Source organism: Bufo bufo, chromosome 2 (assembly GCF_905171765.1).
Source record: "Bufo bufo chromosome 2, aBufBuf1.1, whole genome shotgun sequence".
NCBI lineage: Eukaryota > Metazoa > Chordata > Amphibia > Anura > Bufonidae > Bufo > Bufo bufo.
Genome location: NC_053390.1, coordinates 536,342,375 through 536,881,175, shown reverse-complemented (window position 1 = coordinate 536,881,175; position 538,801 = coordinate 536,342,375). Strand labels below are relative to the sequence as shown.

At 44.7% G+C, this 538,801-nt stretch overlaps 7 protein-coding genes across 10 annotated transcripts; 2 read left to right on the top strand and 5 right to left on the bottom strand.

Annotated features, from left to right (window-relative positions):
- Positions 1–11,836: 11,836 nt before the first annotated feature.
- Positions 11,837–27,265, bottom strand: STBD1 (starch binding domain 1). Its single transcript, XM_040418006.1, has 2 exons — positions 25,755–27,265; positions 11,837–13,153 (listed from the first exon to the last, which is right to left on the bottom strand). Exons 1-2 carry the CDS (start codon positions 27,181–27,183, stop codon positions 12,429–12,431), a joined length of 2,154 nt encoding a protein of 717 aa, XP_040273940.1. The 5' UTR covers positions 27,184–27,265; the 3' UTR covers positions 11,837–12,428.
- Positions 27,266–43,252: 15,987 nt separating this feature from the next.
- LOC120991668 (protein FAM47E-like) lies at positions 43,253–82,729 on the bottom strand. The gene is made up of 8 exons (XM_040420467.1): positions 82,557–82,729; positions 54,177–54,531; positions 52,808–52,986; positions 51,695–51,854; positions 49,857–50,057; positions 48,417–48,569; positions 47,345–47,422; positions 43,253–43,452 (listed from the first exon to the last, which is right to left on the bottom strand). Exons 1-8 carry the CDS (start codon positions 82,607–82,609, stop codon positions 43,309–43,311), a joined length of 1,323 nt encoding a protein of 440 aa, XP_040276401.1. The 5' UTR covers positions 82,610–82,729; the 3' UTR covers positions 43,253–43,308.
- A 55,263-nt stretch (positions 82,730–137,992) lies between these two features.
- HPSE (heparanase) lies at positions 137,993–215,022 on the bottom strand. 2 transcript variants are annotated; one of them, XM_040418004.1, is made up of 12 exons: positions 214,542–215,022; positions 209,118–209,263; positions 185,703–185,828; positions 183,115–183,288; positions 174,260–174,431; positions 169,933–169,980; positions 168,250–168,343; positions 149,515–149,621; positions 148,276–148,390; positions 147,234–147,358; positions 143,511–143,654; positions 137,994–138,251 (listed from the first exon to the last, which is right to left on the bottom strand). In XM_040418004.1, the coding sequence occupies exons 1-12, from the start codon at positions 214,733–214,735 to the stop codon at positions 138,092–138,094; spliced, it is 1,605 nt and encodes a 534-aa protein (XP_040273938.1). In that variant the 5' UTR covers positions 214,736–215,022; the 3' UTR covers positions 137,994–138,091. The 2 variants fall into 2 exon arrangements, with proteins under 2 accessions (XP_040273939.1, XP_040273938.1); XM_040418005.1 differs by lacking the exon at positions 169,933–169,980 and having other exon boundaries at positions 137,993–138,251.
- A 9,970-nt stretch (positions 215,023–224,992) lies between these two features.
- HELQ (helicase, POLQ like) lies at positions 224,993–269,156 on the bottom strand. 2 transcript variants are annotated; one of them, XM_040418003.1, is made up of 20 exons: positions 269,053–269,156; positions 267,728–267,886; positions 263,561–264,027; positions 259,578–260,244; positions 256,017–256,195; positions 255,193–255,393; positions 251,552–251,624; positions 248,857–248,954; positions 246,909–247,007; positions 246,103–246,248; positions 245,308–245,547; positions 243,549–243,690; positions 242,948–243,052; positions 241,726–241,939; positions 241,481–241,638; positions 239,662–239,760; positions 229,825–229,998; positions 229,124–229,237; positions 227,727–227,861; positions 224,993–226,033 (listed from the first exon to the last, which is right to left on the bottom strand). In XM_040418003.1, exons 3-20 carry the CDS (start codon positions 263,753–263,755, stop codon positions 225,926–225,928), a joined length of 3,147 nt encoding a protein of 1,048 aa, XP_040273937.1. In that variant the 5' UTR covers positions 263,756–264,027; positions 267,728–267,886; positions 269,053–269,156; the 3' UTR covers positions 224,993–225,925. The 2 variants fall into 2 exon arrangements, with proteins under 2 accessions (XP_040273937.1, XP_040273935.1); XM_040418001.1 differs by having other exon boundaries at positions 225,855–226,033; positions 269,042–269,109.
- A 126-nt stretch (positions 269,157–269,282) lies between these two features.
- MRPS18C (mitochondrial ribosomal protein S18C) lies at positions 269,283–277,889 on the top strand. The gene is made up of 6 exons (XM_040418000.1): positions 269,283–269,515; positions 271,743–271,780; positions 273,288–273,371; positions 276,565–276,622; positions 277,642–277,701; positions 277,778–277,889. Exons 1-6 carry the CDS (start codon positions 269,434–269,436, stop codon positions 277,840–277,842), a joined length of 387 nt encoding a protein of 128 aa, XP_040273934.1. The 5' UTR covers positions 269,283–269,433; the 3' UTR covers positions 277,843–277,889.
- A 249-nt stretch (positions 277,890–278,138) lies between these two features.
- Positions 278,139–422,578, bottom strand: ABRAXAS1 (abraxas 1, BRCA1 A complex subunit). Of its 2 annotated transcripts, none has more exons than XM_040417999.1 (9): positions 422,490–422,578; positions 320,326–320,416; positions 312,258–312,294; positions 309,203–309,269; positions 301,038–301,231; positions 299,318–299,437; positions 288,543–288,627; positions 280,713–280,821; positions 278,139–278,688 (listed from the first exon to the last, which is right to left on the bottom strand). In XM_040417999.1, the coding sequence occupies exons 2-9, from the start codon at positions 320,354–320,356 to the stop codon at positions 278,294–278,296; spliced, it is 1,038 nt and encodes a 345-aa protein (XP_040273933.1). In that variant the 5' UTR covers positions 320,357–320,416; positions 422,490–422,578; the 3' UTR covers positions 278,139–278,293. The 2 variants fall into 2 exon arrangements, with proteins under 2 accessions (XP_040273933.1, XP_040273932.1); XM_040417998.1 differs by lacking the exon at positions 422,490–422,578 and adding an exon at positions 326,272–326,561.
- Positions 422,573–485,117, top strand: GPAT3 (glycerol-3-phosphate acyltransferase 3). Its single transcript, XM_040417997.1, has 12 exons — positions 422,573–422,841; positions 430,573–430,639; positions 456,305–456,599; positions 458,862–458,936; positions 460,018–460,107; positions 462,225–462,318; positions 462,904–463,019; positions 464,683–464,738; positions 467,746–467,831; positions 469,301–469,429; positions 483,662–483,741; positions 484,027–485,117. Exons 1-12 carry the CDS (start codon positions 422,698–422,700, stop codon positions 484,136–484,138), a joined length of 1,344 nt encoding a protein of 447 aa, XP_040273931.1. The 5' UTR covers positions 422,573–422,697; the 3' UTR covers positions 484,139–485,117.
- Positions 485,118–538,801: the final 53,684 nt, after the last annotated feature.

Below are 538,801 nucleotides of genomic sequence, written 5' to 3'. Positions count from 1 at the left end.
CATAGTTTCACTGGAGCTGGAGTGCCGAAGGTTGCTGATTAGAGATGAGCGAATTTCCGCTTATGAAATTCGATCACACTTCGTTTGGTGGTAAAATGTGAATTGCGTTATGGATTCTGTTACCATGGACCATAACGCAATTCTATAACGGAATGCCTTTAGAGGCATTCCGTTATTCATTCCGTCATAATAGTAGTCTATGGGCTGCATAACTGATCCGTCCCTTTTCCATTATGCAGGAGAGGACTCCTACTGTGCCAGGATTCATACCTAAGGTAGATTCCTTTCAGAAATATAACAGGAGTTAATGTTACCAGTTTTTTCCAAAAAATCTCATACTCAAGATTTACTTGAAAGAAAGTTAATTTTCTGAAAAGTTAATGGGGGTCATTTTGATAGCCCTGCACTGCCAGATGATGCACCTGGCAAGGTACATGCCTAGATGGAAAACTATGAGAGTAGCTTTTGATTGTCATTTATGCCTGGAGACAGTTTGTCGCACAGGCGTTTAAAAAGTCACATGTGGACTTGCAACTTTTGTCTGCCAAAAACTGGCATAAGGAGTCTTACTAAGTGACCCCAATATCCTTGTCACAACCCGCACATATTCTGTGTTATAGGATAAACAAGCAAAATGACCCAGGGTATCCCTGGGACGGGTAAGGGGCAGTGCCCACCCAATGCAACCACAGGGGACACACCAAAAGTGTAACTCGGTACAAGATCCCGAGTGAAACAGCAGAAACAAAGGGAAAAAGAGCTCATAGTACCAAAAATATATAAATTTTATTAGAACATGATTAAAAATAACAGAAATAAAGAACGTTAATACATATGATGCCGTTAAGCATGATAATGAGAGCGGAGAACAAGAAAAGAGCGCCACCCCGGGAGGAAAAACACACGGATAGTTGAATGGAATAATAGAATATAGCATGGGAAAAGAAAGTGCTGGGTACAATGCCCAACCCATGTAATGAATAAATGATGGAACTATTAGGTGCCAGGTGAAGCAGGGTCAATACATGCACCCCCAATGGCATAAAAAAATGCCAGCACAAGTAAAAATGGAAGTATGTTGCATAAAAAGACCAAGTGTGGATAAACAACAAGATCATATAGCCAGAGGGGGGCAGCAGGAGACTGAAGCTCACCTGAACAAACCGTGTGCAAAGAGACCCAGGGTGGCGCTACCCCAACGTGCGTTTCGGCGTGCCTTCGTCAGGGGGCACGAACTTCTTCCACAAAATACTGATTGAGCGGTGCTACTGCTATATAACTTTTTCCACCAAATACTGATTGAGGGCTGTGATATACCTTCTTCCACAAATACTGCTTCAGTCGCAGCCAGGGCATGCATTGTGTCGTGTCATTGATCAAGACGTCGAGGAGCAGGATCTGGAAGATGAGGAAGTCGCAATGCTGAATAAATTCCCCAGGGGGGCTACTCCATCTGAGACAAGTCAGCAGGAGTCTGAAGAGGAGTCAGAGGAGGATGGTGGCTGGGGGAAGGAGGAGGAGCAAGAAGAGCAGGCTTTAAACTTTTCGGGGATCACTGGTGTTGTCCGTGGTTGGGTGGATGACACCGAGGACGACATTCTCCTGGGCGATGAGCAGGAACCAGAGCGCTCCAATGCGTCCAATTTAGTGCAAATGGGGGCCTTCATGCTCTAGTGTTTGAAGAGGTCCCCCCATATGAAAAGCATCAAGGTCAAGGACCTCCAGGCCTTGCTGCGAGACATGCTGCATTCTACTGTTGCGGGCACTGGCAGAGGAATTTCCACCCACAGCAAAACAGGTACGGGTACCAATCCTACCGCGCCTGCAAAAAGAGGGTGGTTTGAAGATGTGTTGGTCACTTCGGATATGAGATCATTCTTGCAGCCAACCCATCGACAGCCCCCTCCGTATCCAGCCTCAGGGAACACCTAGACCGACAGGTGTCCGACTACATCGGGGTAACGGCCGATGTGGACGCTCTGAGAAGCAAGGAACCCCTTGACTACTGGGTGAGCAGGCTTGACCTGTGGCCAGAGCTGGCACAATTTGCCATGGAACTCTTGGCTTGCCCCTCGTCGAGTGTCCTGTACGAAAGGACGTTCAGCTCAGCAGGGGGGATCGTGACCGATAAGCGCAATCGCCTAGCTCACGACAGTGTGGACTTCCTCACATTTCAAAAAATTTATAAGACATGGATCTCGGAGGAATTCAACACCTGTGATGACCACTAGTGATGAGCGGCAGGGGCAATATTCGAATTCGCGATATTTCGCGAATATTCGCCATATATTCGAGAATTCGCGAATTCATGATCTCCAGGCACTATTTTCTTGATTGCGAAAATTCGCATACAATTTGCATAAAATATGCGCATAAAAAATTTGCATGAACTGAAAAATCGAATAATCGCAATTACGAATATATTTAGCGATATTCTAAATATTCGCGAATTCTCGAAGTGCCGATATTCGCGATTAAAATTCGCAATTCGAATATTCGTGATCAACACTAATGACCACGTGTAATTGAATTTCACCTATTATCATTTGGAGTTTATTCAAGAGGGGGGGGGGGGGGGTTGTTAGTCATGTTTTTAATCCAATTTTATATTTTTAGTTATTTTAAACATATGTATTTGACATGTATTTGTACTGGCCTACATTATTTTTTTTATCCTGTGATTTTTAGGGCCTGTACTGGCTGACAGTTACATTGTTATCCTGTGACCGCCTAATGTACCTCCAGCCACAGAATCCAAAGTTCTTTGCTGTCAGGTGAATGTCTATTGCCTAATTTTTGGGGCCTGTACTGGCTGATAGTTACATTTTTTATCTCTAGCCACATAATCACACACCTGTCTTACTCCTCTGCCTCTCATTATAGTGGCGTATGAACCGCATTCACTATAAGGACCTTCTAATGTAACAGGGTCATGTGATTGTGCCCCCGTACTGTGCCCTCTTATACCCTGCATTGTGCCCTCTTACCACACCCTGTGCACCCTTAGTCATTCCCTGTACTGTGCCCTCTTATATCCTTTTATCCGGTCACAGTATGGCGGTGTTATACGGTCACTGTACAGAGGTGTTATCCCGTAATGTATGGCGGTGGTATCCAATAACTGGATAGCCATAACTGTACCCCTTTTCCTGCCCACGCCATCCTTTTTTAGACCTGGCATGAGCGGGAAAAATATGCAGAATGCGGTGCTAAGGACTTTTTCGCCACAATCTGTGTCAGGAATAAGCCTAACATAGACGTATTTCTATATAATAAACGACCACCTAATTGTATTATTATTCGGGGGTAGGGCTAATATCTTTATATTATATAGATTCTAGTGTATTATACTGTGCCCTGTATTTCCCAGTAGAAAATGATCCTTGGTAAACACAGTCCTCATCCCTGGCCAGGACCAGGTAGCGCTCTGTCAGTACATGGCGGCCTCCCCTCTCCGCCACGCTGTTCCGCTGTGTACTGGTGCTTATTCTGATACTAGGGCTGGGTTCACATCCTATTTTTGACGTCCATTTAATGCATACCAAAAATGTATGCGTTAACAGATGCCTCAGACTGATGCCGTACAGTGGCGTCCGTTCACCATACAGTTCCATGGTAGAAAAAAAAATTACGTTAACGTATGCATTTTTTAAATGGACTCTGCAGGATACAAAAACGTGGAGTGCTGCACATCTGTATACATCAAACCAATATGAAATAAAACAATTCTAGGCTCCAGCAGGGCACATTTTTGAGAGTTTCCCTTTAAGACGCACAAAAATGGCCCCTGATTAAAATACATATTTTTTGTGGGAATTTTTGCCAATGATCCCCCTCTGGTATATCACTGTCCATGTTGTGGGACTATTTGTGTACTTCTAGTAATTGTTTGCTCAAGGTTTTTCAGGTTCGCCTGCCATTAAAGTGAATGGGGCCCGGCGGGAATGCGCAGTTCGCAAACATTTGATCGTGAACGCGCGTTCGCAAATCGTCCCAGCCGATGTTCGTCCATCACTACCAATTAGTTGGCACAGTGGGTCCACACTTGCTATCAATTGTGTAATTAGAAATGACTGGGCCCTAGAATAAAATTTTGGAAACATGGCCCAATGGACCATGCTAAATCACTGATTTGTGAATACTGTGGGGATTTGCTCTTGTAGACAGGATAGTGAACATACATTTGTGATGGTAACAAGTGATATCCTGCAAAGGGTTAATGTGGTGTTCAAGTGGTTAATTTAAAGGGTGCACCCTTTTTTACATCATGCGATATGGGCTGCCTTGTTTTCACAAACCATATTATTTTATGCCATAACTAAGGATAGCAGGAGACTGTCTGAATTGCATAGGTGTTAAATGTGCCGTTCCATAAACTATACTGGTTTATAATATAACCCAATACAAACGACAGGTTGCTGGTCGATCTTTCCTAGCCAAGCCACATCTGTTCTTGGACAAGTTTATTCCAGAAGCCAGCCTGCTACATTGTTCTTGATCAAGTCCAACTATTCCAGTGTCAATATTCTTTCCAGGGTGTCCTGACCTGGGCAGCAGTCTAGTCAGTATGGCAGTGAGCTGCAGGCGCACTGTTTACCTGTCTGGGGGCTTGGACACTCCACCCACAGTCTTCTTCTCAATGGGTCCCTCCACACAGACTGTGGTCTGCTTGCCAGCAAGGCCCCTCATCCTCTGCCCCATAACATAAGCTCACTCACTCGACCTCTTAAAAGGGCCAATGCGCTCATCCTTATCAGCCAATGGCTGTCAATCTTGGGGTACTAAAGGCACCTTTCCCGATAGTAAGGTGCCTTAGCTTGCTAGTTCATGCAAAGGTGTGCTGTATTTTCCCACATAACGACCTCTGCCTGTTTACTGGATTCTGATCCTGCACTGCCGGCCCTGAGCTCGGACCATTTACCATTAAGCTCATATTTTGCATGCCCTGACTGATTTTGCTGGACCCCTTAGTGCCATGTCCACCACACAGAGACTACTCCAGGAGGCATCAGCCTGGTAGCTCCACTACAGAGAAGTCCAAATCCATGTACAGTGGTTAAAGGGTGAATACCAGGGGACTGCCCAAAGTCAAATCTGTTGGTTAACACAGTGGTCTCACAAATCCCCATTAGGGCTCATGCACACGACCGTATGCCCTCCGAGACATACAGTCAGTGAGAGGGCCATATGTTTCGGAGCAGCATACATCATAGGTTACCATGATGCATGCACATCGGGCCGCCAGCCGGACTATTGTCCCGCTCTCATATTATTATATGAGTGCGGGGCAATAGCCCCACGGGCGGCCCGATGTGCATTCATCATAGTAACCTATGATGCTGTGCGCTCCCGTGTGCATGATGTATGCTGCTCCGAAATTCATCCGTCCTATGCTATTATTGCCAAGTCATCTTTATTACAGACACTGCTCACTTGTGCCTGCATGTTTGCTTCTGGACTCTGCAATGACAAGACAGGACATGGCACAGGGACAAAGTCATGTCAACTGTAAAGAAACCAAGTGAGCCTATTTGAATCCTCTGAACTAGGTGTTAATACCAGCTTGTTCTTCGTTGCATCCACTTAAAGGAAATGTGTCAGTTATTTTTTCTGCAAGATAGTAACACGTCCTTTTCTACCAGGGGCGTTGCTAGGGTCCTAATAGAAGAAACCCCAAGGCACATGCCTACCCCCGGAAAAAAAATTATAATATACTGTGCATATATAAATATATATATAATTCTCCAAAAAGAGGCAGCACTCCAGTATATTGAAGGTGGAAGACCCGCTTTATTGTCCCTCTGCAACGTTTCAACTGCTCATTGCAGTCTTTATCAAGCATACAAAATGGTGCCAAAACATCCACATTTATACCCACAATACCTTGTGAGCCAATTAGTGATAATTATACAATCAAGTAGAAAAACATATAATGAGAATTATAACTACTGATGACTGCTTTGTCCGTGGTCTGAGGAAATTGCACCTGGATTCACAACATAGTGCTGCTGTTTTTCTTTGTTGGAGATAGATAGATAGATATATACATACATATCTATTAATTCAAGCGGCAATACCGCAGCATAGCACATAATACCACCACATGCCACAATGGAGCACAAATTGGATCACAACAGCCACATTACCCCATAAACAGTCTATACACAGCATCTCCTCGGCTCACAGTCTATACACAGCATCTCCTCGGCTCACAGTCTATACACAGCATCTCCTCGGCTCACAGTCTATACACAGCATCTCCTCGGCTCACAGTCTATACACAGCATCTCCTCGGCTCACAGTCTATACACAGCATCTCCTCCGCTCACAGTCTATACACAGCATCTCCTCCGCTCCCAGTCTATACACAGCATCTCCTCCGCACACAGTCTATACACAGCATCTCCTCCGCTCACAGTCTATACACAGCATCTCCTCCGCTCACAGTCTATACACAGCATCTCCTCCGCTCCCAGTCTATACACAGCATCTCCTCCGCTCACAGTCTATACACAGCATCTCCTCCGCTCACAGTCTATACACAGCATCTCCTCCGCTCACAGTCTATACACAGCATCTCCTCCGCTCACAGTCTATACACAGCATCTCCTCCGCTCACAGTCAATACTCCATGCACAGCACCTCCACTCACAGTGTATACCGCATGCACAGCTCCTCTGCTCAAAGTATATACACACACATCTCTTCTGCTCACAGTATATACACAGCCTCCACTAGCAGCATATACACAATTTTTTTTAATTAAATATTTACTATTTAACAAAGAGACAGATCCCATAAGCTTACTGTCCTATACATGGATGGTGGTGAACTCACATGAAGCTGTCCTGCAGTCAGGGTTGCCAGCCCAAATTTTTCTTTTTTCTGGACAACTTATCCCAAAATCACAGACAGACAATATTTTTTACGGACAAATTGGAAAACCATACCGAATGATAAAGATTATAATTAATACAGGTCTCTAGCTCAATATACTGATAGGAACTCATTACCAGCAATTACTGGGAGCGATCTAATGATGATAATTACCACCAAAACAATCTAGTCATGTACCACCAGCTTCAGAAAAATCATGGACACTTCTATATTTTTTTTTTTATTATTATTATTATTTTTACAGACAGGGGAAAAAAAGTTTCTTTTTTTTTTTTTTTTTTTTTAAACAGACAATCCAGAAATTTCAGGACAGTTGGCAACCCTGCCTGCAGTGGTAACACAACTCTCTTCTGTTCCATGGAACCACATTGGTAGCAGCTGCTGCTGGGCTGGCAGAGGCCATTTTCATAAGGCCTTTCACACTGCAGCACTGGTGACCTAGGCAGCTACAACAGGACAGGAAGCAGTGGCTCTGGAATCTGCTTGTCCTGTCTGGGTAAATTCTCCTGCAGGGCTGTGTCTGGTCTTCGTCTGCCAGGCCTGAGTGAGGGGCGGGGCTAAGCACAAGCCCTGCTTCGATACTGAGCCACCAGTGCGGGCTGCTGGCTGGACTCACTGCACTGGTGGCTCAGTATAACCATGAAAAGAAGCTGAAAATGCAGATAAAAAGAAAGCTATCGGCAGAGATTCATGGCAATGTGCTTGTAGTCCAGGGCCCAGGCCCCAAATCTACATGCCTAGCAACGACCCTATTTTCTACAAATCTCTATTTTCCTATTGTAGATTTTTTTTAATTCTATTTCCTGAACATGATTATGGAAGCTGCCATATTGCCTGAGATGTTCTTAACAGCATTTAGAAAGCATTAAGAAAACTGCTTTATGGATGCAGCCAATAGCAGGGCACGATGGGGACATGGATGCCGGGAGTGAGGCAAGTACAACCATTGTGATGGACCCGGTGTATTGGGAGGCATTTTAGGGGTTGGATAACGCCTTTAATAAGGGCCCTGTGCTGGCGGTGGATCTGCCAGGGTTATGAAGAGGCGCAGGCCTCTCCATAACTTTGGCGTATCCAGCGCCAGTTCTAAATTTAAAGGGATTGTCCGGGTTCAGAGCTGAACCCGGACATACCTCCATTTTTCACCCCAGCAGCCCCCCTTACATGAGCATCGGAGCAGTTCATGCTCCGATGCTCTCCTTTGCCCTGCGATAAATCGCGCAGGGCAAAGGCATTTTTTGGAGATCCAGTGACGTACCGCAGCTCTCCATGGGGCTGCCAGGAACCCCGGTGACGTCACCGGCACTGATGGGCAGGATTTAGCGCTGCCCTAGCCAGTAAAACGGCTAGGGCAGCACTAAAGCCCGCCCATCAGAGCCAGTGTCATCACCGAACACACTGCCAGGCGGAAGTTTCCGCCCGGCAGTGTGTTATTGAAAACTAAAGAGCCCTTGCCCTGCGCAATTTAGTGCAGGGCAAGGGAGCGCATCGGAGCCTCAGGGGGGCTGCCTGGGTGAAAATAAGGGTATGTCTGGCTTCAGCTCTGAACCCGGACAACTCCTTTAAGATATATTCCCAGCCGTCTTACATTTAGACCTTTTTGTACACCTAAAACAGGCATAGAAAATGGTGAATGAGACGAGCCTGCCCGCCCCTCCCCATCTTTTTTAGAACTAGTGTGAGGGGGGTAAATGAGTATTTCAGCTTAGTAAATGACCCCTAATGTACTTTAAGGGGACATCGTTGACTTCTATGAATAGATACATCATTGTCTGATCACTGCAGCAAAGTGATCTGCACAGACCAAGAAGTGGTACCCATTATTAGGCTTAGTACAGGAATATATTTTTCATTTAGCAATATGAAATTAAATGTAACATCCCCCAAAATGTTTACAAAAATATTAACTACAAAGCTTCATTTAAACAATAGGTAGTTTTTACATGACACATTCCCTTTAAGGATCCACATTCATATCTTGTGCTATTCTATGCAGATTCTGAACTCTTGCTTATCAGCTGCACCATCAGCTGTCAATAACGTAAAGTCAAACCATAAACCTGTTTATAGTATTCGCTGGAGCAAGCAGAAGTAGGAAGCAGCTCAGACTGATTCATTTTGCAACTCAGAACTTTTTTTTTTTTTTTTAATACCCTAGAGCAGTGTTCCTCAACTCCAGTCCTCAGGGCCCACCTGCCGGTCTTGACAGAATAATTCTCTGTGGCAAGTCTTGATGCATTGACACCAATGATATCACTGCTCAATACTAAGGCTGGGTTCACACGGGCGTTGCAGGAACATGCACGATTTTTCCGCGCGAGTGCAAAACATTGTAATGCGTTTTGCACGCGCGTGAGAAAAAAATCGTCATGTTTGGTACCCAAACCCGAACTTCTTCACAGAAGTTCGGGTTTGGAATCGGGGTTGTGTAGACTGTATTATTTTCCCTTATAACATGGTTATAAGGGAAAATAATAGCATTCTTAAATACAGAATGCATAGTACGATAGCGCTGGAGGGGTTAAATTTTTTTTTTTAATTCACCTTAATCCACTTGCACGCGCAGCCGGCATCTCTTCTGTCTTCTTCTTTGCTGTGTACAGGAAAAGGACCTGTGGTGACGTCACTCCGGTCATCACATGATCCATCACCATGGTAAAAGATCATGTGACGTACCATGTGATGACCAGAGTGACGTCACCACAGGTCCTTTTCCTGTACACAGCAAAGAAGACGACAGAAGAGATGCCGGCTGCGTGAGCAAGTGGATTAAGTTGAGTTAAATTTTTTAACCCCTCCAGCGCTATTGTACTATGCATTCTGTATTAAGAATGCTATTATTTTCCCTTATAACCATGTTATAAGGGAAAATAATAATGATCGGGTCTCCATCCCGATAGTCTCCTAGCAACCGTGCGTGAAAAATCGCACCGCATCCGCACTTGCTTGAGATTTTCACTCAGCCCCATTCACTTCTATGGGGCCTGCGTTGCGTGATAAACGCACAATATAGAGCATGCTGCAATTTTCACGCAACGCAAAAGTGATGCGTGAAAATCACCGCTCATGTGCACAGTCCCATAGAAATGAATGGGTCCGGATTCAGTGCGGGTGCAATGCGTTCACCTCCCGCATTGCACCCACGTGGAAATCTCACCCGTGTGAACTCAGCCTAAGGAAATCCTGAAAACTTAACGGGCAGGTGGGCCCTGAGGACTGGAGTTGAGGAACACTGCTCTAGAGGGCAGATCTCCATCTACTGAGCCAAGAACACATTTGACCTGAGTGGTTTCTACATCTCGGGCTAGTAAAAGACTAGTCCAAACTAGACAAAGAAACTTAAAGAAGCAATGGGAGATCTTGTAGGTAATTACCAGAGTCAAAACCAAACACGAAAAGTGGAGCACAAACAAAATATAAAGTCAAACTTTTTATGATCAGTAAAAGTGGAAAACCAGTAGCAGGATACAAGGAGGGGTGGATTGGCCATTGACCCTAGAGGGAATTTTCCCAGTGAGCCAACACTCAGGTAGCCACCCGATACCTCCTCACTACCGCTGGCCAGGTACATAATGATCTGATGCTCTCAGTGGTAATTAACTGCATCTGTACCTTGCCAGGCCACTATATGGAGGCAGTGTGCTCTCACGCTGTAGGCTGGATGACACCTGTTGGTTGCATCAGAGGCAGCAACTTGGAACAGGACCTAGGTATTTTTTTCTTTTTCTTGACCACTAAGGGAGCATACTACTGGGGGCACTATAGGGGTAATTTTTAGGGAAATCCAGACAGCATGCTGAAGTTAGGTCTGGCTTGGTGCTATGGCCAACATCTCACCTCCTTAAAAGTACAGAACGTGACCGCTAATGATGGCCGCCACAGAGGGAGAGCTTCTGAAAAGGTATTCTGTGTTGCACTATGGTATTGATGACCCCACCTACTTGTGTTGCCCTTCCTTCTGTCAACTTAGATTAACCTAAAACGTGGGGGTATTACATACCATATGCACCTCTAGGGCTATATGTGAGGGACTATCTTCCATGCTGGAGAGGAAGGGTTAACCAGAGCCAACTACAATGCATCCTGAAAGTCCTCCAAATATGTGAATAAAAGAATAACGTTAAATATGTTATTAGCAATATACTGTCCGCATACCACTACCACTGGTTACTAGGGTGACATAGGAAGCCTTAAATATGGCGCGCTCAAGTGTGATTGGGTGGGCGCACTGGACATGCGTCAGTGGGAACAGAGCAGTAATGGCAGCCAGTACTGCAGGTGGTCTCTGGGATCCAATCTGACGAAGTGAAATGTGTTAGGCTACTTTCACACTTGAGGCAGAGTGATCCGGCATCAGTTCCGTCGCCAAAACTGCCTGCCGGCAAAATGCATGCAAACTGATGGCATTTTAAGACTGATCAGGATCCTGATCAGTCTTAAAAATGCATTGCAGGAACGGATCCGTCTGTCATACGGACAAACAGATCGGTTTCAATTTATTTCGCATTTTTACCAGTCTGTGCATGAATGCCAGATCCGGCACCAATACATTCCTATGGAAAAAAAATGCCGGATCCGGCATTCAGGCAAGTCTTCAGTTTTTTTGGCCGGAGATCAAACCGTAGCATGTTGCGGTATTATCTTTTGCCTGATCAGTCAAAAAGACTGAACTGAGGCATCCTGAACGGATTGCTCTCCATTCAGAATGCATGGGGATAAAACTGATCAGTTCTTTTCCAGTATTGAGCCCCTAGGACGGAACTCAGTGCTGGAAAAGGAAAATGCTAGTGTGAAAGTAGCCTTACATGTCAAGTGCTAAATCAAGGACACACCGCTTCTAGGGAAATCACTCAGTCCCACATATAGATGGAGGCATGTTTTTTTGTTTTTACATCCAATCTGAACCATGGGGGAAATAAAAGCACAAATTCTCTCAACTTGCAGTCAAATATGTATTTATATGGGCAAAAGGTGAGCTCAACAAATCATAATGTAGGTGGACTGTCTACTAAGTTCACTATACAATACAATCTCTCTACATATGAAACATAGGGAAAAAAAACATTTCAAATTTTAAACGCAGTACTTTAATTATCTGACACCCAGATTAGTTTGTGTCGTAAATAACTTGTGGTTGAGATACAATACAAAATATCACACGTCTTTGTACGACAAACGGACTGTCAATTAAAAGGTTATGTCCAATTCTGTTGTGAATACTAAATTAATGTTGAAATCTGTTTTACAGGAAGGAAACTGTATTTTACTCAATAATTTAGTCCTCTTTCATGCTGTATTTTCACTCTGGAAACCAAGGCTGACAGCAGGCTAAAATGCAACTTCTAAAAATATAGGCTAAAAGGTTATTTGATATGTCAACAATGTTTCAATAACCAGGCAATGCTAGGTAATCATTAAACTGCAGACATAAGTTAATAGATGAAGTATAAATGCGATTTCATCTTTGTGACTTGAGGGACTAGGCGTATGATCTAAAAGCTATGCCAATAGTGCCTTCTGATGTCCATGTATTATGGGTAGCCCCACCACAGCTGAGCTTCAATGTCTTCATGTGCAGTCTTCAAAAACCTATTGTTACATTCCTCCCAGCGTTTTATCTTGCCATTTTCAACCATTACAAACTTCCAAGCCAAACTGGTATCTGCAGGCAAGGTGATGGTATCTGACCAAAAGCCACCATTTTTAGAGGTCAGAGGGACATAGGACTCCCATTTACCAAGTTTCTCGTGATCACCTGTGACGGCAATAATTTGAGAGTCATTTTGTGTGATATAATGAACTTTGAAGACAAAATTCACATTCTGAGGCATTGGCTGAATAGTAGCAACCTTTCTTGTCTTCTGATGGTCATTTTCATGGATATTTGCATCTGATGGACTACCGAAAGAGGTTTTGTCATCTGTGTTTGAACTACTGAGATCAGCCATTTCTTTTTCCAGGTTGAACCCAAGGTTGCATATGTCCACTGATGAACTGTCAGGATGAGTTTCCAATTTCTGGACTTTTGCTGATCCCTCTTGAGGTGATTCAGTAGAAGGTTTTACAATGTCACTGCAGATTCTCATGTCACATTTCTCCATAGACAGTTTCATAAACTGATCAGCAATATTGGCATTCCCGTCATCGTTTGAGGTATTGCCCATCTCCAGATACAAGTCTTTATTTAATGTCTCTTTGGCCTGACATAGATTCAGGGCACTTTCTTTCACAACAAATGCATTTTCCAATGGACAACCTAGTTGAAAGAACATACGTAAGGATTAAAACAAAGCATACAATTAAAATTGGGATTATTTAATATGGAAACAGACTGTTTAGGAGCCAATTACTACATTCAATTAGATCCCTCCACTGTCCATTAAAGGGGTTATCGCTTAATACTGATGACCTAGCCTCAGGATAAGTCATCGATATCAGATTGGCAGGGGTCCAACAACTGGGAGCCCCGACGATCAGAGGCTGGACTCTGAGGGCCATGTCCTCTTCCTAGGCCATGTGACGTCACCGTACATCAGTCACATGGCCAAGTTGCAGCTCAGCCCCATAGAAGTGAATGAGGCTGAGCTGCAATACCAAGCACAGCTGCTATACAATGTACAGAGCTGCGCTTCGAGAGCAGCTGGGAACCCGCGGGACTCCGCAGAGCTCTGCTAAGTGCTGCAGCAATCTGGAACAGCTGATTGGTGGGGGTGCCGGGACTCAGACCTCCGGTGATCTGATAATGATGACCTATCCTGAGGATAGGTCATCATCTCTCGGATAATTCCTTTAACGTCTAATGGGTTTTGCAATGTGAAGGGGGCATCTACTAGGTATCGATGATAGAAGAGCAGCAACCTTATAGAAAGTCTGCTAAATGATGTTGCTTTGTAGGATTCTTTGAAAGAATTCAAAAAAGGGGCCAATATATCAGGTGAAACAAATATCAATTATAATTACAAATTAATAGACAGGTTCATAATCTAGAAATGTATTCTGCATATTTGGAGTTGGGAAGAATTCTCCAACCCTTAAGCCCCTTTCACACAGGCAAGAATTCCACACGGATGCAATGCGTGAGGTGAACGCATAGCACCCGCACTGAATCCGGACCCATTCACTTCAATGGGGCTGTGCAGATGAGCGGCGATTTTCACGCATCACTTGTGCGTTGCGTGAAAAAAAAAAAATTTAACTCACCTCATCCTCTTGTTCGTGCAGTCGGCATCATCATCTTTCAGGACCTGCAAAAGGACCTTTGACGTAATCACGCTCACCACGTGGTGAAGTCAGCGCAGGTCCTGCTGAATGAAGACAGAAGGATCTTCTATCTTTATTCAGCAGGACCTGCGCTGACGTCACCGCGCTTACCACGTGGGGAGCGTGATTACGTCAAAGGTCCTTTTGAGGTCCTGAAAGAAGAAGAAAGAAGACGATGCCGGCTGCGCGAACAAGAGGAGAGTTCATTTTTTTTTTTTTTTTTTAACCCCTCAAGCCACTTTTTAGCAGGGTGGGGGGAAGAAAAAAAAAAAAAAATCTGAAAATGCACCGTTTTGCACCTGCATCCGTGATCCGCGTTTCCTGGCCGTGAAAAAAATATGACCTGTCCTATTTTTTTCACGGCCAACGGTTTACGGACCCATTCAAGTCAATGGGTCCGTGAAAGAACACGGATGCACACAAGATTGGCATCCGTGTCCGTGATCCGTGGCCGTAGGTTAGTTTTTATACAGAAGGATCCGAAGATCTGTCTGCATAAAAGCTTTTTCAAAGCTGAGTTTTCACTTCGTGAAAACTCAGAACCGACAGTATATTCTAACACAGAGGCGTTCCCATGGTGATGGGGACGCTTCAGGTTAGAATATACTAACAGAACTGTGTACATGACTGCCCCCTGCTGCCTGGAAGGTGCTGCCAGGCAGCAGCCCCCCCCCCTGTAGTTAACACATTGGTGGCCAGTGTGGCCGGCCCCCCCCTCCCTCCCCTGTAGTTAACTCATTGGTGGCCAGTGCGGCCGGCCCCCCCCCTCCCCTGTAGTTAACTCGTTGGTGGCCAGTGGGCCTTCTCCCCTCCTAATTAAAATCTCCCCCCTATCATTGGTGGCAGCGGAGTGTACCGATCGGAGTCCCAGTTTAATCGCTGGGGCTCCGATCGGTAACCATGGCAACCAGGACGCTACTGCAGTCCCGGTTGCCATGGTTACTTAGCAATTATACTTACCTGCGAGCTGCGATGGTCTGCGTCCGGCCAGGAGCTCCTCCTACTGGTAAGTGACAGATCTGTGCGGCGCATTGCTTAATGATCTGTCACTTAGGAGGAGGAGCGCCCGGCCGGTCACAGACAGCGCAGCAGGTAAGTATGATGCTTCTAATATTGCTAAGTAGCCATAGCAACCAGGACTGCAGTAGAGTCCTGGTTGCCATGGTTACCGATCAGAGCCCCAGCGATTAAACTGGGACTCAGATCGGAACTCTCCACTGCCACCAATGATCGGGAGGGGGAGGGGGGGGGGGGGGGGGAGAGGCCGCACACTGGCCACCAATGAGAAATACAATAGAGGGAGGGAGGGGGGGCGGCACTGGCCACCAATGAAATTAAAACTGGGGAGGGAGGGGGGGGTGCCCCCTGCTGCCTGGCAGCCCCTGAGTGGTTAATTGTGCTGATCACTGCCCCCTGTAAGAGATCGGATGCTGCCAGGGGGCAGTCATGTACACAGTTCGTAGTATATTCTAACTTGAAGCATCCCCATCACTATGGGAACGCCTCTGTTAGAATATACTGTCGGATCTGAGTTTTCACGAACTGAAAACTCAGCTCTGAAAAAGCTTTTATGCAGACGGATCTTCGGATCCGTCTGTATGAAAGTAGCCTACGGATCACTGACACGGATGCCAATCTTGTGTTTTTTCACGGACCCATTGACTTGAATGGGTCCGTGAACTGTTGTCCGTCAAAAAAATAGGACAGGTCATATTTTTTTGACGGACAGGATACACGGATTACGGAGGCGGATGACAAACTGTGCATTTTCCGAGTTTAACGGACCCATTGAAAGTCAATGGGTCCGCAGAAAATCACGGAAAACGGAACAACGGCCGCACACAACGGTCGTGTGCATGAGGCCTAACTTTTACAAACCTATGAATACAGAATCACCTAATCAAACTAATATGAAAAGTTGTTATTCTAAAAATCTTCATCATCTACTTGCATATTATAAGTTATACCAGTAAGAATTAGTCTTTATGTAGAAAACTATGATTTAAATCAAGCCTTACTGACTAGTGATTTAAATTGTGATTTAAAATCAGTTTGATTTAAATCAAATCCACCCTGCATTTTAGTAAGCATTCTGTATTAAGAATGCCATTTCCCCTTATAACCATGTTATAAGGGAAAATAATAAAATCTACACAACACCTAACCAAAACCGGAACTTTAGTGAAAAAGTCCTGGTTCAGGTCTGGGTACCACATTCAGTTTCTCACGCGCGTGCAAAACACATTGCACTCGCGTGGAAAAATCGGAACGCAATCAAAACTGACTGCAATTGCGTACCTACGGCGGTTTTCCCACAATGCACACACGACACAGTCGGAGTAAATCCGGGACGCCCGTGTAAAAGAGGCCTTAATTTTAGGCAACTAGAAACTAAATCATAGCAGTTTTGTGCCTACCTGTAGTTGAACACAAAGGCCCAGATTTACTAATCCCAAAAATGGTGTAGGCTTAGACCGGCTGTCTAGACCAGCACCAGATTTATCACAGGGACTCAGGTTGAGTGATAATTCTGGTACAGGGACAGACATGTTTCTCAGACTCTATACCAACTATCGGTAGGCTTAGTCGAGACAGATTTTTCCACCAGAATTGTGGCACAATATTGGCACATCTTAGGCCCGGCGTTCTTTCCCCTGAAACTCCAACCTTCTGCAGTAAGCCCACCACCTTGTTCTGCATGTCAGAAATAAGTGCTGAAACCCTAGATGCGATAAATTCCGCCACTTTTTTTAGACAGATTTTTGGTGCACACATTAATCTAGGCATGCATGATAGCAGGTTGAACTTTCTAAGGCTCTGCTCACATTAGCATTTGAAAATAGATGCAGCCTAGAGATCAGTTATCAACAGGTCCCAAAAATGGATCCTCAAGCCATCAAAAAACAGGAATCCACGATGACAAAAACACAGCAAGTGGCTATTTGTCACACAGATTTGTTGCAGAAAGTTCTGTGACTGAAAAATCTGTATTTTCCAACAGTATTTGTAAGCCAAAACCAGAAGTGGGTCCTACAGAGGGGATATAGAGATTGAGATTATATATTTTTTTTTTTATTAATTAATTATAGTCCTGATCAAAAGTTTAAGACCACTTGAAAAATGGCAAAAAAAACAAACATATTTAGCATGGCTGGATCTTAACAAGGTTCCAAGTAGAGCTTCAACATGCAACAAGAAGAAATGGGAGTGAGACAAAACATTTTTTGAGCATTCAATTTAAATGAAAACCATGAATAAACTGAAAGGCTGTTTTTCAGCTGATCAAAAGTTTAGGGCCACATGCCTTTAAAAGGCCAAATCTGTGCAAAGATGTGGATTCATTGTCATTTCCTGTCAGGTAGTCACACGTTGTGATGGCAAAGGCAAAAAAACTCTCCCTTTTTGAACGTGGTCGGGTTGTTGAACTGCATAAGCAGGGTCTTTCACAGCACGCCATCGGAGGGTTATGGAACAAAAAAGTCAAGTGGAAGACACAAAAAAATTTCATCAGCACTGAGCCTGAGGATACAATTGGCTGTCCGTCAAGACACTGGACGATCCTCGACCCAAATTAAGGCCCTTACTGGTGCTGACTGCCGCCCCATAACCATCAGACGGCATCTGAAACTGAAGGGCTTAAAAAACGTAGTCTTCAAAAGACCTCGTCTCATGGAACGCCACAGAACTGCTCGTTTGAACTTTGCAAGAGAGCACCAAACATGGGACATTCAAAGGTGGAAGAAAGTTTTATTCTCCGATGAGAATTTTTTTTTAACCTTGATGGTCCTGATGGTTTCCAACGTTACTGGCATCACAAGCAGATCCCACCTGTGGAGGGGGCGCCATAATGGTCTGGGGTGCTTTTTCCTTCAGTGGAACAATGGAGCTTCAGGAAGTGCAGGGGCGTCAAACGGCCGCTGGCTATGTCCAGATGTTGCAGAGAGCATTCCTCATGACTGAGGGCCTTCGTCTGTGTGGTAACGACTGGGTTTTTCAACAGGACAACGCTACAGTACACAATGCCCGCAGGACAAGGGACTTCTTCCAGGAGAATAACATCACTCTTTTGGCCCATCCTGCGTGTTCCCCTGATCTAAATCCAATTGAGAACCTTTTCCCCTGATCTAAATCCAATTGAGAACCTTTGAGGAAGTTTACAAAAATGGACAACAGTTCCAGCAGTAGATGGCCTTCGTGCGGCCGTCTTCACCACTTGGAGAAATGTTCCCACTCACCTCATGGAAACGCTTGCATCAAGCATGGCAAAACGAATTTATGAAGTGATGAACAATAACGGCGGAGCTACTCATTACTGAGTTCATGTTTGGAAGTTGGATTTCTGTTTCGGGGGGGGGGGGGTTAGTTTTTTTTTTGGAGGTGTGGTCCTAAACATTTGATCAGCTGAAAAACTGCCTGTTTCAGTTTATTCGTTGTTTTCATTAAATTGAATGCTCAAAAAATGTTTTGTCTCACTCCCATTTCTTCTTGTTGCATGTTGAAGCTCTACTTGGAACCTTGTTAAGATCCAACCATGCTAAATAAGATTTTTTGCCATTTTTCAAGTGGTCTTAAACTTTTGATCAGGACTGTATGAGATAGATATACACTGCTCAAAAAAATAAAGGGAACACTTAAACAACACAATGTAACTCCAAGTCAATCACACTTCTGTGAAATCAAACTGTCCACTTAGGAAGCAACACTGAGTGACAATCAATTTCACATGCTGTTGTGCAAATGGGATAGACAACAGGTGGAAATTATAGGCAATTAGCAAGTCACCCGCAATAAAGGAGTGGTTCTGCAGGTGGTAACCACAGACCACTTGTTAGTTCCTATGCTTCCTGGCTGATGTTTTGGTCACTTTTGAATGCTGGCGGTGCTTTCACTCTAGTGGTAGCATGAGACGGAGTCTACAACCCACACAAGTGGCTCAGGTAGTGCAGCTTATCCAGGATGGCACATCAATGCGAGCTGTGGCAAGAAGGTTTGCTGTGTCTGTCAGCGTAGTGCCCAGAGCATGGAGGCGCTACCAGGAGACAGGCCAGTACATCAGGAGACGTGGAGGAGGCCGTAGGAGGGCAACAAACCAGCAGCAGGACCGCTATCTCCGCCTTTGTGCAAGGAGGAACAGGAGGAGCACTGCCAGAGCCCTGCAAAATGACCTCCAGCAGGCCACAAATGTGCATGTGTCTGCTCAAACGGTCAGAAACAGACTCCATGAGGGTGATATGAGGGCCCGACGTCCACAGGTGGGGGTTGTGCTTACAGCCCAACACCGTGCAGGACGTTTGGCATTTGCCAGAGAACACCAAGATTGGCAAATTCACCACTGGCGCCCTGTGCTCTTCACAGATGAAAGCAGGTTCACACTGAGCACATGTGACAGAGTCTGGAGACGCCGTGGAGAACGTTCTGCTGCCTGCAACATCCTCCAGCATGACCGGTTTGGCATTGGGTCAGTAATTGTGTGGGGTGGCATTTCTTTGGAGGGCCGCACAGCCCTCCATGTGCTCACCAGAGGTAGCCTGACTGCCATTAGGTACCGAGATGAGATCCTCAGACCCCTTGTGAGACCATATGCTGGTGCGGTTGGCCCTGGGTTCCTCCTAATGCAAGACAATGCTAGACCTCATGTGGCTGGAGTGTGTCAGCAGTTCCTGCAAGACGAAGGCATTGATGCTATGGACTGGCCCGCCCGTTCCCCAGACCGGAATCCAATTGAGCACATCTGGGACATCATGTCTCGCTCTATCCACCAACGTCACGTTGCACCACAGACTGTCCAGGAGTTGGCAGATGCTTTAGTCCAGGTCTGGGAGGAGATCCCTCAGGAGACCGTCCCCCACCTCATCAGGAGCATGCACAGGCGTTGTAGGGAGGTCATACAGGCACGTGGAGGCCACACACACTACTGAGCCTCATTTTGACTTGTTTTAAGGACATTACATCAAAGTTGGATCAGCCTGTAGTGTGTTTTTCCACTTTAATTTTGAGTGCGACTCCAAATCCAGACCTCGATGGGTTGAAAAATTTGATTTCCATTTTTTTATTTTTGTGTGATTTTGTTGTCAGCACATTCAACTATGTAAAGAACAAAGTATTTCAGAAGAATATTTAATTAACTCAGATCTAGGATGTGTTATTTTTGTGTTCCCTTTATTTTTTTGAATATATATATATATATATATATATATATATATATATATATATATACATACATATATACACACACACACACATACATACATACGTTCTAGAACTTTGGCTTATAAATACATGTGAAAGAGGTCTTCTACAAGCCCCAGTCAGAGGTCGTTGTCTTATTAATATCTTTAAGCCAAAATGATGGTACATTTACATGTGCCAACTGAGTGGGCAATGATCGGGAAGGAACCATCCCTTCACAATATGTGCCTGCTCGTGAGAGGAGGGGAGTGCTTTATTTACATGCAGAAATCACCTTCCTTGTATGCAGATGAGAGATCACTGCAGTAATCGTCCTCATACAGAGACTTTGGGGATCTGCTTCCCAGAATCATTTTGGTGTCAGCGTAGGTTACTTTCACACTAGCATTTTTCTTTTCCCGCACTGAGTTCTGTCAAAAGGGCTCAATGCCGGAAAAGAACTGATCAGGTATATCCCCATGCATTCTGAATGGAGAGTAATCCGTTCAGGATACATCAGGATGCCTTCAGTTCAGTCATTTTGACTGATCAGGCAAAAGATAAAACCGCAGCACGCTACGGTTTTATCTCCGGCAAAAAAAACTGGACTTGCCCGAATGCCTGAAATGTATTAGTCCATTCAAAATACCGGATCCGTCCTTCCAGTCTGCGCATGCGCAGATCGAAAAAATAGAAAATATAAATTAATGCCGGATCCATTTTGCCGGATGACACCGGAAAGACTGATCCGGCATTTCAATGCATTTTTCTGACTGATCAGGCATTTTTAAGACTGATCAGGATCCTGATCAGTCTTAGGCTAAGTTCACACGTGTGCATTCAGCATCACGGATGTGGACCCATTCACTTCAATGGGTCCGCAAATCCGGAACCGCGGAGCGGCTGCACGGGACGGGACCCCTCGGAAGCACTACGGAGTGCTTCCACGGGGTTACGTCCCGTACTTCCGTTCCGCAAAAAGATAGAACATGTGCTATTTTTTTGCGGAACGGGCGGGTGGCGGACCCATTAAAGTGAATGGGTCCGCGATCCGATGCGGCTGACCTACGGCCAGCGATCGTGCATTGCGGCCCGCAGCACGGGCACGGGTCACACACACACACGTACGTTCGTGTGAACTCAGCCTTACAAATGCCATCAGTTGGCATACGTTTTGCTGGATCCGGCAGGCAGTTCCGGCGACGGAACTGCTTGCCGGATCACTCTACTGAAAGTAGCCTTAAAAGGGACTGATCTCAAACATTAGTGGCATATTGCTAGGATATAGAACACGTGTTGTTCTATTTGTGTTTTCAGCCATAGCGACGTGCACCTACGCATTGGGATGTGCTGACTAACCCACTTTTCCTATATTGCTAGGATATGCCAAAGTCTGATAGCTGACGGTCCCACCACTGAAACCCACAGCCATCTCTAAGGACTCGTTCACACGACCGTGTGAAGCCCGTGCTGTGGACCACAAATTGCGGTCCGCAATGCACGGGCACCTTCTGTGGGGCAGGCGCATGGGGATCGCAGACCCATTCACTTGAATGGGTCCACCATCCCTCCGTTGCGCAAAAAGATAGAGCATGTTCTATCTTTTTCGGTGCGGAGGCACAGAACGGAACACCAGAAATCACTCCGTAGTGTTCTGTTCCGTGCTTCCGGATTTGCGGACCCATTGAAATGAATGAGTCTGCATCTGTGATGCGGAATGACAACGGAACGGTGCATTGCGGATCCACAAATGCGGTCCGCAATATGGGAACGGGACACCAACGGTCGTGTGAACGAGCCCTAAAAGTGAGGCTGCCAAGCGAAGTAGAGCAGATGGCGCATGCGCAGCCACCCTCCATTTCTATTGGAGTTCTGAAAATTGCAGCTGGCTCGGCTATTTCCGTCAGCTCCATAGAAGTGAATGGGGCGGTGGCCATTTTTGCGCAGTACACTTCTTATTCATTTCATAAGGACTTCTAAAAATAGCCAAGCACGCCGCACTCCCATAGAAACGAATGGGAGGACGGCCGCACAAGCGTGGTCCACTCTACTTCACTTTACAGGCTCCGTTTTAGAGATAGCTGCAGGTCCCAGAGGTGGGACCCGCAGCTATCAGACATTGGTTGCATTTCCTAGCGATATGCCAGCAAGGTTTGAAATAACAACTTCTTTAAACAGTTATTTCCCCGGCCCGGCAAAGATATTCATTGCTCTGGTTACCTGGAGGCGGGCGGAGATAAAATAAAAAAGTCAGAGGCGGTCCAGGAGTGGTTGAAGGATGGCGGAGCAGTTGGAGGCGGTCCAGGAGAGGATGGAGGCTGGCGGAGGCGGTCCAGGAGAGGATGGAGGTGCGCAGAGGTAAACGTCACGTCCTGATGTGACGTCATCAGGCTCCGCCTGGAGTTCTGACATGCTGCGGACGGCGCCATTGCGGCTATAGACGCAGGGTTCCAGATTCACAAGGTAAGAAAAGTACCGTATTTTTTCGCCCCATAAGACGCACTTTTCCCCCCCAAAAGTGGGGGGGAAATGCCCCTGCGTCTTATGGGGCGAATGCTTCCATTTTACAGCGCAGTTTGCGACGCTGCAGCATCGCAGACTGCTATGTATGAGCCGGGAGAGAGGAGGGGCTGGAGTCCGTAACTAGGGGCGGGGCCCGGTGCAGTCACTGTACTCTTACACCGGGCCCCGCCGCTCACCAAAGTATTTATAAACGTGAATCTTTATCCTGTTATTAAGTTGAACTAACGCTGCACTCTCCCATGTTCCCCTGTATCCCCTGTATCCCCATAGCACTTACTTAAGCTTCAATAGCAGGCAGAGCGGACGGCAGCAGTAACGTCACTCACTGACGTCGAGCGCCTGCTCCGCCCACTTTATGAATGAAGCAGGCGGAGCAGACACGCGGCGTCAGTGAGTGACGTTACTGGTGCCGTCCGCTCTGCCTGCTATGGAAGCGTGTTCGTAAGTGCTGTGGGGATACAGGGGAACATGGGAGAGGGCAGCGTTAGTTCAACTTAATAACAGGATAAGGATTCACGTTTATAAATACTTCGGTGAGCAGAGGGCCGGTGTATTGGGGGACACTGTAGCAGCGCCATCCACAGATCCCCCCCGTAGCAGCGCCATCCACAGGTCCCCCCCGTAGCAGCGCCATCCACAGGTCCCCCCCGTAGCAGCGCCATCCACAGGTCCCCCCCGTAGCAGCGCCATCCACAGGTCCCCCCCGTAGCAGCGCCATCCACAGGTCCCCCCCGTAGCAGCGCCATCCACAGGTCCCCCCCGTAGCAGCGCCATCCACAGGTCCCCCCCGTAGCAGCGCCATCCACAGGTCCCCCCCGTAGCAGCGCCATCCACAGGTCCCCCCCGTAGCAGCGCCATCCACAGGTCCCCCCCGTAGCAGCGCCATCCACAGGTCCCCCCCGTAGCAGCGCCATCCACAGGTCCCCCCCGTAGCAGCGCCATCCACAGGTCCCCCCCGTAGCAGCGCCATCCACAGGTCCCCCCCGTAGCAGCGCCATCCACAGGTCCCCCCCGTAGCAGCGCCATCCACAGGTCCCCCACAACAGCGCGTCATGCACAGACCACCATTAATTCAAAGTCCACCAAAAGCACAACTTTTGGTTAAAAATATTTTTTTCCTCCTCACAAACCTAGGTGCGTCTTATAGTGAAGTTTAATATATATATATATATATATATATATATATATATATATATATATATATATATATATATATATATATATATATTTTCTCACTCACTTGTGTTATTGGGCAACGGGATGTTGGGGGTCAGCAGTCATGAAACAACAATGTTGTTCTATGAAAATGTACGATTTTTTTTTTTTTTTTGATGCGGCCCACATAAACTTAAATTTTGTTTTTTTGGCCCATGTTAGCCTTTGAGTTTGACATGCTTGCTGTAGATGGTGTAAGACAAGTTGTCTAGAGCTGCACCAGAATTATCACAGGAGATCAGGCATCAGGCTGGATGATGAATCTGGTGCAGGGATAGACACATTTCTCTGACGCTATTCCAACTATTGGTTGGCTGTGACAGAATTGTGGTGAAAAATGGTGTCTTAGCCACACCGCTTTCCAGAGAAGCCTGACCTCACTCTGCTAAAGCTACTTTCACATCCGCGTTTTGACACGGGAGAGGATCTCAAAACCGGGCCAAAACTGTTAGGGCCAATGTATCGTAAATGTGGTATGCTCCGTTCAGGTCACTAAAAACAATGTAAGTCAACGGTGCCGGATAATTTTTTTTCCGGATCGGTCACCTACTGACTTAAATTATTATTTTTTTTTTTTTGTGACAGATACAGTTTGTTCCATTTCTATTCAACATAACTGCCTCCTAACGGAACGGATGCATCCTGATGTATTTAATTAAACGGAACCCTTTTGGAGACAAAACAAAAAACACACACACACATGCAACAAAACCTGTAGAAACCCTATATTCACCAAATTGTGACACTGTAGACAGATTTTTGGTGCAGACATTTTAGTAAATCTGGGCCTTTATGATCATCCACTGAACCCATAAGTAGTGCACCCTCTAGGGCAGAGGTCAGCAACCTTCGCACTCCAGCTGCTGTGAAACTACAACTCCCAGCATGCTCCATTCACTTCTATGGGAGTTCTGTGAACAGCCAAGCAAGATACTGGAGTCCTAATTTCACAACAGCTGGAGTGCCGAAGGTTGCCGTTCCCTGCTCTAGGTGCAGAAGTCCCCCAATGCACATCAATTCAAAATCCAATGTTCGTTAGTTAAAGGAAACCTGTCACCAGGATTCTGTGCATAGAGCTGGGGACATGGGCTGCTAGATGGCCGCTAGCTCATCTGCAATACCCCGTCCCCATAGCCCTCTGCTCTTTTATTGTGTTAAAAAACCTTTTTGATTTGATGAGTCCTGTATCAGGAGATGAGTCTAGCGGAAAAGGAGCCCAGCACCGCCCCGTGTCCTCCGAATCTCCTCCTTGCTGGCGTCAGAGCTGGAGCGCCGAAATCTCGCGATGCGCGAGCTAGCGCATGCGCAGTGTCGGCATCATGTTCATTCCCTGTACTGGCATCAGCACAGGGAACGAACTACGCATGCGCTAGCTCGCGCATCGCGAGGTTTCGGCGCTCCAGCTCTGTGACGTCAGCCAGCAAGGAGGAGATTCGGAGGACGCGGGGCGGTGCTGGGCTCCTTTCCGCTGGACTCATCTCCGGATACAGGACACATATCAGGTCATTTGCATATTGATCAAAACGTTTTTTTAACACAATAAAAGCACACAGAGCTATGGGGACTGGGTATTGCGGATGTGCTAGCGGCCATCTAGCAGCCCATGTCCCCAGCTCTATCCACAAAATCCCGGTGACAGGTTCCCTTTAATTACAACGTATGCAGTTATTTGAAATAAATGTACAACCTACCTGTTGCATCTATGGCTGCTTGGTTTTCTCCATTCAGTTCACTAGTTGCACAGACACCATCCTGACTTTCATTTTCTGGGTGTAAAAATGCTTTACCCTGCAGGGACATACTTTCATGACAGGAGTCAGCTGGTAATATCTGTACTCCAGGCACCTCTGCCATTAGTGTGGGACATATAACTTCTCCAGTAGCCTGTTCCACTTGGTCTAGATTTCCAACACAAAGCTGCATCTCCTTTATCAATGGGTTATATTCCTCCTTACAAATAATGATTTGCCTTGCTTCTGGGATCTCAGAGGGGTGCACTTCCACTTCATAGCTGTGTATCTCATCATTTTTGGAAGAAATCTCTGTGCAACTTTCATCTGCACAGGTCTGCACTAGGTCTTTGACATATTCCTCTAATAAATTGTTCCCCTTCACTGGAAAAACTGTTTGGCGCTCAAGTATAATGGCTAGTTCATCTTTCTTTGGGACATCTGGAGGATGCTGCTGTGTGTCCGCTGGTAGCTCCTCTTTTGCTGGGACATCTGTAGGGTGCTCCTGCATGTCAACTTGTAGCTTCTCTATCCTTAGGGTATCTGTAGGGTGCTCTTGTATGTCAGCTTGTAGCACCTCTTTGATTGGGAGATCTGTGGGGTGCTCCTTTATGTTACCATGTGGCTCTTTCTTTAGGACATCAGTAGTGAGGCCCCCTAGGTCAGCTTGTAGCGCCTCTTCCTTTGGGTGATCTGGAGGGTGCTCCTTTTGCAACTCCTCTTCCTTTGGGACATCTGAAGGGTGCTCCTTTTGCAACTCCTCTTCCTTTGGGACATCTGAAGGGTGCTCCTTTTGCAACTCCTCTTCCTTTGGGACATCTGAAGGGTGCTCCTTTTGCAACTCCTCTTCATTTGGGACATCTGAAGGGTGCTCCTTTTGCAACTCCTCTTCCTTTGGGACATCTGAAGGGTGCTCCTGTATATTACCTGGTAGCTCCGATGCTGGGGCATTGGATTGCTGATCTGTTAAAGTAGGAACATTAGTTGTTTCAGGTCTTTGTACTTGAAGACCACTCTCCAGGTGATCTACAACAGCCAGTCCTTCTTGGTCTTTACCCTGCAGCTCGGACTTCTGCTCATTCTTGGCTTGGCAAGTTTCGGGGTTCACAGCCTTGTTTTTTTGGAATCTGAGGCAAGGAACCTCTTGCCCGGTGGTATTAAGCTCACACCCATCATGGTCACCTGAAGGGAGGCTGCTTTCTCTGGAGGCAAGGTGTGCAGGTAGATGACCCGGCTCGGACCCCACACCCTCCTGATCTGCCTCTGGTGTCACGGCCAGTTCCTCTGGCTTCTGCTCCTGAGTCTCCGGATCCTTTGCCTCTTCACCTCCTCTGTACCAGATCCAGGCGAAAATCGCCGTCAGGATCCCCAGCACCAGAGCTGGCCACATGCTGCTTGCCTGATCTGGAGACCGTGCAACTGCTTCCACCGCAGCAGCAGATCCACCCCGTCCACGCACTCAGTAAAGAAGAGGTCTCCACCCCCTTATCTATTAGAGGATCAGCTGCTGGAGAGAGATCAAACCCCTCCCTGATCCACTCACTTATCGGATCCAGGGACTGCCAGCGCACAGAAACGGATCACAGCAAGTGAATGCTGCTAGGGAAATCCAAGTTATGTAACCAGCTTACAGTAGACAGGGCAGGCCAAGAAGCAGTTCAGGCACCTGCTGCCCATCATTACTGAGATGTATATACCATATATCCTAGGAGATTAGCCTATAGGCTGACCAGATCAAGTCCACCAGAAGAGAGCAACTTTATCATTTGGGAAGCATTAGGCCAAAATAAATTCAGACTTGACAGAAACGACTTTCTAGTCAAGTAAATAGGATTTTTCTAAATCCTTTAATGTGCTGAAGATGAAAATCTGCAAGGATTTGAGCACATGGGGCAGCAATCGAGTCCTGAGCATGTCCTACCTATACCATGAAAGATGCTGCATCCTTGACCTAGCAGCAATGGAGAAAAACAAGAACTGCAAACCGTCATTTGCTTCTGATGTGCAGTTTTTGGAGATGCAAGACCCAAGAGGTTTCCTCCATCAGACCTATGCAAATGTATGCAATCTGCATTTCACTGCCATTAAAAGATATGCATATCATCACTATTATCCAGTTTTACTAGTTTTTCCAGTTGTGTCTGTGTCACCCCCCACCCATCCTGACATGATGTGACATCAAATTACAGTAGGACCAGAGCAATGCACACAATTAGAAGGGTCTAGACATCAGTGGAGGATACTCATTTTTCAAGTAAAGCCTCATTCACACGTCGGTGTTCCACATATGTGCAATGTACGTGTTCTCCACGGACAGCATGCATTTTAACGTATGTATTCACGCATCAGTTTTTCACCACTGTCTGTGGGTCCGTGGTTTTAGCACAGAGGCATGCTCTATTTTGACTGTGTTCACAAATCCATCAAACCCATTATAGTCTATGTGTCTGCAAGAAGGATGCCATCCGTGTTTCACAGATCATTAAGAAGAGATGCTTTGAAAATTATTTTCCAGCTGTGCAGTGTCAGTGAAACACGGATGACACACAGACAGCAAAAAACGGACACACGGACCAAACACGGATCCTTCACGGACATCTTCATGGAGGCATCACTGAGATCACCCCTTCACGGATTTGAGCACGGACACAGACGTGTGAATGAGGCTTAAAGGGGTTGTCTCACTTCAACAAAAAGCATTTATTATGTAGAGGAAGGTAATATAAAGCACTTACTAATGTATTGTGATTGTCCATATTGCTTCCTTTGCTGGCTGGATACATTTTGCCATCACATTATACACGGCTCGTTTCCATGGTCACGACCACCCTGCAATCCACCTGGCAGGTTACGACCACCCTGCTCTGTTCACACAGCAGATTTTGACAAAATGTCAAAAATCTGCATTGTATTCTGCCTTGGTTTTTTATTTCAGTGGAGCGGACCTGATTGCAGTTTAGCCCCATTGAATAGAGCTAAACTGCGAGCAGACTCCTGTCTCGGTTTTCGGTGGTTTCCGCATGGAAACTACTCCAAGAATGGACATGTCCATTCTTGGCACAGTCTGGGAAACCTCAGCGCCGATGCCAGATAGTTTTTGGCATGGAATCCAGGAAGAAAACCATGGCCTTGAGGTGGAATTGGCTCCTTAAATTCCCAGTAAATTTTTTCTAGTGATTTTCAATTTGGAAGTTATAGCGAGGAGGATTAAAACAATAGGGTGATAACGTTTAGGAGATACAGAACGTATATAGGTGTAAATGGATGTTCACCTTAGGCCTCATGCACAAGGCCGTTGTTTTGGTCCGCATCCGAGCCACAGTTTTGGCGGCTTGGGTGCGGACCCATTCACTTCAAAGGGGCCGCAAAAGATTGCTCCGTTCCGTGGTCCGCAACAAAAAATATAACCTGTCCTATTCTTGTCCGCACTTTGCGGACAAGAATAGACAGTTATATTAAAGGCTGTCCGTGCCGTTCCGCAAATTGCGGAACGCACACGGACGCCATACCTTATACTACTGTGAACAAGTCACGGCAGCTTATGGTCACCTTTAGTTGGCCTGTGTCGGCCGCCAATTGCTCTCCCTGTTGCTCAGCTGCCTGTTCCTCGTCTGGAGTTCCACTGTCAAGGTCCAGTGTAATTGATATTGGTAGAAAGGAAGAAGAAGGAGGATTTTATCACAAGACACGGAGGCTTCGTATTGCTTTCAACTTCCTTTACTGTTACCATAGCAGCAAAGAATGAATATGTCAATCAAAAGAAAAACCATAGTAACCAACTCCTCCCCACTATCCCAGCATATAATGACTCCACACTCTGGGATCATCCTCTTTCTTTGCTGCTACCATGGCAGATAAGTACCCTCTATGATAGAGTGTCGTTTTATGCATTTTTATGTATTTCTATATTGCTTTACAAGCCTTCTTTGTTTAGCTTGTTTGCACTGTATCCAGGTTTTCTCTCCCTAGCCTTGCTTGCTGAGGTCCCCCCCCTCCGGTCATTTTTTTGCCACCAGCTTGTGGGATTATTTATATTCCTCCCTTCCCTACCATCCCCATCGGTCAGGCTTTTTGTTGGTTTTCTCGGCGCTTACCGTTTCCCTGGGCTGTTAATTTTTCCCATCACAGTTGTTCGGCCGTAGTCTCGCGACACCTGAGACTTCGGCCGCCATTCATATCCACAGAGCCGTCCACCCTTCCGAAATCTCGCGATACACGAGATTTCAGACGCTTCTTGTGCCGCTTTTCGCGCCACTCGTTCCCCTGACGTCATCTCGCTGAGTTCTCGCGGGATCTCGGCACCTTGCACCGGTACGTGTCGCGCCTTCACCACACTTCTCCTGCCTCCTTCTGTGCCGGTTTTTTGTAGGTAAGTAAACACCCACGGCGCCCATTATCTCTCCTTCTGTCTCAGACCCTCATTATGCTTCTCTTTCCTTTCCAGGTTCTTGCTAGGTCTGGTGGTCTGGGGTGAATTACTCCTGCCATCACTGTTAGCCTCATTGTACCTTTCACCCTCATGTCTCGCCACAGTGCCCCTTCCACCCCTAGACAGGGGGCCCCCATTACCCCCCCTATTCCATCTGCGGTAATCAGCCACAGGGATGAGACCTCACAGGAGGCACAAAACGCTGCACTACAGCAATCTATATCCTGTGCAATCATGGCTGCTATGGGCTCTATGTCCTCAGCACTTTCACAATCTATATCCCAGGCCATATGCGCTCAGTCTTCTGCTGACCTGAACAGGCCATCTGCCTCCAGAACCTCTGTGACCGATGGTAACCCATCACATGACCACGCGGTTGTCCCGCGAAAAAGAGCCTGCACGCGACAGGCAGAAAGATCTCGCGCATGGAAAACGGCCAGGACTCTTCCTGAGCCACTGTCTGATTCAGATAAGGAATCGATTGAGGAGGCATTGATTGAGTCTCACTATGACTCTATAGACGAGCTTGAGGATGTGGCGGTTGATCCTTTAGATTTAATGCCCGATCCCAAGCCATCCACACCCGTGGCTACTAGACAAGAGGGTCAGTCCTCTCTGGATGATATTCTAGTTGATTCCCTGGGCACCCCACTATTCAATCCTGACGAGCTCCATCATCCCCGCTCCGCTGAATGGCTCCCCGCCACTCACGTTGCTCAATATTTGGAAGCAAAAATCCGCAATCCTTTAAGTAAGGAATCACGCAACAAGTTGCGAGCGGAATGCCCTCGCCCCCTTATTCCCAATAAGGTGTGTGAGACTCCTACGGTGGACCCGAAGATGGTCCAATTCCTAACTAAAACAAGATTTAACCCTAAAAAAGGGCTAGATTCGGCCTTGCGGGCCGTACAAGATAAACTCCTGGATATTACGGGACCCCTAGCCAGGATCTTTGACATGGCGGAATCCGCCAAGACAGAAGGCAGATCTGTAGACCCCATTGAATTGGGGGGATGGGTCCAGAGGGCCATATGCATTGCTGGCAATGTAAATACCTCATTAGCCATAGAACGGCGTAAAGCCATTCTGATGAAGGTGGAGCCAAAGCTCTCCAACCTTGCATTATCAGAGGCGGGCAAGAATGCCCAGGGCCTTCTATTTGGAGACTCCTTCATAAAGGAGTTGGGTAGATATGTTGGAGCATTCACGGCCCTAGATAAAGCCCAAACATCCATGAAGAGGGTATTTAACACCCGTTTCTCCAATAGGGCCGGCAGTTCTAGGGGCCGTCTGTCCGGCCGGTCCGACTTTCATTCCCGAGGCACGGGAAGAGGCTCCTTCAACTACAGATCCTCACTCCAGGATCCCAGGCACCAGCCTTCCTTTTTCCCCTCCCGGGGCGCTTCAGGACGTTCCAGAGGTTTCCGTGGAGCTCCCTCCTATCGACGACCAGTTGGTAAGTGCTCCAATTGCTCTAACGATGTGTTTTTCAACAGATTATGTCGGGGGCAGACTCCGTCTCTTTTTCAATGCCTGGTCAGAGATCACCTCAGACCGGTGGGTGCTGGACACCATAAAGGGTTTCACCATAGACTTGGTTGCCTCCCCAAACCTCCTTCCCGCCCCCCACCCCATTCACCTCTCCGAGCCGCTCCGACAGCTCTTACACAGGGAACTAGAGGACTTAGTCCACAAGCAGGCGATAGAACGTACTACCCCTCACACCACAGGCGTGATCAGCAATATGTTTCTGGTACAGAAAAAAGGCGGTCAAATGCGCCCAGTTATCAATTTAAAATCCCTCAACTCACTGGTACAGTATCGCCATTTCAAGATGGAAGGCATCCATCTTTTGAGGGACATGCTCCTTCCAGGCGACTGGATGGTCAAACTCGACCTCAAGGATGCATATCTCACGGTCCCGGTGGCCCCTTCCTCCAGGGATCTTCTTCGCTTCCTCTGGGGAGACCAAATTTGGCGCTTCACCTGCCTACCATTCGGCCTCTCGTCCGCCCCTTGGTGTTTCACCAAGGTGATGAAACCTGTGGTATCTTGGCTCCGCTGCAGAGGGGTACGCATGATAATTTATCTGGACGATATTCTTATCATGGCACAGAATCCGTCCCTTCTCCGCAAACACCTTTCCATGGCCACCAGGCTCCTCTCAGGGCTAGGTTTTATCATAAACCAGGAGAAATCTTGCCTCACACCATCAACGTCAATGGAATTCCTGGGTTTCCGAATAGATTCCGTTTCCATGACCCTTCACCTCCCTCTGTCCAAAGTCCGATCCATTCGCAAAGAGTTGCGACATGCACTACTCCTACCTCAATTGTCACTACGACACCTGGCACGTCTAATAGGACTTCTAGCGGCATCTATCCAGGCCATATTTCCAGCACCCTTACACTACCGAGCCCTTCAGAGGCTCAAGATTGCCCATCTCCGGACTGGGGCCACGTACTCGGACATGATCACTCTGGACTCAGAGACGAGGGACGAACTACAGTGGTGGATCCAGAACCTATCGGTCTGGAATGGCAAGGCCTTATTCGGTCCGGTCCCGGACTTGATCATAGAGTCGGACGCCAGCCTGCGCGGTTGGGGAGCCCACTGCAATGGGATTTCCACCGGAGGCCCCTGGTCCTCCGAGGAATCTCGTCTCCATATCAACGGCCTAGAACTGCTGGCAGGGTCTCTGGCGATTCGCAGTTTCGCCAATGGCACGCTCACTACCTGTATCAGACTGCGGATGGACAACGTGTCCGCGGTCCGATACGTCAACGGGATGGGCGGAACTCGTTCCTCAGTTCTCACCTACCTAGCTCAGGATTTTTGGGAATTCTGCCTCGCCAAGGGCATTGTAGTGATAGCGGAACATCTTCCCGGCCTCCACAATACGTTGGCAGACTGGAATTCGCGTTACTTCACGGATTCCAGCGATTGGAAGTTAGACGAGGAGGTATTCCTAGCTATATCATCTCGCTGGGGTCCTCCTTCGGTGGATTTATTTGCCAATCGTTTGAACGCCCAGATATCCAGGTTCTTCAGCTGGCGGCCGGATCCTCTGGCAGAAGCAGTAGATGCATTCCTACAACAGTGGAGGGGAGCATTGATGTATGCCTTTCCCCCATTTGCCTTGATTCCCCGGGTTCTCCTCCAAGTGCAACACCAAGCTGCGGAGTTGGTCCTAGTTCTACCTCTGTGGCGATCCCAGCCCTGGTTCCCTTTGGTCCTGGACCTGTTGGTGCAACCTCCTCTCCTCCTTCCGAATCTCCCTTTTCTGCTGCGGGACCCGTCGGGGGAGGCCCACCCCCTCATTCAAACAGGTTTACTTCGCCTTCTCGCTTGCAGGATCTCGGGTGTTCCGGCTCGCTGTCTGGAGTTTCGAACACAACTGTTTTCTTATTGGAGAACGCATGGGCTCCCGGTACCAGACGGGCTTATCGAGCCGCCTGGGACGCTTGGGCTCGTTGGTGCGGAGAACGCGATCTGGATCCCCTTCGAGCCCCTGTAGTTTCAGTCTTGTCATTCTTGTCTTCCTTGTATGATTCCGGTAAGGCTTATCGTACGATAAACCTCTACAGGTCGGCGATATCCTCTAGACACGAGGGTTTTGAGGGTTGTCCTGCGGGTCAACATCCTCTAGTGTGTCGTTTGTTGAAAGGCTCTCGTCTGGCTCGACCTCCCAGACCTCGGTTCTCTACAACTTGGGATGTGGGGTTAGTTTTAAATTTTTTATCCTCATGGTCTCCTAATGACCAGTTGTCCCTTCGCCAGCTTTCAGCGAAGTTAGTGACATTGTTATGTCTCATCTCTTGTAAGAGGGTTTCCGATGTCCGGGCCCTGGACTACGATGCGCGGTCTTTTACCCCGGATGGGGTTCTCTTTAACATTTCCAGACGTACCAAGACGGGCATTCGTTCAGTCTCTTATCCTGCTTTCCGGCAGTCCCCGCAACTTTGTCCGGTTGCATGCCTACAGGAGTATGAATTTCGTACTGCTTCTCTACGTACCCCTACTTTTCCTAATCTATTTATCTCTTTTAGGAGACCCTATGCTCCAGTCTCCAGTGTGACCCTGTCGCGCTGGGTTAAAGAAATCATGAGTCAGGCAGGTATTGACACCAATATCTTCACGGCTCATTCTGTCCGCAGTGCCTCTGCAACCTCCATGTCGACCTCAGGGGCCCGTCTGGAGGACGTTATGCGCTTGGCGGACTGGTCTAGGGTTTCCACTTTTCGTGAATTTTATTTTCGTCCCGCTTCACATGCTTTTGATTCTGTCATTTCTCAGCTTTAAACTAGCAATACGAAGCCTCCGTGTCTTGTGATAAAATTTCATGATTTTCCTATTTTATGACGTAAAGTCATGATTTTATTAAAGACACGGAGGCGAGTATTGCCCACCCTTCCCACCCCTTCCTGGATTGTATTGAATGTGGATTTATTTTTTCCATCGCTTGTTCTGACATATTTTCTGTATTATTTATTTATTTCTGATTTGAGATTTAGGTTTGAATTTTCATTCCATTGCCTTGTGAGTCTATCTCGATTTTTTCACCCTACAGGCTGAGACGTCGTTTTCTCTACAGTTCCGGTTCAGAGTACGGGGTTGATTCCGTTACACCGTCGAAGACCGTTGCTCCTTCTGTTGAAGAGTTTGGTTTGAAGGTTCAAGTTGTCGGTTGCAGTCCGGGATGCTTACTTTCCGGAAGAGTTCTGCAGTTGGAATAGCTGCTCAAAGAAAGAGGATGATCCCAGAGTGTGGAGTCATTATATGCTGGGATAGTGGGGAGGAGTTGGTTACTATGGTTTTTCTTTTGATTGACATATTCATTCTTTGCTGCTATGGTAACAGTAAAGGAAGTTGAAAGCAATACTCGCCTCCGTGTCTTTAATAAAATCATGACTTTACGTCATAAAATAGGAAAATCATGAAATTTTCTGATTCGGCGCTGGAGCAATTGCAGCAGACAGTAGATACGTATAAGAAGGTTCCTTTATTTTAGACAACGCATTGTAGAAGCTTTGTGCTTCCTTCATCAGGTCCGGCTATTAACCTGTTGAAGGAAGCTCAAAGCTTCTACAATGCGTTGTCTAAAATAAAGGAACCTTCTTAGGCTACTTTCACACTTGCGGCAGAGTAATCCGGCAAGCAGTTCTGTTGCCGGCAAAACGTATGCCAACTGATGGCATTTGTAAGACTGATCAGGATCCTGATCAGTCTTAAAAATGCCTGATCAGTCAGAAAAATGCATTGAAATGCCAGATCCGTCTTTCCGGTATCATCCGGAAAAATGGATCCGGCATTTATTTTTTTCACCTTTTTTTCCCTCTGCACATGCGAGGACTGGAAGGACGGATCAGGCATAAACTCCAATTTAAATGTGCCTGTTTTCCATCTACAGGCCACATTTAGGTGCACCTGTGAGGCCTGGGACATATCAGCCAGTCTTGAGTGGGACTTGCAGACTCCTCCCTCCTCCCATTGCAAGCATGGTTACATTCTGGAGGTAACTGGTGAGTTGTTTGTGAGTCGGCCTTATGCTCCTGTAATTTGCCCACTGGCTCCTGGTATTGCCCATACGGCTCAGTTAGGAGAGTGTTAGGTCCCGGGCTACTTGAGAAACCTTGGCGTGGTGCCCGGGCTTAGACATGTCCTACACCGTAGGACATGTTGACTAATCCCTCAATTTTAAAATCAGTTTGAGTGTTTAGTAAGGGCTCTTTCACACTTGCGTTATTGTCTTCCGGCATAGAGTTCCGTCGTCGGGGCTCTATGCCGGAAGAATCCTGATCAGGATTATCCTAATGCATTCTGAATGGAGAGAAATCCGTTCAGGATGCATCAGGATGTCTTCAGTTCCGGAACGGAACGTTTGTTGGCCGGAGAAAATACCGCAGCATGCTGCGCTTTTTGCTCCGGCCAAAAATCCGGAACACTTGCCGCAAGGCCGGATCCGGAATTAATGCCCATTGGAAGGCATTGATCCGGATCCGGCCTTAAGCTAAACGTCGTTTCGGCGCATTGCCGGAGCCGACATTTAGCTTTTTCAGAGTGGTTACCATGGCTGCCGGGACGCTAAAGTCCTGGCAGCCATGGTAAAGTGTAGCGGGGAGCGGGGGAGCAGCATACTTACCGTCCGTGCGGCTCCCGGGGCGCTCCAGAGTGACGTCAGGGCGCCCCAAGCGCATGGATCACGTGATCGCATGGATCACGTCATCCATGCGCATGGGGCGCTCTGACGTCATTCTGGAGCGCCCCGGGAGCCGCACGGACTGTAAGTATACCGCTCCCCCGCTCCCCGCTCCTACTATGGCAACCAGGACTTTAATAGCGTCCTGGGTGCCATAGTAACACTGAAAGCATTTGGAAGACGGTTCCGTCTTCAAATGCTTTCAGTACACTTGCGTTTTTCCGGATCCGGCGGGCACCTCCGGCAACGGAAGTGCATGCCGGATCCCAACAACGCAAGTGTGAAAGAGGCCTAAGACTGCAGAGTGCACCTGTCTTTGCTATTATTTTGTCATTCCGGTATTTTGAATGCCGGATCCGGCACTAATACATTCCTATGGAAAAAAATTCAGGCAAGTCTTCAGTTTTTTTGGCCAGAGATAAAACCGTAGCATGCTGCGGTTTTATCTTTTGCCTGATCAGTCAAAATGACTGAACTGAAGACATCCTGATGCATCCTGAACGGATTGCTCTCCATTCAGAATGCATTAGGATAAAACTGATCAGTTCTTTTGCACCATTGAGCCTTTTTGACAGAACTCAGTGCCGGAAAAGAAAACCGCTAGTGTGAAAGTACCCTTATACATATCTACTGTCTCCTGCAATTGCTCCAGCACCGAATCAGAAAATCCTCCTTCTGCTTCCTTTTTACCAATATCAATTTGGAAGTTGACAGACAGGTACTGAAAGACCAGGGAGCCAAGGGGCTGGAATGGAGCAGTAGGGTGCAGGTGAGTATCGATTTCTTTACAGATATTATGCACTGAATAAAAAATTCTTTGCAATGCTTCAGTGTTTCCTGTGAATTTGTTTAGTTCTTTTTTTCTTTTTTCTGTGTGGATGCCATTAGTTTTTGTGTGTTTTTACACAAACACAAAGAAAAATGGTACGTGAACATCAGTGTTTTGACTACAATGGGAGGGTGCGAGAATCCAGCCACTTTTGTGCACAACTTGTCTGGTCAATAGCTGGGATTGTACAGGAAAGTGGTTGGACACCATTGTAGTTAATGGAGGTCCAGCTCTTCATGGCATTAATCGGCTATGCTGGATATGGTGAACTCAGACAGGCTGTTCCTTTGCTAGAACAGCCTGCTGGATTTCAAAATTGTGATGTGAACGTAGGATAACATATAGCATCTCCTAGGTACCATCAGTGGAAAACAGATGGTCCTTTAGTGTGCTTCAGTTTTTTCTCTCTGGCCCATTGACTTGAAAAGGCAAATCCTACATAAAAGGACATGCTGCAATTTGCAGAATTGGCCCATCTCACACTTTGTGGCATATCGCTAGGATATGCCATCAATGTCCTATAGATGCAGGTTCCAGAGGTGGAACCCACATCTATCTCAAGAATAGGGCCCCCAAAGCACAGCATGCTCTCTATTCACTTTTATGGGAGTTCCAAAAAGAGTCAAGCAAGTGCGATCAGCTTTTTCAAGAATTCCCATAGAAGTGAATAGTGAGCCCTTGCACAAGCGCGGACACCTCTTCATTCTCCTTCATTCTGGAAATAGCCAAGCCAGTGCTCGTTTTCTTTTTGGGGAACTCCCATGGAAGTGAATGGAAGGTGGCTGTGCTTGTGCAGTGCACCCTCGTTCACTTTGGAGGCTCCGTTCTAGAGATAGGTGCAGGTCCTAGAGGTGGGACCTACACCTATAGGACATTGGTGGCATATCCTTGAGAGAGATGGGCCAACCCATTTAAAAACTGAGATGTGAAGAAACCCATAAACACTAATGCGTCAGCATTTAATCCAGCTGTTCTCTGTTAGGTCTCCTGTACATGACCATATCTGTTTTGCAGTGCGCAAATTGTGGATCTGCAAAATACGGATGTGGTCTGTGTGCATCCCGCAAGTTTTTCCGGGCCTACTGTAAAAAAGGCTATACTAGGGCAGGTTCTATAATTTGCGGTCTGGCCACACATAGGTGGACAGTACATGGATGACAGCATTATGTCAGTGTCATCTAATACATTCCAGAACTGTAAGGGCTGTTTCACATCAGCGGATGCCGTGCGTGACATCCGCTGCGTGAATGACAGCCAAGACCCGCTGCGGACAGCAGAAGCACGGAGCATTAACATGGTTGATAATGCTCTGTGCCTCTCTGTGATCTCTTTACTACAAAATCACAGTGAGATAAAGTTGTCACCGTGATTTTGTAGTAAAATGATCACAGAGAGGCACGGAGCATTATTAATATTGTTCATGCTCCGTGCTTCTGCTGTCCGCAGCGGGTCTTGGCTGTCATTCACGCAGCGGATGTCACGCACGGCATCCGCTCATGTAAAACAGCCCTAATGGTTACATAGCATCATAAATCAATATAATGCTATGTGACCCCGGCAGTGCTGGCAGATCAGGCAGAAAGATGCGCTACGGACTCGCAGTGTGACCCACGCTCGTCTGCAAGGGGCCTTAAGGTATGACCACATAGTGCAATGCAGCTGCCTTATGGCTCAGTACCACAGGGCCGCACAAGCTGCAGTGGGATCAAGTTAACTGATTAGGACCACATTGTTGATGGTACCCGTGTCCATTCACAACCGAATAAACAATGCAGTTCTAATTGTTACTTTAACCCCTACCCATATAGCCATATGAGGGCGTATTTTTTGCGGGATAAGTTGTATTTTTTAAGGGCACCATTTAATTTACCATATATTTTATTGAAAAAAAAGGGTGGGGGGAAAGGGTGACAAAAAAATGGCAAATTATGTGGTTTTCATTTTTATTCTGTTACGGTGTTCACCGCACAGGAATTATTCTTGTATATTTTAATAGTTCAGACATATTTTGACATAGTGTTACATGATATATATATATTTTTTTATGTTAATACATTTTTATATGTAAAATTGGGAAAGGAGGGTGATTTTTTTTTTTTTACTTTATATTTAATAACTATTAGGGGGCTAGAACCTGGATCTTTTGAGCCTTTGTTCTATTCAACCTAATACAGATCTATTAGGGTGAATAGGATTCTTAGGCCTCTTGTACACGACCGTATGTATTTTGTGGTCTGCAAAAAACGGATCCGCAAAAAATCCGGATGATATCTGTGTGCATTCTGTATTTTGCGGAACGGAACAGCTGGCCCCTAATAGAACAGTACTATCCTTGTCCATAATGCGGACAATAATAGGACATGTTCTACTTTTTTGTGGAACAGAAATACAGAAACGGAATGCACACAAAGTACCTTCCGTTTTTTTTGCGGACCCATTGAAATGAATGGTTCCGTTTACGGTTCGTAAAAAAAAAAACTGAACGGAAACTGAATGAAAGTATGTTCGTGTGCAAGAGGCCTCACACTGTCCCTGGTGAGCTGTGCCTTGTGCACAGTGCAGCATGGAGCTTACCATGGCAGGTCTGGAAGGCTTCAGCAGCTTCCAGGCTGCCATGGTAATCGATCGGAGCCCTGTGATTTCACTGCAGGGGCTCCGACCAGAAGGCAGAGGGAGCCGTATCCCTCTACCTTACCTCACAGGTGCCACGATCGCTGTTGATCTCGGCACCTGAGGGGTTAAATGATGGGGTTTGGCCCATTCCTGGTCATTGCGGCCGGGTGTCGGATGTATGATACAGCCGGCACCCACCGCATATGGAGCAAACTCATTGCAGCAATCTGCTCCATACATTCCCTCAACCACTGTGCCGTACTCGTACTCGGAATCCCCCGAGGAAGCGACTTGCGAAACGTGCGTTGGGGTCTGAGCCATATTGGTCTGTATACATTTCTTTTGATGTATTCACTGATGAACTTTACATGTTATTTATTGCACTATTGCACTTTTGTTCCCCCCCTTCCCCATTATTTATGGTCATATAGATGGGTTTGCACTATGCAGTAACAAATATTATTGTTTTCTATGGGTACTATACTATAATACCAGGTTCATTATTGGCATTTCTTCTTACTGATATGTGGCTCTATTCTTGTATAGGCCGCTGCTGCTGATATTGAAACTGTGCATTATTGTTTGGTAAGAAATGAATAAAGAATAATTGTGCTGTGTACAGTGGGATGCGAAAGTTTGGGCAACCTTGTTAATCGTCATGATTTTCCTGTATAAATCGTTGGTTGTTACGATAAAAAATGTCAGTTAAATATATCATATAGGAGACGCACACAGTGATATTTGAGAAGTGAAATGAAGTTTATTGGATTTACAGAAAGTGTGCTATAATTGCTTAAACAAAATTAGGCAGGTGCATAAATTTGGGCACCACAAAAAAGAAATGAAATCAATATTTAGTAGATCCTCCTTTTGCAGAAATGACAGCCTCTAAACGCTTCCTGTAGGTTCCAATGAGAGTCTGGATTCTGGTTGAAGGTATTTTGGACCATTCCTCTTTACAAAACATCTTTAGTTCATTCAGGTTTGATGGCTTCCAAGCATGGACAGCTCTCTTTAAGTCACACCACAGATTTTCAATTATATTCAGGTCTGGGGACTGAGATGGCCATTCCAGAACGTTGTACTTGTTCCTCTGCATAAATGCCTTAGTGGATTTTGAGCAGTGTTTAGGGTCGTTGTCTTGTTGAAAGATCCAGCCCCGGCGCAGCTTCAGCTTTGTCACTGATTCCTGGACATTGGTCTCCAGAATCTGCTGATACTGAATGGAATCCATGCGTCCCTCAACTTTGACAAGATTCCCAGTCCCTGCACTGGCCACACAGCCCCACATCATGATGGAACCACCACCATATTTTACTGTAGGTAGCAGGTGTTTTTCTTGGGATGTGTTCTTTTTCCTCCATGCATAACACCCCTTGTTATGGCCAAATAACTAAATTTTAGTTTCATCAGTCCACAGCACCTTATTCCAAAATGAAGCTGGCTTGTCCAAATGTGCTTTAGCCCAACTCAAGCGGCACTTTTTGTGCTGTGGGCGGAGAAAAGGCTTCCTCTGCATCACTCTCGCATAGAGCATCTCCTTGTGTAAAGTGCGCCCAATGGTTGAACGATGCACAGTGACTCCATCTGCAGCAAGATGATGTTGTAGGTCTTTGGTGCTGGTCTGTGGGTTGACTCTGACTGTTCTCACCATTCGTCGCTTCTGTCTATCCGAGATTTTTCTTGGTCTGCCACTTCGAGCCTTAACTTGAACTGAGCCTGTGGTCTTCCATTTCCTCAATATGTTCCTAACTGTGGAAACAGACGGCTGAAATCTCTGAGACAGCTTTCTGTATCCTTCCCCTAAACCATGATGGTGAACAATCTTTGTCTTCAGGTCATTTGAGAGTTGTTTTGAGACCCCCATGTTGCTACTCTTCAGAGAAAATTAAAAGAGGAGGGAAACTTACAATTGACCCCCTTAAATACTCTTTCTCCTAATTGGATTCACCTGTGTATGGAGGTCAGGGGTCACTGAGCTTACCAAGCCAATTTGAGTTCCAATAATTAGTTCTAAAGGTTTTGGAATCAATAAAATGACAACAGTGCCCAAATTTATGCACCTGCCTAATTTTGTTTAAACAATTATAGCACACTTTCTGTAAATCCAATAAACTTCATTTCACTTCTCAAATATCACTGTGTGTGTCTCCTATATGATATATTTAACTGACATTTTTTATCGTAACCAACGATTTATACAGGAAAATCATGACGATTAACAAGGTTGCCCAAACTTTCGCATCCCACTGTATATATAATTTTGGTGTGGAGATTCTAGTTGGTTATACACAGTGGTTACCTATTGGAGCCAGTGTAGGTTGGTGTTATGTCTAAGGATATAAGCCAAACCAGTCTTCTTCAAAAGAAAATGACACCTGTCCATAGCTGTTGTGGATGTTAACGGGGTTGTCTGAGTTATGAAAAAAACTATAGCACTGTAAATCTGATGGTCAGCAATATATAACTAAGCGAAGCAAGTTTTAGGTATTATATTTCCTCATTTCCCTAGTTCTCTTCTGGCTGTTTGTTTACATGCAATAACAACAATATCTGAGGTTTTCCCCATGGATATTTGTGCCCCTCCCCTGCTCTGCAAAGGGAGTGGATAACAGTGCTGCCCTGAGTGATGTCTGACTGCTGGGATACTCAGCAGCATGTTGTATGTGCTGTACAATGACATTGCTGATACACACAGAATTTCCCCCCTACCTGTTCTTGTGCAATGCTCTGCAGAACTCCTCCAGTCTGTCAGCTCTATGTCTGCAGGATGACGAGGGAAGATCCTGTGTCTCTTCACTGCCTGCAGCTGCTCAGTAAACCTCCAGCCCTAAGTTTGTGCTGCAGAAGGGGTTCAAGTTTCCTGAAGAATCCAGGGAGAGAGCAGAGGGCAGTGCAGGGGGGCATGGCCAGCACAGTGACATCTGTACAGACACATATCTGCTCTCTCAGGCTTGTGCATGAAACATCATCAGAGCAGGGAGAGAAGCTGACATCACAGGTCATGTGACACACTGTGAAATCTGAGAAAGGAGCAACTGCAGATATAGTAAGTTCATGGTAAAGCACTTACATTTGCCTAGTTAGAAACATACAAAGAACAAAAAAATTACTCTGAAAAGTGACAACCCCTTTAATGACCTTTGTAAGCACAGTGCAGGCCTTAGATATAAGTCTCGGGAGATACTCACTACAATATTATTATTGCTTATTTATTGCTTATTTAAACCCGAATTGGGATTGTATCCAAATTCTTTTTGCTATTCCTCCTATTAAGATTCACCCCTGCTTTTGAATATATAAAAAGAATGTATCAAAAACGATCCTATGTGAACAAGGTCTTACATTACTACTGCTGAGGTTCGCCATGGTACTCTATTCATTTTTATTTTATCATTTCCATACAGCTGAATGCACAAATACAGGATGTTTTCTAGGCAGCCGGTCAGTTTATTATACTATCTTCATGGGTGGAGGCTGAGCTGGAACGGTACCAGGTGTTCCTTGCAGAAGAAGCCGCTCTGGATTCTGTTACAATTACTCTTTCTGAAGTGACGCCATCCTTCTTACAGAACAGTTTGTTAAGAAACTGAAACAGAAATATGTCTGGTTTATTAAATGATGCCTTTTATGAATTGTGACATAGGAATATACTATATAGGTGATTGTATTGTACAGTATATGAAAAATGCAAAAGATCTGCAATAATAAGTGAGACTAAAGGGGTTGTGCCATAAACTACTTTTCACTCCAGAGTGTATTTTCATCAATTACTCTAGCATCCAGTCCTTTGATTATTATCATTTTTATTTTCAGATTTACCTAATTTGCAGTTTTCTCTTATCCCCCATGCTTGAATCCTACTTCCTGATTTGTCATGTGTCTGCTATCCCATTATACCTTTGGGCAGTGAGAGGTCTCCTGACATCAGCAGGACATGTGACACTAACCCCACCCCTTGTTCTTACCAATGACGCTTCCTACATTACAAGGCTCCAATGCAGGACATAACCTACAGCAACTGAATATCAGAACAGATTTGCCCTAGAGTGTAATAGTAGGCTAATAACTTTAGAATGAGGCAGTTTTGATAAATGGTGGTATCTGTGGAAAGGGATATAACAGCAATGTATGTTGGATGGGATACACTTATATTAGTGGCACAACCCCTTTAAAGTTTGCTGCAACTGTGTGCTTAAACCATTAACATGTCAATGAACTTTCAAAAAAAAATTGATATGTCAGTGCATCAGCACTCAGACTCCCACCGATCATTAGAACAAAGAGAGAGAATTGCTTGCATAGCTCACTCTCTGTACTCACTGCAGGTGACAAGCTCAATAGAAAGTCTACAGTCCATCTTGATTCCGTCTCTTGCAGCAAGGATAGAAAGCTAACTATGTGAGTGCTTCTCTCCCCTTGTTCCAATGATCAGCAGGGATCTCAACACTCAGATCCCCACCAATCAAAGCAAATTCTAGTAGAAAGATTGTAGTAGAAACAATCCAATGCAGGGGCTTAAAGGGAACATGTCATCAACTTTATGCTGACCTTACTGAGGGCAGCATAAAATAGTGACAGAAATGCTGCTGTCAGCGGTGTGTCACTCATGAGCTTATAGTAAGTGGTTGCTGAGAACCAGCATCATAATCTTTGCAGCCCAGGCCTAGAAAAGAGTCAAATCTACCTGAGAAGAGTCATGTTATTTATAATCTCCTGCTCTCCCCGCAGGAGATGATTGGCAGTTCTCTCCTAGAGAGAAAGGGAGAAAACTAGGGAGAAGCCTGTCAGTCATCAGCAGGTGGGCAGGAGAGCAGGAATCCATGAATAACCAGGACTCTTCTCAGGTGGCCGGGACTCTTTTCCAGGCCCAGTCTGCAATTATTGTGATGTTTGTTCTCGGTAACCAACATACTTTAAACTTTTAAATGACAGACCACTGAAATCAACTCGCCTGTCTCTACTTTATTCTGCCGTTAGTATGGGCTGCATAACGTTAATGACAGGAGTCTGATGTGGGAGCTATTTTCAATGAGTAGTGGGCAGAAGTTGTGGCATCCACTCCTGATGTCACACCGTAGCTCACAACTGTCCTCAGTAGGGTATATAGCAGGGGCGGGCTGGGACGGGGGGCAGGGAGGCCGTCTTTAACAAATAATTATTATTTATTATTATTTTTAATTCCTCAGGGCCGCACCGCCGATCACCACAGGCGGCGCGGCCCTGGATGTAATTGTGGCGGTGGTGGCAGCGGGCAGTAGTGGAAGCACTCATCTCCATATTCATCTGTATCGCCGTGGATGCTTCTCCCTCCACTGTTCTTCTGATAGGCCGCAGGCACTAATGCCTGCAGCCTATCAGAGGTCGGCTCATTATCATCGCGCCGCCTGAGCCAGGCAGCACACAGTGCGGGACACAGGCCGGAAGAGGCCTGCATCGCATCGCTGCTGATGGAGGTAAGTATTAGTGTTTTTTTATTTATTTTTCTTTGCGGGGGGAGCTGGCACTGTGGGGGGTGGCTGGCACTGTGGGGGATGGCTGGCACTATGGGGGGAGCTGGCACTATGGGGGGAGCTGGCATTTCTTTCAGCCCCATTTTTTTGGGGGTGGCATTCTGGGAGCATTTATTTCTTGTCCATTTTGGGGAGGGCACTATGGGGGAGAGGAGCACTATGGGGCTATCTGGGGGCTCTAAAGGTGCTATTTTTATTATTAGCACATTATGGGGGGCACTATAGGGGAGAGCGGCACTATGGGGCATCTGGTGTCACTATAGGGGCATTATTTGAGGGCACTATGGGGAAGTGGGGGCTCTTAAGGGGCCTTTTTTATTGGCACATTATGGGGGCACTATGGCATCTGGTGGCACAAAGGGGGCATTTTTTACTGGCACATTATGGGAGGCACTATAGGGGAGAGTGGCGCTATGGGGCATTATTTGGGGGCACTATGGGGGAGTGGAGCACTATTGGGGCATATGGTGGCACTAAGAAGGGGCATTTTTTTACTGGCACATTATTGGGGAGAGGAGCATTTTAGGGACATCTGCTGGGGGCACTAAGAAGGGGCATTTTTTTACTGGCAAATTATGGGGGACACTATGGGGAAGGGGGAGAGGAGCACTATGAGGGCATTTACTGGGTCACTAGATAGGGGTAGTTTATACTGGCATACATTATGGAGACATTAGCCCAACTGCGGGCACTAAGCAGGGGTATTTCATGTACTGTCATATTATAGGGAGAATTATTACTACTAGGGGGCATTATGCGGAGCTTTACTACTACTGGGGGGCTATGAGGAACATGATTACTAGTGTGGGCACTATAGGGGCATTATTACTACTAAGTGTGCTCTGGCAGAGAATTATTTCTATTGGTGGGATTTTGGGGAGGACTGTTACTTTGGGGGGCAGCCTGGCACAGTATCAGCTTAGCACAATTATTTTTGGGGGACATTATCTTTATACTATTAGTGTCTGAGCGCAGTTATTTTTTAGAGCACTGTGTGCCAATAATTGTTGAAGGGGGCACTATCTGTGTGGTAGAACTATTTCCAGGGGGACTGTTAGTATTGGGGGTGGCAGGAAAGGGTGTTCAGAAGATGTGAAGATGATGGAAATGTGGGAAACTAATGTCTGTTTGTCAATCTCTGCAGAGACGGGAAAATCATCATGGCGGTCTGGTCTGAATGGAGAAGAAGCGGAAAGAGAACGTCTACAACAAAGGTGACCTCACTGGATGTAAGAGGTATGTGGCACTATGTAGGAGAGGAGATGCTCCGGCTCCTCCCCCTGCCATTTTCAGAAGGAGGATTCAGAGCTGGGTGAGGACGGCCAAATGGGGCAGCAGGCCACGGGCGGGTGGCAGATGGTGGGGGGAACCACAAGCCTTGAGCAGGATCTGGGGAGGGAGGAGAGCGGAGGAGCTTCCTGGCTGTAGCCTGCTGTTTATTGTATAATGTGAAGCAGGCAGTGCAGCCAGGACAGGCCTCCCCTCTCCGTATGATGTGTAGAGACAGGCCTCAATAATAGAATTTCAGCTGTACAGTGTTTGTTGGGAGTGGCCTTTTATATGTAGGAGGGGCTTTTAATAATGGGCGGGGCTAAAAAATGGCCACTTGACTGGATTTGCCCCCCAGGACTAAGGCTGCCGCCTGCCAGCCCTCCCTGGTGTATAGGACACCCCAGTTGTTATTGAAGATGAGTCTCAAAGGGGTTGTGTAGCCAGTACATTATGATGACCTATCCCAGGGATGGCCAACCTGAGGCTCTCCAGCTGTTGCAAAACTATAACTCCCAGCATGCCCAGACAGCCTATAGCTGTCAGCCTACAGCGGAGCATGGTGGGAGTTGTAGTTTTACAACAGCTGGAGAGCCACAGTTTGGCCACCCCTGACCTATCCTCAGGATAGTTTACCCATATCATGTAAACAAATAAATTGGATATTGAATTATTGCAAACAGGACTGCCAGTGCTCACCTCAGGTTTTCTATAGCCTTTCTTGTCAATAAAATCTTTAAAGGCAATAGTTCCATGAAGTTGCAGAAGTTCTTCATCCTGCAATGACAGATATTGTGCTCATGGCATTCTTTTTCCACATTATGAAGAAAACTGTGCTTTTGTATATACAGTATATATACAGACTATTCCAACATAACCATCTCAATCATATAAGATCCGCTGTGTCACTGAATAGATTTGGCTTGGGGCTACTCCTAATAGCATTATCTAATTAGCCCCCTTGGTCTTCATCCTCTAACCCCTGTACAGAAATCTGGACTCCAGTGCAGGGGAACCACCAGGCGGCCACCTCTTGGAGTAGTCTTTGTTCAAGTGACTGCTGACCAATGGGGGTCAAAAGACATCAGAAAAGGCACAGAGGGGTCAGGCAAAACCATAGTACGGAACAGGCCAAGGTCAGGGTGGGCAGCTCAGGGTCAGTACGGAGATCAGGCAGTGCCAGTGTGCCAACCAAAACCATCCAGTCTGCACACTTTAGGGTGGTCTTAATGATGACCATGCTAATCTTTTGCTGGCTTTATTTGTTCCAAATCACCCTTCAAAGACTCCATGTCCTAGAAAAGTCAGCAAGATGCAGAGAGAGGAGTTGCTGGATGTTACTGATGACATATTCTCATCAATATTAGATGATGTGGAAAAGGAGGAAAAGCAGATGTCAGAAGAAGGGCTCCCACCTGTAGGGCAGGAGAGCGCTGGGGTTGGAAAAGTGGGTACAGCCCCTGTTTAAAGGTGTCACGCTTCCATTAACAATGCAGACCGACTATACAGTGCGGTCCTCATTAATAAATGGCTATACCCTGAGGCAGACTGGCCTGGGTATACCTGATTTATAGCATTTTGTGACTAAATAATTTTGAACGAAAAAAAAATTCTTGACAATTTTTTTTAAAAAACTTCGCTCATCTCTACAAATAATCATGGCATGGAGTGTTTACTGCATGTGATGGAGGCATATTGTAAAGTGGAACTTTTAGTCCATAAATGTATTTAAAGAGACAGAAAATTACTTTTTCTTTAAAAAAAAAGATACCTTTTGGCTTATTCTTTCTGTTGAATGTGGACCTTTCTTTTCTGTGGCTGGATCTTTCAATGGCTCATTGAAATTCTGCATTTTCCATGTTTTAGGATCAAGGTACCAAGCTCCATATCTTGTTTTTACCCAACTTGGACAGTATGTGGATTCCTGTAAATGGGAAATGATAACTACCATGCAGTTATATTTCCACTAATATTTATTAGAAATAAGACAAAATAACCAGTTAGTTAGTAAATCTTGAGCTAACCCCCTCAAAGTCACATAGCAATACAAAATTTTGAAGTCATAAAACACTATGTTATCAATTTCATAATAGAAGGCGGTCAAAAATGCTTTCAATCACTGTTGTAAATCTCCAGCGGAAGCAGCATGGAGCAGAGTAAACAGAAGAGGGACAGAGGACATGGAAAACCAATGGATGGAGCAATAAGCACGGTAAACAGGAGAATGAGCGATCGAAGGAAGGAGTAGGAAGAATGTTAAACAAAGGAGGAGGCAGGAGCCATGAAGGACCAAAGGAAGGAGCAGACATTATAGAAAAGACAGAAGCAAGCAGGGAATCGGGGGTGAAGACAAGGAAGAAGCAGAGGGTAAGAAGACACTGAGGAAAGATCATGTGGAAAGGCAAATGGGAAACAAGAAGAGAGTATGGGGGTCCAGAGGAAAGATAAGGGGAAAATGGGGAAAAGGCAAAAGGGTTGGAGGACCAGAGGACAAAGGCAACAGAGGAAGAAGCAAGGGGCATCGAGAATCTAAAGAAGTAACAAAGACCATGGGGAACAGAGAAGGGGTTGTAGAGGACCAAAGGAAGTAGCAAGGAATATAGGAAACAGAAGGAAGGAGAGGGCATGGAGGATCAAGGAATAGGGAAGAAAGCAGATGGCACAAGGGATTGAGGAAGGAAACAGATATAGGTGCAAATGATAGCATGGTGTTCAGGAAAATTTTGTCTAAGCTTTATTTTACTAAAAATAACTTTAAAGGGGTTATACACATGGCAGTATATACATGCAAACATACAGTAACTCTGCAGAATAAATATAAAATGCAAAGACTGTGATGATTCACTGTACAGGACCTCTTTCACTATGGCTTGATTTCACATGGACTGTGCTAAGAATAAAAGGGGTTATCCAATTTCTCAACACCCCCTCCCCTCCCCCCCCCCACACATGTGCCGGGCACCTCACCGGTAATATACTTACCCCGCTCCCCACTCCCAACGCTGCTCTTGGTCCTCGCACCACCGCTGCTGCTTCTCCCTGCACACAAATGAAAACATCCGGTGTCGGGGGGGGGGGAGCAGCCAATGGCAGGCGGGGACAGGACCAGGAGCGTCACCGGCAGTGGGGTAAATATATTACCGGTGAGGGGCCCGGCACATGTGGGAGGGTTTTGAGAAATTGGATAACCCCTTTAAGTCACTAGATTTACCTTAGATTGTTGTGCGTTCCTTGGGTCTGAGGTCTTTGTTGTGCCTTGTTGAAGTGACATTCCTACAGACATTCTCAGCTCTGGTGGCACATTGTTGAGCTCTACTACATGGATTGGGACACTGAGGGCAGGCTTTGTCTCATAACCACTGGCAAATAAACTGAAGATGGTGGACTCATTGACATTGCATGGCTCCCCTCCCTGCAAAGAATGAGACATGCATGGAATAAACTGGCATTTAATGATTAGGCAAATTTTTATAATATGTAACTGATAAGATTTCCAAACTTGCATATACATTTCTCCATGTGCTCACAGCTTTGTCTACATTGTATTGCAAGAGTTGTATGTGTTCTCTTCCATGACACATAGCTACTTGCATAAGGTAAGCATTAACAAAAGCAAAAGTATAAAAAGTAAATGTATAACGAAAAATGAAGACTAACAATCTATATACACCTGTACTGCAAGTTCTTTAGAATCATAAAGTAAATGGTTTAAAGGGTTTGATCCCAACTTCTAAGAGCCATAACTTTTTTTATTTCCATTGACAAAGCCATAGGAGGGCTCGCCTTTTGCACAAGTTCTGTTTTTTAATGGCACGATTTAGTGTACTGTATAATGTACTGATACTTTGTTTGTGGGGTGGAATTGAAAGAAAATCCAGTTTCACCATTTTCATTTTCTTAGATTTTTTTTAACCATTTAGGCGTTCACCATGCCTGATAAATAACGCCATATTTTGAAAGATCAGACATGTATGGACTGAGTAATACCAGTTATGCTTAGTTCTTTATTGTTTACACTTTTACATGATAAATAGGAAACAGGCGGATATGTTGAACTTTTAATATTTTAGTTTCTTCCCACCAGGGGACTTGCACCTATTACATCATCCTATTAAGCCCAACTTTTGGTACAGCTTAATAGCAGTACCAAGATGGTAGGTATTTGGGCTTTCAATATGCTGCCAGCTGCCATGACAGCCGAGTTATCTCTGATCCCGGCTGTTGAAAGTGGGTGTCAGCTATATAAAACAGTGGCCAATTGCCACGTATGGAGAGGTCTCACACTGCATACAATCCTTCCACAGCTGTATTGCCCATGTAAAAGCCTACCACTCAGTTCTGTAGTATTCACTCATTATATGGTACTTGACATCAGTTTCATGCTGCACCAGATTTGGGCCCAGCTCCTTCATTATAGAGAGCTATATTTTATACTGAAATGCCGTTGAGCTGGTCTATCTCCGGAACTCCCATAGAAATGAATGCAGCTGCGTGCGTGCAGGGCCTTGTTCTCATGATCGTGGGGGACCCAACAGTAGGAACCCCACCGATCTAATAGTTATCCTCTGCCCTGTGGAAATAAAAAAAATTATGTGGCCACAGAAAAGTATGTGCCAACACCAGCGGGGGCCCCTCACCACTAATGATCAGCTCACAGTTTCAGAACAGACAAAAAGCCAAACATTTAGTGGTCATTTACTAACAGCACTATGGCAGTTTATGGCGCAAAAAATTTCAAGATCCCCTTTTGAAACCTTTTAACACCCATGTGACGCAATTTTGTCACATGCTGAAGTTTTGTGTCGTCTTCGCCAATTAGGAGTGTGGGGGGGGAGAGAGGGCACACGGACTGCTGGAGGTGCACCTTATTTATGAAGAAGCATGCACCTTGTCATAAATGAGGTGCTTTCTCCAGCAGCGCAGAGTGGAAACAAAGGCCAACAGTTTTAATGTGAATTGAGTTAGTAAAATCCTTTCTTTACATATGTATAGTTTCTTATTGTTTTCACAAGGCTAAAGTTCATTTTATGTTTTTAATCATTAACTTACCAAGGAAGTCACCCAATCACAAAACTCCTTAGTCACTTCCTTGATATTTTCATCTAGTACAGGAGTGAAAGACTGTGTTGTCTTGGACTTTTTTTCTTCAGGAACAGGCTCTTGGTTAGAAAGCCATTTATATGGATTTTTGGGCCTGGATTGCTCACTCCTGCAACAATAAGAGTACAAGGAACATAAAATCAAATGCCCAGAAAAGTTAAAACCACCTGATGCAGAACAGTAATGCCAATGACCTCCATGGTGCTAGGCGGAGATTGCCCATGTGCGTTCAGCAGCACCATATGATCTTACCCTTAGGCCCTTATCAGCCGAGCGAGTTCCAAACTCCAGACTTGCAGTGTGAGTATACAGCAGCTCCCGTCCTGACCTCCCAGCACTGACGGGGTCGCATAGAATTATATTGATTCAATTCAATAACATCAGACCGTGAGCACACGTTGATACACCACAAGCAATAGCTACTGAGTTACAGCATATCTGAAGCTATAAGATACGCAGCAAGCCGAGCAGCGTTTTTTTCACAATCAAACAAATACCTGTCACTACTGAAGACAAGCCGTGCCCTATTAATATTTATTGCATAACTGTGCCATCAAATACATAGACTTGTTGGCGCTACTATATAAATCTACATATGTGGCATTAAAAATAAAAATATGCCTGTGTATGGACATGAATATGGAAAACTATAAAAACTAAGTGGACTACCTTTTTATTTTTCAGCAATTTTTTTTCTATCATTTTTTCCTTTTCTTCTATTTTACCGTGAGGGTCCCGCGATAATTATTGAATTGAGGTATCGAATGTAATAACTATATAATTAATTCCTTTTTCATCTAATCTATGAGTAATTCTGAAGTAATGTTTTAATAAATACAATATTTTGGTATACATGTACCAGCTGTGTGAGAGTGCCAGCTTTATTCTTCATGCACTTGTCTATAGCAATACTTTGCTTTTCCATAAGCTGGCGCACCCACGTTTTCTATTTTTGCAATAACATTGAGCCGCTATCCCATGTTGGTTAAACCTACATTATCTACTGTATGTTGTCTACAATATACATGGCGTTTAGAACTAGGCAGACCTGCGTTCACTTACATTGATGATTGCCTTGTGCTTTCTTCACGTGATTTCACACTTTGTACTTCCTGCTGCTCTGCTGGTGTGAGGCTAGGAACGTTCTCTTCTTCCTGATCCTCTGGTATACCTTCATAGGACCCTGAAGCGCTCCTTAATCTCATCTCAGGGTCCAGGATGCCCACAATTTCTTCAAACAGCTTCACAAATAAAATAACAAGGGTCCAGGTAATTTTACATTACATACTGGTAAATACATGTGTTTTTAAAGGGGTTAATACGAAAAATATATAGCATGTCAGTAGAGAAACATGTAGGAAAATCTCAAGTAACCTGAAAATTATTAGGACATCTATGGGATCTGTTAGGGTATGGCTACACGGCGCGGTCATGTGATGCTCGAGTACCGAAGCAGGCTGTCAATGGCTGCGCTGTAATAAAGGTGCCACACAGCGATTAACCCCCTGAACAGTGTGGCCCTCATTAGTTTAATTAGAGCCGGCTGTGGCCTGTACGGCCACGTTTTAAGTGCCTCATGACCGCGCCGTGTGGTCGGACCCTTATCCAGATTATCCAATAAAGGCTCAAATGTTAGCTTGTGATAATGTAACACACATTCATAATACATACATCATCTTATATAGGACCAAAGCTAAAGAACAGAATAAGGCGGGGGCTGTATATAGTCATACAGAATGAACAGTCATATTACACAACATGATACATCGGAGAGATTTACAAAGCAAAACTTTGGTAAGAAAAAAATGGCATCTCTTCTGTCTGCCAAATGTATTACTTGTTTTTCAGACACTCTTTACAGGATGTGACTCAGAGGAGTCTGGAGGCGTAAGATTTATGGAGTCGACATCTACAGAAAAGTGTGTAATATGTCTAGCAAGATGAACCCACAGAAGCCCTGTCTGCTATGAATGTATCACATAAACTCTAATAGTTTTTCTATATAACTGCAAACACACTCAGTATGGGTCATCAGTATCTGATCATGGGGGGTCCAACTCCCAGTGTCCCCGCTGATCAGCTGTTTGAAGGGACTGCGGCGCTTCGTGAGTGCTGCTGCCTCTTCCTAGGTCAGTGACGTCACCATACATCGATCACATGACCTAGGCGCAGCTCCATCCTATTCAAGTGAAGGGAACTGAGATGCAGGTAGATAACAACTGTTACCTAATGGATGACGCTTTGCTTTTTAAACTGCAACACTCACCGGAGAGTGAACCTCTTCAAACAGCTGATTGACAGAGATGCCAGGTGTTGGACCCCCCGCCAATCAGATATTGGTGACCTATCCGGAGCATAGCTCATCAATATTAAACCCTCAAACAACCCCTTTATTCTTTCAATGAATTGCACTGTAGATGCTAGTTCTTACGTCAGGTGGTACTCCTTCTTCCAGGTGAGGGTAGAGCGCTAGCGGATGTTGCACCAGGCCATATTCTATGCCAGCAATGTATTCTCTGCGTGCCTGCTGCTGTGGGAGAAGTTTGGAGAAGTAAGTCTGCTCCTTGGTAAACCTCTTTTTGTGTTTCTCGGTAGGCTCTGGGTCATCAGTTACATTCTGCAGGAAAACGTCACGCCCTTTGGTGGCAGGAACAGAAGTGGTATCGGTAGCAGAATCAGCTGTTCCTCTTGGTAAGAATTTCCATTGTTGGGAATTGAGGGCACCGGAAAGGTTTAGTTTATGGTTGGACTCTTTGAGGAATTTTTTATGAAGCCTCTCTTTATACCTGCAATAGACAGTACACATATATACATAGGTTCTACAAAAGACGATGCTTATTTGGTACGGAATATCAGGGTAGATTTACCAAAACTGCTGTAAAGTAGAACTGGCTTAGTTGCCCATAGCAACCAATCAGATTTCACCTTTCATTTTTCACAGCACCTTTACACCAGTTTGATAAATCTCCCCCATTATGTGTACACTGAGAGAAGTTGTCAGAAAAGCCTGTCAGACTCTATGGGAAGATCGGCACTTTTACTGCTGTCAAACTGACAGAAACCGTGACTGAACCTAACGGACATTAGTGTAAATGAATGGGGTTTATCAGGCACTGGCAGTATGTGGTGTGCAAACTGGCAGTGTGAAGTAAAAGGCACAACACGCGTGTAAACACAGCCCATGTCTTGTCCTTATCTACTCAGAAACTCACTGAAAAAAGTGGCCTAAACGGGTGAAAATGCTCCAAACCCAGACACTGTGGCGTGTCTATAACCAGGGGAGCAATTCCTCCACATGCGGTCCGCAGACAACGGCAATCCCCAGCAAAAAATGCGTACAATGGAGGATGCCGGCGCGGACCGCATGCACCACAAGAACATCTTACACAAAATGATACATTGTGCAGATGAAAAAATATACATACAAAAGTCACTGCAAAAAATGCACCAAAATGATACGCAACTGACAATACTAGCTAATTCCTCAAGCCGATGTTAAAAGCTGAGAACTTTGCCAATATCTTCCAGTCAGGAACATATCGGAGCCCCTCATGCACCACGTCACGGTGTCTCAGCACGCATGGGGTCCTACCACTAAACTGCCTGTGGTGTGTTAACAGGGTCTGAACAGTGCAATTAACTCACAGCCAGACTCTCACATGCCTCCATAGTGGTATCACAAATGCACTGTGAGGTAAGATAAAGCTGTGAGCCGCACCCACAACAGACCATGTGACACAGAAGCCACACCCACAAGAGATAATGTGACATAGAAGCTACCAGGTGCAAAAGAACGTTACCAACAAAATGAAGTGGCGCATTACATACACATAAAGACAAAAACTCACTGAAAAAAGTGGCCTAAACGGGTGGAAATGCTCCAAACCCAGACACTGTGGCGTGTCTATAACCGGGGGATCAATTCCTCCGCATGCGGTCCGCAGACAACAGCAATCCCCAGCAAAAAATGCATACAATGGAGGATCCCGGGGCGGACCACATGCACCACAAGAACATCTTACACAAAATTATACAATGTGCAGATGAATAAATATTTACATACACATGAGGGGCTCCGATATCTTCCTGACTGTAAGATATTGGTAAGGTTCTCAGCTTTTAGCATCGGCCTAAGGAATTAGCTAGTATTGTCAGTTGTGTATCATTTTGGTGCATTTTTTGCAGTGACTTTTGTATGTATATTTTTTCATCTGCACAATGTATCATTTTGTGTAAGATGTTCTTGTGGTGCATGTGGTCCGCCCCGGCATCCTCCATTGTACGCATTTTTTGCTGGGGATTGCCGTTGTCTGCGGACCGCATGCGGAGGAATTGCTCCCCCGGTTATAGACGCGCCACAGTGTCTGGGTTTGGAGCATTTTCACCCATTTAGGCCACTTTTTTCAGTGAGTTTTTTTCTTTATGTGTATGGAACGTGCCACTTCATTTTGTTGGTAACGTTCTTTTGCACCTGGTAGCTTCTATGTCACATTATCTCTTGTGGGTGCGGCTCACAGCTTTATTCTACCTCACAGTGCATTTGTGATACCACTATGGAGGCATATGAGAGTCTGGCTGTGACTTAGGCTACATGCACACGATCGTATGTGTTTTGCGGTCCGCGATTGGCGGATCCGCAAAAAAAAACGGATGACGTTCTGTATGGCATCCGTTTTTTTTGCGGATCCGTTTTTTTTTGCGGATCCATTGTAATAATGCCTATCCTTGTCCACAAACTAGAAAAAAATAGGACATGCACAATTTTTTTTGTGGAGCAACGGAACGGACATACTGATGCGGACAGCATCCTATCCGCAAAAAAAACGGATCGGACACGGAAGCAAAATACGGTTGTGTGTATGAGGCCTTAATTGCACTGTTCAGACCCTGTTAACACACCACAGGCAGGTTAGTGGTAGGACCCCATGCTTGCTGAGACACCGTGACGTGGTGCATGAGGGGCTCCGATATGTTCCTGACTGGAAGATATTGGCAAAGTTCTCAGCTTTTAACATCGGCCTGAGGAATTGGCTAGTATTGTCAGTTGTGTATCATTTTGCTGCATTTCCTAATCTACTCGGGAAAGCTGGGTGCCAACAAATATGTCGGCCTTTACAGCTCCCAAAATGGCTGCCATCCAGCTTTCCAAAATTTCCACACAGCAAATCTATTTTTACAGCCATACAGGAGTGAATGAGGTAATGGGGGTAGGTGTATCAATACCAGCAAAGAGATGAACACATTTTGGGGGACATTTATCAATAATGGCGTATTTTGCACCAGAAAAATACTTACATCACGAATCAAAAGTGGTGATTTATTTTACCTCATTTATCAAAGGGTGCATGCTATTTTTAAAACGTGTCTCTTCTGTAATTGTAGGCTAAAAATCAATAATTTCATTAACAATGTAACATTTTTTAAGTAGAAGTGTTAAAATGCGACATTTAATTGTATTTGCCACAATGTATCTGTGCTCAACTCATTTTGAACGTGCGACTACTTTAAGGCCGATTTGCTACACTTAATCATTAAAATTGTGAATTTTTGCATAAAAGTTGTATCTATCTGATCTGCCGTGCGCCTTTTTAACGATCTACACTACTACAGAAGCAAGCTTAATCTGCCGGTACATTTTGTGCCTTTTAAGCCAAACATAAGTTGATAAATGAGGTGTAATATACACCAATTTGGTAGCCCCCCCCCCCCCCCACACACACACTTTGACATTCAAAACATGTTTCTGACCTGTTTCTTTCTTATATATGGACTAAGCCCTCACTCTGATATGATAAAATCTGAGACTCTCAGCCAATATATTTTGATCAAAACACATCTGTGCCCACCTACCCGCGCTAAGGTGGTCTTAGGCTCAGGTAGGTCCTACTCTAAGCCTACCTATGCTGTTGGGCATCTACATTCAGGAGAGAAGACCCTGCACATATAGTGTGTTGCTCCTAGTCACCTCTATGTGCATCAAGCAACCAATGAGAGGAGGAGGAGGAGCATGCACAGCTATGTGTACCACCTAATCAAGGTCGCCTGTGGAATAGGTGGGGCAAAAGTGCACAAAAATGCTACTCCCCAGATAATTGGAGCGCATTCACACTTGAAGGTGCCACTCCTTCAAGAACATAAATTAATCAAAATTCACAGAAAAAGATGCAAACCATCCTGCACCATATGATAACTGAATATGCGGATGTATATGGCGACATTTATATAAGAAAAATCATGGAAAATAATGCACTAATACAATAGATGCAAGCATTATATATGGACTAAGCCCTTACTCTGATATGATAAGATCAGAGACTCTCTTTAACAAAACACATCTGTGCCCACCTACCAGCGACAAGGTGGTCTCAGTCAGGCAGGTCCTACTATAAACCTACTCTCTTCTAGTCTGAGCCAAAACAGCACCATGGACTGAATCTCCATTTGTTCTTCTGGTATTAATTTGAATTTTGTACCTGTCATCTGTGGGTGGCATCCAGTCGAGAGCCGTGGCTGCAGCTACCACACCAAGCAAGATCATTGCAGTTGTAACGCCCCAGGCATTACCACTTCTGCACCTAGCTACTATCTCCTATGCTCTAATATAATGTAATTTGTGTATTTACAGTATTTCAGGTCCTGAACACTGTTCATTTCTAAAGTTTGAAACTAATCATGTTATCATGTAATATACCTGGTTGACCAGTAGGTGGCAGCGAATATGGCAGAGCTACATTTACATAGAGTGGAACCTTCTTTTCCATTCTACCCCCCCCCCCCCTGTGGTGTGGTGGGTGTGTCCCAATTGCTGCAGGAAGGGTGGAGTTCTAGTTAGAGTGAGTTCCAGCTTACCCCCTGCTAAGGAAGGTGGTGCAGGAGCACATCCCTGCTGGACGTGCCCTGTCTAAGCCAGCTAGAGCACCTTCAGCTCTGGTGGATATGGAGGCCACAGCCTGAAGCTTCAGAAGCCAGGAAGTAGAGTTCCCTGGTACTACTTAAGAGACAGACTACCGAAAGAAGTTGCAGCATCCAGATGAAGCTAAGTTATACAGCTACCCTGTTAGTACAGCAGAGCCAGAGAGCAACAGATGTAGTAGAGACGAGTTTGCCTCCCAGAGTTTTAATGCTAAAGCCTGCTGGAACCAAGACAAAGTCTGTAACCCGTTTGGAGAAACGCTTATGCCAAGTAAAGCTGTTATTGAACTTCATCACAAGGTCTGGACTCAAGTTATTTCTTTCATCCCCCCAATTCAAATACCCCTTATTTGCTGCTTTGGAAGACAACACCTGGGCTCCAACGTATCCAGGTAGGAGCACCGTGACACATACAAAACAGTAAGGGACACTGTAGGGCACCCTATACCACTCGGCCATTCCTACACCTTGGTACCACCACCAACACCATTTATTAAAGGGACTTTGTCTCGTTGTTGCTTCACTGCAACTGGCGTCTCGAATATTTCTTAAAGGGACCCATTGCTGCTGTCGGACGTTGCACAGTCACACGCTGTTATCATGTATATTACCTTTAGGCCTCATTCACACTTCAGTGTTTGGTCAGTGATTTCCATCAGTGATTTGTGAGCCAAAACCAGAAGTGAATCTTATTCAGACATAAGGTATAAGGGAAAGATCTGCACCGTTTCTGTGTTTTTGACCCACACCTGGTTTTCACTCACAAATCACTGATGGAAATCACTGACTCGACACTGAAGTGTGAACGAAGTCTTATTGGATGATGAATGGGGGCATATAGGGGCACATTTATTAAGACCGGCGTTTTAGACGCTAGTCTTAACAAAGCCTTAAGTTGGTGGAGGAGCTGCCAGAGTTATGAAAAGGAGCAGACCTCTCCGAACTTCAGAGCATCCAGTGCCAGTTCCAAATGTAAGACAGCTTCCTAGCTATCTTACATTTAGACCATTTTCTACACCTAAAACAGGTGTAGAAAATAATCAATGAGACGGGTCTGCCGCCCCCCCCCCCCCCTCCCCACCACGCCCACTTTTTTATACCTGGCGTGAGCAGGGTGAAGTTTCAGATAGCGGCTGTTGCGCCGCCATCTGCGCCTTAAATACATCTAATTTTGCCGTATTTCAGTTTAGTAAATAACCCTCATAGTCACTACAATAAGCAAGGGGCATATATACAGTTCCTGCACAGAGGCTCTCTGCTGGATGGATGGACAGACAGAAACATGATAGATAAGAGATAAATGATTGACAGACAGAATAGATAGATAGATAGATAGATAGATAGATAGATAGATAGATAGATAGATAGATAACTGATATATAGATTGATAGATACATTTGAGATAGATGGATAGATAGATATGAGATAGATAGATAGATAGATAGATAGATAGATAGATAGATAGATAGATAGATAGATAGATAGATAGATAGATAGATACTACAAACTGGCCTCATATCTGAAGAAACTAAGGAACACCAGAGACCGGAAAATGCTGAGCTGCTACAGACTGAGCGCCCACAGCCTGGCCGTGGAATCCGGACAGCATCGACAGAGCTACATGCCTAGAGAAAGCAGACTGTGCCAGCAGTGCCACCTGGAGGTGGTGGAGGATGAGGCCCAATTCCTGATATACTGTCCCAAATACTCAGCACTGAGGGACATCCACTTTAGAAGATTCTCTGTTCTACTCCCAGAATTCAGCTCCATGGAGGAGGAAGAGAAACTGCCCATCCTGCTGCAAGAGGAAGAGAACACTGTGGACATAGCAGCACAATATATCAGTGCCACAAAATTACCGTATGAACTAATAATTGGGAGAGACTACCCCGGTTTCCCGGCACTATGGCCGGACACGAAAGTTACCAATACCCATGAGACAGATGTGACCCTAGCAGAGTGGCCCGGCTCAGGGGGGAGAACAGAACCCTGGGACCCTAAGTCCAAAGGGCCAGCGTTAGGGGTGACCGCCACTTCGGTGGAAGAAGGGGAGACAACCCTGCTAAGTGTGATGGTGGGAGACATGGAGGACTTGCCGCCAGGTCCGGAGCTAGTCGACCTCAATGTCTTCGGAGATAATTTTGGTACTGCACAACATCAGGACCCAACCCTATCCGAGCCTGGGAAAATGTATTAATAATAGATGGGGAACCACAAGAACCGGGGGCAGAGGCAGTGTTTCCCCATTTTGTGGTTCATCAAGAGATGTTGTATCGAGTAAACCAGCTGTGAGGTGAATCCATTGAACAGTTGGTGGTGCCCCAGGCTTATCACAAACTCGTGTTAGAGTTAGCCCACCAGCATGTTCTCAGGGGTCATCTGGAAATGCAAAAAAGGCAGGTTCGGATTCTACAGCGGTTTTACTGGCCCAGTGAGTTCAGAGAGGTAGAAGAATATTGTAAGTCTTGCCCAACCTGCCAGATAACTAGCCCCCAGCCACATTTCCGTAGTCTTGATATAAAAACACAATAAAATTCCAGCACTCACGATTTTGGTAGCTAAAATCTTCGTCTTTTATTCAGGCAGTAGACAATTTAGACAGGACATCCACCCACAAGTGTAGCAACTTTGACGCGTTTCGAACAGTAGTTCTTAGTCGTAACAATGAGCTGTGTTACCTCTGGTGGTTTTATGTTGGTTTGTAGAGTAATTACTCTCTCCCCCCACCTGCAGGGCGGGGGAGCAGAGGAGGCAAAGCACACTTTAACCTCTTATTTTCCAGATGAAGCACTGCTCATGTGTCTTACAATATACATAGATAATTTATGCATCCACATATAGTCATCAGTTTATCAATTAAATCAAACGTGAAATGTAACATAAATCCGGTGTTGATTTTGAAAATTTACAAACAGAAATGCTGCACAATATACACCAAATTGAAGATTTTATCACAGATATTAAACATAAAAAATTTCAAAGAGATCTTTATGATTACAAACAAGACCAAGTCTATGAATGGGGCAGAAGGGAAAATATCTACTCGACCCCTAGATCTATCTTAAAAAATAAAAACAAAAATAAATCAAAGCAAAGCAACCGCAGTTACAAACCAAAGTCTCAGAATAAATCACCTAGGGTGAGCTTCTCTTCTGAATTAGATACCGCTGATACTTCAGATGGCTCACAGGACTCATCACAGAGTGTTCACCATGGTATGGAATATGGAGCAAAGCCTAAAATATCATATTATAAAAAATCCAAAAATATTAACCTGGAGAATAACAAAAAGGAGGATGCCGCAACAATTCCATCTTCAAAAAACGAATGCGTCGGGCGGGACGCAAACATAAAAACGCCCCAAACCAGGTCAACACATCATCAACAAAGATAGCTGACTGTGCACAACTAGATGTTATAAATTTGTCTGCTGTAATCCTCTCTACTGAACAAACTGAAGTTTTGAAACTGGGTTTAAACTTTGTACCTTCTGTCAATTTTGATTTGTTTTCTACTATATTAGATATAAATAAATTTGTAAGACAACTGACAGTCACTAGACACTTTAGTGATATCAATGTGAATGAGCCCCTGCGGAATATCGATCAGACATGTTCTGAAAACAGGATTGAAAATGAATACCTTCATTTGTCTTTCCAAGAACAATTAGCCTTAACATGTCTCACCGACCTCCATGGGGAATCATTCGAATATGACAAACATATTAGTGCCCAAAAATTTAAAACTACCAATCCAGGTTTCTATCCTATTATGTCCAGAACTACAAATATGGACACTTTCCAGGATATTATAGAAAAGGAGTTAAAACAAATGCATAGTCACATCCAGGACGAGGGGGGACATGCCAAACTGTCTATGAAATATAAAAAAGCAATCAAGGAATTATCTGATAACGAACGTATTGTTATAAAAATGGCTGACAAGGGGGGCTCTGTCGTCGTCCTGGATTGTGACATGTACAGTACTGCGAACAAATGAATAAATTACTCTCAGACTCTGCAGTGTATCAAAGGCTGGATACAGACCCCCTGTTCAAATACAGGGTAGAATTTCTTGACATCCTAAGAAGGGGCTTGGAGTGTAATCATATTAGTCAAAAGCAATTTAACTATTTAAATGTAGAATTTACAGTTACGCCCATAATGCATGCCCTTCCGAAAGTCCACAAGGGCCAATTCCCCCCTCCTTTACGTCCCATAGTCAGTGGGATTGGATCCCTAACAGAGAGGTTAGGTGAGTGGCTAGACTGTAGTTTGCAGCCCCTGGTTAAAAGAATTCCAGGGTATGTTAAAGATACTACTTCAATTCTACAATCTTTTTATGATATGACCTGGGACGAAAACTATAGATGGCTGTCTATTGATGTGGTGTCGCTTTACCCATCGATACCACATCATGTGGCAATGCTAGCACTTGAATTTCATCTGCATAAACACAGTAATTTTTTCAGAGGATTTTATAGATTACATCCTATCCGTCACTCAATTCCTGATGTCTCACAATTATTTCTTGTTTAATTCCATATACTATGTACAGATCTCTGGGCGTATCAATGGGTGCGAAGTACCCACCCTCCCTGGCCAATTTGACAATGTCTTATTGGGAAGAAGCATATGTTTATAATGTGAAAAATCCTTTCATGGAACATGTGATGTGGTATGGCAGGTACATCGACGATATGCTCCTCATATGGAGTGGCGATGTGCCTGCCATACAACACTTCATGCAATACCTTGAAAATAATACATATAACTTAAAATTTACACATATGGAGCATCCACAAAGTATCAATTTCCTTGATCTTACACTTTCGGGAAAACCTGGCCAGACTATCCAAACTAAAACCTGTCGCAAGGAAATAACAGGGAATACACTATTACGGGCAAATAGCCACCACCCTACTCACACAATAAAATCAATCCCTGTGGGAGAGTTCACACGTGCCTACAGAAACTGCAGTACCGCAGCGGCTTTTGAAATAGAGGCCCAAATTATTGCAGACAGATTAAAACAGAGAGCATACCCTAAATGGATGATATCCAGAGGTCTAGCTATAACAAAAAGTAAAAATAGGAAAGAATTACTCTTTTCAACCCGTGAGAAAAATATTTTCAAACAGAAATCTGGAATTGTAGGATCGGATAAAAATGACAATGAAAATCTACCTACACTTGTTTTAACATACAGCAAACAATTCGAAAAAATCCAACAAATTATTAAGAGATATTTACCTATCCTCTATGATGACGAAATATTGCACTGTATGTTGAAACAAGGTTGCAGAATTGTGTCAAGACGGCCAAGAAATATAGGAAATGATTTGTCTCCATCTATGTATACACAACGGGTTAAACATAACCGGGATCCATGGCTCATTTATAAAGGTTTCACCAGATGCGGAGGCTTGCGCTGCCGCACCTGCACATATGCAGTGAATACAAAAACCTTCCATGATGCCAATAATTCCCATATCTACCCAATTAAATCATATATTAATTGTAATTCAATAGGGGTGATATACATTATAAAATGTGTAGCCTGTGACATGATGTATGTGGGTTGCACTATCAGAAAGTTCAAAGTTCGAATTTTGGAGCATCTCAACTACATAAAAAATCCGCACAGTGTGAACACATCCAATGCGGCCAAACACTTTATTTGCAAACATGAAAGCCAAGTGCGCAATTTCAAAGCTTTTGCAATAGAACAAGTGAGACTACCTAGTAGAGGAGGAGATTTCAAACGTTTGGTGAGATTAAGAGAAGCCTTCTGGATTTTTAAATTGAACACCAGGCATCCAAATGGCCTGAATATGAAAAAAGAGCTCATTTATTTCTATTGATCAAGGATCTCTTTCCATCATATCTCCTTTTACACTGTAATTAAGAGTACTAGCGGGGGAAAAAGGGCCTATGTCAGACATAGCAGTTTAATACTATCACATATGGATCCATGCAAAAATGCTGTTATATATAACTAATGTGGTGTTCTATTGTTATCATGACAGTTGATATTCTATCATAATTTTAATATGTATACTGTTTTTATTTATGTTACATTTCACGTTTGATTTAATTGATAAACTGATGACTATATGTGGATGCATAAATTATCTATGTATATTGTAAGACACATGAGCAGTGCTTCATCTGGAAAATAAGAGGTTAAAGTGTGCTTTGCCTCCTCTGCTCCCCCGCCCTCCAGGTGGGGGGGAGAGAGTAATTACTCTACAAACCAACATAAAACCACCAGAGGTAACACAGCTCATTGTTACGACTAAGAACTACTGTTCGAAACGCGTCAAAGTTGCTACACTTGTGGGTGGATGTCCTGTCTAAATTGTCTACTGCCTGAATAAAAGACGAAGATTTTAGCTACCAAAATCGTGAGTGCTGGAATTTCATTGTGTTTTCATATCAAGGATATACAGGCTCACCAGCCTTTTCCGTGCATGCAGGTGTTTGGATAATTGGGTTAAGCTGGACTTTTCTTTGTGCACATTTCCGTAGTCCCCTGGTACCACTCCCGATTATCGAGATCCCGTTCAAGCGAATCGCTATGGATATCGTAGGCCCGGTACTGAAGTCTGCTAGAGGACATCGACACATCTTGGTTGTCCTCAACTACGCCACTCGGTACCCGGAGGCGGTGCCACTGTGGCATACATTAGCCAAACTCATAGCTAAGGAGTTAATGGAGATGTTTTCTCGCTTGGGTCTGCCTAAGGAGGTTCTAACTGACCAAGGGACCCCGTTTATGTCCGAGGTCATGAGGGAACTCTGTAATTTGCTCCACATAAAACAGCTACAGACGTCCGTGTATCATCCGCAAACGGATGGCCTGGTAGAGAGGTTTAATCAAACATCAAAAAATATGCTAAAAAGAGTGGTCTCTAAGGATGGGAGGGACTGGGACCTTCTTCTGCCCTATCTCATGTTCGCAGTGCCAGAGGTGCCCCAGGCCTCTACTGAGTTCTCGCCCTTCAAACTGCTATACAGCAAACACCCTCGCGGTCTGTTGAACGTGGCCAAAGAGGCGTGGGAACAACAACCCACTCCACATAAAAGTGTCATTGAATACATTACCCAGATTCAAGGATGGATAGCAACAGTTTTACCTCTGGTTAGGGAGCATATTGAGGCAGCGCAGCGAGCCCAGAGTATGATCTATAGTCGGCAGGCTCGGGTCCGGACCTTTAACCCGGGTGATTGGGTGTTGGTTCTGGTACCAACCGTAGACAGTAAGTTCCTAGCTAGGTGGCAGGGGCCCTACGAGGTGCTTGAAAAAATTGAAGAGGTACTGTAGATTACAAGGTACACCAGCCAGGGAGGCGAAAGCCAGAGCAGGTGTACCATGTGAATCTGCTCAAACCCTGGAAAGTTAGGGAAACCTTTACGGAAGACAGCCTATGACCAGGGTTCCTAGGGAAAGCGGTTTCAGACCCTCTGTCTGAAGCAAGGGAAGCGGCTGCCACTGTGAAAATTTCTGACAGCCTCTCCTCTAAACAGGCTCAGGAAGCCAGGGAGTTCATTAGTCGGAACACAGATGTGTTCTCGGACCTCGCTGGACACACTTCCATAGTCCGACATGACATTATCACTGAGCCTCAGGCAAAAGTCCGGTTAAAACCATACCGGGTACCCGAGGCTCGGCGACAAGCCATCGCGGAGGAAGTGCAGCTAATGCTCCAGCTAGATGTCAAAAAGCAAATGGGCCAGTCCGATAGTCTTAATACTCAAGCCGGACGGGACATTGCGGTTCTGTAACGACTTCCACAAACTGAATGAGGTGTCCAAGTTTGCTGCATATCCCATGCCCCGAGTGGATGAGCTTATTGAGAAGTTGTGCCAAGCCCGGTATTTTTCTGTGTTGGACCTCACCAAAGGGTACTGGCAGGTACCCTTGACGGAGGCTGCCAACGAAAAAACGGCTTTTATCATGCCAGAGGGGCTGTATCAGTACAAGGTATTACCCTTTGGTCTACATGGCGCTCCCACCACGTTTCAAAGGCTAATGGACATTGTACTCCATCCACATCGTCAGTACGCTTCGGCGTACCTGGACGATATCGTTATCCACAGCACCGACTGGGAAAGTCACCTACCTAAAGTACAGGCTGTAGTGGACTCCCTTAGGAAGGCTGGCTTAACCGCTAACACAAAAAATGCACGATAGGGTTAGAAGAGACCAAGTACCTAAAGTATGTAATTGGGCGCGAAATTATTAAACCTCAGGTAGACAAAATTGAGGCAATTATGAATTGGCCCCGACCTGTCACTACTCTGCAAGTAAAGTCGTTCCTGGGTATGGTGGGGTACTATATGAGGTTTATCCCCAATTTTGCAACAGTCGCAAGTCAGTGACGGTTCAGTGGAATGAGCAGGCGGAAAAGGCTTTCTCCGCTTTGAAGTCTGCCCTGTGTGGGTCCCTGGTATTGGTGACGCCTGACTTCAAGAGGGAGTTTATGGTACAGACCGATGCCTCTGAAGTAGGCCTCGGAGCTGTACTCTCCCAGGACATCAATGGGGAGGAACATCCTGTTGTTTTCCTGAGCCGCAAACTTACTCCAGCCGAGACTAGGTACAGTATAGTGGAGAGAGAGTGCCTGGCCATCAAGTGGGCACTCGAGTCTCTCCGCTATTATCTGTTGGGGAGAAAGTTCAGTCTGGGGACCGACCACTCCCCTCTCAAGTGGATAAGCCAAGCCAAAGAGAGGAATGCTTGGGTCACCAGATGGTTCTTATCTTTACAAAACGTCAAGTTTTCTGTGGAACATAGGGCAGGCAGGTTACAGGGAAACGCAGATGCCCTGTCCCGGGTACACTGTCTGGCGGGTGTTCACCCCCTCAGGGTTGAACAAAGGGGGGAGGTATGTAGGAAGGCGCAAGGGGCCGTCATTGATGGAAGGTATGTGTCACCGAGATTCCTGGCCTCGGTGAGGTAAGATTCGATAGTTTTAAGTGTCAGCGGCAGCTAGTGCTTACTGACACTGTTTTGTTGTTAGTATGGCTGTAAAGCCGATTCGGGCCGGCTCTTACTGTGAGTAGCCAAAGTGCTGGGTGGGTGGCTTCTCCCTATGCTCCAGCCCGGGTCTTTTTTGGCCGGCAGTCTCAGCTGGGTGTGGTTTTTCCTCCATCTGACAGAGAAGCTGGGGAGTCTCTGTGTTTTGGTACCTGTGAATTTGTGTTGTGCTAAAGGGCTGAGAGCTGCATGCCGGGAAAAAGGCCCCTAAAGCAGTGGTGTATAGTCGTGGCCAAAAGTTTTGAGAATTACATAAATATTGGAAATTGGAAAAGTTGCTGCTTAAAGGGACTCTGTCACCAGTTTCTTACCCCCCCATTTAAAAATATGGTTATGTTCATGAAGCTCTAGCGATTCCTAATGTGGTCTTATAACCGAAATCCGTAGGCTCATTTTGTCTAAAAAACGTTATAACTAACCTGTCATTCATCTCACAAATGTGCCCAAGGGGATGATCATGTCTTCCAGATGCCGCCCGTACCCGCCGCCGCCGTTTGTGCCCAGCTCCTCCCTTGCTGTCATCAGCGCCGCCTCAGAATCGTGTGACGCCTCCGGCTCCCTCACTCCCCCCTCCTTCTTCTCTAACATCCCGCGCGTGCGCACAGGCCTGTGCCTGATGCGCCCGTGCGGACTTCTCTGTTCGGCTTCATGGAGCGAAGTGCGCATGCGCCGGCAAGTGGTTGAGCGAAGTGCCGGCGCATGCCAACAGTAAAGCATCCTGAGACTATTCATGTGTGGGGTTGCTTCTCATCCAAGGGAGTGGGCTCACTCACAATTTTGCCCAAAAACACAGCCATGAATAAAGAATGGTACCAAAACACCCTCCAACAGCAACTTCTTCCAAAAATCCAACAACAGTTTGGTGAAGAACAATGCATTTTCCAGCACGATGGAGCACCGTGCCATAAGGCAAAAGTGATAACTAAGTGGCTCGGGGACCAAAACGTTGACATTTTGGGTCCATGGCCTGGAAACTCCCCAGATCTTAATCCCATTGAGAACTTGTGGTCAATCCTCAAGAGGCGGGTGGACAAACAAAAACCCACTAATTCTGACAAACTCCAAAAAGTGATTATGAAAGAATGGGTTGCTATCCGTCAGGAATTGGCCCAGAAGTTGATTGAGAGCATGCCCAGTCGAATTGCAGAGGTCCTGAAAAAGAAGGACCAACACTGCAAATACTGACTCTTTGCATAAATGTCATGTAATTGTCGATAAAAGCCTTTGAAACATATGAAGTGCGTGTAATTATATTTCACTACATCACAGAAACAACTGAAACAAAGATCTAAAAGCAGTTTAGCAGCAAACTTTGTGAAAACGAATATTTGTGTCATTCTCAAAACTTTTGGCCACGACTGTACATAGAAATCATGGGGCCCCATAGCAAAACTCAGAATTGCCCCCCCCCCCAATAAAAAGTACAATTATTAAAGCTGATTAGTGAGGGTGCGGGGTACATTAGGGGCAAAATAAAAGGTTAGGCTGTGTTCACATCACGTTTTTGCCATCCGTTTTTACGTATATGTGTGGGGGGAAAAAGGGATAAAAAAGTGCTGTACCCTATGCTTTTCTATCCTGCAGAGTCCAGTCGAAAAACCGTATAGGTTAACATATACATTTTTCTTTCAAACTCTATGATGAAGGATGCCACTGTATGTATACATGAAACGGATGGAAAAAACGGGATATGAACTCGGCCTTACCCTTTAAAGCGAACCTTTCACCTCATTTTCACTTTATAAACTAGCAACAGTACCTTATAGATTATCTTGAGTGTGTTGTTATCCATGTTAGTGCCGCTTTCCTGGGCTCTTTATACTTTAAAAAATCGTCTTATAAACTTCACATTCGGTGCTCCAACAGTCATGCAACCAGTCAAGGGGGTAGCCCTTCCATCTCCTCTGGCCGTACCGCCCCTGCCCTAACCCCTCCTCTATGCTCCGGGACGGCGCTTCCGAAACCTGCGCATGCGCCGTCCTCCTGATTCGCCGCGCGATCCCGTCTTTCTTGTTGACAAAAGCGCGATCATGTAAGAGAATCGCGCATGCGCCTTACGCGATGCCAGCCTGTCTGCTCTCCCTCCCGTGCGCGCGCACGGGAGGGAGAGCAGACAGGCCGGCATCGCGTAAGGCGCATGCGCGATTCTCTTACATGATCGCGCTTTTGTCAGCAAGAAAGACGGGATCGTGCGGCGAATCAGGAGGACGGCGCATGCGCAGGTTTCGGAAGCGCCGTCCCGGAGCATAGAGGAGGGGTTAGGGCAGGGGCGGTACGGCCAGAGGAGATGGAAGGGCTACCCCCTTGACTGGTTGCATGACTGTTGGAGCACCGAATGTGAAGTTTATAAGACGATTTTTTAAAGTATAAAGAGCCCAGGAAAGCGGCACTAACATGGATAACAACACACTCAAGATAATCTATAAGGTACTGTTGCTAGTTTATAAAGTGAAAATGAGGTGAAAGGTTCGCTTTAAGTTTTATTTATTTTATGATAGGTGTAAATCACAGGAGAGCCTGTAGGGTTAATTACTGCAGCAGAACTGTCCACATTGGTCAATGTGACCCCTGGGACTGATCTTCTGCAGGTCCACAGCATTAGATCTCTGTCACACAGCTCAACTTCTCCCTTGGTTATTAACAGGGAGCAGAGCTGAGCAATTTGAGTCATGTCCCATCCTTCACTCAGAGGTAGTCTATCTGGAGCATCCAGCACATGCCACAGGTCCCATATGAAATAATATATATGCACTACAGTGAGCAGAGCTGAGGCTCCTGTCTGACCCTGACAGCTCTAAGTACAGTTACCCTGCTGCAGCAAACAGCCCGTCTTCCTGTCAGCTCCTCTCAGCTCCATCATGCAGAGCGCTTCTGCTTCCTTCTGCCCTCTCACACAGCCTAGGAATAGTGAAGGCAGTGCTGGGGGTTAACAAGCAAAGAGAAGGGCAGGAAGACCCACAGGAGGGTCAGCATGTGGGACATCACTGCTGATAACAGTAAATGCAGGGCTGGTACTTTACCGCGCTGCTAGTTGTGGGAGCAAACTTCCACCAAAGACCTCACAGAGGGGCGGGCTCGCTCTCCCTCCCTCCTTCCAGCCTGCTGTTGTCAGTGCAGCACTAGCACTGCGCATAATGCCAAATGAAAATGTAAATATATAATGGCACTGGGGCCTTTGGGGTGGCAATGGGCCCCTCATTGACACTAGGCCCGGGGCTGCTGTCCCAAATGACCCATTGCCGGTATTTATCTCTACTGTTACTAATGCAGCGTGTATTCAGGTCTGAAAGGGGACGGAGCCATGCAGCCTGGCCGGGCCCCCTAACCTCACGGGCCCCATAGCCAGTGCGTGGTCTGCCTATATTGACAGTACGCCACTGCCCTAAAGCCTGCTGTGGACTGCAGATGGAAAACTGCTAACGAGGTGAAGATTTTGTTCTATGGACATTGCATGGTGTGAACAAACACCAAGACTGTGAACAGTCATTTTGTTTTTCCTAAGGGTACTTTCACACTAGCGTTTTTCTTTTCCGGCACTGAGTTCCGTTACAGGGGCTCAAATCCGGAAAAGAACTGATCAGTTTTATCCCCATGCATTCTGAATGGAGAGCAATCCGTTCAGGATACATCAGGATGTCTTCAGTTCAGTCGTTTTGACTGATCAGGCAAAAGAGAAAATCGCAGCATGCTACGGTTTTATCTCCGGCGAAAAAAACTGAAGACTTGCCTGAATGCCGGATCCGGCATTTTTTCCCATAGGAATGTATTAGTGCCGGATCCGGCATTCAGAATACCGGAATGCCGGTTCCGTCCTTCCGGTCTGCGCATGCGCAGATCGACAAAAAGGTGAGAAAAAAAAATGCTGCATCCGTTTTGCCGGATGACACCGGAAAGACGGATCCGGCATTTCAAAGCATTTTTTCGACTGATCAGGCATTTTTAAGACTGATCAGGATCCTGATCAGTCTTACTAATGCCATCAGTTTGCATACATTTTGCCTGATCCGGTAGGCAGTTCCGGCGACGGAACTGCTTGCCGGATCTCTCTGCCGCAAGTGTGAAAGTAGCCTTATGTGTGAATGAACACCGAACTGTTTAAGTTAAAGACTTTGTGATTGCCTCTATACTGCGTCCGCTAGCCTGTCTACCAGAGCAAAACCCCACAATAGATAGATAGATAGATAGATAGATAGATAGATAGATAGATACATAGATAGATAGATAGATAGATGATAGATAGATACATAGATAATATGATAGATAGATAATATGATAGATAGATAGATACATAGATAGATAGATAGAGATAGATAATATGATAGATAGATAGATAGATAGATAGATAGATAGATAGATAATATGATAGATAGATAGATAGATAGATAGATAGATAGATAGATAGATAGATAGATAGATAGATAGATAGATCCCATAGCTCCAGTGAGGTGGGGCACAGCCAGAAAGGCTGCCAAAGTTAGACACCCCTTTTAAGATGGTCATACACATGTGATAGAAGTCGACCAAACGGGGAGTGGCTTGCCGGCTGAGTAAGATGGCTGCGTGAGGTGAGAGCTCCGGCGTTACTCCAGCTATTTCAGCTATCCCAGCGGCAGCAGTATAACAGACTACACAACAAACTCCAGAACTTCGCAACTTCGCAGCGCTGTAATCCTGCAAATTGAGCCTAGGCTACGGCTGAAAAATTGGCGTGGTGGTGAGAATGACCAGAGGAACGAGGTCTGGGAAGAAACAGGGGAAGTTGGATGCATTCCTGGAAACAGGAACAGGAACCCCCGCTGGAGACATTCCATCGTCTCCGTTACCATCTCCACCGCCACAGCAGCGAAACACGGAAGCTGAAGAGGCTCGGGTTGACTCCCGATGTGGGATGGCGGTAAATCCATCGTCAGATGTACTTCCACCTGCAGCTGCAGGTTTCCAGACCGGGCATCATAGACCGAGAGAACCCCGCGGTCCGCAGACGGAGAGCACTCAGAGGTATGGAGCGGGACAGACGCGACGGAGAATACAACTTGATGGGGAGACTCCGACGACTGAGACGAGGGAGGTGAGCGACCATACAACTTTGACAATTCAGGCGATTCCCACTGATGATCTACCTGCATCAAGTAACTTATTGAAAAATATGCTAGTTCTTTTTAGTGAGTCTCTCCATAAGAATTTAACCTCCCTGGTTCGCCCGCGGTAGAGGTGGGGATTAGGGTGGACTCTATCGAATCTAAGATGGAAGGCTATGCGGTCTCCTATAATCAGCTTAAAGAAGCTCACAATGATCTGATGGGGGAAATAGCTCAGCTTAAAGTAAAGGTAGTTGACTTAGAAGACAGATCACGCCGGAACAATCTTAAATTCCGAGGGGTCCCTGAGGAAATTGCATGAAAAGATCTGACTCTATATTTACAGAACCTAATGAAAGCCCTGATCCCAGAGCTTACCTCATATGATTTAACCCTAGATAGAGCGCATAGAGTGATGAGACCGAGGCATCTCCCTAGCTCACTACCGAGAGATATTCTAGTACGAGTTCATTTTTTTCATATTAAAGAAGCGCTGCTAGGCGCGTCCAGGAAATTAGGTATTTTACCTTCTCCTTACCATCAGATCAAGGTTTTTGCGGACTTGTTTGCTACTACCTTGCAACAGCGCCGCCAGCTCGGTGTGTTTACTGCTGCATTGCGACGGAGTAATATCCCTTATAGATGGGGATTCCCGACTAAAGTCCTTATCCACCACCAGGGAACTCTTCATGTTATAACCTCCTTGAAGTCCGGGAAGCAGTTGTTAGACTCCTGGAATATTAAGATGGAAAGTCCGGACCAGAATTAAAGTCCACTCACTTCCCTGGACTCTGAATGGCACTTAGTGACTCAGGGGAAGAGTCCCCATCGCTGATAAGGGCCACGGGAATCCACTGGGGTAGTGATTGCTGGGGCAGCGCTGAGCAGTCCTTTCCGGCCATGGGCCGAAGTGTATGTCCCTCCAGATTGACGGCATTATATGCCGGTTTATTGTTTGTCCTAAATTAATTATGCTGTATTTCTATGTTTCTTTACGCAGACTTGTTTGTCATTTATGTTTTGTTCCGCAGTGCATGCATAGGATAAATTATCTACAGGCTCTAACATGGGAGAGATTGGATTCGGCAGGGGAGTATCCCCTCCACAGCATGGACCCACGGACCTATGGTTTTTAAAATTGTTGCAATAAATGTGAAGGGCCTAAACAGCCTGTTTAAAAGGTCCATGCTGTGGAGGGAAGCAAAGACTCTGAGACACATTTGCTGAAGGAGGATGCACACAGACTTAAAGATATTCATTTTCCATATATTTTCCATTCTCACTACACGAAAAAGCAGAGAGGAGTGATGGTGGCAATTAGGGATTCGGCAGCGTTTCAGCTATAGTTGACCACAATGGGCGATATATTATTATGGTGGCATCTATAAACAGTGTGATTTACACCATTGTATTTGTATACACTCCGAATAAGCTATTTTAGATCCGGCTATGGACTCGTCATCTGGTGCTGGAGGTTACCCCCGGGGTCTCAACTCCCTCCTACTGAAAGAGGATCTTTATGATGTGTGGAGGTTTCATCATGATGGAGAAAAGGATTATTCCTTTTTTTCAAACGTTCACCAAATGTATTTCAGGATTGATTTTTTTCTGGTAGATCGCCATTTGTTAGCTACAGCAGTATGTTCCACCATAGAAACGATTACATGGTCTGACCATGCGCCCGTTACCTTGACAATTGGTGAGGATCTTAATAGATCCCCTTGCTTTCTATGGCGCAACAATACATATTTATTGGAGCACCCTAAACATAAAATAATACTGCAAGAGGGTTTAAAAGAGTTTTTTCGCATTAATGATGGATCGGTGACTAATCCCTTCTCTCTCTGGAATGCTCACAAGGCTTATATGCGAGGCTTGCTCATCAAAGCTGGAAGTAGGGCAAAGAAGGAAAGAGAGGAGCGGATAACCGTCTTGACCACACAGATAAGGTTCTTAGAATCTAGTAATAAAATGAGCCCCTCAGCTATTATAGGAACTCAGTTGCGGAATCTCCGCCTCCAATTAAAAGAGCATTTACTTTATAGATATGAGAAGGATCTAAAACAGACCCGCGCATTATATTATGCACAGGATAATAAATCAGGGAAATTGTTGGCCCGGAGATTAAAGGCGAGAAATACTAAAAATAAGATCCCCTATATAACGTCAAAACAGACGGATAAAAGGATCATCGATCCACAAGGTATATCAAATTCCTTTCAGGGTTTCTATAAAACTCTGTATAATCTAGAATCGACGTCGGATGTGTCTTCTGCAACATCGACAGCCGTAGATCAGTTTCTAGCTTCTATTCACCTCCCAAAACTTACTGAGGCCCAATTAGGGAAATTAAACTCTCCATTGACAGAGCAAGAAATTCTTGAAGTTATTGTGAAACTACCCAAGAATAAAGCGCCAGGACCAGATGGCTTTTCAAATGTTTATTATAAGATATTCCAAAAAGAACTTTCTCCTTATTTATGTCAAATCTTTTCGGAAATGGTGAATACCAGTTCTCCTCCAAAAGAGATGCTGGAGGCGACGATAGTCACCATTCCGAAAACAGATCCCCCTTCGGATGATGTAAGGAGCTACCGTCCGATTTCGCTGTTAAATACAGACGCAAAAATTTATGCAAAAGTCTTGGCGAATCGGCTGGCCCCTTGCATCACAACTCTTATCCATGTGGACCAGGTGGGATTCGTAAGAGGCAGGCAGCTACAGGACAATACCAGACGGACATTAAACATTCTAGACTATCTCCAGAAATCCAAAATCCCAGCTCTTTTTGTCACCTTAGACGCCGAGAAGGCGTTTGACCGCATTAATTGGCGGTTCCCCTTCTCGGTGTTAGTGAGGATGGGATTTTCGGGAGCAATTCTGGCGGCTATCAGGGCACTTTACACCCAACCAAGTGCTAGAGTGTGGGTCAATGGGGCACTTTCTGACCCCTTCGATATTAGTAATGGTACCCGCCAGGGTTGCCCCCTGTCTCCCTTGATATTTATTTTGACCATTGAGCCTTTGGCTCAAGCCTTACGTCAGTGTTCTGATGTGGAGGGAATTGGTTTAGGGGGCATAGAACATAAAGTCAGCTTATACGCAGATGACATCATCCTGACGTTGTCTAGGCCGCAGACATCTCTTACAGCTGCTATCGATATTATAACCCGATTTGGAGAACTCTCGTTCTATAAACTGAATGCTCTTAAATCCCAGGCTCTTTCAATAAATATCCTTCCAACCCAGATGAAGAAGCTGAGGGATGCTTTCGACTTAGACTGGCAAAATGGCCAGATTGACTATTTGGGGATAAAGCTTACAGCGTCATTTAAGAAGCTATACGCGGTAAATTATGTCCCACTTTTAAGGGTCCTGGAGAAGGACCTTGACAACTTAGCTAGATATGAGGTAGGTCGTATTGCATCCTTTCAGATGTTCACCCTCCCTAAACTCCTATACATATTTAGGACACTACCCATCACTCCCCCGAGCAGTTTTTTTCAGAAGTGCTCCCAATTGATTAATGCATTGATCTGGAAACGGCACAGACCCAGAATAGCAATCACAATAATGCAGAGACTGAAACTTCAGGGTGGCCTGGGCCTCCCGAATATTTCTGAGTATTTTTTGGCCTCGCAGGTATCACAGTTAAGGGAATGGTGGGTGGGCAACTACGCTAAACAGTGGGTACATATAGAGACAATACTATCCCCTGGTAGCAGTTTAAAAACCCTCCTACTGGCAGCCCTCCATCCGACATTTAAGCGACCATCTGTTCCGACATTAGTATCTGTGGCTCTGGAAAACTGGGTCCGATTTCATAAACTATGTACTCGGGAATTTGGATCCTTTCCACCCAACACCCCAGTAACCATATTTAACTTTCTTATTCCGAATATTTCGGTTTCGTCTTGGGAGCTGAGTGGATTGGATCTTCTTTCTAAGTTATTTATTTCGGACACCCTCTGCCCTTTTGAATATCTTCATAGATGATTCCTGATCCCACACACAGATTTTTATAAATACTTGTGTATTAGACATTTCTTAACAGCTAATAGTCCGTTTAACCTGGTGTGCAATCGGGAAGTCTTTAAACTATGGTCACTTGCCCCGCCACAAAGCACTCGACTGCGGCCTCTGTATATGATGATGGGGGATGAAGGATTATTTGTTAAAACGACTCCACTGCTTACCTGGGAAAGGGAATTAGGGCTAACGTTCTCTGAGGAGCAGTGGTTAGCGGTCTTTTCTTTTATATCAAAAAATATTAGGTGTGCCTTACATTATGAGTCCTTGATGAAAACCACATTAATGTGGTATTATACGCCTGATCGCTTGAGCCATATCTTTCCTGATACTTCATATTTATGTTGGCGGGGATGTGGGGGGAGAGGCACACTATATCATATTCTGTGGTCTTGTCTGATGTTGCGAGACATATGGAGAGCTACATTTTCTCTTGCCTCGGATTTGCTGGGTTTCCAGCTCCCGCCATCTCCCTCATTGGCTCTTTTATGGATTGATCTGGTTAGGATACCATGTGAGGGTAGGGTGATATTGGGACACCTCTTTCTTTCAACTAAATTAGCCATAGTAAAAAATTGGAAATCACGGAATGTTCCAAGCCTAACGGAGATTATCCGTGGGCTAAATTCCACTTATATACATGAGCGGGTGCTGGTGGGAACTGGGGACCCAGCCGGGAGGTTTGAGAGGGAATGGGGCGTTTGGAGGGCCTTCCCGCTTGCCTTACCATCCTCCGACTGATATACCCAATATATATTTAACATATAGTTGGATGTCCTGTAGTATAAAATTTGCTGGGTTTTATATATTTCGTACGGATGTATATTTGTATAAAATGTGTATTTGTACGGAATTATATCTGTATAGAAATTATATTTGGGTAAATATTGCCTAACGACTGCACTGTATGTTTTATGTTCTTAGTTTACTCTTTGCTGCGTATTTTATTGATGTATTGATCCCGGCTAGTTGGTGCCGCCAATGTGGCCATGTAAAGCGCTGACTGCGTAGCTGTTTGTTTCTCTCTATGCATAATAATGTATGTCTTTTCTTTTTCTTTCTTTTCTTTAAAAAAAAAACTAATAAAAACTATTGATAAATAAATAAATAGATAGATAGATAGATAATATGATAAATAGATAGATACATAGATAGATAGATAATATGATAGATAGATAGATACATAGATAGATAGATAATATGATAGATAGATAGATAGATAGATAGATAGATAGATAGATAGATAGATAGATAGATAGATAGATAGATAGATAGATAGATAGATAGTATGATTATTAGTGCCGGTTCCGGCATTAAGTGTTCCGGCAAAACGGATCCGGTTTTCCGGTCTGCACATGCGCAGACCTTTAAACATGCAAAAGAAAATAAATACCGGGTCTGTTTTTCCGGATTACAATTTGAGAGATGGATCCGGTATTACAATGCATTTGTTAGATCGGGATCCGTCTGACAAATGCCATCCATTTGCGTTAGGATTGCCGTATCCAGCAGGCAGTTCCGGCGACGGAACTGCCTGCCGGAATCCTCTGCCGCAAGTGTGATAGTACCCTAACACGGACTACAAGCAACAGGGAGCATCAGACAGAGCTGAGCATCTGAAAACATCTAAAGGTAAGAGCACCTGGCTCCATCACCTATCTACCGTATTTTTCGCCCTATAAGACGCGCCGGCCCATAAGACACACCTAGGTTTTTGAGGAGGAAAATAAGAAAACATTTTTTTTTAACCAAAAGGTGTGCTTTTGGTGGGTTTTGAACTAATGGTGGTCTGTGCATGACACTACTATGAGGGATCTGTGGATGGCACTGTTATGGGGGGATCTGTGAGTGGCACTGTTATGGGGGGATCTGTGAGTGGCACTGTTATGGGGGATCTGTGAGTGGCACTGTTATGGGGGGATCTGTGGATGGCACTGTTATGGGGGGGATCTGTGGATGGCACTGTTATGGGGGGATCTGAGGGGGGCACTGTTATGGGGGGGGGGGGGGGTCTGTGGATGGCACTGTTATAGGGGGGGTGATCTGTGGATGGCACTGTTATGGGGGGGAGATCTGTGGATGGCACTGCTATATATGTGTCACCCACAGATCCCCCACCCCATAACAGTGCCATCCACATATCCCCCACCCCATAATAGTGGCATCCACAGATGCCCTAATATACCGGCTAAACCTGTGGGAGGGAGGAGGGGCCGTTGGCATACAAATGCGGCGGGCCGGTGCGGTTACTATACTCCGGCCCCGCCGCTCACTCACTGCTTTATTGCCTAAACCTTTTATAATAATAACTTTAATTGAAATTCCGATCCCCAGCCCCATCTGTACTACTTACTAAATGTCATGTAGCAGGCAGAGCAGGGCGGGCGGGCGGCCGTAACTCACTGACGTCACGTGCCTGCACCTCCTACTTTGTTGAGACATAGTGCTCAACAGAGACCCCCGGCCCAGACCCCACACAAGACAAAAACCTATGGAAAAGTCACCAACAACAAATAGACCTGAAACCTCATACCCTCCTCAACAAACTGGAAATGGTGACCTTTACCCAAAATATGGCCATCAGAGGCACAAACCATGGAGGAATCCACCTGCCTCAAATAGACTAATGCAGAGCAGAGACATTGAGTAGATAAAGACCCTGCTCAGCACTCTGTGCAGAACACTGACTGGACCAAACTGCTACAACATGGCCACCAGTCAAGAATCCAGCTTGTCCTAAACAGGGCATCTCATTACAAGGTATATGGACACAAAATGACATCTCATTGTCAGCAGCTGGAACATTCAGGGCCTGAACGCTTCAGCCTTCGGATGTAAGACGCCTGATCTAGACTTTACCCAAAGACCAAAAAACATTGACATACAGATGCTCCTAGAAACATGGGCTAAGAAAGAGAATAAATCACTGGTGCCTACCGGTTACAGGGAGATCTCTGTCCCTGCCCTGAAAAACAAAAGTGTCAAGCTGGGCTGGAGCTCAGGAGGAATATTAGTCTGGTATAAAGAGGAGCACCATGAGCAGATCAGACCAGTATGAAGACAGCCCGTCTGGCTTAAAATCCTTAATACCATCATCGCCTTAATCCTCCTGTATGGCAGCGAAGTCTGGGGCCCAGACACATACCCAGACTGGGCAAAGTGGGACTCTGGCCCAACAGAAGTTTTCCGCCTAGAATTCTCCAAACACCTTCTCCAGGTCCACAGGAGCACCTCAAAGAGCGCCTGTCGAGCAGAACTGGGCAGATTCCCACTCTACTTTGCTGTCCAGAATAGGGCACTATCATTCACAGACCATCTGCATAGCAGCAGTCCCAGCTCCTACCATCACAAAGCTTTGCTGCACCAAGAAACTTCAGAAAAACAAAGCACCCTCCAACAAGTCACCCAAATGCAGCCTGCCTAAGCCAACAAGCAATACAGACTGGCAAAGGGGAAAATGCAGAGGACGATACACAAGGGCAAAGAGGAGTATATCAGGGTCTGCAGGAACGACATACGAACATCACAGAAGCTGACCGTAGCCTGCAGAGGGAGTACAAACTGGCCCCATATCTGGAGAAACTCTCCAATCCAGGAGACCAACAGATCTTGAGCCAATATAGACTGAGTGCCCACAGCCTGCTCATTGAATCTGGGCGTAACCGACAGAGGTACAAGCCCAGGGAGAGCAGACTTTGCCAGCAGTGCGACCAGGAGGACGTGGAGGATGAGGTTCATTTCCTGCTGCGGTACCCCAAATACTCAGCAGTGAGGGACTCTCACTTCAGGAGACTGTCTGATCTATGCCCAGACTTCACCTCCATGGAGGATGAAGAGAGACTCTCCATACTGCTGGGGAAAGACAAGACACAACTGCCATAGCAGCACAATACATTACTGCCTGCCATAGACTGAGAGGAGCCTGATATACCATGGTCTCCTATATCCCTACCCTGGATGTGTCCCCATCCCCAAACTTACACTATACCCTCTCCCCCCCCCCCCCCCCCCCCACATGTCTCCATCTCCCAACCTTACCCAATTATTTCCCACTTGCTTTGGCAATGTTTGAATGTATTTACGCTCGGTTCACACCTGAGCGTTTTACAGCGCATTCCTACGCGCTGTAAAACGCTCAACAGGCAAGAACCAATGCTTCCCTATGGGCATGGTTCTCACCTGAGCGTTTTACAGCGCGTACGAACGCGCTGTAAAACGGCATACGCCCCAAGAAGTAGAGGAGCTTCTTTGGGGCTTATAGTCGCGCGTTCCCGTACATAGACTTCCGGGAACGCGTGACTATGGGTGTTTCTTGTTGCCGGAGCCGCGTCTGTAAACGCAGGATACAATCGCGCATACAGAGCGCTCAGGTCTGAACCCAGCGTAAGTCCTGCCAATAAAGCTTGTTTGATTTGATAGATATATAGATAGATAGATAGATAGATAGATAATAGATAGATAGATAGATAGATAGATAATAGATAGATAGATAGATAATAAATAGATAGATAGATAATAGATAGATAGATAATAGATAGATAGATAGATAGATAGATAGATAGATAGATAGATAGATAGATATGAGATAGATAGATAGATAGATAGATATGAGATAGATAGATAGATAATATACAGAAGATAGATAGATAGATAATAGATATGAGATAGATAGATAGATAGATAGATAGATAGATAGATAGATAGATAGATAATAGATATGAGATAGATAGATAGATAGATAGATAGATATGAGATAGATAGATAGATAATATACAGAAGATAGATAGATAATAGATATGAGATAGATAGATAGATAATAGATATGAGATAGATAGATAGATAGATAGGAGATAGATAGATAGATAATATACAGAAGATAGATAGATAGATAGATAGATAGATATGAGATAGATAGATAATAGATATGAGATAGATAGATAGATAGATAGATAGATAGATAGATAGATAGATAGATAGATAGATAGATAGATAATATACAGAAGATAGATAGATAATAGATATGAGATAGATAGATAGATAGATAGATATTAGATAGATAGATAGATAGATAGATAGATAGAGATAGATAATATGATAGATAGATAGATAGATAGATAGATATTAGATAGATAGATAGATAGATAGATAGATAGATATTAGATAGATAGATAATAGATACTTGAAAAAATGAGAAGGCAGCACACTGTATGAACAAGGGGTGCACGTCCGGCAGATCTGGACCAGCACCTAGGTCCAATAAGCTAGAAGTAAAAAATAGCCAGCAGCACTCCAGGAAATCAAAGGCAAACGGTGGTTTATTAGACCCAAAGTCAAGCAACGTTTCGACAGCTTGTTGCTGTCTTTGTCAAGCATAAGCTGACAAAGACAGCAACAAGCTGTCGAAACGTTGCTTGACTTTGGGTCTAATAAACCACCGTTTGCCTTTGATTTCCTGGAGTGCTGCTGGCTATTTTTTACTTCTAGATAATAGATAGATAGATAGATAGATAGATAGATAGATAGATAGATACATAGATAATATGATAGATAGATAATATGATAGATAGATAGATAGATAGATAGATAGATAGATAGATAGATAGATAGATAGATAGATAGATAGGAGATAAAATAGATATAAGAATATTCGATTTATTTTGCGATTCACATATTTTAATACTATATGATTATTATCTATATCCATTTATTTTTCAGAATATTAGATAAAGTATAATTGTATATATACTCACCAAGGATAGCGAGGAGGCTGCGAATCACTTCTCAGTTCTGTCAGAGTGGACATGGCTCATAGATTAGTTATAGAGGGAACATATTTCTTTCATTTGTGATACAAGTCTAATAACTGACAGGTCAGAAGAAACTCACATGGAAACACTAACCAGTATGGTTTGTGTTCGTTTCCATGTTGGGTACCATGGCAACTCAGCTCTCCTAGCTACCACTGGCGTGTATTGATGACGTTTCCTGAGGCAGCCGCATGCATTCTGCCTAGGGTTCACAAATATAAGTTCAGTAGCAATATGTTGCCATCTAGTGGTTATAGTGAAAATTACTCTAAGAAACATATTATGTGAAGCGCTATATGCAACCTTTTAAACTGGTGCAGAATTTGTCTCAGGAAACAACCATGCACATTTATAAAATCCCTTATACCGTACATAGAACTGGAGCAAAAAGGTGGAGTTCTTTCACAAAAAACTAGGCCACAAAGGAGGAATTAGTGTGCATTAACCCCTTGCACATTAAGGACCAGGCCGTTTTTTACAAATCTGACATGTGTCACTTTATGTGGTGATAACTTTAAAACGCTTTTACTTATCCAAGCCATTCTGAGATTTTTTTCTCATCACATATTGTACTTCAAGACAGTGGTAAATCTGAGTCAAAACATTTCATTTTTATTTATAAAAAAAAATGCCAAATTTACCAAAAATGTGGAAGAATTCGCAATTTTCTAAATTTCCATTTCTCTGCTTTTAAAACAGATAGTGATGCCTCCTAAAATAGTTATTACTTTACATTTCCCATATGCCTACTTCATGTTTGGATAATTTAGTGAAAGCCATTTTATTTTTTGGGGACGTTAGAAGGCTTTTAAGTTTAGAAGCAAATCTTGAAATTTTATAGAAAATTTCCAAAACCCACTTTTTAAGGACCAGTTCAGGTTTGAAGTCACTTTGTGAGGCTAACATAATAGAAACCACCCATAGATGGCCCCATTTTAGAAACAACACCCTCAAGGTATTCAAAACCGATTTTACAAACTTTCTTAACCCTTTAGGTGTTCCACAAGAATTAAAGGAAAATTTCAGAATTTCACTTTTTGGCAGATTTTCCATTTTAATCAATTTTTTCCAATAAAAGCAAGGGTTAACAGCCAAACAAAACTCAATATTTAAAGAAAAAGACACAAATGCAATAGCACTCTGCAACCAGCATTCTGCCCTGCCTCCATGCTGGATGAGGCATTGGTGTACATTTTGGCCAAAGCGTAATAAGCCACTCATCACGTCAAGGTCGCCTCTATGGAGTGGTCCCTAACACTAGTTCCTACCTGTTTATGGGCCATGACAGCCACACAAAGTCCAGGGAATGCAGGTGCAGCATGCACGCCAAGCACACTCTGCTTTTAACCCCGTCCGGTGCCATTACAGCTTTCATCAGATCCAGGGATGCAAGTACCAACATGCATGCTGAGCCCACTATATACTTCTCCTGGAGCCAAATGGCTACTGGTAGGTGCTATATACAGGGAGTGCAGAATTATTAGGCAAGTTGTATTTTTGAGGATTAATTTTATTATTGAACAACAACCATGTTCTCAATGAACCCAAAAAACTCATTAATATCAAAGCTGAATATTTTTGGAAGTAGTTTTTAGTTTGTTTTTAGTTTTAGCTATTTTAGGGGGATATCTGTGTGTGCAGATGACTATTACTGTGCATAATTATTAGGCAACTTAACAAAAAACAAATATATACCCATTTCAATTATTTATTTTTACCAGTGAAACCAATATAACATGTCAACATTCACAAATATACATTTCTGACATTCAAAAACAAAACAAAAACAAATCAGTGACCAATATAGCCACCTTTCTTTGCAAGGACACTCAAAAGCCTGCCATCCATGGATTCTGTCAGTGTTTTGATCTGTTCACCATCAACATTGCGTGCAGCAGCAACCACAGCCTCCCAGACACTGTTCAGAGAGGTGTACTGTTTTCCCTCCTTGTAAATCTCACATTTGATGATGGACCACAGGTTCTCAATGGGGTTCAGATCAGGTGAACAAGGAGGCCATGTCATTAGATTTTCTTCTTTTATACCCTTTCTTGCCAGCCACGCTGTGGAGTACTTGGACGCGTGTGATGGAGCATTGTCCTGCATGAAAATCATGTTTTTCTTGAAGGATGCAGACTTCTTCCCGTACCACTGCTTGAAGAAGGTGTCTTCCAGAAACTGGCAGTAGGACTGGGAGTTGAGCTTGACTCCATCCTCAAGCCGAAAAGGCCCCACAAGCTCATCTTTGATGATACCAGCCCAAACCAGTACTCCACCTCCACCTTGCTGGAGTCTGAGTCGGACTGGAGCTCTCTGCCCTTTACCAATCCAGCCACGGGCCCATCCATCTGGCCCATCAAGACTCACTCTCATTTCATCAGTCCATAAAACCTTAGAAAAATCAGTCTTGAGATATTTCTTGGCCCAGTCTTGACGTTTCAGCTTGTGTGTCTTGTTCAGTGGTGGTCGTCTTTCAGCCTTTCTTACCTTGGCCATGTCTCTGAGTATTGCACACCTTGTGCTTTTGGGCACTCCAGTGATGTTGCAGCTCTGAAATATGGCCAAACTGGTGGCAAGTGGCATCTTGGCAGCTGCACGCTTGACTTTTCTCAGTTCATGGGCAGTTATTTTGCGCCTTGGTTTTTCCACACGCTTCTTGCGACCCTGTTGACTATTTTGAATGAAACGCTTGATTGTTCGATGATCACGCTTCAGAAGCTTTGCAATTTTAAGAGTGCTGCATCCCTCTGCAAGATATCTCACTATTTTTGACTTTTCTGAGCCTGTCAAGTCCTTCTTTTGACCCATTTTGCCAAAGGAAAGGAAGTTGCCTAATAATTATGCACACCTAATATAGGGTGTTGATGTCATTAGACAACACCCCTTCTCATTACAGAGATGCACATCACCTAATATGCTTAATTGGTAGTAGGCTTTCGAGCCTATACAGCTTGGAGTAAGACAACATGCATAAAGAGGATGATGTGGTCAAAATACTCATTTGCCTAATAATTCTGCACGCAGTGTAGGTGAGTGGCTTATTACGCTTTGGCCAAAATGTACACCAATGCCTCATCCAGCATAGAGGCAGGGCAGAATGCTGGTTGCAGAGTGCTATTGCATTAGTATTTTGCGTTTGTATATGTATTTCGCCATAGCGATGTGCACCTGCATACAGGGTTGTGCTGACTGAACCCCCCACATTTTTTCTTTGTAGTATATATTGGAGGCGTGGCGATCTCCATGCAGTCATGCACACCTGACCAGTCAATCTGTCCTGGAGGCTGGTTTTGAAGTCAGTATAAAACTGAGTCTGCTTATATAGCACCTACCAGTAGCCATTTGGCTCCAGGAGAAGTATATAGTGGGCTCAGCATGCATGTTGGTACTTGCATCCCTAGATCCGATGAAAGCTGTAATGGCACCGGACGGGGTTAAAAGCAGAGTGTGCTTGGCGTGCATGCTGCACCTGCATTCCCTGGACTTTGTGTGGCTGTCATGGCCCATAAACAGGTAGGAACTAGTGTTAGGGACCACTCCATAGAGGCGACCTTGACGTGGTGAGTGGCTTATTACGCTTTGGCCAAAATGTACACCAATGCCTCATCCAGCATAGAGGCAGGGCAGAATGCTGGTTGCAGAGTGCTATTGCATTTGTGTCTTTTTCTTTGTATATGTATTTCGCCCTAGCGATGTGCACCTGCATATAGGGTTGTGCTGATTGAATCCCCCATAAAACTCAATATTTATTGCCCTGATTCTGAAGTTTACAGAAACACCCTCATATATGGTTGTAAACTGCTGTATGGCCACACAGCAGGCCACAGAATGAAAGGAACGCCATATGGTTTTTGGAAGGTGTAAGGAAACCAAGTATATTTAAACCACATTCGGTAGTTTCCTCCCGAACCGCCAGAGCCTAGTGAATATAGCTCTCCGTTCGGTAGTTAAAGTAGACGAATTCCATACGAAATGCCAATAGCTTTATAAGATAATTCCCTTAATAAAGCATACGAATCCCCAAACATCAGCCGAAGTCAAGAAGAAGGGTACAAATAGAACTCACTTTAATTATAACACAAAGGCTTTTATGCAAGTCCCCATGCAAGGGGGCATCCCACAGGAAGGGACACAGTATAGCCAATCAAGTCCAGTAGAAACATAAAACACTCCCAGCACAAACATACAATTCCCTCCCCTAGTCCTGGATATAATCAAGTCTGATAAAGTAATGACTTGATTATCTCCAGGCAGAAAAATCACAGTTTTCCCCAATATCTGGAACACCCCTTTATACATGAGGTATCCCCACAAATAATGCCCCCTGATAGCCCCGATCTGGGTGACCAACATATTCAAATTTCACCCAGATCAGTTCAGGGGTTCTCAAAAAACATGGAAGTCTTCTGTGCCTGGTTCACCCTGGGTGGGCTGCCCAAAATAGTTCCATAAGTTTGGGTGGTTTTGCCGGTCACTTTAGTAAAAGGGAAAAAAAACGAATAAAGTACCGAATAGATTCCCCTGGCTCCTAGCAGCAATTGTTCCCCTCATTCGTATGCACAAAAGTACCAAATAGCGCTCTTCTAGCTATTCGGCAAAACTGAACAGCGGGGGGCACACCAATAATTAAATAGGGGAGTGCAGGCCTGGTATGAAAACAAGCATAAGCTAAACTAAGAAAAGAAATACCAAACTCAGCCGCACCTCCAAAAAATAAATAGTAGTTTATTTAAGATACATGGATTAAAACCATAGAGATATGGAGCAAAACCCCACTGAAGGGGAAAATTGATGTGCACAAAAAGACATCCCAGGTAACCATGAATTGTACAGTGCTAAAACAGGAGAAATCCACAGATCCTGAATGGTATACTTATCAGATAGCACAGTGGTAACACAAGGAAAAAATGAGCAGCCCTTCAGTGAGGCGAGCAGAGAAAATCCTCACGCGTATCGCTAGTAACCGACTAGCTTCATCAGAGGTCCATATGAATCTGAGGTAATGCTTCAAGGTTCTTATATTTACAATAATTAACCTATAAGTAAATGAGGCTATAGTCAAACCTGTTTGGGTAATTGAGAAAGGAAGGCCGGGTGGAAGCATCAAAGGGCGCCACCTGAATGCTCCCCGGTGCATGGTCCAAGCGCTGCGACGGACACCGGTGAAGCCGGCATGATAAAAAAGCAAATGCGCCTGCGCGAAGTGGCGCCCAACCGGAAGTCGACGCCGCGATGCGCTCCATAGACCGGAAGCGCACCCGGCCCCGATGTCACGTCCGGGTGACAGATCGCGCAGCTCCGTCCCGTGGAACGCAGAGAGCGGAGGACCCAGTGGAGCGCAAGTTGAATATAGAGGACAAGTTAAGTGACGGTGCGCACATCCATCACATTTAGGGCTCATTCAGACGGCCGTATGCTGTCCGCAAAAATACTGAATGCTATCCGTTTTTTTGCGGATCCGCAAAAAAAATTAAACATGTCCTATACTTGTCCGTGAAAATCAGGACATGGCCCCATTGAAGTCTATGGGTCCGCAAAAATACTGAATGCTATCCGTTTTTTTGCAGATCCGTTTTTTTGCGGATCCGCAAAAAAACGGATAGCATTCAGTATTTTTGCGGACAGCATACGGCCGTCTGAATGAGCCCTTAATATCTCAACATAGCATGTTCATTGCAGGGCGGTACCTTCATAGTCATGATCTAAAATTATGATAAGTGATAACACAATTGTAGAACAATAAATAATCAATAATTATACAGTGAGCCAGAATGAACCAACATTCAAGATAATAATACATGAAGTACAATATAATTACAAACACTGATTCATAAATATAAATATGCTGAATATAATAAACAAAGCGTGATCAATAGTTACTCCATGATACCAATAATTATAGTGTAAACAACACACCGTGATCCATGATCAACCCATAAGTCAAACCATTAATTTATACATGCCTTAAAAATACATATTTCATACACTGACCATACCCTGCACAACCCGCGTTTGAGTCCCTTGAGTAATAAGGTTATTGTCATGGATTAAAAACAACATTATAAATAATTTCATAAATGGATAGATAAATGTATCAATAACCACATATCCCTAAACTCAACGCCTAAACAGCCCACCGGACGGGGGACCATGCACCAGGGAGCAGAGGACCAAACACGCAAGCGCATGAAGATAGGAAAAGAATAAATGCGCATACGCATGCATGTTATAAAAATATAGATGAATAATAAATAAATAAATAGGGGCAGGGGGACAGAACGCAGCATATTAATTCACTGACAACATAATTTCATGTAGGCAACATTACATACCATATTATAAAGTATCCAAAATACAGAAAATGTATATAAAAGATATATAAAAGCAGTAAACTAAACACGGGGAGAAGATCCCATTAGGGAGAGTGGCTCAGGGACTGTGCAAATAGCAATAGCCAAAGGTGCTTTGAAGTGCCAAGTGTCGATTTGTGTGCCATACTGTATTTCAGCAAAAAGCAAGAAGTATATAATGTAGATAAATGCATAAAGAAGAGGGTGAAATCCATAACGTCAGTGGATCCCATGACCGAGTATCAGCAGGTCTTTTGAAACCTAAAAAGTGAAAAAGTGTGTAGAATTAAGAAAAAAATTTAAAGATATATACAAAGTGCATGATTAATACATAGTCTTGTTCAAACAGGACAAGACCTATGTATAAAAACCAGTAAAAGGTAAGTTCCTCATTTAAGCCCCCTGGGAACTGTGAACCAAGGTTAAAAATCCACCTTGATTCAGAGCAGAGCAACCTCTTAGAGATATGTGCACCCCTAATGTTGCCCCGGACAATGTCCAGTCCTGCCACCCGTAGATCGTCATACCTACCATCATGGCAGTCCAAGAAGTGGGTTGCCACTGATGTTAAGGGTTTCTCCCCCTTGCTTCTGTCCCGTGCTGCCAACCGAATATTCGATGTGTGCTGTTGTATTCTCTTCCTGAGCTCCTGCATGGTCTGGCCCACATAGATCTTGTTGCAGGGGCAAAGCAGAGCGTAGACTACATTCCTGGAACGGCAATTAACATAATGTTTTAAATCAACCGTGCAGTTCTCTCCATAGGAGAGACTATCAGAATTTAACATAAATTGGCAAATATTACAGTCCCCACAGGGATATGTACCCTTCAACACACACCCCCCTGGCCGTGGAGGCCCCAGGGCGTTGGAAGTGGCTACGTACTAAGGTATCCTTAAGGTTTGGTGCCCTCCGTGCCACAATCCTGGGTTTTTCATCCACGTGTGAGGCTAATTTGACATCTGACCGAAGTAAAAACCAATGCGTGTTCAAGATTCTATAAAGGTCAGACCACTGGTTGTTATACCTAGTGATCAATCGTATTTTGTTGTCTCTTGGCTTTACCTTGGGTATAAATAAGTCCTCACGTTTGGTTTCTTTAGCCCTCTGAAATGCCCGGGATATGACCTTTTTAGGGTAACCCCTCTCATTCAATCGTGATGACAGATCTTGTGAGGCCTCCCTAAAGTCATTCAAATCAGAACAATTGCGTCGCAAACGTAAGAACTGACCCCTGGGTATGCCCTTCTTCAAGTGTGTCGGGTGAAAACTTGCAAAATGAAGCAGGTTGTTAGTTGCAGTACTTTTTCGGAACAGGGATGTCACAATTTTGGAGTCCTTCAATCTGATCCGAAGATCCAGGAAGTCAACTTCAAACTCTGAGATTTTGTGTGTTAAAAATATGTTCAACGGGTTCTCGTTAAGATGACCAATGAACTCCTCACATTCCTGTCTTGACCCCTGCCAGAAGAAGACGATATTGTCAATAAACCGGTACCAACCTAACACCTGAATTGATTGGATCAATTCTGAATTGATCCAATGGGTACACACGTGTGGCCTCCCACCAACCTAGAAATAGGTTGGCGTAGGAGGGCGCACACCGTGCACCCATGGCGGTGCCAGAAATTTGCCTATAGAAGGTCCGGTCAAAGACAAAGTAGTTGCGCGTGAGCACAAACTCCAATAGACTCACCAGGAAAGTGTGATGGGCTGGATCGCCAGTGGTGGAGCCAGACAGAAAGAATTTGACAGCGTCTATCCCATCGCTATGGGCAATATTTGAGTACAATGACTCGACATCACATGTAACCAACAGGGTGCCGGGCAGTAAGATGACATCCCCCAGTTCCTGTATTAGGTGCATCGACACTTGGCACTTCAAAGCACCTTTGGCTATTGCTATTTGCACAGTCCCTGAGCCACTCTCCCTAATGGGATCTTCTCCCCGTGTTTAGTTTACTGCTTTTATATATCTTTTATATACATTTTCTGTATTTTGGATACTTTATAATATGGCATGTAATGTTGCCTACATGGAATTATGTTGTCAGTGAATTAATATGCTGCGTTCTGTCCCCCTGCCCCTATTTATTTATTTATTATTCATCTATATTTTTATAACATGCATGCGTATGCGCATTTATTCTTTTCCTATCTTCATGCGCTTGCGTGTTTGGTCCTCTGCTCCCTGGTGCATGGTCCCTCGTCCGGTGGGCTGTTTAGGCGTTGAGTTTAGGGATATGTGGTTATTGATACACTTATCTATCCATTTATGAAATTATTTACAATGTTGTTTTTAATTCATAACAATAACCTTATTAACCTTATTATAGTCCCCATCGACTATAATGGGGCGGGGGCGGAGTTCCGGCGGCAGCACGGCAGCGCACGGCGAGAGGCAGCCAGACTAAAAGTACTGCATGTCATACTTTTAGTCTGGCTGCCTCTCACCGTGCGCTGCCGTGCTGCCGCTGGAACTCCGGCCCCGCCCCAATTATAGTCAATGGGGACGGATCGGCAGGCCGGGGGCACACGTGAACTAGCGGCAGGACGGATCCTGCCGCCAATGTGAAAGTACCCTAGTATTTTTTAAACAAAAAAAAATCATGTTTTAGTGTCTCCATAGTCTGAGAGCCATAGTCTTTTTATTTTTTGGGCGATTGTCTTAGGGGCTCATTTTTTGCGGGATGAGGTGACGGTTAGATTGGTATTATTTTGGGGGGCATACACCTTTTTGATCGCTTGGTGTTGCACTTTTAGTGATGTAAGGTAACAAAAACATTTTTAGCACAGTTTTTATTTTATTTTTTGATGGTGTTCACCTGAGGGGTTAGCTCATGTGATATTTTTGTAGAGCCGGTCGATACGGATGTGGCGATACCTAATATGTCTACTTTTCGTTTTTTACTTTACTTTATTTTGGGAAAAGGACTGTGCTGCTACGCAGTTAAATTTATGTAGTTTATTTTGTTATTATTCTTATATGGGTGTGGCTTACAGTCTTGCTTTGTTCGCATTGCATTAGTTGTCCTGCTATGCGGTTGTGTGGAAGCTTGGCTGTGAGCTGGATTTCATCACCTTCAGACCGTGTTCACACCATGGTTAGCGTAGTGGTAGGACCCTTGCCATGCTGAGAGACCGTGACGTGGTGCATGATGGGCTCCGATGTGTTCCTGACAGGAATATATTGGCAAAAGTCTCAGCTTTTAATATCTGCTTGTATGACAAGCTAGTATAGTCAGTGGCATATCCGTTTGGTGCATTTTTTTCTGTGTTTTTTCTGTAGTTTATTTTGTTGAACTAATCATATATTCATATGTTGTCATATGCTCCCATCTACAGGGAGTGCAGAATTATTAGGCAAGTTGTATTTTTGAGGATTAATTTTATTATTGAACAACAACCATGTTCTCAATGAACCCAAAAAACTCATTAATATCAAAGCTGAATATTTTTGGAAGTAGTTTTTAGTTTGTTTTTAGTTTTAGCTATTTTAGGGGGATATCTGTGTGTGCAGGTGACTATTACTGTGCATAATTATTAGGCAACTTAACAAAAAACAAATATATACCCATTTCAATTATTTATTTTTACCAGTGAAACCAATATAACATCTCAACATTCACAAATATACATTTCTGACATTCAAAAACAAAACAAAAACAAATCAGTGACCAATATAGACACCTTTCTTTGCAAGGACACTCAAAAGCCTGCCATCCATGAATTCTGTGAGTGTTTTGATCTGTTCACCATCAACATTGCGTGCAGCAGCAACCACAGCCTCCCAGACACTGTTCAGAGAGGTGTACTGTTTTCCCTCCTTGTAAATCTCACATTTGATGATGGACCACAGGTTCTCAATGGGGTTCAGATCAGGTGAACAAGGAGGCCATGTCATTAGATTTTCTTCTTTTATACCCTTTCTTGCCAGCCACGCTGTGGAGTACTTGGACGCGTGTGATGGAGCATTGTCCTGCATGAAAATCATGTTTTTCTTGAAGGATGCAGACTTCTTCCTGTACCACTGCTTGAAGAAGGTGTCTTCCAGAAACTGGCAGTAGGACTGGGAGTTGAGCTTGACGCCATCCTCAACCCGAAAAGGCCCCACAAGCTCATCTTTGATGATACCAGCCCAAACCAGTACTCCACCTCCACCTTGCTGGAGTCTGAGTCGGACTGGAGCTCTCTGCCCTTTACCAATCCAGCCACGGGCCCATCCATCTGGCCCATCAAGACTCACTCTCATTTCATCAGTCCATAAAACCTTAGAAAAATCAGTCTTGAGATATTTCTTGGCCCAGTCTTGACGTTTCAGCTTGTGTGTCTTGTTCAGTGGTGGTCGTCTTTCAGCCTTTCTTACCTTGGCCATGTCTCTGAGTATTGCACACCTTGTGCTTTTGGGCACTCCAGTGATGTTGCAGCTCTGAAATATGGCCAAACTGGTGGCAAGTGGCATCTTGGCAGCTGCACGCTTGACTTTTCTCAGTTCATGGGCAGTTATTTTGCGCCTTGGTTTTTCCACACGCTTCTTGCGACCCTGTTGACTATTTTGAATGAAACGCTTGATTGTTCGATGATCACGCTTCAGAGGCTTTGCAATTTTAAGAGTGCTGCATCCCTCTGCAAGATATCTCACTATTTTTGACTTTTCTGAGCCTGTCAAGTCCTTCTTTTGACCCATTTTGCCAAAGGAAAGGAAGTTGCCTAATAATTATGCACACCTAATATAGGGTGTTGATGTCATTAGACCACACCCCTTCTCATTACAGAGATGCACATCACCTAATATGCTTAATTGGTAGTAGGCTTTCGAGCCTATACAGCTTGGAGTAAGACAACATGCATAAAGAGGATGATGTGGTCAAAATACTCATTTGCCTAATAATTCTGCACGCAGTGTAGTGGCCGTTTTTGGTTATGCACTTTGTTCTCTGCTTTATCTGTCATTCATTTCCTTGCTCCACCCTTCTTCTGTGTACCTCACTTCCTGTCTTCTCAGTCTGCTCCTGGGATTCAACAGGTACACTTGTATTTCATGCTAGCTTGTAAAAGCATTATCTTTTGACCACACAACACTGCAGAACTCCACAATTCATCTGTTTCTGCTGTACTCTGTTATCTGACTACAGAATAAAGCAACTTTCTTGGATAAACTTGGTGTTGGTGTGTTCAAGCTATCTGATAAGGATTGTCCGCAGTGATTATCTGCTTATACAGGCCATGCCTAGAGGTCTCACTAGGGATAAGTCGCTATTACAACAATCAGAGTCAGAAAAATCAAAAGATGCATAGAATTCCTACAGCCTGCTGTGTATATGTGTGTGCCTAATCTGCAATCAAGCTCAGTGCCATCCGCCATCTTGTGAAAACACATGGTCGCACAAGCTTACTGCACTTCAAGTGAATGTTCAAAACTGTTTCTCTACATTGCACTGTGTTACCTCACCTGTCTAAGCTGCTGTTCGTCTTCTTAAAGAGACAGTACAATTTTTCGCTGTTTGTCTTCTTAACCCCTTAGGGACTCATGACGTACCGGTACGGCATGGTTCCCGAGTCCTTAAGGACCCATGACGTACCGGTATGTCATGTATAGTTATGATCACCGTCGCCCGGCGGGCAGTTATCGGAACCCGGTGCCTGCTCAAATCATTGAGCAGGCACCTCGGCTAAATGCACGGGGGGGGTGTCCCCCCCCCCCCCCCGCCGTGTCGGCGATCGCCGCAAACCGCAGGTCAATTCAGACCTGCGGTTTGCGGCTTTTACCTGGTGCGGCGGCGGTGATGCCATCGGGTCCCCATGGGGCTGTGGGGGGGACCCGATGGCATGGAAGGCATCGCGCTGCCTTCCGGTGAAGAGCCCTGATACAATTCAGGCTTTGAATACACTCCGAGTTAATGAGCAGGCAATGGGCCCCTATGCAAAGGGAGGGGGGAGTGTACTTATTTAAAATATAGCTTTTAATAAGTTATACGATAAGCAGAGTAAAAAGGACTCACTAAACGAAAAACATACAAACATAGATAGGACCAATTAGTACCAGGCTGGTACAAATGAAAAATTCTGCTCCGTCTGTGAGGACGCGAACAGTCTTACCAGACCCTTTGTAGTAAGTGGGTTCGGTTCCTTGGTAACCGGAGGCAGGAAAACCTGGGAGTATGCCGGGCGGAGGACGGATGCTTCAGCTGTGCAGTCAGGTAGATCAGACAGTGTAGTCAGGTAGATCAGACAATAGGAGGAGTCCTATATATCCCTATCAAGGTGAGAGGGGCTATTATGCTGCTACCTGTCTATACAGAGCACTCGCCTTGAAAAAGGCGACCCCGTCCGGTAGCCTGTCCCTATGGTGGACCTGTACCCTGGAACTACAGAAGGTTTTTCCAGTGATGAATGAATGGTGATACTTCCAGTGGTCACCCGACGTGGCACGTTTCTGTCCGTGACTTCTTCAGGGGGAACGACTGCAGGAGGTAACAGTATAGCCGTAGGTATTCAACCTTAGGCTAGTTTAACACTGAGGAAAAAGGAACAGGCTGTAATGGCCTGTGGACTGCTGAAGCCTGGTTGGGCTGCAGTTGCTGCTTAATCCAGGGTGGAAAGCAGAGTGGCACAGGAGGGGTAGTCTTGTGCAAGACGGTCTGGGGAATCTAATAATCCCTTTCAAACATGTGCAACCCCTATGGTTGGGGGTGACAGTATAGACCAGCCGCGATTGTATGTCTCAGAAGTGAGTTTTAAATATCCGCGCCTCAGTTCCGTCGCCCCGCCCCCCAGTGACGTCATCGACGCAGGACGCCACCCGGGAGCGCCGCCGTACGTCCAGTCACGTGACCCAGGCATCAGGGAAGCCCGAGGAGAGTCACAGTGAACAGGGCAGAGGGGGGACGCAGCCAGTGACGTCACACGCCGGCAACACCACTCAGGTGAGGCGGGATTGCGGCAGGGGGTGGGCGGAGACCAATCGTCACACAGCCAGTATCTAGATGGTCTGGTGACGACGTCCGACGCAAAGTGTATGCGTCACCTAGGTTACCAAGTAAATAGTAGTATAGCCTGGATGCGGCTAGTGGCATTTAGTGCAGGGTGGACGGGCACAGGACGGGACACAGATGATGCTAGAGATATAACTAGCTGGGCCACTTGAAATTGATATGTAGATATGGGCGCACTGTTGTAGTGGACAGGGGTACCATGAGATGATGTATCAGGGATCCCTGTAACAGTACACAATATAGTGCGACCACCGTATTGTGTGGATGACAGTCAAAACGACCACCGTATTGTGTGGATGACAGTCACAATGTAGTGGCTGCATCAATTCAGGAGGGGGATGGGCCATCCGGCGCATATACCCCAAAGGAATTGAGTCAGGGGTAGCACATGCGTGTAGTCGGGCGCAGATCACACACATGTGATGATGCAGAAGAGGCGAGGGGAGGCTCTGCCCTGTATGCCCATGCACCGCAATGCGCGTCAGAGATTGCGCAGCAGTCAGTGCCTGCCCAGGTGCAGCTCACCTCCCCAAAGGGCCATGAGGGAAGAACATGATAGTATTAGTCTTTATAAGCCAGGCTTAATGACAGATATAGAGTGTCATTGTCACATAGTTTAGCCTCTCGTTCATGCCGCTTGGTGCAGCTGTTTTCAAATTGAAAATCCAGCGTGCTTCACGTTGGAGTAGGCTTTTGTCCCAGTCCCCTCCTCTTTGCGGGGGTTTCACAAGGTCTATGCCCATGAACTTCAACCGGGCCTTGCCATTATGATTGGTGTGCACGTGTTTGGACAAAGGGGTGTCCCTCTTGTGTGTGACATCCCCCATGTGCTCACCAATCCGCCTCCGAAATTCCCTAATGGTTTTGCCGACGTATTCCAGACCACACTCACATAAGATGCGATATATCACACCTCTGGATTTGCAGTTGATGAAGTGTGGAATGGAATACGTCTTGCCCGTGACCGAACCTGTGAAGGTTTTGGTGGTCAGGATGTGCTTACAGGCAACGCACCTGCCGCATCTATGACTGCCCACCACGGTGGACCGCAGCCATGTTGATTGCATGATAGGTGAATAGTGGCTGCGGACCAATTTATCACGCAGGTTGGTGCCACGTCTGTATGTAATTTGTGGACTGTCACCTAGTATGTCCTGGAGGTCAGGGTCCATCTTGAGGATCCCCCAGTGGCATTGTAAGATTTTTCTGACCTGGTTTGAACCTCTGTCGAACGTAGTAATTATACGGGACAGTTTAGTGGTAGGAGCATTCGGCTGTTTAGTCATTAGTAGGGTGGGTCTCTGTCGTGTAAGAGCTGCTTTGTAAGCGGATCTTAAGATGTAGTCAGGGTACCCCCTTTGTAAAAATCTTGTCCTGAGGTCAGCCGCCTGGGCCACAAAATCCTTCTTATCTGAGCAGTTTCTGCACAGACGAAGATACTGCCCTTTTGGTATACCCCTCCTGAGTGGGAGAGGGTGACTGCTCTCCCACCTCAGGAGGGAATTAGTCGCATTTGGTTTCCTGTGAATGGAGGTGTCTAGTTCTCCCCTGGCGTTCTTGGTGATTTTGATGTCCAAGAATAGTAGACTAGTTGGATGTGTCTCATGTGTGAATCTCATCCCAATCTCATTTTGATTCAGTCGGGACACAAACGAATCAAACTGAGAGGGGCTACCGTTCCAGGTGATGAAAATATCATCAATATACCGCGCCCACAGTCCAATTCTGGGCAAATCATCCGGATTCCTTTCCCCAAATACCAGGGTCTCCTCCCACCAGCCCAGGAATAAATTTGCATACGACGGGGCACAAGGGCTCCCCATCGCGGTACCCCTGAGCTGGTGGTAGATTTTGTTGTCAAAGGAAAAGAAATTCCTGTTGAGGGTGAATTCCAGGATCCGGATGATGAATTGGCTGTGGGCGCGGTATTGACAACCTCGTGATTTAAGGAAAAACTCAACCGCCGCCAATCCCAACTGGTGTGGTATTGAGGAATATAGCGCCTCTACGTCAATACTGGATAACAAACATTCATTCTCTAGGCATAGACCCTCCAATTGTTTTAGGAGGTCCGTAGTATCCCTGAGATGAGAGGGTAACGTAGTGACAAAAGGTGCTAGGACACGGTCAATATAGATCCCCAGGTTTTGATTCAAGTTGTCAACCCCTGACACTATTGGCCTTCCTCTCAGGGGGGATGTCCCCTTATGGACCTTGGGGAGACAATAGAATGTAGACCTGCGGGGGAATTGAGGTAGTAGAAACGTGTACTCTTCCACCGAGATGATCTTTGAACTTTTAGCATCATCAAGGATGGATTTGAGCTCACGCTTGTACATATCTGTGGGGTCCCTTTCTAAGATCTCATAGGTCTCTGTATCGGATAACAGATTCCTACACATATCCCTATATTGACCAGAGTCCATGACCACGATGTTGCCCCCTTTGTCGGCTGGTTTAATGACGATATGGGGGTCATTGGCGAGGGAGGAGATCGCGGTGGCCGTGGACTCTGTGCAATTGGAGTAGTGTGAGGAAATCTTTAGGTTTTCCAGGTCATTGCTGACCATATTTAGAAAGACGTCTATGCAGGAGACTTCGCTAGAGCTGGGTGGCATCTTGGTACTCTTACATTTAAGATCTGTGAAGGGGCCAAGGCCTGAGACTGAGTTGTCTAACGTTGATAGTGAATTCAGGAGTTGGACGTCTGTTAACATCTCCACCGGAATACCCAGCTCAAGGCATTGTCGTTTGTCAACATATTTGAAATGCTTGTGCCACCTTAACTTCCGAATGAATAGGTTAAGATCTTTAATGGCAGTGAACCTATCAAACCTAGGGGTGGGCATGAAAGAGAGTCCCAGTTCAAGAGCCATAGTCTCGTCTTTAGAAAGGGAGCGTGAGGACAGATTTATGACCTCTGGTCCTGTGATTGATTTGGCGGGAGTGCTGTGCGGCTGCGAAGTGGGTAGTCCAGAGTCTGGTTGGGTTGTCCTAAAAAACGATTTCCTCGTCCTCTATATGAGCCCTTGGGTCGACCTTTTTTGGAGGACCCCTTATTAGGTTGTTTGTTTGTTTTGGGGCCTGTTTCCCTATCTGAGTCGGAGTAATCTGTTTCGGTTGATGACCTTTCTGAGTTACTGGGTCTATTGTCCCTTGTCCCGTTACTCAGGGAGGAATAGATGCGGTTTTCCTTAAAATCAGAAAGGTCACGTATATACTGGCGGTGCTTTCTTTCTTTGAGGTGGTACTGGTACTTCTCAAGGGTCAGTTGTAGTTGTTTTTCCCTATTGGAGAATTCTGTCTCCTGTGAGTCAGGGGTTGCACATGTTTGAAAGGGATTATTAGATTCCCCAGACCGTCTTGCACAAGACTACCCCTCCTGTGCCACTCTGCTTTCCACCCTGGATTAAGCAGCAACTGCAGCCCAACCAGGCTTCAGCAGTCCACAGGCCATTACAGCCTGTTCCTTTTTCCTCAGTGTTAAACTAGCCTAAGGTTAAATACCTACGGCTATACTGTTACCTCCTGCAGTCGTTCTCCCTGAAGAAGTCACGGACAGAAACGTGCCACGTCGGGTGACCACTGGAAGTATCACCATTCATTCATCACTGGAAAAACCTTCTGTAGTTCCAGGGTACAGGTCCACCATAGGGACAGGCTACCGGACGGGGTCGCCTTTTTCAAGGCGAGTGGTCTGTATAGACAGGTAGCAGCATAATAGCCCCTCTCACCTTGATAGGGATATATAGGACTCCTCCTATTGTCTGATCTACCTGACTACACTGTCTGATCTACCTGACTGCACAGCTGAAGCATCCGTCCTCCGCCCGGCATACTCCCAGGTTTTCCTGCCTCCGGTTACCAAGGAACCGAACCCACTTACTACAAAGGGTCTGGTAAGACTGTTCGCGTCCTCACAGACGGAGCAGAATTTTTCATTTGTACCAGCCTGGTACTAATTGGTCCTATCTATGTTTGTATGTTTTTCGTTTAGTGAGTCCTTTTTACTCTGCTTATCGTATAACTTATTAAAAGCTATATTTTAAATAAGTACACTCCCCCCTCCCTTTGCATAGGGGCCCATTGCCTAAAGGATTAGACCCCCAAAAGTTCAAGTCCCAAAGTGGGACAAAAAATAAAGTGAAAAAAAAACTTGAAAAAAATTAAGTCCCCCCCCCCAAAAAAATAAAAGTTTCAAGTAAAAATAAACAAAAACGTCATTTTCCCCAAATAAAGTTAAAAAAAATTGGTAAAAAATAGGGGGGGAAAAAAAAAGTATACATATTAGGTATCGCCATGTCTGTATCGACTGGCTCTATAAACATATCACATGACCTAACCCCTCAGATGAACACCGTAAAAAATAAAAAATAAAAACAGTGCTAAATTTAAAAAAAATTGTCACCTTACATCACAAAAAGTACAAAAGCAAGCGATCAAAAAGGAGTTTCCCCACCAAAATAGTACCAATCTAACCGTCACCTCATCCTGCAAAAAATGAGCCCCTACCTGAGACAATCGCCCAAAAAATAAAAAAACTATGGCTCAGAATATGGAGACACTAAAACATCATTTTTTTGGTTTTAAAAAAGCTGTTATTGTGTAAAACTTACATAAATAAATAAAAAAGTATACATATTTGGCATCTCCGCGTTCGAATAGACTCGCTCTATAAAAATATCACATGACCTAACCCCTCAGATGAACACCGTAAAAAATAGAAAATAAAAACTGTGCTAAATAAACCATTTTTTGTCACCTTACATTACAAAAAGTGTAATAGCAAGCGATCAAAAAGTCATATGTACCCCAAAATAGTGACTATGGAAACACTAAAACATGATTTTTTTTGCTTCAAAAATGAAATCATTGTGTAAAACTTACATAAATAAAATAAAGTATACATATTAGGTATCGCCGCGTCCGTATCGACCGCCTCTATAAAAATATCACATGACCTAACCCCTCAGATGAACACTGTAAAAAAATGTAAATAAAAACTGTGCTAAATAAACCATTTTTTGTCACCTTACATCATAAAAAGTGTAATAGCAAGCGATCAAAAAGTCACACGCACCCCAAAATAGTGCCAATAAAACCGTCATCTCATCCCGCAAAAATCTTACCATACCCAAGGTAATCGCCCAAAAACTAAAAAAATTATGGCTCTCAGACTATGGAAACACTAAAACATGATTTTTTTTTGCTTCAAAAAAGAAATCATTGTGTAAAACTTACATAAATAAATAAAAAGTATACATATTAGGTATCGCCGCATCCGTGACAACCTGGTCTATAAAAATATCACATGATCTAACCTGTCAGATGAATGTTGTAAATAAAAAAAATAAAAACGGTGCCAAAACAGCTATTTCTTGTTATCTTGCCTCACAGAAAGTGTAATATAGAGCAACCAAAAATCATATGTACCCTAAACTAGTACCAACAATACTGCCACCCTATCCCGTAGTTTCTAAAATGGGGCCACTTTTTTGGAGTTTCTACTCTAGGGGTGCATCAGGGGGGCTTCAAATGGGACATGGTGTCAAAAAAAACAGTCCAGCAAAATCTGCCTTCCAAAAACCGTATAGCATTCCTGTCCTTCTGCGCCCTGCCGTGTGCCTGTACAGCAGTTTACGACCACATATGGGGTGTTTCTGTAAACTACAGAATCAGGGCCATTAATATGGAGTTTTGTTTGGCTGTTAACCCTTACTTTGTTACTGGGAAAAATAGATTAACCACCTCAGCCCCCAGTGCTTAAACACCCTGAAAGACCAGGCCACTTTTTACACTTCTGACCTACACTACTTTCACCATTTATTGCTCGGTCATGCAACTTACCACCCAAATGAATTTTACCTCCTTTTCTTCTCACTAATAGAGCTTTCATTTGGTGGTATTTCATTGCTGCTGACATTTTTACTTTTTTTGTTATTAATCGAAATTTAACGATTTTTTTGCAAAAAAATGACATTTTTCACTTTCAGTTGTAAAATTTTGCAAAAAAAAACGACATCCATATATAAATTTTGCTCTAAATTTATTGTTCTACATGTCTTTGATAAAAAAAAAATGTTTGGGTAAAAAAAAAATGGTTTGGGTAAAAGTTATAGCGTTTACAAACTATGGTACAAAAATGTGAATTTCCGCTTTTTGAAGCAGCTCTGACTTTCTGAGCACCTGTCATGTTTCCTGAGGTTCTACAATGGCCAGACAGTACAAACACCCCACAAATGACCCCATTTCGGAAAGTACACACCCTAAGGTATTCGCTGATGGGCATAGTGAGTTCATAGAACTTTTTATTTTTTGTCACAAGTTAGCGGAAAATGATGATTTTTTTTTTTTTTTTTTTTTCTTACAAAGTCTCATATTCCACTAACTTGTGACAAAAAATAAAAACTTCTATGAACTCACTATGCCCATCACGAAATACCTTGGGGTCTCTTCTTTCCAAAATGGGGTCACTTGTGGGGTGGTTATACTGCCCTGGCATTCTAGGGGCCCAAATGTGTGGTAAGGAGTTTGAAATCAAATTCTGTAAAAAATGACCTGTGAAATCCGAAAGGTGCTCTTTGGAATATGGGCCCCTTTGCCCACCTAGGCTGCAAAAAAGTGTCACACATCTGGTATCTCCGTACTCAGAAGAAGGTGGGGTGTCATTTTATATATACCCATGCTGGGTGAGAGAAATATCTTGGTCAAATGCCAACTTTGTATAAAAAAATGGGAAAAGTTGTCTTTTGCCAAGATATTTCTCTCACCCAGCATGGGTATATGTAAAATGACACCCCAAAACACATTCCCCAACTTCTCCTGAGTACGGAGATACCAGATGTGTGACACTTTTTTGCAGCCTAGGTGGGCAAAGGGGCCCATATTCCAAAGAGCACCTTTCGGATTTCACAGGTCATTTTTTACAGAATTTGATTTCAAACTCCTTACCACACATTTGGGCCCCTAGAATGCCAGGGCAGTATAACTACCCCACAAGTGACCCCATTTTGGAAAGAAGACACCCCAAGGTATACCGTGAGGGGCATGGCAAGTTCCTAGAATTTTTTATTTTTTGTCACAAGTTAGTGGAAAATTATGATTTTTTTTTTTTTTTTTTTCATACAAAGTCTCATATTCCACTAACTTGTGACAAAAAATAAAAACTTCCATGAACTCACTATGCCCATCAGCGAATACCTTGGGGTCTCTTCTTTCCAAAATGGGGTCACTTGTGGGGTAGTTATACTGCCCTGGCATTCTAGGGGCCCAAATGTGTGGTAAGGAGTTTGAAATCAAATTTTGTAAAAAATGACCTGTGAAATCCAAAAGGTGCTCTTTGGAATATGGGCCCCTTTGCCCACCTAGGCTGCAAAAAAGTGTCAAACATCTGGTATCTCTGTATTCAGGAGAAGTTGAGGAATGTGTTTTGGGGTGTCTTTTTACATATACCCATGCTAGGTGAGATAAATATCTTGGTCAAATGCCAACTTTGTATAAAAAAATGGGAAAAGTTGTCTTTTGCCAAGATATTTCTCTCACCCAGCATGGGTATATGTAAAATGACACCCCAAAACACATTCCCCAACTTCTCCTGAGTACGGAGATACCAGATGTGTGACACTTTTTTGCAGCCTAGGTGGGCAAAGGGGCCCATATTCCAAAGAGCACCTTTTGGATTTCACAGGTCATTTTTTACAGAATTTGATTTCAAACTCCTTACCACACATTTGGGCCCCTAGAATGCCAGGGCAGTATAACTACCCCACAAGTGACCCCATTTTGGAAAGAAGAGACCCCAAGTTATTCGCTGATGGGCATAGTGAGTTCATGGAAGTTTTTATTTTTTGTCACAAGTTAGTGGAATATGAGACTTTGTATGAAAAAAAAAAAAAAAATCAGCATTTTCCACTAACTTGTGACAAAAAATAAAAAATTCTAGGAACTCGCCATGCCCCTCACGGAATACCTTGGGGTGTCTTCTTTCCAAAATGGGGTCACTTGTGGGGTAGTTATACTGCCCTGGCATTTTCCAGGGGCCCTAATGTGTGGTAAGTAGGTAAATGACCTGTGAAATCCTAAAGGTGCTCTTTGGAATATGGGCCCCTTTGCCCACCTAGGCTGCAAAAAAGTGTCACACATGTGGTATCGCCGTATTCAGGAGAAGTTGGGGAATGTGTTTTGGGGTGTCATTTTACATATACCCTTGCTGGGTGAGAGAAATATCTTGACAAAAGACAACTTTTCCCATTTTTTTATACAAAGTTGGCATTTGACCAAGATATTTCTCTCACCCAGCATGGGTATATGTAAAATGACACCCCAAAACACATTCCCCAACTTCTCCTGAGTACGGCGATACCAGATGTGTGACACTTTTTTGCAGCCTAGATGCGCAAAGGTGCCCAAATTCCTTTTAGGAGGGCATTTTTAGACATTTGGATACCAGACTTCTTCTCACGCTTTGGGGCCCCTAGAATGCCAGGGCAGTATAAATACCCCACATGTGACCCCATTTTGGAAAGAAGACACCCCAAGGTATTCAATGAGGGGCATGGCGAGTTCATAGAAATTTTTTTTTTTTGGCACAAGTTAGCGGAAATTGATATTTTTAATTTTTTTCTCACAAAGTCTCCCGTTCCGCTAACTTGGGACAAAAATTTCAATCTTTCATGGACTCAATATGCCCCTCACGGAATACCTGGGGGTGTCTTCTTTCCGAAATGGGGTCACATGTGGGGTATTTATACTGCCCTGGCATTCTAGGGGCCCTAAAGCGTGAGAAGAAGTCTGGAATATAAATGTCTAAAAAATTTTACGCATTTGGATTCCGTGAGGGGTATGGTGAGTTCATGTGAGATTTTATTTTTTGACACAAGTTAGTGGAATATAAAACTTTGTAAGAAAAAAAATAAAATAATTCCGCTAACTTGGGCCAAAAAAATGTCTGGAGCCTTACAGAGGGGTGATCAATGACAGGGGGGGTGATCAATGACAGGGGGGGTGATCAATGACAGGGGGGTGATCAGAGAGTCTATATGGGGTGATCACCACAGTCATTGATCACGCCCCTGTAAGGCTTCATTCAGACGTCCGGATGCAGTTTGCGGATCCGATCCATCTATCAGTGCATCCGTAAAAATCATGCGGACGTCTGAATGGAGCTTTACAGGGGGGTAATCAATGACAGGGGGGTGATCAGGGAGTCTATATGGGGTGATCACCACAGTCATTGATCACGCCCCTGTAAGGCTTCATTCAGACGTCCGGATGCAGTTTGCGGATCCGATCCATCTATCAGTGGATCCGTAAAAATCATGCGGACGTCTGAATGGAGCTTTACAGGGGGGTAATCAATGACAGGGGGGGTAATCAATGACAGGGGGGTGATCAGGGAGTCTATATGGGGTGATCACCACAGTCATTGATCACGCCCCTGTAAGGCTTCATTCAGACGTCCGGATGCAGTTTGCGGATCCGATCCATCTATCAGTGGATCCGTAAAAATCATGCGGACGTCTGAATGGAGCTTTACAGGGGGGTAATCAATGACAGGGGGGGTAATCAATGACAGGGGGGTGATCAGGGAGTCTATATGGGGTGATCACCACAGTCATTGATCACGCCCCTGTAAGGCTTCATTCAGACGTCCGGATGCGTTTTGCGGATCCGATCCATCTATCAGTGCATCCGTAAAAATCATGCAGACATCTGAATGGAGCTTTACAGGGGGTTGATCAATGACAGGGGTGTAATCAATGACAGGGGGGTGATCAGGGAGTCTATATGGGGTGATAACCACAGTCATTGATCATGCCCCTGTAAGGCTTCATTCAGACGTCCGGATGCGTTTTGCGGATCCGATCCATCTATCAGTGCATCCGTAAAAATCATGCGGACATCTGAATGGAGCTTTACAGGGGGGTGATCAGGGAGTCTATATGGGGTGATCACCACAGTCATTGATCACGCCCCTGTAAGGCTTCATTCAGACGTCCGGATGCGTTTTGCGGATCCGATCCATCTATCAGTGGATCCGTAAAAATCATGCGGACGTCTGAATGGAGCTTTACAGGGGGTTGATCAATGACAGGGGGGTAATCAATGACAGGGGGGTGATCAGGGAGTCTATATGGGGTGATCACCACAGTCATTGATCACGCCCCTGTAAGGCTTCATTCAGACGTCCGGGTGCGTTTTGCGGATCCGATTCATCTATCAGTGGATCCGTAAAAATCATGCGGACATCTGAATGGAGCTTTACAGGGGGGTGATCAATGACAGGGGGGTGATCAATGACAGGGGGGAAATCAATGACAGGGGGGAAATCAATGACAGGGGGGAAATCAATGACAGGGGGGAAATCAATGACAGGGGGGTGATCAGGGAGTCTATATGGGGTGATCAGGGGTGATCAGGGGCTAATAAGGGGTTAATAAGTGACGGGGGGGGGGTGTAGTGTAGTGTAGTGGTGCTTGGTGCTACTTTACTGAGCTACCTGTGTCCTCTGGTGGTCGATCCAAACAAAGGGGACCACCAGAGGACCAGGTAGCAGGTATATTAGACGCTGTTATCAAAACAGCGTCTAATATACCTGTTAGGGGTTAAAAAAACACATCTCCAGCCTGCCAGCGAACGATCGCCGCTGGCAGGCTGGAGATCAACTCTCTTACCTTCCGTTCCTGTGAGCGCGCGCGCCTGTGTGCGCGCGTTCACAGGAAATCTCGCGTCTCGCGAGATGACGCGTATATGCGTCCAGGCGGAATGAATCAACCACCTCCAGGACGCGTCTGTGCGTACAGCGGTCCGGAGGTGGTTAAAATGGAAAATTTGCCCAAAAATTGAAATTCTGAAATTTCATCTCCATTTGCCAATAACTCTTGTGGAACACCTAAAGGGTTAACAACATTTGTAAACTCTGTTTTGAATACTTTGAGGGGTGTAGTTTCTTAGATGGGGATCACTTTTATGGAGTTTCTACTCTAGGGTTGCATCAGGGGGGCTTCAAATGGGATGTGGTGTCCAAAAAAACAGTCCAGCAAAATCTGCCTTCCAAAAACCGTATGGCATTCCTTTCCTTCTGCACCCTGTCGTGTGCCCGTACAGTAGTTTACGACCACATATGGGGTGTTCCTGTAAACTACAGAATCAGGGCCATAAATATTGAGTTTTGTTTGGCTGTTAACCCTTGCTTTGTAAAAGTAAAAAAATATTAAAATGGAAAATCTGCCAAAAAAGTGAAATTTTGAAATTGTATCTCGATTTTCTATTAATTCTTGTGGAACACCTAAAGGGTTAACGACGTTTTTAAAATCAGTTTTGAATACCTTGAGGGGTGTAGTTTATAGAATGGGTTTTTTGGGTGGTTTCTATTATGTAAGCCTTGCAAAGTGACTTCAGACCTGAACTGGTCCCTAAAAATTGGGTTTTTGAAAATTTTTGAAAAATTTCAAGATTTGCTTCTAAACTTCTAAGCCTTGTAACATCCCCAAAAAATAAAATATCATTCCCAAAATGATCCAAACATGAAGTAGACATATGGGGAATGTAAAGTAATAACTATTTTTGGAGGTATTACTATGTATTATAGAAGTAGAGAAATTGAAACTTGGAAATTTGCTATTTTTTACAAATTTTTGGTAAATTTGGTATTTTTTTATAAATAAAAATGATTTTTTTTTACTTCATTTTACCAGTGTCATGAAGTACAATATGTGACGAAAAAACAATCTCAGAATGGCCTGGATAAGTCAAAGCGTTTTAAAGTTATCAGCACTTAAAGTGACACTGGTCAGATTTGCAAAAAATGGCCAAGTCCAAGGGGTTAAAGGGCTTCTGTCACCCCCCTAAAGTCATATTTTTTTTTTGGGCTCCTTAAAATCCTTATGCTGTGATTTATCAATATATAGGGCTCTTACTAATTTTCGTTCAGTAGTTTCTTAAAAAAAATGGACTTTTTATAATATGTAAATTACCTCTCTACCAGCAAGTAGGGCGGCTACTTGCTGGTAGCAGCCGCATCCTCCTTTCATAAAGACGCCCCCTCTTCATGTTGATTGACAGGGCCAGCGAACGCGCTCGTCCTCTAACTGGCCCTGTCTGCGTTCAAAATTTAGCGCCTGCGCCGTACCGGTCTTCAGTCGGCGCAGGCGCACTGAGAGGAGGACGCTCACTCGGCCGCTCCTTCCTCAATGCGCCTGCGCCGATGACGTCACATCTACACACGGCGCAGGCGCACTGAGGAAGGAGCGGCCGAGCGAGCGTCCTCCTATCAGTGCGCCTGCACCGACTGAAGACCGGTACGGCGAAGGCGCGAGATTTAAAACGCAGACAGGGCCCCAGCCAGAGGACGAGCGCGTTTGCTGGCCCTGTCAATCAACATGAGGATGCGGCTGCTACTAGCAAGTAGCCGCCCTACTTGCTGGTAGAGAGGTAATTTACATATTATAAAAAGTCCATTTTTTGAAGAAACTACTGAACGAAAATAAGTAAGAGCCCTATATATTGATAAATCGCAGCATAAGGATTTTAAGGAGCCCAAAAAATATATATGACTTTAGGGGGGTGACAGAAGCCCTTTAATGGCAGGCGAACCTGAAAAACCTTCAGCTCATATTTGCAGCCAAGAAATAATTACTAGAAGTGCACAAATAGTCCCACAACATGGACAGTGACATACCAGATGTATTATTCGAATTTGCGATCTCCATTATTTTTTTTTTCAATGCGAAATATCAGCAATATAATTTTCGCGTACGCGCAAATGCACTATACAGTACCCAAATGCACTATAAAGAAAGTATATTGGTATTTAACACCCCGCTTCAATACATTTTTTTGTGGGACGACTGGTATATCACACCAGTAGAAATGATTTGTTCCAATAACGCTTGTCCCTCTATATACCTGCAGTATCGCAGCAGAACCGCACACAACTGCCGCACAATACAAATGCACTAACATAGAAAGTATATTATTAACATTGCACAAGGAAGGCAATCTATTAGAATATACATAAAGATAAAACGTGACCTTAATAATAATAATAATGTTACTATGAGGGTCCATTCACACATCCGTAAGTGTTTTGCGGATCCGCAAAACACGGACATCGGCAATGTGCATTCCGCAATTTGTGGACCGCACATCGCCGGCACTATAATAGAAAATGCCTAATCTTGTCTGCAATTGCGGACAAGAATAGGACATGTTCTATTTTTTCGTGGAAACAGAAGCACAGATGAGGAAGTGCGGATCCGCAAATGCGGATGCGGACAGCACATTCCGGCCCCATTAAAAATGAATGGGTCTGCACTAGTGTTGAGCGAACAGTTCGAGCATAGTTCGGGTCCGTACCGAATTTTGGGGTGTTCGTGACACGGACCCGAACCCGAACTTTTTCGTAAAAGTTCGGGTTCGGGTTCGTCGTTCGGCATGTATTTTGGCGCATTTTGAAAGGCTGCAAAGCAGCCAATCAACATGCATCATACTACTTGCCCTAAGATGCCATCGCAGCCATGCCTACTATTGGCAAGGCTGTGATTGGCCAAGTGCAGCATGTGACTCAGCCTCTTTATAAGCTTGTGCGCACGTCGGGACGTGCTCACTCCCGATGTGAATAGAACAGGGTTAGACGCAGCTGATGCTAGGGCGAGAATAGGCAGGGATAATTGAATAACTGGAAGCAAATTTCTCTCCTCCACCTGTGATTCATCTGAACAACTGCAGCTGAGCTGCTTTTTTGATAGGGATTGGCTATTTTTAGAGTGGCCAGAGTGATTTTTCCATCCACATGTACCTGGGCTGACCGCCGGCCGCCATTTTGTGACTTGTAGTGCTGCAGCAGAAGCTGCCACAGTGTGCATTCCAAAGCTCCAAACAAGTCAGACATCTACACCTGGGATTCAGACCAATAGCGATTTAGCAGCACAGTCCAAGGCTATTTTTTTTAAAGGTTGTGCAGACCATTTTGTGGCACATGTTACTGGGCTGATAGGCGGCGGCCATCTTGGGACTAGTGCTGCAGCACAATCTCTCCCAACGTCCATTAATCACTTGTAATAGTGGTCTGTGCCATAGAAATCCTACATCAGGGACTTGGGTGTGCTTGTGTCACCCCTACTAATACCAGTCCACCTGTAATCCATACAGTGAAAAGCCATAAAGTATTCCAGTGAGGAAATTTTTTTTTTATTTAAAAAAGGCCAAGTTAGTTTATCTGGCGTTCAATATACTAGATACAGTTAGGCCTGCGTTTCATACATCTGGAATTAGCAAACTAATGTGCTGGGGTTGGGAAAACATATATGTACCCATACTAGAATCTGTCAAAGAAAGCGGTACTCACATATAACAGTCATTCCATCTGTAATCCATACAGTCAAAAGACTGAAAGTATTCCAGTGAGGGAATTTTTTTTATTTAAAAAAGGCCAAGTTAGTTTATCTGGCGTTCAATATACTAGATACAGTTAGGCCTGCGTTTCATACATCTGGAATTAGCAAACTAATGTGCTGGGGTTGGGAAAACATATATAACGATATGGACTTACTAAGCCTCTTATAATCAACATTTTTACCTAACGATATGGACCCTATGATATGAGCCGCTTAAAATCAACAAGCTCCCTGAGCTTTTGCGCGTGTCCCAGACATCGCAATCCACTGAAATCATAAATAGATGGTTCGACTTACTTGAATGGGATTTTTGGTCATTGCTCCCAGGTCCAAGGCGGACAAAAATTGATGTCTTTCACGGTAGACCTGAAGAGTTGACCCTCCCAATCCCGGACTGAGTCCCCAGATCTGTAAGGAAATTTACTCTCTTCCCTAACGGTGTGTCCCTTAACACATGATTTCAGTGGCCAGCTTGAATTAAGCCTTACCGGTACCGGGAGAATGAAGAAGATAGACCACATGAACACATGTCTATTTCCAATCCATTGTGGTTTATTCACAGCTGGGAAACAGTTTTAATAGAGGGGGTTGAGCTTCCTTTACATCCAATCATATGTTAGCATTAGTATTTGACCAATCAGGTATATACACATAGGCTAGCATACAGTTGAACGAGATGTCCTTTTATGGCTAGAAGGCTGTTCATACTTTCAACATGTATGGATTTCCTGAAACAGTTTAAGGAAGTGTCTCACATTCCATAGGGGGGAGGGAGGTTTTGTAGTGCACTAACCAAATGTAATACACGTGGCTAAATGAGACAAAATGGAGTCACATATATCCCATCAGTACCCATACTAGAATCTGTCAAAGAAAGCGGTACTCACATATAACAGTCATTCCATCTGTAATTCATACAGTCAAAAGACTGAAAGTATTCCAGTGAGGGGATTTTTTTTATTTAAAAAAGGCCAAGTTAGTTTATCTGGCGTTCAATATACTAGATACAGTTAGGCCTGCGTTTCATACATCTGGAATTAGCAAACTAATGTGCTGGGGTTGGGAAAACATATATGTACCCATACTAGAATCTGTCAAAGAAAGCGGTACTCACATATAACAGTCATTCCATCGGTAATCCATACAGTCAAAAGACTGAAAGTATTCCAGTGAGGGGATTTTTTTTTTATTTAAAAAAGGCCAAGTTAGTTTATCTGGCGTTCAATATACTAGATACAGTTAGGCCTGCGTTTCATACATCTGGAATTAGCAAACTAATGTGCTGGGGTTGGGAAAACATATATGTACCCATACTAGAATCTGTCAAAGAAAGCGGTACTCACATATAACAGTCATTCCATCTGTAATCCATACAGTCAAAAGACTGAAAGTATTCCAGTGAGGGAATTTTTTATTTATTTAAAAAAGGCCAAGTTAGTTTATCTGGCGTTCAATATACTAGATACAGTTAGGCCTGCGTTTCATACATCTGGAATTAGCAAACTAATGTGCTGGGGTTGGGAAAACATATATGTACCTGTAAGGAAATTTACTCTCTTCCCTAACGGTGTGTCCCTTAACACATGATTTCAGTGGCCAGCTTGAATTAAGCCTTACCGGTACCGGGAGAATGAAGAAGATAGACCACATGAACACATGTCTATTTCCAATCCATTCTGGTTTATTCACAGCTGGGAAACAGTTTTAATAGAGGGGGTTGAGCTTCCTTTACATCCAATCATATGTTAGCATTAGTATTTGACCAATCAGGTATATACACATAGGCTAGCATACAGTTGAACGAGATGTCCTTTTATGGCTAGAAGGCTGTTCATACTTTCAACATGTATGGATTTCCTGAAACAGTTTAAGGAAGTGTCTCACATTCCATAGGGGGGAGGGAGGTTTTGTAGTGCACTAACCAAATGTAATACACGTGGCTAAATGAGACAAAATGGAGTCACATATATCCCATCAAATCCCCTCTTAGAACCTTATATATATACCTTATACTATATGGTTCTTTCTCCGCTCTTCCTTGGTTTGCTTATAAGCCTTTAGGTATTCCATATACCCTTCAGGAGTATAATCCTGAGGCTTTGTTGAGGTTGTGTTTGCCTCTTCTACCTCTACCGGTGTATAGAGGAATGTTGAGTGTACCCCTCTTTCGGCCACCTTTTTGACATATGGCTAGAAGGGAGGGCACACACTACAGACAACAGCAGAGACCCACTATTGCAGCAACCACGGCGAGTACCACTCCTAAAACATATCTTATTTGACCAAAGTCAGGTATTCAGCCAAAAAGCCAGTCCCACCAACCTTGGTCAACATCCTGTTTTATATGTTTCCTCATCTCCTCTAATTGGCCTATTTTATCTTTTATTCCACGGGAGTGATCTAATAAATTGAAACAACACATCCCTGCGAACGCTGAGCATCCTACACCATGCTGGAGCAATAAATAGTCAATAGTTGCCCTATTCTGCAAGATAGCCTTTTCATACGATTGTATATCCAGCAGCATATCTTGCAGAACTGCACTAGTGACATTTATCTGTTTTATCATAAAACAGGCAAGTTTTGATATTGTCCTGTGGTTATATATGGCCAACCCTGGTACTCCTATCAAAGATACCCCTAAACTCATATATTCTGATCTAGAGAGGAGATTCACATTATAATCACAATTTTCTGGTAGCTGTAGGAAAGTGTCTCTCGTGTATCGTGTCTGCATTGCTGGAAATAGTGGTAACATTGCTAATGTCAGCCTGGCTATTGTACAGGGTCCCTCTGTAATATTGGCCGGTATGTATGTGTAACTAGTATTCCCACAGGCCAATACCCATCCTGTTGGTAGAGGTATATGTTTGTCTAGGGATGGTACTGTTTTTGTAATATTACATTGCATATTCTTTCCTGATATTATCTTTTTACAACTACCTAAATCTCTATCACAAATGTTTGGCTTAATCTTATTCTGCATTTTTGCTTGTATGCAGGGAGGCAATAGTGTCTCATCACAGGTGAAGTTATAACATATTTCTGCTGCTGTGACAAGACCTGTAATTACTTCTATCATATTACTCTGCAGATTCTCATATGTAGGACAGTCATAACAAGCATGATAAGGATTTACATATCCATATTTAACATCATGATCCTCCAAGTCTGTGTCGTTCCATTGGGAACGTAGGAGCCCCGTCCATACGTCTAGTGGGGTGGGGACTGCTACCAGACATGTCTCCAAAATGTTAGATGCCGATAAAGTGGTTTGGAGACAAAAGTCAGTTAAGTTCAGAGTTTTGGCCAGGTACAGCCATAAGTTCTCCTTTGTCTTGCATAGACTGTCTTCCCCTCTGCATTCTGTTTCCAGGTATATCTGTCTGTTCCACAGCCATGGGACAGTAAGTAGGAGACACAAAATTACAATTATTAAGGCACTGCATCTCAGCCATCTCGAGGAATTTCCCGACTGCGTCATCTCGTTGGGGGTCAAGGCTGTCTGCCTCCGTTAGTACCCCTTCTGTATCTTCTTCGAGGTCAAGGCTGTCTGCCTCCGTTAGTACCTCTGGGCCTCGTTGGAGGTCAGGGCTGTCTGCCCCCGTTAGTACCTCTCTTTTCTTCACCAACTTAATCCTTGTGGCGTGGATCCACGTGGGCGATTGTTCAGTGAGGACCGCTGTTCTGGTGATCGCGACTACCTCGGTGGGTTGTCCGTAGGTGAAACTTCCTGGTTCCTTTCCCTTCTTTAAGATCTTGATCATCACCTGGTTGCCTATCCGGAATGGACGGGTTGATTCCTGTGAAAGAGAAGGAGACTTACAAGCAACTTTTTCTTCAGTTTTACTGAGGACTTTGATCAGATTAGTACTTCTCTCTGATCAGGTCCAAGTCCCCTTCCTGTACCACCAGGGGGCGTCTTGCCCATGGTGTGGGGAAAGGCCTACCCATGAGTATCTCAATGCTGTTTATGTCCTACTCTGTGGAATGTCCCACTCTGTGGAAATGTGCTACTTAAAATGGAAGCACTGTGTTGGGGTGTTGGGGAATGCATAACTTCCCCTCTTCGCAGACTAATCCTATCTCAGGATTTTTCTGCAATACTGGATAACACCAGTCCTGCTGTTCCTGTTCAGTGACATACCACTGAAGATCAGTAAGTATTTGCAGCATCTCAGGGGTTGGAGATGCCAAACATGGCATCTCCCAATGGTTATACAAACCTGTGAGGTTGCTTTTGGCAACTCACTTCGCCATCTTAACTGCCAGCGCATTGCCCTGTGAGACATGATCCTTACCATCTGCTGCCGTAAATCCTCTCCTCTGCCAGATCATACCATGGTCCCACACTACCCCATGTGTGTACCTACTCTCAGTATGAATGGTGACAGGTCTATCAGCATGTAGAATACATGTCCTAGTGAGTGCAATAAGCTCAGCTGCCTGCTGTGTTGAGTGCGGATGTCCTTGAGTAGGCCTACAACATCATGAGTGGTGTGCAAAATGGTGTAATGTCACATTGTGAAAGAATTTGCCGACTCTACCATCATAGCACAGGCTGCAAGAGAACGCAGACATGCCGGCATCCCCTGGACAGAGGTGGGCATTACCTTTGAGAAAAACACACAAGGACGCAACTTGCCTCCGTTTTCTTGTGTCAGTACACCCGCCATGGTTTTACAATTTTGGCGTGCAAACATGTGGAAGGGCATATTATAGTCAGGGAGGCCCAGCCCTGGACTCGACATGAGCGAACATTTCAGACAATCAAATGCATTGTACATTTCAGAAGACCATTTAATCAAATCTGGATTTTCTTCCAGAGTGGCTTGCCTCAAAACATTGTCAATAGTAAAAGCAATCAAGAATCCATTGTCTACAGTAATTTATCATACCAAGGAAAGATAACATTTCTTTCTTGGTGTGCGGGGCGACCAAACCCGCAATAGACTGGACTCTTTCTGCGCTGATTCTCCGTTCACCTTTTGTGAGGACAAAGCCCAAGTATTCAACCTGCATTTTACACCATTGCATTTGCTTAAGTGTCACTTTGTGACCACATCCTGACAACCATTATAACAGTGATAAACCATCCTGAATGCTGGCCTCCGCTGACATGCTACACAGTAATAAATCATCGACATATTGCAGCAGCACAGAACCTTGGGGGGATGTACCATGACTCTAACATCGCTCGGAGGACTATGCTGTACACTACAGGTGAATCAGCATATCCCTGGGACATCTCTGCACCAGGTCAGTTGGCGTCTGTCAAAGGAAAAAGCAAAAAGTAGTCTGGTTATCTTATCAACTGGGATAGAAAAGAAAGCATTTTTCAGATCTATCACACTGAACCAAACAGCGTCTGCTGGAATGGCAGATAGTAATTAAGTGACATCAGGTACAACAGGGGCTATAGGCACAATGATGTTGTTGATGGCCCTTAAATCCTGTACAAAGCGGGCAGCACCATCTGCCTTTGTCACTGGATTCACGGGCGTGCTGTAGGGTGAAATCACCTCTTCCAGGATTCCCTTTTGTAGGAATTCTTCTATCATTGGCCTAAGCCCATCAAGTTTCTCTTTTAACAGCAGGTATTGTTTCTGGAACACTGAGATGACACCTGGTTTCACAGTAGCTGTGTAATGTGTGCAATCTATGAATCCTGTGTCATATTCATTTGAGGACCATAATGCAGGGTTAATGTTATTCTGGGTGGTCCTGTATGTTTGCAAGAATCAGTGGCACTGGTGTAGAGACTGGAATGAGACCTGAGTGTACTCTTATGTCCTGATTCTTTGCTGATACCTGCAAGTTAAGCCTAATGAACAAATCTCTCCCTAATAGGCTGACTGGGCAATCTAGTATAATGCTAAATACATGACATGATGTATTCCCTGTCCATGGTTTCTACTGGTAAGGAATCTGTTCTGTATGTCCTTGTCAGTACCCCATTTATTCCCATAGAGGGCTCACATTTCCTTCCTGACACTCTGAGTCACCTAAGTCCGCCCCTTTTGGTGGACGCTTTGGTCTTTCTTCTGTTCTGCCATTAGTATCTTAGCTGTCCATACGAGCAGAGCTCTGATGTTAAGCACAACACTGAACATGTAACATGTAACTGCAAACATTGAAACAAACAGATCTGACAATACAGACATGAACACACAAAGGGCCCATAAAAACTTTTCATTGAAATAAAAATGTACAGCTTGATCAATGCTGTTGGTACCAATAAAAAACCAAAAACTTCCAATAAAATAAAATAAAATTCTTAATGCGCATATTTAAAAACAAATACCGTATTCCATACGCATTCATATACATTTTCATGTACTCATCTTCACAAACCAGCTCATACCACGCCCTTATACATAAAATATGAATTACACACACAGCTCTGCTACGTACATATAACTCAGAGCCACACCCATTCACATTCCACTGAATCATGTATCTTTCACCCAATCACACAATCTCTTTGTTACATCCCAAAACTTGCAGCACAGGCAAACACAGCAATTGCTGATGGTCTGTCGCTGTAAAACAATATACATGTTAATCATACAGTCATTTTGTTAAAATTAACAAATCATCTTATATGCCATGTCGTTTTTTTTTTTTTTTTTTTTTTTTTTTTTTAGTGTTACACACATCGCCACTTATTGTATATAACTAACCCCTCCCCCATTTCCTCTGCCTTGCGTCTCGTATTTCAGGAGTGTTGAAACAGGGGAAGTAAAGCAATACATCAAGGACATTCAGCTGTACCACATGTTCCTCAAACTTTTACTCACATCTGAATAAGAACTTATTGGGTGCAACCTTAGATTGATACGAGTGGACACTTCTAATTAGCATCATCACTGCAGGCACATTTTAAACCATCGGAACATACAATTTGGAAAGATACAATCAATACTGGAGCCCTGTCTGGAATATCTTATAGATAACACAGGTTAGTATCTTCACATTGCTGCTTATGCATTACCAATTAGCAGCCCCCCTCCCCCCTCAACCCCCATATGAAATTCCTGAGCAGAGGAGGGGGGTGAGATGGGAGGGAGTTCTCTCTGAAAACACATCTCGAACAGGACAGGAAGAAGTTTTTTTTTTGTAGTACTACAAGTGACATTTTGGAATGTGGTGGGGGGGAGGGATGCCTCATGGCAACCTTTGTTCTCTATAGGATTCAAAATCCTCCATCTTGAAATAAGAAATGCTGCTCATTTCATTTCTCTAACTTCAAGTTCTCTCAGTCACTTCCATATACACTTTTTCACCATAACTCAGCTTGCACCAGGCTATTATTATCCTTTAACAACTTCTCTCTTCAACTATCAATACACTTATGCATTAACTGTCCATCTTTTAGTGCTGTAATCTCTAATTCTAGGACTATAAATCGTCACTATTTAAACACACACAGATCATTAGGGCAACAAAACTTAACCAGTTCATTTCTGAACGTTTAACACAAGCCCTTTCTAATTGCAAACACTGAGACACTTTTTCCCTTGCCATGAATTAACTTCCTGACTCTGCTGTGTCTTGTCACTCACTATAGCCCCCCTTCACAATCACAGGAGCTCTGATGTACACTGTCTGTAAGCTTCTAACAGATTTTTTTTGCAGCTTTTCAATCCTGCCAGCCTAGCATAACATTCTGTTTCACATTTTAACTGTCAATTCTCACATCTTGCCCAATTGTCTACTCATGTGTTAACTAGGAAATAATTTGTGGGACTAGACCGTGCAACAAAGTTTACATGTTGGCAGTGATAGAAACAGAATGATTTCAAAGCGGGATGCGACCGTAAACTTACCACCCGGCCAACATCTCACACAGACAGATAATCTTAATACTTCTAAAATACTTATACTATATATACATAAGAGTTAATTCAAGCTTGTATCCTTCTGTTCCCGGAACAGATATCCTTATATAGTGCACTATCTCTTAACGATATGGACTTACTAAGCCTCTTATAATCAACATTTTTACCTAACGATATGGACCCTATGATATGAGCCGCTTAAAATCAACAAGCTCCCTGAGCTTTTGCGCGTGTCCCAGACATCGCAATCCACTGAAATCATAAATAGATGGTTCGACTTACTTGAATGGGATTTTTGGTCATTGCTCCCAGGTCCAAGGCGGACAAAAATTGATGTCTTTCACGGTAGACCTGAAGAGTTGACCCTCCCAATCCCGGACTGAGTCCCCAGATCTGTAAGGAAATTTACTCTCTTCCCTAACGGTGTGTCCCTTAACACATGATTTCAGTGGCCAGCTTGAATTAAGCCTTACCGGTACCGGGAGAATGAAGAAGATAGACCACATGAACACATGTCTATTTCCAATCCATTCTGGTTTATTCACAGCTGGGAAACAGTTTTAATAGAGGGGGTTGAGCTTCCTTTACATCCAATCATATGTTAGCATTAGTATTTGACCAATCAGGTATATACACATAGGCTAGCATACAGTTGAACGAGATGTCCTTTTATGGCTAGAAGGCTGTTCATACTTTCAACATGTATGGATTTCCTGAAACAGTTTAAGGAAGTGTCTCACATTCCATAGGGGGGAGGGAGGTTTTGTAGTGCACTAACCAAATGTAATACACGTGGCTAAATGAGACAAAATGGAGTCACATATATCCCATCAGTACCCATACTAGAATCTGTCAAAGAAAGCGGTACTCACATATAACAGTCATTCCATCTGTAATCCATACAGTCAAAAGACTGAAAGTATTCCAGTGAGGGGATTTTTTTTATTTAAAAAAGGCCAAGTTAGTTTATCTGGCGTTCAATATACTAGATACAGTTAGGCCTGCGTTTCATACATCTGGAATTAGCAAACTAATGTGCTGGGGTTGGGAAAACATATATGTACCCATACTAGAATCTGTCAAAGAAAGCGGTACTCACATATAACAGTCATTCCATCTGTAATCCATACAGTCAAAAGACTGAAAGTATTCCAGTGAGGGGATTTTTTTTATTTAAAAAAGGCCAAGTTAGTTTATCTGGCGTTCAATATACTAGATACAGTTAGGCCTGCGTTTCATACATCTGGAATTAGCAAACTAATGTGCTGGGGTTGGGAAAACATATATGTACCCATACTAGAATCTGTCAAAGAAAGCGGTACTCACATATAACAGTCATTCCATCTGTAATCCATACAGTCAAAAGACTGAAAGTATTCCAGTGAGGGGATTTTTTTTTTATTTAAAAAAGGCCAAGTTAGTTTATCTGGCGTTCAATATACTAGATACAGTTAGGCCTGCGTTTCATACATCTGGAATTAGCAAACTAATGTGCTGGGGTTGGGAAAACATATATGTACCCATACTAGAATCTGTCAAAGAAAGCGGTACTCACATATAACAGTCATTCCATCTGTAATCCATACAGTCAAAAGACTGAAAGTATTCCAGTGAGGGGATTTTGCTTATAAAAAATAATATATTTCATTGTGGTGCGAGTTGAATCGCAACAATGAAGAAAAATACTATTAAGGGACGAGGACGCGGTCGTGGTGGTGTCCGTGGAGCCTCTGTTGCTGGTAGAGGACGTGGCCGTTCGGCCCCAGGCGCACACAGTAGGGAACGAACTCCCTCAACTAGCCGGCAGAATGTACCGCAATATCTCGTGGGGCCCAATGCCGCTCTTAGGATGGTAAGGCCTGAGCAGGTACAGGCATTAATCGATTGGGTGGCCGACAGTGCTTCCAGCACGTTCACCACATGGTCTTCCACCCAGTCTTCTGCGGAAAGCGCACAGGTGGCACCTGAAAACCAAGCCCATCAGTCTGTCACATCACCCCCAAGCATATCAGGGAAACGGTCTGAGCCACAAGTTATGCAGCAGTCTCTTCTTCTGTTTGAAGACTCTGCTTCCAGGGTTTCCCAGGGGCGTCCACCTAGCCCTTCCCCAGTGGAGGAAGACATACCATGCACTGACGCACAACCACTTATGTCTCCAGATGAAGAGGACATGGGAATACCACCACAGCAGAGTCACCGACTCTCTGATGATGACGAAACACAGGTGCCCACTGCCGCGTCTTTTTGCAGTGTGCAGACTGAACAGGAGGAGGTCAGGGAGGGAGACTGGGTGGAAGACGATGCAGAGGACGATGAGGTCTTAGACCCCACATGGACTGAAGGTCGTGGCGATGACTTTCACAGTTCAGAGGAAGAGGTAGTGGTGAGACCGAGACAACAGCGAAGCCAAAGAGGGAGCAGGGGGCCAAAGCAGACGAGCCGCCGCCCCCAGAGTTCGCCTGCTACTGGACATCGCCAACAGGGACCCACCCCCACAAAGGCAGCTTCAAAGAGTTCCCTGGCATGGCACTTCTTTAAACAATGTCCTACCGACAAGACCCGAGTGACTTGCACGCTCTGCCATCAGAGCCTGAGGCGAGGCATTAACGTTCTGAACCTCAGCACAACCTGCATGACCAGGCATCTACATGCAAAGCATGAACTGCAGTGGGGTACACACCTTAAAAACCAGGCACTCGCTGAGGCTCCCCCTGCTCCCTCTACCGCTGCTGCCTCGGCTTCCGCCTCGAGAGGAATGTTGCCACCTGCCGAGCAGCAAACAGAGGATGTGCCACCGACACCACCACCACCGCCACCGTCAACTAGCGTCTCCACTATATCACACAGCAGCGTTCAGCTCTCAATATCTCAAACCTTAGAGAGGAAGCGCAAATTCCCCCCGAGTCACCCTCGAGCCCTTGGACTGAACGCCAGCATTTCTAAACTGCTGGCCTTTGAAATGCTGTCATTCCGGCTGGTGGACACAGACAGCTTCAAACAGCTGATGGCCATGGCTGTCCCGCAGTATGTGGTTCCCAGCCGCCACTACTTCTCCAAGACAGCCGTGCCTTCCCTGCACATGCAAGTGTCCGATAAAATCAAGTGTGCACTGCGCAACGCCATTTGTGGCAAGGTCCACCTAACCACAGATACGTGGACCAGTAAGCACGGCCAGGGACGCTATATCTCACTAACTGCACACTGGATGAATGTAGTGGCGGCTGGGCCCCCGGCGGACAGTTCCTTGGCGCACGTCCTTCCGCCCCCTAGGATCGCAGGGCATCATTCTCTGCCTCCTGTAGCCTCCTCCTCCTACTCGGCTTCCTCCTCCACTGCTTCCACCAGCTCATCCGGTCAGCCACACACCTTCACCACCAACTTCAGCACAGCCCGGGGTAAACGTCAGCAGGCCATTCTGAAACTCATATGTTTGGGGGACAGGCCCCACAGCGCAAAGGAGTTGTGGCGGGGTATTGAACAACAGACCGACGAGTGGTTTCTGCCGGTGGGCCTCAAGCCAGGCCTGGTGGTATGCGATAATGGGCGAAATCTCGTGGCAGCTCTGGGACTAGCCGGTTTGACGCACATCCCTTGCCTGGCGCATGTGCTGAACTTGGTGGTGCAGAGGTTCATTCACCACTACCCCAACATGTCAGAGCTGCTGCATAAAGTGCGGGCCGTCTGTGCGCGCTTCCGCCGTTCACATCCTGCCGCTGCTCGCCTGTCTGCGCTACAGCGGAACTTCGGCCTTCCCGCTCACCGCCTCATATGCGACGTGCCCACCCGGTGGAACTCCACCTTGCACATGCTGGAGAGACTGTGCGAGCAGCAGCAGGCCATAGTGGAGTTTCAGCTGCAGCACGCTCGCGTCAGTCGTACTGCCGAACAGCACCACTTCACCACCAATGATTGGGCCTCCATGCGAGACCTGTGTGCCCTGCTGCGCTGTTTCGAGTACTCCACCAACATGGCCAGTGGCGATGACACTGTTATCAGCGTTACAATACCACTTCTATGTCTCCTTGAGAAAACACTTAGGGCAATGATGTTAGAGGAGGTGGCCCAGGTGGAGGAGGAGGAGGAGGATGAGGGCTCGTTTCTAACACTTTCGGGCCAGTCTGTTCGAAGTGGCTCAGAGGGAGGTTTGTTTAAGCAGCAGAGGACAGGTTCACAAGTCGCCAGCCAAGGCACTGTACTGGAGGACGAGGAGGATGAGGAGGAGGAGGTGGAGGGGGACGAGGATGACGCAAGTTCACAGCGGGGTGGCAGCCCAGGCCCATCACTGGTGCGTGGCTGGGGGGATACGGTGGACGATGACGATACGCCTCCCACAGAGGACAGCTTGTCCTTACCCATGGGTAGCCTGGCCCACATGAGCGAATATATGCTCCAATGCCTGCGCAACGACAGCAGAGTTGCCCACGTTTTAACGTGTGCAGACTACTGGGTGGCCACCCTGCTGGATCCCCGGTATAAAGACAATGTGCCCACTTTAATTCCTGAACTGGAGCGCGACCGTAAGATGCGCGAGTACAAGCGCACGCTGATAGAGGCGCTCTTGAGAGCATTCCCACATGTCACAGGGGAACAGGTGGAAGGTGAAGGCAGAGGAGTGGCAAGAGGTCGCCAACGCAGCTGTGTCACGGCCAGCTCATCTGAGGGCAGGGTTAGCATGGCAGAAATGTGGAAAAGTTTTGTCTCCACGCCACAGCTATCTGCACCGACACCTGATACGGAACGTGTTAGCAGGAGGCAGCATTTCACTAACATGGTTGAACAGTATGTCTGCACACCCCTCCACATCCTGACGGATGGTTCGGCCCCATTCAACTACTGGGTTTCGAAATTGTCCACGTGGCCAGAGTTAGCATGTTATGCCTTGGAGGTGCTTTCCTGCCCGGCGGCCAGCGTTTTATCTGAACGCGTATTCAGCACGGCAGGGGGCGTCATTACTGACAAGCGCAGCCGCCTGTCCACAGCCAACGTGGACAAGCTGACCTTCATAAAGATGAACCAGGCATGGATCCCACAGGACCTGTCCTTACCTTGTGCAGAGTAGTCCTTATTAACTGCCTAAAACATGTTTTGTTGTGCTACGGGCCACTTCTTTATTTGATACAAATTTTATGAAACCCACAGTTGAATGAAACTCTTCTCTGTCTGGGCGCCGGGGCCTAACCAGATGAAAGTGGCCGGTTAAACTAACGGGTGACATGAAGCCATAACCTCTGCCATGCTACCTCTGTCTTCTGTCTGGGTGCTGAGGCCTAAGTCAAATAAAGCGGTCTTCTGCTGTGCTGGGGGATATGAAGCTAATCTCTGACCTCTCTCCTCTGTCTGGGTCCAAAGGCCTAAATCACTGAAAGAGGCCTTCTCCTGTGGTGTGTGATATGATGCCAGAATATGTGCTGTGGGGCCTCTCTCCTCTTCCTGGGTGCAGGGGTCAAATAAACTAAATTGTAGCCTACTCCTGTGGTGGTTGATATGATGCCTGATTCTCTGATGTGGAACCTCTCTCCTCTGTTTGGGTGAAGGGGTCAAAGTAACTAAATGGTGGCTTCTCCTGTGGTGGCTGATATGATGCCAGAATATGTGCTGTGGTGCCTCTCTCCTCTTCCTGGGTGCAGGGGTCAAAGTAACTAAATGGTGGCTTCTCCTGTGGTGGCTGATATGATGCCAGAATATGTGCTGTGGGGCCTCTCTCCTCTTCCTGGGTGCAGGGGTCAAAGTAACTCAATGGTGGCTTCTCCTGTGGTGGCTGATATGATGCCAGAATATGTGCTGTGGTGCCTCTCTCCTCTGTCTGGGTCCAAAGGCCTAAATCACTGAAAGAGGCCTTCTCCTGTGGTGTGTGATATGATGCCTGAATATGTGCTGTGGTGCCTCTCTCCTCTTCCTGGGTGCGGGGGTCAAAGTAACTCAATGGTGGCTTCTCCTGTGGTGGCTGATATGATGCCAGAATATGTGCTGTGGTGCCTCTCTCCTCTTCTTGGGTGCGGGGGTCAAAGTAACTCAATGGTGGCTTCTCCTGTGGTGGCTGATATGATGCCAGAATATGTGCTGTGGGGCCTCTCTCCTCTTCCTGGGTGCAGGGGTCAAAGTAACTCAATGGTGGCTTCTCCTGTGGTGGTTAGTATGATGCCAGAATATGTGCTGTGGGGCCTCTCTCCTCTTCCTGGGTGCAGGGGTCAAAGTAACTCAATGGTGGCTTCTCCTGTGGTGGCTGATATGATGCCAGAATATGTGCTGTGGTGCCTCTCTCCTCTTCCTGGGTGCGGGGGTCAAAGTAACTCAATGGTGGCTTCTCCTGTGGTGGCTGATATGATGCCAGAATATGTGCTGTGGGGCCTCTCTCCTCTTCCTGGGTGCAGGGGTCAAAGTAACTCAATGGTGGCTTCTCCTGTGGTGGTTAGTATGATGCCAGAATATGTGCTGTGGGGCCTCTCTCCTCTTCCTGGGTGCAGGGGTCAAAGTAACTCAATGGTGGCTTCTCCTGTGGTGGCTGATATGATGCCAGAATATGTGCTGTGGTGCCTCTCTCCTCTTCCTGGGTGCGGGGGTCAAAGTAACTCAATGGTGGCTTCTCCTGTGGTGGCTGATATGATGCCAGAATATGTGCTGTGGGGCCTCTCTCCTCTTCCTGGGTGCAGGGGTCAAAGTAACTCAATGGTGGCTTCTCCTGTGCTGATTGATATAAAGCTGATGGTTGTGCCATCTGACATGGTTGCCAGGGTCTGATTCAATGGGGGCCTACTCCTGTGGTGGGTGATCTAAATGCCTGATTCTCTGCTGTGAAACCTCTCTCCTCCGTCTGGGTGTCGGGGTCAAAGTCTTTCAAAGTCGCCTTCTCCTGTGCTGATTGATATGAAGCTGATGGTTGTGCCATCTGACATGGTTGCCGGGGTCCCATTAAATTGTGGCCTACTCCTGTGGTGGTTGATATGATGCCTGATTCTCTGATGTGGAACCTCTCTCCTCTGTTTGGGTGAAGGGGTCAAAGTAACTAAATGGTGGCTTCTCCTGTGGTGGCTGATATGATGCCAGAATATGTGCTGTGGGGCCTCTCTCCTCTTCCTGGGTGCAGGGGTCAAAGTAACTCAATGGTGGCTTCTCCTGTGGTGGCTGATATGATGCCAGAATATGTGCTGTGGTGCCTCTCTCCTCTTCCTGGGTGCGGGGGTCAAAGTAACTCAATGGTGGCTTCTCCTGTGGTGGCTGATATGATGCCAGAATATGTGCTGTGGTGCCTCTCTCCTCTTCCTGGGTGCGGGGGTCAAAGTAACTCAATGGTGGCTTCTCCTGTGGTGGCTGATATGATGCCAGAATATGTGCTGTGGTGCCTCTCTCCTCTTCCTGGGTGCAGGGGTCAAAGTAACTAAATGGTGGCTTCTCCTGTGGTGGTTGATATGATGCCTGATTCTCTGCTGTGAAACCTCTCTCCTCCATCTGGGTGTAGGGGTCAAAGTCTTTCAAAGTCGCCTTCTCCTGTGCTGATTGATATAAAGCTGATGGTTGTGCCATCTGACATGGTTGCCAGGGTCTGATTCAATGGGGGCCTACTCCTGTGGTGGGTGATCTAAATGCCTGATTCTCTGCTGTGAAACCTCTCTCCTCCGTCTGGGTGTAGGGGTCAAAGTCTTTCAAAGTCGCCTTCTCCTGTGCTGATTGATATGAAGCTGATGGTTGTGCCATCTGACATGGTTGCCGGGGTCCCATTAAATTGGGGCCTACTCCTATGGTGGGTGATCTAAATGCCTGATTCTCTGCTTTGAAACCTCTCTCCTCCGTCCGGGTGTAGGGGTCAAAGTCTGTCAAAGTCGCCTTCTCCTGTGCTGATTGATATAAAGCTTATGCTTGTGCCATCTGACATGGTTGCCGGGGTCTGATTCAATGGTGGCCTACTCCTGTGGTGGGTGATCTAAATGCCTGATTCTCTGCTGTGTAACCTCTCTCCTCCGTCTGGGTGTAGGGGTCAAAGTAACTAAATGGTGGCCTACTCCTGTGGTGGGTGATATGATGCCTGGTTCTCTGCTGTGGGACCTCTCTCCTTTGTCTGGGTGCTGTGGTCAAAATAATAGTAAGTGACCTTCTCCATTGGTGGGTGACTTGAAGCCTGATTCTGTGCTATGGGACCTCACTCCAATTAATATTGTTTAATTTTTATTTATTTTATGTTAACTCATCATTTCCCTATCTACATTTGTTTGCAGGGGATTTAACTACATTTTGCTGCCTTTTGCAGCCCTCTAGCCCTTTCCGGGTGTGTTTTACAGCCTTTTTAGTGCCCAAAAGTTCGGGTCCCCATTGACTTCTATGGGGTTCGGGATGAAGTTCGGGTCGAGTTCGGATCCCGAACCCGAACATTTTTCGAAAGTTCGGCCGAACTCGTCGAACCCGAACATCCAGGTGTTCGCTCAACTCTAGTCTGCACCCGTTCCGCAAAATTGCGGAACAGATGCGGACCCATTTTGCGGATGTGTGAATGGAAAAGATATCCCTCAAAATGAAAATAAATTAAATTATTGTAACGGACCGTTCAGCACACAACTCCGTTCCGACGATATTCTCCTTTCCATGCACAGGCAGCTACTGCAAGCACCAGTCTGCCGAACTGCAAACTACACGAATCCTGGAAACCGCGGAACAGGAAAAGCATACCATCAGCTTACACTCCTGGCAATCAGCATACAATCCAATTCCCCCAAGAACGAGACGACACTTCGCTTGAGGGTTAAGCAGAACTGACTGTCCTGGGGCATACAGCCTCTTTTATTCACAATCCACAAACATAGTACTGCCCACAGGGTTTTGAAATACAACCAATCAATCCGTACAATACACACAGACACTCCCACACAAAATCCTCCCCTCTGCCGGTGATGATTACGGAACACAATGGCGAATATAATTATCAAAGGCAGAGAAATACAGTTTTATAAAACATATCACAGGAACCCCAAAACATGCAATAACCCCATAACCAGTATATCCTCGGAACCGGGGGATCTGGGTGAACCACATATCCAAAATTCACCCACATCCGTCCAGTAGTTTTCTAGATAATGTTTTATGCCAGTTACACCGAAAATATACAAGTTAGGCCTCATGCACACAGACTTTTTTTTTCACGGTCCGCAAAAACGGGGTCCGTAGGTCCGTGATCCGTGACCGTTTTTTCGTCCGTGGGTCTTCCTTGATTTTTGGAGGATCCACGGACATGAAAATAAAGTCGTTTTGGTGTCCGCCTGGCCATGCGGAGCCAAACGGATCCGTCCTGAATTACAATGCAAGTCAATGGGGACGGATCCGTTTGACGTTGACACAATATGGTGCCATTTCAAACGGATCCGTCCCCATTGACTTTTAATGTAAAGTCTGGAGTCCCTTTTATACCATCGGATCGGAGTTTTCTCCAATCCGATGGTATATTTTAACTTGAAGCGTCCCCATCACCATGGGAACGCCTCTATGTTAGAATATACTGTCGGATATGAGTTAGATCGTGAAACCTCATTTCCGACAGTATATTCTAACACAGAGGCGTTCCCATGGTGATGGGGACGCTTCTAGTTAGAATATACTACAAACTGTGTACATGACTGCCCCCTGCTGCCTAGCAGCATCCGATCTCTTACAGGGGGCCGTGATCAGCACAATTAACCCCTCAGGTGCCGCACCTGAAGGGGTTAATTGTACTATCATATCCCCCTGTAAGAGATCAGGGCTGCCAGGCAGCATTATTGTAATAATTCGTTGGTGGCACAGTGTGCGCCCCCCCGCCCCCCCCTTCCTCCCTCTATTGTAATAATTCGTTGGTGGCACAGTGTGCGCCCCCCCCCTTCCTCCCTCTATTGTAATAAATCGTTGGTGGCACAGTGTGCGCCCCCCCCCCTTCCTCCCTCTATTGTATTAAATCGTTGGTGGCACAGTGTGCGCCCCCCCCCTTCCTCCCTCTATTGTATTAAATCGTGGTGGCACAGTGTGCGCCCCCCATCGGCCCCCCCTCCCTCTATAGCATTAACAACATTGGTGGCCAGTGTGCGGCCTCCCATCTCCCCCCCCCCCCCCGATCATTGGTGGCAGCGGGTTACTAGCAATAGTACAATAGTAAAAGATTTATACTTACCTGGGAGCTGCGATGTCTGTGTCCGGCCGGAAGCTCCTCCAACTGGTAAGTGACAGTTCATTTAGCAATGCGCCGCACAGACCTGTCACTTACCAGTAGGTGGAGCTCCCGGCCGGACACGAACATCGCAGCAGCCAGCAGCAGGTAAGTATGAATCTTCTACTATTGTACTATTGCTAAGTAACCATGGCAACCAGGACTGTAGTAGCGTCCTGGTTGCCATGGTTACCGATCGGAGCCCCAGCGATTAAACTGGGACTCCGATCGGAACTCCGCTGCCACCAATGATGGGGGGGGGGGGGAGATGGGAGGCCGCACACTGGCCACCAATGTTGTTAATGCTATAGAGGGAGGGGGGGCCGATGGGGGGCGCACACTGTGCCACCAACGAATTATTACAATAGAGGGAGGGAGGGGGGGGGGGGGCGCACACTGTGCCACCAACGAATTATTACAATAGAGGGAGGGGGGGGGCGCACTGGCCACCAACCTATTATTACAATAGAGGGGGGGGGGGCGCACTGGCCACCAATGATATTCAAACTGGGGAGGGGGGGAGGGTCTGCCCCCTGCTGCCTGGCAGCCCTGATCTCTTACAGGGGGATATGATAGTACAATTAACCCCTTCAGGTGCCGCACCTGAAGGGGTTAATTGTGCTGATCACGGCCCCCTGTAAGAGATCGGGTGCTGCCAGGCAGCAGGGGGCAGTCTTGTACACAGTTTGTAGTGTATTCTAACTAGAAGCGTCCCCATCACCATGGGAACGCTTCTGTGTTAGAATATACTGTCGGATCTGAGTTTTAAAACTTAGACCTGAAAAAGCTTTTATGCAGACGGATCTTTGGATCCGTCTGTATGAAAGTAACCTACGGCCACGGATCACGGACACGGATGCCAATCTTGTGTGCATCCGTGTTCTTTCACGGACCCATTGACTTGAATGGGTCCGTGAACCGTTGTCCGTCAAAAAAATAGGACAGGTCATATTTTTTTGACGGACAGGATACACGGATCACGGTCTCGGCTGCAAAACGGTGCATTTTCTGATTTTTCCACGGACCCATTGAAAGTCAATGGGTCCGCGAAAAAAAACGGAAAACGGCACAACGGCCACGGATGCACACAACGGTCGTGTGCATGAGGCCTTATACAGAAAATAGTCACTAATAAATGTGTCCCCTGTTTGGTAGTTTCAAACTACTGAATGATGTCTCTGTGCACCAAATACAGGCAAGATAGCACCGTCTTGAAAAGTCAGAACAATGTCTGTGAGTTAAAATGGCCGCTATCTATTGTTCTCACCATGTGCTTCATCCATTGTTCTCACCATGGGAATAGTAAAATCCAAGCAAGTAAGGCAAATAATGCAATCCAGGGACAGAGGGCTCAGTCCCAAGTGCCTTAAGACCCAATAACTTAAGGGACCATAATCCCAGGGCAAGAGGCGGGCACGCAGCCCCCTCCAAAAGCTCATGGCAAACTCTGGCAAAAAGGTGAGTTTGCTACAATTATTAAAGTTAAGCAAAAAGCATAGATGTGGTAGGCAATAACAAGTGCTTGGCGGCACCAAATCAGAAACCATATGTCCTACCACAATCCAAGGGGGTTCCAGTGCACATCCATGAATCCCGGAGGGAAAGCAAAAAACATCTATCCCTGGGCTAGATGATGTGGTATTGAAGGACAGGGTGGGCAAAAAAACTGTCCCTGATATTGCCCTACAGGGAGGTGCTATTCTGGCCCTGATAGCCTAACCACAGACCACCCGCCCTGAAAAGAGAGACTCAGTCGAAAAACTTACCCTATATAAAAATGGCCCTAGCAAGCCCCTAGCCCCTAGGCCCCTGACTTCCAGGTGATCACTATATAGATCTATGTGTTTTTGAATCATTATAAAAGTATATTATATGTATATCGCACCCCTCTTTGTATCACACATATCGATAGCACACCTATACTAGTCCTTAAAATTACTTTTGTGGCCCTATTAGCTAGCGTTTGGTGTCCCTAATAGCCTGTCCCTGCTTCACACAGCAACCTCTCCCTACACTGCAAAACACTGAATGTAAAATGGCGGCCGGATCAGGTTTATTCATAAGGTAGGGGGTATGTCCATGTGCTGAAATGTCTCAATTGGCTGTCCTGTACCACCTGATGGGTGTGTCATGGGTCAAAGTTCTTCACAATCAGTGGCGTACCGCCAATAGAGGCAGGGTACGCCACTGCTATGGGGCCCGCGGCACCGGGGGGCCCGGAGCGCTCAGAAGGCCCCGCCCCCTGCAACTGCACTCACTGCAGGCTCAGAGGCGGTCTGCACACTTATAATTGGCTCCCAGCGCCGCCGATAATACACGCCCTCCCCCCTTCTCATTGACTCACTGTGCGCTCCCTAGGACCCAGCCGCGCTCCCTCGGCTTGTGCGTCTGCTGCGCCTGCACTGCTTCACATACTGGGCCAATCAGCATTAGCAGTGTGTTAAGATCCTGCTGCTGATTGGCCCAGCCAGTGCAGGCGCGCACCCAGCATGATAGAACTTTAGAGTGAGTTGTGCTGCCCGGCCGCGACAGACGCCAGTGCCACCCAAAACCATCATCTCACAGCCAGTCTGGACCTGTGCCACTGCCAGCCGTCGTCCACACAGTAGGACTATCTTTACAACCGGGATCATTAATGAAAAAAATGTCTGTAGTGTACTAATAACAGTCTCTACTCTTAGCACTGGCGTAACTAGAAATGACTGGGCAGTGGGCCCCACAGGAAATTTTTGAACGGGCCCCCCCCAGCTGTTTGGCACCTCTGACCGGCAGAGACACTTGACTTCTTCCCTAATACAGTCCAAATTCTAATTATCGTCCAAAAGACAAGTCATGGAAATATATGTATACTGTGTAGTATGATATTTTGACAGTAAAGGTAAGAATAAAGGTCTTCTGGTTAGTACAGTATACTTTCTATATTTCCATGACTTGTCTATTGGACGATAATTGGACTGTATTAGGGAAGTCAAGTGTCTCTGCAGGTCAGAGGTGCCGGACAGCTGGGAGGTGGCAATTCAAAAATTTCCTGTGGGGCCCAGTCATTTCTAATTACGCTAGTGCTAATAGAGACTGTATAAAATGTTCCAGTTCCAGAACTTCATGTATAGGACTTTCTGAGGGCAGCAGCAAGCAGAGTTCCTGTGGGGGTGGGCGGTACTGTAGGCTCATAGAGGACTCAGGAATGTGCCACCCCCCTCGCCCCCCCATGAACTCTGCTTGCTGTTAAAGGGAACCTGTCACCTCAAAAACACAAATAAAACTGCCAGCATTAGTCGTCCCCAGTCTGTTCATAATTAGAGATGAGCAAATTTCATATTTTAAAATTCGTTCACACTTCGTTTGGTGGTAAATAGTGAATTGCATTATGGATTCCGTTACTATGGACCATAATGCAATTCCATGACAGAATGCATAACTGAATGCCTTTTTAGGCAGCTTTATAGGCATTCCATTATTCATTCTGTCATAATAGAAGTCTAGGGCCTGCATAATGGATCCGTCCGGTTTGCGTTATGCTGGAGTCCTCAGTAGGTCATGTATGCATTTCTTTATTTGCAAATGGGGGTGTGGCAGGGGAGGAGCCAGGGCAGGAGGTGGGATGGGCCAAGGTAGTGGGCGGGGTTAAGGGGCCCAATTCAGATTCTTGCTATGGGGCCCAATGATTTCTATGTACGCCCCTGTTCACAATGTAAAAGAATATGGCGGGCGCAAATTTCTCCATATGTTCGCATGTTCGGCGAATCGCGAACACGCAAAGTTCACCGTGAAACGACCGCCGGGCGAACCACAAGGCCATCTCTAGTCATCACATGCATTAATGCAGTACACAAGATCCACTAGCTCATGTCCCTGATAACCTTCCTGATATCAGCAGTGCAGTAAACAAGACAATGACAATGTTACTTTGAATGTCACATGTATGTATGCTAAACTGAATGCTAAACTTTTCTTTACACTCCCCCTAACGTGTTCTTCGCCCGTAGACTGCAAGGATTTACCATTGCAGTCTATTGGAGAATCACTAGGTTCCTATCAAACCCTGCAACGGGCAGGGCTTGAAAGTAACTTCTCTTCTACAGATCTTGGAGCCTTCAGAAGGCTCAACACTGCAATGGCAACCTAACAGCTCCCATGATCTTGGCACAGGGATGCCTTTCAGTCCCTGGGAGTTCTGTACTCCAGGAAAAAATGATCGCTCAGATGCTGTGGTTGCAATTGACCATGACATGAAGGGTTAAAGTCCGTGATTGGCATTGTCACTGATCACAGACTCTGATCACAGCTATGCCGCCCACTCAGCTTCTGAGTAGACACTATCTTTTAAGACCCAACTTCCCTTGTACAGATGTCGGAGAGGGGTTAGATTTAAAAATTTTATAAATTGTGAAATTAATTCTTTAACCACTTCCTGATACAGTAATTTTCAGTGTTTTTTTTTTATTCCCTGCCTTCCAGGAGCCATAACTGTTAATAATTCTGGCACATCATATGCCAGCTTGGCATGCTATTAAAGGGGTTGTGTCATCTCATACATTGGCAGCATAATGCTAGGATATGCCACCAATGTCAGATAGATGCGGGTCCCAAAAGGGCACACCAAAGTGAATGAAAGTAGAGAGCACATGTGCTCTCCATTCACTTTAATTGGAATTCTGTAAATAGCCCAGTTATTTTTAAAACTCCCATAGAAGTGAATGGAGAGCCCACTGCAGATGCACTCATTCATCTCTATGGGAAAACTGGAAATAGCCGAAGCAGCGCTTGATTTTTGGGACTTCCATAGAAGTGAATGGAGGGTGGCCGCGTTTGAGTGGTGCACCGTCGTTCACTTTGGAGGACTCATTCTGGAGATAGGTGCGGGTGTCACCTCTGGAACCCGCTCCTATCTGACATTAATGGCATATCCTAGCAATATGCCACCAATCAGGGGCGTATCTATAGGGGGTGCAGAGGTAGCAGTCGCTACTGAGCCCAGGAGCCTGAGGGAGCCCAAAGAACCTTGTGGTGCATAAGAGGACACCGGTATTGAAAGTGCATGCTGGTCAAGTTACACCTCTGGGGAAGTCGATTTGCATAAAACTTTGTTAGAATACTGTCCAGGTGGCACCTTGGAACCGAACCAGAGTTTAGTACCAAGGTTTTTTACTGTAGAAATTAATTTATGAAGTTATTACCTGAAGTCTCGCCAGACCTCCCAAAGTAATAACTTTGGCTCATCGGAGCCAATACATTCTAATACTGTATATATAGTATTCAAACAAAGTTTTATGCAAATCTACTTCGGATGAAGCAACCAAAGTCGATTCGCTCCTCCCTAGTCAAGATGTTTCAATTGTTGCCTCAGGTAGCACAAAAGCTATGTGCTTCCCTGCCCATGGCCACAAAGCACTGAGGAAAGGGAGGCCCAAGCTGGGCTCTTGCACAAGGACCCATGAGCCTTTAGCTACGCCCCTGCCGCCAATGTATGAGATAAGACATCCCCTTTAAGACTAGTGGAACCGATGCCAGTCTTCATACATCCCCACAGTGTCTTGCATTTGTACCTAAAAGTCCATCTTGTGCGTCACCTGTCCATAGAACAATTCCCTAGAAGCATAGTGGAATATAATGGCCACCTCAGCAACGTAGTCTTAACTGCAGCAGCTTCTTTCATGGTGTCCTATGTATACCATTCTGGTGGGAGTTTTTCTAGCAATGAACACTTGTTTCTGAAGTTTTCTTAAAGGTTCACTTTCTTTTTCTTGCAACTGTATTGAAGCTTGGTGGTATTAGGCAGCTTATATCATTTCTATCTGGCACTGCATAGCAGTATTATTTAAGTATTGTATTGTACTGCTAGGTAACTATTGTATGGCTCAGTTTAAATTGAATATTTGTAGAAATAGAAGAAAAACACTGAACAGTTTTAGAAAAAAACTTTTATAGCAAAACTCCTTACAAATGAAGATTTTTGTGGTGAAAATATACACAGATCATTAGTCTATTATAGATATGATCAGTTAAGATATGCGTTTTTGTCCACTCAGAATAAGTTATTTTATTGTAAATGCACACGAGTTCACAGAGAATTAAGTCTCAATTGCACAGATCTACAAAAAGATTAAAAAAGGTTTAAGTAATGTAATGAAGTTTAAAAGCGAGTCAAAAAGGGTTCAAGATACGGGGTTAAACAATTCACTAAATTGGAAGATCATATATAAGAATATAAAAAGGGCAATCATAGGTTAATTCAGTTTAACATTCTCAATCGTCTGTATTATATTCCGGCTATGTTGTCTCAAATTTATAAAAACTCTGACTACAAGTGCTGGAAGTGCAAAAAAGAACAAGCAGATTTCCTCCATATGATTTGGTTATGTCCACCGATACAGTCCTTTTGGGGGTATAGTTTTTGAGGCGTTAGTTAGGAGGACCGCCATTAAACCCCCTTTTGATGCTCAATCAGCCATATTAGGCCTTTTTTCTCCCCTCCCAGAAATGTCTGGGAGCGAAGAAATTTTCTGGCTGAAAACTTTGTTATTAGCCAGAATAGTAATAGTAAGAAAATGGGGATCAAGTATACAACCGGATCTGGAAGAGTGGCAAAACTTAATAAGGAAGGTCAAAAATTGCGAGAGATTTGCAATCCAGAGTACCCGGCAAAAAAAGTGGGAAAAGACTTGGGTACACTGGTCATAACCCCTACCTGGCCGTCTCCTGGCCTTGCACAATATTTCAAACTAGGAATGCATAATTTAGAGCATGTGTAACTGTTTCTCCTAAGAGGATTGATTCCACTCCATGACCCCCGAAACAATGAGATAATGGGGGATTCTGGGTGGGAGGGGAAGGACTTTTTATAAATTTTTCTGTTAAAAGAATTATGGACAGAGACTGAGAATCTCGAGTCCCTTTGTTGTTATTGTTGCATATCATATTTGTTCAACTGCATAATTTCATTATTGTAATCGAGTCAATTGTGACTTTGCTGTCCATTTTTTTAAATTGTATTTATAAGAATATAAATAAAGAATATAATTAATAAAAAAACGAAAAAAAAAACACGATAGAAATGTTCAATTTTTATAATCAGCTGAGAACCTATACATTTCCATTATAAACAATTTTCCCTTTAAGGCAAGTAAATATATGTATAGCTTAATTTGCCTTTTGTTGCTGCATTGTTTTTACTACTCTGAATAAATAAGAAGATCCACCTGATCACATTGTGTTCCTCTGTTTTTTTGCGCCAATGGGTCCTTTTATTTTATCTGTACTTACTCTTCATTGAGAGTTTTGGCACCTCCATTTTGAAAATTCGACACCCATGGCTGCATACCAGATAATCCTTGGGGATCATCACCCATACATGTCTACAATAGGGTTGTGCCTATGCTAGCACAACTTTACAAGGTGAGTCTCCATTCAGGAGCCTTTTTTTAATCGTATTGCACTAGACCAGTGTTTCCCAACTCCAGTCCTCATGACCCACCTACTGGTCATGATTTGTGAATATCCCACAGAATAAGGATCTGAGGTAAGTCCTGATGCATTAACAATAATTACATCACCTACTCAGTACTAAGGAAATCCTGAAAACATGACTGGCAGGTGGGGCCTGAGGACTGGGGTTGAGAAACACTGCACTAGATGTACTTACGCTATGGCGCGCCTTTGTTCCCTGTATTAACAGTGAATTTGCCCTCTATTTATGAGGGTATTGAAAGGGGGTTTCGGGCTCTTAATATGGGTGACACCTTAGGATGGGTCATCAATATCAGATCAGCGAGGGTCCAGCACCCGGCACCCCCACTGATCAGCTGTCAGGTCAGATCTAATACAGAGGATGCAGCCAAAAGCACAGCTCTGTTCTCTGTGTAGAGTACGCGCCCGGTTACTGCAGCTCAACTCCTATTCATGTGAATAGTTCACTAATTCAGTTAAGTTCCATGAGTCTCACCCCCACTGAGGTCAGCAATATCTATGGCCCGGAGATCTCTTTAAAGGGATTACCTGGAACTACAAAAAGTTATGGCCATCAATATCATGACTGAAGGGTCCCCTTCATTGTTTACCAGGTACAGTTTTACGATTTTGATAGTGACTGCATCTGATATTACAACTCATTACCATTCACATGGATGAGAGTGAGCTGCAGTTATCTGCCATACCTGGCACAGCCACTACCAAAAATACAGAGTTGTTCCAGATAAATAATGAAGAGGATACGGCGTTCTTCCTTTAAGTCAGCTAATCTGGAGGTCGGGTGCTGGGGGGTCAGACCCCACTAATCCGAATATCGATGGCCTATTCTAGTCCTGGAAAACCCATTTCAATTTTCAAAGAACCGAAACAAGATTTAGGGTTTATTTAGATTTCAATGTCCTAGACTGACCACTAATAACCCAAACCAACAGCATTGTCTGAATGAGCGCAATGGCTGTCACAGTAAAAACGCATTCATGGAGGGGTGTATCTAACTGTTTGTTGCACAAAAGAGCGAAATGGTAATCTACTGTTCCCTTCTTCACCAAACTGGGAATGGAACTATCCAGGGATGGGTGACTCCTGAGGAAAAGTTCAAATCTCCCCTACTGAAACATGTATCTACAAGATGGCTTGAAACCATTACATTGTTGCGTATTGTACTGGCTTCAGATACAAAAACATGGCAACAAACACATGGCCTTAGTTTAAAATTAATTGAATTGCTATTGATTAAGCCTTACAATATTACAGACATGTAAGTAGGCCTCAAAAATAAAAACAAGTGCCTAGCTCTCTATGGGCAACACTTATGCTGATTTGATGCATAAGAGCCAATAGTAGTGCACTGGTGAAAAGAACCATATTTTACAAAGTCCATCAAGGATTTCTGGCTACTAATTTGGGCAAAGAACCGCAAACAAATATATGTACCATAGTAAAATATGTAGCATTCAAATAGTAAAAGAAGAAGATTACAAGTTGATGCCTCAATATTCTGTAACATATAAGTTCTAACATGCCAATCAGCTCCAATGCAAAATCTGTAATTGAGTGTCCCCCCACCTAACATGTGCAGCTTATACGCACTATATAGACCCTTTCTTTGGTGAAACAGGGTTTTGGACCCTTTCATGACCTTTGGTCCAGTTGTGAATAAGAAAAATAATAGAAAAATTCACAATTAAAGGGGTTGTATGGCCTTTACTAAGTAAAGCCTATTAACAGGATGGGCCATGACTAGCTGATCAGCAGGGGTCCGACATCCTGGACCTGTGCCAATCAACTGTTCGGGTGTAGCTCCATTGCTGGAAGTCTGTGATGGAACCACACTGTTCCGTTAACCTTGTAGTGGAGGAAGCTCGTTGCTACTGTATAGAGCTGCTCTCATTGAGCTGCACTACAGTGATGAGCTCTGTTCACTACAAGGTTGATGGAGCCGAGTAGTTCCGGTGCCGAGTTCTGGTGATGGAGCTACACCCGAACATCTGATCAGCAGGGTAGGGGGTGTTGGACACCTGTTGATCAGCCATTGATGGCCTATCTGGAGGATAGACCATCACTTTGTAAAGGCCAGACAACCCATTTAAGTGTAACACAAATTATTACACATTGCAATGCAGAAATAAATCTGCTATTGATTTTCAATTTCAATTCTAGCAGCACAATGTGACCTAACAAAATGGAAAAAAAAGAAAAGAATTTATTAATCAAATAAAATACATAAAACTGTAAATATTCATAAAGAAACCAGTAATTTTTCTCAAATCATAGGCAAGCACTGGCCATAGCACTTTTTACAACAAAAAATCCAAAACTCATAGAAGGGAGAAGAAGATGAGAGCCTGGATGCAACTGCTTCCCATTCAAATCTGGCAATGTTTTGTCATCCACCATCTTTAAAACTTGCCCATTCAGCAACACGGTTCTAGATGAAGAGGAGAAATAACAGCTTCAGCCATTCCAATGAAAAGGTATCAACTGACAATAGATATAGTGATATAATACAGGATGATTTTACCAACCCCTTCATGACCTGGGTCTTTGGTGCCAATCTCCATATCAACATTTCATCTTTTCAAAACATACTTTTTAATTGTATTTATTTCTGATATATTATTTTAGTATGGCACAGAATTTGCATTTATTTTGTACCAAAATAGGAACCCGGCTGGAGATTTATCAAAACTGGTGTAAAGTACAACTGGCTTAGTTGCCCATAGCAACCAATCAGTTTTCAACTTTCATTTTTCAGAGCTCCTTCGGAAAATGAAAGGTGGAATCTGGGCAAAAATAGTATAAAATTCAAACTTTCCTCATCCTCATTTGCAGTTTAAAACAAATTCATGCAAATTTTTTTTAAAAAAATCTCTCATTCCCATATACAGTCAGGTCCATAAATATTGGGACATCGACACAATTCTAAAATGTTTGGCTCTATACACCACCACAATGGATTTAAAAATGAAACGAACAAGATATGCTTTAACTGCAGACTGTCAGCATTAATTTTAGGGTATTTACATCCAAATCAGGAGAGCGGTGTAGGAATTACAACAGTTTGCATATGTGCCTCCAACTTGTTAAGGAACCAAAAGTAATGGGACAGAATAATAATCATAAATCAAACTTTCACTTTTTAATACTTGGTTGCATATCCTTTGCAGTCAATTACAGCCTGAAGTTTGGAACGCATAGACATCACCAGACGCTGGGTTTCATCCCTGGTGATGCTCTGCCAGGCCTCTACTGCAACTGTCTTCAGTTCCTGCTTTTTCTTGGGGCATTTTCCCTTCAGTTTTGTCTTCAGCAAGTGAAATGCATGCTCAATCGGATTCAGGTCAGGTGATTGACTTGGCCAATGCATAACATTCCACTTCTTTCCCTTAAAAAACTCTTTGGTTGCTTTTGCAGTATGCTTTGGGTCATTGTCCATCTGCACTGTGAAGCGCCGTCCAATGAGTTCTGAAGCATTTGGCTGAAAATTGGGTAGATAATATTGCCCGAAACACTTCAGAATTTATCCTGCTGCTTTTGTCAGCAGTCACATTATCAATAAATACAAGAGAACCAGTTCCATTGGCAGCCATACATGCCCACGCCATGACACTACCACCACCATGCTTCACTGATGAGGTGGTATGCTTAGGATCATGAGCAGTTCCTTTCCTTCTACATACTCTTGTCTTCCCATCACTCTGGTACAAGTTGATCTTGGTCTCATCTGTCCATAGGATGTTGTTCCAGAACTGTGAAGGCTTTTTTAGATGTCGTTTGGCAAACTCTAATCTGGCCTTTCTGTTTTTGAGGCTCACCAATGGTTTACATCTTGTGGTGAACCCTCTGTATTCACTCTGGTGAAGTCTTCTCTTGATTGTTGACTTTGACACCCATACACCTACCTCCTGGAGAGTGTTCTTGATCTGGCCAACTGTTGTGAAGGGTGTTTTCTTCACCAGGGAAAGAATTCTTCGGTCATCCACCACAGTTGTTTTCCGTGGTCTTCCGGGTCTTTTGGTGTTGCTGAGCTCACCGATGCATTCCTTCTTTTTAAGACTGTTCCAAACAGTTGTTTTGGCCACGCCTAATGTTTCTGCTATCTCTCTGATGGGGTTGTTTTGTTTTTTCAGCCTAATGATGGCTTGCTTCACTGATAGTGACAGCTCTTTGGATCTAATCTTGAGAGTTGACAGCAACAGATTCCAAATGCAAATAGCACACTTGAAATGCACCCTGGACCTTTTATCTGCTCATTGTAATTGGGATAATGAGGGAATAACACACACCTGGCCATGGAACAGCTAAGGAAGCCAATTGTCCCATTACTTTTGGTTCCTTAACAAGTGGGAGGCATATATGCAAACTGTTGTAATTCCTACATCATTCACCTGATTTGGATGTAAATACCCTCAAATTAAAGCTGACAGTCTGCAGTTAAAGCACATCTTGTTTGTTTCATTTCAAATCCATTGTGGTGGTGTATAGAGCCAAAAAAATTACAATTGTGTCGATGTCCCAATATTTATGGACCTGACTGTATAATATGAAATATGTGTACTGTATCCTACACCATGACTGTAATACCTGAGAATAAAGGTCTTCATTTTTATTCCTGTGTTTTGCCATTAGCTGCTATTAGAGCTAGCTTTGAGTGCTGGGCCTTGCACTTCTTGTGACAAAGAGTTGATCAATTAAAGGGGTTTCCAAGATATTTTTAGGATAGGTCATTAATATTAGATTGGCACCTGCCCCCCCCCATATCAGCTGGTTGAAGAGATTGCAGTGGTGAGCAGGTATAATTACAAGAAGCCGTCTCATTCACTTCTACGGGACAGCTCCTTCCTGTACACTTGTTCCTCCATTCTCTGTATTACAGACCAGTAAGCACTTCAATGGCTGTAGTATGTTGTCCCCACAAGGCAAAGCATTCTTAGCTAGTGTTCTGCCCAGCAGGGTTAGAAAATGATTGCAGTTCATTCTGCCAAAGTCATGATATTGCTGGAATGTTTAGTGTGGTTATAGCACCATCTAGCATTGTTAAGTTGTAATACACTGCATTGTGGGTGGTGCACTGCATTGTGGGAGTGCAAAGCATCCTGGGAAAGAGAAGCCTCCAGTCTCCAGGACACATCAGCAGAGTTGTCCTTTTGCATATCTCCTTAAACTTCACCATCCTTGTAAAAGCATACAGTGGGATGCGAAAGTTTGGGCAACCTTGTTAATCGGCATGATTTTCCTGTATAAATCGTTGTTTGTTACGATAAAAAAAATGTCAGTTAAATACATCATATAGGAGATACACACAGTGATATTTGAGAAGTGAAATGAAGTTTATTGAAAGTGTGCTATAATTGTTTAAACAAAATTAGGCAGGTGCATAAATTTGGGCACCACAAAAAAGAAATGAAATCAATATTTAGTAGATCCTCCTTTTGCAGAAATTACAGCCTTTAAATGCTTCCTGTAGGTTCCAATGAGAGTCTGGATTCTGGTTGAAGGTATTTTGGACCATTCCTCTTTACAAAACATCTTTAGTTCATTCAGGTTTGATGGCTTCCGAGCATGGACAGCTCTCTTTAAGTCACACCACAGATTTTCAATTATATTCAGGTCTGGGGACTGAGATGGCCATTCCAGAACGTTGTACTTGTTCCTCTGCATAAATACCTTAGTGGATTTTGAGCAGTGTTTAGGGTCGTTGTCTTGTTGAAAGATCCAGCCCCAACACAGCTTCAGCTTTGTCACTGATTCCTGAACATTGGTCTCCAGAATCTGCTGATACTGAGTGGAATCCATGCGTCCCTCAACTTTGACAAGATTTCCAGTCCCTGCACTGGCCACACAGCCCCACAGCATGATGGCGCCACCACCATATTTTACTGTAGGTAGCAGGTGTTTTTCTTGGAATGCTGTGTTCTTTTTCCTCCATGCATAACGCCCCTTGTTATGGCCAAATAACTCAATTTTAGTTTCATCAGTCCACAGCACCTTATTCCAAAATGAAGCTGGCTTGTCCAAATGTGCTTTAGCCCACCTCAAGCGGCACTTTTTGTGCTGTGTAGGCGGAGAAAAGGCTTCCTCTGCATCACTCTCGCATACAGCATCTCCTTGTGTAAAGTGCGCCGAATGGTTGAACGATGCACAGTGACTCCATCTGCAGCAAGATGATGTTGTAGGTCTTTGGTGCTGGTCTGTGGGTTGACTGACTGTTCTCACCATTCGTCGCTTCTGTCTATCCGAGATTTTTCTTGGTCTGCCACTTCGAGCCTTAACTTGAACTGAGCCTGTGGTCTTCCATTTCCTCTGTGGAAACAGACAGCTGAAATCTCAGAGACAGCTTTCTGTATCCTTCCCCCAAACCATGATGGTGAACAATCTTTGTCTTCAGGTCATTCGAGAGTTGTTTTGAGACCCCCATGTTGCTACTCTTCAGAGAAAATTAATAGAGGAGGGAAACTTACAATTGACCCCCTTAAATACTCTCTCATAATTGGATTCACCTGTGTATGTAGGTCAGGGGTCATTGAGCTTTCCAAGCCAATTTGAGTTCCAATAATTAGTTCTAAAGGTTTTGGAATCAATAAAATGACAACAGTGCCCAAATTTATGCACCTGCCTAATTTTGTTTAAACAATTATAGCACACTTTCTGTAAATCCAATAAACTTCATTTCACTTCTCAAATATTACTGTGTGTCTCCTATATGATATATTTAACTGACATTTTTTATCGTAACAACCAACGATTTATACAGGGAAATCATGACGATTAACAAGGTTGCCCAAACTTTCGCATCCCACTGTATCTGGTGAGAGATCTACCTTTGCTTCAGGGATATTGTGTTATGCAGAGCTGTTCAGCTAGTTGTAATTCTTACTCAGGGAGTTGTTACTACTGTTAACTAGACATTTTACCATGTGCTTCAATGTTAATGTTAAATGTTATAGTACATGCTACATGTTATAGTACATGGGGTTGAGCACTTCCTGCCTTTTAACACCACGCTATTTTTTGTAGTTTGTACATGCTATCTATACTTTATACTTATACTTGCTATTTGTATTCTTGTAGTTTTATCAAACAATCCTGTTTTACCAATAAACAAGTTAAACTACAAAGAACAGTCCTCTTATTTGGAAGACAGGAATGGTTTATTCTGAATGTCAGACTGCACACTGTGTGAACGTGTATGAAGACAGAACAGCTAGTAACAATACTTATAGAAGAAAATACTTCTGTAAAGAACACGCCACAAGTTGTTTTCCCATGGACTCTGTGAGTCAGTCAGGAAAAACCTCTGTGTGCCATACATGCATATATTATGAGCCCATAGCAGTATGACTCGTACAACTGGAATCTGCCCAGTAGGCCTAGGATCATCTGGTACTCTGATGGGCCAGTACAACCCCAGTAGGCCCAGGCTCTGATATAACAGTGTACCCCTAATTTACTGGGTCTTCTATGGTCCAGCAGAAAACAATTCAACTTTGAGCTGACTTTAGAGTCAATCACTTTCACTAATGTCTATTTCTAATGCAGTGAAATTAGGGAGTGGACATGTGCATGATCTGCACAGACTGATGGTGGTGGGTCAAAGGAACTCCAGTCCAACCATCAATGGAATGATAGGAAGTACTGTTTAGCTGAGTTTGCAGTTAACATAACATCACTTGGTCATGGAACTTACTGAGAAAGTAGTCCTCCTTCTCCAGGTAAAAGAAGATATTCATCCACAAACTTTCCAGACAGAATGCTTGGCAACTGAATTTCCTGAGAGTAGCTGTTCAAGTTCATGGCAAACAGTGTAACATCTCCTACTTTGTACTTAGGGCTGAACCAGTGAAAATAAAATAAGGTAAGTTACAGTACAATGTGCTATGCAAGTAATGCTTAAGTTAAAGGGATTGTACATGAGGCTTCATGAGGGATCGGTCATACCAAACTAATTTAATCAGTTTCTATGAGGAGGTAAGTTCTAGACTTGACAGCGGTGAATCAATGGCTCTCGTATATCTGGGCTTTTGACACTGTACCACATAAAAGATTAGTATATAAAATGAGAATGCTCGGACTGGGAGAAAACGTCTGTATGTGGGTAAGTAACTGGCTCAATGATACAAAACAGAGGGTGGTTATTAACGGTACACGCTCAGATTGGGTCACTGTCACTAGTGGGGTACCTCAGGGGTCAGTATTGGGCCCTATTCTCTTCAATATATTTATTAATGATCTTGTAGAAGGCTTGCACAGTAAAATATCAATTTTCGCAGATGACACTAAACTGTGTAAAGTAATTAACACTGAAGAGGACAGTATACTACTACAGAGGGATCTGGATAGATTGCAGGCTTGAGCAGATAAGTGGCAGATGAGGTTTAACACTGACAAATGTAAAGTTATGCACATGGGAAGGAATAATGCAAGTCACCTGTACATACTAAATGGTAAAACACTCGGTAACACTGACATGGAAAAGGATCTAGGAATTTTAATAAACAGCAAACTAAGCTGCAAAAACCAGTGTCAGGCAGCTGCTGCCAAGGCCAATAAGATAATGGGTTACATCAAAAGGGGCATAGATGCCCGTGATAAGAACATAGTCCTACCACTTTACAAATCGCTAGTCAGACCACACATGGAGTACTGTGTACAGTTCTGGGCTCCTGTAAACAAGGCAGACATAGCAGAGCTGGAGAGGGTCCAGAGGAGGGCAACTAAAGTAATAACTGGAATGGGGCAACTACAGTACCCTGAAAGATTATCAAAATTAGGGTTATTCACTTTAGAAAAAAGACGACTGAGGGGAGATCTAATTAATATGTATAAATATATCAGGGGTCAGTACAGAGATCTATCCCATCATCTATTTATCCCCAGGACTGTGACTGATGAGGGGACATCCTCTGCGTCTGGAGGAAAGAAGGTTTGTACACAAACATAGAAAAGGGTTCTTTACGGTAAGAGCAGTGAGACTATGGAACTCTCTGCCTGAGGAGGTGGTGATGGTGAGTACAATAAAGGAATTCAAGAGGGGCCTGGATGTGTTTCTGGAGCGTAATAATATTACAGGCTATAGCTACTAGAGAGGGGTCGTTGATCCAGGGAGTTATTCTGATTGCCTGATTGGAGTCGGGAAGGAATTTTTTATTCCCCTAAAGTGGGGAAAATTGGCTTCTACCTCACAGTTTTTTTTTTGCCTTCCTCTGGATCAACTTGCAGGATGACAGGCCAAACTAGATGGACAAATGTCTTTTTTCGGCCTTATGTACTATGTTACAGATTTTTACAAATAATGGTCTATCCTCAGGATGACCCATCACTGATAAATTGCAGTTCGACAACCCACACTCCAGGCGTTTCAGTATATCTACGCTGCTCTGTCTGTTTTGTAGTGGATGCAGCTGGCTACCACGGTGCTGCTCCCATTAACCTCAATATGAGCTATGCTTCAGTCACCAGCTCTGCCCACTACATGGTGGATGGATCTGTGCAGTTCTGGCAGTGAAGCTATACTCAAACAGCTCATCTGCATGGGTACAGGGTGTCAGACCCCTGTCGATTGGATAGTGATAGGCCATCAGTTGTAAAAAGCTGGACAACCCTTTTAATTCATGTTGACAGATATACCAGTACTATAACAAACTACAAGGCAGGAAATAGTAAAAGAGATATCCAACATCCACTAACTAAAATCCATGGCACCAGTTTTAGTCTGGCTCAAGTTTTGTCATCCATTCCCAAGACAACTGGGCAGGTTTAAAAATTAAATGGGTAGCTTAGGCTACTTTCACACTAGCATTAATATTTTCCGGTATTGAGATCTGTCATAGGGTCTCAATATTGGAAAAAAACGCTTCCGTTTTGTCCCCATTCATTGTCAATGGGGATAAAACGTAACTGAACAGGACGGAATGCTCCAAAATGCATTCTGTTCCGTTCTCAGACCGGAGAGAAAACCGCAGCATGCTGCAGTTTGCTTTCCTTCCTGGGATGTGGAGCAAGACGGATCAGTCATGACCCACAATGCAAGTCAATGGGGACTGATCCGTTTTCTCTGACACAATAGAAAACTGACTTTCAATGGAGTTCATGACGGATCCGTCTTGGCCATGTTAAAGATAATACAACCAGATCCGTTCATAACAGATGCAGACGGTTATATTACCATGACGGAAGCGTTTTTCCTGAACCCAGCCGGATCCAACAAAAACGCTAGTGTGAAAGTAGCCTTGGCTCTTCTGATAGCTATGTAAAAATCTGAGGTATACAGTAGGTTATAGAGAAAGATTAGCTAGATTTATAAAATGAATATATCTGGATATATAATTATTTGTAGATTGCAAAGGTGTCCACACACCTTCAATAACTGTCGGGCAGCCGACAGCTTTTTCTCCAGGCTCCTCCATACACAACTCGGCCCACAGCTAAGTGCCCTGACTCACCAATACACATATGCACTTGGCTGAGTGTGTGTATTTTCAATGGAAAGAACACCTCTAGCAGCAGCTTAAAGGGTTTCTGTCACCAGAATTAACCCTATTAATTTAGCTAACATTAGTGATGTGCTAATGTCAGCTGAACCTAACTAGTCTATTCCTACTTTTTTCTATGCCCCCGTTACTCCAGAAGTTTATAATATGCTAATTAGCCTCTAGGAGCAGGGAGAACGTTGCCCCTGCTCCTAGAGGCTCCGTTCTCCCACCTCTGGCCACACCCTGCTACACTAGATTGACAGGGCCAGGCAGCCTTCAACTCCAACTGCCGGCCCTGTGCGCTGTGGAAATCTCGCAAGCGCCCTTCACTCACTGCGCCTGCGCTGAATACTGAACGGGACGGTGCAGACGCGAGATTTAAACGGCAGACAGGGCCAGCAGTAGGAGACCAACGCTGACTGGCCCTGTCAATCTAGTGTAGCAGGGCGTGGCCAGAGGTGGGAGAACGGAGCCTCTAGGAGCAGGGGCAAAGCCTCCCCTGCACCTAGAGGCTAATTAGCATATTAGAAAAGTTATATTTCTGGAGTAACGGGGGCATAGATAAAAGTAGGAATAGGCTAGTTAGGTTCAGCTGAAATTAGCACATCGCTAATGTCAGCTAGTTTAATCGGGTTAATTCTGGTGACCCTTTAAGGATCAGACATTGAAAGCACCCGATTCTTCTCTCCCCATATATGTTAGACCGTTGACTGCTCCTGCTGAAAATGGAAGATTCAGCTGACAATAGCATAGTGTGTTTGGGGGGCCTCCCATCCTCACGGGCAGGGCTCTCCCTCTGTCACTCAGTAAGCTTATATTTCTCATGTTGATTGTACTTGATTGCACTACGGACAGCACCCTGGAATTAATTTAATGGCATTTTGAAATAATAATATATAAAAAAAATAAAACTTAGTAGAGAGAAATAGAAAACTTACTTGTTAATATTAGTGCAATGAAGATAAATCCTAATGTTTTCCACATTTACATTCTTACTCCTGAAACTTGCATTCAAAACAATGGATCCAACCAAGTTCTTAAATACCAGTGACAACCAGTAATCCTAATGGAAATATTGTATGTGATTGTAAGTATTCTGTTTTTACAATATTATAAAAACGATAAAATAATGAGCTTAGTAGTATACCAAAAATAAGCGTTTTTACAGCACATAAAATGCTAAATAATATAAGAATAAAATATCTCCTATAAGTAGGAGGGTATTGAGAGGGTAAGTGGGAGGATATTGACTGGTCTATTAAGAACTATGTAAGGCCCCAAGCATAGATGCCATTCTGAGCTCAGCCCCAGACACAGTTAGGGATTGGGAAGATATATTTAGTTAGACTGTGTTGTACTGCACATCAGTTTTTAAAGAGAATTTTTTTTTTTATGTGCAGAAGCTAACCTTTTTCCCCAAAAACCTGTTGCAAATCTTCTACAGTTAATAAATGTACAATAAGTGTATTTTCCAGTGTCACAGGCTGAAGACGTTGTGCAATTGCACATTTGTTTCCAAAAACCTGTTGCAAATTTTCTACAGGTTAAAGTGTACAAATAAGTATATTTTAATGCATCACCTGCAGAGTATATTGTATATAAGGAATGCTATCTTTGTGTTAAAGAGCTGGAAAGGGGGGAGACAGAGAGAAAAATTATAAAAATAAAAGAGAGAAACACAAAAGAGGAAAAAATATAAGTCCTAGGGGGGCTCAGAGTGTGATAGACAAATTTTCAGGGCAATTAGAGCATTTAGTTTGGGTCAAATTTATTCGTACCCGAATCTCCCGACCAATTCGCTCATCTCTAGATATAACCTACAGCACCCGTAACGCATAGCATACACACAGTACTACCCACTCTATATGCAACACATTGTAGGGTGGAGGTCTGCTTAATACAGTATGAAAAACATTTGGCTAGGGCAACTTATTGTATATCCAAACAACTACAGTACATACCTATTCTATATTTACTTACAGGTAAAGGTTCAAAATCAGAATCCACCAGATTGTAAGACCCAGCACCAAACAAGGCCTGTCTCATAACTACATCAATTCCCAGTTTAGCAGACATTCCCAGCTTGTCTAGCCACCTGTTTGATGTAGCAAAGTAGAACAGGAGAGTTATGGGTAGAAATACATTTGGTAAAAGCTTTACTTCACCTGTTTTAGTTAGAACTATACAATTATTACATGCACATTACAAGAAACCTTCAACTGGATTTCCTCTGATGATTGGATCTGGTGATCTCAGACCACCACTGGTATTGAGAATGGCGGGACTTTATAAAATGATCACATCCCTTTGGCACTGCTCAGAGAATACTTATATTGGAAAGCGCCTACAACATTCTAAATGAAGGTCAACTCATTATTGGTGGTTTGACAGAATATTGGGTCAAACATAACTTGTAACACTCCTTTCCTCCCAAGGATTTCTACAGACATTGAGCCTGTGTGGTCACATTGAGATACTTTCTCTTTTTCCTCTACTCACAGCACAATATTTTCTCCCAGTCTCTCTGGCCTTTAGTCTGGCCATGGGCAAGCATTCCTATTGATCAACTTGTTGGGCCCTTACAACAGTCTCTAAGACTTGCCAGCCTTTGCGGTTCTCCTCTATCGCCAACCGACTTTGAGGATTTATCTGCCAGGGTCTGTCTCTTTTTATTGCGCTCCACAGCCAGGCAGACTCCACTTTTCCTGAGACTTAAGTCACTCCCCAGCCTCTGACTTTCACATCCCATCAATGTGCTCCTCAGTGTCTGTCTAGGCCCAGATCTTTGCTCAGTCTCACAGCAGTTTGCACTCACTCTGCCCAATCTCACATCAGGTCAATGTCCACCGTTAAGTAATACATCGTGCACCAGTTATGGCCCCCTCTGTCTAACACATCCAGCAGTATGAGAGTCCACAGATACCATTCCTGACGTCATCAACCAACACAGGAATGGTGACGCCACTAAAATAATGTTTTACCAGTAGTTACTCTATATGCCAGGGGGTACACAGACTCTGTGGGTACAATTAGCATAAACAATGTAGTCCAGTCTTATCATTACAATATCATCACATTTAAAGGCACATTAAAAAAAATTGTATACATTAATTCAAGACATAAAATTACAGCTTTGTAGGAAGGTGAATATGGTTACTTAATCGTTAACTGAAGTTACTCAAATGTTGTACAAAGTAATGGAGGCAGATATTTACTTACATGAAGCCATTAATATAAGTATTTGATAATCCCGGGGATCCTCCACCATATGCTGAGCTGGTCTCTCCCAACCAGACTAACTTTCCTGGAACAGTGTCATTTGCTATCTAAAACAAGAAACCAGCATATAACAAAATATGGGAGTTTAAATGATGAGTGATAATATTCCCACATCGACAGTTCAGTGGCCTCCCGATGGTCTCTGTTTATTAAGCTAGAGCAATGACATGCTATGCTTCCCACAGGTTTATGACAATCACTGGCCACAGCAATGATGCCAGTATATACAGCACATCACCGATTTAGCCAGTGATCAGCTGCCACACTCATACATTACATGCTCATAATCTATGAACCCCTAAAGCTTCTATGTGTATTTACTATGTATGTTCATAAAAAATGAAATTTACAATGGGATAGATGTATTAAGCTCTTTACTGCACAAAATTATTTTTTCAAACATTATAGAAATATCTACAGTGAAAAATATTTTAAATCCTTTTTTGCCTTTTAACAGCTACAAAGAAAGAAAATGAAAAATTCACTAAGGGGTTGTCTCACTTCAGCAAGTGGCATTTATCATGTAGAGAAAGTTACGGTAGTAAAAGGCACTTAGTAATGTATTGTGATTATCCATATTGCTTCCTTTGCTGGCTGGATTCATTTTTCCATCACATTATACACTGCTCGTTTTCATGGTTACGTCCACCCTGCAATCCAGCAGCAGTGGTCATGCTTTAGGACTATAGGAAGAAGCGCTAGCCTCTCTGGTGGCCAGGATCTTGGGAGCACACATAGGTTAGCGCTTTTTCCTATAGTGTGCAAGCATGACCACTGCTGCTGGATTGCAGGGTGGCCTTAACCATGGAAACAAGACGTTTATAAAGTGATGGGAAAATTAATCCTGCCATCAAAGGAAGCAATATGGACAATAACAATACATTAGTAAGTGCCTTGTATTAACTGCCTCTACATAATAAATGCCATTTGCTGAAGTGAGACATCCCCTTTAAGTTGAATACAACAGGTTTTTATTTGGTGTACACAAAGTAGAAACTTCCCATTTGTAAGCAGCCCTTTTATTTTAAAATAAAAACTAACAGTCATCACCCATTATTGCAGGACTCTAGCAACCTTGGTAGCAATCAAGGAAGCAAAGTCAAGTGAGTATTTTTTTTTCAAACTGGCATTGGGAAAAGATGGTACTGGGTGCACCATTGAGAGGGGTGCATTATTACTACAAGGGAGCTCTATAAGGACTGGCAACACTAAACGGGGTACTATAAGTCCTGGGGACACTAACAGGGCATTATACCTACTGGGGCACTATGTGGTGGCATTATAACTCAAGGGGGGGGGCACTATAAGTAGTGGGGACACTGCAGGGGTCACTATAAGTTCTGGAGGCACTACATGAGTGCACTATAATACTAGGGGCACAAAAGGACACATTAGGCTACTTTCACACTAGCGTTCGGGGTTCCGCTTGTGAGTTCCGTTTGAAGGCTCTCACAAGCGGCCCCGAACGGATCCGTACGGCCCCAATGCATTCTGAGTGGATGCGGATCCGCTCAGAATGCATCAGTTTGGCACCGTTTGACCTCCGTTCCGCTCAGCAGGCGGACACCCGAACGCAGCTTGCAGCGTTCGGGTGTCCGCCTGGCCGTGCGGAGCCAAACGGATCCGCCCAGACTTACAATGTAAGTCAATGGGGATGGATCCGTTTGAAGTTGACACAATATGGTGCAATTTCAAACGGATCCGTCCCCCATTGACTTTCAATGTAAAGTCTGGACGGATCCGTCTGACTAACTTTCAGACTTAAAATTTTTTCTGAAAGATAATGCAGACGGATCCGTTCTGAACGGATCCCATCATTTGCATTATAGGAGCGGATCCGTCTGTGCAGACACCAGACGTATCCGCTCCGAACGCAAGTGTGAAAGTAGCCTTATACATATTGGGGGCACTACAAAGAGGTGTTATACCTACTGGTGGCACAACGGGGGAGGGGTGGGGGGAATTATACCCATTAGTGGCACTACAGGGGATTTATACTTACTGAGGGTCCTATGGGTTGCATTATAACTACTGGGGGTACCAAAAAAGGGCATAACAACTACTAGGGGGACTATAGAGAGCATTATACCTACTAAGGGTATTTTAGTGGGCATTATAGCTACTGGGTGTACTACACGGGGCCATTATAATTATTGGGGCACTACATGGGGCCATTATAATTATGAGGGCACTATAGGAGGCATTATATCTACTGGGGGTACTAGAGACGGCATTATAACAATTTGGAGCACTATTCTAACTATAGGGACTACTGGGTTATTATCACTACTGGAGACTCTACAAGGTGGTGTAATAACTACTGGAGGTTCTACAAGGGGCAATATAACTACTGGGGCACTATTAGGGGCCATTAAAATTACTGGGAGCACAATAGGAGGCATTCTAACTAGTGGGGTACTAGAACCACCGGGGGATCTACATGGGGCATTATGGAGGGGCCTTATTGCTACTGGGGGCACTCATTTCCCTGTATGGCAGCCAATGACTTCCCAGGGAGTCACCCCAGCCACACAGCTATCTCCGTGCTTTGAACTCCTGCGAGAAATTGCCATCACAAATTTTTCATTTGTCATTGTCATTATTACTACTGGGAGCACTTTGGGGAGATTTATCACTACTGGGGGCACTATGGGGTATTATTACTACTATGGTTTCTGTGGGTGAATTCATTTTATTGGGCACAATATGGAAGGCACTAATACTATAGGGACACTTTCGAGGAGCATTATCATTGTAGGGGGCACTACAGTTAATTAGAGAACTCTAGGAGAAGATTATTACTATTGGTGGGACTATTAGGAGCACTTTGGAGACTATGTATGGCACTGTTATCTCTACAGAATAATATTTGAGGACATTGGGGAGCACAGAGGGCACGGTATTGGGGGAAGCAGCAAGATAAACAGTGTTTTGGCACCAGGATCGAAAAGTGAGGAATCTAAGATGTCTGTGTGGTAAACTCTGCAGAGACAAATTGTGAAAGATGTTGTCATGTGTTGAATGGAGAAGATGCAGAAAGAGAACATCTACATCAGAGACATCACTGGATATAAGAGGTATGTGGTGCTGTATTCTTCTGTCCAAGTACTGTGGTAGGTGGAAGGGGGAGATTGGGGCTTGTGCCCCGATTCTTTTGAGACCCTAGCAATGTCCCTTTTAGCAGTGCTCCATGAAAAGAATGTCATGAAGAAAGAGTGTGCCTTGTTTGTCACTTATAGATGACAAGTTTTATGAGCAAAAAGTTCAGATGAGATTGCATAATGTGAATGCTATGTGATATTCTGCACTCACTATGGAATCTAAGTCACAAATCATGGCATACGTCATATTTGTGCTATATTTTGAATTTTTTCTTGTTGCTCGAAAGGTTTTGAAAAATGTTGAGAACACATGGTAGCACTTGATAAATTAAACAGATTAGGCTACTTTCACACTAGCGTATTTTGCGGATCCGTCATGGATCTGCAAAAACGCTTACGTTACAATAATACAACCGCATGCATCCATCATGAACAGATACAGTTGTATTATGTTGTCTATAGCCATGACGGATTAGTCTTGAACACCATTGAAAGTCAATGGGGGATGGATCAGTTTTCTATTGTGTCAGAGAAAGCGGATCCGTCCTTATTGACTTACATTGTGTGCCAGGATGTTTGGCTCTGCTTCGTCAGGCGGACAGCAAAACGCTGCAGGCAGCGTCTTGGTGTCGGCCTCCAGAGCGGAATGGTGACTGAACGGAGTCAAACTGATGCATTCTGAGCGGATCCTTTTCTATTCAGAATGCATTAAGGCAAAACTGATCCGTTTTGGACCGCTTGTGAGAGCCCTGAACGGATCTCACAAACTGAAAGCCAAAACGCCAGTGTGAAAGTAGCCTTAATCATTACCTGTAAAAAAAAAAAATGCAGCTAACTGTAATGCTAACCTATGCCAACTGCGCAGGTAAAGATTTAATTTTCAGTCTTTAAGGACAGTCCAAGATGCACCAAATTTAATAAGAGGCCTGCACTTTTTAATAGATTTGATTCAGTTTATTAAAAAAAAATCTTGATAAATGTGGGCAATAGTTGTACTATTTCCTAGAACCCAAAGGAACCACATCTTTGAAAAAAGACCATGCAGCTAGTTCACGGTTTTTCAACTTCCTATCAAATATTGGAGCTGTAAAGGGACACTTCCATCAAAAAACTTTTATTACATATTAACAACCTATCTCTCAGTCAGGCCATGACTGTAGCTGGGTTATGTGTGTGACTCAATTAGCCAATCACACATTACACCAGGCATCCTCAACCTGCGGCCCTCCAGCTGTTGCAAAACTACAACTCCCAGCATGCCCGAACAGCCTACAGGTATCAGCGTACAGCAGGGCATTGTGGGAGTTGTAGTTTTACAACAGCTGGAGGGCCGCAGTTTGAGGATGCCTGCATTACACTAATCAATGCAATGCTATTCTTTGAGCATTTTTATATAGGCCTATCAAGAGAACATTAAAGCTGTCTTACTGGCATCCCAATTCTACATCTACTATTATAATGAGGATTATCTGTAGATAACACATTCCCCTCACAGCAGTAGTAAACTGACAATGGATTACCTATCTTTAAAAGAGGTTTTGTGCAGACTCTAACAGAAGGCTAAAATGAAAAAGTAAAACAAAGATTGTAAAAGTAAAATTGTTTTATATGAATATTGTTTTTACAAAATACCTCTTTCTGATGTAAGTGTCCCTTTAAGAAGTTTTCCTACAGACCCAACAAATTTCCTTCCTCTTTTAAAAGTGCAGATTGAAACCTTTCTTACCTTAAATACTTCCCCCTCCCCCCACTCAATCATTAAATTATTTCTCTATCTCTTTAAAGGGGGCAAATTAAAAAGACAACATAGGGGATAAATATCTGATCGGTGAGGGTTTCACCGCCGGGGCCCTGATAATCACGAGAAAGAGAGCCCCCAAATGCATGGATTGTCCGGTCGAAAATATCTGCTTTAGTGCCAGTCTATTTACCCTCTGCTGGATATAGCCGAATACAGTGCTCAATATCTATGGCAGTCCCATTGAACGTGAACGGAGCTGCATTTAAAAGGGTTTTCCGAGATTTTAATACTGATGACCTATCCTCTGGATAGGGATGTACATTGTATGGGGCTGAGCTGTGCCTAGGTCACATTACCGATGAATGTGTCTTCAAGCTGAGAGAAGGCCGTGGCGCTGCCTTTTCAAACAGCCAATCAGGATGGGTCCTGGGTGTCAGACCCCCACCGATCTGATGACCTTTAAAAGGAGAAAACTGTCACAGACGTACCGAGACATACGGACGTCCTGGTAACAGTGAGTGGCAGGAGATCTGTGAGACTGGTAACACGTGGTTTGATCTGACAGGTTTTCCTTGTGGATCAATAGGTGCCTGTGTTGTTTCTGGTAATGGCCACTCCCCTTGCCTCCTGGTGTTGCTTATGTGGTCATTTAACCTTCCTTATTTATAGTTGCTTCTCCCACTATGCTGTGGGGTTTATAGCTTCTGTGCCTGTGGATCGTTTGTGGTTAAATGTCGGCTGAGTTCCTAATGCTTCTATAGCCTCTTTGAAGTTAAATCTTTTCCTTTCCCTTTTGTATTTTCTTTGGGTTTTGTGTGTTGCATTTTCCTATTGTTTTTATTAGGCCTGTAGTAGACTCCTGTTCGTCCTTCCTTTTGAAGGAACAGGTAGTCTTGTCCCTGCCATTAGTACCAGGGTCCTATAGGGATAGATAGGACTCTAGGTATTCCTATGTATGAACTCTACCTACCTTTGGGGTCTGTTCATACTGGTAGTCAGTCAGGATTTTGGTTAGGGTTTTCACTAGAAGGTGTCCATCTTCCTTCCCTAGTTCTCAGGACTGATTCCCTGTTTCCTCCTTCCCTTCTATGCTCGGTGTGGTGTTTCTGTCCCTCACCGAAGCGTGACAACTCCTTTATCCAGTTCCAGACCACATCTTGACTATATACATCCAGGCAGTCCATGCTTATCTCTGCAAGGACATCCCTGCCTTTTCCATCTCTGTATATGGAAGTCAAAAAGTGGCTGGAGCCAGATATCTGCATAAGCTGCTGTATCTAAGCAGACCCAGATCAGCTCTGCAGTGGGGCCTTACAGGGGCTAATATGTTAGCGTCAGTTACAAGAAAAATAAAGGACAACACATTTTGGGGGTCATTTATTAAGACTTAAAAAGCCCTATATCTGGCGCAAGCATCTACATACAGTGAGGAACAGAAGTATTTGAACGCCCTGCGATTTTGCAACTTCTTCCACTTAGAAATCATGGAGGGGTCTGAAATTCACATTTTAGGTGCATTCCCAATCTGAGAGACAGAATATAAAATAAAAAAAATAAATCACATTGTATGATTTTTAAAGAATGTATTTGTCTTGCACTGCTGAACATAAGTATTTGAACACCTAAGAAACAGCAAGAATTCTGGCTCTCAAAGACCTGTTACTGTGCCTTTAAAAAGTCCACCTCTACTCCACTCATTAATCTAACTTAGTAGTACCTGTCTGAGCTCTCTAAAGACACCTGTCCACCCCACAGTCAGTCAGATGCCAACTACTACCATGGGCAAGACCAAAGAGCTGTCAAAGGACACCAGAGACAAAATTGTGGACCTCCACAAGGCTGGTAAGGGCTACGGGGCAATTGCCAAGCAGCTTGGTGAAAATAGATCAACTGTTGGAGCAATTGTTAGAAAATGGAAGAGGCTAAAGACGACTATCAGTCTCCCTCGGACTGGGGCTCCAAGCAAGATCTCTCCTCGTGGGGTATCACTGATGATAAGAAAGGTGAGGAATCATCCCAGAACTACAAGGGAGGAGCTGGCCAATGACATGAAGAGAGCTGGGACCACAGTTTCAAAGGTCACTGTTGGTAGAACACTATGCCGTCATGGTTTTAAATCCTGCATTGCACGGAAGGTTCCCCTGCTCAAGTCAACATGTAGTGTTGAGCGAACTTCTGTTTTAAGTTCGGCGTCTAAAGTTCGGCTTCCGTTTAGCGGAGAATCCCGATATGGATTCCGAATTCCGTTGTGGTCCATGGTAGCGGAATGAATAATGGCCGATTATTGATTCCGCTACCACGGACCACAACGGAATTCGGAATCCATATCAGGATTCTCCGCTAACCGGAAGCCGAACTTTAGACGCCGAACTTAAAACAGAAGTTCGCTCAACACTAATTACATGTCCAAGCCCGTCTGAACTTTGCCAATGACCATCTGGATGTTCCAGAGGAGACATGAGAGAAAGTCATGCGGTCAGATGAGACCAAAGTAGAACTTTTTGGTCTAAACTTCACTCGTCGTGTTTGGAGGAAAAAGAAGGATGAGTTGCATCCCAAGAACACCATCCCTACTGTGAAGCAAGGGGGGTGTTAACATCATGCTTTGGGGGTGCTTTTCTGGAAAGGGGACAGGACGACTGCACTGTATTAAGGAGAGGATGAATGGGGACATTTATTGTGAGATTTTGAGCAACAACCTTCTTCCCTCAGTCAGAGCATTGAAGATGGGTCATGGCTGGGTCTTCCAACATGACAGCGACCCAAAGCACACAGCCAGGATAACCAAGGAGTGGCTCCGTAAGAAGCATATCAAGGTTCTGGAGTGGCCTAGCCAGTCTCCAGACCTAAATCCAATAGAACATCTTTGGAGGGAGCTGAAACTTCGTGTTGCTCAGTGACAGCCCCGAAACCTGACAGATCTAGAGGAGCTCTGAGTGGAGGAGTGGGTCAAAATCCCTGTTGCAGTGTGTGCAAACCTGGTCAAGAACTACAGGAAACGTTTGACCTCTGTAACTGCAAACAAAGGCTCTGTACCGAATATTAACACTGATTTTCTCAGGTGTTCAAATACTTATGTTCAGCAGTGCAAGACAAATAAATTCTTTAAAAATCATACAATGTGATTTCCTGAATTTTTTTTTTATTCTATCGCTCAGAGTAGGAATACACCTACAATGTGAATTTCAGACCCCTCCATGATTTCTAAGTGGGAGAACTTGCAAAATCGCAGGCATAGAAAATAATGCCCGAGACATGTCTGCCGGCCTGTCTCCTTTCCCGCTCATGCCAAGCCCATTTTTTTTAGACCTGGCGTGAGTGGGGAAAAGTCACCTAATATAGGGAGTATTTCAGGATAATAAATAACCCCCTTAATGTTTAATTCCCTCCCAAATATCTTTTATGACCTTATGGGAGGCACAAAGTGTAAAATAAAAATGTAACATCGGCTGCTGTGCGCCGCTATTCCCCTGCTTACCGCCGCGGTCTCGGCTACAGCATGGTTGCTGCTTGTTTCCTGCAGCATTTCCATAAGGCCCGGTGCGCATCACATCTTGTGCTTTATGGGTTGGATCATGTAACCTCGCTCACCAATCCTAGCCCTCCTGCACATATATAAGTGGCTCAGCCCCCTTCCCAGATGCCTCAGTGTCAAGGTCCTTGTGTACTGTTAAGGTTTCCGATATCTGCTTGTGTTCCTGTGTTTCTAACTCATGTTTACCTGGACTCTGCTACCTGTTTGATCCCTGCCTGCCTCGACTATCCTGTTGCCGATCCGGATTGCCTGACCTGTACCTGTGCAGCCTTCCCTAACCTGTTGTCTGTTTGACTTCCCCTCTGCCTCATCCTTCGGTCCTGCATTGTTGCTCCTGGTTACGACTCAGCCTGCTAACAACGCCTGTACCTCTGGTACCTCGCTCATATACCTCCTGGTCCGACAGGACCAGCTGCCTTGTGTGCTAATCCTCCTTAAGAGGTAGCAACCTGGTGTTCCCCTCGGGAAAGTCTATCTCCACCATCAGAGATACTGTGAAGATCTAGGGGTTCACTTAGACAACGTACTTGGAGGCGGTAGGACATGTGGCACAGTGGATTCACACCCGCTGGTTCGTGACAAAAAAAATACAGTCAAAATTTAAAAAAGATTATATCCCCGGCCCCGTTGTCCATAACTCATTTGTCTACTATATCAACATGACATGATTTATGAAAAGAGGACATAATTTTAAAGAAATATTTTACTTCATGCTAGTAAAAATGTGAAAAACAGACAATTTTTCCACTATTTTTAAAACATTTTGTCCCTAGTTATAAGAAATGAAAAAAAAAAAATTTAAAAAAATTATATAAAAATAAAGCTCCATTTATGACTGAAAAAAAGGCGCTAAATTTATTTACATATCCGAACAGAAGAAAAAAAAAAGGTTATTGCTTTCAAAGATGCAGGTACTAAAAAAAAAAAAAAAAAAAAGAAAAATGTGTCTGGTCATTAACCCCCCTAGTGACCAGGCCCTTTTTTACAAATCGGCACTCCACAACTTTAACGGTTTATTGCTCGGTCATGCAACTTACCACCCAAATGAATTTTACCTCCTTTTCTTCTCACTAATAGAGCTTTCATTTGGTGGTATTTCATTGCTGCTGACATTTTTACTTTTTTTTGTTATTAATCGAAATTTACTGTTTTTTTTTTTTTGCAAAAAAATGACATTTTTCCCTTTCAGTTGTAAAATTTTGCAAAAAAAACGACATCCATATATAAATTTTTCTCTAAATTTATTGTTCTACATGTCTTTGATTAAAAAAAAATGTTTGGGTAAAAAAAAAATGGTTTGGGTAAAAGTTATAGCGTTTACAAACTATGGTACAAAAATGTGAATTTCCGCTTTTTGAAGCAGCTCTGACTTTCTGAGCACCTGTCATGTTTCCTGAGGTTCTACAATGGCCAGACAGTACAAACACCCCACAAATGACCCCATTTCGGAAAGTAGACACCCTAAGGAATTCCCTTTGCCCACCTAGGCTGCAAAAAAGTGTCACACATGTGGTATTGCCGTACTCAGGAGAAGTTGGGCAATGTTTTTTGGGGTGTCATTTTACATATACCCATGCTGGGTGAGAGAAATATCTTGGCAAAAGACAACTTTTCCCAATTTTTTATGCAAAGTTGGCATTTGACCAAGATATTTATCTCACCCAGCATGGGTATATGTAAAATGACACCCCAAAACACATTGCCCAACCTCTCCTGAGTACGGCAATACCACATGTGTGACACTTTTTTGCAGCCTAGGTGGGCAAAGGGGCCCACATTCCAAAGAGCACCTTTAGGATTTCACAGGTCATTTTTTACACATTTTGATTTCAAACTACTTACCACACATTAGGGCCCCTAGAATGCCAGGGCAGTATAACTACCCCACAAGTGACCCCATTTTGGAAAGAAGACACCCCAAGGTATTCCGTGAGGGGCATGGCGAGTTCCTAGAATTTTTTATCACAAGTTAGCGGAAAACGATATATTTTTTTTTTTCTTACAAAGTCTCATATTCCACTAACTTGTGACAAAAAATAAAAACTTCCATGAACTCACTAGGCCCATCACGAAATACCTGGGGGTGTCTTCTTTCCAAAATGGGGTCACTTGTGGGGTAGTTATACTGCCCTGGCATTTTAGGGGCCCGAATGCGTGAGAAGTAGTTTGAAATCAAAATCTGTAAAAAATGGCCGGTGAAATCCGAAAGGTGCTCTTTGGAATGTGGGCCCCTTTGCCCACCTAGGCTGCAAAAAAGTGTCACACATGTGGTATTGCCGTACTCAGGAGAAGTTGGGCAATGTTTTCTGGGGTGTCATTTTACATATACCCATGCTGGGTGAGAGAAATATCTTGGCAAAAGACAACTTTTCCCATTTTTTTATACAAAGTTGGCATTTGACCAAGATATTTATCTCACCCAGCATGGGTATATGTAAAATGACACCCCAAAACACATTCCCCAACTTCTCCTGAGTACGGCAATACCAGATGTGTGACACTTTTTTGCAGACTAGATGCGCAAAGGGGCCCACATTCCTTTTAGGAGGGCATTTTTAGACATTTGGATCCCAGACTTCTTCTCAAGCTTTAGGGCCCCTAAAATGCCAGGGCAGTATAAATACCCCACATGTGACCCCATTTTGGAAAGAAGACACCTCAAGGTATTCAATGAGGGGCATGGCGAGTTCATAGAATTTTTTTTTTTTTTGCCACAAGTTAGCGGAAATTGATTTTATTTTGTTTTTTCTCACAAAGTCTCCCTTTCCGCTAACTTGGGACAAAAATGTCAATCTTTCATGGACTCAATATGCCCCTCAGCGAATACCTTGGGGTGTCTACTTTCCGAAATGGGGTCACATGTGGGGTATTTATACTGCCCTGGCATTTTAGGGGCCCTAAAGCGTGAGAAGAAGTCTGGAATATAAATGTCTAAAAAAAAATTACGCATTTGGATTCCGTGAGGTTCATGTGAGATTTTATTTTTTGACACAAGTTAGTGGAATATGAGACTTTGTAAGAAAAAAATAAAAATAAAAAATTTCCGCTAAGGCTACTTTCACACTAGCGTTCGGAGCGGATCCGTCTGATGTTTCATCAGACGGATCCGCTCCGATAATGCAGACGTTTGCATCCGTTCAAAACGGATCCGTCTGCATTATTACTTAGAAAATTTTCTAAGTCTGAAAGTAGCCTGAGCGGATCCGTTCAGACTTTACATTGAAAGTCAATGGGGAACGGATCCGCTTGAAGATTGAGCCATATAGTGTCATCTTCAAGCGGATCCGTCCCCATTGACTTCCATTATAAGTCTGGACGGATCCGCTCACCTCCGCACGGCCAGGCGGACACCCGAACGCTGCAAGCAGCGTTCAGGTGTCCGCTCACTGAGCGGAGCGGAGGCTGAGCGCTGGCAGGCGGATGCATTCTCAGTGGATCCGCCTCCACTGAGAATGCATTAGGGCCAGACGGATGCGTTCGGGGCCGCTCGTGAGCCCCTTCAAACGGAGCGCACGAACGGACACCCAAACGCTAGTGTGAAAGTAGCCTAACTTGGGCCAAAAAAATGTCTGAATGGAGCCTTACAGGGGGGTGATCAATGACAGGGGGGTGATCAATGACAGGGGGGTGATCAGGGAGTCTATATGGGGTGATCACCCCCCTGTCATTGATCACCCCCCCTGTAAGGTTCCATTCAGACGTCCATATGTTTTTTACGGATCCACGGATACATGGATCGGATCCGCAAAACACATACGGACATCTGAATGGAGCCTTACAGGGGGGGTGATCAATGACAGGGGGGTGATCAGGGAGTCTATATGGGGTGATCACCCCCCTGTCATTGATCACCCCCCTGTAAGGCTCCATTCAGACGTCCGTATGATTTTTACGGATCCACGGATACATGGATCGGATCCGCAAAACACATACAGACATCTGAATGGAGCCTTACAGGGGGGTGATCAATGACAGCGGGGTGATCAGGGAGTCTATATGGGGTGATCAGGGGTGATCAGGGGTTAATAAGTGACAGGGGGGGGGGGTGTAGTGTAGTGGTGTTTGGTGCTACTTATTACTGAGCTGCCTGTGTCCTCTGGTGGTCGATCCAAGCAAAAGGGACCACCAGAGGACCAGGTAGCAGGTATATTAGACGCTGTTATCAAAACAGCGTCTAATATACCTGTTAGGGGTTAAAAAAATCGCATCTACAGCCTGCCAGCGAACGATCGCCGCTGGCAGGCTGAAGATCCACTCGCTTACCTTCCGATCCTGTGAGCGTGCGCGCCTGTGTGCGCGCGTTCACAGGAAATCTCGGCTCACGCGAGATGACGCCAATCGGCGTTAGTGTAGCCTGGGAGCGCCGCAGCAATGACGCCTTTCGGCGTTAGTGTAGCGGGAAGTGGTTAAGGGGTGTATATAGTCTGTTGGAAAAAAAAATGTGAAGAAAAATTTTAACAATAGCTAGGTCCTGAAGGCCCAAAATAGGCAGTGTCAGAACTTTTGAGTATAAAGAGTCCATCATATAAGGCTTATACAGGTATATGAATAGGAACATTAAGAGAAGCCATTTTGGTCTAATTTTGTCTTATTCAAGAGGGTAATATAAGTTCAAGCCCTTGTGAATTTAGAATCACTAACTGGAGATTAGACTTGTGTAAGACTTTTGTTTATAAAACTTAGGAGGGTTTGCATAGTCTGCTCTTGTGTGAGAAGAAATTTAGACAGGTCTAATAAAATGTATTTACCCAGATAAGACACTGAAGTAGAAATGTGTGAGTTTTAGGTTAGTTGAAATGGATAGAAAGAGACTAATTTTCTTTGGAGTTTTTATATTAATAAATGTATGAGTGGATTTAGATTTTTATATCATCGATTTAAATGTGTGTTTTATATAACTAAGAGTGTGGTAATTATAAATATATTCATTTTAGGCCTCATGCACACGACCGTTGTTCGGGTCCGCATCCGAGACGCAGTTTTTGCGGCTCGGGTGCGGACTCATTCACTTCAATGGGGCCACAAAAGATGCAGACAGCACACGGAGTGCTGTCCGCATCTGTTGCTCCGTTCCGTGGCCCTGCAAAAACAATATAACATGTCCTATTCTTGTCCGTTTTGTGGACAAGAATAGGCATTTCTACAATGGGCCGCCCGTTCTGTAAATTGCGGAAGGCACACGGGCGGCTTCCGTTTGTTGTGGATCCGCGGTTTGCGGACCGCAAAAAACGGCAAGGTCGTGTGCATGAGGCCTTAAGGTTAGAATTGAGGTAGAAATTCCTATGTAATTTCAGAATGTCTCCCAGAGAACAGTGTAAGTTAATGATCTCTTTCCCTGAAGATTTTATGAATGGAGAAATGTGGACACAGGTGATCATAAACAAACCCTGTCTTTTTACCAAACAATGACCACGAGTGTTGTAGTGGGTGTTTGGAATGAATTAGGTTTAGTCAGAGATTTAGAAGGAGACTAGGTGTTTGACAAAAGATAAACTTCATGGTCTCTTTCAGGTCTCTTCAAGGTTCTGTCTGAAACCTTAGTTAAAGTTTATCCCTTCTTCAAATTAATAAGAAAATATACAGGAAATGGCTATAATTGCCAAGACTTTTATATGGAGCCTTAGTGCCGTAAGATCAATCCAAATAAGAAACGCACGCACGCGCAAAATTTATCACCAGGGGAAATAAAGGCTATCCGCTCACTTCAAACCAATAATGATATAGTGATTAGACCTGCGGACAAAGGGGGGGAATAGTTATTTTGGATGAGGGGTCCTACCATAGGGAATCTATCCGACTCCTGAGTGAGAAAAAAACTTATAGAAAATTGGATTTTGATCCAACTAATACCTACAAACACCAATTAAATCAATTAATGAAAAAGGGAAAATCGAAAGGTATACTAACTATGGAAGAAGCATCATATATGAACCATCAATGCCCCAAAATCGCCATATTTTATTATTTGCTGAAAATCCACAAACATTCAACTAACCCCCCTGGCCGCCCCATTATTTTGGGTATCGACAGTCTAACAGCCAACGTATCCAAATATGTCGATACCCTACTACAAAGTAACGTACAGAAACTCCCGGCCTATCTCAAGGATACAAAACATATTTTACAACTGTTGAGAAACATTAAGTGGAAGGACGGCTATATCCTGGGCACCCTAGACGTAACTTCGCTGTATACCGTTATAGAAAATTCTAAGGGGAGATCTGCGAGTGAATACTTCCTGGAAAAAGATGGAAAGATGCCTAAAGATCAGATCACCTTTATTGGGACTGTATCATGTTTATCCTCACCCATAATTATTTTAAATATATTCAGGATTTTTATCTGCAGACATGGGGTACAGCGATAGGGACCAGATTCGCACCAAGCTTCGCAAATTTATATATGGGTCGATGGGAGGAGTCCACCATCTTCCCCTATGGCGGGCTTGGTGCGGGTCTGGTCCTCTGGAAACGTTTCATTGACGATATTGTTTTTATCTGGAAGGATGGAGAAACGGAACTAAAAAAGTTTTTAAAGGATTTGAATAAAAATGAATTTCACCTACATTTTACGCCGCACTATAGTAAGGAACAAGTTAATTTTTGGGATCTAACAATATTTATTAATGAAGGAAGTATTCAGACAAAAACATACCATAAACCTACTGACTGCAATAGCTTTATCCCTCTGAACAGCTGCCACCTGCCCATCTGGCTGACAAACATTCCCCGGAGTCAATATATAAGGATACGCAGGAATTGTTCTGAGATCACTCATTTTGAAGAAGAGACTAGGGAGTTAAATAATAAATTGATGGAAAAGGGATATAATGGCAAAGATCTAGAAACAATTGTGGACCAGATTAGAGAAGTTGACCGTAATGCACTCTTGCAGAATGTCAGAGAGAAAAAACAAACTAGTGAGGAAACCGATCCAACTAATACGCTCATTAAAATCCCCATCATTTCTACATACAGTGATAGAGCATTTATCCTGAAAAAGATTGTTAAGAAGCATTGGGAAATGCTACGCCAAGACAGAATGATAGGGGAGAAAATTCCAACACATCCGATATTTGTATTCAAGGGGGCATCTAATCTAGCCAATATGATAGCACCCTCATGTAAATCATCCAGTCATTTGAAAAATACGAAAAATACTCAGATAGGACAGAGGGGTTTCTTTCCCTGAAATTTATGCAAGAATTGCAAAAAGATTAAACCTGGTCTAATCAAATATCCTATAATAGAGATAGGTGATATCCATCACACCTATAAAATCAACCAATATATTTCTTGCAACACCAGGGGAGTAGTATATTTCATCAAATGCCCTTGCCAGAAATTATATGTAGGTAGAACTAAACGGGAGCTTAAAATCAGAATGGGTGAACATCTAAATAACAAATAAAAAATATGATGGCCACCCCCTGTCCCGCCACTATACCCAATACCACGGGGGCACCTTTTCTGGCTACACATTCGGGGGCATCGAAAAGGTTAAACCTAATATGAGAGGCGGAGACTTCATCCAGCAGATGTCACGGTGCGAGAGCAAGTGGATCTTTAGACTAAACAGTCTAGCCCCAAGGTGCTTAAATCAAGAAATGGAACTATTTGCTTTCTAATAATAAAACACCCCTAAATGAAAAAAACATTCCTCTCATACACAAGGAAAATTAACCCTTGAACTATTGGAACACACCGCATATATCCTTCTAACATGCAGACTGAGAACAATAGTGTTGAAGTGGTTAGCAGTTACCATGGGAACCGGATGCCTATTTACTCCACAGGACTGACTATAGCAACCATCCCTGACGAAGAAGCCAGTAGGTTTCGAAACGCATAAGATTGGCTTTTTGGTCCTCGGAGGTATCTGTACGACAGGTGTGACGTCACACGCTACGCTCCCGGATTCCTTTACCATCACGCTCCTTCGTGCGCGCGCCAGCTGCCGGCCGGAGCGGCGCACGCCTTTTTTTGAAGTAGAGCAAGAAGAACTGCTACCCGCCTCGCACCGTAAGTGCTCTGAAGACTTTACTCGTACTACAAGCATTGCCGAACCTACATCCATCTGAACAGGTACTTATTATTCGATTGTGTCCCATGTCCTTTTTCCAGCGCTGACACCTTACTTTTATATATGGAGCCTTAGTGCCACCTAGTGTTAGGATAAAATTAAGGCTTAAATTGTGAAATCACTAGGGGATTAGTTATAAAGTGATGTCACTAAGTAAATGATTGAACCAGGCCAGTCCCATTTTAGATGGTATAAAAAGATGGTATGAGCTGACAGAGGAATGATCTTCTTGAATCAGCCTGGGATGATCATCTTGAAGAAAACATCTTCAAACATCTTGAGACCTGAAGACACTTTTCAGCCATTGGAGGCAGCCATCTTGGAACCATTGATAATGATTTCTGCTAGCTGACATTTTGGTATAGTATAACCTTACCTATATTTTATAGGATAATTAATTAATATAATATATATCTATATATATTCAATTAACCATACTTTGTATATAGTATCTGTTTTGGAATAAGATTGGGGTGTACCTGCAGCATCATCCTAAAACTTGATCCGATTCAGGGAGATTTATATGTACTGTTGGAAACACGGTATCATCTCCAAAGAACTGAATTCAGTTCTAGGCGGGTATGGTTAATTATATTGTGTATATATATACACATTCACCTAAAGAATTATTAGGAACACCATACTAATACGGTGTTGGACCCCCTTTTGCCTTCAGAACTGCCTTAATTCTACGTGGCATTGATTCAACAAGGTGCTGATAGCATTCTTTAGAAATGTTGGCCCATATTGATAGGATAGCATCTTGCAGTTGATGGAGATTTGAGGGATGCACATCCAGGGCACGAAGCTCCCGTTCCACCACATCCCAAAGATGCTCTATTGGGTTGAGATCTGGTGACTGTGGGGGCCATTTTAGTACAGTGAACTCATTGTCATGTTCAAGAAACCAATTTGAAATGATTTGAGCTTTGTGACATGGTGCATTATCCTGCTGGAAGTAGCCATCAGAGGATGGATACATGTTCTCATTCTGTTTACGCCAAATTCGGACTCAACAGAAATCGAGAATGTCTGAACAGAAATGAATGTCTCAACAGAAATCGAGACTCATCAGACCAGGCAACATTTTTCCAGTCTTCAACAGTCCAATTTTGGTGAGCTCGTGCAAATTGTAGCCTCTTTTTCCTATTTGTAGTGGAGATGAGTGGTACCCGGTGGGGTCTTCTGCTGTTGTAGCCCATCCTCCTCAAGGTTGTGCGTGTTGTGGCTTCACAAATGCTTTGCTGCATACCTCGGTTGTAACGAGTGGTTATATCAGTCAACGTTGCTCTTCTATCAGCTTGAATCAGTCGGCCCATTCTCCTCTGACCTCTAGCATCCACAAGGCATTTTTGCCCACAGGACTGCCGCATACTGGATGTTTTTCCCTTTTCACACCATTCTTTGTAAACCCTAGAAATGGTTGTGCGTGAAAATCCCAGTAACTGAGCAGATTGTGAAATACTCAGACCGGCCCGTCTGGCACCAACAACCATGCCACGCTCAAAATTGCTTAAATCACCTTTCTTTCCCATTCTGAAATTCAGTTTGGAGTTCAGGAGATTGTCTTGACCAGGACCACCCCCCTAAATGCATTGAAGCAACTGCCATGTGATTGGTTGACTAGATAATTGCATTAATGAGAAATAGAACAGGTGTTCCTAATAATTCTTTAGGTGAGTGTATATGTGTATCAATAAAAGAGGAAATCTGAAATAGACCAGATTTGGATTTAATCAGACATTTGTCGGCTGAGAGAAATCAGGTATCAAATTGATTTAAAATATAATTGAAGGGTATTGTCATAATAAGGCATAGTAGTAGATATATATATATATATATATATACACACACACACACACACACACACACACACACACACACTCTAGATTACTTTGACTTTCTTAAAAATTTGCATATCAATGATTGAATTCCATTTGTCCCCAATTTGTTTTTTTATATTAGTTTGCACTGTAATATTGTTATTTACTAAATATATATATATATTGATTAATCACTGCCTTCTTTTTGTCATCTAACTTAGCGCAGATCACGAGCTCTTTTTAGCTTGGTATTTATGATAATAGGTTAGAATCTCCTTTACAGATTCTAAATTTATTCACATAAATAATATAGACTGTTAATCGGAGACAGCATAAATATTCCGACAGCAGGTTCTTAAAGGGTTTGATAAACTGCAGACTTTATGCACATACCCTTAACATAGTCTTTATTTCTGAAGATAATGTGTCCAAAATGTTAGGGTTGACAAAGTCTTCCAAAGATGCAGTCCGCCCATCAACATAATAGCTGTGTCAAGTAACGAGAAGAAAACTAATTTTTTAATTGTACATAGATACCAATATTGAAACATTTCATACAACAGTATTTTGTATATGAAATTAACTTTATATTATAATAAAATGAAAGAAATGAAAAAAGATATGGGGGAGAAAAAGAGTGACAAAAAGGGAGAAAAAGAAATATTAAAATTACGATTACAATGGTTTTACAGTATTGCTTTATGCGAAATAAACTATTATATTAAAATGAAATAGAGAGAAAAATTGAGAGATGGGTGGTAGGAAGGAAGGAGCATAAAAGAAAATAGAAACAGAGGCAGAATTCTAAAGATGGCTTTTAAAATTAGTATCGTGTTCATGAGAAATTATATATTAAAGGGGTTTTCCAGGCTCCTGATATTTATACTAAGGGCTCATGCACACGACAGTATTTTGCGTTCAGTATACTGGACGTTTTTTGAGTTCAGAATGCGGAACATATATTGAACCATTCATTTCAATGGTTCAGCAAAAAATACTGAAGTGTCTCCGTGTGCATTCCATTTCAGTATTTCCGTACCGTTTAAAGACAGAACATGTCCTATTCTTGTCCGCAAATCACGGTGCTTGGCTCCATTCAAGTCAATGGGTCCGCAAAAAAACAGAACACATATGGAAATGCATCCGTATGTCTTCCGTATCCGTTCCGTTTTTGCTGAACCATCTATTGAAAATGTTATGCCCAGCCCAATTTTTTCTATGTAATTACTGTATACTGTATATGGCGAACGGAAAAACGGAAAGGAAACGGAAACACAACGGAAAGAAAAAAATGGAACAACGGATCCGTAAAAAACAGATCGCAAAACACTGAAAAAGCCATACTGTCGTGTGCACGAGCCCTTACAAATATGTTCCCCAAACAGAAACAAAAAACATACCCATCAAGGAATATCAAAGAGTATACACATTTTATTACGCAAAATCAAGAAAAGATATAAAACACATAAATCTGGGGTAATAATGTCAGAAATAGGTAACAGTGACCTTAAATGCTGTATAGAAACACAGACCTACAGCCCCGAAAAGAGTGTAATACATGCCTATATCCCATAACAATAATCATATAAGAAAGAGGGACATCCCATAATGAATAGAAGCTGGAATCATTAAACCAATGCACATATTAGCCCCCACTGGGCTCACCTATAGACATGATCAGGGGAAGAGAGCTATAGTATAGCCAGATAAATGCCTCGACGGGCATTTCGCTCTTGTAGTTTCGTCAGAATTCATATCCGATCAGTGACGGTCTGACACCACACACTCCCACCAATCAGCTGTTCCCTGCAGCTTAATTCCCATTCACTTTAATGTTATGCGAGCTAAAGTAACTCGGCAATGCAACTACACTTTCAACGTAGCTGTGCTTCCTGATCCATTCAAAGTGCTAGTTCCAGAGTCGGAGGGGATCCCGACTGTCAGACATTCACCGACCAGATATTAATGACCTCTCCTGAGGACAGGTCGTCAATGTCAGGAGCCTGGAAAACCCCTATAAAGCAGCTACCAAGGTTCCACTTTGATCATTCAAAACACACATAAATTAGCACTTACTGATGCCAAGTAACGGAATCGATTACTTTACCACCTGCATTTAAAAAGCTGCAAATATAATGAAAATGAGAAAAACATTGTCTAGAATAATTAAAACTAACATTATCGACACTGTTTATACTTTTCATAACATCTGATGTAAAGCACCGGGGCCTACTGATACCTAAATGTATGCTGCATTGTAAGGCCGGGTTCACACACTGCGGCTGCTGCATACAGCTGAATCCCTGCCCTTAGGTACAGTGGATGGGATGGGTTTAGACTGCATGCAGCTGTGGTGTGTTAAATCTAACCTTAACGGGATTGTACGGTTTGCCATATTGATGACCTATCGTCAGGATAGGCCATCAATATCAAATGGGCAGGGGTCCGACTCTTGACTGACTTGCATGGGAAGGAGAAGCTCCAATGTTGATGGTGCTTCTATGAATGCTGCAGTCTCTTCAAACAGCTGATCTGCAGGGGTTAATAAGGCATGAAGCCGAGTTCAGCTTAGTAATTTATGCGACTAAACAAAGTTACATGTGATAGAGGCGAGATGAAGTAAGTCTCACAATATTTGCTGAAATTTCAGAAAAACCTCAGTGGAGGCCATACATTTTACAGTAGGACGGAGCCGATATTGTAAACGATGTTTTCAAACGAATCAGGTTCGGATAGAGCAATCTAAAAACAATTGCTGTGTATAATCCGATTCTGAGGATTTAGAAGAAGTAGAGTAACACAAGATCTGACTACACACAGGTTTACAAAGGAGCTGGGTACATAAAATGTAGGTGATTTTAAATCACGATTATTTGCAAAGTTGCCTCTTTTTTTTTATTTCAAATGCATTGAAACAATTAAAAAAGGTAGGAAAAGAGCACATAACTTTTTATTGATCATCAAAATGCCCTAAGGCATACATGTATATCTTCTATGTCAGGATTCATATTATTATCCAAGTATTTAACATGTAACTTCAGAACATTAAAAAAAATATACTACTCATTCGGCTCTGTTCCTTGGCAATATAATGCAATATTTTCTTGTCTGGAGACAAGAGCGCAATGGGGGGACAGATCAAAGGATTATGAACATAAAGTCTGAGGATACAAGTATGATGGATAATGCAGTTTATGATTTGGCAGATTAGTTAAGTCCCATTTTCACTAGTGTTGGAGTCATGGCCGGACTGGGAACTTAAAGTGGCCCTGGAAAAAAAATTGGCCCCATTTTGTAGTTGGGTCCAAATTGATGGAAGGCAAGGCCAGCACTACCATTTTGTGGCACATTATACCACCCCAACAGAGCCAAATACCACAGTCCATCATAAAATACTGCCAGCAGCAGCACAAAATACATCCCCAAAAACTTCCACTGGCCGGCTGTGAGAAGGGCCCAGACGGCCCTTTGGGCATCGGCCCACCGGGAAATTTCCTTGTAAGGTGAATGGCCAATGTGCCCCTGGTTGGAGTTACTGGTTTGTAGAAATCTTGCTCAGAACTAATTGTAGTGTCCCACTCCTGTGTGTATGGTTCACTCCAAATTTTTGTGTAATATGATGTTATTTTACACTATTTCTTTGTCTATGCTGCTGAATCCATATTTCAGGCTGGTAACCTGCACTACATACTTTTTACCACTAGAGTCTCTAACACTCTACTTATATAGTGCAGACGCAGGAAGTGAGAGGGGAGTAGAAAATAGAAGTGGAGGAGTTAGGAGGCAGGAGAGGAGACAGCCCAGGGAAACTAACTGGTTTGAGTCCAAAGATCAGGACTATAGGATCCTACACTGTAGAGTACCCTTCCGGGGTATCAAGTGGATTATTACTATGAAGACCACAACCTTTTCAAATAATGAAAGTGTTTGCCTGCCATGAGGGAGATTGCCCTTGGGTTGTTGGATCATTGAACTAAAGACTATAGGCAAAGGAAAGTAACTGTCATTTATCAGACTCCAGACTCCTTTGCATCAGGTGGAGAGATTCTAAGCTTCCGGCAGCTCCACCATAATCAAGGACAGAAAGGCCATCTGTCAGAATACTCATTTACAGAGGATCTAAACCAATAGTGAAAGGTTGAGGGATCAGAGCAAGACCAGGAACCAAGCACAAGTAAGGACATCACCTTCACTCATGTGGGCTGGAGTTTAACCTATGTACTTCATCATAAGTAGCCTGCTAATTTAGATTTTGCAGCTTTACCGTTTTTGCCATCTGTATGAAAGACAAAGTGATGTTATTGGATGCCTTACTACATCTGACAAATAAAGTTCCTGCTTGGTTTGACTACTGTCTCTTTCTTCTGCTCCATCTCTACATTTGCACCCAACGGTGCTTGCGTCATGAACCAGGGGCCCAGCCGCCACAAGCACCCTAAACACCACCACCAAGGGCACCTCAACTTCCATCTGGCTGGTGTTCCCTGCAACCAAGAGTGCCCAAGAAGATTTTGTGCTATCTTCCCATCCACTGCACGCCGGCCCCAAGGGACAACTTAACCGTGAGTACTACTATCCTCGGCACCTTATCACTAGTACTCTCACGCAAATCACCCCTAGGGTGTCCGGTTGTTGCATAATTTCTTGTTTTGGCCACCACAAAGTCTCACAGCAGAGCATTTAATATGGTCAGTAAGGTGCCATATTAAAACCTCTGTGCCAGCCATTGTAGTACCCCAAACCAGGGGTTCCCAAATTGTTTATTGTTATGCATTGTATTTCACTGTTTCCTGTTGGTAGGTACAGGGTTAATCACCCTGTTCCTGCCTTCTCGGGAGGAGTGGGCTGGTCCTGCTTCCTGCCAAGAGAGGGGAGTTCCTGTGTAGCTACAGAATGAAGAGGATGCAGCCTTGCTTACTCCTACTCCCGTTACAAATTTCTCCAGAAAGAACCATTACTAAATTGCCTCAAGTCAAGCCTTGAGAGGATAAGAAACAGCAGAGTGACTTGCTACAATCAGCTTCTGCAGACATTGCTGTGAAGTGAAGCAAAACCAGCCAAAGACCTCCCAAAGTACCTCTAAGCCAGTATCAACCAAGTGCTGAATCACCAAATCACCACCAACCAACCTGCCTTAATATCCTTGCTGGTACCAGAATAGAATTGCACTAAAGTCTGCTACTACTGTTTGTATTCTCAAGTTCTACGTTGCATTTAGTAAAAGGACTTTGTTATGTTCAATTCTGGCCTCATTCTTCAGAACTACAACTTTCACTTCAACGGACGCAAGGGAGTGATGTCCTGTGGTAGGACACTGTGACACTCCCACAGGGGTTTGCTGCACCATCTGGATTGTTTGACTCCATCTGTCTCGCACGTTACTGTACCACATACCTGGGCTCTGCTTGAAAACCATTACCTATGTTAATGCTTAACCCCTGGTATTGCATCTGTGCTTGATTACCGCTTCGTTTAGTTGTTTTTTTTCCCTACTTGTCATGCATTTCCCATTAAAGGGTTTCTGTCATCAGAAAAATCGTTATGTATCTGGCTGACATTAGCGATGTGCTAATGTCATCAGAACATAACTGTATGATTTTTTAAACTCCCTGCCTGCCACCGTTCCCTCAAAATAAAGACTTTTATAATATGCTAATGAGCCTCTAGGTGCTAGTGCGGCGTTACTGCAGCACCTAAAGGCTTTGTCTTTTCACCCTTTGGCACGCCCATGTCCAGTTTATTGACGTCCTAGTTCTCCTCAGTGCCCCGTAAACCCCGCGCCTGCGCCGTCCCGCTTAGTATTTGGCGCAGGTGCAGTGAGTAAAGGACGCTCTCCTGATGCCGGCTTCACTCACTGCGTCTGCACAGAATACTTAACGGGACGTCACAGGCGCGGGATTTTACGGGCACTGAGGAGAACTAGGACGTCAATCAACTGGACATGGGTGTGCCAAAGGGTGAGAAGACTAGGTGCTGCAGCAACGCCCCAGTAGCACCTAGAGGCTCATTAGCATATTATAAAAGTCTTTATTTTGAGGGAACGGTGGCAGGCAGGGAGTTAAAAATCATACAGTTATGTTCTGCTGACATTAGCACATCGCTAATGTCAGCCAGATACATAACGATTTTTCTGATGACAGAAACCCTTTAAATCATGCTCTAGTACAGTATTTCTCATATATAGAACATCTGCCTACTTACTAATGCCCTAGCAACGATTATATTTTCTCTGCATTACTAAGGAAATCCTGACCCATTGAGGGAACTTGAGGGTTGGAGTTGTGAAATACTGCCCTAGTACATGTAAAACTATATCAATTTCCCTTGTGCTGTCACAATGGTGAAAATACCTCCTTTTCACTGTATACCACTATACAAAACGCCATAATAATTTACGTTTTACCTTTTCAGCATCTTTTGGGTTGATTTCTTAGGCTGCCCGATGTCTGGGCCAAAAAGACCAGAGGTTCTGTATCTGCTGTACTTGTTAAGAAGGTCATGTAAAGTAATAAAATCCTTGCCAAGCTGGGAGCCATCAACATACAGTCCAGACTTTTTCTTAAAACTGTTAGGTTCTGATCATAGATTAAAGGGAAGAACAATTAATACAATTCACACAAAATACAGTATAAGTAAAGGGGCTCTCTGGGACTAGAATATTAATGGCCTATCCTTAGGCTAGTCCCTGCAATTAACTGATTGAAGTGCCATGTTCATATTAAAGGGGTTCTCCAGGAATAAAAAAAATGAAAATACTTAAATATTATTTTATAATAAATATATTCACAAATACCTTTCATTACTTAGAATGGCTTGTTTTGTCTAGGGAGCAATCATTATGAAAAATAAAATGGCTGCCGTCCTATCAGTACACACAAAACCTGTCCCTAGTGTTGATCGCGAATATTCTCATCGCTAATTTTTATTGCGAATATTGGCACTTCGAGAATTCGCGAATATCTAGAATATAGTGCTATATCTTCATAATCGCGAATATTCTAGATTTTTTTTCCATCAGTACCCATAATCCCTCACTGCTTCTTGCTTGTTGGCCAATAAGAAGGCTACAATATCTTTGACTTTAGGAGTAGCGTTGATCGTGACCTTTCGTATCGCAAATTTTTATCGCAAATTTTCCGATTGCGATTTTTGCAATCAAAAGAATAATGACTAGAGATCACGAATTCGCGAATATATGACGAATTTTCTCCCAAATATTGGTCAAATATAGTGAATTCAAATATTTCCCCTGCCGCTCATCACTGCTAATCACACAGGAGGACAAGTTACTTCACCACAATGAGCCATAGTGTTGCCCAGGGGCGTCGTTAGGTCAAAACATTCGGGGCTTGAGCCCCGGATGTTTTGACCAGTGCCCCGAATGTATTGCTGGCACTGGCAGGGCCGGCCGGGGCTCTGAGTCTCCTGCGCTACACCGGCCCCGCCGCTCATGTGTAAATAATCCTAATCTGCCGCCTGCCCTGTGCCTGCAGAGTGCAGATTTAACTTAACTTGAAAAATCATCCGCAGATTCTGCAGCCGGCTGCTCATCTCACTAGATTCCACTGCAGCTCCGCCTCCGGTAACAGCAGGCAGTGCGGGCGGCGCTCGCTCACTGACGTCAGGCACCTGCTCCTCCCACTAGGTGGCGCAGGCGCGTGATGTCAGTGAGTGAGCGCTGCCCGCACTGCCTGGATCTGACTAGCTGTGACTCGACACTCTGATCTGAGTAAGACTAGGTCACTATGAGTTAAAGTTACTAGGATTATTATAGTTTAAAATAATGTACAGTTGTACACTCCTGTGAGTGGAGGGGAGGGGGATCTGTGGATGGCACTGTTATGGGGAGGGGGATCTGTGGTGGGTGGCACTGTTATGGGGAGGGCCGGGGGATCTGTGGATGGCATGGCACGGTTATGGGGAGGGCCGGGGGATCTGTGGTTGGCACTGTATGTTATGGGAGGGGGATCTGTGGATGGCACTGTTATGGGGAGGGGGATCTGTGGATGGCACTGTTATGGATGATCTGTGGGGTTGCCCAGACGGCTAGGCCCTTCACTGTAGTTATTAACCCCATTCAGCAGTCCCCCAGGGCCTATTCACTGAAGGGGGGACTGCTGAAAGGGGTTAACAACTACTGTGAAGGCCCCCCCCTTTTTCTGGCGGTGATGGGGGCGTGGCTTCATTGGATGGGGGCGTGGTTTCATGGGATGTGGGCGTGGTTTCATGTGGGCTCGTGCCCCAGATGTCTTCAGACCCTAGCAACGCCGCTGGTGTTGCCTCATCCTCCTCTCTGCTCTGCTTGGCAGGGGTTATGATCCTGAATACATGAATACAGGTGAATCTCTGTGGGAATGGAGATGATGAGGAGACATGAGAGGAGGGTGAGGTGTGGCTAATAAGCAGCAGCACTTGTATGTAGTCTCCATTACCACAGCCCCACATTACCACAGCCTGTCCTGTCCTGTCCGTCCTCTCTGTACTTCATGTCTCCTCATGAACTAAATTCCCCAGAGATTCAGCTATAGTTCTTATCATCTGTATTCAGGATCATAATCACTGACAAGCAGAGCAGAGAGGAGGATGAGGCAGCTCTTTACCCCAGTGTTGTAAAGGAACTTGTCCTCCTGTATGATCAGGACAGGTTTTCTGTGAACTAATGAGACAGTGGCCATTTTGTTTCCCCTGATGATTGCTCCCCAGACAAAACAAGCCATTATAACTAATGAAAGGTATTTGAGAATATATTTATAATAAATTAATATTTAAGTATTTTCATTTTTTTAATTCCCGGAGAACCCCTTTAACCACCTCCCGACCGCCTAACGCACGGATGCGTCCTGAAGGCGGTCGATTCATTCCTCCTGGACGCATCCGTGCGTCATCTCGCGAGACGCGAGATTTCGGTCAGAGCCGCATGCGCATCGCGGGCCGGCAAAAGTTCAAGGAGTATTTCGTCAGCAACCTGCCAGCCAATGATCGTCGCTGGCAGGTTGCTGATTTTTAAAAAATCGAATCACAAGCCATCTAACACCTTATATTTATAAATATAAGGTGTTAAATGGCTTTTCTGCTCCTCTGCTGGTCCTTTTGGTCGGTTGGTTCCAGCAGAGGAGCAGACATCACTGTGAGTACCCACCAAACACTACACTTAGCCCCAGATCACCCCCCATCACCCCAATTAACCCCTTGATCGCCCCCTGTCAATCACCTAGTGAAAGGGAAAAAAGTGATCAGTGTAAACTGTCACTTTTTTTTTTCACTGGTATTGACTGTTAGTTTTAGGATAGTTTAGGTCCCTTGGTTAGGTAGTTAGCGTCGGTTAGCGCCCAGCCCACCGCAGTCACTTATTCGCTGATTAGCGTATCGCTAATCAGCATTTGTACTTTTATAGTATCTGTAAGTGATCAAAACTGATCACAGTCAGATCTATAATTGTATTAGTGTCACCTTAGCTCGCCCTCCACCCAAAACGCAGTGTTTGCCCGATCAGGCCTGATCGGTCGCCCACACGTGCGTTCACCCACGCCCGCCCCACCACAGTGGCAACATTTTTTTATTTTTTTATCACTGCACAATCACTTTACAAGCGCTGCAGCAATAAAAAAATCAGTTTTGATATTTTTTATCAATCGCAGCGGCCTCCGGTACTTCGCTAGCCTCCCATTTGTAAGACAGGCTTGCTTTTTTTCTTGGGTAGTCTCAGGGAATACCCCTAAATTTAGTAGTCCAAATGTCAAACAGGGGGTATTCTTCTGAAGAGGCCTTCAGGATTCTGACCCAGTCGGATGAGGAATGGGAACCCTCATCTGACGAATCTAGCGGGTCAGAATATGAACCTGTAGAAAGCAGTGGCAGTCTGACCCAAAGTTCGGACGAGGAGGTTGAGGTCCCTGATAGCACCAGGCGTACCCGGCCCCGTGTTGCTAGACCACAGGTTGTGCAGGATCCGTTTCAAGGGCAGCAGAGTGGGGCTGGCGCTGTCGGATTACGTGGTGAGGCATACACCTGCAGCGCAACCCATCCTGGACCTAGTACCAGCACTGCCGCACAAAATGGTGAAGTGGAGAGCACCAGAAGGGCAGTTGAAGCTGGTACGGTTGCACGTGCAATAGTTACCCCGTCGCAGCCACCGCACAGACAGGCCCGTAGAGCCCTTAGAGTCCCTGAGGTGCTGGCAAACCCTGATTGGCAGTCCCCAACTTCAGACGCACCTATAGTTCCCCCTTTCACCGCCCAGGCTGGAGTTCGGGTTGAGACAGCTCAGATCGGTTCGGCACTGGGATTTTTTGAGCTGTTCTTGACTGCGGAGCTCTTGGACTTAGTTGTGGCAGAAACAAATCGGTATGCCACTCAATTTATAGCCGCCAACCCGGGAAGCTTTTATGCCCAGCCTTTCCGGTGGAAACCAGTCCAAGTTTACGAAATTAACATTTTTCTGGGCCTTCTCCTGAACATGGGTCTAACCAAAAAGCATGAATTGCGGTCATATTGGTCCACGAACCCGATTCATCACATGCCCATGTTCTCTGCTGCTATGTCCAGGACACGTTTTGAGACCATCCTGCGTTTCCTGCACTTTAGCTACAACACCACCTCCCGTCCCAGAGGCCACCCAGCTTTTGACCGGCTCCACAAAATTCGGCCCCTCATAGACCACTTCAACCAGAAATTTGCAGATTTGTATACCCCTGAGCAAAACATCTGCATAGACGAGTCCCTTATACATTTTTCGGGGCGCCTTGGCTTCAAACAATACATCCCAAGCAAGCGCGCCCGGTATGGGGTCAAATTGTATAAGCTCTGTGAAAGGGCCACAGGCTATACCCACAAATTTCGGATCTATGAGGGAAAAGATCAGACCCTGGAGCCGGTCGGTTGCCCTGACTACCTGGGGAGCAGTGGGAAGACAGTCTGGGACTTGGTGTCACCCTTATTTGGCAAGGGGTACCATCTTTATGTGGACAATTTTTACACAAGTGTGCCCCTCTTCAGGCATTTGTTCCTAGAACAGATTGGCTGCTGTGGCACCGTGCGACCTAGTCGCCGGGGCTTCCCCCAACGGCTCGTTACCACCCGTCTTGCAAGGGGGGAGAGGGCTGCCTTGTGTAACCAAGAACTGCTCGCGGTGAAATGGAGAGACAAGCGTGACGTTTACATGCTCTCCTCCATTCACGCAGACACGACAATACAAATAGAACGGGCAACCCGTGTCATTGAAAAGCCCCTCTCAGTCCACGACTATAATGCGCTCATGGGAGGGGTGGACTTCAATGACCAGATGTTGGCTCCTTATTTAGTTTACCGATGCACCAGATGCTGGTATAAGAAGGTGTCTGTATATTTGATTCAATTGGCTGCCTATAATAGTTTTGTTCTCTACAGTAAGGCTGGGAGAACAGGATCCTTCCTCAAATTTCAGGAAGAGATCATCGAGAACCTCCTGTATCCAGAAGGTTCCGTGGCCCCATCCACCAGTGTAGTGAGCCGTCTACACGAGCGACATTTCCCCAATGTCGTTGCTGGTACCTCAACCCAACCGTCACCCCGAAAAAGATGTCGTGTCTGTAGCAGGAGTGGAATAAGGCGTGACACCCGCTATTTCTGTCCTGACTGCCCTGACCACCCTGCCCTATGCTTAGGGGAGTGTTTCCGGAAGTACCACACACAGGTACACTTAGCATAGGGATTGCATCTCACAGGACCGGCACACAGGGCTATTAGGGCCCTTACACTCACAGCTACTGCAAACCTCTCCTTTCACCTGGGATAAAGTGCATAATGTACTTCGCCACATCTTTGGGCGATTTGCGCTTTGCACATTGTCCCATGGGGAAGGAGAGGTTTGTCCTATAAAGGTAAAAAAAATAAAAATAATCACCGGTAAGCAAAAAAGTTAACGTTCAGTTGAAAAAGTTAAATAAAGTTTATATGTTCCGTTCAAATTTTATTATAAAGTTAATAAATTTATTGCGTTGCGGCCTGGTTTTTTCTTTTTTGTTTTGTTTTTTTTACCTTCCAGGTGGACCAACCGATCGACTAGCTGCAGCACTGATGTGCATTCTGACAGAAGCATTGCGCTGCTGTCAGATTACACAAAAGTCGGTGTATGCGGCGCTGCAAGACGAGATTTCTCCTCTGCAGTAAAAGATACGTTTTCCGAGGCATATGAGCTGAGGAGGCGGCGGTGTTCATATACTTTGGCAAACACTTTGTAAATAAAAAATAAATAAAAAAATCCCGGCAAGGATTTATTCATTCACATCGATTGATGTGAATGGAGAAATCTGGTTTGCCAGGGCATACGGGCTAAGTGGGTATGGATGTTGGGCGGAGCTCCTATGTCCTGGCAGACGCCTTACCCCTCCTTTTTTTTTTTTTGGCAGAGATTTTTTCATCCACATTGATCGATGCAAATTAAGAAATCTGTGCCATTCATTTTTTCTTTCAGCCCAGAGGCTGAACGGAAAAAAAAAATCTCATTACCCGTATGCTCAATATAAGGAGAATAGCAGAAACTCCTAATGCTGGCCATACATGTAATGATTGCGGAGACCCTCAAATGCCAGGGTAGTACAAACACCCCACAAATGACCCCATTTCGGAAAGAAGACACCCCAAGGTATTCGCTGAGGGGCATATTGAGTTCATGAAAGATTAAAATTTTTGTCCCAAGTTAGCGGAAAGGGAGACTTTGTGAGAAAAAACAAAAAAAATATCAATTTCCGCTAACTTGTGGCAAAAAAAAAATAAATTCTATGAACTCGCCATGCCCTTCATTGAATACCTTGGGGTGTCTTCTTTCCAAAATGGGGTCACATGTGGGGTATTTATACTGCCCTGGCATTTTAGGGGCCCTAAAGCGTGAGAAGAAGTCTGGGATCCAAATGTCTAAAAATGCCCTCCTAAAAGGAATTTGGGCCCCTTTGCGCATCTAGGCTGCAAAAAAGTGTCACACATCTGGTATTGCCGTACTCAGGAGAAGTTGTGCAATGTGTTTTGGGGTGTCATTTCACATATACCCATGCTGGGTGAGATAAATATCTCGGTCAAATGCCAACTTTGTAAAAAAAAAAGGGAAAAGTTGTCGTTTGCCAAGATATTTCTCTCACCCAGCATGGGTATATGTAAAAAGACACCCCAAAACACATTGCCCAACTTCTCCTGAGTACGGCAATACCACATGTGTGACACTTTTTTGCAGCCTAGGTGGGCAAAGGGGCCCACATTCCAAAGAGCACCTTTCGGATTTCACCGGCCATTTTTTACAGATTTTGATTCCAGACTTCTTCTCACGCATTCGGGCCCCTAAAATGCCAGGGCAGTATAACTACCCCACAAGTGACCCCATTTTGGAAAGAAGACACCCCAAGGTATTCCGTGAGGGGCATGGCGAGTTCCTAGAATTTTTAATTTTTTGTCACAAGTTAGCGGAAAATGATAATTTTTTTATTTTTTTATTTTTTCTTACAAAGTCTCATATTCCACTAACTTGTGACGAAAAATAAAAACTTCCATGAACTCACTATGCCCATCACGAAATACCTTGGGGTGTCTTCTTTCCAAAATGGGTCACTTGTGGGGTAGTTATACTGCCCTGGCATTTTAGGGGCCCAAATGCGTGAGAAGTGGTTTGAAATCAAAATCTGTAAAAAATGGCCGGTGAAATTCGAAAGGTACTCTTTGGAATGTGGGCCCCTTTGCCCACCTAGGCTGCAAAAAAGTGTCACACATGTGGTATTGCCGTACTCAGGAGAAGTTGGGCAATGTGTTTTGGGGTGTCTTTTTACATTTACCCATGCTGGGTGAGAGAAATATCTTGGCAAACGACAACTTTTCCCATTTTTTTATACAAAGTTGGCATTTGACCGAGATATTTATCTCACCCAGCATGGGTATATGTAAAATGACACCCCAAAACACATTGCCCAACTTCTCCTGAGTACGGCAATACCAGATGTGTGACACTTTTTTGTAGCCTAGGTGGGCAAAGGGGCCCACATTCCAAAGAGCACCTTTCGGATTTCACAGGTCATTTTTTACACATTTTGATTTCAAACTACTTCCCACACATTAGGGCCCCTAAAATGCCAGGGCAGTATAACTACCCCACAAGTGACCCCATTTTGGAAAGAAGACACCCCAAGGTATTTCGTGATGGGCATAGTAAGTTCATGGAAGTTTTTTTTTTTTGTCACAAGTTAGTGGAATATGAGACTTTGTAAGAAAAAAAAACCAAACATAATTTTCCGCTAACTTGTGACAAAAAATAAAAAGTTCTATGAACTCACTATGCCCATCAGCGAATACCTTAGGGTGTCTACTTTCCAAAATGGGGTCATTTGTGGGGTGTTTGTACTGTCTGGGCATTGTAGAACCTCAGGAAACATGACAGGTGCTCAGAAAGTCAGAGCTGCTTCAAAAAGCGGAAATTCACATTTTTGTACCATAGTTTGTAAACGCTATAACTTTTACCCAAACCATTTTTTTTTTACCTAAACATTTTTTTTTATCAAAGACATGTAGAACAATACATTTAGAGAAAAATTTATATATGGATGTCGTTTTTTTACTGAAAGTGAAAAATGAAATTTTTTTGCAAAAATTTCGTTAAATTTAGATTAATAACAAAAAAAGTAAAAATGTCAGCAGCAATGAAATACCACCAAATGAAAGCTCTATTAGTGAGAAGAAAAGGAGGTAAAACTCATTTGGGTGGTAAGTTGCATGACCGAGCAATAAACGGTGAAAGTAGTGTAGTGCAGTGCAGAAGTGTAAAAAGTGGCCTGGTCATTAAGGGTGTTTAAGGTAGGGGAGCTGAGGTGGTTAAGTACCAGATAAGCTCCATATTTTTAGTAATAGCTGTCTGTGCCTGGTATTATTGCTCAGAGCAGCTCAGTCTGACTGAGATGCAGTAACCAGGCACATCTAGTCATAAGGAGCTGTGCCTCAAAAAAATGATGGGGATGATGTGCTCAGTTGAAGCACTATGGTCCCTTCAAGCAGTTGATCAGTTGGGTGCCAAAAGTTAGACAATTTTGTACAGTTGGAAAGGTTATGTCCAGCATAGCAAGATATTCACCAAAACAAAGCAAGCTGTATTGAAAAAAAAATTATAGTCAATGGGGACAGAGCGGCAGTCTGGCGGCACAACGAAATAGCGGCAGGACGGATCCGACAGGGTGAACAGCCTGTCGGATCCGTCCTGCCGCTAGTGTGAAAGTACCCTTAGTCATAAAATTACTTTATTCAGCTTACCGTTGCCTAATTCCCAGGACAGATTATATTTCTTGGAGTCACAGTAATCAATCAGCAACTTGGCATTCGAGCTGTTCCAGTGATCATTTTTGTTCCTCACTAAAGCATTTAGTCCAAATATGAGATGAAGGCCGGAGCAATTAGCAAATCTGTAGAGCAGGTCAATGGTTTTCTCTGGAAAGATAATAAGGTAACATTATATATTGCATAAACATACACTATATGTATCTGGACACCTCAACTAATTATTGAGTTCAGGCGTTTCACCCACACCTATTGCAAACAGGTTAATAAAATCCAGCAGACAATCTCCATAGAGAAACATTGGTAGTGGTATGGGTCGTATGTGAACTTAAGATCAGTGAATCTTGGCTGATACTATCTTAACTCATACATTGCCATTTTCCAGTCACATCCACTCCCCCGATACTTGACAAACCTAATGTACCCTTCAGACGATGTTTTCAACCAAACAGTGGCTGCAGACTTTGGCGTAAGTGACTAAATCATCATCATGCTTCCTCCACTGAAAAGCAGTGTGCCATTAAGCACACTGTGTTCCATCTGCAGCCATTTTATGACCGGGAGAATCTTCCGAAGGGTATAGTAGACATGCTGAACACGTGTGACAGGACTACACTAGACTTCAATTATCATGAATGCAGCCCTAAAGCTATAATAAGGATATAACACTACTTTTACACTAGCGGCACGGACCTCCGGCAGGCTGTTCCATCGGGTGAACAGCCTGTCGGATCCGTCCTGCCGCTAGTTCACGTGTGCCCCCGGACTGCCGCTCCGTCCCCATTGACTATAATGGGGGAGGGGGCGGAGCTCCGGTGGAGGCACGGCAGCGCACGGCGAGAGGCTGCCAAAATAAAACTACGACATGTCCGACATTTATTCCGGCAGCCTCTCGCCGTGCCTCCGCCGAAACTCCGCACCGCCCCCATTATTGTCAATGGGGACAGAGCAGCAGTACGGGGGCACACGGTCACTAGCGGCAGGACTGATCCGACAGGCTGTTCACCCGACGGAACAGCCTGCTGAAGGTCCGTGCCGCTAGTGTGAAAGTAGCCTAAGAATAAGTAAAGCATAAGCAATTGTAAAAATCTTTGGTTTAAAATTCCAAATAAACTGACTAGCTCTTTTCAGGCTGGGCTACATGGAGACTTTGGCAACGGTAAGTCATGTGACCAAAAATCGCAGCATCGCAGTGCTACTTGACTGTGTATATCACAGCATAATGACATTGAATAGGTTTGCATTGTGACTGATAAGACCAGACAGTGGCTAAAAATCTGACTGTTTTCATCCTTCACACGAGGCGGATATGCGGTGTGTCATGACACATGTTTACATATACATACACCATTTATATGCAACACACACACACATAAATGTTCCATATATACACTACACACACATACCACCAAACTTTTAAAAAGCCTAAGGAGCTAAACCATGGAATGGAAGCGCTCATCTCCAGCTGCCGCCGCCAGAGCAAAGCATCGGGATTCAGGCGGTAACACGGTTCTCCGATCTGGCTGTGAGGCTACTTTCACACCGTCGCCGGAACTGCCTGCCGGAGTCCGTAAACTGCATGCAAACGGACAGCATTTGTAGACGGATCCGGATGCTGATCTGTCTTACAAATGCATTGCAAGAACGGATCCGTCTCTCCGGATGTCATCTGGAGAAACTGATCCGTTATATATTTTTTTCACATTTTTACCGTCTGCGCATGCGCAGACCAGAAGGACGGATCGGGCTTTGCGGTATTTTTAATACCGGATCCGGCACTAATACATTTCAATGTAAATTAATGCCGGATGCAGCATTCCGGCAACTGATCCAGAATTTTGGACGGCAAGAAAACCGCAGCATGCTGCAGTATTTCCTCCGTCCAAAACGTTGTTCAGTGACTGAACTTATGACATCCTCATGCATCCTGAACGGATTTCTCTCCATTCAGAATGCATGGGGATATAACTGATCAGTTATTTTCCGGTATTGAGCCCCCATGACGGAACTCAGTGCCGGAAAAAAAAAACGCTAGTGTGAAAGTACCCTTATTTTAACAACCGGATCTGGAGAACCTGAGGGAGCTGGCTGAATCCCATGCCTGCTTCACATATAGTTTGAATGGAGCAGCAGTGTGTATGCTCAACCACCTCTTCATTCAGATTCTTGTTGTGGTATTGCAGCCGGGGAGACTCAGGGTGGATAAGTGATGAATGTTTTTATTGGAATAACCTTTTGATGGGCTGTTTGTATGTATTTCATTGTAGTCTTTTCTATCATGCAATGTACAGTACTGATGGAATTTCCAGAATAAAGTCAACTCAAATTTTACATTTTCTTAACTTATAAAATGTTGATTGTTTCTTGTCTTTATTCATGTTTAAATAACTGGGATTCTTGAGAATAGTTCACTTTTCATAAACCATAGAAAAATTATTCTCCAGGCTGCCATTTACAGTATACCAAGCAGCACTAAAATCTACATTTTGTGGCTAGGAATACCAGTTTGTTCTCAATTCACATTGTAGCTTTTATTACATATTTACACTGGTGCTGTGCCTTACTTGTGATTGAGGCGTTTTTGTAGGTCTCAGAAAAAGCCTCCTTGAGTATAGCTTGTTCCTGAGCAGCCCACTGAAACCACAGCTTCTGCTGCACAGATGAAGAGACTTTGCTTCCATCACACACATCTGTTGAAAAAGTTAGAATCATTTCTTCATCACATACAATTAACTAGTATTATTCATCAGCTAGTTTATTTTAAAGCGGTTGTCCAGTTCATGAGTTAAAAAAATTATATACAGTGCTTTGCAAAAGTATTCACAAATTGACTTTTTTTGTGTTTTGGTGCCTCACAACCTAGAATTAACATGGATTGTTTGAGGATTTGCATAATTTAATTTACAGAACATGCCCACAACTTTGAAGATGTTTTTTTTATTTTTATTTTTTATTGTGAAGCAAATAACAAATAGTTCAAAATAACAGAAAAAGTCAATGTGCATAACTATTCACCAGCCTAAAGTCAATACTTTGTAGTGTAGAGCCACCTTTTGCGGTAATCACAGCTCCAAGTCGCTTTGGATAAGTCTCTTTGAGCTTGCCACATCTTACCTGTCACCGCCAGTTCTGTGAGAAGGTCTGTTAGACGTTCTTCTCTACCTCTTGCATGAGGTTCTTTGTTTTGGTTTCACTTTGTCATCTTCTTTCCTTCTCCCAGCTGTCACCTATTTACGCTAATTGTCTCCCTTTATATTCCCTCCCATACTGCCTCACTTTGCGGTTTATACTTCTTCCTGGATGAGTTGTTCACTGCTGGAGGCTGCTACTGCTGATTCCTCAGATAAGTCATTTTCCTTTATTTGTGTTTCCTTGCTGGCTTGATTCTAGATGACCCTGACTCCGTCCGTATTAAGTGCAGGGAGCCGGTGGTCGTGTCCCCTTACTATTATAGGGTTTTCAGGTGTCACACAGTATAAGGTACGTGGGCATGCAATCGTCTACCATAAAGACCTTTGCATAGGCATAGCAGTCAGGGAGAGCTCTAGGGGTTTTATAGGGCTCACCCATATGCTCCTTAGTTTGTGATCAAGCCAGTCGGATGTTTATTTATAAGTTCCAGCTTTCTGCAACACCATCCGTGACATTACCACTGGGATTTTTGGCCATTTTGGCAAAACTGCTCCAGCTCCTTCAAGTTGGATTGTTTGCGCTTGTGAACAGCAATCTTTAAGTCTGACCACAGATTTTCTATTGGATTGAGATTTGGGCTTTGGGGGGGCGGAGCCTGACCGCGATAGATGGTGGAAGCTTGAGAGCAGAGCTTCCGCCACCAAGCCTCTACTAAGCCAATTTACCTGCACACTAACGCATCGGAATGGTGAAAATTCAGCCGAAGAATTCTCTGGACTACGCGGCACCTACCTCGGAGGGCTCACATCAGAGCATGGAGAAGTTTGTGAGTCGTCAGTCCCAGCAGCAGACTGGGCGCGCTGCTAAGATGGCGCCCCAGCTGAAAGAAGCGCCGCTTCCTCGTCCTGAATCTCCGGTCTCAGGCGCCACTGATGCAAGGGAACTCTTGCACCCTGAGGTGAGCGATCCGGCAACCCTTACCAGGAGCTACCTGGACGAGGCTTTGTCTAGGGCTCTGGCCCCTATAGCTGCCGACCTGACGGTCATCAAGACGGAGGTCCGCCATATTGGTGACAGAGTGGAGACCCTGGAACAAAACCAGGATGCATTGCTAACTTTTAATGCTGCAGTTAGGGTCACTCTGGACTCCCACCACACGGCAATAAATAACTCCCTTCTGCTCCTAGAAGATCAGGAGAACAGGAGTCGTAGGAAAAACCTGAGAATCAGGAACTTTTCAGAATCTGCAGACACAGAATATTTATTTAAAGTCATGGGGTCCCTTTTTGAGCTTCTGCTCGGCTCTGACAGGGCTAACAGTGGTGGAGAGAGTCCATAGGGCCCTGCGCGCGAAACCTTCGCCCTCTGAAAACCCCAGAGACGTTATTTGTGGGCTGCTTAGCTTCAGAGATACTGAGGCTATCTTACAGAGAGCCAGATCGATGGGAGAAATTCAGCTTATGGGCTCAAAAATCCAGATCTATCAGGACATTGCCTCCTCTACTCTGCAAAAAAGGCGGCAGTTAAAACCTCTCACGGACATTCTGCGCTCCTCTAAAATCGCTTATCGCTGGCTTTTTCCCTTTGGCCTCCTCATCACTCATGGGAATAAGCGATTTACGATTCGCACTCTAGAGGATCTCCAACAGATTTGGGAGCCACTTAACCTGGAGCCTATGGCCCTGTCCTCATGGTTGCCGATTCCACTAGAGGAAGATTTACCACCGCTGCTGATCCCGTTGAAATGGTCCACGGTTAAAAAGCAGAAGACTAGAAGAAACGGAGGCCCCTCAAGGATGGACGCTAATGATTGATTTAGCTCTGAATCATCTTATGTTTTTTCACTTTATTGAATATGGCACTTTGCTGTGTCCGTTTTCTCATATCTAATTTGACCGGCTGCTCTTGTTTTATGTTAGTTTGATTCATGCTGTGCCAGTCCTTGTTAAATATCACAGATGGCTGACCTAAAACTTAATGTGACCACCTTCAATGTCAATGGGGGCAATAATCCTATCAAGAAAAGCCGCATCTTTCAGTTGCTGAGGGCGAATAAGACACAGATAGCTATGCTGCAGGAGACGCATTTTAAAAATGGTCGGGTCCCCAGCCTGGCACGCTCCTCTTTTCAGCATTGGTATCATGCATGTAATTCTTCTGCGGCTACTAGAGGGGTCAGCATTGGAATACATAAAAGTGTCCCCCTTTGTGTAATAGCGGAGATAGCAGACCCAGAAGGCAGATTTCTTCTCTTAAAAGGTACCTTGGGAGGCGTTGAAGTTACCCTATGTAACCTATATGCTCCTAATAACCATACTTCTAAATGGCTATCCAAGATTCTACACAAAATCTCCATTTTTGCCTCCGGTCTGTTAATAGTAGGCGGTGATTTGAACTTAACGTCGAACCCCCTTTTGGACACCTCTACTAGCAAATCTGCCGTCTCTGCTGGTGTGCTGAAGGGGATTCTCAGTAAGCTTAGGAATATGGGTTTGTGTGATGTGTGGAGAACTATGAATGCCGATAAAAGAGATTATTCCTACTACTCTCACCCCCATAAATCCTTTCAGCGCCTGGATTACTTTTTTGTCTCTGACAGGTTACTGTCTCAGATCAGAGGTACTACAATTCAAAATATCACAATTTCGGATCATGCTCCGGTTTCATTTTCATTTATAGTCCCTGGGGTATCTGGCAGGGAGTGGGTTTGGTCCCTGAATCCTACACTTCTGAATTCTCAGGCGGACACTGACTCGTTTGAGGGGAAGCTGACAGACTATTTCTCTGTTAATGCCCAGGCTGGGGTGGCTCCAGCTTCCGTCTGGGAGGCCCATAAAGCCGTTGTGCATGGAGAATTTATAGCATTAGGTTCATTTCTAAAGAAGAAGCGTGACGGACGCCTAAATTCTCTACTTTCCGAGATCTCATCTCTTGAACAAGCACACAAAAGATCTATGTCAGAAATTAATTTAGAGGCTCTGTCAGCTCTACGGAAGGAGCTGAAGGACCTTTTGAATGTTAAAGCTGCAAAGGCTTATCTCAAAATTCGACACCGGCAATATGCTCATGGGAATAGAGGTAATAGATTACTGTCAGCCCAAATCAAACAGAGAAGTGATCAATCCTACATTGCTAAAATGTGCAGTGATAAGAATGAGACAGTTGCAGACACCCCGGGTATAGCCAAGATTTTTACCTCCTACTACTCTGCCTTATATAATCTTTGTGGGAAAGAGTCTCCTAATGCTATCCAGGACAGGAACACCCTTACCAATTCTTTCCTTTCCTCGCTCAATTTACCAAGATTGTCATCGGCAGATAGCGAAACCCTGACCTCCCCCACATCCCTTTCAGAGGTTCAAAAAATTCTCTCCTCCACCCCCTCGGGTAAAAGCCCCGGCCCCGACGGCCTTCCAATTACGTACTATAAGAAATTTTTCTGAGTACTTGGCCCCCACCTGGTGTCTTATTTTAACTCTATGTTAGATGGTGCTCCCCCTGCAAGACAGGCTCTAGAGGCTCACATTGTGGTCCTTCCAAAACCTAATAAAGACCCAGTAATCCCTTCTAGTTACAGACCTATATCCCTCTTAAATGCCAACATAAAATTATGGGCCAAACTGTTGGCTTACAGAATAGCCCCCTTTTTAAAGTCCCTTATTTCCTCTGACCAGTCTGGCTTCGTAGGGGGGCGTGAGTGCAGGGACAGCACATTTAGAGTTCAGATGCTAATCCAACATGCTCTGTGATCTAAGAGTAGTCTGACTTTATTAAGTACTGATGCCGAAAAAGGCCTTTGATAGAGTGGACTGGGGTTTTATGGAGGCTACTCTTATCAGATTTGGTTTCCATCCTAAATTTGTGGGTGCTGTGCTGTCCTTGTACTCAGCTCCTCATGCCCGAGTAAGGGTTAATGGTGTTCTGTCCCCCTATTTTGACATTTCTAATGGCACTCGTCAGGGGTGCCCATTGTCCCCATCCCTCTTCATTCTCTGCCTGGAAACCCTTATTCAGAAAAATAAGCAGAGTAGCATTATTAAAGGGTTTAAAGTCGGCTCCACTTGTCATTCTGTGGCGGCCTTTGCAGATGACATGCTGCTTATTATGTCGGACCCGGTCACTGCTTTTCCTGAGGTTTTGAGATTGTTGGATGAATTTGGACATCTTTCTAATTTCAAAATCAATTTAGCCAAATGCTCAGCCTTGGGCATTAATCTCCCTCGGAAGACTATGTCTGGCCTATCTAACTCTTATCCCTTTCATTGGTCTACATCTCACATTAAATATCTAGGTGTCAATTTAACGCCCTCCCCTAGTCAGCTGTTCCATTCAAACTACTTGCCCCTGTTGTCGGATATTAAGGCACAATTAGAGAACCTCAAAATTCCCTTCCTGTCCTGGATAGGTAGGAAAAATCTTTTGAAGACGTACGTCCTCCCCAAGCTATTATACCTCTTCCAAACCCTTCCGATCTCCCTCCCTACTTCCTACCTTTCTCAGGTCCAAAAACTTTTTTCTACCTTTGTGTGGAAGAAATCGAAGCCGAGACTATCTTATAGCCGTCTGTCCCAACCTATTGCCAGAGGGGGGTTTGGCCTTCCAGACATTAGAAGTTATTACTTGGCCAATCTGATTAGACTTCACTCAGAAATTCTTAACCCTCATTCCCCCAAGCTAGGCTGCCAGATAGCCAATATTTCATGGGACCCCTGGGAGCTGGCTAGACTTTGGGAGATCTCGCCCTCTATAATTGGGGATGACAATCTAATTAACCCCTCATTTACTGGGATTTGTAGGGAATGGAAGAAATTCGCATCTCTATTGTCGCTTCCAAAGGGCCTGCCCCCTTTCACACCTATCCGCCTAATCCCATATCACCTGAATCCGGGTTATGCTGATGTTTTTAACTTATGGTCTGGTTTTGGCAACGTTGCTGTAGGAGATGTGCTGAAAGGCGATAAAGTTCCGGACTTAGAGTCCTTGAAAAAGTCTTACGGGGCGTGCAATTGGTCTTATTTGCATTATCTCCATTTCAAGAAAATTTGCGAAGCCTACTTAAACATCGCCTTTAAGGCTACTTTCACACTAGCGTTCGGAGCGGGTCCGTCTGATGTTTCATCAGACGGATCCGCTCCTATAATGCAAACGCTTGCATCCGTTCAGAACGGATCCGTTTGCATAACTGTTTATTTCAGATCTGATTTTTCACTTCGGAAAACTCAGATCCGACAGTATATTCTAAACACAGAAGCGTTCCCATGGTGATGGGGACGCTTCAAGTTAGAATATACTGATAACTGTGTACATGACTGCCCCCTGCTGCCTGGCAGATGCTGCCAGGCAGCAGGGGGCAGACCCCCCCCCTCCTGTATTTAACTTATTGGTGGCCAGTGCGGCCCCCCCTCCCTCCCCAGTATTAATTGTAACCAGTGCGGCCCCCCTCCCTCTATATTCATCGGTGGCCAGTGCGGATATTAAATATGACCAGTGCGGCCCCCCCTCCCTCCCCAGTATTAATTGTAACCAGTGCGGCCCCCCTCCCTCTATATTCATCGGTGGCCAGTGCGGATATTAAATATGACCAGTGCGGTCTCCCCCTCCCTCCCTCCCTCCCTCCCCAGTATTAAATATGACCAGTGCGGTCTCCCCCTCCCTCCCTCCCCAGTATTAAATATGAGCAGTGCGGTCTCCCCCTCCCTCCCTCCCCAGTATTAAATATGAGCAGTGCGGCCTCCCCCTCCCTCCCTCCCTCCCCAGTATTAAATATGAGCAGTGCGGTATCCCCCTCCCTCCCTCCCCAGTATTAAATATGAGCAGTGCGGTCTCCCCCTCCCTCCCTCCCCAGTATTAAATATGAGCAGTGCGGTCTCCCCCTCCCTCCCTCCCCAGTATTAAATATGAGCAGTGCGGTCTCCCCCTCCCTCCCTCCCCAGTATTAAATATGAGCAGTGCGGCCTCCCTCTCCCTCTATTCATTGGTGGCCAGTGCGGATTCAAAGTATTGTGATCAGTGCGGCCTCCCCTCTCTCCCCCCCCCCCCCATCATTGGTGGCAGCGGAGAGTACCGATCGGAGTCCCAGTTTAAATCGCTGGGGCTCCGATCGGTTACCATGGCAGCCAAGACGCTATTGCAGTCTTGGCTGCCATGGTTACTTAGCAACAAATAGAATCATTATACTTACCTGAAGAGCTGCGATGTCTGTGTCCGGCCGGGAGCTCCTCCTACTAGTAAGTGACAGGTCTGTGCGGCGCATTGCCTATAGACCTGTCACTTACCAGTAGGAGGAGCTCCCGGCCGGTCACATAGATCGCAGCTCTTCAGGTAAGTATAATGCTGCTATTTGTTGCTAAGTAACCATGGCAGCCAAGACTGCAATAGCGTCTTGGCTGCCATGGTAACCGATCGGAGCCCCAGCGATTTAAACTGGGACTCCGATCGGTACTCTCCGCTGCCACCAATGATGGGGGGGGGGGGGAGAGAGGAGAGGCCGCACTGATCACAATACTTTGAATTCGCACTGGCCACCAATGAATAGAGGGAGGGGGAGGCCGCACTGCTCATATTTAATACTGGGGAGGGAGGGAGGGGGAGACCGCACTGCTCATATTTAATACTGGGGAGGGAGGGAGGGGGAGACCGCACTGGTCATATTTAATATCCGCACTGGCCACCGATGAATATAGAGGGAGGGAGGGGGAGACCGCACTGCTCATATTTAATACTGGGGAGGGAGGGAGGGGGAGACCGCACTGGTCATATTTAATATCCGCACTGGCCACCGATGAATATAGAGGGAGGGGGGCTGCACTGGTTACAATTAATACTGGGGAGGGAGGGGGGGGCCCGCACTGGCCACCAATAAGTTAAATACAGGAGGGGGGGGGGGTCTGCCCCCTGCTGCCTGGCAGCACCTGCCAGGCAGCAGGGGGCAGTCATGTACACAGTTCTCAGTATATTCTAACTTGAAGCGTCCCCATCACCATGGGAACGCCTCTGTGTTAGAATATACTGTCGGATTTGCGTTTCACGATGTAACTCAAATCCGATGGTATATTCTAACATAGAGGCGTTCCCATGGTGATGGGGACGCTTTAAGTTAAAATATACCATCGGATTGGAGAAAACTCCGATCTGATGGTATAATCCTGACTTTACATTGAAAGTCAATGGGGGACGGATCCGTTTGAAATTGCACCATATTGTGTCAATGTCAAACGGATCCGTCCCCATTGACTTGCATTGTAAGTCTGGATGGATCCGTTTGGCTCCGCACGGCCAGGCGGACACGAAAACGCTGCAAGCTGCGTTCGGGTGTCCGCCTGCTGAGCGGAGCGGAGGCCAAACGGTGCCAAACTGATGCATTCTGAGCGGATCCGCATCCACTCAGAATGCAATGGGGCAGTACGGATCCGTTCGGGGCCGCTTGTGGGAGCCTTCAAACGGAACTCACAAGCGGAGCCCCGAACGCTAGTGTGAAAGTAGCCTTAGGAGTATATCCCCTCTTGGTATGATGTAATTCTCCAGTCCCCTAGCCCTAGAAGTAAACTGCTTTCTAGTATATATAACAAAACACTGGATGTGAGGGACTTGGGAAAGCCTCATTACATTACCCAGTGGGAATCTGAACTTAATACGCAATTCTCAGATGGAGATGTGGTGAGGATACTAAACCACTCTCATGGTTTCTCCCGCTGCATATCCATACAAGAGAACGCTTTCAAGATAGTTACAAGATGGTACCGCACACCAGATGTATTAAGCAGAATGTTCCCTGAGGTATCTGAGAATTGTTGGAGGTGTTTAGCAGGAAAAGGCACAGCTTTGCATGTTTGGTGGTCCTGCCCGGGCATCCGCCCTTTTTGGGATGGAGTGGCTAGTGAAATTAGGAAAATATGCCCGGCTGGTACAACCCTAACACCAACAGCTGTTCTCCTAAATTTGTCTGATCTCAATTGCCCCCTTCGTAAACACTCCCTATTGTCTCACCTTATTGCAGCAGCGAAACTTCTAATCCCATTAAAATGGCTTTCGGTTCAGCCCCCTACGGTGCAGATGTGGAAGGAGAAAGTGCACGAGATTTGTAGATTTGAAGAACTGTCTAGTCGGGAGGCGCTGTCCCATGATAAATACCTGACAACATGGGCAAAATGGCTAGGGAAATCCTAGGAGTATTTGTTCAGAATCTTTCAGACCTTTTCGGTAGGCTTGGTCACCCTTGTTCCCTTCTAGTTGTCTACATCAATGTCACGTTTTCATCTGTGGTACATTATGTAATGCACTTCATAAAGGCTTTGTAATGTCGAGTTTCTTGGTAATGCTCTGCTTTATGATCCTGGGACATGTTGTCCCTTATGTTTATGAGTGTATATTTTGATTTATTATGCTTAATAAACAGAAATTTGAAAGAAAGAGATTTGGGCTTTGACTAGGCCATTCCAAGACATTTACATGTTTCCCCTTAAACCACTCAAGTGTTGCTTTAGCAGTGTGTTTGGGGTCATTGTCCTGCTGGAAGGTGAACCTTAGGCCTAGCCTCAAATCACGCACAGAGTGGGACAGATTTTGCTCAAGAATATCCCTGTATTTAGCACCATCCATCTTTCCCTCAACTCTGAAAAACATGGTGTTCTTTGGGTGATGTAATGTGTTGGGTTTGCGCCAGACATAGAGTTTTCTTTGATGGCCGAAAAGTTACATTTTAGTCTCATCAGACCAGAGCAACTTCCTCCATACATTTTGGGAGTCTCCCACATGCCTTTTCGCAAACTCACAACATGCCTTATTGTTTTTAGCTGAAAGTAATGGCTTTCTTCTGGCCACTCTGCCATAAAGCCCAACTCTATGAAGCGTACGGCTTATTGTCGTCCTATGTACAGACACTACAGTCTCTGCTGTGGAACTCTGCAGCTCCTCCAGAGTTACCTTAGGTCTCTGTGCTGCCTCTCTGATTAATGCCCTCCTTGCCCGGTCCGTAAGTTTTGGTGGGTGACCGTCTCTTGGCAGGTTTGCTGTTGTGCCATGTTCTTTCCATTTTGTTATGATGGATTTGATGGTGCTCCTGGGGATCATCAAAGATTTGGATATTTTTTTATAACCTAACCCTGACTGGTAATTCTCAACATTGTCCCTTACTTGTTTGGAGAGTTCCTTGGTCTTCATGGCAGTGTTTGGTTAGTGATGCCTCTTGCTTAGGTGTTGCAGCCTCTAATGAAAGATCATGTGACACTTAGATTGCACACAGGTGGACATCATTTCACTAATTATGTGACTTCTGAAAGTAATTGGTTGCACCAGAGCTTTTTTTGGGCTTCCTAACAAAGGGGGTGAATACATACGCACATGCCAATTTTCTGTTTTCTATTTCTAAACAATAGTTTTATTTATATAATTTTCTCATTTCACTTCACCAACTTAGACTATTGTGTTCTGATCCATCACATAAAATTCAGATTAACAAAACATTGAATTTAAGGCTGTAATGTAACAAAACACAAAAAAAGTCAAAGGGGGTGAATACTTTTGCAATGCACTGTACGAGTCCGTGCCTATGTACATACTTTCCTGCTTTTTATTTTCCTCAGTGATTGCTCCTTGGCTACTTTTTAGCTGAGCTAATCTGTAATGATATATATATATATATATATATATATATATATACACATACATACATACACACACACTGCTCAAAAAAATAAAGGGAACACTTAAATAACACAATGTAACTCCAAGTCAATCACACTTCTGTGAAATCAAACTGTCCACTTAGGAAGCAACACTGCGTGACAATCAATTTCACATGCTGTTGTGCAAATGGGATAGACAACAGGTGTGTCACGGGGTTCCGAAGGTGCACTCAGTCCCCCATTGCCCGCAGAACTGTTGCTTAGCTTTTGGAATGAGATTCTCTGTTTGACCTCATTCCCAGGGCGGCTTTACTAGCTGGGTGGCTACCTGCTCCTAGTCTGCCTTGAGCGCCGAGCTGATCACTCGGTGCTCGACTGGTTGGTCTGTCGGTCATGTGACGCTGGCCACGTCACATGACCCTCACTCCCCACTATAAATACAGGCAGCCTGCTGGCTACAGGTTGCCTGTTAATTTCTAGGTTCCTGGCTATTTGTTGGACTGCTGAATACTTACCTGATCCTGTTCCCTGACCATCCTTTTGCCTGCTCCTCCTGTACTTCACTTCCGTCCTGGTATTGTGACCTCGGCTCCCACCTGACTACTCTCTTAGGACTCCTCTTGTACTTCTCTGCTCTCCTGGTATTTATGACCCCGGCTTCTCCTGACAATTCTCTGCTTGCTCCATTTGTACTTTGCAGCTTTCCTGGTATTGACTCGGTCCGTTCACGTCCTGTTGTTTGTCTGTCTGTCATCCCTGCACTTACTCCAAGTTAGGGATTGCCGTCCAGTTGTCCCCTGTCATTAGGACTCGCGAGGCAAGGAGGCAAGTAGGCAGGGCCAGGGGTAAGGGTGGAGCGCAGTGGTCACTTCCCTCCCCCCTGTGTGTGTGTGTGTACACGACCGTTACAGATTAACAGGCCCAATAAACACTGTATTATGAATCCTCTGGTGACCCTGACTGACCATGTCTCTAATCTGACGCAGAGGGTGCAGGAGTTAGGGGAAAAACTCAGTTATTTTGAGTTAGGGCAAGGTTCTTCCACTCCTCCAGTCCGCATTTTGAGCCCCAGATATCACAGTCGGCGTGACTATCACATACGTGACACAGAGGGAGGGAACAAGGAAGGCCCTGCCCAAGTGAGAGGGAAGGAGGTGACCCCTGACTCACCTAGCGGCTGGCACCTGGCTGCCCTGACGTCCCTAGACGGGTTCCTCACCCGTACGCCGATCACGTGCCTAAAGCCCTGGCTTTCCCTAAGCTGAGCCCTAGATAGTGAACAGGGCGGTGGGAACACTAGTCCGCACCACTAGCTCTAAAGGAAAACACCAAGGGAAGGACAGACAATACAAACTCAACATATAATCCCAGGTGGGCGACAACAGGAGACAACAAGAAGCCCAACAGGGATCCGGAGGGTAGCACTCTGGAACGACAACCAGGATTCACAACTCCAGTGGGTCAGTATAGATGTCCAGGCAGGAAGCTCTATAACTGGCAACTAGAGAATAGTGAGGGGAGAATATAAGGAGGTTGGGAGTGGCAGAAAAGAAACAGCTGAGGAGGAGAAGCTACGGATCCCTGATTGAGACAAAAAGGATAGCAAGGCAAACACAGAAAACAATCACTAAGAAACAACGTGATCTTTAGATATAGAGCGCGCAGCCACCCGCTGCGACCTCCTGACCCCGGGTATAACGGAGTCAGACGTGGCTCTTGATACCCTCGTGACACCAGATTAAGCTCCCAGAACCCTTTTCTGGAGACCGGAGGAAGTTTCTCTCTTTTAAGGAGAGTTGCAAACTTTACTTCCGTTTGCGCCCCGTGTCCTCTGGCCCGAGAGTCAACGCGTGGGCATTATCATTTCCCGATTACAGGGTGATCCCCAGGACTGGGCGTTCTCTTTACCTGCTGGCACCAGTTGTTTATATTCTGTAGAGGGGTTCTTTCAGGCCTTGGGTACCCTCTATGATGAACCAGACAGGGCTCTAGTAGCCGAGACGGCTCTAAAGGCACTGGTTCAGGGCAATTTACCAGCGGAGGATTATTGCACCCAATTCAGAAGGTGGTGTGTCCCCTCAGGATGGAACGAACCAGCCCTGAAGAGTCAGTTCAGGTCAGGTCTGTCTGATAAATTAAAGGATCTTCTGGTCAGTTATCAACTTCCAGAGACCTTAGAGGAGATGATGACCCTTGTTGTCCGACTTGACCGACGGGTTAGAGAGAGACGACAGGAACAACAGTTCTCTTCCCAGATGGTGGTCCAGCCAGAGGCCTATCCCAGAGACAATGCTGAGGTCTCCACCGAGGAACCCATGCAGGTTGGCATGACCCGAGGGAATCTTCGCCGCAGACGTGGAGAATGCTTTTACTGTGGAGATCCTGACCATTGGATCAACCAGTGTCCTAAGAAGGTCCTCTCTGTCAAGTCTCCTAAGACAAGGCAACCTAAAGACCAGGTACACCCTGAATTTTCTAAATGTAAGCTTTCGGTACCCATTACGATTTCTCTGGGAGTAGATAAATGGCCGGGTAAGGCCTTTATTGATTCTGGCTCAGCGGCTAGCTTTATTGACTGAGTATGCTGTAAGATTGGGTATTCCTATGTTTGCCTTACCAACTCCTATCCATGTCATGGCTATTGATGCTACTCCTCTTATTGGTGGTACGGTGAGCTTATGTACCTCGGAGATTTCTCTAACCGTGGGTGTGTGCCACTCAGAGAGATGTTCGCTTCTAGTCCTGGAGAACCTACCTGCTGAGGTGGTACTAGGGTTGCCTTGGCTCCGACTACATAACCCCACTATAGATTGGTCCAATGGGGAGTTGGTGAGATGGGGGCCTAAGTGTGACTCGTGCTTGTCCGTGGTACAGGCTGGGGTCTCAGTAAAGTCTGATACTTTACCCTCTGTTGTTAGAGAATATTCTGATGTATTCTCATCACCAACCCAGGAGGTTCTACCCCCCCCCATAGACCTTATGATTGTACCATAGAGCTAGTAGAGGGGGCCAAGTTTCCTAAAGGACGAATTTATAATCTTTCTATGCCCGAACGCAAGGCCATGGAAGATTATATTAAGGAGAGCCTTGGTAAAGGGCATTATTAGACCTTCTGTCTCTCCTATGGGGGCGGGGTTTTTCTTCGTTAAGAAAAAAGATGGTGGTCTTAGGCCATGTATCGATTACCGGAGATTAAATAAAATCACTGTCCAGAATAGATACTCCCTCCCATTGATTCCGGATTTATTTAACCAGGTTCTGGGGGCAACCTGGTTTTCCAAAATTGACCTGAAGGAGGCATACAATCTAATCCGAATCAAGGAGGGAGACGAATGGAAGACGGCGTTCAATACTCCGGTAGGACACTTTGAATATCAAGTGATGCCTTTTGGACTCAGCAATGCCCCAGCTGTGTTCCAAAACTTCATGAATGACATTCTTAGGGAGTACTTAGGTAAATTTGTTATTGTCTATCTTGACAACATTTTGATATTCTCTCCTGACTTCGAATCCCATGTGTCTCATGTTAAACAAGTATTAGAGGTGTTGAGGGAGAATCAGCTATCCGCTAAACAAGAGAAATGTGTCTTTGGTGTACAGGAGATTCTGTTTCTAGGGCATGTTCTGACTCCTCACGCCTTCAAGATGGATCCTGGTAAGGTACTAGCAATTAAGGAATGGGTAAGACCTTCATCCCTAAAGGCCTTACAACGGTTCTTAGGTTTCGCCAATTACTATCGTAAATTTATTATGAATTTTTCCGTAATTGCTAAACCGTTGACCGACCTTAATAAGAAAGGGGCCGATTTGGAGAATTGGTCTACTGAGGCCATTTCTTCATTTGAAAAATTAAAAAAGGCATTTAGTAGCGCTCCCATTCTGATCCAGCCTGATCAGGAGAAACCTTTTATTGTGGAGGTGGATGCGTCCGAGGACGGCGTAGGAGCAGTCCTTTCACAAGGTCCTGCTAGCCTCACTAATCTGAGACCATGTGCCTTCTCCAGGAAATTCTCTCCCACGGAGAGAAACTACGACATAGGGAATAGGGAGCTGCTGGCCATTAAATGGGCATTTGAGGAGTGGAGGCATTTCCTGGAGGGGGCAAGACATTGTGTAACTGTTGTCACTGACCATAAAAACCTTATGTTTCTCGAGTCTGCTAAGAGGTTGAATCCCCGTCAAGCCAGATGGGCTCTGTTTTTTACTCGTTTTGATTTTTCCATCACGTTCAGGCCGGGAAGTAAAAATGTGAAGGCGGACGCATTATCTCGGAGCTTCCAGGCTTTTCAACCTACTGAGGTACCACCTGAATCCATCCTACCAGCAAAAATCTTCTTAGCAGCTCTTACCCAGGATATCTCGGCTCGCATTAGGTCTGAACAACATCTGGCACCGGTATCCACCCCAACAGATAGGTTGTTTGTTCCCGTATAATTTTGTCTCCAGCTGTTGGGTGAGTGTCACGATTCTGCCTTTTGTGGACATCCGGGTGTTGAGGGCACTAAGGATCTGGTTTCTAGATCTTATTGGTGGCCCACTCTAACTAGGGATGTCAAGTCCTACGTGTCGGCCTGTGAGGTTTGTGCCAGGTCCAAGACACCTAGGACTCGCCCTGCTGGTAACCTACGACCCCTACCCATTCCCAGTAGACCCTGGTCCTGTTCTGGTTCTGGTCAAGCTGTCAGTTCGGTTGATGTACTGCTCCAAATCAATTAATTAATGTACGTGCACGGAGAGATCAGACTGAGACAACTCACAGCTAGGAGTTAAACAGGATCTCTAGTTTATTTCGTAAAACAACACACAATACATAGGTTTTACGACAGGGAGGGGGCGTGAAAGATAAAGTATATCTTTCCTATTGGCTACAAACACTCTACTTTTACTACTTCTTCTGTAACCTTGACGGCCAGAAGAAGAAATTCCTCCACCCTCCCCCCTGGCTCGTGGGAGATACCGTTACTTCTCATGCTTTGCAACTGCTTGCTTGAGCTGAATGGAAACCTCTCTGTAACTGCTTGCTTGAGCTGAACGGAAACCACAAAGAAACACATGATAAAATACAAAATAAGATTCTAGTTTATAGGTGTTGGCTGAATGCCTGGCCGCCATCTTAGCTAAACATAGTCCTCAACAAGCAAGTATCCATTTTGTATCAATAGTCCATAACAGTCCCATATCTCGATGGACTTTATAACTGACCTACCGCTGGCGGAGGGTAAGACTGTGGTTTGGGTAGTGGTCGATAGGTTTAGCAAGATGGTTCATTTCATTCCCCTGTCTAAACTTCCGAATGCTAAAACCCTGGCGTCTATTTTTGTGAGAGAGATTGTTCATTTACATGGCATCCCGGAAAATATTGTTTCTGACAGGGGTGTGCAGTTTGTGTCCAAATTCTGGAGGGCCTTCTGTCAAAGATGTAAAATTTCATTGTCTTTTTCTTCCGCCTACCATCCTGAGAGTAATGGGCAGACTGAACGCCTTAATCAGTCTGTGGAACAATTCTTGAGGTTGTATGTTGCTGATGACCAGCAATTATGGGTCAAATTCCTTCCGTTGGCTGAATTTGCTTTGAATAACCGTGTCAATTCTTCTGCTGGGGTCTCCCCTTTCTTTTTTAACCATGGTTTTCATCCCCGTTTTCATTCTGGGTCGTCCGTCTCCTCCTCTAACCCTGAAGCGGATAAACTCTCCTCCGAACTGTGCACTGTTTGGGCCCGGGTTCAATCGAACCTAGAAAAGGCTCAATGTTCTCAAAAACTCAAGGCCGATAGGAGACGTTCAAGGGGGGTAAACTTTCAGGTTGGGGATAAAGTATGGTTGTCCTCCAAGAATCTATCTCTCAAGGTAACTTCTAAAAAATTTGCTCCTCGTTTTATTGGACCATATAAGATCACGGAAGTGATTAACCCGGTATCTTTTAGGTTGGAGCTGCCTGAGTCATTCCACATTCATAATGTGTTCCATAAATCTCTGCTTAAAAAATATTTTGAACCAGTAGTACCATCAAAAGCCTCGCCTCCGCCGGTTCTTGTTAATGATGCTGTCGAGTATGTGGTGTCTAAAATAGTGGATGTCAGGAAGGTGCGTAATTCCTTGCAGTACCTGATTCACTGGAAGGGGTAATGGACCTGAAGAGAGATCTTAGGTACCTGCCAGGGAGGTTCATGCTCCTAGACTTGTTCGTAAATTTCATCTAGAACACCCTGAAAAGCCATCGCCTGAAGTCTTGGGTCCGGTGGCCCCTCGTAAAAGGGGGGGTACTGTCACGGGGTTCCGAAGGTGCACTCGGTCCCCCATTGCCCGCAGAACTGTTGCTTAGCTTTTGGAATGAGGTTCTGTGTTTGACCTCATTCCCAGGGCGGCTTTACTAGCTGGGTGGCTCCCTGCTCCTAGTCTGCCTTGAGCGCCGAGCTGATCACTCGGTGCTCGACTGGTTGGTCTGTCGGTCATGTGACGCTGGCCACGTCACATGACCCTCACTCCCCACTATAAATACAGGCAGCCTGCTGGCTACAGGTTGCCTGTTAATTTCTAGGTTCCTGGCTATTTGTTGGACTGCTGAATACTTACCTGATCCTGTTCCCTGACCATCCTTTTGCCTGCTCCTCCTGTACTGCGCTTCCATCCTGGTATTGTGACCTCGGCTCCCACCTGACTACTCTCTTAGGACTCCTCTTGTAATTCTCTGCTCTCCTGGTATTTATGACCCCGGCTTCTCCTGACAATTCTCTGCTTGCTCCATTTGTACTTTGCAGCTTTCCTGGTATTGACTCGGTCCGTTCACGTCCTGTTGTTTGTCTGTCTGTCATCCCTGCACTTACTCCAAGTTAGGGATTGCCGTCCAGTTGTCCCCTGTCATTAGGACTCGCGAGGCAAGTAGGCAGGGCCAGGGGTAAGGGTGGAGCGCAGTGGTCACTTCCCTCCCCCCTGTGTGTGTGTGTGTGTGTACGCGACCGTTACAGAGTGGAAATTATAGGCAATTAGCAAGACACCCAAAAAAAGGAGTGGTTCTGCAGGTGGTAACCACAGACCACTTCTCAGTTCCTATGCTTCCTGGCTGATGTTTTGGTCACTTTTGAATGCTGGCGGTGCTTTCACTCTAGTGGTAGCATGAGACGGAGTCTACAACCGACACAAGTGGCTCAGGTAGTGCAGCTTATCCAGGATGGCACATCAATGCGAGCTGTGGCAAGAAGGTTTGCTGTGTCTGTCAGCGTAGTGTCCAGAGCATGGAGGCGCTACCAGGAGACAGGTCAGTACATCAGGAGACGTGGCGGAGGCTGTAGGAGGGCAACAACCCAGCAGCAGGACCGCTACCTCCGCCTTTGTGCAAGGAGGAACAGGAGGAGCACTGCCAGAGCCCTGCAAAATGACCTCCAGCAGGCCACAAATGTGCATGTGTCTGCTCAACTGGTCAGAAACAGACTCCATGAGGGTGATATGAGGGCCCGACGTCCACAGGTGGGGGTTGTGCTTACAGCCCAACACCGTGCAGGACGTTTGGCATTTTCCAGAGAACACCAAGATTGGCAAATTCGCCACTGGCGCCCTGTGCTCTTCACAGATGAAAGCAGGTTCACACTGAGCACATGTGACAGACGTAACAGAGTCTGGAGACGCCGTGGAGAACGTTCTGCTGCCTGCAACATCCTCCAGCATGACCGGTTTGGCATTGAGTCAGTAATGGTGTGGGGTGGCATTTCTTTGGAGGGCCGCACAGCCCTCCATGTGCTCGCCAGAGGTAGCCTGACTGCCATTAGGTACCGAGATGAGATCCTCAGACCCCTTGTGAGACCATATGCTGGTGCGGTTGGCCCTGGGTTCCTCCTAATGCAAGACAATGCTAGACCTCATGTGGCTGGAGTGTGTCAGCAGTTCCTGCAAGATGAAGGCATTGATGCTATGGGACTGGCCCGCCCGTTCCCCAGACCTGAATCCAATTGAGCACATCTGGGACATCATGTCTCGCTCTATCCACCAACGTCACGTTGCACCACAGACTGTCCAGGAGTTGGCAGATGCTTTAGTCCAGGTCTTGGAGGAGATCCCTCAGGAGACCGTCCGTCACCTCATCAGGAGCATGCACAGGCGTTGTAGGGAGGTCATACAGGCACGTGGAGGCCACACACACTACTGAGCCTCATTTTGACTTGTTTTAAGGACATTACATCAAAGTTGGATCAGCCTGTAGTGTGTTTTTCCACTTTAATTTTGAGTGTGACTCCAAATCCAGACCTCCATGGGTTGAAAAATTTGATTTCCATTTTTTTATTTTTGTGTGATTTTGTTGTCAGCACATTCAACTATGTAAAGAACAAAGTATTTCAGAAGAATATTTAATTAACTCAGATCTAGGATGTGTTATTTTGTGTTCCCTTATTTTTTTGAGCAGTGTATATATATATATATATATATATATATATATATATATATACACACACACACACACACACACACACACACACACACACCCTCCATGTGGTACTATTTTTTTGGGTAACTCCATTTTCTTTTGAAGTACAGTATTTGGGTGCACTGTACTACACAGCAGATACAATAGGAGCAAATGCATGCTGTGGAGCTTTTCCCCGCTGCTCTTTTAAGACCATTGTAACGCCCCAGTGGAGCAATAAGGTAGTAGTCTAAGAAGTGTAAATATTCTGTAAGGCTATACTCACACTATGCTTTTTACACTGTTTTACCGCATACCCGGTGGCGTACCTCCAATGGGGGCAGACCATGCAGCTGCTATGGGGCCTATGGGGGAAAGGGGCCCAGACAGTTTCAATGGTCTGATCCCCTTTCTGACGCAAATACACACTGCAGTAATACTAAACCAGGTCTGAGAAGTGAGCAGCGCTCCAGACGCAGTGCGGTGCACAGACATAATCATCCTCTTCTTCTGGAGGATGCTCTGTGTGGACAGAACTAACGCTGCAGACATAAGTCTCTTTACTAGCTAGCTCTGCCTCCCGTCTCCGTGCTGAATCTGACCACTGACCATGTGTCCCCAGGAGGATCTTGTCTTCTAAACTCTTGAGGCCTGATTCCTCTAGCTTGCAGCAACCCCAGCAGTAATGAAGTAAGTGACGACTAGTAGGTGAGGACAGTGCAGAGGTGTATGTGTGTGAAGGGGGAGGGGAGTCACTGAGCTTTCCCAGGCTATTCGTCTGCACATATGCCATTCAGGACCGTCACTACATCATGTAATGTGACTCAGCTTTCCTGATGCCCTACATGGCACAAGTGCAGAGGCATGAGAAGATAGCAGATGATGAGGACATGGAAAGGCAGGGGGGAAGGGATTCACTCAGCTTTCCCAGAGACTCGTGTCTCTGCACATGTGTCATGCAGGATAGCAAGTAATGTCACCCAGCTGTCCTGTACGAGATGGGGGGGGGGGGGGGGGCACTCACTTCCTAAAACTTTTTTTATGTCTCTGGGCATGTGCCATGCTGGACAGCAGGAAAGTTGGGTGGTATTACATCATGTAAGGCCCCAGATTCTTGCCAATATATGCTGAACACCGCTGGAACCTACCATATCCCATTCACTATAATGGGTCTGTTGGGTTCCGTCGAGAGTACTGCCATTTTGTAGGACAAAATACTGCTGCATGAGGTGGGGCAGGGGAGAATTTAAATTCTTGCTATGGGGCCCAATGATTTCTATGTACGCCCCTGATACCATACAGTTTTTTATGTTTTTTGTGCAATTATAATTTTAGCAATTAATAAGATTATAATTATTTCTATATAATTACTTCTCTTCTCAAAAGATGCTTTTAAACACTGCCCAAGCTTGCAAAAACAGTCTGTGCACTGTTCACTTCGCTGACGCTGCACTGCAACTCCAGATATAACCCATGCACAAGAGTGGCACTATTGTCCCATCGGGGACATTTATGACATATCGATATGCCATAAATGTCTGATAGTAGTGGCTCCCAAAGGTGGGACCTGCACCCATGTCAAGAATGAGACCCCATCATGAACAGAAGGCACAATGTGCAATGTTCTCTACATTCACTGCTGTGGGAATTCTGAAAAAAGCGGAATAAGCGCACTTGTGTAGAGTTGCAGCCCATCACCCAATGAACAAGCAAACGCTGGTCCATCGGGTGACAGCATTCTTGATGTGGACACCTAAATCATTGTTCCTGGGCAGCTGATTGTGCTGTTTAAACTGCGACTTACTGTCCAGATTTGGAGGGATCTACATGGGATTATGATTCTTCCATAGGTTGTTTAGAGCATTGTAGCAGGAGTTTTCCTGCCAAAATCAGTGTCAAGTTGGCTAATTTTAGCATGGTTGCCGGGTTGTGGAAGATTACAGGAGATTGGCTATTTGGGATGTCCTATGGTAAGATTGTTGCTGAGGCTGGGAAGTTTATGGTACCCAGCAACAGTTAGTGCATTGGTGGATAGGTTTGGGGTGGTGTTGGTAAACCTGTATATAATGCGGAAGTTGCCAGCATTAGGCTGTCTGCCAAGCCGCATCTTTGGTTCAGCTGCCCTCCTGCCGCCAGTGAAGTTTGCCCGCCTGCGAGGACTGCTTCCCTGCCTGTGTCCGGTCTCCTACTCACCATGGATAATTTCATTGCGGAGCTCAAGTGGCGCACTGAAGATGGGGAAACGGCTGCCTGGTTGGAGACCTGCCTTGCAGACTTTTCAACTTCGGTGCCTGATGTGTCGGAGCCATGCGGTGTGGTCTCAGGGGAAAGATGGTCAGCGATGTCTGCAGGAGTTCTGGATGCCTTACCTGGGCTGCGCTCCTTACTGGAGCAGCGCACGGCGGAGAAGCGGTCAGCGCCTGATGCCACGACCGAAAGTGGCACTAGGCTGATGACATCACGTCCGGCTGTGTATGAAACTTTGGTGTCCCCCGGAAACTTTGACCAGACGATTGGTTCCTGTCTGCTTTGTTTGAAATGGAATATTTGGGTTAAAGCTAGGCATATTCCGGGTGTTGATAACTTTATTGCTGACTCGCTCTCTCGTTTGCAGTTTCAGGTTTTTCGCAAGTTGGCGAGTGGGGCCAACCTAGAAGGGGAGTTATGTCCTCTGTATCTTTGGAATCTAATTTGGTCTTAGGTATGTCTTATCTACAGTCGTCATTGGCCACAACTACTTGGTCGGATCATGTGTGGTCGTGGGGTAAGTGGTGCCGTTTTGTGAATTTTATGGGTTGGTCCCCTTTTGTAGGTAAGGAGGTTGCGGCCTTATCTTTTTGTTTGTCTTTTTTTTAAACAGCATTTGGCGCAGGTTTTCTCCGGTGTCTCCTTTTATTTTTCTTAGAGTTTTGTGTGTTCCTGCGTTTTTAGATTATTTCATGGTTAAACAAGTTTTGAAAGGTTATAAGATAGGTAATTGTGCTCCTGATAATAGGTGTCCTATTTCCCCCAGTTTGTTGTCATCTTTATGTCAGGTAACGTCTTTGAGGCTTTGCTTTTTTCATCTGTTTTTACATGCATGTTTTTGGTGCTTTCAGGATAAGCGAGATCTTACCTAAGAGTAGAGAGTCTGATTTGGATTTGGCCTGGGTGAATGTGCAGTTACATCGTAATTATATTTAGTTTTTTCTTCCTCATTCTTAGATGGATCGGACAGGTAGGGGTTCTTGGATACGGGTGGGCAGAATCAAGTCAGGTGACATATGCCCTGTAAGTATGCTATCACTCTACTGGCACTGTAGACCAGCAGGCAGCATTTAGTTTTTTTATTCACGCAGATTCCTCCCCGATAACACAATATCAATTCCGAGCAGTTTTGTCCAAATGCTTGAAGGAGTTAGGTTTAGAGGGTTTTAACTTCACATCGCACTCATTCAGGATTGGGGCAGCAACTACGGCCACTCGATTTGGTGCGAGTAAATCTCTGATCAAAAGGATGGGAAGGTGGTCTTCTAAAAGATTCAAGCTTTATATTCGCCCATCTCTTCATGTTATTTAATGCTGTATGTTCTCTTGATAGCTTTTACAGGAATCACCGTATGGATCGTTGGCCATTCCTTTGTGCACTGGGCACATAGAAGAGCGTTGGGAAGATTATACGGTGATAACCTTTTATGTTCCACAGATGATGTTTGAATTTTTTGGAACAGAATTAGAGGACTTCGTTGGGAAGGTGTGCTAGACGTGACTCCCGAGATGTGTTCTTTGTATCCTGATCCGGATGTTATTATTTTTTATGCGAGTGGCAATGATGTGGGTAAGGTAAGCACTATTGATTTGGCATTTGGTATGAAACGGACCTTGGTTAGAATCAGGTGGTTGTTTCCTGACGCCCGTCTGTTTTTTTCTGAATTGGTTCCGAGGTTATTATGACTATCTATTGCGAATTTTTATTATTTAGACAAAATTTGAATTTGCATAAACAGGATTATGGCTCGCTTTATGCGGCTAATATGGGTGTTTTCTTTTAGACACATGGACTTGGAAGGTGGTTTGCCCGGCCTTTATTTTTCAGATAAAATTCATCTTTTGGACATTGGTTTGGACATTTTTAATTTGAATATGCAGGCTATGATTGAATTAGCTGTAGGTGGGTTGGGACCCATGCCACCTGTTTAGGTGGCATGGTCCATTGGATAAATTCGCTCGTCAATAAGTGGTGAGCGGATGAGTTGATTCAGGTATTTAGGCCGAGTTTATGGCTGGTCTAATTCAGTGGTTGTTATTAATCTTAAATTTATATGGTTATCTAATGTTTGAGCTGTTCTTTAATAAAGTTGTCCGTGGCCTAATTTATCCATTTATAATTGTGTCCATGTGTCTTATTTGAAACATTAATAGGTTTAAATTAATAATATGGGTTTCAATTTAATCTATAATCCCATGTATGAGGACAAGTGATTGCAGCAGCGCGTAAATACAGTTCTCATCTTCTCTGATGGGCAAGCAGCAATCGGGAGTGAACAGTTCATTCCAGATAATTGCCTGCTCAGTCGGTCTTCTCCCTCCACTGTGGTCTCATAAATGAAATTGGAGAAAAGAAGGAAGTATAAAGTGTTGTGCTTGCTATTGCCCTGTAGCAAGAGCAAAGTACTTATTTAATCTATTGTCTCGTTTATCTTACTTTTCTCTTTTTTTCTTTTTACAGAAATTCGAAACAGCCAGTGAAAAACAGGAGAGAAGAATAACAAGCCCTAAAAATCTTAATGAGCTATGAAAGTTATGGAGAACCAAAGAACAATTTATCATACAATTTTTCAGTATTCTACCTTGCTTTTTTGGCAGGTTCCAGGTAATTCTTTCTTCTACTGATGCATTTTGTGTTGGATTGAAGAAAAGAAAGTCTGATTGTGTTCCTCCAAATCTTAAGAAGGCAGGAGAAAGCCCTCTTGTTAAAGTGATAAGTTTCTGGGATCTAAAAGACATAATGCAGAATTACTGTATAACATTTCCCACTGACTGCCCCGAGAACCCTATGCTAGTCATTGAAGGGGGTTCCTCACAGTGAGGCTACTGGCATTCATACATTTGCATAGGTGATAAATCTTAACTTGGGGAGACCCCTTTAAAGGGATACTTCTGTCCATGGGAGCAATTTATCAATGGCCGGCGCACAGATGTTCAAAAAGTTGCAAACCAGGGCAGTGTGACTTTTTTACACTAGTTTCTGGCATAGGGGGTCATAATATATGACCCCTAATATTTATAGAAATCCAAATTTACATTTTTTTTTTTACTTTTTTCATTTCAGCAGTCCCATGCCATTGAAAATGAAATATAAAATATTGTCATTCTGTAGCGGTCAATAAAAATGTCTATTTATAGATAGATAGGTAATCCATTATAGATCGGTTATCCATTGTCAGTTTACTGCTGCTGTAAAGGGAAAATGTTACCTAAAGAGTAATTCTCATGATAATAGTAGGCGTAAAATTGGAAAAACAGTATGCCAGCTCTGTAGTTCTTTTGATAGGCCTAGCTAAAGAAGCCCATAAACGAGCATTGCTTTGATTACTGTAATTGAGTCAATGAGAGTGCTAAATAAGACCGTCTGCCATGCTAAAAGTCCAGACAAAGAGGAAGTTAAAGAGCCATCTAGAATACATGGAATGACTTAAAAAATATTATCTAGAAAATAATGAGGCAAATTTTTGTTTAAAAAAATACATATAATATTCACAAATAGGTTGTTAAAAGGGCTGTCTCACTTCAGCAAATGTTATTTATCATGTAGAGAAAGTTAATACAAGGCACTTACTAATGAATTGCGATTGTCCATATTACTTCCTTTGCGGGCTGGATTCATTTTTTCATTGCATTATACACTGCTCATATCCAAGGGTTACGACCACCCTGTAATCCAGCAGTGGTGGGTGTGCTTGTACATTATGGGGAAAAAAACTCTGTCCTATGTGCGCTCCCATAGTCTTGTGTGCAAGCCCGACCACTGCTGCTGGATTGCAAGGTGGTCGTAACTAGGGATGAGCGAATCGACTTCAGATGAAACATCCAAAGTCGATTGGCTTAATACTTTGTTTGAATACTGTACGAATCGAGCCCTCTGTACAGTATTAGAATGTATTGGCTCCGATGAGCCGAAGTTATTACTTTGCATAGTCTCGCGAGACTTCGCATAATAACTTCAGAAATTGATTTAGGGCTCATGCACACGACAGTGCCGTTTTTTGTGGTCCTTTCTGCAATTTGTGGAAAGGAACAGGAGGCCCATTATAGAAATGCCTATTCTTGTCTGCAAAACGGACAAGAATAGGACATGCCTCATAATTTTTGCGGGGCCACCGGACGGAGCAACGGATGCGGACAGCACACAGAGTGCTGTCCGCATCTTTTGCGGACCCATTGAAATGAATGGTTTCGTATACGAACCGTATACGGAATCAAAATACGTTTGTGTGCATGAGCCCTTATACTGTAAAAAAACATGTCCCGAACTCGGGTTCGGTTCCAGGGTACAGTATTGAAACAAAGTTTTAAGCGTATCGACTTCGGATGTTTCACCCGAAGTCAATTCGCTCATCCCTAGTCGTAACCCCTGGAAACAAGCAGTGTATACAGTAATGTGATAGAAAAATTAATCAAGCCAGCAAAGGCGTATTCAATAAGCGTTTTTGAGGCGTATTTTGGGGTGTTTTTGTATTTTGGAAACGCGCGTAGTATGCGCGTTTGTGTGATTAATCCAATGAAAAACTGCCACAATACGCGCGACAATACGCCCCAAAGAAGCTCCTGTACTTCTCGGGGCGTAGGGCGTTTTACAGCGCGTTCGTACGCGCTGTAAAACGCTCAGGTGAGAACCATGCCCATAGGGAAACATTGGTTTTTGCCTGTTGAGCGTTTTACAGTGCGTAGGAACGTGCTGTAAAACGCTCAGGTGTGAACCCAGCCTAAGGCCTATTGCACACGACCGTTTTTTTCCCCCGTTTACTGGCCGTTTTTTGCGTTCCGTATACGGTCCGTATACGGAACCATTCATTTCAATGGTTCCGCAAAAAAAACGGAATGTACTCCGTATGCATTCCGTTTCTGTATTTCCGTTTTTTCCGTTCCGTTTTAACATAGAACATGTCCTATTATTGCCCGCAAATCACAGTCCGTGGCTCCATTCAAGTCAATGGGTCCGCAAAAAAACGGAACACATACGGAAATGCATCCGTATGTCTTCCGTTTCCGTTCCGTTTTTTGCTGAACCATCTATTGAAAAGGTTATGCCCAGCCCAATTTTATCTATGTAATTACTGTATACTGTATATGCCATACGGAAAAACGGAACGGAAAAACGGAACAGAAACGGAAACACAACGGAAACAAAAAACGGAACAACGGATCCGTGAAAAACGGATCGCAAAACACTGAAAAAGCCATACGGTCGTGTGCAATAGGCCTAAGTGAGACAAGTTCTTTAAAGGGAACCTGTCACCGGGATTTTGTGTATAGAGCTGAGGACATGGGTTGCTACATGGCCGCTAGCACATCCGCAATACCCAGTCCCCATAGCTCTGTGTGCTTTTATTGTGTAAAAAAAACGATTTGATACATATGTCAATTAACCTTAGATGAGTCCTGTATGTGACTCATCTCCAGGACAGGACTCAAATAGTTTTTTTTACACAATAAAAGCACACAGAGCTATGGGGACTGGGTATTGTGGATGTGCTAGCGGCCATCTAGCAACCCATGTCCTCAGCTCTATACACAAAATCCCGGTGACAGGTTCCCTTTAATATGTGATAAAAAAGGGAAGTGCAAAATGTAATGACGTTTCTTGATAATTACACAACAATGTAGTGACCGAGTCAATGTAATAACTGAGTAAGTCAGCACTATCTTACTAAGCAAAGTAATACGTCTACAATGTATGTGTGAAGGCAGTGAACACAGGTAACAACTCCTGTAGTAGCCAAAGATGTTGCTTCAGGGCCCAGCTGCTAATGAGGTGACCATACGTTTATCTGGGGTTTAGTTCCACACCTGTGGTAAAACTATCCGGCAGAAGAACAGCCTGCTGGAGTTCACAGGACCATGCACCGCCGGAGACCCTGGACTATAATGGGATCTGGTGGGGATTAGGCCGGTGTCCAGCCAAAGGGCTCATGCACACAACCGTTGTTTTTGTCCATATCCGATCCGCATTTTTTGCATGTCGCATGCAAACCCATTCACTTCAATGCTGTCCGCATCTATATGTCATGTGGCCCAGCAAAAAAAAAACAAGAAAAAAACACGTCCTATTCTTGTCTATTTTGTGGACAATGATAGGACAGTTCTACAGAGGGCAGGATGTTCCATTCCTCAAGATGCACAACACAAATGGCTGTTAGCTGTGTTTTGTGGATCCGCAAAAACGGCCATGTGCATGAACCAAAAAACTGACGCATATACCATTTTTGTCCTGCCGAAACCCGATGCTCATGCTGGAAACCAGCCGGATCCCCGCCGAATCCTATTATAGTCAATGGGGCCTGGCTTTGCTGGATACAGTGAACTCCGGCAGGCTCATCCTCTGTCGAAACAACCAGCCGGATAGCTTTACCGCAAGGGCGGCACTAACCTAAGGCAAAATCTATGGTTGTAGGCACATTTTTACACTATGGGGGTCATTGACCACAGGCGCTATGGCAGTTTATGGTGTGAGGAAAAAAAAAAAAAAAAACAATCACAAGACCCCATTTTACGACTTTTCTAAAGTCTGTGCGACAATATTTTGTTGCATGGACTTTTTTGCTATGTGTTAGATACTTATAAGTAGCAAGGGAGTGACAGAGGCTTGGCAGGGGGACAGCCCGGGACATCGGGCCTGACATATTTACCTGGAAACATGCATAAAAGCGAGTGAAAACTACAGTCAGGGGCTGGAGTTGTATTTACGCTGGGCCTCGTCATAAATCAGGCACTTTCTCTGGCAGCGCAGGGGCAGAAACAAAGACCATGTGTGAACTATATATGGCAATATACAAACACAGTATGGCACTGCATATGTGCCACTTTGATTCTAGGTAATGTTTGAGAAAAAAAAAAGTCTCTTCATGTTCCCATAGTAAGATTTACATGGGGACTGCCTACTTAATCTTGGCATTAGTTTATACTTAAAGGGGCATTCCAGTTATAACAAGTTAGATAACTATCAGATTGGTGGGGGTCCTACTGCTGGGACCCCAACCGAACACGAGAACGGGGGCCCTATACCCTATAGAGCCTCCCTGAAATCGACGGAGCGGCTGGTCGGAAACGGGTGCCGCTGTTCCATTCGTTTCTATGGGAGTACCGAAGATAGCCAAGATAGCACTTCCACAGAAACTAATGGAATGGCGATGAGCATTACCAACCAGTTGCTCCGTCCATTTCAGGGAGGTTTCACAGGGTATAGAGCCCCTGTTTTCATGATTCCTACCGCTGTGACCCCCACTGATCTGATAATTAGCCCCTATCCTGTGGATAGAGAATAACTCGTTCTAAGGCCTCTTTCACACGACTGTATGGCTTTTTCAGTGTTTTGCGGTCCGTTATTCACGGATCCGTTGTTCCGTTTTTTGTTTTCGTTGTGTTTCCGTTTCTTTTCAGTTTTTCCGTTCCGTTTTTCCGTATGGCATATACAGTATACAGTAATTACATAAAATTTTCAATAGATGGTCCAACAAAAACGGACCCATTAACTTGAATGTAGCCACGGAATGTGATTTGTGGGCAATAATAGGACATGTTCTTTCAACGGAACGGAAAAACGGAAACGGAATGCATACGGAGTACATTCCGTTTTTTTGCGGAACCATTGAACAAAAACGGCCCGTTAACGAAAAAATAAAACAGTTGTGTGGAATAGGCCTAACTGGAATACCCCTTTAACCCTTTCCCAACCGCCCAACAAACATTTTCATCGGCAGCCAGGCATGTAAAAATGGGGCCTGAGACGGTGCAGACGGTGAAAAGGAAAAAAAAGTAAAAATGGGTGATTTGCAGTTTTTTGGTTGCTTTACCTACCACAATTTTTTTAAATAAAAAGTGATCAAAAAGTCATACACATCCCAAAATGGTATGATTGAAAAGTATAGATCACCTCACAAAAAATGAGCCTACACACAGCTCTGTACACATAAATACAAAAAAGTTAGAGTGGTCAGAATGTGGTGATGAAAAGAAAAAACATTTTTAAAAACAATATACGGCATGCTACCTACCCAAGGAAAGCAATATACTTAGGTTCCGAAGCAAGACTGGCATCAATTGTCACAGACAGGAATCTTGGATTTAGGACGGGTCTCCTTGTAGTCTTCAGCTGTAGTTGTAGTTCCACAGGTGATGCCAAAGTGTTGCTGCTGACCTTCAAAAGAGCACCAGCAAGGAAGACAATGCACATAGAGATATTCATCATTAGCCAGGTCCTATGTGGAGCACAGCGATGAAGACGCAACTGAACAGGCTGCGCAGCCTACAAGCAGGAAGAGAATTTTTCCTCTCTGGAACATGTTAGACACAGAGGAAGCAGCGTATATATACAACCACAATGAGCTTGCTTTCTGCTTGGGTTGCATATGTTCTCGTGTTCCTAATCATAGGTCATTCTCAACTTCCTCCAACTCTGCTCACAAACAAAGTCATGAAAGCAGTAGTCACAGAATGCATAGAAACCGGTTGGGAAGGGTAGTACATGTGGACGAGGTAAACAATGAGCAAGTAGTCAGGTGATCACAGGCAGATGTAGGGAGGAGGCCTACCTAAAACTAGCTCGCCCCACCCTCAAAGCAAACATTGCATAAAACTTGTATATGAAAATTGTGATTAGATGAAAATCTTAAAAGGGCTGTCCAGTTTCAGAAGGAAACCGGACAACCATGGGATCCACCTGAAATAAAGAACAGGTAAGTACTTACCTCACAGATCCTGTGCCACCGCTCCTTGCATTGCTCTATTTACCCAGCTACTGCAGTGACATAATGTCAACAGCATGCGACTACTGCAGCCAATCATCGGCCTCAGCAGTGCACTCGACGAGGCCAGTGATTAACTGCAGCGGTCATGTGTTGTCAACATGGCGTCACTTCTGTAGCCGAGTAAATAGAGCCTGTTGGGGAGAACAGGAGCAGCGGTGTGGGATCTGTGAGGTAAGTACTTACCTCTTCTTTATTTCAGGTGAATTCCAGAGCTGACCAGTTTTTTCCTGAACAGCCTCTTTAAATAGAAAAGCAAGACTGTAGCGTCATAAAATCAGAAAAACTATTTATGCTGAACTGTAAGAAAAATATTTCTGAATAAAAATACAAAGTTTGGATCTCAACCCACTAATTATTGGGACGCCCGGGAGAATGATGATTGTACACACATAGATGATGGACGGAATGTATCTAGCTTGGACGCCAGGTTTCTGGCATACACAAGCAGCAGAACTGATTTTTTGAGCCAAAGTTTGGGACTTTATGACATTTGCCACCAGCCTAGTCACTTTTCTAAAAAAGTGGGCAGGGCGTGGCTGGGAGGAGTCAGACCACAGGTAAGACCTCCATGGCCGAAACATTTAACAATACGTGTGGCATTGGAAAACTGGCTCTCATTAGACCAGAAATCTATGCCAGCTCCCTTGCTAGCATAGATTTCTTTTTCTGGCATATGGACCTCCCAAACATGGGCCTAGAAATTCAGAGGCCGGCTTCTTAATAATCTAAGCGTGCCTTCAAACGCGGTCATTATTATTTGTTTCACACAACTTTTGGTATAATTAGCTTGCATATTAAGGAGTTTTGTGACATCTGTTACTTTACCCCGCTCACGCCATTTTTTTGAAGTGCCGGGAAAAAGGAGCAGCCGTGGTTTGAAGCATGTCGCATGGCCGGCGGCAGCAAGAGCCTCTACGTGGCGAATCCACCGGCAGCGCAGAGATTAAGACTGGTGTATAAATCGCTGGTCTTAATAAATGTCCCCCTAAGGCCTAGTTCACACGATCGGTTTTTTTGCGAGTGTACGAGCCGTTTTTTTTGTGTTCCGTATACGGTCCGTATATGGAACCATTCATTTCAATGGTTCCGCAAAAAAAACGGAATGTGTTCCGTATGCATTCCGTTTCCGTATTTCCGTTCCGTTGAAAGATAGAACATGTCCCATATTTGGCCGCAAATCACGTTCTGTGGCTCCATTAAAGTCAATGGTTCCGCAAAAATAACGGAACACATACGGAAATGCATCCGTATGTCTTCCGTATCTGTCCCGTTTTTGCTGAACCATCTATTGAAAATGTTATGCCCAGCCCAATTTTTTCTATGTAATTACTGTATACTGTATATGCCATACGTAAAAACGGAAATGAAGCGGAACTCAAAAACGGAACAACGGATCAGTTAAAAACGGACCGCAAAAAACTATAAAAGCCATACGTTCGTGTGAACTAGGCCTAAGACTTTTTCTAAGGCCTCTTTCACACTACCGTATGGCTATTTCAGTGTTTTGCGATCCGTTGTGTTTCTGTTCCGTTTTTCCGTATGGCATATACAGTTTACAGTAATTACATAGAACAAATTGGGCTGGGCATAACATTTTCAATAGATGGTTCCGCAAAAAACGGAACGGATACGGAAGACATACGGATGCATTTCCGTATGCATTCCGTTTTTTTGCGGACCCATTGACTTCAATGGAGCCACGGAACGTGATTTGCAGGCAAATATAGGACATGTTCTATATTTGCACGGAACGGAGATACGGAAACGGAATGCATACAGAGTACATTCAGTTTTTTTTGCAGACCCATTGAAATGAATGGTTCCGTATACGGAACACAAAAACACGGCCTGCAAAACGGAAAAAAAAAACGGTAGTGTGAAAGAGGCCTAAACCTGTGCAACCATTTAAAGTGTAATGTATCAGCACTTGGTAGAGACTTTTGTAGAGCTTTTATTATTAGGAGCCGTGTGAATGAACTTTTATTCTGCCAGATAATGCTCCATCAAGTGCCCAGGGAGGGGCATCACTGTGCCCCCTCTCTCTGCATTGAGGCGTTTCACATCCCTTCCCTTCTGCTCTGAGTGACAGCTGCAAACCAATGCCGCCCTCTGGCGTATTCAACAATATGCCATTTTGTTGCATGTAGTCAAACATTTTTTTTTTGTGTGTGTGTGTGTCCTACTGTATATGGGAGCACAACAGACTAAACGTTCCCATTTACGGAAAGAAAACTGTAGGCACCAGGGGCATTAGTGTACACCCTAATATATACTGCAAATGCAACGTGAATAGACCTTACCAGTGCCGTAATTAATGGACACTGTGGGAGTCCTTTACAACAGGTTCTATGCCAGTTTTTGGTATAAAAAAAACCTGCAAGACCCCAAAATTGCAGCATGTTCTAACTTTGAGTCTTGTGGCGAAAAAACAGATAATCAAATGAATCGGTCTTAGGTAAAACAGACCACACGTGAACGCCACCTGTTTGTGGTCTGTTTTAAAATTTGTCCAACTAAGGGTACTTTTTCGGCATTGAGTTCCGTCAAAAGGGCTCAATGCCGGAAAAGAACTGATCAGGTATATCCCCATGTATTCTGAATGGAGAGTAATCCGTTCAGGATGCATCAGGATGTCTTCAGTTCAATCATTTTGACTGATCAGGCAAAAGATAAAACCGCAGCATGCTACGGTTTTCTCTCCGGCCAAAAAAAACTGAAGACTTGCCTGAATGCCGGATTCAGCATTTTTTTCCATAGGAATGTATTAATGCTGAAATGCCGGATCCGTCCTGCGCAGACAGAAAAAAAGGTGAAAAAAATAAATGCCGGATCCGTTTTGCCAAATGACACCGGAAAGACGGATCTGGCTTTTTTAATGCATTTTTCTGACTGATCAGGCATTTTTAAGACTGATCAGGATCCTGATCAGTCTTACAAATGCCATCAGTTGGCATACGTTTTGCCGGATCCGGCAGGCAGTTCCGGCGGTGGAACTGCTTGCCGGATCACTCTGCCGCAAGTGTGAAAGTAGCCTTATGCCTCATTCACACAGTCAGTGTTCGGTCAGTGATTTCCATCAGTAATTTTGAGCCAAAACCAGGAGCGGCTCTAAACACAGAACAGGAGCAGATCTCTCCCTTATACCTTATGTCTGTGGAGGCTCCACTCCTGATTCTGGCTAACAATCACTGATGGAAATCACTGACCAAAACACTGACGTGTGAATAAGGCATTACTGTCTAAAACAGGGATTCCCAACCTGCGGCCCTCCAGCTGTTGCAAAACTACAACTACCAGTATGCCTGGACAGCCTACAGCTATTAGGGCATGCTGAGAATTGTAGCTTTGCAATAGCTGGAGGGCCACGGGTTGAGCATCCCTGGTCTAAAACATGGGTGAGTCCTAAGACGAAGTAGTATACCACAGACAAATATTACATGCTACCCCCATTTCCTATTGGCTGTGTCAAGCTACACAAACCACCACCTCTCCACAGAAGTTGGGGGAAAAAGCTAGAAAAAAAAGAAATTTCATCCTTTTAGGAAAAGAGTGGGGGACCGAAGAACCAATTTCATGCCATCTTCTCTTGTGATGGTGTGATAATAGAAAACAGCATATGCAGGAAACCAATATTTGTCCCCTTCTGCTTTACATATGCTAGTGAAAATAAAAAGTTTTCTCCCTTTCTCTCATTATTGTCATCTCTGAAACCTTTTTTATCTTTCTTTTTACTTTGATGTAGGTGCCAACATCAGCTTCTATCCTACTCTATTCAGCCACAGATACACCGTTGATAAAGGTCATAGTTTTTATAAGTGTCTATGGAACGTATATACTTAACTGGATATAACTCTCTTTGTATATATAAAATATATATTGGACTGACTAAAGCATTGAAAAATTTCCTCTAGTGGAAGTTGTTGTGCCTTTTCATAGGTAAATGCATTGATATCCAATTCATTATTGTCAAAATGGATGTTCATTTCCTTTAAGAGCCATGCTCGACTATAGTTGCAATTTTGTATGTCTTGAGTAGGCCAAATTAAGGTCACACAAAGGTTTATACTCTTCAGTGTTATCCTTCCCATGAATGTATCAGTCTGAGAAGAGGCCTCCTTGTCTACTTATAAATTTATGACGGGAGAAAAAGATAAGAAGCAGCTGGTGATCATTACCTATACAATTAGGCATTTATTAATGAAGCAAAATATATGATATGTATGTATTCATTTAATGAGCCTTAGTTAGTCCTTAGCATAAGACAATCAGTAGGACATATATATATATATTTGTTTATATTATATTGTTATATGTTACGAAGACAACATGTATCCAGTATATTGTATATATTTCTCATTAGAAGAGTGTCTGTGAAGATGTGTGTTTTGTAACAATCACATCTTTGGTATGACAGAGGAGGTACTGATATCTCTGTGAGAAAACAAGCCATTTACGATCCATAAATTAAGTGTGAGAAACATTCAAAAGAGACGCCTAGAGGTCTGTCTCTAATTGCTACAAGTGTCAGAATTAATCCCTATAGCTTTGAATTAAAGCTTCTAAGGTCAAAATGTATATTCAGACCTACATAAGTTAACCCTTTATACTGTGATGCAGATAGCTTATACAGCAGTGCCACCTATGTATCGGTAGGTGACATTACAACAGTAGCAAAAATGCATTCTGGGTAGGGTTATGATGTCACATTTTTTATCAATGGTCACGCCCATCCGACAATGATTGGAAAGTTTCAAACTAGGAAGGTGTGTCTAACTGATAAGTTTGGGATCATAAGCCATACACAAAAGAGAAAGAAGAAGGAGTGAGAGAGAGGAGAGGAGAAGTTGGGGTCTATCAAGATGAAAGCTATGGTGAGATGTGCTATGATGGACCACCCAGCTTTCCTAGGAGCAGAAGTGAGATTCCTACTAGGACTTGGTAAGAGACACAGAAAATGATATTTCATTTTATTAAGACTAATTTGATAGTGTGGGTGAAATTATACCATCTAGATTGGCGAATAAATAAATTATTAAATTAATTGATCATCTCCATATTGAGATGTAGTCTTAGGATATTGTGAGGCTTCATTCTACCTGCAGAAGAATCAAGACTCATAATCTAGCAAAGCATTAAATGATTGCTTTTATATATGCACACACACACATATATATATATATATATATATTATATTGATAGAACATTCTTCGCCAAGCTAAGTGATGGATTCCCACAAGAAGGACTTATTTCAAGTCCTTCCCATTTAAGATATGGTCTAGCAAAATCCTAGATCCCTGTTATTTGTCTTAATAGTCTTACCAAAGTTATATATTTGAAAATAGTCCAGGATGGGGCGGAAGGATATAGTTATCTCTTCTAAGTTATATCCTTGGATGGATTTGCCCATCTTGAAGCAATGTGATGTGTGGTTGGTTAGGGGGGGGCAGAATGTATTTAGCATTCTATAATGATGTCTAGGATTAGACATGCCCATCCTGATATCATGAGGTTTTCTCTGAACAGAAGTAATGTATATAACTTATGTTCATATTTTGATATCCTAACCTAATAATAGCTTTGTTATAATGTGACAAGTTATTTCCACTCACATGTATTGTTAAGCTTGTAATGCTTTATATTAACACTATATATATATTCATTTGCATGTATCTTTGTGTTTATTTACTTATATATGTTTATAATCTTGTAACCAATAAATCTGCATATTTTTATAATGCCTGTGTATTATTGTATAATGCAGAACTACATTTTATCATTAACGTCATCTCACGTCAAAAAGAACTTATTTATCTGAGGAAATAGTCGGACTCAGATGTGAATTGTATCAATTAGGTTGTCTACAATTCACCAGGTCATGATTTTAAGAATTTATGACAAATTTTATTTTTTTATGATTAATAATTTTTATGACCATAATTAATAATTCTTAATTGAATTATTACCCACCGACAAAGTGCCATAGATTCTTCATGTTTCATAAGTGGACCACCAAGTCCTCTATGAGCACCCACCCTGGGTCTTCGAGTGCAGGTCTCACTTTTCACCATGGCAGGTGCTAGCATAGACTTGCAAAGCGGAGTTTGAGTTAACACCTCTTCTCCAGAGAAATCTGGAGACCAAACCAACATCTTGAACGGTTAGTACTGCCTTAGCGCCGGACCTCATTGACTATAAGGGGTCTGGCAGAGATCCAGCCGCTAGCCGGCAAATATGCAGAGAATCAGCCGGACAAAAAACAATTCCCGGCATTGACTGCTAGACCTGTTGCCCGGAACACCCAGTCGCAGGTAAGAAAGAAGCCCAAGTACCACTAAAACAACAAAATGGGTAATAGAAAAGAAAGGGGGTGGTGGATAGAAACTGCTATTTGATCTGGGCAATCAAGAGTCACCATGACAATACATGGCCTTGCCCCGAGGAGCACAGCTGTGAACACATTGACTAATGATGCTTCCAGACCTGGGGGAAGGCCAAGGACTGCAGTGACCTGTTCTGTATGTCTGTTTAACCTTCAGATTAAGGACAGCTCTGGATTCAAGGATGCAACCTACAGAAATCTGTTGGCCTCTACAACCAAGTCTACAAACTATAAATGGGCTGTGCTGATTGGCCCAGACAGTATCCTGGAGATGTTCCAGGGATGGGCAATGTATGGCTAATATATAACACTGCACATAGATAGCTAGTTAGGCACTTCCCTACCCCTTACTTGTATGTTCCCTTCGTTCCTGTCCTTTAGTTAGTAAACAATTTATTTCTAATTCCTACTACCATTAATAAATCCCAGTTTAAAGATCCAGTAGCTATTGTTGTTAATTTACTATTAACTGGCACCCGAATCTCAGCAGATTCTACAGACACCCCTCCTATAGGGGCTGTGCGCCATGATGTGTCCCCCAAGTTAATTATATTCTGGGCAGCACCTTGCACTACCTCAGTGGGCCAACTCTTCGCCAGGTAAGTGACCACATGCAACAAACATGATGGAAAAGAGAAAGCTAGTTATTGGCCAAGGCCACTTTATCTCATTGCGTCATTTCTTTGTTGCTTGCTCACTGGTTGACCTTCTTTGGATGGCTTTTCATAGGTACTAACCAAGGCCTGATGTTTGTCCATTTTCCTGCTTCCAATAAATGAACTACTTCTACAGCCACCTAGTAACAGTAACTCTCCCAATACCCTACCCGACTATGTTTCCTCTGGTAGTACATATACTACGTCTTCTAATCCAAACCGAATCTAAGATGTAGAAGATAATGTATTACGGTTACTGGAACATTCTGCATAACCGATTTCAAATAGTTTTCAACTCAAGAAGGCAAGCATTGTTCAGAGTAGACCTTGAATAGGTTATCCATGAAAAGATATTTATGACTTATCCTCAGGATAGGTCATCAGTATCAGACCTGAGGGGGTGCGATACCCGGGATCCCTGCCGATCAGCTGTTAGAAGAGGCCTTGAGCACTGCAGCCTCTTCGTAGGCCAGTGACATTACTGCACATCGGTCACATGGTCTAGTTGCATCTCAGTAAAATTCAAGTCAATGGGGCTGTGCTGCAATACCAAGTACTGCCACTATACGATGTACAGCACTGACCTTGGAAAGCTGCCGGGAGCCTGCATCACTTACCAGAGCTCCGGTGAGTGCAGCGGCTCCCTGAAACAGCTGATCATGGGAGATGTCGGGACTTGGACCTCCGCAGATGATTCTCAGGATAAGTCATTATCTTTTCCAGGATAACCCCTTTAAGAAGTATTAGGTTGTTAAATATGATGTGGGCTGTAAACTTGATTGCAGGCGTTTATGGATTTCGGTAAATAAACCTATTTGAGAACTTTTCACGTGTAGTTGTGGTGTTCACCGCTAGATTTGGGTTCTCGGGGAGAAGGGAATAGCCATGAAACCTCCTTAGGAATAAATTCTGCTTTTCTTTCCTGATGGCAGAAGAAGTCAGCCATCCACCCACACCTAATAGCTGTTGCTAGGCAGCTGTCTCTTCCCATAAAACAAAAATTGTTTACAGATCATAGATTCTGCAAACTGTGCTTTTTGTTATTATTATTTTAATTTATAACGGTTGTATAACGATTATATGGTTATTATATGCAGCGTGCTGTAGTTTTTGTCCAGCCGCCTCTCGGCATGTTTGCTGTGCAGGTGCCGGACCTCAAAACCTCAATAAATAGTGCAGATGTGAAAGTAGCCTAGCTAATGCATTTCCACTCTTCTTTGTTGGCCCAAAAAGGAGGACGTCCCTTTGAGTGTCCATTGGCTGGTTGCTCACCTTTGACTGAATTTATTGGAAAAGAGGTGTGCAGGAGCATGTAAGTGATTAGTACTAATTTATGCTGTGTCTGGCTTGCATTATGTGGGCACTGTGACTGGTGTTATGGGGCACTATAGGTAATATATATTGGTCCCCATTTTATATGTACCATAGCAGACACTCTTAAATATAGAGAGGCTGATGATACACGCGTTAAAAGCAGGAAGAACTGGAGGTGTGTCCTAAGGATTCAGGAAATATGGTGTAGAACAAGTCAGACAAGTATGCCATGGAAGGCTATGCATACCATAAAATTCCACTGTTAAATAACCACATCCGTTAAATAACCACATTATTAACAGTAATAAATTTAAAGGGAACCTGTCACCGGGATTTTGTGTATAGAGCTGAAGACAGGGGTTGCTAGATGGCCGCTAGCACATCCGCAATACCCAGTCCCCATAGCTCTGTGTGCTTTTATTGTGTAAAAAAACAATTTGATACATATGCAAATTAACCTGAGATGAGTCCAGCATGATGGAGCCTAGCACCGCCCCGCATCCTCAGAATCTCCTCCTTGCTCCCCGACGTCAGAAAGCTAGAGCGCCATCATCTCGCGATGCGCGAGCTAGAGCATGCGTAGTGTCGTCATAGTGTTCCTTTCCTGTGCTGGCATCAGCCTCAGGGAACTAACTGTACATGCGCTAGCTCGCGCATCGCGAGATTACGGCGCTCTAGCTTTCTGACGTCAGGGAGCAAGGAGGAGATTCTGAGGATGCGGGACGGTGCTAGGCTCCCTCACGCTGGACTCATATCAGGTTAATTTGCATATGTATCAAGATCGTTTTTTTTTTTTACACAATAAAAGCACACAGAGCTTTGGGGACTGGATATTGCGGGTGTGCTAGCGGCCATCTAGCAACCCATGTCCTCAGCTCCATATACAAAATCCCGGTGACAGGTTCCCTTTAAATGCATGTATCAAAACCACTTGCTAAATCTAGTCTTGCGTGGAGTCTTCAATTCAATGCTGCCCAAACCCCTGATGAAGCCAGATTAGCTGGTGAAACATGTTGGTGGGGGGGGGGGGGGGGGGGGTGGAGTCTTAGGTTTTAGTTTGCTGACCTCTTATGTTTATTTGCCTTCAAGTGTTTGATTAATACACAGATACGTGCTATGCTATAAGCGATCAGTGCGCACTTCAATCAGAGTGGTGGTGTGGGGAAGTGCACTCCCAGCCAATTCAATAACATAGTGATCTGGCACTAATAATGAGCATCAGCTAGTTTTACCCACAGTGTTTAGAGCTCACTTATAATAGTTAATAGATGTGCTGACTTCATTTTAAGCGAATCATTAAAAGTTACATTTTATTATCTGGGACAAGAAAGGAAATTAGCCTGTAGCTGTGGTTCACCCGATTAAAATGCTCGGTTGTTGATGCGAGGCTTCATTCCTGAGTTATGATACTTTTTCTTAATGTGTAAATTAGACCATTGGTGCAATGAGGGCATCACTATTCCTCTTGTTGCACCCAAGCTCCACTCCTTTCTCTGGCCAGACACACTCTGGCTGCTTTGCCACTGTCAGGCCTTTTCAATCAAAGCAGCCAGGGAGGTGCTGGTCACAGAAAGGAGTGGAGCTTGGGTGCATCAAGAGCAATACTGATGCCCCAATTGCACTAAGGGCCTAATTTGCATATTATTTAAAAGTGGAAACAGATGGATAGGTTGCTGGGGACAGGTTGCCTTAAATGTACAGCAACTTATGACTCCATTGATTTTGCCAATAGTTTCAAATAATAGCTCACCACAGTCATTTCTTGCTAACCAACAAATTGCATGTAGTACAAAAAGTACAAAAAAAAGTGCAGGACAAATAGAAATACACAAATTGTTAAAAAATAAAGTACATTTTTACAGTTATGCATTGCATTACATTTCTCTAGTATGCAATTAAATTGTCTCTACTTGACATTTTTTTTTTGTGGATCTGTCAGTTTTCCTATGCTACCCTGTATGGGGGCAAATATAGGATAGAGATAGTTCAGGGATATGTAGTTTTCTATGATTTAATTAACTAATTGCATCTAAAAGCTATCAAAATGCTGGCAGGACTCCTAGAGCAAGTCTGACTTCTGTTCATCTCGCCCGCACTCAGCAATTCACAGCTCTCCCTCTTATACATGCCCATACCGGAAAAGATGGCGGCCCAGAACTTTCTTGCAGCATTTATACAGTTTTTGCATAAAATTATCAATTTGAAAAAAAATGAAACCCAGCATCCCCCTCTATTCTACGCTTCCCTCAGATAGGGTTATGTAGGAGACCAGGCAGATCCATTCATTTAGTGCTTTCTGTTTCCATGATTAGAGCTGGGAGGTCAGTTGGAAGACGAAGCAGCTCTTCTACCTCTTCTTGTAGAGCTTCCGCCTTCTCATTCAGCAACATCTAGAAAACCAACAGATATTTAATGTATTATATAACTCACAGCGCTCATACATTACAGTTGATGGGGTTGGTCACTTTCTGGCTGCAGTTAACCAAGGTGCAAGATGAATACCTGTATATGCTATTGCACTTGCTATTATAGCCGTTGTTAATGTTTTGCATAGTTTTCTATAATTTATATGCCATGCCTCTACGTTTAGCGAATGGTCTACACAGAGGTCCCATCCATGAGATGGCTGCTGATGGAGGGGCATGCGATCAGACGCATCACTCCTCCACCTCTATCCAAACACACTGGGGAGATTTATCATTTCCTGTGCGCTTGAAAAGTGGCATTAAAAAGTCGCAAGTGCGAATTTAAAAAAAATTGTCGCATCAGTCACTTTTCGCCATCCTCGCCACTTTTCTGAAAGGGGGCATGGCCAGCTGCTGCCACTAATTTATCTTCATGTACAATGAAGCCAGAAATCTATGGCAGCTCCGAGCTGTCATAGCTTTCTCGTTAGGCGCACGGACTGCCGGAGGATGCACCCAATCTCTGACAAGGTGTGTGCGTCATCCAAAATTTGGAGCAACCTTCCCAGCGCAGGGGATATCAAGACAGGCGCAGAAAACGGCACTCTTGATAAATCTCCCCCACTGAGCCTATGCTAGATTCCAGTGCTGATGGCAGAAGCAATGTGTTTGAGTGGAGGAGGCTTAGTTATGCCTCTGGTCACGTGCATCACCAGCCGTCTTATGGATGGGAACTTTGCACGGATGGCGTACAAAATCTGCTGAACAAGGGCGCATGGCTTACAAAACATTAACAGAATATTAACAATGGCTACATTATTGAGTGCCATAGATTTGTCGTACACAGAAAGTGGGCAACCCCTTTAAAACATATCCTTTGTTTCATGTGACTCTGCCTGTTATATGACTTATAGATTGTAAGCTCTTGTAAACCAGGCCATCATTTCGCTTGTTTGAATTGTTGACTTGTTTCTTGCTATGTTATTTATCAATCTGACTGTACATGAATCCCAATTGTAAAGCTCTGCCGCTATATAAATAAAAATTTATATTTTATTCTGCATTTTAGCTGTTTTGCCCTGAGCAGGCTCCATCTCTAATTCTCAGTTTCCCCTGGGCTAGTGGGCGGAGACTAGTTGCTATGATGTCTCCCATACACAGAGACAAGGAGATCCTGCTCCTCAACTCTGTAGCACGTGCTCAGAAGCAGCTTATACAGCAGAAGTAAGCAGTTTTACTGTGAATCCATCAGTCTGACAGTAAAACCCTTACTAGCCAGCAGCATGGTCTGCATGTCTCTGTGTCTCTGCCACTCTCTAGTAGCCCCTAATGCCTTCACTCTCCCTTCCTCCACGGCCTACACATGTAATCTGATCCTTCAGTGAGCTGCTAGATCTTTAAGCAGTGAACTGCCAAATAAGGGAAAGCAGGACGGGTGTCTGATAAGAAGCATTTTCTATCTAACAAGATACAGTACATTAAAAAGCGCCTTCGTTTCACTTGTACTAAAGGTTTAAACGACGGATACTCTTTGACAATGCATTGTTAATTTTACTTAGAGCTGTGTCAACGCTCCCAATATAAGGATATTCAGGTGAGATAATTAAAAGCACTGTGTTGGACATGAACATTGAGGGTCTGTAAGGAGCCAGTCGACATGAATAACTATACTTCTCACCTTGGCTGAGCTGATTATTTGATTTGCCTGACGTTTTGACAAATGTTCTATGGTTTTTACCATCATTTGTGGATCAGCATTGGCCAAATGACCAAGAGTAGTGTAACCTGCATTGTAAAGTTGTCTGGCTCTGGCCTATAGAAGAAAAAGAAATATATTAATTTTTCCATTATCAGGATAAACTTCAAATGTCCTGTACATACACTCCTTATACAAAGTAGCATAGTACCCGCCTCCAAAACATCCTTTGGCAGCGCTATAAACCACCCATCTGTGCCGATGACGTCACCAAGCCCATAGTGATGCGAACGAAGCCTGGTATGTCAACATCACACAAACAGAGCCTTGCGCTGTGTAATGCAGCATGGCAAGGGTGAGCTCTGATGCTCCACTCACATGTATTCAGGGAATAAAGAAAAGCTTATATCCGGGTTCAGCCCTTAACAAGAATCAGAGAACTGATGCAAGTTGATGGAGTTAGAAGCAGCTTGTAAGCCCTTGAATGGGGAGCCCCTAAGTATACATGTATGAATTGCGAGAAGTAAGGTTCAGACAGTTTGACTGCAACTCACTATCGCTGGTGCAGTTTTCACGTTTAGTGCACATGTGCACTGGCTGTAAGAAATGCCTCTTTGTATCCACTTGGATAAAGCATGCTAAAATGTCTGGAGCTCAACACAGGCATGTATTATTCAGAGGACAGCAATCCTGAGTCATTGGGCATCCAGGCTCTTAATTTATAGTGACTTGTACCTTCATGACAGATTTGACGGCCAATTTGCAGATAAAATCAGGCATGGTCTGGTTTATGGGCATTAAAGTGGATGTCCAGGTTCATTGCTGAACCCAGACATACCTCCATTTCCACCCCTCTGGTATGAGCATTTCATGCTCCGATGCTCTCCCTTGCCTGCATCACGCAGGGCAAGGGCTATTTTAAAAAAAATGTTTTTAACATTACTAGGCGGAGGCTTCCACCTAGCAGTATTGCCGGTGACATCACCGGCACCAATGGGCGGGCTTCAGCACTGCCCTAATCGTTTTACAGGCTAGGGGAGAGCTAAATCCCGCCCATCAGTGCCATGACGTCATCGGCAACGCTACTAGGCGGAAGCCTCCGCCTAGCAGTCCCCATGGAGAGCCCAGTATGTCATCAGATCTCTTAAAAATGCCTTTGCCCTGTGCGATTCAGCACAGGGCAAAGGAGAGCATCGGAGCATGAAATGCTCCGATGGTAATATCAGGGGGCTGGAGGGGTGAAAATGGGGTTATGTCAGAGTTCAGCTCTGAAGTCGGACAACCTCTTTAACCGATTACTGTTCATTAACATTCTGGAGACCACAACTTTCCACAGTTCTTAATCGATATACCGGTATATGTATTCTGGACTTACTAACCTCCAAAACACCAGCCACTTCCATCAGGGGTATTAGCTCTGATTTCACACAATAACTAAGTTTCTTGGTAACATCCAGAAGCAGAGCTTTATAGGCCCAGAATTCATCCAGTTCCTGTTTTGAAGCAGAAGAGCTTTAGTAGATTGAAAGAAACACGAAAAGCATAAACTCCCCTGACATATCCCAAATCATACAGTAATAAAATAAAATGTGTTTGCAGAGTAATCAATGCGTCAGAGCTGGATGTTGGTTGTGGCCATAGTTCTTTCTCTTTGGCTCTGCTGCAAAAGTACTAGGAGGACATATGAATATGTGCCACCAGAACGTCTACTGAATGTGAGCGATATGGGTGAAGAGGTCTGGACATTCCTTCAACAGTCTGTGGCCTCTGGGCCAGTGGAACAAAACAAAAAAAATAAAAAATCATAAAAATCAATGGGAGACTGGTTTTCAACACTTTGGCAATACCATACTGACATTTACTCTTCAGCTAATACAACAAACTTTAGAGCAGGCCACAGATTTCAATATCTTGCACCAGGCCGGTGACTAGATATTTCTGTACTGTTCACATTGCTCACAAACAAATTATGAAATAGTGTCCAGGATTTTGCAGCGCTAGAGAGTTTAATACTTGAACAGAATTTGTACCTTATTTTCCACAAACAAATTATGTGGGAGGATTTATCTAGTGGAGTTACCTCACAGAAATGCAGTACGCAAGAAGAGAAAGAAGCAGCCGAGCTCAGAAGATTCTGAATAAACCCTCGTGGCATATTGAATTTTGTAGACACTGTCCATATATCCAACTCTTTTGTTAGGAAATGCAGAATGAAGGATAGATAAAGCCGATTCACCACTCGCTCCTCTGCACTCTAAAATGGAATATTAATACCAGAAAAAAAAAAATGTTAAATACAATTTCACAACCCAGACCCCCTACGTTAAGTCATAAGAAAAGAACCAAAGGAAAAAGGAAATCTCCAGCGTGCATAAAAGTCCACCTTTTTTGAAACCTGTTAAAACAAACATCCTCCTGAGAGGAATGCAGTCTCAAGCCAAAGTAAAGAAGTGGAATAAGAAGAATAAAAAGATTGTATAAAATAAGCCTTTCATCTATTTTACACAGTGACCCAATTGTCTGAATGAAATCATTCTGGTTTCCATAGGGTAGATCCAAGATTGTGTACTGTATATGTATATTTGCTATGCCGTAAATGGATTGCCCCAAACCCTTTAACAAATGAAGGCCCAGAGGCAAATAATTGATTGCTGCCTAAAAAGACTAATAGGGGCCAGAATTAAACTTTTTTTTTTTTACATGATTAGTACTGCTGCCGCTGATTCCAGATGAGTAATTTTTACATGGATACTCATCCCAGTCCCCCTGCTGCGTGCCACAAACGGCCCTGGAATGCAATGATAGGGCTTCTCCTAGAGTCCTCTGCATTATGAGCGTGCTCACGTGTCCTCTCAATGCATTCCTGAGCTGGTTTGCGGGTGCACATAGGGGGCATAAGGGTGAGTATCCACATACAGATTACCGATTTGGAGTAATTGGCAGCAGTACCATTTATGTATTATTGTACTTAAAAGGGCATCTGTCAGCAGATTTGTACCTATGAAACTGGCTGACCTGTTACATGTGCGCTTGGCAGCTGAAGGCATCTGTATTGGTCCCATGTTCATATGTGCCCGCATTGCTGAGAAAAATTATGTTTTAATAAAAAGCAAATGAGCCTCTAGGAGCAACGGAGTTGTTGCTGTTACACCTAGAGACTTGTCTCTTTCTGCAATTGCCGCTCCCTCTCCACTTTGACTGACAGGGCCAAGCAGTGAAAACGTGATCACCCCAGACCCCGACTTCTCCTAAAGTCTTGCACTATGCTATGTGCTTCAGTATACGGCACAGACGAAATACAGGTAAGAGACTCACCGGCAGTTCTCTTCTGTGCTGCAAGCCTCTTTCCCACACAGTGCCTACGCTGGATACTGAAGCTCATGATGCACAGAGAGACTGTAAGTCAGGGCAAGGTCTCATCTGAAAGCTAACAATCTAAACTATAAAAGTCTAGAATCACTGCATTACCTCATCCACTTTGGGAGATACAGCTGCTCCCAGGTAGGGAGTGATAGCAGCTGAAAAAGTGAAAGCAGGTTTCAGCTGCTTTCACTCCCAACCTGATCCTAACAGCTATATTACCTGATGGAGATAATGTAGATAGTGTTGTGATTCTAGTCTTGTTTTAAGGCTTAGATTGTCAGTTTTCAAACAAGACCAGGCCCACATCTCTAGCTGTTACCCGGTCCTAGATATGAAGAAGTAGTCCACACAAAAATAAATAAATAAATAATAAACTATAAACTAGGCATCATCATAATCATAGTGACTCAGGCACAAAGTGCATGCCGTAAAAATAATTTCAACAAAATAATGTTAAAATTGCTGATTAGCCTTTCCCCCTAAAAATATTAAAAGCTATACTGTATAATGAATTGATTGATTCAACTTTATTGTCATTACACACGTATAAATACAGGGCAACGAAATGCAGTTTGCATCTAATCAGAAGTGCAAAGAGCAGCAAGTGCAATAAAAACATGTTATACTTCTACAGATAAGGGTAGTGTAAAAGGTAGGAATAGTTATGTACAGATTATGTACAAATAAGTTAAAGGGGTTCTGCACTTTCATTTAACGGATGATCTATCCTCTGGATAGATCATCAGCTTCTGATCGGCGGGGGTCCGACACCCGGGACCCCCGCCAATCAGCTGTTTCAGAAGACAGCGGTGCTCCAGCAGCGCCGCGGCCTTCTCACTGTTTACCGCCGGGCCGCCGGCCCACTGACGTCCCGACTATTTTCAACTATCGTGGGCGTGGCTAAGCTCCATTCAAGTGAACAGAGCTTAGCCCCGCCCACGCTAGTTGATACTAGTCGTGACGTCAGTAGGCCGGAGGTAAACAGTGAGAAAGGCTGCGGCGCTGCTGGAGTGCTGCTGCCTTCTCAAACAGCTGATCGGCGGGGGTCCCGGGTGTCGGACCCCCGCCGATCAGAAGCTCATGATCTATCCAGAGGATAGATCATCAGTTAAATGAAAGTGCAGAACCCCTTTAAGTATACAGGTGTTTATATTGCTATACTGTACAGATAGCAAAATATACAGATGTACTATGGACAAATACACTGCTCAAAAAAATAAAGGGAACACATAAACAACACAATGTAAGTCCAAGTCAATCACACTTCTGTGAAATCAAACTGTCCGCTTAGGAAGCAACACTGAGTGACAATCAATTTCACATGCTGTTGTGCAAATGGGATAGACAACAGGTGGAAATTATAGGCAATTAGCAAGACACCCCCAATAAAGGAGTGGTTCTGCAGGTGGTGACCACCGACCACTTCTCAGTTCCTATGCTTCCTGGCTGGTGTTTTGGTCACTTTTGAATGCTGGCGGTGCTTTCACTCTAGTGATAGCATGAGACGGAGTCTACAACCCACACAAGTGGCTCAGGTAGTGCAGCTTATCCAGGATGGCACATCAATGCGAGCTGTGGCAAGAAGGTTTGCTGTGTTTGCCAGCGTAGTGTCCAGAGCATTGAGGCGCTACCAGGAGACAGGCCAGTACATCAGGAGGCCGTAGGAGGGCAACAACCCAGCAGCAGGACCGCTACCTCCGCCTTTGTGCAAGGAGGAACAGGAGGAGCACTGCCAGAGCCCTGCAAAATGACCTCCAGCAGGCCACAAATGTGCATGTGTCTGCTCAAACGGTCAGAAACAGACTCCATGAGGGTGATATGAGGCCCCGACGTCCACAGGTGGGGGTTGTGCTTACAGCCCAACACCGTGCAGGACGTTTGGCATTTGCCAGAGAACACCAAGATTGGCAAATTCGCCACTAGCGCCCTGTGCTCTTCACAGATGAAAGCAGGTTCACACTGAGCACATGTGACAGACGTGACAGAGTCTTGAGATGCGTGGAGAACGTTCTGCTGCCTGCAACATCCTCCAGCATGACCGGTTTGGCATTGGGTCAGTAATGGTGTGGGGTGGAATTTCTTTGGAGGGCCGCACAGCCCTCCATGTGCTCGCCAGAGGTAGCCTGACTGCCATTAGGTACCGAGATGAGATCCTCAGACCCCTTGTGAGACCATATGCTGGTGCGGTTGGCCCTGGGTTCCTCCTAATGCAAGACAATGCTAGACCTCATGTGGCTGGAGTGTGTCAGCAGTTCCTGCAAGACGAAGGCATTGATGCTATGGACTGGCCCGCCCGTTCCCCAGACCTGAATCCAATTGAGCACATCTGGGACATCATGTCTCGCTCTATCCACCAACGTCACGTTGCACCACAGACTGTCCAGGAGTTGGCAGATGCTTTAGTCCAGGTCTGGGAGGAGATCCCTCAGGAGACCGTCCGCCACCTCATCAGGAGCATGCACAGGCGTTGTAGGGAGGTCATACAGGCACGTGGAGGCCACACACACTACTGAGCCTCATGTTGACTTGTTTTAAGGACATTACATCAAAGTTGGATCAGCCTGTAGTGTGTTTTTCCACTTTAATTTTGAGTGTGACTCCAAATCCAGACCTCCATGGGTTGAAAAATTTGATTTCCATTTTTTAATTTTTGTGTGATTTTGTTGTCAGCACATTCAACTATGTAAAGAACAAAGTATTTCAGAAGAATATTTAATTAATTCAGATCTAGGATGTGTTATTTTTGTGTTCCCTTTATTTTTTTGAGCAGTGTATATAAATGTGCTGATATGTACATCTATACAGATGTGCTGTTGTATACATATATACAGATGAACTGTTCTATATTGCTATACAAACCGGAAAATATACAGATGTACTATGAACAAGTATCCCAACTATAGCAAGTGTCCCAAACTATAGCAGTAACCAATGTGAACTTACAGTGAATTTTGAGAATGAATGACCGTCATGATCATGGTCCAGTGATTATGGAGGGATGGAGGAGTGTAGAGGGTTAAGAGTGTGGATGGGAAGGTTCAGCGGGGGATTGAGTTCAGTAGGTAGACAGCTGTGGGAAAGAAGCTGTTCCTAAACCTGATGGTTTTAGGCTACTTTCACACTAGCGTTCGGGGCTCCGCTTGTGAGCTCCGTTTGAAGGCTCTCACAAGCGGCCCCGAACGGATCCGTCCAGTCCTAATGCATTCTGAGTGGACGCGGATCCGCTCAGAATGCATCAGTCTGGCTCCGCTTGGCCTCCGTTCCGCTCAGCAGGCGGACACCTGAAAATTATTATTATTATTTTTTTTTTGTTCATGGTAATGCAAACGGATCCGTTCTGAACGGATCTAAGCGTTTGCATTATAGGAGCGGATCCGTCTGTGCAGATACCAGACGGATCCGCACCTAACGCAGGTGTGAAAGTAGCCTAAGTCTGAAGGGTCCTGTAGCGCCTTCTGGAGGGGAGGAGCTGGAAGAGTTTATTGGCAGGATGAGAAGAGTCCCTAAGAATGATGCGTGCCCGGCGTAGACCTCTCTTCTTGTGAACTCCTCAATGGCAGAAAGTGGAGTCCCTGTGATGCGTTGGGCGGTTTTCACCACCTGCTGCAGTGCCTTGCTGTCAGCAACAGAGCAATTCCCATACCAGACTGTGACACAGTTGGTCAGGATGTCAGCAGACAGGTGTTTTCTCTTCAGTGTCCTCAAGAAAAAGAGGCGCTGATGTGCCTTCTTGACCAGGCTAGAGATGTTGGTTGACCAGGACAGATTCTCAGAGATGTGGGTCCCCAGGAACTTAAAACTGCAAAACCCGTTCAACAGCCGTGCCAGTTATGTGGATGGAGTTATGGGTGTTCCGCTTCTCCTTCCTGAAGTCCACAATGAGCTCTTTTGTCTTGCTGGTATTCAGTAGCAGATTATTGTCAGCGCACCACACAGCTAGGTGCTTTACCTCTTCCCTATAGTCAGACTCATCGTTGTCACTGATGAGACCGATCCCCGTGGTGTCATCTGCAAACTTGATGATGGAGTTGGATCCATACCTAAGCCTGCAGTCATAGGTGAAAAGGGAGTAGAGGAACAGGCTCAGCACACATCCCTGTGGAGTGCCAGTGTTGAGTGTGATGGTGGTGGAGCAGTTATTTCCTAACCTCACATGCTGAGGTCTGTTGGATCCAGTTACAGATAGGGCGGCTGATTCCAAGATCCACAAGTTTAGTGATAAACTTGGAGGGAATGACTGTATTGAATGCTGAGCTGAAGTCAACAAACAGCATTTTTGCATAAGAATTCTTGTTGTCCAGGTGTCAGAGTACACAGTGAAGCGCTGTATATACAACATCCTCTGTACTCCTATTGTTTCGATAGGCAAAATGGTGAGGATCCAGTGTGGACGGGAAGCATAACTTGAGGTGTGCCAGGATCAGTCGCTCAAAGCACTTCATAACTATAGGCGTGAGTGCTACATGGCGGTAGCCGTTCAGGCACGTTGGTGATGAGTGTTTTGGCACTGGCACAATGGAGGTGTTCTTGAAGCACGATGGTACTACTGCCTGGGCAAGCGACAAGTTGAAGATGTCAGTAAAGACCCCTGCAAGCTGCTCAGCACATGCTCGAAGCACACGTCAAGGAATGCAGTCAGGGCCAGCAGCCTTGCGAACGTTGATGCTGCTCAGTGCGTTATGGACATCTGTAATAGTGAGAGCGAAGGTATGGCAGTCATCAGAGGGTAGGGTTTTGATAAACTTTTCCTTGTTGTCCTCGTCAAAAAGAGCGTCGAAGTAATTTAGCTCATTGAGGGAGGACACATTCATGGCTGTCTGTGTGGAATTGCTGGGCTTATAGTCAGAGATGGCCTGAATGCCCAGCCACATGCGTCGTGGGTCAGAGATGACAAAGTGCTCCTCCACCTTCAGCTTGTAGCTGTGCTTGGCCTTCTTGATGCCCCTCTTCATGTCTGCCCTGGACGTACTGTAGGCCTGAGCGTCATCTGATCTGAAGGCATTGTTACGTGCCTTTAGTAGAAGCCGCACTTTCTTGTTCATCCATGGTTTCTGATTTTGGTACATTGCGATTTGCTTTTCTGTGGTAACATTGTCAATTGTGGTGTTGATGTATTCCAGTACGGAGTACATATAAGAATCAATGTTAGTGTGAGAACCACAGGTGGCCTGAGAGGCAAACATGCTCCAGTCCAGGTCTTTAAACCTGTCCTGGAGTACAGAATCTACCCTCGCTCGCCACACTTTGATTGTCTTCACACGGTTGATAAGCGGTGAATACTTGGGGGTGAGAAACAAAGAAAGGTGATCAAATTGTCCCAGGTGGGGGAGGGGCATTACCTTGTGGGCTCCAACAATGTTTGTATAGACATGGTCCAAGGTTTTATCCCCTCTGGTGTGGCAGGAGATATGTTGATGAAATGTAGGTAGCACTGACTTTAGGTTAGAGAGATTAAAGTCACCCGCTACAATAAATGCAGCCTCAGGGTGTGCAGATTGTTGTTTGCTGATGACCGCAAGGAGTTCGTTCATAGCAAACTTGGCATTAGCTTTCGGTGGGATATATGCAGCTGTTATTATAGTGGAGGTGAACTCCCTCGGCAGATAGAACGGTCTACACTTAACCATGAGATACTCTAGGTCAGCTGAGCAGTGTTTTCCAACACCAAGGCTTGTTCACATAAATGCACAGTCCTCCGCCTCTTGTCTGCCTGGAGAGTGTGGCGTCCGACTAGCTCGATAGCATTGTCAGATATTCCGCTGTGTAGCCATGTTTCCGTGAGTATCATGACATTACAATCCATAAGTGTCCCAAAGTCGTAACTTATCCATTTTGTTCACCAGGGGCCGCACATTAGCAAGGAAAATGCTGGGTAAAGAAAGCCAGTACGGTGTTAGCCTTAGCTTAGCTGTTAGCCCGCCGCGCTTCCCCCGCCTTTGTTTGCGGTGCATGCGCCGTGTTTGAGCACTTCCGGTCGGCTGAGTAACCGGCGAAGCATCGGGTGTTCTTATTTCAGGGATGAGTCGAAGGTTGCTGATAAAACAGTCGGAGTTGTGTAATCCTAAATCCAAAAGCTCTTGTCGGGTGTAAGATGTAAAAGCGAAGCTGCTCTGAACGAACAGACCCGAAAAGAGCAGGAATAACACTGCTAACTTGCAAAATCTGAGGAAACACTGAGCCTCGCGTGGTGCACGCGCCGCCATCTTCAAGTCCGTGATTTTCGTGAGGTAAGGGTCTCACAGGAGAGTTGGATATGGTCCCTTGGAGAAGGAGCTCTCAGTTATGCTTCCTTCCTTCACTCTGGACTAAAATTTTATAGACTATATGTACTACAAAATGGTTCCTAAAAAATTTACAATGCGATCCGCAAAATCCATGCTCTCACACAACTAAATAAAAAGAAAAAAAAAAAGTTAACACTACTGGAACAGAGTGGGAAATTTGTTTTACTGGTCATTAAAGCGGTCACTAAAGGGTTAAAATTAATTTCAGTAACCTGAGTTGTGCACCTTCAGACAAATTCCAAATCTACAAATAAAAAAAAAAACGGGACATTTTCTGGAAGGTTTTTCTAATTTTAAGGTGCCTGTTAAGGGGTTAAAACGTCACAAATTAAAGGGACTTTCTGACAGTTTTATACTGATGACTGATCCTAGGCCAGTGACATGTTCATGGGTCACCTGGCCTAGGCACAACCACTATACAACGTACAGAGCGGTCCTTGGTGAGCTGTGAAGAGGCATTGGTGCAACTTCTGTGGTTTTTACATGCGTATTTGCCATCTCCAGATGTTAACTGTAAGGCAATAGGAATTATGAAACGCAGAACAGACGTGGTTTTCTATTGGTGTTTCTTCACTTGTGTTGAGTTTATTGTGTGCATGCAAGATACTCTGGCATTTTTTTCCACCCATTTTCCTATAGTCTTCTCTATAGGGGAAAAAACAAAAACAAACCACTTGTGTGCCAAAAGCCATAAAAAAAGCATGCAGTTTTTGATACAGGTTTTTAGTTACATAGTTCAGCTGAAAAAACACCTACGTATATCCATCAAGTTTGTGTGAAGGAGGCCTTAGCCTGGGTTCACACGGGCGTTGTGGGGGACGTACGGGAACAGATGCGGGTGCATTGCGGGAAAATGCGCGATTTTTCCCCACGAGTGAAAAGCGTTTTAATGCATTTTGCACGCGCGTGAGAAAAAAATCTGCATGTTTGGTACCCAGACCCGAACCCGGACTTCTTCACAGAAGTTCAGGTTTGGGTTAGGTGTTGTGTAGATTTTATTATTTTCTCTTATAACATGGTTATAAGGGAAAATAATAGCATTCTGAATACAGAATGCTAATTAAAATAGTGATGGAGGGGTTTATCATGTGACAGACCATGTGATGAGCGCAGTGACGTCACCACAGGTCCTTTTCCTCAAAGAAGAGAAGCTGGGCTGCGCGAACAAGTGGATTATGGATAGTTAAATTTTATATATATATATATATATATATATATATATATTTTATTATTTTTTTTAACCCCTCCATCACTATTTTACTAAGCATATATTCAAAAGGTCAGCACTGCTCCTTAGCGATTTGGCGGTGCACGTGTCAGCGGGCAGGAATCCCAACAGACAGTGTATGAAGGAAAAACCGACACCCGCACTGTTGATATACACATCCGCATTCTGGTGAACAAATCCCAATCCGGGGAGTCTTCACCTGTGATAGTCGATTTGTTATATACATTCTTAAATGTCCCTGCTGTTTGCTGTATGTGGAAGAAACTTCCATGAGAATTAAAGATCGATTAAACACAAATAGACTATTAGAAAAGAGAATTTGTTACTCCCACTGCCGTATCATTTTCACCAAAAGGGACATACTATATCACAATTACGCTATCAGGTCATTGAGAGTGTTCCATTACCTCGACGCGGTGGTGATAGAAATAAATTATTACTGAAAAGAGAGGCATATTGGATCTAAAATTACAATGCATGTGGTTTTATACGATAGTCTGAAATTTTGTTCCCTTCTTTTTCTTCATAGCGAAACTAGTTTTTCGGAACATGTACATCACATTTAGGACATTTTATACTCCGTAGAATTTCAGCTGTGAGAGGAGTCTAATGATGTGACGTCAGTTACTTTGTATCCATTTGTGTCTATATAAGGTACAAGGGTAGGATGTATGTATATAGTCTGATGAAAGCACTGGTGTGCTGAAACGCGTCACTATGCTGTAATATGTGACAGAATAAATTTGCATCATATATCAACAGTGCGAGTGCCGGTCTTTCCTTCATACACTATTTTACTTTGTATTCTGTACTAAGAATGCTATTATTTTCCCTTATAACCATGTTAGAAGTGAAAATAATACAGTGATTAGACTTTAATGGGGTTGCTCATCCCTATCATCACCTAGCAACCATGCGTGAAAATCGCACCGCATCCGCACTTGTCAGTATACCATGGTACAGTATTACAGCTTCTGCACACTTTTGTCTATTCACCATATATAACTGATAATGTACACAATCCCACTGCCATGTACTTTACCTTCTTCACACTCTGTCCTGATACCTTTCTTGCAAGAAAACTTTCTGGTACACCTACACTTCCAGCCACTTTCTGATCCACAGGGTCAAGCAGATTAAACTGCAAAATAAATTTACAAAGTACAATCGTGAATCAGTCATGGCAGGAACATAGCAATTTATTTTTAAAGGGACATAAAAGATCATGTACATTACTTATTCACTTCTTGCTTATATAGCACAGACACATTACAGGGGTTGTCTCCTCTCAGACAATGGGGGCATATCGCTAGGATATGTCCCCATGGTCTTATAGGTGCGGGTCCCAGAGACTGGTGGCTGGAGGACTCCGGTCCGGCCACTACCACGTGCTCTCCCCATAGAAATGAATGGGAGTGCACTGTGCATGACCGGCCACCGCTCCCATTCACTTCTATGAGCCCGACAGAAATAGCCGAGCCAGCACTTGGTTATTTTCAGCGGCCCCATATAAAATGAATGAAGGGCAGCTGCACATGCGTAGTGCACCCTCCACCACTTGCGGGACTCAATTCTCAATATAGGTGTGGGTCCCACCACTGGCTCCTAGCGATATGCCCCCATTGTCTGAGATGAGAATAACCCTTTAAGTAGTACTGTACAGAGATTGTCTTTGGAGATGAGCAAAGTATTGGAAAAATCGATTTGGCTGCTTCAAAGAATAAAAAAAAAATATTTGCTTACTTCGTCACGAAGCGCATTTCTTTGTAATTAATGACAGGAAATGGCGATTGCACCGCTGCCCATCATTGTACCCTTCAGATGCCACGTTCATGACTTATGCCGGCATCTGACATGGATATTACAGTGTAAAATAAAAATCTTGCGCGGCCCGCGATGACATCACCGTGCACGGGATCTTCAATCAAGATGGTGGCGGCCAGCTCTTCGTGCTCTAACAGATGAGGTAAGTAGGATTTTTTTTTTTACCGCCATTTCATGGAAAATCTATTCGCTACCACGAAGCACAAGAAAATTCGGCAACGCGGCAAATCTAATTTTCCCTGAAATTCAGATTGAAGTCCACTTTTTGTTTTGTTTTTTCGCTCAACAATAATTGTCATCATTCAACAGTTTATACCTCCAATAGCGAAAGTTCACAGTAAGCCAATTAAAGGGGCTGTCCCATCAAGACATTTATGACATATCCATAGGAAAGACCATATATGCCGTTAAGTGCCAGTCCTACCTCTGGGACCTGCTCTTATCTCAAGAACAAGACTTCCATAAAGAGCCGACTATTTTCAGAAGTCCTTTGAAAGCAAACAGAGAGCCATACATGCACAGCCAACTCTCCATTAGGCCTGTTTCACATTTGCGTTACAACCGATCTGGCAGGCTGTTCCAGCCGGGTCTGTGACAACTGGGCACTACCGAGGATCTGTCCAGCCCCATTCACTATAATAGGGACCAGTGGAGGTCCGGCCCCAACATGGCAAATATGCAGAGGATAAAAACTGCTGCGTGCAGCGGTATTTGTCTTGCCGGGTTGCGGCTGGATCTCCACCGGTCGCCATTTATAGTGAATGGGGCTGGACGGAACCTCGGCAGCGCACAATAGCGCCCAATATTCACAGATCCGGCAGACTGTTCCCAGCTGGAACAGACAGATGGATCTGTTTTAACACAAATGTCATACAAGCCTGACCTGTGGCATGTGATGGGGACCAATTCTTGAGAAAGGAGCAGGTCCCAGAAGAGGTACCCACACCTATCAGACATGATATGCCGTAAATGTCCACATGGGAAACCCCTCACACACATTTACAATCCTTATACTTGAAGATGATTGATCATTTTACCTGCCTGAAGTAAATCATCCAGTCTGGGCTGTACTGAGTAACCATGTCATAAGGAGTCACAAGGTAAAGAAGATGAAGATGGCTCTGAAGTACTAGTCCTTCCAGCCCTTTTCTCAGATCACTATATAGCACTTCACAGTAGGATAAATCAATCGACCCTATGGAAAATGGCACAAATTTGCAGCGTACAGAAGCCAAGTATAGTTTACGCATTTATAAAATCAGTACACATCCCAAGTACGCACCTTTGTAAGTTGCTTGACCCAGCCTTGACACCTCAAACATAAGTCGTTCTGTTTCGGAGCACTGTTTAGTGCACACAAGACCTTTGCTTGAAAGATACTCCAAAGATTCTTTTATTATATCCCATAATGACTTTTCTTTGCTCAGATGTTTTTGCTGGACATTGAGTAAGGTATAGGATCCAAACTGATAGATCTCTTCTGCTGTTTTTGCAATCTATAAGAAAGCAAAAAGCCACGTTACACTCCTCTGGTGACATCATACGTTTTTATATACATTGGTGATGTCATACCTCGGTCAGGTATGACCCTGCACGCATCCATCACAAGTCACCAATGAGAGCTGGCAGTTTCATCATATGACAAAGCCGCCACCGCGTTTTGGTTTCTGTTATAACCCAAAGCCACTACACAGATATGAGCCAGAGCTAAATGGGCACATTTTCCAAAAGATCACTAAGGTCTCGTTCACATTTCCGTTTCTGTTTGACGTCCATGAAAAATAAATCCGTGTTTCATCCTTAAGGAATCCATGTTTGGTTGTGCATTCATTTTTCATTCTCTATGTGTCGTCCTTATTCCAAATACAATGCTCAGCTGAAAATTAATCTCCCGGGCATCTCTTACCAATGGTCCGTGAAACCGACAGAACACAGATGCCATCCATGTTGTGCCAGTGGTTTTTAGACTTCAATGGGCATGTTTGGTCCGCATCACAGACAAAAGTAGTGAAATTCTCTGTGATTTTTCCACTCCGGGTACTTTCAAACTTGCGGCAGAGGATTCCGGCAGGCAGTTCCTTCTGCCGCTGTTCATTTACAAAATGCAGCGGGAACTTGCTGGCATATGGCAACATCGCCACTGCAGCCAATCACTACCCTTAGCGTTCTACAACTGAGGACAGAGATTGGCTGCTGCAGTCACATGCCGTATAACTGCACATGACCAACAGTGTGACATCCATAGTGATGTGAAAGTGGACGAAACATCACTGCTGCAGTCAATCACTGTCATCAATGTTAGACCACTAAAGACTGTATACCGGAATGTACCTGCAGCGGTTTGTAAACAAGCAGTTGCAGAAGGACCAGACTAGCGACACAGACAACAACGCTGAAGAAATAAGATGATTTTATGATGTCGGACAACCCCATTTAGCACAATGTAGTTAAATTGCTCCTAGTTCCCCTGGTAGACGTAAAATATGAGCATTTTCAATACATACCTTCAGCCCAATTAATGAAAGCAGCAAACTTTGTAAACCTTTTCCACAGTCATGCATGAGATTGCTGTAACAGTTCTCTGGTGGTTTACTAACCAGTTCTCTAGCCTGAAAATGTAAAAGAATAACAAAAAAGCACGAGTCAGTGGTATGAAAGACATTTCGGGATTATGTAGGGCGGGTGTCATGTCACATGCGTAAAAAAGGAATGACGACTCCGGACCTTCTTCTAGCCATTGTGAGTCCCAAACCATTGAATAGGTGAGGAAACCCAGTTAATGGGATCCATCAGTTTTGCGCATTCTTTTCAGCAGACAGAATAGCACAGCGTGCAGCACCAGAAATGATCTGTGAACACAGCCTGGACATCACAAGCTCTAAACTGTACCAGGTCCGAATAACAATCTCCTAATAATGACACGTGAATAAGCGGATTCTAGAGACACCAGCCTCCGCTTATCATGACAACGCTCTTCTTACCATCGTATTACAAATTTCTCATGCTATATGCTATACTTAACGCCTTGGGCAGCAAAAATTCTATGAAAAAATAAAAAAAATAGGAAAAGAGACTTGATATATATTGCATAGGAATCTATATTACCATGTCTTTGTCTTTTTCCTGTAGGATAAGGATACTTTCCCCTGCACTGTCAATACCAGCTCGACCAGCCCGGCCAACCATCTGCTTATATTGGGCCCTCTTGAGGAAATCCTTAGCTACATAAGGTGCTCGCAAAATGACCCTGTAAGAGAGAGTACACCACGGTTTGCTTACCGGTAGAAAGATCTGAGCAGCCATTGTATACCTGTCATTTAGTGGTGCTTTGAGTTAAGGTGCCTTCACACCAGGCAGATATTTTTATAGAAAATTTTTGCAACTGAAAATCAGTTCCACCTCATGTGCAGAAATCCACGTGCTTTTCCCCAAAACAACCCCCAGTGGAAGGAGTGGAACAGATTTTCAGTTGCAGAAATTTTCTATAACAATATCTGAAAAGCTAAGCATGGTGCTTTTAAACTGCTTATTACAGACCTAAGAACCATGGCCATTCTATTTTACATGTTAACAGTTTGCCAGCATCTGCTTTTTGTCATGGGCTTGGTTTACATACAAGTTAACGGGCATCTGTCAGCAGATTTGTGCCTATCAAACTGGCGCTTGCAGCTGAAGGCATCTGTGTTCCCCTGTTCATATGTGCCCGCATTGCTGAGAAAAATAATATTTTCCTATATAAAATGACCCTCTACAAGCAACGGGGCATTGCCTTTATACCTAGAGGCTCAGCTCTCTCTGCAACTGCCGTGGCCTCTGCACTTTGACAGGGCCAGGCATGTGGGATTCCTGGCCTTGTCAGTCAAATGCAGAGGGCATGGCAGTTACACAGAGAGCCGAGCCTCTAGGTATAAAGGCAATGCCCCCATTGCATTTTTCTCAGCAATGTGGGCACATATGAACATTCAGCTGCCAAGTGCACATGGAACAGGTCAGCCAGTTTCATAGCTACAAATCTGCTGACAGAAATGCTGACTCTACTGTGTATATTTGGCATTGTTAAATATAATACTTAATGGATGCTGAAAATATCAGGGAAGTAATTAAAATGTTATTCCATGTCATAGATTGTAAGCTCTTGCGGGCAGTGCCCTTAGCCTCTTGTTTGAATTTACAGCCTGTTACTATGTAAAGTCTGATTCTGTCTATACATGTACCCAAATAATTAGAATATGTCAGTGCTATATAAATAATGACAAATAATCAAAAAAATATATTTTTAAAAGGTTCTCTCACAAAGACAATACAAAAAAAAACAAGAAAAAACAGGGAAGCCTGGTCTAGGAAATACATTTTTCCTGCAGGAGCAAATTAACGGGAAATGTACTATTACATGGCAGCTAGGGTGAAGGTTTTGACCGGGTGAATATCGCTCTTACAGAGCGCCTCTCTCTGTTCTGACACATGGTGGGGGACCCTATGTCCATATGCACTAATAAACCTCCAACCGTACAACAGAATTGTCATTAAATCGCTTGCCCCTGCTGATTCTGTCCCAGTCTACATAATTAAGCTGTCCTACTCTACATAGGAGAGTCTTCTCCAGTGGCTAGTGTGGAAATTAAAGACATGAAAAAATAACAAAGGTTATATATATTGATCACATGTTCCCTTTAGTTGGTGATGTAGAAATACAAGGCTTTAAAATAGATGTTTTGAGTGCCTCCTACTGAAGAACGCAATAGTGGAGGAAGAAGAAAGATGATGCCATTATGAAGGGGATTTCTTTTTTACCCTTTAGTGCCACTTTATAAATTTATCATTTCATTTAATAGTTAAGGGATCAGCTAAATTGGCTAGTACTGACCTTCTGGCAGGTAAATTGACCCCGGCTGCTAACGTAGACGTGCAAGTAAGGAGACACAGGACTCCTGAAGAATACGCTTCTTCTATCATTTTCCTCTCATCGCTAGTCAGTCCACTGTGATGGTAAGCAATACCGAAAGGAATAGTCCTCTTCAAAACTGGGCACATGGTTCCATTTCCTGCATTCTTCAAGTCTTCAACTAGAGCCTTCTTTTCTTCTTCTCTGTGACTCAAGTAACCCCTTCAACGCATAAGCAAAGTTACCAAGAAACTATATAGAAGAATATTTCCAAAAGTTTGTAACAAACTGATCATTTAAAACGGGTATTCCCATCTTAGACAATGGGGACATATTGTTAGGATATGCCCCCATTGTCTGATAGGTGCGGGTCCCACCTCTGGGACCCGCACCTACAAGGAGAACGGAGCGGAGAAAGTTGAGGAGGGCGCACTGCACATGCGCAGCCACCCTCCATTCATTTCTATGGAGCCGCCAAAAATAGCAGAGCGTTGGCTCAGCTATTCCTGGGAGAGGCAGGGAACTGCGCCTGGTGGTGAACGGACCCCGGGAAACCCTGGGTCCTCCAGCCACAACTCTCCCCGGCTCTGTTCTCCCTGTAGATGAGGGTCCCAGAGGTGGGACTCGCACCTATCAGACAATGGGGGCATATCCTAGCAATATGCCCCCATTGTCTAACATGGGATAACCCCTTTAAGAAGCTGTTCCAGAATTCACATGGGTATAACAGACCAAAAAGCATATGTAGCGACATATCATAAATGTTTAAAATCTTACTTATTGAGGTATTTGCAAATCATTTCTGCAACATTTTCACAGTTCTTTTTGGTAGGGCAGAAGACCAAACAGGAATAACTTGGAATGACCTCAGTCACCAAAGCAATAATGTGATCCGGATCTATTCTAAGCATGTTACTTGAATACTAATAACAAAAAGAAATGCACAAAATAAAAGAATTAGACCTTTAATGGCCACACATATGTAGTTTTATATTAAAAGAAAACAACAACAAAAAACTAAGGGTGTGCTATATTGAAAATTTAAAAATTTGGATTTTAATTTAGAGTACTCTAACTTAGAAAAATTAGCATCTGAGCATGCACAGCAGTCTTGACAATGTATTTCAGCTTTCAGTGACAGTGGAGGAACGGGGGAGGGCGCAACAGAAAAATATGCTTTTGATGGGGGTTAACCTGATGTAAAAAGGAATACCCCCAATAGAACCCCTATCAACCCCATTGTAACTGTAAGGTCCCTTTACATGGAATGACACAGCAGCAGATTGTCGGGAAGTAAGCAGTCCTTCCCGACAATCGCCTGCTCGTCAGCTGAGGAGACAGCTCCAGCAATCTCCTCCACAGTACGGGAAGCAGTGATGGCTAAAGCCATCGCTCCTCCCCATACTGCACTACTTACACAGCACAATCTGCTGCCGGCAAACAATTTTTGTGACTGCATAAAGGATCTGTTACCCTAAGAACGCTCGTTAGGTTTTATTGTGTTCAATTGGGCAACCTAACCAATTGGTTCCTTAGAAGAGTTTTAATAAAGAGGGTTAAAGTCGTCTGAAAGTTTGACTTACCTTGTAGTTTAGAACCCGTGATAATGTGAAGTTGTTTTCTGCTTTATTGTCAACTTCATATATACTGTCTCTTAATTTTACATACTCCTTTAATTCAACCTAAAAAAAAAAAAAAAAAAAAAAAAGGATACCCTGTGTATTACTAAACTTCGATATTCACAGTTGCCTTCCTAAGAGATAATTTATTGGGAATTCAGACTGTAGACCACACTGGGAATGAGAAAAGCTGCGGAATATGTTGTCGCTATATAACTAATAAAATCAATACGAACGATGACTGATTTACATTTGACATGGTTATCAGTGGATAGCAGGCAAAGACACCACTGAGAAACGGAAAGGTCCTTCAACCATTTCCCACCATAGCCAGTTTTCATTTTAGTTTTTCCTCCCCTCCTGCCAAGAGCCATAATAGCAATTCCGCTATTTTTCTGCCCCTTGTTTTTATAACATTAATATGCGGTAAAAAAAAAAAAAGACACAACGACCTCATTCTGCAGGTCAGTATGATTACACCAATACCACATTTTCGTAGTTTTTTTTTTATGTTTTACTACTTTTAGGAAAATTAAAACCCTTTTTTTTTTAAATTAGCTTTTATTGTCAAAATCTGACAACTTTTTTTTCTTTTGTCGATGGAGCTGTGTGAAGGCTTGTTTTTTTTCCATGGTGGGCAGAAGTTTTTATTGATACCATTTTAGGGTAAACATTTACAAAGAAAAAATGGTGCACTACAATGGAATATGCAATTGACAAAATATGGCTAAACCCTCACACTGATATTAAAATGAGACTTTTGCCAATATATTCTTATATCAAAAACATAGCGGAGCCCGCACACCACGTCAAGGTATCTCAAAGTGGCACGGGACCTAACGCTAACCTACCTGTGCTGTATGGGCAATTACAGGGGCATAAGGTCCGACACACAGAGAACAACTCCCAGTTACCTCCAACGTGAAATCACACATACAATGGGAGGAGGCTGTGAGTCCCACCTATCACCGGCTCATGTGACACAGGCCACACAGGTGCACCTGAATGTTACCATTAAATCAAAATCAAGGCACATTCAAACCTGGTTGCCACACCTCCGGGCATGCATGTACAGACAAAATAACAAAATAATGTGGTCATAAAAAGGCAGAAAGATGCTCAAAACCCCATATGCTGTTGCGCATATATATATTCGGGGGAGCAGATCCTCCACATGTGATCTGTTGCTAACAGCAATCACCAGCAAAAATGCATACAATGGAGGATGCCGGTGTAACGTTACATTACCCTACTTCGTGAGATTTCCCTACCTCCTAACTTCCTGTCGCACCGGAAATGACGTGTGGAGGCGCTCCTTAGTTTTGACGATCTGCGCATGCGCAAAAGGACAGTTTTGGGAAAATCTCACTGCGGAGTTCAGCAGCACACCGGGACACTGCGCATGCGCAGGAGAGCCGAAGTAGGGAAATATTACGGCCCATTGCGCAAGCGCGGATAACTCCTGAAAATCCATCGATCTCTGCGCCTGCGCAGTGTGAGGGTAGGGAAAAATTACGTCCAAGTGCGCAAGCGCCGAGGGTAGTATAAATATCCATTTCGCAAGCGCTGCTAACCCTTTGCTGGAGCTATATTTCCCTACTTCGTCTCCCCTGCGCATGCGCAGTGTCCCGGTGTGCTGCTGAACTCCGCAGTGAGATTTTCCCTAAACTGTCCTTTTGCGCATGCGCAGATCGTCAAAACTAAGGAACGCCTCCACACATAATTTCCGGTGCGACAGGAAATTAGGAGGTAGGGAAATCTCATGAAGTAGGGTAATGTAACGTTACAACGGCAGCGGACAACATAATACAGTATACATTGGTATACCAGTTTAACTGTATTGAAAAGTGTAGATACTCATCAAATCTTGTACCCCTACCTGTGTAGAAAAGAATATAATGCAAACACTTACGGGTCTGAAGTTATCTGTATAATAATCTGCCTTAAGGAATTGTTGTAGCTCATCAACATTGTTTAATGTTGCACTCATGCCAATGATCTGTGTGGTTTCTGTGAATTAGAGAAAGCCTATTATTAATATTAGCAATTTATCTAAAGGTCTCATCCAGGAAGACTACCCTTAGGCTACAATCACACGAGAGTAAAAAAAAAAAAAAAAAAAAAATGGCCATGAAAAACGGACACTTTTTCATAGCCATTTTCAACCAGTTTTGCATTCATTTTCTGACCATCTGGTCATTTTTAATGGCTGTTTTGTATCAGTTTCTAACGGCTGTTAAAAACGGGCATTATGGAAGGGATGATTTTCATTGGCTTTTTTTTTTTTTTAAATAAAATCCCAACGCCTGCAGTATACATAATGTAACCATAGTGCCCCCTTGCAGTAATAATGTCCCCCAGCAGTAAAAATGTCCACCATAGTGGCACCCAGAAGTAAGCAGTAATATTGTTCCCCCCAATGTTGGTCTCAGCTCTAAAAATGTGTTTTTTTTGTTTGTTTTTTTAAGAAGGGAAAAAAAAATAATTACTCATCTCATCCACTTGCACGCGCAGCGGCAGTAGCTCCTTTCTTGATGCTGAAGGACCTGCGCTCAAGTGTGATGACATCACCATGCACTCCCAGCATGATCGGCGGTCCTTCAGCATCAAGAAAAAAAGAGACTGCCTCTGCGCATGCAAGTGGATGAGGTGGGCAATTTATTTTAACCTCTAAAAGGCGATTGTGCACTAGTGTACCCATTTTTAACAGCTGTTAGACGGGTGCACTCCTGTCTAACAACTGTTAAAAAGCGGTCCCACCGATTTCAATGGGGTCCATCTGGTCTAAAATATAGACACATTCTATTTTTTGACAGCCCCTATTCACTGGCCATGTGAATAGCCCCATTGACTTCAATTTGCTCTAAAACCAGCCTTGTGACAGCAGTTGCAAAAAACGTCCTTCACCCGTCCGTCTGTCACTTTCGTGTGAATGTAGCTCTAAGTGTAGCGTTGTCTAACATACTGTAGGATCCCTTCAGATGAAACATAACATCAGAACATAAGGAATTTATATAGCTGTATACCGTCGATATATTGACACATGTGAGATTTGCCCCATGTAAACCCGCCATTACACTACAGATTTCTGTTACTGGAAAACTGCCAAAACTGTAATCAGACGACACTCTTTGATCAGAGCAACACATTTTGCACCGAGTGCCAAAGGGGCATACGTATTTCACAAATTCATTTAGTTTTGGAATTCAGTGGTTGCAAAGAGATCATAATGTACATCAATGTCCTCTTCTCACCTGTATCTACACCACATCAGAATAAAGCTCCACGTAGCTGGGAGAAGAGACCCATCCGGACTTAGTTGTTGCAATGGCGTTTTTTAATTAGTGCAGTATATAGCTGGTGCGTGAATTTATTTGAGGCCAGTTGGCACAAAGAGAGTAGTCATTATAGCGTAGGGTCCCATCGAAATTGGTGGATGTGCACAAATGATATCTGCCTAGTGGATATGGCATTAGTTCATATATTCAATGTTTGCAAAATGCAGTTGCATTATGTTTGGTTCTGTATGGTCCGACATGGCGGCTCGCTTGTGTTTTAATATACGCCATGTGCTGCCTGTTTTGTTTTTGCAGTAATGTTCCGAAGTTGCCACAAATGACTAAACCAATAGAGCACTACAATGCATGCATTAGGGAATACCATACTTAACTCTCTAGGATTCATCATGCCTGTATTTTGCCACAGAAGCATTGCTTAATAAGGCAGGTGTCGGAAATATTTTTTTTTATATTGTGTTGCAACAGCATTTCCGTTTATGCTGAAAAATATCTTGAACATTAAGGGCTGTGCTCCACTGAAGCACTGAGCACCTACTCTATTTTCCCATTGATACATTATCATAAAGAATATTACTATAGATATATTATCTATTAATATCTACTATTCTAGATAATATATTATAGATAAGGTTGCATACGGTATTTCATTACAGCTTCATTATCATTACAGACAGAAACTGACTTTAAAGTGCATTAGGCCTCCTGCACACGAACGTGTGCGCCCCAAGGCACGAACACCGTCCGTGGGGCAGCCGCAGAGGATCACCGACCCATTCCCTTTAATGGGTCCGCGATCCGGCCGTTCCGCAAAAAGATAGGACGTGTTCTATCTCTTTGAGGAACGGAAGTAAGGGACGAAACACCATGGAAGCACTCCGTAGTGCTTCCATAGGGTTCCATTCCGCACCTCCGGACCCATTGAAGTGAATGCGGAATGCACTAAGAAACGGTGCCCGTGTATTGTGGATTTTTTTTTTTTTTTTTTGCGGATCCATTGTAACAATGCCTAAAACGGACAAGAATAGGACATGTTATATATTTTTTTGCGGGGCTACAGAATGGACATACTGATGCGGACCCAAAAAAAGATATAACATGTCCTATTCTTGTCCGTTTTAGGCATTGTTACAATGGATCCGCAAAAAATAAAAATAAAAATCCACAATACACGGGCACCGTTTCTTTGGGTTGGTGCGTGCACTTTCCCCTGGACTGAAGTTCATAAATCTATCTCACAGCATCTGTCATAGTTTCATATATGGTTTAGTATGTACAGTATGTCAATTCATGCAGTCTCTAAAAACTTACCACTTGTGTACATTATCTTAGCAAGAGTCATTTCTAAAATTGCACCTCGACTCCCCTCACTAAGCATATGCAACTAATGGAAAAAAAAAAAAAAAGGAAACTGTTTAATACAGTATAAAGATGTCAACTAGTCACAGAATTGGTTTCATTTTTTAATCAATTTTACATGAAATGGATCAGTAAAAAAAAAAAATGGACCACACAGGTATGGCACCAGTGTACAGTCGTGGCCAAAGGTTTTGAGAATGACACAAATATTAGTTTTCACAAAGTTTGCTGCTAAACTGCTTTTAGATCTTTGTTTCAGTTGTTTCTGTGATGTAGTGAAATATAATTACACGCACTTCATACGTTTCAAAGGCTTTTATCGACAATTACATGACATTTATGCAAAGAGTCAGTATTTGCAGTGTTGGCCCTTCTTTTTCAGGACCTCTGCAATTCGACTGGGCATGCTCTCAATGAACTTCTGGGCCAATTCCTGACTGATAGCAACCCATTCTTTCATAATCACTTCTTGGAGTTTGTCAGAATTAGTGGGTTTTTATTTGTCCACCCGCCTCTTGAGTATTGTTCTCAATGGGATTAAGATCTGGGGAGTTTCCAGGCCATGGACCCAAAATGGCAACGTTTTGGTCCCCGAGCCACTTAGTTATCACTTTTGCCTTATGGCACGGTGCTCCATCGTGCTGGAAAATGCATTGTTCTTCACCAAACTGTTGTTGGATGAAGTTGCTGTTGGAGGGTGTTTTGGTACCATTCTTTATTCATGGCTGTGTTTTTGGGCAAAATTGTGAGTGAGCCCACTCCCTTGGATGAGAAGCAACCCCACACATGAATAGGCCAGGATGCTTTACTGTTGGCATGAGACAGGACTGATGGTAGCGCTCACCTTTTCTTCTCCGGACAAACCTTTTTCCAGATGCCCCAAACAATCGGAAAGAGGCTTCATTGGAGAATATGACTTTGCCCCAGTCCTCAGCAGTCCATTCACCATACTTTCTGCAGAAGATCAATCTGTCCCTGATGTTTTTTTTGGAGAGAAGTGGCTTCTTTGCTGCCATTCTTGACACCAGGCCATCTTCCAAAAGTCTTCGCCTCTCTGTTCGTGCAGATGCGCTCACACCTGCCTGCTGCCATTTCTGAGCAAGCTCTGCACTGGTGGCACTCCGATCCCGCAGCTGAATCCTCTTTAGGAGACGATCCTGGCGCTTGCTGGACTTTCTTGGACGCCCTGAAGCCTTCTTAACAAGAATTGAACCTCTTTCCTTGAAGTTCTTGATGATCCTATAAATTGTTGATTGAGGTGCAATCTTAGTAGCCACAATATCCTTGCCTGTGAAGCCATTTTTATGCAACGCAATGATGGCTGCACGCGTTTCTTTGCAGGTCACCATGGTTAACAATGGAAGAACAATGATTTCAAGCATCACCCTCCTTTTAACATGTCAAGTCTGCCATTTTAACCCAATCAGCCTGATATAATGATCTCCAGCCTTGTGCTCGTCAACATTCTCACCTGAGTTAACAAGACGATTACTGAAATCTCAGCAGGTCCTTTAATGACAGCAATGAAATGCAATGGAAAGGTTTTTTTGGGATTAAGTTAATTTTCATGGCAAAGAAGGACTATGCAATTCATCTGATCACTCGTCATAACATTCTGGAGTATATGCAAATTGCCATTATAAAAACTTAAGCAGCAACTTTTCCAATTTCCAATATTTATGTAATTCTCAAAACTTTTGGCCACGACTGTACAGTTCATGGTTTTCACTGACCCACTGAATAGACTGGAGTGTTTGGTCTAACATATGGAGGAAAGTAGTGAAAAAAAAAAAAAAAATTTAATAAAGGAATATGCAAATTAAAATCAATGGATTTGTGTGCCGTCCTTGAAGAACATGGATAGCACATGTACATGAATCACTGACATGTGAATATGTCCTTACTCAGTGACCACTGAAATCAACTTCTAATGCAGAGGTCCCCATGAGGTCTTTACACCCCAACAGGGCGTTGTTTGATGGCAATATCTCTTTATTTACTATGCTTGTATGAACAAGGTACCTGAAGAAAGGTGGACCTCTCATTCCTGGCTGTTTATTTAAGAGGACCTGTCACCATCCTGACATTCCCTGTGCAATAACAGTTCTGGAACATCTATTATGTCTGTATGTTGTGCCATTCCTTTATTATTTCTACTAGAAGTTATAAATGAATTGCCATTAGCCTTCAGTAAGGGTACAGACGGGAGGTAACAAGTTGGTGGTGTGTACCTGCGCAGTCTGAAAATGGCAGCACTGATTGAATAGAGTCAGACTGTGCAGGTACACCCCCAACTGGTTACCTCCCCTCTGTACCCTTACTGAAGGCTAATAGCAATTCATTCGTAACTTCTAGTAGAGATAATAAAGGAATGGCAGAACATACAGACATAAGAATAGATGCTCCAGAATTGTTATTACACAGGGAATGCATGTACCTGTTAAAACAGGAATGTCAGGAGTGGTGAAAGGTCCTCTTTAAATTATATTAGTGCTGGTAGATCTCTGTATGACTTGGGATACATGCACACGAACGTTGTTTGTTTCTGTGTCCGTTCCATTTTTTTTGCGGATAGGATGCAGATCCATTCATTTCAACGGGTCTGCAAAAAATGCGGACAGCACACCGTGTGCTGTCCGCATCAGTATGTCCGTTCTGTAACCCCTGCAAAAAAATATATAACATGTCCTATTCTTGTCCGTTTTAGTCATTGTTACAATGGATCCGCAAAAAAAAACAAAAAAAACTATGGCATACGGAGGTCATCCGTTTTCTTGTGGATCCGCAATTTGCAGACCGCAAAACACATACGGTTGTGTGCATATAGCCTTAGGGCTCATGCACATGAACGTATTTTCTTTCTGCTTCTATTCAGTTTTTTTGCGGACCGTATGTGGAACCATTCCCTTCAATGGGTCCGCAAAAATAACGGAAGGTACTCAGTGTACATTCCGTTTCCGTATTTCCATTCAGCAAAAAAGTAGTACATGTCCTATTACTGTCCACAAAAAATACAAAACACATCCGTATGGATATGTTTTGTGGAAATGTAACAGAAGAGGACTTAGAGAAAAAAAAAAACTTCGGATACGGAACAACGGATCAGTGAAAAACGGACCGCAAAACAACAACGGTCGGGTGCATGAACCCTTACAGCGAGCGCTGGAGAAGTAATTTACAAAGGAGCTTAGTACCCAGGAGCGGTGAAGATGGAAAGATAATCTGTAAGGATAACAGACTCTTTAGCTAAAGCAGGTCATACAAATTAGATAAATGTACCCGCCAAATACGGTGGGACCAAGGGACCATGCAAAATGTACGTAGATGTCCTAGCCCTGCCCTGACTGCGTGCCTGCTGATCGACGGATATCCCGGGTGTGGAGAAACCCTTTAAAAATAAGAAATCTTGGAAAACCTCTTTAGCTGCACCATTCTCTTTCCAATATGGTGCTGGGGTGAGATATGGCCCCAGATGCCACAAGTGGTTGGGAAGTAGACATTAGTGGCCCTCTGCAGAGTGAAACCACAGAGGAGTGAGGACATGCACATTAGCAAGAGTGGCTCACCTACACACATACATAAAGATAACTTACCTCATCAACAACTACAAGGCCCAGATCACTAATTCGCTCCGTTTCAATCAAGGAGTTAACAAGACTGTGACCTTTTTCAATGGTTGCAATGTACAGAGCTTTTTTCGTTCTTCTTTTTATTGGAGGAAATCTTCCTTTACTGCCAGCGTACTCCTCTATCAAAAACTCCAGCTCCACTCCAAAACTGGACAAGCCACGAACCTTGGAAAGCAAATGAAATATCGCAGATATCAAATATCCACAGATTATGCCATAAACATATGAACCCACCACTGGTACCCTGATGGCATTCCTGGTGAAGTAGCCACCAGCTGCCACATCCTGCCAGGGGCTTAGTAGAGGGGTTGCCTTGCATATTTGGTCCGCTGCCAATCAACTGTTCAGGACAGGCCACCACAGCTCAGACTTAGTAAAAGTTGGACAACTCCTTTAAAGCAAAAATCCAGCCAAAAACTGAAACTTCAGCTTATGCCTGGAGTCTTGGCACAATGTATTTCTATCAAATTTTTATTTGCTTCGTCTCCTGGGAGAGGAGGGTAGGGAGCCATGATTCAAACTTTGGGTAGTTGTAGGGGGACATTATTTTTAGGTATTCCCAGAATTTCAGAAAAGATACAGAATAAACTATTACAGCTAATAAATGTATGGGATGATATTACTACATTGTAGCAGTCGACTAAAGAATACTACCCTGATGTCAGGTCTTGCCCTGCATACTTTTCCTTGGCTGATGATATGGTAATACGGAAAGATTAACAAAATTGTAACTTGTGGGATTTATGGAGTAGCTGAAAAGTCTAAATTTGCCACTAACCAAAACCCACCTTCTCCTGCACAATGGCCACATATGGTAAGATCATCAGTACATCTTTTTTCCTGCACAGAAGTTCCTGAAGTATTACAATTTCTGCAACAAGAGTTTTGCCACCACTTGTTGGTAGGGAATAAATCAAGTTCTTCCTCTGCCGTAGGGATTCCAAAGTTAGGCACGTATGCTGCCAGTCTGGAAGATATAAATGGGAGATTTTATACTGCAGTTTAAACAAACCCAATTATCACATGGCACAGATCCATGGCAATGAAATCCAAGGTCAGCCACAGGTATCTGCACAGATTCCACACTGGATTTTACCACACAACTAGAAGGTTGTAGGCTCATACCCTAACCCTTCTCTGCAACAAGCCCGTTTCATATAAGATGCTGAGTTATGATAGAAGAGGCGGCAAATTATAATGAGGTGGTTATTATGGGGGACTTCAACTACCCAGATATAGACTGGGAAACTGAAAGCTGTACATCTTATAAAGGAAACAGGTTCTTGGCAATAACCAAAGACAATTACCTTTCCCAACTGGTTCAGGACCCGACTAGAGGGACGGCCATACTAGACTTAATATCAACCAATAGACCTGACAGAACAACAGATGTGCAGGTTGGGGGACACCTGGGGAATAGTGACCATAAAGTAATAACCTTCCAATTATCCTTCAAACGTGTGTTTCTACAGGGAGGTACAAAAATACCAAACTTCAAAAAAGCTAAATTTAGGTAACTAAGAGAGGCCATAGGTGTAACTAACTGGGACAAAGTCCTCAAAAATAAAAATACCGCCACAAAATGGGATATTTTTAAAAGCATCCTAAAATCTAATTGTGAGAGGTACATACCTTATAGGAATAAAGGGTTAAGGAACAAGAAGAAACCAATGTGGATAAAGAGAACTGTAAAGAAGGCAATAAATGACAAAAAGAAAGCATTTAAAATCACTAAAACAGGAGGGTAGCGAGGAAGCACTGAAAAACTATAAGGAAAAAAATAGAATATGTAAAAAAAACAAATAAAAGCCGCCAAACTAGAGACCGAGAGATTAATTGCCAAAGAGAGCAAAACTAACCCTAAAATGTTCTTCAATTATATAAATGGTAAAAAGTATAAATCTGAAGGTGTCGGCCCCTTACAGAGTAATGAGGGGGGGGGGGGAATTGCAGAGAGCAATGAGGAAAAAGCAAAGCTATTAAATATTTTCTTCTCCACTGTATTCACTGAGGAAAATAAACTGTCAGATGAAATGCAAAATGTAAAAGTAAAGTCCTCATTAAAAGTGCCCTGTCTGACCCAGGAAGAAGTACAACAGCGACTTAAAAAGATGAAAATAGACAAATGGCCAGGACCAGATGGCCTACACCCCCGTATACTAAGAGAATTAAGTAATGTCATAGCCAGACCCTTATATCTGATATTTACAGACTCTATACTGACAGGGAGTGTTCCACAGGATTGGCGCATAGCAAATGTGGTGTCAATATTCAAAAAGGGCGCAAAAACAGACCCCAGAAACTATAGGCCGGTAAGTTTGTGGTTAAACTGTTTGAAGGTTTTCTAAGAGATGCTATCTTGGAGGATCTCAATGAAAACAAGCAAAAAACATCATATCAGCATGGCTTCATGAGGGATGGGTCATTTCAAACTAATTTAATCAGTTTCTATGAGGTGGTAAGCTCTAGACTTGACAGTGGTAAATCAATGGATGTCTTATATCTGGACTTCTCCAAAGCATTTGACACTGTACCACATAAAAGGTTAGTATATAAAATGAGAATGCTCGGACTGGGAGAAAATGTCTATATGTGGGTAAGTAACTGGCTGAGTGATAATAACCACCCTCTGTTTTCTATCGGTACACACTCAGATTGGGTCACTGTCACTAGTGGGGTAACTCAGGGGTCAGTATTGGGCCCTATTCTCTTTAATATATTAATGATCTTGTAAAAGGCTTGCACAGTAAAATATCAATTTTTGCAGATGACACTAAACTGTGTAAAGAAATTGACACGGAAGAGGACAATATACTGCTACAGATGGATCTGGATAGATTGGAGGCTTGGGCAGAGAAGTGGCAGATGAGGTTTAACTCTGACAAATGTAAGGTTATGCACATGGGAAGGAATAATGCAAATCACCCGTAAATACTAAATGGTAAAACACTGGGTAACACTGACATGGAAAAGGACCTAGGAATTTTAATAAACAGCAAACTAAGCTGTAAAAAACAGTGTCAGGCAGCTGCTGCCAAGGCCAATAGGATAATGGGTTGCATCAAAAGGGGCATAGATGCCCGTGATGAGAACATAGTCCTACCACTTTACAAATTACTAGTCAGACCCCACATGGAGTACTGGGTACAGTTCTGGGCTCCTGTGAACAAGGCAGACATAGCAGAGCTGGAGAGGGTACAGAGGAGGGCAACTAAAGTAATAACTGGAATGGGGCAACTACAGTACCCTGAAAGATTATCAACATTAGGGTTAGGCCTAGTTCACACAAACGTTTTTTTTTTGCGAGTGTACGGGCCATTTTTTTGTGTTTCGTATACGGTCCGTATACAGAACCATTCATTTCAATGGTTCTGCATTAAAAACGGAATGTGTTCCGTAAGCATTCCGTTTCCGTATTTCCATTCAAAGATAGAACATGTCCTATTATTGCCCGCAAATCACGTTCCGTGGCTCCATTCAAGTCAATGGGTCCGCAAAAAAAAGTGAACACATACGGAAATGCATCCGTATGTCTTCCGTATCCGTTCCGTTTTTGCTGAACCATCTATTGAAAATGTTATGCCCAGCCCAATTTTTTCTATGTAATTACTGTATACTGTACATGGCATACAGAAAAACAGAAAGGAAACACAACGGAACAACGGATCCGTGAAAAACGGAACCGCAAAAAACTATAAAAGCCATAAGTTCGTGTGAACTAGGCCTTATTCACTTTATAAAAAAGACGACTGAGGGGAGATCTAATAACTATGTATAAATATATCAGGGGTCAGTGCAGAGATCTATCCCATCATCTATTTATCCCCAGGACTGTGACTGTGACGAGGGGACATCCACTGCATCTGGAGGAAAGGTTTGTACACAAACATAGAAGAGGAGTCTTTACGGTAAGAGCAGTGAGACTATGGACCTCTCTGCCTGAGGAGGTGGTGATGGCGAGTTCACTAAAAGAGTTCAAGAGGGGCCTCGATGTATTTCTGGAGTGTAATAATATTACAGGCTATGGCTACTAGAGAGGGGTCGTTGATCCAGGGAGTTATTCCGATTGCCTGATTGGAGTCGGGAAGGAATTTTTTCCCCCTTAAGTGGGGGAAATTGGCTTGTACCTCACAGTTTTTTTTTTTGCCTTACTCTGGATCAACTTGCAGGATGATAGGGCGAACTGGATGGACAAATGTCTTTTTTCGGCCTTATATACTATGTTACTATGGCTTCCCAGTTTAGGAAACATTTCTCAGGGGTTCCCCATGATAATAAAGTTAGGAATCCCAAATTCATACAACTCATGTGGCTTTAAATGACATCACAAAATGGAAGGTTCCAATTACCATAAAGTTTCTTGATGCCTCTATACTGTTCAATAAGATCAGCGACTTTGCTGGGTAAACCATAAAATGGACCCAAGTCAATTTCAGAAGAGGTTTCCATAGTCTTTTGTGCCACATTAAGTTCCTCCATAATAACAGTTTCTTTAATTTGCATAGTCCTCGAGATTTGCGCTGTATGTACTTTAGCATTACCAGCCAATGTGTTCTTGAGACTGTCCCGCAGACTTTTCCTTTTCCCATCTTTTGGATTTGTATGAGAGGCAATGGATGTGTATGGAACACCTACTTGATCAATGCTGCTCACATTAAGCTTTTGTTCAGCATTTGCAGCACTAGAATTTTGTTTAACATCTTCATAGAAAAGCTGTGAACAAGGAAGATCATCAAAGAAATCCTCAGTTAGAGGTTTCGAGTCATGATCTCCTCCTGTAAGTACTACATTTAGCTTTGATTGGTTTGGTAACTCTTCTTCTGGAGCTGTGGACTTAGAGGGCTTGACCGGAGTCACAAACCGAACAGAGTGTTCTGGTTTCAGAGTAAGAACAGGTAAAGTGCTTGCAGTCTCCCGTGCACACTTCTCCTCTAAATAATTTATTTGGGCTAGTAAAGATGGGTCCTCGGCAAAGCTGTCATATTCTCCAAACATGTCGTCATCGCTGCCATAGTCCTGAACAGAAGAAAGACAGTGAACAATCTACTTCTTATAAATTCTCTAAAATAAAAGTCAAGAATGAATTAAACTTCTCAAGTGTACAGTTTCTTCAAACATTAATCCACACATAAAAAAACATTTAACAGTCTTGGTTCCTTATCCTCTCCATCCAGAGTTCTTCAGAAATGTAATTTTTTCAGCCTGCAAATATCCCAGATGCAAAGTCTGATAGAACAGAAATAGAGCAATACAGTTGTGACACAGAGAAACAGACAAATTCACTGAGCACTTGTCATAATTAAAGGGGTTGGCCCATCACACACATTGGATATCACAGGTCAGATAGGTGCAGGTCCCACCACTAGAACCTGCCCCTATCTCATAAGCAGGTCCTCCAAAGTGAACAAGGATGCACCGCGCAAGCATGGGCACTCTCTATTCACTCCTATGGGAGTGCTGAAAATAGCTGAGCGTCGGCTCAGTTGTTTCCAGAACTCCTATAGAGGTGAATGGAGAGGTGGCCGCGTTTGCAAGGTGCACTCTACATTCACTTTTATGGAAGTTCCAAAAAAAGCCTAGTGAGGTCGCTTGGCTCTTTTCGGAACTCCCACAGAAGTTGCCTCTATGCCACACCTCGTATATCATAGCAAGAGTTAGGCTACTTCCACACTAGCGGCAGGCTGTTCTGGTTGGGGAACAGCCTGCCGGATCCGTGCTGCCGGAAGTCCGCTCCGGCCCCATTCACTATAATGAGTGCGGGCCGGAGGTTCGGCCGCAGCATGGCAAACATGCTGAGAGGCGGCCGGAATAAAACTACGACATGTCCATCTGGCCTGCCCCGATTATAGTGAATGGGGCCAGAGCGGACTTCCGGAGGCACGGTGCACTAGCGGCAGCACGGATCCGGCAGAACAGGAAGGCGGAGAAGGCTGCCGCTAGTGTGGAGCATCCAACAGTATCACCTGTGGGACTAGTATTCTAGCAGTTCCTGAGCCATCCTCTTGGCCTTACCTCCTTATGTGTTGCTGATTAGAGGCTAAATAATACAACCATGCACAGTGAGTAGCCAACCCTCCAGATTCCTTATCCCTCTGCAAATATTCAACCTTAATTCTAGCAAGCTGCTTTTTTCAGAGTAGGTTATGAAACACTGGAAGCCACACTGGGGCATTGTGGAATATAAAAAGCAACCAGGGTAAAGAATTATTTTTACCAGGTTATCTCTACCTATAACCAACACCGGAAACTTACACCGTGGCACAGAGATGTATAGGGTCTACATAGGTACTTATAGCTACTTGGGATACCCTGACTTCAGACTATTAGCATATGCATGAGATGGTATGTTCATGTGTCTGTCTTCCATTAATTGTAAACCGACAACCCCCCAACTGGTATCACATATAACCCCCCCCCCCCCCCCCCCCCAATTGGGCCACATTTGCATGATGATTAGGTTATTACCGGTGTATCTACAAAGCTTTATGGAAATCAGCAGTCTGTCAGCAGTTTTAACCATGCTAAACTGCTGACATGACTAGATAGGTGCTGGGGAGAGGAGGACAAACATAACTTTTGTGGAGCTTTTTTCATCAGTAGTGGTGAGAATATGAAGTTTTATTCTGCTCTTGCAAGGTGGCAGAGCCTCATTGTGAAATGCTGTCTGCGTTGAGCTGCTTCATAGTCATTCCCCTCTGTTCTGAGCGGAAACAGTAGTGGTCTTCTGGTTGTATGCTACAGTGGTCACTCCGAACAGAGGGGAGGGGCTGTGAAGCAGCACAATGCAGAGAGGATTTCACAGTGAAGCTCCCCCTCCTAGGCCCTTACAGGAGCAGAATAAAACTTCTTACTCACACTACTCCTTTTTTTTTTTTTTAAATTAGAAGAAAGAAAGAGCTTCACAAAGGGTATGCTTGTCCTACTCTCCCCAGCTCCTACCTAATGTTGACAGCAGTTTATCATGGTCAAAACTGCTGACATACTCCCTTTAAACAAGATCCAGAACATGATCAGAAGAGCCTGGTTACAGCGCAAAACTAACATTTTCTTTATATGCGACAACAAATGTTATGTGATAAATGTGTCACGGCGCGGTGTGGGTGGTAAACTCCACATCGAACACAGGAGGGAAGGGAAAAGGTACTAGGCCTGGAAAATAGGGAAAGGTCACCACCTAGTGAATCCCTAAACTGAGCACTGACTATTATCGGTATGAACAGACCTCGATGGTAGGAATGTTCATACGCAGGAACCTAGAGCACAAACTAACCCTAAAGTACCCTGGAAATAGTGTCAGGACAAAAGATGACCTGTTCCTTCCCAGCTGAAGGAACAGGAGCCTCCCTCAGGCCTAGTACCAAAAGATAGAGGAATACAACAAACTGAAAATAGGTAAAAGACACTTAACTCCGAAGTACGCGGACAAGCAGGAACTCAGAGGAGAGCCAAACACCAGCACTTCCACAACCAGAAGGAGCTATCAACCGCATAGCATGATGGTTGAGACCAGACTAAATAGAGGAGTGGGAATGACCACTTAAAGAGGACCTTTCACCGATTATTACATTATGAACTAACTATACAGACATGTAGAGCGGCGCCCGGGGATCTCACTGCACTTACTATTATCCCCGGGCGCCGTTCCATTCTCCTGCTATGCCCTCCGGTATCTCCGCTCACTAAGTTATAGTAGGCGGAGATTCCAGTCACTAAGTTATGGTAGGCGGAGTCTGCCCTTGTTCTGCTCTAGCGCTGGCCAATCGCAGCGCAGAGCTCGCAGCCTGGGAGGTTATTTTCTCCCAGGCTGTGAGCTCTGCGCTGCGATTGGCCAGCGCTACAGCAGAACAAGGGCAGACTCCGCCTACCATAACTTAGTGAACGGAGATACCGAAGGACATAGCAGGAGAACGGAGCGGCGCCCAGGGATAATAGTAAGTGCAGTGAGATCCCCGGGCGCCGCTCTACATGTCTGTATAGTTAGTTCATAGTGTAATAATTGGTGAAAGGTCCTCTTTAAGCTACACCTGAGACAAAAGGTGTGGTCATAACCAGCAAGAACACGAAAACAAGTTAAACCAAAGAGGCTGTCAAATCACATCACGTGCAGACAGTCTCTTAGATCTTCTGACCCCTGTCACGGGAGAGACCGTGCCAAAATGTTACACGGTGTGTAATGTTTTACAACTATTCTTATGGTGTTTTCAAATATATTGCTATTTTCCTCACTGCTGCCTTGCAGCTGAGCCATAATTCCCTATTCTTCACTGGATAGTTCTTACAGATAATTGTCTGTCTGAAAATTCTGTAGCTTCTTTTAGGATTCGCATCCTACCTGTTGGTCAGAACACAATGTATTCATCGCTTTAGGACAATCAGCTAAATTATGAGTTTCAGATGTTATCTTCATTTCCTCTCTTCCACTTGGCTTCTTCCCAACTGGTGTGTAACAACTATATGCCGAAGGAAGACTTCTTTTCCTTACTGGTGGCCGCCTCTGAACCTTCAGTCCACCACCTTCCATCTTCATATTGTAAATGAGCCCATACTAAGACTTTGATATTATGTATTAGGAAATATTCACTAATTTTCCCAGATAAAGACATGAGATCCAATCTTCAAGCTCTTTGCAATTATGTAAATGTCATGTGTTCATTCCGATTTTCTAAATTCTCTAAGTTTGAAATCTGAAGGAACTTTAAGTGCTATTTACAGAAAACATACATTTGAGGTCACAGTTTCTTCTTCACTGGGGGATTAGAACATTGTATTCAGTTGTTCCTCCACTTGTAATAAAGAAGTCTAAAGAAGCAAAAAGAAAGAAAGTTATTAGGGTCTATTAACACGTCCGTAACGTGTTTTCAGATCCACAAATCCGCAAAACACGGACACGGCAAAGTGTGTTCTGCATTTTGCCGGCACTAATAGAATATGCCTATTCTTGTCCGCAACTGCGGACAAGAATAGGACATGTTCTATTTTTTTCGAGAATGGAAATGCGTAACTGGAAGTGCGGGTTGTGCGGCCCCATAGAAATAAATGGGTCCGCATTTCTGTTCTGCAAAATGCGGAACGAAATTGCGGACGTGTGAATGGGGCCTTAACCAACTAGAAACTGAATGTAGGGATGTACAAAGCCCATGGTGCCTAGTACTGGCACCTAACTTTTTGAGTTTTCTTCCTCTGCGTCTATTTTGTATTGTCCGATAGCGCTGTCTACCTAGTTTCCAAAGCCTGTAGTAGGTTATGGCACATGACATCACTTTATGATTGTGGAGATAAAATCTCTGGGATCCCCCAATGATCTACGATTGTAGGAGCTGCAGCTGTGTGCAGGAAAAATTTAAAAGGGGGACACAAAACTGTGGCCCCTTTAGGCCGCCTGCACATGAGTGCGGGTGAATGCACATAAGATCTACATGAATTTCTGTGGATTTCTGTGCGTTTCTGCACCATATAGGCACTAAAATACACAATTTGATGCAGTTTTGCCGCAAATCTCGCCCATCATTGGAAAAGGGTGAAATCCACAGTTAAAACCGCAAATATAATTGATTTACCGTGCAGATTTCCAAATCCGCAGCATGTCAATTACCGCACGGAAAAAAAATCTGCAAAGTGTACATGAGATTTGTGTAATCTCTTACACTTTGCTGGTACTGTGAACTACGCTGTGTTTTTTCCCCACACAGGAATCTGCATGTATTCCGCATTGTGTACAGGTGGCCTTAGGCTCGTTTCAGATGGGTTGTCTGTGTTACTTTTCAGCCTGAACGCTGCCCGTGACGCGTACACGGCATTACAATGATTTATAATGCTGTGGGTTCCTGCCTGACCTTTGAAGTAAAGAACTGTATTTACATAAATCCGTCGGTACACTTCAATACAGCAGAGGTCGGGCAGGAACCCACAGCATTATCGATCATTGTAATGCCTTGTACGCGTCACGGGCAGCGTTCAGGACGGAAATAGGACTCGCACATGGAGCAACTTGCTGCAATGCTTATTTTTGGCAGTGTTACTTGTACATAGTTCAAAATTCAGCATATCATGGTTAAATCGGGTGCGGCTTTGCCACATGGCGAACAAACCCCACACTTCTGCGTCATACACCGGCATCCATTAAGTCATTGTTAATTAGTATTTCATGTATAAAACTTATTTCTTCTTGAACACTCATTTTGACTAAGGCTATTGTCACATCAGCATTTTTGCAGTACGGTTTTGAGATCCAGCAGGGGGGTCTCAAAACCACAGCAAATGCTTCAGTTGTAATAATACAACTGGCTGCATCCGATCAGAATGGATCCAGTTGTATTATATTGAAAATTAGGAAACCAGATATGGCACTAAAACCACTATAAGTCAATGGCCGCCAGATCCGGGTTTTTCAGTTTCTAGCACTATTGACTTACATAGTTTTTGTTGCCAGATCCGGCTTGTTCAGTTTCCCATGCCGAACACAAAAACGCTTCTTGCACTGATTTTGTGTCCGGCACGGGAACGCAACAAACAGAACTGAAGGCATTCTGGTGCACTTCTTTCTGGTTTTGTCCCAATTGACAATGAATGGGGACAAAACCAAAGCGCTGTGCTGCCGTTTTGAGAGCTTGTGCCAGATATCAAGACCGGACAGCACAACTCAGGTGAGAAAGTAGCCTAAGGGCTTGTTCATGCGAACGTATGTGTTCCATTCCATGCATTGGGCACCGCAATTTGAGGTCCCCAATGCACGGAGAACGTTCGTGCAGGCTCCGGGACGGATCCAGACCCATTCAACTTGAAGGGGGTTTGCATACTTCCGTTCCGTAAAAAGATAGAGCAAGTTCTATCTTTTTGCAGAATGGAAGTACGGAACGGAACCCCATGAAAGCACTGCGTAGTGCTTCCGTAGCGTTCAGTCCTTCCGTTCCGCATCTCTGGATTTGCGGACCCATTGAAGTGAATGGGTCCGCATCCGTGATGCGGAATGTACACGGAGCAGTGTCCGTGTATTACAGATCCGCATATGCGGTCCACAATACAGAAACGGAACACATACGTTCGTGTAGACACGCCCTAAGGCTATCAGAATAGCTTCCATGAATGAAGAATTTCCTAACAGCTGCTCTGGTTTAAGTTCTTCTATTGGATAGGACTATATAGGAGGCAGATAAGACCAACTTTTTAATATATTTAATAAACTTAGCCAAATAAATGTAAATGCTATGCTGTCTATCAAAAATAGTGCAAGAGATGATGCAGTAGTCTGTCCAAATGCAGTTAAAGGAAACCTGTCACCTGGATTTTGGGTATAGAGCTGAGGACATGGGTTGCTAGATGGCCGCTAGCACATCTGCAATACCCAGTCCCCATAGCTCTGTGTGCTTTTATTGTGTAAAAAAAACGATTTGATACATATGCAAATTAACCTGAGATGAGTCCTGTACGTGAGATGAGTCAGGGAGAAGACTCATCTCAGGTTAAATTTACATATGTATAAAATCATTTTCTTTTTTACACAATAAAAGCACACAGAGCTATAGGGACTGGATATTGCGGATGAGCTAGCGGCCATCTAGCAACCCATGTCCTCAGCTCTATACCCAAAATCCCGGTGACAGGTTCCCTTTAAGGGGGTTTTCCCATCTCAGACAATGGGGGCATATCGCTAGGATATGCCCCCATTGTCTGATAGGTGCGGGTCCCACCACTGGGACCCGCACCTATATTGAGAACGGAGCCCCGAAAGTGAAGGAGGGCGCACTGCGCATGCACAGCCGCCCTCCATTCCTTTCTATGGGGCCGCCAAAAATAGCCCCATAGAAATGGGGAGAAGGCTATTTCCGTCGGCCTCATAGAAATGAATGGGAGCATGGGCCGCGCATGTGCGTTACGCTCCCATTCACTTCTATGGGAGAGGCGGGGATTAGGGCTTGGTGGTGGACGGACCCCGGGAAATCTGGGGTCCTCCAGCCACAGCGCTCCCCGCTCCGTTCTCGATATAGGTGCGGGTCCTAGAGGTGGGACCCGCAACTATCAGGCAATGGGGGCATATGCTAGCGATATGCCCCATTGTCTATGATGGGCATACCCCTTTAAAGGAGCGTTAATGTTTAAAACACACATCCCCTATGGGCCATCTCCAGCAGTCCCATAGAGCTGAATGGAGCGGCTGTGCAATTCGTGACCACTGACCCTTGGTGCTGGAATGGAACTACCCGCAAGAGGTTAGTGGCTTTTTTTTCTTTATTTTAAAGCAGCACTGAGCATTCAACAAACTTTGCATTGAACAATAGTACCACACTACCTCTGGCCATTAACTCACTTGTACATGTGTCACTTTAGCAGTTTTCCTCTATGCTTGCTGAATATCTGGTGTGCAGATCTCTCAGACATGGTAGGAGGAGACTAGCTGCCATCCACGGCACACCCAGAAAGTAGAGGAAAATCTCCATCCTGTCTCACAGTCACTCTGAAGCAATCCAAGGATAATGGAGGACATTTACTAATACGTACTGACCTGAACTTTTGTGAATGAAGCACTTGTGCTGACCTATAAACTTCCTAGCTGTAGCTGTGTAGTATCTCTTTGTCTGTGCTTGTCTCCTCAGCTCCTGCTCACCACACCCCACTCCATAGACTTGCATTGACATGAGGCTTCCTGCTGAGATGATCTGTCCTGGATGGGAAAAAAAAGGCATTTATTAAAGTGAAAAGCAATTAACAGAAAAAAAAACAACTGACATTTCTCACTGATAAAACATATTACAAAGTTTCCTGTGGTCATTCTACTACTGATTTATGCAAAGTTGTGTGAAAAGTTAGTGACCATTTAAACATAGTCCAGATGTTAATTAATTTTGTAAATAGATGTAACAGGGAGACCACCTCTATTCAATTAGCAGCTGTTGAATATTTTTTTTTTTTTTGTGTATAGAAAACGGAGACTGGAGTTCTACTTTTACCACCAAACTCATGTAAGCCAGCCGATAATGAGGGAACCATGTAGAGCGTTTTTTTTTAATTTTATTATATTCTAGAAAAATACCACATACCAGGAAAATAAAATAGCACCGTATAGTGCGCATATATATGCATACACAGCTACTAGAGGCTCACAGCTTGCAGATGAACGGTCCTATTCACACACTCACTGTATGTACACCAGCACACATAAACACCCACTACATTCTTCCTACAGACACACAGGCCCAGATTTACTAAACCTACAGATAATCCTAGCCAGGCTGTCTAGACCTGCACAGATTTATCACAGGGGCTCAGGCTGGATGATGAATCTGCTGCAGGGATAGACACGGAGCCACTGTATGTATACTCCGTACACACATGCACACATATACAGAGTGGCATAACTATGGGGTACAGAGTGAATTGTGACCCTGGATTCCCCATCAGTTCCACCTGCTCTGCATTTAGCTGGCACATGCACAGCGGGTCCTCTGGGCATCACTACGATGTTGGGAGAAAGAAGAATTGGGCAAGACTAATTTAAATATTGATCCTTTATTTCTCGCGGGATATATATATACACGCCAGCGCTATAGCTGTCTGGCCGTGGCTTATTCCCCTCTCCTCACTGAAGATACATGCATGCTTGGCCGAACTGAGCATGCACGTTACTGTCAGAGTCAGGAAGAATGCCTGCCTGCCAAATGAGCAGTTGAGGGTGCATGGGCACATGCATGCTTATGGAAATGTCACAACTGTAGATATGCGATCCTAGGGGAAGGAGTGTCACAGAAAAGAATAAAACCTCCAGCCTGAATGGCTGATAACAGGGAAGAGCAGAATGTATTCATCTGCATGACCTTACCGTACGCTTACCAGTAGAGGCACAGGAGATATAACGTATCCTCGTCTTCAGAGTTTATTTGAATCCTTCTTTTACAGAACTGCGCATGCTCCAGCAAATTGTAACCGGCGCGTGCTGATGACGTCAGACGCTACAGGGCGGCCATCTTTCATCCGGGAACATCATCTCACTACAGTAACACACATATTAAAATAACGCTTCCGCTCATAAATCACGTATCTAGGTCTCTTTATTTGACTGTACTGTTCACTGCGCTGCTTTTGGTCCGGGTTGCTGTCACTTTTAGGGGGCGGAACTGTATTGCAGGGTGCTATGTTGTCAGCCGGGCCGGTGAGGGGACGGGACGCAGCTTCCTCTCCTTCTGCAGGTCACAGGACGCAGTGTGGAGGAGGATGCTGGCTGCCAGGGTATTGCGGGGTGCAGTGCTGAGGCACCGGAGGCCGGTACTGTGCTCGTCCTCACTATACAGTACAGGTAAGAAGCTTACCTGCTCTACACATTCATGTCATGGGGGGTGACCCCCATTCCTAGGGAAGTGCTTGCCTATATGTCAGGTATTGGTCTTTGATGGGTGGCTCTGGGGCCATTGGTTTCATGCTGCAAACCCATACAGGTGCAGCCATTGGTTGCATGGCTTGGCAGCATGCGCCAGCTGCACTGTGGCGGGGCACCCTAAGGGATCTAGGATCGGCAGCGAAAAATACCTGTTCCCAATAGTTGCCCTGTTTAAATTAAACACACCGCTGCGCCGCAGATAAATGAGTGATGGCTGGTGAGTGCGTCTTTTATAACGCTCCTTCTCTGCACATCGCCCTGTGTGGCAGGCAGGACGATGGCAGGAATGATATTAGGTCACGTACAATGCGTTTTTGTAATAAAAAAAACTGAAGGTTTACAAACAACATCTCCTAGCAACCATCAGTAAAAAAAAACGCATTGCATCTGCACTTGCTTGCGGATGCAATACGTTTTTCACTGAAGCCCCGTTCACTTCCATGGGGCCAGGGCTGCGTAAAAAAAACGCAGAATATAGAACTGCTGAACTGATGCGTGAAAAAAAGAAATGCTCATGTACACAGACCCATTGAAATGAATGGGTCAGGATTCAGTGCGGGTGCTATGCGTTCACATCACGCATTGCACCCGTGCGGAAAACTTGCTCGTGTGAAAGGGGCCTTAGGGCTGTGTGTGCAGAGCAGGAATCACTGCTCGTCTTGAAAGAGCACATTTATTATCATGATTTATAATGGTGTATATTTGCTTCTGCTTGACCTTGCTTCTCCAAAATCAGGGCTCATGCACTGGGATTGTTCTAATCCACAGACAATCTGCACTGCGCTACCGCGTGTGGAATTGTGTGCTTTGTATTGCTGTTTTCATGCAGATTTTCTGCCTACAAATCCGCACTGTGTGCAGGTCACCTCAGGCCTCTTTCACACAGTCAGGCTCCATTCCGCATTTTGCGGAACGAAATTGCGGACCCATCCATTTCTATGGGGACGTGCGTCCCCCGATCCGGAATTGCGGACCCGGAAGTGTGATCCTGAAAAAAATAGAACATGTCCTATTCTTGTCCGCAATAGGCATATTCTCTTAGTGCCGGCAATGTGCGGTCTGCAAAATGCGGAACGCACATTGCCGCTGTCCGTGTTTTGTGGATCCGCAAAACACACACGGATGTGTGAATGGACCCTCAGGCCTCATGCACACGAACGTATTTTCATTCCGTGTCTCTTCCGGTTTTTTTTGCGGACCGTATACGGAACCATTCATTTCAATGGGTCCGCAAAAAAATGGAACATGTCCTATTATTGTCCGCAAAATACGGAATGCACACGGATGTCATGTTTACATCAATATGAGGCCTCGTTCACAATTCTGTGTCCGTTTCAAGTCAGTCCGTTCTACATCTGTGTTTGGTCCATGTGTCAGTTTTTTGCTCTCTGTGTCATCCGTGTTCCACAGACACTGCTCAGCTGAAAATTAATTTCCAGAGCATCTCCTATAACTAGTCAGTGAAAAGCGGACTCAACACTGATGCCACCCGTGTCGGTGATTTTCACTGACCCATAGACTTCATCAATGGGCGTGTTTGGTCCGCACCACTGACCAAAGTAGTGCAAGTCTGTACATGTGCTGTCCCTGGAAAATGCAGACAGCACACGTCAGTGAAAAACGGAAATATAAACACGATCATGTTTTGTGGATCCACAAAACACAGATCCCGGCTGTGAGCATGTTGCCTTTTTTTCCACTTGTCTAGAGAAAAGTCCTATTCTTGTCCAAATGGACAAGAATAGGACACGTTCTATTTTTTTGTGGGGCCCAGAACGGACTTATGGTTGTGCTGTCCGCATCTTTTGTGGTCCCATTCAAATGGCCATGAGGAAGTAACCTTGTCTAGCAAGACTTTGACCTGTCCACTAGAACTAGGTGCCCGCAGTGCTGGGATTGGGCGGGGACCTTCATGACGGCCAGTAGATTACACAGAACACTTTTCTAGTCATCTCCTCAAGTGGCGGCTGCAGGGAGCCCTAATTCTACTTCTGGCCGCAAGAGTGAAATGAGAGGTTTTTGAATTTCCTATAAGGATATATAAAGTTTATCAGCTCAGATTAGCTGAACATTGCCATCAGGGCACCGCCAGAATCCACCTAATATGTACTGGACATGTATTCATAAATTTCTTTCTTTTCCCCAGCTACACTGGACAGTAACCATGCTGCGCTCGAAGATATGGTAATGATTAAAACTCCTTAATGTAAAAATATATGGGGTCATTTATCAAACTGGTGCAAAGTAGAACTTGCTGAGTTGCCCACAGAAATCAATCAGAATCCACCTTTCATTTTCCAAAGGAGCTGTCCAGAATGAAAAGTGGAATCCGATTGGTTGCTATAGGCAACTAAGGCTACTTTCACTCTCGTTTGGTGCGGATCCGTTCAGATAATACAACCGTCTGCATCTGTTCAGAACGGATGCCGTTGTATTATCTTTAACATAGCCAAGACGTCTTGAACACCATTGTAATGGGGGACGGATCAGTTTTCTATTGTGCCAGATTGTGTCAGTAAAAACTGATCCGTCCCCATTGACTTACAATGTGTGTGAAGACTGATCCGACCCCAAAACGAAATGGAGACGGAACGGAGGCAAACTGATGCATTCTGAACGGATCCTTTTCCATTCAGAACGCATTAGGGCAAAACTGATCCGTTCAGGGCTCTCACAAGTGGTCCAAAACGCCAGTTCTACTTTACACCAGTTTGATAAATAACCCCAATAGTACTTGCACATAGAATTCTAGAATGTATTTCTGGTGGTCACTATTTTTTGCATGGGAAGATCCATAGTGTTAGGCTACTTTCACACTCATGTTTTATGTGGATCCATTCAAATACAACCGTCTGCATCCGTTCAGAACTGATCCGTTTGTATTATCTTTAATATAGCCAAGACAGATCCGTCTTGAACACCATTGAAAGTCAATAGGGGACGGATCCGTTTGCTATTGTGTCAGTGAAAACTGACCCATCCTCATTGACTTACATTGGGTGGCAGGACGATCCATTTGGCTCTGCATCGTGAGGCGAACACCAAAATGCTGCCAGCAGCGTCTTGGTGTCGGCCTCCAGAGCAGAATGGAGACGGAACAGAGTCAAACTGATGCATTCTGAGCGGATCCTTTTCCATTCAGAATGCATTAGGGCAAAACTGATCCGTTTTGGACGCTTGTGAGAGCCCTGAACGGATCTCACAAACGGAAAGCCAAAACGCCAGTGTGAAAGTAGCCTTACCTGCAGACTCTAGACAAGTTTAGGTAACGGCGACATTTGAAATGTATGTCTATGGTGTGGCAATGTGACTACAGTCACAAGATCCATACTTGCTGGATTTTGCACACGTAGAATGCAACTATTTACTCCATTGACTTCAATGTAAATTACATGCAACTTGGTAGTGTCTTGGCAGTCTAATCACAGCAAGGTGCAGACAAGTCTCTGGCTTTTTTTTGGGCATTTGTAGTGTGTGTTTTTTTTGTTTTTGTTTTTTTAGACTTGTTTTTGCCCTTATGGTGTTTTTTGAATGCCTAGCAACTGTTTAAAGCTTTACATTTTTGTTATATTTAATACATTTAAAGCAAGTAAATATTTTTTTACAACTTGTATATTTAGCTTTCATTTCTTAATTTTAAGCATTGGTTGCCAATGGATTAGCCTGATATGTCACTTCCTATTAACTACAGCCAGAGAAAATAGAAAATCCCTTCAAAGAACCTCCAAAGAGGTGCATCTTGTGCGACATCCCGGTAGATTACAAGAATACCCAGGTATGTATTTAGAGACCTTGTACAGATTCTTGGCCGCCATTAATGGGTGAATGTATTAGGATTCACCATTCTGTTGAAATGTGAGGCGTTGATGGAAGAGGTTTAGGTATCTAACTGGAAAAAGGAGAAATTCTGAAAACAGTAAATTAAACTTTCAAATGGGATTTGTATCTTAAAGGGAACCCGTCACCAGAGGTGTCACAATTTTTTTTTCTGGAAGAGTATAAAATACTCCTCTTACCATTTTTGAGGAGTATTTTTACCTGAGCAGGAGTACGGTAGTTACAGTAAGACAAAAAAAGTCGTATATGCAGGACTTTTTTTGTCCGGTAAAAAGATAGAATCCTGAACGGACTCCATGATCGTCAATGGGGTCCGTTTAGCTCTTTTCCTGTCAAATTAGGCTGGGTTCACATCACATTTTTGCCCCACTTTTAACAGACACAAAAAAAAGTATACGTTAAAGGATGCCTCAGACAGATGCCATAAAGTTCTTTTTTATAAAAAAAAAAAAGTATTACATTTTTTGGAATTTGCAGGAGTCCAGCACATGTGTGTGTGTGTGTGTGTGTAATATATATATATATATACCCTGTTTCCCCGAAAATAAGACAGTGTCTTGTATTAATTTTTGCTCCAAAAGATGCGCTAGGTCTTATTTTCAGGGGATGTCTTATTTTTCCATGAAGAAAAATACGGTACACATTTATTGTTGAACAAAAAAAAGGAAATCGGGGTGGGGAGGGGGATCACTTTAAATGGCACAGGGTGATCAGAGAAGGGAATCAAAATGACACAGGGGTATCGGGGTGGGGAGGGGGATCACTTAAAATGACGCAGGGGGATCAGAAGGGGGAATCAAAATGGTACAGGAGAATCAGAGGGGGGGATTACGATAGCATTATAGTACCCCTTCTGATCCTCCTGTGTTATTTTGATTCCCCCCTGTGTCATTTTAAATGATCCCCCTCTGATCACCCTGTCATTTTAATTACCGTTTTTAGTCTCCTCTCCCCCCCCCCCCCATCTTCACCAGACATCCCCCACCTTCCATCAGATATCCCCCCCCCCCCTTTACCTGTCACCCCGTCCCCTGTGTGTTCGTGCCAGCCAAGTTGTGAGACTCCATCAGGGCAGAGCGAGCAGCAGGCGGCAGCTTGTCCTGGCAGCGGCCAATCAGTGAGCTCCTTACATTCTGGGGTGGCTTGCTTTATAATCGGGGAGTCATTATGTTCGGCGGATGCTTTATAATCGGGGAGGCCTTTATTTTCGGGGGATTCTTTATTATCGGGGAGGCCTTATTTTCGGGGGGGATGCCTTATATTACAGTGATAGGCTAGAGGTAGGTCTTATTTTCGGGGAAACACGGTATATATATATTGGCATCTGTTTTTTTTTCCTGTCCATTAAATGTATTACAAAAACCCAGCCTTATGTGCTTCATCCAGCACTTCTGTTATTTTCGTTGTTCTGCTCATCTAACAGAGCAGAACAACAGAAAGAAATAGCAGTGGTGTGAATGTGTCCCTAAGACAGGGGTCGGCAACCTTCAGCTGTTGTGAAACTACAATTCCCAGCATTCATTTTAATGAGAGTTCTCACAAGAGCAGAGGAAGTATGCATTCCGGGAGTTGTAGTTTCACAACAGCTGGAATGTCGGAGGTTCCCTACCCCTGCCCTAAGAGGTGGGTATGCAGGGGGACTATTACTGGTGTAAATTAATCAGCCAGTTATAGCCAAGTGATAAAGTACAGTCCAGTATTGTGGATCTTCCCTGTACTTTATCAATTGGCTAGAATAGCCTATCTGCATTCACTATACCAGGGATCAGCAGTCTTCGGCACGCCAGCTGCTGTGAAACTACAACTCCCAGCATGCAAACATGTTTGCCTTTTCTTTTAAAGTTTAACCGTCATTCTTTTTTTTATTTTTGTAATGTGTAGGGGCAGTGATATTTACCATTTTTGTAATATACTTTAATTACTGAAATCGTACATTTCCATTAGAAAAATAGCTCTAAAGTCAACCATTTTGAGCCTTAGCAACGCTCCTCTGTCTTCTGTTTATATAACACAGTCAATGTTGAGCAAGTCTCCACTGTTATGTAAACAGAGGAGCGTTGCTAAGGCTCAAAATGGTTGACTTTAGAGCTATTTTTCTAATGGAAATGTACGACTTCAGTAATTAAAGTATATTACAAAAATGGTCAGTATCCACTGCCCCTACACATTACAAAAATAAAAAAAAGTGACAGTTACACTTTAACTCCCATAGAAGTGAATGAATTATTCTGGGAGTTGGAGTGGCGGAGGTTGCTGATCCTGCACTATAGGCATTACAGTGTGATGTATGTAGTGCAGTGTGTGATTGATATATAGATGTATGTGATGATCAGACACTGCGCTGTTACCTTGTTCTGTACTGGATGTCCGAGCTGTAGTTTTCCACCACTGCCACCCGTCCTCGGGAACAGCACACCGCTCCCCCTAGTCTCCCGAGTACAGCTCCTGCCCGGGAGCTAGCCTCCCCTACTGCCGGACACGATCGCTCCGGCAGCCCGCCCACACCAACCAATAACAAGGATCCTTGCTGTAAGGAGGTGTGCTATTAGTTATTTCAGGCACAGGCAGCATGCGCTGATGAATGGCAGGGAAAAGTCTTTGGCCTAAACAGGCGTCTATGACGCTTGTACAGGCATTATTGCGACCTCTGCCTGTCACCATGAAAATCAGAGGAGGAGGGGCTGAGCAGGCTAAAATATTGTGTTCATTTAAAGCCATGTGGGTGGCCCTAATCATTGCCTGACAGCATTACTAAGCATAGAGAGTAAACTGTCAATCATAAGTAGAACCACCCATGTGACTTCTAAGCATAGAAAGTGCAGGTATTTATAGGATTCCCTGGGAATCGTTTAAAATGTCCGCAAGCAACTTGTCCTAAAATGTAAATTAGACAGGTTGCGTCCATTTGCAGATGCAGAGCTGCTGGGGGGGGGGGACGTGACGATAGGGCGACACGATAGTGGAGGTCCAGCTCCATGCACTCAGCATAGGGGATGGGTTTTCTTCTCTTCAGCCTTTAGCAGAGGTGAAGCAGGTCAAGAATGTAGATTATGGCTTAGTATTTACTAATCGGTTTGGCTGGAGCCATTGATAATAACTTTGACATGGTCTACCCTACTTGTATCTGACAGCTCCTGTCTCAGTTTGTCTCACCTCACACTGGTCGCATTTATGGAAGGCATATAACAGGTAATTGTCTGCATGTATCCAAAATACTTTATAAGTAAAATGTGTAAATTGCTCAACAGACATCTGACAGGGCAAATGTAAAGGTCCGAGGTTTCAGCACTAACCTAAAAGGGGTGGTGCAGCCTGGCATCCCTGACGATCAGCTGTTTGATGAGGAGGCGTCGTCTCCTGTGGCACACGTACTTGTAATTACACTACACTGCTACTCCACAGGAGACGACAATCCCTTTAAGTTACCTGTAAAAATGTGACCAAAGACAGGGACTGTGGTGACATAACAGGAAAAAAAACCAATAGTGACCCATCAGACCCCCGCAGCTTCCAGATTCGCCACTCCTCCCTCCAGTAGTGACATGCCCGTATGGACAAGTGACCACTGCAGCCAATCACTGGCCTCTCATGCCGTATACTGCTGTAGCCAGTGAGTGTAGGGGAAGTGGTGCTTACCACAGTCCCGGTCTTTGGCCACAATTTTAACTCTTGATATCCCCTTTGAAGGGGTATATTTTTACACGTGTGATAGAAATGGCACATAAAGCCACTTACTGATATAATGTCTGTAGGAGGTTTGTGCGAATGTCCCCGTTAGCATACCTCCCCCTTGTTTACCACAGACTGCATCTGTGATTGTATGGCACTCTGGTCCCTAGTAAAGCTGCTGATGGAAGGGCACGTGACCAGTTCCTTTAAACAATCTTAAAGGGGTTGTCCACCTCCTGTTCTATTGTGGGAAGATAATTTGGTCATTACTTACCCCTCCATCGGGCCACTGTCTCTGCTGCGTTCAGAATAGTGTCAGGATGGGTCATAAATATCAGATTAGCAGGGGTCCGACTCTTGGTACCCCAGCTATTTGAAGGGCTCGCAGAACTCATGCGAGCTCAATGTTCCCTTCAATTATAGTTATAAAAGCTGTAAGTGCTGAAAGGAAATATAACACTGTTTTTCGGAGAAAAGGCCCAAACACCGAGCACAAGTGTAAACAGAGCCTTACCACTGCAGTATTATGTCTCCCATAGGATTATGTGGTCTGAAACAACGGGCCGTATCGAAAGCCATTAAAAAGGCGACTATAATGGGTAAGAGTTTTGGTTTTTGTCTGTCATTCTGTAGATAATGTAACAAAATCAACATCACGTGGTATTTGTCTTGTAGGTTTTATGCCGGTCACATACAAGGACCCTGCCTACCTCAAAGACCCACAGATTTGTGATGTTTGAAAAAAAATATGTTATATGTTTTGTTAATAAAGAACCGTTTGCCAATACGTCTGAACATTTATTGAACCTAACAACGTAACTTAACTCCTAGCGTGTTTGACCTAATACAAGAATCATACTCGGTCCCTGGCAGCCTATGATTGGACTAAATGGTGATGCGTCTCTTGGGAACACGTCACTGCTGAGGCCAGTCATTGCCCAGCTGTAAGTAACCATGTGAGTAGGATTCTTGTATTAGCTCATACATGATCGGGGGCACGTTTTTACGAAAACGAAAGCAAAGAATGAAACCCATGAAAAGACCAATCACTTCAGTATATTTGAACAAACCGGATAACCCTATTGCAACAAGAACATGTGATGTGCATAAAAGAAATACAAAACCTGCAATGTAAGAACAAAGATGAGTTCACATCTCATGACCCGAACAGTCCCACTTCTTACTAGATCTCTAAAATGTCGGGGAATGTGAACCGGTCCAGTCCATTTTCAGGCGCTCAGAGTCGTCGGTTTCTGTGCCACTGTTGAACAGTACTCTGTCATCCGCGCTACTGCTCTGTTGTGTGGCTCCTCTTGTCCTCATTCTCAGCACACTAGCCTTCCTTTTTTTACTTGCTCTTTTTTGCTTGCCTGCTTTCTGCATAGACACTTCGATAAGGTCACTTGGTTGAGTTTTTAAGGTAAGATTAGTCAGGTCACAGAGGTTATGGCTGACATCACAGATGTGAGGTATAGTCTCTCCATTCAGAGTGAGAGAGAAGGACTGGAGAACAGGAGAATGAGGGAAGAACTTGCGGAAGGCCTGACACAGGAACAGATTTGTTTCAGGACTTGCAGAAGTTGTCTCTAAAATAAAAAGGCAAGATATTCTGTTACTAGAGCAGGAGCTGCAAATACCATTAGGACTTCCATCCTTAACATGGCGTTATGCTAGATCCCGCATCTTTATAATGGGGTCTATCAGGACAAGAACAGCAGTGCAGATGACGCAGTTTTTTAATCCTTTAACCCTTTCCCGACTGCTCAATGTAAATTTACGTCAGTGGTCGTGCAGTTAAAAATGGCGCCTGCTCACAAGCACAGCAGGTGCCATAGCAGTCGGGTGCCCGCTGTTTTAAACAGCAGGCACCTAAGACTAATGTATGCGCACACATTTAACCTCTCAGATACCCTAGTCGAAATCTGACCATGGCATCTGAAAAGTTAAAGACTGGGAGTGTGCGCTCTGGCTTCCCCGGCAAGGATTGGGGGAGCCAGATGTAGTGTGCAGCAGCCCCTATACTCAGGAGTGGTACAGGGCTGCCACACATTCGTTCCTTTGGAGAGCCTGCCTGTGGCTGGGCTCCATAGGAACACAGTAATTCTGATAGACTCCAATGCGTTCCCCCCCAAGATGAAAATGCATAAATAATAAAAATCATGGGCATTGTGTGCAAAAACGCCGTACTATTAAAATATAAAGATAATTACCCCATACGGCAAAACGAAAAAAAAAATAATAATTTGCCTTTTTGGGGCGCTTCTCTCACAAAAAAACTGAATAAAAAGGGATCAAAAAGTCACATACTCCAGAATGGTATCCATGAAAAGTACAGATTGTACAGCAAAAAATGAGCGCCCCCCCCAAATCTCAGCTCCGTATACATAAAAATAAAAACATGGGGGTTAGAATATGGTAATGCAAAAGAAAAATTATTATTTTTTCAAAAGTAAAAAAATAATAATTCTGTATTAAAATGCAATAAAAACTATACATGTGTGGTATCTTTGTAATCATAATGACCCGGAAAATAAATGTTTTACCACATAGGAAATGGTGTTAAAAAAAAAACCTAAAACTGGAGGAATTTTATAATTCCACCCCATTTGGAATTTTCTTCGCACCACATTGTATGCAACTGTAAATGGCGCCATTAGAAAGTACATCTTTTCCCACAAAAAACAAGCCCTCATACGGCTATATCAGTGATGGCTAACCTCCGGCACTCCAGCTGTGGTAAAACTATGACTCCAAAGATGCACACTTGCTTGGCTGTTCTCAGAACACCATAGAAACGAATGAAGCATGTTGGGAGTGCCAGAGGTTAGCCATCACTGGGCTATATGAATAAAAATAAAATAAATAAAAGTTATTGCTTTGGGAGGCCTGGGAGTAAAAAATGAAAACAAAGTCACCCGTTCTTGAAAGGGAAAAGATAATGAATTTGACAGTGTACACAACAGCTGACCAAAACTCACTGCTACTCTCCCCTCCCTCGTCTTGACACACAGGAAATAGCTTGGACTGACCACTGTGGTCACCCATTAATTGGCCACACGGGCAGTCCAGGACATTTTCTGTGTGTGTGAAGCAGCGTTAGAAATATTGTCAAAATTGTTTAAAAATATTCATTACTTTACCAATCCTCTGCTGTTCTATGTATTCCCTGTATTAAAGAATTCCTCTTTAAAGGGAACCTGTCACCGGGATTTTGTGTATAGAGCTGAGGACATGGGTTGCTAGATGGCCGCTAGCACATCCGCAATACCCAGTCCCCATAGCTCTGTGTGCTTTTATTGTGTATAAAAACCGATTTGATACATATGCAAATTAACCTGAGAGGAGTCAGAGCTTGAAAATATAACTCTTCTATGGTCACACAAGTAAGATATGACTCTTATGTTAATTTGCATATGTATCAAATCGTTTTTTATACACAATAAAAGCACACAGAGCTATGGGGACTGGATATTGCGGATGTGCTACCAGCCATCTAGCAACCCATGTCCTCAGCTCTATACACAAAATCCTGGTGACAGGTTCCCCTTTAAATACATAAGTTAGCCATTGCAAAATCACAAAATTGGGAAAACAATTTAAATAATGATACCCTCTTTATGAAGCTGCCGTTTCTCAGCTATTTGCATCTTCAGCTGGTTAACTTGCTGTAAGAGTTTTTCTACAGAACATTCACTTTCTGTCACACGACTGCAAGTTTCCTGGGGAAAGGATCACAAAAAAGATCACTGGGCTACAAATATTTTTTTTATTATTTTATAATGCATTTGCCTGCAGCAGGAGACCCCCAGTGACCAACGGGGCTGGAATGGAACCCAAGGCCTCCTGCACAAGACTATATTCACTTTGCGGTCTGCAATTGTGGATCCACAAAATATGGATGCGCACCGTGTGTATCCCGCAATTTCTGCATGACTGCAAAACAGACAAGAATAGGACAGGTTCTATAATATGCGGCCCGGCCATTTTTTTCAGACCCAATGTGCAATCCGCAAAAAAATTAAAATTGGACATGGGCCAAAAATACGGTGATGTGCAGGTCTAATGCTAATGGTGAGCATTAGGGTTGAGCCAAGGGCGCTTGGCATCATAGATCCAAAGTCGCTTCGTTCAAAACTCCGTGTGAATGTTGTACGGAGACCTGTTTCTGTACAGCATTTCAAATGTGTGGGCTGCGCGGAGGTGAAATTTGTTACTTCGATTTTACAACTTAAAAACTATTTTAAAACAGCAATCCAAAATCAGCTTCGATACCGACTGGTACCTCTGTAACAGAGCGGCTTTTTAAAATGGTTTTCTCGCCCATATTCCTTGGGGGACACAGGAAACCATGGGTATAGCTCTGCTCCCTAGGAGGCGTGACACTAAGTGAAAGCTGTAAGCCCCTCCTCCATCAGCTATACCCTTCAGCCTGGAGAGAGAGACTGCCAGTTTTTGCTTAGTGTCCAAGGAGGCAAGACACTCCCTGCTTAGGCAGGGTTGCTTACCTATAATTTTTTATTTTTTGCGTTATTTGTTTTTAATTCGGTTTTTTTCTACTTGCAGGGACAACAGAGGCGCACTAGACCCCTCTGTTTCTCCCGGGGTTGAGTTGCGCCAGTGCCGGTAATGCCGCACTGCCGCCTCCCCCACAGAAGACAAGGTGGACCAGGGCAGCCTCGCTCCCCTGCTTCCCGCCAGCTCAAGGGTCGCCCGCACGCAAGTCCCTCCCCCGGCTTCCTGCCACCGCGGTGCCAGTAGCTGAAGGGGTGACCCTGCTGGATGGATTGAGGGTGAAGACAGCGGATGGTGAGAGTGGCTGCTCCAGCCCCCCCCCCCTTTCCCTCCCTCCCACCGCTGCTACATCTACGCTTGAAAACTTAAGCGTTTTTTCCATCATCGACTCCCCCCCCCCCCCCCCCCCCTTCCATGGGCATATCCGGGCATCATTTGGGGGGGACTTCTGTCTTCTCCAGCGGCAGGGGCACGAGGCCGTCTGCCACATCCAGGCGCGGCGGGGGCCGCTTACTTGGCGCGAACGGCGCCATTTTAGCTTGGCCGGCACTTCATCTTTCTCGGGAGTTAAATCATTTTGCCGCGCGCGCGCGGCTCTGCCTTCCCCTTCAGCGCGGCAGGGGGGGGCGGAGCTTCCTACAGTGCTCCGCTGCTTCCTGTTTCGTCGGGCTCCACATCTCTAGTGCTGCGTGGAATCCTCTCTGCCGTTTGATCCTGAAGCTCTTCATCTCCGTGCCTGCTGCCACTCCTCCACAGCCTCCTTCAGTCTGCCCTTGCTGCTGCTTGCGCTGTCCGCGGGTCTGGTAGGACTGTTAACCCCCTCTGTGCCACCAGTACTGCTGCTTGGGTGTAATCCCCCTTTAAGTGCAACATTTTTTTCACCATGTCAGACCCTTCTGCAGCCGCCAAGCCTTGGTACCATGCCTGTACCGCTTGCAGGGAACCCTTTCTCCGGGGGCAGTCTGATCCGCACTGTCCTGCATGCCGAGCTCCACCGCAGCCTCAGTCGCCTGCTGTGTCGCTCCCTGCTTCCTCTGACCCGCCTGACTGGGCTAGATCCCTGTCCCAGGCCGTGGAAAGCCTCACCCACGTCGTGGGCCGCCTACCCCGCAGGATGCCACTCTTACTGTCGCACCCTCCGGGTCCACCGCTTCTGCCGCTGCGGCGGGTTCACCCTCTCTTAGTGACCCTTCCCGAGCTAGACACTCTCAGAAGCATTTTAGAGTAGAGCGAGCCTCCTCCTCGGATGCCTCTCTCTCTCCGCCACGCGTGCGCACTCAGACGGGCCTCTCCAAAGGATTCGCTCTCTGAAGGTGAATTGGCGGCTTCGGATTTGGAAATGGACTCGGCCCTGCCGTCCAAGCTAGCCTCAGCGATGTGTCAACTCATCTCTGATATTCGTGACACCTTTAAGGTGCAAGATGACCCCCCTAGCTCTGACGCAGCTAGCGTCTCCTTTATCAGACCCAGGCAGGCCTCCAAAGTCTTTCCAATCCACTCTGATTTCTCTTCCGTGGTGTCTAAGGCTTGGGCTCGCCCGGACGCCCGTTTTGTCAATCCCAAGAAGTTGGATATTTGCTATCCTTTTCCAGCCGATGTCGTGGCCACCTGGTCGTCCCCACCCAAGGTGGACCCCCCTGTGGCCCGTCTGTCAAAGAACACGGCCATCCCTGTTCCCGACGGGTCCTCTCTTCAGTCAGCGGAGGACCGTCGCATGGAGACCCTTTCCAAGGGCATTTTTGCTGCCTCCGGTTCGGCCCTCAGACCGGTTTTTGCCTCTGCCTGGGCAGGTAAAGCAATCTCTGCTTGGGGTGTGCAGCTGGAACAGGAGTTGGACTCGGACGTTCCCATCCAGGACCTACGTTCCTTGGCCCAGCTTATTGTTCGGGCTGGGAATTTTGTTTGTGAGGCCTCCCTTGATGCGGGAGCCCTTATAGCACGCTCCTCCGCCCTGGCAGTTTCCGTCAGGAGGGAACTCTGGCTGAAGGTTTGGAAAGCGGACGCTGCCTCCAAACGTTCCTTGGCGGGGCTACCTTTTGCGGGTTCCCGCCTTTTCGGGGTCCGCCTAGACGAGCTTATTTCGGAGGCCACGGGTGGTAAAAGCACCCATCTTCCTCAACCCCAAGCCAGGGGCGCCCCCCGCGGACGCCCTGGCGCGTCTCGTTTTCGGTCCTCCCGCAGGACCTCTGGGGCTTCCCCCGCAGCTGCCGCTTCGGCCCCTCCCCAGGATAAGCGTAGGAAGCCGTTTTTTCGGGCGCAGGCCGCAGGCTGCCCGCACACCCGCAGCAAAGCAGTCCTCTGCCTGAAGGTGCCGGCTCCTCCTTTTCAGGGACGTCTGGATGGCTCACGTCTCCGACGCCTGGGCTCTCGAAATTGTGTCTTCTGGATACAAAATCGAATTCGCGTCCTTCCCTCCAGATCGGTTCTTTCGCTCCCGCCCGCCGCGGGACCCGAAAAGCGCGGCTGCGTAAGCCTTACTGGACAGGGGGGTGATTACCCCCGTTCCTCTAGAGGAAAGGTTCCAAGGGTTCTATTCGAACCTCTTTGTAGTTCCCAAGAAGGGAGGTTCGGTGCGGCCCATTTTGGACCTCAAAAGGCTCAACCGTTTTCTCCTCCTTCGACGGTTTCGGATGGAGTCCCTCCGTTCCGCGGTGGCGTCCCTGGAGCGGGGAGATTTCATGTCTTCCATCGATATACAGGATGCCTACCTCCATGTTCCGGTAGCCCGGTGTCACCATCGCTTCCTCCGATTCGCCGTGGGGGACCTTCACTTCCAATTTGTCGCCCTTCCCTTTGGGCTGGCAACAGCCCCCCGGGTGTTCACCAAGGTCCTGGCTCCGGTTTTGGCCTTACTCCGCTCCAGGGGTGTTTTTCTGCTACCGTACTTGGACGATATCCTCATCAAGGCTCCGTCCCTTTCTCAAGCGGTTGCCAGCGTGGATCTCACTCTAGAGACTCTGGCGAGGTTCGGTTGGGTCATCAACTTCCCCAAGTCCTCCCTTCCCCCCTCCAGACAACTGGTCTTCCTGGGAATGCTTTTAGACACGGGAGCGGCGGAGGTACGTCTTCCCTCGGAAAAACGACTGACCCTCCGTCGGGCGATTCGGGGTCTCCTTCTCCACCGTCGACCGTCCTTCCGCTTCTGCATGCGGGTCTTGGGGCAGATGGTTGCCTGCTTCGAGGCGATCCCATTTGCGCAGTTTCACTCCCGCCCTCTCCAACGGGCGATCCTCTCCTCCTGGGACAAATCGCCGGAGTCTCTGGACCATCCCTTCCATCTATCGCCTCCGGTGCGGTCATCTCTCCGCTGGTGGTTACAGTCCCCTCTTCTGGGCAAGTCCTTTCTGCCGCTCAACTGGTTGGTAGTTACAACCGATGCCAGTCTCTTGGGCTGGGGCGGCGTGTTTCCTCCCCGATCCGTCCAGGGCACTTGGTCTCCATCGGAGTCCAAACTCTCGATCAATGTCCTGGAGCTGAGAGCGGCCCTTCTGTCTCTGCGACACTGGACTCATCTGCTGAAGGGTCATCCAGTTCGTGTGCAATCGGACAACGCCACGGCTGTGGCGTACATAAACCACCAGGGGGGCACTCGCAGCGCTGCAGCGATGCGGGAGGTCACCAGCATTCTCCGTTGGGCGGAAGCCCACGTCCCGGCTCTATCTGCAATTTTTATTCCAGGGGTGGACAATTGGGCGGCGGACTTCCTCAGTCGCACCACCGTCGACCCCGGCGAGTGGTCTCTTCACCCGGAGGTGTTCGAGGCCATTGGCCTTCGTTGGGGCATGCCGGACGTGGACCTCATGGCCTCCAAGTTCAATCACAAGGTCCCCACCTATCTGTCCAGGGCCAGGGATCCGGGAGCTTGCGGAGCAGACGCCCTCGTTCTTCCTTGGCGAGACTTCGCGCGTCCATACATATTCCCTCCCATCCCACTCCTGCCCAAGGTCCTTCGAAAGATCGCGGCGGAAGGCGTCTCGGTGATTCTGGTCGCTCCGGACTGGCCCCGCCGGTCTTGGTACGCCGACCTCATGCTGCTCCTGGCAGACGCGCCCTGGCCGCTGCCCGCCAGGGAAGATCTTCTCTCTCAGGGACCGATCTTCCACCCGCGTTTAAGGTCCCTACGTTTGACGGCGTGGTTGTTGAGACCACCGTCCTGACACGTAGGGGTTTTTCTGCGGACGTCGTCCGCACCATGATCCGCGCCCGTAAGCCGTCCTCTTCTAGGATCTATTATAGGACCTGGAGGACCTATTTGGGGTTCTGTGCCGATCTGGGGATTCCTCCGCTCCGCTTTTCTCTCCCCACCGTTTTGTCCTTCCTTCAGAGTGGCCTTGCCCAAGGTCTGGGTCTTAGTTCTTTGAAGGGTCAGGTGTCTGCGCTGTCCATTTTGTTTCAGCGCCCACTGGCCCCCCTTGGTCCTGTCAAGACCTTCCTTCAGGGCGTGGCTCACGCGGTTCCTCCGTACCGCCCTGGGACCTGAACCTGGTTCTCTCAGCGCTCCAGGCTTCTCCTTTCGAGCCCCTGCAGACTGTTTCCTTGCGGCTTCTGTCCTGCAAGGTTATTTTCCTTGTAGCTGTCACCTCTCTTCGGAGGGTGTCCGAATTGGCTGCACTCTCCTGTCTGGAACCTTTCCTAGTGTTCCACCAGGACAAGGTGGTTCTTCGTCCGGTCCCTTCCTTCCTTCCTAAGGTGGTCTCCGCCTTTCATCTGAACGAGGACATCGTTCTCCCCTCTTTGTGTCCTTCCCCTTCCCACCCCCGGGAGAGGAAGCTTCATCGCCTGGACGTTGTCAGGGCGCTCAGGGTTTACCTGGAGGTAACCAGCCTTTTCAGGCGTACTGACTCGCTCTTTGTGGTTCCGGAGGGGTCGCGCAGAGGGATGGCGGCGTCCAAAGTTACTATCGCCCGTTTTGTCAAGATGGCTGTTACTGAGGCTTATCTCGCCAAGGGCAAGGTTCCGCCCCTTGGTGTTACCGCTCACTCCACTAGAGCGGTCGGGGCTTCCTGGGCTCAGAGGAATCGGGCTTCTACGGAGCAGATCTGCAAGGCGGCCACTTGGTCCTCCTTGCACACCTTCACCAAGTTCTACAGGGTGCATACTCATGCGTCGGCTGATGCTGCTTTAGGCCGTCTGGTGTTGCAGGCGGCAGTTGATTGATGCCTCTGGTGTTGGTCTAGTTTGTTCTGGTCCCTCCCTTCTGGGACTGCTCTGGAACGTCCCATGGTTTCCTGTGTCCCCCAAGGAATATGGGCGAGAAAAGGAGACTTTTGTATTACTTACCAGTAAAGTCTCTTTCTCGCTCTTCCTTGGGGGACACAGCACCCGCCCTTCATTTGGGTTTACAGTTGTGGTTCCGGCTTGGTTGCCCCCGTTGGGGCTTGACAGTTCTTTTTTCCGGTTGGTGGTTATCTTTCACTACTTGGACACGCAACTGGCAGTCTCTCTCTCCAGGCTGAAGGGTATAGCTGATGGAGGAGGGGCTTACAGCTTTCACTTAGTGTCACGCCTCCTAGGGAGCAGAGCTATACCCATGGTTTCCTGTGTCCCCCAAGGAAGAGCGAGAAAGAGACTTTACTGGTAAGTAATACAAAAGTCTCCTTTTCAAGTTGTATATTTGAAGTAACGAAGTACAAAAAAAAAAAGGAAAAAACTTTCTCCACATTTTTTTGCCAATAGCACAATGTGCAACTAAATTCATTATTTTTTTTTAAAGGCCATCTGTCAGCAGATTTGTACCTATGAGACTGGCTGACCTGTTCCATGTGCACTTGGCAGCTGAAGGCATCTGTGTTGGTCCCATGTTCATATGTGTCTGCATTGCTGAGAAAAACTGCATTCATATATGCAAATGAGCCTCTAGGAGCAATGGGGGCGTTAATGTTACACCTAAAGGCACAGCTCTCTGTACAACTGCTGCACCCTCTCCACTTTGATTTACAGGGCCAGGCAGTGTAAACGTAATCACGCCTGTCTGGCCCTGTCAATCAAAATGAAGAGGGCGTGGCAGTTGCAGAGAGAGCAGAGCCTCTAGGAGTAACAGTAACGCCCCCATTGCTTCTAGAGGCTCATTTGCATATAGTAAAACATCATTTTTCTCAGCAATTCAGGCACATATGACCATGGGACCAACACAGATGCCCTCAGCTGCCAAGCGCACATGGAACAGGTCAGCCGGTTTTATAGCTACAAATCTGCTGAGAGATGGCCTTTAATTATGTCTCCTTTCTGTAAAGGTCATTTTGATATATGGGATGTATTGGTTATGGTCGCTGGGGGCAGGGCTAGAAGCTGCAGTGTAGCAGCATTTTTTGTTTCTTTTACACTTTGTGCTCCCCATAAAATCATATAAATCCTTTGGGGGACATTTAACATAATTTTTGTATTTATTTATTGCAGATTTCCCCTGTAACTGAGGCAATACAGTCCCCGCAGCAGTTGTACAGGGCTACAGAATGTCCCTGCAGAGCGGATCTCGGGTCTGTTAAGAAATAGACACCCGGGTCCCAGTGATCACATGACTGCTGGGACTGGAGCAGGAAGTGGCATTGCCTCGCTGAGTGCTGTGTACAGAGCGATAGGGAAAACATCCCTGACTTCTCTACTGACAACGGTTAGCATGCAGCTGTAATCTCTGCAAGGAGGTTTAGAAACTTTTATAGTCAATGGGCGGTAGTATGGTTTGATGGGATTCCTATTCCCACATTGAAGCCTTTTCTACTGCAGTTTTCGAGCATGCAGCTTTTTTCAGTAAGTACAATGGACAACCTGTAATTCTCATTTCCTGAAAATATTTCTAAAAAAAAAAAAAAAGCCTCCAAAAACTACAGGAGGAATGTATGGCTGTTGATATTTTTTTGTACAGTGGTGGTAAGCATTTGTGCGCCTTATACATAACATAGAACACCCAAGAATCCGTATAGTACTGTACCTTCAGTTCCTCCTGTAGACTCGTGCACACAGCAGTGATTCTATTCACTTCCTTTAAAGTGCCATCTTCGTTAAAAAACTCAGCTCTATTCAAATACAGATATGATTCCATGTTAAAGGGGATATCCCAAAATTAATGTAGAAAATCGGACCTCATATAGTACATGACTATCTTTCTAACAAAGCTAGAACCAGCCCTGTACCTCCCATGGATCCAGAGATCTGCCCATTCATTGTCCAGCTAGGTTTATTTTAAGCTGGCAGCTTAGAGGGTGTGTCCTTTCTCAGGGGGCGTGTCTTGTAATTGTCACAGCTTCTAACAGAAGATATGGCTAGTGGCAGTGGAAGGATGGATCTGAGCATATGAGTCTATCTTAGCAAGGTGGACAGAGAGAAGGAAAACAACAAACAGCAGGTGGCGATATACATGTGCATTTTATTGAATAAATCACCAGCTATACTAAATGTTTAATTACATGCAGTTACTAAGTATTCAGATCCTGGTGCGGTTTTGATTTTTTTTTTTTTTTTTTTTTTTTGAGGGACAAACCCCATCCTCACCACCTCACGTAAATTTACATCAGTGGTCAGGACTAATATATGCGACTGATGATAACATCGATTGGTATCTATGAAAGAAGCAATCTGAGGATTGCTTGTAATAGCTCCCTATAGAAAATTCAAAAAAAGTCTATTTGCATAAAACTTTGGAATAATGTATGGAGCTCCAATAAGCTGAAGTTATTACTTTGCGAAGTCTCGTGGGACTTTGGGTAATAACTTTGTAAATTAATTTTTTTTTTTTAAATCAGATACATTTTTATTAATATTGTGTAAAAATAAATATCATTTTACAATATTCTTGTGTCATATATTATGTTCAACACAGTGCAAAAATACTCATTGTACAAAACAGGATAGTCAATAAACAGGATCCTTAACATAAAAATCCAACAACCAAACTCCCCTCCCCCCCCACCTAATGTGAGACCTTGTTGTGAGTAGATAAGCATAAACATGTGTAAGACCTATTTGTTTTAGTAACAGACCATGACATCCCCTATGCACTATAAAGCTTCAGCACACTAGGCGTAAATAAACACTATCAGCCCCATCTCTCCACTCCCGGGTTAGCCCGAGAAGATCCTCAGACTATTTTGCAAAGTAAGGCCTCTTTCACACTTGCGTTGTCCGGATCCGGCGTGTACTCCACTTGCCGGAATTACACGCCGGATCCGGAAAAACGCAAGTGTACTGAAAGCATTTGAAGACGGAACAGTCTTCCAAATGCATTCAGTGTTACTATGGCACCCAGGACGCTATTAACCCCTTAAGGACCGGGCTCATTTTCACCTTAAGGACCAGGCCATTTTTTGCAAATCTGACCAGTGTCACTTTAAGTGCTCATAACTTTAAAACGCTTTGACTTATCCAGGCCATTCTGAGATTGTTTTTTCGTCACATATTGTACTTCATGACACTGGTAAAATGAAGTCAAAAAAATAATTTTTTTTGCACAAAAAAATACCTAATTTACCAAAAATTTGAAAAAAATTTGCAAATTTCAAAGTTTCAGTTTCTCTACTTCTGTAATACATAGTAATACCCCAAAAAATTGTGATGACTTTACATTCCCCATATGTCTACTTTATGTTTGAATTGTTTTGGGAATGATATTTTATTTTTTGGGGATGTTATAAGGCTTAGAAGTTTAGAAGCAAATCTTGAAATTTTTCAGAAATTTACAAAAACTCAATTTTTAGCGACCAGTTCAGGTCTGAAGTCACTTTGCGAGGCTTACATAATAGAAACCACCCAAAAATGACCCCATCTAAGAAACTACACCCCTCAAGGTATTCAAAACTGATTTTGCATACATTGTTAACCCTTTAGGTGTTGCACAAGAGTTATTGGCAAATGGGGAGGAAATTTGAGAATTTCATATTTTTGTCAAATTTTTCATTTTAACCCATTTTTTCCACTAACAAAGCAAGGGTTAACAGCCAAACAAGATTGTATCTTTATTGCCCTGACTCTGCCGTTTACAGAAACACCCAATATGTGACCGTAAACTACTGTACGGCCACACAGCGGGGCGTAGAGTCAAAGGTGCGCCGTTTGGTTTTTGGAAGGCTGATTTTTATGGACTGGTTTTTTGACACCATGTCCCATTTGAAGCCCCCTGATGCACCCCTAGAGGAGAAACTCCCTAAAAGTGACCCCATCTAAGAAACTACACCCCTCAAGGTATTCAAAACTGATTTTACATACGTCGTTAACCCTTTAGGTGTTGCACAAGAGTTATTGGCAAATGGGGATGAAATTTGAGAATTTCATTTTTTTGCCTAATTTTCAATTTTAACCCATTTTTTCCACTAACAAAGCAAGGGTTAACAGCCAAACAAGATTGTATCTTTATTGCCCTGACTCTGCCGTTTACAGAAACACCCCATATGTGGCCGTAAACTACTGTACGGGCACACAGTAGGGCGTAGAGTGAAAGGTGCGCCGTTTGGTTTTTGGAAGCCAGATTTTGCTGGACTGGTTTTTTGACACCATGTCCCATTTGAAGCCCCCCTGATGCACCCCTAGATTAGAAATTCCATAAAAGTGACCCCATCTAAGAAACTACACCCCTCAAGCTATTCAAAACTGATTTTACAAACTTTGTTAACCCTTTAGGTGTTGCACAAGATTTAATGGAAAATAGAGACACAATTTCAAAATTTCACATTTTTGGCAGATTTTCCATTTTAATATTTTTTTTCCAGTTACAAAGCAAGGGTTAACAGCCAAACAAAACTCATTATTTATGGCCCTGATTCTGTAGTTTACAGAAACACCCCATATGTGGTCGTAAACCGCTGTACGGGCACACGGCAGGGCGCAGAAGGAAAGGAATTCCATACGGTTTTTGGAAGGCAGGTTTTGCTGGACTGTTTTTTTTGACACCATGTCCCATTTGAAGCCCCCCTGATGCACCCCTAGAGTAAAAACTCCAAAAAAGTGACTCCATTTTAGAAACTACGGGATAGGGTGGCAGTTTTGTTGGTACTAGTTTAGGGTACATATGATTTTTGGTTGCTCTATATTACACTTTTTGTGCGGCAAGGTAACAAGAAATAGCTTTTTTGGCACTTTTTTTTTTGTTATTTACAACATTCATCTGACAGGTTAGATCATGTGGTATTTTTATAGAGCAGGTTGTCGCGGACGCGGCGATACCTAATATGTATACATTTTTTTTTATTTATGTAAGTTTTATACAATAACTTCATTTTTAAAACCAAATAAATGTTTTAGTGTCTCCATAGTCTAAGAGCCATAGTTTTTTCAGCTTTTGGGCGATTATCTTGAGTAGGGTCTCATTTTTTGCGGGATGAGATGACGGTTTGATTGGTACTATTTTGGCGTACATGCGACTTTTTTGATCACTTTTATTACCTTTTTTGGGAAGTAAGGTGGGCAAAATTTCAATTTTCTCAGTTTTTATTTTTTTATTTTTATGGCGTTCACCGTGCGGGGAAAGTAACATGACCATTTTATAGATCAGGTCGTTACGGACGCGGCGATACCTAATATGTGTAGTTTATTTTATTTTTTTTATTTTTATTCAGTGATAAATGTTTTTTTTTTATCTTAACTTTTTTCACTTTTTTTTACATTTTTTTGACCCAGACCCACTTGGTTCTTGAAGATCCAGTGGGTCTGGTGTCTGTATAATACAGTACAGAACAATATATATTGTTCTGTACTGTATTTTACTTACACTGAACAGATCTGTGCTTTTAGCACAGATCTGTTCAGCACCATGGACAGCAGGATGCCTGAGCAAGCGTCCTGTTGCCATGGGAACCCTCCCCGTCTGCTCAGAACTTCGCAGACGGGGAAGGGTAAGCACGGGGCTGAGGGGGGCTCTCTCCCTCTCCATCGGGGGGCTGCAAAGGCACAGCAGCCCCCCGATGGAGAGGGAGGGAGCTCCCTGACCGATGACAGTTAACTTTTTCCATACAGCGGTCCGTACGGACCGCGGTATGGAAAGGGTTAAACGGCTGACATCTTCACAGATGTCAGCCGTTTATACCAGGGTGCCAGCAATGTGCTGGCACCCTGGTACAACCACTAGAAGCCAACGATCGTTCATGGGGAGGCGGGCGGGGGATCGCGATCCCGCCTGCCGCACCGCCCGCCTCCCGCAACGCCCCCACCACCTGCGACACCCCCCCCTCCGGCATAAAATCGTGCAGGGGTGCAGGGGGGGGTGAAAAATATTTATTTTAGCCACTCTAAAGTTTCTGATCCCCGCGGTCAGGGACCGCGGCGATCAGAAACTGCAAAAAGCGCAGCAAACCGCAGGTCTGAATTGACCTGTGGTTTGCTGCGATCGCCGATACGGGGGGGTCAAATGACCCCCCCCCTGCATTGTTACGGGATGCCGGCTGAATGATTTCAGCCGAAATCCCGTTCCAATTAACCCCTGGGGCGCCGGAATACAGATTTTAAGTCAGGACGTACCGGTACGTCCTGGGTCCTTAAGGACTCGGGAAATAGGGCGTACCGGTACGTCCTAGGTCCTTAAGGGGTTAAAGTCCTGGTTGCCATAGTAGGAGCGGGGGAGCGGTATACTTACAGTCCGTGCGGCTCCCGGGGCGCTCCAGAATGACATCAGAGCGCCCCATGCGCATGGATGACGTGATCCATACGATCACATGATCCATGCGCTTGGGGCGCCCTGACGTCACTCTGGAGCGCCCCGGGAGCCGCACGGACGGTAAGTATACTGCTCCCCCGCTCCCCACTACACTTTACCATGGCTGCCAGGACTTTAGCGTCCCGGCAGCCATGGTAACCACTCTGAAAAAGCTAAATGTCGGCTCCGGCAATGCGCCGAAACGACGTTTAGCTTAAGGCCGGATCCGGATCAATGCCTTTCAATGGGCATTAATTCCAGATCCGGCCTTGCGGCAAGTGTTCCGGATTTTTGGCCGGAGCAAAAAGCGCAGCATGCTGCGGTATTTTCTCCGGCCAAAAAACTTTCCGTTCCGGAACTGAAGACATCCTGATGCATCCTGAACGGATTTCTCTCCATTCAGAATGCATTAGGATAATCCTGATCAGGATTCTTCCGGCATAGAGCCCCGACGATGGAACTCTATGCCGGAAGACAATAACGCAAGTGTGAAAGAGCCCTTAGCCATGTACTACAAACTCCAGATCTGTCAATCCAGGGGCCCCAAACAGTATCAAATTTCGACATGCAATTACGCTTCATATATACTCCTCTTTCCAATCTTATGACGTTGATCCAGGGAGTTATTCTGATTGCCTGATTGGAGTCGGGAAGGAATTTTTTTATTCCCCTAAAGTGAGGAAAATTGGCTTCTACCTCACAGGGTTTTTTTGCCTTCCTCTGGATCAACTTGCAGGATGACAGGCCGAACTGGATGGACAAATGTCTTTTTTCGGCCTTATGTACTATGTTACTATGACTGGATTAATTCTGGTAATGAATTCCGATATGCTTGGGGGAAGCGGCTGTATCCATTTAGCAGCCAGGGTTTTGCGTGCCTGATATAAGATTCTATTGATGTAAATTAATTTCTACTGTAGAAAACCTTGGTACTTCAATGGTGCTGAGCGCGATACAAAGTACCGTCCCTATACAATTGTACGGCTTTGTGCTTAGTAACCTGCGAGAAGGCCGCCTGAGTGTCGGTGACTTCTTAAACAAATGATCGGCGAGGGTCCAAGGTGTCGGACCCCACCATTCAGATACTAATGACCTATTCTGAAGATAGGTCATCAGTATCAAAATCTCGGAAAACCCCTTTAAACAAAAAATTGCCGCTAGGGAATGCACATTCATTTTGGATAATAGCAGTTTTCTTTTATAATGACCACACAAGCCTTAAGGGAGTTTTATAAGATTACTATGGTTTTTCAGAGAATTTTAACCTCATGTATATCTTACTAGTTTTTTTTTCAGTTTGCACCAATAAAATCAGTTTGGACTCTCCTGACCAGTTTTCACCATGTAAACTGATCACTCTGGTTTCTTTACATCCTGTATGTAGCACTTCCTGTTTATGTATCCAACCAAACCCTTGATGCTCTTCTTTTTCTACCACACCACCAGCACTGCCCCTAACAACACTCAGCCAGTTTATAGCTCCTCCCACCCAGCTAGTTACATAGACACGCCTATCATCACCCTAACAACGCCCAGCTAGTTTATAGCTCCTCCCACCCAGCTAGTTACAGGAGGTAAGGAACAGCTGCATGGTCATGTGACCACAGCCCAGAATGTAATATAGGAGCAATAAAAGGTAAAAGAAATACATCACAAAATTACTGCTACCTTCATAAAGGATTATTTTTAAAGGATGTTGATGCAAACCAGAAATCCCCTTTAAAAATCACATCACAACAGTTATAAATTTATAGTCTGTACTTTTTAAAGGAGTTATCCCATGATTAATGTAAAAAATTAAAACCAGACATTATGTAGTACACTACAATCTTTCTAACAAACCAGAACCAGCCCTGTACCTTACATGGATCCAGAGATCTGCTCATTCATTGCTCTGCTAGATTTATATTAACCCCTTAGTGACCACCCATACGTGTTTTTACGGCGGTCACTAAGGGGCCTTAGGCTCGGCCGCCGCGTTTTTACGGCGGCCCAGTCTAAGCGCTGCACGGCTCCCACGTGCAGCGGGGAGCGCGGACCTGGCTCTCACATGAGAGCCGGGGCCCTGCTCTAAAAGCCCGGACCGGCAGGAGTGCCGATCCGGGCTGTTTAACCCTTTACATGCCGGGCGCAATGGCGCCCGCTGCATGTAAAGTGGTGACAGAGGGAGCGGACTCCCTCTGTCTCCCATCAGCACCCCCGAAAATGCGATCGCGGGGTGCTGATGTGTTGGGAAGCTTACCTTGCTTCCGATCAGGGCCCCGAGCCTGTCTTTAGTTATCTCCAGCAGGCTGTGCCTCTCTGGCCCAGCCTGCTGGTCAATGTTTGAATAGCATTGCTATTGAAATGCAATGCATTATAGAGATAATGCATTACATTTTAAAAGCAATCAAAATACTGTATATTATAGTCCCCTTGTAGGACTATTAAGTAGTAGAAAAAATTGAAAAAAAATACACATTTATTAAATAAAAAAAAATTCCATTAAATAAAAAAATATGGTTTTTTTTCCATTGAAAATACGCTTTTCAATGAAAAAAATTGCAAAAAGAAAATATCCCCCATATGTTTGGTATTGCCGCGTCCGTAACGACTGGGACTACATAAATATTACATAAATTATCCCCTATGGTGAACGCCGTAAAAATAAAATGAAAAAAAAAAAAGACAGAATTTCGAATTTATTCTTAGTTTCCACCGAAAAAAACGTAATAACAAGCGATCAAAAAGCGGCATTTACTCTAAAATCATACCAATGAAAAATACAAGTCGTCTTTCAAAAATCAAACCCTCACACAATTCCATATAAAAAAATATGTGAAGTGGCAATGCAAAATCATTGGGTTTTATTGCAAAAAAAAGTAGTAAAACGTAAACAAAATTATAAGTATTTAGTATCACTGTAATCGTACTGACCCAGAGAATAAAGATATTATGTTATTTGTACCGAAAAAGGAACGCCATAAAATTTATTATGTAAAAACGCAGTGGCAGTATTGCTATTTTTCCCCATCTCCCTCCCAGAAAGAGTTAATAAAAGTTAATCAGAAAGTTATGTGTACCCCAAAATGGCGCCATTAAAAAACTACAACTTGTCCCGTAAAAAAACAAGCCGTCATAAAGCTATATAGACGAAAAAATAAAAAAGTTATAGCTCTTGGAACGAGACCATGAAAAAAGGAAGAAAAACGCTTGGTCATAAAGGCCCAAACAGGCTTGGTCACTAAGGGGTTAAGCTGACAGCTCAAGGGGGCGTGTCCATGCTCTCCCCATCACAGCTCAGGAGGCAGTTGATGGATGAAACGGAGCATGTGCGGCCATCTCAGTGAGCAGGACAGACAAATAAGAGGATTAAAAAAAAAAAAAAAAAACCACCACACAGATACATTTTATTGAATAACTCAGCGGCTATGCAAAATTTTTAATTACATGCAATTACAAAAGTATTTATATCCAGGTTCTGGTTTGAAAAGTGTAGAATATTTTTCATGGGACAACCCCTTTAACCACTTCACATCCGGGCCATTTGCTCCCTTCCTGACCAGGCCTAATTTTGCTAATTTGACATATGTCACTTTATGTGGTAATAACTTTGGAACGCTCTCACTTATCCAAGCCATTCTGAGATTGTACTTCATGACAGTGGTAAATTTGAGTCAATATATTTCACCTTTATTTATAAAATAATCAAAATTTTCTAAATTTCAATTTCTCTGCTTTTAAAACAGAAAGCGATACCTCATAAAATATTTATTACTTAACATTCCCCATATGTCTACTTTATGTTGGCATCATTTTGTAAATGTCATTTTATTTTTTTAGGACGTTAGAAGGCTTAGAATTTTAGAAGCAATTCTTAAAATCTTTAAGAAAATTTCCAAAACCCACAGTTCAGGTCCGAAGTCACTTTGTGGGGCTTACATAGTGGAAACCCCCATAAATTACCCCATTGTAGAAGCTACACCCCTCAACTGATTTTTACAAACTTTGTTAACCATTTATGTGTTTTACAAGAATTAAAGGAATTAAAAAGGAAAATAGAGATAAAATTTCTAAAATTTCACTTTTTTGGCAGATTTTCCATTTTAATAAAAAATTTTCTTTAACACATCGAGGGTTAACAGCCAAATAAAACTCAATATTTATTACCCTGATTCTGCGGTTTACAGAAACACCCATGTGGTCGTAAAGTTATGTAAGGACGCAGAAGAAAAGGAGCGCTGTATAGTTTTTGGAAGGCAGATTTTGCTGGACTGGTTTTTAGATGTCATGTCCCATTTGAAGCCCCCCTGATGCACCCTTACAGTAGAAACTCCCAAAAAGTGACCCCATTTTGGAAACTAGGGGATAAGGTGCCAGTTTTATTGGTACTATTTTGGGGTACATATGATTTTTAATTGCTCTATATAACATTTTTTGTGAGGCAAAGTCCCCAAAAAATGGCTGTTTTGGCACAGTTTATTTTTTACAACATTTATCTGACAGAGTTAGATCATGTGATATTTTTATAAAGCAGGTTGTTACGGATGATATTAAATATGTCTACTTTGTTTGTTTCAGTTTTACATAATAAAGCATTTTTGAAAAAAATTGTGTCTCTATTTTCTGAATGCCCTATTTTTTTTTCTGCCGATCGTCTTGTGCAGTGGCTCGTTTTTTGCAGGAAGAGTGGATGTTTTTATTGGTATCATTTTTTGGTCATTCATTATTACACTTTATGGGGCAAGGTGACCCAAAAATATTGGTTGTTTTAGCACAGTTTTTATTTATTTATTTTTACAGCGTTCACCTGAGGGGTTAGGTCATGTGACATTTTTATAGAGCAGATCATTACGGACATGGCATTACCTAATATGTATACTTTTACTTATTTCCGTTTTACACAATAATAGCATTTTTGAAACCCAAAAAAATGATGTTTTAGTGTCTCCATAGTCTGAGAGCCATAGCTTTTTTATTTTTTGACCAATTGTCTTAGTTAGGATCTTATTTTTTGCAGTATGAGGTGACTGTTTGATTGGTACAATATTGGGGGGCATACGCCTTTTTGATTGCTTGGTGTTGCACTTTATGTGATGTTAGGTGCCAAAAAATGGCTTTTTTGGCACTGTTTGTATTTTTTATGTTTTTACGGTGTTCACCTGAGGGGTTAGGTCATGTGACATTTTTATAGAGCAGATCATTACGGACATGGCATTACCTAATATGTATACTTTTACTTATTTCCGTTTTACACAATAATAGCATTTTTGAAACAAAAAAATGATGTTTCATTGTCTCCATGTTCTGAGAGATTATATATATATATATATATATATATATATATATATATATAATTTTTTTTGAGCGGTTTTATTGGTACCATTTTGTGGGACATACGCCTTTTTGATCACTTGCGTAAGGTGACAAAAATGGCTTTTATTTTTTATGGTGTTTATCGGACAGGGTGGATCATATGATATATTTATAGAGCCGGTCGTTACGGATGCGGCAATATAAAATATGTCTATTTTAGTAATTTTTTTCTATTTAAAAAAAATATATAATTTATTATTTAATTGGGGAATTTTATTTTTTTATTTTACACTTTGGCCCATAAGGTCATACAAGACCTCTGGGGGACATTTAACTTCACTTTTTTTCCCCCCACTATTGATTTCTCCTGTAACTGCGGCTGACATAGTAGCCCCAGTTACAGGGGAAATACACCCCCCAGAGAGGCTATACAGCGCAATACAGCCTCAGTGCAGGGCTGATCATGGTCTATGGAAGACCCGACAGATCCTGCGCTCTCCCGGCACGGCAGTCACATGACTAGCATAGCGCTTCCTGATCTGTATACACATCGCTTGCTGAACGCTATGCATAAAGCGATCTAGAAGGCAGGGACACCTGGGAACTGTCCCTGCCTTCTCTCTGGGGTGCCCTGCTGTCACTGACAGCGGACCCCCCCGCTCTGCAGCTGCACGCTAATCGTCCATTTAGAGATAAACATCCACCCACAGGACATTTATATCCTATGGGCGGATGTGAGGTGGTTAAATTAACTGCATTTTCTACATGGAGGTCTAAGTTCTGCTACCTACCTGTGATTTCCAACTGCACGGTTAAATCCAGCAGACACACACGATCCAAATAAAGTACTGTATCCCTGTTGTTCTGACAACCCCAAGTTGGAAATTGTTAGAGGCACTTTCTGAAAGAGACTGAGATTATAATAAGACCTTCATCCTAAGAAACAAACAGTATATTCACACCTAGCAGATTTTTTGCTAAATCTGCAGAAGCTTCTGCACCTCAAAATCTGTTCCATTCATCCCAGTGAGGTTGTTACTGGAGATGAATTTGACAGTCGCATACACGGCAGTTATTTGGGATGAGCGAATTTCATCGTATTATAGTAGTTATATAGCAACATCATAGAACGCCACTGAAGAAGATGTAGCTACCAACATAGCACAATTTCATTATGGAAAGATAAGATTAACCCTTTTTGCTGCCAGGGCTATGTTCATGCTTTCGACAAAGACAAATAAAAAAAAAAATATTCTACTACCCCACCCATATATTTTCTGAAAAGACCTACCAGCACTTTACACAATCACAGTAATCTTCATGCAATATTATAACAAAGAATTATCTTCTTTTTTTTTTTAAGACTGTAAGATGCACCCCAGGTTTAGAGACAACGGAGAATTATATTGTTCTCATTAAAACTTCCCTGATGGTTTAACTCCTTAGTGACCAAGCAATTTTTGTTCCCATTTTTTTAATGGTCGCATTCCAGGAGCTTATTTTTTTTTCTGTCAATGTACCTGTATGAGGGCATGTTTTTTATGGTACAACCTGTAGTTTTTAATGCATTTTGGGGTACACATAACTCATTGATTAACTTTCTTTAACTCTTTATTTGGGGTAAGGGGTAATGTTCTATTATGGGCCAGCTGTTTCGTTCCACAAAATATGGAATGCACACGGACGTCATCCAAATTTTTTGCGGATCCGTGTTTTGCGAACCGCAAAATACATACGGTCGTGGGCATGAGCCCTTACAGTGATACCAAATATATATTGTTTTTTTTTTTCTTCCCTTCCCTTTTTTCCCTTCCCCCATATGCCCGGGCCCCTCACACAGGTTGTACTTGCCTTATTCCCTGGCATCGCGGGTGACACTAGGGAGGCTCGTTCCAGTCATGGCCTGCTACTGTCTGCCCCTCCCCCTTAGATGTTTTCATCTGTGCAACAGGGGAGATGCAGCGGCGGCCGTGCAGGCACCAGAAGCGACACGGGTGCTGCAGGGCGAGGCAAGTACAATCTGTGTGAGGGGCCCAGGCATATGCCTGGGGGGCATATGCCTGGGGGGCATGATAGGTCTTGCATAACCCCTTTAATTTTTGCAGGACAACTTGTAATCTTCATTGGTATATTTTATGAAATATAAGCAAAAAAACAGCAATTCTGGCAATGTTTTTTTTATTTTACTCCGTTCACCATAAGGGATAAATTACATAAGAATTGTATTGTATTTTTTCCACTGAAAAATGTGTGTTTTTTCAACTTGGATATTTTCTTTTTTTATAAAACTTTATTGAATTCCTTATTTTACACTTACTAGTCCCATAATACACTGTACTACTTATATAGAGAGCTCTGCAGCACGCACATTATACACATATACAGCATGCACATCATTTAAAAATTGGGGACCATTTTTGGGAGCGGCAAGAGATAAATATGATTTTAAAAACGGAACCACCAAGGTTATTTGAGTGTTAGAATGTAACAAAGCTTACATGTTACACTTACCCATCCTGGGGTTTATGTAGCGTGTACTCCATGAGATGAGTGGATTTTGTTTCTGTTGTAGATCTGGATGTGACTAATAAGAAGACTAGCTCCGGATTGGACAGGTAAGTCTGAAGGTTACGATGCAAAATCCTTTCCCTGAAACTCATGGTCTGTATGGAGTTATGGCGAAATTTATACCATCCAATCACATCCTGCGACCACCAAGAAAAGTACATGAATTACCCATTACATGAGCAGCTCCCAATCCTTTGTACCTATGTAAGCAAGGCTACTTTCACACTAGCGTATTTTGCGGATCCGTCGTGTATCCGCAAAAACGCTTCCGTTACCATAATACAACTGCATGCATCCATCACAAACGGATCCAGTTGTATTATGTCTTCTATAGCCATGACGGATCAGTCTTGAACACTATTGAAAGTCAATGGGGGACGGATACGTTTTCTATTGTGCCAGAGAAAACTGACCCATCCCCATTGACTTGCATTGTTTGGCTCCGCTTCGTCAGACGGACAGCAAAACGCTGCAAAGCGAAATGGAGACTGAACTAATGCATTCTGAGCGGATCCTTTTCCATTTAGAATGCATTAGGGCAAACTGATCCGTTTTGGACCGCTTGTGAGCCCTGAACGGATCTCGCAAACGGAAAGCCAAAACGCCAGTCTGAAAGTAGCCTAAACCGTTCTTAACAGTTTTTAATTTCCACTAGATCCTTTAAATGACAACCTGTCATAATAAACTGCAGGCTGTCTGACCAGCTAGAATGCTACACAGTTAAAATATCTCCACACAATCACTATGTCTGCACTTCTGGACACACGAGTTTATTAGTAAGGTTATGTTCATACTACAGCATGTCCTAGTTTCTGCTTATAACGGAAACATGATATTGTGACAAAAAATGTTGTATGATTTACCTAAACTGACTGACATAGGTCTCATGCACACGATCATATTTTTGTACCGTGTCTGATCTACATTTTTGCGGATCACACATGAACTCGTTCATTTCTATGGGTCCCGCAAAAAAAAAAAAACACCACTATACAACCTGTCCTATTCTTGTCCATTTTTTACAATGGATCCAGTGAAAATTGTGGGATGCACACGGACTGGATCTGTATTTTGTGGACCTCCAAAACTGATACGGTCATGTGCAGGAGACCTTACAATGGGGTCTATCATTCAGCGATACAAGAATATCTCTGAATGCTGCACAGTTCTTGCCATCAAAAGGGATGGAAACAACCCTGACAATGATGTGAACAGGGCCTAAATGGGCAGGGAATTCCGATATTCCTTGAGGAAGCGGGATGATGTTACTATGAATTCTTTACATTTACAATAAGACCCACAATATGCATTAGACTCTTCTGCTCACATGCACAGATTATATAAAGCTTGCTGGGCACGCACCACAAGAACCCTCCTCCGAATAAAGAGCATTCAGAATGGCTAGTCAAGAGAGGCATACACAAAACCAGATTTCCTACATTTGTAAGAGGTCCCGTCACCTCTCCTGACATGTCTGCTTTAGTTACTACTTATTCCCTGCGTAGTAATAATAATTCTGGAACAACTTTTCATATTACTCTGGGTTCTACCAACAGTTTGCAATAAAGGTCCCTCTGGGTATTACCAGTTTTGTTTGGGTGTCCCTGCACAGTATGACACTATCCAATCAGAGCTGTCGCTGGAAGGCTGTGCAAGGACTGGTAACACCCAGTTGGACCTTTATTACAGACTGCTGACAATTCACTTATAAACTTCTAACAGGAATAATGCAGGAATGGCACAACATAGAATTATAAGATGCTTCAGAATTGATATTACATAGGAAAAGCAAGTGGTTACTAAAACACACGTCAGGAGTAGGGTTGTTTCGATACTAAGATTTTGATTCGGTTTCCATACCATAAAAAAGTATTGCAATACTCGATACCATACAAAAAAAATTGAACGTCCGGCCCATAATCGAACAGTCCTATCCTATTTTTTTGCGGGGGACAAGGTAAAAAAAAAAAAAAAAATGGCGAATCGCGCAGTTTTTCTTTTCTTTCACGGCGTTCACCGCATAGGAGACTTTTTAAAATATTTTAATAGTCTGGACTTTTCAGACGTGGCGATATGTAATATTTTATTTATTTATTGTTTATATATTTTATATGTAAAATTGGGAAAGGGGGTGAATTATACTTAATATTTTGGTGTGTTTTTTTTATTTTAATTTTATTAAAATATTAGGGTGCAAAGGATCTTACACTGTCCTTGCTGCCCTGTGCATAGCAGCAGCAGGAAGATTACCATGGCAGCCAGGGCTTCAGTAGCGTCCTGGCTGCCATGGTAACCGATCGGAGCCCCAGGATTACACAGTTGGGGCTCCGATCAGAAGCTGCCACCGCCACCAATGAGAGGAGGCGAGGGGACTCCGTGGCCACTGCCACCAATGATTTTAATACTGTGGGGGGGGGGGGCGCACTGCACCACCAATGATAATTAACGTTTAATATAAAAATACAGTCTGTGGCAGAAACAAATTGCCTGCACCCGACCTCTGACAGGGCGCTGCGATCCACAGCAATTAACCCCTCAGGTGCGGTACCTGAGGGGTTAATTACCGCGGATCGCAGCGCCCCGTCAGAGGCAGGGTGCCGGCAATGTGTTTCTGCTGCATTTGTAATGTATTAAACGTTAGTTATCATTGTTGGCGCAGCGGCCACAGCCCCTCCCCTCCCCCGCTGAGATCTTATTGGAGGCAGCGGCAGCAGCACAGGGGGAAAGGGAGAGACTGCTTCCTTCTTCCCTGTGCTGCTGAGAGCAGCGCGATCCATATTCTCTGATACTAGGCTGTGCTACTGCACTGTGCAGTATCAATAAAAAGACAAATCCCGGTATCGTATCGATACCAAGCTAAAAGTATTGGGTATCGAAAGTTCGATACCCGAAACAACCCTAGTGAGGAGTGGCGACAGGTCCTCTTTAATCTTGATGCATGAACTGCATAATTTAAAGGGGTTGTCCGTCCGTGGGGATACAATACCTGGAACCCCCACCAATCAGCTGTTTGCAGAAGCCGTGCTGGTGTACTGAAGCTCAGCTCCCATTAATTTGAATGGGAGCTGAACTGCAATACGCCAGCATAGCCACTACACTGCTTCCACCTCCCCCCACTGTTATGTTTCTAGTGGTACCGGCTGCCACAAACAGCCGATCGATGGGGGTGCTGGGTGTTGTGATCTCTGATACTGATGACCTTTCCAAAGGATAGGTCATTAATATCTAAAAGGGAGACAACTCCTTTGATTTATGCCTTGGTACATTTTTGTTCAACCCCCTTAATAAGAGGAAAACCAGCAGAAGAAAATGTAAAAGACACTTTAAGGGTCCATTCACATGTCCGTAGTGTATTGCAGATCCGCAATACACCTGGCCCGCACCCCCATAGAACTGCCTATTCTTGTCCGCAATTGCAGACAAGAATAGGACATGTTCTATTTTTTTCCGGAGCTGCGGACTGGAAGATTGGGGCCGCGCTCCGGAAATGCAGATGAGGAGAGCACATAGTGTCCTCTCCGCATCCATTCCTGCCCCATTGAGAATGAATGGGTCCGCCCCCGTTCCGGATATTGCAGAACGGATGCGGACCCATTCCACGGACGTGTGAATGGACCCTAAACTATGTGAAAATGCTTTTCAATGCCTGACAACAATATTTACTTCAGATCTCGGTTTGGTGGACTCGGCCCAGCCTCTTTATTTAAATGGCCAACTAGAGCAATTACAAGAAAAAGTAGGTGAACCCTTTGGAATTACCTGGATTTCTGTATTAATTACTAATACAGTATGGTCTGATAGTTATCTACACGTCGAGTTAAATTATTTTGACGTCACCAGCACGTAGTTTATAAAGGAAGTCACGTGTTAGGTGAGCTGGCTTGGTGGGGATATAAGGTGATATAGGCGGTCTGCACAAATATGCCTCGTTGCTGTCATGTGTAAAACAGGCTTTTAGGCCATGGGGGCAGTATTTCTGAAACTGCGCAGTTTATTAACTGTTGTGGTGAAGTGGTGAAAGTGTATCATAAGTAGACAAATGGCATCCTTGCGAAGAAACTGCAAAGCACCAAGTACCACCACATAAGAGACATGTGTCTAAAGCAACAATTTAGTGAACCCTACTGTGTATGGGGCTATGAAGCAGATGGGCGGTCACTGCACCCCTGCTAACGAAGTCGCATCAGCAGAAAAAGGCTTCAATTGTCATAGCAGTATCACAGTTGGATCTCCACTGACTGGCAAAGGGTTGACTTCTCAGACGAGTCACGTTTTCTGTTTCATCGAACAGATGGATGTTGGTGTGTCATGCGAGAAACATCAGAGAGCAAACACCCTTCAACCATTGCTGGGAAACACAAGCTGGTGGTGGTACAGTTAGGCCTCTTTCACACGGGCGTTGCGGGAAAATGTGCGGGTGCGTTGCGGGAACACCCGCGATTTTTCAGCGCGAGTGCAAAACATTGTAATGCGTTTTGCACTTGCGTGAGAAAAATTGCGCGTGTTTGGTACCCAAACCCGAACTTCTTCACAGAAGTTCGGGCTTGGGATTGGTGTTCTGTAGATTGTATTATTTCCCCTTATAACATGGTTATAAGGGAAAATAATAGCATTCTGAATACAGAATGCATAGTAAAACATCGCTGGAGGGGTTAAAAAAATAATAATTTTAACTCCCCTTAATCCACTTGTTCGCGCAGCCCGGCATCTCTTCTGTCTTCATCTTAGCTGTGTGCAGGAAAAGGACCTGTGGTGACGTCACTCCGGTCATCACATGGTACGTCACATGATCTTTTACCATGGTGATGGATCATGTTAAGACCAGAATGACGTCACCAAAGGTCCTGTTGCTGCACAGAGATCAGATGAAGCCAGAAGCAGATGCCGGGCTACGCGAACAAGTGGAATAAGGGGAGTTAAAAAAGTTATCTTTTTTTTTAACCCCTCAAGCGATGTTTTACTATGCATTCTGTATTCAGAATGCTATTATTTTCCCTTATAACCATGTTATAAGGGAAAATAATAATGATCGGGTCCCCATCCCGATCGTCTCCTAGCAACCGTGCGTGAAAATCGCACCGCATCCGCACTTGCTTGCGATTTTCACGCAACCCCATTCATTTCTATGGGGCCTGCGTTACGTGAAAAACACACAAAGAGGAGCATGCTGCGATTTTCACGCAACGCATAAGTGATGCGTGAAAATCACCACTCATGTGCACAGCCCCATAGAAATGAATGGGTCGGTATTCAGTGCGGGTGCAATGCGTTCACCTCCCGCATCGCATCCGCGCAAAATACTCGCTCGTGTGAAAGGGGCCTTATGGTCTGGAGAACGTTTTCGTGGCCTTCTCTGGCCCAAATCATCCATGTGGAAAACATGTATGAATCCATCCTTGCAGATCGCGTACATCCATACATGCTGATTGTCGTCCCTGGGATGGATGGGATCTTCCAGCAAGACAATGCCCTACACTGGTAGGAAGAGCATAACCAAGACTTCCAAGTACTACCCTGGCCCTCGAATTCCCCAGAATTCAAGCCAATTGAGCATCTGTAGGACCAACTTAATCATTGTGTTTACTCTATGGATCCTCCCTCACGCACCCTCCGGCAGCCCTGGGATGCACTGCAGTCAGCATGGCTCCAGATACCTGTGACTACCTACCAGGACCTTATCGAGTCACTCCCAAGCCATCTAGCTGCTGTCCGTGCTGCACACAGCCGTTACTCTGGATATTAGCTGTGGTCAGAATAATGTGACTGGACTGTGTAATTCACAATCTAACTAAACTAACGACACAGTTGTATCAGTCTTGCCTTTTATTGACCACATTAAACGTAGGGAGAAAAAGTAAGTGACACTTAAATTTAGTTATACTGTAGATCCCATCGAGCAGCAATTGCCTTCACGAATAGTACCTGCATGCAGGGGTGGGTTTTTAAAACATAAATTCTGTGAATTTTTCTCTTCGTTTCTGCACCAAAATCCAAATGTGTTACAGTTCTTGTTGCAGATTTTGATGCACTTTTGCCCCAATCTTTCACATGGAAGGTCAATTTCCACATGGGGAAACAAAAAAGTGTCCATGAGATTTGTCTAACCTCTAACTTTGCTGGTACCGCATTACTCCGCATGAAAATCCACATGGAAAAAAAACTGCATGTAATCAGCAATGTGTTCCACAGCCTAAAGGTTTCCTGTAGCTGCAAGTAAGATTTGCACAATGCTGAGGAGGTATTTTGGACAATTCCTCCCTGCAAATGTATTTCAGTCCATCAATATTTCTTGCATGGCTTGTGAGCACGACAGTTGTGGGTTTCGCGGTCTGCAAATTGCGGATCCACAAAACACAGAAGGCGTCCGTGTGCCTTCTGCAATTTGCGGAACGGCACGGACAGCCATTGATATAACTGCCTATTCTTGTCCGCAAAACGGACAAGAATAGGACAGGTAATATTTTTTTTGCAAACCACGGTTACGGAGCAACGGATGCGGACAACAGCTTGAACGCCGCCCCTGGGCACCTTCAGAATCAAATTAACCTATTGAATATAAGTGTTTTTTAGTGAAAATAAGCGACGGACAGCCATACGGTAAGTAGCATTCAATTATGGGGACTATAATGCAGATTATGGGGTTAGTGTTCTATAATGGTCATTTTAGGTGAAAGACTCCCTTTAATTATTCCCTGAATGACCACAAGGCAGCTAGGCCCTAAGAAAGCAAAGCAACCGAAAAAAAATGATGCTCACTTCACAGTTGGGATGAGGTTTTGATGTTGGTGTGCAGTGTTCCGTTTCCTCCATGCTAAAAATTTCCACTTTTGTCCATGGAACATTTTCCCAGAAGCATTGTGGAATATCTACATGGTCTTTGGCAAACTTGAGATGGGCCACAATGTTATGGACAGCACTGGTGTCCCTTTATAACACCAAATCCTCCATATCTTAAATTCAAACCCTCAGTCCAACCTTGAAGCATGATAGAGGGAGTATTATAGTTTGGGACATGTATGATACAACTGTGTCTACGTTATTAGTTTAGTTAGATGGTGTAAGAACGACACCGTTCGAAACGCGTAGATCGTGGGGAGCAGTGGGTCCCCGTGCCACTGTCGCTGTCTGTACCTGTATTTTGGTGAAGAATTCAATAAAGACCGGGATTTTGTATAAACGTCCTTTGGTGCTGGAGCATTTTTCTACTTCATCTACACATTGTATTATGCAGAAATACAGGTAAGGCTACTTTCACACACGCGTTTTGGGCAGATCTGTCATAGATCTGCAAAAACGGATCCATTACAATAATACAACCGCATGCATCCGTCATGAACGGATCCGTTTGTATTATCTGTAGCATAGCCAAGACGGATCATGAACTCTATTGAAAGTCAATGTGAGACGGATCAGTTTTCTATTGTGCCAGAGAATACTGATCCATCCTGGCACACAATGTAAGTCAATGGGGACGGATCCGTTTTCTATTGTGCCAGAGAATACTGATCCATCCTGGCACACAATGTAAGTCAATGGGGACGGATCCGTTTTCTCTGACACAATCTGGCACAATAGAAAACGGATCCATCCCCCATTGTCTTTCAACGGTGTTCAAGATGGATCCGTCATGGCTATAGAAGACATAATACATCCGGATCCGTTCAAGACTGATGCATTGTGTGCCGGGATGGATCCGTTTGGCTCAGCTTCGTCAAGCGGACCGCAAAACGCTGCAGGGAGCGTTTTGGTGTCCGCCTCCAGAACGGAATGGAGACTGATCGGAGGCAAACTGATGCATTCTGAGTGGATCCTTTTCCATTCAGAATGCATTAGGGCAAAACTGATCCATTTTGGATCGTGAATGGCTCTCACAAACGGAAAGCTAAAACGCCAGTGTGAAAGTAGCCCAAGTCCAAAAGGGTTCACTTCCTTTTCTTCTTTGATACTCCACTGCAGGAAAAACGCGAAATCTCCCAGGAATATCAGCGGCATCAATGTAACGATTTACAATACAACAGACAGGGAAAGCTTAATGTAGATGTCTAGGCCTGAAAAAAAAAGTATAAAATCTGTATTTTCTAGGCCACGCCTGACTTTGGGTTGGTTACCTTTTCTTGGCCAGCAAGTAGCTTCTGCAATGCAAGCGTGTTCAATTCACCCACTCCACTGTAAAACCTATACATATTTATATACCATTAGACATGCAGAACTGTATTCCTGAAGCAGCTCAAACAATTCTACCTTTAGCGATCTAACAGGTCTGTGTCAGATATTCACATTATCAGATCTCTGGCAAGCTGCTTTACTGAGAGGATATAGCTAATGGTAGGGATCGACCGATTATCGGTTTGGCCGATATTATCGGCCGATATTGAGGATTTTGAACGTTATCGGTATCGGCATCTATTTTGCCGATATACCGATAACGTATGGGGAACACAGAACGCGCTGCTGACAGCGCTCTCTGTGTTCCCTCCACAGCACAGGGGAGAAGGAAGCCGTGTCTCCTCCCCCTGTGCTGCTGCTGCCGCTGCCGCCAATGAGGGGATAGAACATAAGAGGTGGGGCGGGGCTGTGGCCGCTGCGCCACCAATGAAGATAAGCCTCTCATTCATTCATATATACAGGAGGCGGGAGCTGGCTGCAGAATCACATAGCCGGCTCCCGACCTCTATGAGCAATAGCTGCGGTCCGCGGTAGTTAACTCCTCAGGTGCCGCGGATCGCAGCTACCGCTGATAGAGGTCGGGAGCCGGCTATGTGATTCTGCAGCCAGCTCCCGCCTCCTGTATATGAATGATCGATAGACTTATCTTCATTGGTGGCGCAGTGCGCCCCCCCCAAGCCCCCCAGTATTAATCATTGGTGGCGCAGTGCGCCCCCCACCCCCATCCCGGCCAATAGTAAAAACATTGGTGGCGCAGTGCGCCCCCCCCCCCCCCCCCCCCAGTATTAATCATTGGTGGCGCAGTGCGCCCCCCCCCCCCCCCCCCCCCCCCCCCCCAGTATTAATCATTGGTGGCAGTGGCCACAGGATCCCCTCTCCCCTGCTCCTCCGATCGGAGCCCCAGCTGTGTAAGCCTGGGGCTCCGATCGGTTGCCATGGCAGCCAGGACGCTATTGAAGCCCTGGCTGCCATGTTCAGCTCCATGCTGCTGTGTGCACAGAGCACAGAGCAGCAGGGACAGTGTGAGATCCTATTCACCCTGATAGAGATCTATCAGGGTGAATAGGACAAGGGTTCTAGTCCCTAAGGGGGTTAAAAGTTAGTAAAAAAAAAAACACAAAAATATTAAGTATAAATGAAAAAGATTTATAAAAAAAAAATACACATTAACAATAAACAAAAAAAAATACACATTAACAATAAACATATTAATTTTCAGCAGATTTGTGTAGGAATTTTTTTTTTTCTCAAAAATGAAAATTCCCAGAATATCGGTATAAATTATCGGCTATCGGCCTGAAAGTTCACAAATTATCGGTATCGGTATCGGCCCTAAAAAATCAATATCGGTCGATCCCTAGCTAATGGTATCCGAGTGCCCACTAAAAGGTGGAATCAGACATTACAATGTACCTTAAAGAAATGTAGCACCCTGCCCAGAGAGTCTGCATCATGGGAAAAGCTGATGTTATGTATATAAGGAAGGATACCTCTACAGCTGGTAGAGAGATTGTCCTGCTGTGACTACTGGAGGGAAAAGGGGATCACCTGCTGGGATTACTGAAGTGGGGTAGCAGATGTGCTGTAAAGGTACTGCTGTGACTACGAGTGGGGGGGGGGGCTACTGCTGAAAAGGCTATTGACTTCTGGATGGGAGCACTGCTAAGGGAAATGAAGGCCTACTACTGTGACTACTGGGGAAGGTGGGGACAATTTTTAATTACTGAGGAAAGTAAAAATAGATACTATTTAAACTACGAATTGAGAGGTTGAAGGGCACTCTGATTACTTGGGGAGGGGTCGGACAAGTTATAATGTAAACTGGGTTTCAACATGTGTTTGCTGTACTGCCACCCGTCCACTCTGTCCAATGATCAGACTGACTTTCATGAGCAGTGATGGCGAACACATGCGGGCTGCCATCTTAACTCCCAAGTCCGGCGATGCACAGGTAAGTCCTTACCTGTGCCTGTGCGGGGAGCCGGTCTGAAACACATGCGGTCACCGGGAGCAGGCAGTTCCGAGAACAGCCCGATGAAGGCCCTCCGGCAGCTGTTCTCGGAACTGCCTGCTCCCGGTGACCGCATTGGTTTCAGACCGGCTAGCGCACAGGCACAGGTAAGGACTAACCTGTGCATCGCCGGACTTGGGAGTTAAGATGGCAGCCCGCATGTGTTCGCGGGCGAACTGGCCATCACTGTCCATGAGGGGGCGAGTTTTCTTTATTTTTAATGGGACTGTCGGAGATTAGCAAAAATTGGGGCATAGGTAGGAGATGGTGTAAAACAACAAATATGCATCATTTATCTGTTGAATACCACACCACTTCAGCATCTTTGGTTTAGTTGCCTCCTTGCAGGTCTTTGATTACAGGGCAGCAGCGCTGATGCCAGGTCAACAACAAGCATACACTGTTGAGGTCAGTGACTGGCTGCGGTAATCATGTGTTGTCAAAAACCGGCATGGCGGCACTGGAGCAGTGGATGGTTGGACATCTGATAGATGCGTGAACTACAAATCTCTCAGGAACAGAAGTGCCCCGACCCGTCCAAAGGGCAGCTTGTCTCCACATCCAGCCTATAACTGAAAGAAGAGGCAACCCAAACAAATAAGCTCATTGCGCTACACTGTTTCATTCACTCACTCACACAGAAGTGAATTGGAGTTACATAAACAGCATAATGGAGAAAGTTCAGCGGTTTCCTGATGTCCCAGCCTCCTCTGCCTTCAATCCCAGGGTTGATGCGGAGGCTGACCACCGCCTGGACGGGATCAGGGGACTTCCATTCTCGAGACAACATGGTGGACCACCAGATGTGTATGAAATGTGTGTGATGAGAATAGTTCTTTAGGTAATATACAGAACACAGCTACAGGTGACTGGAAACACTAAAAAGGACAATTGTTTCCTAGTGATCTAAACATTAGCATATAGGTTACAGTAAAATCCAGAAAATAATACCACCGCTCTTCAATAGGCAGACACAATTTACTAACCTGCACAGATGATAGAAAGGTATATTTCTTTGGATATCTGTGGGTTTAAAAAGGCGTTTAAGAGTTATAATAATAATAAAAGTTTACAAAGAAAGGGGAAAACAGCTGTAATTTAGTATAAACCATTTTGCCCCAAATGTTTCAAAGATTCATGCTGTGGTACCATAGAAGCAAACTGGATGAACTGTAGGACACATAACAAGAAATAAAGTACTTCTTATAAGCTTATTCTTATGTCTAGAGTTGAGCGAACCCGAACTGTAGGGTTTTTGGCACCCGGACCCGAACATTTACGTAAAAGTTCGGGTTCGGTGATTTTGATGGCGCTTTTTTAAAAGGCTGCAAAGCAGCCAATCAACAAGCGTCATACTACTTGCCCCAAAAGGCCATCACAGCCATGCCTACTATTGGCATGGCTGTGATTGGCCAACTGCAGCATGTGACCCAGCCTCTATTTAAGCTCGCCCGTCACTCTCGTCGGATTAGTGTAGGGAGAGGCTGCAGCTGCTGTGAGGGAGAGATCAGGGAGAAATCTTATCAAGAACTGGTTTATGTACTCAGCGATCTACAGAAAAAGTGTTTTGTGGGTGCAGTGCACAATTTTTTTAAGCCTGCCCTGAGCCAACTACTGCTGAAAACGAACTTTATTTTCTTCAGTTAGTCAATAACAATACATGATCGGCAGCCATTTTATGCAACGATAGTGCACCAGCATAGGCTATCTGCAAGTCCAGAAATACAGCTTTGGCATACTGGGGTGAAAAAAGCCTCTGATATACTGCACATCTGGGATTAAACGTGCATAAGTCACCGTCACATTTAGGCCATAAATACGGCTTTGGCATACTGGAGTGAAAAAAGCCTCTACTATACTGCATATCTGTGATTACACGTGCATAAGTCACTGTCACATTTAGAACAGAAATAGAGCTTTTTGGTTAGGGTGAAAAAAGCCTCTAATATACTGCACATCTGTGATTACAAGTGCATAAGTCACTGTCACATTTAGGCCATAAATACGTCTTTGGCATACTGGGGTGAAAAAAGCCTCTAATATACTGCACATCTGGGATAAAACGTGCATAAGTGAGTGTTACATTTAGGCCACAAATACCGCTGTCATATAGAGTTTACCCTACATCAGTGTTTATATTGGCGGTTAATTATTTTTAACATACTTAACCACTTTTAACTTTGCTTTGTGAACGCTAGCTATGAGGCAAACATCTAATAAGGGACGCGGTCATGGTCGTCGTGTTAGTGGAGCCTCAGGTCCCAGTAGCCGCCAGAATCTACAGCGATATTTGGTCGGGCCTAATGCCGTTCTAAGCATGGTAAGGCCTGAGCAAGTACAGGCGCTAGTCAATTGGATGGCCGACAGTGGATCCAGAACGTTCACATTATCTCCCACCCAGTCTTCTGCAGAAAGCGCACAGGTGGCACCAAGTATCGGATAAAATCAAGTGTGCACTGCGCAACGCCATCTGTGGCAAGGTCCACCTAACCACAGATACGTGGACCAGTAAGCACGGCCAGGGACGCTATATCTCCCTAACTGCACACTGGGTAAGTGTAGTGGCGGCTGGGCCCCAGGCGGAGAGCTGTTTGGCGCACGTCCTTCCGCCGCCAAAGATCGCAGGGCATCATTCTTTGCCTCCTCTTCCTACTCGGCTTCCTCCTCCTCTTCTACCACCTCCTCATCCGGTCAGCGACAGACCTTCACCACCAACTTCAGCACAGCCAGGGGTAAACGTCAGCAGGCCATTCTGAAACTGATGTGTTTGGGGGACAGGCCCCACACCGCGCAGGAGTTGTGGCGGGGTATAGAACAACAGACCGACGAGTGGTTGCTGCCAGTGAGCCTCAAGCCCGGCCTGGTGGTGTGCGATAATGGGCAAAATCTCGTTGCAGCTCTGGGACTAGCCGGTTTGACGCACATACCTTGCCTGGCGCATGTGCTGAATTTGGTGGTGCAGAAATTCATTCACAACTACCCCGACATGTCAGAGCTGCTGCATAAAGTGCGGGCAGTCTGTGCGCGCTTCCGGCTTTCTCATCCTGCCGCCGCTTGGCTGTCTGCTCTACAGCGTAACTTCGGCCTTCCCGCTCACCGCCTCATATGCGACGTGCCCACCAGGTGGAACTCCACCTTGCACATGCTGGAGAGACTGTGCGAGCAGCAGCAGGCCATAGTCGAGTTTCAGCCGCAGCACGCACGGGTGAGTCGCACTGCGGAACAGCACCACTTCACCACCAATGACTGGGCCTCCATGCGAGACCTGTGTGCCCTGTTGCGCTGTTTCGAGTACTCCACCAACATGGCCAGTGGCGATGACGCTGTTATCAGCGTTACAATACCACTTCTATGTCTCCTTGAGAAAACACTTAGGCCTCTTTCACACAGGCGTTGCGGGAAAATGTGCGGGTGCGTTGCGGGAACACCCACGATTTTTCCGCGCGAGTGCAAAACATTGTAATGCGTTTTGCACTCGCGTGAGAAAAATCGCGCATGTTTGGTACCCAAACCCGAACTGCTTGGGATCGGTGTTCTGGTTATAAGGGAAATTAATAGCATTCAGAATGCATAGTAAAACAGCGCTGGAGGGGTTAAAAAAAAAATAATAATAATTTAACTCACCTTAGTCCACTTGATCGCGTAGCCCGGCATCTCCTTCTGTCTCCTTTGTTGAACAGGACCTGTGGTGAGCATTAATTACAGGAACAGGACCTTTGATGACGTCACTCCGGTCATCACATGATCCATCACCATGGTAAAAGATCATGTGACGTACCATGTGATGACCGGAGTGACGTCATCAAAGGTCCTGTTCCTGTAATTAATGCTCACCACAGGTCCTATTCAACAAAGGAGACAGAAGGAGATGCCGGGCTACGCGATCAAGTAGACTAAGGTGAGTTAAATTATTATTATTATTTTTTTAATCCCTCCAGCGCTGTTTTACTATGCATTCTGTATTCAGAATGCCATTATTTGTTATAAAGGAAAATAATAATGATCGGGTCTCCATCCCGATCGTCTCCTAGCAACCGTGCGTGAAAATCGCACCGCATCCGCACTTGCTTGCGATTTTCACGCAACCCCATTCCCTTCTATGCTGCGTGAAAATCACCGCTCATGTGAACAGTCCCATAGAAATGAATGGGTCGGTATTCAGTGCGGGTGCAATGCGTTCACCTCACGCATCGCCCGTGTGAAAGGGGCCTTAGGGCGATGATGGAAGAGGATGTGGCCCAGGACGAGGAGGAGGAAGAGGGGTCATCTCTAACACTTTCAGGCCAGTCTTTTAGAAGTGTCTCAGAAAGAGGATTTTTGCAACAGCAGAGGCCAGGTACAAACTTGGCCAGCCAGGGCCCACTACTGGAAGACGAGAAGGATGAGGAGGAGGATGAGGAGGAGGATGGGGATGAAGCATGTTCACAGCGGGGTGGTATCCAACGCAGCTCGGGCCCATCACTGGTGCGTGGCTGGGGGGATACGGAGGACGCAGACGATACGCCTCCCACAGAGGACAGCTTGTCCTTACCTCTAGGCAACCTGGCACACATGAGCGACTACATGCTGCAGTGCCTGCACAACGACTGCAGAGTTGCCCAGATTTTAACGTGTGCTGACTACTGGGTGGCCACCCTGCTGGATCCCCGTTACAAAGACAATGTGCCGTCCTTAATTCCCTCACTGGAGCGTGATCGGAAGATGCGCGACTACAGGCGCACGCTGGTAGACGCGCTCCTGAGAGCATTCCTGACTGACGCCGGGGGACAAGTGGAAGCACAAGGCGAAGGCAGGGGAGGAGGAAGAGGTCGCCAACGCAGCTGTGTCAGCGCCAGCACCAGCACGTCAGAAGGCAGGGTTAGCATGGCCGACATGTGGAAAAGCTTTGTCACCTCGCCGCAACAACCAGCCCCAACTGCTGTTATGGAGCGTGTTAGCAGGAGGCAGCATTTGAACAACATGGTGGAACAGTACCTGTGCACACGACTACACGTACTGACTGATGGTTCTGCTCCATTCAACTTCTGGGTCTCCAAATTGTCCACATGGCCAGAGCTTGCCCTGTATGCCTTGGAGGTGCTGGCCTGCCCTGCAGCCAGTGTACTCTCTGAACGTGTATTTAGCATGGCAGGAGGCGTCATTACAGACAGACGCAGCCGCCTGTCCACAGCCAACGTGGACAAGCTCACATTCATTAAAATCAACCAGGCTTGGATCCCACAAGACTTGTCTGTACCTTGTGCAGAATAGACATTTATACCACCATCAAACATACATTCTTGTACTCAAGTCAAGTGCAATGATTCTTTGTTTTCTTTTATTTGTCCCAATATTTTGGGGGCTACCTACCCCAATAAAAAAAAATAAAAAAACACATTGTTGGCTACCTTTTCCTCCTCCATTGCTGCCTCCACCTACAACACCACATTAACCGCCTCCTCAACCTCTGACTCCATATCCACCTCCTTCTCGGAGTTGCAGGTTAATAATTTGTAATTTTTTGTTATTTTATTTCATTTTAAGTTATTTACCTATCCACATTTGTTTGCAGAGCAGTTGCCATGCTCTTAAGCACATTTTACTGCCTTTTACATCCCTCTAGCCTTTTCAAGGACTATTTTAGAGCCATTTTAATTTAAAGAAGTGCCAATTTTAGTGCCCTAAATTGAAAAAAATTATTATTTTCAATTGTCGGGTGACATTTTACCATTTTTGGCGTATACAAACCCCTGCTCTGCATTGCTGACAGGGGCCTAAATCTCTCAAAATCCTCTGTTGTATTGCTGGGTGACATGTACCCCCTTTTGCCGTGAATGAACCCATGCTCTGCATTGCTGACAGGGGCCTAAATCTCTCAAAATCCTCTGTTGTATTGCTGGGTGACATGAACCCCCTTTTGCCGTGAATGAACCCCTGCTCTGCATTGCTGACAGGGGCCTAAATCTCTCAAAATCCTCTGTTGTATTGCTGGGTGACATGAACCCCCTTTTGCCGTGAATGAACCCCTGCTCTGCATTGCTGACAGGGGCCTAAATCTCTCAAAATCCTCTGTTGTATTGCTGGGTGACATGAACCCCCTTTTGCTGTGAATGAACCCCTGCTCTGCATTGCTGACAGGGAACTAAATTTAGTGAAAACATCTGTTACTGATCGGAAGATGCGCGACTACAAGCGCACGCTGATGATAGCATTCCCACTCGACAGCGGGGGCACAGTGGAAGCACAAGGCGAAGGCAGAGGAGGAAGAGGTCGCCAACGCAGCTGGGGCACCACCAGCACCTGAGAAGGCAGGGTTAGCATGGCCCAAATGTGAAAAAGCTTTGTCAGCCTTGGAGGTGCTGACCTGCCCTGCAGCCAGTGTATAGTGTGAACGTGTGTTCAGTACGGCAGAGAGCATTATCACAGGCCGTAGCCAATGTGGACAAGCTTACGTTTATTAAAATGAACCAGGCATGGATCCCACAGGACTTGTTCGTACCTTGTGCAGAATAGACATTTATACCAGCCTCAACCATCCATTCTTGTACTCAAGTGTACTTATTCTTTGTTTTATTTTGTTATATGTCCCAATATTTTGGGGGATACCCCAATTTAAAAATAAAAAATAACACAAATCAGTGTTGGCTACCTATTCCTCCTTCACCGCCGCTTCCACCTACACCGCCACATCCACCCATCCACCGCCTCCTCAACCTCCTACTCCTAGATCCAGATTGTTATTTTTAATTTTTCTGTATTTTATGTTATTTTAAGTCATTTCCCTATCCACGTTTGTTTGAAGAACAGTTGTCATGCTCTTAAGCACATTTTGATGCCTTTTGCAGCCCTCTAGCCCTTTCCAGGACTATTTTAGAGCCATTTTAGTGCCCAAAAGTTCGGGTTGACTTCAATGGGGTTCGGGTTCAAGCTCGGGTCCCGAACCCGAACGTCCAGGTGTCCGCTCAACTCTACTTATGTAATTTTTTAAATTTTTCATTAAAGAAAAAAGGTGGAGGGGGGGGATTTTTTTTCCACATTATTTTTTTTTTTTCTTAATAGCAAAATGTGCAACTAAAATATTTTCTTGTTATGTCCCCTTGTCATAACAAACATTTTGATGTATGTGTTATGGTTGTGGGGGTGGGACAAGAAGCTGAAGTGTGGCAGCTGGTGGTGTTACAAATGTTAGCTTTGGGGGACATTTAGCTTATCTGGGTTTGCTAAGACCCAGAAGCTTGTGTAGAGGTCTGTCCCATGGCGATTACACGACTGTTGGGAATGGTCTCTATACACACACACTTCCAAGTGTTGCAGTCCTTTCACACAGCTTGGCGGAGGTGCCGGGTGTCGGACCCCCACCGATCTGATCCTGATGACCTATCTAGAGGATAGGTCATCAATACTGTACTCCTGGAAAACCCCTTTTACTCAATGGGCATGTAACATGCGGTTCCATGAAAAACAGAAGGCATCTGGATGCAATGCATTTCTTACCGATTGTTGCTAGCTGTTGAGTGTAATTCTTCACACGTGTGAAAAACACATGCAAAATGGATGCAATCCGGACGGAAAAAAATGAAACATTTAGGGGGAGAGTTATCAACACTGGTGTTAATTCAAAACTGGCTTAGGCTAGTTTCACACGAGCGTTTACAGATCTGGTCGGGAAAAGCCTGCCTGATCCATCACTGCCAGAATGTCGTCTGGCCCCATTAACTATAATGGGGTCCAGCGGAGATCTGACCGAAACCTGGCAAATATGCAGAGAATCGGCCGGACAAATACCACTGCGTGCAATTCTATGCTGGAAGACCCTACCAGAAGTCTGTTCCGGCAGTGTGAAACTAGCCTTAGTTGCCCATAGCAACCAATCAGATTTCTCCTTTCATTTTCCAAAGGAGCTCTGAAAAATGAAAGGAGGCATCTGATAGGTAGCTATGGGCAACTAATCCAGTGTTTCTTTACACCGGTTTTGATAAATCTTCCCTTGAATGCAGTTGCAGAAAAGAAATGATTAAATCACAGACCCTGACACATTCTGTATCACTGATGTGAAAGAGGCCTAATACACGCTTATGCAAACAAGGCCTGTCTTTATGGCTGTCAACTGTAGGAATGCCTGATTGGGAAATAAATGGGTCCTCATCCTAACGGGTCCGCAAAAAATGCGGACAGCACACGAATGGCATCAGTTATTTTTTGCGGATTCGCAATTTGCGGACCGCAAAACACAAACAGTCGTGTGCATGTAGCCTAAAGACGCTGAAATTACATAGGATATAATGCAGATTTAAAGCCACTGTCAAAAAGAAATCTGTCCATAGCAATCAAACACTGCGCAGCTTTCATTTTCAACAGCAGTATTAAGCCTCATTCACACGTCAGTGATTGTGAGCCAAAACCAGGACTGGAGCCTCCACAGCCATAAAGGTATAAGGGAAAGATCTGCACCTGTTCTGTGTTTGGAGCCGCACCTGGTTTTGGCTCACAATCACCAATGAAAATCACTGACCGAACACTGACGTGTGAATAAGCCTACATGCACACGACCGTGGTTTGGTTCAGCATCCGAGCCGCATTCCGGGTGCTGTTTGCCTTCGTTGCTCCGTTCCCATAGCCCTGTTAAAAAAATAGAACATATCCTATTCTTGTCCCGTTTTACGGACAAGGATAGGCATTGTTACAACGGATCCGTTAAAAAAAAATAAAAAAAAAAGGAGAAGGATATACCATACGGACGTAATGCCTTTTTTTGGGAGATCCCCAATTTGCAGACCGCAATACACAAACCTTTGTGTACATGTAGCCTAAGGCATTAGACAGGAAAGCTGCGCTGTCATATGTTGCTATGGGCAACAAAGCCAGTTTTTCTTCTAGACCTAAGGCCTCATGCACACGACCGTTCCGTTTTTTGCGGTCCGCAAATTGCGGAACGGAACAGGCGGCCCATCGAAGTGAATGGGTCCGCACCCGAACCGCAAAAACTGCGGCTCGGATGCGGACCAGAACAACGGTCGTGTGCATGAGGCCTAAATCTCCCCTTCACATGACAGACTGGTCCCAATCTGAACATACCGATTGTGTAAACCACTTGTACATCACTCATCTGAGAATCGGTGATGTTATCCTTCGCTTCTCCCTTCACAACTCCGAGGAGAAATCCTTCCTGTGTACAAGAAACATAAAAACATCATAGAAGAAGGAAAAGGTCACAGGGGTCATTTATCAAACTGGTGTAAAGTAGGACTGACTTAGTTGCCCATAGCAACCAATCAGATTCCATCTTACATTTTCCAAAGGAGCTGTGAAAAGTCAAATGTGGAATCTGATTGGTTGCTATGGGCAACTAAGCCAGTTCTACTTTACACCAGTTTGATAAATTTCCTCCCACATGTTGCAAATTCTGCACCAAAAGTACAGAAAGAAAATTAGAAATGATAGGCTCTGTTCACACCATGTTTTATGTGTACGTCAGACATAATATATAAAACATATGCCATACAACTGCATACATCAGCCCCAGGCTCTTAATCTTTATTTATATAGCGCCAACATATTCCGCAGCGCTTTACATTGCAGTGTGGGGATGTTCACACGTAGCAGAAACGTTGCAGATTTTCCCTCCAGATTTACTGGTGGAACGATCTACATCTTATTACCGTATCAGCAAAGTGGATGAGATTGTAAATCAGACTTAGGGCTCATTCAGATGGCCGTATGTGTTTTACAGTCCGCCAACTGAGGATCCGCAAAACCCAGATACCGGCCCGTGTGCGTTCCGCAATTTGCGGACCACACATGGCCGCCACTCTCATAGAAAATGCCTATTCCTGTCCGACACATCGTCTAGTTGGTTGGAAAAAAATAGATTTTTGTGAACTCTCTCGCTTAGTTTATTGGGGGACACAGGGCCGTGGGTATAGCTGCTTGCTGCCACTAGGAGGCGACACTAGGCTGAAAAGTGATAACTGCTCCCCTGCCGGCTATACCCCCTCCAGCCTGGAGAGAGCATATCAGTTTTTGCCCAAGCAATAGGAGAAAAAAAAAAAAAAAAACACGCACACATACACACACACACACACACACACACACACACACACACACACACACACACACACACACACACTCCCCTCGAGGATGCGTAATGCCTGGAGCAGCATCTGCAGATGCCTAGAAAGGCACCCGGTAAAACTTGGAGAACGTGTGCCCGGAAGACCAAGACACTGCCCTCTACAACTGGAAAGCTAATGCATGGCGTAGATAAACCCGAGAAGCGTCGACCGCTGGTCGGGTAGGCCATAACTCCGCTGGGCGGTGCCATGTCCTAGGAGCGGAATGCCCGAGCAACTGTCAGACAGATATACCTGGAAAGCATCCCTCTAGAGATCATCACCTTTGACAGGGACCCCCAGGAAAAAAAGCTGGTAAAATCTGTACAACGGAAAGCGCTAGTTATGGACCAGCAAACCTCAGAGGCCAAGTCACATGGCTGATGGAGAGCCCGCTCTCTATAATGCGAGGGAGAAAGAAGAGAAACCCATGTCTCAAATGACTTGGAAAGCGGCGACTACCTTCTGCAAAGAAAGAAGATACTGGGCGGAGCACTGCCTTATGCTAATGACAAAGGAAAAATGTACATACAAGAAGGCGTTATCAACTCCGAATCCCGCCACCCGGAATGCCACCTTCCCAGAAATAAAAAGGAGAAGACAACGCCCCAGAGGGAGGACTTGTTCCTCACTGAAACGCCCCCAAACGATTCACAGATCGTTTGGACGAAGCCGGCTCCTGGCCGCAACTGTGGAAGCAGAACTAAAATCCAGGTCCGCAGGATCCGAACGCCCCTTAGGAAGCGGTAAATTGGACCAATGCCCTTAGAAACGTAGAGGCTTGTGGTGGGACTTCTAGCGAGAGAAGCTGCTTGAGAAACCACCGAGAAAAAAAATTCCCGAGCCAGGCATGCCCAACTACTGGCCAAAGAACCAAAACCTCGGAGAAAGGTAGAAGTAAAGCTGATGTGAGCATCACCGGTGATGGGAAGCCCCGTAAGTGACCATATATTGACAATGTGGAAATCCTGCCTGGAAAAAAATAGAGATGGGATTCCATAGCCATCAGGGTGGATTTGATATAAATCAAACCGATTTAAATCACAATTTAAATCACTAGTCAGTAAGGCTTGATTTAAATCCTAGTTTTCTACACAAAGACTAATTCTTGCTGGTATAACTTCTAATATGCAAGTAGATGAAGATTTTTTAGAATAACAACTTATCATATTAGTTTGATTAGGTTGATTCTGCATTCATAGGTTTGTAGAAGTTAGGATTAAGGTATTTTTCTCAACTCTGTTCATGTTATAACATTTTTGCTGTGAAGAAGAGGCATGTGATCTCTGCTGAGTCAAATTCAGTTTTGAGAACTGCAAAAAGTAAACCAAGCGTCTGTGATAATATCTTGTAGGCAGAGAAACTGCCCAATAATCTTACAAAAACCTCTGGAAGAGCATGACATTGTGAATGGATTAATGGAATTTATTTACCAAAAAAATTAAACATATAGCCTTATTCTACATAATTAAAAAACTAATCTTTATTTCATGATGGAATAACCTTTGGATGGTAATATATTGTCCTCAAAAAGCATTTTATATAAAAAAAAAAAAAGATTTTTTTCCACCGATAGCCGTACAACCCATGGCTATGCAGGGACTAAGCTACCGAGTAGTGCGCACCCAAAGGTAGGTGCTGATCAGCTATGGCAATTACGCCATCGCAAAGCCCGAGTTGACGACAGAAGGACAACAGTTGTCGGAGTAACGGTCAATTATCGGTAGTGTAAACCATTAAGAGGCCAGGGCTCAAGCCCATTGCCATCTGAGACTGTAAGGGAGTAATGCATACCTTAAACACTGCTTACGGCCAGTATTGTACCCAGTGGAACTGCAATTCCGCCACCTACGGAAGGGGGAACTCCTATGGCTGGCACCGAGACCAGTGCTAGTGCAGTTAGTCCACCAATGGAAGGAGGTAATACATAAAGTAAGTACTGTATCCAGTAGTAGTGTAAATGCCGCCTAAGGAAGGGGGTAATGCATACAATCAGTATTGCTGGCTAGCATGGAGTCCTTCTTGGAAGATTGAACTGGATTCATATCAGAGTCCGAATAACTGATCCCCTGGGAAGGGTGGAGGTGCAGAGGTGACCGAGGAGGAATATGTCCTGCTCTGGCCCGCTCGTGCGTAGTTCTACCTCTCAGCATCTAGCCATGGCAGTTGAAGGCTGTGCTGGAGGTGATATAACAATCAAACCACCCAGGGGGTGGAATATGAACTTCTACAGGACCACTCACCGAATTGTGCAGGCAGTGCTTAATCAACCAAAGACCCAGGAGGGTGGATTGGGAATTTCCAGAGGTCCTCCATTGGATTGTGCAGGTGGAGAATTATCATCCAAACGGCCCCGGAGGGCGGATTGGGAATCCTTTAGATGTGCTCCCCTGGATTTGCGCAGGTGGAGTATTATCATTCAAACGGCCCCGGAGGGCGGATTGGGAATCCTTTAGATGTGCTCCCCTGGATTTGCACAGGTGGAGTATTATCAACCAAACGGCCCTGGAGGGCGGATTGGGAATCCTTTAGATGTGCTCCCCTGGATTTGCGCAGGTGGAGTATTATCAACCAAACGGCCCCGGAGGGTGGATTGGGAACTTGAAGCGGTCCTCCGTTGGATTGCGCAGGCATGACATATCAACCAGACAACCCAGAAGGGTGGTTTGGGAATCCTCCAGATTTTCTCCACTGGATTTGTGCAAGTGGAGAGTTATTAACCAAAAAGCCCCGGAGGGCGGATTGGGAACTGTGAGCGATCCTCCACTGTCTGGAATAGGACACACGCCCAGTCTGCTACCACACAATCAGGGTAGTCCTGCGGTGATGTGGGCTGAGGGGGGCAGGACTACCTGTAATGCCCCCGCCTAATGGATAAGAGGGAGGAAGGGGTTAAGTTCCTTAAAATTAAGGTATATGGTCTGCAGGGAGGAAACACCGGATAATCCGGTGCTGGCTGCAAAGAGTGGCTTACCATGAAGGGTTAACCCAGCTTTGAGGATCGGGGGCGGAGCTCAGCGCGCTCCTGGGGGAGGGGGCAGCTAGGCGGGAAGAGTTCGCACCTGAGGGGCGAACCCGCCCCCTCCATACCTGGAATGAAAGTTGCGGCCTCGTAGGCCACAAAGACGGGACCTAAAGTTTGGCGTATGGCCAAATGGGAAGTACTTCCGGTCGGTTAACAGAGGGACTTGCATCGGTGTGCGCTCGCTTGCTTCCACCAGCTGCGGGAGCCCACCCCATGGGCCGCAAGAAACAGCGCGGGCCGAGCACAGGTAGGCCCGAAGTGAAACCGGGGCCTGAATTTTCGGGGCCCAGTCGAACGATTAGCCGGCCGGGGAGCGGAGGGCCCGTAGAGGCGCTCTGGTTGTAGACCGGGCGCGGGTGCCCACCCCGCGAGCCGGATAAAGTGAGGCCCCCAGAAAGATAGGGATGCGGCCTGCAGGTACCGGCCACGGGAGCCCACCCCGCGGGCCGGATAAAGTGTGGCCCCCCCGGAATGATAGGGATGTGGAAAAATAGGCGCAGGCCGCAGGATCTACTGATAGGGGAACCCTGGACCCCAGACATGGACTTTTTAGTGGTTAAAAGGGTTTTTGAACACAGGAACCCTAAAATGCCCTGATTTTAGAATGAGTTGACTGCCTCCTACGACACTAAGCTAAGCTAAAAACTGATATGCTCTCTCAAGGCTGGAGGGGGTATAGTCGGCAGGGGAGAAGTTATCACTTTTCAGCCTAGTGGCAGCAAGCAGCTATACCCACGGTCCTGTGTCCCCCAATGATACGAGCGAGAAAGAAAGGTTATGTCCAAGTTATTAAAAAGCAACGCCAAGGATAATAAGACAACATAAAATAAAACCCCCTCCCCCGGGCTGCACTGATGTCTCTCTGTACTCCAGGGTATATGGGCACTGCTGGCAGCAGAGGTGAAATACAATTCATGACACTGACTGAAAAATAACATTTTGGCTTTCAGAATGTGAAAAAAAACATGAGTTTTTTTTTTAAACGGGTTGTCCAGGATTATGATGGCCTATTCTTAGGATACGCCATTAATATCAGATCGGAGGGGGTTCAACAACCCGCCGATCAGCTGTTTCATTGTAGCTCTGGCGCAGAGACTACATAGCGCCATCCATTGTGTAACGGACAGAGCTGGTTACTGCAGCACGCCTTCCATTGAGTGGTCACATACAACTACGGCATCTGAAGGGTCAAAAGTCTGCGACCGTCCGTTAAAAAAAAAAAAAAGGTATGGCGCCCGCTGCACGTGCCAATTTAAATGCCCGGCCTCCGATGGGCGGTCAGGAAAGGGTTCACAACAGACTTGGCGGTAAAAGCATGTATCCTGCCTGTACTGGTGCCCAGTCAGAAAGAGTCCTTTACACCACATGGCAAGGGGTTATGCCCTGTACATAACCATCTAAGGTGAGCGGGTACAGGCGGGCCGGTATCCTTGTTTTGCTGTCTGAATGAGCCCTAACTCGTGCGCCCCTTTAAAGGGGGCAGCAAGTCGAGCACGCACACTGCCACTCCATTGCAGTACTCGACTATGCCTGGAACTCATATACGTGGCAGAGCGCATGCTATACCTGCTGCGCCATTCATTTTGAGGGGCTCCAAGGGGTGCGGGGTCCTCATTCGCATGATCAGTGGGGACGTTAGCAGTGGGACCACCACTGATCTAATAGGTTTCCCCTCCCCTAAACTTGTAACAACCGAAAGTACCCCTTTAATGTCACAGTGTGGCTTGTTTCCAGTGGGCACCTGCCCCTTCTCTATATGAACCCACCCTGAGGGCCAGACAGTCCCTGGCAATGGTGAAGCCAGGCGTAGGGCACCATAGAAGAACTGACCACACTTTAGTACTGGGGGTCCTCTCCTATTCCCCCTGTCACTGGAGCCTTACTTACCGTGTCTGAGCCAGAGCTCACATGCTGAAAGGCGAGGGCGCCAAACACGAACCCTGACATGAGCGCTCTGGTGCTCTCCCCTTCCATGGTGCCCGCCGCTCACCCCCTGCAACATCCCCGTCTCTACGGGGTACGGACTGCTCGCTGCGCTGCCCTGTGCCACTTCTGTGCAGTTACATCTCTGAGAGACATTCACACTACAAGAGAAAATACAAATAACGCAGCGCTCTATAGTAAAGACAGGAAGTATCTCCGACTCCCCACACACAGCAGAGCGGGCAGATAGGCATGTATAGTGCGACACGAGAAGAAACAGTGACCTCTACCGGACAAAGCCCATACTGCGCCTAGGAGACAGCTTCCCTGAAGAAGTGCTCAAGATTAACCCTCTCAGCCCCGCTTTTTCACTCCATGCCTTCCTGAAGCCATAACCCCCCCCCCCCCCATATTCTGATAGCAGTATGTTCTTGCTTTTTGTGGGGCAAGTTGTACTCTCTAATAGCAATATTTAAACATTCCATCCTAGGCAGTGAGAAGCTGGAAAAAATTTCCAAATGCGGTGGAGTTGGAAAGAAAACAGAAATTCCACCACAGTTTTAGGGTCCATTCACACGTCCGTAAGTATTTTGCGGATCCGCAAAACACAGACACCTTCAATGTGCAATCCGCAATTTGCGGACCGCACATCACAGGCACTATAATAGAAAATGTCTTTTCTGGTCCGCAATGTTCTATTTTTTCAGGAACGGAATTGCGGATCCCGAAAAAGCGGATTCGCATCCGTTCTAGTCCCACTGAAAGTGAATGGGTCCGCAAATTGCGGAACGAATGCGGACCCAAATTACGGACGTGTGAATGGACCCTTATGGGTTTTGGTTTTATGGCGGTAAAACTGACTTGTACCCTTCACTCTTTCGGTTAGTACGATTATGGTGATACCAAATTTGTATAGTTTTTCTTTTAATACTTAAACAAAAATAGAAACTTTGAAAAAAAAAATTTTTCTTTTGATTCCCATATTCGTAACTTTTTTATAGTGACGTCTATGGAGCCGTATGAGTGCTCTTTTGTTTGTTTTTGCAGGGCAATCTGTAGCTTTTATTGACACCATTTTGGCGTGTGTATAACTTTCAGATTTTTATTCACGATGCAGCGTTCGAAGTACAGAATAAGTGCATTTCTATTTTAATAGTTCAGTTATTTTGGGACTTGGCGATAAACATGATTTTTTTTTTATTTTAAAGGGAATCTGTCACCTGGTTTGAGCATATTAAAGTGTTACTACTGCCATGTACAATAAAATACCTTATTTTTTGCTGTAGTCTTCATTTTGTGTTTCATGGTATCATTAGCGATAAAATCCACTTTTTCTGTTATGCAAATGAGTGTCCAAGGTGCCCAGAGGGGCGTTATTATCCTTCTCTGGAGCCCAGTAACTCCCCCGTACAGTGCCCAGCCCGCCTTCCTTTAGGGCCCAAGCACGCCTCTTCCAGCATAAGTAACTACCCACACCCCAACTCTTTGCCGCCGCCGCCCCCTCCGCCAGGCGCAGTAACGTGGACTGCCTGCGCAATGTAGAAGCTCCTGAGGGCAACAGCTTCAAATGTGTCACTGGGCATGCGTCGAGCCCAGAGACTAACGCCTCTCGCAAATTGCGGTCCGCAACGCACGGGCACCGACCGTGGGACAGCCACTTGAATGTGGTCCGCGATCCGTCCGTTCCGCAAAAAGATAGGACAAGTTCTATCTTTTTTGTGGTACGGAAGCACGGAATGGAACACCACAGAAGCATAACGTAGTGTTTCCGTTCCGCTTCTCCGGATTTGCCGACCCATTCAAGTGAATGGGTCCGCATCCATGATGCGGAATGCACACGGTCCGTGTCCCGCGTATTGCAGACCCGCCATATGCAGGCCGCAATACGGCCATGGATGACGCACGGTCATGTGCAAGAGGCCTAACATAAACCTTTTCCATTGGTGATAATTATATAAGTTATTCCTCTCTTGTGATAATCAATATTACTATTACCGTAGCATGGAACAGGTATCGCTAGAGAAGTGATCTGCTGTTTTACTCTGAATATTCAGGAAGGACAGTGTAAGGCTACTTTCACACCTGCGTTTAGGTCGGATCCGTCTGGTATGTGCCCAGACGGATCCGCACCTATAATGCAAACGCTTAGATCCGTTCAGAACGGATCCGTTTGCATTACCATGAACAAAAAAAATAAAAAATTTTTTTTTTTTTTTTTTGTTCATGATAATGCAAACGGATCCGTTTTGACTTTACATTGAAAGTCAATGGGAGACGGATCCGTTTGAAAATTGAGCCATACTGTGTCAACTTCAAACGGATCCGTCCCCATTGACTTACATTGTAAGTCTGGACGGATCCTTTTGCCTCCGCACGGCCAGGCGGACACCCGAACGCTGCAAGCTGCGTTCAGGTGTCCGCCTGCTGAGCGGAGCCGAGGACAAACGGAGCCAGACTGATGCATTCTGAGCGGATCCGCATCCATTCAGAATGCATTAGGGCTGGACGGATCCGTTCAGGGCCGCTTGTGAGCCCCTTCAAACGGAGCTCACAAGCGGAGCCCCGAACGCTAGTGTGAAAGTAGCCTAAAGCGGTAACTTTGTTGACGTTTGTGTGTTTAGTGCAACTAATTTGACACTGTGATGTGGATGCTGGTAAATGTCTGGGTCAAGGTGTCCACAAAGCGGTTTAATTTGTCGCAGAGGGGTTATTAGACCCTCTTCTTCCTATATGTGAGACTGATTGATTAGGCTGAGTTCACATCTACATTGGAGGCTCCATCAGGGTTCTCTAATGGAAACCAAATCCCATCATTTGACGGAAACACAGTTTCAATAATTTTCATTGTTCTGCTGCTATAATGAAGCAGATTAACGGAAATAAAAATGCAAATAGGAATCCAGCTTTACCGCTCCGCTGGGGTATTGTACAGTTACATAGGGACAGGAGGATTTCCACTCTCTACACCTGTCCAAGCAGCCTAGTTCCCCCACTGCCCCACTCTCCCCCTGTATGTTGGCTGGCTGAGAGGGACTGCTTTAACCTGGAATATCTGAGGCTGTATAGCGCCTAACGATATGACGTCTTGTTTTAAAGCTAGATATCTAAGCTTTAAAACAAGACCAAGATCTTAGTGCTAGCCGCCATACAGCCAGAGAAATAACTCTTAGAAATCGGGTTGGGAGTGAGAAGCATAACCTGCAGATCTTACTTCTGACTAATTTCCAAGAGTTATATCTTGGATACTATGGTGGCTAACACCTCGATTCTCATCTTTCTTATACTGCACATCACCACCATGAAACTGTCCAAAGGTCAAGACAAGCAGCACAGGGTAAGTAGGGTGATCAGGTAGGGGTCGGGTCTGTAGGCAGAGGCTAAAAATACGTAATAAGACAGAAGTCGGTACACAGGCAGACAAACAGATTATAACACCTTTGTGGGATCTAGCAAGCTAGTAAACCTATTGCTCAGACACTTCTAACCAGGAAAAGTACCCACAGGTGTCCAACCATTGGCACGTGACCCGGCGACTGGGCAGAGGTAACAGTGGCAGGGGGGTGACCGAGCTGGCGCCAGTAGGCCCAGAGGGCAATAAATTTACTAGCTTGCTAGATCCTACAAAAGGTGCTATAATCTGTCTGCTTGTGTAACGACTTCTGCCTGATACCTGGATTCTGACCCTCTGCCTCCAGACCCGACCCGTGTTTGATCATCTTACTGCCTGCCATGAGCTTTGGACTGTTTCACGGATTCGCAAAAACTGTGCCTGCCCTGCCTGCTCGATGCTTCGTACCAATGTCTCTGACCCCTGTGGGTCAGCTGTAAACCATACTAGGTCTATCTCAGGAAGCCTAGAAGCCTAGTGGCTACCCTGCAGTGTGAGTTGTTAGACCCTCACTGATCAGATAGCGATTGTCAGTCCTGAGGAAAGGCCATCACTTATTAAAGTGGTTTTCTGACATTTTTATACTGATGACCTATCCTCAGAATAGCAATAGAAGATAGTTGCAGAGCAGCACAAATGGACCTCCCGACCAATCCGGAATGCACCAGCCGCGATAGGACCACCGATCCAGAGGCGGGAGGAATTCCGCCTTGTGTCCTTGCATGTGGAGAGTTTATATACGAGAATCCCACATGACCTGGGACTGAAGGCCATTGGTCTGGCTTTGAGTCGCTCTGACAAGGGCCCCTTGTTCTCTAGTTTCATTCAGGAATCTTTGGACTTGGTGCTCACGAACAACGTGTTTCAATTTGATCGGCAGTGGTACCGCCAGATACTAGGTACAGCGATGGGCACACCGGTATCGTGCACCTTCGCGAACCTGTATCTGGCGGTATTCGAAGAGACTTACGTCTTTGCATTGGGGAACCCTTTCCTGAGATATATCCACCTCTATTTGCGCTATGTGGACGATGTGTTTCTGGTCTGGTCGGGCAGCGACGACCTGTGTAGGCAATTTGTACATCATTTAAATAATACTAACCACATGAATATGAGATTCACTCTCACTTTCGGTGGTGATTCCCTGGATTTCTTGGATGTAAGAGTTACCATACAAAATGGCACCCTCCATACCACAGGATACCGTAAGCCTACTGCAACCAACTTGCTGCTCCACCAGACCAGCTTCCACCCACCTGCCGTAAAGGAGGCGGTCCCCTTTGGACAATTCATCCGTCTCCGTAGAATTACCAGTACGGATGAGGGCTACTTTAGCCAGGCCCACCAACTCAAGGAGAGGCTTTTGGAGAGGGGTTACCCCCGTAGAGACGTAGTCGAGGCCCTTTATCGTGCTAGTCAGTACGCACGTCACAACCTCCTTAATGATAGGGTGAAAGATAGCGAGAATGACAGATTTGCATTTGTCTTCAAATTTAGTCCGGCAGCGGGCATAGTGAGACAGGCCGTGCTTAGCAATTGGGACCTCCTCAAGGGTGAGTCCATTTTAGGGGACCTGGCTTCCAAAAAAACACTAATTACTTTCAAAAAATGTCATACCGTGAGAGATAAGTTGGTCCATAGTGTGGTGAGACCGCCCAAACAAAGCAACTGGTTGCAGAGTAGGAAGCCGCAGGGAAATTATAAGTGTGGTATGTGTTCGTTTTGCCCCCACAATTCACAGAGAAAACTGTTAAGCATGGGAGGGGTCACCTATAAAGTCAAAGATTTTATTACCTGTCGTACACCCTACGTAGTCTATGTTATAATGTGCACCTGTCAGAGATTTTACATTGGTAAAACCATTCGACCCGTTTTTGAAAGAGTGCGGGAGCATCTGAGTTCCATCAGAACGGGACGAGGTTCCCCTCGCCTGATCGACCATGTCCGTGCGACCCATGGCGGTGATCCATCGTCCCTCTCTTTTGCTGGTATAGAGGCCGTGGGACCCATCCCAAGGTGTGGTGACCGCCACCGCCTCTTGCTGCAGCGGGAGGCGCGTTGGGTCATTAAAACTTGCGCCATGGGCCCGCACGGCCTTAATGATAAAAATGATATGGCAGTATTCCTGTGAAGTTTGTCTAGCCTTTATCTGACTCCGCTATTAGCTTGCAAAATGTAATTGCCTGTAGTTATGAGACCGTTTTTGCCTATATACCTTGTCGTGCTCTATGAATTGCACATATTGTATTCCTTTTCTTGATTTTAGTTACATAGTTGCGCACCTGTGGAGCGTTTCCTGGTTACCTTGGTGATGATCGGGTGTCCGCCCATATAAGGTACGGCGGTGCGTGCCTGTGTTGATAGCGGTCCGAGGAAGCGCAAATCTCGCGCGAAACGACCGTCACCGCCTACTCACACTGAAGGGCCATCCCGCTCCCCAGCCTGCGAACTATCAGAAAACAATAAAGCTTTGAAGTTCTTTGATGCAGTGGTGAGTGCCGCGATTCCTTTCATCTACGTTTTTGCCATATTGAGAAGTCGCTTGTGTCACTTCGCTGAGCACCACGCTAATCTGCGCATATCTGCTCGGACCTGGTCTGTGATATCCGGCTATACTGGGGTGAATCTGGGGTGTTAATAGCAGTGCCGCTGATTCTCCGTTTCTCTATCTTGTATACTATAGATCCACAGCAGTCCCATAAGCAATGGTAGAAAGTAAAAAGGTTCACAGCAGCATGTCCGGTGTGACTATTTATTAGGAACCAAGAGTGCACACACAAGAGGATACGACGTTTCGGCTATGCAATACTTGATAAAGGCTATTGCATAGCCGAAACGTCGTATCCTCTTGTGTGTGCACTCTTGGTTCCTAATAAATAGTCACACCGGACAGGCTGCTGTGAACCTTTTTACTTTCTACCTATCCTCAGAATAGGTCATCAGTATCTGATCGATAGGGGTCCGATCAGCTGTTTGAGATGGCAGCGGCGCTCCTGTGACTGCCACAGCCTGCTCGCTGCTTTTCCTAGACCAATGACGTCACGCTCATCGTTCACATGGCCTAGGAACAGCTCAGCCCCATTCAAATGAATGGGGCTGGGAGCAATGCCAATCACAGCCACTATACAATGTATGGCACTGTGCTTGGTAAGCTACGAGAAGACCGTGGCGCTCACAGGAGCGCTGCAGCCTTCTCAAAACAGCTGATCGGTAAGGGTCCCGGGTGTCCAGAGGATAGGTCGTCAGTATTAAAATGTCAGAAAACCCTTTCAAGGGTTGATCAAGCCTATTAAATATACCCTGTCACCTTTCCTGACATGTCTGTATTACTTGCTTTCCCTATGAAATAACAATTCTGGAGCATTTATTCTTTTGATGTTGTGCCATTCCTTTATTATTCCTGCTAAAAGTTTATGAATAAAGTTACAACTGGGTGTTTCCAGTTGGGAGTGTGCCAGACTGTAAAGCAACAGACCTCCAACTGGTAACACCCATCTGGACCTTCACTACAAACTGCTAGTAATTCATTTCTAAACTTCTAAAAGATATTTTAGATTAATGGCACAACATAGAGTAATATCAAAAGAAGCTCCAGAATTGTTATTATATGGGAAATGCAAGTAGTTACTAAAACAGACAGGTCAGGTGAGTTGTCTGGACCTTTTTAAGGGAGGTTTTTTGGGTTCTAGATATTGATGGCCTATCCTTAACATTCAATACATTCTGTTGATCAGAGAATATTGGGCCTGTGTATTTTTCTGTGTCACAGTTGTGCTCTGTCCAATAGTTTTTCTTCTAATAATACAGTGTACTTTGTTGGATAGACTGTGTGACTTCTGATTGTGTTAAAAATAAAATGTCACCGTCCGCCAAGGAAAATGTGGGTGGCTGTAGCGCAAGTAGCAGCAGCACCACTGCACTAGCCAATTGACCAGTAGTATTAGGCCAAGGTTGTCTTTCACCTCTGGTAGTCGACAGCAAATTATTGCTGCGGAAGTGGAGGACATTGAGGACTTGATGACTTACTCATCATCTCAGTATGAGGTTGCTGTTACATTCGAGTCTGACCCAGTGTCTTTGAGCCAGTGTTCAGAGCATCCCTTCCGCTCCCCCAGTTAATTTAAGGCCCCTTAAAAGCATTTATTTTTGGTTATGTCCATCTTCATTGACCTTTTCTACTGAGTTGCCTTCTTTCTTTTCTTAATGACAGCACCTCCGGTCCTAAGGAAAATATCCCAGGTAGTATTCCCAGAGTTTCAGGCAGAGGACATGATAACTGACATGTATAACTGTGCTGGTGGTGGTAGTAGTGGCACTTGTAGCCATAGCAGTGGTGGTGGTAAGGGCATAGTAGCACTGATACCCGTGGTGGTAGTGGCATAGTAGTACAGACGTGAGCAATGAGCATCATGAGGAGGGGCAAGGAACCCATGACATATCACAGTCTCAAAAAAGTGGCAGGGAAGATGACTATGATTCTGCGTTAGGCAGGACCTGGGAACCATATTGGGGTCAGTAGGAGGTGATGACCTCAGAGGAGATGAGTGGTGGCAGTCATAAAAAGCAGAGCCGACATATGGCCAAAACATAAAACAAAAACTTGCTAGGGAAATTTCTGCTTCTACTGTGGTCAACTCGAGAGCAGGTGATGCCAATGCTGTTGTTCAGTCAAAAGCTATCAGACTTAGGGCAAGCTCAGGTGGTGGTGGCTCTATGTTGGTATTACCCATTTGGGAATTTCTCTCCACAATGCTACATTCTACATCAGCTACTGCTTCTCCTTCTCCACCGCCAGTCATCCATAACGGAATGTGTGGGTAGGAGACAACAATGCACAGCTGCACCTTTCATGCTTTGTCTATTTTATTCCATACCATACTGTAATGCTGCTGGGAACTCTACCTGGCACAGTATAACAAACCTGAAACAGCTCACAAAAAAGGATAATTTTGACAACTCTTGGAAAAAGCCATTGCTTCTTCACTTTCCAGGACAACATATATTTTATTTAAAAGAACACCAAAATGTTGCTACTAACCAAAAAGAGCCAATTTTTGGACAGCTTGTTAAAAACAAGCTATGACTTCTTCCAATACCACAATATGTGAATAAAGAGAAAATAGTTGGAGGGCAACCTAATATCTGGTTGTCACAGGGATGACCAGCACATCATTTGTTTTGTTCAAGAGAGTTGTACATTTATTACAAAGTTTTTAACATAACAATAAAATCACGTAAAAAATATTAAATAAAATCTAATAAAAACTGGGGGCTGCTAGTGTATCAATATTAATATTATGCCAGATAGAAAGTGAATATGCTGAGTATCAGTTATCCAAGTAGATATCTGCGCTTGGTGGACTTGAGTTTTACTCACAATATAAATGGCATATTATATATCGATTTATAGAAGGAAAAAATTACATAAAAAACATATGAATTAATGCAGGTGATATCTGCAGGCGCCGGTTTGGATGTTTAGATGATACAAAGCCCCGTTCAGATGAACCTCCGTTTTCAGTGTCCTGATTGATGTACAAATCAGAAGATCATCGGGGGGGTTTAAACGTCACTCACTAAATGATAATGAGACACCAAGTGGTGTAAGTATCAAATTCAGAATAACTATATAATGCAATCTGTATGCGAATACATCCAATCTCACAATGGAAGAAATAGTGGCTCTTGAAATCGTACAAAAAGATTCCACTATAGTATTCAAACTCTCGGACAAGAGGGGTAACGTTGTGATTATAGATGTGGACAAAATGAAGACATGTGTACACGCATCTTAAATGACAGTTCATGCTACAGGCGGTTGGACCACAATCCTATGGATGTGTTTAAACTTTAACTTAGGCACATCCTATTAAAGGCTGAACAATGTCACCTTATTGATAAGACAGAATTCTCTTTCCTGTTACCTGAAAATCCGGTGATAGCTGCTTGTTACAGCGTGCCAAAAACACACAAAGGGCTTAGTCCCTTAAAGGGCAGGCCTATAGTGTCAGGCGTAGGGAGTCTCACTGAGAAAATCAGTATGTACGTGGATGAAATATTAAGACCGTTCGTATTCAATCTCCCGTCATACGTGCGAGACTCCATGGACGTCCTCAGACGCCTAAATGACGTCTATTGTGACACAGAAACATATCTAACCAGCCTTGACGTAGAGGCACTTTACAGCTCTATACCACACAGGAAGGGATGTGAAGCGGTTAGAATATTCCTTCATGAGAGGGGATCACATTTAATGGCCCATAGCGAACTCATGATGGAATTATTAGAGTTCCTTCTGGACCACAATGTGTTCCTCTTCAACCAGGAATTTTACCACCAGCTCAGGGGAGTGGCAATAGGCAGTCCCTGTGCCCCGACCTTTGCCAATCTCTACCTGGGCTGGTGGGAAAGAGAGTTTGTCTTCAGTGACAAAATGGACCAATGGACATCGTCTGTGACTCTTTGGTTTAGATTCATAGACGACGTCATTATTTTATGGACTGGCACACGTACGGCCTTCCATGAATATGTATCACAGTTAAACAACAATGATATTGGTCTGTTTTTCACCAGTGAAATTGATAACATCCATCTGACATTCCTTAATTTGTCAATCACCATTGACAAATCCAGAAAGATTGTTACGAACATGAACCGCAAACCCACGGCCACCAACAACCTACTCAGTTGGGAAAGCGCTCATCCAAAGAGGCTCAAACATGGCATACCCAAAGGCCAATATTTACGAGCCAGGCGCAATTGTTCTGAGTGGGTAGACTTTAAAAGGGCTGCCAATGACCTGCAAAAAAGATTTTCCGAAAGAGGATATCCAAAGTCATGTCTCACTGAGGTGTACGCACACGCATCAGTGAGTAACAGAGATGATCTATTGCTCCCTAAAAAACATGAGTCTAATGACGGTACAATTCGGATCATAGGGACCTATGATGTAGCAAACAGGGAAATTCGTGACATACTAAATGAACATTGGGGGCTATTAAAATCAGACCCAATAGTAGGTCACTTGGTGAGAGATTATCCCCTGGTAACATACAGAAGGGGAAGTAATCTGAGAGATAAATTGGTGCACAGCTTATACAATCCCCCTATAGATGCGACATGGCTAAGCAATAAACCTATGGGCACCTTTAAGTGCGGTAATTGTATAGCTTGCAAAGCACCTAAGAAAGGAAATGTGGTCAGATGTACTGTTACAGGACGCACATACAACATCAGGTCCTTCATAAACTGTAGGACAGTTGGTGTCGTGTATGTTGCTACATGTATTTGCCTAAAGCAATATGTAGGCAAAACCAAAAGAGAGTTTCTGAGGCGCATAGGGGAGCACCTGTCCAACATCAATAAACAGGATGATACACCAATTGCGCAACATATTACGGAATGTCATTCGGGAATTAATAACTGCATCACATTTCAAGGCATTGAACATGTAAAGGCTTCCGCCAGAGGAGGTGATGTGGACAATCTATTGCTGTGGAAAGAAGCACAATGGACCTTCACATTACAGACACTTAAACCAAGCGTCTTAAATGACTTTATTTCATATACTAGGTTTATCTAGTGATGAGCGGCAGGGGTCATATTCGAATTCGCAATATTTCACGAATATTTCGTAGAATATTCGCAAATTCGAATATTCGTTATATTGTACGATTTTTTTTTTTACTCAAGAAAATCGGCAAGGTAATGATCGTGTAATATGCAAATTTTCGTATTCGAATTTTCGAATTTTTATTGCGAATTTTTCAACTTTTAGACAAAGAATATTATAGCACTATATTAGCTAAATTGCTCTATATTAGTTTTTTTTTTTCGAATATTCGCTATATTGCTATAACTTCGTTTTTTCGAATATTCGGAATATTCTAAAACAAGAATATATAGCAATATAGCGAATATTTGAAAAAAACGAATATAGAGCAATTTAGCTAATATAGTGCTATAATCTTCTTTGTCTAATAATTGTAATTTTTTTCTCATCTGAAGTTCAGATTGGGAAAAAATGACAACTATAAAAAAAAAGATTATAGCACTATATTAGCTAAATTGCTCTATATTAGTTTTTTTTTCAAATATTCGCTATATTGCTAAAACAAGAATATATAGCAATATAGCGAATATTCGAAAAAAAATGAATATAGAGCAAAATTCGCAAACAACACTACTCCTAAAGTCAAGTATATTGCAGCCTTCTTATTGGCCCACAAGCTAGAAGCAGGAAGGGATCATGTGTACTGATTAAAAAAAAAATAATCGAATATAAAAAAAAAAATCAAAAAAAAAAAAATCGAATATTCGAAATTCCGAATATATATCACTATATTCGAAATATTCGCGAATTTTCAAAGTACCTATATTCGCGATAAAAATAAGAAATTCGAATATTCGTGATCAACACTAGGTTTATCTAATTTTAGATGACATCTACGGCATACCAATAGCAGCCATATGGATATATATGTCATGCCGTCTATTACCTTGATATGTGATGCATATAGGCTAAAATGCCTTCAGCCCATGTCATTAACAACATCCAAGTGCTGTATGTAGTAAATATATTATCATATATAGCATTACCAGCTATCGGTTCCCTGTTTAGGGAAACCGATTATACTTTGTTTTAGGCCTCATGCACACGACCATTGTTTTATTCCGTGTCCGTTGTTCAGTTTTTCGTGATTTTCTGCGGACCCATTGACTCTCAATGGGTCGGTTGAAAACTTGGCTAATGCACAGTTTGTCATCCGCGTCCGTGATCCGTGGTTCCAGTCCGTCAAAAAAATATAACCTGTCCTATTATTTTCGCGGAAAACGGTTCGCGGACCCATTCAAGTCAAGGGGACCGCCAAAAAACACGGAGGCACACAAGATTGTCATCCGCGTCCGCGTCCGTTTTTTTCCTATCATTTGCATGGCAAACCTGTCTTAGATTTTTTTTAACTTTCCTTTATGTCTGGTGATCCTCCAAAAATAAAGGAAGACACACGGAAACAAAAACGGAAACGGATCACGGAACAACGGAACCCCATTTTGCGGAACGGAACACAACAACGGTCGTGTGCATGAGGCCTTAATCCCTTCCCTTGCTGTAACCCTAAATCCACGGACAGGATCTGTACTTACAAGAAGCGAATATAGCCAATCAACTAATACCCACGTCAGCGTTATGCATGAAATGAAGGACGGCATGAGGGAGGTCTATTCTGCCTCGTCCAATCCCTGCCGTCTGTTGCTCCGCCCAGTGGGAGTGGCCCCATCTATGTAAAGAGCGTTCATGGCGGCCGCGATCACGGCCGTCATAGAGCCGGAGGCTGTGCGATTATTCAGCTGCACGAGTAGCTCCTCCAGCGCTACTCCCCGTTTCTCCCAGATGCAGTCACGCTAAAATACATAGGCGAGACGCAATGGGAGCCAAGTCACTCTGCTTCTGATGATACTGGTCAGCATAAGAAACGCGTCGAGTAGACGATACATTAGGCAGGGACTATGCACATAAGAGCCTTATACTAGGTCCCAGAGTGTGACAGCTGTTTGGGGTATGTTTGCTAGCTGCAAACGCACATCGAAGCAATCACCCCCTCCCTCTGTGAGTGCTGTCACTAGCTCTGACTGACCTATTAACCCCTTGATACACATCACTAACATTAAGTGTATCTATTCTGAGAGCAGTTATCCTGGTAAACTCCAGTACTGCACACAGAAATATTAGTGGTACGAGTGAAACCAGTGGCTATATATTTAACAAACAGTCCACTGTTTCATTGCACCTAGCCTGATCTGTAATATTGGCGGGTAGCCACAACATTTTAACCTTATCAGAATAAATTTATATTTTAAGCGATCTACTCAGGCAGTAAAAAATAAGTATCAAATTCCATAGATTAGTTATGGATCAGGTATATGCGATGTCTATTGAGACTGTATTTCCTCCATTGAATCTGGCTATGCTGTATAACAATAGCCCATTCGGCTTGTATGTCCTTTTTTTTTTTTTTTAAACTTTCAAGTTTTATTGATTTTTCAGCATAAGAAAATCAGACAGTAAATATGTCATTTGCATAAGCCAGAACAATGTTAAGATTTGCAAGTACAACTTTGACATTTATATTGTGATGTTACATAGTTAAGCCAACATAAGAATACCAGCTAATAAATGTCACTTGTATAATCCAGCAACTATCACTTAATATATGCTAAGCATATTGATGACATATACAACAGATTGTAACATAGTCAATCCAAGAACAAACTAATAGATTGAATCCAGAACTTGTGATCCATTTCTAAGATATATTTTATTCTATACTTTAGTGTACCGCTATATATGCTTACCCTATACCGTAATCCATCCACCGTCCTCCATCCACCGCTCTCTCCCGCCATGTATGTATACCACATTATCAGTCACTACAGAGCCACAGAGTGAATCTTAACTGCAAACGGGCAAGAGTTCCACAATTCCCATCTTTTGTGAGCCCTTAAGCGTTCAGAGTAAGATTCTGCATATATGTATTCATGTTGCATATACTGGTTAACTAGTGAGATCACATCAGACACCTGAGGAGTAATGGGCAGCTTCCAGGAGGTCGCAATAAGTTTCCTTGCAGCTGAGAGAATGCCCATCATAACCGGTCTATAGGAGTGAGGTAAATCTCCTATTCCGATGGATAGCACAGCTAATGGAGGGTCGAGGGGCATCTGGAAGCCCGCCACTGTCGAGATAAGGTCAAAAATCTTCCTCCAAAAAGGGAGAATAATAGGGCACGACCACCACATATGTGATAAGCTTCCCTTTTCCCCACAATTCCTCCAACAGTTTGAACTATATTCAGGATCCATGTGAGCTATACGGGCTGGAGTCAAGTACCATCTAAGTTGTATTTTCCTATTTTGTTCAATGTGATTAATACATTTGGCAGTAGCTATCGTCCAGTGGAAAGCATCCCCCCACTCCCCGACCGTCCAAGAGCTCTCAAATTCTTCTTCCCATTTCACCATAAAGTTAAGCTTTGTTTCTAGAGTAGGGTCAAGTGCATGATATGCAGTAGCTAGGCCTTTCCCCTGACCTGTCGTACTAGTAAAATATTTACCAAAAGGGGTAGTTTTATTCAATGAAATAATGGGAGGTCTCGTTCTGTGCAGCATATGCCTAACTTGTAGGTATTGATAGAAACAAGTGTTAGGTATACCATAATTTTGATGTAAGGTCTCAAATGTTTTCATAGTATCACCTTCATACAACTGATCCAAACTTGTGATCCCCGCTTTCTCCCATTTATCTAAGGAGAGATCGGGGACCCCATATGTAAGCGCAACCAGTGGGATCTCAGATCTCTTAGGTGTGAAAAGCAACCCTTTCTCTATATAATGGCACCAGGTCCAAACTGCCGCTTGCATAGTCAAGAGAGGGGGTGAAGATTTAGGCGCTTCCAGGGAAAGGGCGGCAAGAAAGCCTGGGAGAGAACCCAGTTTTGTGTAGGTGGATTCTAATTCATGCCATCTCTGTAGCGAGGAGGGCGCCCACCACTCTTTAGTCTGCCCAATGAGTTTCGCCTTGTAATAACGAATGAGGTCCGGGACTCCAAGGCCCCCTTCTCTCAGTTTTGGGTATAGGGCTCGTCGGTCCACTCTAGGTGTTTTGTTACCCCATATAAATTTTATAAGGTCCGACTGCAACAGTTTTAATATTTTTTGTGGAATGATAAGAGGAATACATCTAAGTTTATAGAGGATCTTAGGAAGAATCATCATTTTGACCGCATTAATTCTGGCCAGCCATGACATAAACAGCTTAGAATACTCTGCATAATCTGTTAGTAATTCTTTTCTCAGGGAGTCGAGATTGCTTCTCACCAAATTTAGTATACGAGGTGTTAATAATATGCCTAGGTAAATTATGCCATCCTCTGCCCATTGAAATGGAGCTTTCGCCAGAAGCTCCCTTTTGAGGTGTTCTTGGATCGCAAATGGGAGAATATGCGATTTTGTAACATTAAGTTTATATAAAGAGGCTTGAGCATATTCATTTAGGACTTCCATGACGTTTGGGAGAGATATCTCTGGGTTCGTAAGTGATAACAGGACATCATCCGCGTACAGTCCTATTTTGTGTGATGCATTACCCACATGTATACCCAAAATACCTGGGTCCAAGCGGATTGTTTCTGCCAGGGGTTCCATCACTAGCGCAAAAACCAATGGTGACAAAGGGCAGCCTTGTCTGGTACCGTTCGTTATATCAAAGCTTTTGGAATAAAATCCGGATGCTAATACTCGAGCTGATGGGAGGGAGTATAGATTTAAGCTAGCCGATAGAATAGGTCCCCTGAACCCAAAATGATTCAACACCTCCGTCAGAAACCCCCAGTGCACCCTATCGAAAGCTTTTTCAGCGTCAAGCGATATAAATATTGTGGGTGCACCGGAGGTATCCGCTATTTGGAGCAGATCAATTACTCTACGAGTTCCATCTCTACATTGACGACCAGGGATGAAACCAACTTGGTCAGTGGACACTAATTTAGTAAGAAGGGGCTGTAACCTCAGGGCCAACAGTTCAGAGAATAATTTCAGGTCATTATTTAATAAAGATATGGGGCGGAAATTTGCTGGAGTATCATGAGGTTTCCCTGGTTTAGAGATTGTTGTGATAATAGCACATAACATCTCTTTGGGTATAGTACCCGGGAGTAGAAATGTATTAAAAAGCCGCGTAAGGTATGGTAATAAGCTTACTTTAAAGGATTTATAATAGTCTCCCGAAAAGCCATCTGGGCCTGGAGCTTTATGCAATTTTAATGATTTAATAGCTGTATCTACTTCCTGTTCCGAGAAGGGGGCATTGAGCAATTCCAAATCTTGGGAGGCAATACTTGGGAGAGATACTGATTTTAAGAAATTCAATATGGTATGTGAGGTGGGTTGTGGGGTGCCGCCGTCATTTTTTTAATTATAAAGGGAACTATAGTAATCTGCAAACGCATCCGCAATATCTATCGGATGTGTAGTCATCTTTCCATTATTTTGCTTCATTGATTCTATACGGGAGGTTACCTCCCTTTTTTTCAGTCTGCGGGCTAGCATAGCCCCAGCTCTATCTCCTAAGTGATACCATTTTGCCTTTGACCTGGTTAGGGCCTTTTCAAATTTGCAGAGCAAGAGAGAGCGTAGTTGAAAGCGCAAGTCTGTGAGTTGAGCTTATAATGTATCTGTAGGGGTCTCCTTAAATCGCGCTTCTACCTCCACTATTTGAGCTAAAATGTCCTGCATCTGTTTATCTCTTTGCTTTTTAAGTTTGGACGCAGTCTGAATGAAAAGGCCTCTCATGAAACTTTTATGGGCGCACCATAATGTGGAGACACTGATATCTGGCGTGTCATTAAGAACAAAGTATTCGTCCAAAGCTTTAGAGAATAATTGGTGCTGATTTTCATCCCTCAGCAAAAATGAGTTGAGGCGCCGAAGCGGTGGGTTAGGATTAGGATAATTATCTGAGATGTGTAGGTAGGTTGGAGCGTGATCAGACCATGTAATATTGCCTATTGCTGTGTGAGTGGTTTTATGAAGAAGGTCTTTGGATATAAGAAAGTAGTCTATTCTAGACTGGGAGATATGAACCTGGGACATAAAGGTATAATCCCTTTCTGTCGCATGTTGGTACCTCCATATATCATGTAGGGGAGTAGTTTTGAGAAGCTTACCCAACGCAGGCCGATGACCCCCCGTTTTCTTGGAACAGTCCAACAAAGGGTCAATGGGCAAGTTAAAATCCCCTCCTAGAATGATGGAACCCCTGGCAGAATTCAACAACTTCTTAAAGAACCTTGTAAGGAAAGAGATTTGGTGAGAGTTAGGTACATAGACATTAGCTATGGTGTATTCAGCATGATTGATAGAGCAAAGGAGAATAATATATCGTCCCGCTTGATCAATGATAGTTTGATGTGCTTTAAATTGGACCGAGCGTCTAACCCCTATAAGAACCCCAGCTTTTTTAACTTCTGCCGATGCAAAATAAAGATGTGGGTAGTGCTTATTTGAACACTTACCAATATCTTTGGTCAACAAATGAGTTTCTTGAGCTAGCACTATATCACACTTGGACCTATTAGCATCATTCCACAGCGCAGAGCGCTTGTAGGGGGAATTTAGACCCCGTACATTTATAGACATTAGGTGTAGTACCATTGTGGTTCTGTGGGGATAAACAAGTACTTAGCGTTAAACTGGAGAGAACGGTGGATTTCAGACGGCGAGACGGACACAGCAGATTCAGGATCACATTGAGTCTGGAAGAAACAACAGAAGTTAACAAGATCACAAAGTAAAACTAGGCAAACATGCCTATATTGGTACGAAAACCAAATATAAGCGCCCATGAATTTTCAGGAGCGCAAAAGGTTTCCAAATTAAACAGAAAGATCCTGACAGGATCACCTTAATTTATAAGAACCGTAAGTAATTTTGAGGTTAGAGTATTCAGATAAGATAAGAGATTTGGCATAGCAACTACACAGTGGAGGCGTTACCCATTCCAACCCACTCTATAGACGGTAAAGAAGGAATGTTAGGTAGTCTATGTAAAGGTTAGTGATAGATCGAATACAGAATAGAAGGACGTAGGTGTCCCAATTTAGGATACATGAGTATTCCCACATCATAAGAAAACTTTTATGTTAGAAAGTATTCATGTTATCTCCTCATCAGGTTGTTTAGGGGACAACCGATCATTCTTTCTTTTATTACTTTTCCCATGCCTGCCAGCTTGTGCAGTGGACCACGGGATCGGGGCTGGTATTACTGGAAATGCCTGTAGATTTTGGACACTGCACCAATCTTCAATGGAGATCATGGGGTCTCCCAGTGCTGATAAAAGTTCCGTAAGGTCCTCATATCGACGAATAGAAAATCTTTTCCCCGCCACCGTAGTGGAGAGTCCAAACGGGAACATCCAGCGGTATAATATTTTCCTATTTCGCAGCAAATCTGTGAGAGGCTTCAGTTGTTTCCTTTTGTGCAGAGTTATAGGGGCTAGGTCTTGGTATAGCACAAGCTGGTGATCTTCAAAGGACCAAGAGGGGCATACCCTAGCTTTCCCCAACATATCTTCCTTGACTCTGAAGTCCAGAAATCTGCAAATAATGTCCCTGGGGGGATCATTAGGGTTGGGTCTTGGCCTTAATGCTCTGTGTGCTCTCTCAATTTCAATGGAGAGGGGATAATGGTCTCCCAGTAAAGCAATGGCAATCTGTTTCACTGTTGAGAGTAGAGATTCTGCAGCATACGTTTCAGGAAGGCCACGGATTCTTAGATTATTGCGTCTATTGCGATTATCTTGGTCCTCCATTTGTATGTATATCTGGTTCAAGTGATCTTGACATGTTTGAAAATGAGTAGCAACTTCTCTAGAATGATTGCAAAGTTCTGCTGTGGTGTCCTCTAAACTATCCACACGGTGACCAATATGGCGCAGATCTTGTTTAATTTCTTGCAAATTCTGTGCTAGAGGCGACAGAGCATTGGTGAGAGTTTGCTGAAAAAAGGCCCTTGATAGAGGGAGATCCGTCTGTGCTGCAGCTTGTGGTTCATCCTGCAGTGTGTCACTTAAAGATAAGGGTAGATTCACATGAGCAGAGGTTTCAGCACTTGCAGACGCTTTTGTAATAAATTTCTCTATATTGCCTTTGCCATGCAGAGTTTTCTGAGGCATGTTAGGATCTCTAGGGGTAGGTTGGCCGTATTTAACCATTGCAAGATAGGTGGTTTATGTCCCTTAGATGCTGAAAAAAAAAATCACTTATGGGTGCTATGCCTTTACGTGCTGCATATCCTCACATATGCTATAAAGGTGTCCAGACAGGATAGATCATCATTAATAATCTGAAAACATTGAGCCTGTGGCTCTAATACGTGGAATAGAGAGACCCCCTCTCAAAAGGTAAAAGGAGGGACATTTAAAACATTAGGACTCAGTCCTCACAATAGATCAATCCAGAGGTAACTGGGGAGACCAGATGCGTTATGTGCAAGTGACACTTCTTTTTTAAACGGAGAGTGGAGCCGTTAGAGGCCTTAATACTGGCGCTGGTTCCTCTAGTATGAATTGCAAAGTCACAGTACCTTCAATATACAGAGCCCGAAAAGCACTGAACAGCATGCCTCCTTTCACTGCAGAGAGCCTCAGCTCCGATAAGTACAGAGTAGGTCTTTAATCCTCCACTGGAGATGCTCCCTCTCAAGATGGCGCCTTACTTCAGGCGGTTCTGCCACGCGATGCTAATGCCCGGCGCAGCGGGACTCTCACTCCACACTGCACAGGTTCCTCATACGCAGCGGGATCCCATCCAGGGAAGCTCCGGTCCTCACCTCTCCCTATCGTTATTCGCTGGGAGGTATGTAAAATCAATGTCCCGGCCTGTGTGGTGGATCCGGGTGCCGCCTGTTAACTAGGCCCCGATCTAGGCCCCGATCACATCTCCGGTTCACCAGCACCCAAAGAGCTCCAAATAGGGTCAAATTGTAGCTGGCGGGTTACAGCTCTCCAAAATGAGGGATTTGTGGCTGTATGAAGCGATTTTCTAACAGGATGGTGGTGGATGCAGGATCAAGTGGACAGAGCTCCCTCACCACACATCTCTTCCTGTCTGCGGCAAGCCACGCCCCTTGTATGTCCTTTTTAAGCAGTCATCTAAAACAATCTTGATTGTGCTTATGTCAGTATTACTTGACTAAAACAGAACAGATGTAATAGCAATTGTGCGCATTAATAATAATGTTACCCTTCTTATGTCTCAGAGTCCATGTAGCGGGCGTTTGTATGTTTCAGGCACGTGTATATACCGTAGCGGTCTCTCTGGATCTCGGTGTATCGGCGTTCCACGTGGCATACCACATGGTACTGAGTGTGCCGGTTGTGCTAGCGTTTGGGTGCCGATACACTGATTGGAGGTAATGGAGTGCTCCTAATTTCACATCGTCTTGATGAGCTGTCTTCGGTCAGTATATTTAGCAATAGTAGATGTAATATAGCTTAATATACTGTCTCCCAATTACCAAACGTGTTTTGGAGCTAAGCTGCTCCTACATCAGTGGTGGACAATATACCATTTTTTGGCTCCTTTTATAGGTGGACATAAGTTGCGAGTGATACGTAGCACTCTGGTGAAAACTAACACTTGGAGTGGATCCGTAACTTCTCTTGCTGGACATCGCAATCCTCGTCTCATTATTTCCAGACAGCAATTCACATGGTGCGTTCTGGATATTTTCATTTATTAATATTATTCAGGCAAGAGTCCAGATGGGATTATATAAAACATACATATGTATAATAAAATCTATATAAAATCATTTTAAATTATAACTTTTTATAGGTCATCCTGGCATCCCAGACTGAACATAAGTGAGGGTAGAACAGTAGGGATGGAATATATTTATGGTCATTGCAAGTGCTGTACAGATAAATACAGCCTATGTGTGACAAAAAACGCACCAAAACCGCAGTTGCGTCTTATATATGTTGTTATATTTGACACCTTGGTTGAACTGCATAGTGGGAGCTATTTCTATCATATTGCAGCCCTATCCTTTTTTTGCTAAATATGGCACTTATATTGTTTTGTATCTTCAATCTATATACTGTAAAAATAAATGTAAAAAATTAGAATACAGTATATGAAGATGAAGGTAAGGGAGAGAGGGCCAGTAAGGGAGGAGAGATAGAGGTGCTGGTAAACAGACGGACCTCTATGTTGCGTCTCCAGCCGGCACTCTCCCCATTAGTTTTACAAACATCCAAATAATTCCATCTCCGCATTTAATCCTGCAGTAATCAACGTATCGAATTCAAAGATCTTTCTGGATTCTGCTCTTGACATATTATCAATATGATGGCCTCCTCTCCAAGTTATCCTAATCTTTTCTAGGGTCGCAAATATGAGGGTCAATGGATCTTTATTTACGGTGTTCCTTAAAATGACGAGAGACCGAATGGTTTTCAAATCCATTTTTGATATTGGTGACATGTTCTGCGATCCTCTTTTTTAGTGTTCTTTTGGTATGTCCAATATACTGTTTACGGCATGGACATTTCAAAATATATACTACACTAGTTGTATTACGGGATAAACTGTCCTTAATTGTATAACAAAATGAATTATGGGTTGAGTGTACCTGTGTCATCTTTTTAGGGAAATTGGTGATCCGACAGTTACTACAACTCCCATATCTGTGGAAACCCTTTGAGAACTTGGTCCCTGTTATTGATCTATTTTTGATGCAAGGTGCAATTAGTATGTCCAAATTAGGTGCTCTAGTGTATGTTATTTAAGGTTTGGGTGTTAGTATGGGTCCCACCATTTTATACTTCAATAAATGGTGCAAATGTGTATTAATGATTTTTTCTATTGTTTGATATTGTGAATGAAATAGAAGAATAATACGAAGATTTTGATCTTGTTTGTTTTCTCTTCTCTGGATATTCTTTGTTCGAAAATTGCAGTTTTAATTGGATGGCTTCCTTTTCAAACTGTTCATTATGTGTACAATTTCGTTTTAGTCGCCTAAATTGACGTTCAAACCCCCCCAATGATCCTCTAATTTGTACATCAATCAGGACACTGAAAACGGAGGTTCATCTGAACGGGGCTTTGTATCATCTAAACATCCCAACCGGCGCCTGCAGATATCATCTGCATTAATTCATATGTTTTTGATGTAATTTTTTTCCTTCTGTAATCGATATATAATATGCCATTTATATTGTGAGTAAAACTCAAGTCCACCAAGCGCAAATATCTACTTGGATAACCGATACTCAGCATATTCACTTTCTATCTGGCATAATATTAATATTGATACACTAGCAGCCACCAGTTTTTATTAGATTTTATTTAATATTTTTTACGTGATTTTATTGTTATGTTAAAAACTTTGTAATAAATGTACAACTCTTTTGAACAAAACAAATGATGTGCTGATCATCGCTGTGACAACCAGATATTAGAGTGCCCTCCACCTATTTTCTCTTTTCTATTACGCATTACAATTGGGCTTTGGGTGTTGCCCGTGGAGTGAGCACCAAATCCGTGTAGGTTTGAGTTGGTGAGCCACTGTTACTATAACCTCAATGTGTGAATAAACACTGGCAGGAATCTGCTCACAAAGCACAATCATTGTGGACTGCTTGTTAAAAAGCTATTGCTTCTTCCAATATCAACATATGTGTATAAGTGATCTGCCCCCAAAAAGAAATAAATTTTTGGAAGGCGTGTTAAAAACAAGCCATTATTTCTTTTGATACCATTATGTGTGTACAAACACCATACTGTATAGAAAATGTATCCAGTTATACAATGGGGGCAGCTAAATATTTCATTATGGTCAGAAGCTTTGGATATTTTTGGCTTTGAACAGGTTAACCATAAAATAGGAAGGAAATTGAGAAAATGTCTCCAGAATTAGACTGAGGCTAGATGGCAACGTATCTCAGAAATGTTGTGCAACCAAAAACATTTGTGCAATTTGTTTGCAACTTGTGCAAATTTTTTAGAGCTGTGATTTGGTATAAAAACACAGCCAACTCACAGAAAAGTCACTACACGTTACAGTCAAATGTGACTTTCACTGCAGTCTATGATGGCAAAGTCAAGTGCAACTTGCAACCAAAAATAAAATCCAGTGGATGTTTCCGACTGTCGTCTTAAAGTTGTAGCATATCACATGTCGCATCATGACCCCATTCGCAATCATTAGATGTGATGCTGCAATGCGACATTGCGATTTTCATGCTGCACGACATGTGTCGCCCTGTACCTGTCACGAATAATGGGGAGGAACACCAGAACAACATTTGATGGAGAAAGGCAAAGAACTAGGCCTCAAGGCTAGGGACAGGAGAACGGTCACCTCCTAGTGAAACCCCTAAACCTGGCCCTGACTCCTGACAGTATGTATAAACCCGGATGGTGGGAAAATACATACACCGGAACCTAAAACCTAGGAGCCCTGAAATGCCCTAAGGTAGTGACAGGGAATGAGACAACTGGTTCCTTCCAAGGTGAATGAACCAGCGTCTCCCTGAGGCCTAGAAACAACAAGCACAAGGGAACAACCAAATACAAATAGCAATACAACTTATCTGATAGAAAATGGATGAGCAGGAACACAGCAAAGGTCCACACACCAACTCTTCCAAGTCCAGGCAGAGAATATCAACCGCATGGATAGAAGTGTGAGACAGAACTAAATAGGGGAAGCAGTAATGACTACAAGGCTGCACCTGACCGGAGGTGTGGTCATTACCAAGCAACTACACTGAGAATCAAGAGGCTGTCAGTTAACCCCACGTGCAGCCAGCATGACCTCCGGACACCCAGGACGGATGTTATCCGGATTAGCCCTTTGAAAGGTTTTCACAAGGCAACTGGCATTAACGTCGGCCGCTGGAACCCACATTCTCTCCTCTGGACCGTAACCCTTCCAATGAACCAGATACTGGAGGGATCTAAGGAGAATTTGAGAGTCCACAATCTTGGCGATCTGAAATTCCAGATTACCGTCCACCATGACAGGAGGGGGAGGCAGGGAGGACGGTTCAGCAGGTTCGACATACAGTTGCAAGAAAAAGTATGTGACCCCTTTGGAATGATATGGATTTCCGCGCAAATTGGTCATAAAATGTGATCTGATTTTCATTTAAGTCACAACAATAGACAATCACAGTCTGCTTGAACTAATAACACACAAAGAATTAAATGTTACCATGTTTTTATTGAACACACCATGTAAACATTCACAATGCAGGTGGAAGAAGTATGTGAACCCCTAGACTAATGACATCTCCAAGAGCTAATTGGAGTGAGGTGTCAGCCAACTGGAGTCCAATCAATGAGATGAGATTGGAGGTGTTGGTTACAGCTGCCCTGCCCTATAAAAAACACACACTAGTTCTGGGTTTGCTTTTCACAAGAAGCATTGCCTGACGTGAATGATGCCTCGCACAAAAGAGCTCTCAGAAGACCTACGATTAAGAATTGTTGAATTGCATAAAGCTGGAAAGGGTTATAAAAGTATCTCCAAAAGCCTTGCTGTTCATCAGTCCATGGTAAGACAAATTGTCTATAAATGGAGAAAGTTCAGCACTGCTACTACTCTCCCTAGGAGTGGCCGTACTGTAAAGATGACTGCAAGAGCACAGCGCAGACTGCTTAATGAGGTGAAGAAGAATCCTAGAGTGTCAGCTAAAGACTTACAAAAGTCTGGAATATGCTAACTGTTAGCGAATCTATGATACGTAAAACACTAAACAAGAATGGATTTCATGGGAGGATACCACAAAGGAAGCCACTGCTGTCCAAAACAAACATTGCTGCACGTTTACAGTTTGCACAAGAGCACCTGGATGTTCCACAGCAGTACTGGCAAAATATTCTGTGGACAGATGAAACCAAAGTTGAGTTGTTTGGAAGAAGCACACAACACTATGTGTGGAGAAAAAGAGGCACAGCATACCAACATCAAAACCTCATCCCAACTATGAAGTATGGTGGTGGGGGCATCATGGTTTCAGGCTGTTTTTCTGCGTCAGGGCCTGGACGGATTGCTATCATCGAAGGAAAAATGAATGCCCAAGTTTATCAAGACATTTTGCAGGAGAACTTAAGGCCATCTGTCCACCAGCTAAAGCTCAACAGAAGATGAGTGTTGCAACAGGACAACGACCCAAAGCATAGAAGTAAAACGACAACAGAATGTCTTAAACAGAAGAAAATACGCCTTCTGGAGTAGCCCAGTCAGAGTCCTGACCTCAACCCGATTGAGATGCTGTGGCATGACCTCAAGAAAGCGATTCACACCAGACATCCCAAGAATATTGCTAAACTGAAACAGTTCTGTAAAGAGGAATGGTCAAGAATTACTCCTGACTGTTTTGCACGTCTGATCTGCAACTACAGGAAACGTTTGGTTGAAGTTATTGCTGCCAAAGGGGGTTCAACCAGTTATTAAATCCAAGGATTCACATACTTTTTCCACCTGCACTGTGAATGTTTACATGGTTTGTTCAATAAAAACATGGTAACATTTAATTCTTTGTGTGTTATTAGTTTAATCAGACTGTGATTGTCTATTGTTGTGACCTAGATTAAGAATCAGATCACATTTTATGACCAATTTGTGCAGAAATCCATATCATTCCAAAGGGTTCACATACTTTTTATTGCAACTGTATCTCTTAAGTAAAGATTTGTGAAAAACATTATGAATCTTTAAAGCCTGTGGAAGGTCAAGATGAAAGGCTACCAGGTAAATAATAGCAGAGATCTTATACGGACCAATAAGCCTTGGACCCAGCTTCCACAAAGGTAATTTCAGCTTAATGCTTTTTGTGGACAGCCACACAGAATCACCCACTCTCAGGTCTGGACCACTCATACGTCTCTTGTCAGCCATTTTCTTATACTTCTTGCCCATATTTTTCAGATTATTTTGATTTTTTTGCCAAATATATGACAAAGAAGAGGAAAATTTTTCCTCTTTAGGTATACCAGAAGTCACAGAACCAGAAAATGTGCCAAACTGTGAATGGAACCCATATGCTCCAAAAAACGTGACTTATCAGTGGACTCCTGCCTACGGTTATTTATGGCCAATTCGGCCAAAGACAAAAAATAAGACCACTCCTCCTGATTCTCTGAGACAAAACATATCAGATAAGTCTCCAGATTCTGGTTAGTGCGTTCAGTCTGTCTGTTCAACTGAGGGTGAAAAGCCTAAGAGAAGGACAAACGAACCCCCAAGTGAGTGCAGAACACCTTCCAGAATCTGATAACAAACTGAGTCCCCCTATCAGACACCACATCCGAGGGAATACCATGTAGCTTCACGATGTTGTCAACAAACACTTGTGCGAGAGTTTTAGTATTAGGTAGTCCTGGTAATGCTATAAAGTGCGACATCTTACTGAAGCGATCAACAACCACCAGAATCACAGTTTTTCCTAAAGAATTTGGCAAATCAGTAATAAAGTCAATGGACAAATGAGTCCAATGTCTGGATGGGATGGACAGTGGAAGTAGAGACCCTAAAGGCCGCGTATGTGTCACCTTAGCACGTGCACAGGTACTACAGGCTGACACATAGCCCTCCACACATTTACGCAACCCCAGCCACCAGAATCTATGAGAGATGAGATCGACTGTAGATCTACTCCCAGGGTGCCCTGTAAGAACCTTACAGTGATGTTCAGAAGGGACAAACAGTTTCCCCGAAGGACAAGAATCTGGTGCATCTCCCTGGGCCTCTAATATCTCTGCCTCAAGGGATATAAGGCGGAAATCACTATCCCCTCAGACAAGATGGGACAAGGATCTTCTGAATCAACTTTCCCCAGGGATCAAGTCCTGGGAAAAAAAGTGTGGGAACTCACCCAAGATCCACTGCACCCCGACCCCCCCCCCCCCCCCCCAAAAAAATAATTATATATATATTTCGCAGAAAAATTAAGTGCAACATAAAACGTAAACAAAAACTGGAATTTGCACTATATGTCTGAACAAATTCCAGTTTTTGTTTACGTTTTATGTTGCACTGAATTTTCTGCGAAATATATATATATATACACTCACCTAAAGAATTATTAGGAACACCTGTTCTATTTCTCATTAATGCAATTATCTTGTCAACCAATCACATGGCAGTTGATTCAATGCATTTAGGGGTGTGGTCCTGGTCAAGACAATCTCCTTGTAACGGGGTTCCGAGGGTGCACTCGGTCCCCCATTGCCCGCAGACCTGTTGCTTAGCTTTGGGAATGAGGATCTGTGTTTGACCTCATTCCCAGGGCGGCTTTACTAGCTGGGTGGCTCCGTGCTCCTAGTCTGCCTTGAGCGCCGAGCTGATCACTCGGTGCTCGACTGGTTGGTCTGTCGGTCATGTGACGCTGGCCACGTCACATGACCCTCACTCCCCACTATAAATACAGGCAGCCTGCTGGCCACAGGTTGCCTGTTAATTTAGGTTCCACCTGTGATTTGGTCTTTCCTGGCGTACTTACCTCCTGCTGAATTCCTGACGATCCTCTGCCTGCTCCTTGTGTACTTTGCTGCTATCCTGGTATTCTGACCCCGGCCTCCTCCTAAAGTTCCTCTGCTGACTCCTTTGGTACTTCACGTCTCTCCTGGTATTTATGACCCCGGCTTCTCCTGACAATTCTCTGCTTGCTCCATTTGTACTTTGTAGCTTTCCTGGTATTGACTCGGTCCGTTCACATCCTGTTGTTTGTCTGTCTGTCATCCCTGCACTTATTCCAAGTTAGGGATTGCCATCCAGTTGTCCCCTGTTATTAGGAGTCGCGAGGCAAGTAGGCAGGGCCAGGGGTAAGGGTGGAGCGCAGTGGTCACTTCCCTCCCCCTGTGTGTGTGTGTACACGACCGTTACACTCCTGAACTCCAAACTGAATGTCAGAATGGGAAAGAAAGGTGATTTAAGCAATTTCGAGCGTGGCATGGTTGTCGGTGCCAGATGGGCCTGTCTGAGTATTTCACAATCTGCTCAGTTACTGGGATTTTCACGCACAACCATTTCTAGGGTTTACAAAGAATGGTGTGAAAAGGGAAAAACATCCAGTATGCGGCAGTCCTGTGGGCAAAAATGCCTTGTGGATGCTAGAGGTCAGAGGAGAATGGGCCGACTGATTCAAGCTGATAGAAGAGCAACGTTGACTGAAATAACTACTCGTTACAACCGAGGTATGCAGCAAAGCATTTGTGAAGCCACAACACGCACAACCTTGAGGCGGATGTGCTACAACAGCAGAAGACCCCACCGGGTACCACTCATCTCCACTACAAATAGGAAAAAGAGGCTACAATTTGCACGAGCTCACCAAAATTGGACTGTTGAAGACTGGAAAAATGTTGCCTGGTCTGGTGAGTCTCGATTTCTGTTGAGACATTCAAATGGTAGAGTCCAAATTTGGCTTAAACAGAATGAGAACATGTATCCATCCTCTGATGGCTACTTCCAGCAGGATAATGCACCATGTCACAAAGCTCGAATTATTTCAAATTGGTTTTTTGAACATGACAATGAGTTCACTGTACTAAAATGGCCCCCACAGTCACCAGATCTCAACCCAATAGAGCATCTTTGGGATGTGGTGGAACGGGAGCTTCGTGCCCTGGATGTGCATCCCTCAAATCTCCATCAACTGCAAGATGCTATCCTATCAATATGGGCCAACATTTCTAAAGAATGCTATCAGCACCTTGTTGAATCAATGCCACGTAGAATTAAGGCAGTTCTGAAGGCAAAAGGGGGTCCAACACCGTATTAGTATGGTGTTCCTAATAATTCTTTAGGTGAGTGTGTGTGTGTATGTGTATATAGGCAAGTTGTATTTTTGAGGATTAATTTTATTATTGAACAACAACCATGTTCTCAATGAACCCAAAAAACTCATTAATATCAAAGCTGAATATTTTTGGAAGTAGTTTTTAGTTTGTTTTTAGTTTTAGCTATTTTAGGGGGATATCTGTGTGTGCAGGTGACTATTACTGTGCATAATTATTAGGCAACTTAACAAAAAACAAATATATACCCATTTCAATTATTTATTTTTACCAGTGAAACCAATATAACATCTCAACATTCACAAATATACATTTCTGACATTCAAAAACAAAACAAAAACAAATCAGTGACCAATATAGCCACCTTTCTTTGCAAGGACACTCAAAAGCCTGCCATCCATGAATTCTGTCAGTGTTTTGATCTGTTCACCATCAACATTGCGTGCAGCAGCAACCACAGCCTCCCAGACACTGTTCAGAGAGGTGTACTGTTTTCCCTCCTTGTAAATCTCACATTTGATGATGGACCACAGGTTCTCAATGGGGTTCAGATCAGGTGAACAAGGAGGCCATGTCATTAGATTTTCTTCTTTTATACCCTTTCTTGCCAGCCACGCTGTGGAGTACTTGGACGCGTGTGATGGAGCATTGTCCTGCATGAAAATCATGTTTTTCTTGAAGGATGCAGACTTCTTCCTGTACCACTGCTTGAAGAAGGTGTCTTCCAGAAACTGGCAGTAGGACTGGGAGTTGAGCTTGACTCCATCCTCAAGCCGAAAAGGCCCCACAAGCTCATCTTTGATGATACCAGCCCAAACCAGTACTCCACCTCCACCTTGCTGTCGTCTGAGTCGGACTGGAGCTCTCTGCCCTTTACCAATCCAGCCACGGGCCCATCCATCTGGCCCATCAAGACTCACTCTCATTTCATCAGTCCATAAAACCTTAGAAAAATCAGTCTTGAGATATTTCTTGGCCCAGTCTTGACGTTTCAGCTTGTGTGTCTTGTTCAGTGGTGGTCGTCTTTCAGCCTTTCTTACCTTGGCCATGTCTCTGAGTATTGCACACCTTGTGCTTTTGGGCACTCCAGTGATGTTGCAGCTCTGAAATATGGCCAAACTGGTGGCAAGTGGCATCTTGGCAGCTGCACGCTTGACTTTTCTCAGTTCATGGGCAGTTATTTTGCGCCTTGGTTTTTCCACACGCTTCTTGCGACCCTGTTGACTATTTTGAATGAAACGCTTGATTGTTCGATGATCACGCTTCAGAAGCTTTGCAATTTTAAGAGTGCTGCATCCCTCTGCAAGATATCTCACTATTTTTGACTTTTCTGAGCCTGTCAAGTCCTTCTTTTGACCCATTTTGCCAAAGGAAAGGAAGTTGCCTAATAATTATGCACACCTAATATAGGGTGTTGATGTCATTAGACCACACCCCTTCTCATTACAGAGATGCACATCACCTAATATGCTTAATTGGTAGTAGGCTTTCGAGCCTATACAGCTTGGAGTAAGACAACATGCATAAAGAGGATGATGTGGTCAAAATACTCATTTGCCTAATAATTCTGCACGCAGTGTATATATATATATATATATATATATATATAATTTATTTTTTTTGGGGGGGGGGGGGGGTCGGGTGGCAGTGGATCTTGGGTGAGTTCCCACACTTTTTTTCCCAGGACTTGACTCCTGGGGAAAGGTGATTCAGAAGATCCTTGTCCCATCTTGTCTGAGGGGGTAGTGATTTCCGTTCGTCTCTTTCATATTATAAGCTCCCCTTATATATAATTTACTTACAGTTCTGAAGACTCAGGGGTGCTGGGTGGCTTAGCCTCAGGGGTGCTGGCTGGCTTGGCCTTTAGGGGTGCTGGCTGGCTTGGCCTTTAGGGGTGCTGGCTGGCTTGGCCTTCAGGGGTGCTGGCTGGCTTGGCCTTCAGGGGTGCTGGCTGGCTTGGCCTCAGGGGTGCTGGCTGGCTTGGCCTCAGGGGTGCTGGCAGGCAGAAGGAGTGTGGGAGACTGTGGCGAAACCAACCTCGCCATGGTGTTTTGGAGTGGGCTGTTTGCCAGCCTCCTGCCCCAGGATTATGGCCCATACTAACTTTGAAGGAGAGGACAGACCGGCCGCACAGCTTAAATCTGTGTAACTGTTTTGGGCAGGAAAGCCATGCTTGCGGTCGGCAAAATGTGACTTCCATGGAATCCGGGAACCCCTGCTCGGATCTGGGTGATTTTTGGATATGTTGTTCACCCAGATCAGAGCTATCCATGGATGTATACATTATGGGGATGTGTGGGGTTTTGAGGTGTTTTCTGTGTGTTGGGAAAAATGTGTGTTTTCTGTCTGGTAGTGATTAAGTTAGCCCATTACGTTTGGTAATTGTATTTTGTGGATTGCGTCTCAGACAATGCCAGTGTGTTAGTTAATTGCGTCTCAGACAATGCTCATTGTATTTTGTTGATTGCGTTACAGACAGAGGGAAGGGGATTTTGTGTACAATTGCTGGAAGGGTTTCAATACTGTAAATGCATGTGATTGGCTAAAATATAAACTGTCACAGTCTTTTACAAGGGCCTCAGGGGGAGTGTCCCTTGCTAGGAGACCTGCATAAAAGGCTGAAAAATAACCCATTAAAGAGTTCCTGCTTTGCCCCTTTATGAAGTCTTGGTATCACGGTCGGCGTGGCTATCACATACGTGACACAGAGGGAGGGAACGAGGAAGGCCCTGCCCAAGTGAGAGGGAAGATGGTGACCCCTGACTCACCTGGCGGCTGGCACCTGGCTGCCCTGACGTCCCTAGACGGGTTCCTCACCCGTACGCCGATCACGTGCCTAAAGCCCTGGCTTTCCCTGAGCTGAGCCCTAGGTAGTGAACAGGGCGATGGGAACACTAGTCCGCACCACTAACTCTAAGGGAAAACACCAAGGGGAGGACAGACAACACAGACTCAACATATATTCCCAGGTGGGCGACAACAAGAGACAACAATAAGCCAAACAGGGATCCGGAGGGTAGCACACAGGAACAACAACCAGGATTAACCACTCCAGTGGGTCAGTATAGATGTCCAGGCAGGAAGCTCTATAACTGGCAACTAGAGAAGTGGGAGGGGAGAATATAAGGAGGTAGGGAGTGGCAGACAAGAAACAGCTGAGGAGGAGAAGCTACGGATCCCTGAGAGAGACAAAAAGGATAGCAAGGCAAACACAGAAAACAATAACTAAGAAACACTGTGATCTTTAGGTATAGAGCGCGCAGCCACCCGCTGCGACTTCCTGACCCCGGGTATAACGGAGTCAGACGTGGCTCTTGATACCCTCGTGACAGTACCCCCCCTTTCGCGAGGGGCCTCCGGACACTCAGGACCAGGTCTCTCCGGATGAGAGGCATGGAAAGTCTGAATTAACCTGTTGGCGTTTACCTCTGACGCTGGAACCCACATTCTTTCCTCGGGACCGTAACCTCTCCAATGCACCAGATACTGAAGAGAGCGGCGGACCCGACGAGAATCAACAATTCTGGCTATTTGAAACTCCAGATTACCATCCACAATAACAGGAGGAGGTGGCAGCGGCGATGGTTCTAGAGGTGGAACATACTTCTTGAGTAACGATTTATGGAAGACGTTATGGATCTTAAAAGTCTGAGGTAGCTCCAGGCGAAAAGCCACAGGGTTAATGACGGCTACTATTTTATAGGGACCAATGAACCTAGGACCCAGTTTCCAAGAGGGAACCTTCAACTTAATATTCCTAGTAGACAACCACACATAGTCATTCACTCCTAGGTCCGGACCTGGCGACCGTTTCTTATCGGCCATGCATTTATATTTACCACTCATCTTTTTCAAGTTAACTTGCACCTTCTGCCATACCGATGAAAGAGATGAAGAAAACCTTTCCTCTTCGGGAACCCCAGAAGACCCCCCCTCTTTGAAAGTACAAAATTGGGGATGAAAACCGTATGCACCAAGGAATGGTGACTTGCCAGTGGACTCCTGATAATGATTATTTATGGCAAACTCAGCTAACGGTAAATATGATGACCACAACTCTTGGTTTTCAGACACAAAACACCTTAAATATGTTTCTAGGTTTTGGTTGGTACGCTCAGTCTGTCCATTCGACTGAGGATGGAAAGCTGAGGAAAAGGACAAGTGAACCCCCAAACGGGAACAAAAAGCTTTCCAAAACTTAGAAATAAACTGGGTTCCCCGATCCGAAACCACATCGGAAGGGACCCCGTGAAGCTTCACGATTTCACTGATAAACACCTGAGCGAGAGTTTAAGCTCAGCAATAAAGTGTACCATTTTGCTAAACCTGTCTACTACTACCAAGATAACTGTTTTACCTGCCGACAACGGTAAGTCAGTGATGAAATCCATTGACAGATGTGTCCATGGCCTATTGGGGATGAAAAGTGGCAATAAAGACCCTGCTGGACGTGTATGAGAGACTTTCGCGCGTGCACAAGTAGAACAAGTAGACACGAAATCCATTACATCCTGACGCAACCTTGGCCACCAAAAACGACGAGATAAAAGCTCCAAGGTTGCTTTACTACCCGGGTGTCCAGCAAGTGCCGAATTATGATGTTCTTTTAATAATTCAAGACGCAGGTTTAACGGTACAAACAATTTCTCTGAGGGGCAAGAGGCCGGGGCGTCCCCCTGAGCCTCTAACACCTTTCCCTCTAGAACAGAGTGTACAGCAGAGACAACCACTCCTCTTTGTAAAATAGGTACCGGATCACAAACATTACCCCCTCCAGGGAAACTACGAGATAATGCGTCTGCCTTGGTATTTTTTGCCCCAGGACGATAGGTGATTACAAAGTTAAATCTGGTAAAGAATAGCGACCACCTAGCTTGTCTAGGGGTGAGACGTTTAGCCGATTCTAGGTACAGAAGGTTCTTGTGATCCGTAATCACCGTGACGGGGTGGATTGCTCCCTCTAAGAAGTGACGCCACTCTTCAAGCGCCAGTTTAATCGCCAACAGTTCCCTATTTCCAATATCATAATTCTTCTCCGCAGAAGATAATTTTTTGGAAAAGAAAGCGCAAGGACGCCATTTGCCAGGAGACGGACCCTGAGACAATACAGCTCCCACTCCCACCTCTGACGCATCTACCTCGACAATAAAAGGCTGGGAGACATCAGGTTGAATTAGAACAGGTGCTGAGGTAAACCTCTCCTTTAGAGAGGAAAATGCATCTTTAACGGCGTCAGACCATTTGGAAAAATCCGTCCCCTTCCTAGTCATGGATACGTAGAACTACAGGTAACAGCACTCTGCTAGTCAATTGCGCAAAGATATAAGCAAACACTAAAAGAATAAATGCTTGGGGGTCATACTTACTGCAAATGCAGCTAGAAGTTTTTTGCGAATATAATTGATCAAAAATATTTCGGGCCCATCTACCGGTCGTCAAGGTCGCTTCTAATCAGATGGGTCCTACTCTGACATGCCTCTCCTGGGCTTACAGCCTACAATCTGGGCAAAGTAGTACCAAGCTGCATCCTACACATGCCTCTCCCAGGTTGTGAGCCTGCAGTATGGGCTGGGTAGAATACAGCTGTACAAGCTATCTAATTAAAAGCACATGGTAAATGGGCTGGTGGTGCACGGTTCAATCTCACCACCAGGGGGAGCCACTCCCCTAGTGGCAGTGACAATGGGGAAAAAATAAACGAACCAGCACCTCCACAATAAGTGAATATAAGAACGCAGGTGCACGCTACCTTGGCTAAAACACACTTGGATACGTAGAACTACAGGTAACAGCACTCTGCTAGTCAATTGCGCAAAGATATAAGCAAACACTAAAAGAATAAATGCTTGGGGGTCATACTTACTGCAAATGCAGCTAGAAGCTTTTTGCGAATATAATTGATCAAAAATATTTCGGGCCCATCTACCGGTCGTCAAGGTCGCTTCTAATCAGATGGGTCCTACTCTGACATGCCTCTCCTGGGCTTACAGCCTACAATCTGGGCAAAGTAGTACCAAGCTGCATCCTACACATGCCTCTCCCAGGTTGTGAGCCTGCAGTATGGGCTGGGTAGAATACAGCTGTACAAGCTATCTAATTAAAAGCACATGGTAAATGGGCTGGTGGTGCACGGTTCAATCTCACCACCAGGGGGAGCCACTCCCCTAGTGGCAGTGACAATGGGGAAAAAATAAACGAACCAGCACCTCCACAATAAGTGAATATAAGAACGCAGGTGCACGCTACCTTGGCTAAAACACACTTGGATACGTAGAACTACAGGTAACAGCACTCTGCTAGTCAATTGCGCAAAGATATAAGCAAACACTAAAAGAATAAATGCTTGGGGGTCATACTTACTGCAAATGCAGCTAGAAGCTTTTTGCGAATATAATTGATCAAAAATATTTCGGGCCCATCTACCGGTCGTCAAGGTCGCTTCTAATCAGATGGGTCCTACTCTGACATGCCTCTCCTGGGCTTACAGCCTACAATCTGGGCAAAGTAGTACCAAGCTGCATCCTACACATGCCTCTCCCAGGTTGTGAGCCTGCAGTATGGGCTGGGTAGAATACAGCTGTACAAGCTATCTAATTAAAAGCACAGGAGAGGCATGTCAGAGTAGGACCCATCTGATTAGAAGCGACCTTGACGACCGGTAGATGGGCCCGAAATATTTTTGATCAATTATATTCGCAAAAAGCTTCTAGCTGCATTTGCAGTAAGTATGACCCCCAAGCATTTATTCTTTTAGTGTTTGCTTATATCTTTGCGCAATTGACTAGCAGAGTGCTGTTACCTGTAGTTCTACGTATCCAAGTGTGTTTTAGCCAAGGTAGCGTGCACCTGCGTTCTTATATTCACTTATTGTGGAGGTGCTGGTTCGTTTATTTTTTCCCCATTGTCACTGCCACTAGGGGAGTGGCTCCCCCTGGTGGTGAGATTGAACCGTGCACCACCAGCCCATTTACCATGTGCTTTTAATTAGATAGCTTGTACAGCTGTATTCTACCCAGCCCATACTGCAGGCTCACAACCTGGGAGAGGCATGTGTAGGATGCAGCTTGGTACTACTTTGCCCAGATTGTAGGCTGTAAGCCCAGGAGAGGCATGTCAGAGTAGGACCCATCTGATTAGAAGCGACCTTGACGACCGGTAGATGGGCCCGAAATATTTTTGATCAATTATATTCGCAAAAAGCTTCTAGCTGCATTTGCAGTAAGTATGACCCCCAAGCATTTATTCTTTTAGTGTTTGCTTATATCTTTGCGCAATTGACTAGCAGAGTGCTGTTACCTGTAGTTCTACGTATCCAAGTGTGTTTTAGCCAAGGTAGCGTGCACCTGCGTTCTTATATTCACTTATTGTGGAGGTGCTGGTTCGTTTATTTTTTCCCCATTGTCACTGCCACTAGGGGAGTGGCTCCCCCTGGTGGTGAGATTGAACCGTGCACCACCAGCCCATTTACCATGTGCTTTTAATTAGATAGCTTGTACAGCTGTATTCTACCCAGCCCATACTGCAGGCTCACAACCTGGGAGAGGCATGTGTAGGATGCAGCTTGGTACTACTTTGCCCAGATTGTAGGCTGTAAGCCCAGGAGAGGCATGTCAGAGTAGGACCCATCTGATTAGAAGCGACCTTGACGACCGGTAGATGGGCCCGAAATATTTTTGATCAATTATATTCGCAAAAAGCTTCTAGCTGCATTTGCAGTAAGTATGACTCCAAGCATTTATTCTTTTAGTGTTTGCTTATATCTTTGCGCAATTGACTAGCAGAGTGCTGTTACCTGTAGTTCTACGTATCCAAGTGTGTTTTAGCCAAGGTAGCGTGCACCTGCGTTCTTATATTCACTTATTGTGGAGGTGCTGGTTCGTTTATTTTTTCCCCATTGTCACTGCCACTAGGGGAGTGGCTCCCCCTGGTGGTGAGATTGAACCGTGCACCACCAGCCCATTTACCATGTGCTTTTAATTAGATAGCTTGTACAGCTGTATTCTACCCAGCCCATACTGCAGGCTCACAACCTGGGAGAGGCATGTGTAGGATGCAGCTTGGTACTACTTTGCCCAGATTGTAGGCTGTAAGCCCAGGAGAGGCATGTCAGAGTAGGACCCATCTGATTAGAAGCGACCTTGACGACCGGTAGATGGGCCCGAAATATTTTTGATCAATTATATTCGCAAAAAGCTTCTAGCTGCATTTGCAGTAAGTATGACCCCCAAGCATTTATTCTTTTAGTGTTTGCTTATATCTTTGCGCAATTGACTAGCAGAGTGCTGTTACCTGTAGTTCTACGTATCCAAGTGTGTTTTAGCCAAGGTAGCGTGCACCTGCGTTCTTATATTCACTTATTGTGGAGGTGCTGGTTCGTTTATTTTTTCCCCATTGTCACTGCCACTAGGGGAGTGGCTCCCCCTGGTGGTGAGATTGAACCGTGCACCACCAGCCCATTTACCATGTGCTTTTAATTAGATAGCTTGTACAGCTGTATTCTACCCAGCCCATACTGCAGGCTCACAACCTGGGAGAGGCATGTGTAGGATGCAGCTTGGTACTACTTTGCCCAGATTGTAGGCTGTAAGCCCAGGAGAGGCATGTCAGAGTAGGACCCATCTGATTAGAAGCGACCTTGACGACCGGTAGATGGGCCCGAAATATTTTTGATCAATTATATTCGCAAAAAGCTTCTAGCTGCATTTGCAGTAAGTATGACCCCCAAGCATTTATTCTTTTAGTGTTTGCTTATATCTTTGCGCAATTGACTAGCAGAGTGCTGTTACCTGTAGTTCTACGTATCCAAGTGTGTTTTAGCCAAGGTAGCGTGCACCTGCGTTCTTATATTCACTTATTGTGGAGGTGCTGGTTCGTTTATTTTTTCCCCATTGTCACTGCCACTAGGGGAGTGGCTCCCCCTGGTGGTGAGATTGAACCGTGCACCACCAGCCCATTTACCATGTGCTTTTAATTAGATAGCTTGTACAGCTGTATTCTACCCAGCCCATACTGCAGGCTCACAACCTGGGAGAGGCATGTGTAGGATGCAGCTTGGTACTACTTTGCCCAGATTGTAGGCTGTAAGCCCAGGAGAGGCATGTCAGAGTAGGACCCATCTGATTAGAAGCGACCTTGACGACCGGTAGATGGGCCCGAAATATTTTTGATCAATTATATTCGCAAAAAGCTTCTAGCTGCATTTGCAGTAAGTATGACCCCCAAGCATTTATTCTTTTAGTGTTTGCTTATATCTTTGCGCAATTGACTAGCAGAGTGCTGTTACCTGTAGTTCTACGTATCCAAGTGTGTTTTAGCCAAGGTAGCGTGCACCTGCGTTCTTATATTCACTTATTGTGGAGGTGCTGGTTCGTTTATTTTTTCCCCATTGTCACTGCCACTAGGGGAGTGGCTCCCCCTGGTGGTGAGATTGAACCGTGCACCACCAGCCCATTTACCATGTGCTTTTAATTAGATAGCTTGTACAGCTGTATTCTACCCAGCCCATACTGCAGGCTCACAACCTGGGAGAGGCATGTGTAGGATGCAGCTTGGTACTACTTTGCCCAGATTGTAGGCTGTAAGCCCAGGAGAGGCATGTCAGAGTAGGACCCATCTGATTAGAAGCGACCTTGACGACCGGTAGATGGGCCCGAAATATTTTTGATCAATTATATTCGCAAAAAGCTTCTAGCTGCATTTGCAGTAAGTATGACCCCCAAGCATTTATTCTTTTAGTGTTTGCTTATATCTTTGCGCAATTGACTAGCAGAGTGCTGTTACCTGTAGTTCTACGTATCCAAGTGTGTTTTAGCCAAGGTAGCGTGCACCTGCGTTCTTATATTCACTTATTGTGGAGGTGCTGGTTCGTTTATTTTTTCCCCTTCCTAGTCATGTCGGTAAGGGGTTTAACGATCACTGAATAATTTTTAATGAACTTTCTATAGAAATTAGCGAAACCCAAAAACCGTTGTAGGGCTTTAAGGTTCTCAGGAAGATCCCAATCTAAAATTGCCTGGACCTTCCCAGGATCCATGCGGAAACCTGAAGCGGATAATAGATATCCCAGGAACTGTAATTCCTGAACAGCGAAGACACATTTTTCAATTTTCGCATATAATTTATTCGTCCGTAGGACCTGCAGTACTTGCCTGACATGCACCTCATGTGTTTTCAGATCAGCCGAATAAATTAAGATATCATCTAGGTATATGACTACAAACCTGCCGATGAGATGACTAAAAATATCATTCACGAAATGTTGGAAGACAGCAGGGGCATTGGTCAGACCGAAAGGCATAACTAGATTTTCATAATGCCCCTCAGGGGTGTTAAAAGCTGTCTTCCACTCATCCCCTTCCCTGATACGAATCAGATTGTAGGCCCCCCTAAGATCAAGTTTGGAGAACCACTTAGCACCCGCAATCTGATTAAAAAGGTCAGGAATGAGAGGAAGAGGGTATGGGTCACGGATGGTTATCTGGTTCAACTCACGGAAATCTAAGCAAGGACGCAGGCCCCCATCTTTCTTTTTAACAAAGAAAAACCCTGCAGCCACGGGTGAAGAAGAGGGTCTGATGTGTCCCTTAGCCAGACTCTCGGAGATATAATCTTTCATGGCTTGTCTCTCGGGACCCGAAAGATTATACAACCTGGACTTGGGTAATTTTGCCCCGGGAATCAGGTTAACCGGGCAATCATAAGGACGATGAGGTGGTAGTTTCTGACAACCCTTTTCAGAAAAAACGTCCTCAAAGTCCGAAATAAATGTAGGTAGGGAAGCTATGGAGGCGATTAAGCAATTGTTATTTAAGCAATTCACTCTGCAATGGTCACTCCACTCCAATATCTCCCTGGCCTGCCAATCCACCACTGGATTGTGCGCTACCAACCAGGGAAGACCCAATACCACCGGAGAGGGAAGGCCCTCCAGAACGTAACATGCAAGACACTCATTATGGTGGTCCCCTACCCGAAGGTGTAAATTACGGACAATGTGGGTGAGGTTTCCCTGAGACAGAGGAGCAGAATCTATAGCGAATACGGGAATAGGTCTCTGCTGCGTACAGAGAGACAAACCCATAGTGCGGGCAAAATGGGCATCAATCAAGTTTACCCCTGCTCCACTGTCTAGAAAAACAGAAATAGACTCCGTCTTAACACCAAAAACAATGACCGCTGGTAACACAAATTAAGATGTTCGTATGGAGGAAACGTATACCCCCCGGCTGACATCCTCCGCACAGCCCGGGGTTAGTAGTTTTCCGACGGTCTTTTGTTTTTGAGAAAGGAGGGACAGACATTAATGAAATGACCCCTCCCCCCACAGAAAAAACAAGCCCCCCCCCCTACGGCGAACCTCGGGAGGACGGACCTGAGGAGAAGTTACGCCTAGCTGCATAGGCTCATCTAAGTCAGTACAGGCTGACTGTTGCTTGGGAGAGGTAACCAATTGCTCCGGAATTTTCGATCTCTCCCTAAGACGTCTATCTATTCTGATAGAGAGGGACATAACAGCATCAAGGGAAAGGGGGGTCTCATACAGCGCCAGTGCATCCTTAACCCTTTCAGATAACCCAGAGCAGAACTGACTCCTGAGAGCCGGGTCGTTCCACTGAGTATCCGTAGCCCACCTACGGAACTCTGAGCAATATTCCTCTGCTGACCGATCTCCCTGTAGGAGTCTCCGTAACTTCGACTCAGCCAGGGCGACTCGGTCAGGGTCATCATATATGAGACCCAAAGCCCCAAAAAATCCCTCCACTGACCGAAGAGCCTGAGAACCAGGGGGTAACGAGAACGCCCAGGATTGCGGATCCCCCTGAAGCAGGGAAATGACAATCCCTACCCGCTGTTCTTCATGACCTGAGGAGTAAGGGCGCAACTTAAAATATAATTTGCAGGCCTCACGGAACGTCGCAAATTTGTCCCTTCCCCCAGAAAATCTGTCGGGAAGAGCAACCTTGGGTTCAGTGACAACCTGGTTACCCATAGCAACCGCTGGGGGTGCGGTCTGCTGCATTTGCTGCTGTTGTTGGAAAACAGACGCCTTCAATCCTGCCACCTCCAAAGACAGGCTTTGAAGCTGTTCTGCCAAGGCATCAATAGGATCCATATTGGATTCTAAGTAGAGAGAGAAAAAAAAACAACAATTAAAAAAAAAAAAATATTATTTTTTTTTCCTCAAAAAGTAAGGGCCAGTTATAATATCACGGTCGGCGTGGCTATCACATACGTGACACAGAGGGAGGGAACTAGGAAGGCCCTGCCCAAGTGAGAGGGAAGATGGTGACCCCTGACTCACCCGTACGCCGATCACGTGCCTAAAGCCCTGGCTTTCCCTGAGCTGAGCCCTAGGTAGTGAACAGGGCGATGGGAACACTAGTCCGCACCACTAACTCTAAGGGAAAACACCAAGGGGAGGACAGACAACACAGACTCAACATATATTCCCAGGTGGGCGACAACAAGAGACAACAATAAGCCAAACAGGGATCCGGAGGGTAGCACACAGGAACAACAACCAGGATTAACCACTCCAGTGGGTCAGTATAGATGTCCAGGCAGGAAGCTCTATAACTGGCAACTAGAGAAGTGTGAGGGGAGAATATAAGGAGGTAGGGAGTGGCAGACAAGAAACAGCTGAGGAGGAGAAGCTACGGATCCCTGAGAGAGACAAAAAGGATAGCAAGGCAAACACAGAAAACAATAACTAAGAAACACCGTGATCTTTAGGTATAGAACGCGCAGCCACCCGCTGCGACTTCCTGACCCCGGTTATAACGGAGTCAGACGTGGCTCTTGATACCCTCGTGACACTTGGCTCATGTTTGGGGGATGGGATAACTACACTCTTGGGGATTGCTATATCATAATACTCCCCTGAGTATAAGCTCTTGTAAGAGCTTGTTCCTGTCTCTGCATTTAGGAGAGGTTCACCCACTGGAGCCTGGAGCCTTGGCGTAGGTCCAGGGTGGGTAGGAGACGGCGAGACCTCCACCAAGCTTCTGCGGTTTGTGGGGTCTGCAGTGCTGACGGTGTCAAGTGGAGTGCTTGGAGTCCTCTGGAAGCACTAGGAGCATCTATCAACGGAGGTACCCGGTCGGGGTGCTAGGCGTTCTGTTACAGAGACTGTGAGGCCTTTTTTTCTCCAAGCTGCTCCAGAAAAAAATATTTTTCATTACACCTCAGGTCAGACCACCAATCAGACCCCCAATGTTAATCAGACCTCAGCTAACAGCACCAATAAAATCCCCAATGTTAATAAGACCCCAATAAGACCTCAGATCACACCTCAGCTCAGACCCCAATATGAATGACCCCCAATCAGACCTCCGATAAGAGCCCCATGGCTCATAGCAGCCCTCAGTAGCCTCATAGCAGCCCCCAGTAGCCTCATAGTAGCCCCCAGTAGCCTCTCACCAGCCCCCAGTAGCCTCTCACCAGCCCCCAATAGCCTACCAGCCCCCAGTAGCCTCTCACCAGCCTCCAGTGCCTCTCCACCATCCCCCAGTGCCTCTCCACCATCCCCCAGTGCCTCACCACCATCCCCCAGTGCCTCACCACCATCCCCCAGTGCCTCTCCATCAGCCCCCAGTGCCTCTAACCATCCCCCAGTGCCTCTCCATCAGCCCCAGTGCCTCTCACTAGCCCCCAGTGCCTCTCAATCGGCCCCCAGTGCCTCTCCATCAGTCCCCAGTGCCTCTCTATCGCCCCCAGTGCCTCTCCATCAGCCCCCAGTGCGCCCTCCCAAAAATCATTGGTGGGCAGTGCGCTCCGCCCCCTCCCCGGTATTAAAATCATTGGTGGGCAGTGCGCCCTCCCCCTTCCCCGGCGCTCCTTCTTCTTGTAACTCACAGTCTGTGCGGTGCATTGCTTATGCTTATAGCAATGCGCCGCACAGACCTGTGACGAGTTACAAGATACTTTTAATACTGGGAAGGGCGGGAAGAGGGCGCACTGCCCACCAATGATTTTTAATACTTGGAAGGGCGGCGGGAGGGAGCAAGTCTACCCACCAATGATGCAGCGTCCAGGTGTCCCCATCACCATGGGAATGCCTCGGATTTAAAATATACCATCGGATCGGATTTTTCTCCAATCCGATGTTATATTTTAACTTCAAGCGCGTTACCTACAGAGGACCAGGAAGCGGTGAGTACAAAGCCTTCACCACTTCCTGGTCCTTTTGCCCTGAAAGGGAATGGCGTTCCTTCTAAGAAAAAAGTACAGGAACGCCGTTCCCACGCGTTCCGGCAGGACTCGAGCCCTGTCTTTCCCCAGGAAAGCTACGCGACAAGGCATCCGCCATGACGTTCTTAATCCCAGGGCAGTAGGTGACAATGAAATTAAATCTGGTAAAAAACAGCAACCATCTGGCCTGTCTTGGGTTCAGACAGTTAGCCGACTCCAGATAAGCCAAATTCTTGTGATCAGTATGTACCGTAATGGGATGAATCGCTCCTTCCAACCAATGGCGCCATTCCTCAAATGCCAACTTGATGGCCAGCAACTCACTATTACCTACATTATAATTTATTTTGGCAGTAGAGTTTTTTTGAGAAAAAAGCACATGGGCGCCATTTGCTAGGAGAAGGACCCTGTGACAAGACTGCTCCAACTCCCACCTCAGATGTGTCAACTTCCACAATGAATAGCTGTGACACATCAGGTTGCACCAGTATAGGAGCCAAAGTAAAACATTCCTTTATCGCTGAAAAGGCATGTACGTAATGCCTCATCCGACCAGACTGAGAAATCCACACCTTTCTTAGTCATATCAGTTAATTCAAGATAAATTTACAATAGTAATTGGTAAACCTCAAAAATCTCATAAGCGCTTTCAGATTTTCGGGTTGATCCCAGTCCAACACAGCACTGACTTTTTCTGGATCCATACGAAAACCCGAAGTAGAGAGTAGGTAACCCAGGAATTACACTTCCGAGACGGCAAATACACACTTCTCCATCTTAGCATACAATTTATTCTCCCTTAGGATCTTTAAAACCTGTCTCACATGATCCTGATGCGTCTCCATGTCAGGGGAATAAATTAGAATATCATCCAGATACAACACCACAAACCTGCTGACCAGATGATGAAAGATGTCATTGATGAAATGTTGAAAAACCGCAGGAGCATTGGTCAACCCAAAAGGCATGACCAAATTCTCGAAATGACCTTTAGGGGTATTAAAGGCTTTTTTCCATTCGTCCCCCGCCTTGATCCTTACCAGATTATATGCCCCCCTCAAATCCAACTTACAAAACACCTTGGCACCGACAATTTGATTAAATAAATCTGGGATGAAAGGAAGGGGATAGGGATCACGGACAGTAATGCGGTTAAGCTCACGGAAGTCCAAACATGGCCTAAGAGTTCCGTCCTTTTTCTTCACAAAGATGCAGGAGCCACTGGAGACTTCGATGGTCTAATATGACCTTTAACCAAACTCTCGGTGATATACTCTCGCATGGCTACTCTTTCGGGTTCAGAAAGATTATACAACCGAGACTTGGGCAACCTAGCTCTGGGAATAAGGTTAACGGGGCAATCATACTCCCAATGTGGAGGCAACTCCTGGACTCCACTTTCACAGAATACATCAACAAAGTCTGAAATAAAAGGAGGAATTACTTTAGTAAAAGCGACGTGCTATGCAAAAATCACTCCAATCAAGAATCTGTCTCGCTTGCCAATCGATAGTAGGGTTATGCTTGGTTAACTACGGCAAACCCATCACCAGAGGAGCAGGTAGACCCTCCTGCACAAAACACGAAATAGATTCTCGATAAGAATCTCCCACCTTTAGGCGAATGTCCTGAACAATTTGTGACAACCACTTTTGTGAGAGTGGAGCGGAATCAATCGCAAACACCGAAATGTTTTTGTCCAATGCGCTTGTAGATAAACCATGCACCATGCATACGAACAAACTGACTATCCACAAGGTTAAGCCCTGCCCACTGTCAATAAATACCTCAATTGCCACAGTTTTGGAGTCTAGCGCCACCTTGGCAGGCATGAGAAATCGGGTATTACAGGTAAATGAAAAAAGTCTTTCTCAACCCTAAAGTTCTTATCACTATGTGCAGGAGTGATCTCTTCCAACTGCATTGGCTCATCACTGGGCATGAACTCAAAGGTCTCTTTCCCCGAAGTGTCAGAGGAGGCCGCCATCTTATGTGGTAAGACGTCCTGAGGCTGAGGAACTTTAGATCTTTCCCTCAGGCGTCTATCAAAACGTACAGCAAGGGACATAGCCGCCTCCAGTGACTCGGGGTATTCGTGAAACGCCAAAGAGTCCTTCAAGTTCTCAGATAGCCCTTGACAGAATTGACTACAGAGGGCTGGATCATTCCACTCTGTATCCGTAAACCATCTCCTAAATTAAAAGCAGTAGGTCTCCGCAGAACGTCCTCCCTGCTGTAAGCCTCGCAACTTGGTCTCGGCCAGGGAAATCCGATCTGGGTCATCATAGATAAGCCCTAAATCTCAGAAAAATTCATCTACCGACCGGAGAGCCAGTGATCCGGTCGGCAACGAAAAAGCCCAAGACTGAGTGTCATCTTTAGCAAAGAAATGATTATACCCACTCTTTGACTATCGTCCCCAGAAGAGCGTGGACGGAGTCTAAAATACAACCTGCACGACTCCCTGAACCGAATAAAATTGCTACTTCCCCCGGAGAATCTGTCCGGAAGAGCTACCTTGGGTTCAGGGCAAGACTGGTTCTTGCAGTTGGAATCAGCTGCCTGTGGTCTCTGGGTCTTTGAGACCGTCGTGTGGAGGTCAGCTACCTCTAGAAACAGCCCCTGGATTTGTCCGACCAGTGCAGAAATGGGATCACATGTCTCACTGATACAAACTAAATGGTGTTTTTTTTAGGCGGTTGATAATGTCACGAATAACAGGGAGGGGAGGAACACCAGAACAACATTTGATGGAGAAAGGCAAAGAACTAGGATTTAAGGCTAGGGACAGGAGAACGGTCACCTCCTAGTGAAACCCCTAAACCTGGCCCTGACTCCTGACAGTATGTATAAACCCGGATGGTGGGAAAATACATACACCAGAACCTAAAACCTAGGAGCCCTGAAATGCCCTAAGGTAGTGACAGGGAATGAGACAACTGGTTCCTTCCAAGGTGAATAAACCAGCATCTCCCTGAAGCTTAGAAACAACAAGCACAAGGGAACAACCAAATACAAATAGCAATACAACTTATCTGATAGAAAATGGATGAGCAGGAACACAGCAAAGGTCCACACACCAACTCTTCCAAATCCAGGCAGAGAATATCAACCGCATGGATAGAAGTGTGAGACAGAACTAAATAGGGGAAGCAGTAATGACTACAAGGCTGCACCTGACCGGAGGTGTGGTCATTACCAAGCAACTACACTGAGAATCAAGAGGCTGTCAGTTAACCCCACATGCAGCCAGCATCCCAGATCTCCTAACCTCTGACACGGGAGGTACCGTGATAGTACCTCCAGCCTAATGAGAATACTAAAATGTGACACCATAGGGGTCATTTATCAAATAGAAATACACTTTAATTAGGCGTATTTCTGGAGTAGATTGCCGCACAAAGGACCTCTGCGACTTCTCCCAGCTCATGGCAGATCTAAAAAAGTGGCTCGGTGTGGGCGGGGAAGGGCAGACAGGCTCGTCTCATTTGTCATTTTGTACGCCTGATTTAGGCGTAGAAAATGGCCTAAATGTATGACAGCAAGGAAGCTGTCTTACATCTAGAAGTGGCGGAGGATCCGCTGAAAGTTATTAAGAGGTCGGTGCCTCTTCATAACTCTGGCGGATCTACTACTAGGTATAGGGGTTGGAACACAGAAATATAGTGGCAATTCTGGAGGAGCTGCTCAGCCCCTAACACTGTGGCGTGTCTTTCATTGGGGGAGCAGCCCCACCGCATGTGGACCGCAGTAATCGACTATCCCCAGCAAAATATGCATACAATGGAGGATGTCGGCGCGGTCCACATGCACCACAAGAACTCTTGTGGTGCAAGTGGACCGCGCCGACATCCTCCATTGTATGCATATTTTGCTGGGGATAGTCGATTACTGCGGTCCACATGCGGTGGGGCTGCTCCCCCAATGAAAGACACGCCACAGTGTTAGGGGCTGAGCAGCTCCTCCAGAATTGCCACTATATTTCTGTGTTTCTGTCTTGTTTGATATGTAGTGTGTGTGCCTTTACCTGGCATTCTAACACTCTTTTGCACCTGTTAACCTCCATCACATGGTCTGATATGGGTGTGGCTCACAGTCTGGCTTTGTTCACATTGCACTAGTATTCTTGCTGGGCGGTTGTGTGGAAACTTGGCTGTGAGCTGGATTACATCACCCTCAGACCTTGTTCACACCATAGTTAGAGCAGTGGTAGGACCCTCTGCCATGCTGAGTGACCGTGACGTGGTGCATGATGGGCTCCGATATTTTCCTGACTGGAATATATTGGCGAAAGTCTCAGCTTTTAATACCTGCATTTATGACTTCCCAGTATAGTCAGTAGCATATTTGTTTGGTGCATTCTCTCTCTGTTTCATATGATTATTTGCTACATTCTGTTTAGTTTGCTCTTGTGGTGCATGTGGACCGCGCCGACATCCTCCATTGTATGCATATTTTGCTGGGGATAGTCGATTACTGCGGTTCACATGCGGTGGGGGTGCTCCCCCAATGAAAGACACGCCACAGTGTTAGGGGCTGAGCAGCTCCTCCAGAATTGCCACTATATTTCTGTGTTTCTGTCTTGTTTGATATAACATAGTAACATAGTAACATAGTACATAAGGCCGAAAAAAGACATTTGTCCATCCAGTTCGGCCTGTTATCCTGCAAGTTGATCCAGAGGAAGGCCAAAAACCCTGTGAGGTAGAAGCCAATTTTCTCCACTTTAGGGGAATAAAAAATTCCTTCCCGACTCCAATCATGCAATTAGAATAACTCCCTGGATCAACGACCCCTCTCTAGTAGCTATAGCCTGTAATATTATTAAGCTCCAGAAATACGTCCAGGCCCCTCTTGAATTCCTTTATTGTACTCACCATCACCACCTCCTCAGGCAGAGAGTTCCATAGTCTCACTGCTCTTACCGTAAAGAATCCTCTTCTATGTTTGTGTACAAACCTTCTTTCCTCCAGACGCAGAGGATGTCCCCTCGTCACAGTCACAGTCCTGGGGATAAATAGCTGATGGGATAGATCTCTGTACTGACCCCTGATATATTTATACATATTAATTAGATCTCCCCTCAGTCGTCTTTTTTCTAAAGTGAATAACCCTAATTTTGATAATCTTTCAGGGTACTGTAGTTGCCCCATTCCAGTTATTACTTTAGTTGCCCTCCTCTGAACCCTCTCCAGCTCTGCTATGTCTGCCTTGTTTACAGGAGCCCAGAACTGTACACAGTACTCCATGTGTGGTCTGACTAGCGATTTGTAAAGTGGTAGGACTATGTTCCTATCACGGGAATCTATGCCCCTTCTGATGCAACCCATTATCTTGTTGGCCTTGGCAGCAGCTGCCTGACACTGGTTTTTGCTGCTTAGTTTGCTGTTTATTAAAATTCCTAGATCCTTTTCCATGTCAGTGTTACCGAGTGTTTTACCATTTAGTATGTACGGGTGACTTGCATTTTTCCTTCCCATGTGCATAACTTTACATTTATCAGTGTTAAACCTCATCTGCCACTTATCTGCCCAAGCCTCCAATCTATCCAGATCCCTCTGTAGTAGTATACTGTCCTCATCAGTGTAAATTACTTTACACAGTTTAGTGTCATCTGCGAAAATTGATACTTTACTATGCAAGCCTTCTACAAGATCATTAATAAATATATTGAAGAGAATAGGGCCCAATACTGACCCCTGAGGTACTCCACTAGTGACAGTGACCCAATCTGAGTGTGTACCGTTAATAACCACCCTCTGTTTTCTATCACTCAGCCAGTTACTTACCCACATACAGATGTTTTCTCCCAGTCCGAGCATTCTCATTTTATATACTAACCTTTTATGTGGTACAGTGTCAAATGCTTTGGAGAAGTCCAGATATACGACATCCAGTGATTCGCCGCTGTCAAGTCTAGAACTTACCTCCTCATAGAAACTGATTAAATTAGTCTGACATGACCGATCCCTCACGAAGCCATGCTGATATGGCGTTATTTGCTTATTTCCGTTGAGATGCTCTAATATAGCATCTCTCAGAAAACCTTCAAACAGTTTACCCACAACAGATGTTAAACTTACCGGCCTATAGTTTCCAGGCTCTGTTTTTGGCCCCTTTTTGAATATTGGCACCACATATGCCACGCGCCAATCCTGTGGGACATTCCCTGTCAGTATAGAGTAGTGTGTGTGCCTTTACCTGGCATTCTAACACTCTTTTGCACCTGTTAACCTCCATCACATGGTCTGATATGGGTGTGGCTCACAGTATGGCTTTGTTCACATTGCACCAGTATTCTTGCTGGGCGGTTGTGTGGAAGCTTGGCTGTGAGCTGGATTACATCACCCTCAGATCTTGTTCACACCATAGTTAGAGCAGTGGTAGGACCCTCTGCCATGCTGAGTGACCGTGACGTGGTGCATGATGGGCTCCGATATTTTCCTGACTGGAATATATTGGCGAAAGTCTCAGCTTTTAATACCTGCATTTATGACTTCCCAGTATAGTCAGTAGCATATTTGTTTGGTGCATTCTCTCTCTGTGTTTCATAGGTATAGGGGTTATTAAGACCGGCGTCTAATGGGTTGAATTTTAAATAGTAACTGCACTTTCCAAAAATGTTTGATAAGTCATAGTGGCATATCAAAAGTTCTGATTGGTGGGGTTCTGAGTGCTAAGACCTCTGTCAATCAGTAAATTAAGGAATTAGACAAGCTCATCTCCTTGGTGGATTTGTTGGTGACAGACTCCCTTTACCTGGGTATTGATAGGGGTCCTGACTCGTGTAATAGTCATTTTGTGCACAGACCTTTCCTTTAAACTTAGCAAAATATACCATTATACTGTTGCATTGACTTTAGAAGTATGGGTAGGCTGTATTTATATCTGCAAGGATGTTCCTGAAATGGCAGCTGCAGGAATGATGAGCCCATTGTAAGTGATAGCCGGGCTCCCAATAGAGAAGGCAGAGACAATTTTTTTACCATTCCTGCCTTCTCCATTTCGCTGTGTTAAAAAGGTGTTAAAATTATTTAGGTAAACACAAAAAAACAATGTGCCTGATCAAGAAAGGGGATAAATGGCCAAGTTTTGAACAGGTAAGGCATAAAATTAGTTGTCTCATCTGAGACATTTATGGCATATCCACGGACTATAATATACCATATTTTTCACCCTATAATATGCATGTTTAAAGGAGAAAAATACGAAAAAAATATTTTTCATTAGACCTCAGACAACCAATCAGTTCCCAATGTTAATCAGACTTCAGCTTAGATTCTCAATCAAACTTTCAGTGTAAATCAGACCTCAGTTCAGACCCCCAATGTTAATGAGACCCCAAACAGTCCTCAGATCAGACTCACAATTAGACCTCAGCTCAGACCCCAATGTAAATGACCCCCAATCAGACCTCAGATCAGAGCCGCAACGTGAATAAGACCCCCAATGGAAATTACCACCAATCAGACCTCAGATCAGAGCTGCAACGTGAGTAAGACCCCCCCATTCAGACCTCAGATAAGCCCCCGATGTGCATGACCCCCGAAAAATGACTTCAGATCAGAGCCGCAATGTGAATAAGACCCCCTATACAGACCTCAGATCAGACCCCCATGTTAATCAGAGCTCAGAATAAATAAAAAAATCTACTTACCTCTCCTATTCTGGACGCCGCTCCTGAGATCCAGCGCTCTTCCTGGTCCTCCTGTCAGGCTGACCTGACGTCGCACAGAGTGAGGTCACAGAGTGCACTGACGTCCTGACGCTGTGCGCAGGTCACAGCAAAGCGTGCAGCCAAGGACCAGGAAGCGGTGAGTACAGAGCCCAGGGAGCGCTGCCTTTCCTGCTTCCTGGTCCTCCTGTATGAATAAGCGCTTCCATTATAGAAGCGCTCATTAGTATTTGCCCCATAAGACGTACTGACATTGCCCCCCCTTTGGGAAGAAAAAAAATGTGTCTTAAAGGGCGAAAAATACAGCGTTTTGATAGGAGCTAGTTCCACCTCTGGGCCCAATCCTATGTCAAGAATGGGGTTGGGAATTGAGAAGTGGTCATGCATGCGCAGAACTCTCTACTCACGTTAGTAGCATTTAAAAAAATTGTTGAGTCAGAATGCATGCTATTTTCAGAAGTGCTATTGAAGTGATTGGAGAGAAATGAATATGATCGTCCACCTCTCCATTCCTGGCTCCATTCAGTTTTTTGTGTGATGGAGCCCCATTCTTGAGATAGGAGTGGATCCTTGGACACTTATAGAATATCCTTTGGATATGCCATAAATGTTCCAGATGGGACAAGCCCTTCAAACTCATATATTCAGACATAATGGAGTATAAGACAAGACAGTGGACTTAATTGATTCTTTTTGGTTTGTGTTTTTTAAATATTACTTTTAATTATAAGATATGCTATGACTAAAAACCAGAGGTCTAAAACGCATAAGCACATGACCATTTTATCAGTTTATGCTGCAATAATCTTTAATGGATACCGAATAAAGGACTATGGGGCACATTTAATAAGACTGGCGTTTTAGACGCCGGTCTTAATAAACCCCCAAGCTGAGGGTGGATCTGCCAAAGTTATGAAGAGGCGCCGGCTTATTCATAACTTCCTAGCTGTCTTACATTTAGACCTTTTTCTATGCCGGAAACACGCGTAGAAAATGGTGAATGAGACAGGCCTGCTAGCCAACTTTTTTAGAACTGGAGTGAGTGGGGGCGCAGTTGCAGATTGCAGCACAACTAACCGTTACACCGCAATCTGCGCCTGAAATACGCCTAATTTAGGCGTATTTCGGAATCATAAATGACCCTCTATGCTTTTAATTCAGAAGTACTGAGAACAAGTGTATTTATCATGTAGTGTACGTGTATATTTAATGGCATCATTTGAAGGTAAATATAATGTTTGAAAGATCTTTTGTTCTTTTTTGGGGGAGAGGAATGGACAAAAAATGCAATTTCGCCAGATTTTACAGAGTTTAGTTTTTACTGTGCTTTAACAATCACGTAAAATGTATTCCCCAAGACGTTACGATTACATATTGTGGGGTTTTGCTCTGGTAGACAGGCTACGTAGGGGTACGTGGCTCTCCTGAGGTGGACACTACTGCTTTATGGGTATGTTACTTTATGGTGTGAGGTCGTTTCTTGCATAAGTGGTTGGTGCCTGCATATGTTACTTTTGGTACACTTGGCCATTTGCTATATGTTATAGGAAGATCAATTTTACTTGTTGAGATCTCTCCTGCTTGTGGATTTTGTGTTCACTGACAGTGGGCACGGCCATTTAAGTGACCGATCTGTTTACATATATATACTTTTATTTACAGCTCCATTCTTAGGGTATCGATAGTCATTCCCTGTGTACTTATAGAGATATGCACTTGCACTTTGATATGATCTGGATACTTGTGATATTTATGTAATATTTCTATATATCAGTGTATTTAGTGTATATTCCAGCCAATTGTGGTTGCCTTATTGCCTTCTACCTACTGGTTTATTGTGTTATGTCCCCTCGGGTGCAGTCCACCTTTTTATCTGATGTATTACATCATATATATATATTTTTTATGAGAATTATTGAATAATAGTCTCAGTTCATCCTTTGTTTGTGTACGATTATAGATCCTACTCTGGGCTCGCTGCGCTGCCTCCATATGCTCTCTAACCAGAGGTAAAACTGTTTCCAACCATCCTTGCATCTGGGTGACATACTCAACAACACTTCTGTGCGGTGTGGGTTGTTGTTCCCATACCTCTTTGGCCAGGTCCAACAGACCGCGAGGGTGTCTGCCGTATAGCAGTTTGAAGGGCGAGAACCCAGTAGAGGCCTGGGGCACCTTTTGCACTGCGAACATGAGATAGGGCAGAAGAAGGTCCCAGTCCCTCCCATCCTTAGAGACCACTCTTTATAGCATATTTTTTAATGTTTGATTAAACCTCTCTATCAGGCCACCCGTTTGCGGATGATACACGGACGTCCGTAGCTGTTTTATGTGGAACAACTTACAGAGTTCCCTCATGACCTTGGACATAAACTGGATCCCTTGGTCAGTCAGAACCTCCTTAGGCAGACCCATGTGAGAAACATCTCCATTAACTCCTTAGCTATGAGTTTGGCTGATGTATGCCGCAGTGGCACCGCCTCCGGGTACCGAGTGGCGTAGTCGAGGACGACCAAGATGTGTTGGTGTCCTCTAGCAGACTTTGGTACCAGGCCTACGAGATCCATAGCGATTAGCTCGAACGGGACCTTGACAATCGGGAGGGGTACCAGGGGACTATGAAAATGTGGCTGGGGGCTCGTTATCTGGCAGGTTGGGCAAGACTTAAAATATTCTTCTACCTCTCTGAACACACTGGGCCAGTAAAACTGCTGTAGAATCCGATCCTGCGTTATTTGCATTCCCAGGTGACCCCCGAGAACATGCTGGTGGGCTAACTCTAACACGAGTTTGCGATAAGCCTGGGGCACCATCAACTGTTCAATGGATTCACCTCGCAGCTGGTTTACTCGATTCAACATTCCTTGATGAACCACAAAACGGGGAAACACGACTCTGCCCCCGGTTGTTGTGGTTCCCCATCTATTATTAATACATTTTCCCAGGCTCGGGATAGAGTTGGGTCCCAGTGTTGTGCAGTACCAAAATTATCCCCAGAGACATCGTGGTCGGCTAGCTCCGGACCTGGCGGCAAGTCCTCCCTTCATCATACTTAGCGGGGTTGTCTCCCCCTCTTCCACCGAAGTGGCGGTCACCCCTACCGCTGGCCCTTCTGACTTAGGTTCCCAGGGTTCTGGTCTCCTCCCTGAGCCGGGCCACTCTGCTAGGGTTAAATCTGTCTCACGGGTATCGGTAACTTTCGTATCCGGCCACAATGCCGGGAAACTGGGGAAGTCTCTCCCAATTATTAGTTCATACGGTAATTCTGTAGCGACGGGCACCTCATGAGTCCACCGTTGATTGAGAGACCAGGGTGGTGGGATAGTCTTTTAAGTCCCCATTAATGCACACAATGCTGACCTTTTGGCCAGTATACTCGACGGGCCGCACCAGGGCAGCTCTTACCAGGGACACCTGGCTCCATGAATCCAGCAGTGCCACCGCCAGAGTGTCCCCCACTTCCACCTGGCACAGATGGCTATTGTCTACAGTCTTGGAGGTACCTGTGGCACACAGCTTCCTGGAATAGCCATAGTTGGTATCCATGGGTTCACCCCGATGGGGACAGTTGGCCCTTATGTGTCCAGGCTCGTGACACCGCCAGCAAACAACCGGGGCTGGGTCTGCAGGGGATATGTCCCGGGCGGGTTTGGCTGGCACCGGCCACCGGGTCTGGGTTGGAGATTTCCGGGGTTTGATTGGCGCCCTCCCAAAAGAACCCCCCTGCAGATTTCTGGTGGTCTCGTAGCGCTCCACCAGGTCGACCATCTCTAAGGCATCCAGTGCTGGAGAGGGTATGGCAGAGCCTTCCAAAACACATCCGCCAACAGATGGTCCAGCATAGCAGTGGGAGTCAATATGTCAGGCTGCAGCCATTTCAGCAACCGGTGTAGCAGGTCATAATATTGTGGTCTGGCAGGTCCAGCCGAGTTGAATTCCCACTGGTGCACCCACTGAGCCCAGACCAATACATTCACCCCCAGTCTCGCCAGGATCTCACCTTTTACGGTCAGGTATTTGGCCGCTTGATCATTGGGGGGATCAAAAAACACTTGCTGTGGTCTAGGCGCCAGGAACGGAGCGACGACCTCAGCCCACTGATCTTAGGGTAACTTCTCCCTCACGGCCACCTTTTCGAACATTGCCAGATAGGTTTAGGCGTCATGGGAGGGGGACATCTTAGAGATCGCTGCACGGACAGCTTTCCGGGCATAGTGGACGTTCTGGGACGCTCCGGCCGCTTGCAATGCCATTACATGTTGTAATAGCAGCTGGTTAGTTTCCTGCTGCTGCTTGTTAGTCTCCCGCTGCTGCAAGTTAGCCTCCATGAGGGCTTTCACGACCGCCTCCATTTTGTTAAGGAACACGGGTCGTAACCTTGCCAGCTTAATATAGTGCTTAATATAATATAGTGCCAGCTTAACCCTTGTGCCTGGGAAAAACAAAAAAACTTTTTGGCCTTCAGGCCTGCCTCACTGCGTTTGCCCGCATCCGACACCCAATTGTGGGGTTTTGCTCTGGTAGACAGGCTAGCGGACTCAGTATAGAGGCAATCACAAAGTCTTTAACTTAAACAGTTCGGTGTTTATTCACACATAAGGGAACACAAAATGACCGTTCACATCCCGATGCACTTTATGTTTTTCGTATACATTTAAATAAAGAATTAAAAAATAAAAAATAAAATGACCGTTCACAGTCTTGGTGTTTGTTCACACCATGCAATGTTCATAAAACAAAATCTTCACCTGGTTAGCATTTTTTCCCCAGCCGTCCACAGCAGCCTTTAGGTGCCTTTTTTCCAGCATGCGGCTTTCCAGCCTTTAGCACGGCACTAATTCACAGATCCCAAAACAGAGTCTCCACAGCTTCCCTGTCAGACGGAGGATCATCCACACCCAGCTGAGACTGCTGGCTGGGTTTTATATAGGCCAATAAAGACCCGGCCTGGAGCGTGGGGAGAAGCCACCCACCCAGCACTTTGGCTACTCCAAGTAACAAATAGCTAAACCTGGAGTAACAAATAGCTAAATTTCTGTCCAACGCGTTTCTGAACCTATGTAGGTTCAGGAACGCGTTGGACGGAAATTTGAACTTTGGAGGCACCCAGAGCAAAGTTGTGACGTCACACGAAGACGCTCCTGGACTCATCCCTGCAGGCTCCTCCACGCGTGTGCTTGCTACCGGCCGGAGCAGCGCGCGAGGTGTGAGTTAGAGCAAGAAGCGTTCTGCTAGATCTGTACAGCGCTGCTTGGAACAACGGGACCACACTACTGAACGATCGCTAACTAATACAGGTAGTGATACTGCCACCAGCTATTAGGAGATAACACTGTATGTCCTAATTAGAGCCCTGTATATTTTTATGTATTTTCTTTTATCCTCACTATGCCAGCGCTGGTATTCTACCAGCAGGTTTAGCTATTAGTGACTTACCAATGGTGAGATAAGGCGGGACACTCACCCACAATACTAGGCAGCGGCCTTTGACGCAACTTTGCGCCTGCGCAGTAGCAACTCCCGAACGCCGGATTCGGCGGCTGATGGCGTGAGACTCAGGTGATCGTGCAGGGTATGTTATTACTTTCTCTTGGTATATCGGCATTGCATCGCTCCTCCCACATTTATATTGATGCACAGATGTATTTCATTATTGGCACTTGGCACTTTATTGTATATTGTGTATGTTTATTGTCATACATGTAATGTACCATTTATGTCTATAGTCCGCACATGGACCATATGCACCTTGTATGAATTTATTGATTTTCTAACTATTCCTTGCACTTTATTTTTGTATTATATGTTGATTGATGTTTATTGTGATATGATAGGGGTTGGACTATTTATACCCCATGATGCACTAGTGTTCATTGCTTGAGAAAGGCTCTTTGTATGAGCTGAAACGTTGCCTTCCACATGGGTGAATAAACACCTTTTTGCCTTTTACTTGGAGTGCTGTCCGGTTTTCTTCACTACATATGCGGGGTAAGCAGCTATATCCCTGGACCTAGCACCCGACAACTTGTTTTTTGTCCAGTGCCGCCATCTTGTTCCTTCTCTTATATTAGCTTGGCTGGCTGAGCACGGACCGCCATAGATTTTTTCAGTATTTTTTTAGTACTGTGGTTATATATTTTTTACCATGATGGACATTGATTTCCCATATGGTTCCATGTACTCCCAGGAGGAGACTGACCGTATATTGCACGATATTGGGGGAGATGCTGCTTTCCTTAATACCCCCTCAACCCATGAGCTCAAGAAGAAATTTGAATTTCTATCCAAAAAGACCGCTTCACTACATCTGCATATGACCACGCTTGGTGAATATTTTAAAACACAAAGGATACCTCGTGGCATGAGGTCTAATCTGAGACCAAATTTGTTTTCCAATAACACAATTTATTGCAAAAAATTTGAAGCCTTATCCAACAGATACTCATTGGACTTTATTCTTTTAAACATTCAGTACCTGCAACAGGAACTTACCACTATAGCCATTGATATGGCAGAAATTGACCAAACATTACGGTCATCTATGTCTCCAGAGGAATATTCACAATTCAGTGATAATTTATTGATTCATGTGACACGATCCAAGATGGGAAAAGATCAAAGTGGAATCGAGACTCCGATGATTAAAAAAATTGTGCCGTTTATTCCTGGCAGTCTGACAACAACTATAATCCCAAAGATCTAAAGAAAAAGAATTTGCAGTCCACTTCCGCACAGTCTCAACCTTTTTTAGGGAAAAATATGAATCCACACAAAGACGAAGGCGTACCAGAAGAGGGGGTCGTAGACATCGCAGAGCCTGAGAAATCCTGAAACAACAAAACCAGAGCCCAGGCCAACAAACCACAGACGAACAAGAGGAAGTGACAGTGATCAACCTGTCGTCCAGTGATCGATACTCACTCCAGCTCAAGTGAGTGTTCTAAACAGGGGACTGTCTTTTTGTCCAATGTCTTCCCTTAATTGGTTTGAACTTGATGCTGATCTATGTGTGTTTTTCCGCAGGATCAAGCTTAAGGTTTGGTTTAGTAATAGGACACAGAACGCGGCGCCCCATGCTAGCGAGTTCTCCCTGAGACGCCTCGATCTGTCCTTGAAAAGCCATTTCACTCCATACGTTAATGAGTCCTCTGTAGATGCATTTATTACAGCTATGAAATCTGATGTAGCAATATTTAAATCTAGATGTAACAACAGTGCTCTCAAACATCCTAACCTTTCTAGGTTGGAGATTGAGGCACTGGACCAACTGAGAAGTGATCCCTTGTTGGTAGTGAAACCTGCCGACAAGGGGGGTGCAGTGGTCGTCATGGACACTGATAAGTATGTGGCTGAGGTCAAACGTCAACTGGACGATACAGAGGTATACGCTGTTCTCCAGGCTGATCCTAAATTTGACATTGCAAGGCTGATCCAAAGGTGTCTGGTGGATGCCAGATTGGCGGGCATTATTGATGATGATTTGTGTGAATTTCTTACTGTAGACCATCCGGTCACGCCTGTTTTATATATACTTCCTAAAGTGCACAAATCCCTTAGTGACCCCCTGGGACGTCCGATCGTGTCCGGCTCGGATTCTATCTTTGGCAGAATTGCAGTGTTCCTTGATAAGATCTTACGTGACTTTGCAATAGGGGCTGAGTCGTATATACAGGATACGACTGATTTCCTGTGCAAATTGAACATGACCGATCTTACTGGTGTCCATGACGTCCACTTGGTATCATTTGATGTAACCTCTTTGTATACCTCTATCAACCATGATTTGGGCATAAGTGCCATTGAGCGTATGCTAAATGATTCATCCTATACTGCACCTGGCAGGACATTCATCATTGATTTATTGCAAATCATTTTGAGATACAATTATTTCCTGTTCCAGGATGTGTTTTTCCAGCAAAAAAGAGGCGTGGCTATGGGGTCGAATGTAGCACCGACTTATGCAAACATCTTTATGCGGTGCTTTGAGGAGGATGTCGTCTATCTGTCCCACCACCGCAGCCATCTGCTGCGGTGGTGGAGATATATTGACAACATCTTCCTCATATGGACTGGCAGTGTGGCTCAGTTGACAGAGTTTCACACATTCTTGAACAGTGTGAATAAGGATTTACAATTCACTCTGGTTCATTCAGAGACTGAATTGCAGTTTCTGGACACCATTGTAAAGTACAGTGAGAGTAGGCTGCATACACGATTGTTTACAAAACCTACAGACAAAAACACCATGTTATGTTTTAATAGCGGTCACCCGCGTAACATGTTCAAACATTTACCGTTTTCTCAATTTCAGAGAGTCAAAAGAATTGTCTCTGAACCAGAAATTTTGGACCATTCCCTAAATATAATGGCAATTCCGGAAAAGGGGATATCCTCCCCAGCTACTCGATACACACATAGCAAAGATCCACACCATGGATAGAAATAACATTTTGGAGAGGAAGGAGATCAACAGGTCTGGGACCAGGATCCCATTTATCTCCAAATATACTGAGCAAAGTGAAGACATCAACTGCATTATTAAACGACACTAGGGGATTCTGGGAGGTTGTCTGAGTGGGGTCCCGGAATTTAGATCTCCCCCACTGTTTTCATATTGCAGATCAAGAAATTTACGTGACCAGCTAGTAAAAGCGGACATTGGTCCTAAATCTAGACTGACACAGACTGCTTTGACTACACTTGGCAAGGGAAGCTTTCCCTGTCTAAGTTGCATCAACTGCAAGCTGATGTGCAAAGGTAGAACATTTGTCCATCCAGCAACAGGAGTCTCCTATCCGATTCGTTTCCACCCCACATGTAACTCTAATTTTGTAGTGTATGTTCTGACCTGCCCGTGCAGGTTGTTATATGTGGGGGAAACGTCTACTGATTTGAAGACGCGTTTGAATAACCACAGATATACTATCCGTAAAAAAAGACCTTCCCGTCCCTAAACATTTCACTGATCTTAAACACTCTGAGAGGGACCTCAAATGTTGGGCCATTGACCATGTCCCCATGCCTAGACGTGGGGGCAATAGAGTACTGATGTTGAAAAAGAAGGAGCTATTCTGGATATATACTTTGGATTGTTTGAAACCAAATGGGCTCAATATGGATTATAATCCGGGAGTGTATTCTTAGGGAAGCAGTTTTCCCTTTAGTATGTGTATGTGATGCGGTCGTACTCTTGGGGCGTACATAGGGAATTATGAACACAAACAAGCCATCTTTAGTGTTCTTATTTTTATATTTATTTTTGTATTTTTACAGATGGGATGGATGCTGAAGAATTGAGAAGTGGAACGTACTCTGCTTGTGAATACTGTGTCCCACATGCCCATGTTAATACATATCATTGACAATAGTTCTGCTATTCCCCAAGTTGTGTCAAAATATACATTTTTATTACTGATTAGCCTCTGATCACTTTGCACTCTTCTCTAGGGGTGGTTATTGGAGTGCTTTGGTGGTCTTTGTGGAGGTGGACGTGGTGAGTCCCGTCACGCCCACAGACACATCATGTCCACATGGGTAGAGGGTCTGTGCCTCTGACGAGATGCAGCCTCCCCAAATTCTCCGACATATCCATTCCCCATGACGTGTAATATACTCCGCTATGACGCTGTCTTGTCTCTATTGTATTCAGACATGCGCATATGATATAAGAGGCTTTTTACCTATTCAAAAATGGCCGCCAGTATGGCGGGGTACTGGTGCGCATGCTCCCGAAGCGGCACGTGGTGACGTTATGCCATGGGCCTTTGACGCAACTTGGCGCCTGCGCAGTAGCAACTCCCGAACGCCGGATTCGGCGGCTGATGGAGTGTGCGACTCAGGTGATCGTGCGGGGTATGTTATTACTTTCTCTTGGTATATCGGCATTGCATCGCTCCTCCCACATTTATATTAATGCACAGATGTATTTCATTATTGGCACTTGGCACTTTATTGTATATTGTGTATGTTTATTGTCATACATGTAATGTACCATTTATGTCTATTGTCCGCACATGGACCATATGCACCTTGTATGAATTTATTGATTTTCTAACTATTTCTTGCACTTTATTTTTGTATTATATGTTGATTGATGTTTATTGTGATATGATAGGGGTTGGACTATTTATACCCCATGATGCACTAGTGTTCATTGCTTGAGAAAGGCTCTTTGTATGAGCTGAAACGTTGCCTTCCACATGGGTGAATAAACACCTTTTTGCCTTTTACTTGGAGTGCTGTCCGGTTTTCTTTACTACATATGCGGGGTAAGCAGCTATATCCCTGGACCTAGCACCCGACAACTTGTTTTTTGTCCAGTGCCGCCATCTTGTTCCTTCTTATATATACACTGCTCAAAAAAATAAAGGGAACACTTAAACAACACAATGTAACTCCAAGTCAATCACACTTCTGTGAAATCAAACTGTCCACTTAGGAAGCAACACTGAGTGACAATCAATTTCACATGCTGTTGTGCAAATGGGATAGACAACAGGTGGAAATTATAGGCAATTAGCAAGACACCCCCAATAAAGGAGTGGTTCTGCAGGTGTGACCACAGACCACTTCTCAGTTCCTATGCTTCCTGGCTAATGTTTTGGTCACTTTTAAATGCTGGCGGTGCTTTCACTCTAGTGGTAGCATGAGACGGAGTCTACAACCCACACAAGTGGCTCAGGTAGTGCAGCTTATCCAGGATGGCACATCAATAAAGAATCCCTTTTTTTTGTTGCCAGTATTGATCCATTGCTATACCCTCTAGGACGTGTAAGTGAATATTATGCCAAAGAGGCGTGGATATAAATGATCCCTTTACCCCCATCCATCCTCTAGTAGTAGCCCACATTTTTAATTGTAATTTTGTAGTCTCTTTATTACCCCGATCTCTATTACTCAACAGCCCTGATTCCAGGAACGTAAATATGATTATTATGTAAAGAGTTTCTTACCAAACTACTTAAAAAGGTGTTATTTTGCCATTCAAAACACATCCATAGCTGAGCAGCTATGAAGTAACCTTTGAAGCATGGGAGATTTAAACCCCCCTGTTCCAGAGGTTTATATAAATATTCCAGTTTAAGTCTCACACGTTTTCTTCCCCAGACTAGGTTATTAATTATTCTTTCCATAAGTTTAAAATATTTATCCTCTATCCAAATAGGTATATTCCTAAGAACATAGAGGAATTGAGGCAGAATCACCATCTTGACCAGTGAGACTCTATCAGCTCTAGATAGAGGGAGTCTCAACCAAGTCCCTATTTTAACCCTAGTTTTTGTTATCAGTGGGATCAAATTAAGTTGTACATAGTTTTCAACCTTGGGAGATATCGTCATACCCAAGTATTGGAAAGTGTCAACAACATCTAGCTGGGTTATCGTGGAGTCCTTTTGGGACACCGGATCTAATGGCATCAAAGTTGTCTTTGACCAGTTTATATCTAGGCCTGATACCTCACCAAATAGTTTAACCATGCGGATGATTCTTGGAACAGTCATTTCTGTATTCTCTACAAAAAAAAAGAACATCATCCGCATATAAAGAAATGCGATCCTCCGCACCCAGGATTCCGAATCCTTTAATTTGTGCATCCTGTCATATAGCCAAAGCCAAAGGCTCAATATAAATATCAAATAAGAGTGGTGATAATGGGCAGCCCTGGCGAGTACCTCTGCTTAAGTCAAAACTAATAGTAAGGTTCCCATTAATACTCAACTTAGCCGTGGGAGATCTATAAAGTAATTTAATCATATTAATGAATCTCTTCCCAAAGCCCATCCTGGCCAGAACCCTCCACAAGAATCGCCACTCCACCCGGTCAAAGGCCTTAGAGGCGTCCAATGACAGGATGGAACGAGCAGACCCCCCAGGAGCCTGCATATTAGCAAAAAGCCGATGGAGATTTGTAATGAGTACCCTTATTTGGCATGAAACCGTTCCGGTCAGGATAGACAATGGAGGAGATGACCCCAGAGAGTCTTGTGGCCAAAATCCTTGCCAGGAACTTTACATCTGCATTCAACAATGAGATCGGTCTATAGGATCCCAAATCTGTGGGGTCCTTACCTTTTTTTGGAATTAGTATTATTACCGCTTCCATCATTGAACCCGGCAGGTTCCCCTCCTCCACCAATTCAGCAAGGACCCCCAGCAATCTAGGAAAAATAACCTCCTTATATTTAGTATAGAATTCATATGGGAGTCCGTCTGAACCGGGGGTGGAATTACCCGAGCATAATTTAATTGCCCCTTCGAGCTCCTGAATTGAGAGGTCAGCCTCCAGTACCTTCTTTTGAGTCAGGGAAATAGTAGGAAAAACAATACCATCGAGATAGGAATCCATCTTTTCATCCGTAATCTTAGAATCGGCTCTATAAAGGCCTTTTAAGTAGTCAAGGAAGGCCTCCTCTATGAAGTCTTGTCCACTAACTATCCTCCCATTAGCCAATCGAATGGTATCTATATTTTTTTGGACTCCTGACTCGAGATCACTCTGGATAGAAGTTTCCCTGGTCGCCCCGATTCCGTAAAGTATTTTTGACTCTTAAAAAAAAGACTCTGTTGGGCCTTCTCCAGCAAAAAGTTAGAGTATGCTTGTGTAGTCTTCTGCATAGTTTCCCTATTTTCCTCTGTCCTACTTATATAGAAAGATTGTGTAGCTAAGGAGGCTTGTTCTTTTAAATTTTTCAAATTTTTCCCGTACTCCTTTCTCAAATTGGCAATATTACTGACCATTATTCCCCTCATATAGGCCTTGAAAGTATCCCATACTACTTGGATTTTAGCTGAACCACAATTAGTATCCCGAAATTGGTTGATTTCCTTTTGTATAATTTCATGTTTCTTTATTACTGATAGCCAATAGGGGTTTAATCTAAATGGAGACCTCCCTGTTTGTTTATCATGAGTCAGGCAGAGTTCGAGGAGTAGGGGTAGATGGTCCGAAAATGACCTAATCTCGTACTTCATGCGTTTTACATACCGCAGATATTTTTTATTAATCAGGGTATTGTCTATTCTGGACATAGATCTACCTGATTTACTAATACATGAGAAAACCCTTCTCCCCTGTCCCAGACTTCCCCAAACATCCTCAAACCCAGCCTCAAAGCAAAAACGTGCCAAGGGGGACCCTTGAACAACGGAGTCTCCTAAGACACCCATAGAAACCCTGTCTACCGCAGGGTTGATAACACAGTTGAAGTCTCCAATAATCAATGTAGGACATTCTAACCATTTATCAATACATTTTAGCAAACAATTAAGTAGTGAGAAAGAGAATGGAGGTGGAATATAGACAAAAGCTAGAATGCACATCTTCCCAGCCAATTTACAGTATAAGAAGACAAATCTCCCCTGGTGGTCAACAGAAGATGCCTCGCACGTAAAATCAATCGTTTTATGAATGTAGACAGTCACTCCCCTAGAGTGACTAGAAAAGGTAGAGTGATACGTGTGCACAGACCATCCCCTGGTGGCCACCCTGGAGGTCTCCCCGGTAAGATGTGTTTCTATCAAACATACAATAGCTGGGAGGTGTACACGCATCAGATCAAAAAACGCTTGTGTAACGGGGTTCCGAAGGTGCACTCGGTCCCCCATTACCCGCAGACCTGTTGCTTAGCTTTGGGAATGAGGATCTGTGTTTGACCTCATTCCCAGGCCGGCGTTACTAGCTGGGTGGCTCCCTGCTCTTAAGTCTGCCTTGAGCGCCGAGCTGATCACTCAGTGTTCGACTGGTTGGTCTGTCGGTCATGTGACGCTGGCCACGTCACATGACCCTCACTCCCCACAATAAATACAGGCAGCCTGCTGGCCACAGTTGCCTGTTAATTTAGGTTCCACCTATGATTTGGTCTTTTCTGGCGTACTTACCTCCTGCTGAATTCCTGACGATCCTCTGCCTGCTCCTTGTGTACTTTGCTGCTCTCCTGGTATTTATGACCCCGGCTTCTCCTGACAATTCTCTGCTTGCTCCATTTGTACTTTGTAGCTTTCCTGGTATTGACTCGGTCCGTTCACGTCCTGTTGTTTGTCTGTCTGTCATCCCTGCACTTATTCCAAGTTAGGGATTGCCGTCCAGTTGTCCCCTGTCATTAGGACTCGTGAGGCAAGTAGGCAGGGCCAGGGGTAAGGGTGGAGCGCAGTGGTCACTTCCCCTTCCCCTGTGTGTGTGTGTACGCGACCGTTACAGCTTGTCTCTTTCTTCTGTCCCCCAGACCTCTAACATTCCAGGTAAGAATTCTGATTGACATTTATAACAGAAAAGGAGGAAAAAAATAAAATAAAATAAAAAAAAAACACAACCCTGTCCTCCCCACTCTGGACGCATCACAGCCCATAACCACCCCCCAAACCAATTAATCCACCGCATAATGCAGCAGATCTCTCACCTATGACCATACCTCCCCCAAACCCCGCCGCTCATCACCTCCCTGCCTATTAAACAGAAAAGGAAAAAAAGTATAGAACATCAAATGTCATTTCGTTCAAGCCACTCCGCAGCCTTATCCGGCGTATCAAAAAAAAAGTTGTATCCTTAAAAATAATCCGGAGTTTGGCTGGAAAAACAAGTGAGTACTTAATATCCCTTTCTCTTAATCTCTTTTTAACAGAAATAAAGGAACGTCTCTTTTCTTGGACATCTTTTAAAAAATCTGGAAAAAAAGCCAATCTACAGGGAGTGCAGAATTATTAGGCAAGTTGTATTTTTGAGGATTAATTTTATTATTGAACAACAACCATGTTCTCAATGAACCCAAAAAACTCATTAATATCAAAGCTGAATATTTTTGGAAGTAGTTTTTAGTTTGTTTTTAGTTTTAGCTATTTTAGGGGGATATCTGTGTGTGCAGGTGACTATTACTGTGCATAATTATTAGGCAACTTAACAAAAAACAAATATATACCCATTTCAATGATTTATTTTTACCAGTGAAACCAATATAACATCTCAATATTCACAAATATACATTTCTGACATTCAAAAACAAAACAAAAACAAATCAGTGACCAATATAGCCACCTTTCTTTGCAAGGACACTCAAAAGCCTGCCATCCATGAATTCTGTCAGTGTTTTGATCTGTTCACCATCAACATTGCGTGCAGCAGCAACCACAGCCTCCCAGACACTGTTCAGAGAGGTGTACTGTTTTCCCTCCTTGTAAATCTCACATTTGATGATGGACCACAGGTTCTCAATGGGGTTCAGATCAGGTGAACAAGGAGGCCATGTCATTAGATTTTCTTCTTTTATACCCTTTCTTGCCAGCCACGCTGTGGAGTACTTGGACGCGTGTGATGGAGCATTGTCCTGCATGAAAATCATGTTTTTCTTGAAGGATGCAAACTTCTTCCTGTACCACTGCTTGAAGAAGGTGTCTTCCAGAAACTGGCAGTAGGACTGGGAGTTGAGCTTGACTCCATCCTCAACCCGAAAAGGCCCTACAAGCTCATCTTTGATGATACCAGCCCAAACCAGTACTCCACCTCCACCTTGCTGGCGTCTGAGTCGGACTGGAGCTCTCTGCCCTTTACCAATCCAGCCACGGGCCCATCCATCTGGCCCATCAAGACTCACTCTCATTTCATCAGTCCATAAAACCTTAGAAAAATCAGTCTTGAGATATTTCTTGGCCCAGTCTTGACGTTTCAGCTTGTGTGTCTTGTTCAGTGGTGGTCGTCTTTCAGCCTTTCTTACCTTGGCCATGTCTCTGAGTATTGCACACCTTGTGCTTTTGGGCACTCCAGTGATGTTGCAGCTCTGAAATATGGCCAAACTGGTGGCAAGTGGCATCTTGGCAGCTGCACGCTTGACTTTTCTCAGTTCATGGGCAGTTATTTTGCGCCTTGGTTTTTCCACACGCTTCTTGCGACCCTGTTGACTATTTTAAATGAAACGCTTGATTGTTCGATGATCACGCTTCAGAAGCTTTGCAATTTTAAGAGTGCTGCATCCCTCTGCAAGATATCTCACTATTTTTGACTTTTCTGAGCCTGTCAAGTCCTTCTTTTGACCCATTTTGCCAAAGGAAAGGAAGTTGCCTAATAATTATGCACACCTAATATAGGGTGTTGATGTCATTAGACCACACCCCTTCTCATTACAGAGATGCACATCACCTAATATGCTTAATTGGTAGTAGGCTTTCGAGCCTATACAGTTTGGACTAAGACAACATGCATAAAGAGGATGATGTGGTCAAAATACTCATTTGCCTAATAATTCTGCACACAGTGTATTTCCATCATATAAAACAGGGGCACATTCCCTCGCCCTTCTTAGTACCATATCTCTGTCCTTTAAAACCAGCATTGTGGCTATAAGTGTCCATGGTTGTCTCCCAGGAATTAATTTACCACCTGGAACCCGATGGGCTCTTTCTACTAGGAACATGGGTGAGAAGTGTTCCCTGCCAAAATTTTCAAAAATCATTGTCTGTATAAATTGAGTAGGGTTCTTATCTTCTGCGCTCTCTGGGATCCCCAAGATTCTTACATTATATCTTCGTTCTATCTTCCAGGTCCACCACCTTTCTTTTAAGGAGATTAAGATCGGTCCTCAAGGTGGACATCTCTATATTTACTTTTTTAGATTCATCCTGTAGAATGACCATCGAGCTCTCCACTTTGTCAACTCTCTCCCGAATTTTAGAAGGAGCAATTTAAAGGAGCAATTTCACCCATTTCGATTTCTCAGGCCATCAGCCGACCCGGCTGAGAAACAAACGAAGCGCAGCCAGGGAGACCAGCAGGGAGACCAGCGGGCCACAGGGAGCCAGAGGACAAAACAACGATCCGCAGAGACTGGAGCGGGGGTCACCAGGAGAAATAGGCGGAACACCAGGAGCCAGCCAAAAGGAGAGAACACCAACGCCAGGGAGCGGAGAAGAGGGGGAGGCGCGGCCCCACACAGGGGAAGGAGGAGACAGGAGCGGAGGCACCATGCGGGACACCAAGCAGGCAGAGCGGGACAAGCCGCAATCCGGACAGGAGAGAGAAGCGGGGACGCCAGAGACGGAGCAGGCAGCGAGAGGCGGGGAGAGCGCAACTGTCACGGGGTTCCGAAGGTGCACTCGGTCCCCCATCGCCCGCAGACCTGTTGCTTAGCTTTGGGAATGAGGATCTGTGTTTGACCTCATGCCCAGGGCGGCTTTACTAGCTGGGTGGCTCCCTGCTCCTAAGTCTGCCTTGAGCGCCGAGCTGATCACTCGGTGCTCGACTGGTTGGTCTGTCGGTCATGTGACGCTGGCCACGTCACATAACCCTCACTCCCCACTATAAATACAGGCAGCCTGCTGGCTACAGGTTGCCTGTTAATTTCTAGGTTCCTGGCTATTTGTTGGACTGCTGAATACTTACCTGATCCTGTTCCTTGACCATCCTTTTGCCTGATCCTCCTGTACTGCGCATCCGTCCTGGTATTGTGACCTCGGCTCCCACCTGACTACTCTCTTAGGACTCCTCTTGTACTTCTCTGCTCTCCTGGTATTTGACCCCGGCTTCTCCTGACCATTCTTTGCTTAATCCTTTGTACTTTGTAGCTTTCCTGGTATTGACTCGGTCCGTTCACGTCCTGTTGTTTGTCTGTCTGTCATCCCTGCACTTATTCCAAGTTAGGGATTGCCGTCCAGTTGTCCCCTGTCATTAGGACTCGCGAGGCAAGTAGGCAGGGCCAGGGGTAAGGGTGGAGCGCAGTGGTCACTTCCCTCCCCCCGTGTGTGTGTGTGTACGCGACCGTTACAGATTAACAGGCCCAATAACCACTGTATTATGAATCCTCTGGTGACCCTGACTGACTATGTCTCTAATCTGACGCAGATGGTGCAGGAGTTAGGGGAAAAACTCAGCTCTTTTGAGTTAGGGCAAGGTTCTTCCACTCCTCAGGCCTCCAGTCCGCATTTTGAGCCCCAGATTAAGCTCCCAGAAACCTTTTCTGGAGACCGGAAGAAGTTTCTCTCTTTTAAGGAGAGTTGCAAACTTTACTTCCGTTTGCGCCCCTTGTCCTCTGGGCCCGAGAGTTAACGCGTGGGCAGTATCATTTCCCGATTACAGGGTGATCCCCAGGACTGGGCGTTCTCTTTACCTGCTGGCGCCAGTTGTTTATCTTCTGTGGAGGGGTTCTTTCAGGCCCTGGGTACCCTCTATGATGAACTAGACAGGGCTCTAGTAGCCGAGACGGCTCTAAAGGCACTGGTTCAGGGCAATTTACCAGCGGAGGATTATTGCACCCAATTCAGAGGGTGGTGTCCCCCCTTAAGGATGGAACGAACCAGCCCTGAAGAGTCAGTTCAGGTCAGGTCTGTCTGATAAATTAAAGGATCTTCTGGTCAGTTATCAACTTCCAGAGACCTTAGAGGAGATGATGACCCTTGTTGTATGACTTGACCGACGGGTTAGAGAGAGACGACAGGAACAACAGTTCTCTTCCCAGATGGTGGTCCAGCCAGAGGCCTATCCCAGAGACAATGCTGATGTCTCCACCGAGGAACCCATGCAGGTTGGCATGACCCGAGGGAATCTTCGCCGCAGACGTGGAGAATGCTTTTACTGTGGAGATTCTGACCATTGGATCAACCAGTGTCCTAAGAAGGTCCTCTCTGTCAAGTCTCCTAAGGCAAGGCAACCTAAAGACCAGGTACACCCTGAATTTTCTAAATGTAAGCTTTCGGTACCCATTACGATTTCTCTGGGAGTAGATAAATGGCCGGGTAAGGCCTTTATTGATTCTGGCTCAGCGGCTAGCTTTATTGACTCTGAGTATGCTGTAAGATTGGGTATTCCTATGTTTGCCTTACCAACTCCTATCCATGTCATGGCTATTGATGCTACTCCTCTTATTGGTGGTACGGTGAGCTTATGTACCTCGGAGATTTCTCTAACCGTGGGTGTGTGCCACTCAGAGAGATGTTCGCTTCTAGTCCTGGAGAACCTACCTGCTGAGGTGGTACTAGGGTTGCCTTGGCTCCGACTACATAACCCCACTATAGATTGGTCCAATGGGGAGTTGGTGAGATGGGGGCCTAAGTGTGACTCGTGCCTGTCCGTGGTACAGGCTGGGGTCTCAGTAAAGTCTGATACTTTACCCTCTGTTGTTAGAGAATATTCTGATGTATTCTCATCACCAACCCCGGAGGTTCTACCCCCCCATAGACCTTATGATTGTACCATAGAGCTAGTAGAGGGGGCCAAGTTTCCTAAAGGACGAATTTATAATCTTTCTATGCCCGAACGCAAGGCCATGGAAGATTATATTAAGGAGAGCCTTGGTAAAGGGCATATTGGACCTTCTGTCTCTCCTATGGGGGCGGGGTTTTTCTTCGTTAAGAAAAAAGATGGTGGTCTTAGGCCATGTATCGATTACCGGAGATTAAATAAAATCACTGTCCAGAATAGATACTCCCTCCCATTGATTCCGGATTTATTTAACCAGGTCCTGGGGGCAACCTGGTTTTCCAAAATTGACCTGAAAGGGGCATACAATCTAATCCGAATCAAGGAGGGAGACGAATGGAAGACAGCGTTCCATACACCGGTAGGACACTTTGAATATCAGGTGATGCCTTTTGGACTCAGCAATGCCCCAGCTGTGTTCCAAAACTTCATGAATGACATTCTTAGGGAGTTCTTAGGTAAATTTGTTATTGTCTATCTTGATGACATTTTGATATTCTCTCCTGACTTCGAATCCCATGTGTCTCATGTTAGACAAGTATTAGAGGTGTTGAGGGATGAATCAGCTATCCGCTAAACAAGAGAAATGTGTCTTTGGTGTGCAGGAGATTCTGTTTCTAGGGCATGTTCTGACTCCTCACGCCTTCAAGATGGATCCTGGTAAGGTACTAGCAATTAAGGAATGGGTAAGACCTTCATCCTTAAAGGCCTTACAACGGTTCTTAGGTTTCGCCAATTACTATCGTAAATTTATTATGAATTTTTCCGTAATTGCTAAACCATTGACCGATCTTACTAAGAAAGGGGCGGATTTGGAGAATTGGTCTACTGAGGCCATTTCTTCATTTGAAAAATTAAAACAGGCATTCAGTAGCGCTCCCATTCTGATCCAGCCTGATCAGGAGAAACCTTTTATTGTGGAGGTGGATGCGTCCGAGGACGGCGCAGGAGCAGTCCTTTCACAAGGTCCTGCTAGCCTCACTAATCTGAGACCATGTGCCTTCTTCTCCAGGAAATTCTCTCCCACGGAGAGAAACTACGACATAGGGAATAGGGAGCTGCTGGCCATTAAATGGGCATTTGAGGAGTGGAGGCATTTTCTGGAGGGGGCAAGACATTGTGTAACTGTTGTCACTGACCATAAAAACCTTATGTTTCTCGAGTCTGCTAAGAGGTTGAATCCCCGTCAAGCCAGATGGGCTCTGTTTTTTACTCGTTTTGATTTTTCCATCACGTTCAGGCCGGGAAGTAAAAATGTGAAGGCGGATGCATTATCTCGGAGCTTCCAGGCTTTTCAACCTACTGAGGTACCACCTGAATCCATCCTACCAGCAAAAATCTTCTTAGCAGCTCTTACCCAGGATATCTCGGCTCGCATTAGGTCGGAACAACATCTGGCACCGGTATCCACCCCAACAGATAAGTTGTTTGTTCCCGTACAATTTTGTCTCCAGCTGTTGGGTGAGTGTCACGATTCTGCCTTTTGTGGACATCCAGGTGTTGAGGGCACTAAGGATCTGGTTTCTAGATCTTATTGGTGGCCCACTCTAACTAGGGATGTCAAGTCCTATGTGTCAGCCTGTGAGGTTTGTGCCAGGTCCAAGACACCTAGGACTCGCCCTGCTGGTAACCTACGACCCCTACCCATTCCCAGTAGACCCTGGTCCCATATCTCGATGGACTTTATAACTGACCTACCGCCGGCGGAGGGTAAGACTGTAGTGTGGGTAGTGGTGGATAGGTTTAGCAAGATGGTCCATTTCATTCCCCTGTCTAAACTCCCGAATGCCAAAACCCTGGCGTCTATTTTTGTGAAAGAAATTGTTCGATTGCATGGTATCCCGGAAAATATTGTTTCTGACAGGGGTGTGCAGTTTGTGTCCAAATTCTGGAGGGCCTTCTGTCAAAAATGTAAAATTTCATTGTCTTTTTCCTCTGCCTACCACCCTGAGAGTAATGGGCAGACTGAACGCCTTAATCAATCTGTAAAACAATTCTTGAGGCAATTATGGGTGAAATTTCTTCCATTGGCTGAATTTGCTTTGAATAACCGTGTCAATTCTTCCGCTGGGGTCTCCCCTTTCTTTTGTAACCATGGTTTTCATCCCCGTTTTCATTCTGGGTCGTCCGTCTCCTCCTCTAACCCTGAAGCGGATAAACTCTCCTCCGAACTGTGCACAGTTTGGGCCCGGGTTCAATCGAACCTAGAAAAGGCTCAATGTTCTCAGAAACTCAAGGCCGATAGGAGACGTTCAAGGGGGGTAAACTTTCAGGTTGGGGATAAAGTATGGTTGTCCTCCAAGAATCTATCTCTCAAGGTAACTTCTAAAAAATTTGCTCCTCGTTTTATTGGACCATATAAGATCACGGAAGTGATTAACCCGGTATCTTTTAGGTTGGAGCTGCCCGAGTCATTCCACATTCATAATGTGTTCCATAAATCTCTGCTTAAAAAATATTTTGAACCGGTAGTACCATCAAAAGCCTCGCCTCCGCCGGTTCTTGTTAATAATGCTGTCGAGTATGTGGTGTCTAAAATAGTGGATGTCCGGAAGGTGCGTAATTGCTTGCAGTACCTGATTCACTGGAAGGGGTATGGACCTGAAGAGAGATCTTGGGTACCTGCCAGGGAGGTTCATGCTCCTAGACTTGTTCGTAAATTTCATTTAGAACACCCTGAAAAGCCATCGCCTGAAGTCTTGGGTCCGGTGGCCCCTCGTAAAAGGGGGGGTACTGTCACGGGGTTCCGAAGGTGCACTCGGTCCCCCATCGCCCGCAGACCTGTTGCTTAGCTTTGGGAATGAGGATCTGTGTTTGACCTCATGCCCAGGACGGCTTTACTAGCTGGGTGGCTCCCTGCTCCTAAGTCTGCCTTGAGCGCCGAGCTGATCACTTGGTGCTCGACTGGTTGGTCTGTCGGTCATGTGACGCTGGCCACGTCACATGACCCTCACTCCCCACTATAAATACAGGCAGCCTGCTGGCTACAGGTTGCCTGTTAATTTCTAGGTTCCTGGCTATTTGTTGGACTGCTGAATACTTACCTGATCCTGTTCCTTGACCATCCTTTTGCCTGATCCTCCTGTACTGCGCATCCGTCCTGGTATTGTGACCTCGGCTCCCACCTGACTACTCTCTTAGGACTCCTCTTGTACTTCTCTGCTCTCCTGGTATTTGACCCCGGCTTCTCCTGACCATTCTTTGCTTAATCCTTTGTACTTTGTAGCTTTCCTGGTATTAACTCGGTCCGTTCACGTCCTGTTGTTTGTCTGTCTGTCATCCCTGCACTTATTCCAAGTTAGGGATTGCCGTCCAGTTGTCCCCTGTCATTAGGACTCTCGAGGCAAGTAGGCAGGGCCAGGGGTAAGGGTGGAGCGCAGTGGTCACTTCCTTCCCCCCCTGTGTGTGTGTGTGTACGCGACCGTTACAGCAACGTCCTCACGTCATCCGTCCAAAAAGCTGACTCCTATTTAACATGATTTTGAATGTGATTGCTTAATTCTGAACACAGCTACATCCCCAGTTATAAGAGGGTGTGCACACTTATGCAACCACATTATTTTTAATTTTTTTGTTTTCTTCCCTCCACCTAAAAGATTTCAGTTTTTTTTTCAATTGAGTGGTACAGTTTATAGGTTACATTAAAGGTGGAAAAAGTTCTGAAATGATTTATCTTTGTCTCATTTTTTTGTACATCACAGAAACCTGACATTTTAACAGGGGTGTGTAGACTTTTTAGATCCACTGTATATACACTGCTCAAAAATACATAGTTGAATGTGCTGACAACAAAATCACACAAAAGTTAAAAAATGGAAATCAAATTTTTCAACCCATTGAGGTCTGGATTTGGAGTCACACCCAAAATTAAAGTGGAAAAACACACTACAGGCTGATCCAGCTTTGATGTAATGTCCTTAAAACAAATCAAAATGAGGCTCAGTAGTGTGTGTGGCCTCCACGTGCCTGTATGACCTCCCTACAACGCCTGTGCATGCTCCTGATGAGGTGGCTGACGGTCTCCTGAGGGATCTCCTCCCAGACCTGGACTAAAGCATCTGCCAACTTCTGGACAGTCTGTGGTGCAACGTGACGTTGGTGGATAGAGCGAGACATGATGTCCCAGATGTGCTCAATTGGATTCAGGTCTGGGGAACGGGCGGGCCAATCCATAGCATCAATGCCTTTGTCTTGCAGGAACTGCTGACACACTCCAGCCACATGAGGTCTAGCATTGTCTTGCATTAGGAGGAACCCAGGGCCAACCGCACCAGCATATGGTCTCACAAGGGGTCTGAGGATCTCATCTCGGTACCTAATGGCAGCCAGGCTACCTCTGGCGAGCACATGGAGGGCTGTGTGGCCCTCCAAAGAAATGCCACCCCACACCATTACTGACCCAATGCCAAACCGGTCATGCTGGAGGATGTTGCAGGCAGCAGAACGTTCTCCACGGCGTCTCCAGACTCTGTCACGTCTGTCACATGTGCTCAGTGTGAACCTGCTTTCATCTGTGAAGAGCACAGGGCGCCAGTGGCGAATTTGCGAATCTTGGTGTTCTCTGGCAAATGCCAAACGTCCTGCACGGTGTTGGGCTGTAAGCACAACCCCCACCTGTGGACGTCAGGCCCTCATATCATCCTCGTGGAGTCTGATTCTGACCGTTTGAGCAGACACATGCACATTTGTGGCCTGCTGGAGGTCATTTTACAGGGTTCTGGCAGTGCTCCTCCTGTTCCTCCTTGCACAAAGGTGGAGGTAGCGGTCCTGCTGCTGGGTTGTTGCCCTCCTACGGCCTCCTCCACGTCTCCTGATGTACTGGCCTGTCTCCTGGTAGCGCCTCCATGCTCTGGACACTACGCTGACAGACACAGCAAACCTTCTTGCCACAGATCGCATTGATGTGCCATCCTGGATAAGCTGCACTACCTGAGCCACTTGTGTGGGTTGTAGACTCCGTCTCATGCTACCACTAGAGTGAAAGCACCGCCAGCATTCAAAAGTGACCAAAACATCAGCCAGGAAGCATAGGAACTGAGAAGCGGTCTGTGGTCACCACCTGCAGAACCACTCCTTTATTGGGTGTGTCTTGCTAATTGCCTATAATTTCCACCTGTTGTCTATCCCAAGGCAAAAGGGGGTCCAACACCGTATTAGTATGGTGTTCCTAATAATTCTTTAGGTGAGTGTATGTAGCTATGTTCAGAATTAAGCAATCACATTCAAAATCATGTTAAATAGGAGTCAGCATACACCTGCCAGATATGTACTGTATATCTCCCCTCCCTGGTATCCCACCACCAAGCTATGACCACGGGCCTTTTCATCGTGGCCACAGGGACACAAATATGTCTCTGGTTTTTGTCTGTGATGGATAGGCAATTCATAATTCCTTATGAACCGCCGGTTCCAGGATGTCTGATAATGTTCATTGAACTGGGGAATGGCCCTGCAGTGAAGTTTTTCCTGTTCCATTAGCTGGGTTCCTGGCTGGCTTAATGGAGGTAAGAAATGTAAACAAAGGTGGACTGCTAGAGGCTCTCTGCCATCTGGCTGGCTTTGAAGCTGGGTCCCCCCTGTTAAGCTCACTAGCTCTGCTACCTTTCAGCAGATGGTTTGTGTGGGACAGTAAATAATAATCCATGTTCCTCATATATATATACCCTGCTCAAAAAAATAAAGGGAACACTTAAACAACACAATGTAACTCCAAGTCAATCACACTTCTGTGAAATCAAACTGTCCACTTAGGAAGTAACACTGAGTGACAATCAATTTCACATGCTGTTGTGCAAATGGGATAGACAACAGGTGGAAATTATAGGCAATTAGCAAGACACCCCGAATAAAGGAGTGGTTCTGCAGGTGGTGACCAGTTCCTATGCTTCCTGGCTGATGTTTTGGTCACTTTTGAATGCTGGCGGTGATTTCACTCGAATGGTAGCATGAGACGGAGTCTACAACCCACACAAGTGGCTCAGGTAGTGCAGCTTATCCAGGATGGCACATCAATGCGAGCTGTGCCAAGAAGGTTTGCTGTGTCTGTCAGCGTAGTGTCCAGAGCATGGAGGCGCTACCAGGAGACAGGCCAGTACATCAGGAGACGTGGAGGAGGCCGTAGGAGGGCAACAACCCAGCAGCAGGACCGCTACCTCCACCTTTGTGCAAGGAGGAACAGGAGGAGCACTGCCAGAGCCCTGCAAAATGACCTCCAGCAGGCCACAAATGTGCATGTGTCTGCTCAAACGGTCAGAAACAGACTCCATGAGGGTGATATGAGGGCCCGACGTCCACAGGTGGGGGTTGTGCTTACAGCCCAACACCGTGCAGGACGTTTGGCATTTGCCAGAGAACAACAAGATTCTCAAATTCGCCACTGGCGCCCTGTGCTCTTCACAGATGAAAGCAGGTTCACACTGAGCACATGTGACAGACGTGACAGAGTCTGGAGACGCCGTGGAGAACGTTCTGCTGCCTGCAACATCCTCCAGCATGACCGGTTTGGCATTGGGTCAGTAATGGTGTGTAATGGTGTGGAGTGGCATTTCTTTGGAGGGCCGCACAGCCCTCCATGTGCTCACCAGAGGTAGCCTGACTGCCATTAGGTACCGAGATGAGATCCTCAGACCCCTTGTGAGACCATATGCTGGTGCGGTTGGCCCTGGGTGCCTCCTAATGCAAGACAATGCTAGACCTCATGTGGCTGGAGTGTGTCAGTAGTTCCTGCAAAACGAAGGCATTGATGCTATGGACTGGCCCGCCCGTTCCCTAGACGTGAATCCAATTGAGCACATCTGGGACATCATGTCTCGCTCTATCCACCAACGTCACGTTGCACCACAGACTGTCCAGGAGTTGGCAGATGCTTTAGTCCAGGTCTGGGAGGAGATCCTTCAGGAGACCGTCCGCCACCTCATCAGGAGCATGCACAGGCGTTGTAGGGAGGTCATACAGGCACGTGGAGGCCACACACACTACTGAGCCTCATTTTGACTTGTTTTAGGGACATTACATCAAAGTTGGATCAGCCTGTAGTGTGTTTTTCCACTTTTTTGAGTGTGACTCCAAATCCAGACCTCCATGGGTTGAAAAATTAGATTTCCATTTTTTTATTTTTGTGTGATTTTGTTGTCAGCACATTCAACTATGTAAAGAACAAAGTATTTCAGAAGAATATTTAATTAACTCAGATCTAGGATGTGTTATTTTTGTGTTCCCTTTATTTTTTTGAGCAGTGTATATATATATATATATATATATATATATATATATATATATATATATATAAATAAATAATTCTGAACACAGCTACATCCCCAGTTATAAGTTTTGCAAAGTTTTAACTTTGCATAGGGGAAAGAGCCAAATGTCCAAAAATGTCCAAATGTCAAAGTACTCCCATCTCCAGGGCACTACACACAGTCATAGAGGGAAGGCTGTCAGTCACTGATAGGACAGTCTCCTTGTCTTCAGTCAGTGACTGACAGCTATCTCTGTATACACAGTCATAGAGGGAAGGCTGTCAATTACCGATAGGACCTCCTCCTTGTCATTAGTCAGTGATTGACAGCTATCTCTGTAAACACAGTCATAGAGGGAAGGCTGTCAATCACAGATAGGACCGCCACCTTGTCTTCAGTAAGTAACATAGTAACATAGTATATAAGGCCGAAAAAATACATTTGTCCATCCAGTTCGGCCTGTTAGCCTGCAAGTTGATCCAGAGGAAGGCAAAAAAAAACCTGTGGGCTACTAGCCAATTTTCCCCACTTAAGGGGGGAAAAATTCCTTCCCAACTCCAATAAGGCAATCAGAATAACTCCCTGGATCAACAACACCTCTCTAGTAGCTATAGTCTGTAATATTATTACACTCCAGAAATACATCCAGGCCCCTCTTGAATTATTTTATTGTATTCACCATCACCACCTCCTCAGGCAGAGAGTAGTTTTAAAGTCTCACTGCTCTTACCGTAAAGAATCCTCTTCTATGTTTGTGTACAAACCTTCTTTCCTCCAGACGCAGAGGATGTCCCCTTGTCACAGTCACAGTCCTGGGGATAAATAGATGATGGGAGAGATCTCTGTACTTCCCCCTGATATATTTATACATAGTAATTAGATCTCCCCTTTTAACTTTGCATAGGGGAAAGTGCCAAATGTCCAAATGTCAAAGTACTCCCATCTCCAGGGCACTACACACAGTCATAGAGGGAAGGCTGTCAGTCACTGATAGGACTGTCTCCTTGTCTTCAGTTAGTGACTGACAGCTATCTCTGTATACACAGTCATAGAGGGAAGGCTGTCAATCACTGATAGGACCGTCTCCTTGTCTTCAGTCAGTGATTGACAGCTATCTCTGTATACACAGTGATAGAGGGAAGGCTGTCAGTCACTGATAGGACCGTCTCCTTGTCTTCAGTTAGTGACTGACAGCTATCTCTGTATACACAGTCATAGAGGAAAGGCTGTCAGTCACTGATAGGACCTCCTCCTTGTCTTCAGTCAGTGATTGACAGCTATCTCTGTATACACAGTCATAGAGGGAAGGCTGTCAGTCACTGATAGGACCGTCTCCTTGTCTTCAGTCAGTGACTGACAGCTATCTTTGTATACACAGTGATAGAGGGAAGGTTGTCAATCACTGATAGGACCTCCTCCTTGTCTTCAGTCAGTGACTGACAGCTATCTCTGTATACACAGTCATAGAGGGAAGGCTGTCAGTCACTGATAGGACCGCCTCCTTGTCTTCAGTCAGTGACTGACAGCTATCTCTATATACCCAGTCATAGAGGGAAGGCTGTCAGTCACTGATAGGACCACCTCCTTGTCTTCAGTCAGTGATTGACAGCTATCTCTGTATACACAGTCATAGAGGGAAGGATGTCAATCACTGATAGAACTGTCTCCTTGTCTTCAGTCAGTGACTGACAGCTATCTCTGTATACACAGTCATAGAGGGAAGGCTGTCAGTCACTGATAGGACCGTCTCCTTGTCTTCAGTCAGTGACTGACAGCTATCTCTGTATACACAGTCATAGAGGGAAGGCTGTCAATCACTGATAGGACCTCCTCCTTGTCTTCAGTCAGTGACTGACAGCTATCTCTGTATACACAGTCATAGAAGGAAGGCTGTCAATCACTGATAGGACCGTCTCCTTGTCATCAGTCAGTGACTGACAGCTCTCTCTGTATACACAGTCATAGAGGGAAGGCTGTCAGTCACTGATAGGACCGTCTCCTTGTCTTCAGTCAGTGACTGACAGCTATCTCTGTGTACAGAGTCATAGAGGGAAGGCTGTCAGTCACTGATAGGACCGTCTCCTTGTCTTCAGTCAGTGACTGACAGCTATCTCTGTATACACAGTCATAGAGGGCAGGCTGTCAGTCACTGATAGGACCGCCTCCTTGTCTTCAGTCAGTGACTGACAGCTATCTCTGTATACACAGTCATAGAGGGAAGGCTGTCAGTCACTGATAGGAACGTCTCCTTGTCTTCAGTCAGTGACTGACAGCTATGTCTGTATACACAGTCATAGAGGGTTAGGACGACCTCCTTGTCATTAGTCAGTGACTGACAGCTATCTCTGTATACACAGTCATAGAGAGAAGGCTGTCAATCACTGATAGGACCGTCTCCTTGTCTTCAAAGCCCAGAATAAGCAGGAATTTAAATGAATAAAATACAAGGTATACTGAATCTTTTCTGATAAAACTATATATCAATTTGCTCAGTTCCTCCTGCTAAGTTGGTCCCTGTAGCTTACATTGCATTTTCACGGTAACAGGTTCCCTTTAAACTTACTGGCAGCCTATTAGGCTTTCTTGTCAACTTTCCTGAACCATCCAGGAGGGCCATGGAAAAAGGGGAGACCTCCTGGACAAGGTGGCAAATCTCCTGGAAGCTACAAGGAGGGCTGCTTTCTCTTGCAAAAGGTGGCAAGTATGCTACTAAGGCATAATGAGCATATACAGATGACAGATCTGCAGGACTTATCTTGACCTCTTGCTGCCATGGCAACCCATTGACACCCCATGTATGTGTTAAAGGGGAACCTATTTAGTGAGAGAGAGAACCCCCTTCTTCTAACTGCTCAGGCGCATTTGTTGCTAGTGAGCACAGCATCATAAAAATGAGCATCTCCAGATGTTGTCTGTAAGTCTATGGTAACAGTCAATTCCTATCTGCCAGCGGTTCCATTGTACTGTACTCACATGATGATGTGATCATCAATCACTATGATACAGTCAGTTCGGGTCATGGGAGCCACGGTTGGTCAGGGAGATGCAGCCAACACATGGCCCGTGTTTGTTTACAATATAGAAGAAAATCTAAATCGCACATCCTCAATCCTATGCTTTTGATATAACGACTGTTTAAAAATACAGCATGATATGGCGGTGAAGCACTATTATCAATGTGTTGCTGTGCACTATTAGGAGGCTTTAGTATACAGTTTGATCAAAGAGCATAGGCCCACTTACCACGACAAGGTCGTCTCTTCAAGTGGGGACCTACTCTAACTTTGGCGCGGTACCGTGCGGCGACCATCGCGCCTCCACGCCGCTCCAGCAGGCAATGGGACCCAGCAGCCACACAGCGCCCTCACTGTGCAGAAAAGCCACATGGCCCGTGTTTCCCCAAATCTCCGTGACCAATTGTGTGGGAGTACAGAAAAACTGTCACACTTTAAATCCGCACAAAATAAATGGGTTCTGTTCATATAGATAGGGCAGGCATTAAACTGATTCTTGTTGCATACAATCTTTTCTCATCAGGCTCGTTTAAAAATGTGACTATTTTTAGTGTCTCTGCAATATGCATTTCGGCCAATAGATGGCAGCAGAATGTAGGGAATGAAGACTCATGCCTGGCTTTCCCCTCTGCTGATCGCATGCGCCTTGGCCCCACACAGGCGTCCTCTGTCAGCAGCAATTTGCTGTTTTACTTAAAGGGGTTATCCCATGACTGATGTGAAAAATGAGAATTAGATATCATATAGTGCATGACAATACCTTTCTAACAAAGCTAGAACAAGCCCTGTACCTCCCAACGTTTGAAAGATGCAAGGAGGGACTATAGCAATTTTGCCCAATGTCTGCCTATATATGCCCAATCCAGCTCAGTTCCCTTTGTGTGCCCTCACAGACGTTATGCCCTTTTGTGCCCCAGACAGTAGTTATTCTCCCCCTAGTGCCCCCACGCAGTAGTTATACTCCTTTGGTTAGTTCAGCCATGCTCAACCTGCGGTCCTCCAGCTGTTGTAAAGCTATAACTCCCACAATACCCTGCTATAGGCTGATAGCTGTAGGCTGTTCGGGCATGCTGGGAGTTGTAGTTTGGCCACAGCTGGAGGGCCGCAGGTTGAGCATGCCTGGGTTAAAGTTAGTGACATTGACCCCTCCATTTCATTCAGCTACCAGGGAGTGTTCAATTGATAGAAGATATTTATTAATTTCCTGCTGTCTAAACCTGGGGGGGATATTATGATCTGAAAAATTGTCATTTGTTAAACAGAATACGCCTAAATGAGGCATATTTCTGGCGCAGATTGCGACTTCTCCCCAGTCATGCCAGTTCTAAAAAAAGAGGTGTGGGGTGGGCGGTCTGGTTAAGGGCTCATGCACACGATCGGATGTATTTTGCGGTCCGCAAAACACGGATGACGTCCGTGTGCATTCCGTATTTTGTGGAACGGAACAGCTGGCCCCTGATAGAACAGATAGGACCTTGTGGACAATAATAGGACATGTTCTATTTTTTTGCAGAACGGACATACAGAAATGGAATGCACACAGAGTAACTTTCGTTGTTTTTGCTGACCCATACAAATGAGTGGTTCCGCATACGGTCCGCAAAAGAATACGTTCGTGTGCATGAGCCCTTAGGCGTAGAAAATGGTCTAAGTGTAAGGGCTCATGCACACGACCGTGTGCCCCCCATGGCCGTACTGAGGCCCGCATACAGCGGATCCGCAATACACGGGCACCGGCCGTGTGCATTCCGCATCATGGATCGCGGACCCATTCACTTGAATGGGTCCGCAGTCACGGAGATGCGGAACGGAGGCACGGATCAGAACCCCACAGAAGCACTATGGAGTGCTTCTGTGGTGTTTCTGGCCGTGCCTCTGCAACATAAAAAAGTAGCGCATGCACTACTTTTTTGCGGTGCGGACCGTCGGATGTGGATCGCGGACCCCATTTAAGTGAACGGTTTGTGCCCGTGCATTGCGGACCGCAATTTGCAGTCCGCAGCACGGGCACGGAGCCCTTACGTTCGTGGGCATGAGCCCTAAGACAGCAAGGAAATGGTCCTACATTTAGAAGTGGACGCGGATCCGCCGAAGTTATGAAGAGGCCGGTGCCTTTACATAACCACGGGGGATCCACCGCCAGTGCAGGGCCTTATAAAGAACAGTGTCTAAAAACGCCAGTCTTAATAAAATGTGCCCATATATATACAGGGGTGCACCACCAATGAGGTCAGGTGAGGCGATCGCCTAAGGCAGCGCCAGGTAAGAGCAAGAGGGGGCAGCAGGAGGGCCATGGGCAATGAGCTCTTTCATTGTGGCAAAGGGGTTAGGTTAAGAAATTGGCATTGGGGGCGGTTTTGACACCGTTTTAGTTTTCACCTCAGGAAGCAGAAAGGCTCGGTGCACCCCTGTGTGTATATATATATATATATATATATATATATTGTGGGGATTTGCTCTGGTAGATGGGATAAGCGGGTGCAGTACAGAGGCAAAGTACAAGTTTGTAATTCAAATATCCGTGTTTATTCACACATAAGGTAAAACAAAAACACTCTTTGCAAGGTTGGTGTTTGTTCACACCGAGTAGAAAGTTTGTGCATAAAAAAACGTCACCTTGTCGGCGGTTCTGCCTCCAGCAGTCCAAATGCAGGCTTTAGGTGGCCTGCACTCCCAACACACAGGTCTCAGCTTTCCAGCACAGAGCTCAGTTCCCACACCCGCGATTGCCAGAGCTCCTCTGTCAGAGAGAGGTAATCACTTCCAGCTGACACTGCCGGCTGGGTTTTTTATAGGCCAGTCAAGACCCGGCCTGGAACGTGGGGAGTAGTCACCCACCCAGAACTTTGCCTACTCCCAGTAAGAGCCGTCCGAGATCAGCTATACAGCCATACTAAAATAGTAAAGTGTCAATCAGCATTAGCTGCCGCTGACACCTGAAAATACCAGCTGTTACTTCACCGAGGCCAGGAACCTCGGTGACACATACCTTCCATCAACATTGGACCCTTGCGTTTGCACTGGTGCCTTGCAGCACTGGGGTCCTAGGTTTGAATCCGACCAAGGACAACATCGGCATGGAGTTTGTATGTTCTCCACGTGTTTGTGTCCACGTTGTATGTTCTTCCACGTGTTTCCTCCAGGTACTCCGGTTTTCTCCCACAAGCCAAGGACATACTGATAGGGAACTTAGACTGTGAGCCCCAGGGGGACAGCTTGATGCTAATGTCTGTAAAGCGCTACGGAATATAGTAGCGCTATATAAGTGCGTATAATAAATAAATATATACAGTACAGACCAAAAGTTTGGACACACCTTCTCATTCAAAGAGTTTTCTTTATTTTCATGACTATGAAAATTGTAGATTCACACTGAAGGCATCAAAACTATGAATTAACACATGTGGAATTATATACATAACAAACAAGTGTGAAACAACTGAAAATATGTCATATTCTAGGTTCTTCAAAGTAGCCACCTTTTGCTTTAGTTACTGCTTTGCACACTCTTGGCATTCTCTTGATGAGCTTCAAGAGGTAGTCCCCTGAAATGGTCTTCACTTCACAGGTGTGCCCTGTCAGGTTTAATAGGTGGGATTTCTTGCCTTATAAATGGGGTTGGGACCATCAGTTGCGTTGAAGTCAGGTGGATACACAGCTGATAGTCCTACTGAATAGACTGTTAGAATTTGTATTATGGCAAGAAAAAAGCAGCTAAGTAAAGAAAAACGAGTGGGCATCATTACTTTAAGAAATGAAGGTAAGTCAGTCAGTCGAAAAATTAGGAAAACTTTGAAAGTAAGGGCTATTTGACCATGAAGGAGAGTGATGGGGTGCTGCGCCAGCTGACCTGGCCTCCACAGTCACCGGACCTGAACCCAATCGAGATGGTTTGGGGTGAGCTGGACCGCAGAGTGAAGGCAAAAGGGCCAACAAGTGCTAAGCATCTTTGGGAACTCCTTCAAGACTGTTGGAAGACCATTTCAGGGGACTACCTCGTGAAGCTCATCAAGAGAATACCAAGAGTGTGCAAAGCAGTGATCAAAGCAAAAGGTGGCTACTTTGAAGAACCTAGAATATGACATATTTTCAGTTGTTTCACACTTGTTTGTTATGTATATAATTCCACATGTGTTAATTCATAGTTTTGATGCCTTCATAGTCATGAAAATAAAGAAAACTCTTTGAATGAGAAGGTGTGTCCAAACTTTTGGTCTGTACTGTATATCTAAACAATCTTTGAATCCAGCCCTCTTTCACCATCTTATTAACTAAGTAAATTCCATGGTGGTGCTGCGATGTACACCACTGAATCCGATGCAATCCTAATGATACTTGCAACAACAAAAAAAAACAGACACAAAAATAAACAAGTAACAAACAATAAACCCTTCATACTAACCTTGCTTCCTCCTGATGTTCTCTAGGCTTTCTCCTCTCTTTCTCATGCATATGTATGGGGGGCCAGCGTTCGGCCAACATATATCTCATGAGCATGGCCACGGGGTAATTATCGGGAACAAACCTTGGGTTCCCGATTATCGCCCTGTGTATGAGCACAGCAATCACTGCAGCCACTGTTGGTCCTCATACAGAATTCAGCCCTCCTGCTTCTGCGACACCCTTTCTGCCTGTGAGCCTCACTATCCTCCTTCTCAGCCTCTGTGTCCACCTCTAAGCCCCCCTGTCCTCCTTTTCAGCCTCCAAATCCTCCTCTGTCTCCCTTATCCCCATTGCCATACATGCTTGGCAGAGCCCAGAATGCATATGTACAGTACATATGGGAGCACTGGGAGAGATAACGGTCGACCAACGTTATCTCTTGTGCATGGCCGTTGCTATTTATCTAGCACCGAGAATGCTGTAACAAAAATGCATAAATCCAGAATTTTTCATTTTGGCCATCTCGCCTTAACCCTTACAAATAGTACATAAATTTATCAGTTATGTACCCCAAAATGGTGCTAATGAAAACTACAGCCCACTTTCAAAACAAGTTGTTACACACCTCCATTGATGGAAAAAAAAAGTGATGGGTCTCAGAATAGCACAAGCAGGGCGGGATTATAGGGGAGAACCCAGACCATGGCCTTCACCCCACAAGAAATGTTGGGGCCTCTAACAAAATGGCCCTTCTCTAACAGAGCTCCCACATCCATCCCAGTGCAGCGCTACCTTAAAAACCCGCTGCCTCACTGTGCTGGCCTGAAACAAAATGATGATGTCATGACACCGTCAGTTGTCGCTGAGCTTGCACAATACAGCCTGGTCTCAGCGGCCTGAAAGAGGGGCCACTGGACTTCAGTGTGGCAATGGATGGACAGCGGATGCACATGGTGCTGGGTGCAAACTGTCTGGAACTGGCACTGACAATCACCCCAAAGTCACAAGCCAGAAGAGGCGAACACCTAAAAAATGTTTATGCAGCACAGACATTGAGACAGTTGGCAAAAGGAGAAGACAGAGTAAAGCACTGTAGCACCAGTACATGAGGACACTAACCCAGCCCCAACTGAATTTCTGCAGAGAAAAGTCCCTATAGAAGAATGAAATGTAATATCTGTTCATCATCTGCCCATTTCTACTATAAAGATATGCATTTATTCTCCATCATTGTACGTTATATAGAGCTTATCGACAGCACAAGAAAACTGTGGACTAACTGGTGGCAGCATTTACACTAGATTGTGGACTGACGTGGCAGTGTTTACACTAGATTGTGGACTCACTGGTGGCAGCCTTTACACTAGATTTATTGTGGACTGACATGGAAGCGTTTACAATAGACTATAGACTGACTGGTGGTAGCATTTACACTAAACTGTGGAGTGACTGGAGGCAGGGATTACACCACACTATGGACTGACTGGTCGCAGCGTTTACACTAAACTATAGACTGGCTGGTGGCAGCGTTTACACTAAATTGTGGACTGACTAGTTGCAGTGTTTACACTCCACTATGGACTGACTGGTGGAAGCATTTACATTAGACTGTGGACTGACTGGTGGCAGCGTTTACACTAGACTATGGACCGACTGGTGGCAGCGTTTGCACCAGACTGTGGATTGACTGGTGGCAGCGGTTACATTAGACTATGGACTGACTGGTGGCAGCTTTTACACTACACTATGGACTGACTGGTGGCAGCTTTTACACTAGACTTGTCACGGCAAGTGGGGAAAAGAGGAACACCAAGTAAACAAACAGCAACAGGTAAACAGACTAGGCCCCAAAGCTAGGGAGGAGGGCATGGTAACCTCCTAACAATCCCTGAGCCTCTTCCTGACAGTATGAAGTCCTGATAGTGAACAAACTTATACGCTGGAACCTAAGCCCTGTGTCACGGGGTTCCGAAGGTGCACTCGGTCCCCCATTGCCCGCAGAACTGTTGCTTAGCTTTTGGAATGAGGTTCTGTGTTTGACCTCATTCCCAGGGCGGCTTTACTAGCTGGGTGGCTCCTTGCTCCTAAGTCTGCCTTGAGCGCCGAGCTGATCACTCGGTGCTCGACTGGTTGGTCTGTCGGTCATGTGACGCTGGCCACGTCACATGACCCTCACTCCCCACTATAAATACAGGCAGCCTGCTGGCTACAGGTTGCCTGTTAATTTCTAGGTTCCTGGTATTTGTTGGACTGCTGAATACTTACCTGATCCTGTTCCTTGACCATCCTTTTGCCTGATCCTCCTGTACTGCGCATCCGTCCTGGTATTGTGACCTCGGCTCCCACCTGACTACTCTCTTAGGACTCCTCTTGTACTTCTCTGCTCTCCTGGCATTTATAACCCCGGCTTCTCCTGACAATTCTCTGCTTGCTCCATTTGTACTTTGCAGCTTTCCTGGTATTGACTCGGTCCGTTCACGTCCTGTTGTTTGTCTGTCTGTCATCCCTGCACTTACTCCAAGTTAGGGATTGCCGTCCAGTTGTCCCTTGTCATTAGGACTCGCGAGGCAAGTAGGCAGGGCCAGGGGTAAGGGTGGAGCGCAGTGGTCACTTCCCTCCCCCCTGTGTGTGTGTGTACGCGACCGTTACAGAATAACAGGCCCAATAACCACTGTATTATGAATCCTCTGGTGACCCTGACTGACTATGTCTCTAATCTGACGCAGATGGTGCAGGAGTTAGGGGAAAAACTCAGCTCTTTTGAGTTAGGGCAAGGCTCTTCCACTCCTCAGGCCTCCAGTCCGCATTTTGAGCCCCAGATTAAGCTCCCAGAAACCTTTTCTGGAGACCGGAAGAAGTTTCTCTCTTTTAAGGAGAGTTGCAAACTTTACTTCCGTTTGCGCCCCGTGTCCTCTGGCCCCGAGAGTCAACGCGTGGGCATTATCATTTCCCGATTACAGGGTGATCCCCAGGACTGGGCGTTCTCTTTATCTGCTGGCGCCAGTTGTTTATATTCTGTGGAGGGGTTCTTTCAGGCCCTAGGTACCCATTACGATTTCTCTGGGAGTAGATAAATGGCCGGGTAAGGCCTTTATTGATTCTGGCTCAGCGGCTAGCTTTATTGACTCTGAGTATGCTGTTAGATTGGGTATTCCTATGTTTGCCTTACCAACTCCTATCCATGTCATGGCTATTGATGCTACTCCTCTTATTGGTGGTACGGTGAGCTTATGTACCTCAGAGATTTCTCTAACCGTGGGTGTGTGCCACTCAGAGAGATGTTCGCTTCTAGTCCTGGAGAACCTACCTGCTGAGGTGGTACTAGGGTTGCCTTGGCTCCGACTAAATAACCCCACTATAGTATGGTCCAATGGGGAGTTGGTGAGATGGGGGCCTAAGTGTGACTCGTGCCTGTCCGTGGTACAGGCTGGGGTCTCAGTAAAGTCTGATACTTTACCCTCTGTTGTTAGAGAATATTCTGATGTATTCTCATCACCAACCCCGGAGGTTCTACCCCCCCATAGACCTTATGATTGTACCATAGAGCTAGTAGAGGGGGCCAAGTTTCCTAAAGGTCGAATTTATAATCTTTCTATGCCCGAACGCAAGGCCATGGAAGATTATATTAAGGAGAGCCTTGGTAAAGGGCATATTAGACCTTCTGTCTCTCCTATGGGGGCGGGGTTTTTCTTCGTTAAGAAAAAAGATGGTGGTCTTAGGCCATGTATCGATTACCGGAGATTAAATAAAATCACTGTCCAGAATAGATACTCCCTCCCATTGATTCCGGATTTATTTAACCAGGTCCTGGGGGCAACCTGGTTTTCCAAAATTGACCTGAAAGGGGCATACAATCTAATCCGAATCAAGGAGGGAGACGAATGGAAGACGGCGTTCAATACTCCGGTAGGACACTTTGAATATCAGGTGATGCCTTTTGGACTCAGCAATGCCCCAGCTGTGTTCCAAAACTTCATGAATGACATTCTTAGGGAGTTCTTAGGTAAATTTGTTATTGTCTATCTTGACGACATTTTGATATTCTCTCCTGACTTCGAATCCCATGTGTCTCATGTTAGAAAAGTATTAGAGGTGTTGAGGGAGAATCAGCTATCTGCTAAACAAGAGAAATGTGTCTTTGGTGTGCAGGAGATTCTGTTTCTAGGGCATGTTCTGACTCCTCACGCCTTCAAGATGGATCCTGGTAAGGTACTAGCAATTAAGGAATGGGTAAGACCTTCATCCTTAAAGGCCTTACAACGGTTCTTAGGTTTCGCCAATTACTATCGTAAATTTATTATGAATTTTTCCGTAATTGCTAAACCGTTGACCGACCTTACTAAGAAAGGGGCGGATTTGGAGAATTGGTCTACTGAGGCCATTTCTTCATTTGAAAAATTAAAAAAGGCATTCAGTAGCGCTCCCATTCTGATCCAGCCTGATCAGGAGAAACCTTTTATTGTGGAGGTGGATGCGTCCGAGGACGGCGCAGGAGCAGTCCTTTCACAAGGTCCTGCCAGCCTCACTAATCTGAGACCATGTGCCTTCTTCTCCAGGAAATTCTCTCCCACGGAGAGAAACTACGACATAGGGAATAGGGAGCTGCTGGCCATTAAATGGGCATTTGAGGAGTGGAGGCATTTTCTGGAGGGGGCAAGGCATTGTGTAACTGTTGTCACTGACCATAAAAACCTTATGTTTCTCGAGTCTGCTAAGAGGTTGAATCCCCGTCAAGCCAGATGGGCTCTGTTTTTTACTCGTTTTGATTTTTCCATCACGTTCAGGCCGGGAAGTAAAAATGTGAAGGCGGACGCATTATCTCGGAGCTTCCAGGCTTTTCAACCTACTGAGGTACCACCTGAATCCATCCTACCAGCAAAAATCTTCTTAGCAGCTCTTACCCAGGATATCTCGGCTCGCATTAGGTCGGAACAACATCTGGCACCGGTATCCACCCCAACAGATAAGTTGTTTGTTCCCGTACAATTTCGTCTCCAGCTGTTGGGTGAGTGTCACGATTCTGCCTTTTGTGGACATCCGGGTGTTGAGGGCACTAAGGATCTGGTTTCTAGATCTTATTGGTGGCCCACTCTAACTAGGGATGTCAAGTCCTATGTGTCAGCCTGTGAGGTTTGTGCCAGGTCCAAGACACCTAGGACTCGCCCTGCTGGTAACCTATGACCCCTACCCATTCCCAGTAGACCCTGGTCCCATATCTCGATGGACTTTATAACTGACCTACCGCTGGCGGAGGGTAAGACTGTAGTGTGGGTAGTGGTGGATAGGTTTAGCAAGATGGTCCATTTCATTCCCCTGTCTAAACTCCCGAATGCCAAAACCCTGGCGTCTATTTTTGTGAAAGAAATTGTTCGATTGCATGGTATCCCGGAAAATATTGTTTCGGACAGGGGTGTGCAGTTTGTGTCCAAATTCTGGAGGGCCTTCTGTCAAAGATGTAAAATTTCGTTGTCTTTTTCTTCCGCCTACCATCCTGAGAGTAATGGGCAGACTGAACGCCTTAATCAGTCTGTGGAACAATTCCTGAGGTTGTATGTTGCTGATGACCAGCAATTATGGGTCAAATTCCTTCCGTTGGCTGAATTTGCTCTGAATAACCGTGTCAATTCTTCTGCTGGGGTCTCCCCTTTCTTTTGTAACCATGGTTTTCATCCCCGTTTTCATTCTGGGTCGTCCGTCTCCTCCTCTAACCCTGAAGCTGATAAACTCTCCTCCGAACTGTGCACAGTTTGGGCCCGGGTTCAATCGAACCTAGAAAAGGCTCAATGTTCTCAAAAACTCAAGGCCGATAGGAGACGTTCAAGGGGGGTAAACTTTCAGGTTGGGGATAAAGTATGGTTGTCCTCCAAGAATCTATCTCTCAAGGTAACTTCTAAAAAATTTGCTCCTCGATTTTATTGGACCATATAAGATCACGGAAGTGATTAACCCGGTATCTTTTAGGTTGGAGCTGCCTGAGTCATTCCACATTCATAATGTGTTCCATAAATCTCTGCTTAAAAAATATTTTGAACCGGTAGTACCATCAAAAGCCTCGCCTCCGCCAGTTCTTGTTAATGATGCTGTCGAGTATGTGGTGTCTAAAATAGTGGATGTCAGGAAGGTGCATAATTCCTTGCAGTACCTGATTCACTGGAAGGGGTATGGACCTGAAGAGAGATCTTGGGTACCTGCCAGGGAGGTTTATGCTCCTAGACTTGTTCGTAAATTTCATTTAGAACACCCTGAAAAGCCATCGCCTGAAGTCTTGGGTCCGGTGGCCCCTCGTAAAAGGGGGGGTACTGTCATAGGGTTCCGAAGGTGCACTCGGTCCCCCATTGCCCGCAGAACTGTTGCTTAGCTTTTGGAATGAGGTTCTGTGTTTGACCTCATTCCCAGGGCGGCTTTACTAGCTGGGTGGCTCCTTGCTCCTAAGTCTGCCTTGAGCGCCGAGCTGATCACTCGGTGCTCGACTGGTTGGTCTGTCGGTCATGTGACGCTGGCCACGTCACATGACCCTCACTCCCCACTATAAATACAGGCAGCCTGCTGGCTACAGGTTGCCTGTTAATTTCTAGGTTCCTGGTATTTGTTGGACTGCTGAATACTTACCTGATCCTGTTCCTTGACCATCCTTTTGCCTGATCCTCCTGTACTGCGCATCCGTCCTGGTATTGTGACCTCGGCTCCCACCTGACTACTCTCTTAGGACTCCTCTTGTACTTCTCTGCTCTCCTGGTATTTATGACCCCGGCTTCTCCTGACAATTCTCTGCTTGCTCCATTTGTACTTTGCAGCTTTCCTGGTATTGACTCGGTCCGTTCACGTCCTGTTGTTTGTCTGTCTGTCATCCCTGCACTTACTCCAAGTTAGGGATTGCCGTCCAGTTGTCCCCTGTCATTAGGACTCGCGAGGCAAGTAGGCAGGGCAAGGGGTAAGGGTGGAGCGCAGTGGTCACTTCCCTCCCCCCTGTGTGTGTGTGTACGCGACCGTTACACCCTGCTGACTCTGTAGCAAACCCTAACTTAGGGAGCAGGGAATGAGACAGCCGGTACCTTCTACCGTGAAGGGACCAGCATCTCCCTGAGACCTAGAAGCAACACACGCACAAAGGAGAAAACAGGATGACTTAGCGTGAGACGAGCGGGAAGTAGAAGATCCACAAACTACCAGTACAGAACTCCAGAAGGAAAATATCAACCGCAAAGTCAGCAGTAAGAGGCGGACTTAAAAAGAGCCTCTTAAACAGCTAAAGAGCAGAACCTGTGGAGAGGTCGAATCCTGCCCACAACAACAAACAGAAAGGAAACACAGAAAGACCTGTCAGATAGACTCACGTGCTGCAAGTCTATCCGATCTTCTCAGTTCTCTCACAGGGCAGGCAGTGACAAGACTATGGAATGACTGGTGGCAGCTTTTACACTACACTATGGACTGACTGGTGGCAGCATTTACACCAGACTATGGACTGACTGGTGGCAGCATTTACACCAGACTATGGACTGACTGGTGGCAGCATTTACACTAGACTGTGGAATGACTGGTGGCAGCGTTTACACTAGACTATGGAATGACTGGTGGCAGCATTTACACCAGACTATGCCCTGACTGGTGGCAGTGTTTACACTACATTTTGGACTGACTGGTGGCAGCATTTACACCAGACTATTGCCTGACTGGTGGCAGTGTTTACACTACATTTTGGACTGACTGGTGGCAGCATTTACACTAGGGTGGATAAAAATCTATGATTTTTTTAAAAAAAAAATCAAAAAAATGATTTAAATCGGATTTTTTTGATTTAAATCGGATTTTTTTTTATATAAAATGCTTTTTGAGGAAAATATATTAACATCCAAAGGTTATTCCATCATGAAATAAAGATTCGTTTTTTAATTATGTAGAATAAGGCTGTACGTAGACTCCCATATTGTTGAATGGATTAGGCAGTGGCTGAGGGACAGACAACAGAGGGTTGTAGTCAATGGAGTATATTCAGACCATGGTCTTGTTACCAGTAGGGTACCTCAGGGATCTGTTCTGGGACCCATATTGTTTAATATATATTGCAGAAGGCCTCGATGGTAAGGTGTGTCTTTTTGCTGATGACACAAAGATTTGTAACAGGGTTGATGTTCCTGGAGGAATACACCAAATGGAAAAGGATTTAGGAAAACTAGAGGAATGGTCAAAAATCTGGCAACTAAAATGTAATGTTAATAAGTGCAAGATAATGCACCTGGGGCGTAAAAACCCAAGAGCAGAATATAAAATCAGTGATACAGTCCTAACCTCAGTATCTGAGGAAAGGGATTTAGGGGTCATTATTTCAGAAGACCTAAAGGTAGGCAGACCATGTCATAGAGCAGCAGGAGATGCTAGCAGAATGCTGGGGTGTATAGGGAGAGGCATTACCAGTAGACAGAGGGAGGCGCTCATGCCGCTTTACAGAGCACTAGTGAGACCTCATCTGGAGTATTGTGCTCAGTACTGGAGACCATATCTCCAGAAGGATATTGATACTTTGGAGAGAGTTCAGAGAAGAGCTACTAAACTGGTCCATGGATTGCACCATAAAACTTACCAGGAAAGATTAAAGGACCTTAACATGTATAGCTTGGAAGAAAGATGAGACAGAGGGGAGATGAGCGAAACTGCTAAATACATAAAGGGAATCAACAAGGTAAAAGAGGAGAGAAGATTTAAAAGAAGAAAAACTGCTACAAGAGGACATAGTTTTAAATTAGAGGGGCAAAGGTTTAAAAGTAATATCAGGAAGTATTACTTTACTGAGAGAGTAGTGGATGCATGGAATAGCCTTCCTGCAGAAGTGGTAGCTGCAAATACAGTGGAGGAGTTTAAGCATGCATGGGATAGGCATAAGGCCATCCTTCATATAAGATAGGGCCAGGGGATATCCATAGTATTTAGTATATTGGGCAGACTGGATGGGCCAAATGGTTCTTATCTGCCGACACAGTCTATGTTTTTATGTGTGTAATTTTTTTGGTAAATAAATTCCATTAATCCATTCACAATGTCATGCTCTTCCAGAGGTTTTTGTAAGATTATTGGGTACTTTCTCTGCCTACAAGATATTATCACAGATGCTTGGTTTACTTTTGCAGTTCTCAAAACTGAATTTGACTCAGCAGAGATCACATGCCTCTTCTTCACAGCAAAAATGTTATAACATGAACAGAGTTGAGAAAAATACCTTAATCCTAACTTCTACAAACCTATGAATGCAGAATCAACCTAATCAAACTAATATGAAAAGTTGTTTAAATCTTCATCTACTTGCATATTATAAGTTATACCAGCAAGAATTAGTCTTTATGTAGAAAACTATGATTTAAATCAAGCCTTACTGACTAGTGATTTAAATCGTGATTTAAATCATTTTGATTTAAATCAAATCCACCCTGGTTTACACTACAATTTGGAATGACTGGTGGAAGCATTTACACTACACTATGGACTGACTGGTGGCAGCATTTACACCAGACTATGGACTGACTGGTGGCAGCATTTACACCAGACTATGGACTGACTGGTGGCAGCATTTACACCAGACTATGGACTGACTGGTGGCAGTGTTTACACTAGACTATGGACTGACGTGGCAGCGTTTACACAAGACTATGGACTGACTGGTGGCAGCGTTTACACTACACCATGGACTGACTGGTGGCAGCGTTTACACTACACCATGGACTGACTGGTGGCAGCGTTTACACTAGACTATGGACTGACGGGTGGCAGCATTTACACCAGACTATGGACTGACAGGTGGTAACATTTACACTAGACTATGGAATGACTGGTGGCAGCATTTATACCAGACCATGGACTGACTGGTGGCAGTATTTACACTAGACTATGGACTGACGGGTGGCAGCATTTACACCAGACTATGGACTGACTGGTGGCAGTATTTACACTAGACTATGGACTGACTGGGGGCAGCGTTTACACCAGACTATGGACTGACTGGTGGCAGTATTTACACTAGACTATGGACTGACTGGGGGCAGCGTTTACACCAGACTATGGACTGACTGGTGGCAGCATTTACACCAGACTATGGACTGACTGGTGGCAGCATTTACACCAGACTATGGACTGACTGGTGGCAGCATTTACACCAGACTATGGACTGACTGGTGGCAGCGTTTACACTATCAATTTGTAATCTTTGTAAGGCTGGTTTCACATCTGTGGCAGAACACTCTGGCAGGTTGTTCCGGCAGAAGAAAGTCTGTCAGAGTCCTCCAGAACTGGCATTGCCAGATACTGCTGTCTGCTCCCATTAACTATAATGGGGTCCAGTAGAGATCGGGCTGCTCCCCGGCAAATATTCAGGGTAGGGCTAAAACGATTACTCATTAAAAAAAAATTGCATCGAGGATTCGTTTGTGTCATGTGACCATGGAGCGGGAGTGAAGCGATTGCTATTACTTACCCCGTGGCCAGCCGCCGGCCTGCACCGTGCTTTCTTCCTGACACGTAAGCGTGCACTATGACCCGACGCTGTGTGACGTCAGTGCAGCGCACAGAGAAGAAGATGGAGGAGCTGTGGATCGGTGCCCCTGCAGGAAAGGTAAGTACTGTCGCTGGGGAAATGGCTAGGAGGTAGAGATTGTGGCACTGTAGGGCAGTTGGGGGCGCAAGCTAGTAGCACTGGGGGGCAAGCTTGTGCCACTGGGGGGCAAGCTGGTGGCACTGAGCGGGCAGCTGATGGCACTGGGGTGAGGAAGAGCTGAAGGCACTGGGGGAACGGAGCTGATGGCACTGGGGGGAACTGATGCACTTGGGCTGATCACACAGGGGGGAACAAAGGGTGTTGGGGACTGATGGCAGGGGGTCTGATGAGTTTTTATAAAGGAAAATAGTCTATTAATTCATGTTTTCTTATTAGATTACTCGATTAATCGTATAAAATAATCGATAGAATACTCAATTTCTAAAATAATCGTTTACTGCAGCCCTAATTCAGGGAATGGACTGGACAAAAAACGCTGCACAAAATGATTTTTGTCCGGCTGATTCCTGGTATTCTATGCCAGAGGGAAAGGCCTCAGGTGTGAAACTAGCCAAAGGACTGCTTCACACGCTCAGTATTTTGCATCAGTGTTTGGTCAGTATTTTGTAAGCCAAATCCAGGAGCGGAACCTACAGAGAAAAGGTATCAGAAATCTTTGCACTTCTTCTGGTTTTGGCTTACAAATACTGACAGTGTGAAAGAGGCCTAACGCCCCTATCATCGGACTCGCAGCGCAGCACCCGTCCTGACCTCCCAGCACTGACGGGAGCGCATAGCATTATATTCATTTATGATGCTATGTACAGTTCTGGAATGTATTGGATAACACTGACAGCATTATGTCAGTGTTATCCAATACATTCCAGAACTCTAAGGGTTACATAGCATCATATATCAATGTCATGCTAAGTTATGCGACCCCGGCAGTGCTGGGAGGTCAGGACGGGAGCTGCTGCAAGTCCGGAGTGTGGGAGTCGCTCGTCTGAACAGGTAATGTCGTAAAAATAAAAAAAATAAAACACATCCCGCAGGAAACAAGCTCTCCACAGAAAGATAAAAAAGTTATGGAAAGCTGAAGAAGGAAAAATGGAAAGTGGCTGGGGCACCAAGGTGTATGGGTAGAGGACCCCTTTATCACACGCATGCTCTATAGCCGGCACTCTAGCAGTATACAGGTTACCACTGGGTGTGAATAATTCACCTTGTGGTCGGGGCAAAGAGCAGCCCCGGCTTCTCCTGTGCGCTGGAGGGGGCAGAGGTCGCCAGCGCTCCGCCATGGAGGAGGGGGAGGGGCTGGGTGACGTCAGAGAGTCTAGGAAGTCCCAGCGATCTTCCAGAGAAGTTCGGTGTTTCCTGCTGTCGGCGGAGGGGGAGAGACAGATGACAAGGGGCAGGCTGGCAGCCCGGCCATGGACGACTTCGGCAGCCTGGCATACAACATCCTGGCAGCATGGCTCACCGTCATAGTGGTCTTCATCATGTTACCCTCCGTGTTTGGCATGTCTCTGGGCATATCCGAGATCTACATGAGGATCCTAGTGAAAATGCTGGAGGTAAGTAGCGCCCACATTGTTTGCCCTCAGTGCACATGTGCGACTTTTCTTCCCTGCACTTCAGTCATTGCGACATAGTCCAATACTGCAGACAGACTCTGTAGAGGGCCATACTTACCTGCAACTTCCAGAACCTCCATTCACACGTCACGATCAGTGCATCCTGAGGAGAGCTCATCAATATGGAAACCCTGCCCAAAACCTGGAAAGGAGACCTGTCGCCTCTCCTGACATGCTGTGCCCTTCCTCTATTATTCCTGCTTGAAATGTATCAATAAAGATCCAGCTGGACAGGCTTACACTGATTGAAGAATAGTCTGCCCCCCAAACCTGGTAACACCTATTGATTTAGAAACATTACCCCTTCGCCCATTTTGGAGAGGTGGCCACCTGTAAGGCTACTTTCACACTTGCGGAAGAGTGATCCGGCAATCTGCATGCAAACGGACAGCATTTGTAGACGGATCCGAATGCGGATCCGTCTTACAATTGCATTGCAAGAACGGATCCGTCTCACCTGATGTCACCAGGAGAAATGGATCCGTTATATATATTTTTTCACATTTTTACCGGTCTGCGCATGCAGTATTTTTAATGCCGGATCCGGCACTAATACATTTCAATGTAAATTAATGCCGGTGTTCTGTCAGAAAACCTTACCTTGTCAGATTCCCTTACCCCATGTGACTGCCGGGGCTGTGCGCCTCTGCGCAAGCGCAGTACCAGGGCATGGGTAAGGTAAAATTACAGTGAGCGTTGACTCCTGGACGCCGCGCGTGCACCTTCAGGGGTAAAATCTCCTAACCCTCGCACTGCGCATGCGCGGGTTGTAAAATCTCCTAACCCTTGCACTGCGCATGCGCGGGTTGTAAAATCTCCTTACCCTCACTACATAGCGTGCTTCAGATTTATTGTTGGCTGGCTTCAATCCACGCGTGCGCAGTGTGAGGGTAAGGAGATTTAACAAGACAAAAGACCATCAGATCTCCTTAACCCTTAGAGCGCACGCGCGGTTGGGCGCATGCGTCCATGAGTCAACGCTCACTGTAATGTAATTTTACCTTACCCATGCCTTGGTACTGCGGAGGCGCCGAGCAATGGTACTGTGCTTGCACGGAGGCACACACCCCCGGAAATCACGTGGGGTAAAGGAATCTGACGAGGTAAGGTTTTCTGACAGAACACCGGCATTCTGGCAACTGATCCGGAATTTTGGACGGAGGTAATACCACAGCATGCTGCGGTATTTTCTCCGTCCAAAACGCCGTTCAGTGACTGAACTGAAGACATCCTGATGCATCCTGAACAGATTGCTCTCCATTCAGAATGCATGGGGATATAACTGATCAGTTCTTTTCCAGTATAGAGCCCCTGTGACGGAACTCAGCACCGGAAAAGAATAACGCTAGTGTGAAAGTACCCTAAAACCTCATTCACACGTCAGTGATTTCCATCAGTGATTGTGAGCCAAAACCAGGATTGAAGCCACCACAGCCATAAGTTATAAGGGAAAGATCTGCGCCTCTTCTGTGTTTAGAGCCGCACCTGGTTTTGGCTAAAAATCACTGACCGAACACTGACATGTGAATGAGGCTTCAAGAAGGAAAGTCAGACCATACCCTGGATCTTTTTGCCAGTCAGTGACTCCACTCAAGGATGGCAGAAGGAAATGGGCAGACACAGCGGTACATGAACAGCCTTCTTCACTTAGGCAAAAAGCCTGATGTTTACAATAGTCACACAAGAGGCAACTGGTGCAGTGGTTACAGTCTCACGTTGGACAATGAGCTTAGTGGTTACAACAGCCTGTCTTAGAGGGCAAAAGTTTAGTGAAAACGCACAGGGGCACATTAACTAAAGGCTAGCATTACGTACAGGGATATCTCAATGAGTTAGAATATCATCAAAAAGTTATTTCAGTAATAAAATTAAAAGGGTGAATCTCATATATTCTATAGATTCATTACACACAGAGTGATCTATTTCAAGTGTTTATTTTTTTTAAAGGGGTTCTGCAGTTTTTTTAAACTGATGATCTATCCTCTGGATAGATGATCAGCGGAGGTCCTGGACGCCCGCTGATCAGCTGTTTGGGAAGACAGCGCCACGGCCTTCTCGCTGTTTACCGCAGGCCCAGTGACGTCATGACTAGTATCAATGGCCTGGGCAGGACGAAGTTCTGTTCACTTAGCCCTGCCCAGGCCAGTGATGCAAGTCGTGACGTCACTGGGCCTGCGGTAAACAGCGAGAAGGCCGCGGCACTACTGCCAGCGCCGCTGCCTTCCCAAACAGCTGATCGGCAGAGCCCGTTTAACTTTTCAAGCTATAAGCTGGTATACATTTCATGATCAGCCCTATTAAACCAGGCATACTCCCTAGTAGGGTTGATCATGCTGATTACAAGAATATGGTTTTCTCTTTTTAGCTTCTGGATATATCATTACTTTTATGCAAATTAGATAGTTGGAGCACCGAGAGCTTGGCAGTAGAGCTAGGAGCACCGCTACAGCTGATGCTCAGTACACTCCCCACTCACATTTGATTGACAGGGCTAAACATTTCACGCCCAGGTTCTGACGACATAATTTCACCCAGAAGTGGAAGCATCAGCGTCTTCAGAGGAGGAATGCCTCCAGGCAGAGTGTTGTCTTCAGCTTGTCCAGACTGTGAATCTGTGCTGCTCGTCACAGAAGAAAGATATTGGGGGTACTATTCAAAGATCGTCTTCAAACACCAGTCTTTGTTTCTTGCCTCTGCTGCCAGAGGATTTGCCTAAACTACTGCAGCCCCTAACTGGAATAGTTTTACTTCAACATTTATGCCTGTTTCCAGTCATAAATGTTAATAAATTTGCTGGGGTCAGCCCCAGCGCAGGCCCCCGCCATCCCCAAGTGGCAAGTATGGCGCAAAAATGGCAGTGCAACAAAATATTGTCGCATGGGCTTTAAAAAAGTTGCAAAAAAAGCGTCGTTTTGCAATTATTTGTACGCAAAAAGCTACAGTAAAAAAGGTTTGTAAATGACCCACATTGTTTTAAAGGGGTTCGCCAGCAACCTGTCCTAGAATGTGAAGAGAACTGGTTGCCACCGATTGCAGAGCTGCCTAGGGGGACAGGGCCTCACTACAGTGCTGTGCAGTAGATGGTAATGATGTGATCCTGTCTATGATATGCCATCATGGCTGAGCAGCCTGACAGGAAAACTCACCACTATGTAGTATAGGCAAGGGCCAGGGTTTAGTGTGTGGTAAGGCCTCACCACCTAAGCAGTTCTGCAAGTGGAGTCAACCAGGACTGCTCACATTCTAGGACAGGTTGTTGGAGGCCATTTTAAATCATTCCCAGAGAACCCATTTAATCAGCATGATCAACCCTAGCAGGCAGTATGCCTGGTTTAATAGGGTTGATCATGCTGACAGGTGCTCCTTAAGATCAGCGTCAGTAGGTTTTGACAAATCTGCCCAGGTGTCTCCCTCTCAGAGACAGTAATGAAGGTAGCGGTTGATGCTTTATATACAAGGGAACAGGTTAGCACTGTGGCCAGTGATTGGCTGCAGCAGTGTCAAACAGGCCCAGTGAAGCAGCAGAGGCCAAGGTGCAAAGGAGCACGGCGCCATCGCTTGGAAGCGGGTGAGTATACTTCCCTTTGCAGGTGAAGCTAACAGGAGCCAGTGTCGGGAAGCACATAAGGAGGAGGGGGGTTTGCCAACCCCCACCAAAGGTGCACAGTCCTTTTAAAGCCTTGTTCACACTGCATTTAGCCCTCCACTGGGCTTTGTTTGAATACTCAAGAAACTTTTTTTCAAACATACACCATACCAAATCCATTTTCTTCAATGAGGTAAAAAGGTAATGGCTTTCCATTTGTTTCCATATGTTTTTTGCCAGACAGATAGTGTGGTGTGGACAATGCTATTCTGTCTGGTCAAAAGGAACAGAAAAAAGGTCATAAAAAGTCCAAGGATGAATCATTTGGCCTCTATTTGCCTCATTGAAGGGAATGGATCCATGGTGGTATACGTTAGATATTCAAATGTTTATCTCTGATTGAAATCCCAGCGGAGCGCTAAACTCCATATAAACCTGGCCTTAGAAACACATATATAATCTGCCTGTTTACAGCCCATCAATAAAGTCATAAACCTCTCAAACTGAGCAAGTTTTATTGGTAAAGACAATTTATCAAGACTGGCGTTCCCATAAGTCTTAATTCCCGTGCTTTGGAGTAAGATGCTCCTGATTTATGAAGAGGCAAATGCCTTTTAATAAATTAGGCACATAACTAGCCCTCCGTATGCCATAAACTAGGGGCTGGCATAGACTTGGGCTATTACCTACGCCAGTTTGTGGTGTAAGTTATAGTAAATCCGCTGAGGCGCGTGACGCCCCGCCCCTTAGGCTATTACCTACGCCAGTTTGTGGTGTAAGTTATAATAAATCCGCCGAGCCGTGTGGCGCCCCGCCCCTCAGGCTATTACCTACGCCAGTTTGTGGTGTAAGTTATAGTAAATCCGCCGAGGCGCGTGTCGCCCCGCCCCTTAGGCTATTACCTACGCCAGTTTGTGGTGTAAGTTATAGTAAATCCGCGAGCCGCGTGACGCCCCGCCCCTTAGGCTATTACCTACGCCAGTTTGTGGTGTAAGTTATAGTAAATCTGCCGAGCCGCGTGACGCCCCGCCACTCAGGCTATTACCTACGCCAGTTTGTGGTGTAAGTTATAGTAAATCCGCGAGCCGCGTGACGCCCCGCCCCTTAGGCTATTACCTACGCCAGTTTGTGGTGTAAGTTATAGTAAATCTGCCGAGCCGCGTGACGCCCCGCCCCTCAGGCTATTACCTACGCCAGTTTGTGGTGTAAGTTATAGTAAATCCGGCAAGCCTCGTGACGCCCCGCCCCTCAGGCTATTACCTACGCCAGTTTGTGGTGTAAGTTATAGTAAATCCGGCAAGCCTCGTGACGCCCCGCCCCTCAGGCTAAGTCCCACCCCTTTTATAGACTCTTCAAAGTGGCGAAAAGCTCTAAAAGTCTCAAATTATTGTGCAGATGTTGTGTGTCCCGTAATTTGCCAAGTGCCCACAGTGGTGTGAATAGTTTAATGAATGTCGCCCATTGGGGGTAATTTTTTAAGGGATTTTCAATTAAAAAATTTCTTTATTTAGTAAGTCGCATGGGCGAGTTTTCAATATGTTCAGCAGCTGGGCATGATGGAAGCGTGTCAGGGGCCATTCGAGGGCTGCCCAACAGATTTACTAACGTTTTATGCCTGGCAACAGACATAAATGCTGACGAAAAGCTATGCCAGACAGGCGTAGACTGCCATAAATGCGCCTAATTTACAGTATGATGAGGCACACGCCTTGTCATAAATTAGACAAATCTTGCATCAGAGCCAGGGGAAAATTAGGACCGGCTTAAAAAGCTGTTCTTAGTAAATGTGCCCCATTATCAGTAAGAAGATTGGTATCTCAAGAACCTCTTGGGCACAATTGATGCCATTTGTCTATAGCTGCCCGTACGGAGCAGAAGCCATGTGCTGGGCGGTGTCGGTACATGCAGAAATGAATAGCATGTACAAGTGCCTGGCAGCAATTAGCGGGGATCCGCATGTGGATCATGCTGTTGGGCCACATCATGTGTGGGCAACCTTAGGGGACCTGCGCAGATTTCTGTGGATGTCAGCACCAAATCCACATGTGTTACTTGGGTTTTTTTTTTTGTGGATTTGCTGCAGAGCTCACCCATGCAGAAAAAACACTCGTAATCAACATTGTGTGCAGTTTCCCTGAAGGCGCCTTCACATGTGGCAGAAAAATATGCGCTGCATGAACGCTTCCTCACGTCAGTGATTGTGAGCCAAAACCAGGTGCGGCTCTAAACCCAGAACAGGTGCAGATCTTTCCCTTATACCTTATGTCGTTGGAGGCTCCAATCCTGGTTTCTACTAGAAATCACTGAGGGTGCTACCACACGACGCAGCAAAAAGCTACACCAAGAGAAAAGTGCATGCAGTTTTTATAAACAGCATACCTGTGGTTATTGTGTTTTTTCTTCCAGCAAAGGAAAAACACACTGCAAAACTGGATTACATTAATGTAACTGTATTTTTCGCTTTGTAAGACGCACTTTTCCCTCCCCAAAAAAGTGGAGGGAAAATGGCAGTGCGTCTTATAAAGCAAATAGTAATGAGCGCTTTCATTATGGAAGAGCTCACTAGCTTGTAGGAGCCGCAGTGAGTGAAGCGCTGCTAGTGCTGGCTGTACTCACTGCTCCCTTGTCTTGATTTGGGCGTCACGCTGCACTGTGTCTTGACTGTGTATAGCATCAGTACATCAGTGCGTGGGGGGGGGGGGTCTGATCTTAGGTATGATGAAGATTGAGGGTCTGAACTGAGGTCTGATGAAGATTGGGGGTTTAATCTGGGGGACTAATAAAAAACCTAGGTGCGTCTTATAGGGCAAAAAATATGGTAATTCAGGTTTGCAATCAATGTAACGCAGGTTTTGTTGCCACAAATGTTTTTTTTTTTTTTTTTGCCGATTCAAAATCGCAGCGCAGCTGCAATGTGTAGTAGCACCCTCAGTGTACGACACCAGAGTTATTATGCAGCCGCACTGGTTTTGGCTCACAGTATCGTATGGCCACACCAGGCTCCAATTAAATTAAGGAAAATCACACAGTTTAGTCGGTCTGAATTGTTACTGCCCACGCGGTATTGAAGGTGCAGTGTGGCCATTAACAATACAGACAGACTAAACAGTGTGATCTTCATACTGCGACCGTATGCTGCGATCGCGCTGTAGTCGTACCCTTAGGTCACTTTCAGACAGTCAGAGAGGAATGTATCATTCTCCTTAATCTTCTGTTATCCAAGATGGCCGCACAGCTTCTCAGACTGCCTGATGCATACTGTGCATTTGTTAGCTCAAGACACTTCTAGCGGCCCTTGGATTGGCCAACACTGCTCACGTGAACAGTCCTAGCCAATCCAAGAGCAGGGCTGGACAAGCAGGAAGTGCCTTGGGCTACTGATGAACAGTGTACATCAGGTAGTCTAAGAACTGGTGCGTCCATCTTGGATGACAGAAGAGGAGCCTGAGAATTAGCAGATCTACAACTAAAAAGATGAAAAGAAGGTCACCACTAGAGATGAGCCAATTTCATGTTATGAAATTCGTTCGCACTTCGTTTGGCGGTAAAAGCAGAATTGTGTTATGGATTCTGTTAACACGGACCATAACGCAATTCCATGACTGAATGCCTTTAGAGTTGTTCCGTTATTCATTCTGTCAAAATAGAAGTCTATAGGCTGCAAAACGGATCTGTCCCGTTTCCGTTATGCAGGAGAGGGCTCCCGCGTTAACGGAATCCATAGCGCAATTCTGCTTTTACCACTGAACGAATTTAAAATATGAAATTCGCTCATCTCTAGTCACCATGTAAGTGTTTGTTCCCCAGTTAATGTACGGTAATTTTTTTTTTTTATTGGAGGGTTACTTTCAATTTCGCCCTGTTTTGATCAGCTTTTAGACTAATGAATATAGGGAGCTGAGTTTATCAATTTCTGAAATTCAAACAATTTGCGTCCATGGGCGCACAACCATATTTGTGGAATATGTGGACTTTTTACCAGATGGTTGTGAAGGTGAATGGAGCATAAATGATTGATAGGGGAGATGGTGGGTTGTTACTTTTTACTTTCCCGACTAAAGGACTGTATGTCTGTTTTCTTCCAGTGGGCCACTCTGAGGATTCAAAAAGGTTTTGAAGAACAAAAAAAACTTCGAATGATTGCATCCAATGGTAAGAGTTAATAATGATTAGATTTTCACTCATTGTAAACTGAAAACTGTGCTGCCAAACAATAAAAATGATAAGCACTGCCTTCTTATTTCATGCACTACCCATCTATTTCCAACCGAAAAAACCTAAACTACGTCTATCGTGTTTTCATTATATGGGCGAAGGAAAATTTAAAAATACAGTTCCATCTCTTGCAACAAGCAAAGCTTCTTGGAGGATTTAACTTTCTTCCTGTTAAAGTGGTTGTCCATATCTCTGCCATCAATATCAGATAGTTGTGGGTCCCACCTCTGCAACCGTCTCCTGTCCCCTCGAAGTGGATAGAGAGCAGCCATGCGTGAGCTGCCACCCGACGTTGACTGCTATGGGAATACCAGCTCTGCAATTTCTATTAGTCCCATTGTGGTGAATGGAGAGGTGGTCGTGCATGCTCAGTGCACCCTCCATTCACTGCTATGGGACTTCTATTTTCAGAACTCCCACAGAAGTGAATGGAGATCACGCCTTCACTTCTGGGGACTCGTTCTGGAGATAGGTGAAAGTCCAACCTTTAGGACCCACTCCTATCTGACATTTGGGGCATAGCCTAGTGATATGCCATTAATGTCTGAGAGGGGCCAACCCCTTTAAAATCTTATAAAACCAACTCAGATCGATGTAAAACAGGAAATGCGGATCCACACAACATGAATGCCGGCCGCATGCATCCCTCATTTCCCCTTCTGCAGGTCCAACACTATGTAACATGCCTATTCTTGTCCGCAAAACGGACAAGAATAGGACATGTTCTTTCTTTTTTTTTGGGGCCACGGAACGGACATACAGTGTGCTGTTTGCATCTTTTGCGTTCCCATTGAAATGAATGGGTCCAATCCAGAAAAATGCGTATCGGAGGCGGACCACAAATCCGGTTGTGTGAATGCTCCCTTAATGACTGTTGCAGCACTGTGCAGGATTTGTGGTGGGCACACAAAGCCTGCTCCTACATTATCATTGCGACTGGCTCCGACCTACCAGACACAGAGGCTGGAATCCAAGGCTAATGGCCTTGATGCCACTAAATTAATAGAAAGGCCAGAAAAAGTAGGCATGTATCATATCTTTTCATGTGTTTCATACCATCGCATGTTCTTCTCAGAGATTACATCACCTTGCTTCAGGGTCGGGTTATATTGCGTCCTCCCAGCTGGAGAATATCGATCCATAGGACAGAGTTCAATGTCTCTCCTTTAGTGAGGTAGAGGAGCATATAGAATGTTCTCTGTAGCAGTCATTTTTGTATACTCCTCCAGACGTGTTTCACGACTTTAACTGCGCAATCGCTTATACTGGCATTATGATATGGAATTAGAATTACAGGCGTTGGTGGGCAGATGTTCAGTAAAGGGTTGTCCCATGTGGACATTTATAGCCTATTGATATGCCATAAATGTCCGGCACGTGCGAGTCCCACCTTTGGGACCTGCTCCTATCTGAAGAGCTGAATGGAGATGAACCCGCACATGTTTGACATTCTCCATTCCTTTCTATGAGATTTCTGAAAATAGCTAAGGCCATGACAATTTTTTGCCTGTGCTGCTGTTCCGATTAGTTGAGCAAGGGCGCCGACACTGCACCTGCGCAGGCGTTGCTCTGAAACCAAAGCAGAGCCTGTGACATTGTCGCAGCAGCGCAGGCAGGAATTGTCACGGTCAGGCTAAATATCTGGCGCTGTCAATCTTGCCGGAGGTGGGCTCTCCTTCACCTGCCGGTACAGCCCCTCACAGATGAAGAAGCCCTGCTGATGACACAAATCGATTTGCTTATCTGTAATGGAGCCCATTCTTGAGACTAAAGCAGGTCCTAGAGGGGTATTGAAGTATGGACGTACATCGTGTGCTTCCTGATTTTTGTCATCCATAAACCTATTGTCATCTGGTCTATTTTACAGTCAAATATTTCCATCTAATCCTGAGGACGGACAGCTGGCAACCGTGGTTCAGGATCTGGACTGCAGTCTGCCAATTGAGTACCCCTGCCCTATGGGATCCAGTTGCTAAGAACATTAATCATATCTTCTCTACCCATGTTAAACTCTCTCCGTAATCCTTGCTGTATTTGACCACAGATCAGCCCCTATTAAACATCCCTTGACATTATGTCCTTAATGTGGCTAAACTGCTTATCCCAAGACTTTGCTGAGATACTTCGCCTCCGTCTCTGTGATTTTGGGATAAATTGATAAACTTTCAAGAATCAGACATGATCTCAAATCACTTTACTTAAAGGGGTTATCCCATGAGTAATGTAAAAAATGAAAATCGGCCACCATATAATACATGACAATCTCTTTCAAACAAAGCTCAAAGCTCGAACCAGCCCTGTACCTCACATGGGTCCAGAGATCTGCCCATTCATTGCTCTGCTGGATTTATATCAAGCTGGCAGCTCAAGGGGAGTGTCTTTTCTGCTGCAGCTCAGGGGGCGTGTCCATGCGCTCCCTATCACAGGTCAGGAGACAGTTGAAGGATGAAACTGAGCATGTGCGACCTTCTCAGTGAGCAGGTCAAAGAAATAATTAAAAAAACTAACAGCAGGTGGCGCCATACAGATACATTTTCTTGAATAACTCATTGGCTATGCTCAATTTTAAATTATATGCAATTACAAAAAGATTCAGATCCAGGTGGTGGTTTGAAAACTGTAGAATATTTTTCGTGGGACAACCCCTTTAACTGACACACTTAACCCCTTAAGGACCGGGCTCATTTTCAACTTAAGGACCAGGCCATTTTTTGGAAATCTGACCAGTGTCACTTTAAGTGCTAATAACTTTAAAACGCTTTGACTTATCCAGGCCATTCTGAGATTGTTTTTTCGCCACATATTGTACTTCATGACACTGGTAAAATGAAGTCAAAAAACTTATTTTTTTTGCACAAAAAATACCTAATTTACCAAAAATTTGGAAAAATTTGCAAATTTCAAAGTTTCAGTTTCTCTACTTCTGTAATACATAGTAATACCCCAAAAAATTGTGATGACTTTACATTCCCCATATGTCTACTTCATGTGTGAATTGTTTTGGGAATGATATTTTATTTTTTGGGGATGTTATAAGGCTTAGAAGTTTAGAAGCAAATCTTGAAATTTTTCAGAAATTTACAAAAACTAAATTTTTAGGGACCAGTTCAGGTCTGAAGTCAATTTGCGAGGCTTACGTAATAGAAACCACCCAAAAATGACCCCATCTAAGAAACTACACCCCTCAAGGTATTCAAAACTGATTTTGCATACATTATTAACCCTTTAGGTGTTGCACAAGAGTTATTGGCAAATGGGGAGGAAATTTGAGAATTTAATTTTTTTTGTCTAATTTTTCATTTTAACCCATATTTTCCACTAACAAAGCAAGGGTTAACAGCCAAACAAGATTGTATCTTTATTGCCCTGACTCTGCCGTTTACAGAAACACCCAATATGTGGCCGTAAACTACTGTACGGGCACACAGTAGGGCGTAGAGGGAAAGGTGCGCCGTATGGTTTTTGGAAGGCTGATTTTTATGGACTGGTATTTTGACACCATGTCCCATTTGAAGCCCCCTGATGCACCCCTAGAGGAGAAACTCCCTAAAAGTGACCCCATCTAAGAAACTACACCCCTCAAGGTATTTAAAACTGATTTTACATACGTCGTTAACCCTTTAGGTGTTGCACAAGATTTAATGGAAAATAGAGACACAATTTCAAAATTTCAAATTTTTGGCAGATTTTCCATTTTAATATTTTTTTTCCAGTTACAAAGCAAGGGTTAACAGCCAAACAAAACTCATTATTTATGGCCCTGATTCTGTAGTTTACAGAAACACCCCATATGTGGCCGTAAACTGCTGTACAGGCACACGGCAGGGCGCAGAAGGAAAGGAATGCCATACGGTTTTTGGAAGGCAGATTTTGCTGGACTGTTTTTTTTTGACACCATGTCCCATTTGAAGCCCCCCTGATGCACCCCTAGAGTGGAAACTCCAAAAAAGTGACTCCATTTTAGAAACTACGGGATAGGGTGGCAGTTTTGTTGGTACTAGTTTAGGGTACATATGATTTTTGATTGCTCTATATTACACTTTTTGTGCAGCAAGGTAACAAGAAATAGCTTTTTTGGCACGTTTTTTTTTTGTTATTTACAACATTCATCTGACAGGTTAGATCATGGGGTAATTTTATAGAGCAGGTTGTCACGGACGCGGCAATACCTAATATGTATACATTTTTTTTTATTTATGTAAGTTTTATACAATAACTTCATTTTTAAAACAAAAAAAATGTTTTAGTGTCTCCATAGTCTAAGAGCCATAGTTTTTTCAGTTTTTGGGCGATTATCTTGAGTAGGGTCTCATTTTTTGCGGGATGAGATGACGGTTTGATTGGCACTATTTTGGGGTGCATATGACTTTTTGATCGCTTGCTATTACACTTTTTGTGACGTAAGATGGCAAAAAATTGCTTTTTTTACACTATTTTTATTTTTATTTTTTTACGGTGGTCATCTGAGGGGTTAGGTCATGTGATATTTTTATAGAGCCGGTCGATACGGACGCGGCGATACCTAATATGTATACTTTTTTTTATTTATGTAAGTTTTACACAATGATTTCATTTTTGAAACAAAAAAAAATCATGTTTTAGTGTTTCCATAGTCTAAGAGCCATAGTTTTTTCAGCTTTTGGGCGATTATCTTGAGTAGGGTCTCATTTTTTGCGGGATGAGATGACGGTTTGATTGGTACTATTTTGGCGTACATGCGACTTTTTTGATCACTTTTATTACCTTTTTTGGGAAGTAAGGTGGGCAAAATTTCAATTTTCTCATAGTTTTTATTTTTTTATTTTTATGGCGTTCACCGTGCGGGGAAAGTAACATGACCATTTTATAGATCAGGTAGTTACGGACGCGGCGATACCTAATATGTGTAGTTTATTTTATTTTTTTTAATTTTTATTCAGTGATAAATGTTTTTTTTTTTTTTATCTTAACTTTTTTCACTTTTTTTTTTACATTTTTTTTTGACCCATACCCGCTTGGTTCTTGAAGATCCAGTGGGTCTGATGTCTGTATAATACAGTACAGTACAATATATATTGTTCTGTACTGTATTTTACTTACACTGAACAGATCTATGCCTGAGCAGGCGTCCTGTTGCCATGGGAACCCTCCCCGTCTGCTCAGAACTTCGCAGACGGGGAAGGGTAAGCACGGGGCTGAGGGGGGCTCTCTGGGGGCTCTCTCCCTCTCCATCGGGGGGCTGCAAAGGCACAGCAGCCCCCCGATGGAGAGGGAGGGAGCTCCCTGACCGATGACAGTTAACTTTTTCCATACAGCGGTCCGTACAGATGTCAGCCGTTTATACCAGGGTGCCAGCAATGTGCTGGCACCCTGGTATAACCACTAGAAGCCAACGATCATTCATGGGGAGGCGGGCGGGGGATCGCGATCCCGCTTGACGCACCGCCCGCCCCCACCGCCCGCACCACCCGCCAGCATCAAATCATGCAGGGGTGCAGGGGGGGGTGAAAAATATAGATTTTAGCCACTCTAAAGTTTCTGATCCCCGCGGTCAGGGACCGCGGGCATCAGAAACTGCAAAAAGCGCAGCAAACCGCAGGTCTGAATTGACCTGCGGTTTGCTGCGATCGCCGACACGGGGGGGGGGTCACATCACCCCCCCTGGCGTTGTCACAGGATGCCGGCTGAAGGATATCAGCCGAAATCCCGTTCCGTTTAACCCCTCGGGTGCCAGAATCCCGATTTAAAACTTAGGACGTACCGGTACGTCCTTGGTCCTTAAGGACTCGGGAAATAGGGCGTACCGGTACGTCCTATGTCCTTAAGGGGTTAAAGGGGTTATGTGGGAATTTATATGGATGACCTATCCTCTGGATAGGTCAACAATATCAGATTGGTGGGGGTTCGACGCCCAGGACTCCCGACGATCAACTTTTAGAAGAGGCTGGCATTCTGTTAACACCGCGGCCTCTTCCTAGGCCATGTGACCAATGCATCTGCAATTTCTTTGGATGTCATTGAGCTACAGCCACAATTTGTCTTGTTTTAAAGCTGATAATCTAATCTTTTAAACAAGATTGTGTCACTAGCCCTGATGCATTGCAATATACAGTCTTTAGAAATGGGTCCCAGTGGAAGCTGTATGTCTCCATGTATCTCATCTAGCACTGTGATCTTGGTCTTCCATAAAAGATTAGCTTTCAAACAAGGCAAGACTCACATCTTGTAGGTGCTACCTAGTCTGAGGAACAGAGGGTTAAAGTAGCCCTCCCCCTCTTCAGCTGGCTGTGATCTCTGCCAGCCTGGAGAAGGGGGCGGTGGGGGAGTGCTGACTGGATGCAAGAGGAGAGAAAAAAAAGATTCTCTCTCCCTGTGTTACCTGGACATGTCCCCAGGGAGATGGTATCAGGGATGTCTGTGCCTGCCATTCGTCCCCCTTCACCCATCAATCAAAATCTACACCAAAAAGTGAAATTATTATTTTTTTGTTCCGTTTTGATGTAACTGTTGGGGGAGGGGGTGTTAAAGGGGTGATCTGGATTCAGCAACATAGGGGATCCACCTGTAATAAAGAAGTGATCATTATTTACATGGCAGACCCCTGCAGTTACTCCAGTTCTCCCAGTTGGGATCTGTTTATCAGAGTACAGCGGTGATGTCATGTCGACAACATGTGACCGATGCAGCCAATGACTGGCCTCAGCGCTGAAAGCAGAAGTGCAGTCAGCCAGGTAAATGGATGCTGGCTAGGAGAACTGGAGTGGAGGTGTGTGGTCTACGAGGTAAGTAATGATCACTTCTTTATAGCAGGCAGATCCTGTGTTGTCCAGTTGTGATAAAGCTATATCAAGTAGGAACATTTTTGGAATTTGTTTTCAATATTTTAAGGCTCTGTTGTGCAAAAGCCATTTTGCTTGTTGCTATGGTAACCTAGATTAAAATCTAGACAATAATTTATGTACAAATAATGTAAAAATGCATTTATCCGCAGATATTGCATAATTCGTGTTAGTATAGGAAATGTTTAGAATTATTGGCTGATTTAACTGTAAACCTTTTTGATGGGGTAACTGTCAGCATGGTAACAATTCTCCTTCCTCCTGGAACCTATACCGGGAAAAAAAATGTACTCATTACTCTTTATTCCCTTAAAGGGATTCTGTCATGACATTTGAGGCCTATAACCTAAACATATGGCCAGGTCCCTACTAATAACCTGAATCCGAAACTGTCCTTATTAAATCTTCCTGTGGCTCTATTAGCACATAAAACAGGTTGTTATAACCTGTCATTCACCTACCTAAGGTGCCCAAGGGGACGTCGCTTCATAGAAACATAGAAACATAGAATGTGTCGGCAGATAAGAACCATTTGGCCCATCTAGTCTGCCCAATATACTGAATACTATGAATAGCCCCCGGCCCTATCTTATATGAAGGATGGCCTTATGCCTATCCCATGCATGCTTAAACCCCTTCACTGTATTTGCAGCTACCACTTCTGCAGGAAGGCTATTCCATGCATCCACTACTCTCTCAGTAAAGTAATACTTCCTTATATTACTTTTAAACCTTTGCCCCCTAATTTAAAACTGTGTCCTCTTGTGGTAGTTTTTCTTCTTTTAAATATGCTCTCCTCCTTTACCGAGTTGATTCCCTTTATGTATTTAAAAGTTTCTATCATATCCCCTCTGTCTCTTCTTTCTTCCAAGCTATACATGTTAAGGTCCTTTAGCCTTTCCTGGTAAGTTTTATCCTGCAATCCATGTACTAGTTTAGTAGCTCTTCTCTGAACTCTCTCTAGAGTATCTATATCCTTCTGGAGATATGGCCTCCAGTACTGCGCACAATACTCCAAGTGAGGTCTCACCAGTGTTCTGTACAGCGGCATAAGCACTTCACTCTTTCTTCTGCTTATACCTCTCCCTATACATCAAAGCATTCTGCTGGCATTTCGTGCTGCTCTATTACATTGTCTTCCCACCTTTAAGTCTTCTGAAATAATTACTCCTAAATCCCTTTCCTCAGATACTGAGGTCAGGACTGTGTCAAATATTCTATATTCTGCCCTTGGGTTTTTACGCCCCAGGTGCATTATCTTGCACTTATCCACATTAAATTTCAGTTGCCAGAGTTCTGACCATTCTTCTAGTTTTCCTAAATCCTTTTCCATTTGGCGTTTCCCTCCAGGAACATCAACCCTGTTACATATCTTTGTGTCATCAGAGATCCAATTTCAAAATTTCACTTTTTTGGCAGATTTTCCGTTTTAATAATTGTTTTCCAGTTACAAAGCAAGGGTTAACAACCAAACCAAACTCAATGTTTATGGCCCTGATTCTGTAGTTTACAGAAACACCCCATAGGTGGTCGTAAACAGCTGTACGGGCACACGGCAGGGCGCAGAAGGAAAGGAATGCCATACGGTTTTTGTAAGGCAGATTTTGCTGGACTGTTTTTTTTTTTTTTTTGACACCATGTCCCATTTGAAGCCCCCCTGATGCACCCCATTTGAAGCCCCCCTGATATATATCAAACAAAAAACAGTAGCAGCACACCACTATATGCGCGAAGACTAAGTGAACAGGTGAATGTGTGAACAGGGTCAAGCTACCTTGTCGTCTGGTAGGTGGGCTCGACATATTTTTGATCAATAATATGCGCTAAGAGCTTCTTCACTGCTTTGCAGTAACTATATGGCGTCATGTATTTGACCCTGTTCACACATTCACCTGTTCACTTAGTTTTTTGTTTGATTGATCTATATATCAATCTCAATCTCAATTAGTAAAAAAGCCTTTAATTGTAATTCCGTCTGTGATAATTTGATGATGACAAAACAATTGCAGCCTAGGCTCAGTGGTCAGAGGATTTTTTTTTAAATATAGATAAAAAGAATCACTAACAATTCTTTAAAAGGCTAAAAACTAAAAATATTATAGGTTATTTACTAACTATACATTCCCTTTAGCCCCTTCACCCCTCAGTGACCATACTATTACGTCGTTGAGTGTATGTAGTTAAAGGTTTTTTTTAGGCTCCTGATACTGATGACGAATCCTCAGGATAGGTCATTAATATCTCATTGGTGAGGATCTGAAACCCGGCACCCCTACTGATCAGCTGTTCCCTGCAGCCTCTGGTGCCAGAACTAGCTCTTGAATGGAGCAGGAATAAGAGCTTAGTTCAAAGTGTAGTGACCGTACTGGGTTCTGCAACTCATCCTCCATTGAAGTGAATGGAAGTTTAGCTACAGCAACCTGGTATGGCCACTACACTGAACACAACTCTGCTTCCTGTTCCATTGAAAGTGCTAGTGTCAGGTCCCCACTGATCGAATATGAAGGCAGTTTTCAGAGATTTTTTTTTTTTTTTTTTTTACTGATAGGCCATCAGTATCTGACACCCAGGACCTCAGACGATTGGCTGTTTGAAAAGGCATAGCACCGCTGCCTTCTTCAGCTTTCCCTAGGCCACGTTCATAAGTCACATGGCCTAGTCGCAGCTCAGCCCTATAGAAGTGAATGTGGTTGAGCTGCGATACCGAGCATAGCCGCTATGCAATGTACGGTGCTGTACTTGGTGAGCAGAGATCTGTTGAATTTGCCCTTGGCAGTTGAAGACCTCTGTATTGGTTCCATGTTCATATGTGTCTGCAAATGAGCCTCTAGGAGCAACTAAGGCGTTGCCATTACACCTAGAGGCTCTGCTCTCCCTGTGACTGCCAAGTCCTCTGCACTTTAACAGGGCCAGGCAGTGTAAACATGATCGTGCCTGGCCCTGACTTCTGCTAAAATCTTGAGATGTGCTGTGCACTTCAGTATCCAACACAGTACAGGAAAGAAGCTCGTCGACAGTTCTTTTCTGTACTGCGAGCCGCCTTCGTGTACTGCGCCTGCACCGGATCCTGAAGCATACAGCATAGTGAGAGACTTTAGGAGATGTCAGGGTCAGACACAATGACGTTTACACTGCCTGGTCACCGAGGACGCAGCAGTTTCATACAGAGCTGAGCCTCTAAGGCCCCTTTCACACGGGCGAGGTGAACGCATTGCACCCGCACTGAATCCGGACCCATTCGCTTCTATGGGGCTGTGCACATGAGCAGTGATTTTCACGCATCACTTGTGTGTTGCGTGAAAATCGCAGCATGCTCCTCTTTGTGCGTTTTCCACACAACGCAGTCCCCATAGAAGTGAATGGGGCTGCGTGAAAATCGCAAGCAACCGCGGATGCAGTGCGATTTTTCATGCACGGTTGCTAGGAGACAATCGGGATGGGGACCCGATTATTATTATTTTCCCTTATAACACGGTTATAAGGGAAAATAATAGCATTCTTAATACAGAATGCATAGTACAATAGTGCTGGAGGGGTTAAAAAAAATAAAAATAAAATTTAACTCGCCTTAATCCACTTGTTCGCGCAGCCCGGCTTCTCTTCTGTCTTCATCTTTGCTGTGCACAGGAAAAGGACCTGCTCATCACATGGTCCGTCACATGATCCATCACCATGGTAAAAAAAAGATCATGTGATGGACCATGTGATGAGCGCAGTGACGTCATCAAAGGTCCTATTCCTCAAAGAAGACAGAAGAGAAGCCGGGCTGCGCGAACAAGTGGATTAAGGTGAGTTAAATAATTAATTTTTTATTTTTAACCCCTCCAGCCCTATTTTACTATGCATTCTGTATTAGGAATGCTATTATTTTCCCTTATAACCATGTTATAAGGGAAAATAATACAATCTACACAACACCGATCCCAAACACGAACTTCTGTGAAGAAGTCCGGGTTCGGGTCTGGGTACCAAACATGCCGAGTTTTCTCACGCGCGTGCAAAACGCATTACAATGTTTTGCACTCGCGCTGAAAAATCACGCATTTTCCCGCGACGCACCCGCATCTTATCTGGGCCAAAAACATGACGCCCATGTAAAAGAGGCCTAAGAGTTATGTTAAAACCCTCTGTTGCTCCTAGAGGCTCATTTGCATATATTATAACATCATTTTTCTCAGCAATGCAGGCACATGTGAACATGCGACCAACATAGATGTCTTCAGCTGCCATGTGCACATGTAACAGGTCAGCCAGGTTCATAGCTACAAATCTGCTGACAGATGCCCTTTAAAGGATATGGACACCATTGTAAAAATGCGGAACGCACCTGGCAGTGTCCGTGTTTGGCGGATGCGCAATTTGCAGAACCCAAAACAGTTGGAGAAGTGTAAATGGATCCTTATGATCGGTGGTAGCGTTATCCATAACGGAATTCTTAGATAACCTGAACCTTGTATGCCGAACTTGAAACACAAGTTCACTCAACACTAGTCGCAACATTTAAGCTAAAATGCTCATAGCTTGAAAAGAGACTCTGTGAATGAGCTGAGAACATTGCGACCACAGGAGTGAATAAAGTGTTTGAGAGTGCGGACATTTTTTCATATATGTGTGTGTGTGTATGTATATGTATATGTGTGTGTGTGTGTGTGTGTGTGTGTGTGTGTATGTATGTATATATATATATATATATATATATATATATATATATATATATATATATATATATATATAATGTCATTTATCAAACTAGTGTAAAGTAGAACTGCCTTAGTTGCCCATAGCAACCAATCAGATTCCACCTTTCATTTTTTACAGCTTCATTGGGAAAGGAAAGGAGGAATCTCATTGGTTGCTATGGGCAACTAAGCTAGTTCTACTTTACACCAGTTTTGATTAATTTTCCCCACTGTGTACTTCTATGTATATGTAGCATTGTGTGTCGTCACACTGTACTAATCTGTGTGGGAAAAGTGACCGCTCACTGTGTGGACTGCACACAATACTGTATTCAGAAGAGAGTACATGTAGTGAGAGCTGTCAATAGTGAGATCTATATCAGGCTTATAACGCCATGGTTCTGACTGTAGATCTCTGCACTAATGTTATCAGCAGAAATATCTATTGTGTCTACAAATAATGGACTTTCTACAGAATGGAAAATGAGAAATAGATTTGCTGATTACAGGCTGTAGCATACTGTAAGACTCACCATGTTGTGCATTGGAATGAAATCTTACAAGTTCCAGCAGCCTATTTGTAAGTGGCTGATAGCTGTGCTATGTAACAGGATATGGGGGCGGGGCAGCAGAGCTTGTGCTTGTGCATGTGAAATCCACAGAACGCCCACAGATTCTCACAGGAGATGACAGCACTGATCAAAACTCATATCAGAGCATTTCTGAGAGCATGTGAAGCAAAGCTGATACCAGTAAACAAACAAGTGCAATTTTATTATGTGCTGCATTACGGTAAGATATGTTATTATTTATTTATTTATTTTTTTTGTGCACAAAGGTGTCCATAGCCTTTAAAGCTCAGCAATGTAATAGTACGGCACAGTGATGGCTCGGGAGCTGGGACTGCTCCCTCACTTGCGGGGTACCAACTGTACTATGCCACTAGCACCTTGCTCTCACTGCTAGGATTGGAGATAACTCCTATCCCGGCAGTTGAAATACTTGAATGCCGCAGTAAATTGCAACTACGGCATCTGAGCAGTTAGATAGAAGGCGGAAGCACCCTCTGTCCTCCTATTGCCACCTCTTGAAAGCAATCCATGGGTGCCAAGTGGTTTTCATGTCAGTCCTGGACCTTCTGAAGGCCGCCAGGATTGCCATTTCCAGCCTCTATCCAATGGATGTAATGATTTTTTTTCTTTTGTAAAGTTTGCTGGTTCAAATCTGCTAAAATGTAAAAAAAAAAAAAAAAAAAAAAAAAAAAAAATGTATGTGTGTATATGTATGTATGTATGTATGTATATATATATATATATATATATATATACATATATATATGCATATATGCTTTTTTTCTGGCGGAACGCACCATGCTCCAGCATCGCAGGCTGCGATGTATCAGCGGGGAGGGACTGGGAGGAGGAGCTGGGGGCCGGTGCGTTCACTGTGCTCCGGCCCCCAGCTCCAGTACAGTTATAGAATGTGTAAAATTAATAATGATTCTATTCATGAGGCCCCCTCTGTAGTAGAACATTCAATATATCCAGCGTACTCACAGGGCTGTTATCGTAATTCAGGCCGGTCGGGCAGACGAGCGGCAGCGTCACTGACTGACGTCACGTGCCTGCGCCGCCTGCTTCATTCATAAAGTAGGCCGGGCAGGCACGTGACATCAGTCAGTGACACTGCCGCTCGTCTGCCCGGCCGGCCTGCATTACGATAACAGCCCTGTGAGTAGGATGGATATATTGAATGTTCTACTACAGAGGGGGCCTCATGAATAGAATCATTATTAATTTTACACATTTTATAACTGTACTGAAGCGGCAATGGGGTGGGTCGGTGGATGGCAGTGTTATGGGGGGGGGGGGTCTGTGGATGGCAGTGTTATGGGGTGGGGGGGGTCTGTGGATGGCACTGTTATGGGGGGGGGGTCTGTGGATGGCAGTGTTATGGGGTGGGGGGGTCTGTGGATGGCACTGTTAAGGGGGGGGTCTGTGGATGGCACTGTTAAGGGGTGGGGGGGTCTGTGGATGGCACTGTTAAGGGGTGGGGGGGTCTGTGGATGGCACTGTTATGGGGTGGGGGGGTCTGTGGATGGCACTGTTAAGGGGGGGGTCTGTGGATGGCACTGTTAAGGGGTGGGGGGGTCTGTGGATGGCACTGTTAAGGGGTGGGGGGGTCTGTGGATGGCACTGTTGTGGGGTGGGGGGGTCTGTGGATGGCACTGTTGTGGGGTGGGGGGGTCTGTGGATGGCACTGTTGTGGGGTGGGGGGGTCTGTGGATGGCACTGTTGTGGGGTGGGGGGGTCTGTGGATGGCACTGTTGTGGGGTGGGGGGGTCTGTGGATGGCACTGTTGTGGGGTGGGGGGGTCTGTGGATGGCACTGTTGTGGGGTGGGGGATCTGCGGATGCCATCCCCAGATCCCCCATTAACAGTGCCATCCCCATCTGGGGGGTTTCTTTGCTGGGCTGGACTTTTATAGTCCCCCCAAATTTTACTTGCATCCCTGTTCTCTAAAGGGGCGGTTTTAGGGGGTGGTCCTAGGGGTGGGTAGGGGCGTGGCCAGGGGAGGGGGGGGGGGCTGATTTCCACCACCTTTTCTCTGAGAAAAAAAGCCCTGTGTGTGTATGTGTATGTGTATGTGTATGTGTGTGTGTGTGTGTATATATATATATATATATATATATATATATATATATATATATATATATATATATTTCTCACATATAAAAAACACATATACGGCAGTGCCGCATCCGTAACAACCCAATCTATTAAATTATCCTACTATCTAACTCACATGGCGGAAAAAAATAAACAGTGCTAGAATTGTCGATTTTTGTTCCCCTATAAATGGTCCCTATCAAAAGGTCACAAACCAAAATGGTATCGATAAAAACTATAGCTCGCTCCATAAAAAATGAGCCCTCACACAGCTCCGTTGGCAGAAAAAAAAAGATAATCAGAATCTGACGATGCAAAGCAATTTTTAATTTATTTATTTGGTTTTACTTCAAACACATCCTGGTGGGGAAGCCAGGAGTCACACCCCGCTGATTTGAGATTGATGACCTATCCTGAGGATAGAAAATTAAACGCAATGCAACAGTACTTTGCAAATATTGATTATATGAACTAAAGCTGTATTTACTATATAAATCAATATGAGGAATTGGTTAGATATATTTTTATCAATATCATTTGAGCCTATGTACCGCATGCTCCATCTATATACTACACTGATTTTAGGAGTTCCTGACCATAATGGAGGACCATAAGGTTGGATTTCAGAATCTGATGACGCAAAGCAATTTTTTATTTGTTCATTTGGTTTTACATCAAATAAAATAAAACTGAATAACAAAACCTCCATCTGGACAGAAGCCAACAAGTAGAGGTCACATATCTGAGGCCTTAGTCCTGACATCGAAAGCAAAGCTTGTATCATATTATGGACCGTGATGAATGCATTGCGCGCATCAGCTTTCTAAAGCGTGAAAATGCCCCATGATCAAGCCATAGAATAGAGCGATGATGACATGGGTGACTTGAGCAATGTCAAAGGGCAGTGATTCAAACACATGTGGCAACACTGTATAACTGTTATGTACCAATGAAAAACATTGACACAAAGAAAGGACATGGAAAGGGTGTGGGCCACTCATGCATCCAAGGTTGCCCTAGTCAAGTGGCGCTTTATTGCTTATGGAGCCCCTTGGAGCTTTGATGATGACGACTCAGTAGGTGGAATAGGGAGTACCATTCAGTGGGAGGAAATAAACAAAATGGGAAAAAAAAAAACTTTGCCTTAAAGGGGTCTTCTGAGATTACTATAGTTTGTCATTACTTACCTAATGTATATCCTCCTCGTGTTTTTATTTTTATTTTTAAATTTTATTTTTTTGTTTCAATTTGGACTTTTGACCCATTTCCACCATGTAAACTGATCACTCTGGTTTCTTTACATCCTGTATGTAGCACTTCCTGTTGATGTATCCAACCAAACCCATGATGCTCTTCAACTCTCTCTATTTGCCACAGCTCCAGCCCCGCCCTGCTCCTAACAACGCACAGCTAGTTTATAGCTCCTCCCACCCAGCTAGTTACATAGACACTCCCCTATCTCTGTCCCTGTTGCTGCTATGACTCGGTCATGGACATACCATTACATGAGGTAAGGAAGAGCTGCATAGACATGGTCATGTGACCACAGCCCAGAATGGAATATAGGAGCGATAAAGGTAAAAGAAATACATAAAAAAATGATAGTTGCCTTTATAAGTGATTATTTTGAAGGGGTTATCCAATTTCACAAACGGCCCCCCCCATGTGCCGGGCCCCCCACTGGTAATATACTTACCCTGCTCCCCCCCGACACCGGATGTTTTCATCCGTGTACAGGGAGAAGCGGCAGCGGCGGTGCTGGGACCAGGAGCAGCACATGGGGGGCTGTTTGTGAAATTGGATAACCCCTTTAAAGAGGACCTAAGCTATACCCTTACTTGCCGGCCCCCGGTGGTGCTTATTCAGTTCTTCATTTTGCACTCAGTGCCCCCGTTTGTCCACGGTGCCCCCCGCAATATTTCCCGCCTTCTATGCTAATGAGCCATTCGGCTCAACTGGGCGGGCCTGCAAAAGTTCTCCCAGGCGTGTCTTTCTTCTCCCTGGCACGGAGCGCATCCAATCAGCGCGCTCCGCTCTTAGCCAGGGACAAGACGCTCCAGTTCTCGTGAGATTCGCGAGAACTGGAGCGATTTCATCCATCCTGTGCCGGCGCCATCTTGGATTCCCGCGGCGAGCATTGGAGCAGCGTCTGAGGCGGCGGCTCAGGATATATGAAATCGCTCCAGTTCTCGCGAATCTCGCGAGAACTGGAGCTTCTTCTCCCTGGCTAAGAGCGGAGCGCGCTGATTGGATGCGCTCCGTGCCAGGGAGAAGAAAGACACGTCTGGGAGAACTTTTGCAGGCCCGCCCAGTTGAGCCGAATGGCTCATTAGCATAGAAGGCGGGAAATATTGCGGGGGGCACCGCGGACAAACTGGGGCACTGAGTGCAAAATGAAGAACTGAATAAGCACCACCGGGGGCCGGCAAGTAAGCGTATAGCTTTAGTTTAACTTGCATTTTCAGGTGAAAGGTCATCAATACTTAAAGAGGACCTATCGCAGAATATTATCCCAGCACCCTCCACCGATCAGCTGATAGAACCGCCGTGTATTGGAAGTAGCACAGCTCCATACACTGTGTAATAGCCAGGAGAATGTACTGCTTGTAAGGTTTTTATGCAGAGGGTAAATTTGGTGAGGGCTATTAAATATTGGCATTAAAAAATACAACTCTTCCAGCAAAAGACAAGCCCTCATACGACTATAATAAAAATGCATGGCTCTTGGAGGACATCGAGGAAAAACAGGAAAAAAATTTAAAAAAATCTAAAAATGCGTTTGGCGCCAAGGGGTTATTTTTTAAATGAAGTTTCCAATATTGGCTGATCCTGTTTAAAGAGGTTGTTCAGTGTCATTATATTGTTGACTGGTCCTCAGGATAGACCATCAATATCAGATCAGACTGGGTCCGATTCCCAGAACCCCCACCGATCAGCTGTTTGAAGAGGCGTCAGCGCTTGTGGCAGTGCTACCTCTTCTTCAGCGTTTACCTGCACAGCTTCTGGATTGTAGCGGGAATGCAATGTTATGTAATCACAGTTTTCTCTCGCATTCACTTGAACGGGATGAACGGCTGTGGCCTCTTCAAACTGATGATCAGTGGGGAAGCCAGGAGTCACACCCCACTGATTTGAGATTGATGGCCCATCTTCAGGACAGAAAATCCAACGCTATGCAACAGCACTCTGTTAGATATATTTTGATCAAAATCATTTGTGCCCGTGTACCACATGACTGCTTTTAGATGGGACCCTACTCTCCTTGTGCCAACAGTCTTCAACTGAATTTGCGACAGCATGGTCCAGCTATATACTGCACAGATTTTTGGAGTGTCTGACCATAATGGAGGCTGCCACACCACCAAATGCGTACTGCAAAAATAGGACAAAAAGTTAGTCAGCCTAACCTGAAATGAAATAAATGTGCAGGTGTGCGACGCCCTAGCTGACAATACAAAACTGGGTAGGTCATCAATATCTTGGTACTGCACAACCCTTTTAACATACCTAATTATACGGTCCTGAAAGGATGGAGAGATGAAATAACAATACAGGCATGGTACTGTGGGAGAGATTTATCAAGACTATTGTTCTCCCGAAATACAGAAATGCTGTGCTGTACTATTTGCATAGCTCCCATTCACTGCTATGGAAGATACAGAAATGGTGGAGCACTGCCATTCGGATATTTCTGTAATTCCGGCCACTCTGGGCTGGCGTTCATTGTGGGTTATTTCAATCTCGGCCATGAAAGGCCAAGATAGGACAACAACAATCTATAAGGCCAAGCGTACCGAGCTTGACTAATTACTCCCAAAATATAATGGCAATATGTACTGATCCCCTAGGGGACAAAGGGGTAAAACTTCACATTTCATAGATAATATTATAAAAAAAAAGCGCCACGAAAGGTTAACCCTCAAAAACAAACAAACATGAGACAGCCCGAGTGGGCCTGGACAAACAGACACTGAAAGGTAACCGTAGCAAAAGCATGTAAATGGAACGGTCTCACCCATCAGAGGCTGTAGAAATGGGTGGTGGAATCACTTTCAATGAAGCGGGGTTCCATACGGTAGATTGTGATACCAATCAGAAACTATGCCAACGTATTGACCTCGGCGTAGATGAGTGGCGAGCATAGAATCCCTAAATCACCCTAGAAGGTGGCGGGGGCTAAAACACCTTACCTATCTATACGAGGTACTTGCCCCGCAAGGGGCGTCCCCGTCCCGGATACCTTGCCCTAGTCCTGGGCGGTATCCCTAGTACACCCTACTGGAGGTAAACTCCCGACGTGTCGCGTTTTATTTAGCATGAACTCATCAGGGGAGATGTACATAAAAAATGGTGGCAAGCAAAAAAAAAGACTTGCATTAGAAAAAGGGGTAAAAATAAGCAAAATTTGGCAGTGGTTGGAGCTTATAACTCCCAGAAGGGGGGGCCAGGCTAGTGGGACCAAGGTCGCCCAAATAAAACGCACAAGTAGCCTATGCACAGGCGACCCGTGGGTGAAGCCTGCTTGAGCCCAGGTGTGACCCAGGATAGATAATATCCAACTAAACGGCTGTCAGCAAGGAATGCCTACCTGTCAGCGCTTTTTAAATGCAAAGAACAGCGCGCCAGTATTCCCGGTCCGCCCTGCTTCCGGTCACGTGACACCAAATAGAGGAAGTCACGTGACCGGTGGAACGCAAGGAAGTAGATAAGCGCACCTCTTGCCGATGGGGCTTGTCGCCGCGGTGCGCTTATGGTTGTACAAAGAAGCACAGCCATTATGCAAACTTATTTTTTTTTTTTAAAGGTCCTCTACAGGGATATTGTAGGTCAGGGATCAGCAACCTTCGGCACTCCAGCTGTTGTGAAACTACAATTCCCAGCATGCTCCATTCATTTCTATGAGAGTTCTGAGAAGAGCAGAGCAAGTATGCATGCTGGGAGTTGTAGTTTCACAACACCTGGAGTGCCGGAGGTTGCCTACCCCTGTTGTAGGTGGTCTCTTTGTTCTGTCCCCTCTATTTGAAGCTGCCCTTTGTCCCCCAATGAGGCTGATTTACACTAACCTCTTTGTGTGGGTAGAAATGAATACATTTTGAGTCAAGTACAGTAGATCAATATAGCATTAGAAGTTATACATATTCTTAGTGTATATTCGGTACACATTTTAAGATCTGTTTGTCATGCAATGGAAAGCTTCATTATTTCAGTGAATGCAGTTCTGTCCTCATCATGTGATGATTACACCCCCCTCCTTTTTATAATAGTTTGTTGTCTTTATATTTCATGGCGTGGTTTATCTGTACAAGATAAAAAGTGTATTTTTTGTTTTCTTTTTGAAATGCAAAAATTGTAGGGCTGGGTTCAGTGCGTGGCGTCTGCATGTTAAGACAGGTTTGTTATGAACTTGGAATAACTGGTTTCTACTGTATCTTCTATCACTCCCTCTACACAACCTGTATTGTAGGTGTAAAACCGTAGGACACATCAGTCTTCAGTTGTACTATAGCCCAGGGTCAAGGTATGCACCAAGAGTCAAAAAAACAATATTTAGTTGCTGGGGAACTGATGTGGGAGCCAACTTACAGAGTAAGCACATCATCTCACAAAGGCGTCCGAGATTATAAAAAAAAAATGGCATACTTGCCTGTTTCTTCAGTGCTATTCTCTGCTGCAATTGTTGGATACATCGCAGCTGGGTTCGGCATGTCACCACTGCAGCCAATCTCAGTCTTTAGCTGTAGCCCACTGCAGTCACATGCTGAATCCAGGCACGTCACCACGCTGGAGAAACAGGTGTGTGTGTGTGTGTGGGTTTGTCCAAGATAATTCTCGTATAACCTCTTAAATGCCATCCTCCCACCGACTATGCTGTGCTTCTTCTACCACCTCTGCTGCAGCTAACAGCAGATTTGGCTGAGGCAGTTGAAGGATAGAACTGAGCATGTGCGACCACCTCAGTGACGGATAGAAAAATAAGAATAAACGGGAGTGCCAGATAAAACCTCACCTTGAATGTACCTGGGGTATGTGTCAGGGAGGGGTCTGTTATGTGGTTTGTATCCCTTTTGGGATCTGACGAAGAGTGCCGTATATACTTTTTGGACTATTTTACAAAATTGGCTACAGGTAGGTCTTCTTTTCTTTTCCCCCTATTTAGGGGGAAAGAAGCTTTCATACACAAGTTTTTTTTTTTATTGTGCTCCACCCATTTATATAGGAACTACATAAATGGGTGGGCCACAGGGAAAAGTTTGCATTGCGTGCAACATATTTGAGTACTTGGCTTGAAAAGGGTTGAGAAACACTGCTATAGCCTACAAACACACGCAGCAGTTTCCCTTTGTTCTGAGCAGATGGGAATATATGGGAGGGAAGGACATTCAAAAGTATCCTGGATTTGGCGGTAATCCCAATCCCTGGTTTAGAGTGCAGCAGAGCATTGCACCGTGGGGTAGTTGGCACTTAAGAAATAAAGGCAAATATGTTATACACAGAATTAAACATTGCTGCCATCATATGAGATTCTTGGACTCTGGCCTTCAGTTCATGTGCATCAAGGGCATCTGCTGTATTCCTGATATAAACGAGGCAGCAATCCAAGGCCTTTCTTTCATGCACTTAACATTCTGTTTAACTTTTCTTTTTTCTTTTTTATGTTAGAGGTAAAAACTTCTAACCCATACAGTCCAATTCTGCTGTAGCTTCATATGAATTCCATAGAATCCTGGTAGCCAGTCAGCTATAACATTAAAAGCACCTGAAAAAAAAAAAAAATATATATATATATATATATATATATATATATATATATATATATATATATATATATATATATATATATATATATAGTGTATATATATGTATGTGTGTTTCTTTGTCTGTCTGGACGTCTGTCTGTTCTTTATGAACGACTGAACCGATCTTCACCAAATTTGGCACATCAGGTGTGAAGGTTTTAGACCGGGTCTCAGCTCTCTAGGACGTAGCGTTCCTGAGATATTCCTCAAAAATTACCTACATTTGCCAATAAAAGCCTGCAAGTTTTTCTCTTCAAATCCCAACTGCCATCCACACCGTTTTACTCCAGGTTTCCATAACAACCCAGCCATTTTTCTTCACTGCTGTAGGTGAGCTTTAGGCTAGGGCTACATGAGGACAATAAGTCGCACGACACATAGGGCGCAACTACACTGCTACATCTTGGATGGATTTTTTGCGACTGTCATGTCGCAAGTCGCAGCATGTCACATGTCGCAGTGCGACACCATAGCCTATCATTATAAAAGTTGTTGAGACAAAATGTTGCACGACACATGTCGTCATGTAGCCCTAGCATTAAAGGGGCGGGCACTGTGGAGGTCACTGTTAAGGGATTAGGGTGCTGTAAAACTCGCTGTTAAAGGGGTGGGCTGCTGTGAAGGTCCCATTTTAAAGTGGCGGGGAACTGTGGGGGATGGGGGGTCAGTGTTAAGGGGGTGAGGAACTGTGGAGTTCACTGTTATGGGGGATACTGTCGATATCTTTTAATGACACACAGAAACATTAAATGAAATATACCCGTGCGAAGCCAGGTCCTTCTGCTAGTATTGTATAAAATGAGATGATCCCTCACGGATCAAATGACAAATAGCAGATAGATGCATCGTTCATCCACCCTTTTAACAATGATGTGCTCTATACTCTGATTCAATGTTTGAAGCGTGGTTCTGGATCAGTTCCTCAAGTCAGGGAAGACCACAGACAAATCCAATACGGGAAGAATGTTGGGACACTAACCCTATGCAGCCTAATAACCCCTACCTAAGCTAGATGTGTATCCCCAGAGAGGGGGTGATCACCGAGCATGGCTACTGTCCCTGGAATTAGAATCCCTGCCTACTTAGTCCCGACGCCTTTCCCCTGCTACATTGATCAGACAGTTTCATCAGGGGACGTAGCTAGAATAAAGCCCGGTGGCTTCTTCTGTTGTTTAAATAGCCCTGGCTTTTTCCAAAGTGTCTCCATTGCCAGGGCACACGCGCAACGGGAACCAATGAGGTTTGGTCTCTCCCTCATGTTTGGGCCGTGTGACCCTACATCCCACGAATGCGTACGCACCATGGCAATGGAGACACACCAGAAAAAGCCGGGGCTGATGAACCTGTCTGATCAACGTAGCAGGGGAAAGGTGTCGGGACTAAGTAGTCATGGATTCTAATTCCAGGGATAGTAGCTATGCTCGGTGATCACCCCCTCTCTGGGGATACACATCTACCTTAGGTAGGGATAATTAGGCAGCGTAGGGCCAGTGTCCCAACGTTCTTCCCGTATTGGATTTGTCTGTGGTCTTCCCTGACATGAGGAATTGATCCAGAACCACCCTTCAAACATTGAACTGGAGTACAGAGCACATCATTGTATTAGATGCATCGTTCATCCACCCTTTTATCTATTTGTCATCTGAAATGTGAGTGACCATCTAGTGGCAATTTATTTGTCTATATCCCTACAGGATCTCTTGCCTCGTACCGAATTGGTTATTTATTTTTTTTGGGTGATTATTTTAAATGACCTAATAAAAGTTATACACTGCTCAAAAAAATAAAGGGAACACAAAAATAACACATCCTAGATCTGAGTTAATTAAATATTCTTCTGAAATACTTTGTTCTTTACATAGTTGAATGTGCTGACAACAAAATCACACAAAAAAAAAAAATGGAAATCAAATTTTTCAACCCATGGAGGTCTGGATTTGGAGTCACACTCAAAATTAAAGTGGAAAAACACACTACAGGCTGATCCAACTTTGATGTAATGTCCTTAAAACAAGTCAAAATGAGGCTCAGTAGTGCGTGTGGCCTCCACGTGCCTGTGTGACCTCCCTACAACGCCTGTGCATGCTCCTGATGAGGTGGCGGACGGTCTCCTGAGGGATCTCCTCCCAGACCTGGACTAAAGCATCTGCCAACTCCTGGACAGTCTGTGGTGCAACGTGACGTTGGTGGATAGAGCGAGACATGATGTCCCAGATGTGCTCAATTGGATTCAGGTCTGGGGAACGGGCGGGCCAGTCCATAGCATCAATGCCTTTTGTCTTGCAGGTACTGCTGACACACTCCAGCCACATGAGGTCTAGCATTGTCTTGCATTAGGAGGAACCCAGGGCCAACCGCACCAGCATATGGTCTCACAAGGGGTCTGAGGATCTCATCTCGGTACCTAATGGCAATCAGGCTACCTCTGGCGAGCACATGGAGGGCTGTGCGGCCCTCCAAAGAAATGCCACCCCACACCATTACTGACCCAATGCCAAACCGGTCATGCTGGGGAATGTTGCAGACAGCAGAACGTTCTCCACGGCATCTCCAGACTCTGTCACGTCTGTCACATGTGCTCAGTGTGAACCTGCTTTCATCTGTGAAGAGCACAGAGCGCCAGTGGCGAATTTGCCAATCTTGGTGTTCTCTGGCAAATGCCAAACGTCCTGCACGGTGTTGGGCTGTAAGCACAACCCCCACCTGTGGACGTCGGGCCCTCATATCGCCCTCATGGAGTCTGTTTCTGACTGTTTGAGCAGACACATGCACATTTGTGGCCTGCTGGAGGTCATTTTGCAGGGTTCTGGCAGTGTTCCTCCTTGCACAAAGGTGGAGGTAGCGGTCCTGCTGCTGGGTTGTTGCCCTCATACGGCCTCCTCCACGTCTCCTGATGTACTGGCCTGTCTCCTGGTAGCGCCTCCATGCTCTGGACACTACGCTGACAGACACAGCAAACCTTCTTGCCACAGCTCGCATTGATGTGCCATCCTGGATAAGCTGCACTACCTGAGCCACTTGTGTGGGTTGTAGACTCCGTCTCATGCTACCACTAGAGTGAAAGCACCGCCAGCATTCAAAAGTGACCAAAACATCAGCCAGGAAGCATAGGAACTGAGAAGTGGTCTGTGGTTACCACCTGCAGAACCACTCCTTTATTGGGGGTGTCTTGCTAATTGCCTATAATTTCCACCTGTTGTCTATCCCATTTGCACAACAGCATGTGAAATTGATTGTCACTCAGTGTTGCTTCCTAAGTGGACAGTTTGATTTCACAGAAGTGTGATTGACTTGGAGTTACATTGTGTTGTTTAAGTGTTCCCTTTATTTTTTTGACCAGTGTATTTTAGAATAGGGATTTTTGCAGTGCTAAAAAAGATTATAAACCCAATCCCCATATCTCTAATTTTCTGTGATAAAATGAGATAATCCTTCCACCACGGGGGAAGTTCACAGTGTAGGTCGCCCTTGTGCCACCAATACAGCTCTGACCCATTGAGGCATGGACTCCAAAGATATTCTGTGGTGTCTGGCAACAAGACATTAAATATGTTCATGTGCCCATTGTAGGCACCTTTGTTGGTGAACAGGGGTCAGCATGGGCACTCTGACCAGTCTGTGGCAGCAAGCTACATGTGTTCAGACACCCTTCTACCATAACCAGTATTAACTTTTCAAGCAATTTGTGCTACTGTAGCTTTTCGATGGGATTACAACAGATGAACTCCTCCCTACTCATCAATGAACCTCGAGTGCCCCAGACCTAGTCTCACGGGTTGTACTAGGTCCATCAATCTAGGGCATACATTTTGATGGGCACCTGAGAGACTGTTATGCTTTTTCTCAGGCACAGAGACCCACTGATTTTGAAATGGAATAATGATTTCGAAAGCGAATAAAGTGCTGGGCCCAGCCCATGTTTTATGGGTCCAAGGGGGAGTGAGAACCAAATAATAGTTAGGCCCATTTCCATTTATGTGAAATAAAGTACACCATGATGCACATCCTTTACTATTAAAGGTTTAAAGTGGGTGTCCCACACAAAAAATATATATTCTACATTTTTCAAACCAGCACGTGGATCTGAATATTTTTGTATTTGAATGTAATTAAACATTTAGAATAACCACTGAGTCATTCAATAGAATGTATCTGTACAGTGCCACCTGTTTTTTTTTTTTTTTTTTTTTTTTATTTCTCCGTCCACTTCACTGAGATGGTCGCACATGCTCAGTTCCATCCTTCTAACAGAAGATTTGGCTGATGGCAATTGAAGTTGTGAGTGTGACAGTTAAAGGACGAGAGCTGCAGCAGAGAGGACATGCCCCTGATAAAGGATATACCCCCTGAGCTGCCAGCCTGAAGAGAATCTAGCACTTGCAGCAAAGAATGGAGAGATCTAGATCTACGTTATGTTACAGGGCTGTTTCTAGCTTTGTTAGAAAGAAATTGTCATATACTATTTTAATGTTACTTTTTACATTTAATCATGTAGTAATCCCTTATTTAATTTTTAAGTCCTATTCCCCTTACTAGTCCCCCACTAGAACACAGGATGTCGGCAGCTTTAGTGAGGAGGCAAACCTTTTGAGATTGTGAAGAAAAGTTAAAATTTGTATCATTCTTTTCATTTTCAAAGGCATCATTGAGAGAGATGAGTCGCCAATGGAGACAGAGATTGCGGGCCTGAGGCAGAGCAGGAGCCAGTGCTTACAGCGTGGAGATTTTGAGTTGTCGGATGTGTTCTATTTCTCGAAAAAAGGTTTTGAAGCTATTGTAGAAGACGAGGTCACCCAGAGATTTTCCTCAGAAGAACTCATATCATGGAATCTTCTGACAAGAACAAACCATAACTTCCAGTATCTCAGTCTCCGTGTGACTCTTATTTGGGTGCTTGGTGTTTTTGTACGTTACTGCATTCTCCTACCACTACGGTAAGAATTAGTTTTTTCTGTTAATCATCTTCTCTTTGACTATAAGAACTTGAAGGTGCATTCCTCTTGTGAAGGTAAGGCCTCTTTCAGACGGGCGTTGCGGGAAAAGGTGCGGGTGCGTTACGGGAACACCCGCGATTTTTCTGCGCGAGTGCAAAACATTGTAATGCGTTTTGCACTCGCGTGAGAAAAATCGCGCATGTTTGGTACCCAAACCCGAACTTCTTCACAGAAGTTCGGGCTTGGGATCGGGGTTGTGTAGATTGTATTATTTTCCCTTATAACATGGTTATAAGGGAAAATAATAGCATTCTGAATACAGAATGCTTAGTAAAATAGGGCTGGAGGGGTTAAAAAAATAAATAAAAAATTTAACTCACCTTAGTCCACTTGCTCGCGGAGCCCGGCATCTCCTTCTGTCTCCTTTGCGGAACAGGACCTGTGGTGACGTCACTTCGGTCATCACATGATCCATCACCATGGTAAAAGATCATGTGATGGATCATGTGATGACCGGAGTGACGTCACCACAGGTCCTGTTCAGCAAAGGAGACAGAAGGAGATGCCGGCTGCGCGAGCAAGTGGTCTAAGGTGAGTTAAATTTTTATTTTATTTTTTTAACCCCTCCAGCGCTATTTTACTATGCATTCTGTATTCAGAATGCTATTATTCTCCCTTATAACCATGTTATAAGGGAAAATAATAATGATCGGGTCTCCATCCCGATCGTCTCCTAGCAACCGTGCGTGAAAATCGCACCGCATCCGCACTTGCTTGAGATTTTCACTCAGCCCCATTCACTTCTATGGGGCCTGCGTTGCGTGATAAACGCAGAATATAGAGCATGCTGCGATTTTCATGCAACGCAGAACTGATGCGTGAAAATCACCGCTCATGTGAACAGCTCCATAGAAGTGAATGGGTCGGTATTCAGTGCGGGTGCAATGCGTTCAACTCGCGCATCGCATCCGCGCGGAATACTCGCCCGTGTGAAAGGGGCATAAGGGACATGATTGACATGTAAAAACTGTTTTGTAGTCGCTAGAAGTATGAGACCTAAGCTACAAAAACAACCATTGGATGCATGGGATCTCCTAGGAGAACCTTGTTCCTCCTGATGGTGACTATATTTGCTTGCCTCCTTCTGTTGTCACGTCTGCCACAAGAAAGAGACCAGAGGAGCCTCCTCGTACCCATTTCCCACATTACAATAAATATGGACTGTGAATTTCTGAACTTTAAACGTTTGCAGTTTGACTTTACACACCTCAGCGTTTTTATCTTTATTTTTTTGCAGAGAACCTTGCACAAACACACTGCCCAGAAACAAAAATGTCCTACATGGTTATCCACATTGTCTTTTTCTTCAGTCTTTGTGAAATGTAACACTGTATTGCTGCTGTGGTGTTGAATATCAGACTTTCTGATTAAAGCCCACAATATAAAAGCTATAGCATATAGTAAAGTTTCTTAAAGGGGTATTCCCATGACAGACGATGGGGGCATATCGCTAGGACCCATATCTGGGACCCGCACCTACAACGAGAACGGAGCGGGGAGTTGTGGCTGGAGGACCCCGGGTTTCCCAGGGTCCGGCCACCACCAAGCGCTGCTCCCAAACAAGTGAGCGGGAGTGCACTGCGCATGCGCAACCTCCGCTCCCGTTCATTTCTATGGGGCCGAAGGAAATAGCTCGGCTATTTTCGGCGGCCCAATAGAAATAAATAGAGGGAGGCTGCGTATGCGCAGTGCGCCCTCCGCTACTTTCCCCACTCCGTTCACCTTGGGATCCGCACCTATCAGACACGGGAGGCATATCCTAGCGATATGCCCCTATTGTCTCTGTGATGGCAAAACTCCTTTAAATCCACCGCATTTTTGATTACACATTCCTTTAAGGCCCCATGCACATTTTGGTCCGCATCCAATCCGCATTTGCTGTGGATCGGATGTGGACCTATTTATTTCTATGCGGGCAGTACACAGCGTGCTGTCCACATCCGTAAATTCATCCCGAGGCATTTTTACAATAGTGCAGTGTGGAACGGAAAAGTGCGGTATCCATGTTTTGCAGATCCGCGTTTTTCGGACAAGAATAGGCAGTTATATTAATGGCTGTCCATACCATTCTGCAAATTGCGGAACGCACACGGACGCCATCTGTGTTTTGCGGTTCTGCAATTTGTGTATAGAGTGTAGTTTGTTTTATATTTGTGCCATGCGCTCTCTGTTATTGAGAAACCTGTGCCTGGTCTGTTTCAGGGTTACCTTAGCTACCATTGGGATCAGCTGGCTGGTCGTGGGAGCCACACTTGTTGGGCAGCTGCCAAACAGCAGGTAAACACTTCTTCAGAAGAGATAACACTATGTTACACATGAAGACATTTAAATCTAAAATGATGAGTAGGACAGAGAGAATTTCTTCCTGTGTCTCATGAGAACTAAGTGCTTTTAACCATTTCTGTTCTAGTCAGGGATCAAGTATTCACTTTCTAGTGCTCCTTTTCCTCCCCCAAACCACATACATACATAGATGAGAAATAATGTGTGTATAGTGGTATTATGCTTCCTTTTTAGGCACTCAGAAATACAATAGAGTTTTCATTAACCCGTTAAGAACCAAGCCAATCTTTGATTTGCGTTTTTCGTTTTTTTCCCCTCCCCATCTTCCAGGAGCCACAGCCTCTTTATTTTTCTGCTCACATAGCCTTATGAGAGCTTATTTTTTTGTGGGACAATTTAGTTCCATTTAATCTATGATATATAGTTTTGGAAAATAGAAAAAAAATTCTTGGGGTGAAAACAAAAAAACAAAACAAAAAAAAAACAATTCCACCATGTTTTTTGGGCTTTGATTATGTGAAATTTGCTATGCACTAAAAAATACATGAACGACTTTGTTGGTTGGAATGATTACAATGATGGCAAAAAACTTTTATTATGTTTTGCTACTTAAATAAAAACATCTAATTTTTTTTTTTTTTTTTTATCCGTATATTCTGGCAGCCATAACCTTTTTTTTTTCTTCTACTTTTATCTACAGGGCTTGTTTATGGGGCAAGCCATAGGATTTATTGTAATTAATTAATTTATTTATTTATTATTTATTTTTGTTTACTTTTTTAATAATTTTTTTTTTCGGGGTGAACAAAACGGTAAATCACACATTTTCTTTTTCTCCCTGTTAAGGAATTTCCCCGTGCAGGAAAAATATATTTAAAATTTTTAATCATTTGGACATTTTCAGACACGGTGATACCTATTGTAGTATAGTGCAATCTATACACCTTCCGTTTGTGCCATTAACCCCCACAGTAACAGTGCTCCATAGCAACTGCCAATGTTAGCCAGTATGTAGTATCTTTATTATTCACAACAATAGTAATGGATTGCTGTAATCTCTGTATCATTCTTACAGGGTAAAAGGCTGGTTCAGTGAAAAGGTCCATTTGGTGTGCTGTCGAATTTGTGCCCGAGCACTGTCCAGTTGCACTCAGTACCATAATAAGTGAGTTCCAGAATTCAAGAACTCCCATCTCCATGTAAAATGAAAGCTCCTTTAAAGGGTGATGGGATATTGCTAGGATACATCTCTTTCTGATTAATGTGGGACCCCCACTGACCTGGAGAATGAAGGGGCCACAGTGAGCTTCTGCACATGACATTGAAAACCGGCCGTTTCAGAGCCATTGCAGTTCATGGGGCTATTCACATGTCCGTCTTTTTTAACGGTCACTGAATAACATGTCATATTTTTGGCTATTTTCATTGCCAGATGGCCCCAAATGAAATCAGTGGGACTGTTGTTAACGACCATTTAGACAGGAGTGCCCCCGTCTAATGGCTATTAAAAACGGGTTCACTTACAGGGGTTAAAAAACAAACAAACAAAAAAAACTCACTTTACCACTTGCACTCGAGTGAATACTTGGAGGTAGCAGGACCTGACGCATTGTCACGAGAAGAGACACAAGGTCCTGCTGCCTCGAGTGAGGAGCGAGTGTTCCCAGGACTGCCTGGGGTGAAGTGATAATTTTATTTATTTATTTCAAAAAAGGATCTGTCTGCACTACTGGGGGTGGGAGTAGGGCATTTTATATACAGAGGCACTATGTGAGGTCATTCCATATACTGGGGCATTGTGTGGGGGCTATATATATATATATATATATATATATATATATATATATTAGGGCACTATGTGGGGGCTATTAGATATACTATTATATGTTCAGGGGGCACTATGGGAAGCATTATAAATATTGAGGGCACTGCAGGGGTTGGGATAAAAAAAAAAAAAGCCAGTGAACTACATCCATATCTAATGCCTGTTTTTAATGGCCAGATGCAAAATGTACATCATATAGCACATGCCAATCTCTTTCTAACAAAGCTAAAACCAGCCCTGTACCTCACATGGATCCAGAGATCTGCCCAATCATTGCTCTACTAGATTTATATCAAGGTGGCAGCTCAAGGGGAGTGTCTTTTCTGCTGCAGCTCAGGAGGCGTGTCCATGCTCTCCCTATCACAGCTCAAGGGGAGTGTCTTTTCTGCTGTAGCTAAGGGGGAGCGTCTTCTCGGCTGCAGCTCAGGGGGCGTGTCCATGCTCTCCCTATCACAGCTCAGGAGGCAGTTGAAGGATGAAACGGAGCATGTGCGGCCTTCTCAGTGAGCAGGACAAAGAAATGAGAGGATAAAAACAAAAAACAAACAGCAGGTGGTGCTATACAGATACATTTCATTGAATAACTCAGTGGCTATGTGAAATGTTTAGTTATATGCTATTACAAAAGTATTCAGATTCAGGTGTTGGTTTGAAAACTGTAGAATATTTTTTGTGAGACAACCCCTTTAACGACCGATAGAAGGCCAGAAAATGGATGCACATTCCTGTGAAAAATGGCTTTAAAGAACTGACAGTTTATTCGTTTTTTTTTCACGGTCATGTGCATGTAGCCTTAGCTGTGCTTTAGCGATACGCAGCAGCACTCCCAGCCACAGTCTGCGCAGGGGGGCTGCAACAGACCCACCATTCCTAAAGTGGTCCTAGTAATATGCCATCACATTATAAGAATTCAGTTTTTAAGAAGTGCAAGTTCTGGAAAATTCCACATTGCTTCATATGTTAGAGACTACATGTACACACAACTGGGTGCTGCACATAAAGCTACTCAGTATCCATGTGGATATATGCTATGTCACATGAAGGTAATAGTGGGGGGCCTTGATATGTATCACTTTAGAGAGCATTACATAGACCTTTGTTGACTTCAGTGGGCATGGTATCATGCCTTTCATGCCATGGGCCATAACATATGCACGTGAATGGGCATAGTTATATATAAACTGCTGTGCAGTTGTATTGAATGGAAACGTTGAAGGACCTTGCTCCTACAATGGTCAATTCTGCACATTTTAGATGCACATCATGCATGTATTCATTCATTTTAAAGGGGATAGTACAAATGTTCATATCTGCATTAGAGGCTGCAAATTTTGTAATATTTCCCGGGGACTGAGCGGTGTGGTCTCCATTATGAATGGAAGCCACATCGTCTGAAGTGCTGTGTAAAACTTTTGGAATGGCGTGCAGTTTGAACTACTGGTCTTCTATCTTTCCAGGGAAAACAGACCCAAAAAGGGGGGAATTTGTGTGGCCAATCACACCTCTCCGATCGATATCATTATCTTAGCTAATGATGGCTGCTATGCAATGGTGAGTACAAGACTGTATGTGCAGCTTTCTTGTCCAATACCAGTATATCCCCAAGATTTCCTTCAGTCTTTCTTGCTCACGGAGTAGAGGGTATCAGTTCTGCATGCTTTTAGAATCTCTGATTGCTGAATTGAATTAGACCCATCATAGAAGCCCATCCTAGAATGTAGAGAACATCATGCCCAATTTGCAAACCGGATGGGTTGTATCAAAAAACCTCGTTCTTGTATAGACTGACTGCCATTAGTCAAACCTGAGCATGCGCATTGTGCCCAGTGTTCCTGAGGGGGTTTTGGTGGCGCAGACAGCCAAAGAGAGAGTGTGGCTACAGCCTTACTCCCGTCAGGCTCTTGGTACAATATTTCAGGATTTAGGGCCAAACTGTCTAAAACCGGTCCTGTTTGGGGCTTTTGTAACCTTATTCTAAGGCTACATGCATATGACCGTGAAAAAAAAAACCTAATAAACTTTCAGCTATTGGACACGTAATTGTTTTCTGTGCTGGTAAAATGTGCTTTCATATACGTTTTTGTAATTGTTTGCAATAGTATCTGAGTCATTATTTTGTTGCATGTGCTCATACAGGTGGGACAGGTTCATGGAGGACTTATGGGAGTTATCCAGAGAGCGATGGCAAGGGCATGTCCACATGTGTGGTTTGAACGTTCTGAGATGCGTGATCGCCACCTTGTGACAAAAAGGTATATTGGGATTTTTATTTAAAGTTTCTAGTCATTTTTCATTTTATTTTTCCATGTCTAGTTGGCAGTTACTAGCCAGAAAATGAGCAATAGTAGGTACTTGTTTGCACCTGGCAAATAAAACCAATTCTAAATATAACTTGTATCTTTTTATGGTGCAATACGACTTTTTAACCTCTTAACAGTCACATTAAAAGTGGAAAAATCCTCCCAAAAATGTAACTTTTTTTTTTTTTTATTGTAGATTTTTAATATCTTTCTGAAGTAAATCTTGTTGGTGCACAACTCAGGGGACCAAAAAAAAAAAAAAAATGTTTTTGCATTTTTAACCCTTTAGTGGCATAATTAATTTTAGCCTTAAGGACCAGTAACATTTCCCCCCCTTCGTGTTCCAGCAGTCATGACTTTTTAATTTTTTTTCGTCTAAGTTTTTTACTTTTATCTTGCAGGATTAGTTTTAGGTTTTTTAGGAACTATTTTGGGGTATATATAGTGTATTAAATAACTTTTTATAAATTTATTTTTAGGGGAAAAGATAAAAAAAACTGCCATTTTTGCATTATTTTGTGGAAATAATTTACGAAGTTCACTGTGTGGTATAAATAACATAACTTCATTATTTATGTGGGTCGGTACCATGATGATAATGACAAATTTGTATACATAACTTATTATTTTTTCTCTCCTCCTGCAGGCTGTCAGCTCCCCAACTGCCCCCTCCTCCTCCTCCATACTGAAGGGCAGGGGGGCGGCTGCTTTAGCTGCTCGTATTTCTGGATTGGTAGCAGCTAGAGATATGGGTAGATATTGCTGGCATTCCAAGCTATCAAACAATACAAAAATATCGCTGTTAGAAATCGGGATGCAGTAAATGCAGGTGAAAGTGAAAGTAAAAGTTGGTTTTCCCTGCAATTATTCCCGACACGATTTCTAACAGTGATATATTTATGTTGTGCTAATGCTGTCGTTTTAGTAGCCAGCTTTCAAACAAGACCATAGTGACATATCAAAAGTTTTAATTGGTGGGGAATCTGAATGCTGAGACCCCGACTGATCTCTATAACAAGGCTACAGAACAGAGAGCCCTCTCTCTCCTCACTGCAGGAGACAGAATGGAGACTGGCCCATAGACTTTCTGTTGAGTCAGTCTCGCTTCCATCTCCTGCAGTGATCAGAGAGCATGCTATGTGAGCGCTTCTCTCTCCTCGCTCTAGTAATCTGCAGGGGTCTCATCACTCAGACCCCCACCAATAAGAACTGTTGGTATGTCGTTATGACCTGTCAAAAGTTTGCCCAAAGTACAGCGACACTTTAAAGAGAACCTGTCACCATCCCTAACATATCTATTATAGTAATACTTGTATTTCCCTATAGAAATAGTAAATCTGGAGCACCAGTGCTGTTCCTTTGTGGATCACATTAGTCTGTATGGCCAAAGACTATTCAGAACTACATACTTAAAAGATTGTAAATCCCATTAACAAGTACAAGCCATGTTCCAAAGTGCCCCTTCCACGAAGCGCTGACTCTAAAATGTAATTGCTAATGAGTCTTTTTTTTTTCTTTTCTTTGGACTGTTAACACCCTTTTACCGCTACAGTATTGTTATATTGCATAGCCAACTGACTTGGTTCACTGTACTTACTTATTACTCTTTATACAGGCTGCGAGAACATGTGTTTGATAAGGAAAAACTACCCATTTTGATTTTCCCAGAAGGTAAGCTTAACATTGTGATTTCAGGTATATTTTATCTAAGATGATGCTGTATTTGCTGTATATACGGTGTGTATTTTCATTTGTAGCACATGTTCTTGTGTAGCTATTGGCTGAAGATTCACTTCACAGACTTCCTGATCTGCACGCCCCCTTGCATTTACTCTGCACGCCCCCTTGCATTCACTCTGCACGCCCCCCTTGCATCCTACTCTGCATGCCCCCTTGCAACCCACTCTGCACGCCCCCCTTGCATCCTACTCTGCACGCCCCCCTTGCATCCTACTCTGCACGCCCCCTTGCAACCCACTCTGCACGCCCCCCTTGCATTCACTCTGCACGCCCCCCTTGCATTCACTCTGCACGCCCCCCTTGCATTCACTCTGCACGCCCCCCCTTGCATTCACTCTGCACGCCCCCCTTGCATTCACTCTGCACGCCCCCCTTGCATTCACTCTGCACGCCCCCCTTGCATTCACTCTGCACGCCCCCCTTGCATCCTACTCTGCACGCCCCCTTGCATCCCACTCTGCACGCCCCCCTTGCATCCTACTCTGCACGCCCCCTTGCAACCCACTCTGCACGCCCCCCTTGCAACCCACTCTGCACGCCCCCCTTGCATTCACTCTGCACGCCCCCCTTGCATTCACTCTGCACGCCCCCCTTGCATTCACTCTGCACGCCCCCCTTGCATTCACTCTGCACGCCCCCCTTGCATTCACTCTGCACGCCCCCCTTGCATTCACTCTGCACGCCCCCCTTGCATTCACTCTGCACGCCCCCCTTGCATCCTACTCTGCACGCCCCCTTGCATCCCACTCTGCACGCCCCCCTTGCATCCTACTCTGCACGCCCCCCTTGCATCCTACTCTGCACGCCCCCCTTGCATCCTACTCTGCACGCCCCCCTTGCATTCACTCTGCACGCCCCCCTTGCATTCACTCTGCACGCCCCCCTTGCATTCACTCTGCACGCCCCCCTTGCATTCACTCTGCACGCCCCCCTTGCATTCACTCTGCACGCCCCCCTTGCATTCACTCTGCACGCCCCCCTTGCATTCACTCTGCACGCCCCCCTTGCATTCACTCTGCACGCCCCCCTTGCATTCACTCTGCACGCCCCCCTTGCATTCACTCTGCACGCCCCCCTTGCATTCACTCTGCACGCCCCCCTTGCATTCACTCTGCACGCCCCCCTTGCATTCACTCTGCACGCCCCCCTTGCATTCCCTCTGCACGCCCCCCTTGCATTCACTCTGCACGCCCCCCTTGCATTCACTCTGCACGCCCCCCTTGCATTCACTCTGCACGCCCCCCTTGCATTCACTGTGCACGCCCCCCTTGCAACCTACTCTGCACGCCCCCTTGCAACCTACTCTGCACGCCCCCTTGCATTCAAATATACAGTATATAACAAATATGTGCCCAGCCAAAATCAAACCTGCTTTCTCATCCATACATTAGTTGTCCTAATCAGGTCGCACACCCATAGCATTACCATAAGCGTAATAAGCTAAAAGTGAACTAAATTTTAAATATTGAAGGTGCTGTCCAGGGTTTTATAAGTAATGGCCTATCCCAAGGTTAGGCCATCACAAGCTGATGTGCGGGTGTCTGTAGCAGCTGGGGTTTATTACTACAGCGCTGCTCTCACTGAAGTCAATGGCAGCAGCACTGTAGTAGCGGGCATATAACATACCAGGGCAGTTCATTCTCTAAAGGGTTTTTCCGGGAGCACAATATTGATGACCGATCCTTTCCTCCCCTGCTGCTTCCTCCGTCGTGCTTCAGTTGGCATTTGACAAGTCACTCCTGCATCTAATCGGCGGTGAGACCAGCCACATGCCATACACTGCTGAGGCCAGTGATTTGCTGGATGGTGGCTTGGTGTGTATGGAATGTCGTCGCTGCAGCTGGGAAGATGACATTAATGAGCAGGATCAAATGCGACAAGATGTGGCAGGGAAAAAGTTTTATTTTTTTTGTTATTTTATGACATTTACTGCTCCTGGGAAGATATTCATTTAGCTCAGATAACCATTGTAACAACTTCTTCCTGCATTTGGACCAAAAAGCAGAGGAATTACCTGAAGCAAAAATTCTTAACATTATCAGTATCAGTTTTTGCGCCGTTAGGCAGCGCATGCGCATAAGCTACTGTGATGCCGTGCCAGCAATGGGCATTGCAGTGCGCATGCCCCGGCCAAGGAAGTCAGCGCGCAGGCGCGGGATCTCGCTGAGGGGGAGAGAAAACAGATGGGCGGGCAGAGGAAGAGGCTGGGCGGGTATAAGAGCCGAAGAGGCAGAGCTGCCTGGGCACCACTCATTTACATATGCATCAAAGTTCGTTTTTTGGCAGTTTTACAAGTCCACAAAAGCATATAAAGGTACCGTTTTAATCATCTGTGTTGCGGCTACAGCGCTATGGGAACTGTTAAAAAGGGGTAAATGTGCTGACAGACTCCCTTTAAGGAACGCCTATGAAACCGAGGCGAGGGCACTATTAAGGGGAGCTGTGTCATTGACTGCTATAATGTGGGTGGGTGGTCTGAGAACATGTAAGGCCTTGCTCCAACATTTCACAGCTGTGTATGCTCTTTGTTCACAATATTAAGCATAGGACTGGCAGGTATGAAAAGTAGAATATACAGGTTATGTTGGTTTCTGCTTTTAAACCACTTTGAACCCCTTAGCCATAGAGCATTGCTGGCGCCTGGGCCTCTGTATGATTTGACTTGCTGGTTTGTCTGTTTATAAATGCAAATTGTTGCATTAAAAAAGCTGCAAACCCTGAAATGTGCCATTTAAGCCCTGAAGTAACATTCGCAGCCAGTTGGGATCATTGGTGGCTGCACACAAATATCTTGGCTATTTTGCCTTTCCTTTTACCAAGCATGTATTGCCATCTAGAAGTGTCATTTACATATAGATTTAATAAGAAATAATGAACTGTGCAAATATTTTTATTCGAACAGCCACTGTATTTTAAACCCCTGTCTTTGCTAATGCAGGTACCTGTATTAATAACACATCTGTCATGATGTTCAAAAAAGGAAGTTTTGAAATTGGCGGAACCATATATCCTGTGGCAATAAAGGTAAGCAAGCACATAATCCCAGGCAGTATACCTTCCTCTTGTTTTTTTGTGAAGTCCAGTTGAAGACTGGGGATACATAGCCCCAATTTTATCAGACCATAGACATCACGTTGCACTATACAATAAGCTTTTTTATTGGACATAGTGCTAATCATTAAGCAATCCAATATCTTAGATTACAGGAATTACTATAAGATGCACCTAGGATTTAGAGGAAGAAAATTATAATAATAATAATCTTAGCGCCTATCCTCACATTATTTGGTTTGATTGTGCAAATAGGCGTATATTCAGGACACCACTTCAGTTTTTCAGACATCAGAGCAAACCCCTAAATCAGACCCCTATTCTTCATCAGACCCCCAAGCTCCATCAGCCTCAGATCAGACCCCCCCAACCTCCATCAGCCTCCGATTAAACCTCCAGCCTACATCAGCCTCAATAAGTTCCCCATCAGGCCCCCCAGCCTACATCAGCCTAAGTTCCCCATCAGGCTCCCCAGCACAGCGGGACCTGGAAGAAGACCAGGGAGGGTGAGTACAGCCAGCACAGCGCTGCCCTCACCTCCCCGTGCCTCCTGTATGCTAATAACTGCTTCCATAATGGAAGTGGTCATTAGCATTCGGAATATAAGATTTCTGGTGGGAAAAAATGCGTCTTATAGTCTGAAAAATACGGAGTTTGCAGTTTTATGTCAAAGGTGTTGTAGGAGTAAAAAAGCTACAAATGTTATTGAAAAAAAAACGACACTACTCACCTTTATACCATCTCTATCCCCCACAATATTAAGACAAATACTAAAAACAGTGTAAATATCTACAGGAACACATTCGCATCATTGTAATTTTGGGAACATCATAGGTCAATCATTACAGTACATGGGTCAACATGGTTGATATAAGAACTATGCATGGCGGCAATCCTGAGGTTTACATCTTGCAGGTATAGAACACTTTCAACCCCTACATATGGGGGGAGATCGCCAAAAGGAACTATTACATGGGGAAGCTGGATGATGGAGTATTAAAGCTGATGCGTTGGGCCCTTTAGGCCCATGTTCTCGTAGTTATTTACACGGTTGCAGTATTTGTTTTAATGTATTGTTAGCATGGTGATAGTCATGGAGTGTGTATATATTAATGCTAATGCATCCATGTCAGTACCTAGGTCTGATCGTAGCCTGTGCGCACTCCACATCCTGGGCTGTGTGTACTTTTTATGCATTGAACAAATAAAGAGACAGTTTTAATATTTGGTGAATGGCGCTTTTGTTAGACATTTGGAGAGATTGATATTCATGAGCTGAGCTCTACCAATTGTTTCTCAAGCCTCGGATCCTACCATGTACCCTTACACTTTTAGAGCAGGGCCGTCCTTTTTTGCTTTATTTGTCATTCCGCTTTGTCTCACAAAATCTTCATTGAAAAAAAGTGCAGTTATCAAATTGTCTCTATTCATGTGTCTTTCAGTATGACCCTCAGTTTGGTGATGCATTTTGGAACAGCGGTAAATACACAATGGTGAAATACCTGCTGAGAATGATGACAAGCTGGGCTATCAAGTGCAATGTATGGTACCTACCCCCAATGACAAGACAGGTATGCTATACTGTAGTTTTGCTTGTTAAGTGCTGATTTATTTGTTGCTTTCAATTAAAGGGGCTGCATGCTTGTAGCATATCATTAATGTTTCCTTACGATGTGTACTGATTACAAAGCTAAGGGTAGGGAATCATGTGAAAGCACCAAAACGCTGTATACAGCTCTCCGTTAGTCAGAGCCATGAGGTCTCACAGCTTTACATTGTATGCCACCGGGGTTTATAGAAAGAGGCACTGGCTGCGATGGGAGCTGCTCGAAAGGAAGTTCAGACCCGATTCATTTGGTATGGTGGGTCATTTACATAAAATGCTAATGCCCCGCAAAGCATTCCCCCCCCCCCCTTTTTTTATTTTATATTTTTGTGGGGACTAACAATTTTTCTATTAAATGGAATCTGTCACCAGGAAATGTATTGTTTGTTAGAACAGACACGCTGCTTTGTAGAAGTTTGTAGCACTGGCTCAGCTAATTGTAATGATACCTTTTACTTGGCGATCCATTGTTGAATTCTACTTCCTCTGCTAGCCCCTCCGCTTAGTCCTCTCACCTGGCTCTGTCAATCAAGGAGAGGGAGGAGCTGACAGAGGAAGCAGGAGAAGAGCAAGGGTGCACAGAGTGGCTTGGGTCCGCCCTCGCTGCACTTAACTTCTCATTTGCATATTGAGTCAAAGTATTTTTCCTCTAAAATGATGCAATGGATTGCTAAGATAATGTAATCAATATATTGAGCTGAGACAGTTTTACAAGGCAATGTGCTTGGCTTAGGCCAGTTTCACACAAGTGTGTTGGGTCCAGGAAACATGCTCTCTGTAACGACCGCATTTCCTGGACCAAACACTGCTTCTCTGACCAAACTCACAGCATCATACTGATTTATAATGCTGTGATTTCCTGCCTGATCATTGGTCTACTGTTAGTACAGTATAGTGGACCTGCAGTCAGGCAGTGTTGCAGGAAAATAGCTGTCAAATGGAGCATGTTTCCTGGACTGAATATGTGCATGTGTAAATGCCCCTAAAGGGGTTATCCAGGAAAAGATGTTTATGACTTATCCTCAGGATAGGTCATCAGTATCAGATCTGCGGGGGTGTGCCACCCGGGACCCCTGCTGACAGGGCCTGCGCCACCCATAAGCAGAGTAGGCAACCGCGTAGAGCGCACTCTGCCTGGGGGCGCCGGCCGCGCCCCACCCCCTACTTGTCATCCATCTGACATCATCTCCTTCTATTCCTGTACTTGCCAGCCGGATGCGCTCCGATGAGTGCGAGTCAGCTGACACACAGCTACGAGAATCTCATTTAGGCTTTCTTTCAGAAAAGTTTCTCCTGGGATTCGAACTCACGACCTTTCACATCAGAGGCAAGGCATTTAACCTCACAGCTATGAAAGCAATCCCGCGAGACCAGTGACCTCCAGAGGTGGGTCTCGCGGGATCACACGCCAAAGACACATGATCTTGGCAAGAGCCAAGGCAATGTGGACCTGGAGCACAGCGAGGAGCAGAACCTGGTGAGCACCCCTGGCAACCGCACTCTGACAACCTGCACTAGGGTGTCAGAGGCTGCAGGACAGTGACTGGCAGCAGGGTGGCACACACTTTTGTACAGGGGTCAGGGCACACCTGCTGCTTGACTAGCGGCCATAGATTCTGACTGGCACAGGGTGCCCAGCAGTGGCACATGGAGCCTAATAGGTGGCACAGACTGTCTAAAGGGCTATGAATGGTACAGGGTGCAGGACAGTGCCAGACTGGCAGAGGGCACAAGGCAGCATATTGTTTTATGTTGCCCTGGTGGCACAGGATTTCAGACAGTGGCTGAATGGCGCCTGGCAGTGAATAGGTGGCACTGCTCGTGTTTGGTGTGCCAACCTGCTGAACAGCGCAGAGTAATTGGCATCACTGGGATGGTACTAGGTGGCAGACAATGGCTGGATATTATATATACATGACCATAGTCAGACTGGCACAGGGTACACGACCATAGTTAAATGTTGCATGCAATAGGTGGCTGAAAAAGGGGCGGGAAAAGGGGTGTGGTCAATGGGCGGAGTTAAGCAGCGGCAAAATTTGCTTTTGCCTAGGGTGGCAAAAATCCTTGCACCAGCCCTGCCTGCTGATCAGCTGTTAGTAGAGGCCTTGAGCGCCGCAGCCTCTTCCTAAAGCCTCATTCACACGTCCTTGTCCGTGCTCAAATCCGTGAGCAGGTGCTCAGTGATGCCTGCGTGAAGCTGTCCATGAAGGATCCTTGTTGGGTCCGTGTGTCCGTTTTCTGCTGTCCGTGTTGCATCCGTATTTCACTGACACTGCACAGCTGAAAAATAATTTTCAAAGCATCTCTTCTTAATGATCCATGAAACACGGATGGCATTTGTGTTGTATCTGTGGGTTTTCACGGACCCATAGACTATAATAGACGTGATGGATCCGTGAACATGGACAAAATAGAGCATGCATCCGTGCTAAAAACACTGACCCACGCACAGTGCTAAAACACTGATGTCTGAATTAGAGTTGTTGCGATACCAAATTTTTGATTCGGTTTCGATACCATGAAAAAGTATTGCGATACTCGATACCATTCGATACCACGCGAAAAAAATAAACAAAAAAAGCCACGTGCATTCCTCATTTTTAAAAATGGCGAATCGCGCAGTTTTTATTTTATTTTTTCTGTTCCGGCATTCACCACCTAGATTTTTTTTAAATATTTTAATAGTTTGGACTTTTCTGACGTGGCGATGTAATATGTTTATTTATATATTTTATATGTGAAATTGGGAAAAGGGGGGTGATTTATACTTCATATTTTAGTGTTTTTTTTTTTTTTCACTTTTTATTTAATAACTATTTCCCCCCTTAGGGGCTAGAACCTGGGATCTTTCATCCCTTTTCCTATTCACCCTGATAGAGCTCTATCAGGGTGAATAGGACTCCACACTGTCCCTGCTGCTCTGTGCTTTGTGCACACAGCATCAGGGATGTTACCATGGCAACCAGGGCTTCTGTAGCGTCCTGGCTGCCATGGTAACCGATCGGAGCCCCAGGCTTACACAGCTGGGGCTCCGATCAGAAGCTGCCACTGCACCACCAATGAGGGGGAGTGGAGAGGTCCCTGTGGCCACTGCCACCAATGATTTTAATACTGGAGGGTTGAGAGGGGCCGGCGCACTGTGCCACCAATGATTTTAATGGGATGGGGGGATTGAGGGGGGGGGGGCACACTGCACCACCAATGATTTTACCCCTTTATACAGGAGGCGGGTACTAGCAGATCAGCGGCAGTTAACTGCCGCTGATCGCAGCTCCCTGTCAGGGGCAGGGTGCCCGCAATGCGATTCTGCTGCCGGCACCCGCCTCCTGTATGTGTTAAAGACTGACTACTGTATATGAGTCCAGACTTTAACTATTAGGCCACACAGAGCGGCGCCCAGCGATGTCTCAGCACTCACCATTTAGTCCTGGGCGCCGCTCCGTTCGCCCGCAGTGCCCCATTACTGTCTCCTCTCCTGCTCCACATGCTGCTGATTACTATCGGAGCGATGGGAGGAGACATCAGCTTCACTAGTGGGCGTTCCTTCTCCCTGGCTGTAGCGCTGTCCAATCGCAGCGCAGGGAAAAGGAACGCCCACTAGTGAAGCTGATGTCTCCTCCCATCGCTCCGATAGTAATCCTATCATTGGTGGCGCAGTGCGCCCGCCCCTCCTCCGCCCCTCTCTTCTCATTGCCGCCCCTCCTCCACCCCCTCTCTTCTCATTGCCGCCCCTCCTCCGCCCCTCTCTTCTCATTGCCGCCCCTCCTCCGCCCCTCTCTTCTCATTGGTGGCAGCGGCAGCAGCACAGGGGGAGGGAGGACAGCTTCCTTCTCCCCGTGCTGCTGAGAGAGAACATGAGCGCGCCGATAGCAGCGCGCTCATGTTCAGAGATACTAGACTGCGCAGAAGCGCAGCCCAGTATCGAAAAAACGGAAATCCCGGTATCGTATCGATACCGGGACAAAAGTATCGATTGGGTATCGAAATTTCGATACCCGCAACAACCCTAGTCTGAATACACACATTAAAATAAATAGGGACGTGTGCTGTTCGTGGAGAACATGTGCAGCACACGTCCGTGAAACACTGACGTGTGAATGAGGCTTAAGCCATTGACATCACTGTACATCGGCCTAGTTGGAGCTTAGCCCCATTCAAGTCAATGGGTCTTAGCTGCAATACCAAGCACTGCCACTATACAATGTACGGCGCTGTCCTTAGAAAGCAGCTGGGAGCCTGCCTCTTTAACCACCTCCGGACCGCCTAACGCAGGATTGCGTTCCGGAGGTGGCAGCGCTGCGCAGAGTCACGCATATACGCGTCATCTCGCGAGACGCGAGATTTCGCTCCAAGCCGGCCCGCGCATGCGCATCGCGGGCCGGCAAAATTCAAAGAACAAGTTCGTCACCAGCCTGCCAGCAACGATCATTGGCTGGCAGGCTGGCGATTTTCAAAAAATCCAATCCAAAGTCATATAACAGATCATATTAGTAAATATGATCTGTTATATGGCTTGTCTGCTCCTGTGCTGGTCCTTTTCGTCGGTTGGATCCAGCACAGGACCAGACTGAACTGTGAGTACACCAACACTACACCTTAGCCCCAGATCACCCACCTGCACCCCAATTAACCCTTTGATCACCCCTTTGATCGCCCCTGTCAATCACTAGTGAAAGGAAAAAAAGTGATCAGTGTAAACTGTCACTTTTTTTTTTTCACTGGTATTGGCTGTTAGGTTTTAGGGATAGTTTAGGCCCCTTGGTTAGGTAGTTAGCGTCAGTTAGCGCCCACCCCACCGCACCCACTTTTATTCGCTGTTTAGCGTATCGCTAATCAGCATTTGTACTTTTATAGTATCTGTAAGTGATCAAAACTGATCACGGTCAGATCTATAATAGTATTAGTGTCACCTTAGCTCGCCCTCCACCCAAAACGCAGTGTTTGCCCGATCAGGCCTGATCGGTCGCCCACACGTGCGTTCACCCACGCCCGCCCCACCGCAGTGACAAAAAATTATTATTTTTTGATCACTGCACATTCATTTTACACGCACTGCGGCGATAAAAAAATCAGTTTTGATATTTTTTATCAACCGCAGCAGCCTCCGGTACTTCGCTAGCCTCCCCTTTGTAAGACAGGTTTGCTTTTTTTCTTGGGTAGTCTCAGGGAATACCCCTAAATTTAGTAGTCCAAAATGTCAAACAGGGGGTATTCTTCTGAAGAGGCCTACAGGATTCTGACCCAGTCGGATGAGGAGTGGGAACCCTCATCTGACGAATCTAGCGGGTCAGAATATGAACCTGTGGAAAGCAGTGGCTCTCTGACCCAAAGTTCGGACGAGGAGGTGGAGGTCCCTGGCAGCACCAGGCGTACCCGGCCCCATGTCGCTAGACCACAGGTTACGCAGGATCCGCTTCAAGAGCAGCAGAGTGGGGCTGTCGCTGCCGGATCACGTGGTGAGGCATACACCAGCAGCGCAGCCCTTCCTGGACCTAGTACCAGCACTGCCGTACAACCTGGTGAAGTAGCGAGCACCAGAAGGGCAGTTGAAGCTGGTACGGTGGCACGTGCAATAGTTACCCCGTCGCAGCCACCGCAAAGACGGGCCCGTAGAGCCCCTAGAGTCCCTGAGGTGCTGGCAAATCCTGATTGGCAGTCACCAACTTCAGCCGCACCAGTAGTTCCCCCTTTCACCGCCCAGTCTGGAGTTCGGGTTGAGACGGCTCAAATCGGTTCGGCCCTGGGATTTTTTGAGCTGTTCTTGACTGCGGAGCTCTTGGACTTAGTCGTGGCAGAGACCAACCAGTATGCCACACAATTTATAACCGCTAACCCGGGAAGCTATTATGCCCAGCCTTTCCGGTGGAAACCAGTCCAAGTTTCCGAGCTTAAAATTTTTTTGGGCCTTCTCCTCAACATGGGCCTGACAAAAAAGCATGAATTGCGGTCATATTGGTCAACGCACCCAATTCATCACATGCCCATGTTCTCTGCTGCTATGTCCAGGACACGATTTGAGACCATCCTACGTTTTCTGCATTTTAGCGACAATACCACCTCCCGTCCCAGAGGCCACCCTGCTTTTGACCGGCTCCACAAAATTCGGCCCCTCATAGACCATTTCAACCTGAAATTTGCAGATTTGTATACCCCTGAGCAAAACATCTGCGTAGACGAGTCCCTAATACATTTTACCGGGCGCCTTGGCTTCAAACAATACATCCCAAGCAAGCGTGCCCGGTATGGGGTCAAATTGTATAAGCTCTGTGAAAGGGCCACAGGCTATACCCACAAATTTCGGATCTATGAGGGAAAAGATCAGACCCTGGAGCCGGTCGGTTGCCCTGACTACCTGGGGAGCAGTAGGAAGACAGTCTGGGACTTGGTGTCACCCTTATTCGGCAAGGGGTACCATCTTTATGTGGACAATTTCTACACAAGTGTGGCCCTCTTTAGGCATTTGTTTCTAGAACGGATTTGCGCCTGTGGCACCATGCGAACTAGTCGCGTGGGCTTCCCCCAACGGCTTGTAACCACCCGTCTTGCAAGGGGGCAGAGGGCTGCCTTGTGTAACGAAGAACTGCTCGCGGTGAAATGGAGAGACAAGCGTGACGTTTACATGCTCTCCTCCATTCACGCAGACACGACAATCCAAATTGAGCGAGCAACCCGTGTCATTGAAAAGCCCCTCTGTGTCCACGACTATAATGCGCTCATGGGAGGGGTGGACTTCAATGACCAGATGTTGTCTCCGTATTTAGTTTCCCGCAGAACCAGACGCTGGTATAAGAAGGTGTCTGTATATTTAATTCAATTGGCGCTCTACAATAGTTTTGTTCTCTACAGTAAGGCTGGGAGAACAGGATCCTTCCTCAAATTCCAGGAAGAGATCATCGAGAACCTCCTTTACCCAGGAGGTTCCGTGGCCCCATCCACCAGTGTAGTTAGCCGTCTACACGAGCGACATTTCCCCAGTGTCGTTCCTGGTACCTCAACCCAACCGTCACCCCGAAAAAGATGTCGTGTCTGTAGCAGGAGTGGAATAAGGCGTGACACCCGCTATTTCTGTCCTGACTGTGCTGACCACCCTGCCCTATGCTATGGAGAGTGTTTCCGGAAGTACCACACACAGGTACACTTAGCATAGGGATCACATCTCACCAGGACAGGCACACAGGGCTATTAGGGCCCATTCACTCACAGCTGCTGCAAACCTCTCCTTTCACCTGGGATAAAGTGCATAATGTACTTCGCCACATCTTTGGGCGATTTGCGCTTTGCACATTGTCCCATGGGGAAGGAGAGGTTTGTTCTATAAAAGGTAAAAAAAACTAAACAAAAAAAAAAATACCGGTAAGTAAAAAAGTTAAATGTTCAGTTAAAAAAGTTTAAAAAAAGTTTCTATGTTCTGTTCAACAGTTAATAAAGTTATTGCTTTGCGGCCTGGTTTTTTCTTTTTTGTTTTGTTTTTTTTACCTTTCAGGTGGACCAACCGATCGACTAGCTGCAGCACTGATGTGCATTCGGACAGAAGCATTGCGCTGCTGTCAGATTACACGCAAGTCGGTGTATGCGGCGCTGCAAGACGAGATTTCTCCTCTGCAGTAAAAGATACGTTTGCCGAGGCATATGAGCTGAGGAGGTGGCGGTGTTCATATACTTTGGCAAACACTTTGTATATATAAAAAAAAAAATCCCGGCAATGATTTATTCATCCACATCGATTGATGTGAATGGAGAAATCTGGTTTGCCAGGGCATACGAGCTGAAGTGGGTATGGATGTTGGGCGGAGCTCCTATGTCCTGGCAGACGCCTTTCCCCTCCTTTTTCTTTTTTTGGCAGAGATTTTTTCATCCACATTGATCGATGCGAATGAAGAAATCTGTGCCGTTCATTTTTTTCTTTCAGCCCAGAGGCTGAACGGAAAAAAAAAATCTCATTACCCGTATGCTCAATATAAGGAGAATAGCAGAAACTCCTAATGCTGGGCATACATGTAATGATTGCGGAGACCCTCAAATGGCAGGGCAGTACAAACACCCCACAAATAACACCATTTTGGAAAGAAGACACCCCAAGGTATTCGCTGAGGGGCATATTGAGTCCATGAAAGATTGAAATTTTTGTCCCAAGTTAGCGGAAAGGGAGACTTTGTGAGAACAAAATCAAAAAAATCAATTTCCGCTAACTTGTGCCAAATTTTTTTTTTTTCAATGAACTCGCCATGCCCCTCATTGAATACCTTGGGGTGTCTTCTTTCCAAAATGGGGTCACATGTGGGGTATTTATACTGCCCTGGCATTTTAGGGGCCCCAAAGCGTGAGAAGAAGTCTGGTATCCAAATGTCTAAAAATGCCCTCCTAAAAGGAATTTGGGCACCTTTGCCCACCTAGGCTGCAAAAAAGTGTCACACATGTGGTATCTCCGTATTCAGCAGAAGTTGGGGAATATGTTTTGGGGTGTCATTTTACATATACCCATGCTGGGTGAGATAAATATCTTGGTCAAATGCCAACTTTGTATAAAAAAAATGGGAAAAGTTGTCTTTTGCCAAGATATTTCTCTCACCCAGCATGGGTATATGTAAAAAGACACCCCAAAACACATTCCCCACCTTCTCCTGAGTACGGAGATTCCAGATGTGTGACACTTTTTTGCAGCCTAGGTGGGCAAAGGGGCCCACATTCCAAAGAGCACCTTTCGGATTTCACAGGTCATTTACCTACTTACCAGACATTAGGGCCCCTGGAAAATGCCAGGGCAGTATAACTACCCCACAAGTGACCCCATTTTGGAAAGAAGACACCCCAAGGTATTCCGTGAGGGGCATGGCAAGTTCCTAGAATTTTTTATTTTTTGTCACAAGTTAGTGGAAAATGATGATTTTTTTTTTTTTTTTTTTTTTTTCATACAAAGTCTCATATTCCACTAACTTGTGACAAAAAATAAAAATTTCCATGAACTCACTATGCCTATCAGCGAATACCTTGGGGTCTCTTCTTTCCAAAATGGGGTCACTTGTGGGGTAGTTATACTGCCCTGGCATTCTAGGGGCCCAAATGTGTGGTAAGGAGTTTGAAATCAAATTCAGTAAAAAATGACCTATGAAATCCAAAAGGTGCTCTTTGGAATGTGGGCCCCTTTGCCCACCTAGGCTGCAAAAAAGTGTCACACATCTGGTATCCCCGTACTCAGGAGAAGTTGAGGAATGTGTTTTGGGGTGTCTTTTTACATATACCCATGCTGGGTGAGATAAATATCTTGGTCAAATGCCAACTTTGTATAAAAAAATGGGAAAAGTTGTCTTTTGCCAAGATATTTCTCTCACCCAGCATGGGTATATGTAAAATGACACCCCAAAACACATTCCCCACCTTCTCCTGAGTACGGAGATACCAGATGTGTGACACTTTTTTGCAGCCTAGGTGGGCAAAGGGGCCCATATTCCAAAGAGCACCTTTCGGATTTGACAGGTCATTTTTTTCAGAATTTGATTTCAAACTCCTTACCACACATTTGGGCCCCTAGAATGACAGGGCAGTATAACTACCCCACAAGTGACCCCATTTTGGAAAGAAGAGACCCCAAGGTATTCGCTGATGGGCATAGTGAGTTCATGGAAGTTTTTATTTTTTGTCACAAGTTAGTGGAATATGAGACTTTGTATGAAAAAAAAAAAAAAAAAAAAAAAATCATAATTTTCCACTAACTTGTGACAAAAAATAAAAAATTCTAGGAACTCGCCATGCCCCTCACGGAATACCTTGGGGTGTCTTCTTTCCAAAATGGGGTCACTTGTGGGGTAGTTATACTGCCCTGTCATTCTAGGGGCCCAAATGTGTGGTAAGGAGTTTGAAATCAAATTCTGAAAAAAATGACCTGTCAAATCCGAAAGGTGCTCTTTGGAATATGGGCCCCTTTGCCCACCTAGGCTGCAAAAAAGTGTCACACATCTGGTATCTCCGTACTCAGGAGAAGTTGAGGAATGTGTTTTGGGGTGTCTTTTTACATATACCCATGCTGGGTGAGATAAATATCTTGGTCAAATGCCAACTTTGTATAAAAAAATGGGAAAAGTTGTCTTTTGCCAAGATATTTCTCTCACCCAGCATGGGTATATATAAAATGACACCCCAAAACACATTCCCCACCTTCTCCTGAGTACGGAGATACCAGATGTGTGACACTTTTTTGCAGCCTAGGTGGGCAAAGGGGCCCATATTCCAAAGAGCACCTTTCGGATTTGACAGGTCATTTTTTTCAGAATTTGATTTCAAACTCCTTACCACACATTTGGGCCCCTAGAATGCCAGGGCAGTATAACTACCCCACAAGTGACCCCATTTTGGAAAGAAGAGACCCCAAGGTATTTCGTTATGGGCATAGTGAGTTCATAGAAGTTTTTATTTTTTGTCACAAGTTAGTGGAATATGAGACTTTGTAAGAAAAAAAAAAAAAAAAATCATCATTTTCCGCTAACTTGTGACAAAAAATAAAAAGTTCTATGAACTCACTATGCCCATCAGCGAATACCTTAGGGTGTGTACTTTCCGAAATGGGGTCATTTGTGGGGTGTTTGTACTGTCTGGCCATTGTAGAACCTCAGGAAACATGACAGGTGCTCAGAAAGTCAGAGCTGCTTCAAAAAGCAGAAATTCACATTTTTGTACCATAGTTTGTAAACGCTATAACTTTTACCCAAACCATTTTTTTTTTACCCAAACATTTTTTTTTTATCAAAGACATGTAGAACTATAAATTTAGAGCAAAATTTCTATATGGATCTCGTTTTTTTTGCAAAATTTTACAACTGAAAGTGAAAAATGTCATTTTTTTGCAAAAAAATCGTTAAATTTCGATTAATAACAAAAAAAGTAAAAATGTCAGCAGCAATGAAATACCACCAAATGAAAGCTCTATTAGTGAGAAGAAAAGGAGGTAAAATTCATTTGGGTGGTAAGTTGCATGACCGAGCAATAAACGGTGAAAGTAGTGTAGGTCAGAAGTGTAAAAAGTGGCCTGGTCTTTCAGGGTGTTTAAGCACTGGGGGCTGAGGTGGTTAACCAGAGCTCCGGTGAGCGCAGCAACTCCCTGAAACAGCTGATCAGCAGGGGGGCAGAAACTCGAACCCCCGCTGATGTCATAATGTTGACTTATCCTGAGGATGTCATTATTACCTTTTCCAGGAAATCCCATTTAATAATGAGTTTCCCGGTGACACTACCTTGAAGACACAATTTTATCCTCGTGGCTGTTCTTTAATAAGTGTCCCAGTGAGCTGCTTTTCACTTTAAGAGTTTTTATTGTCCCTGATGTGTACAAAGGTTTGCTTTTCAGAAAATGCTTTGCCCACCATGTTCACTATGGTTCGGCTGTTAGTACACAGTGTGCTAAATTATGTACCGGCACTTGACCGCTTCATTACCGGCGTGTTTACTCCCCCTTCCTTACCAGGCCAATTTTTCAGTTGTAGCAAATAACTAATTAGTTTCTGAGCGAGCAAACGTGTATTTGATATTATTTTTCACGGGGCACCTTAGACCTTTTTTTTGTGCCATTAGATGACCGATATATATTTTTTTAGTACTTAAGGAAAAACTGTGAAAATTAGGAAAAAATTTTTTTTTCCTTGCTTATAATTTTTTTTGTAACTGTTCCAAACTGTTTAAAGACAAAACATTTCTAAAACCATTACCATACGTTTGTAAATGGAAGCTATTTATGTAATTTATTTGCTAGCTGGGCCCGCCGCAAGACTTCTATGGCTCCATACTGCCAGAAAAATGTTGTACAACGCCAAAACATTACAAGCCCCTTGAAAGTGACTTTTTTAGGTTGTTCCCCTGGGTAAATTTGGACATTTTAAGTGGGTTTTTAAAAAAAAAAAATTCTATATTTATATTTTGCACAGAAAAAAAAACACTACTATACTAAATATAGCTAAAATGAATACCTAGATTTTTAAAATAAAGTGTGTATGTAATAACTGAATGTGCTGACATTTACATAGTTGAATGTGCTGACAACAAAATCGCACACAAATTTAAAAATGGAAATCAAATTTTTCAACCCATGGAGGTCTGGATTTGGAGTCACACTCAAAATTAAAGTGGAAATACACACTACAGGCTGATCCAACTTTGATGTAACGTCCTTAAAACAAGTCAAAATGAGGCTCAGTAGTGCGTGTGGCCTCCACGTGCCTGTATGACCTCCCTACAACGCCTGTGCATGCTCCTGATGAGGTGGCGGACGGTCTCCTGAGGGATCTCCTCCCAGACCTGGACTAAAGCATCTGCCAACTCCTGGACAGTCTGTGGTGCAACGTGACGTTGGTGGATAGAGCGAGACATGATGTCCCAGATGTGCTCAATTGGATTCAGGTCTGGGGAACGGGAGGGCCAGTCCATAGCATCAATGCCTTCGTCTTGCAGGAACTGCTGACACACTCCAGCCACATGAGGTATAGCATTGTCTTGCATTAGGAGGAACCCAGGGTCAACCGCACCAGCATATGGTCTCACAAGGGGTCTGAGGATCTCATCTCGGTACCTAATGGCAGTCAGGTTACCTCTGGCGAGCACATGGAGGGCTGTGTGGCCCTCCAAAGAAATGCCACCCCACACCAATACTGACCCAATGCCAAACCGGTCATGCTGGAGGATGTTGCAGGCAGCAGAACGTTCTCCACGGCGTCTCAAGACTCTGTCACGACTGTCACATGAGCTCAGCTCAGTGTGAACCTGCTTTCATCTGTGAAGAGCACAGGGCGCCAGTGGCGAATTTGCCAATCTTGGTGTTCTCTGGCAAATGCCAAACGTCCTGGACGGTGTTGGGCTGTAAGCACAACCCCCACCTGTGGATGTCGGGCCCTCATATCGCCCTCATGGAGTCTGTTTCTGACCATTTGAGCAGACACATGCACATTTGTGGCCTGCTGGAGGTCATTTTGCAGGGCTCTGGCAGTGCTCCTCCTGTTCCTCCTTGCACAAAGGCGGAGGTAGCGGTCCTGCTGCTGGGTTGTTGCCCTCCTACGGCCTCCTCCACGTCTCCTGATGTACTGGCCTGTCTCCTGGTAGCGCCTCCATGCTCTGGACACTACGCTGACAGACACAGCAAACCTTCTTGCCACAGCTCGCATTGATGTGCCATCCTGGATAAGCTGCACTACCTGAGCCACTTGTGTGGGTTGTAGACTCCGTCTCATGCTACCACTAGAGTAAAAGCACCGCCAGCATTCGAAAGTGACCAAAACATCAGCCAGGAAGCATAGGAACTGAGAAGTGGTCTGTGGTCACCACCTGCAGAACCACTCCTTTATTGTGGGTGTCTTGCTAATTGCCTATAATTTCAACCTGTTGTCTATCCCATTTGCACAACAGCATGTGAAATTGATTGTCACTCAGTGGACAGTTTGATTTCACAGAAGTGTGATTGACTTGGAGTTACATTGTGTTGTTTAAGTGTTCCCTTCATTTTTTTGAGCAGTGTGTGTGTGTATGTATATGTGTGTGTGTGTGTATATATATATATATATATATATATATATATTGGTGGGGTGTTTGGTTGTGTATGTAGTCAGCTATACTATTGCTATAACCTTTTTTTTTTTTTCTTTTTTTTTTGTGTTTCTCTTTATTCTGTTTTTCAGATTTATTTATTTTTACTGATTTTTTTATTTTTAAGGTGAATTAAGGAACAGGTTAATTCACAGTATGCAGCGTCACTGTTAATTTTACAGCCAGCAGGGGGCACTATTACATCTTATACGTCAGGTTAAGAGCCCACCGCCACAATGTATAAAGTCATGCGGCGGTGGGCAAGAGGTTAAAGGGGGGCTTCCTGGCAATAAATATTGATGACCTATCCTTGGCATAGGTTTTCAATATGAGATTGGTGGAGATCTGTCTCCTGGCACATCTGCTGATTGGCTGTTTTTTACAGAAAATGTGGTGCACCAGCACCGATCCCTACACTGTGCACCAGTTGGGAAACATTGCATGCTCAGCCCTATTGACTTGAAACTTGAAAATTGATTTTCTAGCATATCCTTTTTTATAATTAATAGGACTTCTGATCAATTCTCTAAAATTATTAATAGAATATTCATATATTGTGACCCCTGTCACATTGGATGTAATTCAGATTGCGAAATGTAAATTTACTCCATTTGTTTGACATTTTTTATTTTCTCAGGAGGGTGAAGATGCTGTTCAGTTTGCCAACAGAGTTAAATCTGCTATTGCTAAACGAGGTGGACTGATTGAACTACCCTGGTACGTATACAGAGTTTTTCAGTACAAGCTAATATTTATTTCCCCCATACCAAACTCAAAAGGGTCCAATAAGATTTTTAGCCCAAAATAATTAAAATGCCATAAAAAAATGCCTCAAATGGTGTACATAGCTTTTAACGTCTGGCTGCAGCTAAAAGTGCTGTAGATAGATAGGATGGGTGTCCGTGGGTAGCAGTCATGGGACTTTTTTTTTTTTTCAATGGTACTTGCATAATTAGGCCATCAGTGTTGTTTTCTGAATGTTTCTATTCTCTGATTTTGTAGGGACGGAGGCCTGAAAAGAGACAAAGTGAAAGAGTCATTTAAGCAGGAACAGCAGAAGAACTACAGTAAAATTATTGCAGGAGAAAATAATGTTTTTCAGAAGGATAACTGATCAATACAAAGTTTTATAGACTGAAAGCATACTTCTGGCCTTGTTCTTTTTCCAGATTTACCCGTCATCCTTCTATTAGATATAGTCTTTGTTTTTCACTTGACTTGAACGAAGGACTTTCCCCCAAAAATATCCAGGAAAGCTATAACTATTCAAGTGTAGTCAACCATGACACGATGCCAAGGGTTTACTGATATTGGGTTACGTTGACTAGGGAAAATCGTTTTGATAAAAATGGATTTTTAGCTGTCATAGTACGTTTGGGTACGAATATCAGGAATATGATTGGTGATTGCTTTACTAGATACCAGGCCAAGGCAGCCTTATTTGTGTGCACTATATCATCACCATTTTCACAGACCTGATACCATTGACATAAAAATGAACTGGAATGAGCAATATGAATGTTTTCTGAATGATGTGATTATTGCACAATTACGGTATATTTTTACTTGCAACTCAGATTAAATAACACGTGTGGATATTGTCGCTAGATTCTTGTGGGGTTTTGGTCTCCAGTGACTGGGAGTTTTCATTTACTTTCAGTAGGTATTCCAGTTTCAGCACATAGGGGGAGTTATGCCATGTGCCAATGCACTTTCTGTTTCGCCTTGCAGTCCAATATTGTGAACCTTCCTTATTCCCAGGGGATGAATATTTGCCTTGGTAATGCAATGGACATGCAGGTACTGTATATGGCTCATTACAGTACTGATTGGCAAAGGACTGTGTGGCAAAACTGTCACAGTTTACTGCGGTTTCTCAGCAGGAACGGGTGGAGCGCATGTTATCACCCACTTGGCACACTACCACACTACCTGGCTTATGAGAGCAATGTATGATCAATAGCTGTATGATCATCACTTGACTAGGACTGAAATAATGAAGATTGCCATTAAAAAACAAATACTTTTTAATTTTTGATGTATGCAAATTTATTTGTAAAACAGTTCAGACACTAGACTAATTACAGCACAGTTGTGAGAAGAATTTATGAACCTTTGTAATAATTTTCTTTGACTTACAGTCTATGACACATTATATCTAGTTAATTTTACACAAAAAGTACCGTATTTTCCGGCGTATAAGACGACTTTCTAACACTAGAAATTCTTTTCAGAAGTCGGGGGTCGTCCTATACGCCGGGTATACTCAGATCCGATGGTATATTCTAACCCCCAGGCGTTCCCATGGTGACAGGGACGCTTGCCTGGGGTTTAGATTATACAGGGACCCGCGGCTCAGAGGAGTATACATTTATTAACTGTAATCCGTAACTTTAACTTTAAATCAGCGCTCATCTCTTTACTAGGGTACCTTACTCTCAGCTCCGGTAACAAGCAGTGCGGTCGGCGCTCACTCACTAGGCGGCGCAGGCGTGTGACGTCAGTGAGTGAGCCCCGCCCGCACTGCCTGTTATCGGAGCTGAGAGTAAGGTACCCTAGTAAAGAGATGAGCGCTGATTTAAAGTTACGGATTACAGTTAATAAATGTATACTCCTCTGAGCGGCGGGGAGGGGGATCTGTGGATGGCACATGGGGAGGGGGATCTGTGGATGGCACATGGGGAGGGGGATCTGTGGATGGCACTGTTATGGGGAGGGGGATCTGTGGATGGCACTGTTATGGAGAGGGGGATCTGTGGATGGCACATTTAGCATAAGATACTATATAGTGTCATCCACTGATCTCCCTCCCCATAACAGTGCCATCCACAGATCCCCCTCCTCATAACAGTGCCATCCACAGATCCCTCTCCTCATAACAGTGTCATCCACAGATCCCCCTCATAACAGTGCCATCCACAGATCCCAGTCAGTTCCCTGGACTGGAGAAGATCGTCTTGAGGACAGGGAGGGCTGGGCATTCAGGGGTAGTCTTATACGGCGAGTATAGCCCAAACCCTATATTTTTAATGGAAAAGTTGGGGGTCGTCTTATACGCCCAGTCGTCTTATACGCCGGAATATATGGTAACTGTAGATACTTGTAGTCATCCTGATGCATTTCCCTTCAGTTGGTGTGTTAACAGCACCTACAGCAGGTCCTTTCTTGTGTTTCTAGGGATGCTCACCGTCATCATTGGAGTATATGCTCACACTTTAAGGGGTCTTAAAGAAGAACTCCCTTAAAAAATGTATTCTCTGACTTGTTAGGAAGGTGATGTAATATGTGGTGAATGTCATTTTCCCTTTCGCCTATGACAGCACCCCTGGAGAGACCACCACCTCCTCTGGACGGGAAACTGGAACCAGAACCGCCTTTTAAAAGAAGGATCCTTCCCTCTACCTACAGTTCTGTTTCCTGTCCTAAGCGGCAGGAGGGAATCTGATCCGCCGTATACAGTTCGAGAGCTGCGGGGGGGCCCCGGCAATTGATGCAGTGAGGAGGGTTACCCTGAGCTCCATGGGGAGCTGCTGCTAAAGTCTGGGCTCCAGTCTCTGTACCTCACCTTCTGCTCCCCTTCCCCAGGCCTGGGGGGTTTGTACCTCTCTGGGACTCCTGCGAACCTCAGCGGCCGTGTTCACATGATCGGCCGCCGGACCGCGTGTGTCTGCATCTACTTTCGGGTTCAGCAGTGGGAGGAAGCGGACGCTGCGGACCGGAAGGGGAGGGAGCTGTCAGTTTCTCATTATCTAACTCTGCCCCAGGGCTATTTGGTTAAAGGGCTGGAATGGGGACGCTTCCTCTAAGGCAAAGCTTTGCGGTATCCCATGTCAGGGTGAGTTTTTGTTTGGCCCCGTCCTTGACGACCTTCGAGAAAAGGCCTCCGACAAGAAAAAAGGCTTTTCCTCTGCTAGTCAACCCCTCAGGAGGTCTTTCCGTCCTAGATTTAATAAAGAAGGATTTAAGGGGAAGGAGAGTCACTAGAAAAAATAAGGGGATTCTTTTTTCCAGGTCAGAAGCCTCAAAGAAACAGTCCCAATGACGCCAGGCCCCCTGTCGGAGGTCGTCTGTCTCTCTTTGCCTATCGGTGGCAGGAGATCTCAGACAGCACTTGGATAAACTAGGTAATAAGGAAAGGCCTAAGGTTAAACTTTCAAAGCATTCCAGAGGGGAGGTTTGTGGTCAGATTACCGGTCAGATCACACACAGCAGTCAGCTATCATTACAGAAGTCTTTTCCCTAATATAGAAGAGAGTGTTGATAAAGGTCCCAGAGCAGGTTGTGACAAAAGGGTTTTTACTCTCCCCTGTTTCTCGTCAACAAACCAAATGGTTTGTTTTGGACCATAATAAACTTAAAATGCTTAAACCAGTATCTGGTGTACGAGAGGTATCGTATGGAGTCCATTAGGTCAGCAATAAGCAATCTTTTCCTGGACTACTATATGACCACAGTGAACCTAAGGTATGCATATTACCATGTCCCTATTCATCCCAGCCATCAGAAGTTTCTGAGGGTAGCAGTCCAGAAGATTGTTTCAGAAATGATGGCCCACGTGAGGGAGAAAGACAGAGTGATTATACCTGGACAACTTTCTTCTCGTGTCTCAGTCAGATCAGGCTCTTCAGATTGCCTGGTTGAGAGAAGTTCTAGAGAAGCTAGGATGGGAGATAAATCTAGAAAAGTCCAGTTTACGTCCAAACCAGAGGTGCAGCTTCCTAGGGATGATTCTAGACTCCAGATCCCAGAAGTGTCTGTTGCCCCTTCAGAAGGCCTTACCAGTCTGTCACCCTAAGAGAAGCCATGTGTGTGTTGGGTCTCATGACTGCTGCAATTCCCGGGGTAGAATGGGCCCAATATCATTCAAGAATTCTTCAGCTTCAGATTCCACAGGAATGGGACAGATGTATACTCTCTCTGGGCTCTGAGATCTCTCTATCACCTCGGACTCTGAGCTCCTTGAGGTCTTGGATGGATTTGGAGAATCTGCAAAAAGGAGTCCTGTGGATCAGAGAAGCGATTCTTCCTTTGACTACTGATGCGAGCCCATCCGGTTGGGGAGCCCATGTTGAGTCCCTTCTGTTACAGGGTTACTAGGACAGCAGAGCTTTATCCCAGTCTCACAATTTCAGGGAGTTAAATGCGATCAGGCTAGCCCAGGTAACAGAGTCTTCACGTTATCAGGGGCAGAAATGTAAAGATCTACTCGGACAACACGACAGTGTCACGGAGGATGTTGCAGAAAGCTGGAACTTATAAATAAACATCCGACTGGCTTGATCCCAAACTAAGGAGCATATGGGTGAGCCCTATAAAACCCCTAGAGCTCTCCCTGACTGCTATGTCCATGCAAGGGTCTCTATGGTAGACTATGGCATGCCCACGTACCTAATACTGTGTGACACCTGAAAACCCTATAATAGTGAGGGGACACGACCACCGGCTCCCTGCACTTAATACGGACGGAGTCAGGGTCACCTAGAATCAAGCCAGCAAGGAAACACAAATAAAGGAAAAAGACTTATCTGAGGAAACAGCAGCAGCAGCCTCCAGCAGTGAACACCTCATCCAGGAAGTAGTATAAACCGCAAAGTGAGGCAGTATGGGAGGGAATATAAAGGGAGACAATTAGTGTAAATAGGTGACACCTGGGAGAAGGAAAGGAGATGACAAAGTGAAACCAAAACAAAGAACATCATGCAAGAGGTAGAGAAGAACGTCTGCCAGACCTTCTCACAGAACTGGCGGTGACAGACAGCTGTAGCCTATATCAATCGGCAGGGAGGTACAAGGGCTAAGGGCCTCATGTCTCTCACCCATCAGATATTCAATCTGACAGAAGCTTCTCTATCTTTTTCTGCGGTGCATCTAAAGGGCTCGGACAATGTGAAAGCAGACTTTCTCAGTCGTCGTCCTAATCAAAACCAGGGAGAGTGGTCCCTAGATCGGAAGGTTTTCAACCAGGTCACAACATTTTGGGGGATTCCGGTGATGGATCTCTTTACCACCAGATCGAACAGAAAGGTAGAGGTTTTCTATTCCCTATCTCGGGGGAGTATCCGAAAGCAGTGGACGCGATAGGCAGAGTAAAAAGGACTCACTAGACGAATAAAACATACAAACATAGATAGGACCAATTGGTACCAGGCTGGTACAAATGAAAAATTCTGCTCAGTCCGTGAGGACGCGAACAGTCTTACCAGACCCTTTGTAGTTAGTGGGTACGGTTCCTTGGTAACAGGAGGCAGGAAAACCTGGGAGTATGCCGGGCGGAGGACGGATGCTTCAGCTGTGCAGTCAGGTAGATCAGACAGTGTAGTCAGGTAGATCAGACAATAGGAGGAGTCCTATATATCCCTATCAAGGTGAGAGGGGCTATTATGCTGCTACCTGTCTATACAGAGCACTCGCCTTGAAAAAGGCGACCCCGTCCGGTAGCCTGTCCCTATGGTGGACCTGTACCCTGGAACTACAGAAGGTTTTTTTTCAGTGATGAATGGATGGTGATACTTCCAGTGGTCACCCGACGTGGCACGTTTCTGTCCGTGACTTCTTCAGGGGGAACGACTGCAGGAGGTAACAGTATAGCCGTAGGTATTTAGCCTTAGGCTAGTTTAACACTGAGGAAAAAAGAACAGGCTGTAATGGCCTGTGGACTGCTAAAGCCTGGTTGGGCTGCAGTGACTGCTTAATCCAGGGTGGAAAGCAGAGTGGCACAGGAGGGGTAGTCCTGTGCAGGACGGTCTGGGGAATCTAATAATCCCTTTCAAACATGTGCAACCCCTATGGTTAGGGGTGACAGTATAGACCAGCCGCGATTGTATGTCTCAAAAGTGAGTTTTAAATAGCCGCGCCTCAATTCCGTCGCCCCGCCCCCCAGTGACGTCATCGACGCAGGACGCCACCCGGGAGCGCCGCCGTACGTCCAGTCACGTGACCCAAGCATCAGGGAAACCCGAGGAGAGTCACAGTGAGCAGAGCAGAGGGCGGACGCAGCCAGTGACGTCACACGCCGGCAACACCACTCAGGCAAGGCGGGATAGCGGCAGAAGGTGGGCGGAGACCAATAGTCACACAGCCAATGTCTAGGTGGTCTGGTGACGGCGTCGGACGCAAAGTATATGCGTCACCTAGGTTACCAAGTAAATAATAATAGAGCCTGGATGCGGCTAGTGGCATTTAGTGCAGGGTGGACGGGCACAGGGCGGGATACAGATGATGCTAAAGATATAACTAGCTGGGCCACATGAAATTGATATATAGATATGGGCGCACTTTTGTGGTGGACAGGGGTGCCATGAGATGGTGTATCAGGGGTCCCTGTAAACAATGCACCATATAGTGCAACCACAGTATTATGTGGATGGCAGTCAAAACGTAGTGGCTGCATCAATTCAGGAGGGGGAATGGGCCAAAACCGGCGCATATACCCCAAAGGAATTGAGTCAGGGGTAGCACATGTGTGTAGTCGGGCGCAGATCACATACATGTGATGATGCAGAAGGGGCGAGGGGAGGCTCTGCACTGTGTGCCCATGCACCGCAATGCGCGTCTGAGAATGCGCAGCAGTCAGTGCCTGCCCAGGTGCGGCTCACCTCCCCAAAGGGCCATAAGGGAAGAACATGATTGTATTAGTCTTTATAAGCCAGGCTTGATGACAGAAATAGAGTGTCATTGTCACAGAAAGCAGGCATAGTTTAGCCTCTCGTTCATGCCGCCTGGTGCAGCTGTTTTCAAATTGAAAATCCAGCGTGCTTCACGTTGGAGTAGGCTTTTGTCCCAGTCCCCTCCTCTTGGCGGGGGTTTCACAAGGTCTATGCCCATGAACTTCAACCGGGCCTTGCCATTATGATTGGTGTGCACGTGTTTGGACAAAGGGGTGTCCCTCTTGTGTGTGACATCCCCCATGTGCTCACCAATCCGCCTCCGAAATTCCCTAATGGTTTTGCCGACGTATTCCAGACCACACTCACATAAGATGCGATATATCACACCTCTGGATTTGCAGTTGATGAAGTGTGGAATGGAATACGTCTTGCTCGTGACCGAACCTGTAAAGGTTTTGGTGGTCAAGATGTGCTTACAGGCAACGCACCTGCCGCATCTATGACTGCCCACCACGGTGGACCGCAGCCATGTTGAATGCATGATAGGTGAATAGTGGCTGCGGACCAATTTATCACGCAGGTTGGTGCCACGTCTGTATGTAATTTGTGGACTGTCACCTAGTATATCCTGGAGGTCAGGGTCCATCTTGAGGATCCCCCAGTGGCATTGTAGGATTTTTCTGACCTGGTTCGAACCTCTGTTGAACGTAGTAATTATACGGGACAGTTTAGTGGTAGGAGCGTTCTGCTGTTTAGTCATTAATAGGGTGGGTCTCTGTCGTGTAAGAGCTGCTTTGTAAGCGGATCTTAAGATGTAGTCAGGGTACCCCCTTTGTAAAAATCTTGTCCTGAGGTCAGCTGCCTGGGCCACAAAATCCTTCTTGTCTGAGCAGTTTCTGCGCAGACGAAGATACTGCCCTTTTGGTATACCCCTCCTGAGTGGGAGAGGGTGACTGCTCTCCCACCTCAGGAGAGAGTTAGTCGCATTTGGTTTCCTGTGAATGGAGGTGTCTAGTTCTCCCCTGGCGTTCTTGGTGATTTTGATGTCCAAGAATGGTAGACTAGTTGGATGTGTCTCATGTGTGAATCTCATCCCTATCTCATTTTGATTCAGTCGGGACACGAATTAATCAAACTGAGAGGGGCTACCGTTCCAGGTGATGAAAATATCATCAATATACCGCGCCCACAGTCCGATTCTGGGCAAATCATCCGGATTCCTTTCCCCAAATACCAGGGTCTCCTCCCACCAGCCCAGGAATAAATTAGCATACGACGGGGCACAAGGGCTCCCCATAGTTGGAAATAAGTACAACAACATACAAAGATATTGGTGCACGGAGACACCTAAGGCAATTATGGGAAATCAAGGTTTATATGAACAATACAGCATTGAAATGATTGAAGTATTGTAACATTGTACTCAATAACACCCTCCCCCCCCACCCCATCCCAACTTGAGCAGAGAGACATCAATGTCTGTAGATTTAAGGACAGTCATACATTTGGGCACTAAAACAGTTCTGCCTAGCTATAATGGCTCAGCCGTTCAAGCATTACACAGTACCTATGTGGTTCCCCTGGGGAGGGAATGTAAGACGGACATTTGTCCCCGTATACAATCTTGAACTAACGCCTGAGAAGCTAGTTGCGCTGACTCAACCCACCCCTGCCATAAAGATAGGAACTTATTTGGACAGTTTTGTTTAGCATATACTCCCTTTTATAGTCTCAGAATTACATTCATCCTATTAAAAAACTCTTGTCTTGTGAGTGGAGCTTCTCGTATCCAGTGTTTAGCTATCAGTACCCTAGCCTGGAACAGGAGTCTATGAACACAGAGAGTTCCCAAAGCAATGTCGCATCCTCTTCCCCAAATCTAGGGCACTTTGAATCTGAACGCACACCAATTCTGAATAGAAATTACGGGGTTCTATATACTCTATGTATAAGGTACAATTGTGATAGTCGCTGGGATTCACTAACCGTCAAAGAAGGAGTAATGGCCAGAATATCTGTCCATTGTTCATGGGACAACGCTCCAAGATCCTTTTTCCATTGGACCTTTGCCTTAATGGTAGAAGAAGAGGAGGGAGTATCAATAATATGTCTATATAACAAGGATATGAGGCCCTTAGTGGAGGAGCCCTTTAATAACTGTTTAACCACAGGGGAGAGTCTGCACTCCCTTGGGAAATTGCTTCTGAAACACATGCCTCAATTGTAAATACTGGTAAAAAACTTGGGTAAACTAAACTCCTCCTGCAACTGCGTAAAGGATTTAAAAACTCCATCTGATTGAAGTTGTCCCATGAACAATAGACCCCTCCTCTCCCATGGAGAAAAACCTTCCAGACGAGATATCTCAGGCACTTGAGGGTTACGCCACAAAGGGGTAGCATCACAAAAGCCATTAATACCGATCATACTTTTAAATTCAGACCATACTTTGGTCGCTAGGGACAAAGTAGAGAGTGTGACCAGGCGGGAGGGACCTAATTCCACCGCGGAGCCCTTTGTTTCATTATAGATGAAATAATAGCAGCCGAAGAGTCAAACTCATCAGTCTAGAGCCACCCTTTAAAATGTTGCAGCTGGGCAGCTATGAAATAAGACCATGGATTTGGTAAAGATAGGCCACCCTTCTCTTTACTTTTTTGCAGCGTTGCAATACTTCTCCTCGGCTGCTCTTTCCTCCAAATTAGGGACCTAAAAATCCCCTGTATTTTAAAAAACAGCCTTTGTGGAATCCATACTGGAGAGTTATGGAGAAGTTACAGCAACTGAGGCATAAGTACAATTTTTATGAGATTACTACGGCCAATAACTGATAAAGGTAATTTACACCAAATATTAGATGTAGTGACAAATTTGACAATGGTTCTATGTTTAACTTAATGTAGTCCATCGGAGATGAGGTCACCATCACCCCTAGATATTTAAATCTGTCAGCCACTTGTAAGGGTAGACCTCTAATATCTAATGAGGCTGGAAGTGGATCAAGTGGGAAGGATCATGGACTTATCCCAGTTAATGGTGAGTCCGGAATAAGTCCCAAATCCAACAATTTCCTGCATTATAGACTCTATGGAATTCTGCAGGTCTACCACACAGGTCGTCCGCGTACAGCAAAACTCTCTCTTCCCTATGATCCAACTGAAAACCCTGCCAGTGTGTCGATGTACACAACTAACAAGCAAGGGGTTCAATGGCGATTGCAAATAGCAAGGGCGACAAGGGACATCCCTGCCGAGTACCTCTATGTAGAGGGAAATGTCCAGATAGCAACCCATTCACCCTAATTCTCGCAACTGGGGAATGATATAATAATTGTATCCATAAGATAAAACACTTTCTAAAACCCATAGCTGTTAAGACCTCCCATAAATAACTCCATTCTATACTGTCGAAGGCCTTAGCAGCGTCTAATGATACGACAGCCCCCTGTGTGTACCGGTTTTTGTATATTGAGAAACAATCTTCTTAGATTAATGGCTGTGCTTCTATCCGGCATAAACCCAGATTGGTCTTTGTGTATTATCGGAGATATGACCTTATTTAGCCTATTGGCCAGTACTTTAGCTAATATTTTGACATCATGTGGTAAAAGAGAAATGGGTCTATAAGATTCGGGTTGAGTTAAATCCTTATTTGGCTTTGGGATTACTACCACTATAGCTTCACGCATAGATGCGGGCAGGATACCAACCTGTAAGGCTTCATTGAATGTATTTAATAGGTGAGGGAGGAGACACTCCCTATATCGCTTAAAGAATTCCGCCGGGAGTCTATCTGACCCTGGGGATTTCTCATTAGGAGAGGAGCTCAAGGCCATCTCTAATTCTTCTAGTGTCAGGGGTTCTTCCAGGAGAGCAGCGGATTCCGGGGATAGCCTAGTAAGCGATATATGAGCAAGATACTGTTGAATATCCTCCTTATTTACTGCTATTTTAGAGGCGTACAACTCCCTATAAAAGCCATGGAATACATTTAGTATAATATCATCCTCAACGGAAAGATCTCCGCCAGGAGTCCATATTGCTGCGATTCTAGAAGGACCTTCTTGTGAACGAACCACCCTCGTTAATAAGCTACCCGTACTCTCACCCGCCTCTAAATTTTTGTTGTAGAAAAAAACACTTATTAGCTATATGTAGTAAATGCTCATTGAGCCTAGCTTGCGCCTCCTTCCACTTGGCCTCTACATGTGGGGACGGGGCATCTATGAACCTGTGTTCCCATGTCTGCACCTCTAGTTGCATGGCCTTAGTAAGTGCTCTAGACTTAGATTTACGCCTCTGGATTCTCTGAAGAAAGAGGCCCCGTACATACGCCTTCATGGCATCCCAAACCGAATTCAGAGACTTAGATCCTACATTGTTATCAAAGAATTATATAGTAAATCTGGTCAGTGGCTCTTCCTCATCCAATAATTGGATCCAGAATGGATTAAGCTTCCATAATGACATGCCCCGACGACTCCCAGATTCCTCAAGCAACATTTCCAGATGAATGGGGGAGTGGTCAGAGAGGCTGCGGGGTAAGTATTCCACTACTGATATATAAGAAGAGGCCTCCAGCTACCCAATAGGCAAATCTATCCTGGACAGAGAGGAGTGGGAGGCAGAAAAGCAAGAGAATTGTCACTCCATTGGAAATCTAATCCTCCAGAGATAATATAAGTCTATCTCTCTCAATAGTCTTGCCAATGAGGTCTCTCCAGAAGGCGCTGCAGCCTGGGACGATGAAAACCTGTCCAATTCAGGATCAAGACCATTATTAAAATCTCCTACCATCAAAATTGGAATCTGCGGGTTATAAAAGATCCATTCCAAAATCTCCTTGATTGCCACAGTGGAATACAGAGGTGGAACATAAACGGCTACCAGCAGAAACTGCACCCTGAAAATAGTGCAGTGCAAGCAACCATACCGCCCCTCTGAGTCTAGTTTACTAGAATGACATTCAAATGGATGGCTCTGTGAACCAGAATGCTAACCCCTCTAGCTTGCGAAGAGAAGGTAGAATGAAAGGCTTGTGAAATCCAGGGCTTAGCAAGCAATCTGTGGTGCTGGCATGTCAGATGGGTCTCAGTAAGACATAATATGGCTGGTTGATAAGGTTGAACAGCTGTAAAGACCGCCTGACGCTTGATTGGACTACCCAAGCCTCTTACATTCCATGCTATAATATTAGTTTTACCCGCCATCACTCAACGGTACATATAGCTGAAGGATAATAAGAAATATGCTACACCAGAGCCCATTGCCCAACAGTATCACAATAAGAAATGTTGTCTCTCTGCTCAGAAAATTCCCCCCAAAAAAGAAAACATAAGAGTAAATTCTACAAAAAGGGACACTCTCAGTGAGGCATAGAAAGTTTTCCTGCAACCCACAACATAGAAAGCAATAACAAGCCCACATAAAAGGTAGACCTAAAAATAGTTGTCAGTACTCCCAAACAGCAGCCCCGGCCATTAATAAGTAAACATGATAAGCGGCTGTTTAGTCCTGTGCGGTATCAAAAAAAACGCCACAGCAGCTAGCAGCACCCCTGAGAAAGCATATATATTAACCTACATCAGGAAATGGCAAAAAATCGTTAACAACGGATACTATCCTGCAGGAAAAAAGTAAGGTTAGTGCAAATAGAGAGCAGAATACTCAGCCGGCCAAGTGTGAAGGCAAATGTCCGTGATAGCTACAGACTAACATCTTCAGGTCTGCGACGACTAATCTTCCCTCGGCATAGCAGAAAGACATCCCGATTGTTCAGTCCAACGAGAGGCTTCCTCCGGCGACTCAAAAAAGTGGGTTTTGCCCTGAAATTGCACACGTAGTTTAGACGGGTAGAGCATAGAATATTGAATTCCATGAGACCTTAGAGTGTGTTTCACATCCAGAAAGCGGGCTCTACGTCATTGCAGTTCTGCCGAAAAGTCTGGAAAAATTAAGACTTTATATCCACCAATGGAAAGATCTGGATGATCCCGGGCTTTACGAAGAATAATATCCCTATCCTGGAAATGTAGAAGCTTCATCAAAACTGGTCTTGGAGGCCCCCCCAGAGCCCCCCCCCTGTGCGCTCTTTCAATAGCAAAGAAAGGAGATAGGGAGTCCTTAGCAACTGTATTTCTGATCCACTCCTCAAAAAATCGGACAGGATATTGTCCCTCAGCTCTTTCTGGAATTCCTATTAAGCGAAGATTGTTACGGCGGGACCTATTTTCCAGGTCGTCCGCTTTATTTATCAGAAGTGTAATATTATGTATGACCTTGGCTAAGTCGAGTTTTACCGGTGGAACTTGATCCTCCAGGCGACCCACCCGATCCTCAATTTCTGTAACGCTTTCTGTTATCTTCCGCATATCTTGTCGGATAAATGACATATTCTCCTGCAGTGATCCCACTGAAGTATTCAAAGTAAGCATTGTTGTACTGCAGCATATATATCTTTGCTAGTAGGGTCCATGATCTGTGGCAGGGGGAGGATTGAAGGCCCTGCTTGGGCCGCATGGGCCTGGACTGTAGCCGCAGGACGGGCTTCTGGAGCGGATTCTTTCTGGCCCTCATGGTGTCCACTATCTTGGGCGCTATGGGCCTTTTCAGTAAGGGCATCGGTCACCGCCACATCAGGGGCCGTTGTGGCAATAGGGGGACCCGCATCTTCAGCACTGCCCGCAGGTGAAGAGGAACGGGCATACTGTACGAGCCGCGCCGCGATCTCCGCCGCTTTGTCTGGTGCGGTGGCGTCATTTTGTTTTGCTAGGATAGGCCCCGCCGACTCCCGATCCTTCTTACCGGACCTTGTCATGATCATGGAGGGGTCCGAGGAACGAGGAGGCACTGCTGATGCTGTAGCCGCTATCCGGAACAGAATCCAGGTGTTTAGCCGCAGGATGGAGCAGGATAGGGCCGGGAGCAGTCAGGAGCTCAGCGGAGTGTGGCTTCCTACATTGCCGGTCAGGCCACGCCCCCCCCTTCCCTAAAAATGTTAGAGAGTTCCTAAAAAGATCAGAGAGGAGGAAGCCACTGTAATAGTTATAGCCCCTTTCTGGCTGAGAAGAGTTTGGTTCTCCTGGCTCCGCAGGATGTCAATAGCAACCCCATGGGTGCGGCTGGAGTCTCAGGAGCTTCTGTCCCAGGGTCCAGTCTTTCAGAAGTAAGAAATCTACATCTGGCTGCTTGGCTCTTGAGAGGGAGATTTTAAAAAGAAGAGGTCTTTCTAAAGAGGTAGTTAACACTCTGTTGGCCAGTCGAAAGAGGGTTACTTCTGAGATCTATCTTAGAGTTTGGAAGGCCTTTTTCAGATTCGCCAATAGAGCTGCGGATGTGTTAGAGGTTCCTGACATTCCTCTCGTGCTAGAATTCTTACAAGAAGGGTGGAAGAAAAAACTCAGGCCTAGTACTTTAAAGGTCCAGATATCCGCTTTAAGTTCCTTATTTGGGTTTAGACTAGCAGAACATCCCTGGGTCAAGAGGTTTGTTACAGCTGTGTCCAAGTTATTCCCGGTCTCTAAAGTTAAAACCTCTCCTTGGGATTTAAACTTGGTCCTCTCTGCTCTCTCTTCTGACCCCTTTGAGCCGATTGATAGTATCTCCCCATAGATGCTCTCCCTAAAGCTTGCCTTTTTGCTTGCCATTACTTCGGCTAGAAGGGTTAGTGAGATCTGTGCGCTCTCTGCTGATCCGCCCTATTTGGTTATCTTGGAGGATCGGGTAGTGATTTCTCCTGATCCTTCTTTTTTACTAAAGGTCTCTTCTCATTTTCACCGCTCTCGGGAGATAGTGCTACCTTCCTTCTGTGCCTCCCCTAAGAATGAGAAAGAATCAGAGTTCCATTGCCTAGATGTTAGGAGGTGTATTTTACAATATCTGAAGGTTACTCAGCCTTGGAGGGCCTCTTCTTGTCTGCTGCTTTTATTTCAGAGAGCTAGGAAGGGTTCTGCTGCCTCTTCTCAGACTATCGTTAGGTGGATCAGGCAGGTCATTTCCTTAGCTTACGTGTGCGCCCCGTGGTCGTGCTGCGGGCCGCAATGCACGAGCACAGTCCGTGGGGCAGCGAATCGCGGACCTATTCACTTTAATGGGTCTGCGATCCGGCTGTTCCGCAAAAAGATAGGACATGTTAGGCGGTCTCTCCAGGGATTCTGTCATAGGCTCAAACAAAAACAATTACCGGTAAGTGTAATCCAATATTTCTTACCAGTGTCTGTATTTGTGAGTTATCCCCTCCCTTCTGCTTCTCACCTGTGTCATGTGACCAGCAATCAGAATCCAACTGATACAGCCTCTTATGTGTGGATGGGAAGGCAGTTTCTCTGTCTTCCTATGGGAGCCTCAGTCTCATAGGAATGAATAGAGAAGAAACTGACTTCCTGTCCTGTGTCAGTTGGAGATCAGACGACCGTATGCTGTCCGCAAAAATGCGGATCCGTTTTTTTGCGGATTAGATGCTCTCCTATTCGTTTCTATGGGGCCCCTTTCTTCCATTGCACAGTTCTGCAAAAAAATTATACACGTCCTATACTTGTCAGTGAAAATCAGGACATGGCCCTATTGAACTGTCCGCAAAAAAACCTGACCCGAATTTTGGGGGCGGCATACGGCTATCTGAATGAGCCCTTAGTCACGTGACACAGCTGAGGATGAGAAGAAAGGTTATATCTCACAAATACATTCACTTATTAATGTATTGTTATTATCCATATTGCTTTCGTCGCTGGCTTCATTAATTTTTCCATCACATTATACACTGCTTGTTTCCATGGTTACGACCACCCTGCAATTCATCAGCGGTGACCGTGCTTGCACACTACAGGAAAAGGCTTTTTCTGGGTAGTCGTAACCTCTAGAAACGAGCAGTGTATAATGTGAATTAATTAAGGCAGCAAAGGAAGCAATGTGGACAATTTACAATACATTAGTAAGTGCCTTGTATTAACTTTATCTACATGCCATTTGCTGAAGTGAGACAACCCTTTAAAATAGAACGCCTAAGAAAATGTTTATTCTTTGACCTGTTAGAAAGGTGCATAATGTAATCTGTAGTGAAGGTAATATTCTCATCAGTGCCTTGTATTAACTTTCTCTACGTGATAAATGCCATTTGCTGAAGTGAGACAACTCCTTTAAATATTAATGACCTATCTTCTCAATAGATCATCAATATCTGATCATTGGGGGTCCACACCTGGCCTGTGACCTCAGTCCCATTCAAGTGAAAACTGAAAAATCTATACACAAAGGATTTTAAGACAGCCATACACATTAAACAGCTGTCAGATGAATGATCTGCAGCTATCTCTCCTGATTCACTCCCGGCTCCCACATACACATTTGACTCGGGCCAAGGGTGTCTGTGTATCCAGTGTGGAGCGGGGAGAAAGCAGCTGGCAGACATCTCCTGGGAGAACAAAAGGATTGGGTGAAAATATTTACTTCTGACAAACATGAAATAGTGATCAATTGTACATAAGACGTAACTTTTAATAGAACGAATCTATAAAATAGGCCCCTACAATACACAAATTAATGAACAGCACCTGTGACCCACAAATAGTGTTAAGGACACAAGTATTATTCATACAGAACAATACTTATAGCACACTAACCGTGCTGATGGATACTCATAATTAGTACAAAGGTAGGAACACTCTGAGTCCACTCCAACACCACAAAAGGAAAACCTTAGTCCTAACCGTAAAGTCACCAGGTTCTCGGATGCAGTCAAAATCATACCGTATGTGGATCAACTTCATAGATGGATCGATGGTTGAGAAGGCTTTGAGGGGTCTGGATGTGCATGTATCCCTATTGAGACCCTGTGGTAATCTGACACTGGCCCTAGCCACTTATTAATTGAGCAGCCTAACCACAGGGCACTCGTCCTTAAAAGGGTGACCCCGTCTGAAACCTGTCCCTTAAGCACTGACACTAAGGTAGCCCTGTTCTAATCCCTACATGCACGTTTCATATTCCAGATTGAACAATCATCAGGAAAAACAGTCAGGATCTACAGATGAAAAAAACTGATGGATGCCAGGTGATACCAGTTATAACAGACCTAGACAGGCATCCATTCAGAGTAAAAAAGGAGAGGGGCTGTCTGATGATTAGTGATGAGCGGCAGGGGTCTTATTCGAATTCGCGATATTTCGCGAATATTTCGTAGAATATTCGTTGAATATTCGCAAATTCGAATTTTTGTTATATTCTACGATTTTTTTTACTCCAAAAAATCGGCAAGGTAATGATCGTGCAATATGCGAATTTTCGTAATCGAATTTTTATTGCGAATTTTTCAACTTTTAGACAAAGAATATTATAGCACTATATTAGCTAAATTGCTCTATATTCGGTTTTTTTTTCTTCGAATATTCGCTTTATTGCTATAACTTTGTTTTTTCGAATGTTCATAATATTCTAAAACAAGAATATATAGCAATATATAGTGAATATTCGGAAAAAAAAAGAATATAGAGCAAAATTCGCAAACAACACTACTCCTACTAAGTCAAGTATATTGCAGCCTTCTTATTGGCCCACAAGCTAGAAGCAGGGAGGATCGAATTTTTATCGCGAATATAGGTACTTCGAAAATTCGCGAATATTTCTAATATAGTGATATATATTCGTAATTTCGAATATTCGATTTTTTTTTTTTTTTTACATTTTTTTATATTCGATTTTTTTTTTTTTAATCCGTACACATAATCCATGTGTACCGATTAAAAAAAAAAAAAATCGAATATAAAAAAATAAAAATAAAAAATTGAATATTTGAAATTAATAATATATATCACTATATTCGAAATATTTGCGAATTTTCGAAGTACCTATATTCGCGATAAAAATTCGAAATTCGAATATTCGTGATCAACACTACTGATGATGGGTCCCTAACTATTCATTATTTAGGGCATTATGGCAGCCACGGGCAGATGAGCGCCTATTTTATAGATTCTTTCTATTAAAAGTTACGTTTTATGTACAACTGATCACTATTTCATGTTTGTTAGACTTATGTTTCAGTGATCCATACGATTGGTATTTAATTACCCTTCTCTTTGCTATATTTCTTTGAAAATATTTACTTTACCTGAAATTTCTCTCCCCTGACATCATCGTGGCGGGTGTAGCCGACAATACACTAATGTGTATAGGGGCCTATAGAATGCCCTCATTAGTAATACTGCCCCCTACAGTTTCCCCAATAGTGATAATACTCCCCAAGAGTGCCCCCATTAGTAGAAAAGTCCTCCAGTATTAATAATGCCGTCACAGAGCCCCCAGTAGAAATAAGTTCCCCCTATTGTTCCCCCAGTTGTAATAAAGCTCTCTACAGACCCCTCAGTAGTATTAAGGCCCCCATAGTGCTCCTAGTAAAAATAAGGTGGATCTAGAAGTCCCTCGTAGTAATAAAAACACCTAATGTCCCCTGGATTTAAAATGCCCCTACAGTTCCCCAGTATTTATTCTGCCTCCTACTGTTATAATGCTCACCCTGAAGTGCTCCCAGTATTAATAATGCCCCCTACTGTTATAATGCTCGCCCTGAAGTTCCCCCAGTATTAATAATGCCCCCTACTGTTATACTGCTCGCCCTGAAGTGCCCCCAGTATTTATAATGCCCTCTGTAGTTATATTCTTCCCTCCACCATACAGTCCTATGTAAATAACATTACACCATCTCTCCTGCCCCCTCCAAAATACAGTCCCATGTAAATAACATCACTCTTCTCCCTTCAGCCCCTCCAATATACAGTCCCATGTAAATAACATCCCTGCCTCCCACAGCCACCATCAACATGCAGTCTCATGTAAATAACATCACTCCCTCCCACATCCGCCTTCAACATACAGTCCCAGTGAATAACATCATTCCCTCCCATCCCACAGCCGCCTTCAACATACAGTCCCATGTAAATAGCATCACTCCCTCCAAAAGCTGCAATCAACATACAATCCAATGTAAATAACATCACTCCCTCCCACAGCCGCCTTCAACATACAGTCCAATGTAAATAACATCATCCCCTCCCCAGCCATCTCCAACACACAGTCCCATGTAAATAACATCACTCCTCCCCTCACGGATTGTGTTGCAGAAAGCTGGAACTTATAAATAAACATCCGACTGGCTTGATCACAAACTAAGGAGCATATGGGTGAGCCCTATAAAACCCCTAGAGCTCTCCCTGACTGCTATGCCCATACAAAGGTCTTTATGGTAGACGATTGCATGCTCACGTACCTTATACTGTGTGACACCTGAAAACCCTATAATAGTGAGGAGACACGACCACCAGCTCCCTGCACTTAATACGGACGGATTTAGGGTCTCCTAGAATCAAGCCAGCAAGGAAACACAAATAAAGGAAAAGGACTTATCTGTGGAATCAGCAGTGAGCAACTCATCCAGGAAGAAGTATAAACCGAAAAGTGAGGCAGTATGGGAGGGAATATAAAGGGAGACAATTAGTGTAAATAGGTGACAGCTGGGAGAAGGAAAGGAGATGACAAAGTGAAACCAAAACAAAGAACCTCATGCAAGAGGTAGAGAAGAACGTCTAACAGACCTTCTCACAGAACTGGTGGTGACAGTACCCCTCTCTCTACGGGTGGACTCCGGACACTCAGAGCCCACCTTCTCAGGATGAGACCTATGGAAAGCCCTGATGAGACGAGTGACCTTAATGTCCGCCACTGGGACCCACATCCTCTCCTCAGGACCATAACCCTCCCAATGAACGATGTACTGGAGAGAACCGCGGATAATGCGAGAATCCACAATCCTAGAGACTTGAAATTGGAGGAGGAGGCAAAGAGGAAGGTACAGTGGGTTGGACATAAGGTTTCAATAGGGACCTGTGAAAAACATTATGGTCTTTGTAGACAACCACACCAGATCACCCACATTCAGGTACGGACCAGGCACACGTCTCTTATCCGCCACACGCTTATATCTCTCACTCATCCTCTTCAGATTACCCTGAATCTTTTGCCAAATAAATGAGAAAGACGAGGAAAATCTCTCCTCATCAGGTAAACCAGAAGACCCCTCTCCAGAGAATGTCCCAAACTGCGGATTAAACCTATATGCACCAAAAAATGGTGACTTATCAGAGGACTCCTGGCAAATTTTTTTTAAAGCAAACTCAGCAAGGGACAAAAAAGAACACCAATCCTCCTGATTCTCCGCCACAAAACAGCGCAGATATGTCTCCAGATTCTGATTGACGTGTTCGGTCTGACCATTCGACTGCGGGTGAAAAGCAGAAGAGAACAACAACCGAACCCCCAAGCGAGAACAGAAGGCCTTCCAGAATCTGGAAACAAATTGCGTTCCCTTATCAGAAACGATGTCTGAAGGAATGTCATGCAATTTAACAATGTGATCAACAAACGCTTGCGCCAGCGTCTTAGCATTGGGTAACCCAGGAAAGTGAATGAAATGCGCCATTTTGCTAAAACGGTCAACTACTACCAGAATCACAGTCTTCCCTGAGGAACGAGGCAGGTCACAGTCTTCCCTGAGGACGGGAAGGAATGGGTAACAGGAGGAGAGAACCCGATGGCCGTGAATGAGGGACCTTGGCACGAGCGCAGGTCTCGCAGGCTGCCACAAAACTCTCAACCGTCTTACGAAGAGCCGGCCACCAGAATCTCCGAGCAATGAGATCCACTGTGGCTCTACTCCCCGGGTGCCCAGAAATGACAGTATCGTGGTGCTCCTTAAAAACCTTGTGTCGTAAAGCGAGAGGCACAAACAACCTCCCAGGGGGACAAAGATCCGGGGCCTCTGCCTGGGCTGCCTGAACCTCTGCCTCCAAATCAGGATAAAGAGCAGAGACGACCACCCCTTCAGCCAAAATGGGACCCGGGTCTTCAAAGTTCCCCCCTCCCGGAAAACAACGTGACAGGGCATCCGCCTTCATATTTTTAACCCCAGGGCGGAACGTAACAACAAAATGAAACCTAGAAAAGAACAAAGACCATCTGGCCTGTCTCGGGTTCAGACGCTTGGCCGATTCCAAGTAGGCCAGATTCTTATGGTCTGTAAACACGGTAATAGAGTGTCTGGCTCCCTCTAACCAATGGCGCCATTCCTCAAAAGCTAATTTGATGGCCAACAACTCCCTATCTCCCACATCGTAATTTCTCTCTGCAGAGGAGAGTTTCCTTGAGAAAAAGGCACACGGTCGCCATTTGGCAGGAGAGGGACCCTGAGATAAGACCGCACCCACACCCACCTCAGAAGCGTCCACCTCAACAATAAATGGTAGAGAGACATCAGGTTGTACCAAAATGGGAGCGGAAGCAAAACTCTCTTTGATAGTAGAAAAGGCTTTAAGCGCATCTACCGACCACAAAGAAAAATCTACCCCCTTTTTAGTCATATCAGTGAGTGGCTTAACAACAGAGGAATAATTCAAAATGAACTTTCTGTAATAATTGGCAAAACCCAAAAACTGCATCAGCGCCTTCTGATTCTCAGGAAGCTCCCAATCAAGCACAGCGCTGACCTTCTCAGGGTCCATGGGAAAACCAGAAGCGGAGAGAAGAAAACCAAGAAATTGAATCTCCGGAACCGCAAACACACATTTTTCCAGTTTAGCGTACAATTTATTCTCCCGCAGAATCAGCAAGACCTGACGTAGGTGGTCTCGATGAGTCTTGAAATCAGGAGAAAAAATCTAAATGTCATCTAGATACACCAGTACGAATTTCCCCATTTAAATGATAAAAAATGCTGTTCACAAAATGTTGGAAGACGGCCGGAGCATTCATCAAACCAAAGGGCATAACCAAATTCTCGAAATGACCCTCAGGGGTATTGAAGGCCATCTTCCATTCGTCCCCTTCCCTGACCCTGACTAGGTTGTATGCCCCTCTTAAATCCAACTTAGAAAAAACCTTAGCCCCAACAATCTGGTTAAACAGGTCCGGGATCAGAGGAAGCGGATATGGGTCACGAATCGTGATACGGTTCAGCTCCCTGAAATCCAGACAAGGTCTTAAAGAACCATCTTTTTTTTTAACAAAAAAAAACCCAGCGGTAACAGGTGACTTCGAGGGTCGGATGTGTCCCTTTCTCAGGCTCTCAGAGATATAAGTACCCATAGCGACTCTTTTTCAGGTTGGGAGAGATTGTATAAACGTGATTTTGGCAGTTTGGCGCCTGGGATGAGATTAATAGGGCAGTCGTACTCCCGGTGCGGGGGCAACTCCTGGACACCACTCTCGGAAAACACATCCGAAAATTCAGAGAGAAAAGATGGCACAGTCTTGGTAGAAACCTCTGAAACAGACGCCGTGAGGCAATTCTCTCTGCAAAACTCACTCCAACCATTTATTTGCCTTGCTTGCCAATCAATGGTGGGGTTATGTTTAGTGAGCCAGGGTAGCCCCAACACTAGAGGAGTAGGTAATCCGCTTAAGACAAAACATGACATATCCTCAACATGAGCGTCACCCACAGTCAAACGTATATTGTGAACTATGCCCTTTAACGATCTTTGAGAAAGTGGAGCGGAATCGATAGCAAAAACATTTATATCTTTTTCCAAAGTGCATACCTGGAAACCATGCGTTATTTTAAACTGATTATCAATGACATTGACAGCTGCTCCACTATCTACAAAAATCTCGCAAACAATGTTCTTGCTGTCTAGCGCCACCCTGGCAGATAGGAGAAAACGGGAACTACAAGCAAACGGCAAACCTTCAATTTCCGCATCAACCTTGCCAATAGTAGCAAATGGAAAGTTTTTAGAGAGTTTTTTTCTTTTTGTTTTTCTTTCATTACCCTCAGAAAACTTCATGAATCTCCTAGAGGGGCAAACATTAGCCAAATGATTTATACCCCCACAACAGAAACAAACCCTCTGAGAGCTGAATCCTCTACTATCAGAGGCAAGCAAACCCAGCTGCATGGCCTCCTCCTCAGAGGGGATTGAGAGAGACTGAGACCCCTGCGCACTGAATGAGACAGCCCCACTGTCCTTGGACTGAATATGACAGGAAGGAGTAGTCTCCTCTCTCTCTCTAAGACGCCTGTCAATACGAACAGCTAGAGACATGGCAGATTCTAACGAGGCTGGTCTCTCATGAAAAGCAAATGCATCTTTCAATCTTTCCGAAAGACCATGGCAAAATTGACTTCGGAGTGCAGCATCATTCCAACCAGTATCAGCTGCCCATCTCCGAAATTCTGAACAATATATCTCTGTGGACTGTTTACCCTGGCATAAAAGACGCAGTTTAGATTCAGCCAGAGCAATACGAACCGGGTCATCATATATCTGCCCCAGGGCTACAAAAAAATTCATCCACCGATCAGAGGGGCCGTGCCCCCACCGGCAGCAAAAAGGCCCAAGACTGAGCGTTATCCCTGAGCAGCGAGATGATGATCCCCACCCTCTGCTCCTCATCACCAGAGGAATGGGGAAGTAGGCAAAAATGGAGTTTGCAAGCCTCTCTAAAGCGAACAAAATACTCACTACCCCCGGAGAACGTATGCGGAAGCGAGATCTTAGGCTCGGAACAAACTCCATGAACGCCAGCAGAACCGGTCACCTGAAACTGAGACACAGTTTTACGGAGATCTGCTACCTCCAGCGAAAGACCTTGCATGCGGTCAATCAAGGCTGAAACCGGATCCATGCTTAAGACGGTTATGGCGGTTTATAATGTCACGGATGGTGTTGCAGAAAGCTGGAACTTATAAATAAACATCCGACTGGCTTGATCACAAACTAAGGAGCATATGGGTGAGCCCTATAAAACCCCTAGAGCTCTCCCTGACTGCTATGCCCATGCAAAGGTCTTTATGGTAGACGATTGCATGCCCACGTACCTTATACTGTGTGACACCTGAAAACCCTATAATAGTGAGGAGACACGACCACCGGCTCCCTGCACTTAATACGGACGGATTTAGGGTCTCCTAGAATCAAGCCAGCAAGGAAACACAAATAAAGGAAAAGGACTTATCTGAGGAATCAGCAGTGAGCAACTCATCCAGGAAGAAGTATAAACCGCAAAGTGAGGCAGTATGGGAGGGAATATAAAGGGAGACAATTAGTGTAAATAGGTGACACCTGGGAGAAGGAAAGGAGATGACAAAGTGAAACCAAAACAAAGAACGTCATGCAAGAGGTAGAGAAGAATGTCTAACAGACCTTCTCACAGAACTGCCGGTGACATCAGCCCCCTGCAACATACAGTCCCATGTAAATAACATCACTCCCTTCCACAGCGCCTTCAACATACATTCTTATGTAAATAACATCATCCCCTCCCCAGCCACCTCCAACACACAAATCCATGTAAATAACATCACCCTGCCCAACCACCTCCAACATGCAGCCTCATGTAAATAATATAATCCCCTTAACTTTCAGTCTCATGTAAATAACATCCCTCCCTTCAGCCCTAACATACAGTCCCAGTTAAATAACCACAACAAGCAGTATTCCTCTTCCTCTCCCTTCACTTACCTCTCCTGATGCAGCAGACCTCACCACAGCTTCTTCCCCATAACTTCCTCTTCACTGCCGTCCTCTCCTGCACTGGTCAAATGACAGTGACATCATCGCAGGTCCTCAACCACTGCCTGTTTTACTGGTCACATAACCTGTGATGTCATCACAGGTCCTTCAGCTTTTTCCAGTGCATTAGATGCAATTGTATTGCAGCCCTGAGGATGGCAATACAGTTTTATATAGCTTATCTAGGCAGTACATTTGGGGCCTGGGACAAAACATCCGGGGACCGGGCCCTGAATGCTTTAACCTAGCAACGCCCCTGGGTTCAGGAATGGCCCGAGCTCTTCACCAATCATAAAGAAACACACCACATATTTATAACATTGTAATTGGTAAATATGTGGCATGCAAGCCTCGCCATGGGAATAAAGTCTATGGGTCTGTGAAAACCACTGAGAGAACACGGATGACATCTGTTTTCTGTCAGTGGTTTTCACTGACCATTTTTTAAGAGATGTTGTGGAAATCCCCTTTTTCAAGCTAGCAGTGTGAAATATAGATGCAAAGAGGGAACAAAAAGGATAACTGGACAAAGACAGGCCCTTAATGGACCTCTCCATGGACTTTCAGGCTATGGACACAACAATGCACATCAAGATACATTTTTCTGCATTCAATATAAAATACTTTGGTTTAGACATTTGATTTGTAGCTTTGCCTTTTAAAAAACCATTGGAAGATACCTCATCAATGCACCATGTAATAAAGAGATGAATTTCACTGTTTTTATTTTGGTCGCTGATGCTGGCCTTTGGTGATCATTTATAGAGTTTTATGAAAATATCTACAGGAAAAATAATATTTGTTGAACATACTGTAGTAAGCAGTCTGAAAATTGAAATTGTAGCGTTGATATCCTTTTATCCATCTTCTATCTTTTTATCTCTCTCTCTAACTTTGGCCCTGATTTATCAAGGCTGGTGTATGCTATGCTGACTTGGGCATGGGCTGCCAAAGGAGTCATGTAATTTATGACAAGGCATCCTGTGTGCCAGAATGAAATCTACAACAGCTCGGAGCTTCCATCGATTTCAGTCATTATTAACACCAGCTTCTGGCATAAATAATGATGAATTAGCTTGGGACCTCACTCTTCCATTGCCACTCCCCATTTTTAAAAGACTAGGCAAGGTTGGTATAAAATGTTTGCGACTAGAAAAGTATTGGTGGATTTGTGACTTTTTCGACTCCAAAAAGAGTTGTAAGGGAAATTAGAAATCTCCACTTTTGTGTTTATCTCCCTCTCTCTATCTAGTTTGAGAGACAGAAAGATAAATAGATATGTGTATATTTTGTAAGTCAGCTAAAAATGTTAACAATTAACATTTCTAGTAACCATGTTCGCAGAAGTAGACAAGCAAGCATTTTGATACACTTGGTTAGTAATAAAACACCACAAAATGCAGGGATTACAGGATTTGGCAGTGAGGAAAGGTCAAGTTCTCATCTACACCCACTACATTCACTGCACTTATAGGTCTTAAAATAAATTGTGTGGTCTATCAAGACAGATAAAAGCATGGTCAGGAATTTGGCTTTGAAAAGTTAGGTTGAAGACATGACCAGAACATGCATAGTACATATCTTGAAAGCAATTTCTGCCACAAATAACATGTACCATCCTTAATCCACATTATAGTGGATAACGTTTTAATCACTTGTGGATTGACCACTAGGACCCACAGCAGTCATGAAAAATCTGCTCCCGAAATGTGGATGTGCATGAGTTCTATTTTCATGTGGCATTTAGCATGAATTTGATACCTGCTACCCTGTGATCTATGATGACCATAGCATTCTTAATAAACACTTATCCTCTACTTTGTGGATAGGAAATATATATATATATATATATATATATATATATACACCGTATTTTCCGTACGCCTCCCACAACGGCACTTCAGCAGGAGGGTAACCCGCCCCCAGGGACAGGAAACGACGTAGAAAGCAGAAGTTTAAATGCCTCCTCCCCATTTCCTTCTCCAGTCGTTTCCTGTCCCTTGGGATGAGTGGAAGGCTGCAGGCTCCCTCCTACCGAAGTTCCATGCGCCCAGCCTGCGGTGAGTATTCCCTGCTTTGCATTCCCTGCGGCTGTGGCAGAGCGACGGACGCTGGGGGCGAGATACGGCTCCCTCCGCATGCTTGTGGCGTAAGTCCTGACTTCAGGCAGCCCCCGGACGGTGCGTGGGCTCAGGAGAAGCCAGTTGCAGGGCCAGAAGGCGCACAGGATCTCTGGGCCGAGATCTCGCAAGATACAGTCACGTGACCTCGGCCGGGCCACGTGACGTGCCGGCAGGTCACGTGACCAGGAAATGATTCAAATTTGGCGGCGGGAAGCTGGAAAACGCAGCAGAGAGTCTCTAGCAGAGCAGCAGTGGATTCCTCATCATGTCTCTGCAGCAGGAGAAGCCTTCTGATGCCCCTAAAGCCCCGCAGTCCGGTAAGCCTCCTCCTCTGGAGTAGTTTTATTTTATGCTATCACCTGTGGGATTTTGTTTTCTTGCTAATCCTGGTGACGGTTACCCCACTCCTTCCCCTACACTAAAGAAGAGCCCCTGCTCTCTCTTTGTACTTTCAGAATAGAGAATCCGGAAGGAGTGGGAAATCTGCACAGAAGAAAAAATTTGCTATTTGCAAAAAGCATCTGGCAGCACATAGCAAAAAACCTATCTGCCAAAAAAGTACGAACAAAATAATGGCTGAAGATTCCCCTTCTCTAGTGGAAAATTTACGATCCATTATAAGAGAAGAAGTGAGTTCAGCAGTGGAAGCAAAAATGGCATCCTTTTCTCAAAAACCTTCTAAAATGGTCACGGAGCCCCAGATAGAGTGGGATATGGAGGGCGACGATTTTAATGATTCGTCTGACTCAGGATCCTTCTCTGATGAGGTCAGCGGTCCTTTATGCTCAGTAGAAGACACTGACGGTCTCTTGAAAGCGATAAGATTAACTCTGAATATTGAGGAATCTAGACAGTCACAGTCAGTTCAGGATCAGATCTTCAAAGGGCTGGGTGATAGGGAGAGGAGAGTGTTCCCCATCCATGACAGAATCCGAAAGCTTATACGGGACGAGTGGAAGGACCCAGAAAAAAGGGCCGGTACTTCAAAAATCTTTAAAAAGAAATATCCCTTTAGCGAGGAAGATTTGGCTCTTTGGGATAAAACTCCAAAGGTTGACGCCCCTGTTGCGCGAATTTCTAAAAAGGCAGCCTTACCTTTTGAAGATGTCGGCTTATTAAAAGATGCTATGGATAAAAAGTGTGAATCCTTAAAAAAGCTTGGGAATCCAATACCGCTATGTTGAGCTGCCACCTATACGGCTAGATCTCTGTCTCTCTGTTTCTCTCAGCTGGAGGAGCACCTGGTCTCTGACACCCCCAGAGAGGATATCCTGGCCTCCTTGCCGGTTTTGAAACAGGCCTCTAACTTCCTGGCAGACTCGTCTGCCGATCTTGTAAAATTATCAGCTAGGTCAGCGGCTCTTTCAAATACGGCAAGGAGGTCAGTCTGGTTACGCTCTTGGTCAGGCGATACCGCTTCAAAAAATAAACTCTGCAGTATCCCGTGCGAAGGAGATCGTCTTTTCGGTTCAGTCCTAGACGACATTCTGGAAAAGGCCTCTGGTAGAAAAAAGGGGTTTCTGCCAGAGTCCAGGTTCTTCCAACAGTGTCGTTCCTTTCGCCCCCAAAGAAAGGGTAGACAGGACCGTAGAAAAAAGGATCCCTCTAGTTCTTGGCAGTCCTCAAAAGGGAGAGGTAGGAATTTCCTCTTTAGCCAGGATAAGTCTACAAAACAGTCCTCCCAATGATGCCATGAGCCCGGTGGGGGGGGGGAGATTGAAAGAGTTTGTCCCTTCCTGGGAAAAGATCTCAAACTCAGCCTGGGTCCTAGACGTAATCCGTCAGGGATACCAGCTGGAATTTTGCATTCTCCCTCCAGACAGATTTGTATTAAACAAAAGATTGAAGTCAGATCACAGTCTCCTAGAGTCTCAGATTTCCCTTTTGTTAGAAAAAAGAGTGGTGGTTCCAGTTCCAGTAGACCAGGAAGGAAGGGGATTCTACTCCCCAATTTTTCTCGTAAAAAAAAACAATGGCTCCTTCAGAGCAATAATCAATCTAAGGCTCCTCAACAAGTATATAAAATACAAAAGGTTAAAAATGGAGACGGTAAGATCTACAGTGAACTTTTTAACACAGGACTGCTCCATGGTAACACTCGACCTGGCGGACGCATATTACCATGTTCCGATCCATCAGAAACATCAAAAATATCTACGTTTCACCATTTTCAGGGGAGAGCGTCTTCTCCATCTCCAGTTTCAGGTGTTACCTTTTGGCTTGGCCTCAGCACCCAGAGTGTTCACAAAGATTATTGCAGAAATCTCAGCTTTTTTCCACCAGAAGGGGATAAACGTCTACCCTATTTGGACGATTTTCTCATTACAGCAGCCTCCCAGACTCAGTTGCAGTTACAGGTGAAGTTCGTCCCGGAGACCTTAAGATCCCTAGGTTGGAAACTAAATCTAGAAAAATCTAATCTATCACCCAGCCGAAAGATGATCTTTCTAGGTATTCTTCTAGATTTCAGCCAAATGACCTCTTTTCTTCCAGAACAAAAGATCCGGGACATCAAGTCAAAGATTTCTGTCTTTTCACGCCAGAGAAAGGTCATGTTCCGAAGGATTATGAAAATTCTGGGACTCATGACTTCAACGATTCCTGCGGTGAGATGGGCCCAGGCTCACGGAAGACCACTTCAAGAATTCCTGCTAAAACAGTGGAGCAAAAGCATCTTTTCCCTGGAAAAGGCAGTTACCTTACCTCCAGGGGTCAAACTCTCCATGCGGTGGTGGCTGAACGAAAGAAACTTAGTCAAGGGGGTCCCTTGGAGGCTCTCCACTCAGATAGTGGTAACAACAGACGCAAGCGGGGCAGGCTTGGGAGCCCATTGTCAGGGTCAGCTGTTACAGGGGTCCTGAGATGCGGAGACCCTTCCCCTTTCTTCAAACGCCAAAGAGCTTCTGACCGTGTTTTTGGCCCTAAAAGCCCTGGCTCCAGTAATCCGGGGACAAAACGTAAAAATCCTCTCCAACAACTCCACCACGGTGGTATATCTCAACAAGCAAGGGGGCACAAGAAGCAGTTCCCTTTGTCAGATAGCATCTCGGATCTTTTCTTGGGCAGACTCAAACATCCAGTCCATAACCGCGGTCCATCTAAAGGGGGTTTAAAAGCCCATTCAACCAGAGCGATTTCCACCTCCTGGGCAGAATCTGCCTCCGCCTCCTTGTCTCAGATCTGCCAGGCCACTACATGGTCAAATCCTTCCACCTTTTTAAACCACTATAGGTTCGACGTTCAGTCCAATTCGGATTTGACGTTAGGACGTAAAGTCCTGTCAGCGGCAGTCCCCCCCTAATGGATTTTTTTGTTATTCCTCCTGCTGAAGTGCCGTTGTGGGAGGCGTACGGAAAAGATGATAATTACTGTTACCGGTAATTGGATTTTCCGTATAGCCTCCACAACTGCACTGGGTTTTTCCCACCCATTGTTGGCTTGTATTCCTTTGTCTATTATAACTTGATTCATATCTCCCTACAAATAAAAGGTTACTTCTTCAGCATCATCCTGGTTCCTTTAGTATTTACTGGAGAAGGTTATGGGGAGGAGGCATTTAAACTTCTGCTTTCTACGTTGTTTCCTGTCCCTGGGGGCGGGGTACCCTCCTGCTGAAGTGCCGTTGTGGAGGCTATATGGAAAATCCAATTACCGGTAAGAGTAATTATCATCGTTTTCGCCCTATAAGACGTACCGGCCCATAAGACGCACCTAGCTTTTTGAGGAGGAAAATAAGAAAAAAAAATTGAACCAAAAGGTGTGCTTTTGGTGGGTTTTGAACTAATGGTGGTCTGTGGATGTCACTATTATGGGGGATCTGTGGATACACTGTTATGGGGGTCTGTGGATGACACACTGTTATGGGGGTCTGTGGATGACACACTGTTATGGGGGCATCTGTGGATGACACTGTTATGGGGGCATCTGTGGATGACACTGTTATGGGGGCATCTAGGGATGGCACTGTTATGGGGGCATCTGAGGATGGCACTGTTATGGGGGCATCTGGGGATGGCACTGTTATGGGGGCAACTGGGGATGGCACTGTTATGGAAGCATCTGGGGATGGCACTATTATGGTGGCATCTGGGGATGGCATGACACTGCTATGGGGGGGGATCTGTGGATGACACATAGCATCTTATGCTATGTGTCATCCACAGATCGTCCCCATAACAGTGTCCCTGTGTAGTAAATGACCCCGAATACAGGGGGTGGGGGTCAGCATCTTGTTTTGTAAGGGCTGCGGGGCCCGGTGCAGTCACTGTATTCTACTACACCGGGTCCCGCTCACTGTAGTAACCATATAGGCAATGTTAAACTGTAAATTTATTCATCGAGGCTGTAGTAGGGTACTTAAAACTAACTTCCATAGCGGGCAGGAGGCCGGGAGAGCGGGGCGGGAGCCGGCAGCGTAACTCACTACGTCACGCGCCTGCTTCATTCATAAAGTGGGCGGAGCAGGTGCATCTTATAGGGCGAATACTGTACCCCAACTGACGTTGGATGTCAACTATGTACAGCCAGCGAGATACGGTATGGTCACGGGCTACCAAGGCGTGACGTTACGCCCTCCTGGAGGAGCAGGTAAGGTCAGTCTTGGTACAGTTTTCACAGACTCCTCCTGTCCACACGGGCAAAGAGTGGCAACAAGCTGGGAGAGCATTTTCACTGCCCCAGTGAAACTGCGCGTTCTCAGCCTGGGAAGACTGCCACCAGTTTCTTGTTTGATATAAGCCCGGTCCGCTAATGGGATTATATAGGGTAAGAAACCAACCCGCGGTAGCGTATAACTAGGCCACAACACGGACGTGGGGACTCGTGATCGAGATACAAGGACAGCACAAAATTAAATTATATATTTAATTGCCTTAACCCCTTAAGGACACAGCCTTTTTACACCTTAGGACCAGGCCATTTTTTGCAAATCTGACCAGAGTCCCTTTAAGTGCTGATAACTTTAAAACGCTTTGACTTATCCAGGCCGTTCTGAGATTGTTTTTTCGTCACATATTGTACTTCATGACACTGGTAAAATGAAGTCAAAAAATTATTTTTTTTTGCACCAAAAAATACCTAATTTAACAAAAATTTGGAAAAATTTAGCAAATTTCAAAGTTTCAGTTTCTCTACTTCTGTAATACATAGTAATACCCCCAAAAATTGTGATGACTTTACATTCCCCATATGTCTACTTCATGTGTGAATTGTTTTGGGAATGAAATTTTATTTTTTGGGGATGTTATAAGGCTTAGAAGTTTAGAAGCAAATCTTGAAATTTTTCAGAAATTTACAAAAACTAAATTTTTAGGGACCAGTTCAGGTCTGAAGTCACTTTGCGAGGCTTACATAATAGAAACCACCCAAAAATGACCCCATCTAAGAAAGTACACCCCTCAAGGTATTCAAAACTGATTTTACATACGTCGTTAACCCTTTAGGTGTTGCACAAGAGTTATTGGCAAATGGGGATGAAATTTGAGAATTTCATTTTTTTGTCTAATTTTCCATTTTAACCCATTTTTTCCACTAACAAAGCAAGGGTTAACAGCCAAACAAGACTGTATCTTTATTGCCCTGACTCTGCCGTTTACAGAAACACCCAATATGTGGCCGTAAACTACTGTACGGCCACACAGCGGGGCGTAGAGTGAAAGGTGCGCCGTTTGGTTTTTGGAGGGCTGATTTTTATGGACTGGTTTATTTACACCATGTCCCATTTGAAGCCCCCTGATGCACCCCTAGAGTAGAAACTCCCTAAAAGTGACCCCATCTAAGAAACTACACCCCTCAAGGTATTCAAAACTGATTTTACATACGTCGTTAACCCTTTAGGTGTTGCACAAGAGTTATTGGCAAATGGGGATGAAATTTGAGAATTTCATTTTTTTGTCTAAATTTCCATTTTAACCCATTTTTTCCACTAACAAAGCAAGGGTTAACAGCCAAACAAGACTGTATCTTTATTGCCCTGACTCTGCCGTTTACAAAAACACCCAATATGTGGCCGTAAACTACTGTACGGCCACACAGCGGGGCGTAGAGTGAAAGGTGCGCCGTTTGGTTTTTGGAGGGCTGATTTTTATGGACTGGTTTATTTACACCATGTCCCATTTGAAGCCCCCTGATGCACCCCTAGAGTAGAAACTCCCTAAAAGTGACCCCATCTAAGAAACTACACCCCTCAAGGTATTCAAAACTGATTTTACATACGTCGTTAACCCTTTAGGTGTTGCACAAGAGTTATTGGCAAATGGGGATGAAATTTGAGAATTTCATTTTTTTGTCTAATTTTCCATTTTAACCCATTTTTTCCACTAACAAAGCAAGGGTTAACAGCCAAACAAGACTGTATCTTTATTGCCCTGACTCTGCCGTTTACAGAAACACCCAATATGTGTCCGTAAACTACTGTACGGCCACACAGCGGGGCGTAGAGTGAAAGGTGCGCCGTTTGGTTTTTGGAGGGCTGATTTTTATGGACCGGTTTATTTACACCGTGTCCTGTTTCAACCCCCCTGATGCCCCCCTGGAGTAGAAACTTCCTAAAAGTGACCCCATCTAAGAAATTACACCCCTCAAGGTATTCAAAACTGATTTTACATACGTCGTTAACCCTTTAGGTGTTGCACAAGAGTTATTGGCAAATGGGGATGAAATTTGAGAATTTCATTTTTTTGTCTAATTTTCCATTTTAACCCATTTTTTCCACTAACAAAGCAAGGGTTAACAGCCAAACAAGACTGTATCTTTATTGCCCTGACTCTGCCGTTTACAGAAACACCCAATATGTGGCCGTAAACTACTGTACGGCCACACAGCGTGGCGTAGAGTGAAAGGTGCGCCGTTTGGTTTTTGGAGGGCTGATTTTTATGGACCGGTTTATTTACACCGTGTCCTGTTTCAACCCCCCTGATGCCCCCCTGGAGTAGAAACTCCCTAAAAGTGACCCCATTTTGGAAACTAGGGGATAAGGTGGCATTTTTTGGGGGACTATTTTTAGGGTACATATGATTTTTGGTTGCTCTATATTACATTTTTGTGAGGCAAGGTTACCAAAAATTGAAATTCTGAAATTTCATCTCCATTTGCCATTAACTGTTGAGAAACACCTAAAGGGTTAATAAAGTTTGTATAATCAGTTTTGAATACCTTGAGGGGTGTAGTTTCTTAGATGGGGTCACTTTTAGGGAGTTTTTACTCTAGGGGGGCATCAGGGGGTCTTCAAAAGGGACATGGTGTCAATAAAAAAGGCCATCAAAATCGGCCTTCCAGAAACCATGTCGGTCCTTTCCTTTTGCGGCCTCCCTTTTACTGATACAGCAGTTTACGACCACAAATGTGGCATTTCTGTAAACTGCAGTATCAGGGTAATAAATTTTAATTTTGTTTGGTTGTTAACCCTCGTTTTGTTACCGGAAAAAACGGATTGAAATGGAAAAGTGCCAAAAATTGCGTTTTTGGCACCGTTTTTTTTATTTTTTTTAACCGTGTTAATCTGGGGGGTTAGGTCATGGGATATTTTTATAGAGGAGATTCTTACGGACGCGGCGATACCTAATAAGTCTACTTTTTTTTTACAATTATTTAGGTTTTTGACTATATTATCCTTTTTGATACAAAAAGAAAATTTTTGGATCTCTAAAGTCTAGGTGTCATTTTTTATTTATTTTTTTATCTGATTATCTTATGTGGGGGCTCATTTTTTGCGGGACGAGCGGACGGTTTTATTGGCACTATTTTGGGGGCTATATGACTTTATGATCGCTTGCTATTAAACTTTTTGTTATGTAAGGTGACAAAAAAAAATCTTTTTTTGCACCTTTTTTTTTTTTTTTTCTTGACCGTGTTAATCTGGGGGGTTAGGTCATGGGGTATTTTTATAGAGGAGATTATTACCGACGCGGCAATACCTAACATGTCTACTTTTAATAAATTATTTTCATTTTTTTGGGTGTCTCAAGTCTGAGAACCAGTTTTTTTTTCCGATGTCAGTGCTAAATTGGGATATAAATTTAGTACTCCATGGAAGTGTGATACTCCCTGAAGCAACCAATAATGCAGAGGCCCGGATGATCGGGGCACGTGTCACATTGAGTACTGGTGTCCTTCCGTATCCCCCTCCTGTGACACACTCTGCACCTTTTTTGGGTTCGTCCCTTCTTTCCAGTATGGGGGACCACACCTGGAAAGTGTTGGCCAGGGACAATCCGGGCACCTACAGTTTCCGAGGTACTCCGGCCTGCTCTTTCCCGGTCCGAAAAGATCAGGGCCATGAGGACTGCCTCATAGAACTGCAGGAATGTCCCTGTGCTGCCAGCGCTTCGGGATAGTACAAAAGAGTTGTACATGGCAACCTGCACCAAGTAGACCGCAACTTTTTTGTACCATGTCCGGGTTTTGCGCATGGCGTTATATGGCTTGAGGACTTGATCCGAGAGATCAACTCCTCCCATATACCGATTGTAGGCGACGATACAATCGGGCTTGAGGACCGTTGCCGCGGTACCTCGCACAGGGACAGGGGTGATGCCGTTACCATGAATTGTGGACAGCATAAGGACATCCCTCTTGTCCTTATACCTGACCAGCAACAGGTTTCCAGTGGTAAGGGCACGGGTCTCACCCCTGGGGATAGGTACCTGGAGGGGGAGGGCAGGGAGGCCGCGTTGATTTTTCCGCACGGTCCCACAAGCGAACGTGGATCTGGCGGCAAGGGACTGGAACAAGGGGATACTGGTATAAAAGTTATCCACGTACAGGTGGTAACCCTTATCCAGCAGTGGGTACATAAGGTCCCACACAAGTTTCCCGGTAACACCCAGAGTGGGGGGACATTCTGGTGGTTGAATCCGGGAATCTCGCCCCTCGTATATACGAAATTTGTAAGTGTACCCTGAGGTACTCTCACAAATTTTGTATAGCTTTACGCCATACCTCGCCCGCTTGGAGGGCACATACTGGCGGAAAATGAGTCTCCCCTTGAACGCAATGAGAGACTCATCAACTGCGACCTCCCTTCCAGGTACATAGGCCTCCATGAATTTGGCCCCAAAGTGATCGATGACCGGCCGTATCTTATACAGACGGTCATGGGCAGGATCACCTCGGGGTGGACATGCTGCATTATCGGAATAATGCAGACATTTCCGGATGGCCTCAAACCGGGAGCGTGTCATGGCTGTACTGTAAAGTGGGGTCTGGTATAGGACGTCCCCACTCCAGTACAGCCTGACACTGGGTTTCTTGACCAGGCCCATATGCAGCACGAGGCCCCAAAATGTCCTCATTTCGGCTGCACTGACCGGCGTCCAGCCACCGGGCCTGGCCAAAAAGGAGCCCGGGTGTTGAGCGACGAACTGTTGGGCGTACAGATTCGTCTGCTCCACCATCAGATTTACCAGTGGGTCACTGAAAAAATGACAAAAAAAGTCATATTCAGTGTAGCCCACTGTGGAAATCTGGATTCCTGATTGGCCTACAAAATCAGGAATCACAGGCTCGTATCGCTCTGGGCTACACCAGACAAGTTCACCGGCAGGGGGCTCCGGTGGATTTAACTGGTGGGCCGGGAAACCAGTACGAGCCCCAGAGCTGCTCGTACCAGGCTGGGCCACAGGGTCCCTAACATGGCGGTCCCCTTGCTCCGCCTGGCGGCGTCTCCGCCGCCTTGGGGGCTCATCATCATCGCTAGATGATGAGGAGGACGCGGATGACAACAGGAATGTGGGGTCATCCTCATCCTCACTGGGACTCTCGGAGTCAGAGGCAAGCTGGGCGTATGCCTCCTCGGCCGAGAACGTCCGGCGGGCCATAGGGGAGTGTGTGTCTGCGTGTATATGTGCGTGTGTGTAACTCTTTATTTTGTGTGCGTGTGTGTGGGGGCACGGGTGTTCGCGGACTTAACCCTAAAACTAACAGAAAAAAAAAAAAAACAACTAACTAAAAAAAGGCCAAAAAATGTGGAAAAAAAAATTCAAAACCGCTGATCAACCGTCCGAAGTTGATCAGCGGTGAGGTGTGCGATGCGCTAACAGCGGCCGGACACTAAGTGCCGGCCACAGTCAGCGTACACCAAAAAAGAAAAAAAAAAAGAAAAAAATGCACCCCAAAAAAGGTGGGGGGGGGGGGCAGGGAGTGGGGGGGGAAGTGGCAGCACCCCTGGGGGGTCTAGGGTCACACAGCTGTGCTGTGGACCCCAGACACCCTAACTAGGGTGATGCAATAAAAGTTCACAAACTAACTTTCCCTTTTTTTTCCCTGCCTAAACCAAACTTTCCCTGTGCTGTCCCTATGTACCTGATGGGGGGTGCTGGGGCACAGATCGGGTCCTGGGGGCACAGATCGGGTCCTGGGGTGCTGGCAGAGACACGTGCAGGCAGCTCCTCTCTCCTCCGGCTCCGGAACACAAAAGGAGGAGGAGAGGAGCGCCTGCCTCTTTTGAATTTGCCGCCGGACCGCCCACAGACCAATCAGAAAGCGATCCTGAGTGGTGATGTCACCATCACCACTCAGGATCGCTGGATGGTGATTGGTGGAGTGAAATCACACCACCATCACCATCCTGTTCCGGGTTATCGGGTCTTCAGAGACCCGAATATCCCGGAAACGCAGAAAACCGCAGGTCTGAATTGACCTGCGGTTTTCTGCGATCGCCGACATGGGGGGGTCACAGGACCCCCCGACGCATTTGCCCCAGGTGCCTGCTCGATGATTTGAGCAGGCACCGGGTTCCGATCACCGCCGGCCGAGCGGCAGTGATCGGAACCATTCATGACGTACCGGTACGTCATGTGTCCTTAAGTACCAGGACATCATGACGTACCGGTACGTCATGTGTCCTTAAGAGGTTAAGGGCGCACTAGACGTAACACAATATACACACAAAGAATTTATACAGTGGTCTGAGGTTACAAATACAGATCGCATGGTACAAACAGGGTTAAGCAGAACAAAAGCCAATCCTTTGGGTTGTGATGAGTTTTTAGCTGTGATCACATGGGAAGCAGTGATGTCAGCTGGTTGCAGGTCCCTCTAAACACATGGCACGATGTGACCTCCCTTCAGAGAAAGATATGCCCGCTTGCTGGCACAAGCCTTTTAACCCCCCCCCCCCTTCCTGCTGGGCTGGCAGCACATGAGCCACAAAACCGATTAGGGCTCATGGCTCCAGACCAGAATGTCGCAGGGAGGTGATTCTGGGACCAATGGATCCGCATGGGTTCCAGCTACCAGTAGAGTCCAAGCATGGTACCGTTATTTGGTGTCTGTGTATATCTCCCCTCCCTGGCATCCCACCACCAAGCTATGACCACGGGCCTGTTCATCGTGGCTACAGGGACACAAATATGTATCTGGTTTATGTCTGTGATGGACGGGCAATTCATAATTCCTAATGAACCGCCGGTTCCATGATGTCTGATAATGTTCATTGAACTGGGGAATGGCCTAGACCCCCTGCAGTGAAGTTTTTCCTGTTCCATTAGCTGTGTTCCTTGCTGGCTAAATGGAGGTGAGAAACATAAACAAAGTTGGACTGCTAGAGACTCTCTGCCATCTGGCTGACTTTAAAGCAGGCCCCCCTGTGGAGCTCACTAGCTCTGCTACCTTTCAGCAGATGGTTGGTGTGGGAACATTGTTGACAGTAAATAATAATCCATATTCCTCATACTTTTTCCTATATATATATATACACTCACCTAAAGAATTATTAGGAACACCATACTAATACGGTGTTGGACCCCCTTTTGCCTTCAGAACTGCCTTAATTCTACGTGGCATTGATTCAGCAAGGTGCTGATAGCATTCTTTAGAAATGTTGGCCCATATTGATAGCATAGCATCTTGCAGTTGATGGAGATTTAAGGGATGCACATCCAGGGCACAAAGCTCCCGTTCCACCACATCCCAAAGATGCTCTATTGGGTTGAGATCTGGTGACTGTGGGGGCCATTTTAGTACAGTGAACTCATTGTCATGTTCAAGAAACCAATTTGAAATGATTCGAGCTTTGTGACATGGTGCATTATCCTGCTGGAAGTAGCCATCAGAGGATGGATACATGTTCTCATTCTGTTTACGCCAAATTCGCACTCTACCATTTGAATGTCTCAACAGAAATCGAGACTCATCAGACCAGGCAACATTTTTCCAGTCTTCAACAGTCCAATTTTGGTGAGCTCGTGCAAATTGTAGCCTCTTTTTCCTATTTGTAGTGGAGATGAGTGGTACCCGGTGGGGTCTTCTGCTGTTGTAGCCCATCCGCCTCAAGGTTGTGCGTGTTGTGGCTTCACAAATGCTTTGCTGCATACCTTGGTTGTAACGAGTGTTTTTTTCAATCAACGTTGCTCTTCTATCAGCTTGAATCAGTCGGCCCATTCTCCTCTGATTTCTAGCATCCACAAGGCATTTTTGCCCACAGGACTGCTGCATACTGGATGTTTTTCCCTTTTCACACCATTCTTTGTAAACCCTAAAAATGGTTGTGCGTGAAAATCCCAGTAACTGAGCAGATTGTGAAATACTCAGACTGGCCCGTCTGGCACCAACAACCATGCCACGCTCAAAATTGCTTAAATCACCTTTCTTTCCCATTCTGACATTCAGTTTGGAGTTCAGGAGATTGTCTTGACCAGGACCACACCCCTAAATGCATTGAAGCAACTGCCATGTGTTTGGTTGACTAGATAATTGCATTAATGAGAAATAGAACAGGTGTTCCTAATAATTTCTTAGGTGTGTGGGCATTTTTGCCCACAGGACTGCCGCATACTGGATGTTTTTCCCTTTTCACACCATTCTTTGTAAACCCTAGAAATGGTTGTGCGTGAAAATCCCAGTAACTGAGCAGATTGTGAAATACTCAGACCGGCCCGTCTGGCACCAACAACCATGCCACGCTCAAAATTGCTTAAATCCCCTTTCTTTCCCATTCTGACATTCAGTTTGGAGTTCAGGAGATTGTCTTGACCAGGACCACCCCCCTAAATGCATTGAAGCAACTGCCATGTGATTGGTTGACTAGATAATTGCATTAATGAGAAATAGAACAGGTGTTCCTAATAATTCTTTAGGTGAGTGTATATATGGCATGGTTGTTGGTGCCAGACGGGCCGGTCTGAGTATTTCACAATCTGCTCAGTTACTGGGATTTTCACGCACAACCATTTCTAGGGTTTACAAAGAATGGTGTGAAAAGGGAAAAACATCCAGTATGCGGCAGTCCTGTGGGCAAAAATGCCTTGTGGATGCTAGAGGTCAGAGGAGAATGGGCCGACTGATTCAAGCTGATAGAAGAGCAACGTTGACTGAAATAACCACTCGTTACAACCGAGGTATGCAGCAAAGCATTTGTGAAGCCACAACACTCACAACCTTGAGGCGGATGGGCTACAACAGCAGAAGACCCCACCGGGTACCACTCATCTCCACTACAAATAGGAAAAAGAGGCTACAATTTGCACGAGCTCACCAAAATTGGACTGTTGAAGACTGGAAAAATGTTGCCTGGTCTGATGAGTCTCGATTTCTGTTGAGACATTCAAATGGTAGAGTGCGAATTTGGCGTAAACAGAATGAGAACATGTATCCATCCTCTGATGGCTACTTCCAGCAGGATAATGCACCATGTCACAAAGCTCGAATCATTTCAAATTGGTTTCTTGAACATGACAATGAGTTCACTGTACTAAAATGGCCCCCACAGTCACCAGATCTCAACCCAATAGAGCATCTTTGGGATGTGGTGGAACAGGAGCTTCGTGCCCTGGATGTGCATCCCTCAAATCTCCATCAACTGCAAGATGCTATCCTATCAATATGGGCCAACATTTCTAAAGAATGCTATCAGCACCTTGTTGAATCAATGCCACGTAAAATTAAGGCAGTTCTGAAGGCAAAAGGGGGTCCAAAACTGTATTAGTATGGTGTTCCTAATAATTCTTTAGGTGAGTTTATATATATATACACACATATACAGTGGATAGAAAAAGTCTACACACCCCTGTTAAAATGTCAGGTTTCTGTGATGTAACAAAAAATGAGACAAAGATAAATCATTTCAGAACTTTTTCCACCTTTAATGTGACGTATAAACTGTACCACTCAATTGAAAAAAAACTGAAATCTTTTAGGTGGAGGGAAGAAAACAAAAAAACTAAAATAATGTGGTTGCATAAGTGTGCACACCCTCTTATAACTGGGGGTGTAGCTGTTCAGAATTAAGCAATCACATTCAAAATCATGTTAAATAGGAGTCAGCATACACCTGCCATCATTTAAAGTGCCTCTGATTAACCCCAAATAAAGTTCAGCTGCTCTAGTTGGTCTTTGCTTAACCACCTCCGGACCGCCGAACGCAGCGACTGTCACGGCTGAGGATGGGGAAAACCCTCAGCCGTGCGGTATCAGCAGATGGAGTGGTCGCTGCTCGACCAGGACAACAGGATTAGGGAGCAGGTGACCTCCTAATCGCATCCCTAACCTGACCCTGACTCCTAGCTACATGAGCCGACCTTGATGGTAGGAGGGCTCATGCTCCGGAACCTTGAAGTCCCTGCTAGCCCTCAAGATGGCCCTAAACTAGGAGCTGGGTAGACAGCCCGTTCCTCCTGGACACGGAGGAACAGGAGTCTAAAGTGGCCGAGCAACACAGACAAGGAAACATAAACAGACATATGGCAGTGACAGGTAAGTGAGCCTAGTACCACACTTACCTGCCACAGACACACCACCTGGAACCCAAGTGCTGCTGTCCACAAACACCAAAGACAGAGCACACCACACACATCACAGGAAACCATATGCTGCAATAAGAAACGACCAAACAAACATCTACCAAACACCATACATGAAGTAAACACACAACCTCATAAACATAGAGAATCACAATTTATGACCACAAGGGTGGCCCTCACTGGCAGATGGAAATGTGACCAGGAGAGTTCCTCCAGCTTACAACAAGGCTGGAGTACCCCCCAGACATCATGTCTTAACTGAGGCTTTATAGCCCATGCAGCCACACCCACAATCAGACACACCCAGTGCACACACACACACTAGGAAGGAAGTTAACCCTTCCAACACCAGGGAAGGGAAGACATCAACTTAAAGGGGAAGTGCACACAATAACATAAAACCAAGTGCACACATACATACTGTTGCCAGCGGCAACCACAGTGAGGGGAAGATGTCAGTGCACACCAAACATAAAACAGAGTGCACACAGACATACATAAGTGCATACATACAGACACACAAACTCCAAAGGGACCGCACACATACCTGTTGTCCGCGGCAACCGCACTTGAGGCAAACTACATCAAGCCTCAAGCTGCGGTTGAAACAACAACCCAAACCGCGGGCAACTGTATGCGGCTCCCAAGGAGTCACGGCCAGAACCGTGGCCGTGACAGCGACGCGTCCTGGAGGTGGTTGATTCATTCCTCCTGGACGCATATACGCGTCCTCTCGCGAGACGCGAGATTTCCTTTCACAGGATCGGAAGGTAAGCGAGTGGATCTCCAGCCTGCCAGCGGCGATCGTTCGCTGGCAGGCTGGAGATGCGATTTTTTTTAACCCCTAACAGGTATATTAGACGCTGTTTTGATAACAGCGTCTTATATACCTGCTACCTGGTCCTCTGGTGGTCCCTTTTGCTTGGATCGACCACCAGAGGACACAGGCAGCTCAGTAATATGTAGCACCAAACACCACTACACTACACCCCCCCCTGTCACTTATTAACCCCTTATTAACCCCTGATCACCCCATATAGACTCCCTGATCACCCTGTCATTGATCACCCCCCTGTTATTGATCACCCCCCTGTCATTGATCACCCCCCTGTAAGGCTCCATTCAGACGTCCGTATGATTTTTACGGATCCACTGATACATGGATCGGATCCGCAAAACACATACGGACATCTGAATGGAGCCTTACAGGGGGGTGATCAATGACGGGGGTGATCACCCCATATAGACTCCCTGATCACCCCCCTGTCATTGATCACCCCCCTGTAAGGCTCCATTCAAACGTCCGTATGTTTTTTACGGATCCACGGATACATGGATCGGATCCGCAAAACACATACGGACATCTGAATGGAGCCTTATAGGGGGGTGATCAATGACAGGGGGGTGATCACCCCATATAGACTCCCTGATCACCCCCCTGTCATTTATCACCCCCCTGTAAGGCTCCATTCAAACGTCCGTATGTTTTTTACGGATCCACGGATACATGGATCGGATCCGCAAAACACATACGGACATCTGAATGGAGCCTTATAGGGGGGTGATCAATGACAGGGGGGTGATCACCCCATATAGACTCCCTGATCACCCCCCTGTCATTTATCACCCCCCTGTAAGGCTCCATTCAAACGTCCGTATGTTTTTTACGGATCCACGGATACATGGATCGGATCCGCAAAACACATACGGACATCTGAATGGAGCCTTATAGGGGGGTGATCAATGACAGGGGTGATCACCCCATATAGACTCCCTGATCACCCCCCTGTCATTGATCACCCCCCTGTCATTGATCACCCCCCCCTGTAAGGCTCCATTCAAACGTCCGTATGTTTTTTACGGATCCACGGATACATGGATCGGATCCGCAAAACACATACTGACATCTGAATGGAGCCTTATAGGGGGGTGATCAATGACAGGGGGGTGATCACCCCATATAGACTCCCTGATCACCCCCCTGTCATTGATCACCCCCCTGTCATTGATCACCCCCCTGTAAGGCTCCATTCAGACATTTTTTTGGCACAAGTTAGCGGAAATTATTATTTTTTTTCTTACAAAGTCTCATATTCCACTAACTTGTGTCAAAAAATAAAATCTCACATGAACTCACCATACCCCTCACGGAATCCAAATGCGTAAAATTTTTTAGACATTTATATTCCAGACTTCTTCTCACGCTTTAGGGCCCCTAGAATGCCAGGGCAGTATAAATACCCCACATGTGACCCCATTTTGGAAAGAAGACACCCCAAGGTATTCCGTGAGGGGCATATTGATTCCATGAAAGATTGAAATTTTTGTCCCAAGTTAGCGGAAAGGGAGACTTTGTGAGAAAAAATAAATAAAAATCAATTTCCGCTAACTTGTGCCAAAAAAATAAAAATTCTATAAACTCGCCATGCCCCTCATTGAATACCTTGGGGTGTCTTCTTTCCAAAATGGGGTCACATGTGGGGTATTTATACTGCCTTGGCATTTTAGGGGCCTTAAAGCGTGAGAAGAAGTCTGGGATCCAAATGTCTAAAAATGCCCTCATAAAAGGAATGTGGGCCCCTTTGCGCATCTAGATACAATATATGGGGTTCGGACCGCGCTTCTGGTCCAGGTCAGTGTGCAAGTTCTTAGTCCTTCTTACTTCCTCGTTTACAAAGAGAGCCTGAGGGCTGCAAATATCCCTCAAGTAGATATCCTGCAACCAATGGAATTATAATAGTGTGAGTCCGTATGTAACAGTAACCTGCATTGCACTAATTATACTCACACAATGCGTATCAAACAAGGCGTAAATGTAATCCCTCCGTGGTAAGTTGCTCTTGTTCTATCCGAACAGCCACGTTTCCATACAATCTGGTTAGATCCCCACACGGACTCAAATGATGTATACCTCAGACAAATCTATAATTCTTTTCTTCAGATTCCTGCAAATTTTCTGTGGACAAGAATGGCTTCTGCAATAGTGAAGCTCCGTATAACTTGTTAAAAACTTTTTATTTGTCCATACTTACAAGACAACTTTCTTAAAACAGCTTTTTAAAACACATAAAATTCCCGGCGTCTGCTGCTTCTGCCCGACCCGGGTTTCACTCCTAGAGCTTCGTCAGGGGCACACTTGTTTTCACCCTCCCCCTCCTTCTTATTCGTCCATTGTAACTGATCAGGAGTCAGGTGTGTTCCTCCACAATGTTTTCCTATTCTGCTATTAACCCTATACTGGACTCTCCTCATCCCCAGGGGAAAGAAGGCGGATGTTATTAAGTCCCCATTCACATGAGCACGCTTTTTTGTATATCGTTTTTTCACTAATTCAATACAGCTTGCAGGTCGAAATCCACATTTAGACCTCCCGGCTGTAGTATGCCTAGTTCATATATCCACTTGGTTTCTTGCCTATTGATTTTTTCCAAAAGACTGCCTCCCCTCCAATGGTTTTGTACGGATTCTACTCCCATAAACTTTAGATGGGTGTGGCTTTTGCATTCCATGCAAGAACAGAAAAAGAACAGAAAAATTACAAAAGAATACGCTAATCAAAAGTACCAACAAAAACAAACAATTATAAGTAGTAGGTGAGATGACTTGTCATAGTAAAGGGGTTGTATATGTACTGGAGTGCCCTTGTGGCCTCCAGTATGTTGGACGGACTATTAGACCTCTAAAAGTCCGCATACAGGAACACATAAGAAACAAAAAAAAGGTCTTGAAAGTCATGGAGTATCGGCCCATTATAAAAAATACCACCAAAAAAAACCAGAAGGTCTAAAGTTTATGGGAGTAGAATCCGGACTCACACTATTATAATTCCATTGGTTGCAGGATATCTACTTGAGGGATATTTGCAGCCCTCAGGCTCTCTTTGTAAACGAGGAAGTAAGAAGGACTAAGAACTTGCACACTGACCTGGACCAGAAGCGCGGTCCGAACCCCATATATTGTATCTGTTTGTAACGTGATTGAACCCACATCACTTTTCGGACCTGCTGCACAGCATTATTGCGGACTGGTGATATATTTATTCCCTTTGCGCATCTAGGCTGCAAAAAAGTGTCACACATCTGGTATCGCCGTACTCAGGAGAAGTTGGGCAATGTGTTTTGGGGTGTCATTTTGCATATACCCATGCTGGGTGAGATAAATATCTTGGTCAAATGCCAACTTTGTATTAAAAAAATGGGAAAACTTGTCTTTTGCCGAGATATTTCTCTCACCCAGCATGAGTATATGTAAAAAGACACCCCAAAACACATTGCCCAACTTCTCCTGAGTACGGCGATAACACATGTGTGGCACTTTTTTGCAGCCTAGGTGGGCAAAGGGGCCCACATTCCAAAGAGCACCTTTAGGATTTCACAGGTCATTTTTTACACATTTTTATTTCAAACTACTTACCACACATTAGGGCCCCTAGAATGCCAGGGCAGTATAACTACCCCACAAGTGACCCCATTTTGGAAAGAAGACACCCCAAGGTATTTCGTGATGGGCATAGTGAGTTCATGGAAGTTTTTATTTTTTGTCACAAGTTTGTGGAATATGAGACTGTAAGAAAAAAAAAAAAAGATCATCATTTTCCGCTAACTTGTGACAAAAAATAAAAAGTTCTATGAACTCACTATGCCCATCAGCGAATACCTTAGGGTGTCTACTTTCCGAAATGGGGTCATTTGTGGGGTGTTTGTACTGTCTGGCCATTGTAGAACCTCAGGAAACATGACAGGTGCTCAGAAAGTCAGAGCTGCTTCAAAAAGCGGAAATTCACATTTTTGTACCATAGTTTGTAAACTTTTACCCAAACCATTTTTTTTTTTTACCCAAACATTTTTTTTTATCAAACACATGTAGAACAATAAATTTAGAGAAAAATTTATATATGGATGTCGTTTTTTTTGCTAAATTTTACAACTGAAAGTGAAAAATTTCATTTTTTGGCAAAAAAATCGTAAAATTTTGATTCATAACAAAAAAAGTTAAAATGTCAGCAGCAATGAAATACCACCAAATGAAAGCTCTATTAGTGAGAAGAAAAGGAGGTAAAATTCATTTGGGTGGTAAGTTGCATGACCGAGCAATAAACGGTGAAAGTAGGGTAGGTCAGAAGTGTAAAAAGTGGCCTGGTCTTTAAGGGTGTTTAAGCTATAGGGGCTGAGGTGGTTAAACCAAAAGTATAAAATTACGAGCAGAAAATCTTCAATTTACATTTCACTGGTTGTTTTTTTCTCCACAAATGTAACGGCTATATAAACCTTCAGAAGCAATTTTTTTTATTATTGCATTTTACTCATTTTGGGCTAGAAATCATTTTTCAATTATTAAAATTTTTAAAAGATATTTATATTTTGAGCCATTCTGTCACATACGGTTAAATGTTTGTCTAACTGTGTGAATCATACTTTTTGCTTTCACTTTGTGCCGTTCTAATAACCCTTATCTCTAATTTACTGAGAGGTCATAAACACAGTATTTAAGCCACATTCTTATCAGTAAGAAAAGAACTATAATGAGTGTTTATAATGTCAGAGCAGTGATAAGGAGCCTGTCAAAAGCCTGCTGACGGAGCAGAGAGAAAATTCTGATCCCTGTATTAGAGCATCTCAGCTCTGTACCGAAAAAAGGACTCCATATTTGTAAAACAGACCAATTAGAAAATTTTTTTTTGCTCAAAATGAGTACAATGCAATAATAAAAAAAAATTGCTCGCAAAGGTGAACATAGCTTTTAAATGCCAAAAATGGTGGATATCTCTGGTTATAATATTAGTCATTCTATGCGCATCTTTTTGTTGCTTGAGTTTTATTGTTTGATCCTTTTGGAAAACAGGTCTACAGTCGTGGCCAAAAGTTTTGAGAATGACACAAATATTCGTTTTCACAAAGTTTACTGCTAAACTGCTTTTAGATCTTTGTTTCAGTTGTTTCTGTGATGTAGTGAAATATAATTACACGCACTTCATACGTTTCAAAGGCTTTTATCGACAATTACATGACATTTATGCAAAGAGTCAGTATTTGCAGTGTTGGCCCTTCTTTTTCAGGACCTCTGCAATTCGACTGGGCATGCTCTCAATCAACTTCTGGACCAATTCCTGACTGATAGCAACCCATTCTTTCATAATCACTTCTTGGAGTTTGTCAGAATTAGTGGGTTTTTGTTTGTCCACCCGCCTCTTGAGTATTGACCACAAGTTCTCAATGGGATTAAGATCTGGGGAGTTTCCAGGCCATGGACCCAAAATGTCAACGTTTTGGTCCCCAAGCCACTTAGTTATCACTTTTGCCTTATGGCACGGTGCTCCAGCGTGCTGGAAAATGGATTGTTCTTCACCAAACTGTTGTTGGATTGTTGGAAGAAGTTGCTGTTGGAGGGTGTTTTGGTACCATTCTTTATTCATGGCTGTGTTTTTGGGCAAAATTGTGAGTGAGCCCACTCCCTTGGATGAGAAGCAACCCCACACATGAATGGTCTCAGGATACTTTACTGTTGGCATGACACAGGACTGATGGTAGCGCTCACCTTTTCTTCTCCGGACAAGCCTTTTTCCAGATGCCCCAAACAATCGGAAAGAGGCTTCATCGGAGAATATGACTTTGCCCCAATCCTCAGCCGTCCATTCACCATACTTTCTGCAGAAGATCAATCTGTCCCTGATGTTTTTTTTGGAGAGAAGTGGCTTCTTTGCTGCCATTCTTGACACCAGGCCATCTTCCAAAAGTCTTCGCCTCACTGTGCGTGCAGATGCGCTCACACCTGCCTGCTGCCATTCCTGAGCAAGCTCTGCACTGGTAGCACTCCGATCACGCAGCTGAATCCTCTTTAGGAGACGATCCTGGCGCTTGCTGGACTTTCTTGGACGCCCTGAAGCCTTCTTAACAAGAATTGAACCTCTTTCCTTGAAGTTCTTGATGATCCTATAAATTGTTGATTGAGGTGCAATCTTAGTAGCCACAATATCCTTGCCTGTGAAGCCATTTTTATGCAACGCAATGATAACTGCACGCGTTTCTTTGCAGGTCACCATGGTTAACAATGGAAGAACAATGATTTCAAGCATCACCCTCCTTTTAACATGTCAAGTCTGCCATTTTAACCCAATTAGCCTGACATAATGATCTCCAGCCTTGTGCTCGTCAACATTCTCACCTGAGTTAACAAGACGATTACTGAAATGATCTCAGCAGGTCCTTTAAAGACTGCAATGAAATGCAGTGGAAAGTTTTTTTTGGGATTAAGTTAATTTTCATGGCAAAAAAGGACTATGCAATTCATCTGATCACTCTTCATAACATTCTGGAGTATATGCATATTGCTATTATAAAAACTTAAGCAGCAGCTTTTCCAACTTCCAATATTTATGTAATTCTCAAAACTTTTGGCCACGACTGTACATGTTAGTAAATGTAATTAGTTGTACTATTACCAGAGAACATATAAAATAAGCCAAAATAGACAAAGCAGCGCATTCAGGGAATGTTCCTTCTCTCTGTCATGTTATTACATTTACTGTCTTTTTTCTTGGATAAAATCTATACAAATAGAATACAGACACTCCGAGTAAATCATAACGAAAAGGTAAATGAATTTCCATGGCAAGGCTGTTGCCTGGAAGGCATTGCCTTGACTAATATATCTCAGCTGATCACTTAGTTATTAGAGTCTTTTAGACTAAGTAATAGATTTGGCTCTTGGACATTATGAGTAAAATAGTTTGTCCACAATATCAAAAAACCCTTAGATACATTTAAGCAATTACATGTGTTACCATGCAACAGTACATTAGGGCAGGGTGTTCAGATATGTAGACAGCAACAAAGTGTCTCATCCCTAAACCAAGTTCCTCTACAAAATAAGTTCCCCTCTAGTGTCACATCTATTCAACAAATGTTTCTACCCTTGAGACTTACTGTGAACAGTGCAAAGTTGCACTGTGTATTAGAGGTGAGTGAAGTTATTGAAATTCAGCTGATCGCATACATTTTGCTCTTCAGAAGCCGTGGTCAAATGTGACCATGACACACACGGCATCTGAGCAGTCCAGAAGTGGAAGCTGCACGCTTCCGCTCCTGTAACAGCGTTCACCGGCTGAGATTGGGGAACTGGTTACATTGCAGAAATTGCCCGAAGACTCAAGCAGGCTTTGGAGTCTATTTCAGGAATATACCAATACAGGCCACTAGGTGGCAGCATTGTATTGTTATATTGCAAATTAAGTGTTCAATGATGGCTATTAGAGATGGCCTTGCGGTTAGCCCGGCGGTGGTTTTGCGGCGAACTTTGCTCGTTCGCGGTTCGCCGAACAGGCGAACATATGGCAATGTCTGCCGGCGCCATATTCTTTGCATTCTGCACAACTCTGACCTATGACACATCCATCAGGTGGGACAGGACAGCCAATTGAGACGTTTCAGCACATGAACACACCCCGCACCCTATAAATAAACCAGATCTGGCAGCCATTTTACATTCTGTTTTTTTGCCAGTGTAGGGAGAGGTTGCTGTGTGGAGCAGGGACAGACTGTTAGGGACACCAAATGCTAGCTAATAGGGCCACAAAAGTCCTTTTAAGGCCTGGTATAGGTGTGCTATCAATAGATGTTACATACAGAGGAGTGTGATATACTTATAATATACTTTCTAACATAGAAAGTATATTATAGTGCATTTGTATTGTGCAGCAGTTGTGTGCGGTTCTGCTGCGATACTGCAGCTAGATAGAGGGACAAAAGCTATTGGAATAACTAATTGCAACTGGTGTGAAATACCTGTTTGCCCCCCCCCCCCCCCCCAAAAAAAAAAATGTGATTGAGGGGTGTGATATACCTATAATATACAGTACAGACCAAAAGTTTGGACACACCTTCTCATCTTCTCATTCAAAGAGTTTTCTTTATTTTCATGACTATGAAAATTGTAGATTCACACTGAAGGCATCAAAACTATGAATTAACACATGTGGAATTATATACATAACAACTGAAAATATGTCATATTCTAGGTTCTTCAAAGTAGCCACCTTTTGCTTTGATTACTGCTTTGCACACTTTTGGCATTCTCTTGATGAGCTTCAAGAGGTAGTCCCCTGAAATGGTTTTCACTTCACAGGTATGCCCTGTCAGGTTTAATAAGTGGGATTTCTTGCCTTATAAATGGGGTTGGGACCATCAGTTGCGTTGAGGAGATGTCAGGTGGATACACAGCTGATAGTCCTACTAAATAGACTGTTAGAATTTGTATTATGGCAAGAAAAAAGCAGCTAAGTAAAGAAAAACTAGTGGCCATCATTACTTTAAGAAATGAAGGTCAGTCTGTCAGCCGAAAAATTGGGAAAACTTTGAAAGTAAGGGCTATTTGACCATGAAGGAGAGTGATGGGGTACTGCGCCAGATGACCTGACCTCCACAGTCACCGGACCTGAACCCAATCGAAATGGTTTGGGGTGAGCTGGACCGCAGAGTGAAGGCAAAAGGGCCAACAAGTGCTAAGCATCTCTGGGAACTCCTTCAAGACTGTTGGAAGACCATTTCAGGGGACTACCTCTTGAAGCTTATCAAGAGAATGCCAAGAGTGTGCAAAGCAGTAATCAAAGCAAAAGGTGGCTACTTTGAAGAACCTAGAATATGACATATTTTCAGCTGTTTCACACTTGTTTGTTATGTATATAATTCCACATGTGTTAATTCATAGTTTTGATGCCTTCATAGTCATGAAAATAAAGAAAACTCTTTGAATGAGAAGGTGTGTCCAAACTTTTGGTCTGTACTGTACATTCTAACATAGAAAGTATATTATAGTGCATTTTGCAGGAATTGTGTGCGGTGCTGCTGAGATACCGCAGCTAGATAGAGGGACAAATGCTATTGGAAAAGGTAATTGCAACTGGTGTGATATACCTGTTGCCCCCCCAAAAAAAACTGATAGAGGGGTGTGATATACCTATAATATACCTTCTAACATAGAAAGTATATTATAGTGCATTTGTATTGTGCAGCAGTTGTGTGTGGTTCTGCTGAGATACTGCAGCTAGATAGAGGGACAAACGCTATTGGAATAACTAATTGCAACTGGTGTGATATACCTGTTTCCCCCCAAAAAACTGATTAAGGGGTGCGAAATACCTGCTTCCACAAAATACTTATTAAGGTGTGTAATACATCGGCTTCCACAAAATATTGATTGAGGGGTGTGATACACCAGTTTCCACCAAATATAGATTCAGGCCTGCGATACACCAGCTTTCACCAAATATTGATTAAGGGGTTTAATATACCAACTTCCAGCAAATACTAATTATTGGGTTCTATATAACTGTTTCCACAAAATACTAATACAGGGTATTGCTATATCGGTTTTCACCAAATATTGATAGCGGCCTGCGATACACCAGCTTCCACAAAATATTGATTAAGGGGTTTGATTTACCGGCTTCCAGCAAATACTCATTATTGGGTTCTTTATACCTGTTTCCACAAAATACTGATAGAGGGGATTGATATATCGGCTTCCACAAAATATTGATTGAGTCCTGCGATATACCCGCTTCCACAAATACTGCTCTTCTATAGGGACTTTGTCACAGGGTCATTTTGAAAATGACAGGCAGAGGAAGAGGCAGGCTATTCCACAGGGGTGGTAGGGGTCGGGCAGGTGCACCAGGCTGGAGCCTAAGTGGGAAGTTGGAGAAGGTGCATGCAATTACGTCGAAGGACGCACCAGAGTTGGCTGAGTGGCTCACTCAGCCGTCCGCTTCTGCACCCTCCTCATCCTCTGTATCAGCACCCTCCTCACTCTCTGCTGTGTGCACCCCCAAAGACACCACAACCAACACCATAGCCGCTCCACTCGAGTCAGAGGAATTATTTTCCCATCCATTCCCAGACCTTACCGATTTGTGTAAGCCGTGTACCGGGGTGGGCTCCCCAGAATACAGCGAAGTCACAGACAAGGAAAGCGACACTGACACCAGCTTAATATGCAAGAACAGAAAACTTACTTAAACGACAAGTAATAACATAAGCATCACCAAAGCAATACAAACATGCATAGAAACGCTATATCCCGGACCCACAGTAAATGTCCCTGCCCAATGGACAGGCCTAGCCGATGGCGGACACAGCAGAGCCTGGAAGTCTTGCTTTGCCGCTACAGAGGACACCCCTAGCCGGCAAGTCAATAACTGCGCTGCAATCCAGTACAGTACAGCCTAGCAAAAATGATATAAATCCTAACTGATTAACTAATGCTAGGCCTAGGCTAGTCTCTGTAACTTCAGGCGCCACACAATATATTGCAATCAGTAACCAGGTGTACTGACCTGTGTCTGGGCCCGAGGATGCATCCTACCAGAGATGGCCACTAACTTCTCAGCAACCGTGCGGCCTTGCTTGATAGTGAGGCCTTCTGTCCACACACTGGACTGGTCTTCCTGGGACAACCTCTCTTTCAAAAGAGCTGGATACAGAAAGGATATTACAGCTACTCTCCTTCTTCTGAGTGTCCATTAACTGCCGGACATCTGCAAGCCAGGATGGAATCGGATTCAGTCCCTCACAGCACAATCCTTCCACCATGCCAGATCAACACACTTCCTGGTTCACTCACAGGCAGCAGCATGAGTCATCAGCATGTGCCCGGAATGCCAAATGACAGTTTAAGTAAAGACATTATGCAGAAATAGCTGTTTCACAATCTCACATGCCACCCCACTAGAAGTTGTTGCCCTCGGCAACCCTCCCCATACAAACTCATCCTGAGCATAGCGCTGTAGAGGCACACCAGCATTGGGTCTCGCTGACCTTCTCAGATTGGGGGTTTCAGAAATACTGGGGACATCAGGCATATTTGACAAGAGAGGAGCTGTTGATTGCTCAGCATTGCATCTGGGTGGCAAACCTGCCACGGCCGGAACCTCTGTGGACACTTGAGCAGGGACGGCCCACCATTCCTCCTCTTCCTCGTCTGAGGGACTTTCCTTCATACCCTGAGCATGAGGAGTCACCCCCTCTACGCACACCGGCTCATCAAAATTGCAACGTCTCAACATATTACGGTGTAAGTTCCGTGAGGGTCCCCCTGTCCCTACTGGCTCTACCTCATAGACCAGAATAGCGGGGTCTACCCTTCTCTTCACCATGTATGGAACTGCCTCCAACCATCCATCCAACTTCCCTGACGGCCGTTTGGCTTTGACCATCACCCGATCTCCAGGGACATACCCATCTTTCTGCACTGGTCTTGGGTTAGGGTGTACCACCTGTCCCAGGCGCTCCCCCACAACCTTGTGTACTGCTCTCAGCCGGCGGCGGTGCTCCTGCACCCATGCGGTGGTACTTTCCGGTGGGGGCTCCATCGGGTTAGGCATGTGGAGATCTTCAATCTGCCGTCCGGCTCGTCCAAACATGAGCATATGTGGAGAGTATCCGGTGGTACTGTGTACTCTGTTGTTATAGGCCCACATCAACTCAGGTAGGTATATGGGCCACTGAGCTTTTTGACTGTCTTCCAGAGTCCGCAGCATCTGAAGTAAGGTGCGATTGAAGCGTTCGCACGCCCCGTTTCCTTGTGGGTGATATGGAGTGGTTCGGGAGCGTTCAATCCCATACAGTTGGTACAGTTCATTCATTAGAGTACCCTGAAAGCATGCTCCCTGGTCAGAATGTATCCTCCGTGGACACCCGAACACCTGTATTAAGTGTTTACAGACAGCTTCGGCGGCCGACTCTGCGGTTTGGTCTCTGGTTGGTAAAGTGATCCGTCATAACTAGACAGTACGAGTGTCCCGAGGTAGAATATCCGATCTGTACATAATTGATCATCAGAAGTTCTAGGGGCGCTGAGGTGCGGATGGTCTGCACAGGAGCCCGCTGTTCAGTACTCTTACTCAACCCACAGGATCGACACTTAAGACATGCTGCGGCCACCATGTCGGCCAGATCTGGACAGTACACCAGCCGTTGGAGCCACTTGAACGTTTTGTCGCTCCCGAAATGAGCTCCCTTTTCATGAGCTTCTCTGGCGGCCTCCGGTCCCAACGACATGGGAATGACAATCTGTTGCCGTCACTGCAGCTTTAACTGTAAGTATATGATCCGGCACAGGAGGCCCTGAGTAATTGTCAGCTTGTCCCACTGCCTTAACAACTTCTGACCCTCCGTGGCCAGAAGGGCCTGTTCTTCTGGCCGAGGCCAGATCTTGCTCCAAACCCATTCTTTCACCTTCCACAAATCCCGGCAGCTATCCTGGACTCTCTCCGAATCAGTCAACGTTTTCCCCAGCACCAGCGTCATTCCAGACGCCACCCCACTTGAATGTGCCACATCCGGGAACAGAGGTAAGCGACCAAGGTCGGGAGTTTCAGTATCCTCTAACTCCTCATCGGCTCTCTGAGTCGACTGTCCTACTGGAACTTGAGAGAGTGCGTCGGCGTTGCCGTTCTCCCTACCGGACCGGAACTTGATGCGGTATTGGTACTTAGAGAGGCGGGCCAACCATCTTTGCCCGAGTGCGCCGAGCTTGGCATTCTCCAGGTGTGCCAAATGGGTTGTTGTCCGTCATCACGGTCACTTCTGCACCAGTCAGGTATTCTGCAAACCATTCGGTCATGGCCCACACCATTTCCAATAGTTCCAGTTTAAAGGAGCTATAGTTATCAGGGTTGAGTTCTGACTCTCTTAGGGACCGGCTCCCATAGGCGATGACTCTCTCCCGTCCATCCTGGACTTGGGACAATACGGCCCCCAG

Excerpts from the sequence above, each read along its gene's own strand:
- STBD1 (XM_040418006.1), bottom strand. The coding sequence starts at position 27,183 with ATGTGGCCAGCTCTGGTGCTGGGGATCCTGACGGCGATTTTCGCCTGG. Across the intron at positions 13,154-25,754 it reads AGCAGCCATAGATGCAACAG|GTTGTCCATTGGAAAATGCA; the intron begins GTAGGTTGTACA and ends TCTTTCAACTAG.
- LOC120991668 (XM_040420467.1), bottom strand. The coding sequence starts at position 82,609 with ATGTCCACTCTGACAGAACTGAGAAGTGATTCGCAGCCTCCTCGCTAT. Across the intron at positions 50,058-51,694 it reads GTGATTGGGTGACTTCCTTG|GGAGGGGAGCCATGCAATGT; the intron begins GTAAGTTAATGA and ends CATTCTTTGCAG. Across the intron at positions 47,423-48,416 it reads CAGAAAGAATAAGCCAAAAG|GATGAAGAACTTCTGCAACT; the intron begins GTATCTTTTTTT and ends CTGTCATTGCAG.
- HPSE (XM_040418004.1), bottom strand. The coding sequence starts at position 214,735 with ATGATGAATATCTCTATGTGCATTGTCTTCCTTGCTGGTGCTCTTTTG. Across the intron at positions 185,829-209,117 it reads GAACCTGCCAAAAAAGCAAG|ATGTGTGTGATGGAAGCAAA; the intron begins GTAGAATACTGA and ends CTTTTTCAACAG. Across the intron at positions 143,655-147,233 it reads CATTGCACTAATATTAACAA|CCCTAAGTACAAAGTAGGAG; the intron begins GTAAGTTTTCTA and ends TCACTGGTTCAG.
- HELQ (XM_040418003.1), bottom strand. The coding sequence starts at position 263,755 with ATGAAGATGGAAGGTGGTGGACTGAAGGTTCAGAGGCGGCCACCAGTA. Across the intron at positions 243,053-243,548 it reads AGGAAAAAGACAAAGACATG|GCTAGAGAACTGGTTAGTAA; the intron begins GTAATATAGATT and ends TTACATTTTCAG. Across the intron at positions 227,862-229,123 it reads AAGTGGCTGGTGTTTTGGAG|GCCAGAGCCAGACAACTTTA; the intron begins GTTAGTAAGTCC and ends TTTCTTCTATAG.
- MRPS18C (XM_040418000.1), top strand. The coding sequence starts at position 269,434 with ATGCTGGCTGCCAGGGTATTGCGGGGTGCAGTGCTGAGGCACCGGAGG. Across the intron at positions 273,372-276,564 it reads TAGATTACAAGAATACCCAG|CTCCTGTCTCAGTTTGTCTC; the intron begins GTATGTATTTAG and ends TGTATCTGACAG. Across the intron at positions 276,623-277,641 it reads TTATGGAAGGCATATAACAG|GATTATGTGGTCTGAAACAA; the intron begins GTAATTGTCTGC and ends TGTCTCCCATAG.
- ABRAXAS1 (XM_040417998.1), bottom strand. The coding sequence starts at position 326,358 with ATGGAAGGGGAGAGCACCAGAGCGCTCATGTCAGGGTTCGTGTTTGGC. Across the intron at positions 320,417-326,271 it reads TGAGCTCTGGCTCAGACACG|GAAGGATTTCTCCTCGGAGT; the intron begins GTAAGTAAGGCT and ends TCTTGTACACAG. Across the intron at positions 299,438-301,037 it reads CTACATAAACCCCAGGATGG|TCTCTTTCAGAAAGTGCCTC; the intron begins GTAAGTGTAACA and ends TTATAATCTCAG.
- GPAT3 (XM_040417997.1), top strand. The coding sequence starts at position 422,698 with ATGGACGACTTCGGCAGCCTGGCATACAACATCCTGGCAGCATGGCTC. Across the intron at positions 458,937-460,017 it reads GGGCAGCTGCCAAACAGCAG|GGTAAAAGGCTGGTTCAGTG; the intron begins GTAAACACTTCT and ends TCATTCTTACAG. Across the intron at positions 462,319-462,903 it reads ATGATGGCTGCTATGCAATG|GTGGGACAGGTTCATGGAGG; the intron begins GTGAGTACAAGA and ends GTGCTCATACAG.